At 36.7% G+C, this 576,716-nt stretch overlaps 6 protein-coding genes across 28 annotated transcripts; 2 read left to right on the top strand and 4 right to left on the bottom strand.

Moving 5' to 3' along the window:
- Positions 1 to 122,014: 122,014 nt before the first annotated feature.
- Positions 122,015 to 367,133, top strand: LOC129359565 (neurexin-1a). Of its 20 annotated transcripts, none has more exons than XM_055029224.1 (24): positions 122,015 to 122,166; positions 123,574 to 124,877; positions 142,917 to 142,934; positions 144,809 to 144,838; positions 145,530 to 145,541; positions 146,046 to 146,093; positions 203,445 to 203,746; positions 205,846 to 205,869; positions 206,950 to 207,111; positions 213,958 to 214,399; positions 220,147 to 220,530; positions 227,065 to 227,268; positions 229,847 to 229,873; positions 235,454 to 235,576; positions 236,583 to 236,964; positions 238,619 to 238,809; positions 239,607 to 239,780; positions 242,287 to 242,406; positions 276,485 to 276,666; positions 321,120 to 321,291; positions 329,192 to 329,281; positions 330,612 to 330,931; positions 352,205 to 352,292; positions 365,189 to 367,133. In XM_055029224.1, the coding sequence occupies exons 2-24, from the start codon at positions 124,166 to 124,168 to the stop codon at positions 365,491 to 365,493; spliced, it is 4,512 nt and encodes a 1,503-aa protein (XP_054885199.1). In that variant the 5' UTR covers positions 122,015 to 122,166; positions 123,574 to 124,165; the 3' UTR covers positions 365,494 to 367,133. The 20 variants fall into 20 exon arrangements, with proteins under 20 accessions (XP_054885199.1, XP_054885200.1, XP_054885201.1 ...); XM_055029225.1 differs by lacking the exon at positions 122,015 to 122,166 and adding an exon at positions 122,354 to 122,525 and having other exon boundaries at positions 142,920 to 142,934; XM_055029226.1 differs by lacking the exon at positions 122,015 to 122,166 and adding an exon at positions 122,354 to 122,525 and having other exon boundaries at positions 352,205 to 352,283.
- A 117,038-nt stretch (positions 367,134 to 484,171) lies between these two features.
- Positions 484,172 to 493,511, top strand: LOC129359506 (lutropin-choriogonadotropic hormone receptor-like). The gene is made up of 11 exons (XM_055029107.1): positions 484,172 to 484,359; positions 484,644 to 484,715; positions 487,966 to 488,040; positions 488,297 to 488,371; positions 489,218 to 489,292; positions 489,578 to 489,655; positions 489,830 to 489,898; positions 490,323 to 490,397; positions 491,149 to 491,337; positions 491,503 to 491,556; positions 492,069 to 493,511. Exons 1-11 carry the CDS (start codon positions 484,190 to 484,192, stop codon positions 493,216 to 493,218), a joined length of 2,082 nt encoding a protein of 693 aa, XP_054885082.1. The 5' UTR covers positions 484,172 to 484,189; the 3' UTR covers positions 493,219 to 493,511.
- Positions 493,512 to 496,181: 2,670 nt separating this feature from the next.
- On the bottom strand, positions 496,182 to 500,831 carry gtf2a1l (general transcription factor IIA, 1-like). Of its 2 annotated transcripts, none has more exons than XM_055029108.1 (9): positions 500,795 to 500,831; positions 500,554 to 500,655; positions 500,325 to 500,454; positions 500,131 to 500,174; positions 498,939 to 499,032; positions 498,368 to 498,843; positions 497,702 to 497,941; positions 496,615 to 496,704; positions 496,182 to 496,525 (listed from the first exon to the last, which is right to left on the bottom strand). In XM_055029108.1, exons 1-9 carry the CDS (start codon positions 500,816 to 500,818, stop codon positions 496,418 to 496,420), a joined length of 1,308 nt encoding a protein of 435 aa, XP_054885083.1. In that variant the 5' UTR covers positions 500,819 to 500,831; the 3' UTR covers positions 496,182 to 496,417. The 2 variants fall into 2 exon arrangements, with proteins under 2 accessions (XP_054885083.1, XP_054885084.1); XM_055029109.1 differs by having other exon boundaries at positions 497,708 to 497,941.
- Positions 500,832 to 503,183: 2,352 nt separating this feature from the next.
- Positions 503,184 to 513,947, bottom strand: LOC129359504 (stonin-1). Of its 2 annotated transcripts, XM_055029106.1 has the most exons (5): positions 513,800 to 513,947; positions 509,870 to 509,925; positions 507,800 to 509,690; positions 505,162 to 505,364; positions 503,184 to 504,462 (listed from the first exon to the last, which is right to left on the bottom strand). In XM_055029106.1, the coding sequence occupies exons 3-5, from the start codon at positions 509,622 to 509,624 to the stop codon at positions 504,397 to 504,399; spliced, it is 2,094 nt and encodes a 697-aa protein (XP_054885081.1). In that variant the 5' UTR covers positions 509,625 to 509,690; positions 509,870 to 509,925; positions 513,800 to 513,947; the 3' UTR covers positions 503,184 to 504,396. The 2 variants fall into 2 exon arrangements, with proteins under 2 accessions (XP_054885081.1, XP_054885080.1); XM_055029105.1 differs by lacking the exon at positions 509,870 to 509,925.
- A 1,415-nt stretch (positions 513,948 to 515,362) lies between these two features.
- On the bottom strand, positions 515,363 to 530,792 carry ppp1r21 (protein phosphatase 1, regulatory subunit 21). Its single transcript, XM_055029104.1, has 22 exons — positions 530,220 to 530,792; positions 528,334 to 528,402; positions 527,265 to 527,411; positions 526,997 to 527,098; positions 526,750 to 526,914; positions 526,607 to 526,665; positions 526,158 to 526,252; positions 525,332 to 525,384; positions 525,071 to 525,220; positions 524,851 to 524,952; positions 524,687 to 524,775; positions 524,450 to 524,586; positions 523,710 to 523,802; positions 522,602 to 522,729; positions 521,860 to 522,009; positions 521,013 to 521,105; positions 520,250 to 520,504; positions 519,808 to 519,843; positions 519,593 to 519,709; positions 517,920 to 518,018; positions 517,696 to 517,824; positions 515,363 to 516,664 (listed from the first exon to the last, which is right to left on the bottom strand). The coding sequence occupies exons 1-22, from the start codon at positions 530,277 to 530,279 to the stop codon at positions 516,635 to 516,637; spliced, it is 2,358 nt and encodes a 785-aa protein (XP_054885079.1). The 5' UTR covers positions 530,280 to 530,792; the 3' UTR covers positions 515,363 to 516,634.
- Positions 530,793 to 534,024: 3,232 nt separating this feature from the next.
- foxn2a (forkhead box N2a) lies at positions 534,025 to 559,714 on the bottom strand. 2 transcript variants are annotated; one of them, XM_055029111.1, is made up of 6 exons: positions 559,516 to 559,710; positions 545,110 to 545,687; positions 539,192 to 539,316; positions 538,992 to 539,041; positions 538,316 to 538,384; positions 534,025 to 537,876 (listed from the first exon to the last, which is right to left on the bottom strand). In XM_055029111.1, the coding sequence occupies exons 2-6, from the start codon at positions 545,671 to 545,673 to the stop codon at positions 537,452 to 537,454; spliced, it is 1,233 nt and encodes a 410-aa protein (XP_054885086.1). In that variant the 5' UTR covers positions 545,674 to 545,687; positions 559,516 to 559,710; the 3' UTR covers positions 534,025 to 537,451. The 2 variants fall into 2 exon arrangements, with proteins under 2 accessions (XP_054885086.1, XP_054885087.1); XM_055029112.1 differs by lacking the exon at positions 538,316 to 538,384 and having other exon boundaries at positions 559,516 to 559,714.
- Positions 559,715 to 576,716: the final 17,002 nt, after the last annotated feature.

Genomic DNA, 576,716 nt, shown 5'->3' with positions numbered 1-576,716 from the left:
TCCCTGCCTAGTCACAGACTGACTCTCTAAAGAATAGATGAAAATTCAATTCAGCCGCCTACTTTAAATCTGTTGGTTTTCTTTTTTAGGTCTTTCTCACACTTTTTTGTGGTGAGAAACTTCGTGAATCGATAAAGTTCTGGTCTACTCATTGGGTTGTGGGTGTAACCTGAGGGATCGGCAGGAGGAGGAGGAGGAAGTGGAGAAAGGCCAGGTTAGCTTCCCTGGTGGAGAGGAAGGTTAGAGCGTTGGCCTGATGGCTTGTTCACTCTGCAGATGTCACCTGGTCATTATCCAGAGGCAACCATCTGCCAGTTGGTCCTGCAGGACCCGGCTGCTCTGTCTTCTGGGCCCCGTATGACAGACAGGATGCGTTCTGCTTTCTCTTCTGCTTTGACCTGATACTCCTCCAGCCTCCGGTGTCCAAAAAAGGACCAGGTCGGTCAGGGGCAGAGGGAAGACAGAAGACACATGTGGAGAAACACTCTGCCTCAACAATGAAGAACTGGACAGCATTAATGATACAACAGCAGTTTTTACTTGGACTCCCCTCTTAGTTGGCTGATTGGCTTCTCACCCTTAGTGCTGCTGGGATGCTGAGATTTTGTGTGCTGCCAACTTCAATCTCATCAACCAGGCCCACAGATTTAACTTATCTCATCAGTGCTTGAATTCATATTGTGTCTGCTTAAAATTGTTTGCTAATATAAACCATTTATACAAAATGTTGTTTATTATTCACAAAACAACAGTTAACAGACAGTGAATAATCCTTTGGTGGGTAATAAGTAAGCATAATAATCATCCCCTTCTCCAAGGTGTCAGATTAGATTATTATTTTGGTGCTTTTAGATGGCGATATATTAGATTTTATAGCCTCAAAATATACAAATCTTAAAACTACAGACATAAAAATAATGATGGCAAAACTTTATATACTTATTTATATGAAAGTAGTAATATTTGTATTGCTGGTAATAACTTCCACATTTATTAAAAAAGAGCCTTGAAAAACATTTTTACTGAAAATTGTTTCTTCTGATAATTTTTTAAATTGTGTAATTAGATAATATTTTTGTCTTCAAAATACCAGAATTTTTGCTTATTTAAAAAAAAAAGTTTATCCATCTGATGTCATCGTACATTGAATCTGATTTTGTGATCAATTGCTTGGTATCTGAGCCTTTTTACAGAATACGTTTTTCCTGTTGAGTCATTTCTTGGACTGCTACTGTTTATTTTTAATTGAGTAAAAGTATGTTAAAGTAGTGTTACTATTTCTTCAGAAGAATTTTTGGGTTCTCCACCCACCTCTGGTAGCTCCCCTTCCAACCACTAAAATCCACACGGGCGGGTTTAGCTTCAAGTGACTTTCGTAGGAATTGTTGTGAGAAAACCAGGGTATCAAACCCACAAGGGCCAGTGTCTTGCGACTTTTGGATGTGACCCCAGTTTGACATAATTGAATCAGAGGACTTGATTACCAGAAGTGCCTGCTATTGACCTAATAATGTGATTCAGTTTTGTTGTCAGAGAGAGACCGGCATTAGTTTGAATTGCCGGTCTAGGCTGGACTCTCTACAGAGTTTTTTTAAAATCCCTCCATAGGGTGCTGCATCCAAAGTCATGTTACAACTCTCTGGACATCCTCCTCCTCTCTAGATAAATCAATGTGTGGAACATGACTTCATCAACACAAATTTGAACTGGAGACTTTGCTATCACTACTTTTCCCTTGGGTGGCCACTGTGTAATAAATTGAGGCCCCAGTAGCATTGTCTAATGCGCTGACGCCAAAGTTGGGCATTCCAGACATTATGTAATCGCTCTACGGCAACTTTCCACTTCATTCTCTGTTGCCTTGTACTCACTTTTTTAAATTTACACTTTTTCAACATCTATATTTGGATGTAGAAATGACGGTAGGTATTCTGAGCTACAAGGTTAAACACAGCTAAGAAAAAAAAGTTGTAAAAATTACGATTATATGCCTGTTAAGGTGTAATTTTGTGACTCGATGAGGTTGACTGGCTCCTTTTAAGTAGTTTTTTTCCCCTGCCACAGCAACAAAATGAGACTATTCAACATGTATATATATTCATCAAATGCTATTCCCAAATGCTATTGACATCTACAGGCCCCATCCAAAAATTTAATTTACTCAGGTAACAGAAAGTGGCTTTGAGGAAGTTCTCAATTTTCTTGGTTAATAATTCTACAGTCCTATGCAATTCTTGGGTGAAATTCTGAATGTGGAACCGGACCGTTCATAATCGGACAAACATAAGAAAATTAATTATAGGTGGAAACAGCAGAGAACGCTGTATAAATCAGAGATGTAAAAAAAAAAAAAATACAAGCATGCATTCCTGTCACCACATTCCATGTTATCTTTCTCAGAAAGGATGGATTGAGCAGGTAAGAAACACAAATCAAGTATAGGAATTAATGTGTTGGCAGAAAAGCAATTAATTTTACACCAAAGCATGCAGTTTGACTTCTCTGCATAATGATTAGTAGTAGTGTTCATCCATTTTATCAACAGTTTAGTTTAAAGCTACATTTTGCCAAACTGTGATATAAAATCTATGCTTATATTGCATATAAGCTGTTACTTCTTATTGTATTATTTTTCCAGAGAACTGCAGGTTCATCTAAATCTGACTATATAACTGGATTGTACTGGAATAAATGGATGAAAATAACTAGTTTTATTTACACACAGAATACCTACAGCTCTTTAGATGCATTAGATATTCTGACATGTTTTATGGAGTAGGATCCAAGTGCAGAGAGAAGAAATGCAGTTTCATGTTGTAAATCAAATATTTATAGAATAGGAACAAAAACGATGAAGAGGCATGAAAACATGGATGGAAGATAACAGTTAACAGACAAGAGAAGGCTATGAAAGGAGGAAATGCAACTGACTGGCTTTTAACTCCTGTGGAGGTGATTGAGTGACATGAGAGCCAAAGGAAACTAATCAGTAAAACGCAGTGCTGCGGGGCGAGTACCTGACAAAGGAGACGTGGAAAAATTAACATTTAGTGAATAAATAAACCAGACGAATGCATCAGTATACAGGAAGATCTAACTAAAGCAAAATACAAGAACTTAGGATAAGTAAGAAATCCGAATCACAATACAGTGGAATAAATCTGTGAGCGACAAAACACTCCAAAATCATAACCCCAAAAGAATCTAAGTATAAAATGTCATACATAAAATTTTATGCTTTTTTTCTATAAATGTTTGGAAAAAAATCAGTGTCATTGTCTTTTGTGGCCTTTAAAAGCCTTTATTTTGCACAAGTATTGTAAAAGCTTGAAGGACAAAATGAATTCTATATATATTTAGTCAAAAACACACTAACTATATACTATATATATATAATACTTCCCTCTAAAACTGTAGTTTTGAATATATCTCCAAAAGCAAAGCTAACGTTCTGAATTCTGAAAATTCACTAGATTATTGTTCTTCTCATTTCTAGTATTTCTCGGTTAAACTTAAAATATTTGTGATTACCTAATGTTTCTTTTTGTCTGAATTAATGAAAAGAAATTATAATTTGACCCATTTACATCATTTGCACCTTCAGTTCATTCAGATTTATATTGGTGTGTCATAGTATTTTACTTTTTATTAGAATACCCATAGATATCTTTTAATTGCGACTGAAAAAAAAAAAAAACAACACAAATTTTTAAAAGTTTACTTCTTTGTGGCTTTGATATCCTTGACCCACTTGAGCTCAGGTGCTGCAATAAATTTCTGGACATGAATGACTGCATGAACAAGCTGTTCTTCCTTTCCTTCTGCTGTCTTTGGATTAATTTTTCACTGGTTTAGGCGGAAGGCAGAGCTGTGACTTGAGGCTTGGCTGTATTTCCAGCCCTTTAGAAAGAAAGAAAGAAAGTACCATGATGGTGGGAAGTCCACTCTCTAACCTGCCTGCGCCCCTGGCAGCTCGAAAGGGCCAGCTGGTGCTGCCAGCAGCCCTGACAGATGACCTGCTGTGTGGATACTTTTAGCTCATGATTCACCCATTATTATATAAATGTACAGCGCTATGTACAACGCACTGAGGCAACGACTTTTTCTTGAAGCTCCATCCGTGAAGTGTGCTGAATGCATTTGTTGCCGCAAAACCTAAAAGATTTACTTCCGCTTGGGTGAATATCAAAATATGTAAAGCTGCAAATTCGAAGCGACAGAAGAGATGTGTTTTTAAAACATCATTCTGACATCTCTGTTATGACCACCTACAACAAATAAATCCCACCATCAGATTTGAGTGATGGAAATATAAAGTATTAGAGTGGCACTACATTGACAGAGATTACACACAAATGTAAAAGGAAAAACAAATTCTTGTATTTGTGGAAAAAAAATGTTAAAGCATTATTGTTATTTTTAATTGCATTGCTTCACAAAATAATTTGAAAATTTCAATAAATAAAGCAGTGGAAATGTACAATTGAAATTTTTAAAACAATCATCCAGAGTTTGAAGCCCTTATTTAGAAGAAGTCAAGGAAGTAACAGCAATATCTTTTACTTGATGCTTGAAACAGAATTCATCATCAGGACTCAGCATTTCCATAAACGACAGAAAACATGAAAAGGGGTAAAGTTTTCCAATAAGAGTAGTGACATAAGGGAATAATATTTAAGAAAAATAAATGTCTCACATCAGAAGAAATGATTCCAATAGTTTCTGTCTAATCCTCAGATTGTCACAGAAGCAGTATTTTTTTATTTATTTAAAGTGATTCTTTGATGCTGGACTTTTCAATCACACTTGGTGTCCCTGTAAAAGAAAAATAAATAAAATAAATGAGAAACACAAAAACGGTGTTTTAAATTACAAAGCAACATTAAGATGTAGTCAATGCTCCACATACACAATACTAAATGGAATGCCCATTGGTAAAAGCACCATTATTGAGGAATAAAATATTCACTAAGAGGAACATATGGTTCTTTAAAGATAATGCTTTTTAAATTATCTTTGTTCTCAGGGTGTTCATTTCAATAGGTTGATGCCAACAGCATTAAACTGTACAGTGAACATTGTATTTTATTTATTTTTTTTGCTATACTTAATTTTCTTGGCCTAGTTTACTAAGAATTGTATGTGACGAGAAACAAATTTTGAAAAAGTTGCATAAACAGCCACCTCTTTACTGAAAGAAAAACAGCATTTTCCTGGTATTTAATGAACAAAGATAAAAAATAGATGCAACATACAATTAATTTATTTACAGTTCCTTTATTCCAACATTAAATTTCAACCAATCCATAGAGCTTTGCTTGGACTTCAATAACCAAAATGAACATCTACAACAGAGAATACTGCAACAGCATGACATATGCCATGTTTATCCTGACTGGTGCTGGCATATGGTCACCAAATTGATCAAATTTCTGTCTGTTTCAATAAATGCATGTCTGTTACAAGGCTAGGGTTTTATGTCACATTTCAATATGAACAAAGAATACTGACTGAAATTTAAAAAAACATGCATATTAAGTTTTGAACAGATTTTTTTTTATTCTGTTACAGGAAACTAAAATTGAAAGAAACAACTCAAAATTGAATGATACAATTACCAAAATTACCCAGCGTATTGGTCACTTCCCTCTACACTTTTAAATGTTCTTCATTCAGACTGAGCTGTAAATGCCTGAACATCTGGAGAGTACCTTTGTCCCGTAAATGGTTGGAAGACAGCTGCCTCCTCCATGTCTGCCAACAGCGGGCTTACACTCCTCACTTAGCCAACTGCAAGCCGTGTGGCACTGTGCCTTAGCCAATAAACATGTCTTCTTTACACTGGGTGAAAAGGAAGCAAATTGCATCTCAAAGCTGCAAGCACTGTGATCAAAAGGGCAGTCTGATGAGTTTACAACATTCCTCCTTTCAGTTTTTTTTTTTTTTTTTCCTTTTTTGGACTCTGAGCGACATTTAAGCAGAGAACGGAGAGAATTGATTCAGTGGAAGTGTGTCAAAAAATGCAGATCATAAATATGATCCACTTCTCATTTTCACCAGAGAAGATTATACATCAGGACAAAAACATTTAGTCAGGTAAAGGGCATGAGGACATGAGGTAGATTTAAAAATGCTGACTTTAAATGATTGTAAAGAGAAGACTACTTCAATATGTCTCCTATACCCAAAACCTAACTGGACCTTACTAGATTAGTATTTTTTCAGTTACCTTTTTCAAATGCCTGGATACGCAACTAATCTGCTTTTTAACAGCAAAGAACATCACTACAATAAAAAGAACAAAAAGTACGGCATCTTATTTATTTTTCATGTTTACATAAAAGTGAGCCTTCATTCAAATACAACCCAACAGGTCAGGACAAAAAATGTTCCATAATAAACAAAATACTGAGTATTTTACTGAGTCCTGACATCTACAGTGCCTGATTCTTCTTTTCAAATACTTGTTTTGCTTTATTGAGAGACCTGAATGGGAAGAACGCACTGAATGATATGTAGCTTTTACGTATCAGTTGTTTCCAGAATCAACACTAGTTAAGTGTTTTCTCCACACAAAATAATTTACATGATTCTAGTGAGAACTCACTCTGAAGCTGTTGTCTTGAAAATGTTAATTAGATAGCTGTTGCACGATGCTTTCTTTCACTCTGTATTCTGTATGTGGATTTCCGGTTGGGCTTCTGAACAAATATGTTAATTCATGCATAGTCACTCAAAAACTCTTGTTGCACTGAGGATTTCAAGATATTTTATTTCCCTCAAGCCCTATGCAAAATGCTTAATCAATTCAAAACCCACCACTGACCTATTAGTGAAAACAAACCTTAGGTTGAATTAAGATGACTGGAAAAGAAAAACAAGTGGAAATTTAAAGTATTGCTGAAAGCACACTGGTAAAAATGTTTTCTTTTTAATGTTATGGATTTGATATGAGAAGAACAATAAATAAATCTTATGAACAATGCTGTAAGTATGTTTGCCCGGAGCTTTCCCTCTTATGTGAAAACTTGCCTGTCCTTTCTCCTTCTCCTTGCAATTACTAAAATATCAGAAGCCAAAGAATGTCAAAGAAGGATTTACATTATTGTTTGACTTAGATAACGAGAGAGTTTGGGAGCCAATCTGGACCTTTTTTTGCATATACATATTTTCAAAATATGTTTTAACGCATATTTTCCAAGCCATTCAAGTTATAATTTAGAACCTCACTAAGAGGTTTTGATTACTGCTCGACGAGATCAAATCCTAAACAAAACATAGACAATGGTGCACTCAAGTCCACAAAAAGTAATTTAGACACTGGAAGATCCAACAGGCTTTTATTTTATCTACACCTTCCCAACAGGAGAAAAGTAAAACAATTTAGACAAAGAAGGTCTTGTGCCATGAAACTCCCAGAACATTGCAACTGTGAGCATAAAGAGCAATGAAACAATACTGCCTGACCAGAATCCACCAGGTCCAAATTAAATATTTTTCAAGTGAAAGTAAGGTGCCAGTAACCAGTACCCGGATAAATCATCAGTCCAACTGAAAGACAAACTACAAACTGCTAGACCCCCACTATCCCCCAAAAAACAACAGAAATCAATAAGGAAAAAATTAATAATAATTGACACTTTGTTTCACAAGTATTATCCTCATATTTGTCCACTCTTCTTCTGAGAAATGGTGCAGTTCATTTAAATGAGTTGGTTTTTGGGCAAGTACATGTCCTTTAACCGTCCTTTTATGTGTCTAAAGTTTCAATGCAATTAGAGTGTATTAGGATTCTGGGTTGATTGGTTGGGCTTGGGGTTTTGTATATTTATGTGTTCCTTAGTTTCTCTTTTATTTAGGTCAGATGTTTGCATTTGAACTTAGTTAAGTCTTTTCTTAGTTGTTCTAGTTTCAGTACTATTTTGTTTCTTAATTTGGTTACACAAGTCTTTCTTTCATCTTGGCTTATTATGTTTAGTTCTTGTCTCTGGTTGTTCTTTGTACTCCAGTCCAATTACGTCTCTTTAGGTCTCTCTCCCCTCACACATGCAACCTGTTAGTGATTAGCCCAACCTCCCAGTAGCAAAGCTCCTCTCTTTCAGTCACTCCTCGCTGGTTCCTTCTGTTGCATCCTGTTTTTCATTGGGTTTCTGTGTTTACATTTCTTTGGATACATCATTTGTTTTCTTCCCCGATCTCTGTGGATTCTTGGAAATTTTTTGTTCCTCATTTTTTTATTCAAAAAATGTTCATCTTCTACTCAACATCTCTGTCATTCTGCAATTGGGTCCTCCATCAACCTACCAACAAGAGTCAAGGCCATTACTGAAACTTATTGTTAGCATCCCCAATCATGTCAAAACTAGCTGTGATACACATTTGTTATTGCTGTCTTGTTGAAACTCTCAAGTGTCCAAGTTTCAATCTTTCATCCCAAACTATCCCTCATAGATGAAATACATGGCTAGGATGTTCAAGAACAAATCAGGGAACAAAAAGACAGCAGCTAATCTTAAGCTAGAATATACTGGAACACCGGAGTCACCATCTATAATGAAGTCGGTTTAATGTTGACCAAGAAAGAAATGCCTGCTCTAAAATCAACGCTACCAAGCTCAAATAAAATTAGTAGCTGTCATGAACAGACAAAAAAAGGACAGATTTAAATACTATTTGGCCATAATGTTGAGAAGAAGCCTTAAAGAGTCTCAGTGTGAGAGTTGCAAACTTACAGGGACATTTAAACTTAAGAATATTGAACAAATTATGAAACTTGGTGGTGGTAGCATTATGGTGAGGGACAGGTTTGCTGCCAGGGAACATTGCACAAAATGAATGGAATACCGAAGACGTTGAAATATCGTTCAATTATATAAGTTCCCCTTACATCAATAGATAATCATGGACCAATAAGAGTGTTTTGACAAGACAGTGGTCCCAAACATGGCAAAGCTAGTTTTAGAATGGGCTAGAGAGGCTGAGTGTATGTAAACTTATGGCTGGTAATATACATCAATATACATTATGGTTTTTAAATACAAATTTTCAGGAGAAATCAAAAGGCCACAGGCAGAGTGTTTACTGAAATATTTCTCTAAGCTCCTTACTGCTACATTACAGAAAGCTAGCAACATATAACAAGCTAACAGGTGCAACAATAACTCCAAAAGGCGAGTAAAAAGGTTCTTTGAATTATTAATCTGGCTTCTTTGAACACACTCTGATAGGATAGCCGACCACTTCACTGTGGTTATAAGTTTGGTCAGCATGCTTACTTCACACAAAGAATACATGATGAAGCTTCGGTCTTCTGAATAAGTTCATTTTAAGATTAAAAATCTCTTTGAAAAAGTTCTGCTTACATAAAAAAAAGCAATTTTCACATGTGGTAACTTTTTATATCCACTAAGGAATAGTTTCCCTTCAGATAAACTAAGCAGTATTTCTAAAAGGGTCCTTGAGGGCTGTAGATCTGTCTTATTTGATTGGCCCAGTTACTCTTATGTTGTTTGTATGACTCATCCACAGTAGTTTTATATATTATTCATCGTTATTCGTTAATTTCAAATACTTGTGTTTTGTGTTAACACATATGGAGCTTGTGAGCGCTGCTCTGAGTTTCAGGTTTAGTACAAATGACGTTAAACTGAAAAAAGGAAAGTCCTAAGGTTATGTAAAAAACAGGCTCCTATAGGACATGATATTTGATACATATTGAAAAAAAACACCTATTTGTTTTTTTTTTTTACATTTGTTGGATGTGAACTGCTCTGGATGTAAAGCTGCCTTTCCCTATCATTCCACATCTTTCCTATTTAATTTCTACCAAAAACCTCAAAAGTGACACTACTGTCTAAAATCTCTTGAGTCTCCAAAGATAATGCAGATTTTTATAGGCAACCTTTTTTTCATCACTAGGCACAAGATAAAAAGCGAGAGATATGATTTAGATCACAGCACCAACATTAAGGTTTGCAGAATGCAAGAACAACATAATCCACAAAGGGCTAGTTCTTTGTTTCTAACATCTGAAGGAATTATTTACTGAGTGAGAACAGCTTTGAGGTCTGTTTTTGTTTTTAAATTTCCACATTGCACAGTTATATTTTATTGATTGCATATCCACAATGTCCATGAGATAAAATAGAACTTGTTTACTGCCAAAATGTGATTGTAGTGTGTTACAGAAATGTGCCTAACTGCAGCAAAAGCTGTTTAAATGCTTTAGTTCTGAACTAAAACATTTCAAATATTTTATTTAGTTTATGCAAAGAAAAAAAGCAAGTGAGTTGAAAAATAAATGTTAGCTATCACAGCTTTTTCTGTTTAAGTGTTAAAATATTACTTAGAGTATATGAGACTATGTTTGAAAAAGGCACAGCAATTTTTGTTTTTCTCAACCTGAGAATCAAAACTGTATGACTGCAGGGCTTAAAAAGAATGAAGAGATGATTTATGGTTTAGGGATCTGGAATTTGATTTTTTAATGTGCTGAACAGCCTTGGAGGCAACAATAGTCTGTGTCTACAAAAATAGCAGGAAGAGAGCCAAGAGATGCCTCCACTTGAAGGAATACTGTTTTAACGTTTGTACTTAAAAATTAGTAAGACCAAAAACCCAACAGCTACATTGCTGAAGCTGAACGCATCCACGTAGCAACTTCTCTTTAAAAAAAAATCTGCTCTCAGTTGTTGACTTTAACACACAAACAGAGCAACAAAATTCTATAAAGTTAAAGAGGTTGCTTGTTAAAGAGGTTTTACTTCTCTAAGACCATAGATTTGGTCTATAAAGCAGTACATAATGGAATGGCAGTTTAAGAGGGATTTATTTCAAATTTCAAAGTAACCTCTCATAATGAAATATAGTGAAGCCCAAACATTTCCATACCCCTGAAATATTTAAAGTAATGTTTTAATTTGATCAACAGGCTTTTTTTCTGACTGTAAGTGACATTTTACAGTAGTAGTCATTCATCCATCATGTGGCAACACAAAGACTCATTAGGCAACCATCCATGAATGTATATACTCTTCTAATTTAGGGAGACCAATTAATCTAACAGTCAGATTTTTGAGCTGTGGGAGTAAGCTAGAGTGTTTGAAGGAAACCATGCATGCATTGGGAAATCATGCAAACTCCATGTACCATGACACCAGGGAGGAAGAACCTTTTTGCTACCCACTGTGCAGCGCAGCTTTGTTGCAATTTCTGTCTCATTATTTAGAGACAAACTTCTTTCAGTAATAATAATGTTAAAACCAAATTACCAGTCATATAAATATTTGTGTGCTTAAATGTATATCTTTGGTGTTATATTTTAATATAAATCTCATAACAGGTGGTGAAATGTATGTGTTGTTTATTCTCTGCCATCTGATCCAGTTATTTCAATGACTAATTAGCACAAAATGATGTCTTTAAAACACAACTGCCTTCTTATATTTAAACAAACAACCTATCACAGAGATCCTATGAGAACTTAAATCCCTTAACAGGATAATATAATTCTAGCACTCTTCATGTTTCTCCACTTTCTTTCTCAAAAGAAAGTGGAGAGCCATATCTGATCCTTAACATAAAACACCACTGTGTTTGGGGACTAGTGCTGTTTTGTGAAAGACCACACAACTATTGCTGCTAATGTGCCACAGAACCAGGTGAACCCTCAGAGTTGCAAGTGCAACATTAAGAAAGCAAAAAAGAGAAATGGATTCAATGATAATGTGGCCTTATCAATCCATTCAAATGGGGTGAGAGCACATTATTTTGTGTGCTAACTATTTTAATTGGCGTTTTTCTGTACAGTGTGGGTTGAAAATGAGGCCAAGGATGAAAAGAGTGGTTATTACAGATTTCAACTGTTATAAGTGGATTACAACAGCAATGTTTGTGCTGTTACTGATTTACAGATCAGCTTAACACAGACATTAATCTTCAATCTGATTCTGAATCTTCTTAACAGGATATTAGTACTTTAGTATTTTGAGACAGTTACAGACATTGTAACCCATGTTCAGTGGTTATTAGGTTCACCTTTAATTCAACTAGGATTTTATTGAAGAAAAGCCTTTAAAATGGAGTTAGACATTAAATGCAATATTAAATGCAATAATTAATACATTCCAAACTGCAGGAAAGAGAACTTAAAATGCTTCACTCTTGGTTTATATGTAAGTTGTCTTCTTACTCCTTGCCTTTTTTCATTTGTACTACTGGTGATTTTTCATAATGCATTGCAACCACATTCAACCCATTTGAATTGTGTTGCACTATTAGGTGGTTGAAAAGGAAATATTTCTCCATTAGGCATTTTCCTACCGAAGCTAATCAACAAAAAAAGAAGCAAACCCAGTTCTCAGCTTGAGCTTCATGAATCTAATTTGTGAAAATCTGGAGAGCACTCCAGAGATCTGTGGCCTCTTCTTCAGTGTTGGAGCAGAAGCAGCCTATGTTCCGCTGAACCCCAAAAGCAGCAGACCCAATCGATCACTCTTTGATCGCCTTTCAGTAGCTTTCCTCTCTCCTGCTGCCAGCTCACCATGGTGGAATCAGACTGCTTCTTCATGTCAATAGCAAGTGTCAGTAATGGCTTTGGCGAGATGTTGGTAAGTTCAACCACCTGCCTCATTCATTCTCTGGCCTATAGCTGCTCTCTACACTCTTAGGCATGCAGTTCAGAAAAAAAAAAAACAGGGATCACTCTGAATAGATGTGTGCCAAATTGGTGCCGTGGTTTGCTGCTGCCAGGGGAATGTATGTGTCATCTACGGGCACTAAAATTCAGAATGACATTTCTTTCAAAAGATCGCCCCTGAGCAAACCTGCCATGTTTGTTTACGCATGAATGAGCCATTATTCCTGATGTCTGCTCAGTAAGTCAGGGACGATGGTCCCAACTGTTGAACCATGTGCAGAGCAGAGTCCTGCAAAACAGAAAATGCCAAATAAATAGTTTAAAAGGAAACAAAAACAAAAGAAAACCCAACAGTTCATTTTTAAAAGGCATTTTTTATCGTTTGTCAATAACCAAGTTTCAAACCTTGAGATCAAATCAATTTTTTAAATCTTTTCCTGCTGTTTGGTTTGTTCTATATTCGAAACACCAAACACATAGCCCTGCTGGTTAGAGTTTAGATTGAGCCCAAAAAATTCAACTAAACCCAATGCAAACCCATAGACATTATGTCTAAGCCTGATTTGACCTAATTAACTTTGATTAGAGTTAATTAGTAAATCCAACATATTAATTTAAAATTCTTATTACATTTTAAATGTAATAACTAATGAGGTTCAAATTAACTTTTGAACCTTACTTTCTTTCCTCAACAGGGAGAACTACCTCTTCCTCTATTTACACTATGTATAGATTAACACAACTTTACACTGTGCTGATTGTAAGGTAGACTTATAAAAACTCTCCACAACAGCCCTACCTGACCATTGAGCATGTAATTTTGGTGGAAGTTGGGGTCAGGCACAGACTATGGATCAAACACTACTGTTGGTAAAGCCACAACACTTGTTGGTAAGAGATAATTACTGTGCCTGGTGAAGTAGTCATGAATCTTTTCACATTTTGTCATGTTATAACCACAGTTAAGAAAAACCACTGTGAAAAAATGTTTTATTACATATTTTGAAAATTGAACACAAAATAAATGTGCAAAATGTGAAATGTGTTCCATACAAGAGTTTCAGTCAATCCAGTCAAGTTTATTCTTATAGTACATTTCAGCGACATGGCCGTTCAAAGTGCTTTACATAGAGAAAGCAGAAAAAAATACATCATAAACACATCATATAGTCAACATTCATGCTTTTGTTAAAGCCATTTTATTATACTTCTGATGCTAAAAGAAGACCTCTGACCTAGCCTGAGGTCTTCCGCGGATTGTAAAAAGGTTTCTTCCAGGTTTGTACTGCATTCAGCGTGACTCATCTTTTAGTTAACTCTAGCCAATTTCCTTGTCACTGTTGAAGAAAAGCATTCCACCGCAGCATGTTGCTACTATTACCATGTGTCACACGTGACTCAATATATGTTTGTGTGGTGTGCAGAATTTTGTATACAGGCCTAAAGGATACATGATTGGTAAATGTTTCTCTGACCAAGGCATATTTCTGTACATTCCCAGTGTGTTGTATGTTATTTTCTTCTTTAAACTTCTTCAAAATGTCACCCTCTCTGGTCTTTGTGCTCTGTGATGCCTGCAAATGTTTGTATTGAAGCCTTATCAAACATGCTTCATTTTAACAAAACATAATTACACATAGATTGACTTTACTTAATAATTCAGATCTTTCTGCAGGGCTTGTTTCAGGTGTATCAGATTGAAAGGGGCTAAACATAGAAAGCCACACTTTTCAAATTGTGGTGCCCGACCACCTTGTACAGCTCACTGCATCACAAAACCACAACAAATGTGCTTGCTTTATCATGTAGCTGAATCCAGTAAGCATGCAAACTCCCAAACATAACACAGCAGCTAATAGAACAAAGACTCAAACATAATCTGTGGACTCTTTTGAATCTCAGAGAAAGTAGAGTTGGTGTTGTTTGAATTGTTGTGCGTTACATCATACTTTATTTTGTTGACAATCTAACATTTAATATTTGTCTAAGCATAGCTCTGTGTTTGAGTATGAAAGTGGGGCCCTTGTATTTGCTGCTTTTGATTTACTATGTGAGATCAAATGTAGTCTGTAGCTCCTCTGTGTGGTTAGGATGTGCTCAAAGCCAATGTGTCTCTCTGAATTCATGTGATGGGGCCTGCTGGCACTTAGTCTCTCAGGTGCTAGTGACCCTCCTGTTTTTCTGAATAGCTACTGCGCTCAGTTCACTGAAGTTGAAAGTCTATCACATTTAATTGATGGAGACCCTCCGAAGTCAATGAGGCTGGGAAAGCAGGACGGCCCCTCTCTTTGGCGAGCCAGGGGGCCATCCGTGAGGGAGGCAGAATGAGAGCTGCATGTGATGTTCATGAGTGAACCTGGGGCTTTGGAGTAATGGTGTGTGTCTACCCCAGTGCCACGCCACATAAACTTAGGAACTCCCTGTCAGATCCAGACACTAGGCCTATGGCAACACACAGGAGGAAGCTGCAAAGAATAGACTCAGTATCTCAAATACTTGTTATCACATGGTAGTTATAGTTAGTGCACATGCCATGTCACAAAAATATTAACCATTAAAAAAGTAATGCTGCTTGATAGGACATTTCTGATTAATTAAAAGTCTAAGCCAAATTTATGTAAACTAACATTTTAAGATTAAATTGTTGATGTTTCTAGGTGTCCTCAAGGAGCTTGCAAGTTCAAGAACCTCTGATGGCCTTTTAATGGAGAAGGGTGAAATGGGAACCCAGTCATCTGCTAAAATGCCAGCAGGCACCTCTGGCTGTCTCCTCTCTGTTTCTCGCTGCTGCATCAACAGTGTCAATGGACTAGGCCAGTCTTAACAAGGAGCATCTGGACAATCAGTATCGCCACTTTGGATGACAAGTAAGAAGCCAAGACATGCAACAAGCTGAGTTTGTGTCAAAGAATGATTATTTAAAAACTGGGACAGGTTAATTTTGTATATTATTATATTATTTAACACATTAACATTATTTGTGTGGGTTGTTTGAAAACATTTCTGAACTATATATATTTTTTGTTTTTCCATATATATATAGCTATTTTTAATTGGACATGGTCCTCTCACCCCTTCATCAGAATACAACAATAACCCCATCGGATTAGGTTAAAGACTTGCTAATGTAAGGATTCTCATGCTTACTGTTTGGATTCAACTTACTTTGATTGCTATTTGTTTAGCTCAATGTTGCTGCATCTTTTAAAACCGGTCTTTTAATTGTTTCCTAGATGACTTATCATTGTTAGAAACCAATGATAGAAAATCACAGTGACAGCCTGTGCTGTTGTTTGTTGCTCATAGAGCAGAATAACTAAATTCAAAGAATGACAGGTGCAGTTATCCTGGTACATGCTTGAGGCAGACGTAAACATGTATAATCATCTGTCTGTTTTGCAGTTTGCACAATACCCACAGGGAACACTGGAAGGCAAAAATGACAGATACAGATAAATAGATTTTTTTTTTTGTTGCTCAGTAAAGGCAAAAAATGGAACTGGAACTCACCTAGCAATCAGAAATAAATCAGGTCCATTTCTTTCTCTCTCCATGAGGTTGGCCACCAATCACATGCAAGCATTTAATGTTTCAGAAATCACTGAATGAATAGATCTAAGCACCACCAAAAGCCTTCCGTAAAAGAACTAAAGATTTCTGGTGGTTCTACTTTTATATTTCCACATCTATGGCAGGACTCGCATAGTGATCAAACGTTATCTGATCCTTATCAGTAAAAGTACAATGTTTTTGTAAGAGTTACATTTGCATAGCACTGAAGTGTCTGAAAATCTACCCCGACTCAGACTTGCCTTTCTGAGTGGGTAGAAAAAGATACCCAACCTCTGAGTTGCCAGAGGTGCTGCTGAGGTTGAGCTTGATGTACACAGATGGGGAGTGTAGAGAGCGTGTAGGATGAGACTTTCCTGAGCTGCGCTGGGCACATAAATAAGAGAGCAGCACAAAGCTATCCCCCAGGACTGCTGTCAGTTGGCATCTTAACATCCTGGATACTAATGAGAGACAATGCTGCATCACGCACCTTATGCAACGTGCAGTGCACAGATGGATTAGGTTGTACAAGCTCACACAGTAAGAAGTAGGTCTGATAGTTGCAACATAGATAAACACAAAGATTAAATTTACTACCAGTGCAATATCATCTTTTCAATCTTTATAAATGAATGTACTGTGAAAACAACAAAATCATGTAATCTCTGTGCAGACATTCAGCAGAGCTCTTTTTATTTAAAGTTTTAATACTTAAATGAAACTGAGAAAAAAAAGTTGAATGTGAACTGAAATATTCAGATTTAATGTAAAAGAGAGCATCGGCAAGGATAAAAGCTATTTTAATATACCTCTGCATGCATGAAGGCAGATTGTCCAAAATCTGTGTGGACTAAGAACCACTAGCTAATTTCTTTCTTAAACTAGTTTCTTTCATTTCAATGACCTGAACACATTAGGTCACTGCAGCTCATGGCAGTTTGTAAAAGACAAATTAGTTGCTTGTATTTCTGAATTGTACCATACTTTGTTACGTAACTCAGACTGCTTGATTGGGAGTGGGAATTTAAAATAAACTCAATCAGTTGGCTTGCGTGATAGTTTGTAAGTATTTTTTTCAGCTTGAAAATGATGTGGAATGAGATACATAAAAATGTTACATAAAGTACACTGTGATTTTCAAAATGTCATGTGTTTTAAAATTAAGATTAAATAGTACAAAAAAATAATAAAAAATTAATTAATCAAGTTGAATCAAGTTACCTAAAATACCATTTCAGTTTAGTGGACAAACTGATAAGGAACTGGCTAAGTGTCACATCTGCAACTTGTTTTGCTGTTTCTTTCCTCATCTCTTCTGTAAAAGAACAGAAGAGAACACCTGAAGCTCATTAAGAGTGTTTTCACACCTGATAGTCTGGTAGCCACGGTTGGATTGGGGGACATGAATTTCAACATTTGTTGCCTTTTCAGTTAGTGTAGTTTGTTTTCACACTACACTGTGTCAAATGAACCAAATTCTTTGAGCAACCCCTTTACACACTGCAGCAAGATCCATTGAAGTAAGCAATGCATGAACCTCTGAAGAGAACCGCAACTTCCTTCTTCAAGAAATGTAAACAAATGAATGGTCTTAGATTTTAGCAGTTATAGGATTTCTCTTTTGTCTTTGGTGAAAGACCACAAAGCATTTATCCTCCTACTTTTGCAAGGCACAGTAATTCTCTCATAATACCAGCATTGTGGACTAAGTGATTGTAATAAAAAATGAACCACAGTGCTGGAAAAAAGAAGAAGAAGAAGAAAAAAAAACAGATTAGGCAAAGTTTAAAAAGCAGTTTTTAGATTCAACACTCGGTGAAATAATTAGCCTCTTCTCACTTCAGCAAGTTCACATACTGTTTTTTTTCTTCTGGACTTTTTGGTGTCACAAATCATCAGTGTCTGTTTTAACACCTTCTGTGGATGTGTTTCAACAATGTGTTTAGTTACATTCTGCAGTTGCCCATTACCCAACTGCAAAATTAAAATCTAGATTACATGGTTTTGTGATCTCTGATTACTTCTGATTACTTGTTTTCTTGATTATTATTTTGGTTTATAACACAAATTATATAAAGTGAACACATTTTTCTTTGCACTTTTCCCAAACTAAACTGTTGTTCTGCCATAGAAATAAGCATGTGAAGTATTGCGTTGAATACGTTTTTAATATTTGTTTTACACTTTTTTATTTTGTATCTTAACCTTCCCGAGGTTAAGATAAAAAATAAGGTTAAGATACTCTCCTGTTAAGACAAAGGAGAGTTAAAAGTTGTTTCTGGATAAAATAGTCTCTACTTCTCAAATAATTCTCATTAGAGTTAATTAAGTTTTAAAACATGAACTGCATTTTTTTTGCGGGACTACTTCCAACTATACAAATATCTATATCACATATATGAACTTGAATATAAATGCTATGCATCTTCTTTTCAAAGACATACACATTTGCAAGACAGCTTTATTTTTCAAAAGCTTACTCAAACACATTTTCATCAGGGATTGTGTTAACCAAATATTTTCTGTCTTGGACAGGGTTTTTAAACTGTGATGGAAAAAACTTTAAAGGTCATCATCATTTTGATAGACACACCTGACTTTGTGCAGACATTTTCAATTTTATGCACAGAGAGCATCATGGAGGAGTCATGGAAGCTTTGGAGCATCATTGTCATTTTAAAAATTGATTATGATGGGATTTTTGACCATGTCAGTCAAAATGACAGTCAATTTTGTTGTCAAAATGACTGACAACAAAAAAGCTTAGTGTTACCTCAGATTTATTCATAACAGTATCTGATGCTGCCAGTTATTGAGCTCCCGATGAACAAATCATAATAATAATTTATCATATAATAAATCAATTTGTATCTATATGTTGCTTTGTTTACAGTTTAGTAAGCTGATTTATATTTATGGGTTTTTGCGACACTCTTTCCTCACCACTGCCTGGATGTGATTGGCCACATGGCCACCATGTCACCAATCAAAACAAAGTCCTGTTGTTGTCTTGACTGAGCCACTAAGAGTAAGAACTAAGTAGTGAAAGAAAAAAAAATGGGGGTAGCCAGTTCTGGTTTGATGGGAGTCAGATCTTATGATTCACCACAAAGCTTCGGCATGACTCAAGCAATGTGAGACATTATAACATTATATAAAGCTTAGTTGATTTTACATAAACCCTATCTTCTAGGACTGCCTCCAATGATGAAAAACCATTATTTTCCTTTTGACGTAGATGTTTTCCCCCAACCATCCCATTGCCTCCAACATAACCTGCTTTGCAAGCTTTTTGTGCGTAGTCAGCTGTGCAGCCTTCCTGACAAATGTGGAGTAACCAAATAGGTTTTCCAAATGTACATGATTTATTGCCGAGAAGCATTGTTACAGCAAACAAAAAGCCAGCCAAACAAAAATGTTCTTAATATCTATGATAAGTTTAGTTTTTTCTTCTGCATTTTATTAGCAATGAAAGTGTTCAGGTTGGGGATTACAAAAATGTATTTTTTATGCGGTACTTTTCTGGCTTTGATTAAAGTTTCCAGATTATAGTGGGTAGTAAATACTTTATATACTTGGGCTTGGCAACTTTCCAGGAACACACAGCTACTTAAAGTAAACACACCAGTTTGGTGATATTCAGTTTTCAAGAATTCTTACACATCTTATTGTGCAGAGGTGGACATTTCATTTATTCTAGTTCATTCGATTTGCAAACAAAGCTGTAGGAAAGAAGCAACAATAAACAAGAGAAGGAGAACAACAAATAAAAATGAAATTGTGGAATTTGCTTCCCTTAACAAACTTTAATACTAAGTTCTGATGGGTTCAGAAACTCTGATCTTGCATTTGGTTATTTGAAACTTTGAAACTCCCCTGTGTGGCACAGGCAATGGATGAGCTATCATGTATTTTCACAATTTCAGATCAGTGAAGCTCTCACACGTTAGCTGTCTGGCAAAGAGGTTCAATGATGAACGAAAGCTGCTGCTCACTATAAAATTCTTCTGATGCTCACAACTCAAATTTTTCAGCTGGATGGTTTCAAATTAGCAAAGATAAGTGAAAGCTGTTTAATAGATAAACAAATTATACAAACCCTTTTGTCAATTAGTGGGTATAACTTTTATTTAAGGCACTTGCTAGTAGTGGGAGCAGTTGTGCTTTTAAATGTCTCTCTCCTCTGTACCTCATACTCTTCTGTTTTATTTGAGATCTGATTTGTATCAGATGTATTCTAATATAGAATATAATAATTTATTAATAAATATACCCTACTCATCAATTATTATTTATAATTAACCTGCTAAACCAGAAAGATAACTTTTTAAAAGCTTCAAAATGTTACCTCCAGAACTATTAAAGAAATGCTCTTTGTATTCAGCTTTTCTAAAGCTCTCATTTGTCCAATCCTCCAGAAACCCCCTAAAGCTGCATGTGTGAACATTGATGAAGTGGTCCCCTCTTTGGTTTCAATGGTATGTATTTAATCTTCAGAGATCAAAAGTCAGAATTTGGACAAAAAAAAAAAGTCTGAAATTTGAAATTAAATTCAGAATTCTGAAATGTAAGGCAGAGTTTTTTTTAAATTATCTTCCATACTGAACATCAACTTGACCTGAGCAGCTGAAGTGTTGCGTTTTGAATGCTGTGATTATCATTGTACTCTGTCACCCCTGATGTGTTAATACTCTGATCCATTTGAAGTGACTTGTATCTCCAGCAGAGTTTGAACAACTCGCTAAAACCAAGCTGCACGTTCATATGTGTACTCCTCTGTTTCTTTCTTCCTCTCGCTCTCTTTCTCTTTGTGCTTTCCACTGTCAAACATCACAGAAGCCACATTTCCTTTATCTAGAATTGAAACTAGGCATGAGTACACGTTTGGGTTTTTATGATCCTTTGTTTCAAAGTGGTGGGTGGGTCTGGATCTGGACAGCGTTTCCGGATCTGACGTCCCCCTCCGACTTGTCTCTTGCCTCTGTCTTCTCACTGCAGAACTCATGCTGTTTTGTGAAAGGATGTAATTTAGCTGTATTATGATTCTGCTACTTTCTTTTCTTTTTGTCCTTGTTTCTAAGTAATCACTTAGTTTTGAAGTTATTCCATTTCGTTTTATCACAATTTGTTAATTAATTTGATTTGATCCTTCACTCAATGGATTAAATTCCATTTTATATATATATAAATTTTTATTTTCTTTAGTCATTAATTTCCATGTTTGTAGTTAACGAAATAGGTTATTTCAACTGTAAAGTTTTGTTAAATTCTCAGACTTGGTTGGAGACAGGCGTGTCTGTGATCATCCTTTGTGTGAGAGATGTCTGCTGTCCGGTAGCCGTAAATTCATTTCTTCCAGCTTGGCATACGTTTACGGGTTCTGGATAGTTCCCTGATTTAACTAAAGAAACTCTATCTTTCTTCATCTTTTCATTAATAATGAATTATTCATCATAATTTGTAATAAATATATAAATGAAATATTCATAGAAATGTTGATTCCCAACACTAATTTAGAATATATTAGTGTTATGAAATGTAAGTAGTGTAAAGCTGGATGGGAAACAAACTATTTCAACATATTCCAGCATGCACAAAAACAACAAATGTGTTGCCAGGCAATTTGTACATTTTTAAAAAGCACAATGGACTGTGTTGCAATGATGACATGTTCAGCAATGGTCTATTCCTGTATGGTCTATTCCTGTATGTATTTCCAAATTATATAATGCTAACATCCGCTCAATCGGAAATAATGCAAATACTTCAGAAGAAATATGTAACAGATAATTGTCTAATGGATGTTTTTAATTACTGTTGCACATTTCCTGCTAATGAATCTCTAAGAGTATTGTTCCAATATATTGATTACTTAAGATTTAAGGGCCTCAAAAGCACAATGTCAGATAGGGAGAGCAGTAGTCAATCTCTAAATTTTCAAACTTTGCACACTGGTAAACTTTAGGTCTGTAAAGTGTGTTGACAGAGAAAGACGGAGCTGGTGGCAAAGACCAGCTTTTGTGGGAAGAGGTACTGCAGTGTGGGTTGCTGCAGAGAGCAAACAACAAGGCAACATGTTTGGTGATGCGTGATAAAGACATGTCAGACTGAATAACCAGCAGATTCTGACACTGATGCTTGTTTACTGATTAAATTCAAAAGTCTTTCTCTTGTCACAGGAAATGTTTCTGGGTAACTTTGAACTGAATCAAAGCACAAATTTAGCAGTTCATTTGAGATCATTTGCACCAGTTGCCATTTAGAAAGAAAAAATGCCAGAGAGGCAGATATGTGTAATTGAAGAGCTACAACAAAGTAAATGTTCTAATGAAATACATTACTCCATTCAAAAACATGTTTATGAAAAAATTCAATAATGACACAAATCCTCCAATAACTCAACATCAAATAGGCTTCTGAGATTTTATGAAATATATACAAACACAAAGTAGTGCATAGTTGTGAAATCAATGGAAGTGTTTGAAAAATGTAAGTCTAAATGAAACATGAAAATTAATTCATCCCCTTTGAATCAATATTTTTCAAAATCACCTTTTACTTTATTTACTCCTGCTGAACTCCACTACCTGTCCATATCGAAACACTGAAGTTTCTGCCCGTTATTCTCCAAGGAATAACTGGACTTCAGTTATGTTAGAAAATTTGTGAACATCAATTTTGAGGTTTTGCCACAGATTTTGATTCTAACACATCTCTATGCTCTGGTTTTATCTATTTCATATCAGCTTTGGCTTTACGTTTAGCATTGTTGCTCTGTTTGAAATCAAACCTAAAGTCTCCATCTTTTTCTGTCTTTCATAAGTTTTCTTACATGACAGTTCTGTAGTTGCATCAGTCTTTCTATTAGCTTTGTCCAACTTCCCTGTCCCTTCTGAAGAACAGCATAGAGCTGCCATAACCATGTTTCACTGTGAATATGGTGGACAGACATGAATTTACAAGTTTCCAAAGTTTCCCCGAAGGTTTAAGTTTCTTTATGCTTCATCTATGATCTATCTGCTTCGTTCAGCATCCACAGCATCAAGCTTCATGATGCTGTAGATTCTTATATTTTCATGCATTCTTTTTCTTCATTGTCACAATCCTAAAAAAATATGCAGCCTTAGATTATGATTAAAACAAAAGTAATAGAAAACTTAGAAGACATTAGCCCAATGTACACATTAAAGCCTTAATTTATAGAAAGTTGATGATTTAAACTTGCTTGTAAATCTGTGACGCAGGTCATCCAGGGTGTGCATATGTCACAGAAAATTTTTTAAAATAATTTACAAATAGCTTTCACTCATAATTTTAAAGTTTCACTTTCCTACCCATTAATTTGCCTAACAGTTAATTTTTTTGTTACTTTATGCCATTAAGCATCATGCAGAAATAAAGTCAGTTCCAAACAACTTGTTAGTCCTCAAAAGCGTTACTGTCGATCATTGGGCCAATTTAACCAATCATATGCTGACTGCTTCTCTTCTCTTGCTTAACAAACTATGTGAGAAATGAATCAGTCTGACCCTGAACCCTAAATATGAACTCTGTTATCAAACACCAAGGACGTTTGAGATCAAATAGCTCTGACTCTTCCTGATCAGTAGGCAGAATGCACCTCCTGGGAAGCAACAGTGTGACACCTATCAATGTCGATGCATTAACTGTGTCAGAAGCAGACTGGTAATGAACCGGGGTCTGTAAGATACAGGGCTGCTGAGCCACCATGTTCTGGAGGCCTTTGATCACCCTGCATCCCTGACCAGCCAGATGAACAGGCACTGGGGCAGAATAGTGCCTTTGAAGATCTCAGTCATCGACCACTGATAAGGTTATTATATCTTTGCTCTTTACCATCAAAGCCATAATCAAATGTGACAGAGACTACCTTGCTGGGGCTCCCTGAGGGATGCAGTAAGGTATATGTGATGAGAATTTTGTCAGATGAGGCTGGGTTATTAGATGTTTTCATTTTGGTGGAAAAAATTGAGGAACCTGCACAAATTGTAAATGTGGAATGGAATTCAGCTGCACAGGGCCGGTCGCAAGTATACAATCATCAGCTTCGATCGGATTTTATTTTTGACTTGATGTATTTGAAACATTATTTTTGTCAGGGAGGAATTTAACAACCTTCGTAAATTTTAAAGGCGAGGGACTACAGCAAAATTTTGAGTTATGAAGGTCCAATATATTTAGAACTAAATATACATAAAGTAGTTTTACTTCTCTGTTGAACACTGGAGCTCAATTGTCATCCAGTTGCTTATTTTGGGCAGGTTCTCCCATTTATTTTCTTTCATTTTTTAATATTTTTTTTATTATTATTGGGGTTTTTTTATTTTATTTTTTTACATTTAACCAGCCTTTTTTACATGTGGTGACTGTTAGAGTCAGATCATTGAAATTTGGATGTTCCACAGGATAATGATCCCAAACACACATCAAAACGGTTTTTGAAATGGATACGAATAGCCCCAACCTCAGGCCTAATTTTAGACTGTGTTTAAAAGTAAGGTTGCTGACAGGAAGCCAATCAAGCTGAATAAATTCCACTATTTATAATGAAAAGTGGTCAAATATCCAACTTGGTAAGGAAAAAATGTGAAAAAAAATTTCAAATTTATTTCAAAAGTAAAACCTGAATTATTTCCCCTTCTTATTAATATATCATACATGTGTGGAAGAACTTGAGCAGTGCTGCCTTTAATGTGTTATTAGTTTTCTCTCAGCTGAAGTCTTTGCATAATTCTCCCCACTGCTTCTCTGTGTAAACACAAATCAAACAAAATCAGTTAGATTACAACTAATTACTATCTGTTTCTTCTTGACAGAACACTATGGTGAATTGCATGTTCTGAGACCACTTTTAGAAAACAAACTCCCTCTTCAAAAAACAGAGGCTTAACCAGAAAGTTGTAAAGGATTGATGCATATTTGCTTTTTGATCATATGGTTCTTGCAGCTGCTATGAATCTTTGCTAAGCTTGTTTCTCCTCTGTCTATTTTTCTATAAAAGCAAATCAGGCTTTCTAACACCACAACTGGCTTGACGAAAACCAGAGAGGAATAACAAGCATGACTTCAGACAGAAAAGAAGAACTAGTTTCCCTCTAATCTTCTCCATCGCACACCTAAAATCCAATGGATTAGGCCCTGCGCTCCTGAGCTCACTATCACGCCGGGGACTGCTGGTGCATGAAACATCTCTTATGGCCTTCATTTGATTTCTGCTTTCCTTGCCAAGTATTCCTGCTCTGGCCTTGTAAAATAGATGGCACAGTACAAAGGTTATGTTTTCAGAAAACGTCCAAGGTTTGGCATTATTGAAGAGGATTTTTTCCCCCTGAAAATTAGTTTTTTAAGGGAAGAGGGAAAAAAAATTCATTGCAAAAAAATAATAATAATAAATAAATAAATAAAAATGAAGCACAAATTGTAGCCTGTAAGACAGGATGTTGGACTGACAAGCACAGCACAGATGAAGATCACTGATCCATCATCTGCTTGTTAAATAACTAAAATGGAAAACAAAGAACAATAAAACATGGGCTCAGTAGCATCTGAAGCTCCGGGATCAGACCCACTCCTTTGACAGGGATTATTAGCAAAGCTCACCAGCTTTCAAATGGCAAGTGAAGCAGAGAGCTGCACCAGCAAGGCAACTAGCTGCAGCCATTTCACACACATTTCACTCCCTTCTGTCTTCTCTGTTCCTTCAGGCAGTGACCTTTGCAGTAATATTTCCATAGACATGTTGTTAATGGACAGGGCTGACATATAAGAACGATTTGCGAAGTTTGACATCAAGGATTACATAACAACCACAGCCATTCAAAGGTTGTTAAGGGAGAAAAGAGCCTGTGTCTTTCCAAGGTTTTAGTCTCACAGCAGTTTTTTGTGCTCTTATTTTGGTGGCCAAAGCAGTAATAACAGAAAAATATTTTAATTAAGTCAATGAATTTAAAAACCTAGCAGGAAGCAACCAAGCAAAATATTTTTAAATATTTACTCCTCCTCCTCCTCATTATTATTATTATTATTATTATTATTATTATTATTATTATTATTATTATTATTATTACATTTTACAAATTTTAAACAGTAACAAAGGATCTCACTGGTTAACCTTAAAACAATTTGAAAACTGCAAATGAAGTCTATCTCCAGAGTAGTTAGTAAATTTTTCTCCGGACCTTCCAGTTCAGCAGAAATAAAGAAGGTGAGATAAACAGGTGGTTTCACAGTGTCAAGAAAAGTTATAAATCCCATTAAAGACTTATTTAGCTTTTCATGTCTTGTCCCACTTGTTTCATGTAATCAAATTACAATGTCATTCATTATTTGAAATTTCCTTTTTAAACTTGTTCATATGAAAGGGAAATTTCAAATAGTGCAATGAATAGAAAAAGAAAAAAGAAACTTTCCAAACATGATTTTGTTTTTGCTGCTTTTCTGCTGGCCATAGCCCAACTCTCTTCTATTTTATTCTTTAAAAGTGTCTCCATTACTGGTTTTCGGGCTGAGCAGGACTGAAATGTCACATGAAGAGACCGCTGTTCATTGATTGGCCATGGGGCGAGAAGAAATGAGAGATTTTAAAGAAGTAGCATCGACTTAAGTTAATAAAAATCAAGAGTGACTATAATATTATTTGGAACCACAATAGAGGAAGCAGGTAAAACTGTGCTGCAATGGATAAATCAGCGGTTCAGATACACAAACATTTTCCTCAAAACATCCAAATGGACACGATTACTGTGTCCATTGAAACGGCTCATGGACACAGTAATCGTTAATAGAGGACGGCTCTCCGGCTGCAGGTGGGTCTTTAAGCCAGAACTTCAGCGGTCGAGTAGATCTGTGCAGAACCATTAGAGCCAGTGAAAAAGGGGCATTATTAGTGGGTTTCTCTCTTTACTCTCAAGTCTTCCTTACTGTGCGAGTATAACAGAGAATACCTCTGCATTATAGAAATACTGAGACCGAATAATGTGTGAGTGAAAGGAAAACAAAAGACTAGCTGTAGTGTTTGACAAGAAAACTTGACCCTGGAATACTGCTTCCGGGATTAATATTAGAATAACAGACAATGCTATGCTTTTTGTGGTGTATTTGCTCTTCTATTAATGAAAGTTCAGAAAAAAAAATCCATGAAGAATACATTTATGTTTTAAAAAAATTGAAGCCCAAAAATAAAAGTGCAGAAGATTGTTAATATATTTATTTATCAATTTATGTTCTTCACAACCATTAACAATGACACTTCAGTGGCTCCAATGACCACTAATAGTGACTTTAATATTCAGATGGTTTGGTTGGATGAACATTTTAATTAGGCATTTTCAATACAGTCCACTTCAACATACAACACGCTGTGGACATGTCACACTCAAGACATAAAAATGTAAACTCTTTTCTATTGGGTCATTAGTTGGAAAGAAATGTACAATACAAAGGATAGGCAAAATAGCAAAGACTGGCATTATGGTTTTAGCACAGGTAATCAGTGAATGACACAGAAAAGCAAACAAATATGCTGAGGAAGTTCTGGGAATGCTAAGAGACCAAAACAGTGCCCACAGTGCCCACAGGAAACTAATGTATACATATATTTTATTTTCTCCAAATTCTTAATTGTTAAATTTAAAACTAGTGCTAGATTACAATAGGTCCAACATTTTTATCAGAACCTCTGATGTAAGTAATTGTTTGTCTTTCCTGTTCAGCTGCATTATGTTAACATACCGAGGTCTAAAGAGTTTGCAATGAAAAACGTACCTCTTCTACTCATTTGGTATAGGCTTGAAATGATCTGTTATTCATAAAAATATATCTATTTTTACATGAAGCAGTAATCCTTGAATTGCATAATTGTATTTTACATAAAGAAATTTAAAATTTCCAAATAATTAGAAAGTAATCAAAATCTGAAGTTGCCATTGAAATGTTCTGACTGGTCAGAGTGGTCTTTTCATTTTATTTTCCTCTCTTTTGGAAATGCTGTTGCTGAACAATACAAGTGCATGCTTAATGCATCTTCAATTACAAAGCAAAGCTACACTCTCAGCATGCATTCCATTTGATTACCAAAAATGCAGAAACTTAATTGTACTCATTGTTATGCGTTGTCACTCTGCTGGTCAACATGCTGCTGAATATCAATGAGCTGGTGATAAATCACGTCTTTGCTGAGCGTTCTGAGGAAGCAAGAGAGGCAATTGCCCAACTCTGCACCAAGGACAGAAACACACAAATTAAACTCCAGCATGAGCTAAGTGAATGTCACACAGAAGACTATTAGATATTGGAGTTACACATCATTTTGTAATGATTTTGTCTTGCATAATAAACCAAAATTTAGCCAATCAATAAAAAAAAAAAAAAACTCTTTGAGAGGAAGAGTTGCTGCTCAGAGGGAAGAAAACTGTCTGTCCAACAATAAAGAATGCAAAACGTTTATTTCTTTAACCAAGTTACATTTAAGTCATCCCAGTACACTTTATGTGAAACGGCATATAATTGAACCAAATTTCTGTAATGAGAAAAACTTCTGATTAATATGGTTTCTATTAATTAAGTCAATATCTGTCTGTTTGGAGTGATGGATCATCAGAAAATGTAGATAAGAGCACAGAGAGGCAACAAACAGTGCACAAATGTTTACTGAACATCTGAAGCCAGGATATTTGTTATTTGTTAAGGATTTATGATACCTCACACAGGCGGCAATAACAGCAGGTACTGTAAAATTATAACTGCAATTTGCCTGCATTTTAAACAGGCAAATTAAAGTAATCAGTTTAGTTCTTACGTTTTTTTTTCATGTTTTCCTTCTTCCTTTGTTCTTTTCTTTTTTTCTCAACATAGCACAAATATAAATCAGTGGCTTCTTTACATGGATTCTGCAGATCACATTATAGTGATTAAAATACAGTTTGTATTTTCTTCAGTCCACATGATGACATGCAGGACTCTGCAGGGCTCTGACGAATAAAAGTAGGAAAAATAAAATAAGACATACTGGCTAATGTTTTCTATAAAATAACAAAAGTAAATAAATAATGAAAACAACAAGGCAGCAGTGCTTTCTTTTCTTGTACTGCTTTTAATTTTTTCCACAAGAGCTCCACAACAGTTATATAACAAATAAAGGACACACCAATAAATACTTGGTTGTTCACATGTCTATTTTTATTATTTATCTGTGTAGAAGCACAGATATTTAATAACAAGTAAACAACTAACCTTCAGATCCCTCATAGCATTGCAGCAACATCATGACGACAATGTCTTGTATTGAGATGTCCTTATAATAGAATTTTTGATTCAGATATCTTAAGAATATTATCCTTGATCTCCTGTTTTTGTCTATGTTCTCTGTGATAAACTTCAGATTGGCCTTCATGTTCCTTAAATTGGAAAGGCTTTTTTTTTTCCATGTAAGATGGAGAAAGTTACTAGAACCAATTACCTTTTATATCAAATTGCATTTCAACTGAGAACTTCTTATAATTGACAAGCATTAAAAGACATGTTGGACAACTATTTAGTTTGACTTCTCATGCAAACATGATAATGCATGTGCAAAATACTACCAGTAATATTATAATCAGAGGGCAGGGCTTGTAAGAGTAAAATCTGATCATTCTCTAATTTTAAACCTTACTGTTTTCTACATTTTAGAGAACCTAGGCATAGAGTTTCTTGTGAAGTGGTGTAATAGTTACAATTGTCCTGAGGCGTTAGCATCACATGTAAACAACAATAATATCAAGCAGCTGCTGTAAGTCATTTGGGTCTTTGAACTGTGGAAGAAGGAATCCCTAGAAGTCATTAAACTACTCATGGACCATTGGTCCAAAGACCACATTGCATCTAAATCAGCCTACCTTATCCATAGTCAGAATGAATTATACACTCAAATCCCTATGCACATTGCTTACATATTTGCTGCATTTCCAGATATGCCATGGACACCCGATTCAGACTAGTCTGCTGTAAAAGTTGGTGTTCACATTTCTTGACATCAGTAACTGACATTTTGTTAAAACTGGTCTGCGATGTGCAAAAGGAATTATTTAATACAGTACATCTGCAGAACAACGCTGCTGCTATAAAGAACAAACTGGTTTAGCTGGCTTAGATAGTTAATTTTCCATGTAAGCCCAGCTTACATTATTTTAAGGAGTATATGGAAGTTATTTCTTCTTCTCCCTGAAATGGCACTTTATGTGACACTAAGAAAGACAGAATGCAAGCACGACAACAGAGCACTGACACCATATTGCCTTTGTTATATCCATTGGTGCACAACTGTATTTCAAATGCATAGTCTTCAGATAGCACAAAACCAACAAGTGCATATGTGCAAAGGAGTAAAAGAAATGCTGTTAATTGTAAAGTCTATGTATACATGTGCAACACTTTGTGTGCTGTCCAATCTAAAAAGCGTTTTGGTCTTGAAAAAGAGATTTCTTTGCAGTGTTTAGGCACAATGCTAGTGCATGAATAAAGGTGTAATTTACTACTGCAAATCATATTCATTGTGGAAGGATATTTTTTTTCTGAAGTCACCATCACATTTATCCAGGTCTGTCTCATCACTTTTTTTTTTTTAAAGATTCTGTTGGACCACATTTCTAAAGCAATTTTCATTGGGATGTTTATCATCATTTATTTAAGAAATTGTTCAGCACTTGTGCCCTTTATTTGAAAGAAACTTAGCAGGAAGGGTGCAGAGTGAAGGGAGGAAAGACGTGGCAAAGGAACCGAGAACTGGTATCAAGGCCATGTTCACGACTTTAGGGTGCCCATAAATGGGACACTACAAGATGCCCCATTTAATTAATATTTATTATTACCTTTGTCAATTCAAAGTTATTTCAATTGTGGGCTCCTTTTTGCAGCCCGCAATGGTCCCAGTGGTAATTCTGTCACATTTTTACAATGTGACAGAATGAACTTCCTTTTCTAAAGAAACACAAGCTTAATATGCAGGACCTAACCCTCTTTTTGAGAAATGAAGACATGTATATATTGTATATATTTCAAAAAATGAGCTAGAGCAAATAAATAAAAAAAGGTGTAATTTTTTATGGTTTTCAATACTTTATCGTTTCTGTGAAAGTCACACAGCACCATTTATCTTTTGTTTCTACAGACAGAATTTAATTTGATCTTTCTTTTACAACAGGAGAGAAGTTGTTAACCCTCGTAGTTGTATTTTGATACTTTCAGAATGAAACATGTTTTTTTCTCCTTCTAATAAAGCCTCTTTAGGAGCTCAGAGCTGGGGGGGAATCACAGTACCTATAATGAAGAAAGCTATCTTGCATCTTCACAATGTAGAAATCAGCTTGTGTCAGAAATACACAAAGCAGGGCAAGCTGTTCTCCAGAATGAGACTGTCACGGCTCACAAAGAGCAAAGTGCCCCATTTTCGTCAGCCAACTGCGGATTTGTGAGATATGAAACGAAACCTCTTCTTACTCCCATCAATATAGTGCAATTACGGGCAACAGAGAAATTGCTCATGCAATAAGCCAATCCATACTTCTGTCGCTTGCCACATTTCAAATGCAATCAGAGACGCAATAGGGAAAGCTAAGAAACAGCTTCTGCAGTGTGTCTTTGTTGAAGCTGAATTTAGCATGAAGAGATTTTAGAAAAACATTGTGGAGGATCAGATGTTTCATCACTGTGTGGTAATCAATTTTAGAGGCTTCAATACTTAATGACAAATAATTTTAATACAGTAAAAACTAAGATTTATGTTTAAAAAAGGGATTGAAAGGAATATAATACAGTGTATGAATAATGCACAGACAGCTTCACTTTCATAGTTCCTCAAAAATCATGCTCTAGAGTGCAATGAAGTCAGGGTTTAATCAAAATCTTGCAGAAAGGTGAAATGGAGCATAACTAAGCATCTGGAAACAGCAACGAATGTTTCCCTCAAGATGCTCAGAGAAACCACTAGAGAGCAGAACCAGTTTGCATGCACTCATCCTGGGAAAGAAACTGTGATTAATGTCTACTATTATAAGTTCCTGTTTGCTTAGTTTTTGAGGACACAAATATGACTATAAATACATATGTATTCAACTAATTTGGATTTTTTTCTCTCTTGGTGTTCCTCTGGCATTGAGTCTTTATCCACATCTTGTTTTGGTAGATTAAGGTCAGTAGGTGCACTTCTCATATGAATCATCTTTTTTTAAATGAATTCAGTCGTGCAATAACTAATGACAATATATAAGCGTGTTGATGAGTGAAAAAGCTCACCAAGCAACTGAAGTGAATGGAAGTGCAAAAATAAACGACCTATTTTCATTAAAAAAATATATAACTTCATCCTGACCCCAGTCTCAATGAATGCAATAATTCTGCTCTGTCAGAAAAGGGGTTCAGCAGGAGTAAAATTAATCACGATTACAAAATCTGAGAGTTGCTTCATGCATTGCTTCCGAATCTTGCATGCTTGTCTTTAAAACTGAAGAGATTTGTGCTGTGCAACCAAGTGAACAGTTTTACTGTGGTTGGGTTTAATATACAAATATTTCACAAGCCAAATTCTGATTCCCTGCAGAATCTGACCTCTTTTTTGGCCTATTTCTTAAACTAAACTAGTACCGTATTTGTTTCATTATGTATTTACAGGCAGTGGGATCATTGCTCTTCATTTTGATAAAAATTTGCTAGGTTTAGGTATAAGTTTATTTATTATGTATTGAGACAATGTTACATGTTAAAATGATGTATTGTCCAATGGTTTTCTTGCCAGTGGCTAGTTTCTAAACCTAGTCCTTAGTGAGCCTTTTAAAATTAAACAATAAGGGAACTAATCAGTCCAAACTCACATACACAAATTAAACATAACTAAGCTGGTTTACAGCCTTCATGATCTGGTCCTCTTCTTGTAACTCCTATTCTACATTTCATTGCTTCAGGGGACAAGGCCATAGAGGGATTTCAAAGTCAGTTTCAGAACAGAAACATTTAAAATGTTCACAACTTGAGAGATTTGTACTTCTATATTTAAATGGTGTAATCAAATTGTTTTTGGTCAAAATCTTACAAAACTTGAGATACAAATTAAAATTTGAATCTAAAACAAAACCCAGATATTTAAATGTATCCACTTTATTTTATTTTATAGGAAGTTATTTTAGATTTTATGTTGTTTTGTAAAACATATTCCAACCATTTTGTTGTAGTTCAGAGTCATATATTTTTCTAAACCACAGAGACATACTATGTGGTGTAGTTTTTGAAATGCATCTACAAGCTTGTTAATCACAGTTTATTTGTGTTTTAGCAAGGGATGCAGCTACTTTTTCAAACAATTCCAGGTTCTTTGTCTTACCCTTTTTTTCTTTTAATAAATCAAATCATTTTAAGGTGATCATTTGTGTTTATTCATGTAAAATCTGTATCAAAAAATTAAATGGGGAAAACATTTTTTTGCAGCACAGTAATCTTTTCATTGAATCTTTTCACTTTTGAATCAAAGTCTTTTTTCATTTTGCAAATAAAAGAATTGGATTACTAAAAAGGGTAAACACAACAAACAGTTATTGTTTATTTAATCCTCACAATAACTCCGGTTTTGAAGTCTGTGGTTACTTTCAATAGAAAAAAACCCTGTTTATTCATTAATTTTAATCCATATTTTGTCTTTAATGGGGCAGATAGGCTCTCATTTTACTTTGGTGTATGGGTTGTCGGAGAAGTTGGCACATTTAGCAAAACCAAGCGGAATAACAGGGAGATCTGCAATGGCATTTGAACCTTCAGTATGTCATTTACCTTCTGACAATGAATATAAGGCAACATATCTCTCTAGCAAAGTCTTTAATATTTACAGTCATGATTCTTAAGGAGAAAAAGATAATGGAGTGAGTCGGAGGAAAGAAAAATGATAACTGTAAGAGCTTTAGGAAATGTCATTTTCTATCAGAGGGTAATCTTTCACTACAGATTCAGGTGAAAGTAGCTTGCCTGAACTGTCAGGCCAGGATGCCAATGCTTGACATAGAGTAGTGACTTTTAAAAAATAAAAAAAGAATCACACAACTCAGGTCTCACAAGAAAAAAAAAAACATCTAAACTGTCCACATTTACTTAAAAAATAATATGGGAAAACTAAAATCATTACCAAAATAAAATAAAACAAAAAAAACAAATCCATGTAATTGATAAAGATTACAAATTAAACAATCAAAATAGCCTACAGAATTTTCTTATTTTACCATTTGTATAGTTTTCTGGAAGTTCGTTCTATATTTGTGGTGCAGAGTGTAGAGAAATTAAATTATGCTAATAGTTAATAGAACCAGAACCAAACATGGAGATGATGAACACTGCATCTCCATGTTTGGTTGTTCTTGTTCTAGGGATGAGGAGTAGATCTGAACTAGAAGACCTGAATGGAGTGGAAAGTCTGTGATTTAGAAACAAAAAGTATTTTAAAGCTTATTCTGTGACCTACATGAAGACAGTATGAGGACTTTTGAACAGGGGTGATGTGCTCCTATTTTCTTGTTTTTGTGAGAACGTGAGCAACAGCATGTGGATCAGATGCAGCTGTGAGACTGACTCACGATGAATGTGTTCACGTCATGATTACCTGGGTGACAATATCAAACTTTGAGATATTTATTTTATGAGTTTAAAAGTTGAGGCTAATATTAGAGTAAACATTGGACTTGCCTTTGTTGTCTTGTGTGGAAAAAAAAAGATAATATTATGAGCATAATGTATCTCGTTATCAATCTTAAAATAAGAAACATTCTTCTTTTATACTTACTCTTGTGCTAACTAAACAGTTTGTTTTGAAATAATTATTATCCAACAACTCTGAAGGTGTATAAGCTACCAGAAGACATATATATATATATATATATATATATATATATATATATATATATATATATTTTTTTTTTTTTTTTTAAAGTAAATTTTTCATAAACATTGACATTCCTGACATAAATTGCCTGAATCATGGCATTTTTTGATATGCTTCACATAAAACTACATACAGTATTTTTATATTTTCTCAAACCATTCCTGCAAGGCTTTGAAGCTGAGCCTCTTTATTGTTTGTATCATTTGGTATGGAGGTAGAATCATTTGTATTGGTATGCTCTCTCAACCTTATCGCGTCAAACACCAGGTTGTTGTACATTATGGTCTTTTGAGGAAAGTAGTTTATACTACCTTTTATGTAACATCACATACATATATCATGTACAAATCAAAGTGCTTCTATTCAAAGGTCCCATGTCATCTTGAGGAGAAAAGATTATTTCGTTGAGGAGAAAATATTATTTAGTTATAAACTAGATCACTTCAACATATAACATTTGGTTCTAATGCAGTGACAGTTGTGTATATTTTCTGAGCATAATTTGAAATCATGGCTTAATTCTTGTAGTTTCAGATAAACCATTTTAGATTTGATAACTTCAGGTTAATTCTGTAGTGATGATTATGGGAGCATGGTCTAAATTTGAAAATCGAGTGCACAATTACCATCCTGCTTCTTGCTTCAATGTTTTGGTCCTGACACAGATGAAGAAACATCAATCATTTTGTCTGTTCTCTGAGCCAATCCTTTCCTGACTTATTTTGAATGCAGATTTGAAGACAAGGTTTTGCATCAACAACTGTCAGTTGAACAAAGATCTCTGATCGCCAGTTATCAGTGAGCTAGTTGGAGGCACACGCACACATGCACATGCCCACACTGTTGTTTATAAATGTAAAACCTTGTTTACAACCTCAGGCAGAACAGTTATTGGCAAACTCAACAAAGCTGAACATGATTCCTAAATTGCTTACTTGTTTGCGAATGTTGACAACAAGGACAGACAAGAGGGGCCTCAGATGCATTTTCCAAGGAGAGAGGCTGTGGAAGACAAATTCCTGCTGCCTTGGTTACAGAGCAGGAGCCTCCATTCTCATTGTTTCTCATTTAAAGAGGAATACAGGTGCATCTTAAAGCAGCAGAATAATGTCTAAAAGTTTAATTATTTCAGTAATTTGATTTATAAACAGATCTCCTGTTTTACCTAGATTTATTATACTCAAAATGTAAGCTTCTTTCTATGCCAAATTTAAAACAATGATACAATTGGCCAAAAATAAGGTAGAAAAAAAGACAGCAATGCAAAAAGAGAATGCAAACAGAAAATAAAATACAGTGAAGCAATGAAAATATTTTTAACTCTGATGCTGCTGGAGAAGTTAATGAGCCCAAATGTGTTTTTAAATGTGTTTTTAAGAAGACTGACAATTGGCGCCTGTCTAAAAAGTATGTCTGTGTATTGTGATTGATATGAACTCAATACTCGGTCAGTGTTTCCTTGTTTAGATAATTCTATAGCAATGTGTGGTAATTTGCATCCTGTAAGCTGGGTAATGGACTGTGAGTGATGATGTTTTTTTTATAAAATTGATCCCTGGAGAATCTCATCTATTTTTGACTCTTTGCTGTACATTTCACATGAGCTGTTAAGTTTTAGCAAAATCTGTTTAAGTGCAAAAAAGGGAACAATCACAGTCTATGAGAAATGCACAGCAGCTAAACTGTCATAAAATGTGTTATCGCCCGTGGGAGCTCTAATTATCTAATGAGCAAGTTAGTGTCCATTATATAGACTCTTCCATGCAGGTGGAAGTGTGTAGACCAAATCTTGCTCTTAATTAGCTTACAGAGGAGCCAATTCAATGGCTCAAAAGACTATAATAATTCTTAAACTTTATGCAGCTAATGATTAGAAAATATGCTTAATAGTTTCCCACTATTAAACATATAACCAAGACAGTGACAAGAACTTAGGTGATCTTTGGAAAGGACAAGTGGATCAGTGCCACAGGCGCAACTGCATCAAGTGTGACAATGTTTATTAAACATTTTAAGTCTGAAACACCATCAGCTAGTAAAAATGGTTAAAAAAAAGCAGAGAGTATTAGAAACATTGCACATTATTACACATTATGCCCCCTGGAAATGATTTCATGCAGCTTTTAATTTGAATTGGAAGTCAGGTTTTTGAATGACAGGACTGTAAAGCCACATGTGTGTCACCAGTTCAAAGAGAAACAAACTGTAGCAGAACATAATAAACTGTTTTTATGTAAAACTTTCATGATGTTTTGAATGCATTTGCCCAAAATTGGATGCTGAACTCAGGTCTGATTATCAACCCCTGATAGCCCAATGCCATAAAACGGGATATTTATTGCCCACCGCTATAAGAGCCAGAGTGTAGATTCCTGAATCATCACTACTTCAAGGTAAATGTTTAAGCAAATACTGTAGAGATTAGTGTCTCTTTCCAAAAGGTTTATAACCTATCTTTTTTCCTTTTTCTCTTTGCACCAGCAAGATTCTCCTCTGCATGTTACTCATAAGAAACATCCGTCTTACATGGATTGTTTGATTACTCCAAACAGTACAGCAAATAAAAAATAAATAAATAAAAAAAAGTGAAAGTGCATAAACTCACTGCTTTAAATGCCACAATATAATTTGCTGTCACTTGAATGGGGTTCTGCTGAAAGACTTGTGGTAGTGTAAGCTTCTTGCTGCAGTTGTAATGTAAATCAAAAGCTGCTGTATCTTTTCTGAAGCGGACACCATGTTTCTTCTGATAAAATACATTTCTTTTCGATTACATGTGTGACCACTGTGGTCCTGAACACACTGTTCTTTACACAAGGGGGAGCAATCAACTCAGATACCCAAAGAACATCAGCCACACAAGGTTGAAATAACATTGTATTTCAATTTACACCAGTAATAACAAAAGCAGTCTTAAATGTTATTTTCAGTCAGCAGGTGAAAGGCCAGAATCGGCACCAGGAGTCACATTTTGAGCGTACTCTCTTCCCTCTGCTTGCACACAGCTGATCTCCGGATGCTACAAAAATAACTCCACTCTTCAGGTGAATCACACCCTCTCAACCTGAGACTACTGAAAAGAAATATCTGTGCACCACAATGCTATTTGTGGCATGCTTGAGCGTGCAACATGATTATGAAGTATTGCTATTTTTACTAACCAGTAGTTTTACTGGCTACGGAAATTAACTTTACTGTAACAACAGGTTCTGACCAAAATGCACTGGACACAGATCAAAAGCAAATCATGCAAAGAAAATGTAGGAAAAAAAAAAAAGTTTCCTGCTGTGCCACACATGTAGAATGTGGGGAAATTGTCCTTGTGGATTTGGAGAAAGTCTAACTTGAAGTAAAATATTTGTGGACATCATGTCTTTGCCTGGCCACATTGCCATAGCTTTTATTTTCTGTGCCATCTGCCCTTTGGGATATTTGACTATTCACGTGTAGAGACTTGAATACTAATATTTTCCTTTGGATTGAGAGGTTGGATAAAACACTGAGGGTGTTAACATAGGCAGTTTCAACATTTTTTTTGGATAGAATATTATGATCAATGTCTATTCGGGAAATAAAAGCTTAAAATGTTAAAGATCACTGCTGGCAGGGCACGCAAAGATATTTCAGCATTTCTTGGTGAAAAGTAGATCATATTTGCTGTGTTTGACCAAGTAAGTTCAAAGGTTTGACATGATATACTGTTTGAGCAACGGTGTGCATCCAGCAACCAAAAGCCTACAGCTTCATTTTTATGAGAAAAGATTAATCATCCTGGCGCTGTGTGCCTAAAGGATGAAATTTAAAATTCACATGTCAAATTGCAAAGCCATACCAGTGATTGTCACAAACAACATTCTGATTCTTATTTTCCCTAAAAAAAATGTGTTATTTCTCAAATTTAAAAAATACCTATAAGAAATCAAAACATGTTACTTTAACTCATTTACGTCCGAACAATGATTATTTAACACAAGCAGGCTTTTTATGAATTCACTCGACGGCCCTTGAACTCAGATTATGCGATTAGAAAAAAAAAATTAATGACATAATTTGACTGTATCTAAAGTAGTTGTCATAAAAATAATATTTTAAACTACTGTTTTCTGATTGTAAGTACGTTTCCCTAATTAACGATATGACAGAGATGACTATTATGTTAATTCCTTGAACACTTCAACCGGACAGTACAGGTCAGCTGAACCCGCTCTAATTTTAATGTCTGTATTACCAATGGAAAGGTATTCTCAGTGATAAAGCATTCCAAATGGACCTGACCGAATTGTAAATGAACCACATCCATCTTTGTGACACGGCGTAGCAGGGTACTTTCCTCCAGAATCATCTCAAGATGACCTTGCTATTTAAAGTTTTCTGTTGATGCACTGCCTCTTACAATCAGGAAAGTTAATTTCAACATCCATAATGCTGAAAGAATAAATTAAAAAGTTTTATAACACATTTTGTATTATAGTAAACTAAAAAACAGACTAGAAGCATTTATAAAATTCACTTTTCATTTCCACTGCCTGGTTCTTGTTGGCTTAACTGTAATTCCTGGATTTTTCAGTCACTCTGCTTGTTAAGCTGCAAGTATAAAACTTTGTTTTTTAACGACATTTGAGTATGAGGCCTCTTAGAAACTTCTTTTTTTTTTTTATTTACTTGTTTGGCTTTAGTGTTTCACTTTATGTCAGTGATAACTATTATCACAGAGAACAAACACTGCAACCTTTCCAGTGCTCTTGAACTCCACCTTCTTCCCCAGATTCCAGATTATTTTTATCTCTCTGACTAAACCACATAAGGGAGAGAATGCAGGGGTCTTGTTTCACTCATTCAATCTGATTTTGAGGAGTAAGGTCAGTTAAACAAGGCAATGTATTATTTTTTTTCATGTCTCAATTGATTTTAAGAATAACATACTAAGCAAAACTCTTTGACCCACAAGCATTTATCTTCTTTGCACCATTTAAAACATGTCTCCTCTCTGCCAGTATTCTCTGGTAATTTTAGGCACTGTGATCTCAAAATGACACATGCTGAACATGTATCAAGGAGAGTTACTGTGGTTTATGACTGAGTTTTTTTTTTTCTGAAACCCATATAACCTATCTATCAACAACATGAATGTTGTTGATAGATACTTATACTGTCTGCACCACATAAATATTCATGCTTTTTAATAAACAATATCCCCTTAAAGCCAAAAACAAATTAAGAGATTTTCAGACACATTCTCAAAAGGCCTCAGAGGTTTTTTTTTTTTTTCTTTTTTCTTTTATCAGTTCAGCACAAAGTAATAGGTTTCCACAAGAGACACTTGTCCTAAGGGGACAGGAAGTCTGATATTTTTCCTTGCTGCTCCTTTTTAAAAGTCCTTGTTTTGTTAGTTTGGTAAGAAATGCAATAAAAAAAAATATCAAAGGGACAATGAGAGTACACTTAAATATAAACTACTCTTTAATATTTCACACTTTGGTTCACAGACATTTTGCCTTTCTAATTTTACTACTAATTCTAATCAGCAATCATGCATGAAGTCATGAAAGGTTTAAGCTAATGACCCTCAAATATAATTACATGCAATGTTTAATTAAATCAAGAATGAATAAATGAAAGATTTTATGTTTAGTTGGTGATCGTGTGAAGTGGAGCGTTGTTGTTGCTCAGCTGCACGGGGAGAAGAGGGCAGCAAATAAAGAAACAGTGCCAAGGGGGATTAATTGGCACAGCTTCACTGTGTTTCTAATTAGTCTCTGTGTTTTTGTTTATAGTGGTGTGTTGAGGTAAATTTATAAGAGGATCACATGTCAGGCAATACTGGAATCAGAGAAGAGTGATGTTGCTCCTTGAAGCAAAATCTGGTAGGACAAAGAACTAGACGCACCTCATTATGATCAGGATTGTCTTTCTGTGTCTGTTCAAGGTAAAATATGTGCAAGAAGCTGAAGGTGAAGGCTGCTTGTGGTTTCCCCCTCCTCATTATGGTTGAGTGTAAAACTTTTATTAAATTTACATTAGTTAATATTACTTGAACATAAAAGAACATGTACAGGAGCTATAGATAGGTACCATCTCCCTACAAACCTGCATGACTAGTGTAGATAAATGATGGATAATGTTCATGTGAAAATACTGGGTCACATTCCTAAAGACTAGAACTATTTGCATTACACAGATTTGAACACAAGAGAAGTTGCAGAGCAAAACTAAAAAATAAAATAAAATAAAAAATAGTTTTAATAATAATAATGATATTATGAATAATAATTCTATTATTATTATTATTATTATTATTATTATTATTATTATTATTATTATTATTATTATTATTATCATTATTATTATTATTATTATATTATTATTATTATTATTATTATTATTATTATTATACATCTAATAAAATAAATAAACTGATCTTGTACAGCTAAATATTTATTTATGTGGAAAAACTAATTCACATAAAATATAATTGGAGCTTGAGTAATTCTTTTTTGCTGGAGAAATGTTTCATTTCAACACAAGAAAAAAAAATAGCATTCATATCAAATGTCATGAAATGTCTACCACATTTTCCACTTAAATCCAAGGCCCACATGCCAATTGTTTCCATATTTAACAATGCACAATAATTCATACTGAAACAGCCTGTATAGAACATCACCCAGCTATGAATTAATTAGGCTTTCTGCTTTGATAAGTACCAGCCAAGATGAGAAGAGCTGTACTGAGTCTTAGAGAGCAAGTAATTGTTAACGCTGTGCTGAGGAAAACTTCACTCATCATAGTGTTTATCACAAGGAGAAGACTTGAACTTCTGGCAAGTGACACTTACTGCATGAAGAACTGTAAGTAACAAGTAATGTTATTTTGCAGAATGCTTTGCACTTCATTAACTTCTCTGATTGGATTTTGGAATTGATTCTTGAAATCAATAAGGTTTGCGTTTTTAAAAATGAGAAAGTTTCACGGGTATTTTGGAATTTCTTGCGTTGTGTGAAACCAGAAGTGTAGTAAAATACACTACTGATAACTTTACACTTTTAGTTATCACCTCTCTTCGTATAAAATTAACATCTGCAGAATCTGAACCAAAATGCACCAGAACTAAGAAGCTAAACCCAAATTTTGGAAGCACTAGTAATCTTCAGCTTTGGATCATTTATGTTTCCTTCCAGTGTCTCTTGTTCTTGTTATTCTTCCCCCAGTTTCCTGATTAAACTAATGTTTGATAAATCAGAGCAAGCATACCAATACCAAATGAAAACATCTTTTGAAAATAGCAAACCTATTAAACATACTTTTCATTTAACCAATATTTCTAAGTAAAAGTAACAAAAAAAATAATTCAGCTGTGTAACATAATGTGGTAATATTAAATATTGCCTCTCCATTAGCTTTAAGCAGAAAATCACAATAATTAACATATTTAAAGGATTAAAATATTCTGTGTGCAATAAATTGCACACACATTGTGCATGATGTAGAGGATTCAGTTATGGAGTTCACGGAAGCTTTGGTGACCTCCTTGTTGTTGAATGCGATACGGGATACAACTAAGGCAGTGTTCTGCTGCCTTAGTCCATCTGCTTCAAAGTTCAATGTGTTGTCTTAGAATTGGTTGGACAAAATGCTGGTGTAACTCATAAACTTATGTTGTAAATAGAAGTTTGAATTTTAAGTAAGGATTTAAGCTGTGTCCAGCTTCTTCATTGGTGTTGCAGTGTTATGCAGAATAATAATGTGATGGATGAATGCATACGTAGAGAACTCTGTTTAAGTATGCATTTTGTTCTTCTTCTTCTTTCTGTCTTTTCCCTCATAGATATTTTTCCATCTTTGTATCTGTGTGTTGGGGGCTTAGAAGTCAAGCAGAAGCGACTTTAATCTCTGTCCTTGAGAGTAATCTTGCCAGTGTGCAAAATGGCTCACTTTATCAATGTGATGGCAGTCTGCCCTGCTCGGAGTCTGTTGACGGCAGCGCTGGTGCTTTCCTCATGACAGTTCAGAACAGCAACCAGACGATCACCTTCTCTAGAGGCCCACAGAATATTTAGTAAGGACAAAAAAGAAATAAAAATAAAGTAGTGGAATACTGCAAACTGTGAAATATGAAAAAATGCTTTCAACAGAAATCAATTTATACACGACCGAGGTCACTGGTGTTCAGCTAAATTACATTTACTTTCTTATGAATCTGTGTTTATTTAAAAGTAGAAAACAGAGATACTTTTTACACAAGATAGAAATCACATATTCAATTTAATCTCCAACATTAACTTTGTATATTGAGCATAAACACATGCTTTACATTCATTTTACAGTCATCCACACTGTTATGCTGGTCTCTTGCATTCAATCGCAGTAAAGTCCAACGAAATTTGCAGTTTTATTTTAAAAAAAAACAGAAATATTTTTAGGTTTTGTGAGTACTTTTGCAAGACCCTGTATAAGATCAGCAAAATTTTTATTCATTCGGCAATGTTCCTTTTGTTTCTCCAAATATTGGAACAAAAATACTTACAATATCACAATTTAGTGAAGAAGCTGTGTCCAGCTTCTTCATTAGAGTTGCAGTGTTATACAGAATAATACTCTCAAAGACAGAGATCAAAGTCTCATCTGCTTGACTTCGAATCTTTTTATGTTGTTTGTGGTTATATATTTACTAATATTTATTCCCTTGGATAGAGTAGCTTGTCAGCAAATAAGCAATTTCTCCTTGGGATCAATAAAGTATATTCTATCTATGCTATTGCTTTCAGAAAATTTCTGATTCCATAACCATCCTTAAGTGTGCTACCAAATGCCGTCATTTTTGTGTGTAGGTCTAAGTTCACTGAAAGTTTGGTTTTTGGCTTTCTTTAGTAACAAGAGCAACACATTTATAGTTTTGTACATAATTTTTCTGGCTTTTTAATTGTTGTATATGTCTTGCGTAGCTTGGCCTTAAAATACATAGCCATCTAAAAGATTCCTCAAACTCACATCAAACAAAAATATGATGTCTTTCACCTTTCAAAGCAAGGACTGCAATAATGCAATCTGTTTGCCTGCAGCAGAGGTTCGTAATTAGCCTCTCTGTGTATTACACAGTGAGGCTAAATTGGGTTAAGTCAAGCACGCAGACAACCAGGTTGGAAGCAGCAGAGGGCAGTCCCAAAATCAGGTCATCGTTGAAGTTAAGTGTGTACACACACCTTTGGAGCCCACCACTTTGTTGGTCTGTATCCCATAATAACCAACTTCTAAAGGCATAGAGTGCAGCATGAGCATCCCTTCGATCATCCTTCATGAATGCCTTTCAAGATTAGAAGAGAGTTGGTTGAAGAGATATGGCACCTCCCCTACCTGCAGTCAAATTCAAACTGTGTCCTTTTATAATCCCAGAGCCTATTTGTTGGTTCTGTTTAAAGGCTAATCCCAATTACAGCAAGGGACCATCGCTGGTGCAGTTTAGCTCTACATATGATCTTTTTTCTATGAAACTTGCTGTGATCACATCATTACAGCATATAAATGATACACACTAACTAAATCTAAGTTAAAGTTCTGCTCTTGCAGTAAAGAAATTTAACAATGACTAAGAGATCCTTAAATGTCTAATTGTATAATCATAAAATATAATTGTTGGAATATGTAAATGCCACAGTAAATTGCAATGCCTTTGAAAGACAAAGAAAGCTGCAAAGACAGCCAGATTGATATTAATCTAGTGTTTATTTAGCTGAAGCTATCTGTGTTTCCTCCCTGGGTTAATTTAACCTCTGAAAAATAAACAACCAGGGGAATATATGAGGCCTGAACATCTGTTGTGAACAAATTGCTCCATGCTGCACAACATTTTCAAGTATTTTGCTCTTATTGTGGTGTATAATGTCTGTGCAAACACAAGTAATTGCATGTGTTTATCATATTTTAAGAACTGGAAGCATCATTGCCATCAAAGTTTTAATATTCATTATTGTGTGGCTTCTGTATTGAACATTGCTTAACTGATCCACTGATTGATATCTTAATATGTAATTCAGTAAGCTGAAATGTGTCCTTATGTGATGTCCTTATGTGACAGAGCTATTAAGCTTTTAAAAAAATGTTATTGGCCAATAAAATGGCAGAAAGTAAAATATGTACAGAGAACTGTTTGTAAATTTTAGTTTGCACTTGAAATCTGTTGTACATGTGTCTGAACTAATTGTCCCAAGCTAAAAAAAAAAGGAGTAAACAACCTAAAAACATAAACAAAACAGGAAAAATTAAATTAATACTTTTATTTGGATGTATTATGATGGAGCAACACAAAATAGTGCATATTTGTGTTCATATATCTTTTGCAAAAAGGTCAATCCCAGTCAGATTAAATGGAGAGAACGTGGAAACAGCAATTGTAATTTCTTGTTTCATAATGTCAGCTGAATTTAACGCAGTTCTACACTCAGAACAATAGAACACATGAAAATACTTTCATCTAATCCACTCCTCTTCCCTTTACCTGCTAAAGAAACATCCCCACAGCGTGATGTTACCGCAACAATGTTTCATTGGTGTGTTCAAAATAATGTGCAGTCCCAGTTGTCAGCTCCACATGGCATCTTACATATTTTGTGGCAAACATAATCTTCACTTCTTTTTCTTCTATTTTCAATAATAACTTTTTCTGTGACACTCTCCCACAAAGGTAAGATTAGAAAACTGCATGACAGATAGCTCTTACATTGAGAGATTTATCAGCTTTTTAAAAATTATTTCTACAGCTCCTCAGTTCTTTGAGAGGCTGAATGTGCACAGGACTTATTGGCTTTTTTGCAGCAACGTTTTAGTGAGTGAATGCATTATTATTAATATCATTATTATTATTGAAATAATGATCTTTAAATCAGATTCATCCACACTTTAATCATTGTAGTAATACAGTTTTTACAGCACACAGCTAACCATAGTTAAAGTTTATTCTCAACAGGGAAAATATCAGCATGCAAAATGGAGTTTTTCCATTATATAATACATTTTGCTTAATGTAATTGGGTGTGTAATGATGATTTAATGGATGGATAAATTAAAGCCAAAGATGCTGAATCTTTACTGTGTCTGCAAAGAAGTCCTGAGACATAAACCCTCCATTCCTCTACTTAATGAGGGCTAAGGCTTAACCAGTTGATAAAACTCTGACACTCAGCCAGAGCATTAACTTATTAACAAGCAGTGTGGTGTGTATAAAAGAAAAGCAAAAGGACAAAATGGTCACTGTTGAATTAAAATAAAATAAATCAATTTAATGAATAACCCACAATAAATGGACATAACAAAGATATTGATGCAGTTGAGTGTAGCAGAAGAGATAAACAAATATCTAATAAAATGAAAACCTTTTTGAGCAGTACTGTTTATCCGCAATTTATTGTACCCTTGAAACTTATGGTTTTATTTTTTCGCTGAAGACTTTTCCAAATAAAAAGGCACAGACTTTCACTGAGAGAGATTCACACCTCCTTCTTGCATGGTGAGTTGGAGCTTCAGGGGAGGTGATCATTAAGAAAATGGGAGAGTGGGTGCAGGATGCAGGCTGAGAGATGGATAACTGTGTTAGGCAAGGCAGACAGAGCTTCAGTGAGGGTAGTAAACAGGTCAGACCCCTGTAGGCACAGAGCTGCAGTTATTGGTCCACTCCCTCTCTAATCATGATTAATGAAAAGTTTCATAAAAAAGAAATGGCAAAAATGTCAAGGTTCAGGTACAGATTTGATATTACATCATCCAGTTTCTTTCATTTGTCTTGTCATTGGAAGTCTTAATCTTTTTATTACTTTAACATTGACATTTTTTCCAAGATAATTTGTTTTGCTGAAATATTGTCAGTAGATGATAAAAGGTTTGACTAAATCCAACAAATATGAAGGTCCAGTTTATTTGTGTTTGCATGAAAGCCGAGGTTAGGATCAATAGAATTTCCTTCTCCAGCCATCAAAACATTAAGGAAAAGTTATATTTAAAAATATGAACAAAATTTATCCTCAAAGTAAACCAAGAAACATTTGGCAAGTCTGAATGTACAGTTTCATAGTCTCAAATTCCTCATACCGCTGGCAGATTAAATTTCAAAACTACTTTTATTCTCATGACCTTCTTCACATTTATAAATATTACTTTTTTTTCCTAAACAAAATGGCACTAAGTGAAAGAGGTTTGATAAACCACAATGGCATCAGGTGATAAAACATATAACATCTGTTTTCTTAAATGTTCCCTTATGAATCATTTAATAAGTCCACACTGAAATAAAAAAAGATCTATTATGTTTATCTTTTTCACCACTGGAGTCAATGTTGCTTTAGTAGTGCTGACTACATGTTATAATGCCCCAAGAACATTCAACTTCAGCACTTACTCCAGCAGTGTCATGACCCATATCCGATAGAAATTCACAAAGACCTCTCTCTATGAAGACAGTCACTGCTCCCTTGTGACTGTGCGGTGGAAAACAGCAGTCCTCTTCTTCACCACACAGAGTTTCACCAGTATTGCTGCAGACTGCCCATCAGTGGAAAGCAGCATGTCCCTTAGGTAGTCACCTGGGAGTAGCAGGGTCATGCAGCACCAGAAAATGCTCTTTCTAACCATTTAAATCATCTGCAGGCTTCCTTTTTGCTACCAGTTTCCACTTCTGCTCTTCCTATGTGGTTTAAAGGGGCGAAGGTGAAATGATAAGAGTGTTTCCCTGCTGTTTCACAAGGGCAAAGGTGGACAAAAGTGTATACACCACTGCAAACCACCATGCATTTTGAGAGTTCATTCCTAAATGTTGTCATTCTAGATCTTCAATCAGCCTTGGGAGATTAAATAAATAGTGTCTGAAACAGTTGTCTAATCACAGTATGTGTCATGTAAATGACCTGCACATTTAGAGAAATATTGCTGTGATCAAAGACATTTAAAGCATACAAATACCTACACTATAAGCATGGTAAGTATGCTTATTATGCATACTTATCATGCTTTTAAATAAGTATTACTTATTTAATACACATGTATTAAACAAGTAAAGGTTGAAATTTTTGATGGAATTGACAGAGGAGTTTGAAGCCAAAATTTCAAGAGGCGAAGTTGTTGTATAACATGTAGTGATAGCCATAGTAAAACAGAAACAATGCCCAAAAATTATTTATTCGCATTTTGCTTGATCTGAATATCATTAACTGAGTCTAATACACAGTAACTACAAAACTTCCATTCGTGAACATGTTGCTATAGTGCCTGAAAGTCTATTATAGACTCATACTTGTATTACTGTTTATTATTATATTACTGTATATTATTGTATTACTGTATAACATGAAGTGTAGCTTGTGTTACTAATAGCGGTTAGCCAGCTCAATTAATATAATTTAATGTATTCTCACAGGGGCTAGACAGTGGCGCAGTTGGTAGCATTGGGTTTCTGCATGGAGTTTGCATGTGCTTTACAATATGGAGCTGGAACACAGTTGAGCTTGGCTTGATAGAATACAAAAATCCAAGTTTGGAATTTATCAGAAGTAGTGTTTTTTTTTTTGTTTTTTTTTTGGTGATGTATGTAAAGGGTCTAAAGAATTTTTTTTCTCTATATAGGATTATTGAATACAACAAAGATACTGGTACTTATTCCTGCTTCACTGTTGTCCAACACATCACTGTGATGTTTGTTTTGACCTTGCAAATAAATAACATATCTGGTATGAAACAGAGGTAGAAAGAGATTAAATATTAACCAACACAGAGCTTTGGATTACTCACCAATGCCCTCAAGTTAATCATATGTTTTTCAAACAGTATTTTTTTTATGCTTTTCTAGGGTTTTGCTCTCCATTCTCACTGGTATTGTATTTTTAACTGTCTAAATGAAAGGCTGCAACAAAATGCAGACCACCTGTGGAGAGTAATGATCATATGCCACACACTGTGAACACATGGTTGCCCAAAATTATCAGTGCAGCACTGTTTATTCGGCAACAGATCTAGTTATTAGAATGTCACTGAATTCTCAGATCATCCAGTCACAAGAAAAACAAAACAACCTATCCTGTGGCGCTGTTTGTGCAGAGCGCTCATTAGCAATCAATGCTGCGTGAGTTGGTTGAGAGAAATTACCAAAGAAAATCATATTGTACCTATTTCTCCTGCTTCAAATCTCCAATTTTGTGTTTTTATCGTACACATGTTAAGTCACAGTATAACAGTTTGCAATTCTGCTTATTCAACATCCACTGCTCTGACTTCCCATGCTTAATTTCATTTCAAATGTGAGGCTGGTGTTGTCTTACACAAAAAGAGATGCAGACAATAGGTAAATATAAAAATACGACATATGAGTGCCTCCTTCTGTATTGAGTCTCTCACTCCATTTTTTTTCCCAGGGGATCCTTTATTGTTTACTAAGAAAAGTGATCCATCAAAGCAAATGAGACATTTGTGAGAAAACAGCAGCAACTGAAGGGGTCTCTACAAGCTAGTGTGAACACAAAATAAAAATGCATTTGATATTTTGAGAATATAGACATGAACTTACTATACTTGTTTATCATGAGCTAGTATATCTTACAATAATGTGAAATGCAAGGAAATATGGTTAATTAGTCAGCTAGTTACAACCACAATTTGGTATATTTTATTGGGATTTTATGTGATGGTCTAACACAAAACTAGAAATAATTGTGAAGTTTGAGAAAAAATTGCATTTAAAACCAAAGGAATCTGAAAAGTGTGACATGTTCTTATTCACCCCCTTCACTCTTATATAAAGAACTGGGCTCTAAAATATGTAAATGGAGCCAATTTGTTTTCTTGTTTAACTTCAGTTTGACTACACATGACCTGCAAAGATGTTAGAGGTTTGACTGTAATGTAAACTTTTGACTTGTATGCAAAGAAACATCGGTGGCAAAACATTGTAGTCTAATTTGAACACACCATCCTCTCAAATGCAGTGGTGGCAGCATCTAGCTTTGGAAATATTTGTCTTCAGCAGGTACAGGGAATTTGGTCAGAATTACTGGGAAGATGGATAGCTCACATACAATTTAATCATAGGAAAAAATGCTTTTTGACTGTGACTCAAAAGGAGGGTATTATGAAAAACTGACTTTTGTCATCTTTTGTTATTTTTATGTTATAATGTCAATCCCTCATCAAAAATATACCTAGAGTGTCACTTTGACTCATTCATGCATGTTTTAAGAAATTGTTCAATCTCCTATGGGACCGTTCATGGGTGTCTTGATGCCTTATCATTCACTGCCTTCATTTACCCACAGCTCAGTTTTGAAGCTCCAGTCCTTCTGCTGAACTCAGACCTTTGCTGTTAAGAATCTGTGGCAAGATATATATTTTTATTGGCTTTATCCTTCCAATCTGATTTAGCGTTCACTCTCTTTCCAAGGATTAAAGCAGGTATTATCATGCAAAAGAGGCAGGGGCTTTTCTCACCTTTGTTATAAGAATGAGCATTAACATTTTAATGTTAGATAGGAGTCTACTTACATGAGCTAATCAGTTGAAAACCGTGGAGTTCTACGTAATGACTACATTTTTTAGATACATGGTTTAATTTTTTTATATTTACTACAGAATGATGTCTTACTATGCTCCCCTAGCACTTGTTCAACATTAATTCATCTTCCAAGGAATGTGCTGCTTTTCAATTTTTATTCAGCTCTCTTCAAGAAATACAGTAATCCTTACTTAATAGAAGTCAGAAAAAGATGATTTTCTACCAGTGCATTACCCAAGACCTGCAGCCAGGGATCAGCTATCATGTTTTCAAAGAAAAAGCTGCTTACAAATACTTGTAATATACTATGAAAGGATATAGTTTGTCAAAGACCCTAAAAGAATCCAGGATGGGGGTTTTAGCTTTCCAACAGATATGTTAATAAATGCTTTCTTAGCTGAAGGAAAGGTATGCTCATTATCGCAGATGACCTGAAACAGTAAAACAATATTCACTGGTAGAGTCAGCAGACACACAAATAACACCTGTGGTGGAGGTCTCGAGCAGATTAGTGAACAGCTAATCTGAGGTTGACAAGCAGTCATCCAGAGGAGTGTCTTTGTTGTTCAAAATTGCAGTGAAAGTCCCACAGCCACATTTCCACAGTTTCCACTGGTCTGTAGTGCATCATATCCTGGGAACAAAACTGTAAAATTATGTTGAGACAGGCCCTCCCTAATAAATTCATGTTAATTATTTGTCTCTCTCAGCTAGTTCTGTCAAACACGTATCACAATAACACCTCTCCCACAGAGCATGACAAAGAATATTAGCACTTTACAGGAAGAATCTCACTCTCCTTGAATCTACATCACATTCATTCACACATTCCCTGTGTTGCAAGTCACATTTGCCTTCTTAGCTGTCTCTTCATAAAAGCTACACCTGGTCTGGTGTTCACTTCAGCTGTGACACCTTCCTGGAGGGACGCATGGCTAACCTATTGCCTATTGTTCTAGAAGACATACATGACTATATCTTTCTGTGTTTGAATCTCTTTCTCTCTTAAACATTGCAAATGAAGGTGAAAATTCTGTTCTGTACTCTGATGGCTCGACTGGCTCTAAGCATTTCTGTTTAGCTGTGTTTCTATCCCAGAGGAAGCCACAGAAGAGCTGCTGCTACCATTAACTATTTAATTTTTTCTTTTATCACTGAAAGAACTGTGGGATCAGTGCTCCTGAGGAAGTTGTGTGTCTCCTCTGACATGTAAAATCCCCATCTGATTGCAACAGAATATGACTCAAACCTTGCTTCGTTCTCACAGAGGTTTCTTCCGATTAAAAAGTTCTACTTCCCACTGTCACCACATGGATGCACATTATGAGAGAGTGCAACATGATGGAAGCGGCTGTCAACTTTCACCATGTGCAAAGTCAGTGACTGGATTTCTTTAGAAATAAAACTTTTACCAATTAGAAAACTGGACCAAAACTACTTTAAAACTGGACTGAAAAGGACTTTACTGCACTGTTTTATAACTAGGATCAAAGCAGTAGATGGCTACGCCAGGTAGCCATTCCATTTTCTTAAATTGTCTACTCTGAAGAAAATCTTATTTCATACTTTCCAACAAAATTAAAATACTGAAAACTGCTTTAACCCTCCTGTTGTCCTCGGCTTATGTCGACCGAGGACAAGCCCTTAAAAAATATGTTTTTCAATTGCAGCTGCATACAGAAACTTTAATCTAACAGTCCTGCATCAGAACTATGGTGTGCACAACTCAGGGGGAAGTTTAGGCTCAAGCAATCCAAATGTGAACTTTACAAAAGAAATAAAAATAACCAAACCCAGGCCTCAGGTCAGACTGACCGGAAGACTAAGGAAATCACAGCTGGACAGGCAAACAGTATGGAATGGCATCATTGATCTCCGTAAAACTGATATCTTTTGAAATTTCCCCCCCCCTCCTGTTGCCCTCGGGTTGACATGACCCGAGGACAAGCCCTTATAAAATTTTTTTAATTGCAACTGCATACAGAAACTTGAAATCTAACAGTCCTGAATCAGACTACAGTGTTCACAACTCAGATGGAATTTTCTGCTGCAGCAATTCAAATGTGAACTTGACGAAAAAAATAAGAACAACCTCCTCTTGTCTTCGGGTCAAAATGACCCGAAGACAAGAGGAGGGTTAATCAGGACCTAATTTAATGGGAGACATAAGATAGCACAACTAGTCCAGGTGTCCATAATAGAGGCAGGGCCCAAGAACAGAGAAGGAATAGCCTAAGGCTGACTGAAGGTACCTTTGCTCAGATCCTCATTTGTCTTTCATCTCCTCACCTCTTCCTTATGACACTCTTTCCAGACGCAGACATGGCTGTCCTTCCTTTGTCAGCTTCTGACAGCTCTGATATCATCATCTCTGCTGGAGGGCATCCGTGGAAACTCTGGTAATAGCTTTAATGATAGCCTGAAAGCATATGACTCTGGTAACTACAAAAAAAAAAAAAAAAAAAAAAAAAAAGAATATTTTTACAATGTTGAATTTTTCAAATTAATGAGAATAATTAATGCCTAAATGAACACACAGTAATTTGAGATAATGTTCCATTCCATTATGAAAGCACTATTTTTCTTGCACGATCAAAGCAAATGCTATGCTGTGAGCATATGCAGATACCAAATCTTTGTCAATGTCTGTCCTACTTTAATGTCTAATATATCTTAGTGTACAACTTGTGTAAAGATGCAGTAATTAATGGTTTTCCCTGGAGGCCTGAGCTAAGCTGTGAGTCTTTTGGAAAAGTGAGCAAAAATGAGCCCTTCTTTCCAATATAACAGCAGAAACTAAAGTATCATTTTTGGTGGGAAAAATTGTCCATCTTTACTGTAAATTATTTTTCTTTGATTCTTAAATTTGCTGCAATGTAACTGTGATGCTTTTGGGGTTGTTTGTGTTTATGTGGTGTTTCTGTCTGTGCTAGAACTGCAGGATTTCCCTGGAGGATGGAGCTGAGCAGGGAGCTCCGGCACACCTGCTCTGCACCAAGCCTCATCAATGCCAGAATAAGGTAGGGCAAGACACTTTCATTTGAATATGACATTTTCAGCAACAAGCCAATTTAAAGCGCTTCAAATGATAAGAAGAGGGAAAAAATAAGCAAAAGACAAAAATAATCTAAGACATCCCATTGCAGTTGCAAAGTGAAAAAAAAAAAAACAATGACAGGTTTCAAAACAGACTAATGTTAATGATGTTCTACATGTTTTTCATCAAAGGCAACTTTAAACAAATGAGTTTTCAACTTTTTCAGCATTTCTGCACTTTTCTGGAACTTTGTTCCAGATTAGATAAGTATAAAAACTGAATGCTGCTTCTCCCTGTCAGGTTCTAATTCTGATTTTGAGGATAGAGAATAGACTTGAACCAGAAGACCCAGGTGTTCTGGAAGGTTGCTACAACAACGAATCTTTAATGTATTTTGGGGCTAATCCATTCAATTATTTACAAATGTACCTAATATTTTAAAGCCTGTTCTCTGAGCCACAGGAAGCTGTTGCAAGAACTTTGGAACTGGGGTGATGTGCTCCATTTTCCTAGTTTTAGTTTTGCCTGAGAAAAATTCAGAAAAACATGTTTGACAACAGCATGTTTTGGAGAAGACATTAATAATATCTTATCAGATAACATCCATCATCCTGTCAGGGTCTTGGGGGTGTTCTTAGCGTTTTGTCGCCATGGGTTTGGTTTGGGTGGTTGTGCTTCTTCTTTTCCACCAGAGGGCGCTGTCAGGACGGTGGGCTGGATTACGTCAGCGAGCACACCGGTTGCGAGTTGAGCTCATCAGGAGCGGCGTCTTCAGGAGCAACCTGCCAGTCTTCGGCACCTGAGTGTCTTCCCGTATTGGTACCTCTGAGCCTCCCTGTTGCTGTCAAGCGTTCTTTTCCTTCTCGTCTGAGATTGCCCTCCTGTGACTGTCTCCTTGTCGCTTTCTTCTTTCACCAGACCATTCACCCGATGCAGTGGAAGGATTTCCCGTTGTGCTGAGTTTTCTCGACTCACCTTCTCTGTGCAACAACAGGCTCCCCTCGGATTCCTTGGCTGGCTGCTCCTCGCTCCTCGTGCCTCGCTCCTCGTCCTGCTCCGCGTTTCCACCGTGGACACCGAGCCCACCTGTCCGCCCGCCTACACACACACACACCTGCCGCTACCCTGCAGTGAATATCTTCCACGCTTCAGCTGTCTACCCCTCAAGTAAGACTGTTCCTGTTTACCCTCACACCGTGTTTCCGACTGTCCCTGAACTCACCACCTTATCTGTTTACATAGTTCCCGATCGCTCCCCCTCCCGAGACGCTCCTGTGGACCGGACCCGAATCCCTGTCATTCCTCGTTCACTGTTGTGTAAAATAAACCTTGTAAATATTTGCACTCCACCTGGATCTCTCTGCGTATTGTGTTCTGCATATGGGCTGGAAATAAAATTCCCCACTATGACAGAACACTCAGGCCAAACTCTCAGTCCAGCGGACGCAATTCGCAAAACGTTGATCGAGCAGCAATCTGAGATCCAGGCCCACAAGGTGGCGCTTAGACAACTCCATGATCTCCAGACGGAAACGAACCAGCGTTTAGGAGAGCTAACCGCGTTTCTGCAGAGCTCTCTATCACCACCATCTACTCCTGCCCCCGTTCCTGGTCCGATAGCTCCGGTTCCGCCCGTCTTTTCCGACGTCCGCCTCCCCGGGCCAGAAAAATTTTCCGGAGACCGTACAAGGTGTAATGGTTTTGTGCTACAATGTTCTATTATATTCAACAGCGCTCCCCAGAGTTTCTCTCAAGACAGCACAAAGATAGCCTACATGCTCGCACAGCTGTCTGGTCAAGCCTTATTATGGGCAGAATCCCGTTTCCCTGACCCCACGGATTACGGTGTTTCATTTGACCATTTCCTGACTGAATTTAAACAGGTTTTTAGCTTGGACTCCGATAAGACCCACATTTCCCGTGAGTTCTTGCACATAAAACAGGGCAAACAGACTGTGGCTGATTTTGCTATCCACTTCCGCACCAAAGCCGCTTCCACGGGGTGGAATGAGGCAGCGCAAAAGAGCGTGTTTTTCCAGGCGCTTAATGAGCCTATACAAGACCAATTAGCCACTTTAGACGAGCCAAAGACTCTAGAGGACCTTATCAGTATCGCCATCAGGCTCGATAATCGTCTCCGCTTCCGCGCTCGTGAAAGAGGTCGGCACCGCTCTCCCGAGGCAGACCACGGACGGCTTAGAGCAGCCCCGCTAGCATCTCCTGCCCGCGTTTCGGCTACCCCCGAACCCATGCAGCTGGGTGGTACGCGTCTCACACCGCAGGAGCGACAACGTAGAATGTCGAGTCGCCTCTGTCTCTACTGCGGTGCGCCTGGCCATTCCGTTCCTCCTGCCCGCTCCGGTCAAACTCCCAGGTCCGCCAGCCGGAGTGAGGGTGGTGGCGGACCACCAGAATCAGAAGACCTCACCGCGACTCCTTTTGCCGGCTACCATAACCCACGCTAATCAGTCATTCCCATTATCCGCTCTCGTTGATTCGGGGTGTGAACGGAACCTATTGGACGAGGTTTTTGTCAAAGAGAGGGGCGTTGAAACTGTCCCGTTGCCAACTCCTTTTAGAGTCACTTCACTAGACGGTAAGACATTGCAGCCTATTACTCACCAGACGAAACCGCTCCACCTGACCATTTCCGGCAACCACTCTGAGTGGATTTCTTTCTTCGTGTTTCCCACTTCTAATTCTCCGGTAGTCTTAGGTTTCCAGTGGCTCAAACAACATAACCCCCAAATAGACTGGTCCGAGGGGCACGTCGTTTCTTGGTCTACTCCCTGCCACTCATCATGTCTCCGCTCTGCAGTTCCTCCCGGGTCGTCATCCGACTTCCTGCAGACGACAGATCAAATTGACCTCTCCACCATACCCCCTGAATACCACGACCTCTCTGCAGTCTTCAGCAAGGTAAAGGCTCTTTCCCTGCCGCCGCATCGACCCTATGATTGTTCCATTGACCTGCTCCCGGGAGCCCCTCTGCCCTCCAGTCGCCTATATCACATTTCCCGTCCGGAGAGGGAGACCATGGAACAATATTTAAAGGAATCTTGCGGCAGGGATCATCCGGCCTTCATCATCACCACTAGGAGCGGGGTTCTTCTTCGTTGGGAAGAAGGACGGATCCCTGCGGCCCTGTATTGATTATAGAGGACTCAACAACATCACTGTTAAAAATAAGTACCCTTTACCGCTATTATCCTCTGCATTCGAGCCCGTCCAAGGAGCCGCCATCTTTACTAAATTAGACCTGAGAAATGCCTACCATCTGCTCCGCATTCGCGATGGCGACGAATGGAAAACTGCCTTCAAGACTCCCATGGGGCAGTTCGAATATTTGGTTATGCCTTTTGGATTGTCCAATGCCCCTGCGTTTTTCCAAGCGCTGGTAAACGATGTCCTCCGAGACTTCCTAAATGTATTTGTGTTTGTTTACCTCGATGATATTTTAATTTTCTCCAAGTCAGTGGAGGAACACAGACTTCACGTGCGGCAGGTTCTCCAGCGATTGCTTGAGAACAAACTTTACGTAAAGGCAGAGAAATGTGAATTTCACCAGTCCTCCGTCTCATTTCTGGTTTCATCCTAGGGGGCGGACAGGTGAGGCCTACGGAGGAGAAGATCCAGGCAGTATTGGAATGGCCCGTTCCGGAAACTCGCAAACAGCTCCAACGATTCCTAGGATTTGCCAACTTCTATCGGAGGTTCATTCGCAATTACAGTCAAACCGCGTTACCCCTGACCGCTCTGACTTCCTCTAAGGTTCCATTCCGTTGGACCCCAGAGGCTGAAAGGGCCTTTAATCACCTCAAGAGCCTGTTCTCCAATGCCCCCATCCTCATTCAGCCAGATCCGTCTCGTCAGTTCATCGTAGAGGTGGACGCCTCTGACATGGGAGTCGGAGCTGTGCTGTCCCAAATTTCTGCAGTTGACAATAAAACTCATCCGTGTGCCTTCTTCTCACGCAGGTTGTCCCCATCAGAAAGGAACTACGACGTGGGGGACCGGGAACTGCTGGGCATAAAACTAGCCTTGGAGGAGTGGAGACATTGGCTGGAGGGCGCGGAACACCCGGTGCTGGTCTGGACCGATCACAGGAACCTCGCCTACCTGCAGTCTGCCAAGAGGCTGAACCCTCGCCAGTCACGGTGGTCACTATTCTTTTCCCGATTTAATCTGTCTATTTCCTATCGTCCAGGCTCCAGAAACACTAAGCCAGATGCACTGTCCCGGCTTTACTCTCCCGACGACTCTGACAACCTTCCTGCTCCCATTCTCCCACCCAGTTGCACAGTGGGAGCTCTGACTTGGGAGATCGAGGAAATAATCACGCAAGCTCAACACTCCGAACCCCCTCCAGAGTCCTGTCCGGCTAACAAGATATTCGTCCCTTCTTCTGTGCGCCCCCAGTTCCTCCAGTGGATCCACGCTCCCGATTTTCGGGTCATCCCGGAGTCAGCCGGACGATTGCCCTGGTCAACAGACGGTTCTGGTGGCCATCAGTCCACAAAGACGTCCGAGAGTATGTCCGGGCCTGTTCCATTTGCTCCAGAAATAAATCCTCCCATCAACTCCCTTCAGGTCTCCTGCAACCACTTCCCACTCCTCAGCGACCCTGGTCTCATATCGCCATAGATTTTGTCACGGGTTTGCCACTCTCTAAGGGTATGACTACCATCCTTTCTATAGTCGACAGGTTTTCCAAGGCCTGTCATTTTGTCCCGCTCCGCAAACTTCCCTCTGCCCTTCAAACGGCTCAGCTCTTAGTAAAACACGTTTTCCGGCTTCACGGCATTCCCGCGGACATACTCTCGGACAGGGGCCCTCAGTTCACTTCCCAGGTTTGGCGGGAGTTTTGCTCTGCTTTAAACGCCAAAACATCACTCACATCTGGTTTTCACCACAGTCGAACGGACAAACCGAACGGCTGAACCAAGATCTCGAGGCCACCCTCCGATGTTTTTCTTCCTCCAACCCTTCCGACTGGTCTCTGTTTCTACCATGGGTAGAATACGCTCACAATATTCATGTCTCCTCTGCCACAGGTTTGTCCCCATTCGAGGCGTCCCTGGGCTACCAACCTCCGCTGCTACCCTCTGATGAAGATTCCATCTCTGTCCCTTCTGTCCGTCACCACATCCGCCGTTGTCACAAGGTTTGGAGTTCCACTATTCATAATCTCCACCTCACCGCTGCACAGATAAAACGGCAGGCTGACCGTAAGCGGCGCCCCGCCCCGACTTACACACCTGGTCAACAGGTATGGCTGTCCTCCCACGACATCCCCTTAAAATCCATTTCCAGGAAGCTTTCACCCCGTTACATCGGCCCTTTTGAAATTGAGACCATCATTAACCCGTCTGCAGTCCGCCTCCGTCTCCCCGCCTCTCTCCGCATCCATCCCACCTTTCATGTCTCCCAGATCAAACCCGTACAGACCAGCACGCTCTGCCCTCCAGCCGAGGCTCCTCCGCCCCCCCCGTGAGATCGATGGCCATCCGGCTTACACGGTTCGGAGAATCGTGGTTCCCGTCGTCGCGGTAGGGGGTGGCAGTATCTCGTAGATTGGGAGGGTTACGGCCCTGAGGAGCGTTCCTGGGTCCCGGGGTCTTACATTCTGGACCCGTCCCTTATTTCTGATTACCGGGCTTCGCTTCCCTCTACCTCGTCTGGGTTGCCTAGAGGCAACCGTTAGGGGGGGGGTACTGTCAGGGTCTTGGGGTGTTCTTAGCGTTTTGTCGCCATGGGTTTGGTTTGGGTGGTTGTGCTTCTTCTTTTCCACCAGAGGGCGCTGTCAGGACGGTGGGCTGGATTACGTCAGCGAGCACACCGGTTGCGAGTTGAGCTCATCAGGAGCGGCGTCTTCAGGAGCAACCTGCCAGTCTTCGGCACCTGAGTGTCTTCCCGTATTGGTACCTCTGAGCCTCCCTGTTGCTGTCAAGCGTTCTTTTCCTTCTCGTCTGAGATTGCCCTCCTGTGACTGTCTCCTTGTCGCTTTCTTCTTTCACCAGACCATTCACCCGATGCAGTGGAAGGATTTCCCGTTGTGCTGAGTTTCTCGACTCACCTTCTCTGTGCAACAACAGGCTCCCCTCGGATTCCTTGGCTGGCTGCTCCTCGCTCCTCGTGCCTCGCTCCTCGTCCTGCTCCGCGTTTCCACCGTGGACACCGAGCCCACCTGTCCGCCCGCCTACACACACACACCCTGCCGCTACCCTGCAGTGAATATCTTCCACGCTTCAGCTGTCTACCCCTCAAGTAAGACTGTTCCTGTTTACCCTCACACCGTGTTTCCGACTGTCCCTGAACTCACCACCTTATCTGTTTACATAGTTCCGATCGTCCCCCTCCCGAGACGCTCCTGTGGACCGGACCCGAATCCCTGTCATTCCTCGTTCACTGTTGTGTAAAATAAACCTTGTAAATATTTGCACTCCACCTGGATCTCTCTGCGTATTGTGTTCTGCATATGGGCTGGAAATAAAATTCCCCACTATGACACATCCATACATTTTCATACACCCTTGTCCCTAGTGGGGTTGGGACTTGGGAGGTGGTGGTGCTGATGTCCAGCTGACATTCCGGGCGAGAAGTGAGGTACACCCTGGACAGGTTGCCAGTCTGTCACATGAACACACAGAGACAGACAGGACAAACAATTATGCACACACACTCACACCTAGGGATTAATTTAGAGAGACCAATTAACCAAACAGTCATGTTTTTGGACTGTGGGAGGAAACTGGAGTACCTGGAGAGAACGCACGCATGCACATGGAGAACATGCAAACTCCCTGCAGAAAAACCCCAGGCTGGGAATCAAACCCAGGACCTTCTTGCTGCAAGGCAACAGTGCTACTAACTGCACCACTGTGCAGCCCAGAGACTTTCAGATCACAAACTTTAAAAACAAAAAGGTTGGAAATTATAAATACAACTTGAAGAGAGTTTTATATTTTTTAGACAGATATATGAAACAGGTTAAAGGTGGAGGTGAAAAATTAGCCCAGATTGACTTTTAATATTTTTATGACCAATTAATTTCAATAATTATGTTAATGATTTTGCACATATATGTTGGGTTGTACATTCAGAGACTTTATAAGATTAAATAATTAATCTAACTAGATGAAATAATTAATCTAATAAATTAATCAGATTAATCTGATTAATTAAATAATTAATCAGCATCTTTCAGCAAAGATGCTGATTTTCAAAGTCAAAGAACTCTATACAGAATCATTTAACTTGAATACCGGAATGTTTAAGGACACAAGTCAAAACAACTCAAGGGTCTCACAGTGATAACAGGTTCTGACTAAACTGTGAATTGATCTGGAAAGCTGTAACCGAGATGTTACTGGCTGGTTCTAAGCAGAATTCTCAGCATGTACAAGAACAAACTGTCTGAATATTTTCTTTTTTTTTGACCTTTTGCTCGCTGTGCAAGAACAGCAGTAGCAGCCGCAGCAAGCTGAGGATTCCTTCGGTGAGCAAAAGGTTCTTTGTGACAAAAAAATGACAGGATGGCTGAATCTGGTTACCTGTTTGCAGGGCTTTGTGATTACTTTTAAATAGAAGTGCATACCTGGAACTTGCTAAAGAACATTTTTATACAGTAGCATTCCAAACTTAGTTGTTGGAAATAATAAATATAACACAAGGTTTTCCTTTGCCTTGTGTTGCATACTCTGTAACAAAAACAAGCGGTTTAATCTACAATTTGATGTTTTTTCATGGAAAGACAACGTGGTGGGTCTGTTAACCTAGCACATACTAACATTTACTGCTCTCTAGTCTTGTCTGTTTATTCATTGGTTAATAAAGCCTTACACTTTCTCGTGTGTGATGTGTGAAAAACAGCTTGTTCAAGTGATATTACCTTACAGCTCCTCTACCATGCTGTGACACAAACAGACAGACTGACCTTTCAGTCACTGCTGTTGGAAGCCAGCAGAGTTGTGCCGCGGTGTGCAGCAAACCTACAAAAAAACAACAACCGAATTACAGCAGAGCTGTGATGTTCTGTTCACTCACTCCACAAAATGGCTTTAAATGAAATCAGTTCTTCAGTCCAGCTCCAAATATAAAATTGTGTTCATTGAAACAACAACAAAACAACAATATAAAGAACTTGAGTCTAGAATCATGTGAAATCTTGATTGAAACCTGGAATGATACATGTTTCAAATTAAATTCTGATGATAGATTAACCATGACAGGCTTATGTAAAATAGAATGACTTTAGGAATCTCAATTCTCATGTATAATATAGTAACAGGTGAAAAAAGACCAACAAAAATGAGATGAGATCGTTTAAAAGGTGTGCTTTAACCAAACTTCAAGGCAAACTTCGAGTTTATTTATAAGATTGGTGAAAAGACTTTTTCCATGACCAACATATTAGGCAACACTAAGAATGAGCAAGACTCCACCCATTTAATTCTGTACTTTAATAAGTTTTGACTTCTTGTTTCTTTGTATGTTTTATTTTGTTAACTTGCTACATTCAAGCCACATATTTATGATGTTTGGAAATAAAAGAAAAAATTATATATTTTTTATTTTGTCATGATGGACAATAAAAGGCCACTAATCAGGATTCTCCAGAATCCTGTAAGGTAACCCGTCCTCCCTGGGCCCTGGAGAAAAGCCCGTTCCTCTTGTGCTGAGGTGCACAAGTGGAATGTAAAACTACCACGACAATAGAGGTGGTACTTATGCCAATCATCAGCTGATCACATTTTCAGTCCGTATCATGTGTCAAGGGACAGCAGGAGAAGTAGGGAGAAAGAAGGCAGTCAGAGTGAGCTCAAAGAAACTAACCAGCTGTTGAAAGCTGTTCTTCCAGAACTGTGTATACAGCATGAGAGAAAAGTTGTAAAACATCTACAACCCCCATAAACATAAAGCCTATGCTCATTCGAATGCATTTCGTATACACGTTTTAGTGTGAAACAAAGAAGAGTGTATTGAGATACACTGTTCTCAGAAAGCAGCCCCAGAGGATTGTGAAGGAGACTAGATGGAGACATTAAATTCTACTTAAAATATTTTTGTTGGTTTGGCTCTACTCTAAAACAGATAATATCTACATCACCACTCCTCAATAAGTAGTTATTGAGGCTGTGAATGTGAATTTGGCCAGACAGTAAGTCTGACACTGGAGCTTGGCCAAATGAGAGAGAGCTGAGCTAATAGCAACCCTGGGTTTATTTCCATGTGCAGTGTGCTCTCAAGGTCATGGCGAAGGGCTTGTGGAGCAAAGATTCGCTGCTTATCTCCTCTGCAGGACAGACCGGATACCCCCATTAATCAACCAGAGTTGCTTACAGAGGTAAAGCTGTAAGTGAATGAATAAGTCAAGGTTTGTTTTTGTATTTAGGCACATGTATATACAATTTTTTTCACTTAAATTCCAAGGTCTAGATTTTGTCTCAGCTGATCTTTTAAAAATGTTGATGAAGTATATTAATAGAAGATGGTCCTCTTCTACTGGAAGATAACATCTCTTCATAAGCTTCATAAAACTACATTTCATTTTTGTTGGATAACCAATCAAGAACAAATGAAGGTATACTTTATTGCTCATTGCCTCGTGTTACCCAGGTTAAAATAGCCTTCACTTAAATAAAAGCCTTTTCATAATAAATAGCTATAAAATGCATAAATAGGAAATAGATACAGAATAAATAGGATTTAAAATGGTTTAAAATAATAAATAAAAAATATTTAAAAACATAATAATTACAGACACTGCAAATGCTCATAACAAAATATTCATGTTATGATATTTTGTTTGGTTTGAAACTGTATGACACAGATTTATTTTGTCAGCAGTTAAAATGGTCAGGTGTGAGATAAAAAATCTCTTATTCCGAAGGGTCACATTGACGATCTGACATAATAGAAAAGAAGAAGAAGAAGGGTCACATTGATGTGTAGTCCATGTGACCAGCTCCAGCCAATCGGATTGCTAGGTTCTCTGTCGCTAGAAAAAGAAGCAGAGAGAGCGAAGAAGCTAAAGAGTAAACCTTTTTCATGGCAACCGGAAGCTGTATCTGATAGGGCTGCGGCACTTCCTGTTTTGGTGACTGTAATTCAAGTACTCTGAAAAATGTGTAAAGTGTGTTTTAATTGAATATTTTTTGCAAAAGTCTAGACATTTAACTTTTTACAAAGCATTACAACAATTAACATACAGAAATAATTTAATCTGCAACACAAAATGGGCCTTGATAATTTGCCAAAACACAACAGTTGTGCCAGATTTGATTGACAGTTCCTATTAAAGTAATCCCAGATGTGTTAGCACTTTACTCTAGCGATTGCTCGCTCCACAATGATCCGCAGCTGAGCAATGGTCCGGGTCTCCTCTGTCTCTTCCTTGCTGAACTGACCAGGATGCCTAAATGGTGGAATGATGAGTTTGGCTCCAACTTCATGAAGGAGGTCTTGAATAAGAAAGTCTTTATCTGCCATGACTTCATCTCCCAGCTCAAGCAGAGGAAGGATTCCACTGACCTTCTTTATTTCTTTGTCGGAGATGCAGCCTGTGTACAACGCTGAAATAAATGTCACCAACCCACAGGGAGCATCTCCAATCAGCCCTTTCAGAGTGGTGTGGTTCTTGTAGGCAGAGAACGTTTCAGACTGTAAGGTGAGGGATGATGGCGTTTCCAGAACAACTTCTGTGCAGTCCAAGATGACACGGACATTTGGAGAAAACTTCTGAGGCATACTGGCTTTTACCTTCTCACGACTAATCCACAGGTTGATGGAAGAACACAATGAAGAGGTAGTTGGCCCAGCTGATGGTCACTCAGCTACAGTAGCTATGCTGACTTGAAACATGTCAGCAATGAGCTGCTCCTTCATGCCCACAGCAACCCTGAATGAGAACATCAGGAACTCATCAATCAGAGGCAGGCAGCGGGCAGGGCTGGCTTCAGCACATGCTTCCTCTCCAAGTTTCTGTGCGCTGGTCCAGTACACCAGGCGTGATGCAGAGGGTGCAATGGACTCCCAGAAGATCAGAAAAAACACATTCAGATGGAAATTTGGTGTAGAACCGGATCTGGTCATCAGAGGCACAGTAGCGGCTAAAAGGTGTGGCAGACAAATCCACGTTTTGAAGTCTGGCCTCCAACTCCTTAATATAATCCAGAGCTTCATCAAGTGCACCTGTAAAACCACAAAATAAAATGGAAAAACATACGGTTAGCAATAAGTCTTAATTATATATTTGAAACATTACTTCTGTGAAAATCAATACATGTTGTGAGTTGGAGCATGCATGTATACAGCCATTGACTTAATCTCTCCACAAAATACATAACCACATAATCTCATAATTTCATTATTATGTGATCATAATAATAATAACATTATTATAGCAACAGTTATATTTTACTGAAATTATTTTACATAGAAAATATATAAAATATATTATATTTTACCTGCGGGTGGATGTGCTGTGTCATGGTCCGCAGTAGCATCTTCAGCCTGGCTAGCTTTCTGAGAGACGACAAACTGCCGTTTCTTAGCCCTCTCGAAAGCAGACTCTCTCCTTGCCGGTGCAGTGAAGTTATTCCAGGCAAACAGGGAAGGAACAGCTCCACTTTTAATGCGGCTGGTGGTGGATCCGCTAACAAAATCCTCCGGCGTGAAGTGGCGGCTACATACGAAAGTGCTCCCCGTCTTTATGCAAAAGTCCGGACCTTCATCTCTTCGGATCGCCTGGATCCACTGCCTCCGTTGGTCCGGGTCCGTCGGGAACGCATGATATGACAGATAAGGCTGTTTTCTTGCCCCACATGAACAACCAGAGACTGAACAAAAACAACTGCGCAGAGACTGAGCCATTTTCCTAGCCTTTTAATGCTAACGCTACAGCCACCGGAAGTTGTCCAACCCCACATCCGCTTTCAAACCCGGAAGCGTGAAAAAGGTCTGTGAAGAATATTATTTGTGAGACAATTTTGTTTAATTGAAACGGAAAGATAAAGCAGCGCATTTACATTGTTCAGTGTTAAAAACCGTGGAAGTAACAGATGAGCTCTTGTGTGTAAAACATGGTCCTCCCACACATGATGTTCAGTCGCTGAATTGGCGAGTATACATACTGCTCTATTCAGCACAGAGCAAAGCTAAAATAACGTTTGTTATGCTTGTGGTTATTAAACCAGGCCTTTTTAAAGTTCTTCTGGAAGTTGGACCGGGAAATTCCGAGCCGATTGCTGATGTGGATTCTGCTATCGAGAAACAAGATGGCGAGCCATAATCCAGGAGCCCTGTAACTGCCGTCTCGCGGGAGCTACACTCTGCTGGACATTTCGAATCATCCAGACTGGTATGATTATGTTTTCCTACTTAGAAATAGCGGATTCAGAGAAACGGGATTAACCCTTCAGGATCATCATAGAGGAAGACTTTGGTTTGAAACACAAGTTATTCTGTTTTTTACTGGATTGTTCTGTTGTGTTTTATTTTCTTTCCTCTTTTGAACTGCATTCATTATGCATTGTTGGTGTGGAATGTAAAATTGTCTGTTAGGTCATAATAGAAACAAGAAATAGTTAAAATAGGAGATTAAAAAAAAATAATTTCTTAAAACGAACTAAATAACTAAAATAGATTTTAAAAGTTTAAAACCAATTAGATTAACAGTATTAACTTGAACTTAAATAGAACTATAACCTAGGTTTAAATAAATAGTGTCCTTTAATACCTAACATTATGTTTAAAAATTCAAACAAAGATTAAATAAATTATTCTGGAAGAACAAGGAACTATTTTGTGTCATTGTATGTCAACTGTTTGTAATTATATTGTTTTTTCCTAGTCTGTGGTCATTAATACACTTGCACATTTTCTACTCCAGTAGCCGAACCTAGCATTGGTCCTATTGTTGTTGTAACTGTAAACACATTGTGAGTGTTACACTCGCATCAAAAGAGAACTAAGGAACCTCTTGAGACATACTTAGGCTACTAGAGCCTGCAAGAATACAAGTTGTGCACCATTTGAAAGAAGATAAATGATAAAGTAAGAAAGTCGAGTAGATTCATCGACAACACAATTGCCTTCCTTAGTGCTATCACCTCTGCTCTCTCTGTCACTGTCTCTGTGTGTAATGTACTGTAAAATGGAGCTTGCTTCGCTAAGCCCCCTTTATTAGTTTTTCTTTTTGTACGGTCCTATTTGCACAAATAATTTCCTGCCCTCTTTGTGTTGGGTATGGATCAGTTGTCAGCATTCTCCTGCTAAAATTAACACTGGTGAAGTAAGGTAGAGCTTTGTTATTGTATGTTACGTGTACTGTGTGGTTTCACTTGGACAGTTTGACTGAAATAAACAAACATTTCCCATTAGTGTAGTGATTTGTGGTAAAAGTGCCCTGCCTTAAATACATCTTGGATTTGCGTCCTCTTTATTTTTAGCTAGCCCTATTCTTAATAATGTTTGTTTTTATGTGTGTGTCAGACTGAAAACACTTTGTGTTTGATTGTTGCTCCTGAATGAGCAGCTGTCTCTTTGCAGAACACACGGAAAGCCTTCTCGTGTTGGGGATAGCCACTTCTGCTCTGTTATGCCGAGAAGCTCTGCAAGTAAGGGTGGAACTTTGTTTTAAATTATGTTGTTACATTTAAGGGATCTGTGGTAATCTATATAGTCTAATGAGATGTGCTTTTTGCACTGATCTGACAGATTCTTAAGATGCTTAATATCAAGCACACCAACCAAAGGAATTTGTTACAACTCAATTATGGCTAAGCCAGGCTCTGAAAAATAAATTAAACAATCAAAGAGGAAATCTAACTCAAACACTGAATTATTTACAAGATTTTTGCAAAGCAATAACCAAAAATAATAGTGGTTATAGAGAAAAGAACTACAAAGTGACTTCATCTGCTTGTTAAAATTTAAACTAAATGTCAAATCCTTGCAAAAGTTTGATTGATGAGTGATATATATATATATATATATATATATATATATATATATATATATATAAACAAATGTATTCTTTGCTAAAACAAACCTGTTTAGAAATACTTACAAACTATCCCTTTGCCCATCTATTTATTCAACTATCCTCTTTCACTTCAGACCCTCAAACATGTGCCCAGACATCTCTCCTAGCTCCTTCAGGGAAAAAAGAAATAACAAAACATCCCTAAGATATAATCTTTTCACCACTTCCTGGTGCTACCCTTAGGCATCCTTTCAAAGGAACATGTTCAGAGACCTGGCTCCCAAATTGTCTGGAAGGCATCCTTGCTAGATTCCTCTGCTGCTATTTTATGTAGAGGGTCTACAACTCTTACTTTTTCCTTATTTCCAAATCAAACAGCCAAATATTGTTTTCCAAAAGATGATTTATAAGGAGCTCATTTTGAAAGGTTATACTTGCAATTTCATCCTAGTTGATAGTAGGTTATAACCACTGGATGGAGCATTGAAATGTTTTGACCATGAGCTTTGGCCTTTGCCTGATGTTGTTTCTGCATTGTTGCTAATTATTCACTTTATTCTGAAGACCTAGGGAGAGGTCAAGTACTTCACTCGAGGCAGAAGCTCAGGCATGGAGAACACAATTCACCCTTTCCCTGCTGAGGAATTTGGGTCCAGATTTGGAGGAACCTATTCAGTACTCTAACTTGTTGATTCTAGATTGCAACCGGGCATAGTGCATACTGCTTCAATAAATTTACCTTCTGTAAAAAGCAAAGCTCAACAAAGCAGAAAAGCTTTGCACCATGGTTGTGTCTGGAAAGTCTGTTCATAAATATAATGAACAGACAGTAGGGACCAGACTTGACCAGAAAGCAATCCGCAACTGCCATTGCAAACTAAGCTTTGATTCAAGTGAGAGTCCTGGTATTCCAAATCCCTTAAGCCCCCTCCAATGCCACAAGGGACATGACTGTAAGCATTTTACAAGTACATAAAAGACATGATTGGATGAGGTGACCCCCATGCATATCCATAAGAATTTAGAGAGCTTCCCTCCCAAGATAAACCACATTGTTGCATGTTTCTGCAATTTTAAACAACCACTTCTATCCTCCTTCCTGCCAATATCTTTATCTTTTGAGGCTGTAATTTGTCTGCACTTAGAACCCTCTCTGGTCCCCTTTCTAATATAGGAATATGTTTGGAGTAAACCAGTCCAGGCATTCTGTTTTGGACTCTGGTGTACAGAAATGCTGATTTTCCAACGCATAATAATGCCACACCAACTTGAATGGGACACTTTTTACTGTATCTAAAGTCGTCTTGTCAAAATAAAGATTGCAACTTTAATTGTTAGTCCCAGTGGTAAAATGTTTTAAAAATTCAGATCAAATGTCCTTTTTCTTTGACTTTTGAGATGACAATCATAGCAGGCAAATCAGATGCACACATGGTATTTTGCAGACAACCTTAATCTGATGTTTGGCAGTCTCCACACAACTTATCATGCAAAGTGCATCTCTTTTCAATGCTAAATGACATTGGAGTGTTCACATGAGAATTATCCACATGGATGAGCATCTGGGACAAATTTATTTAAGAACCACACCATCTGCAACTATTTCCAACAGGGAAAACCTTTTGAAAAATGATGGAATGTACATTAGGTAATTCACAGAGTGGGATTTAAGACAAAACAAAATATAAAACGCCCCCCACCCCCCAAAAAACAACAATATTACTCAAATCTGAGATCTACAGTTTTGAGCTGTAGGTCAAAACTTATATTGTCACAGTTCTCAATTGTAAGTAATTCCAAATGAAATACACTTAAAATTAACAGCTTAACAACAGAGATTTGTCACTGTTTTCCATATCTGTGACAACAGTCAAGTCTCAGAACTAATTTTAAAAAGTAAAGAAAAGAACACCAGTGTCTACATTGCAATCAAAATTAAAATGAGTTGGTTTTGTTTATGTATTACAGATTGTAATGCTATAATAAAATAAAATGCAGTTTCTACCATACCAATAAGTGTATTTGGGAGACAGACTGAAACAGGACTCACCAAAGTAATATAAAGTCAAGTGAGATTTTGAGTGTCTTAATAAATTGCTACTATAGAAGCATGTTTAACACTGAACAGACGGCATCAACAAAATCAATGGAAAATCTAATAAAAAATGTCTGAAAATAAACCCACAACCGGGAAGACTCTCGTCAGTCATGATTTTCAGTAACTGTGACACAAGAGATGGTCGTACTATTTAAGTCTTTCACATTCATATTTTTTTTGTCAAATTCTTCTTACTGCTAATCAATCTTCAATCTTTGCAATAGTTCAAGTTGTTCGAAAAATAGAACTCTGCATTTCATTTTTTCTGCTTTTAATTAAAGTTGATCAACACTGTAAAGAGAATATTTCTAGAACAAAAGCTAGAAAGTTTAATGTAAAATATTTCAGCTGTCACTTCAATCCTTTAAGATTTCTTATGTTTTGTTTTTTTTGACAAGTTTCATTCTAAATAAATGTTAATCACAGGCAAGGACATTGTGACTAAATGCAAACTGTAATGTTAATGAATTAGAGGAAAAATCTATTTAAACAGAATAGCTTAATGTGGAAAATAATTTCACTTTTAAAACCAAGTAACCACTAATAGATTTAATAACAAATAGCCTGTTTAAAGTCAGGTATCAGTGTCTTGATCCCATTTAATTTCAATCTGGACTTTAAGTTTTAAACCTTTGATTTTTTTTTTTTCCTTTGGGGAGAGGAGATGGAGTTCAGAGTTGGACTTGATGGTCTGCATCAGATCACACTTCTGTCATTACAATCTCAATTTTAAGATCCTAAGTTATTCTCCTGTATGACAGGGTTTTGCAGTAAACAGCAGTTTTAAGAAGGTTTGATCAGTTATGGCAAGTTATTAAGGTTCAAATCTTCTCTACCACCACATCCGTGGGCTGACAATATGTTAATTTTCTGAAATACTATTTATTTTATGCCAGATATCAGACAAACATCTTTCAGAAAGTTCTATGTTTATCTGGTCAGTCCACAATATGTCTTCCCAAGGTCTTAGAAATCATAAATATGATGTTTTTGTTTGCTTTGGTTTCTCTTTCTTGAGGTGGAATCAAACTCAAGACAACTGAGGCACGAGATAATTGCAGAGCTTTGAAGCCCTTGTCTAGGATGCCATGGACGATCCATTCTTGAAGTCAGTGATAGGCTTGTCACTTATGGGATTGTTCATCAATCCCATGAAATAAGCTGACAATAAGCTGACACCCATTATTTTATGAATAATGGGTGTCACTGGGTTTTGCTGCTCCTAAATCATACAAATCGTTTGTCATTATGTTTCTTGATTTCCTCAAATTCTTTTAAATTGAAGCATGAGGTTTTATATTTTTGGGTAATCTTGCCCCACCCTATGTTGTCAAGAAGAGTGTCTGGTTGGTTTGGACAGCTTTTTATCCTTAATAAATAAACTTATCAATTGGAAACTCCTGTAACTCTGGTTATCATCGTGTTAACATAGACGAAAAGTCAATTTGACATTGAACCAGTGAATAACACAAATTTGACACTTGCCATGCTGTTAAAATGTGAAGCTTTACCAAGTGAAAGCTGAAACAATAATTGTAAGGCCAAACTTGTCAACCTTAATAACTGTAAATGGCTCCCACCTATTTTTAGATACATTTGTTTGATATCTACATACAGAAAAGAAGTTGCCTTAAAGATCGGTGGCCTTCATCATATTGGCATTCCATTGTATTATAAATGTGTAGATTTGGAATACCTTTGCTGTTACTAATTGTAAAATATGAAGGCATGAATTTGGCAAGGTACATCTGAGTCTGGCGCAGGCTGCTTTGATCACATCTTTACAATGACGGTCATGTGTGATCCTGCTTTAAGCTGACAGTGCAAAGCTTAGGCCTGTGCAACAATGCAAGGAGAAGACCATGAGAAAAGATCAGAGTTGAACAAGGGTTACATTAGGCAATGGAGAGTCAGTTGAGAACCAGCCAGATGGTTTGTGAATGTGATACTAAATTATGCACGTAAATGTCTTCAATTGATGCGTTTAATAAAATTACTTTGTACTGATACTGATGAGATGCAGAGTGAAATAAACACGACAGTTACTCAATCTTTAGTTATTCAGTCTTAATAAAATATAAAGAAAACTTCATATACATTTTTCAAGACTCAAAAAGCAGCTGTTCTTTCAGTGCAGCTCTTAAAGATCCTAAAGATTCTAATAAAGATGACACAAGAAGAGACTGTCTTCAGTGTCCTTAGATATTCTTGGTCATAGTCATATATTAATGGAAAAGATATGTCCCTGAAAAAAGCTTTTACTCCATCCAGGCAGAACAAACCTTAAATAACTCACACACCACAGCTAGCACTCTGCAAGTAATCCTGAAGACCTAGTTTGACATTTTTCTTCTCCTTTTAGGAAGCCAATGGATGATTTATTAGTTTGTGATGAGTCTCAGATGTGTCAACTGTGCAAAATACAGACCCTCATCTTTGACTGATTTACCGGTAAAGACGGTAGAGGGTTTAATTTAATTTCATGGTCTTTTGAGGAGTTTCATTTTGCACATTTCAACTATAAAACCATGTTTTTCTCTGCTAATTAAATGACCTTGCTTTCTTTTAAAAAAAAAAATTGTTCTGTTGAAAGTGTGTGTTGCCTGTCAGCACTTCCTATGGTAACCATACACTTGGCATCTAAACCCATCTTCTGCAACAAGACAAGTCTCCTCTAATCTGGCCATACAGGCCCATGGAGCAAAAAAGTTAATGCCATTTTTCTTAACAAGCTCATCTACCATCTAGGAAAGGAGACTAGAAGAAGACGGTTTAAATCCTCTAATCTGGAGAAAAAAACTTTGTGATTTAAGCAAGCCTCTAGCACCAAGAATAACCTTAATCATCTTCACGTAATTCTTCAGGATATTGTCAGTTTGAACAAAATCAAGACTCACTCTTCACACAGAAAAAAAAAAGAAAGGCTCGAGATTATTTTGATTCCATCCCCATTGCAGGCTTTGAGGGAGGCATGAGGGCCTAAAATGAAGCAGTTGGCAGTATTGGACAGGGACTTGTTGTCATGATAACACAGTAGAGGATGGAGCGGAATGGGTTGTGTTCATTAGATGAAATAGCAGGAGGGTTTTATTTGGGTATTACCAGGATTAATTGGATTCAAGTGATCTGCTGATAATGTGACACTGTCAAGCTGAAATATGAATTTGGCGTGACATCCAACAGGGTTATGAGGCTGTTTTAAAGCCAGCAAGCTTTTTATATATATATATATTCTGACTAATTTGACTGCTGGTTCCAATTTCTAAATATATGCAGTGAAATCCAAAAGTACTCATACTTCCTAAACCGTTTTTTATTACAATCACAATAAAAAATATTACACTGCATTAAGGTTTTACAGAAGAGACATACAGTTGTGTGTAGTTGTGAAGAATAATATGATGTTTAAAGTTTTTTTTAAAATTATTTTACATAAATCTCTGCCATGGCTACTGTGAAGATGCATTTACCCTCTTTCACTCTTTTAAACCTTAGTTTTATTCAGTGCAGTCAACTTCTTTCAGAAGTCACCAAATTAGTGACAGAAAGTAGATTAGCAGCATGACACAACTGCTAATCTACCAAGATATTTCCATCCATCCAGACTAGGCAAGGAGAGTATTATTCAGAGAATGAGTCAAGATGGATATTCTAACTCTGGAGGAAGTACAAAGATTCACAGATAAGGTGGGAGAGTATGTCATCACAATGAGCAGTTATTCATTTTATATGTTCAGTCTATGTGGAGAAGTGGAATGAAGAAAACATTGCTAATTCGCAATAAAAAAGTTATTTAAAGTTTGATACAAGCCATGTGGGAGACATAGCAAATAACTTGGTCTTATGATTAGAAATTGATTAACACTGAGTTATGTATTGAGAAAAAAAAAAAAAACAATTCTTCATCACTCAGTTGCCATAGTGACACACGTGGAGGTGGCATTATGCTTAGTGGAGACCTTTTTGCAGCAGTTGAAGGGAAACTGATCAGGGTTCTGGGAAGATTGATGGAGCTGAATACAGTGAAGAAAACATGTTAAGGACAAAAAAAACAGTCTTGGGATTTGGACAGAGCTTTACCATCCAACAGGATGGGCACCATGAGCTTATATTTTATTTTATTTATCTGGAGATAAAGTAGTGTTGCCTTTTTAATCAAATTTTAAACTTAAATCCATAGTAGTTCCACATTGAAGCTTAAATCAGTAAAATTGTCTTTGGGTCAGTGCTAAACAGTGGCAATCTTTGGCAAGCAAAACATCATTGCTCAAACTGACAATTGTCACAGTCATCACATCATTACTTTGAGCCTGCAGGTCTAAACTCAGTCAAAATCCCTTTGCCAAAACTTGAAAGCAGCACACTCTTTTCATGTCACATTTGCCACTGCCTCCGGTGTCTCAGAGTATCACTGTTCCTCTAATAGCATCCATTTGGAGACATTGCAGTATGGCCAGCCAGAAAATAGCAGAGGTCTTGACTGCTGAATTGTCTTTCACTCCTGATAACAATAATCTGAAGAGACTTTAGTCACTGAGGCAAATAAACAATTAACCTCTAAAGTCATCCACAAGCCCATTTACTCCCATTCTTGTCAAATGGTTAAATTCATCATTCTATATATTTACTTTTTGGACTTTTTTTTCCTGTGCAGCAGCATAAGCAAGTTTCAGCACTGAAAATACATTAAAGAATTTTTAAATTGTCATTTGATTGCTGCAACGAATGTAATGCAAATATATATATATATATATATATATATATATATATATATATTATATATATATATATATATATATATATATATATATATATATATACAATTAATGTGAATGAAAAATAACTAAGATTTTATTTCATTGAACCCATTTACTGTAAAACAAAGATTTCATTTCAAATCTGAGATTACTGTTTTACTTTTGGTACCCTTGTCACTTATAACATGCAGGGGTATTTGAAGATATAGTGTCACAATCACTGTGAAAAACAAAATATTTTTCTTTTATCAGATCAACTGTGCTGAATGAAACTTTGTATACTAGTTTAATACAATGTATTATTATCTTTATTATCATTACTGCTTTATTTTTTTAATCAATTTTACCCATTAAATAGAGGCGTATATCTTATTGCTACAATGACTATAATTTAACTGCGTGTCACCAGTTGATAATAAACCAGTAAGCTGAATTTAGTAATCTGCTTTACTTTTTGCTGGGTAAGTGTCAGAAATCCTCTTGTGTTTGCTGATTATTAATTATTCTTCCACATAACACACAATATTCATCAATTTTTTTTTACATTTTTCTGTTGACTGAAAACACTTCTTTACTGGAAACAATGATGGGTAAAATTAAGTCAAATGATATATCTGTTTCATTTGATATCGATTAATGAAGAAAACTAAATTTCTAAAATTGCAGGACAGAAAAATGCAAAGTGATTAGTTAAATAAATAATCTTTATGAAGTCTGCAACATATGTCTCTATCATTTTGACACACCAACTGAAACTGAAATACACAGAGAGCAGTGATGCACAAGCTCAGCAGGAGGGGAGCAACAAACCTTGAGGCAATACTGCTTTGAAATTTACAACTCTAATTATATTCAGATTTTAATAACTTATTTATCAAACTCAAATCTTTGGAAGTGAGATAGCTAGATTTCAGTACTAACTGTTCACCATTTAATAATTGATGACGTCTTATAAATGGTCTGCCAGTAATTTATCTAACATTTATTCTGATAGTAAATAAAAAACAAATTTCATTTTGCTAAGTTAGTCTTTTTCAAACATGTAAACAACACAATGTGATAAACTGCAGAGGTGCATTTACAAAGTATGAGAAGTGCTTCAAAATTGTTGCCTGAAGCAAATCTGAACAAGCTTGCATGTATCTGTTGTGAGGTAAGCTCCAGGAGTTCTCTGATTAAAGAATGCTTTGCAGTGTGACAGAATATTCTGTCATTTGAGGTACCAAAACAAGACTAACATGTGAGCGTGTTGAATAAGCAAATATAAATGGAAATTTAAAAAAAAATTCAACCCTTTTTTTTCTTGCTGCAATTTGGACTTTTCAAAAGGACAATTAAGACAATAAGAACCACTGCCATTTTTTGCAAATCATGAAATATTAACATTCAGTTAATATATATAAAAATGTTGTTATAGTTTAAAACAAACAATACAAATCCTGGTCCCCTGATGAGGTACATGTACAGATTGTCACATTTCATCAGGATTTACCTTTCATACGACCTAAAGATGATGCAAAAGAGTAAACTCAGCATTGTTACTGAACTTTTATAATCATAGTGATTACAGTTCTGAGGTGAAAATATACATTCTAATTTTATTCCATGGTTTTAGAAGTTAGTATTCATCTACATAATACTGACAGCAGTTATATTTCAGTTTAAGGAGCAGATCATTAATAGTGACATGGTATAATTTGCATGGTGTTGTACAGTGCCCAGCAGCAGGAAAATCTGAGGTGTCAAGAGCAAAAGGAGCTGCTGCAACAAGGCTGGGGGGAAATTTCTTTGTGCCAGCTGCCAGTATAATTATTTTCTTGCTGAATTATGCATCAGTGGAAAGGGTGAGCAGTGTTGGACTCAGAAAGATAAAGAAAGAGTGGACAGAGAAGTCATGTAAAGCTCATGAAATAAATAATACTGGCATGTCAGAAAATCCAAGTTAAATCTTCAGCATTGCTGGATCTCAGTAACAAACTGTCCTAATCCAGTCACAGGTATCTGAGAGCCCATCCACACAGAAACATTTTTTTTTTTCCAAAAACACTGTTGTTTTCAACAAATTATAACAAAACTCATATGAGGAGCCAAATAAACCTAGACCCCTGACTGACTTGGTGTTGAACCATGTTGAACTGGACAAAGAAAAACAAACATACATCAGAATTTATATGAATTTGACCTGCCAGGATGATGGTGATATAAATTAGCCTCAATACCCCAAGCCTTAAAACTTTTACAGAGCAGATCAGTTGTAATAATATGCCATTTATTACTACTACTTTATTAATCTATAACAACCTCATTAAATTTAGATTTGTATGCACGTGTTTTTTTTTTTTTTTTAATTTCTTCAAAATTTGATAATTTGTTATTTTTTCCCTTACTTTTTTGAGGGAAAAATTCAACCATAAAAACAGATTCATTGGTCAAAACCCTCTGGATGTTTAAAAATGTATTCTCAGTCGGGTCATGTCTTATCGTATCTGCGCCAACTGTCAGACACTTAGCCATGGCTCTCTGAACATGCTGCACTGCCACTGTGTAAGTGTCATTCACCTTGGACTGGGATGCATTTGAAATCACAGAAGTGTGAATATAGGAGTCTCCCTTTGGCAAAAAGCACAGATGGCACAACATTAAAGCGTGCTCTGTTTGTGCCCTTCCAAGGTTTTATTTACTTACTTTTTAACAATAACTGATTGAAATTTCTAGAGCCTTACAGGACATTTAATGAAAATCCCTATTCAAAGTAATTTTGTGTTAAGAACTGAACTTAAACAGGAAGATCAAATCCAATTGCTCACCCTGCTTCAGAAAGCCAGGGTCCCTTTGCAGCCATATAATGTGCTTACTGAAGCAGAGAGCAGAGATTGAAGGGGATAACTTCAGAGCCCAAGGACCAGGTGCTCCCAGCCTTTAAATTCTAGGAAGGGAAGAGTTTCAGACTTTGTCAGCCAAGTTACAAACCAACAAGTTTGCATGGAAAAACATGCCAAAACACAACGGATTTCACAAGCAACTAACTGCAAGGCAACAGTTTATTCTGCATAAAAAGAACAGTCCTGGAAATTGAGCATCAGCCAAACACCCGCTTTGCTTGCTCCCACTGAGTCATGGTTGTTGATCTAGAACCTACTGGCTTTAACTTGAGTATAAGCGTATTTATGATTTCATTTCTATGCATGTTCACAATTTGAACACATAAAATTTTTAAAATGTCTCTGGACCAATATCTGGAAAGGATCTGTGTAAGTAATATTTGAAGTTTTGCAGTAGCTTACATTATTCTAACATACTTGCAAAGCACTCATTCCTGGTAGAATATTAAATGATAATAATATATTATACTAATATAATATTAGGTCAAATGTGCATAAAATCACAAGCTGTTAGTATAAAGATTATTTGTGTTTTCTAAATATGGAAATATTCCTGTGGGATAGCTATCTGCTAACTGGGTTCAGCTCTTTTTAATTTCTAGAAGTCATTATTATATCAGTTTTATGAGCAAATTCAATTTTATAACCAAAAACATTTATTTTAGCAACCTCACTGTGGGGGTTAGATGTTTCCTGACACTTAAATATCTATCTATCTATCTATCTATCTATCTATCTATCTATCTATCTATCTATCTATCTATCTATCTATCTATCTATCTATCTATCTATCTATCTATCTATCTATCTATCTATCTATCTATCTATCTATCTATCTATCTATCTATCTATCTATCTATCTATCTATCTATCTATCTATCTATCTATCTATCTATCTATCTATCTACTATCTATCTATCTATCTATCTATCTATCTATCTATCTATCTATCTATCTATCTATCTATCTATCTATCTATCTATCTATCTATCTATCTATCTATCTATCTATCTATCTATCTATCTAGATATATATATTAAGGCTCAACACAAATACACATACACACATACAGAAAAGACGTTATTTTTCACCAAGGAACATCACTTGGTGAAAATTGTTTTTTTTCAAAGAAGAAATGATACATGATATTTTTTTCTTTTTGGGTGATTTTTGCTCCCAATTCCTTGTCAGAAAAAGTCTGTCTTGGTTTGCAGTAGTTGTAGTCAGTCGGCATGGCAAGCCAGCACAAAAATCTGTTAGTGTGAGAGGAGGTGAAGACTGTTTACAATTGTGTGAGGGGAACAGATCCGACCCAAACTCAGTCGCAGTCAGAAAAACATGTTTGACTTTTTGGAGCCAAATCTGTAGGAAGTCAGGTTGTGTGAACTGATTACCAGCTGAACTGCAAACATGTGTTGCTGACAGCCAATAAACAATAAATGCTAGGCATAAGTTTGGCTGTGAGCCATTTTGTCTATTTGAAGACCTTATTTTTAACTAAAAAACCTTAAAAACATGTATGCAAAGCTTTAGTTGATATGTTCAGCTGGCTTTCTTTGGTTTGCCAAATCTTGCTGTCTGTCATTCCTCACGAAGTCCAGTGAGTGTGTGGTTCCCATTCAATCATAGCAGAGTGATCTACTGACACTAAAGTGTAAACTTGTGTATTGAGCCTAAACACGCTGAAAAAGTATTTAACATCTCTATGAAACACGCAAACAAATAAACAGAATTGAATGTGAAGCTCAGTCAGTACTGACTGACAAAAATGCTACCCAGATGGAGCGCTGGAGCACAACTCTCACTAAAATTGTGTAAATGTTATTCTTAGCTTGGACAGAATTGAGAATCCTGTGGGGACATAGAAATAGCAGTTGAATTATGGTTTAGGTAGGTTTAGGATAAAATGATTAAGATTTCCGTTCTGATCATTGAAGATTAGGGTGAAGCGGTGAATGTAAGCCAATGGATTATGTGTGTTCTTGTGTTAGGAGTGCTGTGTAAACCTTGAATTCTTAAATATTTGACATTTTTCGGGGCAATGGTTGCAAGGAGTCTGTACCTGAAGAAGGTCCTGTGAATTTACTAATGTTACCAAAACAAATTAATATAATATGTATTTAATTGTAAATAATTCATTTCACATCTCCTGTTTCTTGATATAATGTGGCAGCAGGGGTAACCTTTGGAAGCTATTAACTATGGTGGAGTTTTTTTTTGCATGTGGAAACCATGTAAATCAGATTACCTTATCATGTTGTGATCATTGGACAGACAGACTGGTTTCCACTCTGTCCTCCTGTAGAGATCTCATTCTGCAAGAATTAGCACTGGGACAAAATCCCAGAAAGATCTGAATGCCAGTTTTAATCTCTGCCTGAGCCTACAGCCCATCACTAAGGCCGGTAATCTTGCTGAGGTGGTTTTGTTATCTTTAGTGGAAAGTATTTGGCCATCACTCTTGGCTCCTGGCACATGATAGGTTTCCTTATTTTGCTTTTTCTTTTGTGTGTTTACCTAGCACACACTGTTTCTCTTTTACTTTTTGTGATTCAGTTTTTTTCTTTGCGACCCATTTTCATGATCTGTATCATGAATAGGTATAATTATTTCATTAGCTTTTCTTGACAGAAGACCATTCTGTTACAGTTCAGTAATTGATTTGGGAAAGTGCTTACTGGTGAAATGAGAGAAAAATATTAACCTAAAATGACCGGTGGGTTTCATTATAAAGAATGGTCAACTTTTTTTTCTTTGTAATCTTAAGGAATTAAATCAACTCAAATGTATCACTAATAAAATATTATGTACATAATCTCTTAAAGATTCTGGATTTTTTTTCAATGATAGTGCTTGGTCACCTCATCCAGACATTTGTGAGTCAATACAGACTCAAAGTTTAATGTATTATACTTTTAGTCTTTTTCACCTTTCTCATCAGACAAGAGATTCTCCATCATCAGCAGAGAGCCATTAATGTGTCTGCTGCTTAATGGACTTGTCAGAAATCCAAAGACAGACCAAAGATAGATGATAAATACTAAAAATACAGAAGGTTAGGAGGGGGGGAATGGTGCAAGAGGCTTAAGGGGTTACCCTGACTCCACATTGATTCACCTGTCAAAGAGTGGACTCTAATTTTCTCTCCAACAACAAATTACTTCCACATAATATCTTCTGTAAAAACAATGCTTAAGAGTATGTAGGTGTGGCTGGAGTCATTTTCACTAAGTGTGTCTTGATCCTTAGAGCTTCTATTTTGTGCTTTTTTGTTCATTTCTGCTTTTGTTTAGTACTTTAACCTTAGTTTCATTTTTTTGTTGTTTTCTTCTGTTTTCTATTGCAACTGTTTTGAGGCTGTTGTGTTTTTTTCTTTGATCTCATAATTCTAGTTTTTCTTCTGTTAGTTACATTTTTTCCTGTGTTTCCCTTTTCAATGGAATATATAGGACATTGATTCATAGCACGAAAAACACTTTACAAACAAAATGTAAATCCACACATTCCTTATTATTCAAATTTGTTACAAAAACTTATGTGAGAATACCCAGTACTTCGTACAGGACTGGCAACGTTCCCATTGCATACCCCACCAGCACCATCCTCTTCACGACCCTTCAAAGACAAGTAGATATAGATGGATGAATTAATATATTATAGAAATATAATTTTAAAATAAACATCCAATCTGTCAAAACCCTGACATCATTTTGCCTAAACTGCACAGCCTCACAACAAAAAGAAATTGTTTTTTGTTTGTCTTAGTGTGTCATAAAAGTTATTTTTTGCAACAACTGAAGTTAAAATCACTCTGCGTGAACTTTAAAAACTAACATTGCTGTTTTTACTAAGGATAAATCATTTCTCTGCAGACAGTAGAATGTGTTTTAACTCTACATGAGATGAATTAACAATTTATTTGCAGTGCATCCTGCAGTAAGCCAAAATGTCTTTGATACTGTCTTCTTTACTTACTCATATTTATGCTTTCTCATTTATGTTGTCAACTCAAGCCTGAAAATCAGTTAGCCACATGGGAAATGACACTGATGTTGCTGTGAGGTTTTAGGTTTGCACTACCCTTCTCTCTTGCTCTGATTTGGGGAACTCAGCGGCATTAGTATACATAGCTGCACAACTCTAGTCTGCTCTGTCTGCACACAGCGTCCTATTGTGCATTTCAACAGGCCTTTCAATTTCATTTCTATCACCTTTAACGCATCTCTATCTAGACATAGCCATGGTGAATTCATATTTGATCAGTGAGAAATTCATTACACCCTATTGCAGAAGATCAAATGGGTTTGATATGAGAGAACAAACATGATGTCAAAGCTGCTTTTAACAAATGTGCAGCGTGTTTTAATTACCTATATTTTACAGTGCAAAGCACTAGTAGCTGCACTTCAATTAGTAATGTTATAAATTATTTAAATGTATATGCAAAGGATTTGACTCATTAGTGTAAAGTAAGGTTAGGTTACATGTCCAGAATTAGCACAATTTATTTTTCTGGGTATATAACACCAAATCAGTTCTCTAGTTTGGATCATCAGAACACACAGAACTGTGTCTATATGTTTCTTCACACATGATTCAAATAAATTGGTCATTATCAGATATCTGTAGAAATTTACAACACACTCAGGTGCTAATTGATAGTAGACCCAAGGCCCTGTCCACACTAACACAGAAATCCTGTAAAGCAGATTTTCAGCTGCTTCTATCTTCTGTCAATTGAATTTTTGGTGACAAAAAAAGAAGACTCCTTTAGAAAAAATCTTTCCAAAATAGATATTTCATCAGCTCTGTTTATGGTGTGTCCACACAGTCTCCGCCTCCAGGAAGCAATTGTTTCTCAACAACCGAGAGCCCAGACCCTGTACAAAGCAAACAGCATAGTACAAAGAGCTGTTTTTCTCTAAGCTAAGTCTAATCAAAATTTTATAGAATTCAACTTAAACGTTAGCGCTAGCATTTTATTATTACCTTGTTTCTCAAACTGAAATAATTGTATCTAACATAGCACTGTCAATAAACAGATTTTTGGTTAAAAAAAAAACATAATAATAACAACCTTCTGACTGACTTTTTATAGCCTGTCTTTCAATATTTCTTTTTGGCTTAGTGTTGGGTCAAGAACGGGCAAATTATATTTCTAAGTGGTTGTGGTAATTATAACAGATCATGTTAACTTGAACCGAGAGGCCTGTTCATAGTTTTAATCAGAAGCTGGATTATTTATACACAAATTATTAGGAAAAGGTCATTGCTAGTTCAAGTTTCCCAATGGTTCCTTTTCGGATTTTGATAAATCCATGCAGGGAATGCTCCAGCAAATCACACAAATGGATACACCAAGCAATGTTAGACTGGTGAAATGGACTATCTCAGTAATTGAAAACATAAGTCATGGCCTCGTTTGCCTCTTCTGATCCCAAGAAGCTGTTTCATTGAAGAAATCACACTGTGGGAGAGGGAGACATGGTGTTCAACTGTTCTGACTGTTCCAATCTCACAGATTAATGAGTCACAGAGGTCTGTGCCCCTAGGAAAAGAGAACACATGATCCTTTATATCAATAAAAAAGGACATTTATCCGTCATTCTATTGATGAAGTGAGATGGCCTATTTGGAAAAGGGCAAAATTGCATTAGAGGTTTGCTCGGATTCTTCTAGTGGTTTTCCATATGTCACTGACTTATTCACAGCATCTGTTTAAATAAGGTAATTTAAGCGACAACACTATAAATCTCAATCAAAACCTTTGGAGATATTAAACTACAAAAATTACAAATACTGCACATGTGTGAAATAACTTCAGAAACTTAAGAAGCTTTAGTCACTATAACAATCAATGTGAAACAAATTTTAATCATGTATGCAACTGGAAATCGGCAATAAGCATTTATATTAAATTAAATTACTTTAAATTTCATTAACAAAATCCAATTCACCTTTTATTTACAGTACAGACCAAACGTTTGGACACAACCTTCTCATTCAATGTTTTTTTTATTTTTTTTTATTTTCATGACTATTTATAAGGCAAGAAACCCCACTTATTAACCTGACAGGGCACACCTGTGAAATGAAAAGCATTTCAGGTGACGACCTCTTGAAGCTCATCAAGAGAATGCAGAGTGTGTGCAAAGCAGTAATCATAGCAAAAGGTTGCTACTTTGAAGAAACTACAATATAAGGCGTATTTTCAGTTGTTTTACACTTTTTTGTTTAGTACATATTTCCACATGTGTTTTATCATACTTTGATGCCTTCAGTATGAATCTACAATGTCAATAGTCATGAAAATAAAAGAAACTCATTGAATGAAAAGGTGTGTCCAAACTTTTGGTCTGTACTGGACTTAATGTTATATTAGAAAACAAAATCTTGATCTTTAATACTTGATGACTATGGAGAAAACACATCCACAAGTAAGAACAATAATGTGTTTAGTAACAATATAAATATTGCATTAAAGAGTAATGGTATGATACAGCTTTACTGAATAACCCAAAAAAGTAAAGAACCACTTCTTAACTTTAATATACTTCTCCTAAAACAAACTAAATGTTTTTTGCTCTTTCAAACTCAGTTGCAAAAATTGATACATATAAAGATTGACTATTTGCACTCCAAATTTAGAGTATGCCGGTTTAACATGAAAGCAGGGGAGTTTTTTTTTTCTTTCTAGGTATCAAGAACACATCTGAAGACAAACAGAAAAAATCCTGCTCAACCAACTGTAGGTTATTTTTACTTTTACTTTTAAGATATAACACTTACTACTCACACTTACATTTGAATCTTCTGTCCTTTCTCATGTACCATAAACCTCCAAATAAAATTTAATGGATCAAACTGGTATCATGTCCTGGATGCCTCTCTAGTGAGGTGTTTTGAGAAGCCCCATCGGGATGAGATCCAGAGGAAGACCATGGATACGGTGGAAATATGGTGATTCTTGGATATCCTAGGAATGCCTTGGGATTCTTCTGGAGGATCTGGCCCATATGGCTGGGCAGTGGGAATTCTGGGCCTCTGTTTGGCTGCTGCCTGTATCAACTCGATCCCAAATTAAATAGAAGGTAATGAATGGATTAGCTCAGTTTCTCTTGAATTTATTACTCCTCTATGGTTATGCTGCATATTCTTAAATATCTCAAGCGTTTGTTGTGCTAGTCCTGCCAGCTTGAGCAGAAAGAAAGCATTAAGCCTGATGAAAAATCTCCAGAGAGACCAGTGCATCTCAATTCAACCATACAATTAGTGATCTCATGTGGAAATAAAAGCTTGCTCACTCTGTACAAGTTGAAAAAGACTGCATCAATAAAAGCATCCTGTTTGCTCTGTTCAATGCAGAGCTGTAGGCAATTTTGCATCGCTTACTGGAAAGAAAGAGTTCACACGCTGGTGAAAGTGAGCCGACAGCCCCTCCTGCTATTGAAAAACCTTCTCCAAGGAATAGTAACCAGTATTTAAAGCAATAGAAGTCCTCAACTAAATCTGTTTAGTAACTATATGCTTATAAGCAAAAATAAGACGTTTTAATTAAACTCTGAAATGATAGAGTTGTTTCATAATGCCAATAACCATGTTCTTTGAACAATAATTCAAACAGAACAGATCAAATCATTATGACTTAAACAATTCTGACAGAGTTTTCAGTGTGAATACAGACCATGCTGCTTCTCTGCATGTCACACAAGTAATAACAGTAAATGGACAATGTCAACTTATCATCGCAACAGGAAAGCTAGAACTTCATTAACATTGTATGAGAGAACACACCATATTTATTTGCTCGTTTATGACAAGAAAATATAATTTAATGCATGTCACATAATGAAATATTAGTCTTTTTGATCCTGACTTGTAAACAATAAACAAGCTCTGGAGTGTATTCAATGAAAATTTAGAATCAACTGTCTGCAGCTTCTTTTATCAACATGAATGAATTTGTTTTACCCAGGCAGGGACAAATGTAATTATGATTCTTAATTGAAACTGACAGTAAATTACAGGGAGGGGAGAGGGATAAAATGGCCTCTTCTTCATGCTGATGAGTAAATTACTGCCTGTGTCATCAAACTTAAATATAATTTGCCTTTTTCTTTTTGTCTTTTGCCAGTTTTGCCTTTGCAGACACACAAAGGGGATGTTTGGTGGGACGGATATACACTTTCACATACACTCGAACAATGAGCTCAGTTAAACTCAGCTTACTCAATCAAGATACTTGCACAGGGATAATGTTGTTTCTGCTGGAGAAGATATCTGTGCTTATTTTACATAGCAATCAGTGTTAGGTTCCAGCCTAATGTGGGCAATAAACTTCTTAATGCTGAAGAAATGCTTAATGGCTCATAAATGTGGCAGCTGGAAAGTTTGATCACTGCTTTTTTTTTTTTTGCTGCAGATACACTAAGATGGTTCAGGCTAAAATTCCTTACACAAATGAGATGAGTATGTTCAGTCACATTGTGAATTTGTGTTATTAAAAAATAAAATGAGTAGACTGATATGAAAACAGAAAACATGAACAATTTATCCCAGATAATATTATCATTATTAACAAAATCATATGTATATTTTATTTCTTGAGTCCTATATAGTTTCTCCATGTCAGAGATTCTCATTTGAAATAAGTAATAATTTCCAGACACAAAGATATATTCTTTTTCCATAGATCTATTCATATGGTGATGTATTAAAGTAAACGCTCCTAGCAGGACCTCTGGGGTTTTGAAAGTATATTAGTTTTAATTATTTTTATGCTGTTTTTAAGCAACAGAAACAATTGTAATGAAATATGTACGGATTGGCTTTTATAATCAATTCACATTGAGTTTAGATGATTCATAGACTGACGATCAGAGAACGATTGATAAAAGAAACAAGGAGAAAAAATAACACATCGTGAAAGCAATGGAGGCTGTGTGTTAGTTTTCTCATCTGATCATGCATATTAGTGAACCTGAGAAAAGTAGAGTATCATCGCATTTTTGTCAGCTCTTTACTCTTTTGCTGTGTGAAAGTTGAATATATGAGGAGAAAGACAAGGCTGTGAGCTGGTTGCTGATTTTGTCTGCATGCTGCACTGCATAAATATATCCACAGCTTGGTTTTCAGAAGACAGTAAAATAAGAGGAAAAACTCTGTGTGCAGTGCTTTTGTTTTCAATATATAGACTTATGAGTTATTCTGCTTGTGTTAGTTCACAGAAAACAAATCAGGAACAAGGACATCTAATACTCAGACACAGAACTTACCATTACTTTATGTGTGCATAAGAGATCAACTGGAGAGACTGAGACTGGAGGAATGTTCTGATGTTTGAGTAAAAAAGCAGTATAGCACTGTGATTTGAAGCTACATTGGTAAAAATAAAAAAATACATTTGCTTTACTTAATGTAGTTTAGGAATGACAAACAGACTGTAAGTTTAAAAAATATATATTTGAAGGAACAGCATGTTATATTACAATAATATCTAAAATAAAGTACATTTATAGTGATTTGCTGGATAAATAAAACAATCCGTCCCTCCCTGAACCTAACAACTCATTCTGCCAGATGTGGCAACAGCTGCCATCAACCATTTATAGAATCTGGCAATGGGTTTGTTACATTGATGTGGAGGATATTTGGAGCACTCTTTATGGCAGAATCATTTTAATTCAATCACATCAGCGAGTTTTTGAGCATGTTGAATTTGTCCAATGTTTTCTAACAGGTACATGATTCCAAACTCTGACAATATCAGCACCAATCAGAAGTGAACTTGCTAGTGTGCACATATCTGTATAATGGGCTCCCTGGTTAGCTTTTGGGATAATATAGAATCAAATCCTGCTCCTTCACTACATATTCCAGTAAATATGATCAAACCACACAACTCTTCAAAGAAAACATTGATTTCAAAAATTCAAAAATCCACTACACCAATGTAATTGAAAGATTCCTAAGTCATTCTGTCCTAATTAACTTATTCTTATCAAGACACATGAAGATCAGTTTTACAGCTTTCGATACAGTGTCCTGAGAAAAAGTCCAAACAGATGAAAGAAAAAATGTATAATTTGTGGGCAAAAACCTGGTACACTAAAGACGGCTTTTTGGCTAGGCTCAAGCCCGAGGTTCCACTTTGCTGCAGCACAGTGGGGAAACCACCTAGTCAGATTGAGAGCAGAAATTATGGCCAGATTTCTGTTGAAACTTGACTGCAATCCCTTTGTGAACTTGTTTTGGTTTAGCCATGGCCAGTCACAAATGGTAAATGACTTATACTTTCATACCAAGTCTGGGGGATACCAGAATGCTTCACACTACATCCAGTCATTCACCCTGATGGTGGTAAGCTACTGGATTGTAGCTACAGCTGCCCTAGGGTAGACTTACAGAAATGAGACTGTCTGCACTGGTCCCACAAGGACATCTGACCACCACCAGCAGGCAAGGCGGTTGAAGTGTCTTGCCCAAGGACAGAATGACTGAAACAGACGGAGCAGGGATTTGAACCAGCTCACCGATTACAAGGCAAACTCCAAGTCACAGACATTCACATGTGAGTTAATGCTCCCTTCTGCCCAGCTGAAATGCTGCTGGGAATAAGCACGTTAGTTCCCATCCCTTGCATAGACATCAATGATGTCAGAGGGATTTCTCAGCACTACGAATGCTGGGAGATTCAGACTGATCAGTCTGCTTCACCAGGGCGCAAAACTTGATTGTGCATGTCTAGTTTTAATAAAGTCTCAGAGTGGATGGTGAAAACGTGCTATTTTTCTTAATAAACAAAATCATAATTTAAAAACTACAGTTTGGATTTACTCACGTTGTCTTTGTTTGACATCAAAATTTGTTTGATGATATGAAATGTAGAAACATTGAAATCTGTAATGGTTTCGAGGTAGAGAAAGTCTAAACTTTGAATTTGTAAAGACATTTTAGGGTGAACATATACAGTTCATTGGACTAAATTTAAACTAACAATAAATTAAGCAGCTCAATTGAGCACACAGAAAAAAGATACTAATGATTTAGAAAAAATAAGATCATTACCAATCACAGCAAAAATCCAGCGCATGTTCCCTATGTTTTCTACAGTTTAAATGTTTACACTGAGAAGCTTTGCAAGAACATGTCTGACATCAGTTTGAATGCATTTAACTCTACAAAAATAAGCAGAAATGTGCAAAGACATCCATTTCTTTTATGAGAACTTGAATAGTGCCAAGTTAGACTTCGATGCCATTTTATATCAGAGATGGTACTACAGAGCATGCATACTTCTCTCAGTGGAATGCAGTTGACTCATGTAATGCACAAAGACACCATCAAAGCATGTTTGGTTGGGATTCAAAGGGATAGACAGACCCCCCCTGGGAAGTGAAGTCATGTGGGAGAAAAGTTAGGCAGTGCCTTTGAAGCGTGTGTAAATGAGGCTCTTTTGCTCATCTTGGGAGTGGAAAAGGGGAAAAGCAAGAGGATGCTTGTGATGCAGACAGACATATACCTGCAGATGGATCATTTCCCACCGAAGAGATGTCCCAGATTGCTTTGACAATCTCCAGATCCTGCAACTCATATAGGCTTTGAGGTATGAGATAATTTGTGTAACAGAACTGAACTGACTGAAAAGAGACTGTCTTATTTTCAGCTTTAAAGTGGAATTGAAATTTATGATGTAAATCAAATAAAATTTATCTTCAGACCCAAATCCTTCACTTGCACTGTGGAAAACCAGCAATTACATTTTTTGAAGGGAGGGGAAACAAGACTTGGTGATTGTAACATATGACCATGGCACTCAAGGTACAACGTTTTTCTTCAGGGCTCTTGTCTTCCATAAATTGACACTTAAAAAACAGAGTGCACCATGGCAGTCAGCATTTGGAACCACACAAGCTCTGAAAATCCTCTGAAAATTTCTTGTCAGATTGTAAAGTGTAATTTTAGAAGAATTGCTGTTGTAATTGACCAACTTTATTTTTTTTAAATTCCCTCATCTGTTATTAATAAAATAAATGCTTTTGTTTTTCATCTCATTTATTTTTCACAAGCCACGATTCAATTCTATGCAGCAGTCCTTTTGTGATAAAACACTGGAGATTCATGAATGACTTATACAGAAACAAATGATCGAAGAGATAACATGACCTTTACATGTTTTGCTCTGACAAAGAGTTCAGCCTGTGGCCAAACATCAAAACCTAAATGGTGCAAAGATCCCTTGGATTATTTAAGGACAACAAAAGATGTAATCCATGTGAGAATTAATATTTTTAGTATTTGGTATGTGTAGTTTGAAAAAAAGATGTACAACAAGCAGCCTGTGCATGAACAATCAAACTGATCAAAATGTTCTCTGTGGCTGAAATATTTCGTTTTGAGGTTGGTCAACACATTCATGTTGCCACAGGTGATTTTCTTTAAGAACATTCCACTGTGGTTTCCCAAGCAAAGCGTTTGACCTGGGTCTTGTATATAATGGGGCAACAGAACTATTGTTTCTTTGGTGCAAATATGCTTGAGACCAAAATATTTTAATGACAGCTGCAGCACAATCTACTGGTATCAATTTAGAAAATCTCAGCATGTGAAAAGAGAAATGTACTCTGTGTTCCTCCCAGTATCCTATTTTGATGGATCTTATCCTTTGGGACTAATTAGGAAGATTTTTTTTTTTCTCATTGTACCCTGTGAGATAAGTATCCTCTTCCTAATCTTCTGCCGTGTGACATTTGGCATAATTAATTCCAGTTGAATCGTCTATTTCTAGTCTGGGTAACGAAAGCAGGATGATGCAGTTTTATCACCTCTTTCTAACACCTCCTCCCTGGAAGGAAGAGCAGTAGGTTGGTAGAGAACGTCAGTGTTGTGAAGAGGTGACATCAAACAGGATTGTGACAGTACTGCAAAACAACTGAATAACATTTGGTCTATTCATGACAATGGATGCTTGGACAAAGAATTTAAATGGACTTTTTGGAGCAATAAAACAAATAACTGAAATATACCAAATATTTGCTGAGATGAATTGTCTGTTTACCAATACATCTCAGCAAATAGTAAATTATCAGTAATTGCTAAATTCATAGCATCAGATTGTAACCATTATGAAATGTCAATCAAACTATAAAGATTTTTCTTCGCTTTTTTACAAAGTAACCTTTCCAATTACATCCATCGATTTTCCAACATCCTTGTCCCTAGTGGGGTCAGGAGGGGTGCAGGTGCCTATCTCCAGCTAATGTTCTGAGGTACACCATGGACAGGTCACCAGTCTGTCGCAGCTTCCCAATTACATTTCAAATGTTAAGCAATTTAAAATCTTTGTTTATCTTTATCTTAACTATTTTATCTTTACATAAGCAGCTAAATCAAATTTAATTGTATTCTTATTTGTGATAAACAAATGTTAAAAATTTAGATCCATGGTCCATTTTAAGGATTTATGGGGTGCAGCTGGAGGTAAAAAGCGGTGTTCCTTGTTTACCACAATGGAGAATCACAAGCTTGCTGCTGATGTGGAAGCAAAGGCAATGTCAACATCCACATTGCATGTGCAGGCAGTTTTCAGGGCATCACTTGACAGATGATTGTTTTGCTTGGAAAACTGAGCTTTAAAATGGCTCATTCTCCTGGAAAAAAAGAAAAGGCCACATTAAATTTATTTTCTTATTTGAAAATTTTTTATTTTTATTATTTTTTAAATATTGTAAGATGATTACAATTTTCTGAGGGCTGAACACTGATGTTGAGTTGAGAAGTGAAGAAAAGTCTCGTCAGCTACGCAGTTCTCTCACCGTAAGCTGCTCTTTTCCACTTTCTCTTTTGTGGAAACACATTTATTTGCCCTACATAGCAGTATTACAATATATATTTGCCCTTTCGGTGGACTAAGGCAAATAAAAATATACTACTTTTAACACTCAAATGATAGTAACTCGGTTTATTGTTGCACACATTTTGCCAAAATTAAATCACACCACATTGATTTTACTGAAACTAATGAAGGAAACAGAAAAACGAAGGTCAAGATTGGAAAGAGAAATGGAGGGCAGTGAAAGAACATCCAGCTATCTGGGACTGCTGAGCTGTAATTTACTTGAGAGACGACAGGAAAGATACAAGGCGAAGCTGCAGACTGATAGCTTCTGGTTATGAGGGGAGTGGAACATCAGTTATCTGCTAGCTAAGTGACAGAACGTGTTGATTGTACACTGCAGAGCCAGAGCTCTTCAAAGAGGAGCGACGGGTCTTAAATCAAAGAAAATTCCCGTCGTTTTTCTTTTACCCTTCTTCGCAATCTGTTTCTCCTTAATATTTCCTCACAGACAGAAACACACATCCCCAGCTGCCATTTGCTGGCTTGTTTCATGCTTTACAAATGATCAAATGAAAACTTTGGCCTGCTCCAGCACTCAGCACATTTTCCAATCTTGAATATGTTTGATATAGGGCTGTAAAAGCTTTTCTTTTTACATTCATATATTGGATGTACAAGAAAATGCCGTTCAGTTGGGGGAAAAAAACACTTTATAAGACTTTTTAATGCATCCACTTGACACAAACAACTAAGCTCTGATATCAAACAAAAGCCAGTGTTATCCCAATAGCTGTAGCAGGCAGCAGCTTCTACAACCAGGGGCTTGAATTGGGCTGTCAGTACAGAGTTGAAGGAGTAGCACTGGGCCGCAAGCAGCAATTATCAGACTGGCAGCTGCTGATAACTGCCATAAGACAAAACAGAACCGTAAAATATTACCCTTCTCCACTCGGCTTTTTGTTTTCTTTTTTTAGTATTTTCACATCCTCCAGTATGCTACACATTTGCTGTCACTCATTCAGCAGGCCTATACAGATTTCACTTTTCAAAGCCATTACTGCATATTAAATCAATCTTAATCAAAATTGTAATGGCAGTGTTTAGAATTCTAAAGAATTTGTTGGAAAATTTACTGTCAAAATTTGAATCCAATAAAAGTCATATAATTTCAAGTCATATAATTACAAAAGATGCCGCCTAAGTCTGGCAAATCTTACCACTACTATGTTAAATTTTTAGCAACAGACATACGGATAGATAGGAGTCAGACATTTGCGTTGTGATTGTTTATATGACTGACCAAGTAAAAATAAATGTACTAATGAGCGCAACTCATTAAATAATTTTTATGACCATTTACCATTACTACACGGTATAATTTCAGTTTCCAGTCAGAGCGCATGTTCCAGAAGTGTGATCTCATGTATGAATAATATGCCAAATTTTGTCATGCGTCATTGTTAATGCTTCTGTATTCATCTTGTGTCAGTTGCATCATTGTTCGCCAAGCTACTAGCTTACTATGCTGTGATTTAATGCAAATCTGGCTGGTTTGATGATATTTGTGATATAATGGTGTTAAAAGACATGAAAGTATCAGATTAAGCAAATTAATATAATAAATGTTTTCATTTTGAGCTACCTTGTTCCTGAAATGTGCTTGCAAACTTGATTGAATGACTGATTTAAAATAAAGTGTAACTGACAAAATACATGGTGTAACATTTTGTATTGAAGTACAGGAGTAAATACTCAGTTGAAATGAGTTGGATGGCACTCTTTAAAAAAATAAAGTAATTAGAGACTTAAATAGGATGACACTGTGTAGTTTTAGATTTCATCCCAATACAAAACAATTGTAGCTAAAAGATAACTTATGGAGGGAATGAGTGATCTGTACTTCAATATACTTGAACAAGTTATATTCAGTGATTAAAAAAAAAAAAGAAAAACATTTGAAATTTTGGTAATGAATTATTTACAGGTTATGCAACAGAAATTAGATGTAGAGCTAATAAGCGTTAGAGCCTATTAGATTAGTCCAGGCATTTATCTGTGCTTCAAAGACATAGATAATTTCCAAAGGGAAATGAGTGAATAGCAAAAATTTAGGTTGAGAAATACATTGAAAGCCAAACTGTCTTTCTTATAGATACAGGTTCAGACATCAGCTGTCCTGACCAATGACCAGGAAAATTATTGTTAGAAAAAGCTTATAACAAAGTAAAACTCTTCTCTCAATGCATTGAAGCCCTAAATGAATGTCTGTTACTCAGACATGTTTCTGAGTTTAAACTGAAAGACAAAAAGCAGGAAATGTCTAGTTGGTGGTCTAACTACTTGGAAAAGCAGAGTTGTAGTGCTACACCAGTTGAGTTGTTGAAATTGGTCATACAATTTTAAACAGAAACATAAAAGCAACAGAAATGTAGTGTGGTCATGAATGATGTGATCTTACCACCTTTTCTTATTAAGCTCTATCATGCATAGCCACTGGCAGCCAAAGTGGTGGCAATGTTGAAAAGTACTGCAACAATGTAAGTGAGAGTTGATAAGAAACTTGTAAGTGTACAAGTGTACTAGTGCTACCCTGTAAATTTGATGAAAACTTGCCTATGAAACCAATTCACTGCATCAAATGTTAGTCATATATTGTGTGAAACATCCAGAAGGAGCATGAAAAGGTTTGTGTGTTTGCATGAGTGTCCACATTATGTGTGTGTGAGTAGGTGCATTATGTCTACATTATGCCTACAGAATGGCTGTAGACATAATGCAGAGAAAGTAATTATTTTATGCAAACCTATCCACCATGTGCCCACTAGATAATTAGCCCATTTTGACTCATGGTAATCTATTTCAAAAGATTATTCACACTCTTCTGGGCAACTATGGTCCAAAAGGTGATTTCTTGCTGCAAAATGCCTCATCTTTCTGCAAGAATAACTCAAAGCTTTCATTTAACTATAGTTGCAGTATGTCAAAGGAAGGAATGAAATGAATTATGCATATGCTCACAGTGTGATGTCACATTTACAGTGACAAGTACGTTTCCTCCACGACTTAAAACTAAACCTGGAGTGCTTGCCAAATAGCATGAAGTCACCTTTTGGAAGAGACATGCACAGAAACAATATTTTTAAGGCCTGAATTAATAATGTTAAAAAAAAAGAATAAATTCTTACATGTACATATCAATATAGATATTCATTTAGCAATATTGCTATTATTGCAAATGTGCAAAATTTAAATCAAGTTTTTAACAAGGACATTACATTAAGGAGAGACGTTCCCCTCACATTTGAAAAAAAAAATATTAATTTGGATCCCCACACATTTTTAATAAAGTATTGTTTCTACTGCAACAATACTTTTTTGTACTGTTGCAAAAAAGTATTGTGTAACATTTGTATTGAAGTACAGGAGTAAATACTCAGTTGAAAATGAGTTGGATTTCACTCTTTTTAAAAAAATAAAGAAATTAGAGACTTAAGTAGGATGATAATAAGTGTAGTTTTAGATTGCAACAATCTAACTCTATTGTTGCGATAGAGTTGTAATGTCAGTAGAGTCTGTGAAGAAAGAATTAAGCTAAGTAAATTATTACAAGTACAACGGATTCAAAATGAATAGTGACTCAAACTGTGTTTAAGCTTTTAATGCTTATTTGACAGCATACACATACTGCTAAAATCAGCAACCTGTCCAGGGTATATCCCGCCTCCCACCAGCTGACAGCTGAACGTAGCCACCAGCCTCCCTCAGGATCCTGGAAGAGTTAACATGTTAGACAATGGATGCATGGATGGATCCCTATTTAAAATTAATTGTTTTTGCATCCAAGCTTTTGATGCACAAACAATTATCTGAAGAATATTGTAAGAATCAAATCATAAATCCTAAAATTTTGATCCAACATGCCATATTTATTGTCCTTTGTACTTTCTCCAGAGAAATCCAATCAATTCAAAGTTAAAACTGAGCTTCAATTCAAATTCTGTTCTGCAAACATATTTTTTACAGAGGGATACTCTATAATAATATTTCTGAGTGGTGTATGCACCTGCTTTTTAAATGTATGAAGAATAATCTGCAAAACTCAATATACCTTTACACATCTGAGCAAGGACAAAATAACTTTTAAATAAACAATCAAAAATAAATATTTAAACAGAATCTATCAAGCCAGAGATAAAAGCAGCAAACAGGGTGTTTTAAACTTTTCAGTATTCAGTTTATTAGTTGAGAGCTAAAAATTATTTGCAGCACTATTGAAAAAAGGTTCCCTGCAGCTGTTATGAATATAATCAATTTTCAATTTATTTCTTCTAAAGGAAGAAAATTAAAACAGCTTGAATAGATTTTATTTTTTTTTTAAGATTTGGATATTAGAAATGTCCCTTGTCAGACTATTGTCTTTTTCAGTTTTGATGTTGCTCAAAGTTGTATTAGCTTCAAGGATCAAAACTACTTGATTAAGGTTTGCCACAGCCATTGCTCCCCAGTGTTGTAATGTGTGTCAGTAGAGTCTGTTAAGAAAGAATTAAACTAAGTAAATTATTACAAGTACAATGGACGCAAAATGAATAGTGACTCGAACTGTATTTAAACTTTTAATGCTTTGTTTAACAGTTTTGAGTCATTTTTGACCAGATAAAATAATTCACCTTTGATATAACTGTTATTTTAGGCATGACTTGTAACTGTTGCAAGAAACTGGTAAAGTGAGACACAATGCTTGCCTTGTGCAGCTAAATACATGATCATACACATGCTTAAAAAGAGAAGAAGGGGTTCAGTGGAAAAGTCAAGGCTTTGAAAATGTGCAGCCTATGAAATCTATTTCATTTTATTATTAGATTACAGAACAAACATCCCTTCTCAATTGTTATTCAAATTGGAGTGAACCAGTGACAGAATTTCATTAGCAGTGCTTATCATTCATTTGACTTGCATTCTAACATGCAACAAACCAGATGAAATCCAAGAATGTCACAATTTATTGGTAATATCAGCAATCCAAAAATAATTTATGAAATACAGTATCTGATCCTGACTGTCTTCAAGAAGAGGCTGAGCAGCACCCTATGCAGTTTTATTTTCTAGTAATTTCTCCATGTCTTGTTTTATGTCTGCCTTTTCTTCACAATAACCTTTTTACAGTATTTTCTAATTTAGCAACAAAGTAACATGTGCTATTTAGGACTGTAACCAGGTGCCACAAGCCCTTCAGTAAAGAAAAGTTCAATCTTTCATGGATTGAATTTTTGTCAGCATGACTGTAACTGGTTGCTTCGCGCAAAGAGGCAACCATTTGTGACTCATACAGATTTTAAAACCGTTAGTGCCAGTCATTTCTGGAATGTACAAAGAAAAAGAAAAAGAAAAACAAGAATAAAAGTCTCTAAGTCAGAGATTGACTATAAATATCTGCTAAAGAATTGTCATTACTTAATAAAATCAAAATATATAATCTTGTGGTGCCAATGAAACACTTTAGTGCTCTGCAGTAGTGAAGTTTCACTAATGTGAAGTGACTTACATAGGAGGGTAACTGTCCTTGTCAACTTATTAATTTATGTTATTATTATTTGACCACTTTGGGGAGCTCACACTCTGCCTATAGAGGATTGAACTTTCAGTCCAAGATGGTAAGCTTGTTAATTATCTTTAGGAATCTTAGCGACTCAAAGAAGAATTACTCGGGTGAGAAATATTATTTAGTTGCTCACTGTATATTTTGCACAGTTAATCCAAATACATACAAAATTTGTTTCAAAGTTGTGCATTAAGTATAGTCAAGCTTCTTATTTGTAATGGGGCTTGATGTTTCACAAAATATGCATCACTTTTTATGTCTGGATACACATAAAAATATGTTTTTACAAATGCCAACAAGTGTGATGAGATAAAAAATAACAAAAATGGTGATCTTTCACTTTTTTTCTTTAAAACAGTGCTAAAATATCACAGCAGTTCTCATATTTAACCCCACACCACATATAAAAATTTTTCATGTTCTAAATATACTGATACTGCTGCATGAAAATAACAGTTCAAAGATCTTCTGCTATAACATTACTACAACTATTGGGAAGACTGAGATGCGTTAAATAGTCAAAGACAAGTCTTTGGTGTCCCTCTTCAAAACAGGCAACAATCTCAGTTAACCTTAAGCAGAAGAAATCGCTTCATCAATCAGAATATTTCTAGGTGCCATGTTCGACAGCTGTTGCTGTGTATAAACGAAGGTATGAAGCCTCTCCAAAAATAACTATTTCTGCTTCAGTTTAGTGGACCTGAAGCAATGATTGCTGCCCGTGATTTTGCTTAAGCACACTTATTCGCATGTTTGCAAAAATTGTGCGCAAGTTTTCCTCAGGCACATTTCTTTCATCCTCATGTGGCATCATTACCTTCCCAGATATCCCCTGGGAAAAGATGGGAGAGGAAGACTGAGATCAAGTGAAAAAACAGAAAGACCTTTCTTTTTCTTTTTAATGGAAGAAGCACTATGTATTAAAAAGAGTACAGTATGGTCATTATAGAGCACCTTTAGCAATCTGGTATGCCAAATACTTCTCAATGATTTATTTGGTTGTTTGTGTGTCTGGAAGAAACCCTAAAACTGTTATTCATGAATGTCTTGAAGGGGCAGTATTATGTATTTTTCAGACACAGTGCCATTTTATAGCACAATCAAGTAGCCATGCAACCTTGAGTTGTTATAACAATGCTGTAAATATACAACATGTAAAAAATTTCTGACACAGCCTTCAGCATGTCGTTATAACAATGCTGAAGGCTGGATGTATGTGCATGTGGTTTACAACCATTCTTAGTAGTGTTGGACTGAGAAATAGTTGTGTGACAGGAGACTCTCAGTTCCACCAGGTGCTTGCTAATTGCTGCTGTCGCTAGTTTGGGGGAGCGGAGTGGGGAAGATACGGCGTATGGGTGATCTGTGAGGCAATAGCTCGGCTGGACACAGCAACGCCAAGTCGTAGCTTTGTGCAACTAAGCGCCATTTTCTGTTAGCAAGTGTTTAGGCACCCTATGAATGGTTGCCGCTGGAGATTCAAGCATTCCTCAAGGATGCATGAAAGATGCAAAGCAAGGAGGGCAAGTTTGTGACAGATATGTTTTTGATGAGGAAATAGCGTTATACTATGAAGCTCAATGTTACAAGTCAATCTTACAAAATATCCCCTTTTTACCTAAATTTTCACATCTTCACATCTCTGGATTACCACTGATAATGTCCTTTCTAGGAAAATGTATATTTTCAACTGAAGAACCTAAAATGTCTAAAGGTGTTTTAAAGTGTGCCTGGTAATCTTTGACAGATTGTTAATCAACAAAGCTGTTTCTCTAAAGCAAGGAGTTAAATCTCTGCAAAATGTTTCAGTTTCAGAGCACATGAGATGGGAGAATATTTTTAGCATGCCCCAATTTTGTCCGCATGGAAGTATCAGTTGAGAAGGGAAAGGTGCTACAAGTTTGTGCAAAACATGCATTTTCATGTTCTCTCAGTATGATTTGACAATGCTTCAAAATCCCCCATGTGATGTCAGCAATGCTGACTTTCTCAGTCTTCAAGTATCACCATGCTTATGCAGGAGAGATAAGGTCAGTGGCCAACTGAGAAAAGCCCATACAATTATTATCCTTCGGACTTTCAAAAAACCGGTAAGTTTCTGGTAACTCTTAGATTTTTATTAAATTGTTTGGGCTAAATTATTTATTATTTTTTCAGCAGCACATTGCTTAAAATGGTAGTTATTTTGATTTTATGTGAAAATGTTTACAGTTCTTTCTTTTCCTTGGAGAATAACAATAGTTTACATAATATGATGCATTTGTGTGTTCCTTTTACTACATTTTTTTTGTACTTGAATGTCAAATTTAGCATTGAACAAAATCTGAACCCTGAGAATTATAGGCATTATATAATGGCTTTTTTATGAAATGCAAATGATCCCCTGGAAAAGAGAAGTATTCACCTGTCAAATTGAGACTCATATAGAAAATAAAGGCTATACTTTTAGGCACCCTTTGATACTGAACACTTGTTCCTATAAACATAAATAAATAAATTGAATATTTACATTGACAGTGCATATAATCAGTATCTGAACAGTGCTGTGTGATCGTTTTTCACATGAATAACTTATTCAAAGCAGTACATATCCAATTCACCTCACAGAGACGACAGTGTTGCACCAACACTACCATCTCTGTGAGGTGCAATGCACGCTAATAAAAATTGATTTTATTTATTCTGTGAATGAGAGAAACTAACACAGCTTTGCAAGTATTCCATTTACTTCAGACAGTGTCATCTCCTGTCCTTCATAAACCATTACAGCTGTGTAAGAGGACGTGCCTGGTAACCTCAAGGTATTCACTAAGTGGTATCTGCACTGGAGGGATGTACTTGGAGTGAGTTCATGGAGTGGATTGTGTCAAGGGAAACAGCAAAGCTTTTTACACATAAAATGTCCCTCTCCACAGGGAAGGAAAAAAGGGAAACAAGAAGCCAAAAGCAGCATGAACTGTTCATTCAATATGAAGGGGAAGTCAGAAGGTCAAACCAAATGAAGGAATAAAACATTAAAAGATCTAATTTAATGTTGAGTATTGGAGAACCTGTTAGTTATTGACATAAAAGGCAGATATACCTTTTGATGGTAGTTAAAATCTTAACCCACTAGTTTGTCTCCTGCTTCAACCATCTCTGTAAAGCGCCTTGCAGTTCCCCAATCAGAATAATATATTGTGTCTACCAGTCATCAGTTGTTGTGAGGATTAGTTGCAATGACTTCCCTGCTGTCCCCAATGAACATATCTTAATTATACTGCGGCACCTCCTGTGTGGAAGCCTCAGCTTTGAATGGCGGTACACCTAAACATGAGTATCTGGAGGTGATAACTTTGTGTACTGTTGAGAGATAATACTTTAAGCTGACATGTCTGCATGCGTAGTGGCATGGCTATTTTTTTTTTGTGTCAGAAATTGCGGGAAAAACATCTGTCTTCTAAAGCAACCCAACAGTTCCCACATCTTAAACTCCCAAGCGCCATAACAGAAAACTCATACTGTATTTATTTTTTTTTTATTTAATACATTTAATTCTTTTAATATTTTCATTACAAACACAATCTATTTTAATTGCTAATGCAACTAATTTAATCACCATTGCATTTTCTTTCCAATTTATTTATTTATTCATTTATTTTATTTTCTCTTACCTTCATACTTTTATGTATATTTCCTGAAAAAGTAACTTAGAGAGGATTTACAACCCAACCATCTAATGCAGTGCTTGTCAATTCCAGTCCTCAGGTCCCCCTTCTCTGCATGTTTTAGATGTTCCCCCATTTTCATAACAGCTGATCCAAATGATTGCGTTACCTGTTCTGCAGAAGCCTGTTAATCACTCATAGATTCAAACCGGGTGTGTGGCACCCGGAAAACACCTAACACATGCAGGGCAGGGGTCCTGAGGACTGGAATTGAGGAGCACTGATCTAATGGAAAAAGTAAGGCAGTGTAATACTGAAAAGAACAGGGTTCACATAAAGTGCAATGTTTTCACTTTTTGCTCTGCTGTTCCATTATATCAAACAGTTCACACTGACAGGAAATGCTTTGCTCATTCCCTTCTCAGCATGTGCTTCAAACAGCAGTCATTGGTGGTGGACTACCTCCTACTTCCATTTTATGCATAAATTATCATCTTAATCTGTAAGTAACTACTCAATGCAAATGTGACAGTCATTCAAAGGTTCATAAGAAATTTGGACAAACTGCTGTGACATTTTTGAGATTTAATTTGTTCTAGGACAGCGTTACCCACTGTAATCTGTGTTTCCACTAAATGAGGACACCAAGAGAGGAAACTACTGCAGTTAATATCTCAGTAGTTCAATATTTCACTTGGAGAAAAATGGAAAACATTAAATTTTGTAATGACTGTTGTTCAGACAGTTACAATAATGTTCATTCCCTGAAACCTCATTAATAGTTGCTCTTTTTTTCCCCTCTTCATTCAAACACATCCACATGATGAAGAAATCACAGCTGACACATGGAAATGTATATATAGATCCAACTGGCACCTTCACCCCAGACACTCTTTTCACTGAGAGAGAAAAAAAAAAGGTTACTATGACTAAACTGACAGATCAATCAAGAGCTCAAAGTGACATTTTGCTTTTCTGGTCCCCTTCACTGGTCTATTCACCTCTCTCATCTGTTCAGTGTTTAGTTGCTCTCTCTCAATGCCCTACAGATGACCAAAAAGCCAAAGAATATTGAACTTTTGTGACAGATCTGCCAGTATCTCATCTATCCCTTGTTTTCTTTTCTTCCTGTATTGACACAACATACAGAAATGGCCTTTCCTCCACCTGCCATCCCCCTTCCCCCACCCTCTTTATTTCTCTCCCACTTGCCTTCAGTGAGGCCTAATTACACAGTGGACAGGCTAATCGATACAAGAGTGAGTGAAAGTCCCTAGCAGCCAGCATGAGGACCCTCTTAACTCCCTTCAGTCGACCCGTCTCATACTTAGACCCATACACAAGTAAGCTATCTTGACTTTTTGTCGACATTAGACTCATGCTCACCTATTCCCACAGCACTCTACATGCCGCATAAACAGAGGAAGTGCATTTTGCCATATACCTGCATACACCACATGCACATGTCCTTTAAGAATACGGGAGGAAAGTTTTGTTAGTTATATTTTGTAAATGGTTGATTAAAAATTATTATATGTTGTGTTGGTTGAGTCATGTTTGGAGTAAAGTGAGAAATCCCAATAATGCTGCATGGAAATATGAAGCTATGACATAGAAGTTCCAGTTCATCTAAATCAGGGGTGTCAAACTCCAGCCCTCGAGGGCCGGTGTCCTGCAACTTTTAGATGTGCCTCTGCTGCACCACACCTGAATAGAATAATTAGGTCATTAGCAAAGCTCTGGAGAACTTATCTACACAAGGAGGAAGTAATTAAGCCATTTCATTCCTGTGTTTTGTATCTGTGGCACATCAAAAAATTGCAGGACAGCGGCCCTTGAGGACTGGAGTTTGACACCCCTGATCTAAATGCTTAGAAATTTCCTTTAAATAGTGAAAGACATATAAAAGCAGATTCAAGCAGAGGTAGATTGCCACATTTATATCGAGTATTTCAAATGAAAACTTCTAGGAGCAGTTTACTTCACCAAACTTTTTACTTGTACCTGAGTAATATTAAGTAATTCTACTTTTAATTAAGATCAAATTCTAGCTAACCTGCCCACTTCATGTTACTTCACAGAGTAACAAGCAAAAGCGACACACATTTGTAAACAAGCTTCATTGTTCTGATGTTTCATCGACCGACTGAGCCTGTTGTGCCATTTAGTGGAATATAAATGGTAAATGGTTTAGTTGTATTATGTTTTTTCAAGCCCACAGAACCCCAAAGTGCATCACACTACATTCAGTCATTCACACATACATTCACATTGATGGTGGTAAGCAACTAGATAGTAGTCACAGCTGCTCTGGGGCAATCTGACTGAGGCGGGGCTGCCATGCACTGGGACCACTGACCACCAACGGGCAGGTGAGAATGTCTTACCCAAGGACACAACGACTGACACAGACAGAGTGGTGATTCAAACCAGCAACCCAACAGTTACAGGACAAGCCTATACCACCATAAGATAAACAGCAGATATTGTCACTTGAAATTCTGGGTAAGTATTGTGTTCAAAGGTTTTATGATACTGGATTTGGAGATTTAGAAATGTGTTTCTTCTGCCTGAATTTGTTATGTTGTGTTTTGTTTTCAATTTGTTTTTATTTTAATGTTCAAAGAATCAAGACCCAAACACATAATTGTATATTTTTCTGTATGATTATATTATTTCAGACATTGACTCAGATTCAAGTATTCGGTACTTAAGTGGCTTTTTTCAAAAATAGGTTTTTACTCTTACTTGAGTACTCTGGTTGATATAGAGTGTACAAATACCATTTATCAATGAAAAAAATAAGAAAGGAAATGATTTGCAGTTTTGTGTCACAAGAATAGAAACTGAAATTTTATATTTAATAGTATTTAAATATATAAATATAATGAGACAAATTAGTAATTTTACCTTGAGATGAATTCATGTGTCTTAAAGAAAGTAATCCCAACCCATGTTTCCTTTAATACAGTATTGTTCTTTTGTTTTACTGCACAGCATACCAGTTTGTTTATTTTCTGGCTGATGTGCATTATTGTTACATTGTCATGATGTGTTTTTCACAAATAGATTGGTAGGTCATCATAGGCAACCACCACTGAAGCAATTTAGAAAGCTTGGGGTACCTGTCAGAATTATCCCTCAGCAAGAGATGAAGTAAATGTGGTTAGTTTGTGAACAAATTCTAACCTAACACTGTTAACTTCTAATAAAAGACTGAGACAAATATCTGACCTTTTGTTAGTGTTCTGCAGTTCAGTTATTGACAGCCTTGGGGTAAAATAAGACTAAGTGGCCAATTAAGACTCCTTATTGAGGGAGCTGATGATCAGGAGGACTTTCAGATCGGTCTGAGCTTAAAAATCCTTGCAGGTGCACTATCTGATACAATTACAAGCTAAAATTGTGCCAATTCATCAATGTCTTTAATGAAAAAAATGTTTTGTTATCAGAGCAATACAAGTGTGTCATCTGAGTGAATCATTGGCAATAGTGAGTGTCTCCCCTCCCATTTGGCTTTCTCCAACCCTATCTTTGTTCTGAGCACATCTTGCAGGCAGAACATGCTTGTTCTGACACGGCAGGATGAGATGAGAGCACAAAGCCAGGGCTAATTAAAGTAGGCAAACTTCAACAGCCTTGTCCAACTCGTGTTGACCTTTATCAAAACACTCGCATTCATGGCTGGCAAATGCAGGCACATTCCACTGAATGTGGTGCAGTGAAAGAGGTAAACAACCAGAGACTCATTAGGTTGCACCAGAGACCATCCTATCACCCTGGTAATCTTGTGATTCCTAATACACACACAGACCCACTAAAGGTTTCAAGATGTGAATCTCTTAATGAAGGCATCATTGATGTCTGCAAATTAAAAGCCGCACTGCTATCACTTGATAGTAAACTAAACAAATAAACCATTTGGAGTCACTACTTCTGACATTCATGGACAAACTGGTCTGTATTTTCTTCATCTCTTCACTGTCAGTACTTTTCATTAACATGGGACAAATCTTTAAAACTAAGTAAAAATTCAAATTATTAAAAGGGAGTGCCTTGGGCTGGTCTAAGTTATATCAACTTGGCAAAAAGTTCACTTACTGCCATATGAACTTTGTGCTAATTTCAAGATACAAAGAGAAAATGAATTCTCCAAGATCCTGAGAAAAATATTACTGTAAAAAGATAATAAACTAGTATGTAATTAATTAATTTTTTAAATTTTATTAATACTGTTTGTTTTTGTAGTCGCCTTAACTTGGTTCTTCAATTTCTGGATTATGACACATATAGCTGTGGTTTGTCTTTCATTTAAACATGGAATTAATTTTTAACACAGCATGTAAACAGCAGACAACCATACAGAAAATAATTTAACTCACTATTTGCAAAGAAAAAAAGAAAGAAAAAAAGAAAGAAAAAATGTTTTGGTTATTTTATTCATCTTGCGTAATTACTGAGCTCTTTACTGTACACTTTATTGAAATATGGAAATCAAATAATACAACACCTGGCTTGATATAAATGAGCACTTTCTAAAGTGCAATTCATAATCTACATATTTTGAAGGAGCTTGCAATATGTAAATATGATGCACCGCAGGAAATAATGTTCAGCTTTGTTTTAGTGCCAGGCGCAAATACAAAATGAACTGCTATCCCAAAAGTTCTAATTTTGTTTCAGACAAACGAAAAAAAAGAATCTACAAAGTTTAGAAAGATTTCAGCTTGGATGTTTTTTGAGAACTCCCCTCCTTAGATGTGGAGAATACAGAAGCCAGTTGGTCCAAGGAAAACACAACCAGGATTTGAATATCTTTATGACACTGAAGACTGAAAAACAAAAACACCACATCTGTTATACCTATAAGAAGAAGCTAAGTCGAGTATTCCTCTCAATTTGGCCACACTTGACATATTTTACAGAGGCGTGGTTATGAGTAGGTTTACAAAATAAAGTGACTACAAAACAGAAAGATGTCATGTTCTAGACGGAAAATGTGGCTTGAGAGTTGGTGTATCCCTTAGAGGCACTCCCACTTTGAATGACAATTTTTCACAGAATGAAATCAGACGTCTATGGGTTTTAAAATTAAATTTTGGTGTCCGTGGCAAACTGTGATCTAGTATTCTGCTAATACTTCCTCCTAAAGTGATGTATCAGTAAAGACCCGAGGACACAGTGGATGCAGCATGCGCATATTTTTTTTTTCTCACCTGGCTCTAGCTAGACTTTAATGGGATGTCACTTTGAAAAATAGAGATTAAGTAAACCTAGAAGTGCTCAGTTTGCAGAGAAAACACACCAGCAGAATTCAACGCACATCTAAAGCATCTTAGAGACCCACATTTTCAGACCTACAGCTATATTTGCACACTAGGATATCATGGTTTTCTATTTAAAATGTTCACTTGGAGCAAGAAAATCTTGAATTTTGCATAGCTATGTTGCGCTAATGTAACTTCTTATCTATGTTTTAAGACCATACTGCTCAATAAATTCATGGGGGATAAAGTCCACAGTATAGAAGATAATAGGTAAGCATATTTTATAGTGAAATTGAATCATTTGATTTATCTATCCAACATAACAGAAATGCAGAAAGAGTGGAAAAAATGGTGCAGATTTGAAAGTTTCTTTTTTTTTATCTCAAAAGTGTGGGATGCAGTTGTATTCAATTCCTTTAAATCAATTTTCTGTAGAACCAACTGTGGCAAATACGGCTGCAAATTTGTTGCCATTTCTCACTCGTCTGCTACAGCTTCTGCAAAATTATATGCCAAATATACTTTGAAATGAACTACTCCACCATAGCTTTATGTTACTTAACATGCATAACTTTAAACAGAACTTATATTTTTTCTTTCAACAGTGGGTGAAGGCCTAAAATGTGAATTAACAATAATGTTCCTGTTATTAATAACAGATTCTCACATAAACTGCAAATCCATCCAGTTCCTCCAAAGTTATGATGTGCCTTCTAGCTGAATATTTCAATGATTAAACCACCTTGTTGACTAGTTATCAGGTTCTAGGGGCCACTTGTTAAGCCATCAGATGAGTTGAACTATGAAATTAAGTAAAACACAAAGAACAGTGGCCCTCGGTGTCTAACTTTGGACACCATTAGTTAAAGTGGTAAGTCTACATTTGTGCTGTAGTAGCATTAGGATGTAGTGCAGTTAGCAGCTGAGGCTATTGAACAGTGTAGTGATTTAAGCTCCAGTCTATTCAGTAAAAGGTGTCTCCATGGCCTTCTGTTGTGTGCCTCACCACCTCATGTACAAAGTGAAGGGAGCTCATCTTGTGATTTCTTTCATATCTTGCAACCATTGTAAGGCAATGGAATCAGGAATGCTAAACAGTATTTACAAATGTATGTTCGCTATCACATTATAAAACAGACAAACAATATATTAATGTAGATAACATCAAATTCTGATTGCAGGATATGTAGCCAAATTAAAAATACTTAGACAGGTAGCCTTGTTTTTTTTAAAACATGACAAAAACCTGGTTAAACGGCTATTTTCAACTTCAGCAAAACAAACAAAACAGACATCAATAAAATGACTCACACACTTTGATTATTCAAAGTACTTGAGAAAAAAGTCCCAGGGATGCATGGTCCGAAGGAGGAAACAGCGATGTGTTCGTTTCTGCTCATGGATTCCAGGCAACCAAGGGAATGAATTACAGCATAGCCTTTCACCTGCTCTGCTCCCTCTGCACCTTGGCATAGCTCTCTGACCTCATCTGGCTACCACTGAAGATTAGCCAGAGGGAAAGATATAACTCACTCTCTAAAAACTCTTTGAGTCTTTCCTCTCAGCTCAGGAAATAACACTAAGCAAATTTCAAGAATTTCAATGATAGTCTTTCACATTTTCACTGATTTATATTGCACCAGTGTTCTTGGATCAAATTTTAACTGTCTATTTTTCTGTGCAATGACCAAAATGGCAGCAGCTTGTGTTAAGATGAGAAGGAAAGCTTTAATTTCTTCTGGTATGCTAAAGTAAAGTAAAACAGCAAAGGAAATTATGCGGCATTATTTTCTGTTTTTAAGTTGATTTGTGTGGTTTGTTATTTTCTGTAATATTTGAGGAAGGATATAATTTTATACTTTTCATACCTTTGTTGATTATAGATCCTAGCATATCATATTAACTACAAATAACCTTTTATGTCTCATGCTTTCAGATTAAGCCACTTTAAAACCTTTATATTTTAGTTTTCTCAGGACTGACTACTTTTACAATTAGAGGTCTTTTTTTTGCTAAACACCAAAATAATCAGGAAGAAGTTGTTTAGAAAATTCTTTTGAACAAACTTTACATTTAGAAATTGACATAGACAGTAGTATTTCATAATATTGTTCTTTTAGACAGTATGAATCCAATCTGACATTTTGACTATCCGTCTGATTGCTTCTTTTAATCGTTCGCTGCACTGTTGGCCCTTCTGATAGAACTGATGTAAATGGGTTAAGTTTGTAGGCCACCTTGCTTTTACAAAAGAGATTCTCAAAATGGTAAATTATGAAGTTTTGTATTAAGAAAGTCATAAATATGTTTAAAGATGCATTGGTAAACAATACTGATAAACAGTTGATCTGGATCCAGTCAAGACTTTTTGGATCAAGATCTTAGTTGTGATCAATCATTTGGATTGTCCTTACATAGCTCTTAAGTTTGTACTGATCCACAAAAATTACACTCCCATCTTCTTCTTTTTTTTGCAGAATTAGTTAGAGGTTGAACCAAGGAGTGGCAAAGAGGATCTCTTCAGTTTGAAATATTCTGCTCAGATGCTCTTTCCTTCACTTCACTACATAATCATAGAAGGTGTTATCAGACAAGAAATCAAATCAATATTGAGCATTGTTTCAAAAAACAGAAACCCTTACTGGAAGATTTTGTAGAACAAGATTTTGAGCTGGTCATTGATGTTTTCAGCTTGAGTGCAATCTGTTCAAATTACACCCATGCACTAAGTTAACGATCAGAAGCTTTTAAGTGAGCTTTTAGACAGAGTCAGTGTGTCTCTTTATGTCTCACATCATACCAATAGGGATTCAATATTTCCAGAGTCTCATTAAGTGTTGGGACTTTAGCTGCTATAACATGTCTACAGCATCTAGCTCACTAAAAAGCTATAAGATGTGAAAATTGAACTGTAGTATTTATTGTGCACAGCAGAAAGAGCAATTATTGTTCATGCAGGACCTCACTCCGCCGCCCAGCTCTTCACAATTTTTATTCAGACAGAGACCTTCTCATAGCTGGTGAGCCCCTCCTTCTCTTTCTATGCCTTTTACAGAAAAAGGAGAAAATCAATGAAACACCAATCAGAGTGCTAAACTGCAAAGGCATCTGAAGTTTTCCCCTGCAAGCTTATGTAAAGCTCAAAGTTGAAATAACAAAGTAACTATACACCTTAATTTAAAATATATATATAAAACCATAAGTAGAGACATTTTGTATGAAATTTACTCGATACCCTCTTCTAAACAGTTTTGGATTTGTACTGTTTTAGAGTTAATTGAGCTTGAAATACTTTGACCCAGACTGCTACTTCAGCCTTTTGACATTTTGCAGTTTGTGATAAGAGAACTAAATTCTAAACAACTGAGCTGTCTTGCATATGAAGTAGGTCCGAAAGGACACACGGCATGAATACTAATTCGAGAAGTAGGCAAAAAGTAATGTGAGCTCATATGTGCTTTGGTTTAAGCTGGTGAATTAACCTTTGTTTCTCTATGTTGATACCAGAACATGACACTAAATAATGTACATAATCTGTGTCTTATGATTTGACCTTCACAGGTCAAAATTGATAGTCTTGTTTATTATTATCTGAAGCTCACTTTTATCTTCTTTGAAGCCAGGCATAGCTTTGTAACAGTTATCTTGGTTATGCAAAATCATATTATCTATGTGACTTTACAGAATGAAAAGGAGGACAAGTAAAAAAAAAAAAACAAACCAGATATGAAACAAAATGTAATACTGGGCACACATTTGTAATTTAGTAATAGTAATGAAATGTTATTTAACTCAATAGTGGAAAATTAACTGACACTATTCAGAAGCAAGTTAAGCCACAAAATGTCATTGCTAAAAAGTAAGGCTGTAAAGTGTAGTAGAAGAAAAAAGTGTAGTAGAATCCAACACATAAGCAACAAGAACGAACACAGTCTTGAGGGGACTGTGAAGCCAAGTTGATACAGGAGTTTGAGAGGCCACAAAGTGTGGACTGCAGCTGCAATATTGTGCTGGATGTGTCCCAAATCCAGCACACTTGAATCAAAAACTGCATTGATTTTTCATTGACTTAAGTTCTACAGAGTTCTGCTAATGTCATTTAGGTTTGACAACAAAGAAGCACATTTGAAAGTTGCAGGTGGCCGACCCTGAGGAAACTGATAGAACCACCAAGACATAGGTTTCTGCATGTGTTTGAAACATATGTAATACTGCATGTGTTTGAAACATATGTAATATAATAAACATTTTATCTGAGATAAAGGAAAAAACACACACACATATATATGTATCTTTTTCATAGAAGTAAGTAAATTTTAATTTCATTTGGAAATCCAGCTCTTAGACTTTGGAGTGTGAGTAAAAACACACATTTGAGGCTGATTGAATTTTCCTCGGTGAGAAGTGATTGTGGTGCCATGTCATCTGCTGTAGATGCTCCAATATATTTTCTCAAGTTCAAAGTCAGCGCAGCTGTCTGTCATGTAGTGGGGAGCTGTAGTGGGGAGCTCTCCCCGCGTCCCTTTGTTGACAAACTTTATGGATATGCTAATTTAATTTTCCAACCGAACTTGACACCTGACCACACTGCTAAAAGTACCAGTACCTGGTGTAATGGCCATTGTATCACTGTGCTTGGCCAGCAAACTGGCCTGACCAGTGGTGGACTCTGTGAAAGCATGTCTCAACAGTGCAAAAGGATGAAAATTGTCATGCAGGAAGTCATGTGAAGACTCCTGACTAAATAATGAGTGTGTATATGGACATACTTTTACATAACTTCATCTGAATTTTTTGGAATAAGCTGTCTAAATAGGTTTTAAGCTTTGTATTTCTTAGCAATTTTGTTTTTTACATTTTTGTGTATTTGCATAATTCTGTGATATTTTGAGTAAAGTCTTGTCAGTGCTGGGCTCCATAGGTTGAATGTGTCTACTAGAGGTTCTATTTCTAATTTACAATGGTACTGCTTGGGTAGCATCCATGGCACAGCCTTCAGGTAAAGAACTATCTCAAACACACTAAGTGGTATGTCAGGAATTGGAATTGTGAGCATGGAAAGCATTGATTGATAGTGTCTCTCAGCTTTGCACATGTGATTTATTTGCAATGCGGACATGGAGCGAATTGGATCTCCTCTGCACTAACTTCAGGCGGCGGTATGCTGCAGGACGACTGTATTAAACTGACTGGACTGATAAGGAAGCTGGAGGGGCTCAAGACATTACACTCTCTCTGGAAAGAGCGGAGTTGCAGTGGAGCTCCAAATCGATTAGTGCTTTCATATGTTATCGTCAAAAGACTTCAATAACAGAAAAATAGCGTTTGATTTGTTGCTTGTCCCTTTAAAAAAAAAAGTTGCCAAAGAGATCTTAAAAGTTTCTAAATGTTATGAAAAACTGGATAAGACAAATTAAGACATTTGTCTTAATTTGTCTACTTAAATATACTTATTATGTAACTTTATGTATTAAAGTTACATTTCTTGGTTTTCAATAGCTATTGTTTAAGCTGTAGTGTTAACAATGAACAGAAATAAAATTTAAAATATTTACATTCTTTACACATACACTGAAATATTTCTAAGTTTAACTTTTTGAATTTTCAATGTAATCCAGTCCTGAGATGAACATTGATAATACATTTGAAAATAAAACACTAGATTACTGTTCATGATTTGAGGACGCAAATCATAAACATCCTCTAATGTTCATGATTTGAGAATCAAATCAAATCGTAATTTGATTTGATCCTCAAATTATGCACGACCCAGTTAAAATGACATGCATTTTTAAATCACATTATAAAGAAGCAAAATGTCATAAACTGGCAAAATTATTTCTTCCAGTAATTGTCATGCAGCCACAGTCCACAACTGCCTTCTCTGACACAAGTTTGCAGGGCAGCCAATGTGATATAGAGCAGCTTGTGTAATTTTTTTCTGCCTTTATCACCGAGAGGTCTGACTACTGAGTGTGTCTCCTCAGACACGTCTTCTTAAGATATGGCTACAGGTGATTGATTGAATAATCTACTGCAGTTCTTATCTCAACCTTCTTCATCACTCCATTCAGTCTCCACTGCAAATGTCCATAACTCTTTATAGTATAAGATAGATTACATGGCGAACTAGCACTTTTAAGTCTATCTACAATCTTGGTCACACTTTTTCTCTTTTACTTGTCACTTTGCTTTGTTTCTTCACATGGTTCACAGAAAATGCATAGCTTGGTTTAACATGAGAGCAGCACAGCATGTGTTTTTCTCTCTCTTTTTTGATGTTTTAGGCTCCTTTACACCATTATAATATTAAAATATAGAACCTATATTCAGCATTTATTGCTTAAAAGTTTCTTTCTATACTTTTCAGTTTGTGACCTCTTTTTTTACTTGGGGTTAAGAGTACAAGTCAATCATTGACTCTTCGTTTTAACCTTGAGATGTAATTTGTCTGCGCATTAAAGCCAAATTTGACTGGATCTAATTTGGTTAAATGAGGATATCTCCCAGCTGAGATGGGATGAGGAAAGAGAATGCTGCTGCTGCAGCATTTCTGCCTCAAGAAAGATTTACTTTGGAAATACTCAGAACTAACCGTTTGTATATTTGTTAAGCATTGGGTCATCTAAACATATTGATATTAATCCATAAGGATAATGAAGGGCTACTTCTAAATTCTCCATGTTAACCTTAGATCAATCATTTTAATTAGCAAAAACATAAAAATTGATTCTAAGAAAGTTGTTTGAATGGCTTTCCTGAAGCTTCAACCTCATTTATAATGAAAATGTGTGGGCTATGCTAAAAATCCAATACTGGACCAGGAGGCCTCCCACTTTTAAAGAATTTTTCTAGTTCTGCCAAGAAAAATGGTCCATTGTAACATGCAGCTCACTACTGTTGTTTTTTTTTGGGGGGGGGAGGTTTCTCCATTTTACTCACTGTAGACTTTACACCTAGAAACACAAAATAGTCACTACAATATAACCGAATCTTCGCTGGGATAATCTTCTCTAAAGGTGCAAAAACTCACCAATTTATATCCATATGGATAAACTACAATGACAAAAATTACAGCTCTTATTAGCTTTTATTGAACAGATACAGTTATACCAGATGTTTTATTTGTTCATATTAAACGTGAGATGTCGCAGAGTATTTGGAACTGGAAGAAAGCTATATCTGTGTGAACAAACAGAATAGTAATACTAAGTCTACGAGTGTGTTTCAAAAGACATACATTTTCTAAGTCATCTACTACTCCTACATACTGAGTGGTGGCGATAAAACAACAAAACTGGATAAACTGATAAATAACAGCATAGCAGGCTTTTCTTAGCTCTTTTCATTTGATTGACTCAAGCTCACCCTTAAAAGGAAATGAACCCGGACAGGAGTGACAAGCCTATTCGGTGTAAAGCATCGTGGGCATCATAAGACCTCAGATTTGTGCATCGTGTCTTGAAAAAGCCACCATCTTCTCTCGTAGGAGTGCTTAATGAAGTGTGTTTCTCTGCCTGGGCTGGCAGGTTGATGAACTCATAGAATAGGGCTATTCTTTTCTCTGCCCCAAAGAAAGGTAGGATTGGTGGATGGCTGTGAATCTGCTAGTTTTTCTTCCTGTTGCAAACAGAAAAGTGGAAGCTATTCCAGCTTTGTTTAACATATGTTAAACATTTGAATGCTGCATTGTTGTAATCATATAACTTCTTGCATTGTTTATTTAAACACGTCTGTGTTTGAATGTCGTTCAAACACAAGTCCTTTTAAAGTAAATTCAAAGACTCTGTGAGAGACTCTGTGAGATGAAAGCTCAGCTTGGAGTCTACAGCTCTGGGAAGATGATTTGTGAAAATAGGCAGTGCTTAGTGAGAGCAAGCGTTTTGGCAAACCCAAATGGCTCCTGAAGATTGAAAAGAAAATCCTCAAATATCCATGAAAGAGTAAAAGCAACACTCCAGGTATGTTTTTGATCAGGGAATAACATTATAGCATAATGTAAAGATAAAAAAGTAGCTTTTACATAATACTTTTTAAATGAAGAACAGGTGGGCTAATTGCTAATTAAGTGACATTTGAAAGCAATTGGCTGCACTTGATGAATACTGTGAAAGACCAACACTATACTGTTGGTCTTTCACAATAAATCCAAATAAGATATATTTTAATGGAGCTGGGGTTTTTTTTACACTTTTGTGCCAAAATCTCATTAGTCGGATTTGCTATGTTAATGATCATAGCCTCCTCATTATTTAACAGTTAAACATGAGATAATGTTGCAGTGGATATTAAGCTGGGAAACAGATTAAATATTTTTTCTGTAACAATTTTTAGCAACATTCCAGAACATGAACACAGCCTTTGGACTGAGGTGAATTGGGCTGTTATTCGTCAAGAAATGTAAAGAGAATGATGTCACTGATCAATACTATTCTACAACAAGAATAGGACAACCTTGAAATTACAGTAGAGAAGCAAATCTGTGATCAGAAGATGGGTGGTTGTGGCCAAATGGGTTGGATTTCACTTCAGAGAATGTGTGGGGCCTGTACAGGAATTAGAGGATTTTCTACACTGGCATAATTTCATCTATGAGCTCTGTAGGTAATTATTTGTTAAAGTCAAGGCAAAAGTTCCCATAATGCAATGTGATCAGAGGCAGTAAAAGAACAGTGGTACAGGTTTACCTTTCAGGAGAACTAGAACTACAAATGAATGGTTTAGAATATTCATGTTTTAGTTTTCCAGTCAAAGTCCAGAAATAAATTCAATAAACATTGGCAAGACCGAAATACTATCAACAGGATTGTTTCATGCAACAATCTGACTGAGTTTGACCTGTTTTGAAAAGAAAAATGGGTAAAAATTTCACTCTCTACATTTTGCTGTTGTATTTGCAGCCAACGGTGGTTCTACAGTCAAGGAATTATTTTAACTCTATGGCACATTTTCATATTTGTAAAAACATTTGAATAAAAAGCACTAGTTGCAATGTAACCACATGTGATAAAATACAAGAGTTGTGAATCCTATTGCAAGGCGTTGCAGCTGTCATCATTACTTATTTTTTCTACAGATTTAAATTCATAAACCCTTATGGGATGTTTGAACAATTTACCTGTTCATTGTAAGGGTATCAGCAAACATACTTAATATGCTATGTGTGAACACACCTATGTAATTCAGATTCACCATATAACTGAATTCTCGTAAGAAATAATTTTCATGTACACAGAATAAGGAGAATATATTATTGTATAACACATAAAAATGTGTAGTCATTTTTAAGCCGTTTTATTTTGTAATGAAAGGCAGTGACAATTTTTGTTTATAAGACAGTGAAGCTGGCAAAAAATGCTAAGAAGTCTATCTGTGATCAGCAGGTGTGTCAACATTCTCCTCTTATCAGGTCATTTCACACCAGCTTGCACTCCAATGAATATTATTTCACATTATCATATGCTTTAAAGTTACCTGCCAGTGATATGGCCACATCTGTCTAACTTTCTTCCGCTTGCATTTGATTTTAGAGAAACCTAACACTAAAAGCTCAGATGTACTAAATTTGGATAAAACAGCTGATAATGTCTGGTTCAAAATATGTCAGTATCAATCTTTAAATTTACTAAAATAACATTTGTCTGGGAATTCATTTTTTACAAATGAAAGCTGATGTTAATTTGCATTCTGATGACATTGCAAATTGTGATAACCAGAATTCCAAAAAGACTTAGCTTTTAATCTAAAAACACTTTACCGAACAAAACAAGAAGAAACAAAGCTCCATTCATCTGTGAGGATCAATTACCATTTTCTGATATAACCATGGTCAAGATTTATCTTCATACCTTTGAGCGTTCCTGTTCAGATCTATTATTCATCAGAGAGGAGCAAGAATCATAAACACAAACACAGTGTTGGAAAAAAATGGCAAGCAGTCACTTGCATGTTTACTTACACAAAGTTCTAGTTGTTCTCAAGGCAACAAAGGCAGAGTTTCTCATGAATTATGCAGACAGAGTGGATGAAGACCTAGCAGAAGCAAATCAATCTTTCATCTTTGATGAGAGAAGGAGAATTTTACATCTGGAGAAGGTGAGGATGCAGACTTTTGGATTGATTTCACAAACTGCTCATTGTTAATAGATTTTTAACATTTTTATCAGAACTGACTGGAAGTAGAAAGACATGCTTTCATACTTTGAACCAAAGCCACATGTTGTGCTATGCTGAGACACCTATGATCACTTTTGGCCACACAGTGAAAATAAAATAAAGAGACCATGTGCCAAATAAAGAAATAAGACTGGGAATATGTCATAGGTGACAACCTTTCCATCATTCTTGAGTATTGATAGACACTGAGTAGTTCCATGATTTCTACCTGGCTCTGACACTGCATGCATTGCTGAGATGTTGTAGATGTAGAAATATGACCAAATGTTAGTCTTCCCAATATAAGAATATATGCAAACAATATGCTGTGTTTGCTTTAGTGCATTTAGATGCAATATAAAGGGCATTCTATTTATGAATATAGTAGACATGACAAACTATAGTAGACTAAATCAAATTATTACTTTTAAATATTTCAAATTGCATAATTTTCTTTAGGTCAAGTTTACCAATCGGTTTTAGAGCCTGTGATCTCAATATATGAACATGTTCTAAAGGCTCTAGAGCAGTCCACACTCCTATGTTTCATTAATTTCTCAATAATGTGGCATCGCTATAAAATCAAGATAAATTATAATCCTCCAATCTTTGGTGGTTTTAGAAAGCTGAAGATAACTTTTATTTGCAGTTTCCCTGTAAGTTCTACGTCTACATAGTTCCTTTTATAATTTGATTCATGGGACAAAAGTTTAAGTTTTAGAATGGCCAAAACTAGATCCAATAGAAGGTCTGTGAAATTACCTAAAGAACAAAGTGGACAAGAAAGTTTCTAATTTCTCAAGTCTTAACAGGAAGAATGGGCAAATATCCTCAAGTTAAGATGTGGAATGTTGACAGACAGAAAGCTAGTATGAAAGCTAGTAACTCATTGCAGAAACTGAATTAAAAGATGCTTTGACAAAGTTGTTTAAAGCACACTTTAAACTACATTGTGCAGGGAAAGATACTGCAAAAGCCTCATACTGCAATTAGTTTATTGCAGTATTTTTCCTTCAAATATATTAACTTGCTTATTTGAATTGTACACACCATATGTGAAACAATTTTGAAATGATTAATCATGAACTCATTTCTATTCTCACTTAAAAAAATCTGCAGATTGACAAACAAATTTCATAGGTGTCCACATTTTTGAGAGCCAATTGAAACTCGTACACAATAAAAATGTTGACATGTTTGTATGGATGTCGTTGCTTTATGCAACATGAAGCTAGTGAAAAAAGTAATACAACTTAATAAATGGTTGAAATAATATATTTTTGTTTTTTAAATTGTAAACAATTGATCATAAAACAATTACATGAAACCAAAATATTTTTCTCAATTTTCTGAATAATAATTGTGTTTATCATATTTATAAAGAAGGTATTACAAAATTTTACACAGAAACACCATAAAACAACAACAAAAAAGAAAAAAAGTAAGAATTTAAAATGCATAGATTCTGTAAATCCCTGTCTTTTCTGTCAGTGGCGAGAAAGACAATTTGTTCAAGGCTATTTGAGGGTGCTTTGAAATCTAGGTTTTAATCAGATATTTAGCATGTAAAAGCATTTCTCATGCATCTTCAGCAGGGTCATTATGTGAGAGTCAATACAATCAGTAAGCCCATTCAAGCTGGACATGTGAGCAGCTCTTAGCAGTCCACACTCCTATGTTTCATTAATTCCTCTGAAATGAAATTCAGAGTTGCAGTGTCCCTCTTCCTCCACCCTAATCTAATAACTGTAATGATACAGATTTCTAAATTCAATCAGCTTAATCTTGGGGAAACAGACGCTTTTGATAGGGAGAGAAAGTGGTCCCAGCTGGTGAGTGGTGAAACTCTGATGGAAAAAAGTCGGTATTTTTGAGGGATGAGTGGTTGAAACATTTGCAAAATGGGGAAAATGTCTGTAATAAATGTTACTCTGCTCGCTTCGCTTCCTTCATGAAATCACACAGAAAATTGGAACTATTGTTTGTGAGACAAAGCAATTTTTTATCTAAATATGCTTTGGCCCTTTTTGATAATGCAATTTTGCTCTGCTATGTTTGTATTGTCATGCAGACAAGGGTTCATGAGGGGGCACTTTGCTTTTATTTCGACAATGTTGAACCAGATTGGGTTCAAATTCATGTTCATGACTAGGAGACATATTCAGATTTAGTTACAATTACACATAATTTCAAAAATACTGAAAACTGTTTATAAGAAAAAAAATATTCTTTAAAAATTGACAGTTTCACTGAATAACCATTCATAGTTTTAACAAATTACCAAAAATACTGCAAGTGATGCTGCAAGCATGTCTTGTAGTTAAATTAAACTGGAAGTTACTTCAGATTAAAGATCAAAATCTGGCAATATGAAAATTTTCTTATGCTTTATGTTTTGCAAGTCACCTGGTTTGTTGTGTTTTTTTTTTTTTTTTGTCACACAATTTCGATAGATGTGAAAAATTCTTCTCTGCTTAATTTTCTGACATGTTGTTTCTGACCTGTCAGGTTGCTAATCAGTGAAATATATGCAGCTGCACTTGCTGTTTTGCTAAGCTACCTCTGCATTCAGTTGCAGTTTCTTTCCAGACTTCCAGAATCTCTGTAGAGTTAGTCTTTTTTTCCAGAAAGTTCTTGTATAAGTTTGCTTTGTTACCAAAAGGAATGCAGCATACATACATATCAGTATCTGTTTTTCACAACCATAAGTGGTTTTGACTGCCTTGCGTGTTTATTTATCTTTCTTTTCCCCCTTTATTTTTACTGTGAACTGAATGGTGAGCGAAATCTAAACATCAAATTGGTTGATGTTTAGAATACTCAACCAATTAGGTTATTTATGCTACAACATAAAATAATTATTATAGCAATGTACTGTTAAACAATACCAAATATATTGTTTAACATATTAAAGAAAGAAAGCTTTTCATTATGCATCACAGACAATGAAACTGCCATAATTGTTTTGAATTAGTACGAAACCTGCACCCATCCTTGACATCCTTTCAGACAAGAGGTGGGTTCACACATGGAATAAAGTTTTCAGATTCAGCCATAGAAGTCAATTGTTGATCACCAGGTACTCGCCTGCAAGCTCTCTTGGCCAGTGAGAACCTCTCTCGCACTCTCCAGTGTGAGTGTGAGGGTTCTTTCATTGTAGACCCATAATGGTGTTTAGATTTCTTCACTAAGCATCAATCTGCATTATCTTCATTCATACTTTTATTTAGCAATAGCTGTAGATTACAAACTTATCAAGCTTCATATTAAGTGGTGTGTTATGTATGCCAAAAATGGCTAAAAATGCAAAATTAAGTATTTTGCAGAATGGAAAAATACAGCTTTTTTTCTTTAGCACAAAATGTGCCAGTACAACAATGTAATCTTCCTCACTATGAATACCATTTGCACTGCTTTTGTGTGAGGTTGCTGGTGACATGAGACACAGAAGGCTTCTCACTGCTGAATTGAAAGACTGATTGCACCTCAATTGCAACTGACATGAGCCTATAGAAATTCATGCGCAAGGCCTGGCTTGTGTGCATGATACGTGCATCAGGCCTGCTTAGTTTCTCTGTCAACAGAAGGAGTTCACAAATAGTGATGTCTTTGCTCATTTGCATTCTCTCTGCCATCTTCATTCAGTCCATGATGCCATAACGCAACTACATGCAAAATGAGGTGTTATATTTAGAATTTGTTCATTTTAAGTTTCTTATTTTGTTTCATCAGAGCACTCAGTGTCAAGGTTTGGGTATCGAGGAAATTATGAAGTGTATAGAGCACTGAAATGGCCAACACAAGACAAATCAAGAAAGTCATTATGGACATTTAAATATGTGGAAGATTCAAAACACTATGCTACAAAATGACAATATACTTCTTCAAAATACATTCGTTTCAGTCCTTGCAAATGCTTACCCATCCTTTTTACAGTTCACATTTTGTGATGTTACTGTCACAAATGTTGGTGACTGTGTCTCATGTCACCAATGAGATTTGGTGTTATATCCCTATATAAAAGCTCTGGGTGATTCTTAAGTGGAATGAAAATAATGCATGACATGATCTTTGAGAGTTTCGTTTTGTGTCTTCACTCACTTGCCTTCCCTCACAGCTGCAACTGGTTTCTAATCAACCACCTGCTCCTTCTTTAGAAATCATATCTCTGAAATATATCTGCCATTGCCATTATCTGACTAAAGATATACTTCAGTCAGATAATAAATAATTGTTTTTAACAAGGTGGGAAAGTTGTTGGGATCCCTAATAAGTTAAATGTAAATGCCACTTTGCTCTTTGGGTAATTCCACAAACCTTCTGTAAATGTAAATGCAGCATTTTTCAAACTGTGGTTTACTCTATTTTTGGGCTGGAAATGTTTGTTGAAACTTGTAATTAATAAGTTATAATTTTATGTTTTCTTAAAGGGATCTGCAATTAGTTGTAGACTTTATTTTAGTAACATTTATTTCATATGTAAAACAATACAGGAACTATATTGTAGAATGTTGAGTTTTTATACATTTTAATAAAATATTGTCACATCACATGATGTCACACTGTTTACGCTGTAAAGCATTCTGGGTAAATGGCATATGTTTGATCTTATTGCGCTTGCTCCATCCATCCAAAACAGAGATGAGTAATGTGATGTATATAAATATATATTTTTTTCCAATTTGAACCAGGGGGAGTTCAAATTTGGAATCACAAGTGGTAATGAAGATGAGGAGGTCCAAACGGAGGAAGAGGAAAAAGTTGGAAGAAGAAGCTGGTGTTGTTGTTGCCTCCTTCAGTTTCATAAATTGAACAATGAATGACACATACTTCTGGTCAGGCTGTGTGATCTGGTAAGTAGTTCTGTAGTTCTGTGTCCAGTCGGGTCACATTTGTTAAGGGTCTGTGGTTTCACATTCACTAGCAATGGCTCTGCTATTATTTAAAAGCATTTCCAGCGCTGGCTCTAATAATGTGGGTCCTTGTCAAAATGCATACTGTTATACACTTTTTGAAATATCAATATAGTGAATAGGATACTGCGTATTTTCCAAGAGGCCAAAATTAAACATCTCTTAGAGACAAACCTGCTACTCTCACTGAGTATAAGCTACCTCCTCAATTAACTGCTACTTTCAGTTGTAATAAAATACCAAAAATAACTAAATAAATTTGACTTCTGTGATTTGATGTCTTTAAATTGACCTTTGTCTCTTTATGACAGTCCACTATTTGACTTTCCCCCTTTTGCACATTATCACAATGATGCTCTTCCATGACACCATTTACAACTGCTTTTGGGAACGTAACATAGATAGGACTGAGAAGTAGTTTGCATGATAAGCTCACTGGACAGGCAGTATCAGGAGGTGTTTGAGAGCCTGGTGGAGCTGTGTGGAGTGAAAGCTGGAGACTGCAGCTTCAAGGCACTGGGGAAATGGGTAATGCATCGCATGAGGAGACGCTTAGGCACCCCCACCGGCTGCAACGGAAGATTCAAGAATTTCTCAAACATGCACGAAAGAAAGAAAGGTATATTTTTGAGAAGTGAATAACATGACATATGACATGAAGCTGAAAACAGTTGACTATACATAATGCCCCCATTGGATAACTTTACTCAGATTAAAATTTGGATTTCTCAAAAATGTTCATAACTACTGCAATTAAGGATTAATTTATCTTAAGGGTTTGTACACATCTTGACAAGAATTGGGGGAATTACTGGGTTTATTTTCATATAGTATTTCATACAATTTTACTCTCTGTTGCAATTGTTTTGAGCATCGCTTACAAAATAAAACCAACTTGGATATTCAAAACCAGGGTAACCTGCTTGGACTAGGAACAAAGAGGACACAGAGTCCAGCTCATTCAGCTGAATCCCAAACAAACCATTACCTACTTAGGATATCCTACTTTATAAAGAATTTGGGATGTCCTGAGTTACTAGCTCTTCCAGTCTTTCATCTAAAGTTGATTTTACCATTAACAGCCGTGAACTGATGCACATGAAAGCGCTATCCAAGAGACTGCATTCTGCCCCTCCCCGGTAGATATCACGAAGAGACACGTGATAAACGCTCTGTCTGTGGCTCCTGACAGTCGCTGGATAAGCTGAACACAGAAACCCGACTGCACCTCCTCTTCTACAGAGATAGCTGGATTTTTTTTTTCGTCCCGCGCTGCTCACCAACTCCATCCGCTCCCATTTTATATATCTAGTTCTTCTTCATTCATACCGTGAGTCACATTTGGAGGACACAATATTGCAGGTAATTTCTCCTAAGCTTCTGCGATTTGAGCGGAGTTTGAGTGAAAGTGGACACATCTCTCTCTCTCTTTCGCTCTCTCTCTCTCTCTCTCTCTCTCTCGCTCTCTCTCTCTCTCTCTCTCTCTCTCTCTCTCTCTCTCTCTCTCTCTCTCTCTCTGTGACTCTTTCCCTCGCTCAGGCTGATGCTGTGATTCACTTGAAAGCAGATCTTGATCGTCTAAAGAGGATTTTAGACTCGGGCTCTCCAGCAGACGCGGAAATATGGACGATGCTGATTATTAGGAGCTTTTCGAATCGTCTTCTCATTTTCTTCGTGCAACTGTTTAGGGGTCCCGTGGAAGTAGAGGTCTGCGCGGAAAGGTAGAATTATATACTCAAGCAATAAATAAATAAATAAATAAATAAAATAAATACTCTAATAAGTAATTAATCCCACAAATACGCAGATCTAATCCCTAACCGGCTGTGCTGTCGCGGTAGATGTGAAGGTATGGTCGATCAGAGGACGGGGCTTTTGAGCGAAACGTGAAATTCCGATGAAGATCTAATTTATGAGATAAAAGCAATATCATTTTTGAAATCCATTGCGGACACTTAATGTGCAGGTTACTGAGAAATTTCAGTCTATTTAAAGCATAATCTTTAATTAAAGACAGCGTCCAACCTTTGTATTAGTTACAGCAATGTATTTTTTCTTAATTTGAAATGCTGCGGAGAAATGAAAGAGTTTGGCTTCTTTCTCAGTGTAGTGTTTTATATTTAAAGAAATACCGACATAAGTGAAAGTGGAATGCAATAATACGACGAGTGGCTATGAAAAGCACAGTTAGGGATTCTGACTGAGATCCAGAAATTTTTGGGAAAGGTGGTCTTTGTGGCTATGTGAGATGGTGATGAATCCAAACTGACCATTGTGAATCAAGTGACGCACTTATTCTCATGTTTAGTGTTCAGCCGGGAGCAGAGCATTCAGGGCATGTTTAACGGAATGCTGAGGTAAATGCTCTGTAGATCTTGTGTCACCTCTCCTAACTGCAAATGTTCCCCAAAGCATGATCCGAGTGATGCATTTATTTTTATTCATTTTTTATAGGAATTAAGACCCAGAATGTGACTTTTTTTCCCCTTCATAGAGTATATATACTCTACTAGAGATATATTGTCACTGAGATGAACTCATATGTGTGATTGTCAAGTGCAGCAGCTTGCTTCCTGGAAAGAACTAGTAATGGTAATCTAATGATACAGCTTGTGCTTATTGTGACAAAGGGCTCCCTGGCTTTACTTCAACTTAATCACAATATTAGTCTAATTCTAGCCTGAAGGCATTGCCAAAGTGGACTTGGAAATGGATATGTTGAAAATGCTGACGCTGTATTAAATCTGCTTCTTTTTTTCTCTTTTGCAGAGAGCATCAACGCAGAGAAGTGCCTTGACAGGCAAACTGTGTCTTACGCTGGGCTCATCAGCCAACGTGACTCCTTCTGGCGTTTTTCGGCTCTGCTCGCTAGGACACGGGGTGAAAAGCCCTAAACAAGAATTCCAGCGGCTCGCCAGAGAAAATGCACTTAAACATGAAAATTAAAGCTGCCATTTCAACTTTTCATTATTACATGGAATAATCAATATTTGTGTACCCAGGAGATATTTGAATCACATGCTCAAACTAAGCTATGGCAGAGAGAACCTTCGAAGTGTTTAAACTGTTTTGGCGAAAACATTGAGATATTAGGCCTCTGGCCTAGACAGGTTTAAGTAATGCTGTCTGCTCCAGGAAGCAAGCATTGGCTAAATCAGTTGTCAATTAAACCTGTGCTAACATGTAATCTTATACCATACAATGCAGCAGTTCACACTTATACATTTATCTAGGCAATCAGTGCTACACCAGATTTTTATCACAGTTGACCCAACATACTTTTTTTGCATAACCTAAGACACATATGTAAGTTCATAAATTCTTACTCCTAACTATAATCTACCAAGTTTGGAATCGCACAATGGTTGTACAAAAGCTGCACAGTACCCATTTCATATGGGTTGGAATCCTCATATGCTGCTTCATGGAAATTGGCACCTGTCTAGAATTTACAGGTACTGAAGGACAGTGGGCAAGGTTTCCAGTGTGGAATGCATGTTGTGAAAGTGAAATGAGCTTCAACATGAAAACAAAGAGCTCCCATGGGGTTCTTGTTTACTTTGACGACGAGGGATTTTGTGACTTTTTAGAACTCCTCCTAATAAACGGCAAACTCAGCCTTCGCTACTCAATCTTCTGCGCAGAGCCTGCAACTGTGGTATCTGACACTGCGGTCAACGACAGCCAATGGCACAATGTCACGATTAGGAGAAGCTTTAAGAACACAACCCTTTCTGTGGATGGCGAGATAAAGTGGGTAGAAGTGAAGTCGAAAAGACGAGACATGACTGTCTTCAGCCATTTGTTCATTGGTGGAATACCACCGGAGCTAAGGTCTGTGGCGTTGCGCTTGACGTCGGCAGCGGTTAAGGAACAGCCACCTTTTGCAGGATGGATAACAGATATAAAGGTCAACAACACGGAGTCTGAAATGATCAACAGCGAGGGGGTTTTAATAGATGTCTGTGGGACAGCCAACATGTGCTTAAATGGAGGAGTCTGCAGTTTAATTAACAATGAACCGACATGTGACTGCTCTCACACTGGCTTCCAAGGAAAGGACTGCAGTGAAGGTAAGACCTGGACTTTGTAATTCAGCACATTATGGTTTGACATTACACAAATTAACCCAAATTGTTGAACTCAACATTAGTTCAAAAGTAATGGATTCCCTTCCTTTATCTGGGTAAGCTCTGGTTGTGTGCTATTGATCTGCTTTCCAGTTGTTTGTAAAGTTAAATCTCCTTGAAGGCCTCATTAGCAAGCAATGCAGGTAACTTTCATCCCCAAAGGTGTCCTCTAGAACTATAAAGCAGGTCTGTGGGGATGAGTTGACCTATAAAGTATCTCCAGTGAATTGCTGCAAATTAAAGAGCAATGATTGTCATCATAGTCAATGGAGTAAACATGAGTGATACCATTGATCTCATAAAACAAATTAGATGATGGCAATAGAAGAGAACCCACATGGTAACAGGGTGGGGTTTATGGATTAATGAGGGGATTATAGTGTTATAGTGTTGCTCAAAATACACAGAGCTTGACACTAAACAGGCATTTAGGACAGTATTTTATTTAATAAACTATAAATAATATAATTTTAAATAATTTTAGTTTGAAATAAAAAGGATTAATTAAAACAAACAACAAAAATTGATCCGTATCATAGCTTTTTATCAGACCCTCAGGAAAAGACAGTGTTGCAAATAAGAAAAGCAGGAACAAGAGACCAGTTAAATATAAAGACAAAGGGAACATAGAAGTCCTTTGGAGGTAATGAAAATAATACAAATAACAAATATTTCAATAACTACTGCTTGTAGCTGCAGATTTGCATGTGTTCTGTTTTTTTCTTTTTTGGTTCTTATTGTGGACATCAATGGATATTCATTCTTAAAAGAACATATTGTTTTTTTTCCATGCTGCAACAATGTAATCTGTTTTGAGACTTTTTCACGGCATGAATATTTTCAACTATAAGTTCACTGAGCTACCTTAAAATAATTTAGATCTATTGCATAAATTATTTGTAATTAATCCCCATTAAGGTTTTAGGATAATATAAACACTGTATTATAAAGTATGCAGGCTTTATACAGTTTAATAATTTTTTGTTGATTGGTCGTAAAATGTTTTATTACATTTCTTTACAACCCTTATGCACAGACACAGTGAGTAATTCCCTCTACAGTAAAGTTGTTTTTTCATTTCTACCACAAATTGTTTCCTATCCTAAACTGGTTGGAACTACAGGCTATGAACCTTTTCCTTCTGTTTCCCATGCTGCAAGCTCTGGCTTAGAAACTGAAAAAGAGGTGCTATGTACCACAAACGATCGACCCAGAACTCCTTCAAACATGAGCAGCAAGGTGACAAATCATCAAAATGTTGCAGGGACCCTGTGATTGATTTGTTTAAGTCGACCTTTACATTCAAATTATTAAAAGGCCTCACTATATACTTGGTAAAGAGCTGTTGCTATTGCTACTTAAAGCTGATTTCTGAAGTTGCCATTTCAAAGTTAATTTAAGTTTAAAATATTGCAAAGTAATGTAAATAATCCTTTCCTCGTGCATTATGTGTAAATTTTGTTTTTTTAGCACCACTGGTGCTATTCAGAAGGAAATTACAAATGTGAGGCATACACAAATATTACTTGTTTAAAAAATCCACCCATAGTAGTCTCACCCAGCAGTCACTGGGTGAGAGGCAGAGTCCACCCTGGACAGGTCGCTGTTTATGCATGTTCAGGGCATTATTCAAAACTGTATTAGTAATTTAAGGTGGTGATATTTGTGTCTGGCTTGCTGGGAATACTAAGTAATTTTTTGATTTGTGCTGTTATTCCACCTCCTTGCATTCCAATCCTATTCAGAGAAAAATGTTATTAAAACAAAGATACTGAACTAGAGCCTAGAGATGTGGCACTGAGCATGTGCTTTGGTTGTGTAAAATCAATCCAGTTCTTTTACACAACAAGTTAATAAATGGTTTTAGCTCGAGCCTTGGTTAACACCTGGAACCACTTTTATGGAAAAAAATTCTAAAACCCTATAACCTCAATAGTATAACTTTAATATAATACATTCGTTTCTTTACATCAAGCAACCTGCTTCAGTTAATCTAACAGATTACATTCATAAATTTGAAACAAAACATTATTGTGGCTGTGGATGTGCTTGGTCCTGCCACTAATGTTTGTGCAGTTTTCATTACAGCTAAAGGCATATCAGAACATCGTAATGACTTTGCAGAGGCATTTAAAATGTCTGAACAAATCTGTCTCAATCCTCAAGCCTCAGCAATATCCACTGCTCTTTCAGTCCTAGTACTGCAAGGTATTGTTGGTTATTGTCCTAAATGAATTCTTGGAGAGCGCTTTCTTCTGGGTGTGCTACTTACTGTTCGTCACAAAGTTGTTTTTTGTTTTTTTGAATCAGATGAAGAAATTGTGATTGTCACATGAGAGCATTTCATAACAAAAGACTTAAGCTTAAAAATTTACTGACGAGAATTTTTTTTATGCTACAAGAGTGTTGAACAGTCACAGTCAGTGGGGAATGGAGTCATTATGATGATGGCCTGAAAGCTTTTCCTTATTGTTTAAAAGCCCTTTTTGAGAATCTGCATCATCACAGGCTATATGGGGGAAGACATGTCCTGAGAGTTACTTACTGTATGCATAGCATAAGCATGCTTATAAATAAATTATTTTGCAAGTTTCAATAGATGTGGCGACAAAAAAGTGGCATGTTTACCTCATTCTAATGGTCTAAATTTAGCATTGTGCATCTGTTTGTTCAGTTTAGATATGTTCAGTCTAATTATGAACCCACTTTTCTGACCTGATTACAAACCGGCAATCTGTGTAATGTGCCAATGTCACTTTTCTCCTCACATTTTCACAGAAAATGTGAGGAGAAAATATTGCATATTACTTCCTGGCCTCCTAGAGAGAAATATGCAAATTATAAAAAATAAAAGATGATTCTCTTACATAATTAGAAATTGCTCCCTTTTTTCTAGCACTTTAGAAAGCATTGGTGCTCTAGGAATTTCAAGAGAAATTGTGTGGCCCTGATTGGTTTGTACTAACAGTTTTGACAGTATAATAAATGCACCCTTATTAAGTTGTGTTTTTCCAAGGAGACAGAAAACTTCACATCCACTAAGCATGACCCCAAACCAATTTACACTTGTTAGTTCTTAACTTTGCTTTATGGAGCAAAGCAGGGCTGTATAGAAGAGGACCTTCATCATTTTTTGATTAAAAAATTGTTGCCTGTGGCTGTTGACACGGATTTATAAAATAATTATAGAACACACCAACCTTATAAATCTGTAAGAAAGAGTACTTTTACAAGTAGCAATAGAGTGGGACTGTAAGTACAGAGGGACTCCTGAAATTTCCCATACACAATATAGTACATAATTGCAATAATGCACAAGTCAAAATAAAAAGTAAACGAAGTGTTTGCATATTATTTACACTTGTGAAAGAACATGGAAGTTAGAGCAAGAGTGGAAGAAAAAGTAACTTTCTTTCTCACCCTGTTTTATTTCTCACCAGTATGTTGTGAAATTTTTTCTAACCGTTTAAAATTTGACATAGAAGAGTTAACTCTCTTCTGGCTTGACTTGTTAGATACTCAACCTCACTCATTGGCTTGAGAGCGTGTCTCTGAGCATCAATTTTCAAGTTGTGCTACAGATGTTCATTTGGATTTAGGCCTGCACTGTCCCCAGACTATTAACAATTGTTTTTGACCTAAATTGCACTGCAGCTGTGTTTGCCTCTCTGATTCAATATCAACACCTATGTGGCCTCTAAAAGATGATACAACCTGCCTTTGCTTGACGATTGCCCATTATGAAGTTACCATCACAAGATGTCCATAGTTGCCATGAGCTTTAATACTGTCCGCGCCCAACCTGTCATTTCAGTAAAAATTTTTTAATAGCTAATGGCAGCGATAGTTAGTTAGTTTAGTGGCTTCATAGGAATGAAAGTTAAACAAAGAAACTGAGCCAGCAGTAAAATTTATAGGAGATAGGCATATGCATAGCTTAAGAGAGAGACATTTTTTGTTGAAGAGTAAAAATAATGTTTCTACTTTTAGTTTTCATCAGAACCCTTGCTGCAGCATTATGGATAAGCTGAAGGCTTTAACTTATTTTAAACTTTTAACATTTCCATCACTTCATTTCTGATCTGCCTGGTGTGTTCCTTGATTTTTGCAGTTCAGTTTGTTCTTTAAGATTTTTTCAGTCAATTCCTAGGGCCCCACAGAGCAGTGCGGACGTTTTGTATTATGTTAAGGGATAAACACAAAATACCACACTTTCTTGAAGGTTCCTAATAGCTAAAATTTCATTATTTGACCTTCACAATTATACTACATTTTCTTTCATAAAATTCTTGTAAAATACTCTGACACTTGTGATAATTTGACAAAATTGGAAAAGGTTCAAAGGACTGCATCAAAAATCTAAAAAAAAAAAAAAAAAAGAAAAAAGTCAAATTTGGATAATTGGGTCTGAAACTACATCTTTGTTACCTGGCAACCTCTGAAATAAACAATCTCATTCATGTTAGCATCAAGCATTTCGAAGTGAAAGATAAATGTATTTTAAAAACAAGACAGCAAAGCTGTTCTTTCAACTTCTCCAAATCTAGCTGGTGACTATACAAGGATTTGGTGTCTGAGTATGTTGAACTTTTAAACATATCTGTCAATTGGATAATTTAAAAACTGTTTTGTTACTTTGATCAGATGAAAGGATTATGGGATTTGCCTCCAGACCTGTCAACTTCTCCCCATCTAACTGCAAGCATGGACATTATATGACGTCAAATACAAGCATACACATACACAAATCCCCACAATTGGTTGAAACAATTATTTAAATGCACTGTTCAATCAAAAAAGTTATCTTGAATCTGTCTTTTTGTTTCTCATTTGAGAAATAACATAGATGCATTGGATAAATGCATATTTTATCATTATAAAATGGAACCATGTTTACTTCATCAACCATAAATTAGTAGAAGTGAGAAAGTAGGGAAGACTTAATTCTGGACTTTATTTTATCTGCCCTTTTCTATTATTTATTTTGAAGCATATCCACATATAGGATTTAGTTATTTGCGTAATCTGGAGAAGGTATACTGGAACTGCTCAAAAAATTTAAAGTACAGTTTTTCTTGCCAATCAACTCAGAAAGTGAAACCTACTTTCTAGACTCATCAAACATACACTTATATACAATGTATTTCAAGCTTTTGTTTCTTGTAATTTTGATATTTATGACTCAGAGATGATGAAAAGTCAAAATTCATTGTCTTCGCCAATTAGAATTCTGTGATAAAAGAGCCTCCTAGTGTCACATCTTAATCATCTAATTAAGTCAAAACACCTGCAAAGATTTCCTGAGCCGTTAAATGGTTTCTCACGGGTTAGTAGGCTTCATAATCAGTTATTGACACCCTTCAAAAGGGGGGTAAGCCACGAAAGATCATTGTTGAAGGAGCTGAGTGTTCAGAGTTCTGTAGAGTATTAACAGAAAATTGAGTGGAAGGAAGAAGTGTGGTAGGAAAGGTACACCAGTAACAGGAGAACCACAGTTTTGAGAGAATAGTCAAATGTAATTCATTCCAGAAGAGCCACTACACAGATGAATATAAGACATAGGCTACACATGTTCTATTTCCCATGTCAAGCCACTCCTGAACCAGAGATGTTAGAGGTAATCTGTTATCTGGGTTAAACAGAAAAGGAATAGTGCAATGGTCCAGCGTTTTGTCTTCAGATGAAAGTAAATCCTGCATTTGGAACCAAGATCTCAGAGCCTTGAGGAAGAGTGGAGAATCAGAATCAACAGTGCTTGAAGTCCAGTGTGAAATTTTCACAGTCAGTGATGATGATTGGTGTCATGCCATCTGATGGTGTTGGTTCACTGTGTTGAATGAAGATCACAGTCAAAAAGGACATTCTACAGCACTTCATGCTCCCCTCTGCTGAGACGTATGGAGATGCTGATTTTATATTCCAGCAGGACTTGGCACCTGTCCATACAGCCAAAGATTCTAAAAGCTGGTTCAAAGACTCCTGTTCTTGACTGGTCAGAAGACACCCTTGACCTTTAACCTCATAGAACAATCTATGGGCTGCTGTCAACAGGAAGATGAGAGACACCAGACCTAACAAGGCAGATGATCTGAAGGCAGCTATTGACTCAATCTGGGCTTCCTGTCAACTGACACTGAGTTGATGACCCTTAAGTCATTGTACTCTATATTATATTGGTTCATATCTTCATTTAAATTTAAAATACCATTGATATTGTTCGTCGAGTTAAGCTTTCCAACATTTGGAAATTGAGTCTGTAACTCTTTATTGATGCAACTTCTCCACCTGTACAAAGCACAAATGAAGCTGGAGTGCAAAGGAATTGCAAGGAAAGATGGAAGAGGTTTGGACAGATAATCCTTTGGTTGTCCCAAAATCTCTTAGAATCCATCTCTTTGGAACCACAAAAGATCAGATTACTTTGGCAGATGCATTCCATTGACAGATATGTTCCTCATCAACAAAGTTTGGCTCATCCGTGTCTGAAACAGATACTGTGTTAGCTACGTGACTTTCTTGTAGCGATACATGGGGCTTCGCTCCATGAGCTCCACGCATCAGTGTTGCCGGAGCCATTACTATGCCACAATAGGGCAATATTAACTTCTGGCGATTTGGCCTCTAATTAATATCATGATATATTGAGCATTTAATTTTGATAATACATGGATAATAACACTACACTACTCTTTAAAGTACTGTCTACAAATAAATGAAGAACATGTGTACATTATTCATGTGTAGGTTGCTAAGTTAAGCAAATAACCACAACTAAAAAAGTTTAGAAGCATTGAATAACTTAACTTACAACGTCCTTGCTGAATCCAATATTTTGCAAACGACTAACACATTTTTAGGGTAGATGAGCTGCACCTCTTCCTACTTGACTAACTCTGCCACCACCACTCCAACATTTAAAATTTCCTCCATTTTCTAAACGTCACTGTCTCTCACTTCTTGTTACAGATTTAATGGGTTGGAGTCACATGACTACATACTGTAAACATTGCACAGCAGTTCAAAGGGATATGAGCACTTTATACAGCCAATAAAGACAAAAACAAGTTTTCTTTTAACCTTTGTTTTTAAATGCCATTGGTCTTTGTAATAAATTTTGCTGTTTACAGGCCTATGCCACAAGCTAATCGCCTCTAAGCCACAGCACATTGATGCAGCAAGTCATGCAAGAGGAGGCCCAAGCAAAGATTGAGTGCTTAGGAATACACAGTACATACTTTTCAGAAGCCTGACAATTGTGCTTAACACATCCATTGCCAAGGAGATGAATATAAATGACTTTGCTGTCAGGTCGTCTTGGTGTTGTAGTTTCATGTCACGCAACCGTCTCTCTATCACCCCAAACTTAAACTGAATGCGTCACCGCTCCGCTGCACATATATTATTAACATAGACGAGGTTCCCCTCAGTTTTGTCAATTTCTAAACAAATGTGACTTAAAGTTCAGTGCAACTTATGTGTCTTTCCTCTTGACACATTTGCTGACTGATGTTTCCTATATTCTGGAACGAATTATAGTAGGATGGTTATAGTCGACAAATTGGTACTATTTGAAACCGAATAGAATGTGAGAAATGTTAATTGTATAACTTCTAATTGATGCTTTATGTAAATCAGTCAACTTTAGCAACATCACAAGAAATTAGAAGTGTTACTGTCAGTTCTCTTTGTCTCTTAGGATTAATTATGAGATGTCTCCTGTATCATACATAGCAAGTGTTTTTGCATTTCATCAGTGCCTTTTGTGGAAGCTATTCATGGCGTCTTCCTTGCAAATTTATTTTATTCCATAATAAAAAGTTTTAACATGACTTTCTGAGACTAAATAACAAAATTGGACACCAGTTGATTATCTCTCAACTTCTACTATAACGGTGTACTCATCTATAATATGCACACATACAATGATGTTATATTTTGCTTAGTTAAATTGGCAGTTTCTAAATAACAATGTTAATGTTCCAGAATAAAGTAAGTAAAATTATGAGGAACTCTGCAGTACTGAGAGACTTGGAAAAAATATGAAAACTAAGAAACCTCCTCATCATTTAAATAAAGTTGGTAAGACAAATAATATGGATCCAAGTGGTGTTACTGGTCATCAAAGCAATACTGTGTCTCCTGAGTTCAGTCCAGAGGAACAGTCCAGATACTACAAGTAACCCTCATTTGGGTCTTTTACCGAAATGCCTACAACCCTCATAAGAAAAGTAAACTAGAAATTGTGTAGCTAACTAATGCTGATAGGAGTTTCAGTAATGATTGAGCGGCCCTGCCTTTGAAAAAAGTGAGACTACTGGGCATATTATTAATTTGATTTTATTTTTCTCAACATCAAAGTAGTTTTACTAAAGCTACATTTTTGTTTGTTTCACTGTAGCTTCATTCATTTTGCCAACAATTGATATTTTACACCAAGTAGATTTAGACGCCAAAATACACTGAAGAAATAATGTAATGAACAATATTATCTAGTTTTATGTTATTTATTTGATTATCTATTTTAGCTTGTTATACAAAGATAAATTATGCCTTTCCTACCCAAAATTTAGTTTTCATACCAAAGCAATCCTAGTCTGACAGAACATCTGAGAGTATCCTGGGGAATCTGATACCAGGATGTTGTTGATGTTAGACATGGATTGTAGCACCCTTTGGGTTTGGCGACGGGAACTTTGTGGGTTTGGTAACCTTCCCACAGATGCCATCGGATGCTGCTGGATTGGCATCAAGGGAATATGGTGGCCTGAAAAACACACCATAGCCTTTATTGTGGTACTCTACCAATCTGTGGCCAATATATTGCAGCTGATCATGTCTGTCTATGCACCTATAAACATTTATAATGTGTGTACATATTTATATGTGTGTTTACATATACACACATATAAATAACTATATATTTAAAAAAAAACAAAAAAACAAAAGGCCTAGATTCCTGGCAAGCCGGAATCTAGGCCTCACTTCCTCCAAATGATTGGAGGAAGTGAGTAACAGAATTCTTGATTATCAATCATGTTCATTTTCTATAGACAAATTAACATGGAGCATTGGGTTTTAGCAGTGAGTGGTGCTTTCTGAGTGCTCCTCTAGATTTCAGTTCATTTATAAGTACATCTCTACAAGAATACTTGATTTAACAAATTAGTATTCAGTAGCTTTGCCCTTGTTCACATATGAATTTAACTACTGAGATACTGTGTGGAAGAAGATGAATTATTAATGTGAATGAATGCTCCTGTTTCAAGTATGCCTGTCATGTCATAAACCATGTGATTCCACTGTATATCTAAAAGATGGATCTTCTGCAGCTTTACTCAGAAAAAAAAAGTAGATTAATAGTATCCATCCATCCATTCATTCATTCATCCATTCATTCATTCATTCATTGATTTTCTAGGGGTATCTTTGAGTCCATAAACACATATTACAATTAAATGATTGGAGGAATTTTCTCAGATGACTTTAATTTTGTTATAAATAAGCAACTGATAATCAAAGGAAATTTCTTTAACACACTTTTGTCAACTTTTTAAAACATTATTTCTGGCAAACAATAACACCTCTGTCTCAGTCAGACACAGAAAAATACTGAAATCAACAATCTAAATATATTGTTTGCTTTATCTGAGATAAAGCAAAAGTGTATTGGTCTTTTCTGATGAATCAACACAAAATTCCTTTTTATGACAAGGAACAGAAATGCCCATTTTTAATGCATAACATATTTAATGTACATCCTCATATTCTATCCTGCTCTATTCTACTCTGCTGCACATAGTGTTATAAAGCCCAAAAGTTTAATTTTGGTTTCATCTGACTAGAGCACTTTTTTCATAGGTTGGCTAATCCTCCTGCATGATATGTTTAAAACTGCAAATAGAACTTGTTATGCTTTTCACTCAATTAGTCAACTAGTAGACTCTACAACTAAACCATGCCAGAGTCCTGAGAATGAAGTCTGTTTATCAACAGGGAGACCTTTGAACATAGTCATTTGCTGTGGATATTATATAAAATCAAAAACAGTGAAAAGTCCTAAAATAATGTTTTTCAAATTATTTGAAAACATTTTTGAAAAGTAAGTGGATATACTTTTGACTACATATTCAAGATATTAGAATATGCACTCCAAATAATTTTCTTTTTCATTTAAAAGTACCATTTGAAAATAACCTTTAAGCGGGTATGTATTTCCAGAAGCCCACATTTTAAGAACATATTGCTTTTTTTTCTATATGTGGAATAATATTCAAAATTTTCCCAAATTAAATGTTTTTTTCATAAGCTGTGAACCAAAAATTAGCTGAGTTAACAGAAATAGGCCAAAACATACCTACCTGTCTACAAGTAATCTATATAATGTTTCATTTGGTAAATTAAGTTACTTAAACAAATTAACTTTTAAATATTAGAATTATGAGCCCATTTATGTTGGTTTGTCACAAAACATAAAACAAAATTATATTTGCGGTTGTAGTTTGACAATATTTCAAAATGTAGCAATACATTTGTGAACAGTGCGAGTATTTTTTCCCTTCATATGTTTTTTGACCTCTACAAAGCAGAGGCTAACATGTTGAGGGTGTTTACCCTGAAGGAGAATTATACTGTCCTTCTTGCTTATTTTTTCTGCAAATGAAATCAAAATTTTGCTTTGCCTCAAATGACACTGTTAATTTAACACATGATATATTTTTATTTATTTATTTTTCACATGGTTTTTTTATGTATAATGGGTGAAGATGTAGATTAATGGTAACAGTGCTTAAAGCTTAGATGCATTAATGCTCAGTATGCCTTATTGCTGTATTTTTTTAGGTTAAGCTCAAGAGCCACTATTCAGATAGGGATTTGTTAGACGTCAACAGTATGAGAAGTGGGAACTCATTTTCTTAAGGAAGTCCAATACATATACTGGCTTAAATAGCCACCATTTTGCATTTTGTAACAAGTTGGAAATATGCTGAGCCTACACTTACAAACTTTCCACTTGCATTGATTTCTTAATGCCATCTTTCACTGCTAATACCCGTCACAAAAGAGATTGACTCCACAATGGTAATACTATCCTAGATATTGTCAATCCTGGGATTAAGGTTATTATAACTTCTGTTTAAGCTGCTCTGATTATCCTCTTGGATCACTCCAACCCGTACGTAAGATGTAAAAGAATGGAGAGCACATCTGCTCACACAATCCTCTCTAAAGGCTCTGTCTCTTTGGAGATATCTGGATTGGAATAGAATGTCCACACACCATCTGTCCTGAGAGCCTGTTAGTAGCTGAATAATAAGAGTAATTAAATCACAATCACTGATGTTACTTGAGTACAAAATAGAGCTGGACATGAAATGTGTAATGCAATGTAAATGAATAGATTGAGCACAAACTAAAACATTTCTTGCTTTTTTAGGTTTTATTTAAAAGCTCTCTTTTAATATAGACCCATTGCTAAAGAGAACAAATGTGTATCTGTGCACCCTAAAGGGCATTTTTATATTCTTTATAGCAGTGAGCCATGCAGTGGATGTTTCACTTTTCTGTACATAATCAACTGTGATTTGAGTGCAACAGAATAATGTTGCTGTTTAAAATGTTTTTCTGAGAAAACTACCTGTCACACTACGCAAACAGGTAGTTTTCTCATCAGAACATGAGCATGTTGTTTTGTCCTAAAAAAACATCAGTTCAAGTTAATGCTGCAGATCTTAGATGGTTAAAGAAAATAATGTACATGCAGACAACAGCTGAAGTCCAACACTATATAAACTTTGTTGAGACACTATATACACTTGGTTTAGACCATATCTGCTGATGTAGACATCAGCAGATATTTTGCACTAACAAAAATAAAACAAAAAAAGCTAAATCAAGTAAAATATAGCATTTTGTTATGTGAAAATCTCCATGTTGACATATTTTCTTCAGGCTCATGTCATCCTCTATTGGAGTAGCAGGAATTGGGGAACATTCCCATCCCTCAGACACGTACTTTCCCTTACATCCTGGGGCAAAATATTTTTTTCAACTGTTTATTTTTTTGTGCTTTGATGTTTAACTTCTCAAAAAAATAATTCTCCTTTAAATTACAATAGACAAACAGAAAAACTATATTTCCAAAACACATTTACTCTCTTGTTTCTTCTTTGTATAGTGCTTGCCTTCTGTTAGCTTTCTGTAACTGGGTTTTTTTTATCAGTAAAATGGTAAATTGTTCATTTTTAAATCCTTGAATTTTCCTTTTGGACACTGTCCTGTTTGGCAAGGCCATTTCCACTGGGCAGATTTCCTAAAAAGCTCATTCAACGACAAACATGGTCTGAAGGCGTAAAAGCTCCAGGAGTGACTGAATAATTAGAAGTGGAGTTGAAATTATTGAGAGTATAATTATTCACAGCTGTGGTTGCTATCAGTTTCTATCAGAATGGCTGGTCACTCAGTCCATGCATGCACTTCCTCTCTTATTCTTTTTTCTGTTGCTTCAATTACATAATTGAGCAATGGTGAACTGTTCATGCTATGAACTCCCCTTTGCAGATGCATTAGGTTAGTGGTATAAAGGGATGAGCACCCACTCATTAGCCTTGATTTTGTCCAAGTTGTAATTTAACAACTAATTGATGCTTAGTAGCTTCTGTGCTAGTCCTCCAGATTTTCAATCAAAACATCTGGTGCCACTGTTTAAATTAAAATTTTGGTTGATAGGAATTGGGCTGTGTTGTAACATACAAATGTACAATCATTGTAATTATTTACAAATGAAACCCACATGCTGAAACTTGGGCAATTCTTGTAAAAAACTCACTTTGTTGCGTTCCCATCCCCTTTTATTTATTTCTTTTTTACATTTCTATAATTTCCCAAACATTGAAATAAAATATCGCATATCGATATTGAATATTTGTAAAACCTTAAGAAAAAAACTTTTTAATTTTTACCGAGTTAAGTTGTGAATCTGTTTCTTCTATGATCTCAGGCCAACTTTAAATATCTGACCCTTCAGAGGATTTTTCTATTAAATTTGTTATTTATAACCTATTTTAATTTATTAACAGCTGGGACAAAATTTTAACTGTTCATTATAAACCAAACCATTGCCTACATTTCCAAAGAAGCATTTTTGAAACCAAAACTGATATTTTAATTTCTACATTAAATAATTTCAGCTTTGTTTCTGCATTTATACATTTACAATTTTTATACAGATTTTGTGGAATGGACCAACTTCTTTAGATGGCATGATTCTTTGGTTATCAAACAATTAACTATGTTGCTCTGTCAATGGTTAGAAAATTACCATTATCACTAGAAAATTTAGAAATAATAGAGTTTAGTCCTGCATGAGAATAAATTGTGATATCACCATTGATTATTATGGACTATTCATTTTGGTTGTAATATTCTGTATAACTCAGTTTTAGAAAAAACATTGATGGAATTCTACTACTACTACTGCTTGGACGATGAAGTTTGTGTTTGACTATTTTGAATATTTGGAATATTTAGGAAGCAATTGGGTGTTGTTAAGATACAGTAAAAACATTATTGCAAGAGCTATCTCAGCTTTCAGTTTGGATTAAATGTTGTTTAGAATAGCCTCTTCTGTTTGTTTTCTTCGCTACCCAAAATAAATGATTCAGAAAATGAGTATAATTCCAGTGCAAGAGAAGACAGCTCGTCAGTGCTTATGACATTAACACTATTCAACTAGAAAATATATTACAACATTATAGAGAAAAACAGAGAAAAGGAATTATATATATAGCTGTGTGTGGTGTCTAGTGAATGTCACGCATGCTTCTTCAGCCAGATACATTGAGACACACAAGACATACTTGCATCTGTTTGTGTGTGGCGATGGCATTTTGAGGGTAGCTTGAATGATGTATCGTAGTGGACTAAACATGTCCAGTTTTTTTGTTTGTTTGTTTGTCTTTTTGTCTTTTCTTTTTTGTATACTGTATATACTGTCACTTTGGCTTTGAACAGTTGTCACAGTTGGGGCCTCACAGTCAGGGAGGGTCAAGATTGTTTTTTGTCACTATTATGTCTGCATGAGGGAAAGCTAAAATAAAATCAATTTATAGGTTAATTTTCCCACCTGTGTGTCTGTATGTGTTTTTCTTGGAGAAATTGTACACCAGATGTTTCATTCAGTGAGGCTTTAAGTTCGTATTGTAATTATATTCCTTGAGCCATAGACTGCTCTGTGTGCATAACATAACAGCGTAAGACTATCAGAGACACAGATTGTTTGATAGACAGTTGAGTGCATTTTGGTGTAGAGTTACCAGCACAATAGCACTAGGATCACTTTGTGAAGGGGATTAAATGGATTTACAACTGTGGATTAGAATGTAACCAGCTGGGTACATTTGTGAAAAAAATGGAAGTGCATTTGTGTGTGTATGGGTGTGTGTGTATGTGAAAGAGAGATAGAGATGAGTGATGGTGACTTGCTTTAATGGATCCTGTGAGGTGATACTGCTATTAAGGAAAAGCTTCTTTCGCACTTAAAATCACCAAATGAAACCTCGTTCTATGTGGCCCCTAGGGGTTGTTTGAATTTCATCTCATAAGATCCAGTAGGGAAAATAAGTGCTAAGGAGCAATAATATGTTAAGAATTTTTCTTAGTAAGTAAATGTATAGAGGGGCTATTGATATGCAGTTCATGCCATGTCAGCAACAACTCGTGTTTCATAAGTATAATTTATTTGTTAATGCATGTAAGACAGAAGAAAAATACTTGAGAAATAGAGTTGCTAAAATTTATGAGTATTTAAAAAACAATCTTTTCCCTCTCTGCTAATCAATATCATACGGTTTAACTCAAGCTGCTGAACTTTGAAAAGGTTTCTCAGTACTAAGATATCACACATGAAGCATCTTATGATATGTAAAAGAAAGCTCTTCCCCAAGGCCGAATTTATATTTGTAAAACATACTGATAGCACTGTTTACAGATTTATTACTAAACTTCTGAATCTGGAAAAAAAATAGTCTGGCCAAGTGAGATGCCTACTAAATTCTTTGGAAGTCATTGCAAACATACTTAGAGAAAGAAAGATCCTGCAAAATTCTATGAGAATGTCAAATATGTATTCACCTTATCTTGTTACACAAAATTGTTCTAATTTGTGATCATTTTTATAAATGAATCTTACTGCCGAAGTAAAATTTATGTCAATAGATTACATATACATTTCTTTACCAAAAAATCAGTTTTGTGTTAAACATACTGAACACAAATAACAAAAATAGTTGCAATCATTTGCCTAATAACACCAAGAAAGTAGCTTATTTCCAGTGGCTTCACTTTTGCTAACTAAACACATTCATTTTTGTCCTATGGAGGTTAAGAATCATTCTAAGATAATGTTCTCTGATCTGTTTAAATGTAGAGGCCATAAATATTGTATGTCTCCAAAGCTATAATTAGATAGGATCAATAATTAATAGCTTCTAATTTAAGCTGAAAAAAGGAAGGGAATCAGTATAATAATATCATGCTAATCTCACTGGCGTGTAAAAATCATCTAAACTTCTAAAACATTCCCACACAGGCCATTAACAGAACTAAAATACATAGCCTAAATATGTCTCACATCAAAGACTAGTTACATTTTATAAAAATGGATGAAGTATGTGATGTAGCTAATGTTTCAGTGCCTTTGACATGATCAAATGTTTTTATTTATTGATGTTTTTCACCTTTTCTTTTTTTGGTCATTGGCATCTGCCAGCCTCATGCTTGCTTTGTCTGAATGCCTTTGATTTCAGCCGTGTGCTTTTCATAATGGAATTGGAAATAAAAGAGATCAAATAGTTTGCATATTTATTTGACAGCAGTATTTCTTAAGAGACCTGTTTTATATTGAACACTTCCTGTAAGTACACACAGTCTTATTCATCTGACTTTCTCGCATACGACGTCTTCTGGCTGGTGGTTTAAATATGCATTTGTTTTCCAAAAATCTTAGATAGGTGAGGCAGTATACTGTATTTCCAAGAAAATTGTGAAATTTTATTAATACAGACAACACCTTTAGAGAGAATATAAACACACTTGAATTTTCTTTACATAACTGGTGCTGTCATGTATCTTATCCAACTAATAGATGTTGACTTTTGTACATTACCACAACCTTTGGTAAATTTATGTGTGGTCTCTGACTTGGAAAGGGAACCAAAAGGTATGGTAAGTTTTGGGTCAAAGTAAAAAATGCTTAACTTGGAGCAAGAAACCATTTTGGAGAGGTAGGAATTTAAATTGTGGTCAAAACTGGGATCCTGATGGCATGGTTAAAAACTGGGCCAATGACAAGAACTATTATTTTGAGTAATTATAAATGTTGCATGCAAAACACCATTTTCTTGTTGTTTTTGTCATGTTTATACCTACACCTGGATATCTTTAAATTTGGTTGTAATATATAGCCTGACTAAGAACCACTCTTTGAGTATATTTTTCCCGTTTTGAGAGGCAATAAATGTTTGCTGTTACACATTCTTTTTCTTATTTGTACATGTTTGAACTCAATTTTTTTTTTCAAATTAATATATATTCCCTCAGGTGGCATGTTGTGTCCCTCACCGATTTGCCAACAGTTTATCAATATGTATTTATCTCTATTTCCTTTATCAGAGTAACATATTTCACAGTGACTTTCTTTCTGCTGTAAAACTCACCTTATTGCCAAAATTATTATAGAAGCAATGACATTTAGGAGCCAATCTTTTGTATAACTGGATGCACTCACTACTCTTTGTTAGTGAATAGTAATTAACTGAAAATGCCTTCAAAAGATCTCACTGCCTGTTGTGAAACTTTAAAGGTTTTACATATACAGCCAATTCCATTTGTTTATATTATTTTCATTTGCTGTGAATTTCATTACATAAGACAGCTTTTCATCTAAGAAAAAAAAAACAAAAACATTTATGATGATTATTTTGAGGCAGTAGAGATTAAATTATCTTTAAAGTGAAGCAGCCTCAAGTTGTGTTGCTTTCCTCCGCTTTGCCTAACCGTGCTTTGTGATCAATACTGGTTCTTTGATTATTGAAATGTGAAGCCAGTTTTAAGATTTAGGTAAAAAATTTTACTTTTTGCTTTTTTGTAAACAGTCAAATCACACTATTTTAGATGTGTCTGTTATTCTCGGACATGCATAAGCTTACTAGGCCACAGCTTGCTGCCCCAACGATCAGGAGATGGTCCCTCCGAGGAGTTCATTAAGAATGAACTGAGTTTTGAATTTGCTTCAAGATTTTTTAACATGTAACTTACTAAATAAATACGAAGTTTTAGATTTATTTATAAAAATAAATCTAAATCGACTGGAATTAATAGTTTTATTGGATGTGATAATTTATTGAGTTGAAACATGTTTTTAGAGAAACCTAATAAATGAGTCAATAATTTTTTATCCTCTCTTAAAAACACAGCTGAATACTTTGCCTAAGTTTTTCCTCTGTAGCATTTATATTTACAAGCTGTAAATCGAACACAACAGCATCTTTACAATTTATGACGAGCTTACACTTTCTAAACGATTGTGTACAAGCTATTTTTTATTTAATAATGTAATGTAACTCATAAAAGTCAGTCATCTAGCGATTTAAAAATGGAAATAAAACTTAATTCCAGCTTATTTTTTGAGTGCAATATCAAGCTCTGTTAAATGGTTGACAGCTGCTTTTGATACCTGAATTCCTAGTGAATTCACATAAAATTAAGGTGTTTTGGTCCTATATTACCTTCTAAGTTACCAAAAATGGGGCTACCATAAAGAGCAGGTGAACATAAATTTGTATTTTCTGTTGAGATGTTGCAATAGGCCACTTGCATGTGATGTTTATTGCCTTGCATGGTGACAACATGCAATGGCCAGTTCGAGCCTGCATGCTGCTTAATGAATATCTCCCTCTCTCTCTCTTTGCCTGCCTATGCCTCCAGAAGACAACAATACCAAAGGTGGGTATTTTCATCCTGGGGACTAATTCCATCTAAAGTCTATCAAATGGATGTTAGAGAATGTTTTGTCTTGGTGATGGTATCGATGTAACTTGAGTGGTAAGTGTGGTTTGTCATCTTTTAACATTGTTTTCATTTAATTATTTTCTATTAATAGAAATTTACTTCCAGTCATGATAACAACAAAATTAATTCATTTATTAATAAGTCAGTCGATTTTCAAAAATACTCATGCCTCTAACAAAGTTTTTAGGAAAACTTTTATTGACTTCAACATTAACATAAAAACAATATCTCTATTCAGAAATAATCAATTCTGAAGTCAATGTATAAAATAAAATTCAATTAAATTTAAAAAAACAGCAAAAAAATCTCCTGATTCATTTTTGTCTGTATCTGTTTTATTTTTCTTTTTAAAGTCAAGGCTAGATAACGTTTCAAATTTCCCATATAATTAAAGCAACACAATGTAGTTCTTATTCCGATTAGTACCTTAAATATATATAAAATGGCAATAGTTCCGAAAACTCTAAAATATCACAAAAGCAACCAATCAGTAAAAAACCTCCTTAAAGAATCATTCAACACTGTATAGTTATGTTCATTGAAATATTAATGGATGAATTCCTTACAGCAAGCATAATACTTTCATCAGGCTTATTTAAAACAAGTAAATGCAGATTTTAACTTATATTGTTCATTGAATTTATTCAGCAGTTTTGGATATGAGGATCATTAAGACTAAAATGACAAAGCTTAAAATACCATCTGAATGCAAAGCATGTTGCAGCAAATGCAAATGTTGTCAACATTAACTCTAAATCATAAAGAGGGAGGTGTTATGGGGAAAGGAGAATAAAGACAAAACTATTGCTCTGAGGTCTAAAGTCCAATTGGAAGATGAAAAGTCATTTTACATTTCTTTTGAAAACTAATGTACCACAGTTTAGAGGAAGAGTGAATAGCCACAGAATCCAAGCTGCTTGTGGTCCAGTAAGACTTTTCTGGGCAGTGATAATTTGAGAAGCTATTTCACCTGCTTGTGATGATGCATTGTGTTTATGAAGTGCAAAGTCAATCCTCCAAAATGGAATTTTGGAGGACTTCACTGTTGCCTTTGCTAACAAGCTTCATGTGGAGGCAGAATTTGTCTTTTCAGCAAAACTTACCAACGACCCACACTGACAGAGTACCAAGATTTGGTTTAAGAACCATGGTATAATTGTACTTGTGACCAGAAAACTGATCTGACGTAAACCCCATTGAGAATTTTTAGAACCAAGATGAACAATGTATTTAACACATCTTTTGAAAGAACCTGGGCATCCACAAGCTTAACTCCATGTCAAACTGCATCCATGCAGTTATTAAGTCAACAGTATTAACAATCTAAGTATTATGAGCATATGGTGTACAGTGGATAGAAATAACTTTCAGGTGTTTGCCCATTTTTAATGGATTTCTTTAATATTCTGATTATCAGAGAATCTAAATTTTGGTTTTCACATTGTAAGCCATTGTTCCACAGAGTGTAATAAATGTATGTTTTCTACTGAAGTAAATGTCTGTTTTTGACTTTATAGTTATTTTAATTTACTGAGATGAACCTGCATATAGGTCAGCGTGACTTTAGCTTTCTGAACGATGCATAGTAAGTTGCTGATGATGCATTGCAACCTTTCTGAGTTGCCTTAATGCTCATCAGACTAACCCTGTTTGTGTGTCCTCCACTTGATCTCTTTCCTGCTTTTCCCTTATCCCAACACTCCTCAAGTAACAGACATCTACTGTCAAGGAGATGCCTGCATGTTGGTGTCACACAGTTTCCCATGATCCCTTGTTCTCTGCTGACTGTACTCTTATTTTCCTTTAAGGTCTGGCACACCTGATGATGGGCGACCAAGGTATGGGCTATGTTCCTTTTTCCTGTCATGCCTCCATTGTTCCTGCTCCTGTTGTGCTTAGAAATTTGTGAGCCACTAACTCCTGGGCAGGCTTGAAGCTTCTGATATGGGCTGCTGTCTACCCATTTTTGATCAATGGCTTTGTTTTTTGCTTGTGATGTTTTCCATCTGACTTTTTCATAGGTGATCTAGCTTTACTTTGAAGTTTGTGTTTTCTATAGTTTTGACTTTTTTATATATATTGTTTTTTTTAATTATTAAAATTTAGTATATTTTTGTGACATATGGGTAGTTGTACTGAAGGACAACTTGCATTAACCTTGTTTGGGTTTTGTGAAAATAGCTTACTGCTCTTTCAGAACTAATCCTCATCTGCCCTCACTTCAGTAATGCATGTTGAGAGTATCTGCAGAGACAATTGTCCATTCTGTCTTCGTTTTTCCATTTTTGCAGTTCTGCATATTGCCATGGCACAGCAGAGCAGCGATGTAGCTTTTTGCTTTCACTTTTCATAGCAGCATCCTATTTCCCCCCCTATATTTGCACATATTTGCAGCCATCAAGCCTCTCTATTTCCCTGTCCACTGTCCTCCTATTTTGTCAGGACACTTACTGGTGTCTCCTCTCCCTTTGTTCTTCCTCTTTGTCTGGAACCTGCTTTCTTCATGGAACATTTCATCAAATCTCATAGGTAAAAGTAAAGGTATTTTAACTATTTGAATTCACTGAACTTTTTCTGGCATTATATGCTTTTGTTGAATGATATATATATATATATAATATATATATATATATATATATATATATATATATATATATATATATATATAATATATATATATATATATATATATAAATAAACACATATGACTTGGATTTTTAAAAACTGCTTTTCAACTAATTAATTAGAGGGTTTCAAGGTAGGTGCTGCTTAAATTCATATGCTCAAGCTGTGTCGCTTTCACCTTTTTTTTCCCTTTTTATTGCATGAGTCATGCAGACTCATATAAATGTAAGCCCCACAGTTGCTGCCCTAGTTCTTGTGCACAACTTGCACCCAGGGGAAACTACACTGCTTTTGTTTAAATTATGGGTTTTGAGGTTGATCATAGTGTTGTGGGCCTCCCATCCTGGCTGTGATCCTCACCTCTTCTCTCTGTGGGGTAAGTGGACTTCTGATTTTTTCCTATTTGACTCTCCTCCTTAGGGCAGAGAGGGGAGACTTGGCTTGTAAGGTCCCTACTGAGCATACAAGGTAAAATTTCACTTCTTCTGTTTTTTTTGCAATAAACTCTGATTTAGGAAGTTCACTTGTGTTAAGAGACTGTAATGTTTTGTCAATACATGTGAAAAGCTAATTGTGAATTAACAATTTCCATATAACTAATTAATAATGGACAATGTGGCATTTAACAATCAATTTTCATTACTTTGACTGTAATCTCTAGCTTACTTTTGCTTTTAAATCAAATGTTCTGTTTTAGGATAAAGTCTAAATATTTGTTCTTAACAGCAACTATTAGGTTGCACTAAATGTTCTCTACAACCATGTTCTTGTGAAGCTTCATTCAAGCAGGTAAGTTTTCAAACTGACCAGTGTGAGAAATATTTTGAAGAAAAATATTTTTGTCACAGCGTATGGTTTCTGCGCCTGTCTGTGGATTGCAAAGTTTGCAATTGCATCTTTTCACTGTTGGAAGTAATAGGGACATTTTCAAGTGGTCAGATACTGTTTGTGAGTAAAGGTAAAATTTTATATGTGTAGCTTAAACTGTAAATCTCCATGTACTGTCAAGCAACATTTTCCCCTCCACACTGACATTAGAACAATGTTTTCCTGTTTTAGGACATTTGGTATCAACATTTTTTCTATTTGCAAAATGTCAGTATCTTTATTAAAATTCAGAAGCTTAGGTAATTATAGTTGCCTTTTAAAATATTTTGGATAAACTTCCACAACCATCTCATGGTCCTTTTCAATCCAAACATTTTATTTAGCTAAAGTCTTGATTATTGAGACAGCCTCTGCCTTTGTTGTCGCTAAGTCACTTTGTAACTTAACGAAATTGCCACCTTTCAGCCAATGTCATAGAGGTTTGTTTTCACTGTGGATGTTGTTCTCTTACTCGTTTTAGCCAGGATTCTCACAGTCTTTTGCATTTGATGTGGGATTGATACACATTAATTCATTCATCTCTGAGACATAGAACCCATCCGTTTTCTCAAATGTGCAATGGGCCAAGATTCAATCTCATGCTGTTCGTACTCGCATGTAATTTTTTGAAAAAGTTTGAAAAGATCAACATGGCATCGCTAAAAGTCTTGAAGCCATAAGAATAAACTAGACTTGAAGAGGTCCAAATTTTTTTCCGTCCTGGTCTTTTTTGGAGATTCCCTAATGTCACTCCATAACGAGCTTAGTGTATTTGTCCTTGAATTTGAATAATTCTATTAAAATAATCCAAAAAGTCATCGTCATACACAAAAAAAATCCTGCATTTGTCAACCACAAATGACCTACAACAGGAAAAACGTTAATTATACAAATGTTTCTTGTTACTTTTCTGTAAATATGTTATTCTTTCTGCTATATTACCATACTAATATCTTCCTGTTGGTCCTCCCTAAGGATATGTTTGGACCTTATTTACTGGTAATTCAAAGCAAGTCATGCAAAACCCATATAGCCCATATATATGGAATGAGGAAGCCATAAATGAATTTCAAAGCTGTGCAATAAATGAGACTTCAAGCATAATATTTGCCCACATGCATACACACATAAGCACATTGTCTTCTCAGGGGCCTGAAATATATTCAACTGCTTTACTTATACAAGCCACAGTTACAGCTTTTGTAATTTGCCTTAAGCTCATTCTCCAACTAAGATTTTAGAATTATGGTATGGGGATTATATGCACATACACAAATGTGAAAACTGGAATGAAATCCATTTGCAACATCTTCCAAGGTAAGTGTCACTCTCAGTTCTTTAGTCTTCATGCTTATTGCTTAGAAAATTGATGCAGACAATTGGTATTCTGATATACTGTCTGACAAATGTGATTTTTTATTTTTTTTGCCTGGAAATGAAAAAAACGAATTCTGTGGGTGGCTTTTGAAATGCAGTTTTTTTGCTGTTCTTCCAAGTTTTTACAAACCCTGTAGTCTATTTGTCATTGATTTGCAGGTCAAAACTGGTCCTACATTTATATTCTGTGAATGAAACATTGTATTTAACAGCAATGGCAGTTAATGCTTGCGACTCAAATGTTCTTGCAAGCAAAACTAAGATCTGGCAATGTCCAGCTCAGATTATGTAACCTACTGTTTGATACAGCACTTGTGTCATTTATGATAATTATCTACATTGCTTAAGGAGTCCATTAGTAAGATTTGAATCATCTTCCAATAATGTGCTGTAAAGCTTAGGTATTCACAGCTCTGTATCAACACCACGCTTGGCTGTGGCAGAAGGAAAGCCGCAGGGAAGGAGTCAAATAATGCTGAGGAGACACAAATCTGCCATACTCGGCCCACTGCTTCTAATTTGGGGCTTGGTAAGATGCCCCCTGTGTTTTACAGTGTAAAAACCCTGCTCATTCTTTGTAAATGTACTGTTTGGTCATATACACAAATCCCCACATGCGTGGTAAAATTGGAGAGTGGACAGAGCTTGTATTCATTGTCTCCTTTATGCTTGTGAGAATATTGTGTTTTATGTAGGTCCTCGGTGAGATTCTCCTGTGTGATGTTAACCACTTGGTTTGGTTTATCCTCTCTGTGAGGGCTGGTCCTTTGAGCATGGGCTTTTTGTGTGTATCTGGTGGTTTTAGCTGGTTTACCAATATTGTTTACCTAAAACCTTGTTCCCATCCAGCACCGCATAACAGTGAGTGCAGAGGGATAAGTTGTAATACCTTTGGCACATAAATCATTTGGGTATTTAATTCCTGTCATTGCAATGTGCAGCTTAAGATGAACTGCACACTGTGCAGACAGGCTTACAGGTACTACGAGGCTATTTCTAAATGAATGGATTTCCTAATGTAATTGCTTTCACTTTCTAAAGATGGAAATTGTTATATTTGTCACCGAGGACATCAAAGGTGATCAGATTTGTTCATATTTCTGTGCATAATATTTAAAGTTTTATTAGATTAATTTGATATTTGTAAAGCATTTTTGCAGGGCTTGCTTGTATTGTATAATGGTTATTTACCAGAGTCTTAGTCAGTTCAGTTCAATCTTACACATAGCTCCAATTCACAACAAATATAATCTTGAGATACTTTACAAAAAAATCATTTTAATTCAATCATACATACATTCCAATTGATCCTAGTTATCAAACGATATATTAAGCTCTGTTCATTTTTCAAAGTAGTTTAAAAGGTTAATGACTGAGGATGCTTAGAAGTCACTTAGCTTTCTGTAGCAGCAGCAGAAACTCGCTTGTAATGTTTTAATTAACTGAGTGTCACAGATTGATAGATGTTCACAAAAGCTTTCAGATGGTAGTTATATGCTATATACAGTATACATACATTAGCTGTTATGGTTAATGGAATATCAAATTATTAAGTGTTACAATGAATATTTCTCATGTTCTCACATATAAAATTCACCTGTGGTTTGGATATAGTCATTTTTTAATACATTTTGACATAAACAACATGTTTTAAGTGTCTATTATATAGCTTTAATATGATAATGATTCAGAGAAACCTCCATCACTAATGTTTAAATATGCTGGAAAATTAACCGGACAATTGAGAATATGAATTCAGATAATCAACCAAGACATCAGATTCTGAAAGTATCTGATACCAAAGACATCAGTTTGATTTAGTTTTAGAGTTTTAATATAATCCATTACATGCATCTCTAACCTGGAGGGGAAACCTATGTTGTAAGCAGGTATGTTTGTGTTTGTACCTTCTTACAACATAGTACTTATGGTGGGATTCAGCACAGATCAGTGAGCATGTGACACTGGAGTCAGGTCAGTGAAAATCATTGAAAGATCTTCACAGGTAGGATTTTATCACTCGGTTCAAAACAAGCACTGCACAATTATGTATCACATATTTATTTAGTTTGTAACAATAACCGAAAAAGTGAAGTATTTTAAAGATATCAACACTTAGTATTTTGAAAATCAAAACTGTTCATAGTTAGTTATATGTTTCAATTGTTTTTAAAGTACGCAGCAACACTCACTGAGATTTTTGCAAGAAACACTTCTGCAAAAAAGAAAAGGAACAATCCATTTTTTGGTGTTTGGAACCTAAAAGAAAGATTTTACAGATCAGTATAGAATATTACAGCCTAAGTTTGACTGGTCCATGTATTGTGGAATCTGTGCTTATCTATTTCTGAAGCAGTCCTAAAATCTTTCCATGTTTCAAAAAAAACAATTTAAATTCGATAGATCTAAAACTGTGTTGCTAGGTCTAGTGTAGATTTCATCAGTCCAAGTATTTTAGATTTTGAATTGTAATTAAATGCAGTCCAGACTCTTCCAAATCATGTCAAACAAACCTGTTTGAAAGCAGATTTAAATTTTACATTCATTAGCTTCTGATGTCAGTCCCTGTATTTCCACAGTGCTTAAAAATGATTTGTATCTCACCTGAATATTTGATGCCAAACGTGGGCCACTGTGGGACTGTGGGCATTCCTCATTATAAAATTGATTCCCACAAATACAGTTTTAATAATGCATGGCAATGCACGATTATTTCAGAAGCTAATTATTCAGTCTTCTTCTGAAGGCCACATGCAGGGTTAACACCTTTATATAAGTGGTCATCCACACACTCATTATGTGAAATATCACTGGAAGACCAATGTGAGAAAATGATGGAACGTTTTTAACAAAATATCTCTTCAGTGGTCTATGAACAGCACAATGTAGTTGTTATAGAACTTTAGTCAAATAGTTTGACGAAGGCTCTTTGACAATATTCCATTTAAACCCATCGGTCACAACAGAACTAAGAAATTAATTTCACTTTCAAGGACTCCAAAAGACTTACTGATTAAATTTTCAGATATTGTTGAAAGTTTACACTGTTTAGATAATACTGATGCTGCATCACATTTTACAAGTAAATTATCATCTTTAAAGATGATGTGCACAACAGGAATAATCCATGCCCAATTTTGTATGGGTATGACCAGTTCATGGGAAAAGAGGATGATCTCCCCTTTCACCAGTCATGTGGTACTCTGTTTCCACCTGCAAAGTTTATGATGAAGGGACAGCTGTCTCTTTGATGTACCCTTTAAAACTTATGAGGTTCTGACACAAGATGAGAAACTGCTGGTCCTCTTGGAAGACAACAATAATTTCACAGTAGAAGCAAAGATGAGAAAGAAATACACAGAGACTGACGTAAAATAGATCAATGAGCACATGAGAGGTGTAGTCCTTCATGACCTAAACACCTCTAGAATCATGATCAGGTTCAAGAAGTGGTGGTGGACTAAGTTTATTACTGTGTGACAGTGTGACTGACAGATTTTCAATAACATAAATGAAGGCCTTTACTATAGAGTTTATCTTTATGATCTTTGTTAATGGAATAACATAACACTACAACTGACCGAAGTTATATAAGCACTCAAATTTACCCTGGTCTAGAATATACAGATAGTCAAATTTGTACTTTACAGAGCAAATGTTGCACTGAAGTAATGCTGTGGAATGATATATTTTAAAAAAATGAAAAAAAAAAATTCACATTTTATGATCTTTTCTATTTGGAAATAGCACTTTTAGCTCATCTTAAGAACACCATATTATCCCACCTGTCACAATTGTGAGCAATCATAAAACACACTTTTTCATATATTTTTCTACAATTTTTTAAGTTATTTCCCCTTTATTAGTTAAAAGGCCCATGCATGAATCTGATTTTAATATTTTCATGTCTGGGAAAAATTTGGGATTAAATGGGTTAAACCCATGTAAACCTCCAACAGTTATGGAAGACAAACGTTTACAACGTCTCTATATTGTTTTTCTAGCAAAGTCATCAATTCGCTCAAGGATGAGTAACAGCAGCATGTCCCAGCAGCAGCCCTTAGGCTTATGTTGCCTCCAGCAAATGATGCTAGCAAGATTATGACATCAGTATTGGTTTCCCTTTGAACAAAACATGAACTCATTTAAGGATGTTGTGGAAATGAATGAGTCCAAGGATAAACCTAATTTTCAGAACTAAAAAGCAGTATGATGGTTATCTTCCAGATTTTAACTTTATTTAGGAATTTTGAAGTCAATTTTCCTTAAAGAACTGTCAATAATTTACTTCAAGACAACAGTTATGAAAAGCTACAGTTGAATTGGTTCCTTTTGGTGCTTGTGTTTCACTCTGTGTCAAAAGAATGATTTTGATACATTTACTGTGATTGATTGAATTGTATTTGGTATTAATGTTTTATTCTAGATTGAGGGATTTTTCTCCAGTTTCTATTCATCTCTTCATAGATATATTTTATATTTTTTATTACTGAATGAGATACCTTCATACATTTCGTCATATAAGCATGCATACTCAATGACTAGATAGATTCACAGATAGACTTTGTTAATCAAGACTGCCCATGTATGGGAATAAAATATGTCTAAATATTTTGGAGTTGTTTTGATATTTAGGCAACGTCATGTACCATCTGTACCTGAATGCAGCATGTGTAGTTGTTGGGAAATTCTCTCTTATCAACAGAAATTTCTTCAAGTTTGATTTTATACAGGTGCCCATATGGGCTAAGGCTGATTTTTCTCCAGTAGCAGTAATCTTTACATTTAGCATGACCTTGTCCCAGGTGAGTAGCTCGGTTAAGTGGAGCGAGACCTGAGTGTCTTATTGCTGTTGAAAATTGTGCACACTAGCAAAGTTTATGTTCGAGCCACCTTCCTTTCTCAACTACACCTGCATGAGAAATTTAAATGATCCGAATTAGTAAGAGCTGTAAGTGCACTCTTTCTAAAATTATGTTACACTGCGTACTTGGTTATGCAGATACTGTAATCCTTCTGCATGTGTTCAGGTATAAAACAACACTGTTTTTGTATAGCCAACTGGGCAGTCAGTACTAGTTGTTTTCTCAACAGACAGTGAGTGAGTGAGAGAATATCTATATCCCATTTAAACCCAAATTTTTCCCCGGCATGAAAATATTAAAATCACAAGGCATTGATAGCCCTTTGAACTAATCAAGGGGAAATCATTTTAAAAATTGTGGAAAAATATATGAAAAAGTGTGATCGGTTACAATTGTGTCAGGTGGGATAATATGGTGTTCTTACTAAGATGAGCTAAAAGTGCTGTTTCCAATTAGAAAAGATCATAAAAAATTTACTGTTTTCTTTTTATTTCAATATATCTTGTCACAGCATTACTTTAGAACATTTGCTCTGTAAATTACAAATTTGACTATCTGTATACGCTAAACCAAGGTAAATTTGAGTGCTTGAGTATTTATGCATACTTATATTGAACTTCAGTCAGTTGTAGGGTTATGTTATCACATTAACCAAAAATCTTTGTTTTATGTTTATTCAAACAAACATCGCTAACCTCTTCTTTGGGAGGTTGGTGGCAGTCTTCCTCTTGCAAAGGTGCAACCAAGATATAAACAGCTCTGGTCATATGATAATTTACTCAAAACATGTGATACTGCATAAGTATTATCCAAACACTCTAAACATTCAATATTTGCTGAATATTAACTGAAAATTTAATCAGAAACCTTTTTGGAGTCCTTGAAAATGAAATTAATTTTTTGGTTAGTATTGTGACCGGATAAAGGGTTGGGCAGTGGGGACCTGGTGTACAGATCAAGAAGTCAGCGAACAAGAAACAATATACGCATTTCATTTCCTCATCATCAGTACAAACCATATACAGTACAAGATATTGTATCTTGAAGCAGGGAGTAAATTCTGCCCAACAAACACAGATTAACACAAAAATGTGTTGAAATATTCAACATACGCAATGTGCTATAATGTTGTGTAAATTTTAAGACATTGTGTGTTAAAATTAACACAAAATGTGATTTAAAGGTGATGACACATTTTCTTTTGCGTTATTTTTTTAACACATTTGTGAGTAGTGTAAAAATGGCTCTGTTATTCTGTCAATATTAAATGTTTAGTTTTAAGTTTTTATAACTTAAAACTAAGTTTAAGTTATAAAAACTTTTTTTAAATTTTTTTTTTATCTGGACCGTTTCTAGGTGAATGAAGGAGAATGTTACTCATATTATAGTCATCCCTGTTTATAATCAGATCTTTTATTCATAGAGTATGGCATAAAAATCTCTACTAATGAGCACCAGCACACTTGTAATTAAATGAAATAACAATGAACTGTTGAAGCATGGCTTTCATGCCATTAGCCTGTAACCCACAAAACATATAATTTTAAAGTCCTACTGGGAATGTCCCCTTTTCACATTTAAAATACAAAACATGAAAATCTAATTGACCTTGTCCAGGCTAAATACAATTATGAATTCTGCCAAATTCAAGGGTGGGTTTGATATCAGAAAAATTAGAAAGGAAAGAAATGCTGCATAGTGGAGAGTCAGTGAGCCATGTCTATCACTGCTCTGTTGTTCTGATAGTAGCTCTGCTCAGCACCAAAAAGACATTTTATTCAGTGCTTGTCAATAACCCTAAATAGACAGGAAAACAGCATTTATCTCATTCATTTGATCAGATTTGCATTTAAATTAAAATTATTATAATGCTTAGAAGAACAGATGGTGCAAAAGACACTAGGGAAATGGTAATGGGAAAAATGTGAATTTATGCATGCTTGGGATGTAGACCACCTCAGTTATTTCTTTTAAACCTCTGTAAAACATTCAAACTTGCATTATGAAAGTCAAGTTAACTTGTTTCTTTGTTGGAGTAAACAGCACAAGTGTTAGGAAAACCAAGCAATAAGATTCTTTTCAGCAATTTATTCTTCCCTCTTGGTGCTTACTGATATTATGTACCCATTTACCATTTTAATTCCTGCAGTGCTTTGCTTCCCTGGTATTCTCAGCAACTGGTGTTTGTAGAAACCAAGGTAATTGTAGCTGATAGGTCACAGTGGCAGTTTTTATTGCAGCAAACATCAGTAAAGCGACTCCTTCGCAATGCAGAGTGAAAAAGGCCTGTAATTGCCTGGAGTGAGATTTGTGTATCTTGACATGGCAGATTGGCAAGTCTGCACTGAAGCTACACAGATTAGTGCATTACCACAGATTCTGCTCCTGAGGGGGAGGCAAGAAGACACACAGACACAGCGAAGGGCTTAATGCAGACAGAGAAAGGCATTTACGGACTAAGCACAAGGAAGTGGGCACAGAGAAGGAAGAGGGGCACCATTTGAAAAGAGGCAGTGTGACAAACTAAGATTATAAATCGAAGGCATGTGATTGCAATTTACACCCAGCAACATAAAGTAAAGATTGAATAAATGAAACATTTAAAGAATTACCTGGAGTTAGTTAAAAACAGAACTTTTACTTTTGAAGAAAAATACACCTCTATGTTTGGATCAAACATTATTTTTCATATGTCAGACTTGTCTGCTTAGGTTGCTGACAGATGTGTTTTGGCTCTTTGTGCAAACTTGACTACCAAAAAGACTGTAGTGTGCTATAAAATCATTGGCTGTTAAGAAAATACAAGAACACTTTTTGCTCATCAGTGGTTTTCCCAAAGAATGTCTCTTTATTTAATATTTATTGAAAATATGACAGGTATATAAATTTTTCCCCTAACCAAAGGAAAGAGGGAGAGTATAGAATAAAAATAAGGGATCAATATGAACAAGGCTCATCTGGCTCCCCAGGTGGAGTGGAAGGAGATCTGCTCCAGATCAATAATGCTGGTCGATGCCAGTGAGAGACTGCAGTGATGAAAAACTCCCTTTCTTGGTCTCCAGAAGGAAGTGGATGAATTGCAGCAGAAAATAGATTAAAGGTAGATACCTATACCTCAGCTGTGGCCTATGAAATGTATCCTTTACACATCCTTTTGTTTAGTTATTGCTCAGATTCAGGATTATAAATTATAGCCTCTTTATTGGACTTAAATGATGGAACGTTCCCAAGTGTTTTTTGATACACTGGATATACTTCAGACTATCATTTCTTTGTTTCAATTGTTATTTTGAAAAAAATAAAATAAAAAAAATAAAGTGTTGCCTTATGGACGAAATGTATGATCAAGCTACTGGCTTATTCATCCTCAAGAGGTTTGTTTTCTTCTCGGGCTGATTGTTCATTTATGACAATTCCACTGAAAGTCCTTTTCACCTCAAATATAGTATTATTAAAATACAATTTGTGTGCCATGTTTGAAATAACTCAAAATTTTATTGTATCAGATGATGCAAAGCAGCCCCAGAACATACCTGAACCTCGTCTGTGTAGGGACAATGTTTTATGTTTACATCTTTGAACGTAGAGCTGATGTGAATCTCCAGTTGTGTCTCATCTGTCCAAATTATTTTCTTCCTGAAGCTGTGTGGCTTCTCAATGTGCATTGTGGAAAATTCTAGTCTTGAGTTGCTCCGTCTTGCTTTTTAAAGCTTTGCTTTCCTCCTTGTTCCATTCTCATAAAGTCTATTTTGGCTCTACCAGTGAAGGATGGCGCGATCTGACACTGATGTACTTTGAATTTGGAGATCACGTTTAGTTTTTTTGGAGGTTGCTTTGAACTACTTGGTTACCATTCGCATTAATCTTCTTTTCAATTTCCCATAAATTTTCATCCTGCAGCCATGAATAGGGAGTTTGGCTAAGGTAACATGGGCATTAAACTGATAAATAATATGCACAATTGTAGTTACAAGAGCATTAATCTGCTCTGAGATGGTCCTCTGGCCATTATCGTCTTCTTAAACTACTGGTACAATTCTCTCCTTTTTTTCTTGTAGTCCATGCTCAATGTGGTACACGATGTTGCCAACTTAGTGACTTTTTAACCATTTATAGCAGGGGTCCCCAACGTCGGTCCTCAAGGCCTGGCATTCTGCATGTTTTAGTTGTCTCCTTGGTGGTAGTGACACCTTTTCAGAATGTCAATGTTCTTCTTTGGCCTCTAATGATCCAGGTGCATTAAATCAGGTAGAGAACTAAAACATGGTGGATGCCGGCCCTCGAGGACCGACTTTGGGGACCCCTGATATATAGCAAGTTTTCAGACCCCTCTAGCAACTTTTTTTAAGTGACTAGCAACAAATCTAGTGATGTTTTTTTTTTCTGTGTTATTGGAGACTTTGGCAACGGAAGTACAAACTTGGAGGCACCTGTAGCGCTAATTAGGAGATATGTTGGTTTAACATTTTCCTATGGTCATATTAGTTTCTGCCATAATTTTATTTTTTGGTTTATTTTTTAAAAAGAACATTTATAAAGCAATGCATTATTTTCATTAGTTAATTTTCAGAAAATGTGTTATATCTATTACTTTTTTCAGGTTCATATTATCTCAATGACCATTGGGGGTTCTTTGGTCACTAACAGAAGGGTAGCAACAATTTTGTCTGCATGTGTAGACGTTTTACAGCGATAAACATAAATCTGTTACTATTTAGGATCTCTTCTAATATCATTTTATTTAACTTAACGTAAATATGACAATTACCATTAGTAAGTGGTATACTGTATAACCTAAACGTTTGTAAAGTACCCACATAAAAACACCTTTGCTGTTGTCATTTGTAAGTAAATAACCTACACTAAACAAAAAGCATAAAACTAAGCTCAATTATTCTTTTATTTTTATTTATTTGACAAACTAAAAATAAAAGTGGAGTGCATCCTTCAGAGACCCACAGTGTGGAAATTGCAAGGCTTCCTGAGGAAAATTGAATAGTCCATTTCCAATTGAATGTGCCCTGGAAAATCCATGGAGGTCAGTTTCAATTTGTCCTGGAAGGTCTACACTGAAAGTCATTACACTCAAGACCAACATGTCTCAAGGGAAGGAACCATTCTTAAAGGGTAGACTTGTATTTCCTTTTTATACAAAAAACTTTTTCACTTTCTTTCTTGCAATTTCTTGTAAATAGATTGACAATTTTCTTCCTTATTTAGAGAAACGTGAACTGTTGATTTAAAAAAAGAAATTTGGTTATGACTACAATACCACACTTTCATTTGTGGAGCTACTCACTATAGCAGCTTTTCTTCCTGAGTACCTCGTCTTTGTACAACAAATTGCTCATCTCTCTTGTTTAATTATACGCAAAAGTGCCATATCTACTCTTCTCCAGCATGGTTCAGATTACAAGTGTCATGAATTTTAATGGGCGAACGGTGCTGCTATCAATCATTATAGTTTGCTCATGTTTGAGCTGTTAGCAAGTGACTTTTAGGCAAATGTTTCCTGACAGATAAACTCAAGATAATTTTCTCAGCATCTGCTGCATGACTTCATTTTTTATTCATCATGCGTTTAAGTATATGCGTGTGTTGTAATTAAAAATCACAGCAGCAGGTTCCTGTTAAAAAGCCATTTCCCAACACTAAGAAATTGTCTCGATGCTAATTAATAACCTGGACAGTGAAATGTTGTGTTATGTGGACATAAGAGCAAATTTTGCTTTATTGCTGCTGGTCACTAATGTCCTTTATTAGTTCTGCTTGCAGTAATATGAAATGGTGCTTAATCAAAATGTTCAGATAATACTATTTAATAAATTCAGTGAAAATGAAAGAAGCCAGGTCACATCCTGCAGTAAAAGGAATATGAATATAATTAGGAGCTAAATGTGTCTGCCTCTTTGCAAAAGTAAAAAAAGGCTTCACGAATTGGTTCACAAGTATCACTGTTTTTTTTTTTTTATGCCAGTCACACACTTTTATACGGAGACTGAATAATTTTTGATGCACTGTAGGACCATTCAAGATATTGTCAGTTGTTTAAGTAGGAAGCCAACTTCCAAAACTGTAGGTCTGTCTCCTTCTGCTTTTGGAAAAATATTTTTCTTTTACGTCAAGAAAACTCTTTTGCATCTTTGTAAGTTCCTTACCCTCCTACCTCATTCCCTGCCTTTTACTTTCGCCTTCACATTCTGTAAATCCCTTATGTTTTGCCTACATATCTGTATAGAGTAAGTTGGAAGCTGTATAGGCACGCGTGGTGAATACTAGCATCAGAGATTTTTGCTTTTAGTGGGGTTCTGTTCTCTTTTTGATTTGTGGATGAGATGATGAAGAGGATTATGAAGGTTTAACACCTGGTGTGTTGTACTCCAGCACATGACCTGTGTCTTTGACACAAATTTGAAGACTTTATTTTCTACAATATGTAGCAGATTTTAAAGTGAGAAAATAATGTTTAGCTGAAATAATCAGAAGGTAGGTCAGGCTAGAAATGTTTGTAGGTCAATTTGAAATGCTCCAATTATTTTTTTATGCAAAGATGAGTTGGTGTCTTCAGCCAGCATATTTATCGTGGGGCCTGAAACTGAATTATGGTGTTGTTTTGATATTGCTTTGAGTTTTGACTAGCACTTACAAAATGTTTATAGCTTAGATGATGATACCAAAAAAACAGGCCAAAAAAAAGTTTTTCTTCATGCTTTATAAAATTTATACTTTCAGTACTTTGCTTGGAATACATGGACTTCAAGAAAAATATTAAAGCTCAATGTTTGCAAAATGCATCCAGCAGAGTTATTAGTAATTGTAAATGGTGCTTCATATTTGTGAGTGAATTTGCTATCGAAGATTGTCGCTCTGTTTTCTGGAGGGTTTTTTTTATTTTATTTGAAGGTTCTGAACTTTTGCCTCACTCTATAATGCCAAAAGACATGGGGACATATTAACTGCATTGTGAACACAGTTATGGGACAGTGCTAAGTTACAAAAATTTTAGAAATTTGTTATATCAGCATCATATTTATAGAGATAATAGGAGTCAGTGAAAACTGTGTGTGCAACCAGCCCAAATTGTCGGGTTGCACTGCTTGAGAAACGCTGTAGTGGAATGGCTTAGCAAAACTACTGCATGCTGCAACAGAGCCCAACTCAGAAATTTTATAGGCTCATATTTCTGCTGCAAAACTGAAACAATTAGTACTTTCATTTTCCAAATGATTACAATCGATGTAATTGATAAGAAAGGCACAATAGTAAACAAGCCTCTCACACCTGTGAGTGTGTGGTTGCCATGTCATTCTAGATCTGTAAACAGGAATAGATTAATGGAGTGGATCCATAAAGACATAATTTATTTAATTTTAAGCTGTTTGTCTTGAGAAAATGAGAACAACGTCCTATTTCCATCACAGTTTGGGGCTTGATTGGAGCTGAAAAGTGGTAAATACTTTTACTTTTCAATACCTATGGCCAAAAGCTATCAAAAAGAATAAAAGCCTTTGTGATAAATAAATAAAAAGTAAGATTAATTGCAATAATTGGCAATCAGGCGAATAAAAATAAGAATGGAGACTTCTATTTAAAACTATATCATAATTATGCTTTGGATTCCAATATGCATTTTAAACTAAATGTGACAACAGATCGCTTGATACAATTTACTATGCATGCATTGGAAGAGAAATTGTAAATAGTGTATTCGCTAGCTGTCGCTGCTAATAGACGATGTCCAAACCAGTAATGTGTATCAATGGAGAATTCCTACAATCGCTAAAATTTGATGCTTCTCCATTTTTGTTTAAATTTAGTGAAGAAGGAAGTAGGACCGATCAGCTTCTTCTTTATTTAATTTCCCTTTGGGACCAGTAAAAATTTCAAAATTGAATTTGAATTGAATTCAGAGGTTTTGTGTCACTTCCTTGATTGGTTCTTGATGCAGTGCCACCACAGGCAAAGAGAGGGAAGAGGTTTTTTCAGTTTGATTCTGCAGTGTGAAAGCAAGCCAGAGCAGCTGAGAATGTAATGTTGCAATTTTTGTCCCCAATCAAACCGAGTCTACCAGACTATTGGGTGAAGTTTGGTATTACATAGAATAGTACAGGATTTTTGCATTTTAGTGCTCGAAGCACTTCCCCAGCTTTGCCATTATAAAGTGTCAGTATACTGTAGTTCTCTCAGGTGGCTATACTGAGGCCATAACTCCCTATCTCAGAGCTTTGGCGAAGGTCACCAGGGAGCTGTCACAATGTCAACATTCCATGAAGGTATTACCAAAGCATGGCTCCAAAGAATTAAAGTCGCTGTCTGAATGAAGCCAGTTTGGATCATTAATTTTCCATTTTTTTTCCACAGTTGGTCTTTATTTATCCCTGGCCTTTTTATTTTTATCCTTGTGGGAATGAGCCACATTTTTATGACTTACGTAGTGCAAAATGGACTTGAGACGGCAACACTGCAAGAATTTAAATTCACTCTGTTACTCTGCCATTATAAACAAATGGTGTTTGTTTATAATGCCAATCTTTATAATTAATAAAGAAGCCCATAAGTAGGCAAATGGTGTCTTACAGTGCACTATTAACCAATATAGTTATTTTTTTTTGAGAAGCAAACTGTACACTGTTGTCTTATCCCTGATTATCTTTTTCCTATTTTTATTTTTAATCAAAATTATCATTGCTTTGTTTATTATACAGGGGCGTACCAGACATTATAGCAGTTTTCCAACAAGATAAAATTACATTATTGCTTTGAGAATGGTCACATTAACAGAGAATGTAATAAATAAATAAGAGCCTGGTACAAAGTGAAGTGCTTACCACAAAGGGATGCTCTGTTCAGAAAGATAACTTCTGTATCCTTTATCTGTTCTTCTGACCCTCCATGGCAAAATTTGACTTATTGTGTGATTCTTCAGAAAGTAAATCACATGTTCCAAGTGTTTAAGCTTGCACAGCACTGAGTCTTTTTGTATTTTGTGATGTTTTGTTGTTACATTTTGTTGTGAAGAAATTGTTTTGCATGATCTGAGATTTACAGATTTTGTAATTTTCATTCTTTCCAGTGTATACAGTTTTATGATGGACTGCTTTTGAGCATTGGAATTTGGCATCTGCATGTGAATGAACATGGCACACATGACAAGGTGGTAATCTGATTGTATCAAATGACAGCACTGACATAAAAAAGTGCTCCTGGTACAAATGTCTGTGAAAGACTTGGACTTTTAAACTACTTGAAATTCCCCATGGCTTGAAGTTCTTTTAGTGAGATGCCAAAAAAGTGCCAGTGTGACTGGTTTCAAAATAGCTTTCAATATGTGAGAAACATTTTGGGTTAGCAGCAGACTGCAGGCTACCCAGGCAGATGGCCTGACTAATTAACCAACAAATACAAACTTGTTTTCTTCTCAGTGTTACTACATAAAAAGCAGAACAATACAATACATTGTGGAAGAAACATGTTCTTTTGACAGCTATTAATAGATATAGATTATATTTGATCATTTGCAAGCTTGAAACATGTTTTGACAGCGGTAGATATGATTGTTGCATTCAGTTTTAAGTGTTTGTATAAATAACATCTTCTAAAACTGTGATGCTTTTCCTTAAGCTCATTATAAAGCGAGAATCACATACCAGCCCTTGCTTAGACATGAACAAATTTAGAATGATCTAAAGATTAAACAAGCTCATAAAAACTTTTGATTTTATCTTCTTTTACAAGGTACTAAGTACTATATAATAAATGCAAATAGCACTAAGGTATTTTTGCAGCTGATTCATTGATTTGTTCATTCATTAAATAAGCTAGCATCAACTACTTTGTGTAAAACCTGGGGTTTTATAGTGGTTCTATGGTTTTAGCAAATAAAATAACTTTTAGTGTAAATTTGTTTAACATGTATGAACTGAAGTGCGTGGTGATTAGTATCCGAAAAAACTGCAGGCATTTATTATTGCTCAGCTTACAACTCTTGATGCAACAAAACTAAAATCGGCAAACATCACACTTTTTTATAATATAATTGAACTACGGCAAAAATTACCACAACAAAAAAAACACCATTAGGCACACTCTAGAACGTTCCGACAAATTAAGGCTCTGATAGATTGTTGTCGACCATGATTGACAGGCAGACCAGCCAATCACAATCCAGCGAAGTCCACAAGGCACAGTCCAACACTTGGGGTATTTTCCACAATGTCTGATAGGGTGCAGTTGAGAGAGCAAAAAAATTACAAAAATTATTGATCATTTACTTTCAAGTGACACAATGAAACCCAAAATATGTTTCCTGAATACTCATACCAAAAGAATTGTTTGTAGTTTATCTCAAATTTTTATTCTGTTGTTCAGGTTGGGGTTGAAAATCTTTCTCCATAATGGATTTTATTATTAATGTGTATGATTCCATCCAGAAAATATATGACTCTGGATTTTGACTTTATCTATGATTGTTTGTATCACAAGTGCAAAGAAATTATGCATGTAACATTTAACAGCACAAGAGAAGTCTATGGCGTTGAGGTGTGATTTTGAAGTGATGTCAGATACTAGAATAGGCCTGTAGCTAAGAGCCGAGGATGCCTAGCACATCATTAAGTGTGAAATATAACAACATGCCCCTGAGCTTCCGACTGTTCCCCTGGAGGGGCGACAGCTAGATGAAGCTTTGTACAATTACGGCTGCGAAAACCGCAAACCTATCTTGCTCACATTGCTTCGTTTTGAAGCTGCTGTGTTTGGGGAGCACACAATAGTGCAGAATGCCTGAAATGATGTTTATCCTCTTGTTCAAAAACTGTTGTAAAAAATGATAGCATTGTGATTGAGTTTTTGTTTCCCCTAATGACACATAAAATATTCTAGTTACCGGTATATCTTGTGATAATGCAAAGACAATTTTATCTTAATAAACCATATGGTATGCTGGAGCAGTGTGCTCTTAGTATTTTCAAGACTGGGCCAGAGCCCACTTTTTGACTTTGAGTATGTTTTATATGTGTAACTTCAGTGATTCTGTATCAGACGTTAAGGGCTTACAAAACATGGGTGACCTACAATTCGCTGCTACATCAGAGAACATCCTGCGTAAACACAGGCAGAGCGCTCATGCTCTGCTAACATGCTGTTAACACCCTGCCTCCAGTCTCGTTGAAGTGTAAACATCTTCGTTTGCAGGTACAGTGGTGCTTGAGCCCAATGTATACCATGAGGCAGATTTACAGTGAAATTACTCCCTGGAAATGTGATGTTTCATATGAACATGTTGGGCTACAAAACTGGAAAGCTAAGTTTTTGCTTCAAAAGGCACTCTGCCTTGCTCTTCTGAGTCATCCTTTCTTTTTATTTTCTGCTTAGTGTGAGAGGCATGACTGTATTGCTCTGAAACTGCCTGCTTATTATGGTGTTTGGCTTGAAATATTGGCAAAGCAGCATCATTGTTGTATCAGCTTTTAAATATAATCAAGTTTTACCTCAGTGAAATTGTTTTTTTACACATTCGGATTAGCAGAGTAGTTTCCAGCAGCATCAATGCATACAGTTTATGTGTTTGATGTCATAATTCATCTAATTCACGTGAACATAATTTTACTAGCACAACATTCTCTCTGTGCCCAGCTGTACATACATTTGTTTGACAAAAAAAAAAAAAAAGAACAGGAATAATTTAAAGAGTGAATGCTAAATTTGTTGTCACTTGTTTGTTTTTTTTATAATCTTTCCTACCTCCCACCCATTCCAGAGCCTATCGGGATTCAGAGATGAGTTAGACGGAAAAAAAAAAGTCCCCTAACACTGTGGTTTTTCAGAGTGCTGACAAGCTGTTCTTTGGCTATTAAATCCATTCCTCACTGTCAGTAGAGCTGAAGTAGCTTAGACCTGACTGAAGAGATGCTGGAGCTCCTGCTGCTGTGGGACCTACATATAGATATAGCACACTGAGGACTGTGGAGTCCATACGGTGCATCATGCTACAAGTAATCTGCAGGAGCGATGTGTAGCTGGAGTTACAAGGAACCATCATCTAAAATATAAGGTCTCATTACAATTTCTATCTATCTATCTATCTATCTATCTATCTATCTATCTATCTATCTATCTATCTATCTATCTATCTATCTATCTATCTATCTATCTATCTATCTATCTATCTATCTATCTATCTATCTATCTATCTATCTATCTATCTATCTATCTATCTATCTATCTATCTATCTATCTATCTATCTATCTATCTATCTATCTATCTATCTATCTATCTATCTATCTATCTATCTATCTATCTATCTATCTATCTATCTATCTATCTATCTATCTATCTATCTATCTATCTATCTATCTATCTATCTATCTATCTATCTATCTATCTATCTATCTATCTATCTATCTATCTATCTATCTATCTATCTATCTATCTATCTATCTATCTATCTATCCATCCATCCATCCATCTACATATAGAAATAATATATCTATATACATAAGCATTGTATTTATTTGTTCGTAGTCCACCTGCATAGGTTTTCAATAGTTGGTCGTTACGAATAATATAAGATGAAACCCTGCAAGTGGGTTTCATCTTATATTCACTTTGACTCATTATAGCCCTAATCTGTTGTACGATACTGTTTATTTTTTAAACTGACAATATTTTATGATTGGTACAAAAGAATAAAATAAACATAAGTTTTCAGGTCAGCAATGTTTTATGTCAAATAACACTGCCCTTCAATCATGAATGGTGTTCATGAGTAATGTAAAGCAGTGCAAATATCGTTTTATTTCTAAGCCTTTTTTGTCCAACATTTTTTATTCTAATAACATAAAAAGCACACATAGGGTTGCTTGGTGGAAAAGAGGGAGCTGACAAAGGGGTTGTAGTAATAAAATGATTGTTATGAACTTTATCTTGAGTCTTACTTGAGAAACAAATGGCCCTGTCAACCAGAACACACCATATATAATTCTTTGTCTTTTTTTCCATAAACAGTTGTTCTGCCTATGCTGGCCTTGGTGCCAGAAGATAAATAAGGAGAATTAATTTGTGTCAGGATGACAGGAAAGCGCTGCTCTGTTTGGCAGGAAAAACACAGCAGAGAGTGTTATTAATGACTCAACACAAGGACTGCAAGGACCATAGTTGCTCAAAAAGAGGTCAGAAAAAGAGGGAAGTGAGACAGAGGGACAGGAAGGACAGAAACGGGGCACTAATGCAAGAATAAAAGGAATATTTTGTAAAGGGACAGATGAGCAGATGGAACTGGTCTGGAAGTTAGAACACCCACCACTCGACATTAGTTGCTGCTTGTCCCAGTTTTCAGTGTCAGCAGCTTCATCCCAGCTCTTCTAGTGTAGTGGTGTAATGTAAATAATTGGGTCTCCGTGTTTACTATGGAAGCATCATTTTGGTCTGAGAAGTGGTGATTTGAGTACCTGAAGAGTGAAATGTTTTTGGCCTTGGTACATTCAGAGCAGCCTCATTCTACAAATGTGATTGACCTTGAACTGTCATCTCTGTGAAATGTATTGTGTCTTCACTGTTTATTCTTTATTCTGAGTTCATATTCTATTGCTCTGAAACAGATTTAGCTCCATCTTTTTAAAAGCTTTGTTTTGTATGTTTTTAAAATCCTTGAAACAATAGCTTCTACACTCTATGTGTGATTTTTATTTCAAAAGTGACAACACCAACTTAATTAGGACTTACACACCCCAATTTACATATATTTTGCTTCAAAAAAGCACTGATTTTCTTGTAACCTTGATCAATATTCCTCATGTTTAATAAAGATTGTTTTTCCTTTGGATACAGGGCCTTGTATTGAACCAAAGAGTTATTTCATGCTGTTCAGGGTGCTTGAGAATAAGGAATATTCAATAGTATAGAACCACAGGAAAATAAGCAATATTCTAAAGTTTTATCTGTGCAGTCCAGAGAAGAACTGAGCAATACAGTTATCATATTTTTAAGCGCGCAACACATTACCATGCACAACTTATGCTTATCTGTTGTAGCTGTTTTGTGACTACATTTCTATTTAATACTTTCTATGAAAGTATAGATCATTTTGTTTTCCAATTGAAAAACAAAATAGATTTTTTTTAAAAAAATTGAATAACAGGATATATATTGGACAAAATGTGTAAAAAGTTTAAAAATGATTCATGACCATAGAATATTTGCATTTGTTGTGTGTCTCTCAGAAAATAACAAAACATATATACAATATTACCTACCTTCTTGATTCTTTACAAATTAGGACACAATGTAAGTAAGGAATTAACACTTCTTATTATACATTACACATATGTTTTTCATATCATATGAGGTGCACACTTGATACTGGCTGCGTAACAACAGTATTTCTTTTGTTTCTTTTATTATAAAGAATAAAGAGTGGTTCACAAAAGCAAGGCTGGCCTGGGATTGATTTGGCAGACATGCATTTATAAAAGGCTCATTGTCCTTTTGTTGAGCCTTTAGAAAATATAGAAGTTTGTCTGAAAACATAAAATGGTGGTTAAAATTGGATGGATTTGCCACTGATAATAACTTTCTGCTGTAATTCACAGAGAAAACAGAGCTTGTTCTGAACAGGTGAATCTTTCAATTAAAAGGGTGAAGGGTACGCTGTCTCTCTGTTTGTATTCACAGAATGAACTGAGAAGACACTTAGTTTGCATACCCAGGATGGCAGGGGTCTTGACAAACATGTGATTATTTCTCAGTAATTAGCTTGCTAGCATCCCTGTAGTAAAAACAAGGGTGGTAATTATGTGGAAGAGGTCTTGGGATGGCTGTCTGCGTCTCTTCGAAAAAACATAACACACCAGGGGATATGACAATGAGATGAGAACAGGAGGGCAGTGAGGGAAGAGGAGGGAGGGGTGGCATTTGTTAACTGTGTCCATGCTGTCATAGAAAACAAAACAGTCTTTTAATTGGCATCCAAGGAGACTAAACATAGGATGTGGATGCACTGAGTTGGAACTGAGTGTTACAGCAGGAAGTGCCTTAGAGGAAATATCAGTTACTGTAAATGCACCTGCATATTGTTGCTAATGAAGAAGCTGGTGATTAATTTACCGGTTGGTAAAACATTATAGAAATTTGTTGAAACTCATTTTAGATACAGACATTTATGCTTACGGTTTGTTTGTTTCCGTTCTACTCTGTAACTACTCGTTTTTCTTGTGCATATTATCGGCTGAGCTCAAGGTTCACTGCAGGCTGTGTACTGCATGGATGTTCTCTTAAACTCAGAGGTCAAGAGGATCACTGGGGAAAGATGAAGATCCATCATGGGCTTGTCTTGTGCTGGCTGGATCACTCATCCACCCCTGGACCCAGGACCCATTCGCAACAGTTGCTTGGCAACTGCTTGCTGTAATTAGTCCAGAGATGTAGCCTCAAGTCAAATATCCCTACTTCTAGGTCAGATCGCAGAAGGAGCAAAACCACACCTACACATCCTCTAGGTGCTTAAATGAATTTTTATTAAAGCACAAAGCATATCATATGCATGTAAAAAGTGTCAGATCCCTTTATTGCTGTAAAGCATTCTTTCTCTAGGACATAGAAACACTAAACATTCTATACACAAAATATTTCTTTCTATATACAGAAAAAAATACAGTATAGAATCTTAATATCCAACCCAAACTTGCGTTCTTGGTCCTTATAGCTGCATTTTTAATAATATCCGAGTGGCTGATTGCCATGAACTTCTAATCTCTGTAGCCTGTTTGTGTCAGGTGGCTACAACCTACCATGTGTTGCTCGTTAGGCTCTTCACTGTGGTTGTTAATAACTTTGACCAAAAATGACGTATACAATTTAAGCACTCAAACAATTACAACAAGTTCAAATAAGTCTTGAGTAAAATGATGTAACAAACTTTGGAGCAGTGGACTCAAACGTTGAGCTTTGAAAACGCTTTCACATGTATTTCTGTTCCAACTCAATGGAATGAAATGTATGGCTCATTAGCAGCACTTTGCTGAACTTGACTTGCAAGATGTTGGCTCTTAAGAAGTGGAGTCAAAGATCCATCCTTGAGAGGAAACGTAAGAGGTGGATTTGTAAGGCGAAAGAATTAGGGAACAAGTGACTGAACTGAAGACTCTGGATGGTGAATAACGATCAATGTTTTTTTTTTTTTTAAATGTGCTCTGGTGTCGGCTCTTAGCCACAGAAGCAAGCAACGGAGGAGCTGCTCAACAAATGGGAACTGGACAAAAATTAGGTCCACATTTTTCTATGTGTTGAGCTGCTTACAACATTTGGTTGCACTGTACAGCACTTTGAGTTCTAATATGTAAAAACGATATATTTTCAAATGAGGTATTAGTTTAGTATGAAATGTGACAAACAAGGTAGAGGAAGCTAATTCCCCCTTTTGGCAGTTTTAAAGAAAATGACCCAATATAGAGCTGGCTGGGTAGAATAATTGGAAATCAAATGAAGACAAATTGCCATTTCCATATTATGGTTACATTGCAGTTCCTGACTGAGAAAAAAATAAGAATTAAGTCCCTTAAGACTATTGGTCAGTTATTTTGTGTTCAGATAGAGCAGATAAAACCTGACACAGGAACTACTACACTAAGAAAGAGAAGATGAAGAGAAAACACGAAGAGCTGATGATTAAATCAAGTGTTTCACTTTCATGCCATGTACTGAGAACATTAAAAGTGAATTTGAAAGTTAGAAGTAACATCTTAGAACCTTGTCTTTATTTTTGTTACTATATAAAACTAAAGCTTATTATTTCTTTTTATTTTGTTTCACATATTAATGTATCCTCTCTCAATGTGATAACAAATCTACTGGTTTGTTATTACACCTTCTACAAATGCAAGACATGCCATTTCTGTTCAAATTCTAATCAAAAGCACAAATAAAGAAGACTGTATTATTTCACCTTCATTTAAAAGGAACATTGTGTAGAAACAAAAATAAAAATGAGGTCAAAGGCTTGATGCCTGGTCTGAAAACCCCAGAACATTTTAGGTGAAAATTAAACATGTTTTCTGAGAAGCACAGAGCTGTAAAGATTATGATTTGAGTTTGTTTTGCATCCTAAACAACTAGTTTTTAGTCATTAAGTCAGTCATGACTGCTTCTACATACTGAAACATCACTGAGTTTAATTTGAGGGTAATAATCCAACAGCTGGCTGTAATTTTACTCAGTAATAATAATAAAAAAAAAGTAACATGATACTGAACCAGAAATTAGCTACTCACTATTTTCTAAAGCTCATCATATTTAGCAGCTAGTTGATGCTGGTGTGTATTAGTGTTTGAGAAGGCAAACTTTCATTTCTGTGCCATTTACTATATATTAGGTGAAGATTGTCTCAAAACCACAATATTATTATTTATTGTGATAATTATGGGTCAGTTTATTATCCAGGGAAATTTTCTTTTTTTGACAGACCTATCTATATGACTCAATGGAGAAGTTCATTGTAGGACAGTACAAAAAGTCTTGTTTGCACTTGAGAAAATAACTAAAAAGGCAAATAATACATGGAGAGAGTATAACATTGCTGCAGCAGTTTTACACATTACTACTACATGTACAATCAGGGAGTCCTTAAGGATGGCAAATTGAATCCTAAAGGAAATAGCAGTGATTGTAGAAGGTCCCTCTAGAATGAAGCCATTCAGGTAGTCCACAGTTGTCCTTCTTCTTCCATGACATTCTTTTATCTGCATTTTTAACATTTCATGAGTTACTGCTTTGTGAATTTAGAGCTTAGTGAAGACTGATTTACCTCTTCAAGTAATAACATTTACAATCAACACATTTTAAACACATTGTGAATAAAATAAGACTACTGATCTAACAGCTTTAAAACACCACATATATATATATATATATATATATATATATATATATATATATATATATATATATATATATATATATATATATACCAGAATGCAGTGGGCATGGTGAGGATGTTTTTGATAGAAAGTCGTTAACAGGCATTCCATTTCATTTATGTGCCTCTGTATTTCTTTCTCCCTCTGTGCCAGGACAGATAACAAGTCATTGATATGGGCTTGTTTGGTAGCAATTTATGATCGGTTGCCCATATGGAGAAGCCATAAAACCTGATCAAAGCATCACAAGGTTGACCCTGGCTCAATAAATTTCAATTCCAACCATCAGCAAGCTCAGATAGACAAAAAAAAAAAAAAAGAGAAAACAATTACACTTCATAAAATGGCATCCATGGTGATTATTACTTACTGATTTGACCCTAGTTGTCCTTTGGCTTTAGGATATTCAGCAAGTCTGCTCTCTTTCTTCTATGTACAGGAACTAGTTTGAATTTTTAACTAACCTGTTATGGGTGAAATATTAAATTTTTACTATTTTAAGACAACACAACGTATTTTATCTTTACAGGTGTATTTTATGTGGTAGTTTTTATAATTGTTATAAGAAACAAATACTTTAATCACGGAGAATTTTGAAAAGGAGATGATTTGATTCTTCTACTGGATGTGGCTGTTTTTACTGTATGTATGTCAGGCTGTCATGTGGCCTAGTGGCTTAGCAGCACTCCATTGATATCACAAGAAATGTTCTATTTCTGTAGCTTTAAAGAGACATTAAACAGATTGCCTACAATGTCCATGAGTGTCTGGCTCTATGTGACATGAACACTGTGACCCACATCTCTTTCGAAGTGTGGCTGTATCCCACTGGGGAGTTTTGACATTTTCCGATGTGTTCCTTTTACTTCGTTTTTTTGCTTTAAGCCATGCTTTTGACAGTTTTGCCTTCTCATTATTTTAGAGCTTTACCGAACTCTGCTTGCATTGCTTGCTTTTTTTCCCCTTTTCTCTTGAAAGCTCCACTTTCTAGCTGCCCAGATTTTCCGACGCCCCGATGTATTGTCTGTCCGCTGGCAAATTGTGACAATGAGAACTCCATATGGAATAGATTTATGAGAGTCAAATCTTAATAAAAGGTGACCCTGGGAGCCACATCTGCTATTAAGTGCCATGTCTCCATAATTTACAGCTAGGACACTCTGGGCATGCTCTCAGCCCTCTGAAAGTCAGTGTTTCACGTTTTCATTTCCATACAGGGTGTGTTTGGTTTGATCGATTGGCCATTAAAAATGCAAGGGTCAGAAATAGCTTTAATTCATTTTTGTGAGAAGGCTCATGACATGCATTCTGGACTTCTGATTGATTTAAGAGCAAGACCGGTAATTTTTCTATTAAAGAGAATAATTAGAGTACAGAAACATCATTTTGGCTATATTTATTTTGACTAGATGAACAGTAAATGAAGTCAAGATGGGAAAGATAATGCATAATTTTAGACTAATTTTGATTTAAATTTTTTGTTATCAAGCAAGCATTGTAGTTCATTGAAAAGAATAAGCAACTGTAATTCAGAAATTATGTTTGTTTCCTGTTTTCCTTATTGTCTTCACCTATCTGGTGTCTTTCCTGTGGTGATAAGCTAAAGCTCCAGAGGCATCCACCCATGTTGGTCCCCAGAGAAACCTCTTCTAATGAGCTCCATGCAATAACCTCCCTGAAGTTTGTGCTTTTACCTTGACTTTGGAATTCTCCTCTCAGCATACAACATTAGCCAAAGGCTACACCGAGTATGAAAGTTAATGTTATTTCTACAAATGTAAAAAAAAATACAACTTTAGGTTAATGTAAGCAAACATCATCCTGGCACTATGCATACTTTGTGACTCAGCAGCTGAAATGTAATGTCATATTGCCAATGAATGTATTTGAGTCGAGCCTATCTTCTGCATGTTAGGACTGTTGGTGTCACACTGCCAGGTTAAATGCGTACTTAGTTATGACTTTTCTAATTGTTGTATTACAACTGTGTATGAGTTAACTTTAAAACAAATTAAAACAATGACTATTTTTCTGTTTTTATCTACAAAACAGATTTAAAGTCAAGGAGCAATAAAGTCTGCCACTTGACTAGTATCCTATTTACTTCAGACTTGATGTGGATTCAGAAGTTTTATGTCTTGAGACTTGCTTCAGACATGAGATGTCAGATTCCCTTCTCATGAGCAATCAGGAGTGAATTTAAGTTTAGATCACTCAACTAATTGATCAAAGTGACCCCCTTTGCGATACCAAAATGTGTTCAAATGAGTAGTTGTCCTGGTAGCATTGTATCATGATTATGTCCATTTGGGTTTTCGGTAATGAACATGGGAGTAAAAAAGGAGCTAACAGTAGCAACTATGCTTATCTCTTTTTAATGCTGCAATTAGCTAGTAATTCTGTTGTGGAAATGAATCAGAACAGTGTTTTGGCCCAGTGTTTGGCCCAGTGTTTTGCCGACATTCTTTCTGGCTTGTCATGAGTGAATCTATCTTGTTAGGTCCTAGAGTGTTTATTTGTTAGAGGCACCTGGATTCATATCAGTCAATCATCTCAACAGGCTAATTTGAATCGTTCTTTACATACAAACTATATACTATGTAATTTTTTTCCCCAAATGGCTTCTGTAAGTATTTGAATTAAATCCACTGATCTAATTTTATCAAACCTGTATTAATCATATCTCAGCTCCCTGCCAATAATTCTTTTGAAAGTGCCTGCCAATTTAAGAATGTTTTCATCAGAGAAGTTACAAAATGGTAGATAGAAAATATAAACAGACAGACAATGATCATGAACACATCTCTGATCTATGGGTTCTTGATTTGAGACTACTCCCTCTGAAAATATTACTGAGATTTGGTAAGAACCTATGTCTGCTTCTTGACTTAACTTGAGGTTTATTTTTTTTGCCAAAAGTAACACACAGAAACAGAGTATGGCCTTTGTGGTAGCTCAGCCAGTAAATGTTGAAAAACTCTGTATTGAAGCTTTTAGCTGGCATCTTGGGGAGTCCTGGCCACTGACATTTATTATAGAGTAGTCAAAAAGACAGGGGCACTTAAGTCACTGAGACATACTCAGAAGATGTTGTTTTTCTTTATCCTTTGTTTTACTCAGTCTTTACACACACACACATTTGCTCACAAATGTTTCTATGCTAATCTATTTGTATAAAAAAGATTAATTTCTTTACATTCTTTTTTATAGTCATATATAGTTACATTTAACTCTAAACGCCTGAAAATTCCAGGCTAAATATAAATGATTACCATTTTTATTCAGCCACTTTGTTCTGTTTTGTTATAAAATATATGGTATTTATTCAAGCTTTGGACCAAGTATTTATGTGATAAATAGATGCTTTATAATAGCAGGGGTGTGTTCTATAAGCAGGCTGTTGGAACTATGTTTGAAGAAATAGTTAATTATCTTGAAGCATGTTTACGCAGATAGTTCACATAGATTGCAACAGTTCTAAATTAGCTCTGAAAGGTTGGGTACAATGACTTTTATCACAAATGAGAACCTATAAATAACCATGTACAGTGGACCACCTAACATGATGATGCCGATATTATTGCCAGCAAGCAAATTACTGTAGCAGCCTAAAAAGTGCTCTGGGGTTTCCTCACATAATTCTGGAACTGATTTGTTTGTTCAATTTGCTGAAAATGTAAATTTCTAATCTTTTACATCTGAATAAGACAAGACAATGTTGATTTTAGATCGGGCATATTCAACACACCACCAAGTAACACACCACACACTGCAGAACATTGTAAGATTGTCGTAAAGGGAAAATCGGGGCAAAAAAAAAAAGGCTTTAGCGGGAACACCAACATGCAGAAGCGTCATCTGACGGTTTTCCCCTGCTGCAGCAAAATTGCCAAGTCTTGACCGGTCCGTGGTAATAAAAAGGTTGGGGACTATTCACGCTCCATAAGACCCTTCCAACATCATACCTGGATCCATTGAATTCAGAAGCCAGGAAACTTACAGGCACTGGCAGCTTGAGTTGCTTTCTTGTAAATTTCAATAAAGAATTCAATTGATTGGTGTACTAGAAATAATTAGTAATAAATTCTTTAGGTCACTTCACATGTTTCGTTCATAATAAAATGTCAATTTGTCCCTTAACATGTACAAAACAAAGGTGCTAAAATATAATTTTTGATTGGCTAGCAAGTGTATTCTCAAGAAATTGCTGAAATGTGTGTAGAGTGTCTGTGTCTTCTGAAAAGAGGCAACAGCTGACCAAGTTTCTTTTGGTCAGCTGTTGGGCATCTTTGTACTCTGAGCCATCTCTGTATTGATGGTATGTTTTTGATTATTTATAATGTTTATCCTCCTTCCCACATACTTCCTGTAACAATGGATCACAAGAAAAAAAAATATCAAGACAATTATGGGAAGTGAGGCAGCAAAGTGATAATCTCCTTATGAATAATGAATCTACTTAATGGTTTAAAGTATCACGGTGTGTTTAGGGGGTGACTGGAAAAAGGAAGTGATGGAAAAAGACAAGCCAGGGTTTACATGAGCTACTTCATGAATATATCATGTACTGAATGCTGACATAGAGAAGCGTTTCAAGGAAATTCCTCCTAGAGGTGCTTTAAAGCTTGAGCTGTTTCAGGGGCTAGAAAATACAATAACAACTGATTGAGCTTCTTGACTTTTTAAATGATATAATCAACATTTGCAACTGCAGCTAGTCTTGTTTAGTAAGCATGGAATTGGTACTTTGTGTGTTGAGGATAGAGGTTGATGCCTGAGAAGGACAGCCTGAGATTTCTGACTGACTGTTTGCCATGCGGACTACTGAATAATGCACAGCCAAACCCTGACTGTATAATAGTGATGCTCCAGACAGGAGCTCCAGCAGCACACTGTGCTCTGAATAAGATATAGCTAGACTTTTCTAGTACTTTCTTTGGTGACAGTGAGTAGGATTTCAAAAGAAGAACATTTCCCAGGATCGCCTTTGAGAGATTGTGCTTGCAACCAGTTTTTGTATAAGAGAACTGAATTTTGCTTAAATATTATTTTAGATTTTGGAGTCTTAGATCCATGCTGATTGGTCTGAATGGTGGAGCATGTATGTTAGCCTAAGCCTTACAGAGTTTTAGTTCCTGATTGATCTGAGATGTTGACAGGCAGGGTTGTCAGTGTTTGATTCGGCTCCTGTTATCAGTAATGTAGCTAAGGCTCTCAATAGGCTGACAAGATTAGAATGCATTACTGTCAGAAAGCTTGGTGCCCTGGGGCTGCTGCATGCTTGTTGAGTGTTAATGACTCAGACTGTGCCTCACCAGTGCAGGACATGTGCTGACAGTCCACCTAATCACTTGCATCCCAATCAGTCCAACCTACTGCCAGGAACAAAGAGAATGATGGTTCATTTAAATTGTTTTGTAGAAATGCACTTTGAAATATCACTGATGTGGACTGCATTAGACTTTGTAAGTCTTTTCTGGCCTGAAGGCTTGCGTGTTTGTGGTAACGGTAACGGCCTGTATTTGTATCAAGTCCAGAGAACGCCAAAGCACTTCACACTACATTTAGTCATTCACCCATTCATGCACACATTCACACACACAGATGGTGACAAGCTACTGAATTGTAGCCACAGCTGCCCTGGGGTAAAGCTGCCATGCACTGGAGCCACCGTGCCCTCTGACCACAACCAGCAGACAAGGCGGGTGAAGTGTCTTGCCCTAGGGCACAACGACTGAGACAGACGGAGTGCAGATTTGCACTAGCTGGTGGCCGGATGGGTTGGATGGATGATGTTAAAAGTTTGCTTTGATATTTATTTCTCACTATTTGCTTTTGACATACCCTCTTGAATTAATTTAAAAAACAGATGTCCTCATGACAGTCAGTAGGGTAGTTCAGTAAGGAGGGCTATAGCTAACTTAACTACCCACACATTTTCTTTAATAATAATGTCTAAGAATTCTTCTACTTTGTTCTATTAGTTTAAATAACAGAAGACTTATTTAATTCATAAAAAACTGCCAGTTTTCTTCAGAAACATTGAATTCCCCATCACAGTATGTTAGGTAATGTTACTCATATTTGCAGCAAAATGCAATGATTTCTTTCTCTGAAGTTTATGTCGTCCTTGCCCTTTTTGACCCAGGGTAGGGGTCCTCTGTAATGTCAGACAATGTTGTGAATTTTACATGGTGTCCTGGGGAATGAAACAAAATGTCCTTGGTGAAACTTGTTCACTAAAATCTTTTGAAAAATATTAAGGTTTGAATGGCAATGCCTCTCATTTCACTCACGAAGGATCCAAAATATTAGCAGAAAAATACAGGTTTCTCTGTAAATGTTTGCTGATGACTGTGTTGAAAGGTGTGTTTGTGTACATGGACCCATTGCAACAACATTAAAGTGCTTCTCTTCACAGTTTCATAAATATTTTCATAAATTTAATTTTTCACTAGTAATTTCTTTAAAATATTCTCATTTGTTTTGGTTCTATTTCCTCTCTGGGACAAAATTGTTACGTATTATGAGTCCAGCTCAAACCAAAAGATCTTCAGATCGCCTTCTGCTAGTGCAAAATACTATTGCAGTCATGTGATAGCACAGTAGACTAAGACTTGAAAAGACTTGAAATCTTTGGCAAAGCAGGTATGGAACATCCTGGCCAGTGCAAAATAATAGGTAACAGGTTAAAGATACATTCAATATACTATTTAAAGTTATGTCTCACTCTCAATAGGAAAAGCCATTCAGAAAGCTGATATATCTCTTCATCTATGTAAAATCTAGAATATAAAGATAAAGGTTATTTCTGTCTTTGTCTGGCTCTCTTTTTAACCAACAAAGAGGTGTGTTATAGTGTGGATGAAAAACTAAAAATACACTGGTTTACAGAAAGCCTGTCCATGAACTCAGTGACTCTGATTTAAGAGGCAAATAGAGGGAGAGGATTACACCATCTGGGAGTGATACTAGAAATAGGGAAAACATGAAAATAGATAACATTGAAAAGATGTTACTAAAAACTTTATGTTAATGTCTGAGTATTATTTTCTTCTAGTCCTTTCAAAGTTTCTTCAGCTTATGTTTTTATTGTATTTGTTTTAAGATCTCAGTTCTCTTATCAAATGTGGATGCCATATATGTCATTATGGCAGCATTGTTGAGAATCGAGGAAATCACAGTGTAGAGGCTCTTGAGGATTCTGAGATAAGGGATTCGCTCATTAGGCCTTGCATCTTTAATAACTGCCCAGGGGGAAATTAATAACCACTCAATACTCTGTGGCATAGATTGCTCATCTATTAGCTTAAGCTGTGAGTGTTCTCACTTTTAGATAGCAGAGGGCAAACTTCTATTCTTTGTAATGTTGGATTTCTCAAAAATATTGACCTTTTAACTCAATTGATTGACAGTTTGTTCCTTTGCTTTCTTGCCTATTTGTAGCATTTTCTTTTTGTGTTTTAAAGACTTCTCATTGGTACCTCCTCTGTATATGGTGTAGCCTCAGTGAGGAATATTTTATTACCTGCATACATGTTCACTGGCAAGCCAAATTCACCATAAGGTAGGAGCAGAAAATAACAAACTCTAGATAGATTTTGGGAAAAGCCCTTTTTTTTCTTGAGGTAAAGCAGTTGGAAATTTACTCATCACAGAACTCTGGTCAAGACTGCAGCAATGGGTCTGCTGATGGTAAAAGGCTCATAACACCTGGTTAAGAAAATAAAGGGAGGAAAAAAAACTCATACAAATATCAGGAGGCAGAAAACTGAAAAATGAAGTAGTCAAATGGAAAAGACAGTATACTCTTAGTCTCATGAGATGTGCTTGGAAGTACAGTATGATCTTTAAACAAAGACAATCATTTTTATTTCTCAGTTTGTGATGATTCAGACAGTCAAAAAAGAGGTTATTTAAGGCTAACTAAATTAATTAGCGACTTTAACAGGCTCATTTTGATTAATTACATAGATTTTAATGCATTGAAAATGTTAACGTACTTAATCTATGTAAGCAGAATTTATGTATTCAAGTGTTTCTGGTATGAAAGATGAGAAAAGTGACTGGTAGAATGTAATCCATATACTTCTTTTAAGCTGTGCATTAATGTGAAGAAAAAGTATAACACAATTGAAAATCATTGAAATGTATGATTAGTTGTCTTTTTTGAAAAGGACTTACATTTGTTTACATTTTTTTTCAAATAGAGTTCTGGAGTTCAGGCCATCATGTTGATGGACAGCAGCAGCATGTATTGTAATCACAAACAGCTCACTCCAGACTCTGTTTGCTCCTCTCTGCGAGCAAAGTGGCGCGGCCCACTGAGCAAACAGCGACAGCAGGTTCTTTAGGCAGCATGGTCTGCAGGTGAGACAGCAGAGGTCAAACCATTTGATGGAGCAAAACTCCAAGGTTTAGAAAGTGACTGTGATCTAAAATGACTTGCAGTTCAAGAGGAAGTCAATCTTTTCATAACAGACACCCAGGAATGTATTTTTGCCAAGAGTATTAAAAAACAAAACAAAACAAAAAACAGGAATTATTTTGACAGAGTTTTCTGTATGTTTTTTATTGGACTCTCAATAGTAATTTTAATACTTAGACAAAAATAAATCCTTCAGACTAAAGCTTCAGAATAATTGCACAACGTCTACTTGTAAATTGTTGAAATGGATCTGGCTGCAAGTTTTGACAGCCGCAGCTAATCACAGGCCTCTGTGTTACAAAAGCCTTACATTGCAAACATACTCTGATGCCTCTGTGTTTTCCAAAAGCTTCAGATTTATGTACTGTGAAGCATCTCTCAAATAATGACATGAGCACATTTGAAGTAAACTGCAGTAAATTGCATTTCATCGTGTTTCAGTGCACTGGAATGAAAGAGGAGTGAACTGAATTGTATCAAACCAGCTGGCTCAAATACATTATGATCTGAATTATTGAGAGCATATTGAGGTGCATATTGAATCTGTCATGGAGAGACACATATAGAGCCCTAGAAGGGAATTAGCTCGAGGTCCAGAATTTCATTCTGTCATCTGAATGGTTGTAATGAAGATGAGAATGTAGTGACTCATTTACAAAAGGACTGATATCCTAATCAGATTACTTGGCAATAACAAAGAAAGTCAAATGTAACTTGAAATCTCTGTGTGATCATATAAGGCTGTTATATTATGACTTTTACATGAGCAGTGAAAGAGACTTCCTTTTTACAGCTGGCTAACCTCTCAGCTATCTCATGCAGACTTGCCTCATCATGTTTCCTTGTTTTGACATAGAATTGTAACAATAAAGTCCCCAGAGCTAACCTGAGATTGCATCAGGCTGTAAGCAAAAAACCCATTTGGTATGCCCACCATTTACCGCAGCACCACTGACCTCCCTTATAAAGTGTCTATGCTTAATCATTTACTCCTTTAATACAAATTATTTTGTAGTTTACTAGTGAGCCAACAATTAGTTAAAATTATTATGCAGACATGATGTACTTTGCTTGACTATTGCATTAGTCACAAGTATTTTTAGCTGTTACTTAAAACAGGTAAAGTATCCATTTGGAAACACAATACTACTGACAGTCATTATTGGATTAATAGACATTTATTTATCATAAAAGAATGTTTAGATAAAATTGACAAGAAAAATTTACACAAATGTTTACCATCTAATTCAGATTTATTATGTCTAAATGCCAGATTAAATTGCCATAATGTGTTTTAAAGTAGCATTGTCATTTTTTTTAACTAAAAATCTGTATTTATGCTTACAGAAAGGTCCTTGTTCTTCAAGTAAGTAGTGAATTAAAACATTTATTTTAAATTTACAAGCGCTCTTAGGATTTCAAAACCTCTGAAATATTATGCCATACTCAAGATTTTTATTTCTTCAGTGTTGGTTTAGCTATAAATAGTGTAATTTAACCATATATAGTAGGTGAACATTGTCCTCCATTAAATTTTTACAACAATCTTCAATATTTTACTGATATGTTGAACAGGTACAAGGTTGTTAACTTTTTTTGCTGCTATTGGTGTAGAACTATGGCGACATAAAGTGTAGGGTGAAACTGACCTTGAAAAGTACAATTTTAGCACTGCTTTTACACTATGGAGAAATAACGAGATCCCCCACCTTTCAGGTACCTTTCTTTACCTTTTACATTTCCCTGTCTGCTGTGCCCTCCTCTCCTTTTAATATCCTCCTCAGGCATCAGCTTTACCATGCAAGGAGGTCCTTTCTTTTGCCCACTAGCATAATGAATCACACGAATTGGCCCTGGTTGGTGGGGTCTTGTCTCCTCTCGCCTGCCTGAGGAGCCATGTCAGATTGATGTACCAGTCACCTAGAGACTCCCTTGCATTGTGATTAGAGCAGCCAACCGTCCACCCCGAGTATAGAGGGCTTCACCACAGGATGGATACACATCTTCTCTTACACACCAATGGACGCAAACTTAAATAGCAAAGGTGATCCAGCAGTCACACAGGCCTCTGTGTTAGTGCCCCCAGCTATGTTTCCTGATGTTAAGCCTCTCATTAGGCCCAACCCATTCCCCTTGAACACAGCACGCTGCCAGCCATGTATTTAATTAGTTTATTTAGCTTTTCTTGTGACTCAAGGATGAAGTTGCCCTCCTCTAGCACTTTGTCATTTGTTTCCTCGACTCTGCAGGGGATGGGGTTCTTGCAGGATTTCAGATGACACGCATAGACAAAGGTGAATCAGTCGCAGTGATTCTTGCTGTTTGTTTGGATGGAGCTCAAAATGCCCTCAATTCTAAGAAAAACTTTTTTCTTGAGGCTTTTTTGCTTCTTTATTAGGAAATTTTTTTTTTAAGCGTTGACAAGAAAGACTCAAGAGTGTAACGTGCAATCAAATTGCCCTGTAATTTGGGAGGTTGGTATATTGTATATATGTGACGGAAACTGGAGGCTGGAAGTTGCTTTGAAAGTAATACATTTATCAAATTTAAGAATTAAAAGGATTCGAATTAATCAATTCATTATTTACCATAAACATTTTATTCTGACTTACAGCAACTTCCAACTTACAGCAAGTTGAAAAAAAACTTCCATTGTTTTTAAACTTTAATGTATGTTATGTGGATTTTATGTGATATTCCTTTACAAAGTTCTAGATTATTTTGAATTGGAAGGGAAATAAGTCAGGGGTTGCAAAATCGTTTTGCAAGTAAAAAAAAAAAAAAAAGTGTAGCACATTTTTTTTCTACTATTCATAACACTGAAGAAAATCTAATCACACCAAATGCCAGCCAATTTGACTTAATTACTAAAAGAGCCAACCCATGTGTAAAACTATTCTCTTAAAAGACAAGGTAGCCGGTAAGAGTTGATGGAAAGATGAATGCAGACACAAACAGATCAACCAGAAAACCTCTAAGAGGCTGGATGTTTTTCTGGACTCATACTTTAGGACAGGGCAGGGAAACCCAGAGTCCAAATGAAAAGCTTTGGATCAAAGAATAGTTGTTAGTATTATGCTGGGAGATGTGGTGTAGAAAGAGAAGTCAGCCAAACTTACATATAAAGCAAACAAGCTTCATTAAGTCTAATGAACCACAACAGATTTCAAAATGGCAGCCTACATCCAGGCTGCCACTAATGGACAGGTTAAACCAACCTTTCAATTAACATCGGCCAATCGCCTGAGCCTTCCACAGTGGGGATAAAAAGAAGCAAAGTTAACTTTCACATACAATGTAAGAACTAACAATAATTTATCAAAATGTCAAGCAAACATTTTATGTATGCAAATGCAAAACTTACAAATCATTTGATCTTTTTTTTAAAGTAATTTAAGCTTCAGCAAATCAAACACCAGCTCTCATCAGTGGTCTTTCCATAAAAGAGCTGGGTTTGAGGTTGGCCTCCTCTTTAGCAGGATTCCAAGATGGCTGCCCCAAAAGACACACTCACAAGGTAACAAACATTTCAAGTATAAAGATAAAGAAGGTTCATTTACACCCTTCAGAAATCAAGAAGATTAAGAAAAACTTCTTGTTTTTTAATAGTTAGAATTGCCTAGGCACAGACTAGATAAGAATCCAACCACAGCGAAGTCAAAACTGACATTGCTGCAGTAATTATGCTAAAACATTTGGACAAAACTTGTAGGTGTATTTTTTTTTTTTATCTCTAAAATATTTTGGATGCCATATCTATACCATATATAATTTCTTACCGTACCCATATATGTGCCATGATTTAATGATCCAGTCCATAAAATCCTCATTAAATACATTTCTGTTTGAGGTGCCAATGTAACAAAGTATGAAGATGTTCGAGGGCACTGAATACTTCTGGAAGGCACTACAGTTGTATATCATTTCTCATACCTTTTGTCTGAGTGTAGCGATAAAATTATCTGCACTTGTTTTATATTTCCACTGCTGTGGAGTAGTGACATACATGTACATCCAAACTATGGTCTGTGTCTTTTTATTTATTTTTGGTGACTCAAAGTTATGTTGTGGAATTTAAGCACTTCTATTATGTATAAATCTTTTTAAAATAAAACGTCCCCTTTGTGAATACAATTGTTATTGGAATTCAAAAGCAAGGCTCATAAAAACCATAAAGAGAAACACAATGACCTTTAAACATATATATATATATATATATATATATATATATATATATATATATATATATATATATATATATATATATATATATTGCACTTAGCTCTACCATTTATTTTGTGTCACTACACTCCAAAAATATCTATTATGTAAAATTAACTGATGAGTTAAATCATGACTTTATTTCCTTGCTGTAGTTGAGTCGGAAGCACAGAAGGTTCACATGAGGGACAGCTACGCTTATGGAGGACAGATTCAACTACTTAAGCTGAATGTTGTCAAGTTTATATGGCTAATACATGAAATTTGCAACATGTTGATCCAAATTCCACTGGAAATTAAGCCTGTTAATTATTTTTATTTTACTTCCTCATTGTAGCACTCTTTCCCCTGGGGGTAGACCTGACATGAGAGGTGCTCTGTCTGAAGAGGTGTGCTTTGTCCGTCCTCTTACCTTCTCCTGTCAGCACCATGCTGAGATAGCATCCGCCCCAATAAACAAAAGAATTGAAAGAATGAAAAGTGCAAATCAGTTCTCCCTCTCTCTGGGCAAGTGCTCATCCATCTGTCAGTCACAATAGTCCACAACTGATCTAGCTCTATTTATTCATAAATCCGTCTCACTCTTCATTCATTGGAGCCATTTTGTTTCACAAGGTCATACAGAAACAGAGACATATACACAAAGAAAGAGACACCTTTTAAACCCCAGTATATGATTGCATCTCTGTGGCTTTTGCTGAATATGCTTTGACTGATATTAGTGAATAGTGAGAAATAAATATAAAAGCAAATCTTCCTTAATCTTGCTGGTTGCTTACTGTCTGCATTCTACACAGATGAAAAACATCAATCTGTCCTCTCCTTGACTCTGAGAAATTTGCATTGCAAAAATGAACAGATTGGGCTCAAACTCAATAAAAACTTAATGTGATTCTTTTGCAAAGGCTTATTTGTGTTTGCATTTTTTCTGTGTTCTAAACAGGCCTTACCCTGTAAATTATGAGAATTTTACAATTTTCAGCTGCATTTATTGTGTAAACAGAGTGGTTGTATTTCAGTCTGATGAGGTGTCACAGGATATGATGTACTAGTATTGCATTGCCACTGGTTGCAAGGCAAGGGACATTGTTTTACAGTTCAATTTCACCCCGTCAGCAACCTCTTGATATCACAGCTGTTTGTTTTAGGCATAAGGAGGATCTTTGGCCTTGTGTGACACAAGAGTGTATTTTCTCAACCTACCAACCAGAAATACCTCACCAACTGATTATGTCAGCAACCACTTTATAATGGGAGGCTCTCTGAACTTTGAAACGTAGCTCTTTTTGAGGTTCTTTATCTTCTTCTATATTTTATTGTTCCCTTGTGTTGTCTCTTCCTTTATCTTGAAATGGTTTTGTAGTTTTTAGATAGAGCACCTTATGATTGGGCTGAGTGCTTGGTTTGAAAGGCTAAAAATAAACATTCTAACAGAGAAATAGCAAGGAAAAAGCCATTGTCCAAAGGAACACATAAAAAGTTATCACAAGACACAGCAAACGTAGAGCAGGTGCTCTTGTTGAGTGAGTCCAAAATGTAACAGTTTAGTCTATAAGCAAAGCACGTCATCCTTACCACATCACTCCCACTGGGAGCGTCATGCTGTGGGGACTCTTTTTACCATGAGGGTTAATGTGGCTGGTAATGGATAGAGTGAAGTGCAAAGTAATCCTGGAAGAACTTTTGTCTGATCCAAAAGACTTGAGACTAAAGCGAGAACAATAGTAGAATGGTTTAGATTGAGTCTTAGACTTAGCAAAAGCTTTTAAGTCTATAGTTGTACATTCTGTTTATGAAAGTCAATTTCTTGTCCTAATTTATGTTGGTGTAAAAACACAAATTTTTACACCAAAAAAAAAAAAAAAGTTCTGACATGCACTCAAAATTGCCATTTTTTAAAAATGTTGTATATGTAAAAGCTTTTTCTGATTCAGTGTTCACTTAGGAACTTCACTTGGTACTGTGTCATTACAGGTTATTCAGGAAGACCTTTAAATGTGTATTTGAGGGGAATAGGTTTCAGTTCATTTGCATTTCAGTCGGGCATGTCTATGAACCCCCAAAATCTCCTGTTAAGATGGCTAAAATACATTACAGAGGCTCTCCTTTTGTAGTGGAATGAATCAAGATAATAGGGGACTGCAGATCCAGGCCGTCAACTCTGGGGCCATATTTATAGCTTAAGAGCTATTAAGCATTGGTTTGGTTTCAGCACTGCCTGACAGACTGCTACCCTGGGGTCACAGAAGAAGGACAGTCTGAGCTTCCACAGAACAATTTGCAAAGAGAAAACAACAAGTGCAGAATTACCACAAATGACTTATTGCCTCCAGCTCTCTAAATTTGTTAAAGCTGCTCGGCTATTTTAATCCCCATAAACACTGTAGTAAATGAGGGCAAACGTCAGTGTGGATTGCCTCTCAAACATGGCAGTTCTGATAGCTGCTGGTGTGTGTGGGGGTCATTTGGATGTGAAGTCATGCCCTTCATCATGCCTGAGAGCCAACCCATCATGCTATACTATGATTACTGCTTCTGCAGTTTGCCTGAGTGTCCTGGAGGGAGACAGTGGTCAACACTTTTTGTGCTCTTCTTCTCAGTGCTGCACTGTGCCAGGCCCATTTCCAGGACAAAAAACTGAGATAATTTTATTTCCATATCATATCACTTTGACATAAAAGTAACATTTTCAAGTTTTATATATATATATATATATATATATATATATATATATATATATATATATATATATATATATATATATATGGCTAAAATACATTACATATAATATATATATATATATATATATATATATATATATATATATATATATATAAGGACACCCAGCAGATTGCATTGAATCATTACCTTGCTGTGCAGTGCAAAGTAATCCTGGAAGAACTTTTGTCTGATCCAAAACTGAGAATTCAGATTTGGTCTTTATTTGTTGTCCCTGCTTCAAAACTGAGCCAGTAAACTCCAGGTAGAGTTACTTTGAATCTAGGATTTATTAACAGTTGATGCCAATGCATTATGCATCTGCATAATTTATTTGACATGGTATTCAATTAACGGTACCATTTTAACAGATTGTAAATGTGTTAATTGCATATTTACAATCCTCATACATATTATGAAAAATGTATAAGCTAATAAGCACAAACATAAAAACAGAAATTCTATCAACATTTACAATTTTGTTTTTACACCCAAAAACCTCTTTTATGTTTCATTCTGTTATTGTTTGACACCCACCTATTTTCTGCCAGCCACAGATCAGATGAAAAGACAGACTGAACTTGGAATGAGACAATATTGGTTCCTTTTCTGTAATATTTCTGGGTGCTTTGCATGAGCATGATTGGCTGAACACCATGTGATGCTTAACACAGCCTCTCCTGTGACTTGACCATGGATTAGCCTTTTTGCATCAAGAAAGAAGATGCCATTGTTAGGGAACAGAACAAAAGACAGTTTTGGTGGTTTGAATTCTCTCCAAGATCTGTATATTCATCACCTGAACACAGTCAACTAATATTTGTCTTCAAGGTTAGTAATGAGATGAAGAGTAGTTGGACTGTGAAACATCAGAGGGTGGTGGGTGTTTTATAGCTGGCAGGACACCTCCAGCAATAGAGTTGTTCTCTTGATCCTTATGGCTCAGCTCCATCTGGCTGTGAGCTAACCACATTAGCAGGCAACTGCCAGTGTCTTGTGGCAACTTGACACTGGCACATGTATGATAGTCGGAGAGATACTTTATCATTCAGAGAGTGAGTATAGTTTTTACATTGGGGTCTTCATTAGCCAGTTATGTCTGCCAGGTATGGTATCAGCTGTATAGCTTGAAATATTCAGAAGGCTGAGGTAGCATGTTCAGTTTAGTAACTATGCAACTGTAAGTAATACAGTAAGCTTAAGAATTCTTTATTTGTCTCTCAGTTGAAAAATCCACAATTTTCAGCTGCAGTGTTAAATATATGATAAGCACAGTATAGTGGGAGGTAATGTATAGAAATACGGAAATAAACTAAGTAAAAATACACTTTAAAAATAAATGGCACAAGGTTATAAAAGTTAACTGTTGGTGTTAATTCGTTGCTACTTCCAAGACAATGTTTTTGGTAGCCATCCATGTAAATACTTTCTTGGATGTTCATGCATAGACAAGAAAAATAAAAATCAGAGATAACATTCTGAAAGTAGAATAGAACTGGTCAATTATTAGCCTGACAACATGGTCAGAAATTATGTAATCACTACCAGTTTGCATAAACAACAAAACCCTTAGGTGTGGATGCTATTGTTAAAAATAATATAAACAAGGAGACATGTCTGCACTTCATGTTTGTGCCGAAAACAGCACAAAATTACATCCAACAGAAAAAAATGTGGAGAGATGAATCCACTTTTTGTGCTGTTTTTGGAACAAACTGGGCTAACCATTCATATAAAATTTGAATAGTTCTCTATACAGATTTACTAATTTCTCAGATCAGAAATCTTGGTTTATTACAAATTGTTATTAATAATCAAAAAACAATTTAAATTATTGTTAGTGTTAAGTTTGATTGATAGTGATATTGATAGTGTTAAGTAAACTAAAACACTATCACTAGTACTGACGGGACTGGTAAAACTTTTTTGATACGAGTTTCCTTTATAAGAGCATAATCATTTAGTTTTAGGGTGATTCCTTATTACAAATATTGAAAATAGATATTAAACTTTTTGTTATGTTTTATAAATGCAAAACATTTAACACAGTGGTACATTTTCTAATTTTTCTTCTTCCTATTGTTAACTAATGTACAGCTTCTTTACCGTCATAATAAAAAATATCCTAATCTTATTGTTTTTGTACAGGCGAACACCATATGGCAACATACCCTCATTCCAAAACAAAAGTTTGAAAAACCTTTCAAGTGGTTTACAGTGCTGGGGGTAAGCAACCTCCGGCATCCGTCCTGGTACAAATGGTGACTTGCAATGCTGATGGCCTTAATGAGCAGTGCCGTGTGCTCCCAGCCATCACATAATGAAATTTGCTCAAGGCAGAACAGACCGGAGAGGCTTGGCAGAACATTGAGGCATATGGCGGAAACAGCCGTGATTTCTATGGCAGGTGGCTGGATGCTGCAGATAGGTAAAGGGCTAAGTCACCTAGAGCTATGCCCCGGATGATGGATAGCACTGGAGAAACAGTCTAAATTAAGTACCACTTTTATTGACTAAAATCTGATTTGATATTTGCATTTGGCAATTTACATGACATCTTATGTATGTCTGGCATATATGTGTGGCAGCAGAAGACAGCAGAGCAAGTTAATTTGAGTATATAACATGTTATACTTGCAATGACATATGCAGACCACAGCCACTGTTTTCTGTGGGACACGAGAGTGAAAAAAAAGACGAACATGATTAAGACTCTCTCCCTTTTTGTCTCTTATGCATTTCTTTAAAAAAAAAAAAGCATAAAGAAGGACAGCAAGCTGGGCCATTTTCAAAGCTTTTTCATCCATCTCTGGAGGCCACTTCATAGAAAGACAGAAAAAAGCAGCCTTGTGCTTTTAATTAATTTGTAACTTTCCAAGCTCTTATTTAGCTGTGCTGCATAGTGGAGCCCAGGCCTCACAAGAGGGAGTTTGTGGAGGCAAAGAATCACACATGCAAATGTGTACATTTTTCTGCATTTTGTAGAATTAGCTTAGTGCATAGTGTATGCATGTCAATATTTGTGTGGGTTTGTTTCACTGTGAGGAATAAAATGTATGCACAGGCATTATTTGCCTTTGATCGACTGTAACAAGAAAACACCATTTTTCTTCCACTGTTGTTTTAGAAAATGGGAATGATTCAAATTCTCAAAGAATGTGAATACCATAAAATAAATTTCAATATTTTTGTCACTCATGTTAGAAAGTCATATTATTTAGTCATAATATAAAGAGTTAAATATCTCAATACCTTTACTTTTTGATGATTATGTCAATGGTTTTTATATACAATAAAAACCTTGGTTATGTGTTGTTATTCAAGTTTTACATAAGATCAATAAATGCTTGAATTACTGCACCAATGGGCTGTGGCATGGAGACGATCAACCTGCGGCAGGTGGCTGGATGCTGCAGCTACCTGGGAAGCCCAGGTTGCCTTGTTTGTGGCCTTCAGGCAATCTGCATTGTTTGCATTGATGTTTCTCATCATCCTTTTGACAGAACTTGATTTCCAAATAAATGCAAGCTTAACTTTCATTTGAAAGTGATACTGTGGACCAATGAGCAACTGTCCAGTTTTTCTCTCCTCGAGCATGTAAGACACATGGAGACCACAACATGTAGACAAATGCAACATCAGCACAATGATTAGTCACAGTCTTTCTAATCACAAATGTGACTTATTTGTCACATTGTGCATTGTTGAGGTCTTCAACATTTTTAAAAAATTGTACATATGTTTAAAGTTAGATGAGAAGCACATTGGTCAACATGTCTGACGATTTAAGATTTTAATTGGACAATATTAAATGACATCTGTGACCAGCCAACATGTTTTCACAAACACTTACATGTTTGTAAAAACATGTAAGCGTCAGTGCAATTAGAACAATGGACTGTGTTGATTAACAGAATAGATTAGCAATAATCTAATAATCTAAGCAAATTTCAATTTCAAAAATGCAATCTGACAAAGTATAAACATCCGTTTTATCTCAAGTCATGTAAGGAAGTCTGTGCTAACAGTCATTTTTATTTATCTGAACTTACTCTGATCAATTCTTAAGAGACAGAATTTGATAAAAAGGAAGAGCAATGACATTTAGCACATTTTGATGTTGTTGCTAATTAAAATTAATTTATTCTTGCGTGGCACTGTGACACCTGCAGTTTGGTATGAAATGCAAAAGTAAGAGGCTAGGCACACAGGCTGCTGAGCTTATCTGTATGTCACCACTTTGAAGGCTTAGGGGGGCAAAATGCAGTATCATCTTTTTTCCATCCTTCTTTCTTTGCTTTTTTCACTCCTGATCGAGGCAGATCTTTATCAGCCTGCTGTAGCCTTGACTCCTGTCACTGTAACCGGCTACACTCTCCTTCATCACACAGGCCTGTTGACAGCAGAGTGACAGCTGGACAACCCATTATGAAATGACCTTGGTCTAGTGTCAGATGGGCGGTAGCATTGCTGAAACAGTTACACCCAGAAGTGAGTAATTTTACCTCTGTAGGTCAGCAACTTTGCTGGTCTGCAATCTTTCCCTTCAGATAAAGGTGGGGAGGGGGCACAGGTATTTACAATTCCAAAGGTTAGAGAAAGGAGGGAGGGTTATGAACATAACACAACCATCTGTTGGGAAAGGCTTAGTGAGACACAAGCATCAGTGCAATTAGAACAATGGACTGCGCTGATTAACTGAATAGATTAGCAATAGTGGAACTGCATTTTGTTTCGCAATTTGTGTTCAGGTCTGCCTAATTACTCACCCATATTTAGTTATTCTTACCAGACTGGGTTTTATTTAAGCCACAAGAGTACAGTTTATTATTTTGGGGAGAGGGCCGAGAGGAGGTACTAAGATTCCACTCTATCCTTATATTAATTATTATAAAAACACTCCTCTTCAGCTTTTTTTTTTTTTTTTTTTTTAGTACATCCTCAGTAAAGTGTGTTTACCTGATATGTTATGGGAATATGAACTCTTCTAATATGGGAACAAAAATGCAGTTTATGTACAGGCTTCATCTCCAATTTACTCTTTGAAGCTCAGAAAAAAACTTTTGTGCTTGTGGCTTTCAACTGCCAGGAATACCACAGTGTGATCTTATTTGTAGCTGTGAGGCTCTTGGTGGGACATGAAAAAGAATATATTGTTTTTCCTGCTCAAATAGCCCTCAGTGCAGCATATTTCTGGAAGTGTAACAAGCAACCAAGGAAATAAAGTGTGTATATTGTGCATGCACAGTAGATCCTGGGGAAAACTCTCAATGAATCTCTGTGTATAGTTACATTACAACAGTGACAAAGTATGATCTTTAGAACTGTCACCCCAAAATTACGCTGATCCCCTTCACTTAGAAGAAAACACAACAAACCCGTTAGGTCAGAAAAGGAAAGGCAGTCAGGCTATGCTTTATCCCAAGCATGGAACAAATGTGTACCAAGATCTGAGTCATTTCTCAACAAAGTAAAGTTGAGAAATGTTTGTCCATTTGCAAACAGCAACTTGACAATACCCTACTCAGTTGCAAACATTACATATTCCTGTGACCTATCAAAAAACACTTAAAGATGTGAATCAGTTGGCTTTTCACACTATTTCTGTCTCCTCTAAGGACTGAAAAAGTATGGGGGTTTAAGCACTTCAGCCAAAACAAGTTTCAGTAGATTTTGTGATGGAGAGTAGAGAAAAATGGAGAAGTCCCCCTACCTCACCAACATGTTTCACCCTTCAGCAGTTTTCTGAGGCTTTGATTTATGTGTAGTGCTTTATATTCACCCAGAAGAGTTCCATTCAATGCATCCTTTGGTTCCATTTTAAAAGCTTGCGTGTGCCAAATATTAGTGATTTGATTGATGATGTGTGATTGGACAGAGGCATCTCAAAGATGGCTTTTCGATTTTTGAATTTAGTATGAAACTGTTTTGTGAAAGAAGCGTTTATCTGGTAAGACAAGTGTAGGCTACCATTAAGATGCTCAGATGCACAAGAGAAAGCTTAGAGCCTTACTACTTGCTCCTTGTTTTGAGTTTTATTTTAAAATTAGACTTGATTTTGTGTTTCCCTTTTGTGTTAGGGGTTTACTTATACACTGTTAATTGTCTGGCTCAAAATATTCAATTACATTATACCTATAAGAAGCAGCGATTTATATTAGAATCACTTGTGCGATATTTATTTAGGCATCTGGAAGAATTAAACAGTAAGAGTAAGATATAAAACATTTTTAATAACTGTAAGAACATATTGCTAGGTACTACTACCTTTGATAAATTGCCGCGCTATCTCCTTTCTAGATGCCAGGTGTCCGATCAGCACTTCTATCCTTTGTCAGTTGTCATTAACTAGATCAACTAGGATACCTTGCAGTATATTTTTTATTTTTGATCAGTGTTTTGTATACATATAAAATATTGTCTAAAAAGACAAAACTTATAGTATGTAACAAAATAGTAACAAATGAAAAATGGCTGTCGACCTTCTCTCAACTACAGGATTGTTTGTTTTCTTTTCATGTTCAGAGGACATAAAGCGAAGGTGATGTGCTGAGAAGATTTAGTTTCAATTCAGGGTGCATTTATTTCAAGCTCACCTCACTGCACCTGAAATGGTTGTGTGTGACAGACAGGCCACTTTGCTAGCGTCAGACCTTAGAAGGCATGAATGAACAATCTGATCTCATTGTGTTGACTTCAGTACTGAAAGAATAAAAGTACACTGTATGCCACCAGAGGAAATGGTGCCATAGAACTTTCTAAGAAATAAAGATTAGATAGGAAAATAACAATCTGATCCCTATTTTCAAAGTAGATACATCATTTTTATGTGGCATTACACTGAAGATTTAGCAAAAAAAAATGCTGCAAATCTGGGGTATGTTTTAAACACCAAAAATAAATGGCTTCCCATTTTTTGCAAGATGTCTAAATCTGTAAGAGGGGATGGAGAATTTAAATGCTTATGTCACAAATTCTCATTTGGATTAGATCTAGACTTGGACTCTCTAATATATGAATGTGGTTTGACCTAAATCACTAAAGTTTATCAGTTGCAGCGTCCATAGGATTTTCTTCCTGATTTTTTTCTGTATTTATCTCTATTCAGCTTCCCATCACCTGGTGATCTTTTTGGTACTTGCTGAAGAAAAGCATTAACACAATATGTCACTGCCACCACATCACAACATGGGGATAGTGATGGGATTTGTAATGTTACATTTCTTTCATATGTGGTGTTTTATATGCAGGTCCGAAAGCTCTGTTTTGGTCTTTTCTGACCAGAGAATCTTCTTTCAATCTTTTTTTGCTGTCTTATGAAATTGGTTTATAGGTCATTATTGACAGAAAACCATGAGAGGTTGCTTTCCAACATGGCCTCCTCCTTTTCACTATGAACAACAGATTTGATGACTTTGTGTTGATTGTGAACAAATGTCCTCACCTGAGCTTTTGACATCTGCAGCTTTTCCAGAGTCACCACGGGGCTCTTGGCTGCTTCTCTGCTTTCCTTGCAATGTGTCTTGCAATTTGTCGTTGTTTTTATTCTGCAACATAATCTTTTCATAAAAAGATAATGAATTTAATTAGGGATGAAACGATTCCTTGAATAAAATTGAGTACCTCGATTATTGAAATTCTTTGAGAAAAATGAATCTGCCTTCAAGCTTAGTCAATTTATATTTTATTATTTAGCTCACTGTGTTCCGGCCGGGACATTATTTGCATTGTGCAGTGCCCTCACTTTGACGAAAGCTAAATTTAATTCTGTTTTGAAGGTGTAAAAATCTGTTTCTGGATCTAATCCTGCTTTTAACATATCCAAGTTTATCCCTGATATAGCCTATGGTTTTAAAGACAATACTGGTTCGCTAAAGTTTCTAACCAAACACAGAACACTTGTAAACTTTTACCTGAAGTTATTTTTTTTTCAGTGGCATAATAATAAAGAGGGTTAAAGTCATATCTGTGTTACACTTTTGAAATAATTTAGTATGTAATTTTTGGAAAGCTATTCATAATGTTTATGTAATTATCAATTGATCATCAATCCAGCATTACTTTATGTTGCGCTGTGACATAAAATCATGCAAATGAATATGCATTGAAGTTTCTGGTTGTAATGCTGCAAAATGTGAAAATGTTTAAGGAGTCAATATTTTTTGATTTAAACTGTAAACATTGTTTATGTCCTACCCCTCTTACATCTAACAGGACAATGTAACCCCTTTTAATTCTGTATTTCTGAGTGCATTATTTCTTGCAAGTTTCACTGTTCACAAACATGCCACTGCAGTTAAATAAGATAAGAGAACTTTTAGATATGAGGATAGTAATAAGTGTGTGCCTATGTGTCTGCTTGTCTGCTCTCTATCAAGGATTCATGGTGTGTCTGGCAGAGAGAGGATCTCAGTGGTTAGAGCTGAGAGGACAAGAGCTGCTCTGTACCAAAATCATCCTGAGAGACAGTGGCGATGTAATTAGCACATGAATTATTTCTGTTCAGTGACATGTTTCTGTGCCACTTGACTTTGCTCTGCTGTGAGGAATGTCTCCACATATATGGCCCAAACTAGGCGCCTGCCAAATGGCGGTTCCTTAGCAGTTGGAGTCTTCATCCCAGCTCCTGTAATCAAAAGTGGACACGATAACCTCTGTAGCTTTCTCACAGCATGTACTTTTATTTTTGTGCTGGCAATCACAGAGTTTGAGCTCATCTAAAACGACTGTGAACATACATACGGGACATATTTTTGCCAGCAGCACATTTAAAACAAGGTACATTCAGGAGGAATTGGACTTTCTAATCCAGAGTTTGTGCAGTTTTATTTATTTATGTCAGCATATTATCACTTTTTTAAAGTGCTTTTGAGGGAGAATTGTTTGTCAACTGGCCTTTATAGTGTGTGTGAATAGGAAAATAAATAGCAGCCCACATTATCTAAATCGAAATGCTTCTCTTTGAATGACATTATAGATCCATCTCAGGCATTCGTCATTATCCTCTGGATTTACTGTGCAGATGTTAATAGGGCTTTTCAGATTACAATTTAACACCTTGCACACCCGTTTCCACCCATATCGTAGGAGTGAGTGAATCTCTAATGAGTTAGGAGCTGCACTGTTTACAGTAACCTCACCCATATGCATAAGTATTTACATCGTATTTGACCAGCTAACTGTATGTGTTTGTCTGTTCTTTATTGTTTCACATTTTGTTTATTGAGTTTTCAATTTCCTCTTGAAAATTTCTTGGAGATATAATTGAAGAACTGGGGAGTCACAGTTTTATTCTCTGGGTGTTCTGTGCTATAGTAAAATATAAAAACAAATGGGATGCTTGGGGTTGGGGGATTATTTTTTACACCCAGTGCACAGAATTGTCCTCAGTGGTGATGAAACGCAACAAAGATGATCTAGTTTTATGGTACACCTGACAGCTATAAATGTCTCACCATTTTTATCTCACTGACATATTTGATCTGAGACAATATTTCTGCTCCTTCTTTAAACAACAACAAAAAAAAAAACCTTTTCTGTACAGTTTTGAATTATCCGAGCCTCTTGAGAAGAAACTCTAATGGGTGTTTGTTTTTTGTTCATGTGTCTTAATGGAATTCCTAGTGGTACAAGTGGTTTGCATTTTGTTCCCTAATGTTATAAATACATCTTGAAGACAAATAGGATTTTGCTGCAGAAAAGTTAAATTCAAGAGAATATTTTATTTCTTTGTCTATTTTAAATTAAGGTTTTTGATGTAGAAGTTTACAGGACTTTGTGTTGGTATAAGAAATTAATTTTGCATGCGTGCCAAAGGGATTCAGCACAAGATCCTTTTTAGAGTCTGTTTTTCAGACTTGTTTATATCTGTGTGTGCGTGTGTGTGCATCTGTGTGATTTCCTTTGCCTATTGTATGTTTGCTTTTCTTGCCTGCCTGAATGTGTGCACAGGTGTATGCATCATCAAAGAGGGGATGCCAAGCTGTAGATGAGGTGGCTTTGTGGGAGCTGATCCCAGAAGAGGATTGTCTGTGCAGCTGACTGAGATATTGCGAACAACAGAGAATTCATACAGACTCTGTTTGATCTGGTTGACATGCCAAGATGTCCTACCTTGTGCTAGTTTAATGTTATTAGATTTCACCAAATTATTTATTTATTTTTCCAAACAAGAAAATATGTTGATCTTAGATTACTTGTATGTGGCTTTATTCCGGATATTATACAAAAATGTTCTGAATAACAGAACTTATTTATGATCTCGACTGCTGCTTCTTTCAAACAGTTGTTATAATCATATCAAAGTTCTGTAAAGAAAACTCTTTTAAACTGATGTTTAACTTTAAAAAGGGCCTATTATGTTTCCTCTTAAACAAGTTTGGATAGGTTTATGAGCTATATATACTTTTTCCACAAAGATATTCTCAGAAAATGAGAACATACCCCAGAATAGTTTAGTTGTAATTTTAGCAAACAGTGGTTTTGCCTCAGGATGGTTGTCTAAAAAGACATCCATCTTTGTTTTGGCCTATATCATAAAATTCAGATAAAAATCCAGCAACGGTTGTGACTGTAACATGGTACCGGATGGTAAACTTCAGGTGTGAACACTTGTCCAAGGTATTATAATTTCCCTTTCCTTGGCAAGTATTAGCTGTTGTATCCTATCATACTTCCTTTTTATATGTCTTATCAATAAGTTATGGACTTTGACAAAACTAATGAACTGGATAATACAAACTGATGCTTGGTCAGTGGGGGATGCTTGAAAAAGCACACAGCAAAGGGTTGATAGTGGACTGCAGCAGCTTACAGAAAGCAAATGTGAATTTTGACCTCTTTGGATAGGCCCAGATTGGTAATACACTTTTGTGGTATTTTATGTAGAACAGATCGTGCATGGCGTAGCAGTGCAGCTCTGGTTGACCACTTGAATCATCATATGTGACTTGTCAATGTAAAATATCTCTGTGGCAGAAACCCAGTACAACAGCATGCTGAGACAGACTCTTTAATTACAGTCTTTTACCACAGACATTGGATAGCCATGCTGAGATTAATTGCATTCGCCAATATGAAGATGTGTTTTTAAAACTGGCACCAGCTTTGCAGCAGATCTGAATTAAACCAAATTGAGAATTTATTACTTTGCCAAATGTATAAGTCAAATGTAAAAGATTTGGTTTTCATTTTGATTTTTCCTACAAAATATTTTAAAACATTTTACTAATAGATACATGTCTTCAATTTTAATGACAGTCGTAGTGAGAAAGCCAATTATGAGTGTGAAAGTTTGTCTGCAGATTGACACCAGGAAAGAGGGCCCATTGGAGGCACTGCAAGACATCTTTATACAGTGAATCTAAATGGCACTTTATGTTAGACTTGCACAGTAAGGCATCAAAAACAACTTAGCATGTGTAAGCTCAGACACTTCCACACTTGCTGACTCTATCCTTTAAATGTCTGGATACATTTAAGTGAGCAAACTGATATGTACTCCCCTGCTGCTGCTTTACTGCTGCTCTGGCAACAAAAGCAGTTAGCTTCACAGAAGTTTAATTTTCATGGTTGACTTAAAACAAGAAAGCCATCAAAAGGTCATGTCAGGAAGAGGTTTAGGACCCATGATTTGAGCAGCATAGGGGTATTTATGGTGTTTTTTTCCACATTATTTTAAATGGTGCGATAAACATTTGCTTTTGTTTTTTTTCCTTTTGAGCATAAGGAAAATAATCAATGATCAAGTTTAAAAATGAACTAACTCTTAACAATTAATCCAATATTAGACAGTGATGCTATGGTAAAACTGATATGTCATGTCCTGAAACTCACCTAATATATGCATAGGTGAGTTTTAGTCTAGTCTGAAAATGTATCTGTTTTCCATGACCTTCAAAACCAATTGAAATAAGGGGGAAAATTATCCATGTTTTTTGTAAAATTAAATTGAAAGGCAATTGTGACTTCATTTATTTTATCATTATTTATATTAGTATTTTATTGCAAATTTTATTGTCAAATGTAATTTTAGTTATTTATATACCCATCTGTGATTCTGTAACTATTGTGAAGTACTATAATCAGCTGAAGTTGATGATATTGTGCTATAGAAATAGTCTTTAAATTGAAGTGAATATGCACACTATAAAAATTTTTAGGAATGTATGAGGGCAGCTTAAATATTATGAATAACTGTGAGATGTCATAAAAAGATGACACATCCAAAGTAGTTTAACTCAGCTTAAGATGTCAAGAACTCAGTTGTTACATTTCCAGTGAGTCATTATATTACTTTCATTTTTTTTAAACTAGAAGACATTCATATCCAGTGTAGTCTTTTAATGTTTCTTGTGCAAACATGTTCCAATAACCTAAATCAAATATGGTTTTTCAAGAGATATTCTATTTCTGCCAAGACTTTGACCTTTCTGGCTTTTTATTAATGCATTACATTCAGAATTGGCTCCCAAATGTCCCATTTTAAATAACACCTAGAACTAAAGCCTCTCCCGTAGGTCTTTTATCATTTCCTGTCAAGGCTGTTTCAGGGTGTTGTGTCATGATTTGATGCTGACAGTCAGCATGCATCCTCCTTCCACCACCCTCCTAGTGCAAGCTAATTTAAAGAGCAGATACACAGTAGCAGATGCCAGATTAGTGTCAGTAGAAAGTGACTGATGAGGAGCGTCCTGGTCGCTTGATCACATGCTCCTAGTACATCCAGTACAATGTGCGCCAGCTTGCAGCCCCTCTGTGGTTTATAACAATTGAGTTTCCCATACTCAGCTCCACTTAATAAAGGGTTAAATAATGCTTTGGAGACACTAATGCTGCTGCTGCTCTTTTTTATTTGGAGTGAAGTACTGTATGCTGGGCATTCTGTGGTAGCTTCATGCAGCAGTCTGACTGTTTGTGACACTAATTTGACTTGAGTAGCGAATAATTGTATTACTTCCATTGAAATGGGTGGTTAGCTCTGCACCACAACCACAAATGTAAAGTGACTATAGAAAGTTAAGCTTTTGAATGGCAATATGATTTAGGCATTGTTGAATGACCATTAGAAGACCTTCCAAAATTATCATATCCCTCAACTATTTTCCATTTGTGCAGATTTAGTCATTAACTACATGAATTTTAATGTAATTTTACATAGATCAGCAGAGTTATTAGAAATGTTTATAATATTTGAAGAAGCTTAAAATGTGAATTGCATTTGTTTTCTGTCTCACTAAGTTAGTTCTTTAGTTAGTTGTAGGATCATCTTTAAAGTTTTGTCTCTTTTGTCGCTTTGCACTATATGGACACTGCAATTGTGACTTTTATTTCAAAAAAGCTCAAGCTCAGCTTTATTGAAAGGAGAGTGTTTGTTGACATCAACTGTCAAGTCTTGCCACAGTTTCTCTGTAATTTGAGCATCATTTGTTTTATTTGTAGTCTTGACTTTATATCTAGTCCAGTTAGAATCCTTTGTCCCTTCTTAAAGTCTTTTGCAGCATCTTGCAGGGTTTATTAATTTCTTCCCCTTAAGTTAGAAACACAAAACATAAGGGTGTTAAGTTCACATTTTATCTGTCTCTGCTGAACATAAGTAAAAAACTTAGTTTTCTGCAATAGATTTTCAACAAAGGCTTAGTATTATAGATTTCAATATAAACTAAAACACCTTCTTCTACATTTTTGCCCTGAATCCAAATTAGAGATCTTACTTCATAACATAACCCCCTTTGCACACATATTCAACTTCTTTCAACATTTTGCTTGAAATCTATTGATATTTGCTTCAAAAATTCAAAGAACTTCATAAAAAAGTGTGTGTTCACACTGGAAGGAAAATGCATACATGATAACTATTTATTCATTAGGTGACTTTGGAACATATTCAACTTTATTGGATTTATATTAGGCATGCTACAGGAAATGGAATTGAACACACATTACCTCCACACTTTCCACATATTTATTGACATTATTAGAACACAATACAATTTTTGCTTTCACTTCACAGTTGTTAAGTACTTTGTGTTTCTCTCTGACATAAAATCCCAATCACATAGGCTGAAGTTTGGGGTGAAAAAAAAGTTAAAGGCACAGTCCATTTTAGGATATGTTCTGCTTAGAGTTGCTGAATGTTAATGTGAAGAACTTGGCATTCAGAATAGAGTGGAAAGATGCAGAGGAACGGAGTGTGACAAGTTTCTACCTGTCTATTCATGGCCTCTCCCCCAGAGCTCCACTTTCACTCTGTCTTATTCTGTCCTCTGCTTTTGAAATAAAGAAAACGTATTAAAAAAGCTAGCTTTTACCCATGTTTTCATTCAGTTTCACAACTCAAGGGCAAAAAGGTGCGAGCAGCTTGCTATAGTTTTAATGACTGTAAACTGTGGGACAACCCAGGGAGACAAGTGGGACACACCTGGAAGCTCAGGGGACCATGGTGACAAAATATTGCTCCTCTTCAATAACAAGTAGTTTTTTTTTTTTGAGGGGGAATTTTTGAAGAAATAACACATCCTGACATACTGTCTCCTAAATTATAACACTACAGATCACTGTGTGTTCTGTTTCCATATCTAAAAAAGATAAATTATATGTCTATCTGTATTGTCATGATCTTTAACTTGAAGCTCACTAAACAAGTGCTCGATGCAGAAGGTATCTACTGTGCTGTTTGCTGAAAATAGTTTTCTCATGTCTTCAAAAGGTGAACGTTTGAAACCGGGTCGTGGTTATGTAAATTCAAGATTCAATACTGAATCCTGAATGTTGTTTTTGTCTGTGAAAAAAACCCCCAACATAAACTTAACCTGGGAAGTCAGAAATGTGTTCTCTAGAAGACTGTACTCAAGCAATGTGTAAAGGAATGTTGATGAAAAGCATATAATTGCGTAAACAGATTAGATTTAGAGAAACTGCATTCCAAATGATTTTATTTTACCCTTTTATGACAAAATGTCCAGGTATGGCCTACATTGTATTAAATCCTGCTGTTTTATTTGTAAACCTTTCACCCTTTCATCTCTAGAGCCCCTTGGCACAAGTGCTGTTGTCCCCAATACATGAGACTCATGGCTCAACTGGCAATTGCATTATTTTTTATTTTGAGATCTTGCCACTACCAAAAAAGACATTCTCATAAAAGTAGTTATTGAAGATTAGCAATATTTTCACTTTGCTATTGAATTATGTTTTAAAAATGGCTTTATGTTTGGTTTTATTTGATCTAGAGAAGGAGAGAATGTTATAAGAAGCCAGCAGCATGCATATGAGCTGTTTGCTGTTCAAGGCTAACAGGAATGGCAGCCAGAATCTGACACTTGACTTGGCTGAAAGCTTCATGGTGAAATGCTTCCAAAGGCCTTGAGGCTTCTTGAGTCTGCCACAGACATTTTTAAGAAAATGATCTAATATGACCTTAATATAGTTTTGTTCTGTTGGCAAAACAGAATTTGTCATAGAGTTTGCATGAGTTATACAAAAAAAAAATAAATAAATAAAAAATGGGGACACAATAACTAGCACATAAGTGCATTTCCGTACAATTGTCATTTACAATATTGTTCTATTTAAACAATCTGTGAAATATGCTGATTAATCCTGAAACATTTCCTCTTAGCTAAACCCCAAATGTTTTAATATCTAATTTTACATTTCTTGAAAACACAGGTCCCTGTCTGGTGGTTAAGGGAATTCCCTGTGATTTGCAGTTATTGGGGTTGTGTGTTGCGAGATAGGAATGACCTCAAACTATTGGCTCTATTTGTTATGTGCTCACTGTGATATGTGGGTTTTGTGAGGAGGGTAGAGTTCTCTCATTTTCACTTATAGGGGTCTCAGACACTGAGGGAATGACCAAAGAGTGTTCAGATCCAGTCAGCTTCAATTACAGCCCCTTGTAGTTTTCCCAGAGGTGCACTATAGCTCCTTTAAGGGGAAATCAATGAGGTGACAAATTGTTGTGGACAGCAACCCCTTTTATTTCTTACATTGTTGCATCCATGCCTGGGTGCCCCTCTAAGCATGTACGCACGAGTTTGCGTGTGTGTGTGTCAGTGTTTGGTGGGTGTGCATACATAAATGAACAACCCCATCTATGATAATTGAATGCTTTGGTCCATTTGTGTTTTGGTGGTTTTACTTTCTGCTTGTGACTTTAATGGCTTGTTATTTGTCTAAACTTGTTTTTAAATGCTCTCTAATGGCTGCTTGCACGCATCGCCCACTGACGCTCGTTGCCTCTGTTTTGTTTATACAAAGCAGTGTTGATGTTTTCTCAGGGCTATTTTTGTCACATTCTTGTTAAATGCCATCATGACTGATGGCTGATGAGTGCTGATTTGTTTGAGTTTACTGAGAAACATATATTGCCAACTTAGGCAGTGTTTTATAGGTTTCTATTGAAAAGGTTTGTTATAGCAGATTTAGCTGAGTTTATTCTGCTATTAGCTTTTTGTCAAATATAAACATTGACTTGCACTATAAAATATTCATACCATATAAATAGTTTTACATTTTGTCACATTGTAGTTACAAACCACAATACCTTTTCATGGGATTTTTTTAATGTTTTTGTTCTGACAGAAGAACACAAAGCAGTCTATACAGTAGATGTAAAGTGTAAGGGAAATGATGCATGATTATACCAAAAACTTAGACATGTGGCATGCCTTTAAGTGTGTCCCCTTTTAGTTGAATATGCTTAAATAAAATCCAGTTCATTAACTTCCTTTAGAAGTCACGTGGACAATTGTTGAAGACACAGCAAATTGTTAGGAGGTACAACTCTCCAGTTTAGTTTTTTCCCCAAATTAACTTAAAAAGAGGTTATATACAATGGTCATATATTTGTATGTGTGTAGTTTTGAAAAATCACTTTTTGCATTTATATTTATTTTTATTTAGAAGTTTATAATTTTTAAAAATATTTTTTCTTCCTGTGTTTCATTTGAGAAAAATAATGATTGTAATTACATCCTGTACTTTGTAGACGTGTTTTTCAGCCACTCCTGTTGCCAAACTCTTATTCTACACAACTGCTGTTATGTAAACAATCCAGATGTGATATATTTTCTAATGGTGGTTTTCAGAATAAGTCAGGATGTTTTGAAAAAAGAAAATAATCTCTTCATTCATTAATTTGATCAGAGGGCAGTGATTTTATGTGTCGATTTATCTCAAGCTTCTTACAGGTTAATTATGATGACAAATCCCTGCTGCATGATACAACATTGGGAATACATCAGCTTTGCTGTATTGAAAAAAGCTGTGCTGAAATTAAAGATAGCTCACTAAAATGATAATCTGTTCTGTTTTACATGTTTCTCAACAACTTTTTGAGGCATTCTGTCCTTTTTAGGCAGCTTCTCAATAGGCACCAATAAGAGGCCACAACATTGATGAAACACATTTCTCTTTCTCTTGTCTCCCCAGGAAAAGAAGAGTATGTTGCAACCTTCAAAGGATCCGAGTTCTTCTGCTACGACTTGTCCTTGAACCCGATTCAAAGCAGCAGTGATGAAATCACGTTGTCATTCAAAACCCTACAGAGGAACGGACTAATGCTGCACACGGGCAAATCTGCCGATTACGTCAACCTGGCGCTGAAAAATGGGGCTGTGTCACTCGTCATTAATTTGGGGTCTGGAGCCTTTGAAGCTCTTGTGGAGCCAGTCAATGGAAAATTTAATGACAATGATTGGCATGATGTCAAAGTTACAAGGAATCTACGTCAGGTAACAGTACAAATGGTGATGAAGAGATTAACTAAATTAACAAATGCACTGACATCATTGCCATCACAAAAGACATTTTTTTCTCAAAACAATTGGGTTGCTTAATTTAATTATGGTGTTTTATGGTGGAGACCTTAACAGCACCACAAGAGAGCAGGGACATCTAGTTTTGAATCAAGACTGCAATTCCTTTATGGTTACGTCTCTTTAAAGTTTATAACAGGGCATTTGCTGACATTGAATAAAGTACTCCAAGCAACAACCGAGTGTTAGATAGTTCATTGTACAGTTAATTTTGGTGGATCTTGAACAATCCCTTTCAATCTATTCTCCCACTCAACAAAATGGCTAGTGACCTAAAGGTTTGTTACAATTCCCCAGTTTCTTTCTGCTTTGAGAAATGACCCAGTAGCCTTCAGATTCTGGGCATCAACACACTGTCAGTCTGTTGGACCCCTTACCAACTTAGAGACAAAAGTTAAGTTGAGAAACTCATCCACCCTTTTTCTTTTTGTGTCATAGCTAAGTATGTCCATACGGATTTGGTTTTAAAAAATGCTACTTGTACAATGCTCTAATGTCTAATTATTTATCTGAGAGATACTACTTGGAGCATTCAGGAGGGATTTGGGATATGATCTCAATGAGAATTAGTCAATTTCATAGGTGTCTAGAGAGGACGAAGAACAACTAGGTAAACATTTTCAACACTAATCCTTTGCTGCAACCCTATAAACCCTATGTTTTCATTTCATAATTGGTTGTCAGTAGGCTTTGTTGACCAAGTATTTCCCCCCCTTCTACTCATATTTAAAATTCTAGTCTTATGAATGAGTAGGTATTGCCAAGGTACAACAGGGTATTTTCATTTCAACTAAGGATTCTTGTGTAATGTGTTTTTGATTTAAAAATAGAATAGAAATTAGTCTGCTTCTCAAGAGAAAGGGCTCATAATGTACATTTGAATAATGAGACCAAGCAGCCTGACAAAACGCAGGAAAAAATATTACAAAGATACCGCCATATAGAAAAATTCAAGTAATTCCCTTTGTTTATATATGAGCATATTTACTGGATTATTTGGACATACCCTGTGTAATCACCATAATACAAGTCAAATCTTTTACACTGTTTGAGATTTTATCAATCAGAGCTTATTGTTAAACTATTCAGCTACTGGTAAAACAGAACTCTCTATTTTTTTTTTTCAAGTTACCAATTACTGGATAAACACCAGGGGAAAAATATCTCTAGATTTGTTCCTGCTCCCTTGCTGTGGAATGATTATCTTCACCTCAGCATTCAAAAAGCTTATTTTGCAGATTCAGCACTCTGGTTATTGGCAAATATCTGCCGTTTTCCTACTTGAACATTCACTGCATTCAGATTTGAAAGGAAAACCGAGCATAGTGAGTGCATGCTGTACGGGGGATCAGAATAGCCATCCTCCTCATTTCTTGTCAGGTCTTTTCTTTGTCTCATTGCAGTAAAGTGATCCTAAAGTTCATCAGTAAGACCAAATGAAAGGTAACGTATTGACTGAGTGCCAGACAGTCTGATGCGCTGGATTGGAAGATTACTGAAGACTGAACAACAACAACATTAAAATGGAAATAAATAATAAAGAAAAACAATAAGGTTTTCATAAATATTTTGAACATGGAAGCACTTAAAGAGGGTCAATTGATGTGCTTTAGGCATTCTTTTTTTTATAAACCATAAGATATCTTTAAATCACAACCTCAGGCTTTTTTCTGCAATTTAGTTATTTGAGCACGCACAGAAAATGGTGCAACTATATCAAGACGATCTCAGGGAGTCACTGCTTCAGTTATGGCTCCTCTTGGGGAGCATTCTTCCTGTTTTTCTTGGTCAGCTTTTTTCTTGTTACACTTATTTTGCCCTTTTTTTTCTCTATGTCACTAACATGCTTTGGAAACAAACTAACATCATTCATGGAATGTGCCATTCTACTAACCAGTATGGGTTTTTGTCGTTTACCGATGTACTAACAGTATTGACCATCATATATTATTTGAGTAACAGTCGTTATTCTGTTCACAGTTTTTAATTTCCTTTCTCCCCCCTTTTCCACAAAGCACTCAGGCATTGGACACGCTATGGTAAACAAACTACATTGTTCGGTAGATATCATTCTAATTGTTTCTTAGTTTGGGTTTGCCGTGTGTTTCTTTTCTTTCTTTTTTTTTTACTGTAGACGTCATTTACAAAATAAGGGAAATTGCGGTTGGTACTCTTCTGCTTACTTTTCAAATCCTTTTATTTATATTCTTCGGTTCATTCATTGGTTTTCACTCTGTTTATTCCACCTGTTTTCTGTCCACTTCTGTTTCACCCGCTCTTTTTTTTAGGAGCATCATTTTCGAGCTATTTGCAACAAGCTGTGGTTAATAATGAGGACGCCCTCCTGTCTGGCTGGACTGATGCTCTGTGGCTCAGCCAGTTGTATCCCCATCCACTTTGCATGTCATCTTCTTCAACTTACATGTTGGAAATGTCAAACTGCACATTTGCCAACATGAATGTAACACTTGAGCTGTGTTTGTCATTTCTTCTCTGGTCCTTTATGATTTCATTTTGTGATTTGGCAGTGCTCATAAACTTTTTCCACAAGCTTTTGCATGTAAGTGACACTGTGGCAAGCATAAAAGATTATGATTCAGTATCCAAATAATGAATTTGGGAATCATTTCTTTTTGGTTACTTGTAAGCAAAAAGAAAAGACAAATACATGCATGTTTTTAATGCCCCAACCTTTTTCCAACTCTAAAAAGGTGATTGCATGTAGTCCCTTTCTAACATAGTAGCACGTTATGATCTAATTTATATAAGTACTAAATGTACTAATGTACTAAGATACCAGTTGAACTAATCTAGATAGCACTTTACTAACACCATTTTTGTGTCTGCTAAAGTATTTTTCAGTTGCATTAAACTCAATACTAACACTGTAGTATGGGTAGTTTACTAACCGTATAACCAAAACAGTTTTGGTTCCAACTAATCAAACTGGACAAAATAATAAGAAAACAAGAAAAAACTGCATTTAAACAGACATGAAAATGGGTTTGGGAATATAAACATGGGAAATATGTGATTGACAAACGAAAGAAAGGGAATAACAATGCATAATTTAGGCTGCCTCCCTATAGCGTGTCCTTTCCCTGTGCTTTGTTACGTAGGTAACCATATCGGTAGACGGGATTCTGACCACTACAGGATACACACAGGAAGACTATACCATGCTAGGCTCAGACGACTTTTTCTATGTTGGAGGAAGCCCGAGTACAGCAGACCTTCCCGGATCTCCAGTTAGCAACAACTTCATGGGTTGCCTCAAGGAGGTAAACACCGCTTCTCTGTGAACTCCTAAGATTGGTGGGTGTATAGGATGTACAGCTGGCTTCACCTCAGGACACCAGAACCGGCTCTTCACACCCACACACTGACCCTGCCTCTTTCTGAACACTCTCTTTTAGTTGGCATCTCCTTCTCTCTATAGTTTGATGCAAACTTTTTATCATAAATTTTTTGCCGGTTCTGTTTCTTTTGTGCACATTCATTGTTTAAAACACAAAAGGCACCAACTTAGAGACGTGCACTGAGCTCTGTCTTAAAGTGGAATTCAGCACCGTTCTCCAGAGACTCTGTCAGGTGCACATCAAAGAGAAACAGTGATCCAGAGATCAGGGAGTTGAATTTTCATGAGCAGTTGGGCAGCTCTTACCCCCACACCTCTATTTGGATATGAGCTCAGAACAACCAACTGAGACTCTATCTTCACTCAGATTTGTTCTATCCAAGTTATATTTGGTGTCAATTGAAATTTGCCTTCCAAGTGCTAGAAATTTAACACAAATACTGCAAATATAAACAACACTTTATTACCAAACACTTCACACCTTGCATTTAACAGGTTGAACCCAATTTTACATTGAGATTTTACAGCCTTATTTTATGGTCAAGATTCTACTCACAGATTTTGCTCTGCTTTGACATGGTAGCTTCAAGCAGTTGTTACAGATATGTTAGCTACCTATTCATGATGCAACTCTTTTGTGCTACTGAATTAGCCTGAGTGATGTTTAAGAACTCTGTTTAAAATGCTTTGAGTTGTGTTACGTGCTACGCAATAACCTGCTGGAAGTAGCAATCAGAAGATGAGTTCATTGTGTTCATAATACTCAAATAATATTAAAGCACTGAAAATGTCCAAGAATGAAACCCATGTCATTACTTCAACCTGAAATATTGATAAAAGGCTAAATAGGTCTTCGCTTTAAAGCTGGTATATGTGACTTTTATTTTTTTTTAATGTTTTTTACATATTTGTTGAAATTCTATAATATGAGACAGACAATTTGTCTCATTTTTGAGACAAACTACTTCAAGATTGAGTTCTTCCACCTCCTCCCATTGCTACCATTGCTGTTTAAAGAAATACACAATCAGTAAGAGGCAGCAGCAAGGCTGCCATCCTCAGGTATGCTATGCTAAATCTCCTAATAGCGGAGAAACATTGTCAAAACCTCTATCTGGAGCTCTTTTTTTTTCTTGTATATGCTCTCACAACATAATTATCAGTTTAACAAATTCATAAAACATGTATATTTTTCTTAAAGTTAATAACCCCAGCATGTTCATGCCAAATTTACAACCAATAATATGAATTTTACAGCTGAAATCTTTCATCGAACCTAGTCTGGGCTACTGTTGCTGTAGTGCATTTGCTTCAAGATTTAACATTTGCTTTCAGAGATTCTGAATGCTTTGGTTTTTAACAAGTTGATATCTTAATTACAGTTCTCTGTCAAAACAGTATTCCCATTCTTCTTTGACCTGTGACATCAGCAAACTATTTTAATGAGCAAAAGTTCTGCTAACTGGATTTTTTTCTGTTTTTAAGTCATCCTTTATAAATGTGAAAGTGAGTTTTGCATTAAAATCTACCTGTAGCTGTGAACTATTAACTACTTTTGCATGTTGTCTCAACCAGATCTATTGCCTGAATGCATTGATTTTGCATCCAATTTGTTATTTGTGCTAACAATTAATTGAACAAATACATCTTTTAAAGAGGCTGGCTAATGTATTTTCTTTCAGACTATGTGTTCTCAGCCGTGTAATCTGGCACATAACCCTCAGGATATTTTACTCTTTGTCACTTATTCTTTATCTTTTGCTCTACCAAAAAAGGCCTTTGCACTGTGTGCAATTTATCTTCCAGAGATGAAGTGAAAAGTAAAGAATAGGTCTTTACCAGGTGACTCAAAAGGTGTAATCTTCACTGTATACTCTACCTACGTTTGCTTCTTTCAGGTTAATACTTTTTGATCTGGTGTATTTTCCTCAACAACAACTGAATCTTTTGATGGCATTATTATGTAATGCAAAATTGTCAGTTAAGTAATTTCTTAATTTCAAAAGTCACATTTTCTTGATTATTTTTCTTATCCTGTCATCTTTTATGCCTTAACCCTAAACTATCAGTGTCAATAATGTCTAAGAGAGATCTGAGGTCAGTTGGTTTAGCCGACTAAATTACACACCAGTCATGTGCAAGTCATTAGAAATCTTGTTGTTACTCAGGGTTTCCTAGTTGTCTGTATGTCTATTAGGATGTGTTGACAAGACTGGCCTCATCTTGAGCGTGGTCATTGTAAAAAAAAAAAAAAAAACATAGAAAATTGCTCACAGTTTTTTACTTGTAGCACACAACTATGAATGAGAAAAAGGGTTGACCATATTTTTCTTTTCGCATCGGTGATTCAATTTTGTCTTTTAAATCTGTGCATTTTATCATAATCATTACAACTGAATAAGACTGCAGCACATCAGCCAGTTGATAAATTGACAAGCATTTTGAAGACATATACAAAAATAAATTGCACTGAGTAGCTAGAACAGGCAAACCTGTCCAATTGCTTGTTGACACAAAAACCAAATAAGCCAATTACAGGGCAGTAGCTCAGTGCATTTATTTATCTAGCTATGGTGAGGGCAACTGAATGAAGTTTGAACTGAACATTAAAATACGAAAGAAATGTGTTAAGTGCCTTTGAACATGATGTGGTTGTTGATGCCTGACAAGCACGTCTGGGTATTTCAGAAAATGGACAGGGATATTTGCATTCAGCGATTTCAAAGAAGAGAAAATAGGTTGAGGTTGTGTGTGAGGTTGTGATAAAGATGAACTCTTGCCAGAGGAGAAAGGGCTAACTGGTTCAAAATGCTAAAATGGAAATAGAAGCTCAAATAACCATTACCTACAGGTAAAGGTATACAGACCTCCATCCATGAGACACAAGACGACAAACTCTGAAGCAGAGGGCTACACTGGCAAGTCTATGAATCCATGCCATGTGCAGTTAGGGCCATTTTGAAGGTGAAAAGGGATCCAGTCTGGTACAAAATGTGACTTATAAAGGAATCTGATGAGCATAAATGAAACAGTAAATTAAGAATGGTATATGTCCAGGGGATTGTGACCATTTACTAGTCAGTAACTCAAATCATGAAGACAATAAAATTAAATACAGTTAACAATATACTCAATAGCATACAGAAAAACAAGACATTGCTTCTTTGGGATATGCATCATGTTAGTGTGAAAAAAAATAACATATTCTGAAATAGATGCATAAAAGAAAGCAGAATTTATTTAAAAAAGCATACAACTTATAAAATGCACAATCTTAACAGCAGAGCAGCATCTCAACAGCTTGTGGCAGAAAAGTGTGAAGCAGTCTGGAGATTTTGCTTTCGATGTTCAGTTTGTAGAGTTTGCCAGAATGTCAAGTCCTTTTCCTACATCTCTAGAAGAGATCCTGGAAACAGAATTATGTCTCAGGTTCCCTCACTTTTCATTGTTTGCCACATGAAATAAAGACACTATCAACTCTGCGCAATATTGAGGATGGTGAGGAGGAGTGAGGTTTGGGTTTTCCCAGAAAAGCAGTCTCGATCTCAGTGAAGTTTTTTAATGAGGTTATCTAAGATCTGTTCACAGCAACTTCAAAGTTTGCAATCAAATATGTCAGGCAAGTTCTAGTTGAAGGTGGCATCTTTAGTATAATTTGACAGAACAATTAATGCAAAATAATCTGCTGGTTTGTCCTTTGTCAGAAAATGCATTGTTATAAGTTAACTTGTGTTTCATAGTGCCAGAGTCATAAAGTGAGAGAGGAAATGAGAGCCCATTACAGGGTGTATAAAATGATTAGTGGATTAGCAGCTATTAGAAAGGACTCACTGTGCTCATTTCTAATTTTGAAGTACCTGAATCTCCCACCCAGCTGTATCTGTAGCTCCTTTATTCATGAGGCAATGAAGCAACTAATCTGGCTTTCAAACTCATATGCCTTCTGCATCTTCTATACGGTAAAAGTTTGAGAACTAGAGAGGGTTGTTATTTATAATGACTGTGCTGCTTTAAAGCAACCATGTTCCTAAAAAATGTCACATTACAAAAAGAAATAAAAATGAAGTTTATAAAGCAATACATTAACTTTTTTCTTCAATTAGATCAAACAATTAACCTATTTATCTGGAATACCTACAAAATAGTATTCAAATATTTCATGAAACCATAATGCAGCTTGTAGGTAATTGACTGTTACATTTCTTACATTTTACTACACTGGTAAGCTTCATCTCAGCTGTTACTGTGGAATTACACAGGTGCCCCATCACAGGTCAGCCTCTGAGTATGTTGTAATGGCATACGAGATGCAGTTTACCAGCATGTGCGCTACTCCCAGATTGATGGTGTGTCCCCATGGGGCTTTGTTGCAGTGTTTGTGTGCAGATTCTAGCCTGAGCTGCGATGCCTTCCCTGTTGGTTCTGATGGCAAAACAAACGGTGGTGTAGTAATAGCTCAGTTGTCACAACTGTGGTTTGATGACAAATTAGTGCAGCACTACTCGTGCAGAGCAAAGCATAGCTCTGACCTAAGCTTCTTTAACTTTGAAAGATGCCCTTTGTCTCAACTATAAAAAATTTATTTGGGTTTATTGGCTTTATCCATTCCAACTTTGTCTCAGGGACTCCAGTCTAGCTGGCTGTCATATTTTTCTTGATCCCTTTACTTCTTTCTACATTCTTTCTTTAGACATGATATTCTGGTAAGAGGACCTTTCTATTTCTATTTACTTTTCTTCAAACATTAATAATTTCCATTTACGTCAAGAACAAACTGAGATGTTCAAAATAAGAAATAAGGGTACACATGTAGGAATAAAGATATTACATTATCAATTTACTAGTTTTCATGCAGTTCAGCACTTCACAACAGTGAGTCTCTTAGCTTCTCTGTAAATCCAAGCATGATCTTAAATAATTCTGATCCACAGCTTCAAACTACATTTTCCTTAAATGTTAAGCAGAGTATATATGAGATAGTGCTAAACATCTCCCAGTATGCCACTGTAATCCCATTGCAAGTGTCCCCAATTTCATGTGAAGCATTTCCATACCAAGAAATACCATAACAAGGCTATTTTTCTTTCTTTAAAGTGACGTTTATTTGATTTGACCCAAATATAGATGCAACAATACAACTTATCTTTGAGCTTGTAGTTCATATCTTTTGCAAAAAAAAAGAATGTTTGTTTTTTCTCCTTCTTCATTTTCATTAGTTTTGTTTCCTCCACAATAAATTTCTACTCTTCCGAATGTTTGATTTGCAAACCGATTGACACACATTTAAGCTTGTGTGTCTATTTCTTTGAGGTGAAAAGGGGAAGAGCACATTGATGTTTTAATTAATCATTTTGACATTTGTCTAAATGTTAATTAGTTTCCCATATGGAAATTACTCATAAGTACACAGATTCCTGCAATGGCAGCTGCATAATTGCAGCAGACATGAAAATTGGATAATTACGAGGTTGTGGCTGTGTTTTATTTTATTTATTTATTTCAAGACTGTTGCCAATTACATTAATCTGCCACTGAGTGTGTAACTAAGCACACTGTGGTTACCTACTTAGTTCACAGTACAATGTTCTGATCAATAGCAGTGGTTATTTTATTCAGAAACATTCACTGACATTTACAAAAGAATTCCATGACATTTAACCTCACATTCTAAATTTGTTTAAAAAATTAAATAAACTTTCATAAGCCATTGTAATTGCTAATACATGAAATGTCTTGCAGATGTACTCACAACCACAAAACTTCTTATTTTACATTTTGTTACATTACAGCCACAATTGCCAATGTATTTTATCGAGGTTTAATGATTTAGCCTTGTAAAGTATTGCATAATTACAACACCCAAAATTGTTACAATGTGTTTAAAATCGCATTTACAAGTGACATAATCAATATGTACACCTCAGTTTAAAATGACCCCAATAACATTAAATAGGTTAAAGCTGGCATTAAAAATGAATGATATTGAATTCCTACCCTCTTTCTGAAACAGCTAGAGCTCACAATTTTATTCTATTTTTTCATACAAAAGTACTTCATGACACATGTCCCACTGATGCTAAACCTGGTCTGGGTCATATTGTCTCAGAGCTTTACCTGAAACAAATACTGTATAAAGTTTGTAGAATTAAAATCTGTAAAGATCTTCACCTAATCAATTTTCTAAATTGAGTGCAAGATACTGAGTGCTGCAGAGTGGATGAGTAAGCTCATGCACTCGTTTTTTGAAAGGCATATCCATCATCTGCCCACTTTTTTTATAATTACAGCTCCAACCAGGGCTTTAATCACCATTTTACACAAGACCTGTGAACAAGACTGTAGTTTAGATTTATCCCTTTCCTCTCAATTCTCACATGCACTCTAAAGATATTTTACCTAAATTTACCCTCTAAACCATTATCAATGATCTTCACTTGTTTTTCCGGTAGTGAAAATCAAAAGAGATGCATTGCTTTTTTCCCTTCCTTTCCAGTCAGCATACTCTGTGCACTTGTTGTGAAGTAATAGAAAGTCTAGAGAAGTGTGAGGAATTTGGTTCTATGTAGGTGAAGCTCCTTAGCTATAGATACAGTTTGACAAACTTGACTAATTTTGGGGGCAAATATCACATGTCATCTGGGATTAAAAACCACATGGATAACTGCTGATTAGTTGTTGCATAATGTTGCATTTTGCAAGGCTGTATGTACTGCATATCTTTATGACTGTGAAAAATAAATTTATTTTATTCTCTCCTTCTCCTCTTCAGGTTGTTTATAAAAACAACGATGTGAGGCTCGAGTTGTCTAGGCTGGCTAAACAGGGTGACCCCAAGATGAAAATCCATGGCACTGTGGCCTTTAAATGTGAGAATGTAGCCACTCTGGACCCCATCACCTTTGAGACACCTGAGTCATATATTATTCTCAACAAATGGAACGCCAAAAAGACGGGGTCCATCTCCTTTGACTTCCGCACCACCGAACCCAACGGCCTTCTACTTTTCAGTCATGGCAAGCCCAAACAGCAACCAAAGGACTCCAAGGCACCCCAAACTCTTAAAGTGGACTTCTTTGCCATTGAGATGCTGGACGGCCATCTGTACTTGCTTTTAGATATGGGCTCTGGAACCACGAAGACCAAAGCAGTGAATAAAAAAGTCAATGATGGTGAATGGTACCATGTGGACTTCCAGCGAGATGGAAGATCAGGTAATTTTCAAGACCTTTAAAGAATGTATAGTCTGTATGTAAAAAAATTGCAAATTAGACAAACAATATTAGTGGGGAAAACTTGCAAACTATTCAATATTACTAAAATTATGCAAAATTTAACTTCTAAACTTAAAAATGTAGAAGGCTCTAAGTGATGTATTCCTTTGTGAAATAATTTTCTGTGAATCTTAGTATATTTAAAAGTATTGGGACTTAGTTTAATTATATCAGACTAAAATTATAAAAACTGAAAAAGTGTATTGTGTCTGAAATATATTTTGAGTTGCTTTTGAGTTCATTTTAAACTTTGAGCAAAAGCTCAGCTGTACACTTTTTGATATTTTTTTTAACCTGGTACAAAGCTTTGTATTTCTTTTAGCAAAAAATAAAAATATGGATCATTCATTGTCTTAAGTTTCCAGTTAAAGCTTATTGCATTCTTTTCAATATTTCTGAAATGCAGTTTTGATATCAGTAATTCAACTTCAATCAATCAATCCTGGGATCCCAGACACGTGTTTAAAGCAGAATAACTATTTGCCCAACATGTCCTCTAAGACTGAGGCTACCCCGCTCTAATCTATTTTGAGTTGCTTATTGAAGCAGCAATTTGTTAGTGTGAGCTTAAAGCCAGGGTCTAGCAATGTCATGCTGCAAATTAGATATGCCCTTTGACCATGTTTTCTACTTCATCTCAAGAGGTGGAAATTAGATTAAACTGTTTCATTATCCCCCAAAGCAATATTTGGTTTCAGTTATGAATTGAGCTTTCAAACACAGTCAAAATCATGATCATCTTTTATTTAAAATTAATATAGTATATGTGTTAGTCAAATTAAGTATTTAGATTTTTCTTAAAATCAAATATATATTGACCTCCAATTTTTTGCATGTTATAAAAATAGTCACAAAGTGTTTTTTTTTATTATTTTTTTTTTTTTATTTTAGAGAAAATGGAAAACTGACTTTGCTGAAAACATAAATTTCCAACATTTAGTTACGGTAGACCAAACTATAAGAAACAATGTCTTGCTAAATTAGATTGTGTTCATTATCTGTCTAGTACCCTCCTATCATCCACCCCCACATACTTACTCACATTCACTTACACTAACACATCCACACACAACCTCGAGCCCTCGTCAAGTTCCCTTTACTCACCGCTCTCTGTCTACTCTGCCTAAGTTTCCATGGAAACAGGAGGTGGTCTCTCCCAGGACTAAGACGGTTGCTGCACAGTGCTGAGCTGTACACTAATGACATTTCAGAGTAACTGTTGTTCTTCTCTTCAAGTCTGGTAGCAAAGTGTTCATGCCATAGAGTGTAAAGGGGACAGAAAAAAATACTTTATGCAATAGAGCCATCAATCCAAAGCATACAAACCTAATGGCTAAATAAGGTACAAATATCATACAGTTTTACATCAGATTAAAACTGCCCACAGACTCCAGGCTGTCCAAGACTGTGTTAAAGTAGGACAGAAGACCTCATTTCAATATAAAGGCGAGCATGAGCCTACTGTGATATCACCACATACTTCTTCCCCTTATGCTTTTTTAAAAAAAATTATCATAGTGCTGCCATCAGAGGTATTACATTTGCTCTGAGAATACCAGAGCAAATGCAATTTGGAGATGTATGCACAGCTAGAAGCTCTTCTCCACTGGGAGCTCATTCAAATTGAGAATGATCTCTTCCCAATTTGATTTATTGGTTTCTTCCAATGGGAATCAAACAGGCAAATAGATGTCTGCTTTTTTCCATAAATTCTTAATTTTAAGTGCAACAAATGTTTCTTGTTGCAGCCAGATCAGTGGTGGAAACCTAATCTGCTTAGTAGCCATGAACAAAAGTGTGACAACTTGGAGTACTGCCAACTTGATGTGGCCACGATTAGGTAGTAGCTTTGCCATGATCTTCTTCAAATTTTCTGATGACCAACATGTCAAGAGGCCATGGAGCATTAGATTCAAAATCAAGAACCTTCCTAAATCCAGAAATGCCGTCACAACAAAAACAACACAAGAATTCTGTAGCATAAGAATAACATAACACCCACTCCTTCAGACAGAAAGCCCTATCCAAGCCGGTATATAAAATATTTGCCATCTTTTGAGAGTTGCATGTAAAAGTGAATAAATTCCCTGTCCTTCTCTTGTTCTTAAGGGCTAGCCATCCTTCACACTGCAGTGTCCTTGTCATGTACTTTTTAATATTTGACTGAAGATAGATAATTTTAAATCTTAAGAAAATAATTTATTATTATTGTTATTTAAGTCTCTTGAAAGCACAATGCACAAAGCTTTTCATCTATGTACTGTGTTTTATCAATACACACTACCTGAAACAAGTATTCACACCTTGGTCCTTTATTAGCAACATTTCCAGCAACTATGACTTTTCCAAATAATGATCTCTTCCCAAACTGGCTTCTTCGAATGGGAACCAAACTGGCAAATTGACGTCTGCTTTTAAAAGTCATACTCTAACCTTATTGCATTAGTGATGCTACAAGACACGGTGCTTTTAAGTAAGGGTTTCTTGGCTGGAAGTACTTGAGGTTTCTCACTGGGGACATCACATAGAGATTCAGCTGAGGACACACAGACACACCACTGCTTCAAACTGAAACATGCCCACAAAGAGTAAAGGAACAGGTACAGAGCAAGCAGAAATGTAGAGAACACTTTCTTCATCCTCACAGCCACCTTACTGGCTTCTTTTCCCTCTGAGAATCCAATCACATCGGGGAGACTTGACTGTACCACCCTAACTGGATTGCAGTAATCCCCTGTCTAACATGTTTTGGGGATGTGTGAGTGGGGTTACAGGATCTCATGCCAAGTTCAGCCAGTCTGCTGATGCAGAAGGTATGAGAGAGATATAAGCTGTCTTTTGGACCCCTGTGATACGGTTAGGTAATAAAGTGCTCCTTGCAGGCAGGTGAGAGTGAAATAGAGATGGAGAGAGAGAAATAGAAATGTGTCCTTAATATAATCAAGTGCAACCAATTGCCTTAACTCACCTAATCAGTAATCAGAGAAACTGGTCAGAGAACTTTGGAGGATGAATTTTGCTCAATACAGAAGAATTCTGAAAGAAAAACTGAAGACATGAAACTGGCGCAGAAGTTTATTTTCCAACAGGATAATAGCCTTGTTATCCTTTAACGAGGGCAACAGAAAATTGTTAAGTTCCATAGTTTACAAAGTCAGTCTCCAGCAGTGTCCTACATGTTTCAGATTCAGATATTGTCCTGATTGAACACGGTTAAAAAACATGAGTGATTCTTGAGCAGAGACAGGTGACAGGCTTAGACTGTAATTTTGACATTGGAATCAGCTTTGTTGAAGTAACGTTACATCTTAGTTCAGTAGGGCAGCATGCCTGGATGAGTGGAACTGGACATACCTAGTTTAGATCTAAGCATATTCATATCTTAAAATTGTCCAGTTAAAGTCCTGAACTAAGTGCACAGCTACTTTTGCAGCCATATAATTTCTGTGTTTGTCATTAAGTCACCATATAAATCACTTATTACTCTTTTTCGTCCATTAATAGATTTGCTCAAATAAATTGTTCCCATATACCCATTTCAGCCACTAATATCACAAACACTTCCTGTCCTTCAGTCTTTATATATGTGTTGCGCTTCCCATAGTTCTTGCCAGTCACTGGCTCATGTGTCCATAGGATTCTGGTGTGGCTTCAGGCATAACATAGTTTGACTATGTTCACACAATTCCTTGGAGGACTATGACAAGTGAGCAGAGAACCCAGAGTCTGAGGCCTCAGTGATGGAGGCATCAATCTTCCACTTGCATCAGCTTGAGCCAAGATCAGTTTAGAACAGCATAGTCTAAGAACACAATTTCTTAGCTTGTTGCCTATGAATGTAAATGACTTTGAGACTTCCAGTAAGTATAGATATGGCCCGATTACGTTGAGGGGCTATTAGCTTGATAATGACCCCTTCAGTATTTACTTTGTAAATGTATTATTCACAGACCAATCATCCAAATCACTTCCTACTTCCACAGGGTGAGATATGTCAAAACTGAGAGGGTAGACACTTATGTCACAATTCATCCTGATCGTAGTGATGTTTATTCTTCAGATGGGCACCTGCAGTCTGGGAAAAGTTTTCTCACTAATGAGTTTGATGTAGTGAGCTCGTTAGCTGTAACCTGAAGGGAGCTGTTCTGGCTGCATGACGGGTGGCCCATGCCAAGTGTGCAGAGCTTAGAAGTCTCAACAGCTGGTGCTGGAGAGAGCAGGGGCAGTGGGTGACGACAGGAAAGTGCTTGGAACAGATGCCTGGGGCCAAAACCCTGAGAAGAGAGCTGGAACATGTTACTGTGCACCAGGTTAATCATTGTGCACTAGGTATTTAGCTGTCTCTCTCTTATGCATTTTTCGTAGTAGGCTGACTCACCTTGATTATAAAGTGCATGCATAATCAAGATTATTAGCATATATTTTATTTCTAAAGAGCTTAATTTCTGTTGGATGAATTTTTTGAAAAAACATGCAATGACAAAAGTGCAAAAATAAATGAAATGCATTAATTACATAATTGTGATTTATACAGTCATACATGCTAACAATTGTTGTAATGAAATGTGAAAAGCCCATTTTAATGTCTAATTATGATTTTTAATTATGTCAACTAGCTGTATTGAAAATGTATGTGTGGCTCAGGGCTTGTTTCCAACCACAAGCAGTTTGACTTGAAAAGTCATCTGAAGCTGTGGTCCTATCACACACACTGGAGTCTTGCCATTTAGCCCAAAGCAGTCTGCTAATAGCTCTTTCATATCTGCCAAGGCATGCCTCCGCTACTCAAAATGTAAATTATAACTTTATGGCAATTGTAGTTTTGAGCATCCTTAGCCTACTTTTTTTTCTACCAATGCTTGTGCTGATTTTCGGCAGCACAGCGTATGGATTACTCGATGTGGATGCGGGCAGACGAGGCAGCCGCCATTAATTAAAGTCCACAATGGGTCCTACTCTCAGAGTGACAGATCCATATACAAATTAATCACTCGGTCTGAGTCCCACAGTAAGGCCTTCCCCTTTTTTGAAGCTTTACAGTCCAGTCATGTCCGCTGTTGTTTACGGTGCTCCAGATCGAGAATTAAACCTGAATGAGAGTGATAAATCATGGCCAAGAAACACACAAACTCCCACTGCAGGTTTATGTGTTAGAGAGGCACAGACAGGGTGAAAAAACCACAGCCTGCAGTCTGTTAATCAAGTTCAAAAAGATGGTTACGATGTTGTCCCCCACCCCCACTTTTTTTGAACAGGGTGGTGGTAGAGGACGTCTGCAATGATAAAGAGGGTGATGATTTTTCTTTTCCTTACTTTTCTTTTTATGACCACAGCTTTATAGATAAAGAAGATTTATTAGGGGAAATCCAAGGAAAATGGAGAGGATACTCTCAGGGATCCCAGATTAGATTTCTAATTGACCAGCAGCCTGTGATTAATAACTTTTATCAAACAGTCATCCATCATTCTAAATGAAGAAAATCCTGACCCTGTTCAGATATATAACCCTAATTAAGCTAATTTCTTCATTAAACTGGGTTGAAGCAGGCATTCCTTGTAAGTTTGTATCTTGACCAAACTGGGTTTTTTTGCATCCAAAGACATCAATATATTTTGTAATCTGATGCACAGCCTTGCATAACAGGTTTTATTCATCCAACTGTATGTTTTTATTGCTTACTTTTTAGGTACTATCTCCATCAATACCCTTCGTACTGCTTACACAGCTCCTGGAGAAAGTGAGATCTTGGACTTGGATGACAATCTGTACCTTGGGGGTCTGCCAGAGAATAAGATGGGCCTCGTGTTCCCCACTGAGGTGTGGACAGCATTGCTCAACTATGGCTATGTGGGCTGCATTCGAGATTTATTTATCGACGGACAGAGTAAGGATGTGCGACGTCTTGCAGAGATCCAGAAGGCTGCTGGGGTCAAACCCTCATGCTCTAAAGAGCCTCCTAAGCAGTGCTTGAGCAACCCCTGCCAAAACAATGGGGTCTGCAGAGAGGGCTGGAACCGCTATGTTTGCGACTGCTCTGGAACTGGATACTTGGGACGCTCCTGTGAAAGAGGTAGGGCTTTTTCTTCCTTTTAACCTTTATAACTTTGGAATCCTCATTTGGGATAGTCTTTATTCATATAAGGCAAGGCAAGGCAACTTTAGTTATATTACACCTTTCAACCCAAAGACAATTCAGAGTGCTTGTACAAGAGAGTTAAAAACAACATACAAGAAGATAGTAATTAAATAAAAATGATAATAATAATAAAATAAAAATAATCACAACAAATAATAATAAAAGATCAAGCAGATTGGTGCTGGAGAGAGCAGGGGCAGTGGGAGACGGCAGGAAAGTGCTTGGAACAGATGCCTGGGGCCAAAACCCTGAGAAGAGAGCTGGAACATGTTACTGTGCACCAGGTCAATCATTGTGCACTAGGTATTTAGCTGTCTCTCTCTTATGCATTTTTCGTAGTAGGCTGACTCACCTTGATTATAAAGTGCATGCATAATCAAGATTATTAGCATATATTTCTGTTGGATGAATTTTTTGAAAAAACATGAAAAAACAAAGTAAAAATTCAGAATTCAAAATTTAAGAATAGACAACCTCAAATAAAAATGTTTTTTGCCTTGTTTTAAATCAACTCAAGGTAACTGACAAGTGTATTTTTTGTTGTGAATTCTTTGGAATTGCAAAGCATGTAAACCTAACAGGATATCTGACATCTTGAGATAAAATTGCATCTATTCAGTTTTATTCACCTGCAAAAACATATATATTTCTGTATGTCATAAGTGTGACTGCAGGGGAAATTCTCAGGACCAGATTTTCACTTGCCAATAAATGATTATCCATGCACACAAAATCACAAAAGGAAGAGAGAACCACTGATGATTATTTTGCAGCTACAAATACAATCAGCAAGGCAGCCAAATATATAACAACAGTTGAGTACATTTAGTGAACTTTGTATGCTGAAGATAACTTGTTCAAGTTGAAATTATGCATCAGAATGAAGAAATAGGAAATGGAGATTTCTAACCTCGACGTCTAGCCAGAAGCTCCAGCAGCTGACGCTATCTTTATATATGAACCGCCTTCAAAACCTTAAATGTTTTCAAAACATTGTTGCATTTATGAAAAGAATCATGATAATTTTAAAGGCAACAAATAGCAGTTGTGCAGTGAATATTGACAATACATAAGTAGCTTTTTATTAAATGGTTAATGTTTTCAGTTCATCTTGAATTTCAAAAGCCAGTCATTGAGGTCATTACTTTGTCTGATGTAATAAACTTCACCAAATCAAATACAGCCAATAAATAAGGAATAACAGATACAGTACATACAGTACAGTTGAGTATAGAGAGCCAGAAAATATGCCAACAGAATGAGTCAGGATTCTTTTTTGGATAATGCGGGACCATGTTGAGTGATAGGTGACTGATGCACCACTGAGACACTGCTGGTCACGTCTACCATGCACACCAGCCCTTAAATTGGCTGTCTTCTGCCAGCCATTAGCCTCATCAAACTATTCATTCATGACCAGCCCCTGTGCAGAATACTTATGTGTGTCTCCTCCAGAAAAGAGAAAAGGGACAATATAGCTAAATATTATACTCAAATGTATTGGCTAAAGCAGAGTTACACCTGACCCTGCAGAAATGATTTCTATGGGAAGCAGAGAGTTAAATTGCTGCTTTTCAGAACATTAAACAAGTTTCTCCAACTTGCAATTTTGAAAGTGGGAGGCCTAAAACAGTTGATATTTTTAAACATGTTTATTCAGATTTTTTTATACAGATTTAAGTGTTCACTGCTTGAATCTGGTTCAACCAAACATTACATATGATACACACAGTAAAAGTAGACTTCATGACTGATTCTCACACTCCCTGATTTTTAGGCCTTAAAAGTGGCAGTATTGTGGAAACAGGGTTTATAATAATTTGAAATATAAATTATGAAAATTCACAAACATTTTAACAATGTGACTTGTACCAACTCTTTGGCTATTCAGCTTAATACTAAGAAAGTAGTAGTCCAGGATTGCAATGAAGTCAGAAGTTAATTTTTTTCTGTTTTGATTTTGCATGTTAGTAGGATTGCTTTATAGCAATATGAAAATACCTGGTATTTTTGTTTATTATTATTTCATGCTTTTTCTTCCCTTGAGTCACTTAAATTGTTGTTCATATTCATTGATATATATCTTCCTCAAGATCAAATTCTGTTTAATTTTCAAATAGCATTATTTCTATAAGAAAGAAAGATAAAAAATTCTCTGTCCTATAAAGATGTTTCCAGTTATGTTTATTCATACAGTTTTTACATGTATTTTTATTCTAGCTGACAGGAATTATTTAACAAAGAAACTGGTCAAGAAAAAAAAAAAGTTACTTCTCTGAAATTGTTTTTGAATTTAAATTCCCGTAAAATGCTTTGTCTAAAATCAGAAAGAGAAAACAACAAATTCAACAAGCTTTGCACTCGAAGCTTCTGAAATTTCCTCTATCTTGACCTTCTGTCATCTCTCTCAACACTTGAAAGTCTTCTGACATCTCTGCTTGTCTGTCCAACTTTCATTCTTTGGCTGTCTGTGTTCTTTTGTGTAAGACCGGCATTAGTGAGAGTGTGAGTGGGAGCAGTGGGACGGATGGGCCCTGGCGCGCTGCCAGCTGTTTTGATGGCTCCAGATTGCCTCTGCACTGGTAGGATGAAGCAGGCACGAGCAGGCTGAGGAGCTGTCAGAAAAATTACCCCAGCTCTCACTTAGCCATGCATGGTGTACCACCCGGTGGCAAAATACAGCTACTGCATATGGCAGAGGAGGATGACGGCCACGATTGGAAGGAACAGGAGGTGGAGCTTCAGACGAGAAGCATGGAGTTACTCGTCCTGTTTTGAGAGTTTTTAATTGAGCAGACAAAGCAATTTTCCTACATGCATCCCAAACGCCTTCCCCTTCCTCTTGTTCCTCCAGTTGCTAATTAACCCAAATATTAGTCTTGCAGTGCAAGGGTAAATCAGCGTCCCAGATGGTCTAGTAGGTAAATTGCTGCACATGCACATATTCCCTAATGAGATATGTGATATGCTGGATTCCTTCACTGACAGCATTCAGCATTCATGTTTTGTTTGTTGTTGTTTTTTCACAAGGACTGAGTGGTTGGATGAGCATTTACGTAAATCTACATCCTAAGAATAAATATAGATGTAGACGATAAATCCCAGTACAGATGGTTGAACAAGTGTGCTCTCAGTATACAGCTTTCTAGACAAACACGTGAAGGATTGTGGCATTTGCTCATGTGAGCTGCAACTTTGCACAATGCTTTAATGTGCTCTGCAATGAAGGATCAACTCTAACAAGTCAGCCATCAGGTTCATGTTTTTGTTCAGTTTTTAAAAATAAGATTAGTTATAAGTTTTCTTTAAAGCTTCATAAAAACAAAAATCTCTAAAGAAAATGTGTTGACAACATCCGTCCATCCATCCATCCGTCCATCCATCCGTCCATCCATCCATCCATCCATCCATCCATCCATCCATCCATCCATCCATCCATCCATCCATCCATCCATCCATCCATCCATCCATCCATCCATCCATCCCATCCATCCATCCATCCATCCATCCATCCATCCATCCATCCATCCATTATTTTACATGCAATCATATCCTTATGATTGGCAATTCTCCTTTAGCTAGACATATATTCAACTGTTTTACTGTCACAGATGTGGTCCTCATGGACAAAATTTAACTTACCAATCTTATCATTCTAAAGAAATATATATCCTAAATTTTGGTTTTATTCAACAGCTAAGCAAACTTTTCTTTAAGGTCATATATTTTCGTAACTGAAGAAGGTTATTTTGCTGCTTACTATGTGTCCAGAAGCTCTTCTATCTACAGAAACATTCTCAGGATATAGGGTGTTTCAATAGCTACCAAGTTCATTTCTTGGAACATATATGCTGTGATTCTCAAAGAAGGCTACAGTGAAGATATAAATGTCTTAAATTATGTATGATGTAGCTGAGCCATTTCTTGTTGTTTATCATGAGTGTGAAAAATAGATTTTTCCAAAAGCCTCCAGCTTTTTTTTCCCTTCAATTTTTTGAATCAGACTCTTCCCAGTGCCCTGTTGCTGAGGGACATTGGAATCCTATGACATATAGTTGACAGCTCTCTCTTCTCAAAGAGTTGGTTCTCCTTGGGGGACAATGGAAGACAAATGGGTTCTTATTTGTGATTACCTGATCCTCCCTTGTTTGTCATACAGCGTTTTCTGAGAGAGCTCCCACTCCAGCAACTACTTCATCACACAAACGGAAAATTGTCCCACATTGCGTTTTTTACAGGAATGAAAATAAACATTTGGTTTAGTCCGCTGTGCTCCACATCCCCTGTGACAGCCTCCTGTTTGGGTTGGCACAGGCACAAGCTGTAGCTCCTGTCCCAACAATTTATTTTGATATAGAGCATGGGAATGGCATTAAAATGACTGGACTTGCACAATTGGATTTTTGACAGGTGCTCACTTTGCATTAGGTGATATTCCCTCACAGGTCTTTCTCCATATTTTCATATCTTTATTCTGGAACTTTATCATTTAATGCGTCTTATGCAATCTCTTATATGAATCTTAAATGAAGAAATGTCTTGGATGAAATTGTTTTGCTGCAACAGTGATTTGAATAGAATTACTTGCCTGCTTGTTTATTTATTATACAGGAGTCTTTCCCTCCCTAATATTGAAGTAGGTATGTCTCTTCATAATGATGCGAGTCAATTTATCAAATGTAATGATGCTGATTGCATGCAGCTGGAAATTAAGTTAAGCAGTAATGACAAGCTGCAGAGCCAATTTAGGGTATAGATGAGCTCATTTTCTGCATAATCAAGATATTTGATTATTTTACACTCTATTTGACTTTTCTTGCGTTTTTCCATTTTTAATGAGAGCACTTTAGCAATTATGATGAGGTACACAAGGACTTGCTGATTTGTTATTCTGGTACTCATTGTTCAGCAATATAGACATAAACAATTTCCTTCAACCCTATCCTAATCCTAATTTTCCTGCATAGATTTTGCACCGTGTTCTGTTATTGTTGTTTAGCACCTTCCAACATTTTCCAAGCAGCTCTTTGCTCCAGCTGGCTGGCAGAAAGCAAACAGTTTAGCAGTGAACTCTTGTTTGTCAAACACCCTATCATCTGCAGCCTACCCCAGGAGGGCGTGGAGAAATTGGATTTGGGTGAGGAATGTGACAGAGTCATCCCAAGGGATGGATGTGACACTGGCTCTGTGTGATGAGAAAGTGGGGATGAGGCTGGTGGGAGTGTACTGGTACCATCGCCTCCACAGCTCACCGTCTCCCATTTCCTTTAGCACTCCTTTTATTTTCCCCAGCTTTCCAGCAGTAATAGTATTTACTTTGGTATAATTTATATATACTCATGCAATTATATCACAACCTTGCACTAGCACTTGAAAATGCATATCTTGTGGATCTCTGACAGTAGCTTAAAGAAGCAAATCAAATACGTTAAAGTGAGGTTCTTATAAAAAGTTATGGGCTGTTATTTTCTGGCTTATAAGAGCTAAGCAGATTTTTTGGCTTATTTGAACATCTACAATCTAACTCCTGGTTTATGCTTATTTAATCCATCTTCATTGGACAAATCTTTAATGTACAAGGCACATGGAGATCAGAATACCTTCTTGTGCTAAACATGTACTGAGAACAAAAAACTTTTCTTGTTACAATAAATACTGTCCTATTATCTACTGGAAACCTTTAAAGCAATACTGTCGGGTTTTCTTTTATTTCTTTACATGTGATATTTTTGCACTGATTCATCTCTGTCTCCTGCCTTTCCAGGCAAAATGATTTATGTTTATACTGAAGGGGTTCATAATCTAAATATGTAAAGAAACTTCAGTTTATGGAGGGAGTCTGAGTGGGTGTCACAAAGTGCTCTGGACATGTGACAAGTCTTTACAAAGTTTTAGGTATCATACCTGGAGACATTCCACTTTGCAGGAACTCAGCATGTTTAAAACTGGCAATCTCATTTTATACTTTTTCAGCCAATGAGCATAAAAATAGCATGATGGAGATCTGCACTGCATTTAATGGGTGGTGCTTGTTTCTTAAAACATCTCATTAGTCCACCCTGGAAAAAAAAATAAATCCTACAAATGCATCATCAGTTGACCAAAATTTGTGTGATAGTCAAGGTTAGTGGATGTAAATACTTCACCACCACTCTGCAACACTGATCAAAATAACTCACAGTTTTTTGTTGGGATTGAAAGCCTTTTACTGAATAAACACAGACAGCATCTGTCTGGGAGTTACATTCACATTCACTGCTTGAAGACTTTGGCTCTCCCTCTGCCTCTTAAATTCATCGATTCATTGTTCCTCTGAGACCGGATTGAAGGTCGCTTCACTAAACCTTGTCAACAAATAGAACATCACTTTACACTGAGCTGACAGCCGTGGCCATTGGTTTTCCATAAAATTGCCGCAGTCTATTTTACCGTTCACTCATCATGTTTTCTTTCTTGTTCCCTCTGCAGAGGCGACCATTCTCAGTTACGATGGCAGTAAGTTTATGAAAGTCCAGCTCCCAGTGGTGATGCACACCGAAGCCGAAGATGTGTCTCTTCGATTCCGCTCCCAACGGGCCTATGGCCTGCTAATAGCCACCACATCCCGGGACTCTGCCGACACCCTGCGTCTGGAGCTGGAGAGTGGTCGTGTCCGTCTTACTGTAAATTTAGGTAACACCTCGAATGCATACACACACTGCAGCAGCAAAGCAGACTCGAGCTTGATAACACTCACAAATGCACGACAATCTTCCTGTGTATGTTACATGTTTTGAATAGACAGAGAGACTTTAGCGACTTTCAAGGTCTAAAACCTGCGGCTTGAGGCTCACAGGCAGCTGAACACACAAAAACTACTCATCATCAGGGAATGCTTGCTACCCTCTTTTTTTTAGATGAAGCAGATTCTTCTTTCCTAACACATACTGATGTGTTCCCTTTGCATACAGTTTTTACTAAATATGATGACTTTCTGGGAAACATTATTATTTTAAAATGAATTATTACATGAATGTGATCATTTTGGAAAGTCAGTTGGAGGGTGACTTTATGGTGTCTCCTTTTTTTCTGAAAGCTCTGACTAGTTCAAATCTGTTGTTTTGTACCTTTAAAGACATTAAGTTATTTCAGTGCAGCACATAAACATTTTCCTTATTTACACAACTATTAATTTATTTGGGTTTGTCCTTCCAATGATTATTCTTTGAAGTAATTTATGGATCCAGACATCTGATACGTTCAAGATATCTTATTATCCAGCAGCTTTGATCCTATGTAAAGCGGAAAGATTCTGCATTAAGCAAAAATAGGCACCTTCTCCTATGAGTTTGTGGCATTTTTTTATTTATTTTTTGCAAAGTAATGATCCCAGAGCTGTCTTTTGGAAGTTTGATGTGCTTCAGACCCTACAGTGCCACCCAAGTCTTCTATTCTGTCTTTTCGCTGGCTAAACAGAAATGAGCTCCCTAAGTGGTGCCATTTAGTCGTGCATGGAGAAGAGTCTTTATTCTCTGTCAACTTTAAAACAGAATGTGTCTAGCTACAAAAAGCAACAGCGCCACATGCTGACAGGCCTGACAGGTTAGATCACCGCCACTGCAAAAAGGTGCCCTCGGATAAAAAACAAAGGGCTGCGTTGTTTTGTTTTCATTTAAATTCTTTTTGACAAATGTAAGAGTTTTGGACTTTATTTCCACAAACCCTTGAAGGCTGTCTTCCTTGTCCCTCTCAAAGAAAAGCAGAGCATTCCCTGGAAGGGTAAGCTTGTGTTGTTCTCTGGCTGTTTGCGACCACTTTTCTGCTGTGGTTGACAACACATGACAAGCAGGGCCAAATGGGAAGGCAGGGTTGGCGGGTTGATCTGGGTCACCTTTCTCAGAGCACAGCACAGGCTCAGCTTTTGCAAATAAAGGAGTGGAGAAAGAAACAGTTTTTTTTATCACTGACAAATTTGTTAAAGTGATAACTACAGCCTATTTGGTAGAATCTAAATTATTACTTATGTTGCAGTGACAAATATTACTGAAATACTGCACCAACTTGTCTTATCTCCACATAAGTAAACATCGAGACAAATTCAAAAATTTTACTTGATAGATACAATTCACTAATTTCAATTTAGAACATATCAAGACAACAATACCGCCAATTAATTTTTATTACCAAAACTTCCATCTTAACATCAATATGCAATTCATTTTCTCATATGTAAAATAAAAAAGCTGTCTTGTTACTGCTGAAGCTTCTTGCTGCTCCTCTGCAGAGCTCAGGAGTCCTGACTTTAGCTATTGTTACTGCAACTATCCAGTATAATTTCTACCACTCTAATAGTTTTCACAAAAACACCAAACGATCTTCCATCCTCTACTTTAACATTTTCAGGATTAAAATATTTCTGAAGATGGTGATGATGTATTCACTCACCAGCATCCACACTGCTTCCATGACAATCTCACATAATTCCCAAACGTGAGGAAAAGTTTACCGATCAAGTAGAAACACCTATTTCTGTTCAGTTTTTGAGATTATTTAAATTCTTTAATTATCTTGGATGTGAACTTAAGCTCCTTTGGTAAAATCAGATAAAATGTCTTCATTCTAGTAAGAGACCTAGCAACTGCATCTGTATGATTAACTCATATTTAATATTTAAACACTGCAATTTATTGCTGAACAAGAGTGTATATGTTGTAGAAACAGCAAAGGTCTAAAGAAACCATGTGGCATCTCGTTAAGCTAGTGTAGGTATGACCAATGTCCGTCTTTTTCCTTGTAGTGAAAAATTATACACGAGCCAGACAATGTAAGCGAAAATCCAAAATGAAACAAAACTAAATTGTTATCATGTTTTTAAGTCACACTCATTGGTAGATGAAAGAGGCTGGGGGGAATTAATGAGGAAACCTTCCAGTTGGCCCTGTGTGACCCTGACTAACATCTGATGCTCTCATGATTAAATAATATTATTGAACAAAAATTTTCAATCATTATAAAATATCTAAATCTCTGCTTAACAGATCCAGCCCTCAACTTTTACTCTAATATGCAATAAATTGGGCTGCTCTGGTTCTCCAGCACAGCAGTGCTTTTACCAGCTTGCTCCAGCTTCAGGCAACAACATGTGAGAGCATCAGAGGACGGACAGTGTCCGTGTGTTTGTCCCCAGAGGGGTGGACTGTATGCTTTAATGATGTCTGCAGCTGTAACGTTGAAAGATGAATTTATCTCTCATCTATTCTCCCCCATCTAGATTGTATCAGGATTAACTGTACCTCCAGTAAGTTACTGTTCACCTTCTTCTTTTTTCTACTCCTTCTGTAATATTCGCTTTTTTTTTTGTTGCTTGGGAAATTTATTTTCTAAGTGAAAAACACCATGACACAATTTTAACTGGGGAGACTTGATCAGTTCAAATGGATGTCTCATATTACACCCCACACATGCTAGGGCTAAGGTTCTTTGTAGTTTATTTTTTATATAATTAGAAGTGTGGAGGAAATGGAGGGAGGCTTGAATTAATGACGAACTGGAATTTGGCAGTCAGCTGCTATTTTACACACCAAGCTGTGTCTAATTAATGAACCCATTCACTTATAAATCTAGAAAGGAATAAAATGCATGCTATGGAAGCGCAGGTATTTTAGACATGGATGATTTCCTCGCGCTATCCTCCAACCCCCACCTTTTTTTTTTTTTTTCATTTCTTTCACAGTATTTCACGGCAGCTGTAAATTGATGAGGCCATTCAAAGCACAGAGGAAATACAGAGTGTGATTTTATTATTGCTATTAACCTGCCTCACAGAGCAGAAAGAAAGAGATGGAGCGGGAGGGGAAAGAATAGATCCTGTTGGGGTGTTCGTGGAGGAAGGCATCTTTGTGTGTTTGTGTGTGCGCTTGAACAGAGAGACTACATTGCAATATTTTGGGAAATAAATATCCCTGACATTTATTATTCAGAGCTGGTGATGAATTAATAATTCCTTCACTCAAGTCATAATACAAGAACAGTCATTTTTTCATGTAATCCCTCTCAGGTGAGAGACTCACCATAAAAACCAGGGGAAAACATGGAGTTAAAGCTCTGTAACAATACCATGCTATGCCACATTGTGAATATAATGATAAACTGTTCTCTGATAACAGCCAAGTTGGAACTTTTGGCATAAGTGTTGCAACACGAGAAGGTCGTTGCCTGATCAGAAGAGGAGACTTAAACAACACAACACTTTCTCATGCAATCAGATGATGTGACCTCTAGACAAGCTTCTTTAAAGGATCTCTTGTTAGCATCTTTCTAAATGCAAAGCAGCTTCGCCCATACATCCTCAATCGCTTCTGGTGTTTGTGTGCAGAAGACAAGCTTCAATTCTCTCATTCCACTGCCTTAAAAGGTCATCTTACGGTCCAGAGGATAAGGTTAAGGCATTATCTGTTCATATTCATATTGTTAGTCTTCTGATCACCATATTATTAAGCCTTTGACGGAATAGAATTGAATAGAATAGAATAGCCTTTTATTTTCACATATGGAGAATAGGTAATAATAATAATAATAATAATAATAATAATAATAATAATAATAATAATAATAATAATAATAATAATATTTGGAACAAACTTCCAGAAAATTGAAAAACAGCTGAAACACTATGCCTTTAAATTTTGACTGAAATCTCACCTGTTTAGAATTGCATTTGAAATATAATCAATTACGAATTTAATGATGGCACTTGACTTAATGTAATGTTTTGATTGTTGACTCCATGTTGCATGACTTTGTGTTTGTTATGATGTAAAGTACTTTGAAATGCCTTGCTGCTGAAATGTGCTAAACAAATAAAATTTGATTGATTAAATTAATATTCAGATGTCCCAGCAGCAAATTAAATATAGGTGGAAGGAAGCTTATACATTCACACAAAGATAAAGAAAATAAAAATAAGCTTAAGAAATCATATAGTAAGGGAAAAATACAACATAATGTGCAGTTACTAGAAATAGCAAACTGAATTTTTAAAAAAATGTGTGACTGAGTTGGGTAATTTTAAGAAAATATGTTCAAGATGTGGATGTACATGTCCAGAAACACAACATATTATTCACAAAAAGTGGACAAATTGTACAACTACAGGGATGTCCAAATATCTCAAAATATCTTACTAAATAGTCACAGTTCTCTTTCAGCTGGCAGCAATTGGAGCTTCCAACATCCTCCATGTCGTGTCAACAAAAACATTGTCAGAAAGTCTTAGTGTTCAGCTGTTAAATCCAATATACAGCGACATTGAAGAGTTGACGCTTTGGTGTTTGAAATATCGTCATCTTACGTTTACAGCATTCAAGTTGTACCTTCCAGATTCTGCTGATGCATGACAATAATTAGAAATTGTCGTTTTCTATTTGGGTGTCAGAAAAACTGAGTTAGGTTTTAATGGTGATTTCATTATAAATGGGTGTGTCATTTTGATGGTAACAGATGACACTGTTTTATTGCCAAAATGGAGATTTAGAAGAAGACTAACAAATGAGTTGGATGTTGTCTTTTGTTTGTTTTTAATTTGCTCTGTGAAAATAAATATTTAAACTATTTTGATAAACCATCTATGGAGAAGGTGAACTTCATGCTTAGATAAATTAAAAAACAAAGAAGTAGTAAGCCTTCCTGTAATAGTTTCTGACCTAATTATGTCGAAGGAAAATGCTTAATTGAAGGTCTTGGAAAGAACTGTGTTAAGCCAGTGCATTTCCACTCATGAAGAATTAGCTTTTAACATTTTTTCTAGGTTGTTATTTTTGTCCTCTTTTTTTTTCTCAATGTTAATTAATGTGTCTTGTCAGGCACTGCAGCTCTGGTCAGCTTGCCGGATGAGAAATTTCAACACCAACTCAAAGAACACATCACTGTCAATTAGGGACCAAGCTCCCTGGGGCAGCCCAGAACTGTCTGAAGAAAACACTGCCACTTCCGCTTAAACACTGTTAACAGACACTGACTGACAGATAACTGAAAATATGACCTGAAAGTACCGTGTGACAGATTTGGTGCTTTTATGTACAGCTGGTTCAGCCATATTCATTAAGAGTAATGGCACGGGTGCCATGATTTACGATGTGTAGTAACAAGGAAGGAGACATAGAGGCGTCTTCCTGGATTATCATCTCCCTAACATTATCATCATCTTGAGTAACTCTTTCTGCTCTGTCATTCATCTTGTTCCCACAGTAGTATTGTTAATAGAGGTCTAAAAGATTATTTCAATGAACTTCACAACTATGTGGAAATTAAAAATAAAAGATTAATTTAGTTACAGTAGTTTATGAATGCTGGGGATGTTCATAAAGGTCACCTGCATTTAAGATTTGCTTTCTTAAAGGCTTAATTTCTTTCGTCGCAGTTCCAGAATTTTTTTTTTTTTAAGATATATATGTATTCCTAATTTTAGTCATTTTAAATGTTAAAATTTGCAGTGTGGTTTGTCTTTTATAGACACTGAAAAAACTCCATCATTCATTACTCAGAACTGGTAACTCTCAGGCAGTCATGATGAAAAAGAAGCATCTGACTTTCTGTTGTCTGTTATTGGGAAAATTACAGGCACAATCAGTTAGCAGCCAAACAGAATTTAGATAACCCCTCTGTGTGAGGCTAAATTTCTTAATCTGGCCTTCATTTACAAAAATATGTCTGACAAAAATATCAGTCATATTTGCTGAGACTTTGTCAGTCATGCTTGGTTTAAATTTTACCAGCAGATGCATAAATATCTCAAGAGATCTGATAAGGTATTGTTGTGAAAATAAAAACAAATAGACATGTGAGGGCATGTACAAAACTAAACTTGTAAAGCGTGCACATGTAGGTAAAAGCAATGTTGCCACAGTGACCTTGAAGGATAAGAATTTGTCACCAGCAAAGAGTTTTTGTTGAATTTTAACATTGGCATCTTTAGCTGAAAATAACGACTGCAAGTCTCTCTTTCCCCTCCATTGCTATTTGTAGAAATGAACAATAATTCTCCATGCCAAGCTGAATGCAGCTCCAACAAGAGGACAATCCAACCTATTGTCTGATTAATTCGTTGGAATAAGTTTACAATTTCAGGACACTCATTGACTTTACATAAATCAATGTATTTTCAGTCCAAGATGCTAAGCTAATTATTAGGTATTAGAAAAAAGGAAAAATATGATGGTAGACGTCAAGGAAAAATAATGTAATCTATCTTTAGCTGTAATATTTTTTTTTCTGATGCCAACATACATAAGTCTGCTATCTTTATTTGAATGAACTCTGAACTGAAATTTTTTGACTCTATATTATTGACAAAATCAACTGAGGTCCAAATAATATTAGACCATATAACACTCTGTGCTGTAGTGAATGTTATGCAACTAATGGCCCTTTATTCGCTTCATGCTTTTCTTCCTCCTTGAGGAGAACCAAGGACATGAACGATGGAAGGCAAAGATCTTTCAAGTTCAGCCCCATCCCATTATTTCATATCTCTTCTTCTTAATCCCTCACCAGTCGCCTGGTTCCAATCCTGCCTCGATGTTTAGTGCTTACAAAGCAGCACTGTGCCTCTGCGATTGAGCGTGTCCTAGTACTGTGGTACCCTCACATTTGCATACACATTGCACTGAAGCTTTGAAGATTGCAGAAAAACAGGAAATAAATAACCAAAAATGGGTTCAGGTGCATAAACCTGACACCCCTCTGGAGGCTCCCCACTGTGTGAAAAAGATCAGAGCCTGGGGAGTTATAATGCCATCGTCTTGGTACACCCACATTGGCCTGTTTTGTTACATTTATCCAGCATGAAAACTTCAGAGCTATTCAGGGATTTAAAACTTTACCAACTTTATTTAAATTTTTGTTGAAAGGCCAATGTTGGAATTATTTGAAAAATTAAATGGAGCATTTTTTTTTCTTTTATAAAGATAAGATAGCAAAGATTTAGACCATGTTCTCAGATATTTATTTTTTTGCAACTCTAAAGCTTTCCTGGAGGTTTTAAGCACATGATTGTGTGACACCTTCTATCTCTGCCTGCTTACAATGTCACTCTTGTGCAATATTAATATGATGTTTTTGGTATGCAGCTAAAGGAATGCTAAAAATATTTGTATCATTTTCAACTAAATATTGCAAATAAGTGAAATTTCATTGTAGAAAAAAAATCACATTCTGTATTTCAAATTTTCGATTTTTTCTTTCTTTTTCACAGCAAGCTTTGATTTTAGGGTTATTATTGTTTCTTTGTTGTTTTTGTTTTAGCTCAATCTTACTTCTGCAAGATAATTTCTTTTTAAAATAAGATTTTATTTGACATAGTGATGGTTAGAGAAAGGGAATATAATTGGTGGGTTTTCAATATGGAAAGGGATTATTTGTAAAGAACTTTGCTAAATTGCAAAGTTATGCTAGGTATTTGCTGCCACCATGTGGAACATGAAAAAACTGAAAATCTAATTCGAGTTCTGATGGTTGGAAAACACAGAGATCAAGAATAATAATAAAAAATGTCTGAGTTTTAATGAAAAATTCAGAATAATGATCCCCACTTCCTGATTTAAAGAAAATAATGCTCAGAGAGACTTTAGAAATATAGCACCCTGTATAATGATGCAGCCAATGTAAGTCAGAGTGGTGACCATTTGCTAATGGGCCATTTACTATGTTTATTTCAATGTTTCCTATCTCTGTTTCCTTCAATTATTCTGACTTCCTTTCCATCTCTTCTTTATATGATTCTCTTTATATGTACTCCCATTCAATCTTTCTGTGTGTGTGCGTGTGTGTGTGTGCGTGGGTGTGCATGGGTGTTTTAATCACTTTTTGGACTATCCCACAGGCAAAGGCCCAGAGACAATTTTTGCGGGTCAGAACCTGAACGATAATGAGTGGCATACCGTACGTGTGTTCAGGAGAGGCAAGAGTTTGAAACTGATGGTAGATGAACTACCGCCTGTGGAAGGTACTTCTTATCCTTTCTGTTATAATAGCTTTGACAGGTTCTCACATTTTCTGGGCTCTAGAGGTCTACATAGACTAGAGCCACTACAACAGAACTATAAAACAGCCATGCATCCGCAGAGAACTTTAAAAGGCCACTTGCTTAGTTTTTATTTGTTCCTGGGCAAGTACAGTGCCTTGTAAAAGTATTCGTCATACATGGTTTTTACTTTACCCCACTTCATTATGAAACCCCTAAATGCAATGCAGGCATGAGATAATTAAGCAATATAAATCAATCTGTGTGGAGATTAAATATAAATATATTTAAGATTCATGTATTTAAATAAAAGACCACCAAAACATCTAATCTATTGACCAAGGAGTAGCCAAGAGGCTAATGTTGGGTGAGATAATTTATTGACAGGATAGATTTGTCTTAGATTTTTCAAATGTAAGACAAATCAGATGAAAGCCACTGTTGAAGGAAAGTCATAAAAGAGCTTTAAGTAGTTTTCTACCAGCCACATAGGGAGCATTCTAAACATCTAAAAGACGGTCTTTTGAACAGATTAGTTGAAATTTAACCTTTTTGCCTGTATGCCAAAAGGTGTGGAGGAAAATTAATACTTCAGATCACCCCCAATATTCCATTCCTATTGTGAAATAAAGTAATGGGAGCATTATGAGCTGATGGGTGAATCTACATTAAAGTGTTATCCTGAAAAAGACAGCCGTGAATACTTTTAGAAGGTACTGCCTATTTACTGAAAATCCCAAGTTCTTTTTGATAAAAAAGAACTCTGCTTTGAATAAAAACAAATATTATTTTTTGTTTAAAAAATAGACAAATCAAAAAATTTTTGAAGGCATGCTCAGTTTTTTTTTTTTTTTATGAAAAGGTGTGCTCACATGACATCACTTTAAAGTCCTGCTGTGGATCCTTTATTTTCAAAGCTCTTCCCATTTTAGCTTTCATTTACCCCATTTAATGACATCCTCTCTCCCTCCTTCCCTTCAAATTGAAGGTCAAATGGCAGGTGACCACACCCAGCTGGAATTTCATAACATTGAGACGGGCATTGTGACAGAGAAGCGCTTCATGTCCATGGTGCCCTCCAACTTCATTGGCCACCTCCAAAGCCTCTCCTTCAATGGCATGGCTTACATTGACCTCTGCAAAAATGGTGACATTGATTATTGCGAACTCAATGCCATGATTGGCTTCAAGAACATCATTGCTGATCCGGTTACCTTCAAGTCACGGTCCAGCTATGTGACCCTCACCACTCTGCAGGCCTACTACTCCATGCACCTTTTCTTTCAGTTTAAAACCACATCTCCTGATGGTCTCATTCTCTACAACAGCGGTGATGGAAATGACTTCATTGTGGTGGAACTGGTCAAAGGGTAGGTGCACCCATTCCTGAAACTGGGAATTTGTATTCTTAAGGGCAAAGTTTTAAATTTTTTAGAAGAGGTATTGTTGAAAGGTTATATATTTCCCTACAGTAAACTCTAGGCATCTTCAGTAAGTTTGAATCCAGATTAGTTTTGTCCTTGAAACCAGAGCTAACAGCCTGGTTGAGAGAAGCCTAGACCAAACCATCACATCGGTTCACATCAATATCGTTTAGTTTTAAACATTATCATGTTTGAATTAGGTGGGAATTTATAGAAATCTAATGATTGTTTACAACGAAAGTGGAGAGGGGAAGCTGTGAGATATAAAAAAGACAAATCCTTTGAGTGGAATCTGCAGATATTTTATGAGTGCTGGTTTCAAAACCTGAGAGTGAGTAAGGAGTCAGCTGTGACCCAGCATCTCTAATAAATACAGCAAGCAGAGTAAAAACGCTGGCAGGGAGAAGCATCTACCTTATCTTGAACACACAGAAACATGCTTACACACTCTTGCTCCTCTTAAATAGGTCCTTCACACTTAGACGGACACAGACATGACTTACAGACTCACTTACACACACAAAACAATCATAGTTTCCAAGCCATTCAAATTGATAATAATACATAATGTGTGAATATTTATCTAACTGGAACAGGAACAGTTAATCTCATCATATGCACTATCCAATCATTGTGATTTTGTTGTCATATGTGTTTTCACTGTTCAATCATTGCCTTGTCCCCACATAATTTAGCTATTAAAAATGGTTATTCTATCTGGAAACATTTAGATATTTTGCTTCAAGATCCTTGTACTCCCCATTTTCATTGTAAATAATAATTAGTGGATGTTAAAATGAACACCCAGTCCAAACATGATTATTGTTTAAATATTCATAATATACTTTCTTATATATTTTAATTATTATATTATTTCCTAGAATTACCCAAAATAAAAAGAAATTGTAAAAGTTTACTTTTACTATGATTTCTGTACATTTAAGAGGTTTATTTATTTAGGGAACTCTGTATAAACGGGTCATGACTTTCAGAATAACAATGATTACACATATGGCAGTTTTTAATGCCAGTATGCTACAACATAAGAACAATTTGTCTCTTATCATCTCTGTGCCAGAGTTTCTACCAGAAGGCAGCAGGCTGTTACCATGCTGTCTAATCTAAACAAAGGAATGCACAATACACAACATGAAAGATGAACAGCTTCACAGAAGTGTATTTGTCCTTTATTTTTAGCAGTCGTTCTTATTTCCCTTATTTTTGACTATCCAGTGACATCAACAAATAAAGTCATGCAATTTAATTACACAATTCGACCTGTGTGTAAAGTTAGCCTGGAATGGTGTTACTTTGATGTCAGAAATAAACTGGTTTTAAGAGAGCTTCACACACTGATACAGTTCTCTTTGAATGTACACACATCTCCAATATATTTTTCAGATTTTTGTTGTACGTTTTTACTCAGTATTGTAAAACCTCAAATCGTTACAAAGCAATGATAATAATCATAATATTTTATCTCTAAAAGAAATGTGAATGTCAAATTTCAAAACAGTTTGCCAATAATCCGGTAATATTAGGGATTTGTTTTATTCTAGTATGCTCATGTTTCTTCATGCTGTTCTGTATCTGTTTCCAGTTATCTTCACTATGTGTCTGACCTGGGGAATGGAGCCCACCTCATCAAAGGCAACTCAAATAAACCCCTAAGTGACAACCAGTGGCATAATGTCATCATCTCCAGGGACACCAACAATCTGCACACAGTCAAGATTGACACCAAGGTTACCACACAGACAACCTCAGGAGCCAAGAACCTTGACCTGAAGGGTTAGTTCAGAATTTACATACCCTTACTGCACATGTTAAAGGTGAATGTGCCCAAATGCTCATTAACACAGATGACAAATCAACCAACTTAAGGTACTTTGGTTTTTAGATGTGGTGAAAACAAGTTGCTGACGTTCAACCAAAGCTTCACAATGAGGATGAAAGTTACTTTTTATGTGGCTTAGTCATTGATGGCAAAGGGACATGGTGCTATTAAGGTCTAACTAATGAAGTGGTTGGGGAAAGTGTGTTAGTATAAAATATGAACCAGTGATTTAAAGTGAGAAAAGCAAGTTTGTGATTGAATTGCATAACAGGTTGGAGAAACGCTGCAGGGGTGAAAGGCACAAAAAAAGCTTCTTTTCATTACTAGGTCTCAAGTAGCCTTGAGAAAGAATTCATCTGTTTTTTTGTCACAACTAACAATGTGGAAATGTTGCAGCAAACTCAGACAAACAGCCTTGGATAACATTTATTTGAAAAGAGTCACTTATTGTTGGCTTGAAAGCAAATTGTTTGGGTAATTGGTGTTCTACCTGGAAGGATGTTCATAATGATGAGGCAAATATAAAGCAATTGTGGAATGTATGGCTTACGCTCATAAATAACATAACTTTATAAAAAAATAATAATAATAATTTTTTTGGGAAGATTAACAATTAATCAGCTTTTCTTGTCTTTTATCTGGCTATAAAAAGCACAATAGCTTGCTGCAAAAAATATTGACAGGAAAAGTTCTGCATTCTATTTTATTTCCACCAGAGGTCAGCATTGTTCCATTTCTGATTTCTTTACAGGAAACCTTTACATTGGTGGGGTGGCTAAGGAGATGTATAAGGACCTGCCCAAACTGGTGCATGCCAAGGAGGGTTTCCAGGGTTGCCTGGCATCGGTGGACCTGAATGGACGCCTCCCAGACTTGATGTCAGATGCTCTGGACTGTGTGGGACAGATAGAGAGAGGATGTGAAGGTGAGAGGCCACAAATGATGAGCGAGTTCCTGATGGAAGTATCTTTTAGTTTATTGTCTTTGTATAGTTTTAACCTTCATTGGTTGAATATAAATAGATGAAATATTGTTTATTTTTCACTTGAAACAAATAGCACAAGAGACCAAATTCCTTTTAACTCATTTAAAATAGTTTATTAATGTTCTCCCAGAATATCATCAGGTGTGACTATATATCACATACATATCTTCAAGCGGGATTCCTTAGCAAGCACAGCCACAAAGAAAGCCACACTGGTAACTTGTGGCATGTAATTTAATGTCCATAAAGCATGTAAGTATTCTCTTTGAATGAATCAGCCTCCGACACTCTTCCAGAGGCGATCATTTCTGTTTCACTTGGTTTTAATCTGATTATTCTCTTCACCGTATTTGTACTGCCATTGTTACTTCCCATTTTATCCCTATTCTGTGGTACACCATGCATGCTTGCTGGATCTGAGATATTTGGCCTGAAGCGATCCTTTTGAATAATGGATGAAGCCTTTGTTGCATGTATGAATATCATTTTCACAGACTAATATGTACACCATATCCAGAGACAATATTTGATTTTCTTTCTTCGGCTTCAGTCGGTTAGTTTACTTTCTCTTTTCACCCACTCGTTACCGTTAAGTACTTCTGATCTTTTATCATGTTCCAGCGTGACAAAAGTAATCCCATTCAGCTCTTGTGAAGACCTGTCAAACTAGCCATTATCAATTTGTACCACACTCAATCAATGATTGCTTGAAATAGAGTCAAAACATTTTTTGTAGGTAATTGTGATGGTGAAATTATGATGCGATGCTCTGTTGCCAAATGTTTATGATAAAGCCAGACTCTGGGGAATATGTGTTTCATGGGAATAGTAGCAATTATTTACTTTTACTTTATAATAGGATTTGGAGAGAAGCTATTTTTTTATTTTAGTAATGTTTTACTCTCTTGCTCTTTCTCTGGACAAATATAGCCTACTTTGTGCATCCTGCCTCAGAATCTATATTTTCCCCTCTTTTTCCAAACTTTGTGCTTCTTACTAACTGCTTGTATACTTTGCCTTTTCTTTTCCTATTATTTTGCCAACAAAAGTTGCTTTGACGAAAGCTGACTTGCAAGGTAGAAAGCTTTGTCTGTCTAAAAATGGCATTTGATATCCTCCCCTCTTCCCTCAAATGCATTTGAAACAACAACCCCCACACCCCACCACACACACACACACACACATAGAAATACCAACACCACCACCTTCACACAGATTTTTACTAACCAGGTTTCTCACAAGATGACTGCCTCGTGTACCATTCACTCACTGGCATCAAGAATGGCATCAGTCTCATTGAAGTACGAGAACCTTGGAACTGATGTTTTGTTTTGCAGTCCTGTTCCTAGTATCTGAACATTAACTGTATTTGCAAGACTTTTTTTATTCATTTATTTATTTATTTGTTTGCATACTTCACATTACTTTATACCACACAGTTTTGCATGGATTTATAAAAAATTATATCTTGTAGGTTAAAAATTCCAAAATTGTTCAATTTTATATAGTAGATTCAGGATATTTTTGCCAACCATCCGTTCTTGTCATCTTTTGTACCATTTTCTAACATTCAAAGTATACAAACAATAACCCTCTGAGATGCTTTTTAGATTGTCTTTGGAGTGCTAAAATATATCTACCATGCATTTAAATTAAATCTATGTCTGATACATTCACTATCCACCGCTAATTGAAATATTATTGTTTAATGAAATGTAACATTGTCTGAGGACTAATATAGAATCTGTTTGGATTTACAGTCGATGTTTCTATTTATCATACGGGTTATGATCATATGGGTTAAATGGACTTTGGAGCGTGTAACATGCCAGGACTCAGCCTTTCCAGCAGAATATTGTGACCAAGTGGTCATTTTATCTGTGGGTTGTTTTTAATGTTTAGACTGGTCTATGTTTCTGGCAGGATATGCTGAATATGGTGTTATACAGTTACTAATTTATCAATCTTGTGTTGAGTATAAACAGTAAAAAAAAAACACAATATATTAAAACAATTGGTGCACTTGTAACTGAAACCGAATCAATGCTATTAAATAAAAACAGTTACCATAAATAATTGTACAAATACAATTGAGATGTTTAAACCACTGATGAGTGTCCAAACCTAAAAGCTCCAGGTCTTTAGCTATTTTCTAGAAGTGTTTTTTTTTTAAGTATATTTTAGCTTTAGGTTTTTCTGTACATAATTTTTACCTAACTAAATCTGAGTTTGGTAAAAATGGGTATTCTGATTTTGGTAAAAATGGACATTGTTCACAGTAAAAGCAGCAGTAATTACAAAAATGTGACACAGCTAGTTGTGTATGACTTTTATGAGCAAACATCCAATTGAAAAGCCAATTATCCATACTTGTGACATTACATACATGTTTTTAGTTTGAATCCAGTCTTATTTTCACTAAGCTGTGATTTTGTTTTCAATTCAGGCCCAAGCACTACGTGCCAAGAGGACTCGTGTGCCAACCAAGGTGTGTGCCTCCAGCAGTGGGAGGGCTTCAGCTGTGACTGCAGCATGACAACATTTGGAGGACCACTTTGTAATGACGGTAAGCTTCTAGCTTTTCCTTCTTTGCCTAAACATTAAAAATGCACTGATCAGAGATATGTAGCCAAATTCTTTTTTATATAAAGCTCTCACCTGCAAAAGGTTACAGATTGTTGGCCAGCTTCTACTATGTTCAAAATATTGTATGTTCAAAATATTGTTTTTTACCCCTGGTGTCATGGGCACTCAAATTATTTATATTAGTATCAGAGGGAACACCTCATGTGTGAGAGAATGGTATCATTTCAAGTATGTTTTATTTTGTCAAGCAAAGACAAAAGCATGATGCAGTTTTAAGCTCCCTGAAGCAAATCATATTATTAAACTCTATTCTCTCAAAAATGTAAACCCTATTTTAACTCTGAGCTTTTCAATAGGCTGCCAACTTTTACAAATCCAGGATAATCCATGGCAGATACAAGTGGCCCAAAACAATCTGAACAAGGCAATCTTTCTGTAACACATTATGCTTCCCTCACACTTTGCCGTTTTCCTTGCTTACACGTATTATCCTAAATAAATTACAAACATGTCTGTAGGAAATAGTTTATTTTTACAGCTAATTAAACCATTGACATCCTTTTTAAACACTCCTTTCCTGAAAATAGCTAACTTTATCTTTCTTTTAGCGTTATGCTTCATTCAGTAACAACTTTGATATGGCATAATGTTATTTTATTAAAAAATTGAAAGGCTTTCTATGTACAGAAGCTAACATAGATAATATATTAATATATTGAATTCAGTTAAGTAGTTCTGTAAATAATATATTGCGTGTTGCACCTGTATAGGTGACATGATTTATGTAAAGTCATATGCACCACTAGAGGGAGTAAGATCCACATTTAGGTTCATTTGAAGAAAACACCAACAGCAGTCTGGCATGCAAACAAATAATTATGTTGAGGAAAATGCAATCATCTTCTGTTGTTATTTTCAGAGTGCATTAATTCATTGTCTTGACTATTGTTAATAGAGCAAACAATTTCAGGCTTCTTCAATCCATATTTTCCTTTATAATAGTTTGGTAATATTGTTCTCTCTTAAAAGCAGTGAAACAATTTATTATCTAAACTTACTGCATGCTCATTTATGCAGGATAATATCGCTGCTGCTTAGTGCAAGGGTACTTCCTTATGCAAAAGATGCAAAAGGGGGGTTGTTTGGCCATTAATTTTTTCTGCAGCAGTTCACACAGTAAGGGGTCATTGGGCAGAGGACTGAACTGCATTATGGAGCAAAGGAAGAGAGCAGGCACTTCAGTGATGTCACCAAAGCAGAGGAGAGCAGTACAAATGTTTACGCATTCTGTGTCACTTCTACTAGTTTGAGAAGATCCTATCTTTTAACATTAGAAAGCCTTGCACCCAGAAAATATCTGCAGCCGATGAGAGCACTAAAAGTTTCTGGTGTCTGTGATCTTGAGAGCTTTTCTCTATTCTCACCTTTCATAGCTCAGATTCAGTTTGCATCAAAAAAGAGGAATGTTGCTACAGCGAAGCAATATTTGTATTGATGAGATCTTGTCTGTTAAAGGGATAGTGAAGTTGTGATTTTTTTTCTTTACTTTCTGTTGCAAATGTGGAGCCTAATGACCCATGGAGCTAACCGACAGGCTAAGTAGCATGGGCATCCTTGTTCAGGATTATGTTTCAGAGAACTGTCCCAGGTCCTAATTTGAGTTGGTAAAACTGATGTAATTGTTTCTGCTAACCTAAAAAGAGCCAATGTGTTGAATTGGTTAGCAGGCATGTGTGATATCATAAGCATACACAAAATACATATTTTCAAGAAAGCTTTTCATTGCAGAAAATCTGATCTTAACTATAAAATTGTGATGCAAAATGGGTCAAGTTGCACACAAAGTCTGAAAAACCCCCAACAATAATTGGTTGAGTTTTATATTGCTTACTGGATTGTTATGGAAATATGAAAATAGGAGTGAGAGGCATTTGAGAAAACATGCATTTTAACTAGTAATATATGCATTTCCGTAAGTTATTTTGGGCATTGTGTCTCCAACAAAAAAACACAAGGTAAAACAAACATTCAGTAATTCCTGGTTCCCTGTAGTCACAACAGTAAATCAACCTGCAAACATTTTTCTTTTTATCAGTGCTAATCACACCAGCATGACATACTTAGCTGCATCTGACACCTGCAGTATCACTGATAGACACTTTTCATAGCTGGTAAATTAGAGAAAATTGGTGTGTCTTATGAACTATAACATTGCAATTAAAGTCATATAGGCAGCTTTCAGGCATGTCTCTAGAGTCATTGTTATTGGTGTAAATGATAGAACATAACATGCGTGGATCTAATTTGGCAGTGAAGGAGTAACTTAAACTGATTAGGATACTAATTAATGTCACAATTAGTAATATAACTTTCAGATGTAGTTGCTTAAGAAAATGATGAAATATATTTCCCTAATTATATAATCGCAGACAACTAATGTTGTTATTCTGCTCCCTGTGAACATTCTTCAACAGTTTGGCTGGTGGATTGACAATTTTTCAATGGGGATTAAAAGCTTGGCTGCTCTTATATGGAAACACTGATCTGGTGACAAACAATAAAAGAGCAACAACAAACATATTCTCGATGAAACATGCATATTGGAGAATAATCTTATATATTAATTACAACCGTTCAACCGCATTTAATTGCTCCAAAAGGTTAGCTCCTAGAATGACAACTTCATTTGCTGTCTATTGTGAGTAATTAGCATCACTGTTGTGATAGACTAAACAAGAAAATTACTAATATGTACAAGCTATACAGGCTGTTCTAAGGAAGCAATAACAGAGATTTATTGGGGTCACCTAGTGACCCTAATGGCTCATGGCTCAGTGGGGCTACAGTAATTGACGCTGCTGTTCCAGGGTCGATTCCCGGCCCTGGGCCATGTACGGTATGTCCTCCTCTTCTCTCTCTGCCCGTCTTCCTGTCAAGCTGCTAATACATCAAACCCTGTAGTGCCAATAAAACCTTAGAAAAAAAAAAACAATTTCATCGTTAGTGTTTTTGTTACTTCTAAACTTTTGGTCGGGCTTTTACTGCAGTTGCATTTGATGTTTAGTACATATTTCCACATGTGTTAATTCATAGCTTGATGCCTTCATTGTGAATCTACAATGTTAATAGTCATGACAATAAAGGAAACTCATTTAATAAAAAGGTGTGTCCAAACTTTTGGTCTGTACTGTATACATGTTGGCAGACTCTGCTGAGTCCACTTCCTTTATAAGACCAATCATGTAATTTTCTAAAATATAAGAAAAAGTGTGTTTTTCTATCAAATTGAAAGAAATTGCTCTGCAGATAAAGAGCCGGTGTTGGACTGAAAATCCAGTTTCTGAGTGAATTAAACATTTTTGGCCTGACACTTGTGGCAAAATAAAACTTCATATTTGCATCAATATTTGCTGGGTCATGAGTTTTTCCCAATTTTTTATCTTCTGAGTTTGCCCTGAGCTATCTTCTTCTTTTTTTTTAAATACACATACTAAGGAGCTTTTGCTTAAATGTGCCTAAAATATTAGCAATTGTTCCAAATGTTGCAATCACTGCATTTCATTCTTCAGTGCCTCTTAGTTATGCTCTGTGTGTGTTATAAAGCATTTTAGCTTCTGAGAACACTGCTCCTCTTTTTTTATTCAAATTGATTGGCAGGGTGATGAAATAGAGACGAAAACCACCTCTTTATCATCTTTAAATATTAAATTCAAGTGACATACTCAGACTTTGGAAAGAAGGTTTAACCTTTATATTTATACAAGCAAATTTAGTCCCTATAAACATACAATCAGTGTAAAAATGAAAGAAAAAAGAAAAAAATACGGTAACCAATGCAAATCAAGCCTGACAATTACTCGCTTTCTCAGAAAATGCCACCTTTGGATTGACAGCGCTCTAAATTTTGATAATCATAAATTTGTTATGTCCCAGTAGACTTATGTTGCCAAAATAAGCCAAACTGAACATACTGTTGAAAACACTGCAGTTAGTAAAATTGACTTGTGAAGAAAAAACATATATTTTATTGTGATTCATATATTGTTGTTCTGCAATAGCAAAATTATTCTGACAATTATCTACAAAGCCAGATACTGGAACATACTAGGCATGTGGATTAGCTGCTGTTATGCATTTTGTCTTCTCTGTAATGTCAGCTGGGATTGTACAGATTGCATTTAGAAAATTGCTTCTTGTTTCTGCATGTGAGAGGGGGCCTTTAGCACCAATCTAGACTTCTTGAGGGAATTAGCCTGCAGTGGTCAAGTATCTGAGGATAATGTACAGTGACAGAGTGGCGTTTGTTGTTGAACTAAACTGGGTTGGTCCTGGCCTTTATGTAGCTTTTTTTCTTGCTTCATCGCTCCTCCTCTGAGTCTTATTGTAACAGCTATTAGTGCCATGTCAATATTGGATCAACAAAGAAAACTGTGTTTGTGTTGAGTCCGTTGTCAACAGCTGAACATGTAAAGACCTAGTGCCTTTAAGGTGGTGGACATTGTTGTGTCCATTTACACTGAGCATATTCATCAAATGTCCCACATTCAGGATGTAGTATGCGATTATCCAAAAGAAATACATGTATTAAAAAAAATCATATTTACTTCTCCACATTCCTATAGCCCCTCCTCTTCCCTTCTCTTCTCTGCAACTGCAGAGAAGTGAGAGATTATTGCATTGGCCTAAAATGCAGAAAATTCAACTAACTGGTTAAGGAGATAAGCTAGGAATCAAATTATCATAATAAAACAATATTAAAAATGTACAAATGCATGCAATCCAACACATGTATTCCAGAAGTTTCCATCTCAGCATCACTGCAGCAAATTCTCTTTTAGTAGAACCAGTAAAGATTACAATAAATTATTTACATGAACATTATTCTTGCTTTAGATAGCCACTTGTAAATTGTAAAAAAAAATTTCTCCTTGTAGAATAAGGCCTTTGTGCTGTAAAACACTGCTGTCTGGAGACTTCATTAAAGCCAGGCAAGTACTGTATCTGTGCTCTAGAAACACCCAGAGATAAGACCATTTATTTTGATTTTGATAAATATAAGCGGACACCCTTACCAGTAATGATGCCAGAGGAAAGGAGTGATATTATCCTTGCCTGGGATATGGTCCACTTTTGTTGCATTTCAGCCAAACAGATCTATGGCTTTAAAACCTTTGAGTCTTGTGTGTGCTGAACGCTTGACATAGCTTTAAACAGACATTTTGCCTTAAGATAAGAGAGAATCGGTCTTAAGTGCCTTTGTGCATACACTTCAGTAGACATTTACTCAAATGTGCAAGGATGCTTGCAATAATTGTAGCGCATTCAGTGTAAAGTTTAACTGATCAGCTGAGAGGCTATGCAGAGGTGATAGCAAGACTGCTATTCTATTTGTTCAGATAAACACTAATACTAACTATTTATATGTTTGACAGCTAAATTATGACTATGATAAAGAATACCAGGCTAGGGGCATCCTATATTGGAGTCTTTTTTACTTAAGCTGTTGAAGTATATTAACCTGTTTACTACTCAAAACTAAAAACTATCAACAATTTGTTCTAACAGAAGATTCTATCTGTGCTTTTGAGTTTTTCTAAATAAGCACTTAAACAAAATCAATAAACACAAAAGTGAGTTGGAGAAAATTAATTTACTGCAAGAAAGTGTTCACAAATTATCACTATCTAATCTCCTGCAGAATATACCAAACGGACCCAATCTATATCTATTGGTTTTTATTTCTAAAATACTAATACCCCTTTCAACACTTGTATTTAAAACCTCAGTCATGGGAACCAGCTCTGTTGTCCAAGTGCTGTGTCAGGCCATGTTAAGTAGTTGTTTTTTTTTGCTGCAGTAGTTATTCTAGCTCAGAGTGGGTGGTCAGTATCCTGCCTGATTCATTGAATAATGTGCTATGGTAATTGATTGTCCAGTTTTAATGGGGTTTTTTGTTTGTTTGTTTTTTCGCTAAGAGAAAGCAGTGACCAAATGTGGTCAAAGGCTGTTGGCATTGAGACAAGGTCTCACTTTCTAAGCTAAGTCTGCTAAAATGTCAGTGAAAAAAATCTATGTTTGGGAAATTTTGCACAACTTTCATATTTGAAGGAATAAGTAAATGACAAAGATTATATTTGCATCTGAAATGACTCCCCAGTAAAGTATGTTTTTTGGGGGGGCTTTTAAATGCTATGAACAGTATTATTTAATATGATCTTGTTTATTTACATTGTTGGATACCTTTATTCAGTCACAGCTGAATTCCACATACAGTATGTTTCCTTCCCAGCACTTTCTGCTGATTAGAATCTCATGCAGAAGTTAGCCAGATACAGTGCAGTGATAAGAGCTTAATGTTTGAGGAGTTTTTTATTAATTGGTAGTCTTGGGGGACATGTTGACTTGAGGTGAGAAGCTTTTGTTCCTCCACAAAACAATACTAATTAAAGTGTTGATACAGTGTCTCAGCTAAAGTATTCTGTTGGGAGGCATAATAACACGGTGCATATTCCCCTCTCTCATAAACTTAGGCTATTGAAGATGAACCCCAGGAGAACTATGGTGGTAAAGTATGATTGAAAAAAAAAAGTTTGCTTGCTTATGTTTACCTCAATCGCTTAACAATGATTTATGGCTTTTGTCCTGTTAAAACGAGTTAGGGTAAAATAAATTAATGATACTCTAGTATGGCTATTCAGAGAGTACAGACCTGAAATGAGTGTTTACAGTTGTTTGTTTTTTGACTTTCTATGCGTTTTGGTATATATACATTTCCTCCTGTGTGTTTAATATTTAATTGGTGTACACATAACTTAATTCATTTGCGAATTGAATGGTTTGTTTCCAAGATCTAGTGTATATTTCAAGTAAATTGAATCTTTTCAATACTTACATTTGCTACGTGGATCTTGGTCCAAGCAAATTTTTTTGTGACAAAATAAAATTACTCTGTCTGTGGCATATTTTTTTTTCCCCTGTGGAAAAAAATTGTATAGTCTAAAATGTCATAAATTACAATTAAGTTTAAATACATTAAACATTGCATACATTTTCTAGAAAATGCATAAGCCAATATGTATACAACTAAACTAAGTTGTTATGCACACCTGTAAGTATGGCAAGTATTTTTTTGTAAAATAAGTTATCCTAAATTTTCAGTATTAATTAATCTATTTATTGTATCAGCAATATGCAAGACAGTCTCTGATCAAATGCAGATCTTGCTTTGAATAGGAAAAAAAAAATAGAACAGAATTGTCCTTGCACTCGACTTACAGTTAAATGACAGATTTTATATGCATCACTAATCAAATACTGTTTTAGCTCTTGTCAGCAAAGTTGGAGAGAACACACAGATCAATCAGTATGCTAGCCAAAGTGGGTGCAAGTCAAAGAGCTTTCTTCACTGGATTGTGTGTTGTGTAATGGACTCAAAATGTTGTTTTTGACTGAATATCTGATTTAAGCAAATGGCATCTGCTAAAGGCCAGACAAATTATATAAAAAGTGCCAAATTATACATAAAATGTGTAAGTAGTAGACTGAGGTTTGATGTTGTGAATCACTGTAATGTAGTTGTTGCAATGCATCCATAGCGTTTCCAGCATAATGGCATCTCTTACAAAACGCCTACATCCATTTTTCTTTTGTCAATGCAAATAATTTAATCGAGTGAAGCTTGCACTTTGAGAGTACAGAAACGGCTGAAGTCACACAGTCACAATTCATGCACTGAGCACTTCAGTTTAGCCCTGTGCATATTCAAATTTTGTCATAAATGGCTCTCGTCCTGGAAAGGTCGGGGCTGCCATTGCTTTCCCCTGGATGTGTTTTTTTATGTGCTTTCTGAAAGATATGAGCATTTTGTGTGTTTGAGGTTGCAGGTAAGCACATTTTAGAGATGAAGTACATCAAGAAAGTTTACTGAATATCTATTCACTGTGAAGCTGCATACCTGATTTTATTTTGGTCAGCCATGCTGCTATTACTCCTTGCCAAATAAGCATCCAATGCACTGTACAAACCCCTTTATCTCTGTGCAGAGGCATTCATCTTAATCACACATTCCCATGCAGCGTGTTACACTTGCCCAGTTTTTAGTCTTATTGTGCAGATGTTGCACAAACTCAAGGCAGATGATAGCATTATGTGAGACACATCTTTAATGTTTAATAGAATGGAATCATAAAGTCGTGCTGATCTGCGGATCAATGAAAAATGTTTATGAATGGATTTACAATCATTCCAGCTGGATGCAGAATAAAAACTGAAGTCAAATGTCAGGAAATCATCTCATTATTTCTTAACTTTGTCCCTCTTAATTAAAAAAAAATAGAAACACATATTCCACTTGCTACACACATTCCTCACCATCAAATTCCAGAGAGGTTACTTCTTTCTCAATAAATAAATATCTCTTTGAAAATATGCTTATTTAATAAGAACTGCATTTTGAGAACAGAAATGTCTATACTTGGCATATTTGTTGTTCTAACACAGTTCTAACTTAGTCAACACAGTGAAGGAGTTCAGTGCCAAAAAAGCTGTGGACTCCTGAAAGGAGGAGACAGTCTGTCCTTGACCTGGTCAAGACAAAGCGCTCTGAAACAGCAGCTGATCTACTTAGGAAAGACTTCAGAGGAGACAGACTCAGGCAGACGGTGTGGCCTGGTGGCCCACTGCATCTTGGAAGCTGTCAGAGGAGATGGAGAGAAAATCTCCAGAAAACTGCTGACCTGTGACCCCTATCTCTCTCACTGACAGTTAGGATTTGGTTTATGCATTCTCAGACGCATCATCATCACCACACACTCACCGACTGACAAGCATGTAAGTGTGTCTGTCACACACACAAGCTCAACCTTTCTTTGCACGTACTTTCAATGATTTTTGAATCATATTTCCTATGTGGTTGATTTAATGTTCATTTAAATTGATTCATGGAAATGAATTACTCTGCAAAAACATTGTTTATACATTAGGAGGGAAAAAAAGCCTCTTTGTCACATCAAGCATATTCCAGAGGCTTTCTCTCCATTGATTGAAAAGAACAAATGAAATCTAGTTTCTGAGGAAACAGTTCAGTTTCCTAAAATACCAAAATCCAATCTGTTTATCCTCTATATATACAGGCACATGTTAATATATGACATAATGATACCTTATCTCAAATACTATTATCTATTTTGAACCCCCCTCAGGCTTTGCATAATCAACAGCAGAAGAAGCACAAATATATTTTTGGTTGCAACATTTTACGTAAATGAGACATTTGCATTTTTGGGTCTTCTCTGTTTACATGTATATATGATCTATTTTGTTAATATAATAGTCATCCAGTGTGTGACAGCTGTGTATATGAAAACTACTCATTTATAGGAAGAGCTAATCACATAATGATGAGCAGTCACAGCTGCAGTCATCATTTAAACCTTAAACTATGAAGCTTTGCATTGTAAGCAAGAGACGATGAGGTGCAGATAATTTAGAGACCACCAGGCTGAGACCTCTTTGCTCTATGCTGTTAAGAGTTTGCCACACTTAATCTAAGTGATATATAGTAATCTGCACATACCCACTGTGATGTACACAAACAGTATTGACAGACTGGCCTCCCTCTGTGTTAGAATAATGTGCAGCCTATTTGTTTGTGTTGAGTGTTGACTCCCTGTGTTTGTCCGCTCTTATCATGTCACATCTAGCGATGACTAAGACGGTGCCATGTTTCTATTTCCGTACTCTTGCACACATTAACATCAGCGCTTTGTGTGGTCGGTTGCTCTCTGTGCTAGAACTTGTGATTTTGCCTGAAAGACTGATGACATGTTTGATATTCACAAAAACCCTCACTGGCTGAAAAGAGCAAGGATCTAAATTTGTTTTCTGCCTTTTTCAATGGAACTTAGCGCTGAAAACGTTTCGGATGAGGAGTGCAACCATGACTGCTTTCCACATTCTTTCTTTATATTTTTAAATCAAAGTAAAACTTTGAATATAATATTTATAAATTGCAGTCAGTTGCTCTTTTATAGCCCTGCTTTATAGTGGCTCTTAAAAATTTACCCACCCATGTTCAAAGTACAAATTCTTTTTAGACTTAAGACTTAAGAAACATGAATAAAAATGACATTTATTTTAAGTTTTGGTCAGTCTAAAACTGTAATTTTCTTCTGGTGAATCAAGTTTTCTACTTATTTGGATGTATGATTTGACACAGAGTGGAGCTAAAAATTAAATATCCCTCTTGGGTTCATCACCAAAACTGAAAAATGCTATTCAGTGTTGGAGCAAAACTGAATAGAATTTGCTCACATTTTCATTTGTCTTAAAAAGACAAATGGAGCTGGGTGGATCTCCGCAGAGCAGATCCAGGGGAGAACTCAGGGAAAACAGAGAAAAAGAGTAATCATCAAGCCATGAAATACCAAGGAGATCAAACACAAAAAATATGGAGAGCTAATGGTACGGTATGGGTTGACACTCAAACTTGCAATCTGCTCCTCCTATGCTCCAGCTGAGCTTGATGAAAATAGGTGTGCAGAAGCACACTGCTCAGCGGCACCCTCTGGGGAAACCTGCAGAGATTTTGCCAGATTCCTGAAAAATTGTAAAGATTACATATTGCATTAGAGCCAGAAAATGTATTGTGGTCTAATGTTTTTAGACATAAAAATGAGTCGGCTTCACACTATGCATCAAAGATTGGCACATAGTGTGTTTACTTAAAAAAACAAAAAACAAAGACAAACTATCACCAAGTTGACATTGTAAACTTCTTTTAGTATTTCAGATTAGCTGCAGAACCAGGTCTGAGTCAGCTTACACTGAAAATATCTGATAATTGTCAGTTACCAGTCTCTCCACAGCAAATAGTCTTTTTTTCTGTTTTTCAACATACTGTTCTCTGGTCTGGAAAAAAAATATTTCTACCAAACATTCACAGAGATGAATGTTTTTCTAAGCTTGACACAGATGTGATTTTTCTTTCACACATACAACACCTGGTTCATGCTTCCAAGCCACATCCGTTTAGAGGAAAAGCAGTCAAACGGCACCTAACTCAAAAACACATTATTGCTTTTTGTTTTGATTTAGCTTCATTCAGAATTCTAAAAAATGCAATGATTAGGATGCCACATAATTAGGCTTGATTTCTTAAAATAGCAAGAGTTTCCATCATTGAGGCTCTTGGGGAGAAAAAACATTTCTGCTGAAGTGGCTTCAAGAGGCTTTCCCTCTCTAAAAGGTCTCTCCGTGTCGCATAAAAGTGTTGTTTGAGGGCTCTTTGGCTGATTTTTGTGGCCTTCTCCCAGACAGGTCAGGTGCTCTTGCTCTTATTCAGGCATTCATCTGTGGCTCTCCCCACATTTTTCCTTGAAATTTCAAAAAAATATATACCGGTATATATTGTTAGATTTTCCCTTGTGTAAACAATTAAATAATTTAAAAAAAATCTTCTTTTTAAAACTAAAGCTCTAAATCGTATGCCAAAAATAAACTCAGTTTATCTTTGTGGTTTGAAATATTTGATTTTACGCATTTTCTGCTTGCACTTCAGACTTTCAAAGAAACAAAGAAAAACGTAATAACATAGCAGAGATAGACTTGAGGCATCACCGCCATCAAAAACATAACCCTTTGGGCCTTAAATAGAAACAAAGGGAAGCTGTGCTTGGCTTTCAGTCAAGGAGATATCTAACTTAATCTCAACAGGAGCTGAATGAGAACAGTAGGAAGTAAAGTCCTTTAATAGCAGGAGTGTTAGTCTTCGAAGGAGGGTTTCTCATTTTGTGGCAAAGTCTCTGTAATCATCTGGCTAAAAGCACCTGACATCTGTAACTGTGTTTAAATTAGTTTAGGTTGTGGTCTCCAGGTGTTTGCTCTGATGCAGGGGGGAAGGAAGCCTGTTGAGAGTGTTTTGCCTGAAGCAGAATGAAAGGTAGCTTTTTTTCTTAACCGTTTCACTCTCAGTTTATCAAATTTCTACCAAAACGGTTAGCGCGAAGGGTAGACAGCTAATCCTTTGTCTTTTTTCTTTTCTGTTTTGGCAGAGAAACTGAGTCAGAGCGCTGTCTATATTAGAAATAACCTGATTCAATGGGAAGACTTAAAAAAAAGATATTGTGCTTGAATGTAGTTAAATTAGAATAATTTTCTGTTTCCCTGGATTTATCAAACTTAATCTTCTTATTTTCTGAGTATACCCATGTACATTTTTGCACTTTAGAGTTTCACCACTTGGGGGCACAAATGAACAAGTAAGCAACATCAATCCTGCTATGTGTCACTTAAATAAAAGCAAATTATTAAACATCAGTGTAATTTTTTTGAATGAATTTGGCAAAGTTTACAGTTTTGCATTTTTGTGTCCGTTTCTCTTAAATTATTTTCCCTCTACATTCCACCTAAGAACCCAAACTAAGTTTGGTTGTTGCCCTTGGATAGAAATCCAGATGGATTGCCTTATTAGTAGACATTATGCAGAATAGGCTGGAGGTAATTATAAAAGTGTATACACGTTCAGCAGGAGCATCCCTTTTCACTAATGCAAACGAGAAAAGAGCTGTGGGCCCATACTGCTGACTCTTTTGCACCAGGTGGCTCCACCAAGTTATTGAGATTCAAAAAGGTGAAAGGACACAATTCCCTAATGTTTGCAGCATCTGTTTACCTTTTATTATTACTTATACAAAGGACCACAGGACAACTCTTCTGGACTTGCCTTTTGTGGTTGGGACACTTTCACAATGCATTTTATGTCCCAATTACTCACTTTCCGCATATGAGTCATGCTTTAAAGCTGTTTTCTAGATTTCCTCTGAAATTGACCTAAATGAATTGCTGTTTGTCTGTCTTTTTTTTTTTTTTTTTTTGTCAAGGCTTGATGCCTTGTTTTCATTTAAACAGCCTTTTGAAAACTAAAGCAGAGAAGGACTTCTAATCTTGTATGTCATTCTTGCTAAGATGGCTTTCTCTGGCCATGAAATGCCTGTGTATTCCCTGTAAACCGTAAAGATTAGCTCAGCAGTACTTACAGTGTGTGCGTTTGTGTGCGTTTGTGTGCGTGTGTGTGCGAGAGTGTTTTTTTTCCTCCAGCTCAGAACACAGCGTTTCGAAAGGGAGAATGTTGAATGGCCAGTGTGCAAACCAAAACAGGCACACTGCAGCTGAGCCTTGTGTTCTTTAGTCCCAAACTCTGAGCACTCTTCCCAGCTGAACCAGATTGTGTTTATCAGCAGGGCTTTTTATGTCCACATGTTCCCTACTTTCCTGTAACCCCCACTTGCACATAGAGCCTGCGATCAGCCTTCCTCTCTCTTGTGAGGAATGCTCTTTTATTAGCAGGCAAGGCAGCAGACTTACCCAGATTCAGCACCCCCTCCCTTGTGGACAGTTCTCAACCACTAGCTCTGGCAACTACGTACTTTGTTGACACATCTGATTGCGTGCGTGTGTGTGTGTGCGTGTGGCAGAGCGAGTCTGCAAACATGCAAGACAAAAAGAACGAGAGCTGCAGCATCATCTTTTCTTTAAAACCTTGTTGACACAGCAGAGCAGGGGAGATTCGTTGAGAAGGAGGTCTTGGAGGTGATGCAAAGGAAAAGTGCAACTTTTTTTTTTTAATTACAGAAAGTTGAGGGAAAGAAAAAAGGCAGATTTTAAGAAAGAATAATGTAAAAAGATGGCATGCTTACAAATAGGGAAGAGATCAGATGTATTTTGTTTTTTCCGTTTTCTTTACTGTTTGATATTGTCCACACAAAGCGGAGTGCCTTAGAAACGGCTGATGAGAGAGAGAAAGTAGAAAGGGATGGTGAAAGGAATCAGAGCTGGGGGACATAGCATCAGTCCCTGCTATTCTGCCTAAATAGGCTCTTCCTCTGCATTGCACTCAGGCTCCAGTGATTCGCTATGTGAATGCAGCCCATTTGCATAGCCACTCTCCCTCCCTGCTTCCTGGCTGGCTGCTGAGCCCCCCTCCCCCCCACCCTTCGCTCTATCCTCCTGCTTCTACTCCTCCTCTCTCCCTTCTTTCTCTTGCGCACATCTTCTGGAACGGAGCTGCTTCTGCTTCTGCCCGTGTGTGTTTGAGCGCAGGTTCTGCCCAGGGCTGCTCTCAGGTGCTTGTCGCTCGTGTCGCGTGGTCTCACTGAGAGCAGAGAAATCTAGATGGGGAACGGGTGCGCTACTTGGCATAACTTACAGGTGCAATCACGCAGTCTGTGCCTGCCGCTGCACATGCAAATGAGCCGTGGATTTAACTATGGTCTCATTCCTCTGGATGTCCTTTGAGACCACTGGAGCAGTAAAAGGAGGGAAGCTCAGAATGTCTGCTTTGATTTTCTGAAGAAATCCAGTTTGCACAGGTGTTTTCAGTCTCTTCCTGAGTGAGCTGTCCTTTTCTGCTGGCAATTTTAATTTTTGGGAATATTTTTATTTTTTATCCGGAAATGGTTTTAATTTTGTGAGTGCTTAATAGAAAGATAAAGAGAGAAACAGAGAGAACTAAGGGAATTGGAACAAGCTGGGAATTCTTCATTTCTGCTTGAAGGTTGCCCTAATTTCTTGAGTGAATGTTTTTGCATGATGATTTATATTTCTTTATCTGCCCGAATGCTGCCACGGATTTTTTAAACTCAATATTAAACAGCAAGAGTTTTTTTGTTTGTTTTTTCCACAACCAACATTTTCCCTAGTTTTTATTTTTATTTTATGTATTTAGTCTTTTTCCCTGTGGATTTGTTTGAGGGTCCGTGGTGAGTTTTGCAAAGGTGAGAAGTATGGGGCTGTGAAGCTTGCCAAAGTTTCACCTTGATCTGCTGCCTCATCTGGCTACTCAGGAAAGATGTTCAAGGGCTGGAGTGCACAATTTGCTCCCCTGAGGCCCATTGTAACGCCCCTAAAGTGGAATTCAGTGACACTCAAACACCTGGTCCTGTGGCTTGTTGCCTTGGGCTTCGTGGCGGGCTCAGAACCAAGTGCTGTGGAGAGTCTCCACCACATTCATTCGTCCCATGGAAACAAGCATCACCATATTGTGCCTATTGCTATCCACAGATCACCTGCATCCCTAAGAGCAGGGCACAGTAAGTATTCTCTTTTTTATTCTCTTCAGACTTTCATCCTGCAGTGAGTTCTTGAGCACAGCACCATCTGTTCAGTTGTCCTTCAGTGGTTAATATTGACACTTAAAAATGTCTAAGACTGAACAAGTCCCAGTTAAGACAGTGTTTTCTTTCTGTTAGCAAAGCATGCTCTCTCATGACTGAGATTATCCATATCCATATCTCCAGATGCTCCGCTGTGTCCAGATTAGAGTGGATTAGGAGGTTGAGGCACTCCATGTTGCCCCGAGGTGTTTGGGATAGACAAAGATGAGTTGCCTGCAGCTCTGCAGGGTGTCAAAACATTTCTGGCCCCTGCCCTGAGTGGAGTATAGAGGAGGCCCCCTTACCCTGTGTGCCAAAAAAGATGAGTTAGAAATTCAAAATGTAATTTCAAATGTTAGACTGCAGTATGCTTCCTTCACTGCAATGTGTTGGGGAAGAAAAGGAGGAATTCTCTGTTTTGTGCTGATCTCCACTTGACTTGTGTGGATGTTTGCAGAAGTTTTGAATCAAATTAAGTTTGAGACTGATGCAGAACTCTATCTCTTTAGTTATCCCACCAGCTAGGCCTTTTGTGAGTGACGTAACCAGTATTGGTGAAACACTGACGTAATGCTGAGGTACCCTGAATTTCACTCAGTACACTGTTCGCAGTATACCGCTTGTTTAATTTGCGAACAAATTAAACAAGCGGTATACTGTTAACATTCTTTGTTAACATTAAGGCGTAAGAGGATAAGTGACAGCTCCACTACAAAGAATTCCTGGCACTCAGAGGATATCTTAGTTGTACACAAGAACAGTTCTTTGTTCTGGATCAATGGGTAAAGTTGGACTATCCCCAACAAAGAAGTCAGCATGCCTCAGTGATTATGGCAGAGATGCACAGTTTGCTGACCCACTTAGACAACAAGACAGGCCAATTAGGCCAATCTGCCATGACCCGCCCTGAAAGCACACCACAGACCTTGCCCCTTGCCTTCCCTAAGAACCTTGGGCGCTAGGGCTCTATGACTTAGCAACATAATTGGGACTACTGATTCTGTCTTCCAGAACTTTCTTTATAACATGATACAAGTTTGGTAGATAAATTGCAGAAGGTAGATAAATTGAAATTAGAAAGACGTGCCTTTTGGCAAGGTTTCTGTTTCTGGGACAAATCCAACAGTTGTAAAAAGGCCCGGTGCTGTTTTCTCTTCTGTGACATTAAGGGGTTTCTTTTAACATGAGTTTCATATTTGCTGCAGCAATTATAAGTTTACTGCTTAGTCAATAAACTTTCCTTAGTCTCATAATTTTACAAGTCAGATTTTTTTCCAGCGTTGTCTGAAGAATTACCATGCATCAAAACAACAGCATGAAAGTCAATATTTTACCACTTATCTTAATGCTTTTATGCCTCTACTTTAGTTTTAGCCTATAGTGTGATTGTCAGTGTAAAATTATAATCCTATTTGCAACGTTTACATAACTGTACATAACTTAAACTGTTAGTGTCACATTGAATTTAACGTCATTTCAAGTGATTTGGCCAAACAAAGCTGGCATCCTCCCTTTTAGTGTTATATGCAAATTACTTGTTTGCATCCCAATGGATCTAATAAAAAATGCTACTTTTCCTCACTTATATTATACTGATCAGTAAAAACTTAGTTTTACACAAACTTTTTCCAATATTGGTTTTGCCTTTGTTAATTAGTAAAGAGGGTATAATTTCTTCCTTGTTCTTTTCTGCATTAACTTGGTAAACACAAGCTCATCTATATGCTGAAACCCTAGAACTACAGAGGGCACACATATTTTTTTATATGATTGTATAACAAGAAAAAGTATTGTTTTCTTTGTATTCCACTTGAAAGTTTGTCATTGATTCATGTGGAGAGAAGGAAAAAGATTAGCATGGTCAGGATGTATGAAATTGAGTTGGAGTGTGATGCATTGTTTGTTTAGGGTGAGCCGTAATGAGGTTCAGACAGTATCAGCTGTGAGTAGTAGATATACCATTTATCAAGGATAAACTCCCCGAGGTGATAGTTCTCTCTTTCCCAGAGATGAATATGCTACTTGATACACTGAATAACTGAATTATCATATTTTCTTCTGTAGTCTACCTGCTGCTTGTATTCATTAGCAGTGGATAGATGAAATGATCAAATCAATAGAAGAAGTATTTAACGGTTCTAACCTGTGATACTCAGATCATGTCTTTATCTGCTGCACACAAAATAAACTGATGTTTTAATGTGGGAAAAGCTATTTTTATTAATCTTTCAAAGTCTGTTGTCTGAGCTCAGCATAGAGCGCTCTCCATGTTCTTATTGTTTTGTTTAACATTTTGGGTTAATTTTTGTGACACCGAACAGTAGTTATTGCACATGTGCCTTGCAAAGCTGGCTGTTTAACATTTGATCATTTTATAGAAAACACTTTTTGTAATTAAAAATGACAGTGGCATCATCATGCTGTTTGGATCTTCAGAAGGATATAGAAACTGTTTAGAGTTAATAGATGAGCTCAATGAAGGGACAGTTTTTATGCTCCTGGAGATTTTTTTTACTTCTTATTACATCATGCTAAACAGAATTGAACATAAAACTAAACACTCTGTCCCTAGCCTGAAACATGGTAGTATCGGTATCATGCAATGGGGATGATATTGTTACACGGGGAAAGGATAAGTGGTCCATTTTAATTGGAAAATGAATTAAACTGAATAGAAGACAGTCTTGAAAGAGTTGTAGGTGGCAGCATCATGACATTATAAGGATAGCTTGTTAGCTAAAGAATTGTGTTGAGCTTCACCTTCCAACAGGACCTTGCTAAACACATAACCAGAGCTGTAATGTGATGGTTTAGATCAAGGCATATCCATGTTTTAAATGGCATAAGCAAAGCACAGCCTTTAACATAATAACATTTAAAAACCACGTATTTATTTTTGAGCTAGTTAATCTGTCACACAGAATACCCATACTTTGATGTTTGTGGTTGTCACATCACCAAGAGCTTTAAGAGGTGTGGTACATTCCCAAATCACTGTGTTCAGGAAGTCAGCTATTGTATTCATGGTGGCTACACATCCTACTTACTTAGCACATCTGCAACAGCACCCCACCTCACCTGCTGCATCACCCACCACACAAATCACTTTTGTGTCCCAAAGCCTGGGTTGATCAAAGTCACTGAAGCAATTTAAGTGATTATTTATCAATTTAAAAGCTTTTGAGTTTCAGAGTTAATGGTTGAACATTAAAAAGACTAGCATTGCAATGGAGCACTGCTGAGACAAGATAGACAGATGGAGGAAATAAAAAAAAATACAGAGAAGGAGAAAACAGCAGATGAGGAGAGGGAAAAAGAGAAGGGTAAGGAGAAAAAGAGAGAGCAGGGCAAAAATTTGATGATCTTTGGTGTTGCCTTGCTACCAGTGTATTGTGGGCTTGTATAATATAATTACTCCCATGTCTCCGAGCTGATGCCATTCTGTGATAGTGTGAAGATGACAGTATCTTCGCCTCTGTGAGGCTGCAGAGATGATAGCTGCCCTGATAAGGATCTGAGTACATGTTCCTCTGCTCTAGAGGGAGCTGGGTAGTTATTGACCCAGGAATCAAAGACTGAAGATTGCACTTGTTTCATTCTCTTCTTCCTCTGATATATGAGAAGCAAACACCCTTTTTATTTGGGTGTGCGCTTTGGGTCTTCAGCCTACAGTACTTGAATCTTATGATACTTTCCTGCTCTCTCCTGTCTTTCCTTCCTCTTCTCAGCCACTCGGCCTAACTTGCCCTCATCAACCACATTGGTCTGCATGGTCTATCCAAGCAGAAAGAGTGGGCTAGCTTTTGTGCCTCTAGTGGTATTTGCTCGTTTTCTACGGTGACCATGCTATGGTTGGCATAAAGGGAAATAAAACCTGACTATGCATGCGGTGGGTAGTGAGAGGTCAGCTGAGTAATGTGCCCATCCTCAGATGGGAGACTTAGAAGATGGAGAGGCAGAGGGAGAACGAGAATGAGAGTCCCCTGTTTTGACTGAAGGGGATGTCTGTTCTTCTCAGTTGCTCAGGTCTGGGATGAGCTTGAGTTGGTTAGCTGTTTACCCATAAGCACTTAATGAGTCACCAACAGCAGCATGTATTCAGATTCATTATTCAGTTTTTCTCTGTTTGGATTTCTCTATTTTTCTCCTTTTTTTTACAAATCAGATAAACAATAGTTAAATATCTGCTGCTTATACTTTCACTCTCCAAATCCGTGCACCATATATATATATATATATATATATATATATATATATATATATATATATATATATATAGGGAGCATATAGTCCCACTGGGGACTACATTATTTTTTTATATTTTATTTATCTTCACTGCGTTTTCCACCTTGTTTTTAATGTTTTTTATTCACCTACTTCCATGATTTCATTCTGTATTTCTATTTGTATCCTTGACCTACATCAACTCAAAACTTCTTTTCTCCACAATTGCAAACATTTCACCGTGTTACTGACATTGCACAGGATTAGAGACTTGCATAAATACTGATGTTGCTTGGAATGGAATATGACCATACTCTTACTGAGCTTTAGCTGCTGAAGCTAAGAACAAAGGAGCAAAATAACCTTTTGTGAAGAAAATGTTGCGCAGAAGATGAAGAAAATAGGATTGTAAGAAAAGAGAGTAAAATACTTTGCACCATTTTTCATTCGTACTATATAAGAGGACAGGATCTGTGAAAGACTGATGCTGCTGTTGTGCACAACAACGGAAGCTAAGGAAACAGCTCAGGTAGCTCCCTGCAGTCCCTTCATGTCGACTCTGTAAATGCATTGATGATTCTCAAGGGAGGATCACATGAGAAAAGGAAATATAAATAAATATTTGGGTATAAGAACAGAGATCAAGAATGCAAAAAGCCCATGTTATTTTATCTAATCTGGATTGAGTTCAGTCAGCCCAGAGAAGCCTCAATCTCTGTCATTATAATGAGGTGTCAGCTATCTCTCTGCCAGTAGAGCTTTTATGCGCATTGCATCGTTTAAGTTCACTACTCAAACAATGAGCAGCAATACACCAAATCATTTTTCATCTCTATGATCACTTCGAATTATTGTCACAAGCAAATGTAAAAGAGGACATTTCAGGGAATGTGCAGAAAAGCACACAGGAAAAAGACTCATCTCTATGCATCATCATGTTATTGTCCAGAAGTATAAATCGATTATGAAGAAAACTTATGACATTCAAACTTATGAATATAATTCCAATGATTTCTATCATTTTTTCTGACTAGCAAAGGGGGAAACTGGAGAAGCACAAGATGAGATTTTTCGTTTTCAAACCCTCACAGCCTGATAAACATAGCCTCTGGGGAGGATGGCTTTTTCTGCAAGGAACCTGGAAGAGGACTAGCATAAATGATCACCATCTTTCCCCCAATCAATAACATACTTTTACTTAAATTTCACATATTTGTTTCAGAGAACAAAGAACTACTGTAATTATGGTGTAATTACTTTCGATGTACAAATTATTGCCAAGTTACTTTAAGCAATTTCGAAAGTAATATTAATATTACTCTTAATAATTATATTAATAATATTAAATTTACACTTTCATTAAATTCAATAAAAGTACAAAAAAGATTGTCTTGATTTACAATTTAAGACATAAACATGTTATAGTTGGCTTAATTAATTTATGTATTCTGCAGTTTCCATTTGTTCACCTGCTGCAGCGTGAGCAACAAAGAAAGCCCCTCCCATCCCCACCTATCCGCTCTTAATAGGATTGTGTGGGATTTCACCTTCCTCATTGCTCCTTCTATCTCCTACAGCCTCAGGCCTGCTGGCACAGCCTGATAAAAAAAAAAAAAAAAAAAAAAAACATCCCTGCCTAACACCTAAGTGCAAGCTAATATTAGTATTTATTTTGCAACACTGCTTAAAAATACAATGTAAACCCACGCACAGTTTTTTCTCTCTCTCTGTTTATATATTTGTTTGTTGGGAGATTTGTAGCATCACTTTGTGGCAGAGGACGGTTTTGGGTCTTATGGCACTCCCACATCGCCTCCTGGTAAGGGGAGGCTTCACTCTATATAAATTATAAAGGTGGAAGCTATGCCACACAAGACTCCCTATCACACAATAATGCCGGCAGAGTTTTCTGATTATTTTTTTTTCGTCTGAATCTTATCCAAATTAATTGTGGAGTACGATTTCCATAAGATATTCATCTAATTAAATAATATTCCACCATTTAGTGAGCTTACTTGCAAAGTGAGGATAGTCAGCAATGAAGCAAAGCGGATGTTTAATCCTGCAATTAATGCCAGGACGGACTTGTTGTACCCCAGGGTATAGCTTACATAAACAAAAAACACATTCTACAGTGCCATTCATAGGCAACAAAGTTAGCACATATATTTGCATGTGAAATGTGTTTTGTGGTTTAACAAAGTTTATGGATCAATTTTATAGTCTTTTATTCCTTTCTTTTCAAGTGTGTGCAACCCTTTTATCGCTAACATCGTTGGTGATCCAATAACTATTTTAGTGATCAAATAGGTAAATTGTAGGCAACCCTGCAGCTAGATCTATAGGAATACTTCCACCACACCGGTTGTACAATGGTATCCAAAAGATTTTATATTCCTTTAATTATTCCTATAGATATTTTGTTTGATAAACCAACATAATGCAAAAATTTGGAGAGGTCTGAACTTTTGCAAGGCACAGTAATTATTAAAATGTTTATACTTCACATCATTACTCCAAGGCAAATAATGTTTGGCTTTAAAAATTAGAAGAACAATGGACAATGGGTTCTATCTGTTGTTCTTCCTTTAAATGCAATTAGAGAAAAGCACATGGATTAGGTCATTAAAAAGCAGCCCACCTGTGGCACAGACATTGTGTAGCAGCTCGGGTGTAGAGTAAATTGTGTGTGATTTGCATTGTGCTCAGTAAAGCACTACAGCCCTGTTCTGTCTGAAAACAGGTTCTTTGAGCTGCACATAGTGATGGGCAGCAGGAGTTGTCTCTTGTCTCAGATCAGAGCTGCGGCCATTAGCGTTTTGGGTTTTCTGCCTCACTTCCACTGTAATTATCCAGCACTTGTCTTTTTTTAGTAATCAGGACTGGAGTCTCACTCCACATCTGCTGACTCCCTAATGAAAAAGAACAACTTGCAGAGACCATTTGGAGGCTGTGATGTTTGGAACATGCCCGCACACAGACATGCTGAAAACAAAATAACGAACTGATGATTCATGTCACATAATCAGTCGAATGGGCTGTGTTTGATTTGTTTCTTTAAGTCCTGCTTTGACTTGTTTTTTTTTTTTTTTTACTGTTATACAAATTAAACACTGTGAAAATAAAATCTAATCAACAAACTGCTGGCAAACAAAATAACTGACCTCAACCAAAAAGAAAGGAAGCATTGTGTCTGTGGAGTAAATGAGGCAAGTGATGATGAGAGAGTAAATTAGAAGCTGTCGATACTGTGAGACACTTTTATCAGAGCCAAGGCTGTTGGCGAGGGAGGCAGATATGCAGCTGGTCAGGGTAACAAAGGCCCCGTTTGGTGTATTGCTCCATTAAGACACTGGGTCTTGTCAACTCTGCCTGGATGATGCCCCATTCTGCTCCACAAGGCATAGACTCATGTATCACTTCGAATTGAAGGGGGAGCAGAGGGAAGGTGCAAAAGGGTGAGATCTAAACCGCTCGACTGAGCATCCGTGGCGTAATGTTACCAGCCCAGGGGGTGGAACTTTACCTCAACCATGAATTGATGGTCTCCTGCCATGAAGAATGAGGGTGGTGGCTCCAGCTGCCCAGGGGCCCCCTCATGATGAGGTGAAAGCTTATCTCTTCAGAGCAGTAAGACGTGCTGTTGCAGTACAGTTCAGGGGCAGATGTTTTCATTCACAATGTATATCAGATACAAACAGTTTAGTCTCACCAAAAGGATGAGAGTCTATCTATATAATACCAGAGTGTTGCATGTATGTGGAGAGTGGTATTTGTAGCTGTCCGTCCACGTCCTGGAAAGGATAAATGGGTAAAGGTAATAAACAGATGGGTGAATTGTTTTCTTTTTCACTTTACAAATTTCACTCCTTTGTGATGTTTGAAGAAAGGTTTTATAGTAGTAATGTTACAGAATCTGAAATGCTTGAAGGTGTATTACTTTTGTAAGGGACTTGCATCATGTTTACAAATTATTACACACTTTTCAGTTCTCAAAACAAACCAAGCCTTGAATTTTGTTCTCTACAGAGAGACCGCTAAACAGCCACAATTAAATAAACACAAACTGACCCATCTTGTTGAATTTAATTAATGGGTACTTTTCATGAATAGTAAATTACACTGTAAAATTGAAATTATCTTAATAGATCGCAAAATTTGGTATACAATGACTTAGATATACTTCTGAAGACATTCATTTACATAACGGTTGGTATTTTAGGATCATGTTAGAAATGGCTTCAGAATCCAGAAAAGCCATTTTCACACATGGGCAACTTGACCCAATGTTTTCTTCTTTTTTTTCTTTTGCAGATGCTGTTGAGACAGGTACTGCAGATTTTGTGCTAGAGAATGGCTTTAACAGCATAAGGGGGGCAGATTGGGGGCTAAGATGTGTAAAAGGTGCCGAAGGGAGGACGTAATGTAAGAAGTATAAAGGTGAAATACAGTAACTGTTTCCTTTAAAGTTCACAAACAATAGCATGAGGATCCTTGATGACTGTTTTATGTGAGTATCAATACCAAGTTTATTTGTGTATGCAATATCCACAAGATACTGGAAAACAATATAGGATTTTGGACATAAATATGTGAAATGGCGCGTTTATGTACGCTTACCTATTCTTTGCTGTAAGTTTTCTTCTATGTTTATGCATCATCACACCTGGTAATCTTTGTTAGAAGTTTAAAGCTTGTGCTGCTGACATGCATTGTGTTCTTTGTGGATTGCAGCATTTCCTTTATAGGCTGAACAAAAGGGTTGTTTGGTTTTCTGTCTCTCATTCTGTTTACCAGGGTCTGTTGCTCCTATTATGTTGGGAGTCTGTGTCTTATACCCTCTAATAAGGATGACCAATCACAGGGGCAAGCAGCAGTGCCCCACTTTTTGGTCTCCACTTAATTTAATTACATCAAATTAGCACGGGTAGAAGAGAAGGGGCTGAGGGAGAGGATTAATCCTTTGCAGCCTGTATAGGCAGGTTTGACACTGTCAGCTGTCCTGTGTTGAATCAGTGCTTCATGATTGTCTTCATTAGAAAGGAGCTTAAGGCTCACAGGTCACTAGATATTGTTAAAACAATACTGTGGAAATAGGCTAATTAGAATATTTGCCTTCACTCTGGCCTGAAGAGCAGGGTTAACTACCTTTGAATCATTATTATTATTTTGCATAGAAGCATTTTTTAAATGTTTTTTTTTCTCTAGTGGTGCTTCCTTTCAAAGAAATTGGAAGTGAACATTTTATTTAGTACTGTCTAAGGTTAAAGCTTACATTTGCTCTTAAAGTAACACTAAAAAAATGAATGTTGAGGAACACTTGGGTTAAGGATTAGAATCATAATTCTGTCTCAAACAGATATTGAGGGATACATTTAAATACACCGATAGTTTTGATTTGCAGGTCATACTTGTTTTGTCTATGTTACCAATTCCTCCCATGATTTTCAGTTTTCCATTTTAACAGATCAATCAGCAGCATAAACCTCGAAGCACTGTTTTATGCTCAATAAAAAAAAAAAATCGAATTAAGGTTAGATTCATAGGCAAAATGGGGATAAGGTTAAAATTTTCTCATTTTCTTTTTAATTCACAACTACCACCTCTATCCAGTTATGGTAAAGTAACATGGTTCTCTGCCCAGGGTGCCACAATAAAATAACTAAACTCTAGTGGGTTTTCTACGACTTATTCCATACTCAATCAATGTTGAGTATGGAAGCAGCATAAGAAATATGAATCTGATTTACAGATTTAATTTTGGCTCAAAAATCAAAGTTCTAATTGGGACTAGTCTGTTACTGTCTTTTTGAAGAACATCTACAATAATAACCTTGATCACAGCTGGGTTGGATTATTATAGTTTCCATTATAATTATTTTAAGCACATTTCAAGACTGAAAAAATTAGTTTTGTAAAAACATCAACTGGCCAGAAAAGGTACGTTTGATGAATCTGTTGTGATGCCATCAAGTATGATGCCCAATAGTGTAGATTAGTCTTTTGCCTGAATTGGCTGAGTGAATCATAGTGGTCTTAATTTGTATTCATGCCAGTGTGTCCACATTCAGCATAAAGTACCACTGTGATGTTTAAGCTCTTCTTTCTACTGTTTTTTTGAATGTGAAAGTAAAAGGTTAGCCTCACCCTTCAGGTAAACCTGAAAGAATATATTACCTAAAAAGGTAAAATGAAATGACCTGGACTGTATCAAATCCTGTTTTTTTTTCTTCTTTTTATTTGCATTTAATATCAGGAGTAAGGCTATTAACAAATTTCAGCAAATAAAATATGCAGGTGTGCCAAAAAATATTGTTGGCTGTTGTTCACCTGAAAATAAATGGAAAAAAAAATAAAGTATGAAATGTACAAGTCTTGCTGAGCTTGCTGCTTAGTTTTAATGTAAATGTCTGTGGAAGAAGTAAGGCTTGTTGTGATTTTGGTGTCATATGTCAAAGGTTTGTTCGTGCATCAGTCTGCGATGAAACTTCTTTTTTCTTTTTTTTTTTTCCACGTGCCTGCTGGTTCTGTTCTGTCTATCCCATTATAAGAGAGGCAGTTGTTTTGCTGGGAGAGGATTAAGACAAGTCAACAATCCATAGTCTTTTTAGTCTCCCAAAGGGCTGCTCATACAGAACAGCTCTCCCCCCCATCCTTCCCACAATCAACGCTGCACAGCTAGGTAAAAATTGTTGAAAGCACCTCACTGTACCACAATGGAACAATGAACCAATATAGAAATAGAGATTGGATTTGGGGGTTGCCACTGGGATCTAATGGTATTCACTGTACTCTGCTCCTGTGGTATACCTCCCCTTTTGTCTATTTATTCTATGAAACAATATCGAAGAATGGTGATCCATGCTGTTGAATTTGTCTTTATTTTGTGTTACTATAAAAATAACTAGAATCTCTTAAGACAGAAACTAGAGACAACCATTTCCACAGGTAAATTAAATATTAAGTACAATCATTTTCTGAAACACACAATAAAATTGTTCCTCAAAGAAACACTAAATTTTCACTGTACTTACTGTTAGAAAACTGTCCTTCATTTAGGCTGGAAAGAAATAGGTCAGTTTAGGGCAAAAAACCTCTTTGTTAACCTTTGCTCTCCTGACAAAATCTGACAAAGACCAGATCATACCAGCCTCAATTGAAGGTGACAGAAATGTGAATAAATTACAAGATTCAAGCCATACTGCACCTTCCAATGTATTGTTTGAATTAAAACACAGAGCCAAAATGACATACAGGATAACAAAGGAACTTTTTCAATCTAATATTTTTAACATTTAACCTCTTTGACTCATGAATCTTAAATTTGGCTTTCTAAATATGACAAGTGCCCTTTTTCTGTCACTGGCAAATAGAGTGCATAGCTTTTTATAAATCACAGAGATGCACCTATCTGGGATTTCTTGGCTAATACCATCTTATATTTTACTTTAACATCTCACCTGCAAATATTGATTTTGTAAAAATCATGTTTTTTCTTAAGTTCCTTATCACAGAAAAAGTGAAACATGTGCTGCATATTCTTTGATAGTTAGTAGTCTTGAATCTAACACAAAATAAAGAAATTAAGAATTTCCCTATATATGCCCAAGTCATATATATGACGTGGGCATATATGAAGATCATAAGTTTCTAAATATCCTGTTATACTACAATTTTCCCCTTGCAGAAGATTAAAGGTTGATTCTATTCTATTCTATTCTATTCTATTCTATTCTATTCTGTTGGTGGTTGGTATGAGCATAGAACAAAACACATTTTTGTTTTTGATTTGATGCAATAAAAAAAGAGAGAAAATCATTTTAATTTTTATTTAGCCTGTTGACTACAGATCAAAGATATCACATTGAAATTAGACACTATAAATTGCTTTAAACAGATATGTTAATCAAAGTTAACACCAATCAGTCCCTGGCTGACTGATTGGTGTATCTTCACAAATAGATTTCACCACGCCTTAAATCAATATGTACTACATCACAAAGCTCATCCTAATTGATGAATTAACAATCATGTGGAAAAATCTGTTATTATGCTCAAGTTCCAAAAGTGTATTGAGCTGAATTTGTATTTTACCAAATGAATTCATTTTTGTGAGCTTAGGAGCTAAATGGAAGAAGAATTGAGCTTCAAGGACATAGCGGATATTGCAAAGGTACATAGATCGGATCATTCCTTTTTCAAGGTACAGTCACATTTGGCCAGGCCTAGAGTGAAAGAAATAAGCTATTTTTTCTTGCTTGAGGGAATTACATCAAAGTCAAATTGCCCTACATATTCACAAATGGATTGGTAAGTCTGGGATCTGTGCATGTGCACATTTTCTTGTGTAAAGTAGCCCAGAAATGTGGTTGCAGAGCATCACAGAGTACTGTTGTTATGGATTTGGAAGGTTGGGTGAAATAAGAAAAAGAAAAAAGAAAAGAAAAAAAAACAACACTGTAATTTCATGGCTTCTGTCCTGCTTCTTTAGAGCAGTAAAGTTCACAGCATGTTGCAAGAACACCACACATGCAGAGACAAGAACAACGTTGACAGAAATGTCACCTTGCCAACATAAAGTTCCACCGTGCACTGACAGCAGAATGCAATGCTTTTAGTTTGGGAAAATCCAGGGAGGCATCCTCTGTACAAGCAAGGGTGGGGGGGATCAGATTTACATCAGCAACTCTGGGTGAATAATAAGAAAATAGAGTGAAAATAATGGGAAGCTAAGCTTTGTTTGTGACAGTGACTGCTGCAGCTGAACTGACAATGGGAAATAACTCTTTGTAGCTGTAAATCAGCACATGTACTGCAGTTCAATTAAAGTCCTGTATATTGTTTCAATTAATAAAACACTTTAAGTACAGTGCAAAAGTATTTATTAATTCAAACAGAGAGCGACACTGAAGATGAACAAAAAAAGGTAAATGAAAGGAAAATAATACAGAATTTGTTTCTGCTTCCTATGCTAATTGGATTTTATATGACTCTCCATAAATTTAAACTAAACAGTAGTTATGTTGGAAATAATTATGATATGACACCTTAACTAGAGAAGATTTTATTTAGTAAACTATAAATGATATATACTTTCTGAATATTGCATACGAAGATATTCACCCACAACCACTTCTGGTGTTTATACAGAAGGGTCAGAGAAACAGAAAAATATGTAGTGATCAGCTGCTGTGTGGATGAAAATGCATCGTTGATGTCAGAGGTCATAGCAAAATGGGCAGACAGCTGAAAGGCAACAGTAGCTAAAAAAAAAAATCCCTCATTACATCCAAGGTACGAATACCATTTCTGAATAAAAATTTGAGCATTTGAGCAGACTGGTAACTGCAGCAAAAGACCACACCACATGCAACTTTTATCAGCTAGGAACAGGAAACTGAAGCTACAATTTGCACATTCACCAATGTACCAGACTGGAACAACGTTGTTGTATGAGATGTGATAGTAACAACAACATTCAGATAGTTAGGGTCAGCCTGATGCAAGCAACATGAAAGAATGGATCCATGCTGCCTTGTATCAGATGCTTAGATTGTCTAATAGTGTCGGGAATAATTTCTAAGTACACTTTGGCAATCTTGGTACCTAATGAGTATTATTTAAACACCACAGCTTAAAAGACAGACAGAAAGCTGGGTTGATATTTAAGTGCTATATATATGTATTGAGAGGTTGAGGGTTATTAGATGTCATTTATTTATCCTATGTAGCTGTTGAGAAGAACAGTTACATTCTCTGCTGTCTCCATATTTTATGATTTATGTCCAATACCTGTAGATAAGTTGCCATGTCTTCTGAAGGTTTTCCTATTTAGCAGTTCCCTCAACTACAGGCATAAAAATAATTAATATATATTAAAAAGGAATATGCTTTAGTCAAAAAAAAAAAAATCATTAATTACAGTGATCATGATTTTGTTTTGTTTTTTCTTGTCGATCTAGGAACATTGATAGGAAACAGCTCCTATCACACACCCAGATAAGGATGGTGTGTGATAGGACAATAGTGAACTCATAAATCGTGCTAATGATTTCTCAGAAAACTGAAATGGAAATCCAATAGATATCATTAAGCCTCTTTAATTGTATACATCCCTCCGGGGCACGTAGGCCCGACATAATTTTAAATCGTGTTACTCTTAAAATAGTTTTATCCTTTGACATGGTTTAGCGATGCACAACTGTTATTCTTGGACTTCCTACAGACTTAATGAAATGATTTATGGAAGATTTGCATTGTTTTACCAAACCCCTCCACATACACTTGGAACAACATACAGGATGAGTCTGACACTTAGCTGTAAAACTCAGCATAGCTTTTGTTTTAACTACTGGCTTCCACAGACAACACTTAAGCATTGGCTACAACATTTTGGCATAAATTATCTTGAAGTTTAATTTAAAAACAAGACAAATAATCAAAGTTAACATTTAAACTCAGGACATTTTATTGCAAAATAAGAATCCAGGGTAATTTAACACATCTTAATTTCATGTATTAGTGCTGTTGTCATAGGTGGGTTTGATTTCTGAATTTGTTTTACTAAGGTTCTTTCTATGTAAAGATATCCAACGAAAAGTTAATCATAACATGAAAACGGACACAGCTGAAAAACGGCTTTGAAAGGCAGTTATCTATAATCTTTCATCTATGAGATTTCTCTCAAGAGACTTGTGGAAATGATCAAAAATTAATTTCAAAAAGCAATCCTATATTCCACATCTCGGATGATCTATTTTTGCACAGCCAGTCATTACGGGAATCTGTGGCGGCAGATAGAAAGACGACGCAAGTGTTAGGTGCTGTCAGAAAACAGATCTATAATGTCATTTCTCCTTTTCACATTTCCATCACAACTATGTAATTATGATTGGATTCCTCCCTAGTTTCTCGGCAGAGGTGGTAATATGAAGCGCATTGTGATGGCTTTTCTGGAGGTTAGAGGAAAGACAGTCTGCAAGCCTGACACTGGCATGAGAGACACTGTCAAACGCACTCATTTTATATTCTCCTTCTCCCATAGCTGCATTATGGCATAGACTCTGCATGTTTGTTTCTCACACCTACTTAATTATATAATGCATAGCATGTCTAGTCTATTTGCTTCTACCATAAATAGATTTAAACAATAAAACATAAACACCAAGAGCGCTCAAACAAGCAGTCCATGTTTGCTTCTCAGCTGTCTAATATCCCACACACCTCTTAGGCAAAATGCACGAAAACTCCTAGGATAGTGCTACATTTTTAATGAAAGCAGAGTGTTTGATCTGCCAATGTTTGTCTTCTTTGATGTGAACTGACACAGCAGTGAGCGGCCAGATCTCAGTGTAGTCCAACATGAGGACAGATTAATTCATTATCCTTTAACAGGGGAGGCTTGTGGTTAAGGAGTTCATCCTGAAGGCAGAATCTAAAATAGGTAACACCTTCCAATGCATTCAGTCATGGCTTCTCTCCCCTGTAGCTTGTCTGTGAAAATACAAACCTTGAGCTCACGATTCACATTCTTTGCAATACAAACACAAATGTTTTACTGAGATTTCCTATGACAGACTACCAAAAATGGACACTTTATTGTAAGTTTAGTAAATGTTGCATGATGTATTTATTTTTACAAATTAAAATCTGAAAATGTGATATTCATTCAATCTCTGACTTAAAACCTAGTGCACTAATGTCAGTCTAAATTCACAGAATTAGTCAGAAGGGCCAATATGTTTATTTCTTAATGTGAGAATAAATACCAGCTACATGTATATATTCTGAAGGTATCTGAGGACATTAGTGAATAAAACCGCATAACAAGGACCAAGAAAACCCAACTGGCAAGGATCAGAAAAGATTATGGATAATTAAAGCAATATTGGGTAATAAAACAATACTCTGAGATCTGAACATTTGGCAAAGCACAGATCAAACTCTCTTATAAAAATGGAAATACTACACCACAAGTGGAAACCTACCAAGATGTAAGAGTCCACCTAAATTGACAGGCCAGAATAGGCAAGCATACAATAAACCAGCAGCCCTCATGAGGCTCATTTAGCTCTGGAGCAGCTGGAGAGATCCGCACAGGGAAAATTTTGAAAACTATTCATCAATATCTTTTCACTTTGAAATTATGCATTACTATAAATATATTTAATGAATGCATAAAATAAAATGCATTAGCAATTTTGCAAGGCATTTTTATGAATGTAAGGGGTGCAAAATATGTCAGAAAATTATAGTAAATTCAATTTCATAGATCATGTATTGTGGAGATAGCTATGCTAAATGACACTATTTTATATTATTTACTATTGCCTGTAGCTTATTGTTTTGCTCATTATTATTTATCCATCTAATTTTTAATAATTAGACAGGTGGCGAATGGGGAATAAACTGGAACTCTCTTTAAATTATAGTGGTAAATAAACAGGCAAGAATTTCCAGGATGCTTCTGTATCTAATGACTACAACAGATCCATATCAGGCCAACTGTCCCAGGAGATGATGCAAATAACAAAAATACAGCCAGGGTATAATTACTCTGCACCAGTTGAGTCACATTGGTGAGTGCGGTGAATTTGTGCCACTGCACGTATGTGTAGGTGTGCTTTAGCAATGTAGCTTAATCCCCACGACTCTCTATTAGTCTTAGGCTTTCCTGGATTTTGTGCAGTTTTACCACATATTGGCAGCCCTATTATTTGCACTTAGTGAACCAGTTTTGGAAACGTTTAGTAGTTAGCTTCAATCCTGTTCACCTGATGGGCCTTGACATGAGCATCTTGCAATTAACCTATTTTCTATAATGATCTCTACTAAGGTCCATTGAAATGGGTAATCACTACTTTAGTGTCTACTAACAGTAAATAGGATGTCAGTAGGATAAAGTGGGTGTCAAAGCATATGAATAGACTGAGCAGGAAATAGATGCTTAAGGGTGCAGTGATTTCCAACACTGACATAGTCCAAAAGCACTTAATTATAATGAGGCGGAGCACGGAGCAAGTGTTAGATGGCTTGGGGAAAATTTAAGAGATAGTGACAACAGTCCAGCGCTGACTGCATGAATTGGAGATCACTCTGAGTTGGGTCCAACATCAGATCTGCATTAGTGAAACAAGAAGAGTTTTCAACTGTAGCCACCAGACTTTGTGGGAAATAAACGATGCCTGTCTTGCAAATATATCAAGCATAATGTATTTTTCCTCTGTTGATGTCATCAAGCTCCTCAGAGCCATATCCATTAGGAGAACAAAAGTGCTTACAGTATTATCATCATTAGGGGTTTAGAACTTTGAGTTATGCTTTATGAAAAACACAAAATCCTGCAATAGATCTGAACGTCTTAACTTAATTTCATAATCATGTTAATGTTATTCAATGATGCTGTTCTTTGTACCTCATGGGCATGAGTGTCTGTTTAATCAAATAAGAGAAATAATGGAGTAGAAATGAAAAGAAGCTTCAAAGCAGAGTGGAGCACTGTGGAAACTCTTAGAAACAGATGCAGAAACATATAAATAAATTGTATTGATAATTTTATATCCTTGTGAATCAGTTTACAAGAAAATATTGAAATTACAGTCAAGATGATTTATAATCTATTGTTCCAGCAAAGGCTGTTTAACTCCTTGCTTCTATGAATATTAATACAGTCTTACTGTCTCGCAGTTTTTCTCCCTGGCTCTAACGCACATGTAGACATACAGCATACCAGCACAACTCCTTGTCTAATTTTTCAGGAAGATAGCTGTTTTTATGCTAATCTGACAGCTGCGTTCATTTTCAGCCTTTCTCACAGGCGCTCATTTCCCAATCTCACATCCCTTCATTCTTAGTTGTGCACACACAGACACACTTTTTCTCACAGCCACAAAGCAAAAATGGAGTAAAACACAATCATGATCCTTAAACATGAAACATGACACCGCAGTAAAAGATGAATTTGGCTGGGTGTTTTTTGGCATCGTCTTGACTGGGGTCACTGTCTCACTCTGAAGAAGTGCTTTCTTACTTAATAGCTGGGTTATTAGAACCGCTCTCCCATCTACCAGGTCATGCTTTAACCTTTCGTAGAGGAGCTTAGGACATTGACATGATTCAGCGAGACAGGAAATAGCTGGTGTGGAGGATACAAGCAGGGCATAATTGGCCCTCTCAGTCAATAACGCCGCTGTGTTCTTTGAGATCGCTAATGAAGCACAAGAGATGAGGAGGTGCCCATTTGGTATGCTGGTCTCCCAGACACCTGGGACACCACTAAAAATTTGCAAGTGCTTGCTCGTGTCTCATCAGTGCAGAGGTGAAACAGGCAGCGGCTGTAAAGCTGAGTAATTGCCTGGCATTATGAGGTAAGCGGCACCTCTACCTGCATTTCACACATTTTTAGCTGGATTTTCTTCTACTCATGAATTGACATGAGTGTACTTAAACTCTCAGATGGAGCTGAGAGCAGTTCAAGAGTGATATGTTGCTCGGTGCTCTGCAAAGTCATTACTCAGCACAATAAAACGCTCAGACTGACGGTTCTCTGCGCACATGGAGCTGAGGCTGGCTTTGCTGTGTTAATAATGGTTTCCTGTTGACAACCGGCAGAGCCTGCTGGGTGTGCAGTCGTTGTTTCCGTTATTAAAATGTTTGCTTCTTTTCCCCCCGTCTTTTATCTTGCAGCGGGAACAACGTATATATTTGGCCGAGATGGTGGACTGATCACCTACACATGGCCCCCAAATGACCGACCCAGCACAAGGGCGGACCGACTCGCCATTGGGTTCAGCACACACCTGAAGGATGCTGTCTTGGTGAGGGTGGATAGCTCCTCTGGACTCGGAGACTTTTTGAAGCTTCACATTGTAAGTCACAATATCATTCATTCAGATGCTTTAAGGTTCAACATAACTTTTTCTGCTGGAAGTAAATGTTGCTTCATATATCCGTGGCCTGGTTAGGATTCAAAATCAAGGCTCACTATTTACTTGTGGTCAGTCACATCAGATTAAACCACACATGATTGTGACACTGTTGAGACATGGATTCTGTTCATTATTTTTGATTAACTTGGAACTTAAGCTTGTCACAATGAAACATGGGAAAAAAATGTTCTGAACAATGTGTCACTGAAGCATGCAAATAAGACATTATGTTGCCAACAATATTTACACACTTGCCTTGCCATATATAAGAACCTTACAGGCATCCTATAACTTCATTGCATAGATTGAGGGGCTCACACTTTGAAACTTAAGCTGCTTCACATCTCCTGGCAAGGCAGGCCATTACGCTAAGGAGTTTCTTTTTGAAGAATATTTGTGATTTCAACTTTTGATTTTGGACAAAAAGCCCTGGGTCGCAGTCACCTTGTACTTGACCTTAATGGTGCACCTCCAGATTGAAGTCGAGGCTTTTTTTCAGCCAGTCAAGGTCCTCCAAATGAAATTTTCTCATATATGTCTGTATTAACCTTGATTTGTGCGTTGGGGTGCAATCATGATGCACCATTTGCAAACTGTTCTTATGCAGCTGGAATGACATTTTTTACTAAAATGGCTCTGCATGCTGCACATACAGCAGTTTTCATTCTCTGGATTTTATTGCACCATTTTATGTAAGATTAGGATGCAGCTGCTTGGCCATGAAACTCTCTAAATTTTTCTTGAGATAATTTCAGGCCCACAGTAGAACTACTGCTATTAACTATTCAAATAGTTGATGCTTTTTGCACACCATGTATCACTCACTACATATGCTGTCTGTGATTTTAGTTGGCTTACTACTCTGAGGTTAAAATGTTATTGTATGTCGAAAGCATTTTACGATTAAACTTAATGCACAGTGGGCTCCCTATTGTCGTACTTGTATTCAGTGAACTGCTGATAGTGACTTCATCATTTGCAGAAGCAGTCTGTATGCCTAGCTGTTTAATATTATATTAAGTGACTGAGACATCTGACTTTGCTTATTTGGTAGTTGCTTCTCAATGTTTTTTCTGGCTTATCTGTAATGGCTTTTACCTTTGTACATCAGGAACTAGGAGAAATTGTGCTGTCATAAGGGACAGGTTTCATGAATTGCTTCTGTGACCAGGACATAATTCTGCAAGCTGCCCCATGACCTGCCTCTGTCTGCAGCACCTAATAACTGACAGTAAAACGTGATAGCCTGGAGAATACAAGAACACTCAAACACACAGTGAACACAGGCTTCAGGCCAGAACACGTACAAATACCAAACGTGTCTTGAAGTTTTGGAGCATAATTCAGCTGCCCAAGCCTTGAGATGTTGTGATGTAAGCAGACTTTTCCTGAGGAAACAGACCAGCTGTGATGCATGTCTTCTTCAAACACTTCTCTGCCCCCGTCTTGGTTTAATGGCCAAGTAATTTTCAAACCTACAGTGTATGAAACCTATTTGATGCATATGAGTTATGACAACTAAAAAGGGAGCACACAAGATCTTCATAACAACAAAAATTGCAATCTGGTTGTAAAAGGACAGATGTGTTTATACAGATGTGCAAATGCTCATTTACCAACCTTATGCATCCTGCTTCTTTCTGGGCTCCATTCCTCCTGCTTAGAAAATACCCGAAACAAAGATGGAACATAAGAGATTTCCCTTGTGGACTGCTTTAATGTGCTGAATGAGAAATGTTTTCTTGAAAGATATGCAGAGTTAAGCCAAGTTTTCTTTTTTTTAAATTACTGAACAGGGTTTTATTTTGAATTGCATATCTGTTAAACGTGTAGACAAATAGATTGTTTTGTAAGGTTTGCAAGATGATTTTTATAGCATCGTATGTGTTATCAGATTCATTATTTCCCCCAAAGCAACTGCTATAGGTCAGGCACAAGAACTGCAAAGAAAAGAGAAGTTAAGGAGCTTTTCTATATATTCATAATAAGGCAGAAAGATCATGCAACTTAAGGCAAATGTACACATAGCCTTGTTGATAAAATAAATACCAAGCCATTGACATTTTACACAGAAAAAATGTTGATAAGGCATGTTCTTATAGCAGGGGCAGTGGGTTGTGAGAATCCTCTTTCCTCTCGCATCAGCAGTCACTCTGAATCATCTTTTTATTTATTTATTTTTGCACATTAATCCAAGGGCTTTGTGCAATGTTGAATTTCATTAGAAAATAAGAAAACAATGAGGGGAAAAGAATTTAAAAAGAAGAGTGTGAGAAAGGGTAGGTGCATTTAAAGGTCTATTGATTTATTTAGTTGTCTGTGAGAGGTTATTAGAAAAATAAATAAACAGCATTATTTATTCGGGGTTGTGATGCAGCTTAAGGATGCATTTTTAAAATGCAAGTTTAGCCTAAAAATCTGAAATGACATTACATCAAATTAATAATGACAATGTTACAATGAACTTCTTACTTTTGTGTTACTATCGCTTGAAAAAATTGCAGAGAATTGAATCTCAAAATCTTATGAAACTGAAATATGTATGATACACACCCTCCAGAAATAATTTTTTCGCTTCTGTAATCTCCTCATTAATTACACAAGAAAGGACGTTTTTTATTGCACTCTATTAAATGCAATGAGCTGTGCAAAATTGCCACTTTGATGTGTTTCTTATGGAAGAAAAGCAGCACTTCACATCAGTAGTCACCTAAAAAAATAATTTCCAGCAAAACGTACCATTAGTAGTATAAACTAATAACAATACATTGACTGTGTGGCCTAATTTCCCATAAAACTGTTCTGGGATCCCAGTAATTTTAATGTATTAACAACATGGCAGACTTGATTTCCATTAATGGACCTATATAAAATTATTTCTGAAGTAGCGCACTCTACAGCTAATACATGTTTAAAGCTGATTCTCATTCATTTCCATCCCATTCCTTTCAGTCACCTCAGCACTAGGTAGAAAAATCTTAGAAGTAGTGTATCTAGCTGCTGGAGATGGGATTAACCAAAAATTTAATATTTACCTCCCTTCTCTTGCTCAATCTTCTACATTTCCCTCCCCCTGCGCCCTGCCTAATCTCCCACTCCCATTTCCAATGACAAGAAATCCAGCAGGGCTTGAAGGACGCCATCTCAGCTCATATTTTAGGTGGAAATCTTCTGTGTAATACAACGAGACTATGATTTAAACATATCACAAAGATGTGGTGATTCTTCCCCTACACCTTCCTTTTCCAATAGCAGATAAAGACAATAGCTGTGAAGTCAGCCAGGCCTCAAATGTGCAACAATTCTCAGGCTTATTACTGTAGCACACATGCCAAGAAAAGAATTAGGTTCACAATAATCTTTCTGTGGTTTTCCCAAATATATTGATTTTCCACATTACTATACAGGTTTATCTAAGGTGAAACTTATTCATTAGGTTTCTAGTATCTATGCCCAACTTGGTTATAATCCTGGTCTGTACTTGATAGCATGCCCCAGTGAAGTATATATACATAATTAATTGCACTAGATATGAACATCAAGCCTGGGAAAATATTCCCAGTGACAGTATTGCAAAATATGAAATTATGGATGTAATGATCCTTGGTGTGTCAGTGCAGAGAAATCCATGAGATAAATTAGAGAACTTTTGCTGATGTGTGAAGTAGCATGCTAAAACACTTTATGATTGTTAAATTCCACTAAATACAAGTGCATCTCAATAAATTGCAATATGATTGAAAGGTTAATTCATTAAAGTAAATTTAAAAAGTGAAACTCATGCATTATCTAGATTTATTACACTTAGAGTGTGCATCTATTTGCCTTAAATCTAATGAATATGTCTTACAGTTAATGAAAAAAATATTTTTTTAGAAGAGTATTACATAAGTCTACTTAAAAAATATAGAAAGTTTGTGCTATGCCCATCCTAAAGCTGACAGTCATGAGGAAAACTGTGGACTTGATGATAGATTTTAGACGGCATGTCAACTACAGCCAGTTTAAAGAGCTGACCTGAAACCTGTTTTACAGATGGCTGATGAAGGAAAGTTAAGTGAAAGAAAAAATGCATAAGCAGGAAGAATAGGAGAAAAAGGAATGGGCTGCTACTCAGTGATATGAAGTCCTGCTTGGAAATTTTGCATTTAATTTCTAACTCAAAGTGACATCATACGGAAGAAAAGAGAGAGGCAGAAAAGTCAAGTTGATTACCATTGTGAAGTTTTCACATTCAGAGATGATTTCATAGTCATGTCATCTGCTGGTGGTGGACCACGACATTTCCTCAAGTAAGTTCAACAATATACCAGAAAGCTTTGGAGCATTTTATGATTCTCTTTGCTAACAAGATCTACATGGATTTTAATTTAGTTTTCAATCTACACTGCTTAAAGTATCAATATGTGCTTGATTGTCCTCCAAACTGGCCTGACCTGAACACCATTGAAAAACTTTGGTTAATTGTTAATAGAAAGATGAAAGACATGAGACCCAACAGTGCAGATGAACTGAGGGCTGTTATTACAGCGGCTTCCTTAACACCTCAGCAGAGCCACAGACTGATTGCCTCCCTGCCATGTTGGACTGATGCAGTAATTCATGCAAAAGGAATCCCGAATAAATAATGACTACATTTACAACACAGCACTTACACACACTTCTAAGTAGGGTGACATTTCTGTATTAAAAATATCTATTTTAATTGGGCGTATAAAAAATACTTTTCTGAGAAATTAAATTTGGGGCTGTTAATGCCTACTACCTATAATAAAATAATCTCTTCAAAAGATAACTTATTCATCTATATATAAGTTTTACTTTTTGAAGACCCTTGCATGGATTTTTTTTTTTTTTATTACCTGGTAACTTTTTGTGATGTGTTTTCATGGTGCTTGAGTATCAATATCAATATTCACATTACAACAATGCAACCTTAGCCCTTGGAAACCTATCTTTACATTTTTAAAGGGTCATTAAAAATATCCTTGTTTTCATCATTTCTTTTTCTCAATGAGCATCACTGATTCTGACTGTCATAGAGCCTGCTTGAGAAACTGCGCTTGTTTTGTGTTGGCACTCAAGCTTTGTATGGGGGAAGGAGACAATTCTGAGTCTTTTCTTCCTTCCTTACCCCTAATTATGTGCATTCCTTTAAAAACACAAGCAATGAAGGGACACTAGCTAAGACAGCAGTGCTGTGAAGTTAATTTATTCCATACAGTAGAAAGGATAGTGGAGAAAATAATGACTTGGTGGTGCATTGCTCCCTTTGGTCTCCCTTTAGCTGACTACCAGAAAGGAGCGTCTTCCTCAGATGGAAGACACCTTTAATTGCAGTTTCAACTCTTGCTTTCTACCCTATTAATCATGTAAAATGCCTCGAGAAAAGAGAAGACTACAGTCATACTTTGAACATCTTCGCTGTCTAGTGAGAAATGTCATACTTTTACCATTCACCTGTTGTACAGAAACCTATTCTCAGCCGTGTGCTTCATTGAGTGAATACAGCACAGTCTACTTTGTGCTAGGAGAGGTTACCTAGGAGAGGTAACAACCTGCAGGTCTCAAAAGACAACCAGTGGCACGCTATCCCCAATACTCTTATTAAAGCACATGCTCTGGGAGGATATTTCATTCTAATCCTCTACCCCTGTTAAGGTCACTAATTACCTATCTGGTTTGCACTCCACACAGACAAGGAACAGACTTGCATGTGATGCCCAAAGGAACAACTCTTGTGCAAATCACTATGTAGTTAAGTCACAATGATGAGTGTTAATAAAAACTTAGTCTGAAACTTGATCCTGTTTAGAATTAGTGATTTCCAGCAGGATTTGTGATTTTTCTGTTGTTTTGGGGGTATTTTTGCTGTATGTGAACAATTGTCACCTACTGGTTTGAATCTGTATCTTTTCCTCACATCACATATGCTGCTGTTGCCATAGTAACTATCAGAGTACAGAACTGGACTCAGTATCATGGAGATGGTATGCATTTTAAGCAGATTGCATATGACACACTTCAGTTGCGAGAGCATGTTATTGCCAATTGGAAAATGTAAACCCACATCTGCATTCAAGTTGTTGAAAAGTCAACACAAAGTGGAAAAAAAAGTAGCAGAAAATGAAGAGAAATTGGTTTCCACTTCTTCACAATGCTGCTAAGATTAAGAAACGTAAAATTTTATGCTAAAAATTTAAACACCTAGATTTTTTGTTTTCTGAACCACATTCAGAAATAGATTGCAATAAAAACAAGCATATGAAAAACACAGCCATCAAATGCAGCAGATGGGAACAGTTTGAAGCTGTTTTTATGTAATTTTCATTTCTTTAGCCAAAAACTCAGCAGATGCAAATGAGTGATATAGTGAAAATTAATTCTTGTGTTTAAGAGAAAGCTTCTGATCTAGAGCTAAGGAGGCATTCCACAAACTATTAGAATAATTGTAACAGAGGGAAGTATTGTTTCTAAATCAATGTGTTGTTGCAGATTCAAAACAAGTTCTGTCATCTTACTGTAACAAAATGGAAAATTGTTTGCAAACCAGTCATTCCAGATTCAAAAAAAATGATCTGATGCTTAAAGTCTTTCTATTCTTCATCAACAGGCTCATAGTGATTGGATGTGCTCTGTCTGTTCATGTAAATATCCATATTGTGTGCTGAAGGCACATAGGCTTGGCTTGTGAGATAAACAGACTGTAATGTTGTTGAGCACAATATATAGAAATATAAGGCGTGCGCTGTCAAAAAATCATTACCAATGTTCTGACACAGAGTCATTATCATTATTAGATGATTATGTGCATCACACCCATAAGGAGAGAGGTGATTAAACATCCTTACTTTTCCTATTGTTTTACTCAATAGGAAAAGTGATTGGCTAATCAGATAAACAGATTCAGTCTTGTTCCTATATATGGTGCTGATGATAATTATGGCATTTTATTTGTGCCCTCTACCTTGCCATACAGTGAGATTAATGAGAGCAAGCAAATCCATGCGAAAAAGACAATAATTTGTCATGTGTATGTTTAAATCTAACACTCACTCAATACTTGCTCTTTGCTCATGCTCCACTCTGACATTACCTCCCCTCGTGGTGGTGCACCGCGTTCGCAGATTATTAAAGTGTGTGTAAGTAAACCAATCATAATCACCAACTCTATCTCTTTTTTGACACACTTCAAATTGAAACACTGAAAAAGCATAATGTATTAATAAAAGGCATTACATGCCACAGTAAATGTGCTGCTCGGGTGTCCTCTCTCTCCACAAACTATTAGAACAATTGGTTGCCACCTGCTTCCAGAAGCAGGTGGCAACAAGTCAACAGACAGGAAAGAAAAAGTTAGTGCATGGTGCAGCCAAATGTGCTGAATTAAGAGATTTTATGTTGCAGACGAGCCAAGGTCAGAGATGACATGGAACCAAACAGCAGGACTACAGCAAGTTAGCAAATACTGCCTACCTGGCTGTATTATTCCAAACTTGGAATATGGTGTGTTTGTGGGGTTTTTTTAATATTCTTAAGACACACAGAACATTAAGTGCAGCTTGGATAAACTGTTAATCTGCTGATGAATTAAAATCAATCAGTGCTGACTGACCAGAAAAGAACACATTTCTTCAGTGCAAAAATAAAACATTAGGAAAATGTTTTAAGATGTTTTTAGAGTGAAACGATATTTTAATATACAGACTGTCTTGTCCTGTTCTTTCATTAATATAGCTTCTTTACCAACTCAAGAGAAATAAAAATAACCAGTAATTCTCTTCCAGTGTTAAAGTCCTTTGATAGGTAGACTTTTATAGCATAGCTGTTCTTTAAAACTATGTATTCTTTGCAGAAGTGCTATAAATTTTTATCATTGTTGCTGTAAAGTAGCAGACAAGGACAGTGCCACTTGTAGTTGTGGAGTTGTAAAAGAGGGACAGCATAATGCTAGTCAGAGCAGGATTGAAGAGAAGGATGAAGAGATGGATGCAGAGGTACAGGAGATGCAGCTAGAACAGGAAGAGAAACAGAAGACACCATCATTTATTTATCGTCATGTTGATTTGATGAAAGTTGCCTTTTGTTTGGGGGCTTCATGATGTAAAATATCTGTACAGAGTTTGAGGTTCTTTTCATGCTATATATTTTTTGAGTTTTTTAAAAGCTGCTAATTTGATAGAATGTTGTAGTTTTAATTGAAGAAATGAAGTATTGCTATAATACATATATATTTTTTTATTTTAACAATTTGTCCAATGTCCAATTGGATAAAAGGCCTTTCCAGATCAAGCTCCTAGGCTGAATTTCAACCCCATCCCCTGTGTGTGAGATTTTTTGTGTGTTCGTTTTGTGCGTGTGTGTGCGTATGTTTCTTTGTTGCTCCATGATTGACTGGCAACCTTTCCAGGGTCTACCCCACCTGTCACCAAGTGAACCCTTGGTGTAAGCAGCCGTCCCCTGCATTCCTTTATTAATAAGCAAATATAGACAAGTAATGGTGAGTTTCAAATGCAATTTAGTCAATATTTTTACATTAGAAGAGTTATTTGCGCAATATATTAGTCACATTCCTTAAAGGATGAGGATGAGAAGAGAGGATGAATTCTATCTTCTGTTTCATCCCTGACCCGTGTTTTGTAAGGCCAGCTGTGTAGCAGGTGGCTTTTTTTCAATCTTTACTTTCATGGGTCAAAATACCATCAGCTTTCCACAGATGGTATATTTCTCTCAGCAATCTGAGGGCACCAACATCTTTGATCTTTAGAAATTCAAAGCAGATTTCACTGGCAGTAGTCTATGTAAAAGTACATAAATAAGGGTTTATAGTTCCATAAGCCAATTAATTATACCCAATTTAGATATGGGAAAATGCAAAATGTAGAAAGATGTTATTTTCTCAGTAGTAACTGAAGTGCCAAGGTGTCATGTTGCAGAATTAGAATAACCTGCAAACACAGGTTTGCACACATTTAATGCCTGCCAACAGCTTTGTGCTGTTTTGTAGCTGCTCGTGAAAGAGAGAGAAAAAAAAAGAAAAACTTGAAAAGAACTTGGAAAATTTGACTTGTAAACCTTTGAAAAGTTATTCAAGAAACAGGGCTCAAACTGATTTTCAGGTATTTTCTTCATTGAATTCTCACACTCTAATGAACAAATGGGGGGTAGGTAACTTCCATTTCACAAGTGATTTGACATCCTCTGATTTGTGTTGACACAAGTCACTCTTTCATCACTCCTTCATTTTCCCTGACTGACTGGGACTTGGAAAGACATGCAAAGCCTTCTTCACTTTTTGTCAAAACGGCCTCAAGACAACAACAAAAAAATACATGCAATTTGAACATCAATAAAATTTGAACTCTGAAATTTTTCACCTTGCTAAATTTTGCTTTTTCTTTTTGTCTGTCGGTCTTCTTTACTTCAGAATAAATTGCATAAACTTAACTCCCTTTTATTTATACAAATTTTTTCAGATCCATATGTCATGGAATTGTTTGTTGCCACAAGTAGTGGTAACATTACAGTAATGGCACTGGTAAATGTTGCATTGATTCCATGTCTAATGTAACAGATTTTTAGCAAAGGCTTCTGTAAGCGCATGAGCATCAATGTATCACTTTTGCCTGTAGATGGGACACCTGACCTCAAAGAATCAAATCTTATTATCTCCATATTGGGAAGGAACAGCACTAGAATCACCATTACTCATCTTTCAATTCCAATCATTTCTCAATTTGTTCAAGCTCTTCGCTACTACAAAGCCAAGTGGTCCATGAAGCAGAAGTGTGCAAGCGAGAGAGGATGATGTGTGTGTATTCGTATTTGAGGAGGCAGGACAATACTGTGTCTTCACTTTTATTAGTGTAACAAATCATAGTGACTATGGCTTGTCCTTCTCAAAGCTGTACATCAATACATTATGAGCTAGGCTCAAACAGAGCAATATTGCCATGGCTAACATGGGGTAAATTTGATTTCATTGTCAATGTTACACTGTCAGACATGTTTGAGTTTTGCAGGGCTACAAGGGTAATGGCATTGACATTCTATTTGTTGTTATATTGCGCTTTGATAAATGATGCATTTTGCACAAGCTTTTCTTTTGGATGCATTGCCATAAACCTTGCATTTGGCCACATCTACAAAGTTCATCTTATTTTTAGTTTAAGTTAAAATCTCGTTATGCGTGGCAAATTATGTAGTTGGAAGAATCTGTGTTTGCATGCAGTTGGGACATGAGCGCCACAGCATGTAGTCACCACAGTTGTTGACTTTTGACATGGCTGCCCCAGGCCTAAGAGTGGGATAAAAATAGTCTCACTCATTCTCGCTCCATTACAGTTAACTGCAGTACAAAATCTCTGAAGTATCACAAATAGAGCATATTTGGTTCAGATTCAGTGTTCACATGTTTTATGTGGAATATTTGTCTTGGCCTGTTTGCAGAAAAGACATAATAAAAAATATAAGGAACAAGAGAGATGAAATGGTAAACTGTATTGATATTGTAGCAATAATTTTGGGTTCATTTCTGGTGCTAGTTCATATGAAACCTTAAATTCAACTAATGAATAACAATGATGCAACTACAGCACAACCTAAAGCATAACAACCCTGACTGCCTTCTTTCTCCTTTGATGGGGATTGGGAGCAATACTTCTCACCCATGTTTTATGAGCAGGTGCAGTCATGCATAGTGAAAAATAATGTCAGAAATGCAAATATTAATCTTTAGCCACTACATCAGTCCACATTTTTCTCTTCCTAATGTATTGAAGGAATGTCTTCCCCTCCTGATATGCGTTCTGTCTGTTAATGGGAGAACATTTAAAAAGTTAAAATCGGATTTAAAACTGTCATGAATTCTTAATCCTGTTTGAGTTCCTTATCAAAGCAACAACTTGTTCATGTTTGCTCATTATATATTTGCATATTAAAAAAGGAAACTAGGTATGTTTAGATGGATTTAATCATATTTATCCATTCTATTCATCAGAAATATTTTGTGGATTTAATAAAGCTACATTGTCCCCACTAGTCAAAAGGAGACTAAACAAACCATCTTGGGTGCTTTCCTCCATGTCAGATGTAGCCAACTCAAAATAAATCTGCATTTATATTTCTTTGCATTTTTGTTTTATTTTCAGGTTTCTCTCACTGTGCCTGTTTCTGTTTTATTCTACTCTGATTTGTTGCAACTGCTCCACTTTCTAATTGGATGAATGTATTTAAAGGAGAAATTTCTGACATTTGGAACTGCACTGCATACAGGCCTTCGTAATGTTAAATTTTGTACACAATTACATTGCAATCAACAATATATCTTGGATATGACATAAATAAAAAAATATTGTTCTTGATACATTGCACAAAATACACTTTTAAACTGCAATTGAGGAAAAGGAGCAATTGTGCAGAATTAACTGCACAATTATATCAAAATATCTCTGCTGCCAAAGAAAAATCCTCCAGGTTCCTTCTCAGCTAATTGTTCCATAATTGTTGTTGGTGCCTGTTGTTGATGCCTTCCACTGGGCTTTTTGTTTGAGGCTGTAAGAAATATTTAACAGACAACTCGCCTTGTTCTGGTCAACTTAATTACCTTCTTCAATTCGGTGTTGTTCTCCCTACCATCCTGTGTGTCTTCCTCTCAGGCTTGTCAAACCCACACATAGGTGTATTACACATGCTGTTTTTAATTATCTGCTGCCAGGATGGTAGAATAACTTCAGTGGATAAATATTTACATTGTGATATTGTTCCAGTGCAACTACTGGAGCTTTCACAAATATTTATGTTGCCATCTTGTTCCATGATTTTATTTATTTTGCTTTGGTTTATTTTTCTGATGATACATTCTTAGGTACATTTCAGCTCAAACAAGAAAGAAGACTGAAAGAGTAATTTCTTGTTAATAAACTACACAGTGGTAAAATATTGGAGTAAGAGTACATCAGGAAACAAGAGATCAAGAGGGAGAACGAATCATGTTGACGGATGGAAAAAGAGCACAGCAGAGACCATTTATGACTGGGACTGATGAGGGAGGGAATTGTATCCGCTCTTAAAATGTCTCAGGCTTCTGAAAGCAGTGTCAGCAGAAACACTCATCTTCCTCTTGTCCTCTTCTTTTTATTTATGAATAATGAATTTGGAGATCATATCTATATTCCCTAATGACTATCCCTCAATATTACTGAGGTCTTAATGAGAAACACAATGATTTGAAGTCCAATTATCTGCTTGACATTTATGTCACAGATCTCCAGAATGATGTGTATTTTCCTCATTGTTATTTCTCTCAGTGTGTGAGTGACTGGTTGGTCTCTTGTCTTTTAGTTAGTAGAGTTGCATTCAAGCAGGGCAGTCTAAATAGAGCCTCTGGTCTGGGATGTTTTATCTGACAGTGCAATCAAAAGAAGTGCCTCTGTCTGTGTGCATAAAAAATATTTCTCAGCCTCTTTCTTTTATAAAAAGAGCTGAGCAATGACGGGCAGTGCAAAAGCAAATAATCCATGACGTGTCAGCAGGCTACATGTGCAGCACACCTCATACAGGGAGATCAAACAGACAGGCGCATGTTGTTCCTTTGTCCTCCTCCAACCCTCAGGTACGCACATGAGGTGATGGGGGGCACCTTTGAATCAGTGGCCTCATTCTGCTCGGTTTAGCAGCTTCACAGCATGCCGTTCCTCTGGAGGGAACATGGACGACGCAGGGAGAAGTTTGAGCTGGGTTTTCTTGGAGTCAGTTCTGCATTCTGACAAACACTATGGCTCAATCTGCGAGTTTCTTCAATTGGTCCTATGACCAATGATTTTGTTTGCTTGTTCCTGAAGGCCAAAGCAAACACCTTGACGAAAGTAATTTAAAAGCCACAAGGGGGCCTTCTTCTGTTTTTCTGTCCAGATCTCCTTCCTTCTCTCAGCCTAATAAATCAGTTATGCTTGATGTCTCCTCCACTTGTGAACTTTTTAAGAGAGCATTTTGAGAAATAGCTTAGTGGCTAACAAAGCGCTGCTGTAAAAGATGTTGGAAATTGTTGTGGGAATTCTGTGTCTCTGCAGGATCCTTCCTGAGCTTTACATTAACAAGTCAAAGTTTTATTTCACCATCAGCACTGGTACATTATGACTGGTCAGCAATAGTGATGACGCAACACATTTCTGATTATCACATGCTCAATTTTGTATGCTTTGCGGACAAAAATAATTTAGCATGTTTTTCTAAACACAATTTTGGATGTCCTTAAATCCAGTGGTATGGAAGTGTTTACCAGTGTTTGTGCAAAGTTTCAAAAAACTTTGAAACTATCGATTACTATCTATTACCTCAGTAATCGATACTGTTGGCACACTCTTTCATCCATGTTGTAATTTCTGAGGCTATTACAACCCAGAACACTGATGTAATTTATATGAAAATGTAACAGCTATTGCATGCCGGTGTCACCCACCACCATTCTTTAGTCAACTGCCATATAAATCGATAGGAAGCCAGACAGCCAATCTTTGTGTATTTGTTTCTTGATCCATAAATATCTACTCTATAAACTTAAAAACATCAGCTTTTGAAACCATCATTATGGTACATTAAGGCTAAAGACAGGTCAAGCAAATATCATGGATTACTCCTCTACAATGATTCATGTCAAGGGGTGTTGCATGAGAGGCGTTTGAAGCACAAATGAATGAACATATGGATCTAAGGTCTGAACAATGATGTTTTCACAGTGATGCTGGAAAATACTCGGATACTGCTCTGCACTGGATGACTATTTTATATAAGCCTGTTTCAGTTCAATTAATGTAAGTCAGAGCTGAAGCTCTGAATTTGAAGTAGCTTAAACAAGATTAAGGACTTTTGAGGGAGTAAATACTCCTGTTTTGGAATTACAAAAGGCTAGCATGGAAAAAAGCCTTTTGGTTTTGTTATGTGTTGTCTAAGTAGGCTGCATTCTGTAATTTCTTCTTAAATCTGAGAGTATTTAGTCACCTAAAGCATTCTACCGTGGGTTCTAGGTGACCGTCTTCATATTTTCTTCTAAAGCATTGAGACTGAAAAATCAAATCCATTCCATAGAGGTTTATCTTCCCAGTATTTGGTGACATTTGAACTGAGCCCATACCGTGACAAGTAGGGAGTTGTTTTGTTGCATAAGGGGAGACTCCAAAATGTTTGTCAGATAATGATGATCGACATATTTCAGTACTGGAAGTCATTGTGTAATCATTACCACTTTATGAAATCTTAATAGGCACTGTCGATTAGACTCAAAGTAATGGCTTCAGCCAGGAACTTGTGTCGCCATCAGTATTTAACAAATGGCAATAAAAAGTTTTCACATCTATACAGAGCTCAGCTGGAGCCATTTTTATTGTTCATGGTACTCTCAGACCAGGTGTCTGCTTCCTCTGTTGTAACACGGTTTTACAGCAGAAATGGCCACATACAGTTTATTTTTAAAGCTACCCAGCTATGCAGTTTGAAAATGCATGACTTGTCATCCAATAGGGGGAGGAGAAACGACTGGCATTATATCAAAGGTGGTTGCAGACACAAAGCTGCGATATCTGTTAGCCCCACTGGGGACTTCCTAGCACACCTTGGGATGAGGAGAATACATTGGCAGGAGGTGGAAAGCATTGAACTGGTCACCCACAAGGCCTTATCTTCTTGTTGTATTATTTCACCACAAAGAAGCACCGAGGCCAAATCTCTCACCCATCTTTCTGATAAAGACTGCTGCCACAAACAAAAATAAAAGACAAAGCAGAGAGTCTGCGACAACAACACAACAAAGCAGAGCACTGCTCCTCCATTGTGTTGGCCTTTTATTACCTTTCCTTGCAAGATGACTGATAAAAAGCCAAAGACAAGGAAGGAGGGAGACAAAGGAGATCAGCTGAAAGAAGGAGGTATAAAAGTAAGAAAAGATAAAAAACAAGAACTCTCAAAGAACGTAGAGATTTAATTAAAAGGAAAATCTTGCTTGTATAATGGAAACAGATAACATGAAATAAAGGAAATGATAGGAATGAGTTTGAAATCGAGCTGAGGTCTATGTACAAAAGAACTGATTTTTAATCCTTGCTTTGTTTTATTTTTGGTTTCTGGAAATCTTACAGAGGTAAAAACCTCCATCAGAGCTTGACGTTAAATGCAAGTACCCGAATCATCAGTTTCCTTAAACAAGACAACCAGCTGCCATCTTCACAAAATCAAAGCCTGTTAGACACCAGTAATGGATATAGGATATTTTACTCATCCCAAGGCATGCTTTTTATAGAGTTTGATTTAAATTTTATATTACAGTCCATCTGCATAACAATCTCAATACAATTCTGCTGCTTCCTCTCCACACTTTCAGCTCTGTGGTCCACTAGGCGGAGTTGCAGCCCAGCTTGGGCTCAGAGAGGCAGTCAGTTCTAATGCACAACATTTATCATCGTGGCAGCAGTGCTTGTGTCCCTGGCCCCATCACTCCTGCTGTTATGAACCAGAACTCAAGAAGAACGCTGATTCAGGAGTGGCCTGAGATGAGATCAGATCAGTATTTTCCATATGGTAAAAGTTGGTCCAGTTCTTATGCTGCTGCTGTTGTAATGCAGCCACATAGAACAGGAATTTGGATCAACTTAATGCTCTATTTATTTTATATTTTCCCTATAAGGGATACCATTTCAAGCTAAAAAGGGCTTTCAGCAAGTCCTAGCAACCATTGAGTCAGGTAATCACTGTGAGCTTTGACTCATTTATCTATCATGTAGTAATGTGGTGCTGGAAAAATAAATATATCTTCCCAGCCATAGAAAATCACACATTTACATCTTGATACAAATAATGGTTTGCTAATGTAATATGGTGAAACAGTTGGTAATACTGCAGCAAGAAGGTCCTGGATTCAAATTCTGGTCTGGCGTCGTTCTGCGTGGAGAAAGACTCATATTTTGGACTGTGTGGTTCCTTTCACAGACCAAAAATATGACTGTTAGGTTAATCGGTTGCTTGAAATTGCCCTTGGGTTTGAGTGTGCATGTATGAGTGTTTGTCTGCATCCCTTCCGGGTGCATCCTGTCTCTTGCCCAATGACAGCTGGAGATTGGTGCCAACCCCTTCGCATCCCTTCAAGGAGAAGCGGGTATAGAAATTGGCCTTGCAAAAGTATTTATACGCCTTGGCCTTTTTCACATTTTGACCCAGACCAGCCACATTTTTTGTAGAACCACCTATCATTGCATTTGCAGTAACTCATCGTCTCATCAACAGTTTTTTTCTAAACCAGCCCTGGGTCCCTAAAGCTTATTTCGATCAGGCTTGGACCTCTCGGTTCCATGTCTTAGTGAGTTTGTGGTTCTGACATTTCCTTTCTATTTTTAGCTGATGGTCCAAACAGTACTCCATGTGCTACATTAAACTTCTCTATAACATTATCTCTGTCTGGTTCCTGGTATTTATGATGTTTCTCTCTATTGATTCTTAATAAACTTCTGAGGGCTTCAAAGAATAGTTGCATTTATTATAAGATTAAATGAGGAAATAGTTTACTCACTCTGATAAGTAAATCATTTACTCATTAGAATGAGGTAAGTTCTGAAGACAATCAGTTGCACTTTAGCATATTTAGTTATCGAGGGGCTAAAAATAAATGAAAAATTATTTTCATTTATAAAAATAAAATGTGAACAATGTATCATTTTTTTAACTCCCTCCCCCTGACATCTGGATTTATTTCAGACGGTTTGTTGAAATATCTGGTGGTCATCTCCTCTGATGCTGCCACCAGGTCTGAGTACCATGAATTTCAGCACACCTAGAAATCAGTTATAGTTGCCTTTGAAGGACATATCCCATTGCAATTTGTTCACATATGTGTAGAAAAGTTGTGTGTTTGGCCTTGTGTGTGTGCTTAAGTGAGTGTGAATTGTTCAATAAAATCATCCCAGGGCCCATAAAGATGGCTGATATTTACAGCGTAGTCCAAAGGTCAAGCATGCGAATCTGATGAGATCATGATGGAGAAAGAGCTGTTTTACTGCAGACAGTTGAAGAAACCAAAAGGAAAACTGCAAAAAAGGAAATGTTTGTGATTTCTAGAGAAGGTCAACAGTCTGCAAGAACAATTATTTTATTAAATTTGCTTAATACTTGCAAGAAATGGGGTCATAAAAAGCAATATAAATAATTATTTGCTTCTGACAAACCATTTGAGCCTTCAACAGCACAAAATTTTGATTAGAATTTAACTTTTCACATCTCAATAAATAATGTGACTTTACCCAAAGGCAAGAGACAATAAATAAGCAAAACACCTGATTCAAAATTATAGATGGCTAGACATAGATATTTTCTACAAAATACTCTTGTGTTCTTAAAGATCTGAATAACCTTGAGAAATGACTTTCATTTGTGCCAAATTCTATTTTTATTAGTTTTGTTTATATTATGAAAGATATGATCTATGATTTTATAGTGAACCACATTTTGACCTAGAGATGTATCCATTTATGCTCAGTCTGATGACTGATGTATATTTGGTGCATAAATATACATACATGACATTTCACATTTCAAAAGAACCTGGAAGGTGAGTCTTTAGGTAATTAGAAAAAGCATGGATATCATATGAAAAAAAAATGTTTTGCACATTTACATAGAATTTATTTTGTGTTACATAGCCTGTAACATTATTGTATTGTTTGTTTTTCTACCTGACACATTTTCTTTTTTTTTGTCTTTGTCTGTTTTGTGTCTCTTATTTCATGGGTTTTGTTTTTTCATCAATAATATTTACTTATGTTAAGTTACTTATGTTACTTATATTTACTTCTTTGACCCATCACATAACAAACTGGTTTTTAGAGGGCTTCTATGAAATTTTTAAATTTGTTTAATTGGCAGCTTTCAAGATAAAAATCACAAAGTGCTTTAAAAATCAAAGAAAAAATCCATTAGGGAAAATTAAAGTAGACTTAAAAAGATAAATAACTGACAACCTTTTAATTAAATTACACAAAGTCTTACAACAATTTGTTAAGGGACAATCTGATTTGCATGTACAGTCACATAAATCCCTTAGTAAACACATCTCTCACTTTACAGGGAGGTGTTTATCAAAACAATAGGTTCCTTCCTCTGTTGTGATATACCTTGTTGATCATTTTGCTCATAACATGCTTATTTGATGGTTTCAATTACACTTTACCAGAATGCTTGTTCATTTTTTGTTCAAAAAGTAGAAAGTTTTGTATTGAACATTGTAATTCATAACAACTAGCATTCCTCAGTGTATCATGTTACACTGAGGAATCTCTGATTTAGACTCGTGATTTATGAAGCATCTAAACAATACATGATGGGGTCAATGTGGACAGACAGCTTGATAATGTAGGCCTAATTAAAGCTCCCGGAGTGGGACTATTCACATGTCTCTGCTGACCAGCACATTCCAGTATACAGCTCTGTCCTCATTAGTACCAACAATGTCACCAGACCTACACCAGTCAACACGGCCTTTAAATGTTGACGAGGTCAGAAAGTGTCCCTGCCCTCGGAGCTGTGAAACCCTCCTGATTTCTGAAGCCTGAACTAAACGTGAGCTCATTCTGGAGCTAAAGTTAATGAAGACAGTGACACAGAGAAGAGGGAGCCAGCTCACTTTGAAAGAACCCCGGTTCTGTGTTTGGGGACTGAATGTCTTGCCAGATTGGCAGCTGAGCCTTATGGGCCTCTCATACCTTTGATGAATCCCTGAAACTGTTGAGGAAGAGCTGACAGACACGCTCCCTTTGGCCAAGTTCTGTCTTTTTTTCTGTGCCTTTGTTGTCTGACTTTGTCAGATCTGTGAATTTTTGTGTGTTTGTCTCTATAAGAATGAGGTGTGAATGAAAGAGTGCAGGAGAAATACTGTGTGTGTCTGTGTGCCCACTGTGTGTGTGTTCTAGGTGAGCAGTCATCTGATGAACTGCCTTCCCTCGACCGAGGCCTTTGCTCGTCCTAGCCAGTGAGATGCTGCTGATGTTGTGTTGGTTAACAATGCTCATCCTCCAGCACCACAACTCACAGAGCAGCAGTAAGAAGTTGGCAGACCCTAATGGAAACGTCATCTTCCAGATAAAAGATGGCCTGCCTTTGATGAGAGGGGGAGTTATGGGAAGTGTATAATAAAAGAACCATTTCCAATCGGTTCCAAAGCCAATTTAAGAGTGCTGAATGAAGACAGACGCTGTCATAGACAAACGGAAAAGCTGACAGTAACTCACAGGCGTTCTCCTGTTTGGCAGGTGGAAGAACCTTTCAATACCATGCTCCATAGTCCTGTCTTGACTATGGGCAGCAAATCAAATCCAAAGTTTTATTTCGGAATTAAAAATGTGGAACACTTTTATCTTATTTTTTCCTGCGGATTCTCTCTCAAGCACAACTATTATGCTGCTGTCCTGCTGTGAATGTTTTCTCACCGTTGCCCTGCTTAGAGAAAATAATGTGCTCTGTTTGTAGTGTCTGTCTAAACCAGGTGATACCACTTACTGTGAGCGTTAGCAGTAATTGGTTGAAAGATGCTGTGCTCCAAATTAGAAGATGCTGTACCTAATACAGCTGCACCAACCAAACTGGGTTTTGTCTTAGGATTCCTAATTGTGAAAATGGTTTGGTTGCCATTTCATCTAAATATAACACACACACACACACACACACACACACACACACACACACACACACACACACACACACACACACACACACACACACACACACACAAAGATCCCAGCTGGTCTTGGGAAAGTGTGGAAAGATCTGGTTGGCTAAGAATGCTGGAAGTTAAAGAAACAATTGCGGGAAAGCAGACTTAGCTTTCTTCTTACAACAATGTTAGGTCAGGATGCATTTTCTGCCAACGTATGTGACACTTTCAAGCCACACAAACAAAGAGTGCAGTCTGCCATAGTTAGTGTTGTTTTGCTGCATGTTTGTTGCTCAAATACGCCCACATCTGGTTGTGTAACCACTTGACTCTCAAGCTTGGGCTTGAAAATTGTGGGTGGTTTGTATTAAAATTCTGATCTATGCTCGACCCAGCATTAACTGTGGTCTCTTTCATGAAAAGACTTACCAAGTGACTCGTTTAAGCATTAATATAGTTCTGCTCAGCTCTTTCCTTTGTAGGATACTGGTCCGCAGTGAGTTGGAGGAAAACTGTGTCAATTTTTAATATGTTTAGTAATGCAATATTGAAGGACATCCAAAAAGTCTTGGCAGGCATTATAATCGTCTTTTAGAATGAATAGTTTACAATGGCTCTTTTAATTCATTCTGTCAAACAGTTGCATGATGTTCCTAATACATTGTTAGGAACATGACTGATGCATGTTTCAAATTTTATGCTTAATGCTCAAAACTTTGCACGTTCAATATTTCCTTAACTGAATGTAATGAACATAGACCGGAGAACACGCATTCTTTATTCCTACATTATAGTTGATTTAATGCAATTCACAATACATTTAATTTCAGTGTCCTAAATAGATTTATCTGAAATTTCTTTTCAAAAATACATTATCAATCATAAAGAAAAAACCAACAAGCAGAGAGGAAATGTGTAAGTTCATTCATCATAACTGACAAGGATCATATTTCATTATATCCAAAGTCTCTGCTCGTCTTTCTGACCATACAGACAGACAGAGATTTGAAAAAGAGTTGCAAAAGCAAATGAGGTGGATTAGAAGTGCTTATCAACAACTGATTGTGTCATCCAGGACATGTTTCTGTGGAGATTCATCTCTTTGGATTTGTTGAAAAGCAGACTGCAGATGGAGATTATTATCCACAATGACACTCTGAAGATACTTGGATATAATTTCTCTTTGAAAAACATGAATTACTTTTTATTTGAAATGAAAGATTTAAACTCAGCAACACACATTCAAGTATAATACACTGCTAGGTTTATTACTCCAGTTGGCAAAAGGTTTTTGAAGGAAGTCCATCCAATTGAACTGAGTCATTGACTTTGCAACAACCTTCCAAATATAAATAATCTGAATATAAATAAGTTATGACCTTTCATGGAGGAAGGGAGAGAAAAATCTGCTTTGATGTTTTTTTTTTAATCTTTTTTTTAACATAATTCAGATAAATGGAAAACAAGTGAACTACCAATAAGTCAAAAATATCTTAGAGATCAGAAATTCACAACAAATCTCTGATTGGTGCATCTCTAGTATAAACATTTATTTGTTCACTTGTTCTTCTTTAATTTGACATGGCTGCAGTTTGCTTTTCTTCATATTTTTGTTTGTGTGCTTGTCAACCTTGAGCTGGAGTAACTTCCCTCTTATGCTGCACTCTGATCTTTTGTTCTCATCTTTATTTAATCCTTTTGATATTAGCGTCTTGTCAAACAGACTTCATGTTGTCGTCGGAGAGAAGTACAATGGAACGGTATATGAAGTTGCAGTGAGACAGCAGCCTTTTGCGTCAAATGCTAAACTGTGTAACAGACAGAATGTAGCGATTTTCTTTTACCAGCTCTCCCTGCTGCTTCCTTTTGCTTTCTCCATTAGAACTTACTGAAACTGCACCTCAGTTTTGTTTCTTGTTCCTTTATCCTCTACTTGCTCTCGCAGTATCAATCTTTATCCTTTTCATTATCTATTAGGAGAGTAATCAGACTATTGTGGTGATGCTTACCAGTAGATGCTCACTGCTTATGGTACTCAACAGGAGAGGCTGGTGGGTGACAGTTTTTAGAACTTGATAGAATTTTGATCTGCAGTGTGGATTTGCAAAATTGCACTTCTTGTTCCTTGTCAAAGGGGTGAAATAGTTGAAATGTGAAAGAGAGAGCTGTTAGATGATTTTAATTTATTTGTTTATTTTACTGACACTTTCAGCATAAACAGTGGTTTTGTATTTATTAAAGACATATTTAGGCCTACTCGGAGTCCTAAGTTATTTAATTTTTTCTGCACTTTACAATAGGAACCAAAGTCAGTCCTTCAATCGTCTTTGAGGCACAAATGGGATAAATGACTCCTTTATGCCCTCTTCATTTTCAGTGAAATGAGTACAAAGCAATATATCCTGTGTAACTGCCACCCCACCACACACAACTTGCTATGTCAACATCTTAATTAGCAGGAAGGATAATGACCTGTAGTGAATAATTGTTTTTAATTATGCAATTTTACTGCTTCTACAAATAAGATGAGTGTCTGTGGGCCAGATGAGGTGCAGTGAGCAAAGAACCATTAACCATTCAATTTCACCTCCAAGCTGAAGAAAGAATGACTTAACATGCTTTGGCTGAAAAGAGAAAATTAAATCCAATTTCCATTATCAAGATAAAGTGATTACACCACATCAGAATATGGCCTATAGCAATGTATGAAAATCTAAGATCATGAATGTGCCTTAAGCATCCACTGACAGTATTGCACATCTCCGTGAAATTATGTGTGTCTGACACACACATTTGGCTCTTGCTTCCATTCCAAGAAGCAGACCTGTGTACATACATGCACACACACACACACACACACACACACACACACACACACACACACACACACACACACACACACACACACACACACACACACACACAGATATAAATTCAACTCCACATCTACCCTGAGATGTAAAAAGTCTATTGAGCCATCACATGGATTAATGTTTGGTAGAGTGAGCTTGGATTTGCTCTGGCCATAACAGGGTTCCAGTGTTTTTCCCTCTGCTTGGATATCCAGCCTTGATGGTCATGTTACACCTGGATGGCTCTCCTAATAGAAGCATTTTATCAGGCCTGCAGGCAACAGGCCTGGCCTGGCCATCCATTTTATTATTCATACAGCTCTTTATTCCAGATTCTATTTTCATTTTAGCCCACTGACCCCTCCTACAGGACAGCACACCAACTCAAACTAATTAGCTTGCTTCAGAATACAGACAGTGAGAATAAGATGTGGCAGCAGAGGCAAAAGAGATGAAAATTCATTCAGTGACATGCATTGATCTTAGTGTCGTTTCCACAGGAAATCCATCATAAGTTATTGATTCAGTAATAAGGCATTAGATCAATATATTTGAACTGAAAGCTTGACTCATTTTAAGGAGAAAATTGCAGGGTAACTCTGTATCTATTACTTTTGATGTAAGCATCTTAATTCATTTTTGAGGATCATGAAGAAAAAAAGAACTGTAGCTTTGTGGGTAGTATGCTGTTCTAAAGTCACGTTTGATGCAATGTTTGTTAAACTTTGCTGTAGTTCACATATCTATGCAATAACTTGCAAAATATTGCTCAAACCATTTCGTTCGCAATTTATTTTCATGTAACAGAAATTGATGATAGAGCAACACAGTAAGAAATACATTTAAAATGGAAGGAAAATGGCATGCAGAAATATAATTGGCATCTCTGAAAAAGTAACGGTGTAAAATGACTGTTAACGTTCAGTTGTTATATATATGTATATAGATTTACAAAACCACCAAACCTTAATCTGTCATGTTTGATAAATTCATTCTACTCTTCAGCTTTTTGTTTGTAAAACATCTTGAAAGAATCATTCACCATCCACATTACAATTATGCAGAATTTTGTGTTGGTCTATGACAAAATCTTAATACGATATATCAGGTTTGTGTTTTAACATTACAAAATATAAAAACAAGTATGCAAATGTTTGAGGGGTAGAAAAACTTTGCAAGGCACTGCACTTTCAGATCTGAATGTGCATACTTGAAATCTGTATTTCTATTGTTAAGAAGAAATACTTATTAAAAGGGATGGAATAAAGAAATGCATGATCACACAGGGTTGCGGTGAAAATATGCATTAAAGTGATGCTGTGGGATGGTGGAGGCCAGCAGTTTTGACTGCATTTATTTTCCTCTTTGCACTTCACCTGGCATCGGAACATACAAACAGTGAGTGATAGAGGGTTGTATCAGGACTGCCAACAATCATCACGTATTAAAGTGGAGAAGCTGCTAGTTCGTCTATTTAGCCTGTCAAAGCTTCTGTGGTGAATTCACAAACCTATATTCTAGTCTTTGTATTTGTATGTGTATTTGAGTGTGTAACAGCTGGATGAAGCCTCTGATGTTCCGTTGCCAAATGTCACAAGTGGTCCACATCCTTCTGGGGAAATAAATTGGCTCTCTCTTAAGCAGCAAGTAGATGACAGGAGCCATGGCATATGTGGAGAATCTGACAACTCGAGACGACAGCTTCTCCTCCTTTTTGGCTTTCTCATCATGTTTCAGACAGCACCTTAATGATTAGTGTGTCTTTGTGTAGGCATCTGTTTGTGGATGAGACCACTGTCGACAACTCATGAATCTTTAATGAGAAGCAGAGCATAATCCGTGACATCTTGTATTTCTCTTCAGGTGCTGCTTAATGTCATTGAACCGAGACCTAAGATCTGGGGCATTTCATTTGGGACAATTTGTCATGATGACTTCAGTACTTTAGGATACTAGCGAATTGCACACAAAAAGAGTAAAATATTGTGCAGGCTAACCACTAAAACAGCTTTGCGCTTTTTGGTAAAGGATTTGGTCTAAGTGGTGAAAGGCAACAGTAACAATTTGCATTTTGGAGCATATAAAATGCAACATTTATTCTGTGATTTTTATCAATGTTATATTTTGGTCAGCTTCTGTTGTGTTAATTATTGACTTTCCTTCAGTTTGCGTATTTTCTCTCTTCCACAATTATTTCTAATCCCCACATTAACTCACCTGTATTCAACGACTTCTATCACTGTCACCAAAAGCTCACTGGTTTTCATCGTTTTTTTGCTGGTCCCTTGATACTTTGCTTATGCTCCAAGTCCTGTTACTTTTTTGAGCTTTCTGTCTTAATTTTTAAACCTTCACCGCCCTCATCCAAGTTTCTATCTTCATTTTGATTCTTTTCTTAACACAAAATATTCCCTTTATCACAGACCATCACCATCTCTTTCAGGAAATTATAAAAATTATACATTAAGCAAACATTGTATCCATTTTGATCTCGCTTATAACTTCAGAGAAACAACATCACAGATTTTGGTTCCTTTTTTTCTATTTATTATTCCATCTTTTCACACTACAACATGGGTGAAGCGCCTCCATCAAAGCCTTTCTTTGTGTCGTCACCTTTCTCATGAGACTGCAGTAGATCCATTGCTTCCGCTCGTTCCACTTTTACTTTTTCCTTAGCATGGTTGCTGTGAACTCTACTGAAGTCATCAAAGTTTTGGGTTCAATAACACATTTCCTTCTTTCTATGGTTTGAAAAACTGTGACCATAGAAATTTGCTTCTCTTGCAGTGTCTGAAAAAGTGGGGACCCAGGAAAGAATTAAAAAAAAGACTGATCTCAAATGTAACAGTGAGATGTTGAAGGTTTTTATGCTATTTAGTACAACAAAATATTACAAATTGATAACTAGAAACCTGCCAATGTTCATAATGAACTGGGTTAATCCTTGAAAAATCTAAAATTCAGTACTGCAAGCATAGCTACTAAATTTCTAAATAATACAAAAAAAAAAAGAAATACATTGAAAACATATGCATGAAACAGAAAATTCTTCTCAGTCTTGTTCCAAGTGGCTAACATTTGCAGTATTTCTATGTTCTGTTTTGCATAAAATACATTTTGGAATTCATATTTTCTGCAGTCAGTACGTGTTAAGCGGAAGGGTGACTCTAACCCAACAGACAAAAAGATTTCCTTTGAGTGATAGAAACAAAGCCATCGATAAATCTGTATTCATGTGAGCAAACACAAGTATACACTTGTTTATGTGTTCCTATGAACATCCTGGGAAAGTTGCTGGAGTGTAGTGCTGTATAGATAAGAACAGAGAGAGAAAAAGACTAATGGCAGGGGGGAAAGATGTATGCTTGGATGGAGAAGTTAATAAAATTGAAGCTGTGTTATGATGAATAAGGAAAGGACCATAAAAGAGAATGTATGTAGTGAATCTCCCTGGCGAGCAGTGCTGAACAGTCTGGTGAGCGCGCCCAGGGGAAAGCTTTTTAATCTGCAGCCCTCCCTAACACTCCGTACAGCGTGGTGGAATGGGTCCACATTCTGTTTGAGTTTCAATAAGAGAGAGATGGAACCATGAGCTGGGCATGAACACAAAGAAAGGGGTAAAGCCTTCGTAATACAGCAGAGAAGTACCAAGTTGAAATTCATTTGACTTCTGTGCAAGGGTAGAGGACTGTCTTGTCATAGAAAATGTGTAAAAAAAAAAGAAAAAGGAAAATTAATAAGAGTGTTATATAAAAGTATGAGAAAGTTTTTGTTACTTTGAAGGTCAATGGATCTACTTGTAAAATATTTATATCATGGTTCCTATGATATAAAAGTAAACACAAAACCAAAGGTTTGTATCAAACTGTTATTGCCATTTTAACTTTCTGTTTCATCTCCTAAACTTGAGATGAAACATGACCATGTATGACTAATTACACTGATTCTCTCTGTTAATAGGTTGAGTACAGTTGCCATCAAATTAACATTTATGACTCAAAAATGATATTTTAGAGGCAGGAAAAATGGGCAAGCAAAAAGTTTTGAACCAAAGATTGTCATGAGTGCAGTGGGAGAGTGAAGGCTGGCCTTTGTTGTCCAACGTAATAGAAAAGGCACTGTAGCTAAAAAGGCTAAAGAGGTCAACATTGGTTCTGATGTAAAGGTTTCACAATACATCACAATACAAGTCTAGCCAGTTGAATCACCTGGTGTTTGTGGGCCACTAAACTGGGGATAAACAAGGATGCAGGCCTCTTTCAGCATGATGTTGTCCCATGTCACAAAACAAAAATAATTCAGGAAAGGTTTTAAGAGCAAATAAAATGACTTAGAGGTGTTGACTTGGCTTCCAAATGCCTCAGAAATCAATCTGATATGTTGGACAAATAGCTCTAATCCATAAAAACCCCCAGCAAACTTTAAGGTCTTAAAGAATGTGACGTCAATATCTCAGTGAAAGACAAAACACTCCACCTTCAGATATCTAATAGTGGTTCTGGGAGATTTTGGCTGGACCATTCAGGACTGCATTGGTGGAAAAGAGATATAAAAACACTATTTGACAGATGGTCATATTATTATGCCTTATTGATATGCAGACATTTTTGTTTTTCACTTAGACAAGAAACAAATAATCCGTTTGTGCTTTGGTAAATATGTCGTTCTGATTGTTGTAGTACTGCCTGCTTCTACTCCTTTTGTAGTGCAAATATTTCATTAATAGCTGTTTAAGTGTCAGGACTTTGTGCATTTCAAAGTAAAGTGAAAGTGACTGCAGTGTTTTACAAAGCCTGTTGAAGATCTACTTAGCCCATTGATGCCAGGTCTCAAGTCAGTATTGGCAGGCCGGGTATGGCAAAGTCACTCAACTCATTTCGAATCATTTCCGTTTTTGTCAGATTATTTAAAAAGTCAGACACAATAAATTTATGCAACTGAAACCCTTTCATGCTGGATGTTTTTTTTCTTTTTGGGTATTTTTCTCTCTATCCTTCTTGTCCACATCATCTTATTTAGAAACATTCTGCTCCAAAATATCAGCCATAGGCAGAGAGAAAAATATCATGTAGTTTAATGACAATACATCTAACTTGTTTCCTGTTGCTGCACATTGACATCTGGGAATAGGAAAAAAAAAAAAAGGTGGATGAAATGGTGGGGTCTTTGTAAGTGCAGCTGTGGCAGCTGTTCATTTTTCGCCTGAGTTGCTTTCAGAGAAGCCAGTTACCTTGTGGATGATAAATGTCTGTGTATGGCGAGCTGTCTCAGAACTCCAGTAGCCCTTAAACCCTGACAGCCTGCTCAGCCTCAACCCACAACCTGAACATTCAACCTCCATCTGTCCTTCAGCGTTGAAAATCAATGGCAGTCTTCACTCACCCCAGTTGGTGGATACTTGTGCCACCTACGCAATAAAGCCTATTTATTGATATGTGAGTTAATGTTCGTCTTCGTTGAGATCTCCATGATAGTGTGATCTCCCAGAGGGCATCAACAAGGCAGTCAGAGAGCGATGGGGAGGCGCTAGAATGACTGTGATTGCTGTCTGTGTGGATAAACAGTCTGTGTGGACACGATGTAATCTCTGAAGGAATAATAAGGTCAGCTGTTTCTCTTTGATCAAGACGGTTCTTCTAGACTATTTTGGTATACCTTGAATTCTCTTTGTCTTCTCTCTTCTTCATTAATCAAAATGTTCAGTTTTAGAAGTCCTGCTTTGATGTGACCCGTCATTTAGCCATTAATTGGAGATTCTGCTTCCCCTTCCCTCTTTTAAGAGTCAGTCAGATGCGTCACAGCTAGCAAGAGTTTGATAGCTGTGACGCTTTGGCAGGTCTGATTTCCTATTATCAAAACACAGCTGCCTCTGACAAATTATATTTTATCTCTGAGTGTGGATACATATTAAGCCTTTAATTGTTAAACTGGATTTAATAAAATCCAGAGTGTAAAATACATTTTGCAAACATTTCATAAAACTTTTAACTACATTGTATTCAGTTTTATACACTGATTTTCAATGGCAGGACACATTATTAGGGTTTTTTTTTTTCCCTCAGTTAAGGAATACAATTAGGAACCATTTCTCCCAAACGAGGATTTAGTTGTAAAATCCTCACTTGGATTTTACAACTTATTCCTGGTAAATTTTACCAGGAATAAAATCTTATTGTTTTACTAAATGGAAAAAAATGTGGCAAATCATTTTTTTTTAGTTTTTGCGCTGAGGTCTAAAAGTCTGGACATCTTTGCAGTTATTCAGTTTTGATCTGTGACCTAAGCTTTGCAAAAATGCAGAACTGTGTAAAACAAGGTTTTTTTTATTTAGAAAAAATAAACTATTAAAAGATCAAATATTGCTGAGCTTCATTATAAAAACTTAAAAGCTTCTCAGAACGGTAGGGCAGTAGAAACATGCTCAACCCAGCAAAAGCATGACCTTGCTTTCTTGCATATTTATGACAGTGTACAGTTATACCAAAACTTTTGCTACAGAGTTGCACAGGCCATTTATTTCAATCTGTCATTTCATGGATAATATGGTAGTCCCATTAGCTATATAATTATTTTGCTGTAGACAACCAAAGCTTGCACTTTTTGAGTACGTATCAACTTGAGAAATTAATGTTAAAGGTTTGTCTCTGGTTTTGAAGTTCTAGACACCTTCAAGTGAAAGAAGACTCACAAGAGCAGCAGAGGGAACACAGGAAAAGAGGTTGAAAAAGACAGAGGGGACTTGAGTGGGACGGCGAGTCTGGGAGGAAACATGGAGCGGAAGTAATAGGACAGTGAAAATTGAAGCAAAGTGATACAGCAAAGCACAGAGAAAAAGACTAAGAGCCTCCGGCAGAGAGGCACCAGTCCAAGTATCATAGTCAATTAACATCCCAGCCCAGCACTAATTCTTAGTCTATTTCAGACCATTAATTATGTCCACCGTCAGTTTCAGCTCACTTGACCTAACACAAGTCTCCTTCATATTACCATGGCCCCTTATGATCATATTTTTACAACAAAAGTATATGCCCCTTACATTTTCATGATGAAATTAAGATGGCACACATGGATTAAGCTCCCACTTAGGAGTCATTTACTAAAGAATAAAATAAAAATAAAAAAATCACTCTTAAGTTCTTGAGACTGAACACTTCATCAGAACATTACCATTAAGATGCCAATACAGCTTGACATGTGCTGTGTCTTCTTACCACTGACCTATGCATGAGTTAATTCAAAGGGCTCAGAGCAGGTTTGCCTACATCAGCAAGGCTTTGGAAGGTTATCAAAATGTCTGAGCAGTACTGTAAGGTTTAGGGTGTCAGCAAACACTGAAAGCAGCAAAAGTAATTTCTTTACTACCATTTTGAAGTCATATCATATTGGCTTAGTAAACTAATAACAAATGCAAAAAAAGGTATGCCTTTAAAAATGATCTTCACAACGAAACACAATTTAACAAAAGTCAAAACTAAAATATAAGCATGACTTGTTATTATGGTGCCGTAAACTTAAAAACTGCTGGACACTTATTACCCACAACAACCTGAATGATTGATTACATTGAGGAAAGACATCAGAGAGACAAACTCTGTAATTCTTACCCCCAACTCACTCACAATGCCTTACCAGCAGTCCTCTTCTGGTGGAGAATATGAAGACATCTGGGCGGCATTGATGAAAGGTCGTACAGCTTTGATGCCAGACAGACACTTATTATAATTCTCCACAAGGAGGTTCATGGTGCTGTGGGATTCCCTAGAATCCAGTAACAGGTGGTGTCATTAGCTATGGAGAAGAAGACCCTGGGAGACTCGGTTAAATCCCTCACAGAAGGTATGACCAAACTCCTTGAAGAAGAAAATTTAAAAAACCCATCCTAGACTTAAACGGTTAGTTCAGAAATGTTCAAAAAGACGCTGTCAATCGCTAAAAGCTTCTGTTACTTCAAAATAAAGATGACATATCACTAAGATTTTTTGGAAGCGTGTGAAAATCCTGGGACTGTTCAAACTAACAAGCTTGTCAGACATACTATAACATCTTCTGTTGTGTTTTATAACTAACAAAACCCTTAACACATTGAGAATGTTACTCTTTTTCCATTTTTAAAAAAATCATGTGTCACGTGTCTGAATGAATCTGTCCGTTTGTCAACTAAGATGTGTCAATAATTTGTCCTGTTAGCTACCAAACTGCAACACATGTGGTAAGAAAGCATGCTTTAGATGATAAGATAAATATTCTGCATACAATGAAGATGCATGAGGCTGAAAACATCCAAATCCCCTGGGAAAAAAAAAATGTTATTCAAAGCTATGTGTTGCGTCTCGTTGATACATCCTCCACATTAGAGCATCAGCTGATAAAAGCTCATTTCACAGAAGCACAAAACTGTGATAGGTTGTTCTGAAACCTTGACTGCAATGCACACTTTTTTCAGAAACACTGTGCTGTGAGATTTGACAATATTGAGGATGGCAAGCAGAGACAAGACTGCATCAAAAAACGGTGAACTAAGATGAGAGTGCCTGGTCAGTTCTAGAGAGATGACAAACATCCAGAAATGTGTCACTTGGTCCCTATTTTCGATCACCTTCCAGGGAAGCTGAGAAGCTGTCGCCACCACTGTCATCTTGTTCATTGGCAGGTTCCGTCCCACTCCATTTATCCCTGGGCAGGTGCTTCTTACAGTTCTAGAAATACATGACAAGAGAGAGGCATTTCATGCAATGTTGAAATCGAGTGGGCTGAATGAGAGATGGAGTCCCTCCTCAGGTATTCAGATATAATTAATGATCATCCAAAATATCTCAGTGCCTGTTTAGGTGATTGATTTTAGCTGAAAGTAATGCCAATTGCAGAAATGATGTGTTGTCTTGAAAAGAAGAATAGAAAGTACCACAGCTGTCATTTACTGAAAGACATATTTAGGTTTTAAAACAGTCTTGGCTGATTCATAGCGATGCCTGCTGGCACTACACTGTGCCCCAAAAAGGCTTTTTCTTATTGTATGTCTGCCACAGGACAGAGGGAGGAGATAAATGTAATCATTCCAATCTGTGTAAGGAAAGTTTGCAGGTGTTTACAAATGTTAGATAATCCTGTGAAAACTAAAAAGCCTTAAATGAAACTGCCAATTCTGACAATTACTGAACACCTTTTTATTATGTTATTAATTAATCTGTCCAGTTTTTGTCTTCGGGGAAGACAATGCAATTTATTGATGTGTGATAGAGAGTGGTGAAGTGACAAAACCAGATGTGAGACTTAGTTTTGCATTTTTGAATTAACCACAGCATCAGGATAAACAATGACCCACCTCTTCATCTGGACAGAAGGGTGCAACCTAGATCTTCTAAACTGGAGAGCAGAAACATTACAATGGAAATTGTCGAAAAGCACAGCAATCGTGCTTCTTAATTTATATGCCCCTTGTGTACTTGCAGCCGTAATGCTATATCCTATTATCCAAGGCATCAGTGATGTAGTTGATTCCAGCTGGTCAGCCCTTAGCAAATGGCTCAGCCCAGCCACCAATTATAAACCCTGTATTTAACACTCAGTCAGGTTTAGTCATCTTGGCCGTCTGTTCATCAGTCGGCCAGGTTCTCCATAACAAGGCAGATGGGCACATAGCCATTCTCAAAAATGTATTAAAAAAAAAGAAAAAAAAATATTTTCAAATATGACAGGATTTATTAAGGTTGTATTGTTTTTTATTTTTATTTTATTCATTTGAAATGCAAAATGAATCAGCAAAATAATTATATTTTCTGTTTTCTAAAACATATGCTGATTCTGGGAATGAAAAACAAAAAGATGCATTTCCTTTGCTTTTCCTCTGTGTCTTCCCTCATTGTGTGATGAAAATTTGTGTTTTTTTACACAAAGAAATTTACAAACTATACGAGAGAAGGCACAAACATTCATTCAGTAAATATCTAATTTACTCCAGAAAACAAGCAATTCCATGGCTATCCTCCACAATAATCAGCCTGTCGTTTATTCTGGGTTTGAATCAAATTCTGTCTTTCATGTAAAGTAGAACAGTTCAGCTTTGTGTTCCAGATTACTGCTGGAAAATTAGGTTTTGCTGTTGTCAAATAGTATGAGTTTGAGTCAAATATGGGAATTAGTGTTTTTGTGTTGTAATCTTGAATCAATTTAAAGGTGCATTTCTCTGCTTCTGGGAAACATTTTTTTATCTTCTGTTTCCTATCATGTCCTTTGTATCAAAAACACACTGCGAGCTTTTCTGTAGGCAGTTTCATATCTGCTAATGTGCAGAGCCTGAATTGATTATGACTAGATCTCACCTCATCCGCTAGCTGTTGGGGATATTCCAATTTTACAGCTCGCAGACAAACACTGAGACCAGATTCAATATCACAACTACACCAACTGTAACCTTCACACCCATCCGATCTGCTACCTAGTGTACAAAACAAAAAATAAAAAATAAAATAAAAAATAAAAATAATCGCTACTGCTGAGAGCAGAAATATTTTTGCATTATTTTATGAAGGGAAGCAGTTCTCTATTATCAAAAGTACAGAGCGAGGTTTGTTCTTATAAAGTTTGAATAAAGACTGTTTCTTGTCATGACATAGCACTTCTTGTTTCAGATGTTTTAATGGATTTCTCTTCAGGGATGAAATTGCTCCTGTATTGGAATAGGAAAGTCATTGAGCTATGTAAACATGTGGAAAAAGACGCAGAGAAGTTACTGGACATGAATAAACGAGAGAGTCGTGAGAGGACTCTGTTTTTATCTGTGCTGCCGCAGTCAATGGAAAACAGAGGTAGGTTGTTTGAAGAAATAAATCGGGTACGGTACATGGGGCTGATGGGGAATAATGTGGGAAAAGTTGAAAAAAAAGCCATCCATGAAATTGCTTGTTGCATCGTTTAAAACCTCTTGATTGATGGTGGCAATTTGAAAGCCTGGCTCTTTCTCAGTGTTGTAGAAGTATTGGGAGCAAGTTCTTGTGGGCTTTCATATCAGAAAAGTGCACCCTAAAACGCTTTAACCCAGTTAAATAAGAGCTATTGGCTACATAAATTCAACTTTAATTTTGTTTTGTCGAGGAGTTGTTTGTTATTTGTGCTCCTTGTTGATGGCCGACTAACAGAGTGGCATAATAATAATGCCACTTTGTGTAGCTTGATAGAAAACCAAATAAATACTTTGGCTACTAATGCAGGCTCTAATGTAGATGTTTCAAATTAATAAAATGATTAGGTTAAAGGTTTTCTGGACGAAGGCACTCAGTCATTTCACATTTCCAGACATTAACTTTCACTAGTATCGGTGTCATTTTAAGACTAACCACAATTTCAGTTGTCTCTGTATGACTGCATAAAAAAGAAATATGATTGAAAACATTATTCTCTTCTTAAAAAGACTGAAATTATTGTTCTTCATCCAGTATATATTATTACTCCGCTTTTAAAATCGGGCATGCTTTAGATTCCTGGTTGTAACTTGGGGAAACATGTTCTTACATGGACAAGCCCTATGTTATATTCCAGACTGTTTGCATTGAAATGTCCCTTGCAGATCCTTTAATCAGGGCCTGCTGTCTGTGCCAGAAAGGGTGGTAGAGCAATTCAAACTTTATGGCCAGTATTCTGAAACTCACTACATCCAAGTTCTGCAGCTTCCATTGTTTTCTTGAAATAAAGCTGAAAATGTACAATTGAATTGGACTTTGTATTTTTTATTTCTTGTTGAAGAATAACTATATCTTCTTTTTATTATTTTGTGGTTAAAATAAATTATTCCAACAGTGAAGCAGTATGTTTTTTTTCATATTTGTCTCATTTTTCCTTGACCATTTCTTTTACACTTTAGAAGGAACGTAAAAAAAGTAAACAGTGTCAAAGATAGCAAAAGCCCTCTTTTGTTTTGGGATTATCTTCAGCTGAGCTCTTCCTAAGGCATTGCCAGAATCTTCCATTTACTAGTTTAACACGGCAGACATCACAGTTTTTAAGCACCTGTTGGAAGACCATTAATCAATTGGAGTCCAACACATGCAATTGCAATTTGTTTTTAAAATAGGGTTGAAGGAAATGTATTTTAGAAGGTTGCTTTGTCTGATTTGAATTTATCCATCTGAATTGCTAATACTCATTTTTGGTCTGATTGATATGCAAAAATACAGAAAACTAACTTCAGCCCCATACATATCATTCTTCCATTACCATAGCAACAGGCCTTATAACCTCAAATGTTCACCAAAAATTGGTCCGATTTAGTTTTAACTGGCAAGGCCGTCATTGATGAACAAAAAATAATCTAAAGATTGGATTGTTACCTAAATTTATCACTATCTAATCCCCCACTATCGTTTGTGTTAATTGATGTGCTCATAACTTTGGTCCTAGCCAGCAACACATCTATTTCTGAACCACTTCTCTACAAGCGGTAAGGCCCTGAATTAATTTGTGCTGCAAATGCAACGGGCAGGAGTTTCCAGGTTCTCATGCCAAATGTGAGATAGCTTCAGTGTTGCATCTAGTGGGGCTGTTGAAGTTAGCTGGAAGGCGTCCATAGCTCTAAATCCAACAAAGTTAAACTCATATTTATAAGTGCCAGTAGCAGAGAGGAGAATTACAACATAGATGCTTTTGATTTATTTATTTATTTTTATTTTTTTATTTTGTTTTCAGAGTTTGTGGTTTCATCATCATACTGTGGCCAGTAATTTTAAGCTAGCAAACATCAAACTGATGTTATGTTTTTCTTCTATAAATTTAAAGTTTTATGTCTCAAACTTGTTGAATTTGCATCTGAACTTTCTATGACTGCAAGATTTTGCTCCGATTGTTTATGATTAAAGTTAGATTGGCTTTCATTTTTCAGAGTTCGTTTTAAGGCAAACATTTTGGGTTTGACCAAGTTACTGCATAATAGGTTCAAATCAACATTGTTCCACTGGCCACAATTATAAACTGATACTGCTTTCATTTACTAAAATCATTAATTACCATTTTAAAGATAATGCTGCAATATTTAATTAGACATTTGTTGTATTAGGAATCAGGCTTACATAAATGCATTAACAAAAGCCAAAACATTAAATATTTTGACTGTTTCTAAATAATTATAGTCAAAATCTCTGAAAGAGAAAATTGAAAATAACTATTGGTTTATTATAGCATTGTCTGTGTGCTTTATTCATTGTAGTTAGGAACACATCACATTTCTATTTTTTCACTCCTTATTTCTTTTACAAAAATCATAGCTACTGCAAAGTATATTACTTCCTCCCCTTCTCTTTCTATTTGGATACCCAAACCACATACGTCCTGTAGCTTTAGCTCAACACTTTTCATTCAGTAGCGATGCTGTAATTTACTCTAGTTTCCCAGTGCAACATTTCAAATAGATTCACAAACAAAAATCAGTAAAAATGTAGATCAAGGGCAACTTGCATTGGATATGTCTGCCTTTTGGAATAACTTTAAAAATGTGTATTATCATTGATCTGAAATGGTGTGAGCCCTGCAGCTGTCTTCCTGATGAAAGCAGGAGCATTCAGAAAGTGACAAGCCGAATGTTATTTCATCTTTAACTATTATGGATTGTAGGTAATTACTATCATGGCAAAAATGAAAAAGACTATATTGTATTTTAAGAAATAATTGATGCCTTTTTTAGTAAAATTTATTTGCCTTGTTGTTCATGAATTGTGTTCACTGATAACTAGGAAACGCATCATATGAAAATTCTGGAAACTCAATACCTTGGTGTGTTGAGTTCCAGTATGCTTTGGTAGGGGAAGAGGTTGAAGTAAAAGACAAGACCTTTCACCCTTTTCAACCCAATAACTGAGATTTCAAAACACAGCAATATGTAAGAAAATAATTTCTGAGAGGGCAAAGTTAAATATTTGTCCCTATAAAATTTTATGACAAAGATAATAATTTTCAGCGTCTGTTTGAGTCATAATTTGAAATAAAGGGTTACTCACAGCATATGTTCCCTCCCTCTAAGCGCATGTTGCCACTTCTACTCAATCCACTACATATTTCCCCTATTTCTTACTCAAGTGATTGTGCTATCTCCCATCTCCCTCAGAAGGCACTTGATAGTATGTGATCTTATTTGGCCAGAAAGGCATGCAGTATGAATCGTACAGATGAGGTGAGCTGGACTGTGACTATGCTCAGGGGGACGCAGGAAGTCCTCTTGGAGAGGACAAAGATGAAGGTCAACTCACCCCGACTGTGAGCCGGCTGTCACAAGTGGACAGACAGGAGAATCACCTGAAACCTGAATTGATTTCTTTGAGGGGGAGAGAACGAAATTTCAGATATCTGTTGACCTCACTTGATGGAATATGTCACAGGCTGGATAGAGCCGCAGAAAGAGTTCAGACAGGCAGCAAATGCCACTGCAGGAAAAGATGATCAGTTCCTTTTCAAAAGTGCCATTGATCAGCTCCTTTTACTGACATGTCTGTCAGTTCCAGCTCAATGTAGGCTTAATAACTCTACTTTTAATGAGTACAAAAAGGTTTTTTGTTTTTTATATATATATTACAGTACATTTCCTACTTAACACTTTGGTGTGATCAAAATTCATGCTCAGTACCAAAAGCAAACAGGTCACATTCCACAACCTTATTTTATTATTTTATTTTATTTTTTTAAATGGGTAATTTTAAGATTATTCAGTGAGTGCAAAAAGGAAGTAGTCGACTCTATCAATTTAGGATTATTTTAATCCAACCACCGTGAAATAAAACAATATGCCACAGATTCCATCTTCATCAAACAAGGAGCTTTAAAATTACAAGAGACCAAATTTAAAATACATTGCCAAGATAAATTTGATCAGATCATCAGCCTGCAGATGACATAGTATAGAAAACCATCGCTGACTGTGGAAACTTCTCCCTGGACTTCAAGCAACATGGATTTTGTGCGTTTTCCCTTCTTCAGCAATAACATTTTGTGGATTCCTGTCCATGTGAAGGATGTTGATATTTGTCAAGTCAGTGGTCTTACCCACGATTACCCTACTGACTCAGAGTGAGAAACTGTTTAAAGGATCAGGGAGCCTTTAGAGGTGCTTTGAGTTAATAACCTGATTAGGGTGTTGGTTTGAGTTTCATAGCATTCTCGTTTTGTCAGTCTGAATTTTGGGTATTCTTTATCTGTGAGGCGTAATTATCAAAATTACAAGTGAAGGCTTGGAATAACTCAATGTGTGATGATTCTAGATAATATATGAATTCCTTTCAGACCTGATTCATTTTCAGATCTGATTGCAGTAATATCAACAAATATTTTTCACATTTTTCAAACTTTTGAGATCTAGTAAGATCTTCATGTCATTTATCTTAAAATGATGAAATAGCATTATATCTCTTGTTAATATGGCCAATCTTTCCAACTGCTGTTTTATAATTTATAAATGTTGTCTTTGATGAGCCTTACTCTTATAAAACGACTTGATATAGTTCCTTGGCTTTAGAATAAGCTAACGAACTAAACTATAAATTATTACATTGTGATGAATCAAAAGAAGTTTAGATCCATCAATATTTTATCAACCTTCCAGACCTCTCAGGTCTTCTGGTTCTGGCCTGCTTTGCATCCCCAGAACCAAGAGAGGAGAAGCAGCTTTCAGCATCTATGCTCCAAAAATTTGGAACAAACTTCCAGAAAACTGTAAAACAACGGAAAGCCTGACTTCCTTTAAATCTCAACTAAAAACACACCTGTTTAGAATTGTATTTGAAATGTAATATGTAACAATGTATTGTTTATTCTATGTTGCATGACTTGTGTTTATGATGTAAAGCACTTTGAAATGCCTTGCTGCTGAAATGTGCTATACAAATAAAATTTGATTTGATTTTGATTTGATTTGAATATAATGATAAAGATAAATGATAAATGATTGCTATATAATTTATACAGACACATAAAATGCTATTACTGAAAGAGTGGATGATTGTTGTAATAACTGGAATTATGCAGACCCGCTCATAATAAATAGGTAAATAAATAGGTAATGCGAGGATGCAGCCAAGCATTAACTATATTATTTTATCACTTGAATTAGGCTAATTAGAGTGACAATAAATGCATAATTACATTTGAGTGTAAATTGTAAAAGTTATTTAGCACCGTGTTTTTGCAAGTATAATTAGTTTTTTTTAGCAGGCATGTTTGTGGATTCCTAGAATTTCATTAGAATAACAGCATAAAATAAAATAAGAAATGCTTAAGAAAAGAATTCAGCAAAGCATTGTATATATAACTATTTTATCACCTTAATCATTTTATAATTACATCAGGGATTCTAATTACATCACAGTGTAAATTGAGTAAGTTATTTAGCACCTTGTTTAATAAAGAAATTATCCTTTAGCAAAGTTAGGCTAGTTGCCATCCTCTCCTGCATTTGAGAATGATTAGGCCTCAGGATGCAGCTGATTGACATGTAAATTTAAATTTTTAAAATGTTTTAACATCATTATCCAAATCATAAAAGATTTTCTCACATTTGTTTAGTAAATTTTAACAAATTTTATAAATAGAATACTATCAAGTAGTGGTGGGCTTGTGAAATTAAGTTTATTCTTAATAGGTTTACTCTTAAACAATTATAATTGTTATTGTCATTAAAATAAATTTGTATATAATGATCATCATGAGGGCCACATGCTGTTCAGGCAAAAAAAAATTACTCTTTTATTTCTCATCATTATTGTTTTTTTTTTATGTAATTTCATTAGCCAAGCTTTGCTTTAAAATGAAGCCAAAGACTGTCAGAAGTAATTAAAAGATAAGGTGCAGAGCACAGTGTTCCAATGTTAAGACATTTAGCTTCACCAGAGTATAACATCCTCTCAACATGCACACATCCTGTAGAGACAAACACATTTCATATTGAGGGGATGGCAGAGGTGGTCTCTCACCTGCCAGCAGACCCCCCTCACAGACATCCGCGCTGGAGAGAGACACGTTTTTGTCCTGTGGCGTCAGACTGATGAGATACAGAATGTGACAGGAGCACAGTGGTTGTCAATGTGAATTGCTCATGAACAAGCAAAACATTAGGATGGACTAAGCTGAGGTGTTCATTTTTTGCAGAAATCGGAGAAGGGGCTCAACATAGTCTGTAAATCTTCTCCTGAATTCTTTTTTTTTTTTTTGCAGGGACAATAAGCCAAACCTCAGGAAATATTTTGAACACCAGCGCATCTTGCTGACTTGCTGCGGTTGGTTTGTTTGAGTTCCAGGCATATTGTAAACAGCACACCATGTAATTTTTTACCAAAACACCAGTGTGATAAACTGATTTATTTAATCTGTAATGTGTCATTCATGGAGATCCTGGGAGAAATACGTAGGTTAGCAGTATTTTTATATTTTTTTTACTGTCATTTTAATAAACTACTTTGACTGTTTAACACATACGTTCCAACATAGTTTACAGACAGGATTAGAAGAAAAAAAATTATGCCACTCAACAAACCTAATGACTACAGAGGAAAAAAAAAAAAACTCTTGGTCTGCTGAGGATGTTGTGTAATTTTATAGCTGGTATAACAAGTTTCTGTGTTGGTATAATGAGTGCAGATGGGGAGTTTTAATGACAAACTGACACTCTGAGTGCTGCTGCAGCTACTCCACCCTCCAGCTGCAAGGATGGGAAGCATAAAAAAAAGAGCAGATTAGAGGAGAATAGTGGATCAACTTCATCAGTTAATTAAACTCTATTGCAGCTTGATGAGCAATTAATCAAAGCAGCGTGCCGAGTGTCAGGCAGGGCTGAGCTGTTCGGGCGCGGTGTGTGTGCTCTGCGCAGTATGTTCCTGGGAGGGCAGCCCTGTGGGGACCAGCACTTACCAAGTGAGCAGCCCTAAAATTGAGCAGGGTGTAATGGCTGGGCTTATGTTAGCATCTATCAATCACTCCCTGACATAAGCCAACACCCCAATTGTGCTCCTGGACTCGGCTCGTCTTAGTTCTAAAATTAACATTGAACTAGGTGTCTAAGTCGACCTCTTTTCAGTACACGTCGAAATGTATCAGATTGATATTTCTAAAAACTATTTATACAGATCACAGCTCAGATAACAGAAGCAACAACAAATTGAGTTTTGTTTACTACATTTGTTGCATCCCAAGAATTTCGGTATTTGCATTTTTATCCAAGTTATTTTATTTTATTTTTTTACTTGGGTATGACTAAATTAAATCCTACCAATATAGTTAATGGAAAGATATGGAGCTAAATGCTGAAAGAAACACAGCCCCGTGCATACAGTTGGACATTCAAAGATCTTAATTATTTTGAGAATCGGTGGCAAGACTTTGAAAATTGATGTTCACAGACACTCCTCTGCAAAAATAAAGCTTTGCAAAGAAGAGAAGTCAACATTTTGACGTATAAATCCAAAAAAAGACCTCCAAAATATCAAAAGACTTGAAGTTCTTACTGAAAAGATTGACTCGGAAGGTGAATATAATGCAATGTTTTCATTTATTAAAAGAACTGAAAGATATGTTGAGCTACAAACAAAATTTCTTTAAAATATATTTTAAAGAAATTTGATTTTCCCATGAGAAAATGTATAAAAGTTCAGGGGGCAAATATACTTTTGTCTATTGGATTTTAATTTCTTCAATCTGATCGCTACATGCCTTTCTACTGTCTTTCATCTACCTCCTCATCTCTTTCTACACCACCGCTGAGGTGCTCTTTATGCTTTGAAAATTCAAGTTGGCAGTTTGTGACTAAATGCAGTAAATTTATTAACAAGACCGCAGGGAACATTAAAAGTCAATTGAAGGAGGCTATTAAAAGCAGGATTTTAATTGGGTTAGTGCCTCGGCTGAAACTTTTTTTTTTTTACCCTGTCTCTTTTTCTAAGAGCGATAGTCATAAAAAAAAGTTCAGAATTAATGCATTGAGTATGCGCTACTCCTGAAAGAAAGTCCCATTTTAAAATCGCAAAGGCTTGTTTCATGTTTTCTATGCCATTATCCAAGACTTTAAAATTCAAGAAATTGTGTGAAAATCAGCCAAGCTATAAAGTCTGATGATACCATATGATTGTGGAATCTGCTGTACTCCTACTGAGAAGCTCGTTTATCAATGTTTCATGGTGGAAAAGTACGTCTCTTTGAATGGCATAGTTTAACAAGATTTTACACACTATACAAGTGTCTGCAGTTTATCCCTTGGTCAGGTCTGAAAAGCTGACTATAGCTGTTGTATCTGTTTGCTTCTCCATGTTAGCAGGTCGATGTTAGGGCCTGCAAGCAGTGAGTAAATTATGTTAGCACTGTAGCTTTACTGGATCAGATTATATAATCTGTTGAAATTACATTACACACCATAGTATTGTCCTAGTTTTGGTAACATGGTGTGACACATTACAAATGGCTTTAATTGCGGTGTGGCTGCTGGCAGTTCTGACATACTCAACTCTTCTTTGTACTTCAAGGCGCCGGGGTCTCAGAGCATGCATACTCATGTTTGTTTAGTGGCGGACTCAGAAAAGGAGTCGGTCTGTGCACATGAGAGAGTTGGAAAGAGAGATGGTGAGGCGGCAGCATATTGGTTGTGCTGACTGGATAATGACATGCAAAGTGCTGCGCCGCTATACTAGGCTGAGCCTCCGACCAGATGCTGCTTTCACTGCAGCTCATAAGCAGAGAGAGCAGTCGGCTGCACCGACATACGCACTTGTCTTCATTGGATTAAACAGGAGGATTGAGGGACTTCGATCATGTACTGTAAAAGGAGCTTATTAAAGCTAATACTAATCATGTGAAGGAGACTGTGGATAAGATGAGTTCTAAACCTCTGAGGTATTTTTGTATTATTTCTTCATAGTCGGAGTTCATGCAGCTTGTGTAGTAAAGGTGCCTAAAAGGGCCTAAAAAACTTTACAGATTGAAATGTGCCTTATGAAGACAGAGTTAAGAGGATTATTCATGTTTGTAGAGAATAAAGAGTGCCAGATGGCAACTGTACACAACGGGGCTTAGTAGGTAAAGTTAACATTAGCTGAGTAATTCACTTAATTTTGTCAATTAAATATATATATATATATATATATATATATATATATATATATATTATATATACACAGCATAATACATAAAGTAATGAATCTCATTGTGTAAAATCTGGGACGGCCCATTAAATATTCAGTTCATTGTTAATAAATGTTCTCATAACAATGTCTAATCTTCTTCTCTCTGAAATACAAAGTGATTTAATTGCACCAGATAAAAAAATAGCCTTGTTTTACATATGAAACAAAATATATCAACACACATCTCTTTTGGCGAAGAATAAAATCAGGACACCTTACCACCAATAGTTTTTCTTACATTCCTAGGCTCAGATTATTTCAGTGAGATGCTTCTTGTTGCCATTTTCCAGCCGTTGACATCGGTCAGTGGAAAATTTGCTCCCTTTCTCACAGACGTACGCAATTGGGCATAAATTTAATTTACAATGAATTTCACAGCATGTCAGCAACATCCAAACCTGGGTTCTGTGAGTCTTCCTATGACTTCCCGATGTTTAATTTGCAGAAAAGTTTTGATAAATTTACTGATTTGGGTCTTTGTCATGTTGCAGGATTCTATTCTTAAGTTTTTCTTTCTAAATTGTCCTAGTTGTAAGAATGTGGGTAGGGTCTGTGGCAGTTGCTCGCCCAATGATAGCTGGAAGCAGTCTGTGATCCGATAAGAACAAGCAGGTGTAGAAAACGAAGAGATGGATCTCACCTGTTTGTCAAGCACTGTCTGACATACGATTGACGGTGGATTCATTGCTGGTGAGCTTGTTTTTTAGTTTTTTCAGACTTCTGTTTATCAGGGGATCCCTTTCAATTTCCGATTGCTTTAGAAGGCCAACCCTGGGCATGTTGGCAGTTGTTTTGAATTCCCTCCATTTCAGTACTTTGCAATGAATGATTTCAAATTCTTTTGAGATCAAACCCCTTCCTGGCCACAGACTTCTTTCTGAATGCCTCAGACACTGCTTTAAAATGTCCACAGTATTCAGCCTTACATCAACATTCAAGACATGAAAACATGAAATCTAGTGTTAAAAACAAATCTTCAAAGCTATGAACAGTCATATTCTAGTAATGTTCACCTGATGTGGTACATCTATTTGTAATTTTAGTTATTTTAGGTGGGAATAAAAATGGTACTGATATATAATACTTCTTCAAAGAAATGCATTTTTTGTGACTTTAACAGAAAGCTCAGTGTGACATACACACACACACACTTGGATAACATCATGCAATGCATATGCAATGGAAAAACAAATTGTGATAAATGCTATTCACACAGAAAATACGGTGCTATATATGACACTTCAAGAGGAGACTTTTTGAAACAATGGGATCACAGTTAGCAGTAAACAAAAATAAAACTCAGTTACTTTCCACAAACCAAACTGAGCTATAAAATGCTCTAAAAGCTCTAAAAGCAATGCAGTTCTTGTCATACAGGAAATAAATGAATCTCTCATCGATGGCATAAAAGCATTATGTTGTTTCCAACATCAGCTCACTTTCGACCTTTCATAGTGTCACTATATTTTCGTCTCATGAAACAAAAAGATTAAGAATTATATGTTGGGGAAAACTCAAAATCCCCAACTGTTTCTATATGTATACATGTTTTTTGGGGGTTTGTTTGTTTTAATTTACAAATTAATGTTTCACAAATTACAAGTTGTATTTGAAAAATCCAAATATGTTTTGATATAGTTTGTAACATCTTTGTGCGCAGTGACAGTACATCATTGCTAACTCTTCTTGTTGTCTGTGCTCTTCTCCTTTCAGGAAAAAGGAAACATTGCTGTAGTATTTAATGTGGGAACAGATGACATAAACATCGAGGAGACATCAAAGTTTGTAAATGATGGAAAGTACCATATAGTGAAGTTTACAAGGAGTGGCGGTAATGCCACTCTGCAGGTGGATGACCTGCCAGTCATTGAGCGCTACCCCACAGGTGAGTCCCACTGCTTTGCCTACAATTGCATCTGCTGCTGCCTATAGGAGATAAAATGACCTAGATGTTATCAAGCTAGCTATTAAAGACTTATCTGTTAGGATGTCTATATGTTAACCTGGCATGGGCTTTAATTGCTGTTTATGTTTAAGTTTTCAGTAACTGTTAGGAATCCCACTAGTGTTGCTGAGTTTTATTACTAGATAATGATCAAGAGAAGGCTGTTAAATAACCTTCAGAAAATGACACAAAGCTGAAGTTGCGTTTTCCTATTTAAAAGCCTTAAGTAATAAACGGTCTCAAAGGACAGTCAACCACACCGTCTGTATGTCCGTGTTACGCTGTTTTAATTTACCTACTCTCTAAGGGGCTTTGATCAATAGAATGTTCCCTGACAAATTACCACTTTTATTGTAACTGTGTGCTGTATATTTATTTCTTCATCAATATAGTTGATTGATTTATTAATTGATGAATGGCATTGTGTTGGACAAGCCTATACTAACAGTCAAAGTAGATGTAGTGCTTATGGAGAATTAAACACCAGGTTGATGATTGGCTACCTTTAACAGCTAGTTTAGGCATAGAAATGCACTTTTCCATTCATCATTTTGACAGCATAAACCACAATTACCCACGCAAAAACCAAGCTGTGTTAATTTTCTTAGTCATTAGTGCTGCTAATAATTTCATTTGTGTAGCACTTTTTATAAACACACTTTACATGACAGCAGAAGATAAATGCAGTAATTGCAGCCCTGTGTAATGGCTGGGAAGTAACTGGAAAAAGAAAAGTAGGCTTAAAATAGTAGAAATGTAGATCCCAACCGTCAACAACTCAACCTTTTAGAAATTTGCCATGTTTTTCAGGAAAGGCAACTTTGTGCCACTATTTTTAAGGTGAAAAATATGCAGTAGTCTACTGGTGAGCCACTAAAACTCAGCAACACTGCTATGTTTCTGTAAAGTATTAAAATGTCAGTTATTCAAATTTTGATGCTACTGTTTGTGTTGTTGAAACTCTTAACTTCTTTACCTGATGTAAGGCTTTGACAAAAGCTACTGAGTGTAAAGACATGTCAAAGTGACAGATGCAAATCCAAATCTGAGTTCTGCTGTAGGTACAAGCTATGGTTCCAGAAAAGCAAAAGTTGCATGATCACATTTGTTAAGATGTGAGAAACCACAACATGTGTACGCCACAAAACACACAGACTAAATAACCTGTTTCTTTCATGTCTTCATAACCTTAGTGACCTTTCTGTGGAGAATTGTGCATTCAACTAAATGATAGATGGTCTTATGACTGCAACCCAAACCTCACAGTTTGCCTGAGGTGAAAAAGTGAAACGGAAAGCTTTTGACGTGGTCGTGACAGGATGTGAAGCAGATTTAAACGCGGTCATGCTCCCATCTCTGCATTTAAAGATGCGTGCTGTAAGGTGGCTCCTGTGGTTAGCGCTGTTGCCTCACAGCTAGAAGGTTGCCAGTTTAAATCTTGACTGGAATCATTTTCAGAGCAGATTGCACTTTTTTTTCCTGTGCATAGATTCCCTCTAGGTAAACCAGCTTCCTCACGCAGGTCCAAAAACAAGCATGTTAGGTTAATAATGACTCGCAACTGGAAGTGAGTGTCAGTGCATGCATGCATCTAACTCCTAAAATGTGCTGGTGACCTGTCAAGAGTGCAATTGCATTATTTTAAACCATAGCAGATTTAAGAGAGCATAGAAAACAGATTATGTTGATACTACAGTCAAAATAATTTAAGTTTAATTTAGCTTATGATAGTTCCTTTAGTTGTTTAAAACAGCAGTAAAAGTTTGTCGAAAAGTTAACAAATCCCTGGAGCAGTGAAATGCTGACAGACAGATAGAACATCTGATTTAATCAAGTAAACGTTATCAAACTCTGAATTTTTAAACAAACTGTTTTTTATTATGCCCCACAAATGGCAGCCTGTTGGAAAGTGAAAGAGTTGACTCCACTTCTGGAATTGAACTGGAATTGGGCAAAACAAGGCAATAGATTTTTTTTCACAAAAGTCAAATGATTTCCTATGTTAATATTTCTTTTGCTGCAATTAATGTTCACCTGGTTGCCACCCACCAATACAGGGTAAATATTCTATATCTTTGATAAATATTTGAAAGATTCTATCGACACAAAATTTAGAAATATATTTGTAATGTCAAGGGTGGAACAATCCGGGTCTGTTACAGAATCCAGTCTCCAATTACATACTTCTATCTAGTGCATTGGTGTCACTGGAACAAAGTTACAACAATGCTCTCTTGTGAAAATGTAGACAGATAATATTTACTAACCGTGTTGTAGTCCATCATTAAAAATGTGCTATAAAACTACAATTGATGTCTTCTCTTAGCCTTCCCACCAGTTGAGGATTTCTTCATTTTTCTATGAATTGCATCTGATAAGGCATCAGTCTGATGCAGGTGAAGTAACTATAATTAATAACTTCACAAAACATCACTGCTGTTTCCCAGCTGTTCATTTCAGCTGTAATTTGACTGATTTAGGGTAAAAGTAGGTAAATGTGGACAAAAAAAGACAGCGACTATCTATTGCTTTCAAACCTGTCACAGCTTATCTGCCCAACATTTGACTAATGTAAATTCTCATCAATGGATTCTGAAGGGTGGATACTATGTACATAAATCATCTCATGGCAAGTGATAGATTTTAAATGCTGCTGGAAAAAATTATCAACCTCATTCCCACCAATCACACTTCAGTGACAATGCCAAGTCCGGCTACATTATTAGGCCTGTAGCAAACTAATTACATCTAATCACAATTACAGCGTGGTCCTCCCCCCTTTCCCAGCATACAAAGTCATTATAATCTCAGCTCGCCTGTTGTTTGATTAGCATCCATGTATTGCTCTAACACACTCATAATAGCAACCCTCTGTCCTTCTTAGGCCACTCACGGATCATCAGTGATTATAATAAATCTGGACAAGAAAGATAAAAATGATGGCTGGAAAGTGAGAAGGAGAGAGGAGGAGTTTGAACTTGGGGCTGATGTGATACCACTCTGAAAGCAAGGAAATAATTGCTTTTGCAGACCCACAACTACTGTCCTCATAACCTCATTAAAAAGTCTCATACTGGATGCTTAAAGGCCATTAAAAGTCTTTAGGACAATTATGAAAATCTGAAATGCTAGCTTTGCGTTCAGACACATAAATAGTCTCCTGTTTGTTGTAGTTTAGGTCGATCTTTCTTTTTTTCTGTACATAATTGTGCAGCAAAGAAAAAAAATCAGTTGCTTCTCCGGAGCTTTGGCCGTAGACGTAATACCATCACAATTGTGCTGCCAAACCCAGAGGGTACAATGCAGTGTCCTATTGAAGCATCCAATGAACACGCACTGCACACAAAGATAATGGAGAAGTCCCTGGCCTTATTCTTTTACTGTTATCAGAGCTTGGTGCACTTACAGTGCTCTCTGTCTCTTCCTCTCCTTAGCTCGCACTTCTTTCTTCTTTTTTCTGCCCTTTTTACCTTTGTCTGGCCACCCCCCATGTCGATCCCACCCACTGTTTTTCAACAGTGTGGTCTGGTGTCTCCTCCGACATAAGAGGTGTGAGATTTATTCATCAAAACTCCCGCCTATCTCTGCTCATTTTCTTCCTTAGTCTAAAAAGTCAGCCTTTCCATTTTGTCATAGAAGTCATAACACAGCATGCCTAAGAAGTGTTCAGCGGCTATCGCAGTCAGACAATGAAATGGAGTAAAATAGGGGGATGACTTTCCTTTTTTTTTTTTTTTAGCTGTGTCCTCCTAAAATTTTTACTATAGCTTAACTTTGCCACCCTTATAAAATTTTTATAGGAGCTACAATGAGAGCAAATCTTTCATAATGTTCATTGTTGGTTTTAAATATTTGTTAACTTAGAATAATCAGGTTCTGGTGTGAGCACACTACCTCAGTATTTTAACTAAAAGTGGACAAATGCATTCCAGGTTTAAAAAACCCAGAATATTAGCTTTTAATTTAGCACCATCCAGAGGCTTCAGTTTAGCTAGCATCCATCCATTCTGTGCTGTACCACAGTACAGAAAAAAAAAACAAAAAAAAAACAAAGAAACAACAATTTAGAGATTTGTGTAGGTTTCTCCTATTTAATTGCCCTCATAAACATCATCTCATAAACAATCTGAGTGTTGGAATATCTACCCATTTTTACATGGTGAGAATCTGAGAGCTTGTTATGAGATAAAGTTGCTGTCTTATCTGACCACTCCATTAATGAAAAAAAAACAAAAACAAGTGGATAAGGGCATGGTGGGTCGGGTGGGACAGCTCAGCTGAATCGCTGCTGCCTGGCAGTGGAGATAAGACAGGCTGTCCCACACCAACCCAAATCACAGCTTAACAGCACTCACAGGCTCTGCTCGCAGACACGATGAATGGGCAGCAACAAAGCCCAGGGGATAGCATTGTTTAACACCCCATGGTTCTGCAGTGGGGATCAATACATGATCAGACCTTGATTATATCCACACTTAATTAACCTCAGTATAGAGACAGACCGAGCCTGCCATTGGATGCAGAGCCAGAAAGATAAGCTCTTTAAAATTGGTGCATATTTTTGCTCAGACGTGAAGGATTCTGGCACAATAGCAAGCTTTCTCTGAGCGTATGTATGTGTGTTAACTTTATAGAGCATTTGCCTATATGCACCTGGCAGCACCCAAGATTTTCTCATTAGTGTTTTACATTCCTAATTAAAAGAAAAAAACTTGTAATCTTTTCTTCATAATTTTATTTGCACTTTGTAGCTGCACAGAGAACCTGCTATTTTGAATTTTAACTACTTTAACAAATTAAACCACCATTTGTATTCCCAAATTTACACTGATTAATGATGAAAGTTTCAGGGAAAATGTCTTGAAATTCAATGTGTCTCGTTTCGGCTCTAAATTTATATGTCCTCACCGTCCTTTCATCAGCTGTAGGCTAGCATTTCTCCGAAGCACCAATCTGCTCCTGACCTCTCCTCAGATGAGGTGATGCAGTGGCAGGAAATGGAGAGGTGACATAACTAACACCCCATGACTGGCAAATGGAGGTGACAGGAATTAACAAATTCCATGAATGTTCCATTCTAACAGCAATCAAGGATTATTCATCATTTTGTCTCATTGAAAATACCGAGGCACAGCTGTGTTTGGCTGCGTAAACATTTGCCCCCAACAAATGCACTATTTACTCACGTTGGATCGTGCAAGCTATAATCTGTGCCGAAAACTCTTGGGGAAACAATTTACCACACTTTAGTGAGTGAAGGAAATTTAATAGGTGCTCTTTCAAACTGTGTGCTGTTGAATTTAAAGAGGGTTCTTTATATAAGGCAAAATGGCTTCATAGGAACATAGTGTAAATGAATGAAGTCTGTTACTTCAAGAATATAGAAAGGTTTACATTTTATTAAATATGCGCCAAATGAAATGTTTCCTCTTGATTGTGTTTATATTAAAAATCACAACCATTGTTATTCTTTAAACTTCATTTATGTGATATTAAATCCCTCTGGAACCAAACATTTGCAGGATGTGTTTCATCACGGTTTGCATTAATAGTTGCATTCATACTGTTGAAATAAAACATCAAATAAACAGCTGATAGATGATTTCATACTGCTTTATAAATATTTTTAAAAGCTACAACAAGCAATTCCTTAAGGCTCTGAGTCAATTTGCCACTCTGTCTCTTTAGACTTTATTTCTCTTAGGAAACAATTTTGAGGAATGATACAGGTTGATATAATAAAAATACCTAAATTCTACTTATATTTCAGGCCACTTGTAAATTATTTCCAATGATGGTAGTTCTGATAAATTTTTGATAAATAGTTGACAGTGAGATTATTCACTGTAGTAAAAAAAAATTATGTTTCAGTAAACTTGTGTGTATTATTAAGAAATGCCTTATATCTCATAGTCTTAAGGGACACATTTATTGTGACCCCACAAGTTCTCATTGCAGTACTGACCCTGTTTGCACTTTTATGTTTTTTTTTTTTCTTTTAATGTGTCATTTTGTAAATTGACGGTCTGACGGTACTGTCCCAACATGACATAGTCCATGCTCCTCCATGCTAAGACTGCAGGATGCTTAAAAACATCTCTAAGTATTACAAAAGACATTTGGAAGACCAAAACTTTAAAGGTACAAAGAGAGAAAATCGCCATTTTTTAATCTGTAACAATTGCTCCAATATAATAATTATTTCTGAACCAATGACTACACTTTTATCTTAAAGTGTAACCTTATCTTAGGTGAGGACCCATTATTTCAGTGTTTTTAAATAAATAAAACAGATTTATGTATCCTTTGCAGTCGAGATCTAAAAACAAATGAGCGAAATGCATAATTAGTGTGTTTCGGATCCAATCACCTTCTGTAACAGAAATGATAGTTAAGAAAAAGTAATTATGCTGAAGGAACAGTCTAAAAAGCAACTAAATGAGTTTTTTTATGGCAGGCTCACTGGGCTTCATCCATGTTTCTTTTTTATGAACAGAAAAATGGGCATTGTTTAGCAATGTTGTTTTCACATTAGCTAATGAAGTAAAATTAAACACCCTAGATTCTTGTGTGGCTTTCAGAGTGCAGAACAGTTCTTGCTGAATTGTTGCTGAGGTGAAAGTGCTCCACTAAATCTCACTCACAGACCATTGTATTTCAACTTGGCACAGTCAACTGCATCTAAACACCATGAGCTGCACACACAAGCCTTAAATCCTTTCTCTGTATGGCTGATCCTCAGCAGTAATTCAAGCTGATGTGATTAAAAATGTCTTTTTATGCGCCGCCTTACCTCCAAGACCTTTCATCTGATCAAACGTGCATCTGTTACAAGGTTAGCCTCCTCTGTTCATTTCTTTGCCATTTTCTCTTCTCTGAGGCCATTCTCCGCTGACTCATTGTTAGCTACAGGATCCTTTATCGGCCAAAACTGAATTAATATAGTTGATGGGACAAACATTGTCAATCTGCCAGAAGAATAGAGCTGACTGAATTCAATCTCAGCAGACAATACCAGGGGAAAAGCACTCAGAGACAGTGCCACTTTGCTGAACGTTTTCTGTTTTTGAGAGGTTATTGGCCTTGACAAAAGGGTGATGCAGAGTTTTCCTTCATTAAAGCCAACATGTCCCTCCAATGTTGGACTGCAGATGGTCTTCTGCTCTTATATAATTTATTTGTGCTATGTTTTAAAAAGATTTTCCTGTCTAACATACGTAATCCAATTAAACTCAAAACTTTAGCAGTTGTAGCTTTTGTCAAAGCCATTTTATTACAGGGTTAACTGTGTATGAACTTACATTGACATTGTCTTCTGACCAGATGTTCTGAGAGTTATGTTTTAATTGTAATATTGCAAACTTCTTAATATTTATTGTCAATTAGGCTATTGTTAAATGGGTGGTACATTTGTTAAAGTTAATATAACTATAAAAGATTTACATAATAATAAAATTAAATGATGATTCTTTGGTGTAGCTGGCCAAAAAGTCATATAAAAAAGATGCAGAAGAAAATACAAATTTTAAGGGAAGTTTTTGGTAATGGTTATGTTTAAATTTGTGCTTTTGGTTGTTTACTAACATAGCTTTATTAATTAAAATGAAAAGGTTCCATGATAGTTCACTTATTTTTGATAAACTAAATCTAATTTGTTGGCTAAAATAAAATAAAAAGAGTGCAGTTTGTTCAAATTATGTTTTAGTAAATACTGTGTTTTAAATTTATAAATAAATATTAAATTAACTTTGTGCAGTCTTTAACTTCAGCTTTAAGTATGAACATCTAACCTTTGACCTTACAGATTGTAACCAATGAAATGTCTCTTTAAACTTTAAAGGCAACATTGATAACGAACGCCTGGCGCTTGCTAGACAGCGAATCCCATACCGACTCGGTCGAGTAGTTGACGAATGGCTACTCGACAAAGGTAAAATCACTGATTAAAACTTCAAATAAAATAAACTGATCTTAACCAAGTTGTAGTACCATTTTGTAAATAATAAACCTAAAAAAGTAAATGTTCAGTAAAACGTAAAAATTTAAATGTTTTGAACAGTTAAATTTAGTTGGTAGTGTTTTTATAATAATGTATTTACTTTATAGATGTCAGCTCTTTTAATAAGTGTTTCTTTATGGTTAAAGGGACTGTAAATATGAATTTAAATTTAAATTTATCCACTCATAAAAATGTCTATAAAGTACTGTAGTATTTTGCTGTAAATATAACTGATAGTTCTAAAAGTTGTAGTTTAGCTATTCATAGGTGTTTAAGTGGTATTTGAAACACTTTTATTATATTTATTTTACAGGGTATTATTTAGTGTTGTTTGATATGTTCAGATAAAATGCTAGCAATGATAAATAGTATGCAATATCAATTGGCATTAGAATTTTGAGTCCCTTTAACAGCTATTGTAAACATGTGTAGTCATTGAGATAAAGAAACTGTAATATAAAATAAACTGAGTGCATGCTGTGTTTTTATAGTTCAATAACTAATTCATATTGTGACCTAAAATATTATTAGCCCTATCATTTTTATTATTTTCTTTTGGTGTTTATTCCTCTTGTTTGTATGCAAAGTTTATTTCATATTTTATCTTTTTTGTAATTGCAACAACTATTTAATTTTTCCCCCTGTTTTGCTTTTGCTAAAAGGGTCAGAAGTAAAAGTGCAGGGTCTTATTGTTTTGTTTTTGTTTTTTGTTTTTTTTTCTTTTTTGAGTCTAGATTCCTAAAAGTCTACTCTCACCACCTATTCCACTCTGTTTAATTTTTTTTTTCTTTTTGAATTTCAAAATTTAAGAAAACTCAGATAACACAAAAATAGAATAACGACATATATTTATTTCTATTTTTTTATTGATATTTTCCATGGAAAAAAAAAAATAATTTAGCATTTTTAAGACAGTTCATGCTTGGTGAATTCTATTAAAAAATATATTAATTGCATTACTTTAACATTTAAAAATTATTAATTACCATTATTATTATTGGTAGAATTTCCTTTTAGCAAAGTTTCAATTTTTATTTCTTTTTCACATTCAGCTTTTACTTTACTCACCCTTTTTATTGTCATCTCATTATTATAAGTACAATAAATTACCAGGGTTTGTCCAGATACCTTGTAATTTATTGGTCCCATTAGCCATTGGGCAAATAATCTATTTTTCTGTCCTTTTATTTCCTGTTTTAGTGAAAGTGGTTGAGTCCACAGTTTAGCGTTCCTGTATGTATGTAACATTCTTTTTCTGCAGGGCGACAGCTTACAATCTTCAACAGCCAAACTACTATACAGATTGGGGGCTGGGAGCGAGATCGGAGTCGATCCTTTCAGGGCCAGCTCTCAGGTCTCTACTACAATGGCCTAAAGGTGTTCAACATGGCCGCCGAGGGCGATCCCAATATAAAGATCCAGGGCAGCGTTCGGCTGGTTGGGGAGTCTCCCTCCTCTATCACGCCTCAGTCGAGCACCACAGCCAACCGCTCGGAAACATCCACATCTATCATGGAAATCACCACCACCACCGCATCTACCAGGAGAATTAAACAGACCACACCGCGGGAACCTCAGCATGTGAGAATATATTTTTTTCTTAATTTCTACACACATATAATATATTTCATTGATGTTCATGTGCCGATAAGCAAACACTGGATGAACAATCATTAAAAAAGTGCATACTTCAGTTTATTTTGCATTAAATGTCTTTTCTTGAGCTAACATTTGTTTTACTTAAAAAAAACGATCATAGTTAGTAATGTATTCCACAGCTGAAGTACTATCTGCAGGTGCTCTATCAAGCGTTTGTCATGGTAGTAATCAGATACGGTTGGATAAGGTGGGTGTGTCTGTGAGTGATAGTGATCACATAGGTTCTTCATCATCCTAATCAGTCCTCCAGGTGTGTGTTACTTCTTAAATGTCAAAATGTGTATCATATCCAATGATGTTATCAGATAATTAATGGGTTGTTTTAGCGAAGAAAATAAGTCTTATTCTATTAAATCCTTCAGAGTAAAGCATGGACTAGTCTTACATCATAAGTATGTATAGCAAGGAGGCCTGTAATGAAACCTTTAATACACTTTCTTCCACTTTATTATTAAGTAACATCAGCATTGCAGCAGAATGAATGCACATCATAGCTGGTGGAGTAACAGACAAAGGACTATTATTATGTCTCAATTCCTAGTGAAATGTTACCAAAGCACAAACTGAATTGGCTGGAAAGGGACAGACATTAACTAAAATTGAGCTCATTCCTATGTATGTCCATTATTGTAGAGGAAATTGAGGGATGAGAGGAAAATTCAGAGAATAATGGGTGATTTAAAGATTGAAAACAGAAAGAAAATGTAAGTATTGAAATGATCTCGGTATAATGATAGACTTGAATACTCTAATCAATAACAATTTGCCATGTTGCAGTCATGCACTCATCCCCTTCTTATCATTCTCTGAGCTCACACTTCCAATTGAAGCGTTAGTACAAAATGAAGGCTAGCTTCTTGTATCTGTTTAAACAGTGTACATGTCAGCAAGCATTCATGGAATCTACAGGCAAATTTTGATATCGACTTAAAATTTCGGAGATGGATTGAATTTAATGAAATAAAAAAGAACAAACCAGCAGGTTTAGCTATTTTTGTGCACAGTTCCATTAGAAGTATCCATATAAGATAAAAGGTCACAGAACTAAAGAGCTTCAGAATGATGTGGGTGGGTGATAAATGAGGCATGGAAAACTGCAGTCATTGAGAGACTTCAAGAACATCGAGATATATTTAACACAACAGCCTGATGAGTTACTGCAGTTGGACACCAGTTTCACTCAGACACTAGAATTGGTGAGAAATCTGAATGTAGTCATTGAATTTTAAATATATAAACTTTCATTCACTGTTTTCTCATTCATTCTCCAATGTGAAAGTGAGTGTGAAAAAAGATTAGAGAATTGATCAAAATAACATTAAAGACACTATTTTTTCCGTCTTCCATTTATAAAGAATCAAGAATAAAGTATGAAACCTAAAAAAATATTCTTATACTTAATTTTGCAAAAATTGCATGTGTTGCATCTGCAGGATTCTGTCATAGCATACATTTTAAATCTGAAGAAATATTAAAGTCAGAACGATCTGCATTCAATGAAACTCTTGATGACCAACATTTTGAAAAACTCTGAAATATGTCATAATTTTTAGTTTAATTTAAAACTCATAAATTCTAAAATTATTAAGAGGCTCTTGTTTTTGTTTTTTCTTGTTTTTTTTTATTATTTAAATTACTCCAAGTTTTACAGAGAAACATAAAGAGAACATAAACATAAAGAGAAACAATGACTACATATACATTTAGATTTTATGAAAAAATTGTGTTCTCACTCGTGTTCACTTCCTTTGCACATATTGTAAATATTCTAGTCCATTAAGCTCGCTAAGTGATGCATGCTCTGCAGATTTAAGGTGTGTCAGCTTGCATTGCTCCAGTTATCTCTCCAAGGGTAAAGTCACTGGATGGAATAATGATTTTGAAGGGTTCGGCTTTCCTCACAAGCCCTTTTGAAAGCTCCTTGAATGGATGGCTGGGCTGATATTTTGGAATCCCCTGGGCTTTGGTTTCTGGGTAATGTCATAGTCTTCTATGCTTTATTAACAAGACAATTGTCATTTTAGAGCAGAGTAGTGTAATCATTACCCACAGGAAAAAAAATGTTCATGAGACAAAATTAACTTTACAAGAGATTTGAATTAAAATCCCAGTTGAAATAACTTAATCTTAGAAGTTGACTCTAAACCAGTACAAAAAACAGTGAATTACACAGATGCCTTGCATTGACTATAACTCATATGCTGATAGTTTCTAAATTGGTTGTCTCTGCAGTGACTTTTTCTGCTGTGTCTGCTTACTGCTGAATGCAGAGCAGGTACAGTATTGTTTTTGCTGAACTGTCACGTCCTAATAGTGTATTTACATACAGCAGTGCTTAATCACATCCAATTAAACCATGCTTATGCATATATTTACTGACAATGAAACAGCAACTGTGTACATAAAATCACAAAGACGCGATATGAATTCCTTCTTCTGGATGTGAATCTCAAACTTATTAGGCACTCATTCAAACCACGACCAAAGTTAACCAATGTGCTTTATAATGAAGCAACAAAATAAATAAGACAAAGAAATGTATAAGGAAGAAAAAAGGAAACAAATCATAAGACACAGTATTAACTAACATCTCATTCTCTAATGCAATCAAATGAAAAGGTATGAAGTTAAGCAGTGATTTACTTGACCTTGAGTATAGAAATTGTTCATTTTTTTTTCATCATTTTGGTGCACGTATTGCAAAAACCTGATTTTGTTTTTATTTTATTCTGGATGTTGAACTATAAGAGGAACTCCTTAACAAGGTTGAAGATATTCACTAAATAAGACTTTACAAGACTTATTAACATTTTGAATTAAATAAGCCTGTAGTCGAGGGAAAGATGACTCATCCAAATTAACTTACAGTTATAATGAAAGTATGAGCATATGTTGATACAAGATGTGGATTTCTGTTTTTGCACACTTTAATTAATAAAAGCACAAAATGGCACAAGTGAAAACATTACTAAAAATTTGCAGGGCCGGAAAGTAACGAGTGTTGCAGTAATCAGGTACAGTTTGTCTGTACCCTGAATCTTAAGTTTTTTTTACAAAACTTTCTACTTTTACTTGCATCTGCTGCATCATTATTAAGATCCCATTGCTTTTGCATCAATTAGAATACAAGAAAAAAAAAACATCAAATGTAGTTCAAGTTAACCTCTGAGACAAATAAAACCCATGGCTCTACCTAAGGGATTAGTTTATGAGAAAGGCAATGCCTTTATCGTAATACAAACTCAGCTTAATATATGTTCAAAACTCTGGCCACGTAAGCGTTCAGAATAAGATTTTACGAACAAATGTAAATCATTTTTATGATTATAATCTGTATTAATTGAATCTGAAAACTGACCATCAGGTGCTTAGTTTAGAGACAGTTATTTATAACTATTAAATAGGAGGGACAGAGGATCTATTGGAAGAAGATCAGAACTGCCAGGTTCTGAAGAAAAGAGAAGCTTCATAGATAAGGTGGAGGATCCAGAGAAGGATGCCAGATGGAGGAGATGATCTGCTGAAGAGAATCTGAAAGACAGCAGCGGAACTCATAAAAAAGTTACAAACTAAAAGTTAGTTTGGTACCCACCCTACTTTGAGTGAAAATTTATACTGGTACCTTTTCTTATGTTTAAATATGCATTCATTAAAGTAACTGTAGTTTTACTTGAGTATATTATTTTTGCACTCTTTCCATATCTGCATCACTTTTACATCATATTATTATTTAGTGCCATAGATGATGCAACACAGTCCGTTGTCCCTTGCTGCATTGCACCAAAATGAGCTACATTGCATAAACCAAAAGTGTATAATGATCTGATGCGGTGTTGTCAAACCTGCTTTCACCTTGTAAAACAAAGTTGATTTTGACCATGAACCAGGCTGCAATCAGTGATGCAACATACTGCCTGACAGTTTAATATTGGGGACCACTCATCAACACATTTGTGAAAAGAACGGGAACATCTTTTTTGAAGCACTACTGACCTTTGTTTGCAGTATTTAGGATAGAAAATGATCACAGAGAGAAAGGGGGAAGACGTGCAATTAAAGGTCCCAGGGTCAAAAATTGAACCCCGGACAGCATGGATCACCTGTCTGCCACAGCGCCAGATGCTGGCCTCAGGGTTACTGTCTTTCAGGGATTTTTAAATTGTTATGCTTCATATTGCATGTCATCAAGACCTGTCTTTTGAATATATTTAAATGTATACCTCAAAATATTGCCAGCAACTTTTTTCTTTCTTACTTCATTTGTCTGTAAGTTTAATACAAAAAAGGTAAGAAAAAAAATTTCCCTATGACATTATAATTGCACCTTTTTTTTCTAGATAATTAGTTTAATTTAACAACTAGTCCAGAATGAGGATATTTGGGATACACTACTTGTAAAAAACAGTTAATTCCAGCTAATGCTTAATCAAATTCACCTGAGTGATGACACCCTACTTTCTGTAACACTTATGCCTACAAGGAAAAAAAGGGGGGCGAAAAGAAAAGAAAGAAAAGACGAACAACGGCTATCTAGAAGAGCCACTAAACCACTGCATTTGACAGTGATGGATTCTCAAATGCATTGCTTGGTATTATCTACACCAGCCAGAAAACATACAGTATATAAATCTTTCAAGAATTTCCAAGTGTGAGGGTGCCATCCAACATTTGCCAGTATCGTCTGCTGGAACATCATCTGAAGTTGGTAATAGCTTCAGTGTCTCGCAAACAGACAAGGGCAGTATACAGAAAGAAGAGTGCTGCATTATATACTGTGATAAAAAAAAAAAACACCTATGGGCATAATTTGACAGTGTATTATAATGCCCAACACATAGAACACACTTTCTATATTTCTTGTTTTAATATGATGACAAAGTGTGACGATGGGTTGTCAAGATGTACCAGACACCGTACCCAGGCAGATAGATAGATAGATAGATAGATAGATAGATAGATAGATAGATAGATAGATAGATAGATAGATAGATAGATAGATAGATAGATAGATAGATTAGATAGATAGATAGATAGATAGATAGATAGATAGATAGAATAGATAGATAGATAGATAGATAGATAGATAGATAGATAGATAGATAGATAGATAGATAGATAGATAGATAGATAGATAGATAGATAGATAGATAGATAGATAGATAGATAGATAGATAGATAGATAGATAGATAGATAGATAGATAGATAGATAGATAGATAGATAGATAGATAGATAGATAGATAGATAGATAGATAGATAGATAGATAGATAGATAGATAGATAGATAGATAGATAGATAGAGGAAGTATATGTTCTTGATCAGCATACTGATAGAACTAGTGCAAGCTCTATTCAAATATTTGAATGTTGCAGCAATGACTCAATAATTGCATGAAAATCATGCTATTCTATGTAAATACTCTCTGCAACAATAAAGATTAGCTCACATTAGTGTTGTTTGATTTACTCTGACATACGTTCTGAATAATATTTTGCTAAAAAAAAAAAAAAAGAATGGATCACTCGGCAACACTCATTGACGATGTTTAGATGGCATTGAACATTCGTCTCCTGATCATAGGAGAAAAAAATAAGATGGTGAGGTTGCATCAAATGTAGGTGCCTTGTTATCTAGTACAACTTCCAGTACACAAATCCCATCACACACACAATTACACAAAAAAGGGGTGCATCACAAGAGACACACCTTCTTCGCAGACTTGACAAAAGTAGGTCTATCATAATGTACTCTTCATTTTATCTGATTATGGCTCTTGGTTTTTAGCTATGTAAACATGGCAAGGTAGGAAGCAGTAAGAGCCATTTTTGTCTTCAGTCGGAACATGTAGACAAATTACCACTTTCTTCTACCCAGTTAACATTAGCTTTTGACCTTCAAGAGCTATGGCAGAATATATCAGTAGCAATAAACACATTCCCTTTAATGCAGGTCAACGATACATATGAAATCTATATGGCCAAACCTTATGTGCAAATATTCTAATGTCCAGTCTAAGAACATTATGTATCAGTGACACATTCCAAGAAATTTCAGGCTTTCATGTTTCTAATGCTCTACCATTTGAGTTTTACAGCTTGATTCTGAGAAAAAAAAAAACATCAAGAACTGCATGACTGTATCCTGTTCCTAGGGAGAACAAATGACCACTATGGCACATCATTGCTACCAAATGGCCAATTGGCCCTCCTATTTCAGAATTAACCCTGAGTGAGGTGGATGTAATGGCTATTCATTGCAAGTAAGTGACATTCAAAACACATTTTGAAGGCCATTTCATTTGCAACCGCAGCACATGGCTGACTTCACGCTGAACTGGTTCACAGTGGTTGTATTTGTTAGGTTCCTGAGACGATAAAGCAAAATCTAGCTCTGTTATTTATGGGGATAATAGAAAATCTGACACGCTGCACTTTTATACCTTTAGTGAACTGTCTGGGTGCCTTGAAGGCTCACTCTCTGTGACTCTTACAAAAATGGTATAATAGATTTAGTGTCACAATAATCTTGGAGTGAAAAATCTTCAGCAACCATCAGTCCAATATCTACAAAGTCTGGAGCCTTTTTCATCCTCATAATCAGCTTTGCAATATGTACCTTTATTGAATTCATTGCTATCTTTAGGCATTATTTTGATAGTTTTGATACTTGCAGGAATTGTTTTACAAACTCAGGCTATGCTGTGGGGTCACACCCAGAAAATTACTCTCAGAAATTTGATCTGATGGCTTAGAATGGCTTCTTTATTGCGAGTGTAACAGTACTCCGAGTTATACTCCGAGCTTAAAAAGGATTTAATTAACATTTATGTTATGTATATTTTACTTAATTATGTCTTTAAATCCTTTCTTAATTATTATCCTTTGCACCCGGACTTTGTCACGTTACAACTCTAAACGTTTATGCATTTTATTGGGATTTTATCTGCATATAGCAATGTGTCATACTTGTAGAGCGCTAGAAAAATTGATGGATGATATCCAATTTATTTTAAAATCTTAAAGAGTGCCAAATATTTGTATTGAGTTTGCTTGACCCAGTATGCTGTAGAATCACATTTAGCCACAATTAGAGTCCGAAGACCTTTTGGGTGTCTAAGATGTCTAAAAAAATAATAAAATGCCTTATTCCTTTTCACAAAATAATCACATTTTAATAATATTAATGGTGGGAGTATACAAATATCAGTCTGTGTGTCTTGCCACAGAGTCTCAAGTGGATTTATGCCTGGAATTTGATTTAATTCAATGTGGTATGGCTGTGTTTAGGGTCGTTGTCCAGCTGGAACCAGCCCAATCTGAAGTCTTTGTAGCCTCTAACAGATTAGCTATCAGGATTGATCTTTATTTAGCTTCAGTAGTCCTAGATAAACTCTAAACATCTTTTCCTTTAAAAAGCTAAAGAAATACATTTCCACAGGCTGATCCTGCCACAGCTGTGTTTTATAGTGCGAATGGTGGGCTCTTTGTGATGTGAACACTGTAATTTAAACAAATCACTTCTAAAGAAGCACTAGCTTTTATTTAGAGATATCAAAGTAAAATAATTTCATACAAACTTATGCAACACCTCAGGTTTTTAGTTGAAGCAAGTAAAATTGAAAACCATATGTTTTGTTCTCCACTTCACAGTAATGCACCACATCATGTCAGTATATTATTTAACAGGTGTATAAATATCCTTTTTTTCTCTAGATATTTTACATTTCAAAATGACAACAAGAAAAACATCTTTCACCACAGTTTTAAGTAATATTCAGTGGGAAAAATACAAACTTGCAGCATTGCCAACCCATTACCTAACAGGCTGTTAAGTTTCAGGAGTGCAGGAATGCATAATCAGTCTATCATCTGGCTAACCAGTTACACAGTCAGACATTTTATTTCCACATGTCGTGACTCTCTTATTTAAGGTTATGCCGCTGTCGAAATATCAAGTTACTTAGCAACAAAGTGCTCACAATAGTACAGTAAGTTTGCTTTTGATTGACAGAGTAGATATTTTTGGAAATTACTTTGAAGTTGTCAGGAGTTGTGGGTGAGTGGTGGTGAGGCAGACGCTTGGAGACCCAGGTAAAGATGTAAAAAAGATGATTTAATGATAAATATAACCAAAAAACACAATCCAGAAACCAGGCAGCACCACTGAATGGAAAGTAAGGTTAAATGCTGGAAGCATCAGGTTAGACAGACTGGGATCACATTAGACAAGGACCCGATGAGGAACAAAGAACACAGGTTGGGTTAAATACACACAGGGTAATCATGGAAACAGAAAGTCTTTGGACTCACTAGCTAAAAGTCAGACATCTCTGTTGCAAGATCCTTAGTTAAAAAATAACAGCAACCAACTTCTACATCAATGGTAAAGCAAATAATAAGCAGAATTTCAGTCACATTAGATGAGTACTATTTTACTTTAAAAAAAGTCCAACTTATCAGCCTCACACACTTGGAATCATACTGCAGTTTTTAGTGTGAGTGTAAGTGCCCCTGGAAGCATGTGGGGTTTTCAATTATTCAGAAAAAGAAAACATCCTCAGGATAAAATTTCCCCTGCAATGCAGTTGTATAGGATTGACCATCGTACCTCTGGGAGACTGTATACTTTAGACAAAAGAATTAAAAGCAGAAGTAATAAACGCATAGTTCACTGACATGCACATCACTGCTTTTAAGGGTTGATAATATTTCATTTCATTCATTCCGTTTATCAAGGACAGCATGTATTGCAATTTACAGCTTAGACTATTCAGAACTATCATGTTGCTGCTGAAATTATTTGCAGCACTTTTTATAGTCCTGAGGTGGTGATGCTTCAGACCAAGTCATGGCTTTGTGCCCACCTACAGTTGACAGATGGTAGAAAGGAGGTAACCCCTTTGCCCTGCAGAGGACCCAGGTCTGTGGCGTTCACTTGCAGTGACAGCCCATATCCATCATCTTAGGCTCACTGGGGGCCATTATGGAAACTGCCCTTCAACATTGTGCTTGCCACGTAAAGTCCATAAAACATATTGCTTTTAATACAGCTTAGCAGAATTGAAGGCATGCATACTTAGTTTTATGCACAGTAGTCTGTGAAAAAACTGTATTTTAACATTTTCCAGTTTCTTTGGTCATGTGGATACATGACCATAAAAAGAACTCTGCTAACCTTCAGAATTTTTATGAACCACCTTGTAATCTCTCAAGAATTTTCAGCAAATGATTTATGAAAACAGAGCACAGTTAAACTTTCAAACATGAGATCTAACACCTGCAAGATTCAGCGATCTGCCAGGTTAAACATTAGATTCATGAATAGAAACTCTGTGCCAAGAGCCCATTGAGTTGTGCAGGGCTCTCTCCATTTTTGAATAATTTTTAGGTGCTAATAAGCCACACACTTACTTATTCATTCCATGTCCCCTATGCTTCCACCAAGGTATGAGCAAAATGTTGACCAGCATGGGTAAGATACAAATGTTGGAAGAAAAAAATAAATAAAAAAAGTAAACTTGCTGTATCTTTTTGAGAAAGAAAATGTAATTGCTGAATTTTAATTTCTAGAGAATATCCATATATTTATTTAGTTGCAAATAACACATAACACAAACACTGTTCAAACCAGCTCTCTCAATATGTTTATTACCAGAGTCCAACTACACACGTCACACACTGCACGTAGGGCACCAAAGAATCAGGCTTGTGAAATATACTTCTGAGAAAAAATCATAGTAATATAAGGAATAAAAATGTGTAAAGCATGTTAAGGATTTAAAAGTAATTTGAAACTAACATTTTTGCTTGAGGAAAAGATTGTTTTCCTTTGTGGTGCTTTCCCCAGTGTACCCTGTGTTGTCCCTTGCTGTTACTTTGAGCAGCAGTGTTAAAGTCTGTTAGTCTAAAATAATATATAACTTTATGTGAAGAAGTTCTGCAGACTTTGGGGATTTTTTGTTTTGTAGTTTTCAGCACTTTGGTGCATTTCTCATATCACTAATAACATTTGCTCAGCAGTGATTGCATTTCTCAAAAAATAAGTAGAAAACTGAAAAAGCATGTCACCACTAAACATTTGTGCTTCGGTCATTCAGATGGCTAACGTTGGCCTTGTTACATCTGTGGGTCTTTGATTAGGATGATACTCTGTGTCCAAAGAACAGCTCTCCCAATAGCAGATATAATCATAAAAAATTAAATTTATGGCAGAATGCAAGAATAATACAAGGTAAATTCAAGATAAATTATGTTAGTTTGGCATACAGGTCTCTATGAATTAGGTATTGTGTTGGCTGTGCTTCGTGAAATTTTGCTTATTATTGAAGCTTTTGTTTGCATTTTAGAGGATGTGCATTTTAAGAAAAGAAAAACATACATTTTTAAAATCTGAGTTGAATTTGAGTTTATCTTTGATGTCTAACTCTCAACTAAATAACCATGCAACTGTTAGTTTATATAATTCTCTGTGACAAGTACATCTAAACAAGAAAAACAGTAAATTGCACATATATTGAAAATGTAAAATAAAACAAAATTGTCTTTTTTGCTTATGGCATTTCACTCAAGTAATGGCTTCTTTAGATATTAGGTGTCTATTAAAGGAGATGTAGCTATCACACTTATTAAGGTCCAGACAACGGGGGCAGGGAGTGACCTACTAACTAAGAAATCTGCAAATCCTTGGTAAGGTATGCCTGCAGTGAGGGTTTCCATGGTAACCTACTGCATTTCACCTGATGGGTGGAGTTATTACCCGCCACCACATCAATTCAGATTAAGGTTTTTGGTCAGTTGTGCTACAGCACTAGTGTACGGGATCTGCAGTAGACCTATTGCGTTATCAGTGCATAGAAGGAACTACCAGCGAAATGGATTCCTGGAGGTCAGCAAATGGTTATGCTGCCCAGAACTCCATCTCCAAACACGTGGCATTGATTGTTTCCTTAGTCAGTTCCCTGCATCCTCAGCAACTGGCAGTGCAGCTGCTTGTCCATAAAATCCCCAAGATTATCTACCATACATTATTGAAGGTTATCCCAATCTGTGTCATGTCACATTGAGCCAGAAATATAAATACATTTTGTCTTGAGTTCATGCATTACAAAAGCACCAAAGGAATTGTCAGTCGCAAAACAATCTTCTTTCATTCAATGTGAACACATTATGCCAGGATTGTGCTTTTCTTTGTCTGGTTTTTATTTTGGATTTTTTTTGTCTGCCTTTGTCTTGAATGAGTTCATCAGTCATTAGTTTATCACAGTCACTCCCAGCCCTTGGTGAGTGACAAATCTTGACCTGAAAGACAGGAATCTGATTACAGAGACCCTCTTGCAGGCTGCAAGCAACCGGGTCTGCGGTTGTAGGGCAAAGCTGCTCTTCCTCTTCCCTCATGTCATGTTTTAGCAAATGCTACGCATGGGAATTAGGCCTGAGTACATTCATCTCAGCAATGATAGCATCTATATTAGGATGACAAATTTGTTCCTGTCACCGTATGAGGGACTGGGACTGCACGTCAAAGCTCAGGTAAAGTCGGGAAGACAGTGATTTGTGGCCAAGCTGGATATCTCTTCTTCTGCTTCTCTTTTTCCTCAAAAGACAGGGCATAATGCTCATAATTGTCATCTATTTTTAGATTTTTGACAAATTAAACAAGAAAATTAGTAACTGAGCAATAATTTTTGACTGAAAATCACAAGTGTTTGTGTAGAAGAATTTTGATAAAAAAATTATTGTGATTACAAGACGTTTTCAGGTAATTGTTATGCCTCCTTCGTTCACTCAATTATCCTTAGCGAATGATATTCCTCCTAGGTAGTTCTGTGCTCTCACGCCAGATTACAAGCAAAGAGAGCCACAGACACGCACAGAGCTCCAGATTCGATTTCAGATAACAAAAATATCAGGGAATCCAAAGGGGAAAATGCTCCATTGGCAGGAGATTTCATTTATCCAAGATGTGTGAAAGCAAGGATAAGGAGGAAAGACAGAGTCAACCATGCTATACACTTTCTGTGGAGCAGCTCAAGGAAGAAAGAGAAGAAACAAGAGAACTCAGGGGGAAGCGTAGGAGGGAGATGGAAGCAGATAGTGTTTTATGAACATCATAGTCAGATTTTATCGTTTAAAGCGTCAAGCTAACAGAAGGCAACCAGCCTTTTCTTGTGTAAGCTGCTAGAAGCTGTACCCTTGATGGCAGCTGCTCAGCATGCACTCTTACTGTGAGGTGACTGCAAGCACATGTCCATATTGTATGAAAATGATATCTACATCCACGGCAATAAATAATAGCCACAAGGCCTAATTGAGAATCAAAATATCAGCTGTTTGTCATATGGTGCACAGGATGCCTTGAGTTGTCTAAATCAGGCTCCAGTCACACATAGTTCGCTGTGAGTCAGTGATGGACGTGGTGACAGTGACGCAGACAGTGACTGAGAAACGGACTTGGTGTTTCCTCCTACACAAGCCGACAACTACACACGCCAGTTACTTTTGTGCGCTGAGACATATCGTGTCTAGAATTTTTCATTAAGACCATGCAGATGACTGTTCCTGAAAAAGAAGCTGAAGTGAATCCTGAGGGAGACTTAAGTAACAGCTATAAAGCAGTTCCTTGAAGCTGCCACATAAAAAGCTGCAGTCCTCACAAAAGCACTGTTCTCCAGTCCCAGAGAGGAAATATATTAAAAGTAGGTAGTCATATATTTTGAATTGGTTATGCGTGTAGTTCGTGTCCACTCCCTTCTTTGTTGCGTTGCATCTTAACATCTTATATTTCTTTTTTTAATGCAGCCTTAAATTTACACTTTTTTTTTTTTGAGTCTGTGAAGCAAGGCCAGGCAATGCTAGTGTCTGCATAGTACAAATCATACACAAATAAACTCAAAATAGATGAACAACGACAGATGATGGTCCATCAAAGAGAGGAAACTACAAGAATATTATTGAAATTTAAATGTGATATGAAATTAAGAAAATATTAGCATGTAATCTAAAACAAATATGTAACTAATAATTGAAAGACATAATCTGATAATGTAATCTTGAACAATAAATATTCCATCTTAATTTAAAGAAGACAAATGTTTCTGTACACACTACAGTAAATATTTCCTCCCTTTGTTTAGCTCGGCGTGAGCCTACCTCTTATGACCTTAAGCAAAGAAAAGAATTAAGACAGGAAGGAAAGTTGAAATTCCTAAAACTATAAATGAATTAAAATAAATATTACAATAAACGTTCTACCCTCTGTTCAATTCAGTAATTGAACAGAGGGTAGATTTCTGAAATCTACCCTCTGCATTTGGTTGGATGAAATTTTGACACTTATTTTAATGACATACTGATTCTGTGCGAAGGACTGTGGTGACAGTAAGTTAATGTATTCAGTTTTATAGTTGACAAATGAAGCACCCAGTGAGTGAGTTGATCCTTTATGCAATTTTTCCCACTTTTATTGGTTTGAAAGGCAAAACTTTCTTACTATATATTAAAATATTTTTAACAGACTGTCAGGACATTGTCAGCTGCGTTTAAACTGTAACAGATACCTCAAGTGTTCTTTATGCCCACATACGTAACTGTCTTAAAAGAGATTTGCCAATAAGACTGGAGCCATTTCTGGTCATCTTTGCTTACTGCTCATTTTGACTTCCAGAGGACTTTTTGTAGATTTCCTACAAGCAGTTTACTTCTACAACTGGCATGCTGTGACTTGACAAGATGTGCGAAGCTGCCTCCCAGCATCTTGTTAGACTTAAGTTGCAGCAACTTAAGGAAGTCCCTAAAGAAGATGTATGGTGCAACAGAAATATGTGGCCACCAGTCGAGGAGTAGGAGAACCTCAGACCACTGGGTTTTATATATATGTAATTAAAGTCATACTCACAAGTCTAAGGTTGACTTCTAGCAACAGCTGGTGTGTTTTTACATAAAACAAAACCTTTTCTCCCTAGAGAAACTGCGTCTGATAACTGTGAAAGTGTGAACAGCTGGTACCATGGACAGTTTTTCTTACGGCATAACAAAACAGATAAAATCACCTACTAATCACTGAACACAAATTGCTTCTGAGAAATGTCAAAACTTTTAAAGGTAATTCATTTGGACTTTGAGATCAAACTACAATTAAAATATTGCCTGCGTTTGGCTTATGTTGAACTCAGAAAAAAATAATCTGTAATGCACTATCTGTAGTCATAAAAAGTTTTTTTTAAAAACTGAAAAAAAAATATTTTTGTTTCCTTAATTTCTTGGTCTGTGAAAATTAAGGATTTTTATGTGGTGGTGTGATTTTTTGTGACAGCTTGGGAAACTAAATTGGGTCTGAAGGTCATTTGCAGAAATCAGAGTCAATTCAGTAATTGAACTGAGAAAATATAAGATGAGTTCTTAGATTGCACACCTGCTTATTTGTATTATAGTTAATTTTTTTGTCTCTGTGTGACGGGTCGATCAGAAAGAGTTTATGATCTGCTCTTAAAATAAGCAATGGATGTTCATTGTGACGAGACCAAAAATAAAGATTTTGATCAGCACTTTCATATCGTCAACGTTGGAATAGCAATAATCCAATTTAATTGCAAACTCCCCACCTTCTCTTGAGGTTTGTGCTTTAAATTGTGATTCATCTATAAAATTTGCAGTCAATGTTAAAATGGAATATTTTCTTCTTCATCTCCTTCAAAGAACAGCCTCCGTTTCTCCCCAGATGGTTATTTCCTACACTTCAGCACTCAATTGTGAATAATTTTGACAATCTGTTGTGTCACTATGAAACCTTCCATCAGAGTGTTGTGTTTTTTTCTCTCAAACTTAAATAGAGCGCCAGGAGAATATGGATGTTTTGAACATAAGTACCCCATTATACGGTGTTTGTTGCACAACTCTCTGTGATATAGACAATGACATTTGATTGTCTTTCACCTCGTCTGTTTCAGTGGAAGAGTATTATGCTGACAGCCTGTCAGACCATCAGTAAGAAGTGTGTGGGCGAAGGCCAGGCAATACACTGAGCTGAATTCACAGCCTGAGAGGTCCACATGCCTTCATTATTCTGCTGGAATCTATTGAGCATCTGGGACTAAATTATTTATCAACATCGACCTAGTTCCAGGGTGCTAAGTTAGATACTTGGTTGTCATCAGGCATTTTGATAAGAGCTGCTGCTGGTGTGTGAAATCTACCATGGGTAAATAAAGAGCAAGTGTATGGCTCATAAGTCGACACCATTTCATTTTCTTGAATGAAGGTTTGAATGCAAAGACTTTAGATATGTCGAGATCTAAACGTAGCTTCGAGCTTCTTACCATGTCGAACCACGAACCCTCATCTACCACCTCCTTCTACCTCTATACAGCTCTTTAATAATGTGTTACTTCAAGGCTGAAACTTAGGGCAGATAACTCCTCCCAATTAGTCCACTGCAGCTCTGGTCAGATACGGACCCTTGCAGGCTGCTCTCAGTGTAAATAGGTGCCAACATGACAAATAATGGGACACAGTCTGGGGAGCAGCAACACATAGAGAATGTTGATTCCTCAGCTTTACAAGTCAAGGCTGAGAACTTTACAGCTGTACAAATATATACCTTTACAAAAGCAATATAAAATTGTTGTCTAAATAGTAAACATTCATAATGAAGATTTAACACTTAATTCAATTTTTTTTTGAGTGCTTAGTAATTGTAAGCATTAAAGTCAACTGGAGAGAATTACAGTGATCACAATATGCACTTTTAAAAAATAAACCAATTCAAATGCAATTCAAATAACAGTCTTAATTATAGTTGACAATGGAATTATCACCAGTTTCTAAAGAAATTGTTAAAATTATTATTGGTCATTTTTTATTTGTTTGTTTTTTTTAGAAGGAAATGCCACAACACAAATACCCCTTTCTTATTAATCATCTAACCTGCAGTTACATAAGATACTTTTCTGGACAAAATATAGATAAAATCCATAACAAATAAGTTAAAAATTGCAGGGTTTTTTTGTGAAACAAACTGTAATATTGTCACTGACCAGTAGTGTGCACCAGAAAGAGAGCCTTAAAAATATTGGCATGCTTTGGAACAAAAAAAGAAGGCTCACTAGGGGGGAAAAAAAGCCCGAAAGGCAAAAGAAAACAGCAAGCATTCTCAGTGGAATACATTACCGGGACAGCAGAGGCATGCTTCAGATAAACCTTTCAGATGCCTTCAGTGTCCTCCTGACTTTCAGCTCGTCTCCAAAGAGACATGTTGTGTGCCAGGGAGCATTCATCAAATTAGACCGGAGAGAAAACAATGCGAAAACCCACGACTCTCCATGGAGACACACCGACAGGTTATCACAGAGAAGGTGTCTCTTGCTCTCAAGCACCGGGGCAGCAGCACACAGCTTCCTCCCTGAAGAGCAGCCTTTCTTTCTCTATCCCTCCGCAGGCCAGCATTAAGAGAGGAAAACATGCATCCAGGGCAGCAGTGTACAACTATAGTGCATTACATTACAGTCACCCACTGCATATAGGCGCTATTAACGAGTTGTGCTGGACACTGCAAGGCCGTTGAGTGTTACTAGGGAACAGATCAGTGTTTATAAAATTGTAGATAAACTGGTGACTGCTGACTAAGCCTTAGTGAGCACATGCAGAGCACAGCTAAGCCTGGACATCTCATTATGGAGGACCATTATCAATTCTCACAGATCGAAAACCAGCATGACAGAACTACAGAAAGCACTGGGGAACCTTTGGCTGAGTCAGGTAGGAAATTCCTGGTCGGCATCTTCTTTGATGGTTCAATCACTGCATGAGCCAAGGCCAGTCAATACCTTTACCTGTCTGCAACATTTAGTCAAATTGACTTTATTAAACTAAATAATCTGAAGTTACAGTATACACACAACATTATGGTTCACTTTCTGTGAAGAAAACAGGAAGGCATTACTTTTTCTTCTGCTTCTCTGACTGTCTCCCTAGATTCTCTCAGAGGAGTGAGATCTCTGCTGCTCTGCAGAGCTAGATAAATGAGCTGTGCTGTAGGTTCACCATGGCTTCAGCACCTTGCAGCTAGATTAATGATGCTTTGCAAACCTTGAGTCTTTGCTTTTAGCATTTTCGAAGTGCCTTCATAAAGTGAATCATGGGTATATCTTCATAAACATATCTATTGTGGCATATTTCTTGTGGGAATGATGTTATAAAATCAATCAACTGGACGCTTTAATGGAGTATTTTTGAAAATGGTCAACACTGAAGAAGAATTCAGATGGATAACCTTTAGGGGCAGATAATAAAGATTGTTCAACTATTCCTTTTCAATTATACCCAGGGTTGTAACTCACCAGAGTTATACTGATTTACTTATGCTACAAGCAGAAAAATTAATAAAATGTGAGCACAAAGCAGCTTGGAAAGCAATTCAGATTTGCTGAAGAGTGATGATGTTGCATTTAGAATAACAAACTCTTGCTTCAGTGCATAACACACTGCTCAGTCAGTGTAGCAATTGGAAGTGCATAGCTCCAACTTGTGTTCTTCAAGTAGGGATATGTTGTACTTTATCTAGTAACTGGGAGAAAGTCAAGATGAATGCTGCATGGGGGAAGTAGCTTGAATACCTAAAAGACCGACAACCTACCAAAGAATTTAAAGCTATGCAGAAGACTGACCCTTTGTGCGAAAAAAGTTTTGTGAGGGGACGCAAAAGAAAAGAAAATTCCCATGTCCCCTCGCGGACTTTGTAAATTCTTGCGGCATTCAAACAGAAATTGAAATTTTTTATCTGGTTTTGAACTACAGTGTTACTCTGAAACACACCAAAATGCAACTGCACTCCTATCTCTCACCAAACAACTGATTCAGTTAATCAACCACACATCCATATCGTGTTAAACAAGACAATGTGATTACATATACTAAATCATCATTCAAATATGCACATCAAGATTTGAGGGTGTGCCTCTAAAGGTTTTTTCCTTTTTTTAATTTATTATTTAGAAAACTGTTTTTTAATTCCTTATTTACAATTATAAACAACTGAAACATAAGAAAGTAACTTACTTATGTTTTACACTTTCAAAATTTGAAATATCTCTTGGCCATAAGAGATGTATTTGTTTTTGTTTTTATCAAAACTGATGATATATCAGAATAATCATGAGAATATCTATAGTTGTTTATTTTCTTTGAAAAACAAAGATTTGTTTTGTGTCTCAACCCAACCTACCTGTCAGTTTTCATTATGGTGGCTAAATTGCATGGTAAGCCTCACACATGAACCACATTGTATTGTCACGGGTGAAAAAGAATCCAGGCATTGGATGACATTATAAATTGGTAATGTTATTGGATTTCAACCAGGTCATGGCCACATAAAATGTTGGCCTACACAATTTTCCAGGTTGGTGTTTGGGATAGTAACACAAATTTATGTTTGTTCGAAGACACACATCTGCGTCACACAAATTGAATTTAACTTAGATTAAATATAGCAAGCCTTGGCAAGTTTTTACCTGGGAAGATGACATTATTTAAGGGCCTATCATCAGAAAAAAAAGTTTCCATGTTTTGTCAATAGAGGCATAGAAAAAACTGAGTTCACCTTTGCTCCTCTCTTTTAGGTTTTAGAAGAAAATGTTCATTTAGGTGCTGCTAATTAGAGCACCTCATTATTGTGACTATCTCTGTAAAAGGAAAAGTCTTAGAAGTTTGTGAAGGTGTTAATACAATGCTAGTAAGAAAATACATAAAAAAGAATCTTATTAAAGTCACTGTTACTGGCATTCAATCTGGGAAGGCGATTTTCCAAAAAAATTGAAGGCCACAGTTTCACAATGAGAAACAAATCTCACAAAAGAAAAACAACATAAAAAGACAGTCAAGAAATGTTGCAAAAAGAAAATAATGTATGAAGCTCCATCTAAAACAGTCGGCATCATGTTAAATGGCAAAGTTCAAGAACGGACAATTAGAAAGAGACTGAACAAAAGTCTGTGGAAAGGTTACCAGGGGGACATTATTTCACTTGAATAAGAATATAGCAGCCTGACTTTTGCAGAAATGCATTAAAATGATAAACAGGACATGAAGAACAATGATCTCACCATGTTTGTTGAAATCCAAACATGATATATCAGCACAAACATTTCGTACCAACTGTCAAGCATTGGGTTGTGAGTTAGATAATGATCCCCAAACACAGTGGCCAGTGTACAACATGATGGCTGGAAAAGAAAGGGGGAAAAAAAACCCTGGTAGTTGCAACAGCCCAGACAAAGTCTGGTTGTCAGCCTGGTTATAAAATGCAATGGCAGTACATTGAAAGTGCTGTGAATAAATAAATTCCTCTCCAATCAAGTGAACTGATCGTATAAAAAACAAATGCTTCAAGTGACGTTATCTTTCTTTAGTTTTCCAAATGTATTTATTTTTAATTTGCTTCTTTAATGTTTTTATGTCTAGATACTCTTAATGTTTTTCTATTTTCATCCTATGCACTATAAATACAGTTTTTTTTTTCTTTCATGCATTATTTTTTTCCTTGTAAAAGAGAAATATCCATCTTTTAGATTTATAGCTAGAAAATGGAGTATTAGGCCTCTTTCTGACCTGTAAGGGGGAATTAAAACATAAGTATAAACACCTCCTCTTAGGTTATCCTAGAGGGAGTTATCATATATATAATAAACCCACATCACACTGTTTCCTCTTCTACACCTCTACAATAAATCTGAAGGATGGAGTTTAAGGTCTGTGAGAGGGAGAATGAGAGTGGTAAGGTGGGACAACTAGGGAGGCAGTATTGATTCCTTGATTCCCGTACCTCTGCCAGAGAGTGTAGTGTGTCGAGATCTCCTGCCAGGAAAAACAAATCACGAGGCAGAAGTGATGGATGTGGCACTCCGGGATCCGGTGGTTTCGCCATCTGGATGGCCAATGCTGTATATCAGCCTCATGCACAGCAAATTAAATTTACATTTGGACGGCTTCCCCAGGCCTCACGCTTTGCAGATGCAACTGAAACGGCCCTCCGCCGCAGCACCCTTAATGGGCTTGATCTATCATTTCCAGGACTATTATGTAAAGATGATGTTGGCCTGTGTTCAGAAAGTCAGAATGATGTTACCGTCACAGCAAAATCAGATTAAGAGTAGCCAAATGGATGTTCGGCAAAATGACATCACCTTTCATTATCTTAAGATGAGTCAATGCTAATCCAACTAGAAGATGTTTTGATGCACATTTAAACATTAGTGACATAACAGCACAAATGCAATAAAAGCCAATGTTCATCTTTATTTAGGGGCTGATGCCCTCTTTAGCAGTTTTTTTTTTCTTTTTATTCACCACAAAATTACAAACAATGGGCAGAGCTTTATTGCTGCAGCTCATCCTACTTAGCAGCACTTCATATCCAAAAGTCTAACCTGGCCTTGAGGAGGCTGCCATGCTTAAATGAAATGACCTTTAACGCAGAGCTGATCAAATGGCCTGAGGCAAGACTATAAAAAACATTGCAATATAATGTTTTACAGTGTGCTTTTTTCTGGTCCGTTGTTTGCCCTTTCCCATTCTCTAAGATGGCACATTCTATCATCTTTGGTATGTGTATAGTCTGAAATGGATTTAATAAAAGAGCATGTGCATTAGGAGAACATAGATTTATTCTCTCTGTGCTTATTTTGTAAAAGATAGAAGGTAATATTGATTTAAATTTCTATTTCTCTATCTTTTCTTTTCTGTCTTTTTAGGGATACTATTTTACATTCAGTGCCCAATTGTCCTCTAAATGCCAAAGGCACATTTGACGGCTCTTTCCGATCCCTCGACATTGTAAATATCTGCAAAGCCACACAGGCTACTGAAACACAAATTGAGCATGTGGTTGGACAATTATGTTGTGAACCTGAGCCTTCACTGTTCCTCAATAATCTGATCCCATTTCTGTAAAGAAGTTGTAGCCTGGAAAACGGCGCAGCAGCTGCTACTGTGCCAAGGCAGTGTGTGATCATGTTGACAGATAAATTCAGCAACCAAATAGTATAGCTGTCTGGATTCACATGCCATCTGCCTGCACTCTCTTTAACCTAAGTCTCTAGAAATGCCACTTTTGGTCTTTTCGAGTGGGAATCATCTCACCTTGTTTATGCGGCTGAAGAATTTCATGTCCTCACCTCTGTGCCTATGTACCTCTCTCTCTTTTCAGACAACTGAAGACTCGATGGTGGCTTCAGCAGAGTGTCCAAGTGATGATGAAGACATTGATCCCTGTGAGCCGAGCTCAGGTGGGTTAGGTTAGTCATCTCTTTTTTATTCTACTTCTCTTTGGGTGTGTCAGTATGTCTTTGTGTGTCGTACATCACCAGAGGTATAGGTCATTACACACCAACAGATACAGTCAAACTGTGCAGATTGGAGTTGTGAGTAAGATTTAAGTCTGTGAGTGGGACCTACAGTTATGTTTTTTCTGGTCACTGCTGACTTTTCTGTACCTGTTGTAACTTTATCTCAAACTACAGAGTTCAGAAATGTGACTTAGGAATCACTTATTTTATTTTGTTGATAGTATTTATGGTATTTTTAAATTAAATAAGCTCGATTTGAAAAAAATCTCAAAATGTCAGCTACAGCAACTATATTTGGATTGTTCAAATTACTTACTTTCCTTTTTGCGCAAACCTCTGTTTGTGTTTACTGAAAACCTAGATAAGAAAATAGAAAGGTAAAAGGATAGGCTGCAAACTAGAGTTAAATAGTAATCTAAATAGCTAAATTGATCAATATTTAAAATTTTATGAAGCAGGTTGATTTGACAACTTTAGCTTCCCACTGTGGACACAGCTTCACAGGATGCTCATCAAAACCCTTATATTATTTTTGAGGTTTATGTCACTTCATGTTCATATCAGAACATCACTGAACTGATTACTTAAAGGACCAGCTAATCTGAATTAATGCTGAACAAAGATGGTTAAATATGTATTTACTGAAACTCAGTCAATAAATACACCAAAGTTGTAATCAATCTAAATCTGTTTCAAAGAATTGACTCTGTTTAATGAAAAATAATCTAATTTCACCACTCTGAATATTTTAGACTTTGATCTACAGATGAACAAATGCAGTTAAAATTTCACTGCATTGAAACCTTAAGATTTATGCAGAAAAAGTTCATTTAGCATCTATAGTCAGTTGTTTAATTCTAGCCATTACAAATCATTCATATATTGTGTGCCACTTTGTCACTGTTTCTGTTTTCCAAGTGGTTTTCAAATTGTCGTCACAGAAACATTTTAAAAGTGATGGGAATTTCTTTAATGGACTCTGTCAACATAATGTGGAAGTGCAAAAACTTCTCAAATAAAAGTAGTGTTAAGTTTGAACAACATGCTATCAGATATCCACTGTTTGTCAAGAATGAAAAGTATCATGGTGTGTTAATAATCTGGACCTTGTGTCACAATATCTTGTCAAATCCATAGCTTTCATGTAATACTGCAAACAAAGGCTTGCTTTATGGCAAGATATTGAAGGGCTGCTTCTCGTTTGCCTTCTGTTCAGAAATGTATTAATTTAAACATAAGGATTGGGGCTATCTTATGTTCGTCAGCTTTCATGTTTGTCAGTCTTCAGTTCACCCAGCAGCATTGCTAAACAAAAGTGTTGCACGAGCAACAAAAACTACACAATGTTCCATTTGCTGTCCCTACAAGCAGATGTTGTTACTGTGTTTTAATTGTTCACCTACAGTATTTGTTTACAGCAGCTCAGGACATTTGTTAATATGCATAGAGGGGAGTTCTCATGGAGACAGGAAAAAACAATTGTAATTATGAAACCCATGTGACTTCAAAATATCACATAGAAAATGGATAAACCCAGAGAGGACTGTATGATTTTTATGGATGTGCACAGTGTCCCCACTGTTGTTAATTAAATTCTACAGCGGGCAGTGCAAGTTTATCCTGTTGTTTCTCATATGCTGTTGTTCACTGCGGCTGCACACAACTCCGCTCGGATATAATGATTGAGGTGCATGTCAGTTGTTTTGTTCTTATAACACGAACACACTTAGTCGGTCTAAAGATTTGTGTTTAAAGAGCCCAAATGAATTCAAAATAAAAAAAGGCACTTATTGCTTCCACAAAGGGTTTCAAAAATACAGCCTCACTCTGACAATTTGTGATTGTAAATCTGTTTGTTCCCCGCATTGCTTGCAAAACTTTTAATCTCTTTCTCTTGCCACACATGGAGGGCAATTAGGTCTAACCCTAGCATCTGTCTATGAAAACAGGGATTTCCAAATGCATTCAGAAGTGATGAGAAGCACTGAGAACAATTAAGTCCGAACTCAAGGCTCCCTTCTCCATTTAAATGTGTTATTGATCAGTATGTGGTTGTAAAACCTCCACTAAATTACTGCCTGCCCCACAGCAAGTGATATCTCCTTTCTAGTCTGAATGTCTTCCTATCCTTCTGGCTTTCCACTTGCAATATTAACTGTACTCTTTTTCCTCTAATTCTGATTTTTTATTTTCGATTTATATAAAAAGAGCACCACAATAAGTATTCCAACATGCATTTGTTACCTTAGGCAAATATCATACCTGGAAGAGTACAAGTTCACACAAGCAGCATGCATTACCATATTTTTATTTATTTGTTTTTGACAAGGGCATCTGCCAAAACATCCGTTGCAAACAATGTGAAGCTTTGGGACGCATCCTCCCCATGCTGTGCATTCTTCTCCTTTTGTGATCGCTGAGGGGGATTTGACACCAGAGCTGTGAGCTCCCAGGGTGGCAGCTGTCTAACACTGTATCCTGATTAATATCTACATCCAGAGAGGTTCACATGCTCTGCCAAGCACTTACCTTGTCTCAGTCAGGCTTGCTGCTTACAAAATCTAAAGATATTGTTGCTGATAAAAGTACAACTTACTCATATTATTGTTTTAAGCCGCTTACTTCAATAATACCAAGGATGTAAGGTTTTTTATGCTATATACCCTGAGAGCATTGCAGACACTTTGTGCCCGTGCCAACCTCTGCACTCATGTATGGCTACAGTATGATAATGTTAATGCATAAGTGAACCCAGGAGGTAAGCTCTGAAACAGACTATTATGTGAGCTGTACATGGCAAGGTCAGCTGTAGATCACTCTGTATCTCAGAGGATTCCTGTCCCCCAGCGGTCCCTTCCAGCCACTCAAAGACATGAATTGGGTAAGCTCGCTTATTGCCATGCTTTATTACCCTTACTTCCGGAAACCATGGAGGAGCACAGCTTATCACTTGGCAGGACTCAGATTAGATCACGCTGCACCAAATTGAATCCTCCCCCCTGGTTTCGGAACCCACAGAGGAATACAGAGGGCCATGATGCAGCAACACATCTGATTTGTAAGAGGAGGAGGATTCAGGAGTACTCTGATTCTCAGCAGCCCATCTCTGACAGCTGAATATCACTGCAACCGTAATTACAATAACATGTTATACTCAGTGCTGAAGGTTTTTGCGTCAATAAGATTTCCCCTCAAATTCTTAGAAAATAATCAAAATATATGCAGACAATCTGCATAATGACCTCACCTCCAAGGTGTTCTTATATAAATGCTGAATAAATCCTGGCATTTAGCTTAAACAACTTCTGCAGTTTTTTCCGAGTAGGAATAGCTCATTTGAAGGCCAATATGAAGTGCCTGCCAATCAGCTGGAGAAAATATAGATACAGACTTGGTTGTGTGAAAATAGCCCAGCGAATAGTCTGGCAAGATCACAGCTGGCGCTGATTTTCCAGCCCTAACCTCAGTTTTCATGGTGAAAGTTAATGGAAGGGGTTGCTGCGGAGCTGCATGGGGTCAGATGGAACGGATGTCTCTTACCTACCTGCCTCATTTCATTGGCATCAAGCCTGCCGCTGTTGGAGGGGGCGAGGAGGTGCAGTTGCTGTATCTGATCCACATCCAAGGTTACATTTTACGCTCTGCAAATGTCTAAGTTCTACATTATGTTTTGTTATTTCTTCTCATCTCCATCAATTCTCTGCAAAGCCAAACAGTAAATGAGTAATAAAGCACCTCAAAAGCTGAAAAACACCCCAGAAAATTGCAGAGAACAAGTGGGAAGCAAATTTTGATGAAATCTGATTAATTTAGATGTTAATGTTAGTAAATGTGTGTATGTTTCCAAAATTTCAACTCATTATTTTTATTATATTTTTAAATAAATTTTACAATTAAAATAAAGTTTTAAAATCCTTCAGAAATGGTGGATTCCATTCTCAGTGGTCCCCATGAAGTAATATAAACGTATATGTCTGTGTGTGTGTTTGTTCTATCTGTATTTTTTGGTTGGTTTATAACATCAAACTTTCTCATTGAAAAATGGTCAAAGTACAGTCATGCCACAATGGGCATCTATTTTCTGGGAGAAAAAGATTGAACAGTACGTTAGCTGAATTTAATCATTTATCATTCGTACTTGAAGCTGGTGAGGGACTCATGAGACTGCTTCTAGGATATATGGAGAAACACACCTAATGACATACTGTAGATAACTTTTGATGAAGAAAGTGTTCAGCTAACACCTTCACGAGGGAGATATGTGATGTTTTTCATTCATTTAATAATTTCAAAATCCGTAATTGATTTTATTTTATTTTTTGTCTTTGTGTTCTTGATGTGTTATGTGCAAAAATGAATTTAAATAGATCTGACTGAAAAGAAACTAGAAGGTCATTTTTCAACCAAACTGTTTTCCTCTTCAAATTTACAATTCATTTCCCTGTCAGAGTGCACAAATTAGAACGAAACCACCTTGAGCATGCCAGCTGAATTTTTTTACCCTTCCACCATCCTTCCACCATCATTAATTAAGCTCAAAATTAATTGTGATTTCTTTAAAAGCAATAAGCTCCCTGACAAACACACCAAGCCGCCTCAGTTATGATTTGAGTTTCACTTTTCTGCATTTCACAAAATATAGAAAAAAAAATCTTCCATCCCCTTACTCTTAGCTGAAGCAGCCCTTCACTGTGAATTGCCCAAAGGCGGGTTAAGGTTAATCATCTCTCGTTTCCTTCTCTCTCTGTGCTCTCTCATCATATTCTATCCTCAAGCATTCCACTGTGACATTAGCAGCTACTAATGTGTTTGACATTTGTTTTAATAGATTTAATTTATGGGTGTGGAAACAATACATAGAGTAAACCAATAAATCAAACAGCAAATGAATACTCTCCTTAACCCCAGTGGCAATGACTGGAATGCACCCAGCCAGGAGAAGAAGAAATAGGGTAAATTATTGCTTTAAAAGTAGCTGTAAGATTAATGAAACATTAAGAGCACTGTGGTGGTTTAAGAGGTCACTGCCCACATTTAATAGGTTACTCAATCATACACAGCTGGAACTTTATATGTTATTTTGTTCTTTGCTGAAAATAAAATAGACTGTTCTCTTGACTGCCACTAGCAGAGGAGATTTTAGCCCCCAAAAAAGAATGCTTATTCAGTAATATCACAACTCTCAACCTTTATTCTTATGCAAACTGATATTTCTGGGGGGAGCAGAGGAGGTTTCAGTATTTTCCCAATTCATCTCGACATTCCCAAGGAATTTTGCCATTTTGTTTGTTTTCCCTGCACTTTTTCATTAAGGATTAGGCCATTCCTCTCTTATTTCTACATTCTATTTTAAATGAAGTGTGTTCTGGGAGAAAACAGGATTTCACACTTACTGTCAGTCTTTCTCTGTCCTGATCCCCCACCCATATTTATATTTTCAATTATTCTTGTTTTCCTACTGCACATCTTTCTGGTGTGGTGACATTGATGCTAACACAATGTGTCTGCGCATAAGCTTAAGTAGGGCATGAAAGACTTTGCTTCACAGAAAAAAAAAGAAAGAAAAAGCAGAACCACAGGTCATTTTCAGCAATCTTAAAAGAAAATAAAAGCTCAGAAATAATGCAGAGATATCAAATAAGTGGAATAATTCCTAAAGATAAAATAGCAATGTCAGTCTTTTAATCTGTAAAAACAAATGTCCCTTCACATCTTGTCAAATATGTGCAGTGACAAAAAGTTTAATCCTCTTGTGTTCTGGCAGCAAGAAAGGATTTTTTTTTATTGCTGTTATGTCACACAATTATGAAAAATCTAGCTTCAGATTATCTACATAGATCACAAATATAGATTGCAGAAACTTGCGAGCTGAGACTTCAGGAATATAATCAAGAGATAAATTCCAGACTTGAGGCATTCAGGCCAAGTGAGCTCAGTCCTCTACTTTCATCTTGGCTCCTTTAGTTGAATCCCTCTGGGGAAAACGGTTTAAACAGCACCATACCTTTTACCAGGCTAAATCAAAGACCTTTTAATAATTCTCCCTCCATTTCATGCTCACCCAGCTCACAGCTCATCATCCACCATCAGCATAAGCGGAGCCACTTCAGAGACACACATGTACGCTATCACGAGGCACACTGCCAGAGTGTCTCAAGAACATGATGGCTTGCATCACTTCTTGAGGACACAAAGATAATTAAAGAAGGAGGAGGGGGATTTAATAAACGCTTTGGCTCTGCTGCTGTTGATACAGTGACCGGTCCCCAGACTGATCCCCAGCTCTGTGACAGCTTTGACATCTAATGATAGAAATGGATATGTGAAATGTGATAGTGTAACACTAATTTGGTTGACAGATTAACAGCAAAATATCACAAAGCAAACCAAATAACTCTCGGTTCCTACGGAAGCTGCTCACTGTCTAAAAATCATTTGAAGTATATTGCGTTTCAAAAGTATTAAGACAATTAACCTTTTCTAGAAACCTAACTGTATTGTTGGGTTGTTTGTTTTCTTAAAAGACTAAACTATTGTAAGTGACACACATCATTTTCAAACCTAGAAAATATGTATCTGAAAAATGTGCCTATAATGTGTCAAACAACCTAGCAAAATCAATGAACAGGAAAATTCCCTACAAATATTATTAAGTTACGTTCCATGGAAAAATCCATGATTACTTGAATTTGACAATACAGACCCACGAACAGGGAGGACTCCACTGCATTTCCAAACTTAAAAATGTATGTTCACATTCAGCGTTTATACAGTCTGTCTGAGTTTAAATTATTTTGTAAAAATTGGCTAAGTTGATTGGGATATACTTTAAAGGTTTGTCTCTGTCAGCTATAATTTCAGTTTATTGGCAGTTCTACAAAATACCAAATCAAGGAAAGTGAACAAAACATTTTTGCTGTTTTACATAAATGATTTGCAGAATGCCCTCCTAAAACACATTTTATTGATTTTTTCTGTAACTTCACAAAATGGTCACTGGAGCAATGAGATAATCCATAGCTAAACTAAGTGTTGCCCAGGTGATGAATTTATTAAAAAGGATACTTTTCTCTTAAAATAAACTAGTGGCAAGGGTTAATAAAAGGTCAATAAAAGGTCAAGCCCAACTAGTTAATTCAATATATCCTCAATTGCGTTGTGTTTCATTACTTCCAAACAAGCCTCTCACATGCCTGAAATAAACCAAACCCCACCACCAATCCCCCACCCTATTCTGTGTCTTCCTTCATCCGTGACCCCTATCAACCTGCTCACCCTGTGACAAATTACCAAACAAATGAACCCTCACTCTGGAGACAAATGAGGAAAAATAGTCTTTGAAGAGAACCATTTATTCAAATCCCACTTGACAGGAGGGTATCTCTGATCCTATTTCTTTCCTTGAGTGCATGTGGGAAAAAAAAGAAGTCAGGCAAAGAGAACTGAAATCCACAACAGGCTTTTAAATGACATGTTCCCTGATATCTTCGCCAAACGGCCTCATGTATGCATTTTGAAAAACCCTAAGAGAATTAGGAGAAAAAATGCTTTGTAAAAAAAATTGCTGTGGCAGACGGACACTTGAAGCCGAAGCAATCTCAACATTTATGTGTTTTGATTGTTCGGTTTTATGGCCGCCATTGTTCTCATCCTGCTGTTGCTTTTGTTTATCGCTTGCATTTCTGCATCTCTTCTTGAGAAATAGAGGCAAATGATTTGTGGCGAAACGCCGGAAACATTAACTGTTGTCCTTGTAAGTAAACCAGCAAGGACTTTATGATGGCCCTGAATGTGATACTGTAATTTAAATCTCACTCTGGGATGAGATGAAGAGGACAAAGTTATTTTGGCAGCTTTAACACAAGTGCAATCCTTCAAAAAGTTAACCCTCCTGAGTTTACCTCCATCGCATCACAAGCGCACCCCTGCTACGCTGCCAAGAAGCCAGGCGCCACTTTAAGGTCATTTTCCCCATGTCTAATTTTACCCTTGGGTACGCTTGAGTAGAGCGTATGAGAGCAGCCATCATTTTAAACACTTGTTTCAGGCGCTATTTCTTTCTCAGTTTATGTGCCTCCGTTCTGAGGTGATGGAGTGCTAATGAACAGACAGGCAGATGCAATTTGCCTGAGGTCCTTATGTGGCTTTCTTGAAGGCCTGATGTCGAACACATTACACTGCCTCAGCTCAATGTGAGGGAGATTGGGGCTCACGGGTAACAAATGGCCTGAATCATGAGATTCATCAGGTGATCCAGTGGACTATGGCAGATTCAATCAAGCAGCGGTTTGAAATATTCTACCGAGACTAAGTGAGAGCTAATGAGCTGCTATGAATGCATATCGTTATAGACTAAACTTGAAGGTTCTCTACTAAATTCAGTGTTGTGTATGGTCACTATATATATATATATATATATATATATATATATATATATATATATATATATATATATATATATATATATATATATATATATATATATATATATATATATATATATATATATATATATATATACGTATATATATATATATATATATATATATATATATATATATATATATATATATATATATATATATATATATATATAGCGTGCCTATAATGAAAGAAAGGAAGAATGGTGGTCAGCTAATTGAGGCTTTAACATCTTAGTATGAATGTAGTCTGGGGGGAGCCAATCAACAGATCCAGGCAGAAGGAAATAACAAAGCCCAGAGCTGGAGGTGTCAGATCACACAAGAAGAACAGCGCACTGTGGGACTTTTGTCACATGCCTCACTGCTGATATTTCAGATTGTGGCTTCCTGCCTCCTCAACTCTTCTAGCTCAGTTAGCTCACAGGAGGAGCCAGCCAAGGTTTTAGATAAAACCTCCAGAGTTTCAGACAGAGGTCTCTCCCTTCCATCAATCTGTTATCTACTCTCTGAACTCTTTTGACTTTAAAAGGACAGACAGCAAATATGAAAATAGCTTGATGTTTAATGCCTGAACAACGGCTTGCTGGGGACGTGCCTAGTCAACCAGTGGCTTTTGCCCACAAGGCGAGGGCATTCTTCACACCTGTCTGCAAGGATAAGTGGGCTTGTCACAGGCAAAGCTAATCTGTTGCAACACTCAGTCACACTCAATCCCCTGGTGGAACGCTGCGCTTGTCCTTGAATGTTTGCTGGCACTGGAAGCATACTTGGGCCGCTGACCGGTCTAAACGTGGTGGAAAACATGTCAATGAGGAGCAGCGGCCTCTTGTCTCTTTACAGACAGCTTGGAGGACTTTTGCCCTTTACAGTTAGCACTTTTAATGCTTCTAGCTCCAGAAGGAACAAACTCATCCTAACACAGGGAAATATGCCGTCTGCGTAGGTAATTAGCTTGTGAATAACGCAGTTCAGCACAGTGCCTGTCTAAACATTAAAACGTCACTCAAGCGGAGACATAAATTGAGTCTGTATTTTACCTGATAAAACGTACAACACAGAGACAGCACAAAACAACAAAAGGAGCTATCAAATGCACTGAGTCAGTCTTCTTATGTGTAATCACCACCCTATTCACTGGTGAAAATTATACTTTCAAAGTAATCACACATTTCAACATCATATTGTATAAACTTTGCATTTATGGTTTTCAGAAATGTTTCCTGTGGTAATTTGTAATAAGTAGGTGGAAAAACATATTTTTGTTCAATCATGAAGTAAGGCCTGGAGTAGATGAAACAAAGTGCTTACACAAACATCAATACCAGGAAAATGTTGTTGTCTATGTTTCTTTTTGATGTAGTTAAGTTGCTTTGGACCTAAGGCTGAGTCCTTGAAGGAAAAGGGAGATAGATACTTGTTGGAAAATACTACTCTGAATAGATCAAAGAAGTTGAAGGATGACTTGTGAAAAAGAGAAAAGCTAAAGACATGCTGAGAGAAATGGTTTCATTTAAAAGCTGAAGAATGCAATTATTTTTATAGCACACAATTAACTGGAAAAAATACAAGAGATAGAAGAAGAAAAACAAGTTGAGGCATGTTAGAAGGGAAGAAGATAGTGAACATCAATAAATACAATTAATTGTTGTTTTTATTTTATTCAAACACAATAAAATCAATGTCATTAGTTTCCATATATGAAACTTACAATGTACGCTTCCCAGCTGAATGGGACAGACAGTTTAGCTGTATGAAGAAACTCTGAAATGATTTTATTAGAGCTAAGGAGCAACTGGAATAAGATCCAGTCTTATCCAAAACACTGCAGCTGTCTAAGGGTCAAGTTAAAATAATTGTGAGTACAGAAGCACATGCAAGCCTGAATTTGCATGTGCTTCTAATTTTGATACTAAAAGCAGAACCACCCTGAAACAGAAAACATCTCTCAGCACTAATGCATTTGAAGATTAAATTACTTGTATTTGGGTAAAAGCCATCTATATTGTTTATGTTTATATAAATCACAAAATGCACAAATTCCTGTGTTTCAGAATACGTGCTACATAGATTTTCCACGTAAACCGATGCTGAAAGCTTGTATCTTAAATATGACCAAAATAAATGTAATATTTTTTTGTCTCTGAATAACCTAGTCATTGCTATTTTCTCTTCCAATCTCCAACATCAACTGATGGAAATGTTAACTCTGACAGCTTTTGTGAATTCTTATTGACCAAAACTTGGACTTGTTTACTGGCAATTCTTTTTTTGTGAATCCAGAACAACAGTTGCAAAAAATGAAGGAGATTGCAGTGCTTTGTAAATTCCCTTGTAAGTTTTGAGGAGTTTGTTTTAGATATTTGGATTTAACAAAATAAAAAATAAAAAATTGAGTCCTCTATGTGGTTTCTGTATTTGATTCTAACTTTGGAGACAGTGAACTTCACAGTAGAGCCTCCTGCAGAATAATATACCAGCACGAACATTTTCCAACGATTTAAGAAGTGGGTGTTTTTATGGTTTGGAGGATTCCAAACCTGACCTGCATCAGCAAAAAAGCCTGTTAAAGATTTTAGAAACCCATTTTTAGAAAGTTGGGAGACAACCATCAGTCAGATTCAATGCACAATTTAAAGACAAAAAGAAATATCCACATGGGGGAAATCTAGACTTAATTTTAAAGTTTTTTCCACAGCATCTGTTTGTAAATGTCGTGATTTGTTAAAAGTACAAGGGAGAAAATCAAAGAGAATGCTCTTAAATTCTGAGAGTTTTGCAAAATTGATGACTAACAAAAATCCAACAGACAGACATGAGAGAGAGAGAGAGACTAGGTGATATCAGGCAGCTCATGTGTTTCCAGAATACTTTTGATTGAATGGCATTGTTTTGAAAACAGAAGTGGGAGCTGTCTTTGGCTCAATCTGCTTAGTCAGCTGAAGAATTGTTTCTTTGTGAGAGATTTATATTCAGCGACTGTGTGATACTGTCATGCTGCTTGAGTATGTAAGGAAAGCTGAAATGTTGTCTGTTCATTCATGACTGTGCTCTAAAACACGTAATGAGCCACAAGCTTTTAGCTGATTTTCAGTGAATCCCGAACACAGTAGTTTACCTGTCATTTTTGTTTAAAATTTAGCAGATTTTTTTTTTGCATGCTCCATTTCCCACTCTTCCATCTCTGATTTTATTTTTTTTTTTTTTGCCAACCAGTTTCCTCCTCTTGTGTCACTAGGAGTAGGCCTTCTAGCTGTATTAAAAATGTAATCTGTTTTTGCTTGTTGAGGAAGCTTTCAGTTACTGAGCTTTGCTCTGTGGTACAAGCTGCCTTCTGGTCTCTTACATCTACATTTGACAGTGAATTACAACCATCTTAATCGCCAAGGCTTTGAGTTAATCACTGTCTGAGTGGGTAGGCATGACTTGCATTGTTTGCTATGTGTTTTTGCAGTGTGTTTAAGAGTTACATTGTTGTAATGTAGTAGTGCTTAATTGAAATTTAGCATTTCATTTATTTTCTTATATTTGTGATGAGCTTATTTTTATGAGGTTACATTTATTTTCTTATTTTGTTACCAAAGGACAAACATTTTATTAGAGTCTTGTGATTCTTAGTTGATATATGTAAACAAAATACTGGAATTCATAGCACTGTCAATTTGTCAGAAACTACTAAAAAACTTCCCCTATAAGAAAATCCAGTGTTTTACTTAAATACTTTTCACATTTTGTCAACTTAATTTTGTAAATCTCTATGACTCTATTTTGAGATTTTAATCAATAGACTGCACAAAAAAGTTCAGTGGAGTGGAAAATTTTAAGAAGCTTTCATTAAAAAATACATAAGTAATAGAAAGAAATCTATAAATCTATAGAAATCTATACTCTTTTCATCTGATACTTGTAAATAATATCCAATTTCCTTTGAAAGTAATCTAATGAGTGTATTTAATCAATACTTACAGCGTCACTGAAATTGAACTAAAATTTAACCTTGTCAAATTTCAAGTTGACAAGGTTGGCAGGTGGCTTGTAGTAGTATCAAGTGGTTCTACAGAGTCAATATAAATGCATGCCACACTTTTCAGATCATTATTTGTGAAAACAATATTCTTTTACAATTTACAGTTATGCAGTACTTTGTGTAGTTTCCATAAAATACATCAAGGTTTGTAGTTTTAAACACCAAAAAGGTTAAGGAGCATGAGCATTTTATGCAGGAGACATGCATAGTATCCCAAGCATAATCTCTTGGGACACATAATCTCTCATGTAATGTTTAGTCATAATTCATGTGCTGAATGCAACTTTTTAAAATTCAATTTACTGCTTAAAATCTTAATATGATAGCAATAATAAGACTTTGAAGTGAATGCATGTTAGAGCCTGTTTGGTAACTGTATGTATTTGTTGTGCTTGCAGCCAGTCCCACGGGATCTGGACCAAAGGGTTACCCGGGCACATCGGAAGTCTTCCGGGAGTCCAGCAGCACAACGGGGATGGTGGTTGGCATTGTAGCAGCAGCTGCCCTGTGTATACTCATCCTCCTTTATGCTATGTACAAGTACCGTAACAGAGATGAGGGATCATATCACGTGGATGAGAGTCGCAACTATATCAGCAACTCAGCACAATCCAATGGCACAGTAGTCAAAGAGAAACCCATCAACAACCCGAAAACCTCCAGCAAGAACAAGAAGAACAAGGACAAAGAGTACTACGTGTGACTGAGGACTCTCTGGTCTTTTCTCGACCAACATCTGTCTCAAAGATAGATCAGGACATAAACATGTGTACAGGATAATAACAAAGATGAACAATATTTAGTCATTTTTTCTTACACGCTAATGCCCTACAAAATAAACTGAAAATAAAAATAGAAATTTCTTTACTCTAAAGAACCCCAAACAAAAAGGACACACTGTCCAGAGAGAAACTCAAAGGAAACAGACTGGCTAATATCTAAAGTGAACCAAACAATAATAACCCATGTGTGACTTGTTCCTGGGCCAGAGTAATGTCACCCATCCGTCATATTTCTGGGAACAGAAGAGTACAGACGCACTTTGCAGACCGAGATTCAACATTACAAACTGTGCATTTACATTGCCTGTGTTTGTGTGGTTGACTTTTTTTCTAGAGAAAATGGCACACTGCATCAATAAATACATACCATAAATATGCCAAACATTGACTCCAGAAGGGAAGGAAGGAGGAAAAGAAATATCACGGTGGGAAATTTCAGGCCAAAGCACTCACCGAAGAGGCAGTGAAGTCCGGCCAAGACTTATTTGTTTCACTGAGTTTGCAGTGTAAAGATTAGAACAGATGGTTGTTTCTCATGAAATGGTCTGATTTATAAGGACAGTTCTTTGAGAGAGAAAGTGGGGACCTTCATATTCCACGTTGTGTGATCTTAAAGGGACGGCGTTTCTCCTCGGATTCCTGGGGATCTGAGAAAAGGTTACCACCTAGGAGCCATGCACGCAAATTATCTTATTACAGTACATCTGTTTATAAACAGTACAACCACATCTATATGTGCTTTCTGGACTGTGACAAAGTGGTGTTTTATAGCCTGTTGTAAAGATGATGCAAAATATAACTGCTCCTCGACCATTTTGGAATAAAATGTATTAAAAAAGACAATAAAAATAAAGATACATATGTGTTAATAGATGTTGCTAGACATAGAAGATTTTATGAGGACATGTTTTTTCTCTCAGTTGAATGTTAATTTGAAATCTCCTTGTTTTTACATGTATTCCTATATAGTTTTTATACAAATGCCAACCTGAGATAGATAATCCTGGACCAGTAATAGCATATCCATTCCCAAAAACCATACAAGACACCAACAGTGGAATCTTGTGTGAATCTCTTTCAAAGAATCACTGCCTTTCTCCTCCATCCAGATTTAGATAGGTGTAAATGAAGAAGAATTTGAGTGGTGATGATGAAGAGGCTGGATGATGACAAAGATACAAAGAAATTAATTTGTGCGTGTGTTTTTTTTGTTCCTCCCGCCCCCCAAAGTGGTACTAAAACAGTGGACGATGTGTGCTTGGGCTAACCCTAAATCCTGAGGAGAAAAGGTCGAATAAGCCTCCATTTCAACTGTTCTGTGTTTGTTCTGTCATTCCGTCTGTCAAATCTGCTTTCCAGACCTGTACTTGGAATGAGTATGAGGAAAAATGACCATGAACTATAAATGATGATTATGAATTATCTTTGTTTGCTGCTCTTTTGTTTAATTCCAAGTCTTTTATTTCAAATGTATTTCTTGTACTCCCAAGTTTGAAAGGCTTCCTTATTAAAACTAGTTTTGGAAAAGCAAATTAATAAAACATTACCTAAGTGAAACTAGTCTGATGACAAGCTCTATAACATAATTGCAGATTTTTGTGATTAGATTTCCTTCAATCCTGAAAGTTCTATTTCAGATCTGATTATATCTGAATTAAAATATCTGTTCATGCCAACAATTTCTGATTCTCAGCGCCTTTAATATTGTTTACAATCATGGTGTTGTAAGAAGGAACAGGAATAAGCCACACAATCACTGCAAGTGAAATTTACCGTATTTGTGTCCTTTATCTGTACTTTTTCAATAATTGCAAAACAGGCATCAGGAAGATGTCCTTTTCATGGCTAAGAATGCATTCTTGTCAGATTGCTGAGCTGCTAAATTGACTGTAGAATTGGGAGAAATTATGTGACTGCTGAGAGAAATTTGGAGAAATGTTGAATGTTGAATCAATATATAAATGTGGTGATTGTATATCTTTTTATGTATCTACGGTCTGAGACTTTGTTGAAGTTGAAAATGGAGCTAAAACATTCTCAAAAGTGACAAAATTACTTGCAAAAAAGCCTTTCTGGCAAATAGGAGTTACCATAACTATTTCAGTAAATGAAGTAAAAACATGTGACAGTGATGTATTTAAAAATATATATTCTGTTGAAAATTGCAACAGCAGACTTTTTGAAGGTTGTTGTCGCTCTAGTGGGGTTTATTCATTTTTTGGTGGCCTGGAAGAACGACAGAGAGATAAGGAGAAGACATGCAGTAAATGAACTGAGATAGGAATCAAACCAGAACCGCTGTTTAGTCTCCACAGATGGTGCACCTGCTCTACCACTGAGCCATGTTGCACCCCCTTAGCCTTTCAGCTCCACAACAGCGAGACACTGAGAGGTAAAAATAAATAAAAATAAGCAATGTTCCCTATTTCAGTTCGCCTTCCTGTCATTCCCAAAACTCTGTTGCTCCTGTGTACGCTTTTACTTTTCCTATGTTATTACTTTTTCTGGGCTTTTTTGTTAGTTTTTTGTTTGTTTGTTTTGCACAAAATACAATCAACAAGTATTTCTTATTTTCTCTTTTAGCTCTCCAAGATTTTCCCAAAGAAGGTGATTTTGAGTACTTCCTCTGCAGGCAACAGATATTCCACTGTCAGTAGTTTCTCATTGCAAACTCTGTCCATATGTTTAAACATTTGGCTGTAAGCCCTAACTTTAGGGTAAATTCAACCAACTTACACCCTCCAGTTACACAGAACAACTGTGCCAGGATCAATATACTGTGCCTGGGCCTACTAGCGGACACCAGAATTACATCAGTACTTCCTCCAGTACCAATACTGGATCGGATCGAGGCCACCTGCAGTTGTGATTTAATAACCTCGTGTAAACACCCTTAAGTCTTGTGATAACCAGGATTTGATTTTTTTTGTCTATTTGCTCTTCTTTCATCCCAAATCCATGGGGCTTCCATTACCCTTAAATCAATTGGATGACTGCAGCCACGGGAGCTATACCATAATTTCTAATGTTGCATCGAGCCACTAGGCTCTAGCAGAAATGCTCAGCAAGCTACATTTGGTAAGCTCACCTCTGTGTACGTTCACACCCACAGATTTGCGTTTCATTTTCTAACTTGTATCCTTCAATCTTAACTCAAATGACACCACTTGACATTTATCAGCTAGGAAGACAGGTATGAAACTTTTCACCTTTTTCATGTGGCACGTTTTAAACTTGGAGTGTTAATCTCTGAGACATGTAAACAGACTCTGAAGTTTAAAACGGGACAAACTGAGGTTCTTTGAGCCAGTTCATCTGTCAGATGCGTATCGACTGCATGTAATTATATGCCAACAAGACAAAAAAAATGCAAAGAGAAAAATGTACGCTCAAGAGAATTGTTTCCCCAGTACCGTAGTTTGATCAAAGACATTTTATCTACTTATTTCTTTCTTTTTTCATTCTTTTTTTTTGACTTATAAGGCAGGTTAAAGTGTAAAAAAAACATGAATTAGTTAAATGAATAAAAGAAAGACTGAGCCAAAAAATGTTCCTCACAGTAGTCCAAAATCAAAACAACTGCTGACCAAAAAACAGGTAAATCACACATGGAACATTTTGGAAGAAAAGCTTCCCATTATATCTGAAGGAGAATGTCCAATTGGTGACCTTACGCTCATGCTACTTTTGGTTGCATGCACCTATAAAATATAAAAACATTACACAAAGTTTAAAATTTCGATACAAAAGCAGAATGAAGCACCCAGAGCCAACGGTAGATTTCAGATTAAATTAAAGTGATTCTAGTGCTTAGATTTGGACTTGCTTAGTCAAAATTCAAACATAAATCTAAATTAGATGCTGTGCATGACAATATTTTGTTTATCTGTACTAGAAAAACATTCAACATGATTGAATTTAACAAGGTCTACAAAAAAAGGAAAACAGCAATATAAAATACTCATTGCCAGTCATTACAAACAATCCGAGGTGTTACTGCCAAAGGTAGCATAAACACTGAGCCAGTTTAAAGGTTCATTTATTTCAAAGAAAATAAAAAAAAAGACAGCCTTGTTTGGACAGCTTTTTAAATCCATCCATAAGCAATACTAAGTTATTCTTGCAGGATTAAGTCATAACTGAAAACCAAAATTTAGCATTTTTAATATTCTTTTTGACGACATGAAACATTTAAGTGTTGCATAAAAAGCAAAAATAATAGTTTTCCCTGGACTGCATCTTCTTTCACAATAACCTGAGAGCAGGAAGGATGGAACCCTGCTTTGCGTTACAAAACACACACACAGCTGTCCTGTTCTTCTTGAGTAACTCAAAATATCTTCAAGGAAATCCATCTACAATCTATAAGTCGGAATGTTTCCAGGCCAAGTGGATCATGCCTAATGTATTTCCTGCCCCGAGGATGTTGGTAGAGAGCATTTCTTGACATCAGCAGGAAAAAAATCTCAAACCGATTGGTTGCTTTAGAAGAACTTTTTTAAACGGATGCATTTTTTATTCAAAGGGCTATATGAGTTGAGAATGTTTAAATTCAGGGTAGTGTGTGCAACATAGGCAAAAGAAGCTCTGTTTACATTTAGTGTTTCTCAGCAAAGTTGTGTGTATCTCGAAGGCCTGACATTCAGGCTGAACATGTTTTGTAACTGATAAAATATTCACAAAGCCTTGTTTTTGAAACCTGCATTGTTTGTATTGTCTTGAGGCCCCCCGTTTCTTCTCTTTCATCAATACCGCAGCCAAAAAATATGCTTTGTTTTAGGGCATAAATGCATTGTGCTTTATATTATTTGAGGAAGTGCTTATCACAACATGAGCTGCGTAGCAAAACCGGCGGTCAAATGTCCACAAGCTCTCAAGCTTGGAAGTAGAGATTATGGACCCAAATTATTTTTTATGTGTTTGGTTGCCACAGGACAAGCCTTAATGTTAAAATTTCAGCTCTGTTTTGCACATATTTCTTTCAGTTGTTTGATTTTTTTTCTTTTGTCTTTTTTCTGCATCCAACAGCTTACTCACATATTTTTCACACAAGAGGTTCCTTTGGGAAACACTGTGATTGCTGTTAACAAGACAAGGTAATAATGAAATACCAACTGCAAGCTCACACCTTTATTTCAGCAAACATCTTTTATGCAACAGACAAAAAAACAGCTCATTGGCTGGAAATATATTTTTGGCAACAAGCTTATCCTCTCCCCTCATTCTCCCTCTGCATTTCTCACTTTCACACACAATTTCTTTGTCCCTGTCCTCTGAATTCATCCTGCACCATTTTCCTGCCTTACTCCGGCTCCGTCCTTCCATCTCAGCTGGATGTACCAGACGTCCCTTTAATTCGACACACTAATGTAATTTTCCTTCCCTATAATCATTCATTTTTCCGTTTTCATGCCCTCTCCCCGAACTTGAGACAATCCTGGTGGATTGTATTTCACAGCAGTACACCAGGTTCCAATTTATTTTAGTATTTGTTTAGAAGCACCATGCTGTTTTGATGCGAATAAGTGTTGCTTTGTTGAAGGAATCTTGGCTGACTAGGTTAAAGTGAATGTGATTATGCCATATTATGAATTTATGTAGGTTAATGTTCATAATCAAATACGTCTGAGGTTATACTGAAAATATGGTCAGAATTATGAGATGACAAACAAAAATTTATCTTACAGGGATATAATGTAAAAACAATGCAATTACTCTGAAAGATAAGTGGATCTAAGTACGCACAAGTTTAACGACTCTGGCTATCAACATCTTCATAGATATACAGCTCCAGAAAAAAATTGAGACCTCTGAACTGAACCCCATTGAAAACCTCATGGGTTTATTAGCAAATATTTATTTCTAAACTTTTTCAGCGTTAAAACATTGATATTGATTCAAAATGAATAAGAACTTGTTTTCTTTGCACTAATTGAGGTCTGAAAGAACTGCATCTTTTTTAATTTATTATTATTTTGACCATTTCAGATTTTCTGCAAATAAATATGTAATAAAAACTTAATTTTTGCTTGTAATTTTAGACACATGTCAGTAGTTCATGGGATGAAAGAACAGTGTTCAGTCTTCTCAAACACCAATAAAGATTACTTTAAATGGTCTCTCTATTTTTTCCAGAGCTATATATAATTATTAGTTTAAAACCAAGGCATCTTTTGTCTTGAAAATGAACAGAAATTATTTGCATTCAACCGCTAAAATTCGTGATTTCATCTATTTACAACAATTAGATTGAATCTAATTAAAAATTACATTAACTATACTTTAAATATTAAAAAAAAAATTCAGTCATACTATGGATTTTTCTATAACATAAAACCAATATTTAAGGAGAAAAAATAAATAAATAAATAAAATAAAATGCTTGATTTCCCAAGTTGAAAAATATTAAAAGAAAGTGAAGTAGCCCACATTTAAACTAGCTTTTAAAAACCATGAAATATTAGTGATGTCTTGTTTTTTTAGGTTGACAGAGTGCTTTACGGATCAGGATAGATATCATCAAACAAGTGGTGGAACAGATGTCAATCCTGTTGCTGTTTTGTTTTTTCCTCCCTTTATTTGCCCTACAATGACATCAAATTGAATTCTGCTGTTTATAAAGCATCTGCCTCATTCTCTTTATAGTTGTTTGAAATGCTTAATTAGAATACAATGTGCACTTATATTTACTCCTCTACAGTTAAACTAACTCCATTCAGCACCATTTCACAATACATTGTCATGTTGTAGTTTTCTGACCCACCTGCAAAATCAAACTAAGAGACACAGGGAAAGTAAAGTTGATTTCCAATATGTACAATGTGTGAAATGTGAGATTTAGGAGTTTCTCTTTCTGGTTCAGCAGGAAGTGGCATCTGGAAGAGGAGAGCACGGTTAAACAGGAGTCTTAACAAGGATTTGAATAATCTGAGAGGAGGCAGAAAATTGGCAGCTTGCGGCTTTGAGACAAGAAAAAAGTTTGTACTGTGTAAGTTTGGTCATGGTGTGTTGATGGAGAGATGTGAGTTCCAGGATGTATCAGAGGATGGAGTGGGCAGAGAGGAAGGTGGAGGTATAGGAGACAACTGTTGAAAGACCAGAGGCCTTAACACTGGATGTTTGCAGATAGAAGGTCAGAGCAAGGAAACCGGTTTCAACCAGAGAGCACGAGACCTGACTGTAAGTTGAAATCTAGACAGGTTGACAGAAGATAATTTCACCAGAGGGTTTACACCAGAGTAACAGGGTGGCTAGATCTACCCAACAAGGTTAATCATCCAGCGAAGAGAGGTTGTCATGCAGCTGCTCAAATCCCCAGGACCTAATGAGCTAACTGATGCCAGGTGTGCCTGCTGTTCCTAATGGATCGCCTCCCTACAGAGATCTTAAGGAAAGGTAGAAACACAAACCCACCAAAATCAGGGCACAAACATTATTTTAAGTCACATTTCAACACAACTCAATTAGATACAGCAATTTACATTCAATTGCATACATTTAAATTAAATCTTGGTCATAATATGATAAGGTACTTGATTTTACATCATAATGCCTAGAGAGTGTTGATTTGTCCAATGGGTCACAAAAAAGTCCGGAACAAAATCAACAGCACGACAAGACTCACTTGCTTTAGTTAAGGTCATTGTTCAAGATTCAAAAACTAAGACAAGTTCTGGGAAAAAACTGCAGTCTGGCAGAGTGGGGCTGCTTCAGGACCTTAATAACTGAAGGTCCAATAATTACTAGAACCACAAACATTTTTTCTACCAGAAAATCCTGAAAGGCAGAGTACCATAACAATTATAATCAGTTTGTGACCTTAAGCTAAAGCACATTTGGATAATGCACCAGCAGAACAATGATCCAAATCACACCAGCAAGCCAATTTGTGAAAATCTCAAATAAAACTAAGTAAAGGTTTTGGTCTGGGTTTAATTCCAACTAAGGCTAAAAAAAATACATAATTATGGCTGAATTAAAACAATTCTACAAAAATGTGTGTGCCACATTATCATCAGATATTGCAAATTATTGATGGGTTCCTCTTAAGTTGCTGGTGCATCAGCCTAATGTAATTTTAAAAGTTAGAGAACTACGTAAGTCTTGTGAATAAATGTTTCACACTGTCTAAGGACCACCCCTCCTCTGTCAACGCTGAGCCTCTGGTGGAGAGGTTACAGGGTTGGTGCTTCAGGCCAAACCCAGCAGTTGAGAGCCAAACCTCAGAAGAAAAGAGTCAACATGGCAAGGGCACTGAACACATTCAGGATGCATAGGTGCCATTTATCATGCCTGACAACTGCACCTCTCAGTGCCATTTGAGTTTATTACCGGTACATTTCTCGCCACATAATGATGTTTTCCTTAGCACTTGTCCTCTGAGACTGACTTCAATGAAAAACTGCAGCCAAACTATAAAGGTGACATTTTTTCTCTCCTTTCTTTCTTTCAAAGAAGGGAGGGAAAGAAAAAAAATTGAGGCCATAAAGACAAAGCGTACAAGTTATGATGCATATACTTCTCCTGCATGTCTATTGGCTTTTCTTAACAGCAAATAGTTTTTCTTAGTCAGCCTGTTTCTAATCACAGACTTCAAAGGAAGGTTCTTGTACAAGCAACAGTCTCTTTGCCGGTGAGACACAGGAGATCATTATCTTTATTGTGGTGCTGATGATGGTGGTGATGAAGTTGAGGGACAGCTGATTGATTTTTGCTAGCGGCTGCAATCTTTGTTCTAAGAATTAAATATGTTCGTTCAAATAAAATTTATTTTATGCTTCTGGGATTCATCATAATGCTGAAATCAATATTTAATATCCTTGGATCAATAACACGAGAGGTTTTATTTTGCATGGGTCCTCTCCGTATTTTAGAGTCAACATGCACATCAGCAAGCAATTAAGAACTGATATTTACGAGAACATTGGATATGTGTCACTTGAGAGTTTGTCTTTTTCCCTTTTTAATTTTCTTGACATCTAAAGGTTTGCTTTCCCTAGACTCAGAACAGGCAGTGTGGCGATGTAAAGTCTGAGAAACTCAGTGACAATAATCCTGAGCATCTCCTGCAGACTCAGTGTACAGACCAGATCAGTTCACTATTTCTTCATCTGAGCGTTTGCAATGAGTCTTTCAACAGAAACTTGACAGGTGTTTAATTTTACATCGACATAAAAATTGATCATGGAATTGAAGAAATAACTTTATACACTTATGACTGATGCTGCTAGGAAATTGAGATCTAAGATTATATTCACTCAAGAAGTTTGTTTGTGACAGAAAATGAGGCAGATGCTTCTCAAAAATAATGACTGCATTTTCTGTTTATATTTATATCTTTTTTTTATTTCACATCAAAAAATGTTCTTGCCCTTCTCATCAATCAAAAATCGTTCTTTGTTTTGCAGCAATGACGTGATACAACAGTACTCGAAGAAATTCTGTGTTGAAACATATTACTTTTCTCACTAATATATTATCTGAACGTAATCATTGTTATGCAAAGTAAAACACTTTAATGCCAACAAAACAACATCTCAAAATGTGAGCCTTATATGTGATTGTACTACTGTTGAGCACCATGGACAAAAAACTCCTCTGGCTGATTTTGAAGTGTGACTGAGCAGAAAAATATGTGTTGCAAGGTCTTGCAATAGTGGGTTTATTGTGAAAGAGACCAATCTGAAACAAAATCAACTTTTTTCTGATCTGTCAGCTCACAGATATGACTTTAATTTAATATTTATTTAGCTGTTGGTGTCACAATGAGTTCAGGATATCTCGGTATAAGGTGTAAATGATATGACGGCAAAATAATTAGACAGCATGTCTAGCAAGAATTGGTTATTTTAAATCAGTATGCTATCTACCACTGTTAGACAATATAAAACCATCCAGACAGTCTATAGCTAGGAAACACTGTGAAGCTCCATGGTAAAGTCAACATCTCTGTACAGATGGGGCCATGTCCACCACCAGAGTTCCCAACTGCAATATTTAAATTAAGAAGAGTTTTATTGAGGTAATGAGAGGAGGTATCTTTCTTTGGGTTATATGGAAGACATTCTAAGAACTTAAATATATTAATATTGCAAAATGACAGCAAAAAATGTGTGTAATCTGCTAGTTAGTCAGGGCAATTTCTCTTGTAGATTGCTTTTATTATTTTTGTCTGGCTGAGCTATTTAAATACTTATTATTAAAAACAGGAATGATCGTTTAAATCAGTGTAAGTGTGTATGAATGTATTCATGTCTGTGTCTGTCTCAAATATCTATGTTTATTTGAGTAAACTAAGCAGTTTTGATACAAATTTTAAAGCATGACCGGTATGGTTCCTGCATACCTTGTAACGAATATCTGTATCACTTATACAGCAACAATGCCATAGTGATAACCCAATATTATTACTTTATTTTATGCTACATTGTCATCCTTTTCTCTGTTTTTTGCCAGAGCACCAAATCAGGTTTTTAAATAAATCTTTTGAAAGTAGTATGCTCTTTTCAAAAAATATATATCTTTGTAATCTTAAGATCAACCAACATTGAAAAGCTATAATTAGCTACTTCAAAAGACAAACAAAGTGGCTAAAAGATCATTAAAACACAATTCTTTGTTCATATGTAGTAACATGGCCAAAATGTCTTTTTCTGTGTGTGTGTGCGTGTGTGTGTGTGTGTGTGTGTGGGATGGGGGGTGAGAGGGGGTGTGGGTGTGTGTGTGTGGGTGTGTGTGTGTGTGCTTTATTTCAATCATACATTAATAATAGGACTTACTGCCATATATTGTGTCTTGTTGCTTAGCATTCAAATGGAAAAAATAAACAGACAAGCAGAAAAATACAGTGTGGAGTGTAACTGGAGTGTAACTGGATGATCAGGTTCTGTCTGCAAGTTCAAATGAAATCTAAGACCTTGTTTCCTGTGTTTGTTTGCTTTTTCTAGTGACAAGGTCATAATTTATAATTCAGCTTGTAAAGGAGAAGGAAGAATATTCTTGTGACTGCTGCTTGTATTGCTGACACTCCCACAACTTACTAAAATGCTATGGGATTATTTGCTCCTCTTTACCATGTCTCTTAAAAAAATCATTTCTGGGCATCTATGCTGTGAACATAGTATTGAGTCACCATTACTACTGCACAATCTGCCAAGCTGACAAAAGTATCTTTATCTCACTTTAGTCATCTTTGCTGCAGTCAGTAACACAGTGTAGACAGCAACAGATTATGTATTAACTGTTTCATTTGTCTGCAGCATGAGAGATGCAGTAGAGATAAGATATAGTGTTACAATTTTCAAAAAAGAAAGGGCAAACAAAAAGATGTATTTGATTTGTTTAAAGAAAATCAGATTATGTATCACTTTTAAGCAAATTATTTAAGAGTAAATGCAACTTGGAGTAAAAGGATTTCTTCAGCTTACTTGAAAGCTGATGTATGCTAATTGTGTGTACATCTAAACAAGTCAGTAAACTTTGTTAGGCATGTCTCTGGTGAAACTGGTGCATTTCTTTTCACCAAGTCAGATATTTCCTGGCATGTATTGCCAAAAGCTTATACACTTCTGACCTACATGTGTAACTTCACAGGCCTTTCAAGCAGTCAAAAAACAAGTACATGGCCTTAGGGTGGACATGGAAACTGGTTCAATATAGACTGGGTTTTGTTGGATAAGTCGGCTCAATAAAATCTAGGCCATTTTTATGCGTCATTTGATGGTTCTTCCTCAGGCTACACCAGTGACCCAGACCTTTTATCCAAGGTGGTAGACTGTGGATAGAAATAAGACACAAACACTGGCAGATACACCAAGGGTAGCAAGTATTGATCATGTCAATTTTTTTTTTCTCAGGCACTATATCTCCAGTGTGGCTACTGAAATTAAACTTAATGCTTAGGTCCTTTGGTGTTTGATGCAAGATGCTGCATATTTTTTTGAGTCTGTGGTGGAGAGCAGAATCTCTTTTGCCAACATCTGTTGGGTTGGGAGTTAATAAGTTTCAGCACCCTGATGAATAAGTGTGGTTCTGTTCTGTGGACAACTGTGGGATCACTAAAGATGATGGTGCAAAGAAAGATTCTTCATAAAAATCAAGAAAATTGTGGAAACACTGAGCATCCCCCTCTTCATGTAGCTGAATGTCAGCAACAGAGTATCTTGTCAAAGGCTTCACCAACCCTGCTGTGATACAAACCACTACAGGAATCCACATATTACCCTTACCAAGAGCATAAATAGCCTCCAGAAATTTTTACATTTGTAATCATATGTTTCGTTCATTTATGTTTAGACCATTTCACAGGAAAAAGGGGAAAATCTGTATTTTAAATATGGATAAATTCAGTGGTCTAATATAAGTCTTAAAGTTCATCGTGACATTGACAAGGTATTTCAAATGAAAGCTGATTTGTATGTTAGCCATTTTTTTAAGGTGAACATGTTTTAACCAAATTTGAAGCCAGAAATGATCTTCCTCCTCTGTTTCTTACAGTAGCTGCTTACTGAGAGCCCAAAAAGCAAATTTTACCTTAGCTCAAGGACCCAGTCATCATGTTATCATTCCCCTTTGTGAACGTCACATCTAGGATTTTCTTCATAAAAACAGTTTCAGCACAAAACCTGGTTTCTTGTTCTAAACGGCTCAGTGAAAAAAAAAAAAAAAAACAATGTCAGGATCAGGTCTGTGGATTTAAATCTGCTTTCATTTTAAAGTAGCTATAAACAAACACCTTCGAATTCAGTGCTTCTTGTAAATTAAAGCCTCAAATATTTCCTTGCCAGTGTGTAGGTGGCATGTTTTAAATGTCATGCATTAATTTGGACATTATATTCTTATTTTATGTGTGCAACATGAAGTTTTCTTTTCAATTTGTTATTATTTTTTGGTCAGTGTAATGAACCCAACTCTGTGTCATCATGTTTGACCTGCTGGTGCTGGGCGAAGACCAGAGGTTCAGGCTCCATATTTATGTGTTGATGAAGATCATACTCTATTTTCAGGATTTCATTCTGGAAGTTTAAATGTTGCACATAAACAACCTGTTATTTTCTCTCAGTCTCTTGTGCACACACCTGCTTATGTTAATTACCATATTAACTGATGAGAAATAATTGTTGCCCATTAAGGCAGGAAGGCTTCTTTGATTACAATATTAGCAAATAATTTTTTCACTGGATGGAGCATCTTTTCAGACTTTTTTGAATTTTCAGTACATTAATCCAGTTTATGGACATATTTCTAAGAAAATTTAAAACTATTATTTTTAGATTTCTGATTTAAATACTCTGTAGTTGACAAGAATAAAATGATGGGTATTAAAATAATTATAACACAAGATATAAAATATCTTGTGTATAAAAGGAACATCAATGGTGTCCTTAGAAAATAGCATTTTCAAAAGCAGTTTTATCCATATTTGTTGACATGTGATAACCAGAGTTGTTAATCCAGTGTTCACCTAACTGAAGTTCAGTGTTTCATGCTAAATTAGGTTGAATATCCAGTGTTCACCTAACTGAACCTAACATTGCTGTCAGTTCAGTGTTTTATGCTAAATTAGGTTGAATATAAATCCGAATGAGAAGTTTTAAACATCTTTTAAAATGGTTGTTAATCTATCATGACAACAAAGACTATTTTGTCTGACCAATGAAGTTATTGCTACGTTAGCATCTGCTTTACGGTTCCTGCAGTCAACACCTCCAGCAATAGCTGATGCCAGGCAAACATTGGTTTGGTGGATTACTCCTCACTTATAAGGCTCTTCTTCAGTTTCTCTGCAAATCCAGGAGGGACATTGCTGTCAGTTACAAGTTAGCATGATACTGATGCTGTTTGCTTTGAATAGCTGCCAACACAAGATGTCAGCTGAATTGCATCACATCAGTCGTAACAGTTGGTATGATGGAGAAACGTTTCTGTTCATGGGGAACGATGCTTCAGAAAGTCCCCTCTCCATCTGGCAACATTACCTGAGAGCAATGAGATCTCTTCCAACCTTACATTGTTACTTTTGCACTCATAAATTTTTAAGATGTTCCACTGATCCTGACCTGCCGATGAGTGACAATAAATTCTCCCTGTGTGTAGCACTAACTTGTTTATATCTAACGGGCTGTCAGAGCTGCTGCAAGACATAACAGCTGTGCTTTAGTGTGTCGCAGGGCTGAGGTATGTGTTTCACTTCACAGTTTAACAAGACACAAACTCTGGCTAAAAAGATAAAGAATGAAAACAAAATCAAAAGGTAAGTGCTGTACTTGCACTTTCCTGTTACTGTGTTTTCCATATTTTCTTACAGGACAAGATGTGACAGGATGTGGACAACTTTGACAGCTGTTTGACAGTTCACTAGAGAAAGGTATTAATTAAGGACTGGTAACATAAAGCACAATAGCCTTGTCACATTTGCATCTTAGTGAAATTCATATAATGTAACAGAATGCTGCATCTCCAAAGAGGACACAGTGGCACTCGCTTATTGCTCCTCATCATAGTTGTGCATAAGTGAGCAATTAAAAAGCCATCATCTGACTCCCAACTAATTACCCACACTGTAATCTAACCTTGTTGTTGATATTAAATAAACTACATGTTCATAAAACACACCTAAAGTACATTCTGGATATGCTGAATGCCAGAGACTGAGTCAGAAGAGTCTCTGCACAGCATTACCACTCCACAATTCTGCGACCCATAGCACTGCTTGAACAACAGTAGATGAAATTGTTGCAATTAAGTTGATTATTTTACCTGAATAGCACACAAATAACTGCAGGCAGATTAAAGGATGGAAAATATGTTGATTCGTGGTGATTTGCTCTAATCAGAATGACTTAATAGAATAAAGTTTAAAGTAAAAACAATATTATGAAAAAAATTGTTTTGAACTCAAATGGTTTTTCCAATCAGAATTAGTTTAGATATTTACAGCAAATTAAAAAATAATAATTTGACTCCTTGATCAATGTTGTAAACTAATACCAAGTGTTTCCATAATGCAGGGGAAAAACAAGCCATGCAATTGTCTAGTCCTTTAAAACAGGATTTTTTCCAGGGCCACAGTTCCAAACAAAAGGGAAGCTATGAGAATTATATATATTTGGTATCATTTCAGTTTCTGACTGAATTGTTCAAATATGTATGTTAATGTTACAATAACTTGTCTAGCTTAATATCCCAAAGTCTTCTGGTTTATGTCATTGTCCATCATCTCAACAAGCAACTAAAACAAGAGAAAATATTGGTATTTTTATTAATATCTTACTCTCACCAAAAATGTTATCAGAGTCAGTGGAGTCACATTTATATTGTTGAGCATCTTCCTTACAGGTCACTTTTTACGTTTAATGGCTGATTTTTAGTTGAGGTTTGTGAGATTCATGTTGACTGCATGAGAGTGAGCAAGCGCTGTGGCTTCCATACTTGACACCTACCATGGTGCAGTATTCTCCAAATAGCCATCACGATGGCTCACATAGAAGTACTCTGCAAGAGCACCTTCCAACTTGCTTGAGTGAATGGTGGCACCCACAATCTGCACCGAGTTACAAAAATGGGTCCCTGATCCAGGGCTGAGATACCGAGCGAGACCAATGCACATGTTTGGCAGGGGCCCCCTCTTGCCTGGTTATATGTGTCAACAACAATCAGCAAAAAGCTGCAAACAAATGCTATATGTCACCTGCAGTATAGTCATGTTTTTTTTCCTGTACTTCATATTCTGTGCATCTGTACAGCAAATCATGTGGTTATTTTAAAGGAAGCCAATGAGGTTTGAAGAATGTAGTGGAAAATCATAAAATTAAATGTGCAAAGCATTTCTGTTCACTGCAACATTTTAAAATAAAAGCAAGATAAATATAATATTTTCTGAGGAATATTGAGGACTTGCTTTAATTTCAGATAGTTACTCTAATCATAAATGCTTTAGGAGTTCTGTTTTCAGCGCAGATTATACTCAGGAAGGTAACTACTAATTCGTGTGGCTGTAATCGTGATCTTCAACATAACCATGTTCTAAATAAAAAGACCCTGCTCAGATTAATCCTCAGGATACCAAGTCTAGATTTACAGAGAATCTAAGAATGCCAAGTCATTTCCAGCTTCCTCGAGTGCATGAAACACAAGACTAGAGGATTGTTATACAGACAACTTTTGTTTTAATCTCCGACATTTTTTTCTTTTCTCTTTTAGGAGGACATTATAACTCTTTTATCATTTAAAAACTGCATTGCTCTTATCATGGGCAGTGCTTATTGAGCAGCCCATCTTAGTGCTACTGAGCAGCAGTATTTCCACTGAATAATGAAGCAGAATGTGTACCCAGAGTTCTAATTAAAACCCCTAGTCATTAATCTATCTAAATGATACAATGCCTTCCAGTATAATTTTGTCCCAAATGGACCATTTTAGTCTGCTGCAGCAGCCTTTGGTGACCAGAAATAGTGTGTCAAACAGCCATGAGTGGAGACAGCAACATGTAAACCCCACAAGCTTATAGTGTACTAACACTAACACGTTTAATAAGCTAAGAAACACAAATTCTACTTTTGAAGTTAATAAAGTTTTTTAAAGTTAATTGATAAACACAAACATTATAGAAAAAATGTCATGTCTGACATGACATTTTCACAGGGTTATGGAGGACAGATTATGTCCGAAGACAGCAGTACTTGGGAGGGCATGCATGAAGGTCAGAAACAGCCCAGTCCGAAAGAAATATGTCATATGACAACACCTCAATATATCATGCTGCCATGATGTGCTAAAACTACAAGCAGAAGCAAGAAGATCAACAAGGCTCTTCTGTGTCATCTTGGTTTTTTGCTCTACACAAGCTGGTAGGTGGATGATGTCACCACTTCAATAAAAAATTATTTTCAATGCATTTCTCTGATGAGGCCATAACGTTTTAGAACTATAGTTCTTTTCATGGATAAAGCAAGCACACCCAAACTGATGAATTTTTAAAGAAGTTTTGGTATCTGTAACTATTGGAGTTTATTTCAATAAATGTGCTAGATATAAACCAACTAAACTGTTGAAATGCAAGTGGCTGATGTGGGTTTTCAAAGAACATTTGAGATTGTTTACAACTTCACTTTAGTCTAGTCAGCACAGCATTTGGAAAATTTGTCCAAAACAAGTGATTAAATGCTTGTCTATGTTGAATTGTTATCTGGTCTTAATGAGACTCTCATAAATATGCTATACAGTATTTTGTTGACCTGGGAACTTACTGTCAACATTGGTCAAAATTGTACATAAATGGCTTAATAGCAACAAAATCTTGGTTTCATGTTGTTCCCCCTTCAATTTTATTTATAATGAGGGCATGTAAACAATTTATAGCAATAATAACCAGTGGACATAATGCATGCTAAATAATGCAACCAAACAATGATACATGCAGTGACAGTAGTAAGTCATTAAGTATCTATTTACAATGAACTGTGCAACTCCAGTGTATTTTTTTTATTTTTGCCAAAACAAGTTTCACCACTATAACGAAGGGTCTCATCTCATATGCAGTATCTAAACTCAGGTAAATTAGCGAACAATTTAGTTGTATTATTTTTATGTGCACAGTAACAGGAACATGTGTGCCAAATTTAAAATAGTATAATGAGATGCAAACACGGTAATGATATAATAACCTTACTAAGACAGCATTGGCTTTTATAGCTAGAAAATTAGGTAGGAAACAATTCCAGCAGGCTGATACGCCGTCACAGAAGCCTAATTATTGTCCTCAAGAGACTCCACGTATCTGTTGTCTCAGCAACTAAGCAGCAAGAAATATAGTGTTTTTCCCCTTTAATAGTGGAAGTAAACTTAATACTGGTTTAAGTTTTCTAACTACGAACTCAAAGCATCCAAGTTGATTTTGTCCCGTGTTATTTTTAGCACTGAGCTCAGTATCAGCAAAGGCATACGCAGAATTCAACCAATACACTGAAAAAGATAAAAATACTACAAACAATAAGGTTATCTTAATCCATTTCATCCAAAAGCAAAATCTGCTGTTTGTTTCTATAATGTTTGTGTTTATTATCATTTTTTTATTAACATGAACATACTCAACATCTTATCTAAAATAAAAACAATGCTGAAAATGAAAAGAAAATTATTGTTTGTCTGGCATAAATAGCAAGACAAACAGACTGCTGTAGATGAGCTCAGAAAAGCATATTTATGAGAAAGGTTTTCAAAATTTTAATATTCTGAATCAATATGACACAAAAACTGTGGAAATGTTACATTTCTAAAAGATTACATTTTTAGGAAAACACACTCTTGAGCTGGAGAATATATTCCCCATGTACAAAAAATAGAAAATGATGTGCCTAATAACAGCCATTAAAAGTTTTAAGTTTTAAAATAAAAGATGGAACTAAGATTTTCCTTGCTCTCTTGAATTATCTCTAAAGCCACTAGTTTCTGAAGAAATTGGTTCAATTGTCTCCTTTATTTGCCTCAATAAGACTCATTTCTAACTATGTTTCTCAGCTCTTTGGAGGCAAATGAACGCACTCTTAAAATATATCTGGATGATCATTTATATTTTCAAGAATTCACCGGGAAATATAGACATCAATTCACGAGAAAAATGTCTAGCATATGACAGTTATACAAGGCTTGCAGGCAATTCCGGTGGATTTCCTGGAGAACTCTCCTGGTGCACAAATTATGTTAAATTCTACTGTGCAAATACTTAATGTGTTGAATTACCCATGAAGAATATGCAATCATTCAAATGTCACTGTATTATAAGCAACGCTCATGATGATGCGTCCTAATAAATCACTTGCACCCAGAGGAGGTCACAAAGCTAGCATGTTGCTTAGGGGTTAGATAGAAGCTCATCAGTTATTTCCCAGGATGCGGGGTAAGGAGTGTTGGACCACAGAGTTGGTCCTGCTAAAGTGCCCCTCGCTACAGGGGGCATGTTTACTGACAGCCCCACAGAGGCTGCGAACAATCATCTGCTCCCACACATTCCTTGAGGGGCCTCGCTATTACATTAATGCATGGGGTTTCATCTCATTATTCATAGCTGCTTGACTCCAGAGGGAGAGTGTTGGGAGGAAGTTACTAGGGCAGGGAATGGATACTGGGTCACCTTTACCATTCCAGGTGGCATTAAGCCAAAGAAAACTAGCCCCACAGAGACCTGCTGTTCTGTGAAACGGAAAGTTTGTTTAAATATAGCTCTGAATTAAGAGTTACAATGCAAATATTATTTTTAACCTTTAAGGAAAATTATTTGAACTGGCCTTTTTGTGATCCATATCAGCATATTTTTATTTAGAATGGACAAATCTGAACATGTAAAAAAAACACTTCTAAAAATGTCAACAGGAGTTATTAGTTCGAAGTCTGCTCACATGTTATGTTAACTTCTTTAGCAAGAAATTAAGCTATTATATGTTTGGGATAAAATACAGTATTACTTGGCTTGATATAGAGATGAACAGTTGTTAGATTATGTTTCTAAAGCTGTTGTCACCGTGTTTCATGTTTTTGTTTCATACCTAATGATCTCCAGTGGAAAGTACAAGACACTATACACAGTTTTTGAGTGTTCATAAATGTTCAGCTAATTAGTTACTAAATTATGTTGAAAGTAGGTGAGATTTTTGTGAAAAAAATATATATATATATATATATATATATATATATATATATATATATATATATATATATATATATATATACGTATGTTGTTGGATTATTCCTGGTAAAATAAATTCTAAATACAATAAAAATTTGTAGAAAAGCATGCTGAACAACTTTTCGCCTAAGCTTTCTTGCATTATTAAAAGAACCGACAGACATGCCAGAGTGTGATGGGGGTATGATGACTGTTATTGAGTTTGAACTTCTGAGTAAGCCATGGATACTAATTTCACATACAGATGTGTCCTCAATTTCTCTAAAATCAGACACAGGTGTAATGCCAATCCAACCAATTGAGACCTTGACACCAGGTCACTCCAAGCTTGAACATCTCAAGCTTCAGCCATTTCAGGAGACATAAATATGCAGTAGTCCTTATTCATTCTGCTCATGTTTTTTGGAAACTTGAAGACATTATTTCTCTACTTAGTTGTCAGATCGTTTGCTTTTTATCTGCAATATAATAGAAATATTTGTTATTCTACAGGGGGGAAATTCAGTTGTCAGAGCAGCAAGTTAAGGTTTGTGGGGACATGCATAGTCACGCAAGACAGAAGAATAAATGAGCGTACAGTCATAATAAATCCACAACAAAAGAAAAAAATACTGTGCATTAGATTAATAAAATATACTCAGATTTAAAAGTAATTAAAGTGAGGACTTAAATTCAAAAAAGAAAAATGTACAAGATACAGTATGTACGGATAGAAATGTGCATAAAAACAACAACAACCGATTTAGAAGTGTCACCAACAAAATACTTTTTCTTAGTTTAAATCTGTCCCAATCATCAGACACTAATTCAATTTGAAATTATAAAGTGAGAATGAAGAAAACACTCCATGAAAACTTCACAACAATCACAGAAAGACTCACAGTCATATCAAATTTCAAAGAGATTCTGTTTTACAATAAATACATCACAAATAGATGTGGAAGTACTTTGTCTCAGGGACAAATAACTAAGTTATTAAAAACTTTTTTTCCTTGTTTTTTGCAAAAGCAATCGAAGACATACAGACAATTGGCTCCACTCTAATATTCCTTTAGGCTTGATATGAAGATAAAAGATGGATCACATGGAGTCGTGTTGGAGCTGGAAAGTGGTACAGCTACAGCTGATGGAAACCAGGCATTGTACTAAGAGATAATATATATCTTGTTTGTGCAGAACTTAAATGCTAAAGGATAATGCTTCTGTACTCATGGTACAGACGTGCTGTATTTTTTATTTTTTTTTGCTCATTTTATTGATGCCCTCTAAAATGCAATTGGAAAATAAGATCCGAAGAGGCAGACAATGTCCATAATTATATCTCTTTAGTGGAATAAAGAAAATACACTTAAAAATAAATATTATTTCTTTTGGCTTTTGCCAAGAGTCAGCAACAGCCTGTCTTTGTTCAAGTTTTGAATTTAATCTTCTTGGTAAGAAATTATTTATGCTACTGAACGCTCCTTTTAACGCAATACACGATGTACTTTTTCACACACTGGAGTCTCTGTTTTAATTTGAGCAATGCAAAATATATTAAGAGAATTTAATGTATGCTTACATTAGACTCCTGAATGAAAACTGATGCTATTTTAAGACATTGACCAAAAAATCCCACCTTTAAATGGTGCAATCTTTCAACTAAAGTAGCAGAACGAATTGAAGAGAGTAATTTTTATGTTTCCATTTCTCTCAGTCCAATTGGTGTATTTCACATCAAATGGATTGGACCTCATCCATGTGAAATAAAAAATTTAAGAAAACAAATAAAATAAAGGGGAATTGAACCGGAAATAATAACTGATCAATTGAGCAGAAAAATACACAAAAGGTATACAAAGACAAGACAATAAATATGTCAGTGTTTAAAAAACATTCTTTCTTCTTATGAGTGCAAAGTAATACCAACGGAAGCCTTTAAAAAGGCTCCTTGCAGCCAAGATATTGCAAAAGAAGCATGTCATGGTGGCCGAAAGAAAAAAGCTCTCTCAAGACCCCTGCAACCAATACTGGTGGCATTGGTTACAAACATCGATGAAAGACTCTTATTTTGGCCTCGACTAGGTGTTCCTTGCAAAATCTTTGACTTTAATATTTGTAATTATCAGAATAATTGCCCAAGAGTCAATGATAACTCACAGAGCCTCAAAAAGACTTTAGTCAGCTTTTTTATTTAAAAAAAAGTAAATTCAATCACCATGGCATGAACTCAATCACCATGGCTTCCAATAACACTCACTGAAACAAGTCTCTACTGCTTAAGAAAAACCTCACCTGTTTAATTTTTTGCTTACAGCTCATGATGTAGCTGAAAAATATGGTTTTTCAGACCAAAAAGACTCTTTAGATCTAATTGCACACCACATGCTTGGCATGTGTTCATCATCATCTTGCTTTACATAAGAATCAATCAATGGAGAGACAGTTATGACAATCATCTCAAACAAATAAATAGCGAATATATCAGTTAGTTACAGAAAGGGCTATATGGTCCTGGCTTGGAGTTTGCATGTGTTCTCCACACATACTTGGGTTCTCACCAGGAACTGTAGTTTCCCGCCAAAATCCAGAAAAGATGTTGAGTAGCAAACATTATTAATCCATGCAAATAATTTTTTAACATCTCCATATAAAAGCCATCTTTTAGCTGTTTTTCTGTAGTGTGAGTTTATGTTTTCCCATTCTTTGTATTTGTGGACCCTTTGGGTTGAGAGTAACTTATAGTGTGAACAGCATGTCAGCAGGTCCGTTAGAGATCTCTTCACTAAGAAAAACATTAATGTGATAAACACTTATTTCACCCACTTTACTTTATAGTCGTACTACTCACATGAGGCTAGAAAATAAATTACATGTCTTCTTAATCTGAAACAGACTTATTACTTATCATTATTAATCTAACTATTATTGCTACTGTAAGATTATGCAAAATTAGAACAGCCCAGTAGTTCAAAGCACATTAAATGTGCTAGAGAATGACAAGGCAGTGAAAATGGATCTTTTTTTCTGTTGCTTGAAATTTATAAAAAGAAATTTGCAGCAGCATTGCAGTTAATAAGCGTCAAACCCCTCTTGAATGACACAGAGGACACAGAGTTACTGAATGACTGAGAGCTAAATCCCCTTGTGTGTTCTGAAAGAGCGCCAGCGCTGCAACATCAAAGTTGAAACTATGCAAAGTAAGCGTGCAGCATTAAAAAAAAAAAAGACCAGATGGAGAGACTTAGCTTGTGTATAACGTTTATACTGTCTAACCACAGCGTCCAAGTTACATGAGATATATTATCGGTGTGAAGACATCAAAGGCAACTCAGTCAGATTCTAAGTTGTTTTGTTGACTGATGCAGTTTTCATTATATTTTTTTGAGGATTTCATTCTCAATTTAAACCTATTTATGTTTTATTTGAGGAGGTCACACTTGGTCAGCCTCCTGATCAGTTATTACATGGATAAATGTGGGTGTGATGTTACTCACAGCCTGCAAAAAAAAAAAAAAAAAACTGATCTGTAAGCACTGTGTACACAAATAGGGCTGGATTTCTCTCCTTTGTGGAAGAGTTTAAAATATTCATCACTTATACATGCTACTTGTGAGTCTGCTAGGGGAAAGACATAGAAAGAGCATAACATGCACTGGCATTGCTAAAACATAGCTTAAAAATAAAAACTCACATCTTGAAATTACATGTATAATATCAGCATAGAAACGAAAAATATTAGAAAATGGATGTGCTATTCATTTACACTTTTATACAGAGCATGATTTAATTAGAATCTAAATATTGTTGCTATATTTTCAGTCTACCTGTTTTTATCTTAAGTAAAGTTGCACATATTATAATCCCTCTCAAAATATTGCTTTTGACTCTTTAAATCCTATTAATAAAATGTGCCTTCTCTTCAAAAGCAATGAAATCCCTCTCTTCTATGTAAAAGGGAACATCCAAAGGCATACTGCATTGATGACATACAATCCTCAAGACACATTCATGTGTTGGCAGTTTAATTTAGGAGTATTGATGAAGCACATGGGACATAACAAAATTTAGGATGTGAAAAGCTCTGTTCTGATACACTGATAATGTTGTAGCATGTAATTTCTAAATAATTCATTTTAATCTGTCTCTGTTTTTACCTTCTTTGTTGAATATATTTAGGGTTACTAAAAGAAAACCTCTTTGATGGCATAAAAATCCAAATTTGGGCTAATGGTTTAGGTCAGAACAAAATGCATTTCTCTGCAAAGGTACTCTACACTTTCATCTGTCTTTTACATGCCTGTTTTGTATCTTAACAGCTTAAGTGCTTCATCTTTTGTCCTCTGGATTTGCAGGAGCTTTCAAAGGCCCTTTCAACACAGGTGTGCTTTTTAAGGTGCTTAAGCAATTAAAGACATCAGAGTAGAGCATATATTTAATATAGACCCCACTTAATATATATATAATTGGCCAAGAGCAAGGTTAGCTTCTTAAATATGCAGTGGTAAAAATAATATGTTCCCAGAAGGAAACAACAGTCAGAGGATTAACAGAAAGCCTTGAGTGCTGGGTTCACACAGAACCAAATTTATGTACATGTAAAAAGTCAAAATTTGAAAAATTTCCTTCTGGACACAGAAATCCTAGCACATAAACTTGCATTATGGACAAGAGTTTAAACCAAATATTTACATCCACTGAATTAAAAGATGTACAACCTTTATTTTCTTCATTATCTGACATCACAGCTGACAAAACCTTTCCTGTTTTAGGTGAGGTTACCAAATTACTACAGTTTTCTAAATGCCAGAGATTTTTAGCATTATTTAGAATTGCTTTGTAAAAAGCATGACAATAAATGTGTGGGGTCTCTATTCCACAAGCACACAACACAAACCTTTTCAGCTCTATCTACAAAATCAGAATGATAGAGTGTTGTGATGGCCACTCCACAAAACTGAGGGGTTTTACTTTGGCTGCAACATTATTGTAGATGGATATAAAATATTTATATTTCCTTGTACCAATTTCAAGCCAATTGAAGCTCAAAAAGCAAGAGTCAGTATACACTTTTTTTATACCTAGATTTATATAAACACGGATGGATCAATAATACAGCCTTTTCTACTCAAAAATTCAGCAAAAAGCATCCGCAGGTACTCGCTGAGGGATGATTGTGTGCTGGCTTGGAAACTGCAGGCACATATTAGACAAGTCTTATATATTCCGGTTAGCCAATTAAAATTTATTAAAATGACTAAAGCACCAGCAATGTTTCAGTTTCTGAGACAGAGATGTTGCAGTGCAGGAATGAGCATGAGTACACTGTGGTTCAATCAACTTCTATGAAGTGAAAGGAATACAATCATGCTGTCAGTAGACAACAAAAGATTAATTTAAATTCTAGAAGGCCAGTCAGCATCAACCCATGAGCAGAGCTGTCTACTTTTTTCATATTATAAAGTTTGAGAAAACAAGTAGAGACAAAATATAAGTTGAGCATGGCAGATGTACTTTTAGAATGTTATCATTTCGAGGAAAAAAAAGACAAAAAAAAGGATACTATCCTGATATAGGAGAAGTTCCTATAGCAGCTTGTCCATGTAAGGTCACAGTGTTGGTGGCACTGGTTTCTATCTCAGTGGTTAGCTAACACAATGGGCAGGTTTCTAGTAATTACAGGACAACACAAAGATCCATAGTAAAGACACTCATTAAAGAACCTGGCCAGATTTATAATTTGCTCATAAAATACATTAGTGAGCTTGTAAAATATATATTTTTGAAATACAAAGTTCAACCATATATTTTTAAATAGAAGTATTAAATTAAATCTTTGCACACCTTCTCGCCACCAAAGGCCAACTGTCGGAAAGTCGGGTACACCATGGCTTCTGTACAACACAGAAAGACTATTTTAAAAAATACCGTATTAAAATATATTTTTTTAAAAACAGATGTACTTGCACAAGCTAATGGAGTAGAGAAGAATTTAAAAATGTGAATTTGCTCCTAAAGGTTTTACATTGGTTGTCATGGTTTGAAACACTCTTCTGACCCACATGTGTAGAAACTCTCGGGAGACAAGAGTAAAAGCTTAATAGGTTTATTGCAATTCAGAAAGAAGTGAATTCAGGAAGAAGTGAACTCCCCACTCCCCAGGAGGGGAGTGGAGAGTGGAATCACTGAGAAAGATGGCAACAGATGAGTGGGAGGAATAACAGATGTGAATGTTGCTGGAGAAACCTTGTGGAAGGTCTTACTGAACTTATATGATTAGTTTGGAGCATGAAAGAAGGGAACAGAGTACGGGGGTGTAAGTTTGTGCGGAATAGATGTTAGAGCATTGCAGGGCAGGTTTGGTTGGAGTGTCAGTGGAAGTGAGGTGCCCTGCAATCGCTGGTCATGGAGAATGAAATCTGAGAGGTTTTTGCATTCAGGACAGGTGAGAGAGCAATCCAGGAAGTAACTTAAGTGGGTACCTTGGAAGCAGGGATGATGAACAGAGGCTTGAAAGATCACTAGTAAATTCACACGATATGAAGGGCTTAGAGGTATCACCACAGCTGATACACAGGAATTAAATGACCAGCAGACAGATCTTCTTAAGAATCTGCTGATGTCCTGATACATAGCAGGTGTGCAGGAACACACTGCTCATCCCCACCTGGTGGGGTCTGGTGGAAACCTGCAGCTCCTTTGAAGAGAACGCGGGCCACAAGCACAATATACATACCAAGATAGTGGTACAACGTACAAACATCATAACCTGCACAATGCTGTAAACTGCTGGCACCAAATCATTTAACTACCAGCAAAAATTCAAGAAAGACATGCATTCAGACACTGGGATGGTATCTGTTGGCATTGGGAATTAGGTGGATAGAGAAGAAATACATTTTTGTTTTGTATTGTAAAAGAAGCAGCAGAATATGTTTCTACGTGCTATTGTCCATCCTGACTCCAAATGACTTTTATAACACTTCTAGTATTGCTTTTATTTTTAGATCATTTGAAATTAACGTACTGTATTTGCCAGGAGGACCAGCATTTGAAGTACCTAAATATTCCTTTTATTTTCCTGCAGTTCATGTACAATAATTTTCAAGCATGCTATTAAAAAGGACTTCTTACATGTGCTTGTTTTTTTGTGTGTTCATGGAGTGGAAATATTGGAATCAGGTCACATCTTTTTTTTTTTTTTTGTTTCTGCTCAGCCAGTTAGGCAAAAGAAATGTGATCCAATAACTAAAAATACAATTTAATGAACCTTTTCTTTACTCAGTCTAGGAAACTGGGATGTAGATTACTGTAATGAAAAAGAAGACAGAAGCCACTTTTAGAGAATGTCGCCAAAACGCAGATGATGCCCTGAAAGCTGTTAAAGTGAGTTTAATTCATCACGGTCTATTACAGCATGGACAAGCTTTCATGATCAAGGCAATGACCCATTTTCCAAACAACCACTCAGCATGTGGTTTGAGCACACTGTGGGAGTGAAAATGTATTGAGCCTGATTTATTGCACACTGTGAAAATTTCTGCAATGAGCTCTGAAGTAATAACAGGCAATCTACAGTCTGATCTGTCTCTGCTTAGCGTGAGTTTTTGCTCACTTTTTAACATTAATTTCACATAAGAGTACCGTCAATAAAAAAAAATAAAAATCCTGGACCCACATGAGTAATACATTTTTTATTCAGACTGACACCTATTTAACAAGAAATGTTTGCCGATCTAAGGGAGGAGAATAAAGATATTACATGGGTATTCTGGCTAAAGAATGAGTCTAATCAGGGTGAAGTCACTCACATTTGTCTTGGTTTTATCTTTTATTTTAAATGGGAGTTGTTTGAAGTGGGCTGTAGTGATGTGAATTGTTTAGGTGAGAAATAACCTAGTCTCTTAGATATGAACAATTCTTTTTTGAGGTTCAATAGTCTGTGGCATTTAAAATAATTGTAGACATTTCTTTACCAAACTCAAAAGAAAATAAAATTGTCTTTCTTACACAATTTGAATTGCTCTTTGAAGTTTAGAAAGTCACCATTACCCTATCTAGAAGTCTATAAAGAGCTAATATAGCGCTATATAAATCTGATATAATTTCATCAATGCATTGATGAAAACATTGGCTGCTTTCTATTTGTATTGGCAAAGAGATTGTAATTTTGTGAATAGTAAGTTGGTACCCACTGTCTGCGGCTGGTCTCCCCTGAAGCCTCGTCACAGTGGCAAGAAAATCTGCAAATGGAGATGTTCAAGAGGCAAATCAATCAGATGTCTGAACCATCTCATCCTACTCCAGATATGAAGGAGAAGCAGCTGTACAATGAGCATCTCATCTTATCAAACCAAACCTTGTTTTGTGCGGGAGGAAATTTTAACAGCTTATCTCTAAGCACTTCCAATACTGCAAGCCAAACTTCCAGCCATATTTTGCTAGAAGTGATTATCATTAGTGATCAAAATATACTAGAAGCCGAAAGACTGACCTACCACCTTTAGTGTGGTTAGAACAATGTGTCTGCTGATTGAATGTATTAAAGTTCCTAAAACTATACGTTCTCCTCTCCATGTTTAAACCCTTAAATGTCACCCATGAACACCACAAACAGATGGCAGAAATTACACAGCCTTGGTGCAGTCCAACCTGTACTGGAAAATGAAATTGGACCATGAACCAAAATTCCCTCCAAATACATTTAATGAAGATTGCATTTAGTCTTGGCCGCAAACGCTTTAATAACAAACGAAACAAATCCAATCAACCAAGCAAAAAGCGGCCTACATGTCTCAAACTGGTTCATACCTCTTATAGCTAAGAGCATTGTAGTGCCAGACAACACACTGATGTGTAAATTGCGTAAAAACCGCAGGTGGTGCCGCCCTTGAATGAGGCTGCTCCTTCTATTTTCTGTGCACGTTATATTGCTAAGCAACACAAAGATTACTGAACTCCTTTTTGGAAGAGCTGGTTGTAGCCATCACTGACTAATGATACTGTGCTGCTGCACTGAACTATTTGAGCACCATGCTGGCAGTTATTAGAAATGTTCTGCACAGTTTGCCCTAGATACTCTTACTTCCCAGTGTTGTTCACAATTCATAAATGAACTATTACTATTCTGTGTGTCATTTGTCCCATCAAATTGCCATAATTTTTTACATTTTATGGCTACAGGATAAAAACAACCACCCAAGGACCATCAAAGATTGTAAAGAGGGTCAAATTCCATATTCCTGCCAAATAGAGCCATTTTAGTCAATACTCTATCCTATTTTATACCTATAATCAATGTGTAACAGGTGAGGCCTACTTAGCAAGTTATTTAAATTGAGAACGTTATGGCAAAAAAATTTGCATACATATATTTTTGTGTAGAAGAAATATATGTATGACAAGTGGAATTCTGTACAATATTAACTATGTTACATATGTACAAAACATAAAACAAGAGAAGATCTTTGACTTCTCTGCACTAAAAAAACAAGAACACCCATGGTTTTTCAAACTGCATCACCATCAATATTAGGCTGAATTAAAAGATGATTTTGGAGAAACATTGTGATTTATAGCAAGTAAGCACAAAAACAAATACCTTACATAATCTAAAATGTATCTAATCTTATTAAAAATCCTGTTTGTACTATTTACTTTATGAATGTCTTCTGAACAGAATAATAAAGAAGATGTAGAGTAATATTCTTGTTTTGGTCAAAGAAGATACAGCTGAAATACAGCTCCAGTCAGAAATGTATACACCCATCATCAACATGAATGACATTTTCTTTTAGTCCTTTATATAATGAATTTAAACTTAGAATACAAAACTGGCAATGCATTTATCATCCACAGACATTAAAAATAAGAAATATAATGTTATCTTGGCTTTAATCTAATCTAAGCAGAATTACATTTTTATATGCAGAATCACATTTACCTACATCCCGACATATATTTTGAAAAATGGTTCTTAACAAACTGATTAAAATACACACTTCTTGTAGACATCTGGCTGAAAATGTGACCACCGTTCTTATCAGAAATAGCAGTAGAGCTATTCTTATTATCTTGGGTTGTTGGTACAGATCTAACTTTTAATCAAAGTTCAACTGTTTTAAAAGATTGAGGTCAAGGCTTTTATTTTGTAGAACCAGCTATTTGTTACTGTGTTAAAAGAAAGGCTGAGCTGTCTCAAACTTTCAAGCAAGTGTAGTTATTGCTTGATTGTTGATTGTTTTGGTTGCTTTGATTTGCCAGCTGTAATGCACACTGTTTAATAGTGATGATTTGAGTGCTGATTTTATTTGTTCTCATCCTTTTTTAAAATTCACCCACAAATTGTTAGCACCTATATCATTCCCATGTGTTAAAAAGCTGCTAGATGTTAGGTTTCTTTTTTTCCTCCATACTGTAATAAGGTGGTGTTTTCTATGAAACCGTTTAAAGTGCTCCTGGATATGAAAATAACCCTAGAGTTTTGCAGAGATATCCTTACCTATGCACTGCACATTTCTTTTAAAACTTCTCATAAATGGTTGAAATAACACATCACAAAACGGTTACCAATAACATCTAAGTGAGGCTATGTTTGCCTGTGTAAAATTGTAATATTTTTATAACGCAATGTGCATATACGCATCTGTAGGGATTGGAAATAAGGTTAATTCAAAGGAGACTCCCATCAGTGTCAGAATTACTTCTAGTAGTACTGCAAAGAGGTTATTTCCACTCATGCAGCTATTGTATGCTCCATTTGCATGTTTCACCTGAAATCTCCTCAAAATTGCTGGAAAATGACCCTAATGTCTCCCAACCTGCAGGGAAAGTGTAAGCTGCTGACAGCCTGGTAACATCAAGTAAACAAATTTAAAATCTTAACAGTATAACAGATGAGTCATTTCTATATGACAGACCAGAGTCAGAATATGTATGCTTATGTTCTATGACTCATTCTGATTGGTTTAAGCTCATTTGCATAATACAACTTAGCCTAGCCCTTGAGGGCTTCTGTGTCAGGAAGCTGGGAATCATCCAAAGCTTATTACCTTATTAGGAGAAATTAAAATAGCTTTCAAGAGTCACAAGATTACAAAGGAGATTTATTAAGGTTTTGGGAATGTTGCCACTTTTGGCCTAATTTTAGATCTGTCTATAAATAACTATCATCATCTGCAGTGTTAAATTACTTTGTGAATTATGGAAATAGCAATCTGTTACATATGCCTATATATTCATAGGAGTCTCCTTTCTAGAGCTCAAATACTTTTGAAGCAAATTGGTACTTAGACTGATTTACTGTGCTTTGTTGTGATGCAAAATAACTTACATTTTATTGCACAATTCCCATGTCAACTGCTGCACAAAAGCTGCACAGGCACTTGGATGTAATAATTTTATTGCAGGTGTCTCAGAGTGCAGAGGAAGTCTAAAGGTTAGCACTTTGATATGCTGCATGATGTGATTCAGCTCCTTTTGTAAACAAAGCTGTTTACAAATCTCTCATGGATAAATAGGAGGCTACAAAGATTCCAGGCTCCTAGTTAAGCACATTTTTCTCAGATTATGGATAAGTGGCTGTGGACTTAACCCTCTTCAGTAATAAGTGCCGACTCATGGAGAACCATAAAAAAATATGTTTGGTTCTACTTCAACAGAAGACATTCTATGAAATTCACATGAGTCCTGTTTATTAAATAAACAAAAGAAAATTGACCTAAGGATCCTAAGATGACCAGTATTTATACTACAATGTACATTTAACAGTTCCACTAATTATCTGTTCCACTAATTATTCCTAACATTAAGGATCCTGCCTAAATTGTACTACAAATTTGATGACTAGAAAGAGAGCTGAGCTCAAAACTAAGGAAAAAAATACTGCTGGATTGGTAAATCAATGTTTTCCATTGTAGTCAAATTGCATGAATTCATTTGAAAAGATTGAAGGGGTATAATCACTTTTGCAAAGCACAGTAAAAGTGGCAGCTTTCTTAAAACTATGCTAAGCTTTGACAAAAATTGTGTTTATAGTTACCTTAATTTTCTGTAGAAATTTAGAGAGAATGAGTAAGTTATGAAAGGGTCTAACATTTCCATTCGGAAACATACATCTTGAAAACATAATGAAATAAGTTACATGCTTCTGAGAGCATGTAACTTAATCACTTTACCTGACAAAGTGATCATAGCAATACCACTAGCTTAGAAAATGCTCATTTGCATAATGAATGTATGAATAAGTACATAACTTTAACACCAATAATTGGGCTTACAAAACCTAGAAATATTAGATTACACTTGTACATACTAGATGATTCCACCAACTGGAATTGTCAATAAGAACATACAAAATAATGTCTTAATGCTTCTTCCAGCTTCACACTTGCTCCAATTTTATCTTTTTAAATAGTAGATTTTAAAACCGCAGTTGACAAACCCCTGAGCACCATTTCCATGACTTTGTCTCCATTTTATTTCAAGTCTTTGGGTCTGCGCTGTCCTCATACAACCACATTGTTACAGATTTTGTTCTGTAACCTTGAGTCCTACCCTGAGGCAGAACTCATAAGGTCTTTGCTGCACTAGTAGTCACAATCTGAGCGTAGTTAATTTTTTTCCCCTCTACCATCTATTCCGTTTTGTCTTCTGGTCTGGAAATAAGCTTTCGTGTGGCTGCAAGGACAGCATTCCTTTCACCACTCATATTATTGTCCTTTTCCTCCGTTTTTCTTGCTTTTATCTAAATTTATTCAAATAAATAATATACTTTGTTGCAGGAATGCATCACATAGATCTGTGCTAACATTTTGGCAAGAAAAGCAATTCTAATTGTATGATCTAGAAATGTTTTGCCTATTTGAAACTTACATATTTTTTTGAACTATAATTGTATACTTTCCCTGTGATGGAAGTATTATAACCCACAAAGTTGCCTCACATTTTAAGAGATTAAGAATTTTACTTTAAAAAGCAGGGTTTAAATCTTTAAATCAAGATGTATTAATTTACTCTTTCATTATAATGCAGCTTTTCCACAAGGTACTAAACACATAACACCACAGAAGATTTATTTCCCTGCAGCACAGTGTATGCTGACTCAATGTTTATTTGTACATGCAACCAACCATTGAATTTGTCTGGTTTATGGAATCCTGTTGACCTTTGACCCAAGGAGCCGCAAGTCAGCACCTTTCCTTTGCTCATACAGGAAAACAACGATTCTTGCAAGGTCAGCCTTTCTCTTGCTATGGATCAATCTCTACATCATTGCCAGTAATCTCCAAAATGTAAAGCCATTGAAGGCTGAATTTAATCTTTGAAAGCCAGATGAAGTAAAGCATTCCCTTTACTGAAGAACTTTATGAGTTGGAACCAATTGGCTGGATGGTGATGCTGTAAAACAAGGTGGAAAGCTCACAGGTTTTCCAGGGCCTTTGTGGATCAAAACAGCTTCAGACAGAGAGAATCTCCTGTATAGCCTGATTTAGGAACACATTCCAGATTTTCTAAACAAAGGTGTTAGAATCTGCATGAAGCCGTTTTATACAAGAAATGTGTGACTGCTTCCTAAAAAGATTTTCTATTGAAAAATCATGAACAATTCAAGCATTTCAGTTCATATATAATATTTGAATAATAGAAATGTCTTCACTGACGCAATGTTATTTTTTCCACTTTAACACTTGTACTAAATAATACCCTCATCACACTATTATGCATTGGGTTTGTCATTTATTAGCTACAAGAAGATGTGCTGCCTTAGCTAAATAACTGTCATCCATCTAATGTTGTTGCATAAATAATTTGATCACCAGATAAGCCAGCGTCCCAATGGTGATTTGGACATAATTCTGCATCAGTCCTGTCATACCACTGCTTCCTGCATTTGCACACACATCTAAACATAAAAATATTGTTGGTTTCATGTAATAATTGTTCGAAAAGAAGCTTGTTGTTTCATTTGAAACAATTCAATACCAATACTCTAGCATCTGGTATGCGATAAAAATTGATGGATAAAATGTTCTGTGCAATCCAGTCAGAATGAATAGATATCTCAAAAACAAGAAGCTTTCAGTAGCTGCACACGGTTCAGCAACACTGACAATTCATTAAATCATAAAATCTTCCAAATCTGATTTTAAGATTCAAAAGAACATCAATTTTTCCGTAACATTTAGTCCAAAAAAAGGCCAATAAATATCAAACATGCTTTAAACTTTCTGGGGATTTCTCAGGTGATTTCTCAAGCAGTTTGAGGAATTTATGGTCAGACAGGTAAAACGCTCACGCAACAAGATAATCTGTCCCGAAACATCAGTATTGACTGACTGATACTGATGGTTTTAGACTGGATTTCTTCCCAAAGTTTTCAGAATCTTGGGGATAAATGGCCTCAAAACTTTTGTACTCCATGCTCAGAATTCCTAGACATAATTGCTTTTATTTGAAATGGAGATGTCTACAAAACTAGTTTAGGTTTTAGCATTTATAAATCTAACAAGTTACAGAATTAATTTGATGCAAATAAAAAGTGAGAGTTATTTTCATCTGTATTAGTGTGAACAGTCTTTTTTTATGAAACAACTTGAAGAAAAAAAACAAAAAAGAAATCTTATAGATGTTAACCAGAAAGATTTTTTTTTTACACAAAGATAACACCTTTTGTACCTCCCATGCAGACACTGGCTGATGCGCCAATGCAACTGTGTCTGGGTTTTGTTTATACAAACTGGCATTCATGAGTCAAATTAATATTGGCACTCAGTGTTCATCACTTATAATGAGCAATATAATTAACCAATTACATCCATAATAGTCTGTGCTGACTTCCAATTTACCCAGATATGAAATCCTCTTCAGGCTTTATCACTTTTGGATGGGACGTTATCAGTTGATCAAATAATATTAAAATTAAACCACAAATTGAAATTTAGAAGAAATTTTAAATAAATCAGTTTGTTTCAAATAAAAATAAAAAACACTAAAAATACTGAAAAAACATGTCATAATGTTCAGTTATTACAACAATCTGCAAGTGTAAACAGTTGAGTTTTATGCATGTATCAGTAAATAATCTAATTAGAAAACATTTTTGCTTAATCTGGTATTCATCACGTTGCATGTCTGCTCCATGTCTAATCGAGAAGATATAAAAACATCCATCCTTTTCCAAAAGGGAAAACAAGGATTGCTCCACAGCTGATGGTAATCACTTCTGGAAAATAATTTTTTATTTGTTTTGCTGGAGGCAGTAATCTGACGATATCACAATAACTTAAGTTTCTCTGTCTGTAATTTTCTTTTCAAATAATTTGCATCTACTATACAAGAAAATCTAACAAGAAATAATTCAAATTTGTCAAACTGAGAAGTCATTTTTTCATACATTTGTCTTTTTGTGTGCCTGCATAAACAACATTCTCTCACTGTATAGTCACTAATTTGTCTCAAGTTTAATGCAACTCAAATAGCTTTCTCAATGGTGCTTTCTCAACAGAGCTATCACAGCAGGATAAAAATAGATGTAAAAATCAGAAATAATCATAACTTGTAATGCCTTATGAAATAAGTATTGCTGCCATTCATACAAGTTAAATTTTTTCACAGTTTGTCAAATGTGACTGTAAACCAGAATGCATTGTGCTAGGTTTTTATAACACACAACACCACAAAGTAGTGTATAATTAATGAGTAGATGGAAAATGATACATTGATTTAATTTCTTCCCACAAGAAACTTATATTCAGCAACGGTCAATACTTTCCAGAACCATATTTTGCTGCAGACCAAACTACAATGTCTTTTGGGCTACGTTTCCTGTGGCTGAGCACTTCTTTGCAAAATAGTTCAAATTCATACAGATTATTTTAGAGTAGATTATTTCAGTGAAGTCCTATTTTAGTGACCCTGCTGAAATAGAAATAGAAATCCCAACCACATGATGTCACCAGTATGTGTACCATAACAGTCTTCAGGTTGAGGTGTGAGTTTTCAGCCGAAAAGCTGAATAATGTTCTGATCTGTCCAGATGACCCTCTTCAATCTGGTAGCTTTGTCTGGAACTGAAGTACTGCAAATATGACATTTCATACATTTTTTAAAATAATGGATTTTTTTTGTCACTCTTTTATAAAAGCCAGGTTTGAGGACTTCATTCGTCATTGATGACAATGACAATGACACATTCGCTAGCTGATTCATGAATCTCTGCATACGGGGTGGCCATATGAAATTAAAATATAAATTATATTTTGGATTTTTTATCATAACAATAAAAGTGATGATTAAGTTTTTTTATAGATTCTTTACAGTCTTTTATAGTCAAATGTGATGGCCAGTCACAAAGCACTTCAAACACATAATATATTGCTCTTAAAAATAAATATTTTTTTGAAAGCGGCTCTTCACGACACCAGTGACGAAGTATGATGATTAAACACTAACCTGCACACAGTAGCTACATATCATCATCTGCAATGTTTTTTTTTTTTTTTTTTTCATTATTTTATTTAAATTTTTCATCACAATAATTTAAAAACTTTATGGTGTTTTTTCACAATAATTCAATAAATACGTACCCCTGATCTCTTCAGCTCCAGTCCTGGGTAGCTTTTCCAATTATTGCTGTTCTTATCTGTAGGCTTAAATTTAATCCCATATATTGGCTTGTAGTTGTGTCATGATGAATTGAACTGTTAGTTGTTTAAAGCTACGGATTTTGATCTATAGACTATTGTCAATACAAGTATTGACTTGTATTGTATGCTCGCTTGTTACCCATTTAGCATGTGGTGTTTTCTTTCCATTTCACATCTTTGCAATACTTAGTGTTGTTCACTATATAAAGTTTACAACAAATGCTTTTAAACTTTAGGTTACAGTGTGTCAACTAGTTTGTGGGAAAACAAATGCTTTTGCAAATCATCTGTCCCAGTAAACTACAGTTAAGACTAAAATAATTTTAAAGTAAACCAACACCAAGGTTCATCAAAAGGTCTACAGAAATAACCCTTTTTGTTGTACTTATCATTCTTGTTTACCTTATCATTGATAAATAACAAGATTATGTAGATCTTGTTATTATGCAGTGGCCCCCACTGCTCTGCAACGTGGCCCCCACTGCTCTGCAACGTTTAGATGTGACTCTGCTGCACCACACCTGAAAAGTATAATTAGGTCATTAACAAGGCTCTGGAGAACTTATCTACACAAGAATGAGGTAATTAAGCCATTTCATTAAAGTGTTTTGTACCCGTGGCACATCTAAAAACTGTAGGACAGTGGCCCTTGAGGACTGAAATTTGACACCCCTGATGTAGATCATCCCTTAGAGAATATCATAGTGGTTTAATCAGCAAAACATACAAAAACAAAAAGGACAGAGAAACAATGCCTTTGCAGAAGAATTCAACATTTTCATTCTCACTTCAGACACTTAAATAATATACTAGCAGTGCATTGTACAGTGAAATTCAGGCAAAGACATTTGTCTCCACTCATCTCCTGTGGGAAAAATGTATTTTTGGCTGCAGAATGTTTTCCAGTGCTCAAACTAGTATTTGTGTTGTTTTCAACAAGAAATGTATAAACAAACTTCTTTTTATTTTCACTGAAAACTGCTGCCAGTGTTGATGGAAACAAAAACGGCAAAAAGATTTGCGCAACAAAAATGCACATATTTTTTCTCACGTTAGTTTTAATTAATTAATGTCTGCATAAAATGTTTTTATTAAAAACTAAGCTCTGTATCAAAATACAAGAGTAGTTGTGTGCAAAATAAATCTAGAATGCATAATGATACCTTTAACCACAAATCACTGAAGCATAACACTTCTTTGTATGAATATAAAGTTGGGAAACTTTTTTTCAAAAGACTCAAGAATAAGCTGTTGTTGCAAGTCAAGCTGCCTTCCAAAGAGGGAGAACTGACTGAACAGTAAGAGGCAGTGTCAAGTCCACGGAGATTTGAAAGGGTATATGCTGCAACCAGTTAGGCTATGTGCAGGTTTTCCTTGAATCCCTGACTGACTCCAAAGAATATACTTCACAGAGTGTTGAATGTGAGGGCGTTACTTGATACTATTGTCAGACATTTCTTTATCTTGGTGGTATGTTGGACAGCTTTGTGATTCAGATAGGTCTATGAAGAGAATCAATAAGCAGAAATATGCTAACAATGCTCTTTTGCTCTCACAGCATGGTGGTAGCTTTGATGGTTCCAGTTGCATTTATTTCAACATTTGACAATGGGATTAGAGGCTTAAAGAGCATATATCATTATAGGAGAAATGCAGAAAGCTAAAACGTTTCCCTCCAAAGTAGATACATTTTGAAACACTTTTCAAAAACAAAAATAACGATGCTTGGGCAACTGTGGCTCACTGGTAAAGAAGTCACATTACAAATAGAAGGCTGTAGGTTAGATCCCAGCTTCCTACCGTCACATGTTGATGTTCAAGGCGCTTAACCCCAATTTGTCAACCAATCCATGCATCAGTTTATAAATGTACATGCATGTCTGAGTGTGAATGGGTTCTTCCTCTTCCTTTCTGGATAAACTGCAATAGAAATATTCACTTTACCAATTTAAACTGGCTTAATCACTCCTTTACTTTTAGGTTGGCATTGATAACTTGTTCAACATTCCAGGTTTTACAACCTTTGTCTTTGAGAATGTCCAGCTATATTGTGCTCACCTTTAGCCTGAACAGTTGTAATCATGTTAATTGCTATTTGAGCAAATTAGTACAGTTAGGTGACATCTGGTCATGGCAAGGAGTGTGTTTACTGGACAGACATATAAAAATAAAGTGAAAGGTCAGTATTTAATTAACTGCATCCTACCAGCTTTAATTATTTTGTGTTTCATAGGAGAGTTTACACAATATCTTTGACACTTGAAAGAGGAAAATAAATAAAACAGTTTCTTATTTAGCACTCAGCTTGCATAAACCAATTAAAAATTTGCCCCAGAGTGAAAGCATTTAAAAAAAAAATCATATCTAAGCTAAAATCAGATAAGACTCCACTATGAATGACTCAGTACCTTAATGTGTGGTTTAATTTATTATGACCACCACAAAATAATGAGACTCAACAGATACCCAGAAGATTTCGCCTTTAGTTGACACAAACTATGTATTTGCTGGCTATAAATGGTTCCCTGGACCATTAGGGGAGGTTTCATTTATGGTGCTTAGGGGTTTTCACAAGACCCAGATACGCTTAATGATGTACCCACACAGCACTCATGCTGTGGGTTTTAGAGCCAACAAGAAAATTGGTATGTTAGTTATTACTCATGTCCTCCTTCACTCCCATCTTTCTGGCCATTGAACAGAGAGAAATACCACTGCAAGCACAAAATGGAGCATGGCTTTTGACAAGAAAGGAGGACAATCAGCTTCAGCTTGGGGAGGGGAGAGCTGGTGGGGTCCACATTTAATCTGCTGAATTTAGGTTAATGTACTATGAAGATTTGCACAAAATCTTTTTGGAAAAGTTGCCTTGGGTTGGGTAATGACAAACAATTGAGGCAAGGATAAAGGAAGAGGGAAAATGCCCCCACCACTACTACCTCCTTCCTTACACATATAGTCTGCCCCAGCTGTGAATCACAGTTTGGTTGAAAGTCAGAAAAAGATATCTGGGTGCGGTCCATGGTTTTGAATTGAAATGTCCTCTGAAGGACCTGAATTGAGAATTATTTTAGTGGGAGTTGTTTTTGTTTTGTTTACTCTGTCTGTACATTTCTGGATTCTCTCACAGTGGAAATGAAAGGTGCGCTTGAATAGAAAGGCTGATGCCTTTCTAACAGCTACACTCCCACATACTGACCTGATTTTTTTTTTTTAAAACACACAATGATTTTTTTTTTTTAAAACACACAATGACACAAAGTTTTTGTGCTTTACACCTACGTATAGGTTATTTCTATATTTGCTTCGTTTTGAAACCCTGAAACCTATTTTTGTATGAAGTCTCGATTGACCATCAGTTGACTTTTCACTTAACTTTATGAGCGTTCAAAAATGACTATTGTTATTTACCATAACACTGACCAAGGGTATTCAATGAAGACAATGGTTATCAAAGGTCTTTTTAGCATTGTTACAAACTTCTGTTGTTATGAACTAATGTACTTAGTTCCTTGATGTTAATTATCAACTCAAGATGTCAACAAAGCTCTTTTGTTCCTCAACACATTTGTATGAAACAAATTCAGTTGTTGTCAGGGGATGGATGCTGGTTAGAACTGAGTGTGAAAAGGGTGGAAAATAGAGCAAATTAATAAAAATGTACTAATGACACTGCCAACTTGCCATTGTAGCATTTGATAATTTTGCTCTAAATTAATGTGTGAATTTGACAAACGGTTAATAGTTTTTAGCGTGCAACATCCAAGCTGTTTTAAGGGCTCACAACAAGTGCTAACTTTTCCTCCTTGCACCTTTAGACTAAGGTTGAGAAGCACAGGTAAACTAGTATGTACCATTTTGAAATGCAAAAACAGCCTTGATAACATCTGGACAAACAATAAGTTGTACATAAAGTACAAAAATGAGAAGAAGATTAGCAACAAAGCAAGATAATACACACTAGCACCTGCAAACAGAAGGACTGCTGTGGCATAATATCAAGGACTCTAAAAACAGATCCAGGAAGCAAATCTTGACATGTCATGTAGAACAAAGTAAACCAAAGGCTACATGTACTGTACAAAAGGATGTAAGAGTGACAGGATGTGGGTGAAACAATCTATGACAGAACCGAGGCGTGAAATAAACATAAACGAAGTAGAAAAAAAAAAACAAAGGAAGCACAGAAAACCATTATAAAAAATTTATTATAAAGTGAGCCATAACTCACATTTTCTTTTACAGAAACTATAATTTTAGTTAGATGTTTTTAGAACTGGTAATAGGTTCTCAATCACACTCAAAACTGAGTAAATCTTACATATAATGAAATATTTTTTATATATACTGTATATTTAAAAGATTAGATAATGAGTAAAGTAGTAGATTGTGCAAAAGTGAAAATCCACATTTTCCCTAAAATCTTTTTAAAAGCCACTTTTTATGCTTAATCGGGTTATCAGTGCCTGATATTACAGATTAAATGGTGATCTATAACATTTAAGTATGACTAATAAGTACACATCTGTAAGTGGCAAATTATTTTTCACTGTACTGTATGTTAAAAATGCAAATCTTATTTCAAGTTTATCCCAGCAATTGACAAGCACATTGCAAAACCTGAAGAGAATTTTGTGAAACATTAAGTAATGCTTTAAACTTTGCGTATGAAGTTCACCTCCCACATTGTAACCTTTATAAAAACAATAACCATTTAAAATTTCTGTTTTAACCTCTTCAAGGAATTTGATTTAAAAAAAAAGAAACAATTACGAAAAAACATGAAAAACAATCAACCTTGCTTATGCATCATGGCTCCGATAATCAAAATTTTTAAACCTTGCTACTATGTCCATGTTCGTTCTTTAAACTATTTTCTGTTCAAAAACACTGTTTATTTTTTATGTGTTGAAGATTTCCTTGCTGATCTATTTTCATATGCTTTCTGTTGCAGTTATAAATTACATTATACACACGTCCTATTTTAGGCAACATTTTTTCTACTTCATTATTTTTTCTGGAAAGCTGTGTGTTTGCCCATGTTTTGTTACTTACTTTATGTGTAACTTTTTCACTGCTAATATTTTTTATATTTCATGAGTACATGTGTTTTTTACATAATTATTCTTTTTCTTGTAGTGTTTTGGTCATTACTTTTTTGCATCTCAGGGGGGCTGTGCTAAATCCAAACTGCCAAATCTTGCACTGCAGATGTGCGGAGTCTGAATAAGGTTTTATTCTAACTGGGTTTTATAATCCCATTGCTTGTGTTTGTAATTAACATGTCAAATTTTAACTAGATGACTAATCTAAGGAGTGATTTCACTGACCACATAGACTAAAGTTGTGGTTTTATAGAACAGATACCAGCATTAAACCCAGTCTGCTACTAAATTCAGCAGTTGCAGGTGCTAAGTTACAGTTCCAGTGCTCCTCAATATTGGGGAGCGTTTCGCAAACTCTCCAGTGGGAAAACTATGTTTGTAATTATGTTGTGTCTAAAATGGTTAGAGTACAATATTTCATAATGTTTGGGGGGGTGCTAATTTGTAATGTTCACATTTATTTGAGAAGTAGAAAAAAACAATGTTGTGTGTTAATACTTTGTTTTGTTGCAAAGAGAAAACCAAAAGTTGAGTTAGAAAACACCACATTACCACACTGATAAATTCTCATTCAGTGAACAAACACTAGAATAAATTTGAAATGTAAGGGAATCTTATCAGAAGGTCAAAGGTAAAATTAGGATGCAAATAATTGTTCTACCAGATCAGAGGGCAGTAAATAACTCAAGAATCTGTTGCCTATTTCCATCTCTAAATTAGAAAAGTTTTGTTTGGAGACACTGAGTACCAGAAAATGTGAACTTCTGGAATACTCTTTAGTCTTTGTTTCTGTTATTACTATCCTATGTAATTTCCCCTGATTGATGGCTTAGAAGTGTATCATTGACTGTTGATTGGAGGGCTGACAATTGTAGGCTGACTTGACCACAGCAGGTCTGACAGCTGAGGGAAGCAAATCAAACACTCTCAAACAGCAAAGCGAAAGCAATAAAATGAATTGGCAGACAGATTTAGAATATATTCATGATGGCTGAGATTTTTCTGCTTTCACATGTGCTTACAGTATACAGGGTCAGAGTATCTCTTGAAGGATTATGTGAAGCACTCTGTGATGAGTTTTGCGAGTAATAAATGAGCGCTATAAACTGACAGAGATCAGAAAGACAACAATTCATGTTCTTAAGTTTTCATTACGCATCACCTCTCTAAGATAAAGCAATTCTCCAGTAAATCTATTTGATTAATAAGAATTTAATTAATGGGGGAAGGAGACCACATGATTTAATATTGATAACACTGATGTTGTAAATAAGATGATCTGAATATATTTCTGTGTTTATTTAGGGATTTGTTTCTGTCACTTGTTTAAATTTTGACAATTTCAAGAGGAAAAAGGATACATCTTGTAAATAGATCAAGGTCAGTAGAATTGGACGAAGGGTGTCTGTGATTCACATGTTCAGTTTAAAACAGTGCCATTGCAGCCCTGGCTCTATGTTAAGGGTTGTTCTCCCTTGACATACAGCTTTTGTCTCAAATTTTTTGCAACTTCTCACAGGTTTTATCCAGGTTATCCAGTTGGTAAATATCAGAATGCATCCTTGGTTAAAACAGCAGTACTACTGGTATCAGGCTATTTTGAAAACAAAAGTCTTTACCTGTTTAGCTGTTAGGCTCTCCTTTGGTGTGTCTCAGCGTCAAGGCAGCAACAAATTGTATCAAATCTGACACATGAGGGGATGAGGAGGCAAATAGACAAAAGCATGATTCATGTTTTTGTCTATTTTAGAAATGATTCATTTATTAATCGAACATTTTCAAATAAACAGTTGAATATAGACCCACCCATCTCTTTCCAGGTTTGATGCTCTAATGAATATTTTCATTACTGCTCTTGTTACCTTCGGAGGCCCTTTCTTCTTTCATATGATGAAATAATCCTAGTCCGTCTCTGCATTTGATTGACCACATGGTGTGCCCATAAAAATAAGGCCCCCTGTCTGCATTGATTCTCAGCAGAGCTCGGTGGGAGATGCTGAAGTTCACAGAGTCATCAACACCACAGCTGTAAAGTGTTAAAGATGGCTTTGGGTCAATTTTCCCTTCACTATTTCATACCCTGACATGCTATTATTTTTACCTCTTCCCTCTCATATTTCATAGTAGTGTACTTACAACCCCTCTGTATGAGTTTAATTGCATTTATTTAGTGGATTAGTGTTATGAATCATTAATAATAACATCTTAAAATATCAATGATTTATTTAATTTGCTTGTACAATGTTTTCTAAAACCGTTTGGACTACTGGGTAAAAACAATCAAAACAAATGCGAGAATCTCGTGGTAGCAGGAGAAATAGCTCATGGTCTTTTACCAAAGGTTAAACAGAAATCCTACAACTGCTAAAAATCTGACGCTACTCCATGTGTGTTAATATTCTGTGGAGAAAAAAGTTGCACTCGTGTCTTCTTTGAAGGTTTTTGTGTTGTTTCCTTCAGCAGTTTTTGAGATTAACAGGTTTTTCAATTAATTTTGATCATTTGACACAATGTGGTGTGAAAACGAACTGCACCAGTTGAAATTGTAACAAATGGTGCAATTTTAGCCCCCAATCAAACAGAGTCTACCACACTATCCAGTGGAAAAACACCCTAAAATACTGCATGCCACCTACTACCCTAGTATGTTATTTACTGGAATCATGAAACAATTTCAGCCCAGTCAGAAATAATTCAATTTCATAATTATTACAAATTATGTTATAATAAGTAGTGAGCTTGGTCTCTAATGGTCTTTTTATATATGGTAGGCTCTGTATCTATAAGAGCTGGATATGAAAAGACCAAAACTAAAATGTCTGAAGTGAAGGAGTGAAGTTAACAGCTCCAGTTTTAAGATAGAAATGGGTTTTAAGGGAACGCAAGAAGTAAAAATTTAGTCATCAACACAATTGGCAGAAGATTTGTTTAGAAATTTTCCAGGGGATTTTTTTAAGAACTCAATTTTCTTTCAGGGTTCAGCTTTGTCTCTCCAACCCCGTCTTATTTTGCACCAACAACAGTCTTCCCCCACTGTGTTGATAACAGCTCCCAGAAATTACCCCTCAGAAAACACATTGTCCTTGATACAAGATTGTAGCACACTCTATGTTCAAAGATTTTGCAAACTTTCTGGGACTCCTAGTTAGCAAGAAAAAAAAAGGAATGTGATTACAGGGTTATTCACTGATTCATTGATACGGCTTACTCAGTCCAACCTTGGATTTGCCTGAGTGTTAAGGTGGAAGCGATGCGAGAGAGATGATATTTTCTGTTTTTTCTGTTCCAGAGAACAAGAGAAAGCATGCCTCCCTCTGGTTAATAAGCACTGTGGAACAAGGCACTGTTTGTAACATAGCCTGAAACCCAGAGAAAGAAGCTGAAGTAACTTCATCACATGCTCTAACATTTATCTGGTTTTCTGGGAGGATTAAATTCACCATTTCAAAAATGACATAGAGGAGTAATATATGACAAAAATATTTAGATTATGTAGATCAAGCAGGTGTAAACTGGAGTTTGCAGAAGTTGTTTGGATATTTTAAAGTGTCCTATTTTAATGATCATTCAGTGAATGCTGTTTTTGCTCATTATTCATATGATTTGTTTGTGCATTTATGCATTTCAATAGTCTCCCTTTTCCAATCAATCTACCAAAACTCTTCTCTATTTTTGAACAATGAGTTTTTTGTCTTTGAATGTAAAAGTAGACTATTTTTAAAAGAGAAGCTGGAGTTCTACCTAAATTACCTGTTAAAATGTTCATTCAGACTTTTAGGACCTGCCAAGCAGAATCACACTTTCCTTAGTTAAAAAAAGACATTGAAAAAGGCTCTTTTTTCAAACACAAAATTACAAATCTGACCTGTTTGAAAATAGCAGGCAAGTGATCTTCAATTGAGTTAGATTTCTTGCTGTTAAGATATTCTGTTTATGTTTTCTCACATGTGTTATTAAGTCTGAGGTATCACACAGATATGGGGCGGTGAGAGCTTCCCAGCGTTCTAACCTGACAAGTGTTAAAGACACCGTACACATGGGAAACAGGCAAATGTTCTCAACTCTGACAGGCAGGAACTGTGCTGATATGTTTTTGAAGATCACTGCAGTGAGAGTCATTCAGGGATACAGAACTCTTCATCTAATAATAAAAATCTCCTAAGAAATAAGAAGCCAATGTTGATTTATCCAGCTTATTTGCTTTTTCTTCTAGTTCTTGTATTAAATTAGAAGAAAAACATTTAAATCCTAATAAAACATGAGGTATGTTTCTGATTGAAATTATGTCTACCAATTAAACGCTTACCAAAGGCCTACCTTTTACCATGTACAAAAAAGTAATTCCCAAATTTAGCTCCCCTGAACCACACAGAAAACTGACCTGATTTATATTTGTCATGTTCTGTGTTTTTCTGTGTTTATTTTGAATCTCTGTGTTTTCTGAGTTCTCTGAGTTGTCCTGTCTCCCCCCTGACTGTTCCTAGGTGTGTCTCGTCTCTGTGATTACTCTCAGTGTATTTAATCATGTGTCCTTTGTTCCTCATCGGTTCCTCGTCTCATTTTGTCAAAAGTGTTTGTTCTGTGCTGTTGCTACTAGCGTTGCAACTGGGGACCTGGATTCAGTTCAGCCGTGCTGCCTGATGGTGGACTTATTTTGTTGGTCAAGCCTTCATTAAAAATATAATTTTTCTTCACCTCATCTGGGTTTCTGGCATTTCCCTCACCACCTCACATCCGCCAATTCATGACAATATTTCCTTTTTTTACAAATGAAAAAAACTACCAAGTATGCTGTGCATTTGTGTTCAACTCTTCTACTCTGACACTCTTGAATTAAATCCATTGCAACCAGCTGCTCTGATACACATTTATTTTCTATTATTATTTTTTGTACTATTATTATAGGAAAGAGTTGAAATACTTTAAAAGATAATGGCAGCTAGAGAAAGCTCTGAAATGCAAGAAATGAATGAAAGTTTTACAAATTATTACATGTCAAAAATCAATAGGCAAAACTATAACAACCCCAATGACATATCCAACAGTATGATCAAATAAATCCTCAATCAAAAGGACTCAGATTTTTGTTAGAGAGCTTTGGTGAACAAAAGCAGGATGAGGACAAAGGAATACAGCATAAATGTATGCAGATATTCAATGTGAGGTATCCCAACCTTTAAATATCTCATGGAGCACTGTTTAAGTCATCATCTGAAAATTTAAAGAGCAAGTCAGAACTGCAATCCTACCACCATAAGGCCATTAAATAAACTAGACAAGACAAGTAGGAACATGAGAGGCCTAATCTACGAATCAGCCAAGTCACATTTAAAGTATGTCAAAAGTCATGTACTGAATAGAGCAGCCTTGTAAAAAAAAAGTTCCTCTGCTTACATGAAACCACAATTTATTTGTTGGGGCCTGCATGTAGAACACTGTGTATCACTCTGAACACATCCCTTCCATGTAAAACTCAAATGAGAACACAGATGAAGCTGAATACAGAGAAACACTGGAAGAGACAAAGGCTGCGTTTCAGCCCACAGCAAGACAGTGAGTCAAAACATACAGCCATGGATACAGTGGAATGGTTTAGATCAAAGCATATTATCTGTAAGAATAGACCTTCTGTAAATCTACTTAGACTGGACCACTTGTAAATCCAATTTTGAGAATCCATAGCAGAGCTTTTCACTGCGCCCTTGACATTACTGTTTACTGATCCTTTAAAATCTGTCTGAATTTGAGCTATTTTGCAAAACAGAGTGGGCAAAAATTTCCATCTGTAGATCTGCAGAGAAACAAACCTCAAAAGACCTAAAACTTGAACTGATGAACCAGTAGAATCCACAAAATATTACTTAAGGGTCTGAATACAAATTCACATCACACTTTGGTTTTCTATTTACAAAAAAATGTGAAAATCATAAATCATTTCATGTATATATTGTGTCAAAATAGTATACATATTAGTTCCAAGTGTCCTACCCTCATCCTTGTTAAAACTGATGCCGATCTTTTACAGCTCTCTAGGGGTAAAAACATAAAAACTAAGGACACTACAAAGTGACTATGGATAAACAACACATGTTCATAAAATTCTGTCCCCGCCAAAGACAGTGCTTCTTTTTCGTGATTGCATTTCATTACAATCACAGAGACACTTCTCTCAGGGCATGATATTAGCTTTGAGGATATAAGAGGAGTCCTGCAATAAGAAAAGGCTCTTTTAGTTTAACAATTAATAAACAAGTTACATATCAGTAGGATCTCGTTTTCCACAATCAACCATTTAGAATCAATTGAAAATCTCAGCCAAAACGAGTTTCTTTAAATTGAACAGTAGCGTGTACCCCAATAAATTATTACGTTGATGTACTTCTGTTTGATCTTGGGTTCCAAGCTATATCTGTCCGCCCCTGACAAGGACAAAATGTCTCAGGCACATATCTCAGGAGTCTAGTAAGCCTCACCAAAATGACCTCTCTTGATATAAGATAATGCATTAAATTAGCTGGCTTTCAAGATGAAACTTTTATTAAGAGACATTTCCAAGCTATGAAAGATTAAATGACTAAAACCATGTAAAAATATCATTAGATCAAAGGAAGTGCTGTAGTTTGATGAAAGCTAAAACTGTCAGCTGTGGATGAGCCAACAGGCAGGGAAGATAGTGAAACTATTGCCAAAAAAAAAAAAAAAAACACTCAAGCAGAAACATATTTCTCAAAGGAGTAGTGTGAGATATCAGTAGTCGGTGGATGGAGTTTCAAGTATTTTTATCAAAAAGAAAAAAATAATGAAATAATAAATGTTCTGAATTAGACTGAAAGCACCTGGTGCTAACACTCACCGCCGTCAAATGGACACAGCTAAATGTAAATGTGGAAAAAACAATTTTTTTAACATTTTTAACACTGCATTTTAAATCATACCAAAAATTTTACCTTTTGGTGCTTTGTGATCCTCACCATTACCCATCAGAACTCTAAGCCACGAGAAGCTAGTAAGCAGCCTTTTGGTTAATGATCCAGCACAGGGCCGAGCTTAATGCCCTGGAGTTTAATGCCTCAGTCCCACCTACTTTATATAATGACTTAGTACCAAAATCATGTTATAATAAACTTATATGCCAAAGTAAGTCTACAATGGTTCGTTGTTTCCAAAATCTTTGTAATTTAGTGTATTGTCCTAAAATATTTCTAGTTCAGTTAAAAAAAGGATTGCTTCACAATGAAGATTTATTTCAACATAATCATTAATATTCTTCAAAATATATCATTTCCATTAATATCAGAATGTATGTTTTGTTCAAATGTGTTCAGAAATACCCATATCTTAAAAATTACATAGACTACCTAAAAATATTAAATATCAAATAAAATATTTAACAAAAATTGTCCCACTTTCTCATAACACTATCATCTCTTTGTCATTTGCAAAGAAAATGTTCCATTACAACTTCGCAAATGTGACAACATGAGCTAAAGGGCAAATCTCCAACACTATCTTGTGCATCAAAATTTCCTTTTATTTCCTTGTATAAAATATCAAGCAAATTACTTTTCAGATATCTGATCCTGATGATTAACGATTTAAGAAATGATTGTGTTGTTCTCTTCAAGTTTGTAACTTTATGAGACTACTGTCTTTTTTCCTATGCATAGGAGTAGCTTAAAAAAAAACAGCTAACCGAAAAACATTAGTATATGTCTGAATAGTGCAGTGGTCTCTGTTTATTACATTATCATTGTCTAAAGACATGATTGATTCTTTCTAAGCTTCAACCTCTGCTTCTGACACTAAATCACATTTTAAGAAGTTCACAATTATAAGCAGAAATTTCAATTTTTTTACAAAGTCCTCTGATAAATTCAGGTTGTAATGAGCTGAATCATCTAGTATCTCAGGGCACTTTTCATTAAAAGTAGTTCTACACAAAATGTTTAATTATATTAAGTCCAATAATATTCACTCAATGAGTAATCCCACTCCAATTTTGTGGCCCATGGCTGGTGCTTGGTGCTGTATTTTTCTTCTGTCTGAGGGGTTACATGAGAAAGTCTCCTAGTAACGGGGCATTGTGTCATAAAAATATTACATTACATGCCACAATGCCACACAAATAATGGACTTGTACAGAGGTTTGCAAACAAAAACATCTTCTTGCCTTTTCCATTTCATCCTCTTACATTTTTATTATTTACTGCAAGACTGTTTTTGAAAAAAGTTGACAATTTTTTCACATGGAACTGCATCTTTGAAAACAAAAACAAAACAAAAAAAGGGTTCTCTCATCAGAGGCAGATGTAGTTCAGGGACTGTGGTTACAGCAGGCACTATTAACATAAAATTGGCTCCACCACTCTTACTTGGTAATTATAAAACATCAATTGCAAGTAGTCAGATAAAACTGATTTTAGGTTAAAATGATCTGCCATACAGTAGAAGTTGCTTTCATGATTAAACCACCAGTCCATTACTGCACACCAGGAGAAACTGACCCCTGGTGGACCAGAGGTCACACCCGTCCACTAGGAAATGTCCTGGTCCTCCTGATTAGCCTGATCCTGCAGCAGGTTGCAGGAGTCTGTACAATATCCCTAACTACAAGAACCCATCCCCAGACAATTTCATAACCCCACCATCTGGCTGACAACCTCAACGTTTTATGCAGGTTTCAAAAACAGCCATCCACATGTCCCACCCCCACCAACAACTCTGCAACCCCATCTCCTCTCTCCTCTGATTCCCTGCCTGCACTGAAAATCTCTAGGAAGATTTCAATAGGCTTTTTCAGCATCAGAAGACCAGGAGAGCTCTAAGACCTGATTGTGTGTCTCCATCCTGCCTGAGAGTCTGCACTGACCAACTCGCCCCATACACCTTTACTCTCAGGTCGGTGTTACATGGTGCTATTTGCAAAACCAACAGCCACATAGACAGTTTCTTCCTCCTGGCTGTCTCTCTGATGAACAAAATAAACATCTTATCTAGCCATCCGGGGATGAAAAAGATGTTCATTGTTCAGTGTGAATATTAATGCGGTTGAGTTTCTCTGGTGAGAATCACTGTGGGGATTTTAAAAGCTGATTAAACAGAATTATTTTTCCTCAACATCACATTGTCAGACAATTTTTGTAACATGTTACCATGTCTTCTAAAACTTTTTGATAACCATTAGAAATTAATGTTGCTTGCTCTATTATTGCACCAAAAGGTCTACATTTATCCATTATTTTCATTGCAACAAAAACAAACTATGGAATGAAATAAAAGGACAATCCTATACATCTTCTGTTATGCCAAGCGAATAATTAGCAGGCTTGTCATCCCTACAGTGTAAAGCAACACTTCTCAGATCCATACAAATTATATTTTCAGTATTGGTCATAAACAAAATTATTATTTTATTATATCATAACATTTTGAGGTATGCTGAATAGACAACGAAAGAAAAAAATGACTGGAGCTCATTCAGAGGGGAACATACTGTATTCAATAAAATCTTACCATGTCATTGCTGAACTTTTTTTTCCTTTCAGAATAATGAAAGAAGAAATAGAATGAAAATGAAACAAGATTTTAGCAACCAAATATTGTGACAGACCATAAGCAATTCTCCTGAGATGTTACACTTCATTTAAAAAAATCAGCAAAATGATGCAAACCTAGAAACGTACCCAATGCTCCAGACAGAAAGACGTGATGTACACTATGTATTGAGATCCAACGAATGAAATATTAGCTTTAAATAAAGATCTAAGCATTGTTTCAATTAATTAAACAAAGCTGTTTGTTGTGTCCCAATAAAGATTATAGAAGCAAAAGCAGTCATATGTGTCTCCACATCTTTTTTTCCAAAACTACAAGCTTAATTACATTATAGAGAAACAGAGCTATTTGTAGAGACTTGATATAGACATAAAGAAACACGTCAGCATTCGGTTGCAGCAGATGGCAGGTAACACTGAGCTTGGGTCTGCTACAGATTGTTTTCTGTTAAAAGGAAGTCTTTTCTTTCCATTGTCCCCAAATGCTTGCTTAGAAGGACAACTCATTGCCAAATCTGTGATTTAATTCTGTTAACTTCCTTACATAATATATAGCCTCTTTCATCCCTGACTTAGGTTTTTTTTATTTTCTGGAAGGTTTAACATTGACTTTGACAAAGTTGTTTTAAGTCTTCCTTCATTCTGTTGTCTATTACACCATAATTAGTTGTAGTTTCTGTTTCTTTGTATTAAGAAAAAACAATTTCAGTCTTTTTTCCCATCAAACTTTCACTCTCAGATATGTGATGACTCAGCTGTTTCTTGCTAAACCCTCTGTTTGTAGCCAAAACTACATTTAGAATCGTATGACAAACGACTATGCTCTGTTCACTTTCCCAGAGACTCCACTGTCTGCTCAACACAATGTAAACTTTCTGTATCAGTCTAGTATGACATCTCATCTTTCTCTTTCTCCTTCCTCTGCCGTATAATGGCTTCAGCTTTCCATTGTCCTGTCGACTGTGTTTTGCTGTCTATCTGTCTAAGTGACAACTTCTTCCCTTAGACACTGTCATTGGCAATTATGGCAGGAGATAAACTCTGCAGACGCAGCTGGAGCTAGCCTCCAACACATCGTGCCAAGGTCAAGCACTGAAGGACGGGCAATAGAAATGGGCCACTAGAGGACCGTAAATTTAAGTGCTCTCATATTACTATTTGTCCCATTAAAGTTTTTAATTTTGCTGAACACCACTCCTCATAATGTAGCCTTTGATAAACATCCCTTTTATTGTCAAATTTCTATCTAATCTATCCTTTAGTATCTATAATACCAATGTTGAAAGAGTTTTATGTAGGTTCAGGTGAGAAGCTGTAATCAGTTTCATGCCAGTGTCTGTGATTAAGGACATTTGGCTCAGGACTGTGTCAAAGACTTTGCTTTACAATGCTGGACCCTCCGTCAGAGAGCTCTAACTCTGCCTACAGCTGACAGATAAAGTGAGCTGGTAGTAAATAATGAGAAGCACTTGAAGACCTTGGAGGTGGCCCCTGAACTAATTTTAACATTCTTTTTAAATGAAATTGTAATCCATAGCAGCTTTTTTCTGCCTTGCAAAAACATCATGCTCTGTGCCTGATTTACTTTAGGGCAAAGGTTCAACATGAAGGTTCTTGGTCAGTGCTGTGACTTGTCCAGTTCATACATCTGATGCAAAACAAGAAATAAGACCCTCCTGTCCCTCTTTGATTTATTGGAAGAACTTAACATCTAAAATATTTATGGGATGCAGCTTTTTTTTTCAATAACTACAAAAATGTCTCTGTCATCAATCTTTGTCTTTTACCAGGCAGATGCTCACTTTTAGCAGTGAGGAACGTGGACATATAGATTTCCATCTGAAATCAGTGGAAGAGAAGTCAAAATCAATAGCAAGATTTGTTTCAGGAAGCCTGAGAATATAGCTTGACTGGCACCAGCCAGACTTTCCACAAGCAAGAAACAAACTTAAAGAACAAAAATAATCAGATTCTTTCTGTTGAGCTCACAAAATGTGAATATTTCTCAAGACTTCCAACGCTATGAGTGAAGTGAAATACTTAGCCTGATTTTCCAAAATAGTTCAGATCCTGGTAGAAAAATACTTATGTGATGTGAAAATTCAGAGATAAGAAATTTAATTTTAGTATGGATAAATGAAAAAGTACTCAAACATATTTCCAGTCAATTTTCTTTTTTTCCCCCATGATTACCAGATTGTGCATAATTCCTGTCTGGACCATGAGAGCTGGCATCTCCCCCCAGTTTTCTGCCTTTGACATTATCAGAAATGTCCCAAATATAAACATACACACTGTAAAAATTAAGCAACAATATTACATAACATATGTACAAAAATATTATACAGTGAAATTACGGTTATAATTATTCAGGTATCAAAGCAACGGCTGCCTAAATTTATCCGCACGTGCAATGATCAGCTACACGAGGATTTGTGGTGAATTGCCTTAAGTCAGATGTCTAATAAGCTTAAATGTAGTTCATACCAGTGGGCTACTTCCTAAAATTATCTTAACGCTGTCCCATTTCTGCCTCCTCCAGTTGTAAAATAGAAAAAACATGCCATAATGGCTTTTACATGACTTCACCTTGTAATAACAATGGAAGAACAGATGGTGTAGTTTGTATTCAGCTTATGTCTCAGGTAAAATGAGGGCAAATGGCTATATAACATTGTATGGTAATACACTGAGATAATATGAATCAGAAAAATGCTTCTTGAAATTTTGACAAATACAAAGTGAAACATTTTTGTGAATGTTTAATTTTTAGTATACCTTTAAAAATAAAAAAGCTAAAAAACCTCAGAAGGAACCCACTACTTTCAAACTTGTGTAAAAACCTTGCATCTTTGAATTGTAACTGCTGGAAGAAACTGAATTTGCTGTCAGAAACCTCGCTGGCCTTAGATAACTTATGATGCAACAGACCCTGGCATGTAACAGAGTTGGTGTGGCGTTATTATGCATAGCAGACAGGTCAAAGTCATGTGAGAGAAGCAGAGAATGCACCGCTGAGCTCTCAGATGTCCTATGGGGGCACAACAAGAGGACAGTTAATGTTAGTTCCCCAAGCCACCTGCCGCAAGCGACGCAACAAGCACTGCACCAAATCCCTCCTCTAATGAAGTTTGACATACCTATGATGACAGCTGCCATGACAGCAATGAACAAGGATACAGTGGAAGGAGAGGAGAACGTAAATTCCCTTTAAGGTAGCACACCTGTGCACCACAGCCAAGGTGAGAGGGAGAGTGTGATGGAAGTGCTGGTGATTTCCAAGCCGACAGGCGATACATCATTCAACAGAGGGTCCGTAGAGGCATACTCTCAGCAGAATAATGACAGGTGTGATGACAGTCGCACATCTGAATAATCGTGTGGCATTAATGTATGAATGTTGAGCGGACCTTGACCTGATGTAGTTCATACTGTGTAAATTGAGGTCAAAATCATCCCCTAGACAACAGACCGATAGAGATCTGAGAACCTGTGCATGCATTCTTGCACTCAAGCATGTGGAAGTGTAGATAATTTGAACAAGGGTTTCTATTTCTACAGGTTTTCAGTTGCGCTATTAAATTGACTGTAATTAATAGGCAGAATGTGCTTTGTTTATCTCCGCTCTCATTTCACTCATAAATGAGTACCTCAGTTGCTGTCGTGGAACTGTCTCATGGGCGTGACACATTTGACTTTAGATCTGATTTTGTTGTCATTTTCCTGATGTAACATGTGACTTGGTAATTATGAGCAGCTCTGCAGGATTATAGCTGATATGAAACGTTGTGTAAAGTGTAATAGTGATAGGAGAAATTCATCAAAGCAACAGAAAAACTAAAGCTGAAAATCCTCAAAGTTTGAACAACTTTTCCACATTGAGTCATGTAGTTTAGAACAACTAACTCATTTGTAACTCATTTTTAAAGCAGGATAGAAACAGATGAAAGTTATCAATTAAAGAGTATATCTAAACTTGATCTTTTCAATTGACTAACAATTAATTGCGAAGCATCCACTTACTTAAAATTTTCTTTTTTTCTCTTGTTTCAGTGGGTTGGTCATCTTTCCATAACATTGTCATCAGCTGTAGTGGAATATCCAGTAAAGAGGCTGTTGAGAGGCTAAGTTGAGCCATCTGACTGAACTGAGTGTCATTAAGCAGGTTGAAATATAAGCTGGTAATTTTCTTCACTAACTGAAAAGACTGGTAAGAAAAAAAAATTAAAACATAAAACCAGTGCATCTTAAAACGTAATCAAAATGAACCCACTGGGTCCACTGACAATGTTCAAATTTCTATAGATTAAGCAAGAATTAAATCTGAAATGCACAGCCAATATGTCCTCAAGCTTTTTGAAGTGTCCATCTCCTCACGTTGCTTCAATAGCACTCAGCCACAAAGGAGAGAAACGGTGCTACTAATAAGTTTTGTAAATATGAAAACAGTCAGTACACAACATGGTAAAAAACTTTAAATAATATTAAGCTTGGCAGGTTCAAAGGGAAATATATATGAAGAAGTTTATATCATGTTTGGTGCTGAAACAAAAACAATGGTGCATACTCCTCCTTTTAGTGGTGTGTGAAATTGGTCAGGAGAGTGAAACACTGTTGATTTGTTGGCTATGTGTCTTTTTTTAATTAAACCTCCATTGCTGTCCTGTCTCCTTGTCATGAACATGTGAGCATCTGTGCAAAGCTGACAATTGCAAGAGGATAAAAAGTCTGTCTAGCAAATCCATGGTTTTTTGTGTTACAAACACAGACTAAGCTAACCTAGATGTCTACAGCTTACCTGCAAGTCCTAAATGCTTCTTTTGCTCACTAGAATATTAATGTAGGGAATAAGGTGCTTAAAGAAGTTGCAGATAAAAGCATGTTAATGATCAATAAATAACAATAATTGTCCTCTAATCAGGAGGACATTTTGTCTAAAAGTGCAAGAAATTATCTGGTGTTCAATTGTGGTCTTTATCTGCATGGTATCTTAATCAGAGGCCTTATCTTAATTGTTGTCTTTTGTATCTAAAGAACTGAATTCATTCAACACCAATCCAGCCTTATTTATAAGGCTCTTAAATCTACCATAGAACACCAAAGTGTTGTGCAAAGGAATAAAAGAAAGATATCCAAAAGCTATAACAACACACACAAAGTCTACAATGAAAATAAAATGCTTAAGATAGAGTAGAAATAAAATAGTGGGGAGAATCAGGCGCATCAGCAGCAAATGAAATAATGCTCATTTAAACAAGGTAGAAAATATAAAAAAACATAAAACTAAGAATAAAGGACAACAGAAAAAAAATCACATAAATTAAAATAAATGTGCCACTTAGGATGAGTAAAAAACTACACAATGAGTATTTGTAAGAACCGACTATTTACAAATAAGACTGCAAATATCAACAGGGATGTGAACACTTGCTGAGTTTGTTGGGAGCTCTAATGCATGTAAAAAGTCTTACAGCTGCTGTGAGAAAGGATCTAAAATAATGCTCCTTTGTGAACTTTGGATGAAGCAGTATGTTAAAGGAACTCTCCAGTTGTGGGAGATATTGTCCAACAATGGCATTATTTTTGTTCTTCTGTCTCCCACCACTTGCAGAGGGTCAAAGGGACAGACCATCACAGGGCTGGTCTTGCTGATAAGTTTATCTAACTGCCTCCTCTAAGCTGTAGATAAGCCGCTGCCCCAACAAACTACACCACAGAAGATGCCTGATCCTTGTCCTTGTCAAAGCCACATCATCCGAAGCCGATCAGTTAGCACGCAATCACATGCTTTTGGCAAGTTCATATTCGCACACACCTTTCAAACAATAACACAGACTACCTGGGGAACACCCCACCCACTTCTGTACACGCCATGCTACTTTCTGTGAGGGTCCCTGTCCCTGTTTCCTCCCAGCATCCTCTATTTTGCTTTGAATAAACTTTTGCAGAAAGAGCGTCACATTTAATTGTAGACCACCATCTCTGAACACCAACTTTCACAGAACTCCATCCAGGAGTTAATAACCATTCACCAGGCATATCTTTATAGGGGTAATTTAATATTACCCCTTAAAATAGTAATATTACTATTACTATTTTATTACTATTTTACATTGTAATTGAAAAAGTATGGCTTGGATGTGTTCTCAATAAAATCATTTCCTTTCTACAGCCAAACATATTAGGCTTGAAGACTGTGTGGTTAAAGATTATCTGATTGTCATCCATATTGTAAAATGAATCTGGTTTTGAGGTTGTGAATCAAAGACTCCTTTTGTGTTAGAAAATTGCCTGTTAAAATTACTTTTGTGCTTTGACAAACACTGGAAAGGAAGGATATGATATATGACCTTTAAAATATGTTCATTATATTTTCAGTGTCTTAATACTTCTAATATTCCGTGTTTAATTGACAGTTATAACTATTATTGAAATCATTTTTGATCAATTTAGGGCCTAGAATTCTTTTTGGATGGCGTGAAAATACATAATCTATTATGAGCCAAAAAGCTAAAGAAGTTCTTAGACTACACCACCACAGAGTGGGAAGTCGGTTCTGAGAATCAGTTTGTGCAAGTTAAACTTGAATTATAAGCTATTCTTTCCCAGTATAGATTGAATTCTGCAGACAGAACTCCACTCACACAAGACAAGTAAGGCCATGAACTGTGGTACTTTACTGTGACTGTTAGACTATCATTTGCCCTAACATTTAGTTAACACATGAGGGTCATGACTCACCTTAATAACTCTTGAAAAACATCATTTAAAGCTACTTAAACTCTTCAGTACATTCTGTTTTTGGCCACCCATTATGTAATTGTCTATTAGTCATAAAAATAATAAAAAATCAGTGGTAGTTAAATTACAGCTTGGAGAATGTCAGTACTGGTATATTCATATTACTCATATTTCAAATTTAAGCTCTAATTACCCTCCATTGTTCATATAAAGTCATTTTCTTTTTCCTCTCTAATGCATGCTTAAAGTTCATGACAGTGCTTGTTTCATCCCTCTCAGAGCATTTGATTTAAAATCACTGCTGCAGGCTTCTGTGTTCCTGTAGAGCTGACTGCTGTTGTACTGTGGTCTGTTCATTTGACAGCGGAATGACTTCAGCGTATCATCTTGGAGCGCAGTTTTATGCAGAATGAGCCATCAAGCACAGCAAGAGTGTGGTAATGGCAAGAAAGGCTGAATAAAGCCCAATGTAAGGCATACATTTTTAAAAACTCTTCAGAGACATATTTATGTTTGATCAAAGCGACTTCCATATGTGTTTTTACAACCTGCTAAAAGCATTTCTGTATTAATGTCATTCTGTGATAAAGCATAAGTAATGTTCATTGTCATTGCATTGATCAAGAGACTAGTGCATCCCACTGTGAGTCATCAGTTTCTCTTTTTGCCACTTTTCTAAGTGAGACAGACTCCAGCTATGACACAAAAACTATCCCATAATATGCACATAAACACAAGTTAAAAATTGGAGGTTAAGAGGACCGTAATCAGGGATGTGATCAAAGAAGAAACCAACAAGTCAGTCACCACTAAATGAACAAATCTTTTCAGGAGATGATTGTCTTTAGTAAATGTTTGTTTATTTTAAATACCGTATGCTTTTTCTATACACCATTGACAATGAAGACAGCTCAGCTGTCTTCATACCAATTACGCTGTCCCCACAGCAACCAATTGGCCTCCCACGCTATTATTTCCAAATTATAATGCCAAACATTTTTTGTGACTTATCATTTTCCAACACATAAACACTATGGGAAGCTGGTCAACTGCCCTAGCACTCCTATCACCAGGCTTAGCAGTTTTCTGGGGGAAACCCTGTATTTGTGAATTTCACTAGCTGCATTCCTATCAAAGCTGGCAATTTATGCCACCTTGCACTAAAGGAGATGGTGGCGTCAGAGTCAGTTTGCTTCAACATTTAACATTTGGGTTGGAAAGTTCATGGTGTCCTCTTACCAGAGCATTTATCTACACATGATTGCTTGTATCTTCTAAAATCCATGCTCTTGTCTACTTCTCAGTCACCTCCATGTCCAAAATTGCAGATTTGGGTCCTGGTTCTAGCTTTTTCTCTTTATTAGTTGGCAATTGTGCCATTCTTTTTTAAGAAAATGGATTTAACAATGCTTAATGAGATGTTTAAAGGTTGGGGTATTGATACTCTATCCCAGACAAGCTTCCTGTGCTCCTTGGTTTTCATTATGTTGTTTATTCACTGATATTCCAAGCAGTAACAGAAAATCTGTGATAATATCTGGATTTTAACTATGCAGAAAGTAAAGTAGGACAACATCCCAGTCTTCTCTATTCACAATGTTGTTAAACTGGCAAGAAATTGTTTAGTATGCTGTGAGCTTTATTTAAATTGGATCTAGGGGTTTATGTAGTGGAAGAACAAAGTAAAAAAAGTTTCTTTTGTGTAAAATAATTGGTATAATTACTATGTTTATTAGCAGATAAAGGCTGAATAATTATCCATTTCAGTTAACGCTCTAATTCATTTATCTCAATTAACAGAAGGCTCATAAAAAGTGTGCCAAGTGCTTTATTTTTTCTATTGTGATAAGTGATCTACAATTCTGGCATGTTCATTCATGACTCCAGCAGGCACAGATGATCAATTGCTTCCCTCTTAATGTCTGTCTGTTGATTTGTATTCCACCACAGAAATATTAAAAACTAAAACCATTCCTCCCTACTTTAACACCGTTTTCAATCCAGCTTCAGAAATTGCTTCATGCATAATACATCAAGTTTTAGTTATGTATTCATTACAACTGTTAGAATAGTTACAAATACATGCAGTTTTCAGCCTCCAGTTGCTTTTTCTGTGCCATCGCACTGTGGCAAAGACTGACTAGAACATCATTTCTTTTTCTCATGGTAGCTGTTGATTTATCTGCTTCAATTTAGACTTCAAGCAATCTTGCTGATGAATGATGCATAGTGTTTTTCTTGCCGGAAAGGGAGTAATAAACATGGTAATAACACTGAATATCCAAGCCCTAAATGAGATAAAAGCTGCTGCCTTATGTATAGTCAGCAGGAAACATAGAGTCTCATGGCTAGTTGCTCGGCTCACGAGCCAAAAATATTGGTTTTGAAGTTGGCTGTTTCCCACCGGAGGAACAAATATTTTATTCAGTACAGGCAAAGATACAATGCTATGGTGTTGAGTTGTGGTCCTCAGAAACAACCAGTTCTTTGAGTTACATCTTTCCAAGGGATTGAGGGTCAAAGTTTACAATTTTTCATCTCAGTGTTTTATTATGAACTGCATGCACTGGCACAACATCTCTGTCTGATGAAGTTCATTGTGTAAGTAGGGAAGTAAACTTTTGTTTATAAAGTAACTTTTAAACATCCGCACTTAAAATACTTTACAATTTCACAGATAAGTTAAAACAAACACCCATTTAAGTTTTTGGGGGTTTTTTTAATACATTTACTTATTTACTTCTCTAATATTAATTGGCAAAAAGTCACATGTTTGGGGGCATAGTCAACAAAGCCATTATAAAAAATTTGTAAAGAGTTGTTTGAAGAAGGAATATAGTTACAAAGTGAGCTTGTGATGTACCTTCATCAAAGCCTATTCAAAGGTCTGTTGTAAGAATAAGAAACTCAATATCTTATTGAAAATCCAGTTTTATGTAAAACTGGAATAATGTTGTTTCTTCTCATAGATGAAATATTTTGGATAAGTTGAGGTTTGCATTTAGGACTTTTGGCCATGCCAGCAAACAGTGCTTATGACAAATATACTGAGAAATTATGATTGCAAAAAAAAAAAAAAAGACTGGAAAAGATATTAAATGATCAGATTTTACTTGTTGAGTCAACTCTCCAAAGTCAGTCTTTGTAGATTTCAGAGCCAGGTAAAATCCTCTAATTTATCTTTACCTTCAAAGGGTTACTCCTAATCCATTTATGTATTGGTTTTAGATACTTTGTGATTGAATTTAAAGTTATAAATAACACAGTTGGGTGTCATCACCATAAATGTGGAAATACAAGAAGTAGCATGCACTGTGTATTCTCAGTAAACCAAACCTATACACTATTTCTGTTTGCTTTATATGAACAATGAAGTCTGGTTCTGCCTTTCAGCAGCAACATCAAGGCAGTGTTTTAATTTCAATTCCAAACATTAACAATCAAAGCAAAGAGAGATTAAATGTAGAAACATTTAACACTTATTAAAGCCTTCATAAATAGTAATACGCAAAAAAATTATGCTTGGACTTTAATAAAGCATCTTCTCAAAGCAGGTGTTAAAATTAATCACAGCACTCACCAGATTCCTCTCTGATTGCTGAGCAGGGGAACTAAATTTATGCAGCAAAAGATGTTACATAAAATAAAGCCCAACTTTTACACAAAACATTCATTCTAGAATTGAATCTAATCTAAAATCTAATCTAAAAGAATTCAGAATCTAATCTGAAACAACTAAGTGACAAATAATGCATCAATCTACATTAAATCAATTAGTGGAAGTGCTCCTACAATCTGGTAGTGCTGAGAACCATAATCTTTTTTTAGATGCTGACATCAGCCTGTCTTGTATTTGATTATGAGTCACTTTAGTCTTTATTGCCACTTTTAAGACAATAAACTTGGTGTGCAAAAATAGAAAACCAGTTAGCCTTTCTTAGGTTTCAGGTCTGTCAAGACACTTATAAGATGTGACATATCTAAGCATCTGTTAGCTCCTACTTTGAGCTATGCTTGAATGTGTCCTACTTTCCACAGCAGCTTCATATCAACAGTTTGGGAAATGTATTTTGAGTTAAAAGGAAAAAATCTAAATGTGACAGATTTTGCCCAAGAACAAAAAAAATCTGCTGTTCTTGCTTTGAACCACATTTAAAAAAAAAAAAAATCAAACAGTCCGGTCTCTCTTGGGTTGCTACCACTCTGCTGTGCACAGCAAATGTTAGTTTTATTGTTTGAGTGATGCTGACCAAGGGTTACTTGTTTTGAAACTGTAATGATCGTTACCAACAGAGCAGAGTCACTGTTAGAAGTTCAAAAATGGACTTGATGAAAACCAAAATTTGCAATGAAAAATAAAAAGCTGAATTAATGGAATTACAAATGTCAAATTCTGTGTAATTTCACCTTCTAGTAAAAAGAACTCTGCAGATGCCATCTCTGAATATGTTAATAGCAACACAGGTGCATTATTATTGTTTTTGTTACTTTGCTGTGTTAACGACAAATTAAATATGTAATAGTGAAATGTGCATATTTTATGTGGGCTTTCAAAGAATCTTTAAGATCTTGAACCTGCAAGTCAAAGGATGTTTTAGTATACAGATGTGTATTAAACTCTCGGAACATTATTTGTGGGTGTGATCCAAATTTGTGAAATCAAGAAGAAAAGTTCATGGAGGGGACATATGAACTGCTACTCAAAGAGCAGAGATCATTGATTTTTTTGCTGTTATGGATTTAGACCTGTGAAATTATGAGTCACCAAGGAGAAAATGTTATTAAACTGCAGTGTTTTCTGTTTGCTGCTTATGGTTCTTAATACGTTTACAACTCTAATGTTCTTTTCATATAGAAATATACATACATTTATACCTGGATAATGTACATGTTTTCCTCAATTATTATTGTGGTTAAAATAATTATTATTGAGATTGGAAAGTAAAAGTATGTCAATTTAAATATGTAAGAATTGCAAGTTCCATTCCTTAATCAGACGGAATCGCTGAATTGAAAAAAATTATCTTGAACGTATGGTTTGTATGGGTGAAAAAAACAAATTATTGTGCTTTTATTTGCACCAGGTTTTATTTGGAATAGAAGCACTGACATACTCAAGTTTGTAAAATTTCCCTAAAAAAAGAAAAACACAGAAAATGATGTACTTCCATCCGTGATGAACATCAAATCAAATGGAGTGTGTTCATTCTGTATCTTTTGAGTGCCCAGAACAGACCCGTACCAGGGTCTAATAAACCTAATATCCAATTCATTTGCTTTTGCCTCTCCTCTTTGAATATCTGTCTGGCAATGTGAGAGACGGAGTTGGCTGATATGATCCTTGCCCATTATCTGTGGAAGTGCAAAAACGTTTGCCATATTGCCACGAGTTACATAAAAAAAAAAAAGTTTCTGTTGTAACTATGCAAAATATTTTTAATTAATGCAGTAAAAGATTATATATGCAGCTGATATTGCACATCAAGGTGTTTACAGGAGCTAGCAAATGCAATAAATAATACAACAAAATACATAAATTTTTATCCAGTTAGTTTCAGTGTCTAAAATATATTTTTACAGTCAGAGAATAATATGTTTTAAGCTTAGACTTGCCAATTTGCCAGTTTGAAAGAGCCATATGTCAAATGTGTATACACATGAGCATTTCCTTCACTTTTGATACAACCACCTGTCCATTTCTTATTCCAGATTCAAATTTTAAGAGAGTTAACAAACTGCACAGATGAATCAAAAATTAATCTTAAGGTTGTTCAGCTTGTTAAATGTGTTGGATGATGGTGTTCTTCTGCAGCAATTCCTCTTTCCTTTTGTGTTTTAATTATCCATGTACCTACCCTGTAAAAAGCTTTAGTCTCTCCAACCTCCCCAAACCGTGCAGAACCTCAATGTCAATTAACTATTTCAAATTACTAAGGGTTTCACATTTGGTTAAAGGTGATGTCAACAAAAAAGTTTTAAAGATGATGTAATGTTAATTGTACACAAAGAAAACTGTTCAAGCATAGTAGTATCACTGTGTGTTGTGACTTACATGAACACCTCAAGAACAAAATTTGGGTTTGCTCCTTTTGAGTCGCTATAATTAGAAAACATTTATCCAAGTCCATGTTTCTGTGTGTGGTTTTTATCATTTTCACAGCCAGGGAGACAATTTTTTTATTAGGACAATTTTCTTATTCACCTCACCACAATAGCAAGCTGTTATTGCAGCAAAATTTTGCTGCTACAAGCAATTACAGCTAAAGGGCTCCGCAAGGTGGGATTAGTGAACTATTTTTAGAAAGCATCACCCCTGCTACAATATGAGATTTAATGCACAGGCGGTGAGATTTTTCATTCCACCCCATTGCAATGAAGCATTTTCTGCTGTTTATTGTTTGCTGCCTTGAAAATGTATTCATGAGCAAACACATTTAAACTGTTCCTAAGATATACATACAATGCCATATTAAATTTTGTCACATTGTGAAGGCTGTAAGTATTCCATTATTGAACAATGTAGATTTGTTAAATAAATCTATTTAGGTGTTTATTTTGTGCTTACTGTAGATATAGTTGGTGTAGTTTAGACATTTCTGAGGTTTGTGGAGAGAAATAAACATATTCTGTCTTACTTTAAAGGCTTTATAATGGAACTCTATGATAATAAGGGGAGCTTTCCCGTAGAGATATCTTGTGTGTTTTCAAGTGCAGCACGACCCCCTTTGTTCACATCAGCATCCCTGCCAGTGAAGAGACTTTTGTTATTACTGTGAAGTATGGATTTTGTATTCAATAAGCAGCTCTTCAGAGAGTTAAGACTTTATGTACATAATATACTTGAGGTGAAAGTGCAGGGACACTGAATTTCAGCCATTGGGTCAATAAAACATGCCTTACTCTATTACAAAAAAATCTCTGAATAAAATGGTCAATTTGTCCATTTCTATTTTATAATAATTCTCACAAATTCACTATCACAAAAAAAAAGAGTGTGTTACACTCTGGCTGTATGTAAAATTCCTATTATTGTCAATTTTACAAGCTTTGAGTTGTGTCGTTTATTTTTTCATCCAAAACGCCTGCAAATCTAGGCATCGTCTGTCTTTTTGCTCATAAACTGCAGCAAAACCCTACATTTTTGTCACTTCAGGAGATCCATATCATTCAGACAGATGTTGAAATTACTTTTTACATTATGCAATAATGAATTGCATTATCCAATCTGATTTATAAGTTTTGAAAGCTTATTATAATGAGTTGCATATGTCTGATAGATAAGCCATTGTGTCATTTTTCACCTTCAATTTCCTCTGTCAACACAAGAAATTCAATAGAAAAGAAAAAAATATTGGGTAGTTTTTAGATTTCCTGTTTTTCTTCTATTCAAATTTATCAGCAAAAATGTTTGTCATTCTTTTTCATTGTTGGCTGAAATGAAGTAGGGCTCAGGAACTTAAATATATGTAAATGTTTTGCATAAAAGGTTAAAGTGAAAATTTCTATTATTTATTTAACTTGGAAAGTCATAAGTGTATAAAAATCTCTTCCGATTTGTACAAAGAATATTACATGATAGTATTCAGTTTTGTAAAATGGACCCACACATACAGTTACATATCCATTTAAATCTATTAAAAAAAACAATCGAGTTTCTTGTATACTGGATAGATTGACACTTTGATTAAAACATAAATTTTCCACAACGGCGAGCATCAAACATTTGAAAGTACAACCTCTTTGCTTTGAAACTTGATTAGGTTTCTCCTTATCAGTTTTATGTTGGGAATAGCTCCTTATCTTCACCAGGTACTGATGTGTGAGCGGTCAAGGACTGTGACATTGTTTTGAGATTAATGAGTTGGTCTCCACATTCATACATGAATACTGCTATACATCATGAATACGAACATGCACATGCATAATATTTCCGCAGCAGCATTATCAAGAAATTAAATTCTGTCTTGAACGGCTGTTTTATATTCATTTTCACCCCAAGTAAAAAAATATCTTTTGTCATCAATAATTCCCTTGTAGCATTTTGTTTGTGGATTTTTCACCTCAATATCTATTTACCATAAAGAATATTTGTTTCTATATTGTCACATACAGCCTGCAGAGCACTACAGTACGGTGGAAAAGGAGTAAATCAAAAACAAAAGATTTTTGTTTTTGCTTTTTTACATATTTCCAAACAATAACATTTTAATACAAAAGATAAATGTAACCTGAGTTAAACAATAATAATTTCATACACTGTTATGTAAATAAGTAGTTGCTCTTTGAAAACCATTTGTGCCACTTGCTACCTTCATTAATTTCTAGTCACGATTTTTAATATACTGTGTAGGAAAAGTTTTTGAGCGGAATAAAAAAAATAAAAAAATTAAAACTCCAGAAATATAAAAATATCTGTGTTCATGCGGTGTTCAGTAACAACATTCATCTCAATAAACAAATCCACATTCTGACATATTTATCAATCAAAAGTAATAAGAGTAAGGGCCTAAATATAATTTATGAATATGCTTTTTAATACCCCATATAGGCTTCACAAAAGGTGGTACTCTCAAATCATTGTTTGCCTTCTGGATTGTCAAGAGACCGGTTTCCTGCTTCTCTCCATGTAATTGATCAAGAAACGACTTTGACAGTTTGATGGAAGCTTGAGTGATGAGCATCCCTGTTTGTATCCCACCTGTCAGACTAGAATGAATTGTCCACCCCATCAAAGATCACCTTTGATCTTGCTGCAGAAGATAATGGAAAGCTATGGGCACAGGGCCCAGGTGAAACAGCTCCATATAATCTTTCTGTAGGGGCAAAAAAAGGCTTCCAGTCAATCTTGTTCAATAGAACTGTGCACTCTTCCAAATCATATCACATGTGGGGTTTAGTTGATATGACTTCTCGTGAGGTTCTCCCTTGATATGTTTATAATTTGACACTTTGACAGAGAGGATGCAGTCTGATGACTCAAGCTTTAATCAAACTCCAGGTAAACAAGTGTTTCTGCTGATGTGCCAAGTTTAAATCAGTGGGGAGCTTGACCGGTTCAACCTTTAACTGCTGATTTATAATTGTACGAACAATAAGACTTAGAGGTAGAAACTGTCACTGGACCTTGTGGTGTTAAAGTCACCATGTGAATTTAGAGGTGACCCCAAAAAGATATGATTGTTCATTTCAACAACTTATTTTGTACTCCGTGTTAAAAATAAAGCTGACTCTCAATGCTTCTGTTTTACCACATACATTTCTTTGAACGTTTTTATATTTTGTAGTGTTTTATTCAAATTGTATGATAGTTATCTACAATGACATGATTTTAAGTAAGAGGAAGACAAAATTAAAAGCAAAAGTTTTTTACAGAAAATTTTAAAAGTGTGATATAAATTTGAATTGAATGCTCCCTATAATCACCTACTTTTTACATTTAAGACAAAAAAATAGAGCACTTTGAAGTTTCCAATTGACAAAACATAATTAAAGGAACATGAATAGTTTTGTACACAAACTGCACAGAGACTGAAGAACCAACAAGAAGATCACATATATCTTCAGAAATCTGATTGATATCTTGATGATTCAAGAACAGTTCACATCCAGAATATTTCAGGTCATAATCCATATAATGCTATTTCTACAATTTAGATTAATTATGCCAAGATTTATTTCAATGCAATTGTTGATGCCAATAAACAAAGTGCAATGCCGGTTAAATTTAAATGTAACTAATATTGGTCTTGAAAAGTTCCCACACTGTAACATTTGACTTCAGATCCATTTTAAGCAGTTGCACAGTTTGGGTAAACCCTCCTTTAAGTACAAATGAAATAATTTTTCCTTTTTAAAACCAGGAGCAAAATGTGAAACTGAAAACAACAACTGATAAGAGAGATACTTTAATATATATCTTTCAATAAAATATTTGGAGTGGAAAAGTTTTTAAGTTTGCTCTCACTTGGTTGTAAAAGTACAACTAAAGTACTTTTATGCTTTCACTCTGTCGAAGTTGGTAATAGCTTTATGAATCCTTTTTTGTAACCTTATTTTATTAGGACATACTCAGTCACTTTCATAGAAAATGTCATGCATGATTGATTTATGATCATTAATGTATGATTTTCGATTCATCTGCCAGTTTTTTACAAGCCACATTTGGCCTCAACAGCCCAGAATGAATGAGAGTGGCAGCCTACAAGCTGCCACAGATCCATCAGACATGTCTGCACCAAAGAACACATCAGACATATTGCACTGGGGTGGTCCTTAAATGTTGGTTGACTGGCAAAACATGCAATTTGCTGCTAATGTACTTGACCAACTTTGACATGCTATCTGATTCTTTAAACACTATCTTTTCACTACTGAAAAATCACAACAGCTAAAAATGAACAGCACTAGTGCAATTAATTAGATTATGTTTGGCATTCAAAACTGAAAATTAGTGTTGGTAATGAAAATAATTTGAAAGCTTTGTTGCAGTTTATGCTAGTTATAAGATGCATGATAAAGGACAGATTTTCCTTGCTGTGAAATTTTGTGTAACTCTCAAGGACGTCTTTGAATGTTTCATAATTTCAGATTTAATTAAATGCTTTTATTTTATTCTAAGCAAGATAATATTATTTTTAAAAGACCATACTTGACATAGTAATATTTACTAAATGGATTTCAGACATTTTAAAACAACTCTTTGGTAATATATTTTGCATCAAACATATATTGTGAACATGTTTTAAGTCTTCAAGCTGTGATTTTATTCCAACTCATAATCATTTGTTCTTTTCATAGCATTGTCGTTGTAATCAATGTGTGTATCTTCTGTGCCTTTCCTACAGATGTTTTTGAATTTCTTATACTGTATATTTTCATGTTTACTTACTGTACGTTTTCATGTTTGCTTTGAGAACTATTTATAATTCTCTTTACATATTACATCAACATATGATTAAACAAAAGTACCTTTATGCCGTGTTTGATTCAGTTTACTATATTCAAACACACTGACAATATCACAGATTTGAATGTGATTAATATCCCATGGTGCAGTATCTTCAACAGTTTTGAACAAATATGCATTTGAGTGACTGTTTGTGTTTTGACTCTAGAGAAAACATCTTTTTACTCGTTTTTATTTTCAATTAATATTTTCTTTTGTGGCTTTTTTTTCTTCACCTAAATTCTTAAAAAGGTTGTATTATGCATTTTCCAGACACATTGTGCAATTTTCAATTAAGTAACTATGTTTCTTTCAGTTGTTATAAAAATGCTGTAACAACTCCCATGGGCTTAAGAGATGGAGTCCGAAGACTCTGCAAGCTTTTTATCCTGTGTGAGTTAATGGTGGTGTCACAATTGCTCTGATTCCCTGCTGTCTGGCCGTGAAATCTGCTACGCCCCTCCTGAGCGCAGGAGGATTAAGAGGCTCTTGCTCTTTCTGACAGTCAGCCTTTAGTACATTGCCATAACCATGCTTATCCATTAAGTTGTTTACAACCTTTCTTAAGATTGTTAGACTGGGAAGTAGTTTGCATGATAAGCTCAGCAGATGCACAGTTCTACTTCCATTTACTGCTGCCTCTAGTCTGAAGGAGTTGACTGGGGAAGTGTGGGAGGGGTGCTCCATGAGGAGGAAGGTTGGTTGAAGAAATGGAAGACCATGGCTCTTTGTGAGAACAAACATCGTCAAATAGCTTTAAGGATTCTTAAATCTCACCTGGCATGAAATAATAATAATAATTTAATAACATGACAAAGTTCAAAAAGGTCTATTTTACTAAATACTCTCCCTCCCAATTCTCCTTTATGATTTCTGCTCACATTTACTGCCAGCCATGTGCTGCAATATTGTACAGGATTTATGGTCCGGAAAAGTAACATTCTGAGAAGATCCCTTCATTTATCAGAAGTCACCAAGTGCTAAAGCGATCCGTTTAAACAACTTCATACTTCATATTATATGTTCTTCACGCTTCCTTTCTTCTACAACCATGGAGATATAATGCAATGTAAAATTTTATAACACAGTCCAATCTTAAGTATTTAGGGCTCTACTATAAATTGAATTTGAAGGGGTTTTTTTTATTTTTATTTATAATATTTGAAATCTTGTCATTTACAGACCAAACAGTCTGACCAATAGAAATGAAGAAAGGTGGGGTTCACAGTTTTGTGCAAGGATAGTTTTGCATGCAAAGCAGTGAGCTGGAATCAAACTGTCAACCTTCCCATTGACAGATGACTGCACCTCTCCTGAGTCATTGCTGCCCCAAACAAACCTGCTTTTTATTATTATTTTCAACCACCATCTCTATGGTAAGGAAGATGTTTTCCCTTTTGGAAAACATCTTTGTTGTCCAAACTCTGCAGTCATTGCAGTCTTCACATTTTTCTGAGTAGTATTTTTTGAGTGTCTGCTACTATGCATTTTCTCCTCATTATCAGCAAATTATAGTTTTGTCCTTTGTTCTGAATGAAATAGTGAACCTAATGTAAATTAGAAAACAGCCTGCGGCTCATGCTCACTAGAACTTGTCACTCACATATAATTGGCTCAACAAAAGGAATACTGAAAAATAAAACTTTAAGTCTATTTTGCCCACTGCTAATTCAGAGTATTTATTTGAAAAATTGTCGCATTTTGGCACTTTTTGAGCCTCCTTGAAGAAAGTTTGTATTGTGTGTGATGAAACATTTGTTGATTTGATTATATGGTTTGGGTTGTTAACCTGCCGAGAGATCTGTTGATCCCATGTTGTGACAGAGACCACAACATTTCCCTTCAATAATCCAAAGAGTCGGCAATACCATGTACTCAGAAAAGACTCTCCTGTGAAGATAAACAAACTCACAGCATCACAGAATCTCCATTGAACTTAACAGTGGAAATAAGGGACTTATCTACATATTAATTATTTCACACCAAACCTCTTTTAGTATTTGTTGCAGAAAATGTAAATCCTAAATTGCAGACACTATTTTCTACCATGTCTAAAACCAGGTATGAATGAAATGTGAAAAATTCATGTTTCCGAGAGACTAAAGAAAACTGGTTAATGTTCCTTAATGATGTTTGTTATAATACTTTTGGCTGACTCTTAGCTGTTCAGAAGTGATTGCTTTCTGGAGAAATTTACTCTGTTGGAAGTTTAAAATTATACCCAGTGGGCTCTAACATTTGGCCATGACACATGTAATGCTCTGATTCGACACTATGAAGTTTACTGGAATTTGCCTGCACCGAAAAGCAGAAGAGCAAAGTCCACAGCTGAAGGAGATGGCTGTTCATGTTAATTCAATATTTGAAAGTGTGGCCAACACGGACTGAACTGCTCCGTTCACTTAATCCACTGCAGACTACAATTCTAAAGCTGAGCAGAAAATTGGAATCACTGTTTATACACCTTTTGTTCAATGATTGCAACATTTTTCTAAATAGTCAGTGTGTTCTTATTCTGCAACAAGAGAAAATTCTTCTGATATGTTTTCCCACTGTTGCTAAATCTGCTCAAGACAAACACATGTAGAGCCTTTAATGAATGAATTCCTGCCAACTGTAAAGTGCTTCCTGCATCTAGGGAGATTTTGTGAGATGCACCCATGGTGGGGGGCCTGGTTTTGACAAATGTAGAGTGATATGTCATCAAGAGTGACAAAGGTTTAATGATAAACAGGAGGTGTAAAGTTGCATGACAACACAAGACAAACAACAGGTTTAAAATCACCAGTCTGTCAGGATTTCTGCAAAAGAGAATTATGCCCTACCGGTGCCTCATCAGCCAACCTCACAGCTGCAGCACATGTAAATCCTACGAGTGAGTTTGCGTCTGTCACAGCTGTCTAGACACTATTCTTTAGAGACTTCATTCAGTGCAGGAATGAAAAAGACACCTTCTACGACAGCTTTCTGCTCTGCTAAATATACCGAAGCATCTAAAACTTTTTAGTTAATCAAAGTAACTTGTCCATCAGCAATATACTTCAAATAAAAGCAGTTAGTCTTTTTTTTTTTTTTTTTGCTTTAAACCATCACTAGGATTCTGTAACATTCAAACGATGCCCTGCTTCATGGTGCACCCAGAAGCATATATTTTCCTTAACCACATCAAGGAAGCACATTCTAACAGCCGATTTTTTTTTTTTTTTTTTTTTTGCTCCAGGTCTATTTTTAAGAGTAGAGTTTCCATGGTAACTTGAGGTGCAGGTATTGCTTGTTGAAAGTGTTTTTAGGTCTACTCATGGAGTTAGAAATGAACAAAAAAATAATAATGAAACAACCACCTCACCTCAAGTCTTTTTAGCAACATTGTCAGTGGGAACATGAGAGAACTGTTTGAACTGGTTGATTTGTAGTAGATAGGTGATAAAGAAAAGTGTCAGTGCTGAAGTTCCTTGATGGATGAAAGCATAGACTTGGCAGAGCGAGTGACTTGTGAGTTTGTCTCATTTGCACTGTTTATTTTTCAAGCATTTTTGAGAGCCGTCTCAAACGATGGCAACAATGTGCAAAAACGTCTCAGTGATCGTAATTAGAACAGCAATGCAAGCCAGCAACTGAGATGTGTTGAAGCTTAGAGGTATAATGCTTGAGGAAGAAAAAGAACTGTTGAAAAAACAACTACACAAGTACAAAGGTAGGATTAGTTAAACCTACAAAATAAAAGGTAATAAACTTTTTTTTTTACTGCTGTGATTTTGGAGTCAAATGGTAAAATGAAGGAAGCATTTTTTATTTTTTTTAAATGATATAGAAATTTCAAAATAGAACAAGCTATCCATACTAACATGTTTTAATGTTGGCATAATTGCTTCTTGTTAATTCAATATTTTTCTGTCATTCTGCAGCTCACCATATCCAGACGTGAATACTGCTAGACCTATAAAATAAACCCGGCTGACATAATGCATTAGGTTAAAAAATGACTCAATCACAACCCAACATGCTCTAATTTACAAAAATTCAAAATGTCAAATGGATCTATTGATGTCAATGCAGAAAGAGATGTTCTTCTCAGTTCATCATGGGTTGGTAGTGCAAAATAAATTAAGGCTAAATGTCTGATTACGTTTTATTTGGTCTAAAGTTCACAAGCACAGATAATACACTCCCTACTCAGTATTTGTGTAAAGATATAGCACAGCAATCGTCTGAGAGCAGACGTCCATGTTCTTAAAATTGATCATGGCTGAAATACAGCAAATAAAAAAATGTCTGCAGAGAACCTCATACTGACTGCTAAGTAGGGTTGAGAATCTAACATGCTGTGGGAACCTGGACTCAATGGCTGGTACTTCATACCAGTAGTTTATAAGTGACAATATGATAGCATCTCCATGTCCATTGAAAATGACCCACCCATCAAATTTTTGGCAAATTAACACAAAAGTAGTTCAAAGAAAACCATTGTTCTTTGGTCTCTTAGTCTCTGGATCTGAATGCCAGTGAAAACCTGTAGTATGAACTGGAGAGAACAGAGCTAAAGAGGCCCCAAAACTCAAGGGTTAAATCCAATAAAAACTGCAAAATGGGAAAAAAACACTGTAAGCAATGATTTTTTTTTTCTTTTCGATTTAGGCAACTGCTCACTGTGATTTTTAACCCTAAGACATCTTTCTTTATTCAGAGCTCCTTATGAATTTTCTGATAACGCAACAATCTACAAGTTGCAACTCATGCTTTCTTCACTCCTTTTTTCCTGTATTTCTTTTGCTTCTCTATCTTACAATGTGTGGTGGATCCTGTGTCTTATTATAACTGCAAGGTGCAACAGAAGAAATTTACAGCCCACGGATTAATTTGATAGCTTAATATAAAACCACTTCCTTGCTGTCCTGTCACATAGACGAACTGATATAAATGTTGCAATTAAATCCTTGACATTTCTCTGCTCAGCTTTCCTTCGTATTACAAATGTAGTTGCCACAAAGCTTAAGGTGAACTTTTCTAATCACACACGTTGCTGCAGGGCCTTGATGATGGAACATTCCTCCTCGCAGTACTACAAGGGACATGTCTCTATTAGCACATCTTTTTATCGGCTGACGATGAGCAAGGTGCTGAAAACAAAAAGAAGTGTCATTTTAGTTTAACAGTGCAATTAACTATGCAATATTATTCACTAAATGATGGATTTTACCATTAAAGCAAATCTTAACTTATAGATTTTAAAACAAAAAATGGATTTTACAATAATTATTTGACCGTTCTTGTCTGATCTTTGCACTTACTGCCCTCAACACCAGGAAGGGGCATATTGAAGAGGACATAACAAAGAAAGACTTCCATAAAAAATAAAATGTTACTTAGTCATATTATAAATACATTAAATGTTTTGCCATGTGAATGAGTCTAAAATAAATATCAAATTTATAAGCATAGCTTTTAATCAAGTATCAACATTTAACAAAATAAGCATAATTTTTCAATTTAGTTATATTTGTTGTTGAAACTTTATTAACGTAATTTGTCAAGTTTGAGACGGACTTGAGGGCCAACAAACACTGGCATATCAAGCCTATGTGTGTCGGGCTCGATATGTCCTTCATACCCGGTGGATGGATGATGTGATTCTGCTGACTTCTTTGTGACATGACCTTCAACATGGGCTGGATTCATCCAATAGTGAATCAACCAAGATGAGCGTAAGTTCCTCTTACTCTTTTCAAGTAGAAAAATGCAGATTCCTAACTTTGGGTTTGAACTCATAATGACCATGTACCTTTTTGTGTAAATGGCTTGGCTCCCTTCAGAGTGCTTGAAGAGCCAGAACAGTTCTTTGTGTAAAATGTAATATAACATAGATTTAACAAAAACAATTAATTACTCTTTTTTACTATTATTATTTTGCTATTATCTGTAGATGTTTGGTCTTTTAGAGTCATTTATGTTTCTATTTTGATCATATCTTCACTATTTATTTCCTGTTTTGTTTTTTGTTTTTTCATTTAAAAGTATCTTTATTTCACCACTTCTCTTCACTTGGATTTCTCATTCATAACTAAACCTGATAGTTCCAGGATGTCAGCTTTCAAAATTAGAGCTAAAGCCTGAAAAAGTGAAAACTTTTTCAGGATTATTTAAAAGGAAGATGCAAATGACCTTCATGTTTGCATCTTATTATTAACCTCGATATCAATTTCTGTTTCTCAAGCTGCTGAAAAGATTTTTACTGAACATTACAGAACAGAAGCTTTTACCTCAATATGAAGTTATGATTTTTGATTCTGGCTGCTTTTAAAAAAGTATCTGGTAGCTAAATGCTGAGAGTCTTTAGTGTATTTCTACTGTCATTTCTACACCGCAACGTCATGGAAAAGCATTATCTTTCACTGTTATTGTTCATAATGACTGAACCACTTGGTTTTGCTAATCTGACATTTTGACAATCTTGGTGATATTCCCTTTGCTATTAGTCAGACAGTTTTAAGTTATAGATATGCATGTTATATTCCTCTCATCATAATCTTTTCATCCCCTCTGTTGTGTTTATTTCCCTGCTTGTCCCCAGCCTCCCCAGCAAACACTTAAACGAATTAATCAAAAGAACTGGGTCTTCCTATTCCCCCCTAATAAGCAGTGAGTGAATGCATGGCTGCCTCGATCACAAATTGCAATGAGACCATAGACTCCATTACCATGCGTTTCTTAATTCATGAAGAGAGTTTCTTTTTGGTCTATCCTCTCAACAGCTCATGCTTACGCCCTCTTTCCTTATTCTCCTTGATATATTTTAAACCCTTGTATTTTCAGTCCTCGTACTCCATTGTCACACTTGAGCTAAAAGAACATTGTTTCATTTGGGAGTGCTTCCAGTTCAAACTGTGTCCCATTTTATAATTCAACAGCATTCAAGGTACAAGTTATTTCTGGACATAGAGGCATAGCACAGGAGCCAGCGTGACACTTTAAGAGCCTCCAACCTGCTAATGGATTCAGCTTAATGGCATGAGGAGGGACACCAACATTATTTCAAAACATTTGTCCATTAAGGTTTTTGCTCTTTTTGTTTTATCTTACATTTCTCCCTTTAGCTAATATTCTACATTCTAGTGTATATTTTATCTCTACAAAGCTTCACCCTGTCTTACCCTGTTGTATGTTATTGTCACTTTTGAGCTAAGAATATTAACATTTAAGCTTCTCAAACTTTTTCAAGCTACGGACCCCTTATCCTATAACCTCAATATATATATAATTGAAATGAACATTTTCACGCCAAAGTGACTCCTCACTCACTTATTGTTGTGTTCTTTGTTCATCCGAATGAGAAGGGTGGTGCTGTTTAGTAAATGTGACTGACTGAGACAGTCCTCCCGGGGTGTTTTGAGTCATTTACAGATTCTAAAAGTGTGAATCGTAAGCTTTCCAATGATGTCAAACAAATGGAAATAATAATTTAAAAAAAGGTAGTTCTTTACTAATGTGTGCATTAAAAACATTAGGGTTATTTGTAATTTAGAATCACAATAAAATAAAATAGGCTTGGGTTTTTGTTACTTTGGCAGAAACAAAAATACACTTCTGCACCAAAAATAAAACTTATCCACCCATTTCTATGTATTTATGTATTGTACTTATTTGCTAATTATATCACTTTAAATGAAATAAAAATAACTATAGTTGTTGACGTGTGAGCAGAGCTTTATAGGCCCACAAAGTTGTAGAAAACAACAGTTCTCAATAACTGAGGCTTGAATCCAAACATGCAGAGCCGTTCAAAGAATCAAATTGTTCCTAAATGACACATTAATACTCTCAGCAGGTATGACTTTCCTTCCTCCAATCATCTCTTGGTTTTAAGCCACTTATTCTTTGTTATGTTTAAACACAATCCTTTGGTGAACGACTTTGAGCTTTTCACGGCAAATAAACGGTTTACATGCAATATTTTTCAAACCACTAGGTGCGCCTTTGAGACAGTTTGCGAAAGACTGCATTAGAAGGGCAGCAAGTTTCTTGTAGTTGACTCCCTGTTTTCTCTTCATATGGAAGCTGCAAAGCTTTTGTCTTTACTATAATGAAATTGTGATAAAAGTAAGGATTCTGACGCATAACCTCAAAGTGCAGTTTGTTCAATGATACTTCTGAACAATGTGCTTCTCATAGGTGCTCCTTTAACACAGGTGTATATGGATTTGCATTTTTGGTGTGCTTGGTAGCACATATTCTGATGAGAGATAAGAACAAAAACACCCATCCATCATCTATACCCACTTATCTGTGCAGGGTCATAGCTGTTTGGTGCCCTTTCTGCTGTTTGGTGCAGTGATTAGGAGAGAGCCTGACAAACCACTGCTCTGTTTTTTCTTTTTCATTTTGCAGACCTTGAATTTGAAAATATCCTTTAGATATTTTGTCACCCTCGCTGTGAAAAAACAAATCACACTTTAGCTAAGAGTAGAAGTACTCCAACCTACTTGTTTTTAGCACCTTCAATCTTAAAAAAAAAGTAATAAGATTTTGTGAAGTAGTCTGAAGCAAACCGCATCTTACTTGTAGGAGGCAACAATTGAACACTGAATCCTATTTTCCCCTTGTCCATTTCTCCTGTCACAGCATCCTACTAAATTTTGAGCTGGGTTAATCTGAATTTACTGGGTGATGGCACAGAGCAGAGCCAAGAAGACGAAGAGAAATGGCATTGTAATCCATCAAAGGTGTGATTTTTAAGGGTCCACTAAGAACAAGATAGGTACTGCAAATCTAATTACAAATGCATTTTTTTCCATGTATAAATATTTTTTATTGGCACAATGACTCTTGCAATGTCTTTATGCCATTATACATACAATTACAGGTACATTGAAGAAATAGTGAAAAGTTCAATATTTCTTGTCCCTCATTAAATTATGAATGGTTATGTGACAAATATATTCCTTTGACTTTTCTAATATTGATCCCCCTGATACAAATGGAGTGTAAATTATGTTTTCCCTAAAACATAATTTATTTGAAGTGTAACCAACCCCTAAATTAAAGCGTTTTTTTTGCTGATAAACAGCATAAATAGAAGATTTAGGTTTCCATCTTTATGTTTCTGCTGGAATTTTGACATTTTCGTGTAAATTTGTTTAATTCCGCACTATTTTGCCTAAAATTGACTATATGATTGCCTCCCTTGGTCGAACAGTGCCTCCTACTTGTTTAAAATGGTTTGAGTTCATGTCTTGTGGAACAGCTTTTCGTCACTCAACTCTGCATTTGAAATAATATCAATCAGGCCAATAGCCCCATGTGGCTGTAGCTAGCATTGATTGATAGCATTACTCAGCTTTACCAGTGTGTGATTTATTTGCAATATTGACATAGAATGGGATGGGTCTCCTACGCTCTGACTTGTGGCAACAGTACACTGCAGGACGTTGGACTATTTGAGTCTGACTGCAGAGGGAGAAGCTCACCGAAGCTCTTGCTGATTACTCAGGACACAGCAAAGCTGCAGTGTTGTTGCAATAAAAGTCTCCAACACAAGAAGAAAGTTGCTAGACTTTTCACTTGTTAGGTTTTAGATTAAAATGCCTCTAAACATGTCTGAAAGTTTATTAGCTACAGCTCCACTTTTCCTCACTCTCCTCATTCTTACACTCAGCTATTCTTCTCTGTCTTGTGGCTCCACCCACTTTGTGGGAATTTTTTATGTTATGCCAGCTGATAAATTATGTTTTTGCTTGCTAAACTACATAATAGTTTAGCAAGCAAATGTTTAATGTTTAAAAGAATACATGTCAAGAAAGATGTTAGGTATTCCTTTTGTGTTAAACTCCATGTTAAACTTGGAGTCTGACAGGGGGAAATGCTTAGATTCATGCAGTCATAGTTTCAGATCTGGATATAGCTGAATAATGTGTCTTTTTAAAAGCGGGGCCAAGTGTTTGAATTCACACTCGTACTTACCCTCACATATTACTCACTCATTAAAAAAAAGTTTGTGAGCATCAATAATTTCTATGACCAAAGGCTGCAGGCAAAGCTTGTTAATTTTCTTTGGCCTGTTGTGCCGCCTGCTCTCAGCACAATAATATTCCCTACCTACAGCCTGTAGCCATTGCGCCTGAGCCTTCCTGCTGTCACTGACACAGACTGAGAACCCAAGTGATATTTGCAGAGCTCATTTGCACTCTGTGTGGCACATGAAATTACCATTGACTGCAATCTTGCAAGCTCTCAATGGCCTCACATCGACAGTGCTTGTTAAAACTGCACCATGACTAAGTCCTTGGATAGGGACACATGCCTCAAGGGACTCTGAGATGGGTAACAAGCGCATTAGGTATGGCAGCTATGTAGTGTGCATTGTTTACACCCACACACATGGCACACATGCACATTCACGCGCAACCACGCAGGCCTAAATATGAAATTTTGTAGGAAAAATGAAAAGAAGCTTCGAATCAAATTATCCTGTTAAGTAAAACACTTAACAGAGGCTGCAGCCCCCAAGTTAAGGATCATGCTCAGCACAAGTGCCAACATAAAAATCAGGTAGCACAGATAATGATTGTAAAGGGGTTTGGATGCAGCAATTAGCTGTCAACCAGTGGAATGAGAGCTGTTTGTCTCCTTTGATAGTCTATAACAAAAGAAAATCCTCCTCATACAGTTTCCCCTTTTCACTTCTATTCTCTGGCACTCCTCTGCATTCTGGTGCATTGCCAGAAAATCTGATTTTTCACATGGGCAACTTTTCTTCTTCTGAGATTATTTCAATAAGAAATAAACAGACTTCCCCCGCAAGGCATGATCACAGGCCAAATGATCCACTCAGAGAATGTGGCTTTAAAAATGAATAATGCATATCTTCACAGTTAAATATAATACAACTCACAAAAAAGACAGCTTGTCTTACTGCCAATCTTAATTTTGTTAAGGCATTGAGACACTTAATAATACATGACATAAGTAGCAACTTATCGTACAAAAATGGATTTTCAAAGATTAGTCCTTCAGGTCTTGTGTTTGTGGTCTGTTGTGCTTACATGCAACCATGCTCTTAGTTGAAAAACATTAACTGTAGTGAGATTAAATCTCAATCTTGTCCAGAGCTACAATAACTCAATTTTGGTTTGAGTATCCTTGTTTTTAAATCATTTATGATATACTTTTATACATCTAAAGCAATATCAGTCCTGTCCCAAGAACAGATAATACATAACCAAAACTATTTGCCAAAATAAAACATCACCAATGACTTTAATAGACTCACAGAAGCTGCAAAATGGCCAAAAATAAAATGGAAAATTATTCCTTCTTTGTGACTCTTGCATCCTGGTGATTTTAATTAGTGCCGACGCTCGAAGACATTGTACTTGTGACTCAAGTCCTCCCAGCTGGATTTTTATTCATCAACATCTGCCCTGACTCTGGCATTAATTAAATAAACTCTTCAATTATCAACAAGCCTGTTATAGCATCATACTATTGCACCCCAGGTGATGGTTTGATTTTTTATTTTATTTTTTTTATTCAAAAGGATTAATACTCATTCCTCTCAGGGTCAGAATATTATTTAAAGTTGCAACACTTTCTTCAAAATTGAAACTATGCAACAGTGGCTGTCAATAGTATTTTTTTCTCTTTTGTCAAAGATTTTTATGCTTTGGAAAAACTGACACATTGCCTTTTAAAGCAAAGCCTTGGGTAATGAAAAGCAAACATTTTGGGAACTTGCTCAGTGAGACTGTACAGCTGGCAACGTGTTTCCATTAATACCCTTCATAAGTGTTGGCAAGTGAGGATAAATTGGCACAATGACAGTACAAAAGGTAAAAAGAATAATTCAGGAGGGGAATCTATTGTTACAAATAATGACAATGATGTAAAACTGAAGTGTAAATTCATAAGCAATATTTATCCAATAGAAATAAAAATTTTCTGACAATACATGGTCATAACACATTTTTATTTTACAGATTTTATTTTGTCACCTTGAGATGCACCATTGTCAGACCGGTGAGAGTTGTAGAAGGCCTAAAACTCACAACGCCCAAGAGCAGCGCAAGACAGGTGGACTCGGTTCCACAAGGCCGAAGTAGCTCCTTGCAGAAGAAAACAAAACAGTGCCCCAGGGCAGTCGTACGCCCCCAACAGAGATAGGTCATCAGTGAAGTACAGGAGCAGCAGCACCCAAGCAAAAGAGGCACAGGGTGAGACATAGGGCAGCCCTGACCCAGCCACACTACCATGTCCTTGTGGCGCAGGGCCCCCACCGACCACCAACAGCAAGACTACCTGGCCCCAAGCAAAGGGGACACAGTCAGAACCCTCAACACAGACACAGGCAGACATCCACCAGCCAAACTCATCAGCTGTAATTCAGAAGAACCAAAGTAGGAGGGCACATTACCACTCCACCTGGTGAGCTACCCCCTAGGCAGTAAAGAGATGAACACCCACCACAGCCCTGCGGCCAGTCCAAAACATCTCCGGTAGCCATAGGCTATCCAACCAGAGTTGACCGCTCCGGGCATGACTCGAACACCCACACAAACAACGCCCCACCAAGCGGAGCAAATGGATCGTGCTGATGCGTATTTATAGTGGTCACTGGGTGAGATGCAGTCAACACCCTAGAAAGGTTTCAAGACACACACTCACCCAAAAATTTAATTTAGAGTGGTCAAAAACCTAAAATACTTTTTTTAAAGGAAGTTAACCTATGAAGAGGCTAACAGCACCACTGTCCTACTGTACTGATATTTTTGATGTATTTCTTTTCTTTGCTATCTACTCATCTTGCTTTGTCTTGTCTTGTATTTTCTCCTCAAATAGTGTAAGAAAGATTTTTTTGTAGCATGAGTTTGAAATGGGAACTGATTGTATATGAAGCGATCAAGAGCTTGATGCTTCACAAAATGAGGAAGCTACTGCTGTTCCTTGGTTCTGGAGCTGCACATCTGGTAGCCCTCCAAGTGCCCTGAGGGTGTTGCAAAGAGGAGTTCCACTCCCTGACTCCCTCAGATGGAGTGAGGGGCGATTGAGGACTCTGATGACGGGAAGGGGAAAAAGCTGGCTGTCTGGGTCTGATTACTGTTGAACAGCTGTTCAGTGCAAATCATCCTTCATTAAATACTCTTAAGGAAATAATTTGTCACTAATCCACAACTTCTCACAAAAGATTTAGTCCAAAATAAGAATAATATATTTCAAAGCCCAAAATGCCTCCTTGAAAGCCAATTTTATTTTGAAAGCACATGTGAATTATTTCCCAAAGGGAAGATGACAGAAACACCAACATCCACCTTTTTTTATTTGAAATTATGACTTTGGCCATACCAGTGTTCTCAACATTAAAGATGAGATGCTTTGTGAATATTAAGATCAGAGGAAATGTTTAAACCAACAGAGCCAAGCTCGGGTCACAGTGGATATGCTGGATGTAAGTAAGGAATGATTTGCAATAGGGTCTCATTGTGGAGGGAAAGAAGATGATGCCTCATTTGGATGCAGTTAATTAGAAAGACTGATTGATTTGATGGCACTACTGAGGCGGGACAGCGAAGTGCACTGGTCTGTGAAGGAGTCCACGCTCAGGTCGATATTTATGCCTTCCAGGGAAGCTTTAATAACAACCTGTAAGGCTCTGTGAAAAGCTCCTGGCTGCTTTTCTCTGCTTGTCATCAAATGCTCAGTCGAAATATTAAACCATAAATTCTTAACAGATTTGCTTTTACAATAATGTTTGGAAGAAAACAAGAGTGTCTGTGTCTAGGACCATAGATATTCTGATGATAAATACATTTAAAAAAATGAATTAATTTAGTAAAATATTTGGTATAAGTAGCGCCCCCTAGTGACCTCAACATGAATGGGGTGGCCAGCATTCAGTATTGTAGGTGTTTATGTAGAAAAAGAAAAACAGAAGTCTAATTTAATTACCTTCATTTGCTGTGTAGGTTTACCTAACTTAAATCAAAGTGTACTCTTAGCCATTCTAAAACAAAAGGAAAGTTAAGGACAGTTTATGTCCCCTAACCAGATTAATGGCCCGAGTAACAAACACCCCACACCCCTGACAGCAACCAAAAAAAGTACTCCTACGCTACCACTCCGGTTCCGTAGGAAAATCCTCATCTGTCTCCTTTCCTTGCAATGGCAAGCCACAATGCTTTAGCCAGGCACCAGTAGCATTAAATAACTGGACTTGCAGCCAAACCAGCTCCTTCTCTGTCCAGTTGGTCACTCACATAGCGCCACAGTTCTGTCAAGTTCACATCAGAGTCTTTTTGTACACTTCCACATCACAGACAAAGTTAATCCTTACAGGTTTTGTTTTACATGTTTTACACTGGCAACTCAATACGCTCCTCCTGCCGCAATTGTTCTCCTTCACTTCAGGTTATTTGCTTTTCTTCTCCGACAGGGATAAGCTTTAAAAAAAAACTACAAACTTCTCCGAAAATAGACATAAAATTTCTAAGCTAATATATTTAACTAAATAAGCTTTTATAAAACAATTTTAAAGATTGTAAAGTCCTATTCACTCTTCAAATGAGCTTCCCTTTGTAACACATTTATTAAACTTTTAATTATTGCTAACTTTGAACCATTATGCTAATGAACTCAAACACAACAAGGTTACATTATGTATGGTAAGTTGATGTTGAAGAGTCTCTGACATTCCTCTGGTTACTCATTTTGGTGATTCAACTAACTTGTGTTACAATGTGTAAAAATATGTTTTATGATAAAAGCTATATGACATAGCACTAACACAAAATTAAATCACTTTAGAATTTAATAACCCTAAGTATTGGTAAAAATATTCAGCATAACACCCATCCATTCATAGTCTACACCTGCCTGTCCTTGGAGGGTCATGAAGGAGCTGATGCCAATCTCCAGCTGTCATTTGTTGAGCGGCGTAGTACACCCTGGACAGATTGCTTGTCTATAAAAGGGCAACATAAAGACACACAGGACAAACCGCTACGCATGCACACATACATGCATTCACTCATAAAGAATGATATAGAGTGAGCAATTAACCTAACCGTCATTTTAGGTGAGAAATCTGAGGGAAACTATGTAAAAGGAAGGCTCTGTGATCCATGCCCTTTTTGTTGCAAGACAACAGTGCTGCCAAATGTAACATTGTGTAGCCATAGCAAATGTGCCAAATGCAGGCTAATAATTTCCATCTATCACATTTAACCCAAAAGCCAAATGAAATAGGACAGTTTTATATATACGTCTAATACTTATAGCTTGGTTTTAGAAAGTGGATTACGAGAAATCAACAAAGGCATTTATTGTTTTCTTTATGGGAGCAAAGGAAAGAAATGAAAGTGCTCTGAGGCAATGATGCCGAGTGTCTTCTACAGACTCATCGCGTTTTAAGACGAAACAGAAGAATAATGGGGGGAACAGAGTTATGCCACTTGTCCATGGAGCTGACGTTTTGTAGGTGAATGTATTCACACAACATTAAATATTCATGTGCACCTTGATAGACAGAGACAGATATGGATATGTGCTAGATTTTTCTCTCTCACGCACAACAAACAATAAAAGTCAATCATTTTCCTTGACATCCAAATTAAAACCAAACGTTCCTTGGAGGATTGTATAACTCAAGTGGTGCGTGTTTATGACAGCTTCATCATAGTGGTATGAAATGCAGACCACACTAGAGGGACACTGTTGTTTACCCCAAAACCATTACCTTCTATTGTGGCTTATAAATCATTCCTCGTATTCTCTTAGCCTATTTTTTATATTATTATTTCTTGTCTGATGTTTGTGCTTTATTAATGTTTGCACCCTTCATGCTTGACTGAACTGGATGAGGCCCGGACTTCTGGTATCATCGTAGTACTTTGTGAAGCGGAACTGATTTTGCTCTGCTGGTTTTAGGGATTTGCTATTTGGCATTGTCCAAAACTACACGTACAGTACAGAATGTTATGTTTTTTATATCCCAGTACAAATGCCAAAAGCTAAATTGGATTATCAATTAAAGACTTAAAAGTCTTTAATTGAAGCTCAATTTTTGCTTGTTTCTTATGTTTATGTTCTAAACATCCATAAGTGAATTCAGATCTTTACCCCAACTGCTTAAAAAAACATGTGTTTTTCAATTAGGTATACCATCCATCCATCCATCCATCCATCCATCCATCCATCCATCCATCCATCCATCCATCCATCCATCCATCCATCCATCCATCCATCCATCCATCCATCCATCCATCCATCCATCCATCCATCCATCCATCCATCCATCCATCCATCCATCCATCCATCCATCCATCCAACCAACCAACCAACATCCAGGAACAGCATGTAATAAAACATTTTTGCTAGTTTTAGTCAGCACCTTCACTTTTGCTTTTATTTCAGTTAGTGTATACATTAACATTACATGGGCTTTCTTAGATTATTCAGTCAGTCATCTTAATGTATCTAAACTTCAATATTTTGCTTTCTGATGATTCTGGCATAAATTATTTTGGTTCTCTTGCCTCACATAAAATCATAAAAGTCTAGTCTGATTTAATCTCAAACAGTGAGGGGGAAAATATTATGTTTTTTATGCATCATATATAAACATCTGGCTATAATTACAGTATATTAATATGTTTAAATAATATGGGCTACATTGCTGCATTTTTTTATTATTATTTTTTTGCAGCAAGCTTTAATTTAATGTCATTAAAAGGAAATAGATTTTTTTTGTCTCCTTTAGAGGATGATAAAAAGATTCTGAAAATCTGATGCAACTGCTTTCGCCTTTTCTGCCGTAAGCAAACATCTGGTTCAGGGTTGAATGAGGCCTGAAGGAAAGCTTCATTTTTTTATATTCCAGCATCTTTTCAGATTTATAGCAGAATTGGACGAGTCAGGAAGGAGGGGGCAAAGTATGATGTTTTGTTAAGAACCAACCAATATAGAAAAAAAATAGCTATTTCTTGGTGTACCTAAACTTAGAGCATGCATAAAATGTACCCTGAAGGTTAAGCACAACAAATGGAAGTTGTTATATCAGAAATGAAAGAGAATTCTAGTAATGCAGTTTTAAAATGATAAAGAAATTTCCCTTTGAAGTTTAATGCAACTCTACTCTTGTGGGTGCTTCTAGCAAATACAATTGAATTAATTCAAATTCAAATTCAAAACAGCTTAAGATGCATATTTAAGTTGTTTTCTATCTATCTTTACTAAATTTATAGAACAAAATTAATAGCTTATCTATATAACTGACCACTACATTACATCGCTGTGTAATAGGAGTAGCAGTGGCAAACCGGGTCGTCATAACTGGACCTTCTCTAACGAGCAACCCAACACCCATAAAGCTGTTTCTAAACTAATAAATCACAATTAAATTATTTTTCAGTGGACAATGAACACCAGTTTTATTCATTTAAAAACATAAAAATCAAACATACTGATCAGCAAACAAAAACAAGTCATGCACTGCGGAATCAATATGAAGAAAAAACTGATGAGCCTTCAATATTGATGCTACAGGTTAATGTGCATGTCAACAAAATTACTGTTTGACACAGCTGAGAGTCTCGAAGCCCTTCCAGACTTCTTCCAGGGATTTCTTACAGCAACAGAAACTCCTGATCCAACTGAAAACCGGGCTTTGAGCTGAGTTTATCCTTTCCAATTGCTGACCAAAAAAGGCTATTAATAGGATTTACTGCATTCAACAAAACTTTTTAAATAATTCATATGTTTTTATTATTCATTGTACTGAAAAGGACAAAAAATTATTTCTTTGCTTTTCTTAGAGTCCTTGAACTTACAAGTGACAACTCTGCATACTGAGAAAACTGTCACTGTGGCAACTAGAATAATTACAAATCAAAATAATAATAATTTCAATTTTAGGTAAACAGATAAGGAAGCTATACTTTTAGAGTGAACAAATTCTAAACACTACAGAATTTAAGTTTGAATAAAGTATCATGCTAGTAAATAAAAACACAAATGCATAGTTGGCTTGAAGACTCTTTTTATGCTGCAGCAAATAATTATTTGATTTAAATATATGTATTTTAAACATTGCAGCATGAATCTGCTTTCAATTTTTTAGATCCACTTAGGGCCTTTTCTGAATAACTTAAAGGAACTCATAGTTTGGCACTGATATTTACTGTTTTTGTACAAAAAGGTAGAATGCTTCAAAATTGTTTGCATATGCTATGGTGGATGTATTAGAAACTATTACTGGTCTCATCTCAGAGTGAAATCATTCATACAGATTCCCTCACAGCAGAAGAAGACCAGTGGAGATTGTTTGTCTTTGTATGTAATCTCAAGACAAGATTTATTTATAAAGCACTTTAAGAACAACCAAAGCTGACTAAAGTCCTAAGCAACTCAAATAGTGGCACAGAATTTAGAACAAAAACGACAAAAGTGACATAGATCACAAAATAAATAAAATGATGCATTGTGGGAGTTTTGCTCAATCTAGATGAAAAGATAATGAGAAATTATGAGTTTTTTTAAAAATCTAAAACCCAAGGGTCGAGGCTGAGCTAATATGCGTTGACAGGCTGTTCCATAGTCTTCAGCTAAGTTTGAGGGTCTTTGAGAAGCAGCTGGTTCCCCAATCTGAATATGTCAGAATCACTTTGGGACTCTATCGAACCATTTTCACAACCCAACAGCTGCTTCCTATTATTTCTTTTGCCACCATTCAATTCTCACCTGAAAACATCGTTAATGTCAAAATGACTCTTCTGCTCTTCTTCTGGGCATCACTTTCACCTAAATGCCTGTGGGTCATCATACTCAAGTATGGGAATCCAATCCAATCACTCAGCATTCATTACTCTCAGCTATCCTTGAATACAAACCACCTCCCCAGAGCCACAACAGTCGACATGCAAGTAAGAAATAATCCATTCATACGTCACTCCCTTCAGTTTCACCTGAGGACCACAAAACTGCCTCTGCTTGGCTTCAGATTATTGACTGAGTATACAGGTCACACGACTTCAGCTGGTAAATATCCAGATACTTGCACTAAACATCTCTATTGTTCATTTTAGCAGTCTGGGCCTTGCATGGTTCTTGCATCAGAATCAATATCTAAACATCCCAAAATGGCATTGACAAGGTATGTTTTATCGAAGCCCAAACACGACTTATGTTTCAATCCTAGTTTGTAATTTATAAATTCTAACCTCATACATTTGCTGTCAAAACAAAAAACAATTCTAAATGTTTTTATTTTTCCCAGCTTTAAAGCTATTAGAGCTTTAGAATTACTTTTAAGATTGAGTGAGATATTTAATTTCCGTCAAGACATGCATGTTAACTAGCTGCTTATTTTTCCACCATGCCTGACCAGAGATGTTGGTCTGAGTAGAAAATGAGGGGGTCCTTACAGCCTTGGGGCAAACTGTGTTCAGCAGATGGCAAAAGCCATTTTAAATCCCAGCGGAGGCCAAACGACTCCAAACCACCTTTTGTTTCTTAACACACTACCACACACACTTCTGTGCCGACGTGATAAAAATCAATCTTACTGTGACACTAGCCCCCTCAGCAACCAGGGGGCCTGAATTTATTGGTCTAAATTAAAACCGAGCCGGAACAGCTCTCACAGGAAGCCGTAAGTGGTACAGTTTACAAAGCAGACAGACCATACTATGTTGGCAAAATAAAAGATCCTGAATAGAGCCCAGTGGCACACCTGGTCATTTAATGTATAAGTCAAGCTTTTTTGAACATAGCTTTTGCACTTTAAGTTATTGGTCAACATGAAGTAAAGAACATGAAAACAAATACAGAAGCTAGCTAACAGACAAAGGTAAACCAAGCTCAGTGACCTACAAATCTAACAAATCTAACGTCTACAGTAAAAAGGTGATTTCTTTTTAACTGAGGACTGAATATTCAAATTGAATTAATTAAAACCTCAAGGTTTTCTCAGTTGCATTAAAAGGTTTCAGTGTCTACTTTATCTAAGAAGGGGAAATAAACATCCCTCCATGGTCTATACCCACTTGTCCTTGCATGGTTGCAGGAATGGTGCCCGTCCCCAGCAGTCTTTGGACAACAGTTGGTGTTCAACCTGGACAGGTTACCAATCCGTCACAATGAAGAATGGTTCAGGGCAGGTAGAAAGAACAATTGCAGGTTTTATTGTGATTCAGAACTTGGTACTTTTTTCGCTTACTTTTCCAGAAATAGGTTTTTCCACACTAATACCTTTTTTGCAGCTGTGTGGTTTTGGCCAACTGTCTCTCAGAAAATATCACCTTAAAAGTTATTTAAATTCTTGAGTCTTGTTGACGTTGAAACAGGAAAAACATTCTTAAAGGAAGAACTGACACTGAGCACACATTGAATTTTCTTGGAGTAAGAAATTGAATCTTGACTTGAGCAACTGATAACAACAAAAACCAAATTAAGACAGGTCCATCAGTCCTATCTAAATCAGTATTATAACACTTCTTTTTGTCTTTTCTTTGTAAGTCTCCGAACTTAGGGAGACCATACTTTACCAAGGGATGAGTCGACATCTGGGACCACTTCATCAATCAAAATTGGAGTAACATGACAGCCAAGTGGTGCCAGAGAAAAATAATAAACTGACCCAACAATATCAACAATGCATAACTCTGACCATATCATCAGTGGGCTGTTTCACAAGACAATCTGTCTACCACATCTAATTATTCCACTTAATAAAAACCAGGTTCTTGTTCTAAGTTTAAAATGTTAATCATCTTTAACTTATTTCAAAACCTGCTTCACCTCTACATTATAGCAACCAATGAGTTTATATCCTGGATTTGAAATGACTCCAAAAAGATTTTCAAGAAAACTGGAGGAAAGCATTTATTTTAGATAAAATACTGATACATTGTTAAAGCTGTAATCTGAAAATAACAGTTTTCTTTGCAACTACAGAGTGAAACTGTGAACAATGAATAAACTAAAAATCTAACACCTTTGTTTAGGGAATGGAACACAAGCAGGAAATAAAAACAAAGCAGAACACAAAATTGCATTTTCTTGCACAAATTTCAACCTTTAAAACAAAAAACACTATTTCACAGAACCAGGGATTAGAAAATCTATTTTCAGATACTCAATATCCCATAATGAATGCTGATATTCTACAAAATGTCATGAATTTAATTTGTGATTAATTTCTTCCTCATATTCTGCATTTTTGCCAAACCTTTTCTACCTCAGTATTGACTTTTCTCCACCTCCTTCCCCTCCTTCTCATATTTCCTTGTCTCCTCACCTGATGCCCATTCCTTTTGTTGATTACATATTTCAGTGTCTTTATAAGCTCCTGGCGAGGACAAACTATCATAATGTGGAGAGATTGTACATGCAAAAGGTTGGATAAAATAACACTTGCAATCTATTCATAAATACATTGCAAATAGATAAACAAGGTCTAGAATATCAAGTTTTCTATTTACTTCTTAGGTATTATATTGGCATTTACACAATTAGTTTTTATATCGCATGCTTTCATAAAGCATCAGTGTCCTTGATGAACACAAACAACTGCAAAGAACTTTTAATAAAAGGGCTTAGCGGGTTGCAATTCTGTGCCTCCTTAAAACTCTACCATTTGTTTACTTTTATCAATATGCCTAATGAGCTGGAAAATAACCTGCATTCAGATTGTAGCAGTTGGTGTCCAGCTTTTCCATTGTGGTGTGGTGCAGTGTTTCACAATTGCTCATTTCAAAGGGAGAGCTGCAATCAGACCAAAACTAACCTTCCTATTATGGCTTCAAGCTGTCATCTCCATCAAAGGAGCTTCAGAAACTATTTGCCGTCTTTCAGAAAAGCATGTAGTTAGGGCAAAGCTTGTGTAGAGGTACCAGGATCAAAGATTTACTGAGGTCCACATAAAACATTTAGTTGTTTTTCAAGGGCCAGAAAAGGTCAACATTTCTATCTTTGTGCTGTTCAGGCATAAGAAAAAGTGCAATAGAAAAATTTCCTATCATCAAATGTTATGTGAATCAAGTGGAAATGAGTTCAAGAATCTTCTCTGCAAAATTATCAATGTTTAACATAAATACACAAAGACAGGAATTTGATGCCATCATAAAGACATCTCAATCAAAAGCGAGGTGAGACAGACAGAAGAGACATTGGATTTTTCTAGAAAAGCATTGACTGGAGGTTAGCAAAGCCTGAAAACAAGAAACATTTTACAGCATTCATGACATCAAGATTAACAGATTATTCCACTTGCAATAATGCAAGTGGAATAATCTTCGGAAACTGCCTTCTTGCTTCAGTGTGAGGTTAGATATTTAGAGCAAACTTCAGAGCTTAATCCTTGAAGCAGTAAGAGCTTTCATGTCTTGTCCAAAAGCATAGTAAATTCACCTTGAATTAGAAGGTGTGTTTGGCCTTGTATTTGACACAATGTGAGGATCAGTTTCCTAACTCATACAACATTTCAATGACTATGACTGCTCCTTATGGGACCCCATAAAAAGAAGTGATTTTTTTCAGATTATGGGTTAGGCTAAAGTGTGAATTCTGTTTAAATTAGGTTTAGGGTGGGGTTTAATCTGTAGAGATGACTGAAAAATGAATGGAAGTCATTGCAAAATAACAAGTCACACTGTGTGTGCTGGTGAGTGAGAATGAGATTCTCTAAATTCACATTGCTCAAGTAGCTGTGAGCTCTATCACCTCATCTTTTTATCAGTTAACAAGTGTCAAAGACTTTTTGATCTAAATAGAATCTGCAGTTCATATTTTTTTAGTCAGAAACAGCTCATACACCTTCCATGTACTGTGGTACCAAGAGTGCATTTTTATGACCTGGATGAGTAAAGTGCAGACATTAGATCTCATTGTTGTTTACTATCTTGTTTCTGGCCTTGTCTAACACAGTAGTAAATAGTGGGAAGGTTGTAGACACCAATCATTTCTCTGTCTCTGCATTACTGGCTTTGTGTGTGATAATTTTGTGGCCAACATCCCTTTGAACTTCTCCATGTCAGAGCAGATACTGTTTAGTTATTTTTGCACAGTTAAACTGCATCTAATTAACCAAATTTGGTTGGTAATTATGTAAGAAATTAAGGTTAACTGATTATCATATATGCTAATACAACTTTTTCTTCATACTTTATTAAATAATTCACATAAAAAAATGAGCAAGTAAATAAAAAGCTAAGTAAGCTTCTGTCTGGGCTGAGCAGCTCAGACTAGAATAAAGTACATTACCTCCATTAGTGTGTGAGTGCATGTGGGTGAACACCTGAATGTAGTGTAAAGAGTTTCTCTGGGGTTCTAGGATTTCCTTATTGGTTGACATATAATAATGATAATAACATTCCAATAATCACCCAGTGTTTGGTTAAAAGTACCAGCCTTCTCTTCTTACACCACAAAACTAAGATTTGAGTTTATCATAGGTGGCAGTTTTTCTGTGTACTGATGATTTGCAGTGCTAAATAATAAAAATATAAATCAAATCTGATGGCAAAGAATAGCAGAGTAGATACTAATATCAATAGTTTAAAATAGTAATTGAAGCAAAGACTTGCTTTAACATTGGTCTCTTCTAAATGATCTATTAAATTGTGTCACTTCACTAATCTAATTAAAGTATTTTCATATGATTATATTGCTATACCCTTCTCACATTTAAAGTGAGAGCCTGTTGAACAACAGATGTCCTTTAAGTGCCTGTAAGTTTCAATAGCCTCCTTTCATATGTGTGTAAGGATTATAACTTTGGCAATAAAAATTTAAATCCCTTCAAGGCTCATTAGGTAAATAATTTGAAACCTTTATAACTTATTCTTCTTTGATTATAGTGAAGCAGCTTGATTGGTGAATATTAGAAGAAATGATCCAGGGAAACACTACAGAAACACTGTCGTCTGGTTTGTTGGAAGGCATTGCTACAATGCCTCTCTGTTGGACCAGCAGTGAAGTGAGAGAAAAAACCCTTCTGGAGTGTAGAAGAGGGTTGAGAGACTCCTATCCCACTCATAGTATGAGTGCCACTTCCCTTGATGTCTAAAACAAGCATTAGAATAAAATATGTCTCAGCACATTTTGGTAAGACAATCACTGTCCCTCTCCCAGTCTCGATTTCCTGGTTTTCCTTTTAAGGAAACATCGACAGATTCTCAGATCACTCCACATTGATATTTTAAGGCAGGGAGACATATCAAGGCATTGAAATAAATGTGATAGTATGAATCTATCCACTGCCAGCTGCTTCTCGGGCCTGATCCCAGTCCATCAGGGCATGAAATATTCATCCAAAATTTCAACATGTCTGTTTCGAATACTATGCAATAGGGATCATGCTGAATCCTGGAACACAGTGGCCATAGTACATGTCCGTGGAAGATTGGGGAAACTTTCTCTTTGTTTTTGATGCAGAATAGTCAAAGGAACATGTAAGAACGGTGCCAGAACTCATTCCTGCAGCATCTTGTTTCCAGATAGCTATCTCTGTCACATTGTGTGTGCAGTCAAAATGTTTTTGTTGAACACAGAGCTCAGAACTCATTCCCATTCCTTTTCACAGACTTGGTTCTGTTACCATAGATGGACGCTTCTTTAGTCTACATTAATAAGCAGCTTAAGATTTATCATTAATGTCAGGGGGGTATTGAGGAATCCTAATGAAATTTCACGTTGTTCTTCAAGCGATAATATTCCTCTGACCTCTCTCTTTTTACAACAGCAAGGTTTAACTGCTTAATGTCATCTAAATAAGCTGGTGGCATCAAGCTCCGTTACAAAAAATAAATATATATCTTTTTTTTTGTTTTCTTGCTCTCATGGATTTCAGCTCCTTTCATAATAATAGAAAATAATGATAACCCCCATCCTCTCCCCAGCCTCTTTCAGACTGCGGTGGGCAGCAAGTTAATGACACTGGGCCGTGTTGCGGTTGGCTGCGTCCCCGCACATAATTATACTCTGATTGTCACAAAAATCGGCTGTACTCTCTACCACGGCTGCTGTTTAAATCCTTCCCCCTCTCCCCCCTGCAGATGAACGAAAAGTCACATTATCTCTGCTGTGCCGGGGCTTCCGCTGTAACTGCCCTGAAATGAGTAATTAAAATTTAACTTCATAATGATAGGTGCAGCCTGGAAATTAATTGCCTTGTCTGAAATACAAATTCTGTTTTTACATGAGATTGCCTGCAAGACAGAACCTGGGTGGTTCTTCCATGTACCCATGTATTGATGGTGGTTTCATAATGATAATAATATGTTTTTAACTGTCCGGTTATATAAATGAGAGAGCAGGAGACAAGGGAACTCTGTTAATATGGTGGTCAACTTTAAAATATGTAAAAAACATATAAAACAGGAAATGTAAAATCTGTTTAGTTTGATCATATACTATATTTTTTATTAAGCAATGGTTTTCAAACTACAAAAAAAGGGTAATAAAAGCAATATATAAGAACTATCTGTGAGGCATAAACTGTCAGCTATGGCAGCCATGTTGAATTTTGTGATCTAGACAAGTGAGAAACCTGTCTGCATTAGTATTTTGACTGCAGGGAACGTTTGTATTTTGAAATTTTCACTTTGTAATGTACCGAGAATGAACAGATTCTTTTGTTTTTGTGACAAAACATAAACAGAAAAGTTGAATTTCTGTTGTAGGTTGATTGGAAAATATTTTGACAGTAAAGGAAGGCATAGTTTTTATGATGTTTTAGACACATTCTCTTAATAGATTGACAGGAGAGTGTAATAAATAACATTTCTAACATTCTCTGCAGTTCTCTCTTTCCTGCAGATTTTAAAGAAAATATCGTCAACAAAAATACTACCAGAGTTGTGAAATGACTATCAGATGACATGCTATGGGCCAAGTGTCCACTGTGCTTCACCATGTAAGCATGTATCTGTGGAGGTGCTTTTCTTGGCCACACTGAGAAACCACTTGGAACAGCTGCACTTGTACTTCAGGAACAGATCAAACCCCGCTGCTTCTCCCAAAGGTACTGCAGAAGTTCTTGCCTTACGTGAGCTGATAGTAAAGATAGATAAGCTTTGTGAATTTAACCTCAAATATATTGCCGTATGTAGATACTTTACAGACATTTATATCCCTATTTTGAAACCAGCTGCCATTGAGCAAGTGAAATACATATAATAGCTCTGCCGACATGAAGCAGTAAAAAGCTCCTAAGAAATAAATCTGGTGTACTGAGTGCCTTTGCGCGGAGGTAAAATGCTGCAAATGTCCGTCTCCTAAAGGACTATATTTATTCCTTGACACCTATTCCTTCTATGCCCTCCATTTACTGCAGTAGGATGTGCTTTCTCTCCTGATCTGTCTAAACTCTTCAAAAAGGAGAATGGCATCTTCCTGACAATCAAAGGGCAGCCACAGTATGTTTCATCATCATGTTCATTTAGCAAAAACATTAGATATGACAACAAACTCTTCACCTGGACCACTGTCAAAATTTCACCAAGACCCTTCAACAGGAGGCATAAAAGCTTATGGTGGATATGTTGTCTAAATTATCCTCAGAATGTGACACATTTGGGTTTCGGATCCTGCTGTCATCCAGTTCTCTGATGGTTCTGATCAGTGGTGTCATCAATGTGAGGGACTTTTCTCAACCATCAACAAGGTTTTACTTTATATAGTTGGATTTTCTGCCTTAAGCTACTGCAATTTTGGGTTAACAGAAGTCACATTTAAAGCCCTACATTCAATATTTATATGGGTCAAAAGAAACATCTGCAAGAGGCAGCAAGGAGACCATCTTGCAGGTTGCACGTGGATCTCAATAAATGGGGCAGATGGTTCTGACTTACCATGACAAGTGTGCCTGGGAGTGTCTTTCCTTCCACTGAAATATTTAGGTGTAAAGTCATTTTTGATTTTACCAACAAGATTTTTCTGACTGGACAGAATATTCATGCTTTGGTGTGGTTCAGACAGGGTTCTTATTTGACTCTGGTCTGTGGAGGGAGCTAAAGATTATGACAACAGCAAAGAGGTCTTTCAGTTTAATAAATGATCAAAAAATACCAGAGGAAAAATGGAAACACATGTTCAGTAGTTATAAGAAGAGATTGAGTGCTGTAATGCAAGTGCAAAATGAATAATTCTAAATCACTCCTCCTGAAACTGTCAGATAATTGAAGTGAAATAATCTACCATTCATAATATTTCTGAGTATTCATTTGTTTCTCGATAGGGTGTTGAAATGTGACATTAAACTTCCCATGTGGGAAACTTTTAAAAGTACATTTCAACCACCTTTTATCTTATTTAGTTAAAAATATTTGACTATCATAGTGCAACTTCTGATAGTTTGTCCTACTGTTTAAACCTTCTGATAAAAATTATATTCAGCAAAAAAATTGCTGCATGTTTTGTTCGTGTTTCATGCATAACATCTGAGATGCATCATCACAGATGCAACCCAAAGACAGGGAACATATAAAATCTTAGGTATCATTTTCACACATCCTAGTAAGGCGTTATTTCTTTCTGGGCTGGGCGTACTACAGATGTGAACTAAGGGACTGTCTGTACTCTTAGAAATTATGTATGACATCAATTAAGATAATCTTCCTTCAGCACCTGAAGTAAATAACATTTTACTTCAGGTATAAATATAAATATATTGGTAATGGATGGGAGTTGAAGCTGCCTAAATCAAATTATGTTTTAGGCCCCATGCAGCCTTGGATTGACTCTGGGAAAAAAGAAAGAAATGATAATGTGTATTTTCTGCCTTTGGAAAAACAAAAAAACCCTTTCAGAGCAAACTTTCTCTATCAACACCAACAGCTGTACCAGCTCTGTCTATCTTCTGAAAGAAGCATAAAGTCTAACTGTATCAGCAGTGGCAAACCGGTTCCCTGGAAGTGAGAATTTCTGCAGCGTTTGCCACCACCCACAACATTAGACAGCCTTCCAAACTAGACAGACTGAGGTTCAAAGTAGATAGCTTATCACATCCTGGGTCAGGACGACTCCAGCTCAGCCATAACAAAGAGAATCCATCGTACAAGACAAAGGATGGAGGGAGGAAAGCTCACATCGCTGAAAACATGGAGGACGAAAGAAAAGTGTTTCACTAAATAAACATTTTGTGGAGAAAAAAAAATCCCAATTAACTTTGATTTGAATGTTTTTCAGCTGCTGGTTTCCTGGTTGCTTTCTCCCTTTATTTTGGTCTCAGAATGAGTTTCCCCCATGAAGCTGCCATTGCACAACTCTGGGACAGCTTGTGAAGAGATACATCAAGGACTTGGCAAACTACAAAATGGGGACACACACAACCTCTGTTGTCCTGCCTCTCCCTGCAGCAGACCTCTCCGGGGATTTACCTCCAAGTTCAGGTAGTTGGTTGTCATGGTAACAGCCGAGAGTGAGGGCTATTTGCATTGTTTCTGCTTTCATCTCTAAAACTGTGTCATTACCCATACAGTACAGGTACTCGAGTTTATTTGCCTTCTCCAGCCTCGCCTGATTGTCAGTCTATTTATGTGTCTGCCTGCTTTTCCCCCTCTCCCCTTCCCTCTCTCTCTCTCTCTCTCTCTCTCTCTCTCTCTCCTTCTTTTGCTCTCTCTGCTGGAGTCTGCCTGCTTTCCTTCTCAAACATCATCCTCTTCTGTGGCTGGTCAATCTGCGGTATTCCTCCATTAAAGATTTATTTACTGCATCTGCTTCTTTTCCAGCTCCACAGCTGGGGTACAGCATGTATTTGCGGTCTCTTTGTTCTGCATCTAATATCCAAATGTCCATCAGACAAAGACAGTGAAGGAAAGACTCTGCTATTACGTTGCAGTCTTAAAAAATATGAACAATGTTAGATGCATCACACAGAAGAAAAAAAATCATATAACATGTAAACTGTGCAAGTGTCTGATGACAAATTTGTGATGTGATGGGTTTGAGGGACTGACATTTTTTTTAGAAACACTTCTGACATCTGCTGGTCACGATGGGAACAACAGGATTTGCATTCACAAGCTTGGTGCGAATAAAAAATACATTTAAATCACTCTCATTATTGTAATGTAGAAAATATCTGAGCCCTAATTTATCATCATAAAGCATGTAAATATTGAAAAGCAAGTTATTCATTTTCTTTTTTTGTAAAAGAAAAGGTAAATCCAACAATCTAGTCATGTGTCTATATAACATATGTCTGTGCAAAATTGAATGAATGAAACAACATACAGTGATTGCATGATCAGAAATAGAGTCATAAATAACTATCACATACAGGTAATTACTTAAGGGAGTCTAATTATCAATGTGCACTTATAAAAACATATCTGCTAAAAATAAACTACCTGGAGCAAACATGTCTGGCAAAACATAATGTGTTTTATTACAGCTAATAAGACAGATGCACTCTGGGAGACTCATATTGTAATGGATCCACAAGCTGTACATATTTGGAGATGAAAGAGAAGAGTCACAGAAGACTGAGAGAAGTCCCCAGAGCTGTCACAGTTTCATTCAGTCTGGGCGTAAGCCAGTGTATCATAAAAGAAAAAAAAGAGCAGCAATGTATTGACTTCCCGCATCGAATTCCAAGTGCTCAGTGGTTTTGTCTGCAGCGATTTCTGCCTCTCCACAGCATCGCTCTTTTCATGCATTAGAAAACAGTTGTCAGAGGAAAGAAATTTCTAATCTGTAAATGAACAGGAAAAACTCCAATCCATCTGTTTCAAATTAAAGAATTTAAACACAAACATGTAAGTATTGGTGAAGTAATTTAAACTGTTATGATTAGCAAGGAAATTTTAAGGTTTAATGTGAACAAAACAACAGAAGGTTTGCAAAGTGCCCACACTCTCCAAATATGACAATATCATGATTGATTAAATAAAGATGGAGCCAAAATAAAAGGTTTGAGGAAAATCAAGAGGCAGAATTTTTATTTATCTCTCTATGTTAATTGCAAGCTCCCGTCTGCATTGTGATTAATATTTCTTAAAGCATTATTTGCCAAGAATAGCTTATTATCAAGATATACAGTGGATCTGTGACTCTCCCTGTTTTACACGTAACTAGTCCATATTTATGAAGGTAAACAGGGAAACAGAAATCAAGTTTTCTTCTCAATATTTATCCACCTGAACTTTCAGTATAGATTTCAGAGGATTTAGAGGACGTAAAAAATGCTGGATTTTTTTTTTATCTGTGAAACTTTATGATCACAAACAACAGAATGTGTTGTTTGTGGTGTAATATAGGATAATTAAACCTATTAAACCTAAATTGTATCGTCAGTAGTCTGGGTACTGACTCAGTGCTGGAGCTCTCAGACTTGGCATGAACCATGTTGTGTCATTATTGGTCATACTTCAGTTGGCTCTTTCCATTATCTTACACTCGTTTAATACAAACTGTAAATGGAGAAACTGTGTTTTGAAGGATGGGAAGATTATTTCCCCCCCATTTGACTTTTGTTTTTACAATGTTATCAGGTTCCTCGTTTTCTTTCTTACTCTGTTTTTGTTTAATATCAACTAGTATTCAGTGATCTTGAAATTATTCAGTTCTTTGGCATAACTTCATTTGGTTTGAAATGCACAAGGGCTTGCTTGGAATAAGCTCCATAACAGTAGCTTATTCAAGACAATTATTCATGCATGGTATGTTTTTTTAAAGACCAAAAGGCTGCAATAATCCCTTGAGACTAAATAGCATCAAAACAAAAATAAAAAAGTAAAAAGAAAAGACAAATTACTGAATTAAACACATGTAGCACCCACTGTAAACTGGGTCCTGTCTTATTTATGCAAATCCAAAGATAACTTATTAACCACAGATAATTTTCATGTGTTTCTCCTAAAAATACCAACCTCATTCCTACAAAAGACACTTTTCATAGCTAAATGGTAGGAAGTGACTGAAATGTTGCAAATAAATCTTAAAATTATCACAGAGTTGTCCGTTTGTTTTAAGCTGCCCTAGATCAGTACTTACAGAACTACGTTCGACTTACTCAGACTTACTTGGACCAACAAAGTGAAGCAGCATTTAGTTTGTAAGATCCTCATCTCTGAAAGAAACTTTCTGAAAAAACACAGATGAGTGGAAACTGTTTAAATCAGGACTGAATATTTATAGCAGCTTTTGAACAAAGAATCTGACCAATGAATGAACTGTTTCAAACATTTGTTTCTTTTATGCCTTTATTGTCCATATTTTTTTTAAATCTTTTGTCTTTTATGAAATGCTTTTATGCCTACACTTTGTAATTTTCTTTCTGTCTTCCCTTTGATGATTTGCAAAGCATTGGATTGCCTTGTGTATGAGTGGTGCTACAGTAAAATAAATTGTCTTGCCTGGAGACAAAATTTTTACCCAGTCTTGTAAAACATAGCTGAGGATCAGTCAGACTGGATGGAGATAATTTGTGAACATTAATTTTCAATTCTGGTAAGATTTCTCCAACATCCTTAAGTATTTTTTCATCGCTTACATGTTTTCTTCCCTAATTGCGCTTAATTTAGCTTCTTCCATCTTCCACTGATTCTGATAAGATTTCCTATTCCTTCATGAAGAAAAGCATCTCCACAGCATTGTGCTGCCACCACCATGTTTCACCACCGGGACGATGTCCTGATATATAGTGTTAATATTCTATCACACAAACTGTTTTGCAGGTGGGCTAAATAAAAAAATGTAAAAATGAGTGTTTATATTTTTGCATGGCAAAAAAAGAAATTGCTAATTGCTGCTAGTAAAGTTCCAATAATTTTTTCCTCCTCAGTAAGTTTGTTGTTCTATAAATCTAACAGTAAAATGTGTGCTTTAGAAAACAAAACAAAAACACGAGTTCATTCTTCCAGAGAACTTTATATTCTCTTTCAGTCAGCAATTTCTGCCACAGCGGTAGTAAAGCCATAAAAACTCCTGGGAAACTGAATCACAGCTTGGACACTGCCGACAGGTTGTAAAAATATGATGGACAGCGAAGAAACATGTGCTGGCTCTGAGAGCTTAATCCGTCTTATTGATGACAGGTCAGTGTCTCTGAGGAAACCTACGATCAATGCAACTTGACCCTCTTAAATATCAGCAGTGCTGACACCCCTCTTGTCTCTATGCTTCGCCCCAATCAGGATTGATAGCAGCAATTTTGCACTCCATAGACAAGTGACTGCTGTTAGTTCCTCATGTTTAATACTGATGATGCGGCACATTGTCCCGCACAAGCTGTCAGTTTCCTGTTATGCTTGATTATACAGTGATCTCAGTGATCACTCAACCATCACCACAAAAGAAAGTCGGGCGGTGACATATTGCACTGGCATGTTTTCAAGCATTGAGAGTGCTGCTGTGACATTTCACATTGTTTTATATCAACATTTCAATACATTTTCCTTCTGACCATAAATTTAAAGGGAAATAAAATTAGCTGGCTTTCCAGCTTGGTTTATCTGGCAGAAAAATATGTCTATTTTTTATGTTATGTCACATTACCACTATGGCTGCCCCTAATGATTACTTTAGCGATCAATTATTTTCAAACTGTCACATTCTGCAGATCTGTCATTTAACAACTTAAGCATATTTTACACAAGATTATAAGTACCTTAAAATTTAAATAGATTAATAATCAGATTCCTGTGAAATAAACATTTTATGACCTACAATGCAAAAGCAGCATTCCTTTAGTGAATCCTTGGTCATTTGTAGCAAAGAATGCATCTGCAGCTAAAAACTACTTCTAATATCAACATGTAAAAATCTCAGCCCTTTCTGTTGATTTTTTTTATTAATCAATTAATAATTTCAAGGGGGGATTAAAATGAGATTTGTTTAACAGAATGTGAAGCAAAAGAAGATAAAGCCAAGCCACTTCAGGAGGTCTGTGTAAAACATAGATACGGACAAATAAGCTTTTTTTGTAATTACAAAACGTACAGCTTTTTTTTGTACAATTTTGGCATGACTGCGTTGTTCTTTCAGCAAAAGGCCTTTTATACTCAGTTAGCGATGAACTGATTACTAAATTAGGTAACAATTATTTCATGATTGATTTATTACGATTAATCTAATTAATTGTTTCATCCTTAATTGTGAAAAAACTCATTCTGTTTTATTTGTATAATATGTAACAGAGCAACAAAAATGGTTGCATAACTGAGAAGGGGAAAGATTAAATACATGACATTCTGTTCAGATTATAGATAAGCAACATTAAACATTTAGTGACCGAGCTGTTAGCCCTGTTGACTTTCAGAAAAAGGTCCGGGATTTAAATCTCAATGTAAATCTTACAGTTGTAGTTATAACATTTATTTATAAAAAAAAATAACATCCACAGAACTGCTCAGAGCAGTGATGACAGTTCTTTGGGGTTTTGGAAGAACACAGAGCACCTCTTTGTGAATACCTGTAAACTTCACTGAATATTTCAACAACTGATCTTTTTTAATTGAAGGCAGAGGCAGCAGGATGCTCCCTTTGCACATCTCAGTAAAGTGCAGAGACAAAAACAGCAGATTTTAGCACAACCAAAAGAAGCACAGCAATGCAATTGAATTTAAATGCCCTCCTTCAAATTACATGTAAATGTTAAAATCTGAGGTCTGGTTAATTCATTTCTCCAACAAAAGCCACTGTTTAATATATGAGGTATCTTGTAGCTGTGCTCGATCCAGTAAATAGCACACAGCAGCTGAGCCTTCTCGCCAGGCCTCCTAACAAAGTCATTGACCTTTCCTATGACACTGACTATATTTCAGGGTGCAGAATGTTCAAAACTGCTAAAGCTACGAACCGAGAGAAGAAGGTTTTGTGCCATGATAAATGCTCCCTTCCTCCAATCTCTGACAAGCACAAGGGCCACTCTACCTGTTTGATGCACTTCTCCCCAAATTGATTCCTCTCCTCATCTTTCTTGTTTGTTATTTATTCGCACTTTGTACCACCACTCCTCACAGGGCAACTATCCTCTTTCATTTTCACCAGTAAAGCTTTCTGATGTGACTTGACTTTGGCTGTGGCTCCCAAAATGGCTTTGTCGGTTTTGAGGTCAACGCAGGTATTCATTGAGCCGCTCTCCCGCTGAGAAGGTAATGATCAAAGTTTGTGTGCCACAGAGTTAGTATAATTTACAGAAACCCAAAATGTCTCCGGCCATCACTCTGCGGGGTGCTTCGCTTATTTTTGTTCAGACCAATTATATGACCCGATGAAAAGAATGCAATTGTTGTTCAGTGCCAGTGGTTTCCCAAATAAATAAGTGCTTAATGACCCTCTTACTCCCCCTTTTCAGCTTAATTAGGAGGGAGCAAATTTACTGAATGGATTACCGTAAAGCAGCAGACTTTAAATCTGAAAGAGGAGACTGCCAGCCCTTCATTCACTAACCATATTGCCTTGTCCAGCTGCTTGATTGCTGCCCAAGTCACTTAACTATAGCTGACCACCAGCATGACTGGCTGTGGAGTTGCAGCCATTTCAACAGCCCACAGCCACAAATCTGGTTTACAGACAACGCAAACATCCTGGATGTTCCTATAAATGACATATATATTTCTAAATAAAAGAATGATTGTGTGTGTGCTTCTGTGTGTATGTGCTCATGAACTACAATGAAACATATTTCCTAGTAGTTCCCACTTTTTACATGTGAAAAACAAAGTCTCTCACATAGGAAATATAAAGATTAGTGACATTTACAAAGTAAAACTCTGTCAGTTGTTTCCTTTGCCTCAATTTAAGTTTATTTAATGAAAAGTAGTTCATTGGCTGCTGAAATCAGGTTGTGAGAACAGAAAACACAAAAACACAAACTCTACATGCATGTGGACGGTATGTAGTGTTAGTATTTTCCCAGTTTGATTTCATCTGACTGGAGTATCTTCCTCCACTTGGTGCCCACATCTACAGAGTCCTAGGGGGCTCCGTAGACGTCTATTCATCCAGAATTACCAAATTACTATTTTTAGATGCATTCAAAGTCTACCACTCCTGAATTAAAAGACTGAATTCCCTTATCCGTTCCTTCTTTGTTTATCTCTTCAGAGATCTGGTAGCTACTCATTTGATCCATGCTGTGGAAGAGATGCATCCACAATTTGTAGAGTAGCAGCTTTGTGGGTTTGGATTTCTTTCAACAACAGCTTTCTTGTGAAAGCATCCAGATCTGTAGAGTGCACAACTAAAACTATACACAATTTTTTTATATTTAATATTATTCCACCTGAGTCTTGAAACTCTGCATACTGATATTTGCTCATGTTGCTATGCCAAGTCTTTATTTTATTTTTTATTTTTGTATTTGGTCTATTTAGGGCAAGAAAATTGTTCTCTCTCTTTATTTTTAGGCCGTTGCTTTAAAAAAGGCCCAAAAGAATTAACAAAAAAAAGATAAGGCAGAAATCCACACATAGTGAGTAATGAGTTGAAAGCAGGAACAAACTTCTTTTGTAGTTTATTTCAATTAAAACTAAAATTAATTAAGGTAATTTCATTCAAAATTGCATTCAGTGGTATTTGGTGTTGCATTAGATGAAAAAACTAAAGAACTGAATTTGGAGGGGGGGCAGGTGGGTGTTTGTATTTGATTTGAAATTTCACTCTCAAACAGCAGATATAATTTGTCTGTTTTTGGGTTTCTCTAAGAGTTAAAAAAGAGATTTGTTGTATCAATAATGATTGATACAACATTTTATTTACATGCTTACAAAGAAAGGAAGGCAAAAACTGGGGAAAACAAAACTGCAAAATCTCTGACCATCTTTGAAAAATAAATTAAATGCAACTGACAGATCTAACGATGTGGTTTGTTGTCCATAAAGGACAAACAACCCCCACTCAGACTGTTTTTTGTCCCTTTATATAAGTTTTAAGGCATTCAAACAAAATTGTTTTTTAATCATCACTGATTGCAAATTGATACAAATTATCTTATCAAACACATTTAGTGCAAATTGCAGAGTCTGTGCAATTAACACAAACAATATTTATAAGTTAAGTTTCTCTTTACAGACAGATTGTTTGACAAAGGTTCTCTCATCACTGGATTGGGTAAGTGTATTCCACCAGAACGTTCTGCAAAATAATTAAACTTTACTGAAATGCTCTAACAGATGGGTCAAGAAAAACATAAAAGTAACAAGATAAGATATTGCTCTACTGACATTGAACAGCAGCTTTTCAAAACCCAAGGTTGAATTTTATGTGATTGTCAGAAAAAGCACAACTTTAAAAATCAGACTAAAATGTGTAACTTGTGAAATATTATGGTTTCTGAGACGTGTGTTACAGTTGGGAACATTCATTTCCACGCATGAGACTTTTTACACATAGATTCTCCCGCATGGGTTTTAAACTCTGTATTATTTTATGATTTCCACAAATGCAAAACAGGTGGGAAAGCATTCATGTGTGGAAGATTTTCCCACATAATTCACCTGCTATGAAACTGTATAACTACATATGAAACAAATGTGTGCAAACATTTGACACGTGGAGACTGTAGTTCATAGGAGTTGTAATTTGAGTGGTTGTATCACCAGGTTATGAAATGTATTCCAATGTTCCCACCCAAAACTTGAAGTGTTTCAGAAAAATTCACTCAGTTATTTGTGGTTGAAATTAGAGAAGGACCATAAGAGTTCAGTCTGACTACAACTTGAAATAGGCATGATTAGTTTTCACATGGGAAACCATTTATTCTAGCTATTTTACATGGGATGTGATATGTGTTTCATACTTTATACCATTAATGTGTTTTAAAGACAGGCTCCCTTTGTGGAAAAATTCCCTACATGTTTAACATATTTCAATGCATTTTTTAAGCATAGCAAGTGATTAAATGTCTTTAATGACTTTTCTGCTCAGACTTGTGAGTTATTCATTTTCCTGTTACCATAAATACATAAATAAATAAAATTATGCATTTAGTTTATTTGCTTGGTAGCAGGAGCTCAAGCTGTTTTACATATTGATATTTATACCACAATCTGTCCTCTAGAAACACTAATATGTTGTTTACACACAGAGAGGCACAGAATCTCTTTTAGGAAGGTAGTTATGACTTTGTATTAGAGAAAAAATGTTTTATTGATATTCAACTAAATAGAGAATAAATAGTTCCAATCAAAGCATTGTAATTGCTAACAGTAATGAGTCTGAAGTGAAACACATCATGTACCTGATTTCTTCACAGAATTAAAACTAAGAAGATACAGATGTAGATAGAGAAAATGTCACTGATGTGGGAAATTAAAAAAAAACAATTTCTAAAATATGATTATCTATGCTACACATCATAAGTAGATCTAGTATGTAGTTCCTGGATATTTTTCTGGCTTCATACTGTTTGTCAACTACTCTTCATGGGTCAACTAAATAGTTCAGCATCCATTTCACAAACTCATTAAGATCTTTGCTTCGTATCAAATGGATATTGTTAATATCTCCAGCCCATACAACTTTTACCAAAAGTTTTCCTAAATCAAATCAATGTCAGCAAAAACGTGAGGTTGTTCTGTAACTTGTGGGGAGTCCCATTTTGGGGGAATATTAATTTATTTCCTCCTCATATGGCCACCATATGTAAACGTCTGCCTGGATTTTACATCAAAAATGACTAATCAGTGTTTTCCAGATTCAAGCGCTTTGGTCTACAGAGCTGTTACGTTGCAGAAACACCTGTCCATAACTGAACAGTGACCAACACACACCTTTCACTAGATAAAAGTCAGATTGTCCAGGAGAAAATAGATGAGTTAAGATGTGCTTATCTTTATAAAAATGCAAAGGGCCGGGCCACCTTCCAAGCCTCCCACTCTCATACTCATGTACACACACAAGCACACACACACTGCCAATTCCACTACTTCTGCTGCAGTCCAGCTGGCACTGTGAAAAGGATGCTTTGATGTCGGAAGAGACCAAAAAAAAAAAAAAAGAAAAGCTGCTGCAATTGCATGATGGGAAGAAGCTGTAAGTGCTTCTGTCAGTACTAGAACTATTTTAGCTACTGTGCTGGAGGCAGCATGGAGACAGCTGGAACAGGAAGATCTAAATGACGACAGAATCTCTTAAGAACAGGTTGCTTGTTTGGAGTACCTTTCATCAGCGAGAAGACTGGACACACTACTTCTGACTAAGAACTTAATTTGAGGTGAAAATGAAATACTGATTGTGTTTGCATAGATGTATTTGCATCTGAGAGTGAACTAGCACCATACACAGCTCTTTTATCAATATTTTATGGATCTCTGTGGCGAAACAATACCAGTTATCCAACTAAATCCACTTCGCTCTTAATTCAGGATCTGTCTGATTAGAATGCCAATATTGAGGTGCTATAGCGCAGTTTTAGACGGATTCTCTAATCAAAGCTTCCCCTTGGCCAGACTGAGCTATTACAATAAAATGTGACTGGACTGTGGAAAAAAGGGGGCATTCGTTTCACCGGACGTTGCTATAAAATAACCAAACATTACATCAACTATTTTCTCCTTTTTATTAGTACCACTGAACTCCACACACACACTCACAGATCAAACAAGCAAAAAAAAAAGGACATCTGTAGGTCTGAGGACATTGTCATCAGAGCCTCCTCTGAGACTGCAACCAGGTCTGTGTCCCATTTTCACCTTGCTGATTATTCCTCAGCACCAGATCAGAATGAAGCAGTGATCAAAAACCAAGTGGATTTACTCCACTGGAATCCTCAGCCCCTCACACAAAAGAGGTGTGTGCTCTGACACCTGTTGATCAAACTACAGAACTGCAGCCTTGTCTGAGTAGGACGGTTATTGATTCAGTAAGTCTCATATGTAAGTGAGCTTGAAAAAAAACAAAAAAAACCCCTGCAGAGATGGAAACATGAAAGAGTATTGTACTGACTGGGAGCTAAAAAGCAGCTTGGAAAGGGTTAACTCTCCTAATGCCATATCTCTGTGATGCATTTCAGATGTCCAAGGACCATGAATTCTTGCCCTGATAAGCTGTCAGGAGCATCGCCCTTTCCAAAAATTGTGCATGTTTGCATCTGTGAGCTGAGGAACTGCAAGCTTGAATGGACAGCCTCAAGGTTAAATGCTTTTAAAAACAAAACTGCATAAATTCTGCCTAATAATTCATAATAACGACCCGCAGTTTGCTGGATGCTTGTTTATCTCATGTTCATTAACATGCCGGGCTCGTGGTGCTTATTCTGTAAAACTTCTCCGAAGTGGGAGAAAGGGAGAATCATTAGAGGGCATATGGAAATGATTAGACTCTGCACGACTGTATCCATCCATCACTCTTCGGATAGAAACCTCAGAAAAACAGTGAGAGTCAAGATTTGCAGAGAAGTTTTGAGAAATGTTCTGTTAATCGGTTCTGAACTGTATGTGTGTGAGTTTGAGACTTAACGTGCCACTTCCTCTGCTGAGCTATTTTGACCTCTCTTGGCTCTCATCCTGTCTCCTTGGCCTGTCACTTCCTTGATCATGATCTCAGATTCCTGCAGAGGCCTTGAGAGTCAGGCCTTGATTTTTCATGTTTTCCAGCCCAAAACACTGAATAAGGTTATTTCAGTTCTTTCAACCATCAATTTCTTTTAATCCCATTGTAGCTTTCAGTAATTACTGTTTTATCCCTTGCATATTATTATTTATTCTCCATTGTTGTTGTAATGTGTTGCCATTTGGTGTCAATTATGTTTAAGGCTATTGAGGATATGTTTGAACTGTTCCTCTAAATATTTTGAATGTTCTTTGGGGACAAATAAAGTTTTTTTTTTTAACTGAATTGAATTAAATATGCTTTTTTCTCATTCAGTGACATTAAATCAAAGGAAACTTTTGTTGTTTTAGGTCAGTTTGGGATTAGTAAAGCTATTTCTATTGCTGAAAGCCAGAATTAGACAATTCAGTCAACTCAATAAAATTGCTATGTCTTTAAATGATTTCAGAGTCAAGATGTGGATGTTTTGTCTTTCCAAACTTAATTCACAACATGAGTTAAATGGAGACAATGCTGTGACAGTATTTAATACAAAACTTCATTTTGGTAATTCTAACTGATATTAAATAGGAAACATTTGGTTTCACATCTTATAACCTAATGTCTATTTTGTGGACAATATTTTATTTCACCAAGAGTTCTGCTGGACAGTGAGTTTGTTTCTAACAATATATCTGATATGACGACACTCAACTAAAGTCTTCTGTAAATTCTCCAAAAAAAATGTAACACCTAGCACAGTATCTCTTTTGTTACAAACCTCATGTTGAAAGTGGGGGGAAAAAACGTAAATTTTCAAGCTGTGTGTATGTAAATAGTCTTTTTTTTCCCCTAAATTGTCTGTATAAAACAAGTCTTTAAAACTCACAAAAAAAAAGTCACAGACTGTACAACAACAGCTACAACAGAAACGACGAGAGTTTCGACAGGAAACTCTTACATCCACAATCTGAAAAAAACATTGTTTTTCTTTCATTTCAACTGGAAAATTCAAGATAACCAAATCACAAAATAATGGTTTATCCTTCAGAATATCCATAAATGTGACAAAGCAAAATGGGTTGAAGAACATGTAGGACAATAATGGGTGCTGCTTGCATAAATATTTTTACTCAGTTGTGAATTATAATCACTCGTCTTCTGGAACAATGGATAAATATGTAACAACAAGGATCATGAAAGATTAATTTAAAGCTCAATGTTCTAGAGCGCAGATAAATTATTTACTTCTTAAATATATTAATAGTAGAAGAGAAACTTTTTATGTGTTTGTAATTGTACACCTATAAAGTTGTTGCTGGTCTTCACAGGCACTAAATCTTTAGATTTATCTTTCCAGAGCTTGTTTCACCAAAGAGCTGGTTCTTTTCCTAAATGCTTGTTGGGAAACTGCAATGTGAATCTATTGCTACTTTAGAATAGCTGAAAAGCATTTTGATATGCTGCCATGGCAGTCAAGTCAAAATGGGCATTTTCCTCAAAATTGTTTTTGAAATTACTTGCAGGTGTTGAATATTTGATTCATTTAAAATTTGATTGTAGAAACAGTCGAGCTTGTGGGTTTTTTTTTTTTTATTTCTCACAGATATTTTTTTTTCAGTGTGCCTTTTTGGGTGTAGTATTTTGCAACATTTTGGATTTAATTACAATGTCTTGTGTGAACATCAGAAAGATGAGCACTTTTAAAGAAAAGGGGGAAATGGTCAGATTTAATCACCTGGAGCGGTGTCTGTGGACTGTGTGAGGAATCCCAACTGAGATCCAATCAATTTGTCACCAGCGGGTATATTGAGTGGTTGGGGAGATTAATGCAGACACCTGGCTCATTAGAAATGTCACAGGCTTACACTTTATACTTCATCCAAACGGTTGACCAATTGATCAAACGAAGGCATGTGCATTGCATTCTCTTAGGATCCTGAAAGTTTAAGAATAAAAACTCTTTAAGGGGATCTGTTATCCAAAATTCACTTTTTGCACATCTTTGCACCTCCATTTGAGTCTCTACTGTTTCCATTTTATGGAAATAAGTCGATGTTTTTTGGTGTCTAGAAAACAAGCCATTTTAAAAATCTCCCAATTATTAAGTCACAATGGGAGCCCTGTTACTTAGCAACTCCAGCCAAGCCTAACCCTTCACCTTGCAATCCAACTGGCACATTTGGTCAGCTGGTTTTATAGCTGTACGCGCCGTTCAATGGCTGCTGGAAAAGAGAAATTATTTGTTGTTGACTTTTCATTCAGAAACCACTGGCTGCTTTCTTGCTGTTCTACTTCTTCTGCTTCTGGGTCGGACTCAGGATTAAAGATGCACAGTTTTATAATTGCACATCTGTTTGCAGCTATTTTCAAGTGTAAAGGTTGAGTTGGGAGGGTGTGGCCAGCAGAAACTTATCTGGATTTAAAGTGACAAGACAGATCATATGAATAGAAGCTCAAAATAAGCAGAAGTGAGCAGACTAAAGTCTTAGTATGTGAGGATGATTTTATGCAAAAAAAATTAATGGTCATGTTTTGTGTAGCCCATCCCACCCCATCTTGCATAAGGAAGCATAAAAGATCCACTTTAATGACTTCTGAATTAAAAACTTCACAATGCAAGTTGCTAATATACAAAATATTGTAAAAATGCATTTTGCAATTAATTGGCATTTTATGTGTCAACATTTTGTGGTAGACCAACAAAGATCAGGTAGTGCATTATAGAGAATTTACAAAAAAAATACATGTTTTTCAACAACCACCTTTATTTTGATACTCATACATAAAATAAAGTGCAACTCATTGCTTTCAGAAGTTATCTAAATAATAACTACTGTGAAACTGTGCAGGATTTAACCTAGTTTAATCAAGTTATTGTTGAAACTCAAAAGAACCATTTAAAGTTTGACTCTTCTTGTCATTGAGAACGCATAAAAGAAGAAGATGCTCTTCCACATGCTTGGTCAGATGAAATCACAATTTAAGAGAGATGGGTGTTTGCTGTGTAAGGCTGAAACTGATGATTAATTATTGATGATGGATGGAGAAACTGTTCCTAATAGAGATGGTAATGGAGACTTGGGGAAATTTTAAAGCTGATAGAGGAAGCAGATCATTTATATATTCACCATTAATGAAGTAACTGGCTCCTATCAGGACTAACTAAAAGGTAAGAGAAGTAATGAAAGAATGGAAGGTATTTTAAAAAACTTTTTTGCACTAGCATCTGCTTTGCTCTGACAGATGCCAGCGCAAAACAATCTGGCATCTGTCTCAGTGAGTCTGCTCCTCTTTTTCCACCTAACAACCTCACCGATGCTGCGCTGGTCAGCTCTGATTTAAAAATGGATGGAAGAAAATACAGGAGAACCCAGAGAAAAACCTTTCCATGTCCGCAAAGGACTTGAGACTGAGACTGGATACCAATCCTAAACATACAGGCAGAGACACCCAGTCAAAATCCAATCAAGAAATTATTTTAAGCTGATGTTGGTAGATGTTCTTCATCCAGTCTGACTTGGCTTGGAAACATAAAGGAAAATATTTCAGTCAAAGCCAGGAGATTAATTCAAAAGACTTATATCTGTAATTTCAGTAAAAGGCATTTCTCCAAAGTATTAGTGTCTGATCATGTGCTTCTGTATGTATAAGCAAATTTCCAGTAGCACACATTGAAGTTCGTGGTTGTGGCAAAAATATTAAGAGTTCTTGAATTTGCTTTTTTTTTCCTTGATTAAATTTTCTTCTGAATGATTCGAGGCAAAATTACTATTTTTCAGGCACAGCAATACCTGGAAATCATATTGAACATGTTTAACGGTTTATGCAATCACTGCGGTAATACAGTAGTAATGTTTTTACTTCAGTAAAAAAAAAGAAAAAATATCTGTGTGGTAAGAAGGCACCTCAACAGCACACAGCAGCATGAGCATATCAGCAGGGTGACATTGAGAGGAACAGAGCGAGGAGAAGCTGCGTTGTGGCCCTGGATGTTTTATGCCCTGCTTAGGAAACTCTTGTTCGTTTCTGGCTCTGTTGAGTCTGACAGAGCTGGAAATAAGCTATTCCTCATTGCAAAGTTGCAACAGGAGTCAGGAATAAGACAAAAAGGGACTCTCAGAAAAACACACCAGGTGCTCCTGCTGCCAATTACCTCACATGCCACACGGATGTGTGCTTTCTGTTGAACTTTCTCCCTGAAATGTCAGTTTTAGTGTGGAAACAGCAAGTAAACAGTGTTTGACACTGATGGCTCCTTCTAATGACTGCAGCTTTGCTATAACTCTGTCCCTGTGTTTCACTGATTGTGCTATTTCTGTGTTGTGTACTTTGCTTCTGGTCTATTTTTGAAATTGTCTTGTCTAGTTTATTGCAGGTTGGTGCTGCTGAACTGTCTCCTCTTGCGTGGAATCACTTTTTGTGTTATGTTGTGTTCTCGCTCGCTGCTTTTGTGCTCTGATAACCAGCAGGAAGCTGACAGGTCAACAGCCTTCCACCCAGAGGTAAGAAGAGCCTGTTACCTTAAAATGAAGCCTCCAACAATAGTAACAAAAGCAGGTGGAAAGCATGGTTCGCAATCACACCAATTGCATGTCATGTCACATGCATGCAGCTCTGAATTAGTCCATTTAATTTTTAACTTGACAAATGTGTTTAACTTTCAGCTCCTCACAACCAGCTTAATGGCATTTTTTGTTTTTTTTAACATCCTGTCGACCTAAAAGAGGAAAACTAAAATATAACCTTGTATTTGTTTCAGTCTATGGAGCCTTCCAAAGTTTTTCTGGATTTTTTCAGATCACACTGGTACAATAAATGAATAAATAAGCCAGCTTAAAATTACAAAATGGAAGTAAAATACTTTTTTTACAAGTTAAAATGTAAAAGGTGTTAAGTGCATTTTTTTATCCAGTCGTCTTTAGGTTGATACCATAGATGTCATTCAGTCAACTAATGTAAACTACTTTAACATGGAAATAAGTTACATCAATAAGCTGATAGCTAAGTTCATAGTTAACAAATTGTATTACTAAATTTATGGATACAATTTTTAGGTTTGAAATTTGATCAGAATGTGACATCTGTGTTATTAACGATTGTTCTTATATTGCATTTGCCGAAACAGAACTGAGTGACAGCTCTTCGCATCAAACTATCTTTGACGTAAACGGCTTGTGAATGCATTTTGTATAGCTACTTTGTATTTTGGAAAACTTTTGTCTTTGTAAGTATTTATGTGCTGGGAAGACTCTTTGGCATGATGTGTTTTTTCTTTGGTAGATTAAATATAGTTCAGTGTACAGAGTTCAGCATTAAGATATGTGCATTAGCTAGTGATCTGTTATATTTCAATTAGGAAAATTTATAAGTGTAACATTAAGATGAGTGTATTAAACAATAATGTATTTTTCCCTATTGTTGTATTTCAGTCACAAAAATCCATGTATAAAACATCATCAGTTAAGAAAAGTGAGGCTAACATTTAATTTCATTAAGGTAATTTGGCATTTGAATTTTATTTGGAGACCTTTTATTATTAGTTCACTGGCTATAGTCAGTCACTGGCTTGTGAGGAAAACACAGTGGCGCAAGGTTGGGTTATAAAACAGCATCTCAGGCTTTGACTATCCCACAGAGAATGGTTCAGCATAACGCTAAATAAAATACAGGTAGGGCAAAGACAGCATTATTCATAAAGCAGCCAAGAGCTCAGAAGGAGGAGCGTATTGACAGTTCAATTCCACACACCTGGCCTTGATGGAAGAGTGGCAAGAAGAAAGTCCTGGTAAAAAAAACAGAACAAAACAAAAAACAAACAAAAAAAACATAAGAAGTCTTGTTTCTTGTTTCCCACAAGCAATATTCAATGAACGTGTAAGTAGGCGCTCTGGTCAGATCAGACCACATGCTTTGTGCATTGGAAAGGAACTGTGCACATGATATTAAGTATTTTTAAATTTAAATATGATCAGAAGAGGAATGGATGAAAATACAGGGCAATCTTAGTAGAGATTGCAAAAGTCTTAAAAACTGGTTTAACTTACAGCCCCCTTCGGCGCAGAGATGAACGCTGATCTACATGCAAACAGATGACAGCATTACAGTGACAAGACAATAATATCACACAGAAAACATGGAAATAAGAAGATGTCTGAATTGTTTTGTTTAACTCCCTCATGCAGCCCAAACAAAATTGAAAATCTGCTCTCACTCAGATTTGAAAATTATGTCTGGAGGCTGATCCAAGAGAAGGTTTAATAGCTGGAACAGCTGATTGGCTCTGTGGAAAGAGCCAGGAGTCGAGTCAGGTAAAGGTCTTCCAAGGTTTCTGCAGTGTGCCATGCCTCAGCTTTGCCCGGATATGGATGAACTTTAGAACAGCAGGATGCACGTACGGCTATTACACCTTGAAGATTTTAAAAGTCCTTTCTTCTTCCAACAGGCAAGAAGGGGAACAGATCACATGTTTGTCTGGTACTTAAATTCAGCAAATTAGAGAATTTGCTAACTATCACAAAATACAACTTATGTCTGTCCAGCTCCTGGTTTTATAATAGGGCTCAGTTTCTCATCAGTGATGTTATGTCCAGCTTATTCTTAACTTTGAATGAGCCAAAGACCAGAGCTAAATTCAATTAAGAATTTGTGTCAGGATTTAATTATTATTTGTTCACAGATGTTTCAACAGTGATGGCCAACTGAAGTCCATCAAAACATGCTATTCTGTATGAATAATATTGAACTTTTAAAACATGCAGGACATAGACTCTTAAGAACTGGCCTTGGATAGAACTCATATCATCAGATTGAGCTTGGCTGACCTTGTAAAAAAACTATATGGTAAAATTGAATTCTCTAGATGTAGAATACTATTAGAGATATCCCCAATCGACTTGTCTCTACAACTGGAAGGTGGTTCAACAGATTAGTGGCCAAGGGGAGCTGAAAAGAAAAAGGCATGTTTTTATTTATCTATTTTATTTATTTATTTTTAGATTTCTCAACTTCACACAGCAGGGATGGAGGATCCGACAGGTTTCGACTTGTTTTCCCCCAGCCTGGATCTCTACTTTGGATTGTTAGATCTCTTTGGTCTCAAGTGGGTCGAGATTGGCTAGAGACTATAGTTTTTGTCAAAATTGCAAAAACTTAGCTCTGTTATCTTCACCCACAGACACACAACGATATGAAAGTGAATTAAAACCATTAAAAAATTTTGTTGGCTCCAGTGGCTCCCATCTGAAAGTAGCTCAACAGAAAACGGGGCAACGAGGGGGAAGGAAGAAATGCGGCAAACGGCACCAGGCCGGGAATCGAACCTGCGACCACTGCCACAATAACGACCACAAAATTGTGTTACAAATGTTTATAACAACACTGATTTAAAATGGCGTATCTGTGTTCACATGTGGTGCGGTCTAGCTTTTGCTGAGCAAACACAGAAAATTATTAAATATGCTTTTCAAAAACACGAGTTTTAAGAGAAGGAAAAGAGTAAAACACCCAACAGTAAGTTTTGTCCACCTCCAGGTTTAACCATATGCAAAGTGAACGGGCGACGAATAGTTTTACTATTGCTTAGTTTTATGAAGAGTGAGCATCAAGGCCAAAATTATGAAAAATCTAAATACTATTAATAAAAAATAAATACTAAAAACACACAGTAAAGCAAGTGCAACAGTGTCTTAGCCACCGGTACAACCATTAAATTCGACCACTATCAGCATCGCTGCTCTTAAGCAAGGCTCATTTCTTCAAGCCAAAAACATAAACTCAGTTCAACCTTTTATGTTTTATGGTCATAATCTGTACTAGAGAAAATATTCCCATTTGACTCTTGTAATCTCCTGTCCCTGCGTCATTTCCGTTGGTTACCTAATTTTTGTAAATCTGATGGATTCGATTGGATTCCCCCTGACGGGCAATTTGCTAACTGTCATAGACTAATAATAAAACAAAAATGCCTAATAACTTATTGATACATGCAGGTTATGTGTTTTTATAAATACTAAGCTGTTTAACATCCGATACTTTAATGAATTGCTTTTATTCAGGATCAGATGATAATATGAAAACTTTTTTAATATTACAATGTTTTTATTGGCCTGATGTCATTGTTTTTTATTATTCATCATACAACTATTGTGCAATGTTAGCTGATTAATTCAGCATAAAGAAGGTGTATCAATGTGTTAATAACTTAAATAGTAGCTCGTCACAACCATCATTAGTTTAATACTAAGAATTAGTTTTGGTTGAGTAATTAACTTTGTCCATAAATGTTTGCCTTTTGTGGTGTACAAAATGTAATGTTCTTAAATATGTGTCAAACTTAAACATTTGGCTTCGGTCTTGGTCCCGTCTCGACTCCGTGCCTGTTTCACAGTCATGCACTGCATTGAGATGAACTGAGACAAATGGCAAATAAAATACACTAAGCTTTGTGATGACAGTGATGTGCAAGTTCAAGAGTTATAAATAGTTATGCAAGACACAGCATCTTCCAAAGAGAGAACATGATCTAAGATTCTTTATGACGCTGCAAAGTGTGGACTTGACCTCAGTCCTCTGCAGATGAGTTGCTGTTTGTCTTCTTACAGATGAGGACACCATCTGAGCCTGCAGGGCTTTGGCAGGCCAAAAGACATGCGATGTGTACAACGTGTTCCTCACCAGTTCCGCCAAATACAGACTAGCAAAGTGACTCACAGATTTATGAAAAAAGTCATATGATAACCACAAAAAGACAGAAAAAGATCCAACATTAAGTAAATTATAGGATATAGAGACATCCCCCTCCTCTGCTCTGTCTTGGAAAAGGGAGTTCAAACACTTGAGAACACCTTTCCCAAAAGGTTTGTTACCTTAAAAAGATTATTAAAGCATTGCCCTAAGAGAACTTATTTAACAAAGCCCTGTTTTCATTTCCTAGTTATTTAATCTGCATTTGATTCAAAAGGATATTTTGATTAGGAGCCACAATAATAGGTAAGAATTTGCAAGCAAAATTTGTGGCCAAATTGTGAAAAATAAATCTATTTTGATAAATTCAATATTAAGAGCTCCTAAAGGCAGCATCAGTATAACTTAACCAGAGCATCTGTTGCAATAAGCATAGCATCTTTATTTCTGTTGTCTCCCAAGCATGCGTGGCATTGAGAGGTGATGTAGCTTTGATTTTTTGAATTGAATCGTCTTGCTTTTCTCTCTTCCTGCTGTGCATGACCTTCTTGGTGCGAAGTGAAGCACAGCGTGGCGGTTAGCAGGAAGATGTGGGCAGATTGAAGTCCACATGCATAAATTAGCCTCCCTCTGTCACGGCTTCTTTTCTCTACAGGGTTAAACACACTGGAGCCTCTCAGTGAGTGTGCTTTGCCGTAAATCTTGCAGGGAATATGCGAGAGCCTCGCTAAATAGTACCGGGCAGTAACCTCTTCAAAGAATTTGGAGTCTATGTGTGTGTGTGTGGGATGGGTACTGCTGCAGCGAGAAGAAGACGGTGATGTTGCTGCTTTGGTGACACGGGTCAAAGAGGCATGATGGAGCAGAACAAGACAGTGTAAAATGGGTTCAGGGTCCCCACAGCAGATTGAACTAACTACACTGGTGACACCAAGCTCTCCATCTGACAAACTAGCAACATGTGGCTTGGGTTGTCCCTTGCGATGTAATTTGTTGTAAAAGTAAATGAGTAAAAGCAGGGCTTAATTTATTTCTTGCTTAAAAACAGGATTCAAATTTGCTTTTCAACGCCAAGAACCCAACAAACTATATTAGCTGTCTTTTTCCAGAGTTCACTGAGAATGATGTCAAAAACTTTATCTACAGGAAATGCATGAAACATGCTTCATAGTTGGTGTTTTCCAGAAAGCCAATATATTTAAAAATTTCTAATAAGAAGAGAGCTTACATCCACCCAGAATTAAGCCCAGTCGACAAAGGTGAAAATGTTTGAATATGAAGAGGAAAAAGTAGGTGAACTTAATGATAATGTAAAATGTATATTTATGATGAGTTCAGAGACAAATTATCAACAACAGACCGATACTAACCGTAACAGGCTGTAAAGCTGTAAAGACCATAAAGTTACATTCCTCCCATACACCAAAGTGACTTCATGAAATCTCCTGCAATCAGCTTTCATGCTCACCACCCACCAAACGTCACGCAGGTTCTGCTCGGCGGTCAAAAAAAAAAAAAAGACAGGTTGGGGTTTTAACTCAGATCAGACTTTCACAGGGTGAGCAACCTCACAATTACAGCAGTCCCTGAATGCAGCATCTGATCCAAGCGCTCAGGGAGAAAAAAAAAAAAGTAGAGGAGAGAGACTATTTAGCCTTGTACCTCTGGCCTGGTAAGATAAAGTCACCCTGGGGGTTGTTTTATCATCAACTTCAAAAAGACTGCGCAGGGTTTTGTTTTTTATTATTATTATAATTTTTTGTGCGTTAAAATTCTTTTTTCTAATTTTCCTCCCGTAGTGAGCGCTGGCCCGGTGTCACGAATGGCTCCCCGGGCGGTCTGGCTCCTGGTCGCGCTGTCCGCTGTCCTGAAACTGCGCGCCTGCTGGGCTTATACCTGTCCGGCCATCTGCCGCTGCAGCGCCGACACGTTTCAGTGCAACAGAGACACTCAGCTGGCCTCCAGGACCGCAGCAACATCTGTGCTGCGACTGTAAGTAACACAGCTGTCTCTGGCTTTCAACAGGTACAAGTCACAGAGGAGTCAGTTTATGCCATCCTATAAACTGTGTTCAGACCCTCTTCAACTGAACTTTTTATTTATTTTTATTTTACTGTCACTGTAAAGTTCCTCTTAGCACAGTTTTATATGGTAAATGTAGAGTAATCCGGAGAGACAGCTTAAAGAGACAGTTTTGCTGCCTATTTTCCATTTTATTTTTGTTAGATGTCGCAGTATAGCTGTGGATTTAACTGCTTTCCTCATGAATCTTATAGAAGGTTCACCCAGCTGCCCTTGAAACAAGTTCCCACTCATGCCTTCAAGGAGCTGATCAACATTACCATAATGTAAGTGGCTTTCCCCTTTACATATAAAAGGAAATTTAAAGTGGTGGATTTATATTAAATTCAATTAGGGGGCTTAGAGAGACTCATTTTCTTTTAAACACAACAGTATGCATAAGAAAATAAAACATTTTAATCAGTGTAATTACTCATTTCGCAAAGTAGTGCTAGTAAATACATGTTGCCAGACTGGCACAGTGACTTTAACTGAAATTGTGTTTAACATTCAGAGTAATATTGAATGAAATTTATGTAAATAAAAAGCCCACTAACGTGAAAATACATCAACGCTGGCCCTTTTCTGTGTGGGACGTCAGTATTTAATCTCTTTCTGCCAATGTAAGACATTATGAAAGCAATGATGTATTTTATAAAACACAACACAATATGCTTCTAATTCTTTAAATTCACTCTATATTCCTGTTTATTGATGATAGACTCAGTTTTTCTCATTCTAACATTCAGCAATTTTAATATTTGTGCTAAATCTTTGTGAGTACTCGCTGGCATTGCTTGATTTCAAGAAAATATTTAATTGTGATCCTAATGCTAAACTTTGTGATGTTAATATAAGTTGGAATAAACCGCTTCGTTATCATTAACAATAATTAACAGTGTTGCCATAGGTTTTAGTATCTTAGCCACTAAACATATTCATCAGATGTAAACATTGGGGTCAATTAAAGTCCATCTAGCTGGACAGATTTGGTATCCTTAAGTATTGATCAAATATAGAGATCAGAAAATTAAGAGGAAATTGACATTTTCAGAACATTTTTACCAAGTAAAACTACCAATATGCCCTCTAAGTGTTGATGAAATAAGAAAAAGTTTGTTTTTATCTAAAAGAACAAAGAGACAGAGAATGCTGATCAGACATTTCAATACATTCATGAATCTTATTATGTTAAGCTCCTAATGATTTACTGATCTTTTTAAATTCCAGTCTGAACTGGTAGTAGCACACATCAATGAGCTTTCAGGAAAAAAACAAGTGCAAAACTCTGAATTTGAAAAAATAGTCTCTATGATCAGCACGTCGTCTCTGACCTTGTTCAAAACCAAACTCAAGACCCATTTATTTGAAAAGATTTTTTATGCTTTTAGTATTTTTATATTTTCTTTACTTTTTTAACATAGCTGTATTTTAGCTGGTCGAAGCTTGGGAAAAGTTGCTTATTTTAACATAAAAATGACCTGAAACCCATCAAATCTGTTTTTTCAAAAAGACAAAACTAGCTAAGATTAATCTTTTAGAATGGCCTTACCTCAACTGTGATAAAAATGTGTTAACTATGATTAACAGCTAAGCGTATACCGGTAAATTGATTTCAAACTTTGAATTTGATTCTTTTTTTAAGAAATTGTGACCATGTGTTACATTAAATAGATCATATATTGATGTCTGATCCATCTGATTTGTTCAAATTAGGAACATCTGCTATGGATCATGTGTTCCAAAGATCTGAATCAGATTTGAAGTCAAAACATAAAATTTAGAACTCTTAGTTGTAATAAACTCAAAATACATTCACAGTGTTTTGAGTCATTCTTCTCCCTGGTCTCTCATCACTTCATATATTTCCCTTTGATTCTGAAACACACATAATTCCATCATTGTAGGATGATGAAATATGAGTTAAACATTGCTTCAGCTCTTCTTCTTGTCAACATTTTATGAACAAGCATGTGTCTTTAAAAGCAATTGCGGATGTATCAACGTTAGACCACTGGCCATTAATCGTTGACAGAAACTGACCTAATGCAAGATTTTATGGCAATGTTAGAGAAGATTAGGACCACCAACTGACTCCTGAACAGTGTATCATTCATGTACGACCGCCCGACTGTCAAGTTCAAACATCTCAACTCTCTTACACATAGAGCAGCCCAGAGAAGAAGAAAAAAATCCTCCTTTTATATGGAAGGGGTGACTTTAATGGAGCCCGTGGGTTGTAAAATCCCCTGGAGCTCAGCGGTGGATGTCTCAGCAGCATAATTATCCTCAGCGCAGCAGCAAATCCGCCAAGAAATGACTTAAAAGAACAAACCCAAGTGTTATGTTATCACTTTGTCATATTAATCACACAGAAGTACTGCAGGGGACTGCGATCAAATCAGGTGAGAAAACCCTGAAATGTAGTGAAACTAGGGAAACGGTGCACAGGAAGAGGGGGCAAGTTGGAAACCTGTAGTTACTTATGCAAAATGCCCTCCTCAACTCAACTCTGAGAGGAGACAGCTGGGCTCTAATCATCCACATTTCCTTTTTTTAATCGTCAAAATTTTTTGCATGTGACCATGTGACTTTTTCGTACTGTGCTGAGCATGTTTGACTTTGCTCTGTTCCTCAGGGACACGCCTTATCAGTCTCAGATACTTACTGTACTTTAGTCTGATCTACCGAATGGAGCCTAAATTTAGTCTGTTTTAATATAAAAGAGATCCTAACTGTCCAAGTAGCTTTAAACCTAAATGAAATGGCAGTTTTATGGCTGCAAGTCTTCATTTCCTCCTCACCATTAAATCTGTAATGGTAGAATGACATGTCTGTGTGCTTTTGTCATTGGTGATGCATGCTTGAAATCACAGCAGCACTTCATTTAGGCAATTATGTGAGGAAGCTTTTTATGACCTCTAAGCAGTAATTATGACACTATATGTGGAGCAATTAAGAGACGGGATGAAGGAAACGTGGATCTGCAGTACAGATGGAGTACTTTAATTGTTTCTCGGTTGAAGATGGAAGGACGTCGAAGTTAGACGTACAAAAGGTATTGGCTGATTACAGCTGAGAAACAGTCGAAAATGATGATTGCAGGCAGAAGACGGAGACGTTTTACGAAGTCAGCCATCAGACAACAAAGTAATCAAGGACGAATACAAAAAAAAACTGGTCTTGGTAACTTTGTCTCAGTGTCTTTGTTTAGTCCTACTTTTTCAAAATCTTCACCTACTCTTGTTGACCCAAAAGCATCAGTGATGTATGTTTGGAGCTTTTCCACACATGAGTTTCTGGCATGTGAGGGCTAGTGGCCTAGAAAACGTGAATTGGTGGTAGGATTTTGTTTTTGGGAATTTCCCTGATGGTTTGCAGCAATGGTGTATCAATCATCCCTGTCCTATTTTTACTCTGAATCCATTAAAAGTTAAGCATTCTAAATCAAACCAGCTTCCTGTGAGATAATTCCAGTGTATGCTCTTAACTAATGACTGAAGGAGATTCATTCTTTTTTTTTTGTTTGTTTTGCAGAGAGATCTCCCAGAGTGACTGCATCACACATATTCAGAAACACGCATTTTTCTCCCTCCACAATCTGGCGCAGATGTAGGCTAAGCAACATTTTTACCTTCTACCAAATACCCCTGATCCACTCCCTCCATATCAGTTTCACACATGATTGAAGAAATATTCATTTGCATGTCATTTAAGTTTCATTGGATTATTCTGTCAGTAACAAGGCAGAGTGTTTAATCATTGAGTCTCAGTGCAGCTGATACATAAATATTTTGTGCGAATGTGAACGCTTTTGCATGTCAGACATCGCAATTACTGATTTGTTTCCAAATTATTGTTTCTGCAGCTCAGTGCAGAATATCAACAGTCTGAGGGTCATTGAAAGGGGAGCCTTCACAGATCTGCCCAGGTTGGAATATTTGTAAGTCACTTTGTTTTATTCATTATGCATTAAGACTCGACAATAAGTTTTGGGATTCTGATGGTTTCACTGTAAAAACACAAAATTTGCCAAGTATTTTTGTTGAGTTTGTTATGCTATAAAACTAACTCAAAAAGTAACTTTCCAGCAAGATATGTTACTTACTTACTTACATAAGTAAATCTTGAATATATACAAAAAAAGTCTTAGTTTTACCTGAAATTTTTAAGAAAAATATTTGCCAGTGGAACTCATACTTTTTTAAATCTACATTTCAGCATTATTTACTTAAAATAGGCTTGAATAGCTTGCTGAAAAGTCACTTTTAAGTTTGTCTTGTCTCATTTCAAGTGATAGACATTTGCACTAGAAAGTATCTGAAAACAGTAAGATTTTGAGTTTTTGCCATGTTAAAGCTTCCAAAAAGAAACTTGGAATACATTTCACATTTATCTTACATGATCCCCAGAGAATGAACTCAATGAGGAAAAACTCTTATTTTGCAAATATGTGGTCCTAAAACAGAAGAGTATTTTCCACCTTTAAGGTGACATTTATTCTGCACTATTTAACTGAAAAAGCCTTGTAGAGAACATTGTGAAAAATAAAATAAAAACAGACGCTTCAGTAATCTGATTATATAAATAACATTTATGAACCTTTTGATTCAATTTTCTCAAGAATCCTTGAACCTAGTTTTAGGTTCGTCTGGTCTGGAGGAAAGTGACATTTTACTCCTGTAGCTAAACACATAAATTGCAGAAAGTTACAAGAAAAGCTTTGCATCATTTTTATATGACTTCTTATCTATTCATGGTCGCCTGTTTCTGCCACTTGTCAATGCAGGAGCATCTCAAACACAGGCCTATCACACTTCCCAGACTTGACAACCATATCCACCCTGGCATCAGATATCATCCTGTGAGTATTTTCATTTCAAATCGGAGCTTTTCTGCCCCAGCTTAACGTACATTTGCAAGTCATAAAATGCCTTTTCCTTGGGTCACATTTTTGGACAAGAGCCATGTCCTCTGGTCTCAGTTTTACTTTTATTCTGTCAATGTCACACTGCTATCATCCCTGACTGGTACTCTGTCTCACTGTGACACAGTTCAAACAGCCCTTATTTGTATAAATATGCATAATTTAGTCTAACCGAGAATGGAGCCAAGCAGCCTAAATGAGCGTTATCTTCTCCGCCTGCAGAGAAATGGCAGACAACATGAGGATCGACATCATTCCTGCCAATTCCTTCCAGGGCATCACAAAGGAGTACGTTGACATGTGAGTGCAGAGGCCTTATTCTCTTTGTTAATTCATTATTTGAGCTAAAAGCAGCAATTTATCACTATTTGTTTTGTTGATGCATGTTTGCATATTTAAGTGTTCGGCTCGCTGACCTTGGCAATATGTGCCACTGGCGACGAAGTAAAATTAATAACCGTGTGTCTTCAACAGGAACCTGGTTAGGAATGGCTTCAAGGAAATAAAATCTCATGCCTTCAACGGGACCAAGCTCAACAATCTGTAAGCCGTTTGGATTATTTAGAAATTTGCCTCATGCTAATGCAATATGCTGCAGCAAAGCACCCTGTCACAGCTAAGTGCAAAGGATTTCCCACTCTAATCATAAATTACTAATCGTACCAGTAAACAACCCTTATGTAAGACTAAACAAAGATTGGACGCCTCATTGTTTTCTTGCCCGGTTCCATAATGCTAAACGTCAATGAAGAAGAGATCCATACAGACACCCTGCAGTCTAAAAATAGGACCCATCCTCCTCAGTGCCCGCTCCAGAGAACAATAAGAAGATGAATAATACACTGGGGGCAGTTTTGGTCATTATTATGTCATCTCAAGTTTCCATTCAAACTGTGTGTGAAGCAGAAAACTGGAGTTGGGTTTGAGGTTACTTGTGTTGCATTTTTCTTCTTTATGTGTTTTGTAGAATATTGAGGGACAACAGGAACCTCCGTCATATTCAGGAAGATGCTTTTGAAGGAGCCACAGGTCCAAGCTATTTGTAAGTGTTCCTGTAATGTATGTATTTCCACCGATATATGGTGTTAAGGAATGTTTCAACAGCATTTGAATATTTTATAAATTTTCTCACAATCACAGAAGCCATTTTAGAATCCAGCAGCATATATTCGCTGAGTGCATCTCATACATAATTTTCAGCTGAGAAAGTGATCACAACATTCATTACGAACTTTCAGTTTTAAAGGGCATAAGAATAAAACTTGTTAGATAAGATTCATATTGTTTTTCTTACACTATGGCTAGATAAGCACAGGTCTCCAGACTTATACACCCCTGGTAAAGATGCAAGATCACTGAAAATAAATCAATCTTCAGTTTACAACGCTAAATCTCACATGCTAGAAATTAAAAAAAATATATTTCCTAATTTCATATGATTTATTTAGTGGAGAAAATTGGTCCAACTTTCAGTGGAATATCCAATGTATTTCTTGTTTCAGAATTTCTAAACATCTTTGCCTCTGTTGGTTTATTTTAATAAGTTTAAATTGAATGCAGTCAAATAGAGAAGCAAAGAAGAACCCTAATGTTACATTTCTTTGCACAGAAATGTATTTGTTAACTTCCCTTGCTGATAGACTGGCTTTGAAAAACTCCTGCTGAGCTCAAATTGAAAATGAAAAACACCCAGAGATCAAGGTTAATCCAAAGACAGGCGGTAACATTTTATTGTAATGAAATCCCATCATTGTCCTTTTTTCCAATCCTCTCGTTTGTGTTCTGTGTTTCAGGGATGTTTCGTCCACGGCTCTCACTTCCCTGCCAAGCAAAGGCCTGAGTCAAGTACTGTCTCTGAAAGCCACCTCAGTGTTCACCCTGAAAAGCCTCCCGCCGTTAGATGGCCTCGCCGAGCTGCTGGAGGCCGAGCTCACTTACCCGAGCCACTGCTGTGCTTTCCACACGTGGCACAGGAAGCAAAGGTAAGCAGCCAGCGCTCCGACAAATCCATTTACGTCTACATAAGAGAACCAGGCTGAGTCTCCTGAATACAGATCTTCAGTCAGCCGGTAATTAGCGGTCAGCTTTCTTGACAATTCTTGCAAATTAATGTTTTCTGCTCTCTTTTGTTTCTCCTTTCTTTCAAGGGAAAGTGCTTCAAGGAACTTTACCAAGTTGTGTGATCTCAGCAACTCAGAAATGTAAGTTAAAACCCATCATCCTCTGCGGCATCATTAAGTCTACTTGTGTGTAATCTAATTTTGGTGTACAGTCTGCTGTTTTGTAAAAGCCTGAGCTTTTCTCCTCGAGTTGGGCACCGTTCACCAATAATAGCTACTGAATAGCTACCATCTTTCTTAAAGATGTGTGAATGGATCCCAGCCTATCACAACCACATCCATGACCTGAGACGGCTAATAAAAAGCATCAGCTGCACTAATGATTCTGATTTTGATCGTTTCCATTAACAGAAGGCATTTGTATTTTTTTTTTTTGTTATGCTGCAAGTTGGATAACATTCTTTCATTATCTGTGGGAAGCAAACGCCTCACAATCGGCATCCATTTTGTCTCTCTATATCATATCTTTAGCTTCTTCAAATATATCTGAAGATCATCACAGACAGTGGTGTTGCATTGATGCTTCAGATGATACATTTCACCAGTGAGGCATAAACAACCTTTAATGACAACATTGTTTCTTCGTTGCTCAGGGAGCCCACAGATGACGGCATGAATCTCGTCTTCGACATAAGCTTCCAATACCCGGACCTTGAGTTTGGATGCCATAGCAGACCATTCGTAATGTGTACGCCAATGCCAGATGAGTTCAACCCATGTGAGGACCTGCTGGGCTTCCCATTCCTGCGCTGCCTCACCTGGATCATCACGGTCTTTGCTGTGGCCGGTAACCTGGCCGTCTTGGTCATCCTCCTCATCAGCCGCCACAAGCTGACCATCTCGAGATTCCTCATGTGCAACCTGGCCTTTGCCGACCTGTGCATGGGGCTCTACCTGATGCTGATTGCCTTCATTGATTTCAACTCCCGCCACGAGTACTACAACCACGCCACCAGCTGGCAGACAGGACCCGGCTGCAGCACGGCCGGGTTCCTGACCGTATTCGCCAGTGAGTTGTCCGTCTACACGCTGACTGTCATCAGCCTGGAGCGCTGGCACACCATAACCAACGCCATGCACGTAAACAGGAGGCTGCGGCTGCAACATGTGGCGGCCATGATGGCGGCCGGATGGGGATTCTCCCTGCTTGTCGCTCTGCTTCCTCTGGTGGGAGTGAGCAGCTACAGCAAGGTGAGCATCTGCTTGCCCATGGACATCGACACGACAGGCTCTCAGATTTACATCATGGCCGTTCTCATCCTCAACGTGGTCGCGTTCCTGGTCGTCTGCTTCTGCTACGTATGCATCTATCTCAGTGTCCACAACCCGGAGCATGCCACCCGCCACGGCGACACCAAGATCGCCAAGCGCATGGCCGTGCTCATATTCACAGACTTCATGTGCATGGCACCAATCTCCTTCTTTGCCATCTCGGCCGCGCTGCGCATGCCCCTCATAACCGTGTCCCACTCCAAAATCCTGCTGATTCTCTTTTACCCCATCAACTCCCTCTGCAACCCCTTCCTGTACACCATCTTCACTCGCGCCTTCAGGAGGGACGTGTGCCGGCTGCTAAGCCGCTGCGGCTGCTGCGATGCCAACTCCGATTTCTACAGATCACAGACTGTGGCGTCGCAGCACACCTGCATCAACAAAGTGGCCGACAGAAAACCTCACTCACTGAGCTTTTATGCCTATCACATTAAGATGAAGGGCTGCTTTCTAAGTAAGGGAGCGACATGACTGTCAGCGTGCGGGCTGGGAACTCAGAGGCAACATCTGCTCGCTGAAGATGCCGCGTTTGAGAATTAAGGTGAAGGTGGAGAGACTGCTGCCGTCACACATTGCAAATATCTGAGAATCTCATCGGGTTTATTTTGCAAACAGAAAATGTTCATTTGAACCGAGGAGGTTTGAAGGTAAGGAAAGTGCATCCTCTCTTCTGTACAGATAGCAGATAGGTGGAGAACAAAAGATAAGCTTGTTGAAAAAATGTAAAGCATCACTGTTTGGTTGTACTCTACACTATTGCTCAAAGAGATATTTAAAGTGGCTCTAAAAAAGTTGACATCCCTGTTAACTGCTTTTTGTGAAGTACATAAATTAGATCCATATTTTATTGAAAATCTTTTTCCACCCTAAATGTGAAACAGTTCTATAAACATTTGTTTAGGAGAATCTGAGGTGCAATTCTATAATAACCTACTTGCTTAACTGTGCACACCTGTGAGTTAACACTTTGAAGAATCTGATTCAATTTAGTGCTGCATGATAACAGGGAAACATGCAATGTGCAATGATATTGGCTACTGTTGCAGTAATGATGTAACTTGCAGATAGAGCCCAGATAATGATTATCCCACTGAGCTGCTTAAAGGAAGAAACAAAAAGAATTAAACTAGCTTTTAATGGAAAAAGTTGCATCTGACCAAAGTCTGCAGTTTTGGCAATGAAACAACTTTTCGGTTTCTTAATGACTGGATCACCAAATTCTGAAATACAGATTGATTATCTATGCACAGAGGGACACAGAGGACAAAATGTGACTTTTCCATAAATGAGCGTGGTTAAGACTCAGACTGAATGTGAATCACTCCAATGAAACAAAACCTGTTTTTTTTTTTTTTGTTTTGTTTTTTTAATGGAATGAAGAATTACTGTAAATAACATGAAGTATTAAAATGTCAATTTATTAAAACTGGAGATAAACACAGTAATAAATTTATATTACCAATGTATTTCCAAAACTAGAAATTTTATGTCATTTAAAATCTTTTTCATAAGTTATTTATCAAAAACTGGGCAGTCTTCACTCTCCATACCTTTTGAGCATGGTGCCAAAGATGCAGCTCATAACACAAAGTAGCTCACACACAATGAAACATGGTGGTGGCAACATCATGCTGTGGGATTGCCGTTCTCAGTCGCAGTAGACCAAATTGTAAATGGCATCAAATACCAGGCAGCAGGGGCGCTGCCAGGAATCTTGGGCACCATGACAAAAAAATTTAATCGTTAAAAATATGAATATGTTGGTAATTTTTTTCCGTCGTTCATAGATTGCTAGTGAAATGGAGGTAAACAGTCTCAAGCTGAGCTAATTATGTTAAACACGATTATTTTCCGTGGCATCATAGTAAATGCCACAGTCGATTTTGTTTTCCACTGACTGCTGCTGAACATCACCGTCAGGCTCCAAGCAGGAACAAACCATTTTATGCAGATCCAGGGGAGTTCAGGGCAAATACGGATGTCTGCTTTTTGGTCTGGGAGGGGCAACATTTGATTTTTACTGCTAAAAACTATTTTAGAAAACAATATGATTAAGTTTGTAATTGACATGGCCCAAATTTTGTTTTTACTTCTAAGAAAAAATAAATACAATTTCATAACTTTCCCCCCTATATAGCACCCCTGCCAGGCAGTTTTGACCTAAAATCTTACTTTCTGCTAAAAAGTTGATTTTGTTCAAATGTACTGCAGACCCAAAATAAAAATCTGCTTTGCTGTAAGGAAGTTTTGTTCCCAACAGTCTAGTTGAGAAAAAACAAGTCTAGAACCAAAACCAGCATCTTTACAGATGAGAAAGCACACTGAAAATAATTCAAATGTCTAAGAAGTATTTCTAGGTCTCCAAACCTGTTTTGGGTTTTTTTTTACCTTTTCCCCTAAAAACTTTTTTTCCAGTGGAATTGGACAGAATCTTCACATCCACATTGAAAGTTGGAAACGATTTTAAAAGGATTTCTCGGTTTTTCAAACTCCTTGCATTTCATAAGGGTGTACACACTTGAGATCCACCATGAATCCATTAATGATTTCAGAGTTATCCTTATTAAATCAAGACTTTTACATTTGTATATAATGAAAAAAGTTGTAATGTCTTTTTAAATGGCTCTGCTCAAAGTTGTTTTAGTGCCACCTTTTTGGTTCAGGAGACATTTTGACAGGAGTGTTTGAGTCAAACTTTATACTGAAATGTCTGTTTTATTTAAATAAAATTGTGGTCATTTACTTTTATTTACCAAATCTCTTAATTGATCCTTTCCAGTTTCATGCTCACCTGTTACAGCAGTCTGCAACAGGTGGGATTTCTTAGACATTCGGTGGAACAAAAATAAATAAATAAAGTAAAACATTCAAGCTGCTGCAGAGCTCTTTTCCTGAGTGTATTTAACAAGGATGACCTTCATTTTTCACAGAAAGTTCTGTTCTACGTTATTCATAATTTAAGCAAATATTTTATCCTTAGATCAAAAGATTCGATTCAAAGAAAGTTTTGAAACAATTTACCAAAAACTTTGTTCCATTTGTTTTCTTTAGCAGACTTGCCTCAGCAGAAACAATGCAAACTTTTTTCTGCCATTTTTTTATGTGCAAATTTGTGTCAAGTTTGGCAGCCAACAGGTTGTCCTTTTCCTCAGCGACATTTTCTAAGGATTTCTTTGTCTCAATGAATTCAGATAATTAATTTCACAGGCAAAAACAATTAAAAATTACTTAGTAAATTTCACTTTTTGAATTTAAATTCTATTGTGGTGCCAGCGAGTACATTTTCAATGCATTTTTAAAACCGTTTGATTTCTCCACTGCAATAAGCTACATTACATATTCATTCAGATTAGCAGAGTAAACCTAAGTTTTTTTGTGTGTTTTTTTTAACCTCAGTCCCTGCTGGAGGTTGCTAAAAGAAACCTAAACTCAAAGAAGAGAATGGGTTTTTTAATAAAATTCTCTCAAACATAACATAAATCTGTTACATTTCTCTCAGTAAACTGGAGCAAAATAAACTAAAGGAAACTTCAAAGTCTCCACTTTCAGCCTTGATAAATAATGACAAGTAGTAACAGTGATTTGAAACAGAAACGCCTTAATGTGCCTCTCTTAACTGAATTTCCACACTTCATTTTCATTCATGGCTTTCCTTTATGAAACGATCCAATCACCACTCCGCTTCCCCTATAGCTTTAGAAAACACGTAGTCCCTGCCTCCGTAACTCATCACTCCATCTTTCAGGTGAAACTTCCAGCGATTTTTACTGCGGTGAATCTGCAACATGAAGAAATATTGCAATATTTAAGCTCCAGTGCTGGACTTGTTTGGCGTTGGTTGTTCAGAAAGAGAAAGGATGTTCTTACTTTGTCATACTGGCAAACGATCACATTGTCTGTGTCAAAAAGATCCGGGATGTCCTGTTCAACAACATCGTCTCCAGAATTAAGAGGATCCTAAATGACAGTGCATCGTGAAAACTGATCAACAAAAATAAAGCTTACAAAACAACTGCTGGCCCTTTTTAAATATTTGGGACTGCATTGAAGAAAATCATGAGAAGCAGAGAATCTTCCAGAAATACTTGAGTTAGAGTTAGCATAAAAGTAAATGACCCACTGAACCAGGAGGTCAAATTTCTCCATCAACATTATTATCACGATTCTTTGAATATCACAATTCTTTGCGGAGTTTGAAAACAGCATAAACCAAAGTAGTAATGGAAATTCACTGTTCAGTAAATACTTTGTTATAGTAATCAAAAATAGAAATTGGTTTACTTAATTGCACAGCACTGAGGAACTGCAGGCCTCCCTTTTTCAGCTATGATCAGTATTGATGTATCAGTGATTAGGAGGAAAAGAGTTTCATGACTGAATCTGTGGCTCAGCAGTAAACAAAAACGTCTGGGTGACCCCCAAAGAGTCTGGGATAATAATGAAAACAAGTGATTTTTTTTTTTGGACTGGAGTAATTATTTTGTAGCCTAAATAAAAATCAAATAGCACTTCATAAAGAGTCGGACACGGTAGTGGTAGTGTGATGAAGGAGCCACACTTTCTTTTCCACATACAAGTGTGAGTTGGATTGCTAGAATTGAGCCGCTCAGAGCAGCGGCACGTCTGAACTTTGAGATTTTTTTTCTCTTTTCAAACTTTTAATTCCATCTTTCTGGGGAAAAAGAAATTTAATTTTTGAGACAACCATTCCTTCTCATTTGGATGCTGTGTAGCTGAACTGATTTTTGCCATAACTATAGCAGCAGGGTGGCAGATGTTTATTGATCAAAGGGAAATTAAGGTATTGAAGAATTTGATTTTTTTTTTCCCCTCCCTAAACAAATGACTGAAAACAGAGTAAAGAAAAAAAAAACAGGAAAACATCCACAACTGGACAAACAATCCACACAACTCAGTAAACAGGACAAAACATAAGACTTAGCATGAAGCTCACCCTCACCTCGTCTTCTACGTTGAGTTCACCCGCCGCGCCTTCGTCACTGCTGGAGGAAATGCTGTTGCTGTCGCTGCAGTTTTCCTCCTGTAGTGCCCTGATTGCTTCTGCATTGATCAAACCCAGGAAGTCACTCTCTTCCATGGGAGCCTCCTCTTCCTCCTCTGGGCCCGAGTCGTCGGCAGGGCCATCCAGCTGAACTATATCAGACAGCTCTCTGTAGGTGTAGTGCAAGTCCAGCTTTGCAAAGAAATACAAGGAGGAGCTGGAGTTATGTGGTGTAACTTGAAGTTGATGCTCACTTGTTTCAAGTTCAAAATTAAAGTAAAACAATCTGACAAGGATCTGCTCGTCTGCCTTTACAGCTCAAAGTGAAATTTTCTACTGTTTTTATATTTATAAAAATTGCCGTTTTTATGAATATTTGTAGCATATGCAGTGATTTTGAGAGACATTTTATTTCTTGTTTGGTTTATTAAAACAATAAGATTTATTTTTTAAAAAGTGTGTTTGTATACAATAAGAAAAACGAGAATGTTTCACGCAAATTCTGAATTACTTTAGTCATCTTAGTCAAAGTTATGAAAATGCACATCATATGTAAGAATTAAGTGGTAAACAACACAGTGGCTTGGAGGTGCAAAGAGGGAAAATGCTCATAGTTACCCCCACATCAACTTCAGACGGGTTCCCAGCATTCCTAGCAGCTAGTGTCCACACCCGGCTGGCTTTCTCCCTCTCCTCCTCTATGACTTCTTTCAGGATTTCATCAATGTCTCTGCTTTGTGTCTTCTGTGCGAGAGCAGCCTCCTCTGCAGAGATCTGGAAGTCTAACAGCTGAGTGCAGGGAGAGGCAGGTTCAGGCTGGGAGCTCAAATCACTTCCTCCTAGTGCAACCTCTCCACCTGGAGGCTCCAGAGGAAGGCTGCTTTCCTGACTCAGGGCGAGATCGTTCCTTGATTGTGTAACAAAGGAATCAGAATCAGAGCAGGACTCCGGCTCATGAAGCGGGATGGGATTTGGTAGAGCTGCTGCTGGCGCGTCGCTCTGTTCTGGGACAGTTTGAGCAGCAAGGGACACAGGCTGCTGCCCCACTGGAGCTTGAGTAACGACGACAGGAACATTGACTTTGTAAAGTTGCCCTTTAGCAAACAGAAAAGGGAATTTTTACTTTCAAATAGCTACTATTTAAAACCCAAAGAACAAGGAAGTAATGAAGGCTAAATCTGTTCAGTACCAGAAGCTGTCTGCAGAGTGACGCCTGCTGGTATCTTAACAGGGTAGGGGAGCGCAGCGGGGAGCGAAAAAGTAGTAAGAGCTTTTGTTTTGTTCTGGTAAAAAGAGGAAACACAATGTTACAGTTTTCAGATTTACATTTTAAAAAATCCACAGCAAATTCACAAAATATAGGCTCTAATAATAAAGATGTTTTATAGCAGGGGGTGTCAAACTCCAGTCCTCAAGGGCCACTGTCCTGCAGTTTTTCGATGTGCCACAGGTACAAAACACAGGAATTAAATGGCTTAATTACCTCCCCCTTGTTCTCCAGAGCCTTGCTAATGACCTAATTATTCTATTCAGGTGTGGTGCAGCAGAGGCACATCTAAAAGTTGCAAGACACCAGCCCTTGAGGACTGGATGTTGACACCCCTGTTTTATAGTAAATGAAAATGTTTCTTCTTGGCAACATGCAACTTTATTTGTCCTCATGTCTAATATTTAGGTTATATGCCTAATAGTTAGGAAATGAAAGCTAAAATAAGCAAATGCACCATAAGATTACAAAATCCTAGATAAAAACTAAGACCATTTCCTTCATCTGGAGACAGGACTGTCCAAAGAAAACATGAAAAATATCCTGGAGGCTTAGACAGTGAAGCACCCGGATGATATGTGTCGACTCGGCCATCAATTTTATTTCAATAAAATGAAATTTTAAAGAAGCCATACATAAAAATCAGGAGTAAATTGCTTCAAAAGACCAAAGACTTTTGAAGTGAACCAAACTCCCAGGACGTTAATCCCATTAAAATCTCTGCTTTTCTTAATCTTTTATAAAATTATGGCACTTCAGCATGGTAGGATTAAATAATTAAATTTTGCCAAAACTTTAAATATAAAAAGCAAAATTCTTGTCAGTTTCAAACCTTTTTTGCCATGCCTGAATAAAAAACAAGAGGAATACAAGTTACTTTTCAGGAGCTTTCACACAACTCACCAGGTATTTTAGGTAATTTTAGTAAAAGTTACATTCAGCACCAACATTATGCAGCAGGAATTTTTTCCAGAGCTTACCAAATATTTTCCAGAACTTTCTCCATAAATGTACCAAGATCTGGAAAGGTTCTGGATAAGTTCCTTCTAAGATACCAGTAAGCTCCTGGAAGGTATGAGCTGTATGAAACTGACCGTTTCTATATGAAACTTACCTGGACCGGTAAGCTGCTGATGTTCTGAGCCGTTTGCGTCAAACCTGGAGCACAAAAAGAAAGCAGAATCTAAGCAGGTGACACCCAAACAAGCCTCCCTCCATTTAAATTATTTCAATAGTTCTTACAGTGACAATGATCAAACGTAATTGACTGATTAGGGAGGCAACATGCTGATAGGTGTGGATCACCACCTGGAAGCTCCTGGCTCTGGTCGGCCTGTGAGTAGCTAGCAGGAAGCTGGAGAACAAAGTTGGAGGAGTTGATGTTGTTCTTCCTGAGGTCTTCCATTGCTTTGGACTGCATCACTTTTGACTCCCAAAGCTGCAGAGAAGACACAGCGGTGCAGGTGTAGTTCACACTTCCCCCTCTAGGTGGCCTAACTTTGCTGCCCTCGGAAACGTTGTTTTCTGCTTTACTCACATGCCTCAAGTCGTCCAGTACTCGATCTTCAAGGGCTTCATCCAAAAACAGTTCCTTCATGCTGTCAATCACATCATCCATGATGGACAGGTAGAGTTTGGCCTGCGGAAATAATTAGGATTAACAAAAAACAACAAAGAAAAGCAAGCTGTAAGATCAGCTAAATATGGTCTCTAAGAATAGATGGAGTAAACAAACATTTCCGAAATAAAGCAGCTTTTGGAAGTGAGACTTTTCTCACCACTGGGCCTGAATTATTCAGCATCGTTAAAGTCAGACTGCGCAACAATGAACCTGGAAGCGTCATGCAGAAAAATCACGCTGATAACCCTCCGTCTGTTTCCTGACCTGGCACACAGGTGACAATGATCATCATCATCATCATCATCAAGATCCAGCCCAAAGGAGCGACACCTGAGGTGACGTCATAAGCGGGTCAAAAAGAATTGCGGCCCGGGGCGTAGAGATCCAAAAAGCCCTCCTTCAAAACACCAATGATACAAAATACTGAATAAAATACTAAAAATGATCTTTTATGGTCCAATAAACATATATGTTCCACAATAACCATAAATATACATTTAGACAGAGAAGAAAATGTGAAGGTGGCTTAATGATGTGGTGGTTTGCTGCAGGAGGGACTGGTGCGTTTTATAAAACAGATTTTATCATGGGAAAAAAAAATTATATTCTGTGGAAATATTAAAGACATCGGCCAGGACGTTGGCCACAAAAGGGTCTCCCATTGTATATTAGCAAAGGATAATGACCCCAAAAAGGATCATTATACTTCATAATCCCATTTTAACTCAGAAGACAGTGTTTTCTTCGTTTTTATAGGTGAAAATGAACAGATTTCCCATCATTACATCCTCTTTTCCTGTTCAAAACAAAATAAATTTCAGAGTCTTGCTTTATGGTTACTTTCAAACAAAAAACAAACAATAAGCTGAATCTAGTACACCACTGCAAGCTGAACCACTGAACCTGGAGTACAACATACAACCAGTTAAAAAATATCTATCCTTTTTTTTTGCAAAAAGACCCTTATCCTTTTCAAAACTATGTTCAATAGATTCACAGCAGCATAACCTCTGACCCCTTCTTCCTCTGAGCTGGCTGCTCGCCGATTACGGCTCTTTCAGGCCTCGAGGTCGACTCTTCCTCTGCTGAGGGCGAAAGTGCTGCAGCTGAAAGCAGCAACATGAAACACTTCTCCACACAGACCAGTTTACTGTAGCTGTCACTTTGCTGCAGAGCTGCTTTGAAGTTTGCACTTAGAAGTTTTTGCTGCAAATATAGAAAAGTGAAGACTTGTTCTTAAGATATGTGGCATAACCGTCCACTCTGCAACCACATGTTTAATTTATCAGCACATATCTTGGAATAGAAATTACTCAGTCATTTAAATACATTTTAGATTCACAACATGTACCTTCAGTTTCAGCTTCTTCATAATACATAAAACTAAACTCAGTTTCATTATTGAAGAGTGGTAAAAGGAAAGGCACTGTTGAAAAAAAGGCATAAGTAGCCTGCAGTGAGATAAAAAAATGTTTTTATTATTTTTATGGCCGCATGCACTATGTGTATGGCAGAAAACTAACATTTTACATTACCCTTACCTCACCATCCCTATAATGCAGCAAGGTGATAGCTGCATCATGCTGTGGGGAGGCTTTTCCTCAGCAGACAGAAAACCTAGACTTTAGACTCACTTTTCAGCAGAACAGCCTGAGACATACAACCAGAGTTACAATAGAAAGGATCAGATAAAAAAAAAGGGTTTACGTGTTTAAATGAGAGTCAAAGCTAAGAGAATGTGTAAAAACATTTCTAAACTGCAGTTTATAAATGCTCTCATTCAGATTTCAATCACTGTGAGTTATTTTTGCAAAGGTAAATTTCCGTCTAAAGAAAAAAAAAGAAATCAGTGTCTGGCTGAGCAAAGCAACCAGAAACACACCCTGAAGGGTTTGCTGTTGCACCAGCAGTAAAAAGTGTTTAAACAAAGTACAGTATTAACTTGGAGGCTGATAACACATCAACATCACTCCTTGATCCTCTCTATATTTACACACTACTTTTTGTTGATATATTACCTGAAAACACCATAAACATGTTGAAGTTTCTGATTGTGACTTGACAACACGTCAGAAAGCAAAATCTTTGCAGAGACTGTAAACAATGAAGGGGCAACATAACCAGAGTGTGTCGTTTTGGGACGTTCTTTTTCACAAATGGAAGAACTGGATGAGTTCCTGCAAGTTGAAGCTTCTGCCAGAAACAAGAGCCAAAACCAAAGCTGACACTCGTCTTATAAAACAAGAGTAATCTGGTGAAACAATGGTGAATGGTCCAGCGCTCTCTCTCTCTCCTTTCTTCTCTGCTGGACACTTACCTTTGCACCATGTAGCCCTTCAGAAAATCATTACCGGAGCGCTGCATGTAATCTGTTGAGGTGCAGGTCTCAGTACTGGATATCTTATCCCACTATCAAAGGTACAATCACTGAGAGTCAGAAGTAAATCTCATTAAATCAACTTTTTGTTCTTGCTAAGTAAATTTAAATTCAAGAATTTGTCCCGAGTTTAATGGGTGCAAAAGAACAAAGTAACTACTCAGAGTCGTTAAGGTTTAATTCAGTTTTTATTCTTGATGCATATAATATCCAGCGTAAGCCAGGTACCTCATACATAAAAAATAAAATGTCCCCTCACCATTTTTAATCAATTCTTTTATTCAGACCCTTCTCCCAGCCAAGAGGCAACAAAGACCTCATAATAAAGATTTGATTTGCTTAAATAAAATTAAAGTCGTCCATAAAGCAGCCTTCGTTTAGAGTCAGGAATCAGTTCTGTATTGATGATGACAAAGTGCTGGTAAGTATAAAAGGCTAAAACTGCCACAATCAGATAATATACCCATAATTTTAAATGAAATGGATAATTTTATCATATTAGTATGTAAAAACAATACTAAATACATATCATAAAATGTCAAGAACAATTAAAACTTAGTAGTTTATTGTTGTCTTTATTTTATATAATTTTTTGACTCCATGAAACGTCAATAGCAGCTTTTATAACACACTGAACAGAACAGATAAGGCTGCTGATGAAATAACACAATAATTTATTCTTAATTTGGTGCCCTTACACTTTCTAAACTGCATCTATTTATATTTATATATAATTTAAATATAAAAATTTAACTCATATTTGTGGTGGAATTGTGGCAATTTTATGCCTTGTCAATAATGATGCTCATATTATCACACAGTGAAGTTAAGACATGAGTTTGTACATTCATTATTACCAACAACGCTTCAAATACCTTTCTTTTCATGTGACGTATCAGTAACAGAAGATACTTTGGTACAAATTTAAAGGAATTATTCTTAAATCTGTTTGACAGAATTGTAAGAAACAGTCTGACCCCCAACTAAGACGATGAAAGTAAATGATGATTTTAGCTGATTATTGGATAAATTCTGTTTAGCATGACTGTAATGAGACTGTGAGTCATTCTGGAGAGCAGTGCAGAGAGGATGTGAATGCAAGATTTTATATACACACAGTAGTACAGTAATATAATTAATAAATCTATTGTAAAATCTATGTAAAGTGCTAGGCAAAAAGAATGTTAAGTTGTTGTTTTAAGCCTAGAGACATTCAGTCTCAGGGTTAAGGATGCAGAATCTCATGAGAAATACAACCAGTTATGGAAGAATTATCTGAATCTGACAAAGACCTCAAAGCCTTTCAGTACCATCATGTTTTTTGACCCTCATTAGGATGATTTTGGAAAGAATGTCGAGCTAAAAAAATGCCATTTTGGAAATTACTGCGTCATACAACCAGATTGCCTCTGTGAATCTGTTTCAATCCATTTCTTCTCCACTTCCACCTTAAAAAGAGAGACAAAAACACACAATTAGAGAAACCAATATAGAGTTTGAGCTACAGCGGAACAAAAAGTCTACAAATCCCATTTTAAAATCCCAAGTTTTTACGATGAGAAAAATAAGACCCTCATACAATCGGCGCAAATTAAATTTGAGAATTACATTTTGCATGGGATAAAAGTTCAAAATCTAAAGCTAAAATAATGTGGCTGCACAAATTTCTTATAACTTGAGATGTGGCTGTCAGCATTAACCACATAACTCGGCAATTATTTAAAGTGCATCTGATTAACCCTAAATAAAAATTAAGCTTTTTTTTTCTTACAAAGTCATATCTAACAGCCAAGTCATGGTCAGACTCAGTCAGGAGATGGGCCCAAAGTAATTTACAAGCCATTAAATTCATCACAGAGCAAAATAAAACCACTCATTATTAAGTGGAGAAAATAGGATGCAACAATGACATTAGGAACAACAAATAGGAAGAAAAATGTTACATTATTTGTGTTTCTATTTGCATTTTTTCTCCTAAAAGATTTCGGTTTGTTTTTCAGTCGAGCAATTCAGGTCAGGAACTGCAATGAGGGTCAAAAAGGCTCTGAAGTCATTTATTTTGGTTCCATCTCTTATCATGTGTGTGCAGACTTTAAGCCACCTTGTATCATGTTTGCTGTGTGAAGTTTTCTGACGACTCGTCTCACCTGACAGTGATAACGTGTCCAGCTGGTCACGTGTTTCTGCGGTTGAATGTCGTTCACAGTGCCGAGGGACTTGACCCTGGTCTGCGACACGACCGCGCCCGAGATTTCACATTCCATGGAGACAAAGGGGTACCAGTCACTGGGGATCTCCTGATCAGATCCCAGCTCCAGTTTACAGGAAAATGAATGGGGATGATCCACTGCTGCAAGAGGGGGGGAAAAAACAATGTGCTCTTGTAGTTAACAATGGTTACACCAGCAGAAAAATATGTAATGCCAAGGAAGCCAAAAGTACTGAGGGGCTCATCAAAAATGGATGAGCATGGGTGAAGCATGCAGCGGCCCTGGGGTGCAACGAGAGACAATAAAGATGCAGAGATTTTGTAGCCGAGTTTTGATTTTGTAAAGCTAACCTGCCAGTTCTGATTTTATCAGACTCCTAATTTTTCCTTATCAAATATAAAAAAGCCAGAATACTTCTATCTTTTGAGGAAAACCAGAGTTAACAACAAAATGCTTCCTTAGTAAAATAAAACGACTTTCTCACAGAAGCCCAGAGCCATCTCTCCTTAAATCACAGATAATCTACAAATACAACTAAATCCTCCAGGTTTGCAACAGATGTGTCTGTAGATAAAACATGCAAGCTGCCTTCTGAAGACAGGTTATGGTTCACTAAATTTGTAGCTGCAAATTGCACCTCAAGAAGTTCAGTAACTGATATGAAATCTATTCTAAATAAATAAAAACTGAGCTTAACAATAAAGAGAAGAATGGAGTAGATGCAAGACGACTCTTCTTCCCGCTGATCCACAGGCGCCCAGCTTAGTCATTATTAGTCATTATTAGTAGAGGAATTTGATTTTTATCTCTAAAAGTGACATTTTTGAATGGATGGTAACGCATCCTAGCTCGGTGTGATCTTTGACAGAAGGAGTCAGATTTCTCAAACGGATGAAGCAAAACACAGTCAGACTTTTGCTTATTTTCTGAACTTTCTGCAGCCGCCTGAATAAATACCCAGCATGCCTCTGTTGAAAATAGAGATTCTCTGAACGTTTGTGCTTTCTCTTCAAAACGGTTATTGATACTAAAAATAGCTAAATTAGTTTTCTTCCCTCATTAAGTTTGAGGCCTGTTGTTGTCTGTGTGACCTGAGAGAGAATAAACAGATCAAAAAACAAGAAGAAAAAAAATATGATTTTTGCTACCAATCACTGATCAGAATCTGGTTTCTGTGTCCATTTCTAAAATATTTCTGTCAGCTGTTCTTTGTAAAATATTTTATTTATTTTTTTTGTTTGTTTGTTTGTATCCACCTGTAATACAGGTTTCATTCATTGCTCACTTTGAAACAAATATTTTCTATAATTTCTGAGTGGTCTTGAGCTCATTTCTTAAGGCTTTCCGGAGTGTCTAAATGATTTTGGTTGCTCAACATTTAAAAATACAACTACATCCACTACATCCAAAACATTGTACACCTTAATTACATCCTGTTGAAATTACTTCCAGTTATTTTCCATTCTGTTGTCAAAATATTCAAAATGCTGCTGTTCACCTTCTGATGGGAAAAAAAAAAAACTAGTGACAGCTGTTCTGGCTTTGCTGCACTGAACTCCTGTCCATTTAAGGATCCAGTTTAAATTTTTGGGGTTGTTTTCAGGATTTTAAACAGTATGCCACCAACTTATTTCTTTGAAAATGTATGGGATTCACACACCAGTTATTGCTGGACTCAAAGCCAGAGGTAACACAAACCTTTCATGTGTTGTCAGTCAGAGGTATTCCGACATTCAATCATTTAACATTCCAGGTCAACCAGAGTTTTTTTCTCTCTTTAAATTGTAATTGTGTAACTCTTATCAGATTTACAATATTTTTGCTAAATTTTATTGTATTTTAATTGCAGCATGACCTTGAATCAGCCAACTATAGTATGGATACTAGAGCAGATAGTTCTGATATTGTACAATTAATAAATATTAACCCTTCTTTATTTTGTCAAAAAATAAAATGTTCACATATTTGGTATCTTCTTCTTTTCCCTTTCTTATTTAGAGAACCTTCAGACTGACCTTTATGTTTTTCCTTCAGAGCAAAAGACTCACATTGATTTAAAACGACATCATTCTGGCTGCATAGGAATGAAGTTTCGTATCAGCAGAAGTAAAAGCTTCTCATAACGAGATTTTAGGGATTTTGAAGACTTTCTGCCTTCTGTTGCAGGCAGTGTGAGTAAATTTGGTTAGATGGTACATCTGGGTATGCTAGCTGTTGTTTTAAGACTTGATTGTTTTCATTAGCATTTCTACTTAACTGATTTTAAATTCCTCTTAATTTCCACACCAGTCTTAGATTCTTAAATCGGATGTCCTAATTGTGTTTTTACATGAATGTATATTGTATTTTTTAGTGCCAGCAGCCTCAACTTGTCTCTTAATTGTAATTGTATAGCTCTTTTATCAGATTTACTATATTTCTGCAAAATTTTATTGCAGAAATTTTGTTTTGAAATATCAAGTTATACTTGACATTTTTGTGGAAATATTCTCAAACTGTAACATTTCTTAAGGTTACCAGTATGAAAAGCTAAAACCAATTCATTATTTCAATCAATCTCTTCATGAAGTGTTACCTGTGTTCTTGGCAGGCAGTCTATCAATCCTCCACACGATGGCTGAATAAACATTCTCGTACTTGACGGTCCCGATGGACACCTGCATGACGGGCTGCGAGTCCGCGGCTCTGACCGAGCCCAGGCAGGCGTTTCTGTTCATTCGGGCCTTCAGCGACCTTTGCCGCAGCAAGGCCACCGTCTGCGTCACCTTGACCCAGTCACCTGGAACCGGGACGCGGATCACCACGTTTTCGCACAGCGGTTGAGAGGTGTCCGACGTCCTGAGAGAGGAGAGGAAGGTGGCAGACATGTTGAGGAAGGCCTGCAGCTCCACATAGGCTCCTTGGACCGTGACCACGGCTTTGATCGAAAAGGGAATCTCGGTGCAGCCCAGGACCGCGGTTTTGTACCGCATCAGCTCCACCCTGCACGCATCTGGAGGGGAGAACTTGATGAGCCGGGACATCTGAAACTCAGTCTCATTCACACATTGGTGAAAATATCGGTCGGTGATCTCCATCCAGAGGTCGCTGTCTTCCTCGTACCCGTAGCTGGAGTTAGAATGCAGCAAGCCGAGATCGTTCAGGGCAAGGAAACAGTCGCCCTGTCCGCTCAGGAAGGCCAGACAGTGGATCTGGGTGAAAGCTGCTCTCTCCATGACCGTCCCTGACTTATCCAGCTGTATCCAGATGTGGTCAGTGACCTGCAGCGACAGCTCCTGCTCCTCGTATTGCCGCCTCTGCTGGTGTGGCACGCTCAGCTTGAAGATCTCCTCCTCCATGGAGACAACCAGATCCTCCATGTCCTCATGCACCGTGGAGCCAAACTTCAGCAGCTGCTCCACCTCCGCCTCGTGACTCACCTCCAGCTTCGGGTGGAAGCGCTTCTTCTCGGTGTAAGCGAAGAGCTCCACCTTGACTGTGAGGACCTTCCTGGGCTCGCTGTAGCTCTCCACCTTCAGCTCGGACGGCCTGCACTGGGGGAGGAGCTGGAACTCTTTGTACGGCTTCTCCAGGCCTTTCTCGTAAAACATCTGCAGCACGCCTCCAGGCAGCAGGCGGAGATAGATGGGCCCCCACTGTCGGGACGACATGCGATTCTTTTTTTCAGGAATCCTGATCATGACGGGCCAGCCGTCCCTCTTCTGACTACGAAAAAGACCCCTAGGGACAAACTGTACCGAACCATCACCTATCACCTCATTTCTTCCCTCCAGTATGTCCGTATGGCCCTCCTTTCCTACTTGTAGATCTTCCAGTTTATTGCAGACAAAGGAGAAGGGGTTATGGGGTTGGTCGCGGGGAGGCGTGCTGCCATCTTTGGTCCGAATAAAGAATCGCGGTAGGCTGTTGTCTGTGTCTGAGTCTGAGGAGGAGCTGCTTACATCCACGCTCTGTCTGGAATCGTCCCAGAAGGGGTTGAAGTGTCCAGAGTTTCCCCTGAAAGCTGGGAAGGGGCTCGGCCCATTCGCGGGTTGACTCAGAGTCTCTGGTGCTGGTGAGGGCACTGAGACGCCCGATGGGCTGGAAAAACTTCGGAGGAAGGTGTTCTTTTCGAACGATGGGCTGGCGCTGGTGGAGCCTCTAGTCACAGGAGTACTCAAGGCGCTGATGCAGGGTCTGAAAGACTTCCCACTGGAACCTGACTGACTTTGAGGCGATTCCAGCGAACTGCTGAAGCTCCAGGAAGTGTCTTTGATTGGAGGAAGCACCAGCTTCAGACCATTGGGACGTGGTACTGATGCTTTGATAAGAGCGGGTGACTGCAGGGGCTTCTGAGGCGATGAGACCGGCGTGACTTCGTCGTCAAAGGTGACCCAGTTGGAATGGTTAGTGGAGCACATGGCTGGACGCTTCAAAGGACAACGGCTCCTGGATCAAAGGTCCTCCGATTCAAAGTCTTTTTCCATCTGTCAAAGGAACAAAAACAGAAGTCTGAAAGAGACATTAAAAAAGATTTTCAGTTGCTAAAGATAAAAATTAAACAGGATTTTAAACACTAGCTCCAGTTATCACAGAAAAAACACGACCCTGAGGACATTAATAAAGCATTTTTCCTGAGGGTAAATTCCTAAAATAAAACTCATGCCTGTCACTCCATCGGCTTGATCTGAAGATTATCTTTCGACCTTGAAGAGGCTGGAGCTGCAGTGAGAAAAGACATCAATGAATTTGTAGTCAATTTAAATTTATTGTAATTTATACTGCTGATGAAGTTGGTAAAAATACCACACTTTTTTTATTTTTTTCATTCTACAACCACAAGCCTCTATGTTTTATTGAGATAAAACACAGTTCCAGTGTTTAATGTTCTTTGCAAAATTAAAGTTTATTAGTTCCCTAGTGATCGAAACCAGGAATGTCCAACTCCTGTCCTCAAGAGTCCCTGTCATGTATATATTAGATCTTGACAACCAGGGCTGGACATCTTTGATCTCTCCAATCAATACTTTCAAAAGGAACCGTCACTAATTTTTCTGTTTGCATTTTGGTTAGAATCTCAAAAACACCTTTCGATTCAAAGGTTTGAAAGAACTGCACATTGTGCACTTTCAACTTCCTGAGGTCTGATTAAAAAAATAGGATGGTCTAAATATTTTATGGTGAACTTGCTCCAAAATGCATTTGAGAGAACTTGGCCGTTGCAGAAAAAATCCAGCCACATTAAAGGGTCTGATTGGTCCATAATGTGATGCAGCAGCTGGTAAAGCAAGAAGCCAGAGAAACATAACGCCTGTTTAATGTCTCTGCCAACGCTGTAGGATGAACGTCATAGATGTGGGACATATTTCCCAAAAAAATAATTAATTTGACAGCAGAGATTAAACATGCTGCAATCCTCATATGGTCTTGCAGTTAATTTTGCTGCAAATCAATCATTATCTGTCCTTTGATGTGCTGGCAGCTCTGCTCTCAGAAACATCAGGCTCAAAGGCCACAGAGAGAAGCCACTTACGAACTGCTGAAGCTCCATCTCCCAATAAAGACAAGCGAGCTGAAAGCCTCAATTACAGCCTCCCTCCAAGATCACAGCCACCACTTGCAAGTTGGATACATCTGATGGAAAGTTCCCCTCGATATTAATAAACTCGGGTTTTGTGAGGGACCCAATTCGGAAAGAGCAGATTGACAGCCACTCAGTCAAACACAGAACATCTTCCTAATGGGAGGATGTTTGTAAATTATATGCACGCATCCGTAAGAACCCCCGTCCTCTGCGACTTATAGAAGGCAGTCAGCTTTGATTCAAAGAGAAGGATGTGCTCTTTCAGGAGGGGGGAGTTCACTGACAGGCTTATTTCCAGTTTTCTTCCTGGGCTCTCTCGCAGGCAGTGCAGAAATGAGACACAGCTAAATCTACGGAGGACAAAAGAACACATTCCATTCATTCCTCTGGGACCAGCGGCTTTGCACACAGGAAGTACCCGCCTGCTCCACTTGTGTGAACTTACAACAAATATTATCCATGTCACTTTATCACATTCTGATGCGTCTGGTTATTAACCCGAGTCAAACTCAAGCAGACATGCAGAAAGAGAGACTCTGCAGTTTAATACAGGCACAATATAATACAAGAACAGAGATGCTTTATTTGGACGTTTTTGCTCTTTGATATTCTCAATTTAAAAAACTAAATATGCAACTGAATCCAAAACACGTCAGCAAACATTCCAGTTTTCACAGTGGAGCTGAGGTAAAACGTTCTGGCTGTGACAGAAACCAATACTTATCGTCATTTAGCCACAAACGATGACTGAGCTGAAACAGCTCCAGAGTAAAACTGCTGAGCTGAGAGAAAAGAAAAAAAAAAAAAAAAAGATGAGCATGCAGATGCTTCCTGATGACACGAGGCAGGTTCCTGCTGGATCCTCTACATGTTTCCTACTCACCCAGTAAGTCTGTGGTTTTCCTGGGATGACATGAAAATAAAGCACATGGCGCACACTCTCTAGTTTAATTTAAAGCGAAACGATTTCTGTTGCAACAAACAATGACGATGTAATCCAGGGCAGTGGCTGAAAATGAGATGACCCATCTCCAAGGGCATCTCTATCGCCAGCTTAAAAAAGAGAAAAGAAAAGATAGCTGCCTTCAAGCAAAGCAAAGCAAAGATAATAGGGGAGTCTGGGTCCTGCAGTTGCTTTTTTCCCCTCATACACTTAATAAAGTTTTTATTGATGCACCCACAGAGTTTGTTTCAGACGCAGCTTGACTGGGAGAAAAAAAAAAGGATATATAGATTAAATATGTAAGTGCGTGCAGTTTTCTCTGAGGCAATTAGGGAAGGCTAATGAGGAAAAAAAGAACAGTTAAAGTTAAAGTTGGGCTGTCACTTGTGGAAATAATATAAGACTATTTTCAGGATAAGTAAAACAGTCTGTGGGCAAGAATTCTGCTTGTGCAAGTAGTTACACTGTGAATTTATTAAGAGGAAATGTAGACTTTACAAAACCAAGCTGGTTTAAAGGGCAAATATCATCATAGTTTAATGATATTTAAACTTTAAAAAAATTTAAATTATAAAACAATAAATTAGAACCAGCCTTTAACAGCTTGGTTTTAGAAACAGAGAGAGATAAAAAAAGAGTGGTTTTAAGTCCCCCAAAATGTTTCCACTAACTTCACAGTTAGAAATATTTTTTGCTCTAGTATCAAAAGAACTGAAAACTTCAAATGATAGAACATCGTTAAAGCTGGAGTTTGTAACTTTTATGTACAATATGTTTCTTTACATGTTTCTTAAAACTAACACTATGTCTCACAGTGTGATTGACAGTGATAAGTTCTTCATCTTGGCTCTGGTTGGTTGTTTCTGACTGAAAGCAGTGAATGGATTTCTGCAGATGGCAGTGGAACCACATGTAATCTGTCTCATTATGTTGTTGACAGTTCTAACAAATACATAAAAAAACATATTGTTTGTAAAAATTACATACTGTAGCTTTAAGAGACATTGATAATAATGTTTCTGCCACAGCTATCAGTAGTAAAGCAGCAGTCAAACCAGCAGCCATATTGGATTGTGATCTCAGGATTGCTCCACTAGCATTAATTCTCCTTTTGGGATTCTCATTTTAGAAGACTTCTCGTGGTTTTCCCAACTTGAAACTCTTAAAAATTGACCTCCGAGTACAAAAAGGTATGGATTTCGGAACTCCGTATCTCACGTCGCCTCTCTTCGGCTACTTTCGGATGATGTCGGGGGAACTTGACTTTTATCTTTCACGCTATTTCCACACAATTCTCTCCTTCAGACACAGAAACTATCATGACTATCAACAACTACACATAAGAACACAATGAAAAGTAATCAAAAAACAAACGTGAATCCCTTTTAGTAGAATTTTACATAGTGGTCTTAAAGTGCAAAATACGCTACTCATCAGGTATTTTTAAAATAATTTGTTGAATTACTTCCGTTTCTGAGTTTCGTTGTGCCAGCCACATTTACACAGATTTAGCTGTTGAAACCAAAAGTGAACAAAGTCTCTTTCATTTTTTTTTTAAGTTCTCAGCTGAACTTACGCTTTAGAAAAGCCATATTAAAATGCCATTCCTTTTCGTAAATTAACTGGATCTGCGTCTCGACGCACTGTTTGCACCATTGTTGCACGCAGAGGGGGGGTCAGCAAATCCCAGCCAAACACACCAGTTACCGGGTGAAATATTTAATTTCTCCCACAGCAGCTGGTAGAAAATCAAAACAGAACGAGGATGCTGTCATCCACAACAGAGGCCCCTGTAACCCGGACACAGAGGCCCAGTTCGGGTCCCCGTTTAGTTTGCCTGTTGTGACAAACACACTCAAGAGTTGTTGTTGTTGTTGCAACTTTTAAAGCTGTATCACTGCATGCGACACTTACTCACAGCAAAACCAAAATAGACTAAACACCGAGGTCACCAGCGTTTACAAACACCCCGAAACTGTTGTTCCTGTCCCTGGTTGTTTTTTAAAGTGTCCGTGTTTTGTTTTTCTGCAAAGCGTTGCGGGGTGCATAAGAAATTCATAAATACTCACAAAGACCCGCCGAGCTGTTGAGCTTTACTTCAGGTCATGACCGCCGCTTGATGGACACGTCTGAACTCCGCTGTCGGCAGTCTTTTACTCAAAATGGCAGAGTGTAAATCCTGGGAGTTTTCACAGCGTAGCGCTTCCCCTCCCGAGTTTACAGACTGTCCTCCAACGGGACAGAGTGGTGGTGTGTTCAAGGCCGTCGGACTTCTGGAAACTGGCCACATTGCGCGTAGAAACATAGCAAGCGGAGAACAGCAGACTTCGCGACCAAATAACAGCAGACCAGATTTTGGTTAGACTATTTTGGGTTTTGCTGTATTTTTAACTCTGGTCTTTATGAGTCTCTGCTCCCCACTTATAGTTTTGGTGCGTCACTAGTGAGGATGATACAGCGGGTGTCTATGCACAATTCAAAAACAGCAAGAGCCCGCTTAGTTTCCCCCGAAAAGGTGTTCACACCCCAGAACTTTTCATTTTCTGTCCCTTTAAAATCACAAACTTCAGTATATTTCATAAAAATGCTTGCGATAAAGCCTAAATAGCTCATAATATCTAAGTTAACAATTACAAGAGGGGAAAATGACATTCACTCCAATACACATAAATCTTCAGAAAATACTGAAGTTCAATCTTCTATCCATCATGCAAAATTAAGAAAAGCTGATTCTCACATTATTACACCCAGTGTGAAACATGGTGGTGGCAGTCACATGTTGCGGGATTGTTCTACGTTAACAGTGACAGGGAATCTGATGATAGCTGACAGGAGGATGTATGGAGCTAAATATATGCCAAAACAGGAAGAAAACCTCTTAGGAATTGGATCTGGGGTGATGATTCATGTTCAAGCCGAACAAACCCTATACACCCAGAGCTATAATTAAATAATTTAAGTCAAATAATATTCATGCTGGAATGTCCTACTCAAAGTTCAAATCTGCACCAGCTGATAAAAAAAGCTACTGGCCATAATGATCCAGGCAGGCTGAATACAATTATGTCTGCATCAGGTTTTATTTTCTGATTTGCAGAAACCTTTGAAACCATGTATCATCGTTATATGTTACTGCTGTTTTCGCTCAACTCCCAAAAAACATTAGTCAGAAGTCTTAAGTTCAAGAATACACTAATAGTTACTTTTTAAAGTTTTTTCTTTATGCTTCCTGGTAGTAATAAAAATAGACATCTACATTTCATTTGACCATTTCTATGACAAAATCCACTTAAAACAAGTGATTGCTATTAGTTATTTTTCCACTTTGATCTCAGATGTAAACAAATTTCCAAAATTAGCATATTCCTAAGAGGTCCAAATGACTTTTTCACCTTTCAAAAACAAGTGAAGACATTAAAAACGAGCGTTCCCCCTGCTCTTACACATCTCTTCAACAGTGCTGCCTCAGCTCTTAGTGGTTAGGGTGTTACGGGCTGTTTTTGTGTTTTAAATTACAGACTACTCACAGACCCGGTCTCCTTCCATTTACCAGACATGAAACGTCTACACTGGTGTCAGGCAAGTAAAAAAAAGAAGAGAAAAAACACAATGACAAGATAAATCTGACACACTTCAGTATTGAGCAAAGTTTTTATTTTAATTCACATATGTGTCTTTGAACATTTAACATTGTGAAATACAGATTTGTTTTCTCCGGTGGGTTTAAAGGGTGTTTTCAAATCTCTGTGATCAAATTTCAGTCCTGAATGAACGGTTCTGGAGTAACGCTTCTTTATTTGTTTCACATAGAAAAGTCTGTCACGAGTCACAATTTCCCTAATCTTTGTTTACATTGTGGTTCAATCTTCCCATGACTCTTCCCGGTTACATAGACAGCTACTGGAATAAAAAAACAAAACAAAAAAAAAAGCTGCAGAATCTGTATAAAATAAAAAATCTGGGTAAAATAAAGATTTGTAACTTCTGAATAAATGCATATTTTTGTATACATAATTTTAAGAAACATTTAATTACATCATGATTTCAGATGAATTCACATGAACTCCTTTTATTCTTACATCTTAGATTAATGTAAGGAGCTTTAAGTATGCATCTACATTTCCTTTGGTGATGAAAAAAAAAAAGAAATTGAAAAAAAAAAATATTGTTTCCGATCAACTTCTTAAGACTCAGACTTGGACAACTTCACGAGCTTCAACCTGCCCAGGTAATCAGAGCTAATCAGTGCTGAAAGTCTTTTTTTCAACCCACTTCCAGGACTGAAAAGGAAAACGTTTCCGGAAAGGGCAATGAATTCAAGTGCATCTTTTTAAGCTATTTGATCACACTCAACAGCTTGTTACATTATCCATGTATCAGATTTACACAGTTAAAATCTGCACAGATAATCTCAAATCCAAAAAGATTTAGCCATTTCATTGTAAAACAATACTGTCACGTTGCAAAGCGCGGTGTCAGAGTCGCTTCAGGAGGCAACACCCTGCAAACGTACGACCACACCGTTTACTCTGTTCACCTACTTACAGAGAAGCAGCAAAGGGTGCACAGTTCAATTTTCTCTCTCACACTCAGGCACACACTTAGTCAGAAAATTACACACATTAACAGGGTTTGGTCTTCAAGTCTTGACTTCGGTGAGCATTATAAACTTCCACTTCAGCTGTTTTTCTATTCTCTTTGACCTAAGAGGTCAGCCAAACCATTTACAGATAATCATAATCATTAAAAAGGTGACGTGACAAGAAAGCAGAAAAACAACGCTTTTATCAAACATGTTCGAGTCTCTGAACTTGCAGTGATCCTGAAGGTCAAGAGACTGTGTCGGTACAAAGAGGTTCTGCAGCATGAAATCCTCCGCACACGTTGACGGCTTGAGAGCAGCCCTAACGACTCTTGTTCTTTTTTGCATTCGCCTAAAGACAAAAATAGAATTATAATCAAAAAAACGATGAATTCCAAATGAACAAGTTAAACTTGATCTAGTTAAAGTTCCTTTCCACTGAGTTAGAGATTATTGAATGAATAAACTGTGAAACAGCCCTTTACTGAAGCACCAAATCAGATAACTTCAGCCAGCCGCAGTGAACAAAGTTTCTTACAAAGCTCACACTTTGCATTGAATTTGGCTCTAACCAGGTGATCAGTTTGGAGAGTTAACAAAACTCTCCAAACCAAACACTTTAGGAAAAGGAATCGTCACAAAGGAATGATTAGCCAATACGAGGAGCTCTTGTAGGCATATTAGATAAACAGGGAAAAATAAAGACCACTATTTCCTCTCACAGCATTTTTTATCAATTGGAGAAACTAAACATGTTAACAAGTTATCACTATGTATTAAATACTACATCATTCTATTTGATAAAAACATATACTGGGAAGATTTACGGAGACTAGTTGTTTGGGATGTTGTAGTGACTAGATGTAAAAGGTCCAGCAAGAAAATGACCAGGAGAAAATATGTGTAAGGTCAAATATGATGTGTTCTGGTCACAGTAAAATCAGAGATTGGCATAAAAACCAAAGGTTTGTGTTGCATTAAATCCACCACACAGCTGAAGCTCACTTTTACAGATTCTTTGGAAATCCAAAACATGCAGAGGCTAGCTTGTGAAGTTCCAGTAGAAAATGGCTACCTTCAAAGAACAACATGTTTTGACCTGTGACTTCCCGACATGCAGCAATGAGTGTGCATACAAGAAAGAACATGCACGCTTGGGAACAGGCCTCTCTTTTACTGTCGACTTCAACTTAATGACTTTTTCAGACGACTTGAGCGGGTGCGCCCTACATAAAACGCGACTAGGAGCCAGACAAACCGCAGATGACCTCTCAGCTCACCTCCTGGCTGACTGAACCCTCACAAAGTCACATTTGAACTGCCACCTGATCCTGATTCAGCCTTTAAAATGGTTTGTAACCAAAACCCCTCTTGGTGCAGTACCTTGCCACCCAGCTTGAGCATGTCGATTTCCTCTCGCTGCTTGCTCAGCGTCTCATTCATGCTGCATAAATGGTCGCTCATCATGCTGAGCTGGTCCTCGTAGCTCCTCTTAGTCGTAGTCAGCTCGTCCTGCGTGAGACATGCTCCAGTTAGCGTCAGCGTGTATTCTCATTTGGAAAGAGAACGATGTGTGCATAGAGAGAAGGTGCTAGTTTGTGTTTTACCTGCAGCCGTGTGATGTTCTCGTTAGCCAGTTTGACCTCTTCGCTCAGAGTCTCCCGTGCTTTCTCTGCAATGGTTAATCTCTTTGCCAAGGCTCGGCACTAAAGGCAGGAACAACAAAGTCAACATCTGCTGAACTCTGGCAGCGTCCAAGCAAACATAAACGCCTCAATAAAAGATGCTTAAGTGATCCAATTTTCAGAAAAAAATAAATAAAAAATTACAAAGCCTGATGAAAACCATAACTTCATTAAGAGAAAAATAAATGCAAGTGGTTGTTAGATACAAGGTATAAACAATAGAAAAAAGTACAGGTTGTTTTTTATAAATAGGAAATAAAAACATCAAATGCAGAGTTAGAATTACAGATGGAAGTTTTTTGGTGGGAGTTTTTATACACAGAGATTGAAATCTTTACCTGTTCTTTTCAAAATAGCTCAGGTTAATCAAGACGGCATGGAAAGCTTTTCGAAAAGTAATTTTCAAGTTTTCCCATGGATTCTTAATTAGATTTGGGTTTGGATTTTGACTGTAGCACTCCAACACATGGATATGTTTGGATCTCAGCTGCATGTTTAAGGTTTTTGTCCTGCTGGAAGGCGAGTCTCCTGGTTCTCAGGTTTTCTGGAGCCTCTATTAGGTTTTGTTCCAGCAAAGCTCCATCCACCTTCTCATCAACTCTGACAGAAAGTTCAATTTTGGTCTCCTCAGATTAGAACATCTTCTCTTGCATTCTTAACTTTCTCACTTGTCACACTTCAAAAAAAGGTCAGATTTGTATTGTGCATCATGATGCAGTTTGTTTATAAAGGCTTTTCCCCATAATGTGACCAATATCTGATCCTTTCACCCAGAAAAAAAATCTAATCTGAGTCATTTACATATGTGGAACTAAATCGAACTCGAAAGCATCTGCAGTCTGAGCGGTCATGCCACATTTTACACAGTGCTCAAATGTGGAAGTGCTCAAACAATTTATGCCTCATGTTGTTGCCATGAGGCATAAATTGTAATTCTGAACCAGAAAAAGCCAGACCAGACGTAAGCAATGGTTGAAAAAGGAAATTATAATTTTGAAGTTCTGAAACAAGTTTGTTTCACTGAAACACATCACATCACAATAAGAACACTCCTGGCTCTGACTGCACATTCAATGCTTCACAAACCACCACTGCTATTAGTTGTGCTTTCTTTTTGAGCTTCCTTCATCTTGCTATAACTTTATGATAATATTGTCAGCACTCATTGCTGAATAAACTTTGAAATCAATCTGTAAACAATGTGCTGGTGTGTGATGCCATCATTCTTCTGTGGATGTAGGCCACTGTGGGGTCAGAAATAGTTTTTTCTGTTTATCTAATAAACAAAAAACAAATCTAATTTCATCAAAAAAAATATTTGAATTGACCATCAAGGTCTAATGTGTGAACAGTTGGACTTAGGCTGAGGTTTGATTACCTGCAGGTGGATTCCGTCTACTGGCAAAGTCAATTCTCACAGGAATTTTTTTGCACTGGAATGTATGTAGTTGTATGAAAGTAATTCGGGGACTAAATAAAAATGCATGGCATACCTTTCTGATTTAACAGGTTTGGAAAAGTTAACTAAGTTAAAATAGTTTTGCAAAGTACTGTTTGAAAACACTTCCTCCTGTCAGACAGAGTGCAGTCCTCACCTCTGAGTGAAAGTGAACAGCTTTGCTGTCTGAAATCTGGAGCTGGGTGGTGAGCTCTCCCACTCTCGATATATAGTGAGTCTTTATCAGCTGTTCACGAGACTCTTCGTCTCCCACCTGCAACACAGACACAACAGCAGGATGAGACTTTTCTTTTTCTTACTAAGGCAGAATAAATTTATGTGGAGCTACTGGTTAATTACACTATGACTTACATGCTCATCTGTAGGTGTTGTGCACAACATGCCAACCTGGAGTCAAAATAGATAAATAAATGTGAGTTTCATCAGTGTTAACGTGTTAAAAAGACTGCACCAGACAGCGACGGGCCTATGTGGGGAAATGGGATGGCAAAAAATAGCTAATTTCAAAGTAGACTTGGAAAAGCAAACAGCTCTGATTTGTGACTTCCTCGTGAACTTTGTTCTGACTCACATTAAACAAAACTTTTTTCTGCCACATCAGCACATTGGAAGCGTGAGTTTTTATTTTTTAAAGATAAAACTTGCTTAGTGGGAGCTGAAAGAAAAGAGTGACAATACTCCCTTTGTTGAAGCTAATCAGACATGCTGCCACAGGCAAAAAAAAAAAAAAAAAAAAAAAAAAAACCTTTCCCTGCAAGCGAAAAACAAACAACAGCTTGAACAGTGACGGTACCAGGCTGGTGCAGAGAGTCGTCTCTTTCCCTGTGGCTTTCTGCGCCGTCTCGGCTTCCTCGTGGTTCTGTGTGAGCCGGCCGTCTGCGGCTGTCTGGGTGCTCTGACTTCCCCCCAGAGCCGCTGCCAGCTGCGCTTCCAGGTCAGCTATACGCTGGTTCTCCTTCTCCAGCCGCACCTTTCCCAGCTGGGCCTCTAGGAGCCAGTGCTCCTTCTCTTGCTCCAGCCGGGCGATCTTCTCCTGGCTCTGCTGCACCTGCACCCAAACAACGGGGTGATGAGAGGACAGTGATGCTCGTGGGGAAAAGGAGGTTTGGAGAAGCGAAAGGATGCCAAGTGTTTATGGCAAAATGAGGAAACATAATAGATCTGTTTCTGATGAAGAGAGAATGAAAAAACACACTTTCCAAAGACAGAACGCAGACACACAGCCAGGCTCTCGACACTTCACACCCCGTCCCTAAAGAGCAACTCCTCACGTTTCACATGACATATTGCAAAACATGAAGTATTTGAATTACTGCTGTTTCAACATGTCTTATTTAACCAGAAAATAATGTTTTAACAATTTCTACTTCACATTTTCATTCTCATTACCAAAGACACAGACGAACATGGCTGCATGTGGGTAACCTTTAACCCTGAATTCAATGTTAACAGGTGACCTAAACACAGCTCAATTAAATTTTATATTGCAGCTCTTATTAATATGTAAACTGTTCTCACAGATATCTATAGAAATCAGTTTTATTTCTGTGTTTTACCTGTTGAGTGAGACCCTCTCTGCTCTCAGTGGAGCTGGTGAGAATCCGACGGTTTGACAGAGCTTCCCTGTAAGGAACCGACTGTGGCCTGGCCTGAACAAAAACACAAAAAACAAACACATGTAAATAAAACTCACAGTAAGAAAAAGAAGTTTTATAATGTTAAGGTTAAAGACCTTTACATTATTAATGCAGGTTTCAGCAAGTCAAATTTAAAGACCTTTTCAATCCCACTATGAATGAAATTTAAGACAGAAGAAAAACTATAGATATAGGGGATGATTGGGAATCCTGTTGTGCTACAATCAAGCATAGCAAAAACTGTGAAATTTCTGGTTTGTTTGTGGCTCCTGGCAGCAGTTCTGTTCTTCTCACACTGCATATGATGGCTCTCTATAGCTTTATCCGCCAAAGTGCCAGAATGTGAAAATAAATGTCATCCAGCCATCTGGAAAATTTTAATTTGCACATGCAAAAAAAAAATAATAATAGCTATCAAGGGTATATTAGCAGTTAGTTACCAGAAACCTCAACCAGATAAAGTCACAGAAGATAATGAAAATGTCTGCATGCAACTTTAGCCTGACAGAAAAGCTCAGTGAGGGTAAAAAAAAAAATCTATATATGACATTAAACAGTACTACACTAACAAAAGACCTGTGAAGACTTTTTAAGGTTGCACGGACATCCTTTGTGAAAACAAATTATGATACAAAAATAAGAAAGAAATATTTAACACCTGTAATATTGACAAAAAAATAAGAGATATGTAATAAAACCTAAAATACCGACATAAACTCAAGACCCAATAACATTTTAACGAAACCCCACAGAGATGATGACTTACCGTTTTGATGGCGTCGATGTAGGCAGCTGCTTTCTTTTTGTTGGCCAGCATGCTCTCTGCTTGCTGCGGGTTGAGGCTCACTGTGCATCCTCTCGGACTGTAGCCTGGAGACGTGAAGAAGTCCAAGTTGTTGCTGAAGAAAGTGGCAATCTGTGAAAAATAATTAAGATCTTAAGAATCATTGTCATTACTTAAAAGAGAATGGTGACATTTATCAAATCAGTTCTCTCATCCAATTTTATTCAATACAAAACTTCATTGTGAACTCAACCTTTTGCAGATGCCTTATAAATCCAATTCTCATTCGGTTGACAGTAATATTAAGCAACGTGAATAAGCTGAATGGTGATGATTCTTCCGTTTTTTTATTCTGGAAAATAAATAATCTGAACAATCAGGCTTTCACAGTTGCCTTCAGGTTGCAGAAGCAAATCTCATGATTGCACGTTAGCAGATGCTGCCACCCAGTCGGATCGCAGAGAGAAATCATTTATCCCATTATTCTGACCAGAGAGCAGCTGTGCAAACTGTGAATTGGGCGTTATCTTCCAAAAATCTAACCACTGCCCAGCTGAGTCCTCCTGTCATTTGTTAACACATTAGTGTCTTTTTACAACTGTGATCTTATTGCAGTGAAGTAAAAAAAAAAAAAAGCATTACAGTGAACAAATCAGACATATTGCTCAGCAAGGGAAGTTAGACGCTAGAAACCCGACTACTGCCTGCCCCCTGGTGGCCATACCTTGCCGGTGACGTTGGTCAACGAGCCCAACGATCCGAGGAGGCACTCTGTGGTGGTGCAGAGCTTCTGCGTGACAGTGGGAAGCTCCTGCTCTATGCTTGCCTTCTGGTTGTAATGTTTTGACATCTCTGGAAATGCAAGAACAGCAGGTGAGGCATTCATGCTACTAATGACCAAAAATAAAGCCTGAATTTTCAAAACACAAGGTAGAAAATGCTTTATATTCAATTCAAAATACAGCAGAGATTAAATGCAACAATGGGACAATAAGCAGATCAGTCTCATATACGAATCACAAAGAAAACACTTTAAAAGATTTTGCTATCTAAACAGGAAGAGTGTTACACAGATTTGAGGACTTCTGATTTTATTGATCCACACTGAAAACTCGATCAGAAGACGGTAGGGGTCTAAAGTATGGAGTTACCAGATCAATAATGTAGGCGGGGTGCCAAGTTATTTATCACTTAAATCAGATTTTCTGTTCAATTCTGGGCTGGACTGGCAGCTGGAGAAACTACATGAGAAGTGAAATGATAAACAAAAGATGCCATAGATAAATATTCTTAGACTGAACAACTGACTTTTTACACAGATATTTAGTTATTTATTAAGGATGAAATCTGGATGCGTATATAATTTTTCAGGTTACCACAAGATATTGTCATTTCAGGGAGAAAAAAAATTAGCAAATTTGTCTCACTGTGATTTAATTAGAGAAAACAAAGGGCCACCCAGATGCTAATCTCCACTAAGAATTAGTGCATAGTAGCGAGTTTTAATGACATGTAACACACAGTTATATTTTTGTATTTGGACCAAAAGATGCAAAAGAAACTTATAAAAGCATTGACTTTTGTAATTATGACAAATTTATTATCTTTTGACTTGGATGCAAATGGTGTCACAGTCCCTACTGTAACACTGAATATAATTAAAGTATATATAAGACCACAATGACTATCTGTACAGAAACAGCGACAAAGACACGTCAAAGACAGGCTGGTGTTTTCTTCATAAACACTGAACAGGTTGATGTTGAGTCGACGCATAAAAGAAATTCAGTGTGAAAGTCTGTGGGTCAAAAGTGGCTAACGGTGCTGCTCACCTTTAATGGCATCATGAAGACTGTGCAGGCTAGCTGCCAGCTGGGTGAAGACAGCTGAGGTGCTGCTCTGTGGCATGGCGTCCTGCCGAACACCTGACACACACGGCACACATTAGTTAAACAAGCACAACATGTTAACACCTGCAACCAGCTCTGGTCGATCCCAACCGGTGTTTCTTGTTCATTTTATTATTATCAGAAGTACAACAAAAGAGAGAGAACATGACATATTGCAACTAAAGCCTGTGTGTCATTCTAACCTATTTAACTTGGCCATTTACTAACAACAGAGGTAAATTTAATAAATGTAACAAGAACAAAATGAGTTGAGATTCTATCATTTTCAGTAAAATGTAATTAAAAGCAGGCAGTTTCCCAGAATTTGGGATCAGCAGTTGCACTGCAGTAGCTATTAGGATGTAGAGTATATTAACTTTTTTTTCATTTACAGATTATATTTTTACTGAACAGGTTAATTAATTTTTTTTTCTTGAGATAAAAAATGGATTAGACATCAATCTGTGAGGATTTATTTTGAGAGGAATTCATATTTAATATAGTGTGCTAATCTTTTCATTTCATTAAATGTATCACTGCACATTTGTCCACATTTTGCAAAAAAAAAAAAAAAAACATTAAAAAAAGGACAAACTGACCAAAAGAAGTTATGAATTCTTAATTAAGCAACAATCCTGAGAAATAAAAACAAAAAAGAGCTGAGCTGTTGCACGTTAACTTACTGGGTAAGGCCAAGAGGTTGATGTAGTTCTGCATCTTCTCAAACACAGTGGTAACTTTTTTCATGTCACTCTGTAATTCCTGGTTTTTCACCATAAGGGCAGCAGTACAAAGAGGCGCTTCACACTCTTCTTCCAAACTGAAAAAAATAATAATAATAAAAAATCCAGAGTGGACGATAGCTATCTGTACAGCCTCCTCCACTTCCAAGCATGCTTTCTTTCAAACACAGCGCTGACCTTTTCAGCTGGTAGGGAAGAATCTTCAGCAGGAAGTGTGTGTAGGAGGAGAAATTCCCAGCAAAATTCCTCAGCATGACAACAGTCTCCTTAATTTCAACACATAATATTTTTCAGAGTTGTTTTATTTATTGAACATATAAAACGTTCAGTCAGATTCTCACCAGCACTGTAACAGTGTCCTCTGTGATGCTTTGGTACAATTGCAGAAAGCTGTCCTCCAGGGGGCGCACATACGCAGCATTCTCATGGAGATACTGAGAAAACTGTGGCGAGACAAGAACTCTACTTCTTAAACTGCACAATAATTCACAGTTCTTCCAAACAACCAAATTAAAGAGTCGTCTTTCAGCTTCAGGATGCGTTTGTGTGCGACGGCCCCACCTTCTGGTTCAGAGGAGAAATGGGTTCGATGGACGAGTCCAGGGGGTAGATGTGGACCCGCTGCTCTGTGTAGGTGTGGAAGTTCAGCAGAGCAGCCACCAGGTCCTGGACGAAGCTCAGGGCCTGACTTGTTAAGTCCCGAGCCTTAAGCTGCATCCAAACAAAGGCAAGGCTCCTTTAATTAGTGCGTAATTTAGTGTAATATCTACAACAGAGCAGTTTTCAAATGACTAAATAGCTCTGAACTTGTTTCTCACTCACCTGGTGCCGTCGGTTGTGTGATGGCACATTTAGGCTGTTATAGTCACTAAATTCTGCGGAATAAAATAAGTTTTATCAAATCACAGCAACAAAATTTATCAACAATATTGTAAGCCTTCAACACAAACCTGAGCTTACTGCTGAACAAGAGTTTTGATCAGACGTTTACACTCATTTGGGTCCTTTAACTATCTATTTGAATCTTTCTTTTTGGGAGGTTAGCAAGTAAAAACACATAATAAAACAAATATAAACATAAACAATCCCAGAGAAACTGCATATATATCTCTTAGCAAGTTGAAGAGAAAAGATACTTCCTGTTACCATTAGGAGTTTGTATCTAACTGGGTTTGAAAGTGTAATCTAAACTCCTCCAGTTTTTGTCATTTTCTCCTCTGACCATCAAAACTTTACTCCAAAAGGTGTTTGGCTTGTCTAGCTGCAGGTGTACTTGGTGTGATCATTGATAACTGGCTGCACCATCTAAGTCCATGCTTGATTAATAACACATATTAAATAGCATATTAAACAAGCTCTGCTAATTCTGTGAATTAGAGCAGCCATATATTCAGTCGGTATTGTTCCAATGCCATGTTAAAGACGGTGTGAAATGTGTGACTACATTTGCAACTTGTTAAGAATATATGAATTTAAACCTGTGCACTCAAAGCTTGAAATCGTTTGCTGTATAATCATTCAACCGTGATGAAACGACATGGAAACACATCATTCAGAACCAGAAAGTAATCCGACAGCCGTGCCTGTAAAATTGTGAGGCATAAATGCTTTTAAATTGGCGTCTGCTCAGAGACAACCCGTCACTTACTGGTGTCGTTAAAGGGCACTTTCTCCTGAATGACGCTGCTGCTTTGCTTCACCTGCCTGCTCAGCTCCGACTGGCAGCGCCTTAACTGCTGCTGGCTGCAGACACACACCAAAAACATGATTAAAACACAGTCTGTGTGTTTAACAACCGTTCTCTGCAGGCTTCTCCAATTAATTTAATACGGTGCAGTATACACTTAATACTTCTGGCTTTATTCATTTTTGAGATTGTTCCTGAATTATAATGGATGATATAATAATATTATAATACAGCAATGGAAAACTTATTTTGTATCACAACCAAATTTTCTTGGTTACAATGAACAACCTGGGTGCTTATTACAAAGCACCCAGGCAAATCACAGTCATTTGTAAAGACACTACTGGCCTCTAAACATGCAAAACATATAAAATCTGTCCCCATAATGTCAAAACGAATTATTTCCATACCACTCTTCCGTTCGCATTCGACAGTCTTTCGCCTCCCTCTCCAGAGTTTGTGTTTTCAGCTGTTGGAAAATATAAAAATGTATCTAATATGTGCTTTTTAAAATCTCAAAATTGATCTATCTCTGATGAAATCTGGTTCTCACCTCTAAACGAGCTTTGTCACCCTGCAGGCGCTCGATGGTTTCCACATACTTTGTTGCGAGTCCGTCAACAACAGCCTGGTGTTCCTCTGCTTCTCTTTCCAGCTTCTCCAGCCGGGCTCTCAGCTCGGCCTCCTTCTTCTTGTGCTGCTCATCGGCTTCATAAAACTACGAAGTATGTAGAAGAGGCAAGGTCAGAGGTCATCATGCATTCTTTCAGAGTAAGAAATTATACAACGTAGATGCCTACCTGTATGTGAAGACGCTCATTCTCTTCTATCTTTTTTTGCAGATCTTCATTGAAAACACTTTGTGTCTGCAGGCCTGGCTGCAGTGGAGAGTCTCCTTTACCCTGGAAGGAAAACAGCAAATGATTTGTAAAAAAATAACCTAAAATGTTCCTCAATAAACCTTTTCAAAAAGGTCTGCATCATTTCATGAATAATTCTTTGACCATTACGCAGTTATAAAAACCTTTCCCCTTCACCAAGCACTCATTTCTGTTGGTAAAAACTCACCTTCCCTTTTTTGCTCCTGCCTTCACTTGCAGCCAGCTCTTCTTGCAGCAGCTCCACCCTCTTGGCGAGCTGCTGGTTCCTGAAGCTGAGGCTGTCCATCTCTTGCTCCTGCTTCCTCAGGCTCTGGTCCCTCTGCTTCAGCTGGTCCTGACAAACCACGAGAACAATGAAAAGCAATAAAAATGACACAAGGCAACAAATTTTACATTATTTCAAGACCACTGTGATTTAATTTCAAGACGTACATGAACCACAAAACTTAATGTAAGAATTTATATTTAACATTGATAGGAACTTTTTCACATATATTTTTAAGTCTTGGCTCTGCATTCAACATGTCCTCAAAAACAGGCTGATTTGCTTCTCTGCATTTTGGGCATTGTAGTTATAATCCTACAATAATAATCCATTGTGTAATAATCCTAAAAGAAATGCAGCACATAGATCTCACAATTGGCAGTAGCAAGTTTCTCGTAAAAACAAAAATTAACTCAATAAGCAGTGAATGTCACTGATTTAGATCTAATACAGAGTATTTAAAATCTTGGCATACTTCTGAAGATCGGTATTAGAGATAATTAAATTTAAGACTTGCATGGATAAACATCTCCTTCCACTAAGATATTTTTTCAAAGGGTCTGCTGCTCTCACCTTTCCAACAGAAAAACACAACAGGTTAGAAATCCAGCAGATTTCTGACTACCCAGACCTTTGTTAGAAATACTAAGGGTCGATATAACTAGAAAATAAAATTTAAAAAAACATAATATGATCAAATTGTTTTATTCCAATCAGAAAAGCAACAATTAGTCCTACTCTTGCAAAAAGAATGTGCTCAGGAAAAGTGTAGTAAACTTCTTTCACCCAGCTGAAAGGCAGTGTGAAGCAACAGGTTGCAGAAGAGGCCATAACTAGTTCCAACCAGACAGATTGGTCCTGTCAGCTTGGTTCTGTACTGATATACAAAATCTTAAAGAGGACATCACTTTTTGCCAATGTTTCAGATGTATAATATGATTGACGCTTGCATGCTGTTCAGACAGTGGTCTTAGCAGTATCTGCAATGTACCTTTAAAGAGGCAGAGTTGGCCTGTTCGTCTACAACTGCCTTCTTCAGCACTTGGTTCTGGGCACGGAGCTGAGAACAAACACAAAAAAAGAAAAACAATGACATACAGGCAGAGATAAATTCCTGAGTAAACTTGATTTACAAATACAGAAAAAAAAAAATGTGTATTACTACAAGTTCTTTGAAGTTTTTCATCCTTTCTATCCAGAATCAGAAGTCATAAAAACCAATAAATTCTAATAGTTTTAAAAAAAATCTAGACAGGGAACATGAATGTTTGACAGTTACACAGTCAGCACTTCCTGGTTCAGAATATGGTGCGAAGTTAATGGAGAGATGAGAGCGAAAGAGGAAGCAGCTCACACTCCCCGTGTTGTCAGCTGACAGAGAAACAAAGGGCTGAAATAATGCTCCACAGAACGCACTGACAGGCAGGCTTTACTGTCGCCAGATCACAAATTAACCATTGGGAGTGTTTATGGTGTCTTTAACACATCATGCATTGTGGGTAGTTAAAACATCAAATGAGACGTGCAGAGCTCAAGCTCACTGAGGCACAGCTTTTTAAATGTTTTATAACACCTCAGGAATTGGGGCATGCAAACCGTTAATTAAGAACATGCAGAAGTTCATACGCCTAAATATTTTAGGTGAGAAAATTCCTTTCCACAGAAAGCATGTTTAGCTCTATCTGCTCCACTCTACTCTGTTGTTGCGCCAATTAATGACACGCACTGGTTTTTGTTACAATGAATGGTGAACCGACTTTCAAAGCAGACTACTTATCCTGATCCAGTAGAGCATCTTTTACTTGTGTGCTAAACCGTCATCAGCTCCACTTTACCTCTTTGTAAAAAGAGCATTGTCATTTTGTCCTTTCCTACTTCCATTTTTTTCCATTTACTTTCACCTTTGCACACCAAAATATTTTTCAGTACATTCTGATCATCTTTAAACTGTCATAAAAATGCTTAAATTTCACACATGAATTTTCAGAGGACTTTATGTTACTCTCTTTTTTTGACTGACTGTGATTGACAGAACATGATTGTGGATCAAAGTAAATCGTGTTTTGATCAAAGAAACTCTGCAAGTGTTTATAAAAACTTTGATGTATCCCTGTCATAATAAATTCCAATTGATGATGTTTAAAATAAAACATTACCGTTTGTATCAACAGGATTGTTATTTTGACTATTTTTCCACTGGTTTTGTCATTGAAAGCATTAACAAATAATACATTCAAAAATATGACTAAATGCGTGATTTGTGCAGATTAATGCTGCACAAATCACATTTCTTTATGTGACTAGTGTCCTAGAGAAGTGTATTACAAATGGTTTCCCAAGACAAGACCGGTATTTGTGTTTGTTGCCATAATTGCTGTAACACAGTTACCTAAACAAGTAGTAATAAGTAGTTCTTAATGTGACGAATCTAAGTAGATATTTCCCATCACAAAGAAAATTGGTACAATTTTAAAGGCTACATTAAAAAGAATCAAAGAGTAAATTTAACATCATCAGACAATTGTGTTGAAGTAGCCTACATTATTTGCACACAGTAACTGTAAAATATTAAGACATGAAAGAGAAAGAAAAGAGATATTAAAGGTGGGGTGGTGACCACCAGGCTTAACTGGAAGTGGGGGCCCAAATAAAACTTTCCTGGGGGCCTCATATACTCTTACAGCCTCTGTAGCAAACTAAAGTAAATTATAGAAAACAGGTTTTTAAAAAACATGGTATGTTTTACTCCTGTAAGACATTAATTGTGACAATATTATTTTCTCTGAGCCTGTATGTATTATTATAATTCGATTACAAGATTTGAACTTGAATCACAAGGCAAATTACGTTTTTTTTTTTTTTTTTTTCCATTTTTACCTTTGAATACTCCTGCGCCAGTTTGCTGTATTTTGTCTGCATGTCTGTAACATTAGCCATTGTAGCTGGAAACGTATCCGGTCCCAAACACTTGATGCTGGAAGCAGCTGACCCAGGGAGCCGATCAGCTGGTAGCCACAGCCCGAATCCTCACGCTGTCGGAACTGTCAAATGCTAGCAGGCTAGCTCAGATCGGCAACTCCGAAGCTCCTTGTTCCGTTACTCGGAAGAACTGACTTTAGATACATGATGACAGACAGAGGAGATCACAGCGCGTTCATAATCTAACTCAAGTTTATTTTCAAAACCGAGAGTTGCACTGCCTTGCATGTTTTGAATTAGCCCTATTAGCTAGCTAGCTATATAGCAAAACAAATCCATACACCGAGCAAACAGTTTAAACACGCACTATTAATTAAAGAGAGCCACGTTAATCAGGAGAGTCGTTGGGTTAATTTTAACAGCGAGTGTTACCACCGCTGAGATAATGAGACAGTCCTAAATATCCATCCGTTTGGAGGAAGACTCCCATTATCCTGCGAACCCGCAAAATCCTCTTCAAATGAGAACCGATCAGAGACAACAGAACGGAGTCAAAGTGCATGGAACTGGTGGGCCGGTGTCAGCAGAGCGCCATCTGGCGTTCGGAGTGAAGAAAAAACAAATGAACAACTCAAAGGCATTCTTATTCCTGAAACTTTTGTCGCCACAAATTGCAATTAATTTTATTGAGAAATCATGTAATAGACCAACATAAAGCAGAAGTGAAAGGAAAGGATGAAAGGTTAAAACGCATGCTTTTCATTTTTAGGCTATAGAAACAAAACAGAAGCGTTGTCCCTGGCTCAATCCTGATCCCGTGTCATTTGGAGACTAATACTGTCCCACTGTGTTTTGCAAAAAAAAATAAAAAATCTCTAGCAGATTCAGGCAGATTAGATGGTGAGAATCTGTGAGCATCAAATTACACAGATTGGATTTGATAGGTCTGGGTTTATGTTAGGCTGCACAGTGACACAGTCAGTAGCACTGGTTTGAATTCCAGCCTAGTGGTCACTTTCTGTATGAAAGTGACCAGGCTAGTGGTCACTTTCTGTATGAACCACACATGCACCTTTAATGCAGATTAAAGGTGCATGTGTGGTTTCTCTCCAGGCATCCTGGCTTCCTCACAATCCAAGGATGCATCCCAGCTCTTTCCCAATGACTACAGGTGACAGCTCCTCCTGCTACCCAATAAGGATGAGCAGGTAGAAAGTGATGGATGAGTTTATGTTGATGGTCATCTTGCTGGAAGTTGTTGACTATCAACCCATTTCTCAGATGTTTTGCAACCTCTTACAGGTTTTTATGATGCTGCCTCTATTATGTTTCATTTTAGGGTTCAGGCTGATGCACAGCGCTGGTTTGTAGCCACACGTAGCACTTTCCATGTATTCAAAAAATCTCATGAAAGCACTTTCACATTGCTCTGACTATACTGCATCGCTTTTGCCAAACCACAGATGGAACTTCTTATGGCTTTATTTTAAACATTTCTGAGCAGTAAAACGTAGAGAAAAACCAGTCTGTACAGCTTCATACTCTACATGAACAAAGTCTGAACATTCCCTGTATGTACAAGTTTGTTATTTTTGATCCACCTGCTGTTCTGTTGCAATTTATTGAATTGGTTGGTTAATTTTAGTGAGGTTAAATAGACATTAAATAGAATAATGTGGCAAGTAAATTGCATATTTTTGTTTGAATAGCATGCAGATTAAAGGTGCAATATGTTACTTGGTATTTGAAGATAAGTTATTTATTTATAAAATCTGGGAACAGCAGCTGGTGATATACATGAATAATTGAGTCGTTATTCCTGTTAATTTACTCTGAAACAGAGCGTGAGCATGTTGAGCTTTTGGTTCCATTTTTCATTGGAAGAGAAAAGTCCTTCACTTGGTTTTAAAAACACAAATAGCTATGAATAAACAGAAGATTTCAAATGTATATGAACCACTATTTATGAGCTATTTTTGGAGTTAGCTTTTCCCCCTTTTTAAAATAGAAAAACCACTATACCAAGTTTTATAAATAGAGATTCTTCTTGTAATTCAAAAAGGCTTTTAAAATAAATTACCGTTTAAAATAAGAGCAGTGACCTGATTTATTGCTGAATTTCAGTAGCACATGTTCCCAGCAGCTGTAATACAAACAGGACCAGGAATCACAGAGGGTCTGTTTCATGTGAAGGACAGTCGCTGTGGTTTTCACTTCACATTGACCAAATTTAGCCCAGAAGTGAAATGACATGTTGCTAATGCATCCATCTCGTCACAAAAATCCTACACGATTAATTTGTCCTAATCCACTCTAATCTCCTTAGATGTTTCACCACGTAGCGTAACTGTTTCCTTTCTCATCCTTTGCTAAAATGTACACATGCAAAACACAAACTCTCTCTTACACCACAGCCAGTGGCTCTGGCATTGTCTGGTTGCCTGGCAACTGTCGGCGTGGCGTGGTTGCTAGGGCCTGTGTGTGTGTGTGTGTGTGTGTGTGTGTGGGTTGGGGGGGGGGGGGAAGAAACAGGGAGGAAAGGGGGGAATGGGGGGAGAAGGGGGGGATGCTGCAGCTCTGATTTCCTGCTGAATTGAGGCAGTCAGTAGGGAGAAGCCCCCACCCCTCCTCTCGCTCCCTCTTCCAGTCGACACACAGGCCTCTATTGAACAATAGAGCCAGGCCAGAGGGCCCGGGGCTAGTCAGACAAGCCCTTGTTCAGGGTCACACCGTGTTCATCCCGCAGTCCTCCATGACTAATTAACTAACAGAGCAGAGTGTCGTTAGCGCATCTGATGTTGCATCCCTCAGACTTGTAGGGCTTTACGTCGATGTGCGCACGGTGGGTTCCTGGAGGAAAGAGGAAAAAAAAAGGGAAAGTGATGTGCAGTCAAAACAGAGCCGAAGTACTGGACCCGACGGGAAACGCCTGGCAGATGCACCGAAGTAGTGTAACAACCTGCTGATCCTAACCCGCAGCAGTAAGGTGTTATAAACAGGTAGCAGGGTTGATCTGAACATTTTCATATTTTGTCATGTTACAACAAACAAATTTTCTCAGAATTTCATGTCTTGTACTGACACAGTTAAGGTGGAAGAATATAAGCACATAAACAATTAGTATTGAAAACACCAAAACATGCAGAAAAAGTTGCTCTGCTCAGGTCTGGTAATGAAATTAAGTTTTTGGAGCGTTTGCAAAATTCTGTGTGTGCACGAAATCATTGTGAACACACCTTTCTCACTGTAAAACGTGGTGGTAGCAGCATCATGATGCTTCCGTGGGAACAATGATTGTGGGTCAGTTTATGGGAAGATGTATAACATAAGTATAAGTTCATTATGGAATGAAACCTGTTAAAGTGTGAAAAAAACGCTTATGGCTTAGCTTCAATAGAGTGATTCAGATCAAAATCAATTATTGTTTTAGTGTCCCAGAGTTTTTAAACAGTTGAGAATCTAGGCTTAGAAATTGACTGAATTTCTGCTATTTTTGCAGGATTCAAGTTTCACTATGTGCAAAACTGGTAGACATATACACAAAAACAAAAGAACAGAATAAAACACATATTAAAACCACAGTTTGGGTATTTGTCAAGTAAATATAACCTACTTCACAGTTGATTATTTGATGTTAGTCTATTACATACAATCTCAATAAAATACATTGAAGTTTGTTGCTGTTGAGACAAAATACAGAGACACTGAAGATGCTTGATTGCTTTTTTAAAATATGAGAAACAAGAACAAAGAAGCATACAAGTTGTAACAAGAACAGGATTTTATTAATATTTTTGTAATACCATATATAATGCAATTGCATATCTTTGGCGAAAATAAATCTTATAAACATTTTTATCAACAGAGGTTAGCATACAAAAAAACAAAAGGTGTGTCAGTCCGATGGACATGGCAGACAACAGACACAAACTGATACTGGGTTGGCAGCTTTGTCAAATCCAAGAATTAGTACACCCAAAGGAACTGAAACAAATAATAATGATAGAAAAAAAATCACAATCAATATTCAATAACAGCTGATGAGCCATGAAGCAACCAATCATTTAAGTTGAGTGAAAACTTATTTGGCAGCTTTGCAAATGTTGCTTTTAGATCAATTGCAAACGCTACAGAATACGAGATTTTTACTCGACATGTCTGTCCATAATTACTTAGAAATTGTTGTTATAATCAAATGTTAGCCTTACTTCAAACATCAGCTGCCTGGTTGGCTTAAGCATATGTGATCCAGTTTTACAGTGATATTCCCAAACATTCCCAGCAACTCATAAAAGTAATTTTCCCTCTGAGAGTCTAATCTGATTCTGACCACTAATCTTCAATTTCTGACAAAAGTTAAAGACAAACCATTCATGAGAGGATTGTGAAAGTTACTGAATCAACATCAGAGAATTTCTACAGCACAAGGGGAACGAGTCGGCTTTTAATTCAACCTCCCCTGCTGTACATCAGTTTTGGCAACCTAAAAAAAAAAAAACTCCCAGGTTCAACATTAATTCACTGCTTCTATTCAGCTTAATAAAAAAAAAAGCAAAACAAACACAAAAAACTGGCAGTCATGGTTAAACTGAGGAAAAGGAACCCGCTTAAAAGACATTATACATTGGCAAAATATGTAATCACTGTAACAAGAAAAAAGGGTATTGCTGTAAAATAAACAAGGGAAAAAATACTCAGACTTCACAGAGTAAAGAAAAGAAATGTGCTTAAGTCATTTTTTCACATGACCAGTGTTTGATAGAGTATGCATTCAAATATCCCATAAATTAAAGTTATAAATAAGGTGATGACTAACGAACAAATAATTTGTTCTTATTTTCACAGCTAAACAAGACCAGTGTATGCAGGTATGAGTTCTGGGAGCCACAGATTTTACCTCAATTAATGGCTCCAAGTCTAAAGTGGCAAAAAAATGTCTTAATAAAATAAAATAAAATAAAAAAACACAACCAATCTCCCAGATTCCCAGATTCTTAACATTACCACAAAAAAACTCGACTACAATGTGGCAGCGAGGGAATTACAGACACATCTCAATAAGTTAGAATACCACTATAAAGTTTATTTATTTCAATAATTCAACTGAAAAGCTGGATTCATGTTGTGCAGCTTCATGACAGAGGGATGTTCAAACCTTTTTTTTTATCTGTGAACACCAAAATTTAGTTTCTCAGAACATTTAAATATTTCATAATTAAAGACAATTCAATATGTTACACATTCATGGAGCGACTGTTGAGTTGACAGCTGTCCAGCAGACAGTCAGGAAAAACCCACTGCTAGAAATGCTGGCCATTCACAGAGCTCTGCAGCATCCTAGTATGGTGATGGAAAGTTGAGTAAAAGGAGAAACGGTGGCAGAAAGTGGCACATAAGCAACAGCAATAACCACAGACATGGGAGAGTTGTGAAGCCAAGTCGAGCTGAAGACCTCTGGGCTTCACACCTCAGCAAGATTTTAGAGCAGAAAAATGATCATTTATTCAACTGGTTTAATGTAACTTTCTGAGAAACTGAATTCTGGGTTTTCATTATTTGAACAAAAGCAAACATCTAAATATATCACTCTGTGTGAAATTAACCAATAAACATGCTCCACTTTTTGAAATTGAAATTTTAAAATGAACTTTTTGATGATTTTCTAATTTAAGAAGTATCTGTAAAGTGACCATAACCCCCCTTTTTGTTTGAAGTCGTGGCACAAAAAAAAAGTTTGGCAGCAACCACGCACGCTTTACTGACTGTTCCTGTGAACATCCAAGTTTTCAGGTAATGACCATCATTCCTGCCCAGGCCGACATGAATCCTGTGGGTCTGTAGGCGACCTAAAAGCTCCAATACAACAACTTCCCTTCTGAGAGCTGTGTGCAATCAGCTGACACCGGCTTTACAAGCTTTTGCGAAGAGAGAGTGTGCACTTCCTTTTTTTGTTCTAGCGGGAAGAGCAACGACTAAACACTCCCTGCCAGACAGCCCCTGAGGTCAGCATTGCTCTTTAGTAACTCGGGAGTGACTGTAAAGTTGAAGTTTCGCTCTCTCTACGCAGCCTTCCCATTGCTTACAGTCTGCCAGCAGTGGATCTTTAAGCAGAAACTGAAACTCTAAGCTGCAAATTACGTTTGCCTCAGAAGAAAACGAGGTACGAAATCCGCAGAGGGGAATCGGAGCGCTGCGTTTCAGAAGGAGCACGTATTGTTTTACGCTGGCACTCTTGGGATTTCGGCTTTTTTAGAGCCACCATCTTAGGATCAGATTGAAATCAGGGATGCCACAATAAAATTTGTGGATCACAACCTAAGAATCTGGCATTGTGTGGCAGTCAGATGTTCACCAAATATGTGTTCACACGGTAATAATAATTAGCACAGAGAACTGCTGCTAGGTTCTCAACTAAATTTGGCAGTTGCAGAAAAATACTATTTTCACATCCTGAAAAAAGGAGTCATGGTTTGTGCGCAGTAAACGGATCGCATACCAACATCGTAATACTCCTCTCTTCTTTTTCTTAAATGAAAAGCTAAATTCACATGCTCGGCTGAAAGAAAGATGCCGTCACGGAAAAGAAGAGTGAAAAAGTTAAGGTTGTGGATTCATTATTGCATGTTTTTAAGAGAATTCAAAGAGCGAGGGTTGCTTTCCAAATAGTGGCATTACTTTTGTTTTTTTTTGTCATCATGTAGCACAAAGAGGAGAAACTGATAACACCAGGAGGTTAGGTTTTGTCTGTTACAAACATGCACTCATTCGCTTCATAAATAGATTCACTTGGAAGAGGATACAAGTTTGAGGAGGAAGCATGCAACGCTTTGAGTTATAAAAACCTTCAGCTTTTTTTTTTCCCCCATTTTTGTCTTTGAAAGAGAGATTCTTGAATCACAGTCTTCTAAATCTGACAAAAGCAGGCGGGTCGTTCTGGATAGGGGTCTTCTCGATGGTTCTCCACAGTCCGAACGTCCAACCCCCCCAAAGTTACTTTATATGGCTTTGTTCTCCTGTGTGAACGATACTATTGCCATTTGTTAGTTGGACGAGGACGCTCCCAACCAAAAGAGGCTCAAAACGGCCAGTGAACGATCAGGTGAGGAGAAGGAGGCACACTGGGACACACGATCAGGGGACAGGGGTCAGGATTCACAGGGTCCGGAGTCTTGTCAGGGGAAAGAGGAACTTTATTTCCTGTTAAGTTTTGTGCTCTTGACAGTGCGTTTGGACCCCTCTGTACAGCTGCGTATACCGGCGAGGTGTAGCAAAGACCCTGCCGCCTCTTTCAGCTCCTCGTCCAGCTCCGGCTTGACCTCGCGCCGGGGTCGCTTGCTGATGGGCCACTTGATGGCGGGCGGACGTCGAGAAGTCTGCTGGACGGCCCTCTCGTCCCAGAGGTCAGAGTCCTCGTCGCTGTGAAAACCCTCGCTGCCAGCGCGCCGAGACTGGCTGCGCTCGCAGCCGCCTTCGTCCAGAGAGGAGAGGGAGGAAGAGGAGGAGCGGGACGAGCAGCGCTGCAGAGCTGCGCTGCTGTAGTTATGGTCCTGCTTCGGATCACTGCTCACCAGGACAGAGTCGGGTCGGGAGAGGTCCAGCGGGCCGTCGGAGTTACCTGAACAGAGGAGTAAGTGACAGGCTGAATAGACTTCATGGTGACATCCTGGAGAAAAAAAACGTAGGAATCAAACCCAGCCGGGTTTGAATGTGTTATTTATGGTCAGCGTATAAAGCAGATGTCAAGTTTGTCCTGATCCAAAGAGGAAAACTAAGTTGGAAACCATTAATAAACATTGGTTTGTACAAGTTGACATTGTGTGTGCTGATCAACTTCTGACTGGTACTGTAAGCGGACTAAATATCAAAATATTCTTATGAAAGTCACATTTGTCAGATATTTCCAGAGTGAGAACCAGAAACTTGTTTAAACAGATACAGACATATAAAAGCACATAAACCGACCAAAGAAGCAACATAAAAAGAAAGCAATGACAGGGTGGTATGAAAGAGGCAGGAGATCAAAAACCAAAAAGTATGAGTGTGGATTCTCTTACATGGGTCAACGTGGTGCCCAGGGGCAGAGTTTAAGAGCATCATGGCAGTGGCAGCATCAATGTCAGACTCTGGAAGAGGAGAAAACATGCATGATGGTCAATCCTAAGCCATGGAAGCATGGAAGAATGGCAACTCTACTCGGACTGGGATGACTGGGAATCCTTCAGGAATTTCACACATTGAGCAGGGACAGCCCATCAGTGTAAAAAACCCAAGAAGCAAAAAACCCAAAAAAAAAACACCCACCAACAGTGAGGGCGCATCTGATCTTTCCAGACCTGACAACGTGTCTGAAAGCCTCATAGCTCACTTCTGCAGCTCTAAATTATTAATGATTACACTGAGACTGAGTGCTCGACACTGAGCACCAGCAAAACCTCTGCTTGTCGTCAAGGTTACAAATCCAAGAAGCTAAAAAGAAGGGTGAGGGGCTGTAGAGATGGGGTGACGTCGATTGAGAGCTCACAATGTTATGGTGTTCATGAGACATCCATGAGCTCAAAGCAACACATCAAACCAAGAGCTGAAGGGCAAAAAAAGATGCTGAATGTTGGACAAAAATCGTGACAACGCAAACACAAGCACATGCTGAACTCTGGACACAAGTATGGTCATTTGATTTTAACATTTCGGATAAAGCGCCACAAACAGGAATGAAGTTGGGTTCATCCTCACCTTTGAATGAGCAGCCTTGTAGAAAGAGATGGCGAGGAGGTGAGGAGGCACTGCAACACAAAAACAACACACGAGGCTCAGATGTTGTCTGAGGAGCAGCGTTTCAAAACGGCCCACTCTGATACAAACACAGTTGCTTGAACTACTTCTGTCATTTCTGACGCCACTTTCCTGCAACACCACAGTCAATGGCAGTTTACCTGGGCGGGGAGGCGGGTGGCGTGCAGAAGGCATGTGCGGCTGGGAAGTGTTGCTTCTTAAGAGCTTGGATTAGGTTGGGGCGATACTCAGGGTCAACACACCAGAGGGAACCTTTCCCATTGGCCTACAGGACAAAAGAAATGCATCCAGTTGAATCATTCAATGCTATGCAATCCTTGCTAACCTGAAATCTTTCATTCATAAAAAGCTGATTATTGAAAATATTCCCCTAAACCTACTGCTTCAGTGCCTTCCCAAAGTATTCCTAACCCTTCATTTTGCCACCAACACAAAGCACAGTGTATTTTGATTAATCATAATTAATCTTGACTAATTGAAAAATGAAATCATAGCCGGTAATTGATCAATCGTTAACTGGTGTATAGAAGCTTAAAAAGAAAGAACAACACAGTCAGATTAGTAATAAAGCCAAAACTGTACATAAAATATATTCAAGGATTCAAGAGTTACCCTACACTATAGTAAAATATATTGTATTTGAGATTAACAAAATGTTTATCTGTAAATATGTTGAATATCCAGAGCTGTTCTAGTGGCATAGTTTAGCTTCACCTGTTTCAAATTCTGAAAAGAAAAATCTCCAACAAAGCACCTTTTGTTATCCAAGTATTAAGATTAGCCCCGTGCTATTAAAGTTAAGGCAAGCAGACAGATCAGAGGTTTTCACATGTTTTTTGCTGCAGAAGCCTCCTTAGCTACAAATGATCAAGCATTCGGTAAAGGAATGCTGTTACTGCATTTTAAGACAATACAATGTTTACATTCCCATTATAAAAAGAATTTAATTATTTGTTTATCTGCATATTAGGCTTCTGTGGTTAAAATAAAAATCTGCAAAATGTGCCAATTTTCTATGCAATTAATGGATTGCCAGAATAATCAACAGACATAAAGTACAATTAAAAACTTGAGAAGCATGGCCTGCATAACAATAAAATTTTACACATTCTTCTTTGCAAAATAATTTATGAATCCTCAAAACTTTGACTAAGCCATTCTGCCACATTAACATGCTTAGAATTAAACCATTCTATTGTAGTTTGAGGCTGAACGTTAGGAGTTCTGGGCCAGTCCTGGTAGATTTGGATTTGTGCCGGACTATTTTCAGAGGAAGGATCACACAGTTCTCCTGAGACATTTAACGTTTAGGATATAATTTTATAGCCTAAATCTACTTTTGAATTTTTCTACAACTTTATCCATGAGCTGTCTACTGTGTTCCTTTGCCTTCAGGATGTTGTTTGTCCTCTAATGTTTCTTGAAACCTCTGAGGTCTTCACAGAACAGCTGTATTTATACTGAGATTGAATAACACACATATAGGAACCACTTCCAATTTAGTTGACATTTGAAGGCAATTTTGTGTAAAAGATTTCATTTAGAAGTATCAGAAAGACCATACTTTAAAATTGTCATGTATAAAAAGTGTTCATAGTTATACTCTACATTGTGTTGGACTATCTCAAAATCCTGATAAACACACTGAAGTATGCAAGCATATGAAAAATTTTCCATTTTCTTAATGTAGTGAGAAAGTAAAAGTAGTTGGTCAATGACAAACAGATTCAAACAGGAAATGAATTGTGTCAAACTTTTCAATTGTAAGTTCCAATGAAACACATTGAAGAAGAAACAAAACGAACATCGTGCAGCTCTGCATTGAGAGAAATCATCCACTAATCCATTCACAGATGCAAAAATTTAACACCAGTTTTTGAACAAACCAAGCAATAGTTCTCTGAATCTCAAACTGTGGAAACTGTACTAACACCAGCTACGAATTCACCAACAGGAAGCATCAGTGTGACTGTATTGCACCAACAACCAGTGTGATAAGAGGAGCACTGTGTGCCACTTTATCTGATGGCGTATTCTGGGCCCGGTACGGGAGAACAGTGCGAGGGAGGGGAGGAGAATAACCTTGACTCAGATTACCAACCGGCTCTGATGCAGGAAGAAGGAAATGTCTCCATGGCAACGAAAACCACCAGCTAGTGTCATGTGAAACTGGTGCTGGTGTCTCAGCAGACGAAGGACTCACACTGTGCACCTGCATGCTGAGCAGTCTGTGCTGCGCTACGTTGCTACTCACAGAGTCAGAGCAGACGTCTTCACCCAAGGTGGGGAAAACGATCAGGTGTTGGCTAAACACGGCCCTGGCACCCCATGATCAAGCTGCACCCCCTCAGCACCACCCGAGCGGAGATGTGAAAGTTAAACTGCACGCTTTAAATCTTGTCGTGTTAATGACGCATAGTTAGCTGGTGATATCGAGTTAAAGTAGTAAAGGGCAGCTGTAGCCATCCTCCCTCACCAACATTTAAATTAACTGTAATAAAGCAGTCTCTAGATTATAGAACAGCATTGCAGAAACCACATCCGATTATCTGAATGGTGGAGTTTCAATTAAGGCTGAAACAATTAATCGGATTAATCGCGGTGACTCGACTACTGAACTACTGAACTGAAGAAGAAGGCTAAAGAGAGGCTGGTCAGTTCAGCTAGCAGTGTCATTCATCAGTCCATCAGATGACTTCCCTTTTTTTGTTCTTTTATATCATAGATATTTTTGATTATACAAATGTATATACAATTGTTTAAACTGAAATAAAGCTTTCAACCCAGTTACTATTATTGGGGGCTTTATGGGTGTTTACTATGTGTAGTTCAGAGTATTGGTAAAGGATGTGGGAGCATGGAATCGTTTAGGTTTTACTTGATTAAAACCGTCAACTAATTTAGTCATCGTTAACTGGAGTGTACAGATTTTAAAAAGGCCCATTGCTGAAATAATAACACCCTCATAGCAGTAATTAAGCCAAAACTACAAAAATATACATATTTTGAAATTAAGACCAAAAAAAATCTATTTGTCTGTAAATATATTTGACACAGAACTAGTCAAGTAGCAAAGCTTTAGCTTCATCAAATTCAAATTCTGTGAAGAAAAATCTCTTATAAAGCACTTCTTCAGTTAATCCAACTGATCGGCATTATACTGTATCAATGTTAAGTAAAGCAGAAAGGGCTGAACTTTTCACATTTTGATGTCAGATGTATTTTTTTTTAACTGCAAATGAATCCTTTGCTACAAATATATAAAATACAAATATGCTATGTTATATATGCTATGGAATGCTATGTTATTGCAATTTAGTCAAAAAATTTGGGGGTTTTTATTTTTAGAAAATAACGCAATTATTCACATCTTTTAATGTATTTATACTACATTGAAAAGGCTGAAGTGGTTAAATAATTACTCAGCAGAATGTGGTGAGTAATTTTCATCGATTAAATGGATCGATTATCCATTTAATCGTCAGAATAATCAATTGTCGGAGTCCAAGTCTGAATGTTTCAAAGGAAGAATGGGAACCATTCTTCCAATGTTACTCCTCATGTTACATGAGGAGTAACATTGCAACTAGACGTTACAATACAATGTGGATTAACACAAGCCAATCTTTTTCAGTGTTTTATTTTTAAAGAAAAAATTCCTTACAAATTAGAGGGCATCATTTTTACCGTTTTAAATTCGTCGAGCCTGTTTCCAGTTTGCCACAAGCTAAGCAGGACATACAGTAACGTAGCCTACCTTGTTTGCTAGTAAAAGTCCAGACCCATTTCTAATTCAGAATTCGTAGGAAGATTGTTGCTTTAAACACACCAATTTTAGTTTGACTGAGCTTGATGAACATCACAAAGAAGAACAGGCCAAAAATTTAGTCTCTACAAAAGACATGCAAGCAGAAGGTGGTTCAGCAAACTATTGACTCACAGGGGCAGAACACAAACCACACTTTTCAGAACTTTACTTGGAAAACAACTTGAAAAACCACAAATCATTTCCTCTTCTCTTTATAATTACTGCATGCTGTAATCTGTGTTGATCTGTCAACTGAACTGAAGTTGTACAGTAAAAATACAAACAGAAAATAAAAAACAAGGTAATCTATAGTTGATGAAAGATAATGAAATGAAGAAAAATGTGACTTCTTTCTGCTAATTTACAAGACATTAGGCTTGCATTCATAGCATCTCAATGATTCAGTCTTCACTGTGTTTTAAAGTTCTGCAAGTTAAACAACAAGTGTACAAAACCATAAAAAACAGATTTCACCACACAGCCAGGATTATTTCTTTAAAACATGAATTTGGCTTTTCTTTGAAAACCAAGCTGGTGTCCAAAAACATGCACAAACAAAACATATAAACCTTAAAATAAACTGTTCCTTTCATATAGCAGCATGAAGACAAGTTTAATAGCTACGGATGTTTTCCCAGAGTTGCAGTGTTCTATTTCTGGGCTTTAAAACAGGTCCAGTTTCAAAATCTCTTTCATGTTCTCATTTCTTAAATTTTCTCTCCAAAATTTCAAATTTATTTGCCAGAGTAGTTATGGTTATTTTATAATGCAAGAATGCATGTTAAATAACCATCATCAACTTTAACACACAAACATTGCTGTTGCAGCATGTCTTGGTTGCTTCCTTCCCTAAATTTGACATCTAAGAGTTCAACTGCTGGACATTTCCCTCAAACTAAAATAGTTGCACTAACTTGAGGTGCTTCAGGAGATAACATCCTTTATTAGTCTGCCGTGTTTGCATTTCCTCTGTTGGAGTATCTGCAACCTTGACTGGATTCCACTCTTATCGTAACAAAGTCACAGAGGTCCCTGCAGCTGCGTCAAAGCTCAGTACTCTGCCGGTCAGCAGCTTAGTGCTGCAACATACCCCCAGTCTAAGGTGCCGCCCTCCTGATTCAAACAACTATACTCATGATCCCTGGAAGTTTTAAATAAGGTGATCACTAGAATATCCTTGAAATATAATTTGTGGTTTAAGCTAGCGAAAGTCACAAAGATATTTCCTCAAAAAAATTACCAAACTTTTTTATGTTTTGGATCTATAACCATATACACATTTCATTGAAAAAAATATTTATTATTGAGCAGGTAAAACTAAAAACCTCAATGAAGTTTTTTTCATTTTTAATGTATTTATTTTCCACCTGTAGTTTAAATTGCCAATTTTAGGCCCAAGGGCAAAAAGTTTGGACACCTCTGAACGACAAAATCGTGGGGAAAACTGCTGTTTGACAGTTGTCCGGCAAACAGTGACAACATAATGACAAACAGCCTCGAAAAGTTACTGTTGGAAAAGCTGAACACTGTATCAAAGTTAAAGTGATACAAAAGCAACAGTGACAAACGTAGCCTTGGGGAAACAGTGAAGCAAAGCCCATCCAAAGGTTTGAGAGACATTCCAGAGGACTACAGCTGGAATCGGTGATTCAGGAGTGTCCCACACACAGACACTTATAAGTTAGGTGATTTATAAGTGCCTGACTTAAATCACTCTCTTGCTCTACTATGTTTATTAAATTCTAAGTCAGCTCAGACATCTACTTAATCCCTTCTGGTGACAACTTTCAGGGAGATGCTAACTTCCTCTTCCAGCAGGACTTGGCTCCTACCCCCACTGCAAAAAGCGCCAACACTTGCTTTAATGACCTTGGTATCACTCTGAAAGGAACAGCTGGCAAACAAACTCATTTTAAACCCAATAAGCTTGGTACAAATGACACAGCTTCCCAATGTGTCTGTAAAACAAAGCATATTAACAATAATTGTTTTTGTTATTGTTAATTAATCTTGTTTTCTTTAAAATATAATTTTTGTAACGCTTCTGGAACTTTTTTTGTCTGAACCTACCTATCTTGATGCTGCTGTAGCACCCGAATTTCCCTGCCGTGGGACAATTAAAGCTGTCCCTATATCTAAATTTGGTGAAACTTAAAATATTATATATAAATATGATGTGTCAGTTACAGTGTTTGCATTGAATTAACTTTCCAGGCTCCTAAAATCAGAAGGAACACCTTCCTGACCTACCTTCCCCAAACTCTTGTCGACCTTGCGGAAGCATTTATTTAGAGACAAGTTGTGGCGAACGGAGTTCTTCCAGCCTGTGGGAGCGTTGGAGAAGTAAGGGAAGTGCTCCAGAATCCACCCGTAGATTTCTTTAACGGGCAGAGACTTGCTGGGAGACTGCTCGATAGCCATGTAGATGAGGAGGGAAAATGAAAAAGGAGGCTTAGATTTCAGCGAGTCCCGCTCCCGGCCCCTGCTTTGCGACAAAGATGACGAGGACGACGAAGGGCCCTGGTTTTGTTTGTAGTCTCCTTCAATGTCAAAAAGGGGGCTACCACTTGTCTGAGCTTCTGGGCCCCCGAGAGTGAAGTTCTGGAGCAGGTTCTCGTGGAGCCAGTTGAGGTTGGTGAGCTCCTCATCCTCTGCACCTGAAGCGCGATCCACGCTTGTCGCCAATGGACTGGATGCGCACTCCGCCTCGGGCAGGGTCCCCACACCACAGACACCTCTTAGTCCTGTCCGCTCTTCTTGCATACCCGGAATTTCCGTTTTCTTATCTGGTGACATCCCAATGATTGGACCCATTAAATCAAAGAGGTCTGGAGAAACAAGAGAGAGGTTGTTAGAGTTGCAACAATTTGAAAGCAAGAACTCAGACAACGCTTCGCTACACTTTCAAATGAAGCGCCCTTTCAAGCAACGGCCTTGTTTTCTAGAAGCCCATCCCTCGAAACTGTCTCTGCTGCACTTCTTGGATTTCTCCATCTTCCTCATGCCTGGATAGAACGATAAAAGCCTCTCAGCTCCCCCCCACCTCCTCTTGACTCTTATGGAGGACCTTCGAGGACACCATCTCCAGCAACTGAACTGACTTAAGGCTCCACTCCTCAACACCCACCTCATTTCCAGTCAAGATTCAGCTGCTCATTATGTGTAAATGAGCAGGAGACCATCCAGTCACTGCAGGCCTGCATCTTACAGAGTGGATGGCTCTTAAAAACTGCTCAGCATTCAGCGAGGATCAAGTCTCAATTAGTTGCATGCAAGATTAAGTAGCATAAAAAGGCGGCAGGCCTGGGAGACGTCAGCCATTTAACGGCACAAAGAAATTCAACCTTAGCAGTGATTTATCATTAGCAAATCCCACCCAAGTACCCTTACTTAGAGAATGACACTTGAGAATGGCAGAGAAGGAAGCAGGATATGTAAAACAGTAGCAAAGATCACATACAAGCTTTTCATTGGAGAACATCTATAAAAGACTGTAAAGGGGGGAAACTAGTACAAAGACACTGTATTATTGAGGAGCATTGGCATAATTGGTAGCACTGTTGTCTTGCAGCAAGAAGGTCCTGGGTTTGAATCCTCACTTTCTGCAGAGGGTTTGCAGGTTCTCCTTCTGCATGCATCAGCTCTAAATTTTGGCTGTTTGTCCTGTGTATCTGTACATATTCCTGTTATGGACTGGCGAACTGTCCAGGGTCATCTCTAGTCTAATAACTCGTCTTATGACTGCTGGAGACAGGATACCTTGCAACAATACAATGAATCTACTATTGGGTATTTATTCTAAAGATAGATAGAGAATCAATAAAGTGGCATCAACAGCAACACTCGTTTCTGTAGTTGCCACAACTGGGTAGCAACATGTGAAAACAGAATAAGGCGATTTGAGCGCTTGGTTTAGGAAACCATATTTATACAACAGTGAGACATTTTTGTGGCTGATTGAGATTGCCAGAGAGCAAGAGAGAGCTTAACACACAAAGTCATAATAGAGTCAATAATAGTTGCCCAATTTCATCCTTCTAAGGAGACATGATCCACCCACTGTGTCACCTAACATGGCGGGTCAAGAAATCTCAGAGTACAGGACCAAATGATTTAGTTTTTCCTTTAAAATAGTGTGAATCCCAAAGGTACGGCAACTTCTCTCTCCACACCCAGCATGTTGTCGCCTCTGCTCTTAACATAAATAATTAAGGACCACTCACAGCAGTAAGAGTATTTTTGGAATAATGTGTTTTTTCCTTCATTCTTCTTATAGAGAATTCGTAATCAACTAAAATTGATGCTGCAAATTAAACTACAATCTGTATTTGTGCTCAAACATTCTGATCAGTTTATCTCTAGTTGCTAATTTTTTAAAACCATAAACGATGGCTTAGCACACTGCTTAGTGAGGCCAAGAGCATAAAGAGCTCACTCTTTGTCTCGACTCACAACAAGCTTTATGTCCTGGTTGTCACCATGACAACCATGTCATCCCTTCAACACGAGCAGAAATCCCATGAACAAGAGTCAGTGAAAAAATAAGTAATCCACGCTGGCTAACACCAACACAGATGATGACTGTGGCCCTCTCCACCCCCATCCCCCACTTAAACCAGTAGTCAACATCGTCATCCGTTATCGTTCTTCCTGGGGGGGTCTGAGAGGTTGCCGATATGGCCTGAAGTCGGTAAAGGCACACCGTGTGCGGTGGATAGCCATGTCTTTCATTTCTGAGATAGGATAAGAATTGGGTCAAACTCAAGAGTGTGTGTCAGAGACAGGAGAGGGAGTGAGCATACACATAAATCAGTTTGTAAAAGCCAGTCAACGAGGATGAGGGCGAAGGGGAGGCATTAGTGCTTTTACAGAATAACCCATCGACTCTCACTGAGCAGATTTGTTCGACTCAGATTAAGAATCATTTTCTAATCTGGTTTCTTTTGCCTTAAAAGCATGTTGTTTTCATGTCTATATTAATAAAGCATATTGCTTCTTTTACGTTGTTGTCTCTCTAACATGTACCCTCAGTCCATCTTTTTATCCGTTAAGTATTGCACAACAGAATTATACTGTTGCACTGCATTCACTTCTGCAATTTTGCCCTCTAACTAAAAAGAGCCTATTAAGTTCCCAAAGACAAATGGAGAAGCTACTTGAACAAAGGAAGAGAAGACAATAGCAATAGGATTCTACACTGAACTGGAAAAAATTAAGTCCAAAAGACTAAAAACAACAACAAAGAGAACAAGTGGTAGGAAGAAAGGCTGGGTAGGTTTTCCACAGTCTGTGATGAATCACAGCTCTCAGCAAAGTAGAGCAAGCAGATATGTCAGGCAGCATGAGGACTGCCTGTTAGTGTCACAAGAAAATATCTGCTCAACAACACAGATATCCCTCCACAAGACAGCTTCTTCTTTCTGATTTAATTTGCAACCAGTAAAAAGATCTACAAGTCCACAGACTCAAACAAAAATATCATTTGAGCTTCTGAAAACAACTTAGACTACAGATAGAGGTTTTTTGGAGTATCATAATAAACCCCTGATATGAGTCATCTTGCTTGTTTTCTTAAAAAGCACACAGATGACAGGTCTTTGAGCACATATGTAAGGCAGCTACATATATCATATATTTCCATTTATACATCAATGAGAAAGAAAAACAAAGAGAAGGAACAATGTAAAGAACCAGTTCAATTGCTATTACCTAAAAATCTCAAACTGTTTAAGAGTTTCAGTGAAGTTTGAAGGTAAAACTGTGGTAAACATGGGTGGTTTGCCTGTATAAAAGTATAATCAAAGTTTTTAAAAGGTTCACGTTGTTAAACCGCTAAATATGCTTCATCACATCATTCCTATGCTATAAAGTCCTGTGAATAAGAGTAAAGCCTAAATTGATGATCTGTATCCTATGAAGTTTGTCTCAGGAAGCGTCAATCATTAATTGTTTTAGCCCATCACATTTAATATGGAAGATGTTCCTGGTATTTACTGTTTTGGATCTTCTTTCCTTTAAATATTTGTGGATTTAATTTAATCAACCAAATTAAATGTCTCATTAAAATCTATGCACATGTTTGTCCATTTCTGATGTTTTCTTGTTCATCTTCACACAACTGCATTTCCTCTGTCCTTTAACGTTATATAATGTCTGTTTATTTGAGGTTTTTATCACATATTAATACTTGCTTAACTCATTAGCTCTTAGTCATTGTTGTTTCTGTTTTTTCTTGTTTTTGTCTGATGTGTCAACCTCACAGTTTGACAAGTGCTCAATAAATGAGACTGACTGAAAGAATAATTATTTTCCTGTTTAGATATAATAAAAAACATGGAAACATTCGAGGCATAATTTTTATCAAACTACAGTTGGAAATCTGCAGAACCTATTGTTACTATGAAGAGAAAAATTAGAGAAGGGAATATCATTCTGTGCAATAATAACATGAGAATTACTACTAAAGAAGTTTATTCTAGATTTTTGTTTACCTCTAATAATACATAAATGTAACATAAATATAACTCTCCCAATCAATATGTCAGGGTAACTTTGTAGCACAAGGATTCATTACTGCACGTTTAAATAAAATTTGCTTGATAATTTTATACATTTTAGTAACACTTTTACTCAAGACAGTTATGAATTTCATAACAGCCCAAGCTTGCGCTATGTCTTCTGATGATAAGTAGGTCAAATTACAACAGACATCCACACAGGTGCGGCCAAACGAAGACTTGAGTGCCGCCTCGATGGATTAGGAGGCGCAGCCTACAGTCCGCTGTAAACAGCCCACATGGAACTTGTTTCTACGTAAACAGACCGTGACTGGCCGTAAACCTGCATGGCGGAGCTTTATGGGAGAAACGGGCAGTAGAACTATAAAATGAGTGAAGTGATTAGTCTAAAAGCCAGCAGTGGAAATAAAAATATGTAACAGACACAGAAAAAAAACTTTACAAGCCACCATTTGCTTCAAACTAAATAACTTAGGGAAATCTGATGTTTATTTATAATCATTGAGTACATAGAATTGCAATGTAAAGGAAGTGTAACGATTTAAAACGGACGGTTTATTTTTCCAAGCATGTTTGAAGACAAAAACAACCAAACAAATTATGAGTTTGAATGTACACCTTCATTTAATTGTAGTTTTTCTTCATTCAGATTAGTCTCATGAAATACGACAGATTGGAAAAACATAAAAAAGTTTCTTTAAGGAGAAAACTACTTTAAACTGGGAAGAAGATTTTAAAAAGTTGGGAACAAGAAAGATGTATTATTTCTCAACATCAGCAAACTTGCTAGTGATGTTGGAAACAAAAAACACTGATTCATTTCTCTTGTCTAAAACAATTCAATGTGTTTCGTTACATGGTTTTTGACTTTACAGCTACCTGCTTTACACCAGGAATGCAATGCCGCATTACTATTCAGTTCTTCTTCTACCAGTGGCATTGACACCATTGACAACAGTGGCAGACCAGACGCAATGGGTCAGGTGAGGAAACTGACACTGTTTTCCTGTTTGAATTGCAAACCTGCCACTGTAGCTTGTAAGCTGACCAAATTTCCCTGCCCCTTCATGAATTTCCTCCTGTTTGGCCAGGTGCTGGTGCTAGTTTCCACAAGTAAAAGCACACGAAAGCTTTCAGTCAGTCAATTTTACCTACTTGACCTCTTTGCGTGGCTTTTGGGAGTTAGAGAGAGCTTATCCCCTTTGAGTTACCTCTTTCAAATGACTTTCATTTGAATATTACCAGACGGAGGGTGGACAAGCGAGGAAGCTGTCCTGCTGTCTTTGCAAAATACAAGTATTGAAGTATTTTGCCATGCCTGCAGCTGTTCAATTAGCAGTACTTTTGCAGTGATCACAGTTATTATTTCTCTTATGAAAAAGGCATCAAAGAGAGTCGGCTGGGACCGCGGTGAATAAAGGAAGACTCATGAGTGGAGTCGAGAGGCAGCTAATAAGGCATCCTGGCCTGTTGACTGCTGCCCATCTTTGAAAATACACCCAAGCTTTAATGGTGCTGACCTGATGGCTCATCTGCAAGTTAAAAAAGCCAGCCAGACTCTTCATATTCATGTGCAAACGGGCAGGCTAACAGCAGGTGCCACGGGACAGCCCCCTCTGTTCAAACTGCTCTTTTATCCCATTAAGCACTTGGTTTATTCAAAAATACACAAAGAAACATGGAGATGGCTTTAAGTGGCAAATCAGCAGAGCTGCTATGCCAGAGAACGTACAGGAGGTTCAGAAAAGAAGCGCTGCTCTGAGATGTATCCCTAGAAGTGAATCTCATGACCGGGACTCAGTTGCCACGACAGCCAGTGTTGTGAGGGAAGCAATTGTGCTCATGTCTGTGCATGAAGAGAGAGCTAATGTGGAGAGATCAATACCGGCGGAAACTGCTGAGGCCAGCAGTCTGCTGCTGTTCTCCACAAACCTGTCTGACAAAGGCAGCTGCCAACCTGGATGCCATGGCGCTCCTGTCTAAGTGCCACTAAGGCCCACTTTATAACGCTTCATAAAAAGTGATGCTTCATTTAGGCGGACAATTACCTGTGCCGAATCTTTTATAAGGGCACAACAGAGCCGGATTTAAGAGTAAAGATACCAGAAATTATAAACACAACGGCCTTCTGTTCACATATTCCCGCCACACCCTCTTCACATGGAATAAAGTAGTTGACACAAACCAGTTATACAAAGGTGTGTCGCAAAGCCCCACGCTGACGACGGCTGTTATTTGAAACCCTAACTGATATTTTAGTTGACTACTCAGTCTGGTTGGAGCTCGAAATATGTGAATGACACAAAGGCAAGCGTAGGCAGAGTGGGACAGAGGGAGAGGCTGTTCCAGCGTGAGGCAATTCTTTTATTTAATAGCAAAGTCAAATTATATGGAAATGAATAAAATGACCATTAGTGCTTGGGTTAATGAGGCTTTAGTTAAAGCAGCGCTACATTTTAAAATAAAGCTGCTTGGTAAAAGTGTGAAAACGCTCACACAAAGCACTACAACCGGCCCTACACTCAGCTGCTACAAAGACACAGTTGTTTTTCCTCTAATCATGTTTCCGAAGTGCTCAGTATTCACCTCGCACTTTCAAATAGGGGCCTCGGAGGGAAGGAAGCACCTCCTGCCTGTTGAGGAAGTTCGCTTTTTCAGAACAAATTCACACAAACATGGCAAAGTCTTCTCCACGTCAAAACACAAGAATCGGCCAGAGTGAAAGAAAGGCGAGACGGGGGAGCTCGTTGCTGGAGCGACAGCAGCCACATTTGCAAAACTACGAACTTCAGACGCAAACTGATCATGAAGTATTCAAGCGTACGACCTCAACAACAGTTGATTGGGACATTATGTTCACACAGAGACTTTAAACTGAAACAAACAAACTCCACTCTGACTGTAAACAGAGGTGAGGCATTCCAAAGTACACGGAAAACCCCCCTTCAGCCAACACTGAAACCTTATCTCTTTGGTCATGTGTCTGTAGGTCCAGAGTACCAACACTCAACCCCCACCATCAACAGCCTCAATTATAGTCTTACAACTACATATTGCCATATACCTACCCCGGTTAACAAAAGCAGTTTTTATGCAAAGAGCTTTCACACAGAAGCTGGAAGTTATATAACACAAACTTTTTAAGCTCCACTTTGGGCAGCAGTGAAGAGTTGGTATCTGCATGTGACATTCCTCGCTACTGAACAGCAGCAGCCCTGAGTAAATACATGTTAGTTTACAAAAAAATGTCTACTTGATTTGAATCCTCGCACAATGAGCACTAAATTGTATTACTTGTGATAAAGTTTAAGATGTTGTTGCATCATGTAAGAACTAACTCTGGACATTCTCCATGACACCTACACAGCCTCTGTTACATCAAACTTCATTTTTTAAAATGCTGTCACTACACAGCCATTAATTCCCAACCAGATAAACATAAAGTAGTATGCAACTACTGTACATTGAAAAAAGTAAAATAAATTTAAAAAAAAACTGAAAAGGGTGGTGTTCAGAAGTCCCCTCACTTGTAAATTTAATCCTCAGTATAGATCAAGCTTCTCTGTAAAGGCCTCAGAGATCTTAAGGTGAACATTAGTATTCAACAACATATAAAGACATGGCCGTCCATCCAGCATATGGTAACTCTGGAGGAGATGCACAAAAGCACAGCTCAGAGAGAAGAATCTGCTTGCTTGCATTTAATCAACATGCTTTACAAATCTGGTCTCTATATACAGCAACTGATGAAACAAAACTATAACAAGCACTGCCACAAACCACAAAGACACAACAACCTGTGTTCAGGTTTGATGAGACTAGGAGAGGTGTTTCACACCTGATACTATGATAGGCTAGGTTTGATTTGGAAAGTTGCAACATTTGTTACATTCTCAGCTGGTGTGGTTCACTTTCACACTGCATTGTGTCAAGCATCCAAACCCCTTGAAAAACTAGTTCCCCTCCCTTGCTTGTGGTGGCACTGTACAGAGAACCATTTAAGGAAATAACACAAAACCTCCAAAGAACACAATGAAGATGAAATTTCCGTCTTCAGAAAATATAAACAACTGAGAGCGTCAGAATTTAGTGGTTGTAGGATTTCTCTTTTGTCATTGGTAAACAACTACAAGCTACTTGTCCTGCTAATGTTAGACGTGCATTTATTTTGGTTGTATTTACCCAGAATGCCTTGTGCTACAGTCTGCTTCCTGCTTTTGAACCGGTCTCCTGTTCGCTTAGCATTCACATGTGAATACGCTCAACATATCCAATTTCACTTCAACCGAACTGAGATCTTTGTTTTTAGACAGACCGGAGTTCGCTTTTCTGGTTCGCATCAGAGTCTGTCAAGCATTCACACCTCCCCAAACACATCTTCAAAAGATATCTGTTCATAAAAGTAATATTAACATGGTCATAAACCTCTACCAAACCTATTGTTACATACAAGCTTGTTGGCCAAAGTTCCTCGTCGACATCCACGCATGCCATTATTTCAGCCAACAGTGATAAGACAAAGACCTATTGTGACACAGGACACAGCCGTCTTCCCCTCTTCCTTTCTCCCAATCAAGGAAACGCTCATGTCACTGCTGCTTTCAGTAAGGCGGCCCCTAATGGGCTGTGTCTTGAGTCCACCCATCAGAAATGAGGCAGGCGCTGAAGACGGTGAGGATCAGAGAATGGGAAGAGGGAGGGAGGGATTCAGCTCACCACAGGGACCAAAACATCCAGCAATCCAGAGATGTAAGAGAACAAGTGGAGCACCAAGAGAGTAAAACGACAACATTTAGCCAAAAGGCACACTAAAACTAACCAGGATTCTGAAATAAACTCACAATAATTGTCTTGCTTTTAGTATATCTCTCAACAGGTGACAAAAACATCAAGTTTATAGCGTCCTGGAACAAGACGTGAACTAATGCAAGACATCAGAAGGAACAAACAAGCACATAGTCTAAAAACAACAAAAACAAAATGACGCCTACAGAAAGGTAAAGCAGAAGGCAGCAAACATGAAAGCGTACAATGTCTCAGAAGGCGTCTACATTTGCAGCTGAAATTCAGAGCCGCCACGCATGTTTGATCAGCAGAATGTCACAGACCCAAAAAGACAGCGAACTACATCCTCCTGGGGACGTCCCCCTAAATCACGCAGGAGCTGCGTGGGTGATCACTCCGACAAGCTACTACGGAAAGGCTTCAGCTTCATGATTCTCACAGGTCAGTGTTACCTGAGAGCTCAGGCTACATTAATTCATCTCAAGTAAATGAAACATTGGAGTTTAACAACCTAAGCTGACCGATGCAAAACAAGAAGAAAATCATATTGTTCAAAAATGTCTACACTTTAATTTAGTTGATAAGAAGAGAAGTCAACTTATAATCAGTTTTTGTGAGAAGCAAATCAGTGTAGAAGGAGCCCTGCAGCATAATTATGGGAAAAACAGTCACTTCAGCGGCGCAATCACCAACTTCCTGTTTCTGCTTAACTATGAATTTACATTACAAGAATAAGGGCAACTAAAAATTCAGCTGCTTAAATCTGTCGGTATAATCAAAGTCACATTGACTTGGTAATGACAGGGTTCTGAGCGAATCACAGTCACAAAGCTGTGAGCTTTTTTTCCCCCCCATTCAGCCGATTCATTCAGGAGAAATCAGGTTCAGCCTGTGTTGAGCAATCGGCAAAAAGTTTCTGCCACACGGATCGGCTTTCGAAATGAATTCAATGCCACAGACACTCGGCTGTGGTGAATTCCAGAGGACTCAGCCTTTCATTTGCTCCGGGCCAAAGTGCATAGTCCTGTGATAAGAGATAATAGAATGGCAACATTTTAAGCTGACGACTGGTGCCAACCAGTCGGAAAGTCAATCAGAGTAACACTTCACGAATAAAAAAAGTTTTAACTAAAAAGTATACTGTGTTGTGTGGCAAGCTCATTTGGTATTCTGTTTTGTGGTGTTATTTTTACATCCTGATTGGAGCCCCTTCCTATTCTGTCATCAACACAGTACAAAGGACCAACTACCTCATTAAAAACACAATAAAGAGTTTACAAAGTTGTTAAGGCCAAGAGGAAAGTTCTGTGGTGTTGTATTACAGCTTAGAATATATTTGATACCAGACACTGTAGAAGCAAAATGTTAACAGAACATGAACTTTCAAACTTTTTTTAGAACGTGTAAATTATAAACAAAGCTATTGGAGACAGTCGGAATCATTCATCATCAAGGCTACATGTTGAAAATCTGAAATTAGAAGGCGAACATAATATCACATGTCACACGAGCTGGACGGAAATTTCAGTTTCATGTTACACCATCATCAGGCGAACTTTCTCACCCTCAATTCAGTCATTAACCTTTTCAAACACTGTGGGCCAGCCATGGGTCAGCGTAAGATTCTTGGTTTCTGTGCCATTTTTTAAAAGAAAAAACAAAATAATATAATTGCTGATTACTACATTTTTTAAATTATTTTTGTTAGACTTACAGAAAAATTGCATACACAATAAAAACTACTGAATTTAGTTGTAGTTTTTCAGTGTTTATTGTGCATAATATTATCATGTTTTGCAGTTCTGGTGATTATTGAGTGACAATGAGAGTACAACATGATGACATTAGCTAAGTCATTGAGTTGAAAGTAGTAGTCAGCCTTCAGTTTGACATGTCGCTTGCTGTTTTGCAATGGGAGTTTTAAAACTGTTAATAAACAGTGAAATGTGGTGTAAATTTAGTTTCCATGCCTTAGCTGCAGTGTCTTTCACACAGCTGGTTGGCAGTGCACAGCAAAAAAATGTCAGATGGAAAAAAATAGTGGGACTATAATATCAACTAAAAAAATGATAAAAGCGGTATTGGCTGGGATTACATAACTTTTCCCCACAAGCGGGTTTGCTAATAAAACCCAGAAAATTTGCAAAATTCTGTTTCCCACATACTAAACTAGAGTTTTGATGAGGCTGTTCAAGTATATCTAGGAAAACTTCAACTCTGACATTATCTCTGTTGTCATTAAATTCATTTGATATCACAACACTCTTCAGAAGCTTCTATTTGTAGCAACGGGCATTAGTAAAGTTCTGGCAGCCACCAAACCGCTTCAGAAGCTGCTCAACACTGAAACAGGGTTCACAAGAGGATAGATGCAAAGGTATAACAAAACAAAAGCAAAGACAACAGATGCTTGGACCACAGAAATTCTGGCAATAAATTAATGGCTGACTGGCAACATCTGTTCCTTTTATTGTCTGCGTTTGACCCTCAGGGTCTTCTTGCCTTTGTCTTCCATTTACCACTAAAGATTTAACAACTGGCAAGTATGAAGAAAGCGACAACTTCGATGTGCAGCGAAGTCGTCGCCTCACAAATTGTGAACGAAAATTTCTATAATTTATTGATCAAGTACACAGAGAAACCTCTGAGCACACAATAAATTTTAGATGAGGTTTGTACAATTCAGTGAGTCCAATAGTGACAGACAGCAAGAAAAAAAAGGCTTAAACGGCCAGAGAGACTGAACATATACAATAGTGCTGTACTGCATACTATGACTGGGAAACATAGATTTTCTTTTTATAACTTCACCAAGTAATTACCATTTTACATGTAATAACTGACGTCTACAGCTGTATGCTTTAAACTAGGCAGTAAAATAAATCCTACACTTGTAATCCAGGTTTTCTGAGGTAAGGTTGTATAAGATGTTCACAGATACACAAAAAGTTACAAGATGTTTTATTCTGACGTTTATTGCAATAATTCATTCCCACAATACGGATGATTTACACCCGTTTTAAAAACTGATGCATTTTTTTTTATTATTATTTTCTAGGATGTACTTATTCTATACTGTGAAAAATATGGTTACATTCCCATTCATTTTAGTTTGATCTGTGATGGTAATTTTATATACCTATGTCACCAGCTCAAAAGATGGATCAGAACTACAATCAATTTAAGTTATATCCATTTAGTTGTTTTTCTTTTGTTTGTAATATTTGAGTTTTTTTACAGTTATATCTATAATACCCAGACAATTCAAATGCTACACAATATTTAACATGGGTACAGAGTGATTTATTCAGGGTACGAAATAGAAATAGATTTAGATGAAATCGCAAAGGAACTTTACACATCTAGCATGTGGACAATCTTCCTTGACATTACCATCTGGAGCAAAACTAAATAAGTATTCATTCACCTGACAACAGCAAGTTGGAGTAAAACAACTCTAACTTGTTAAACCAAACAATAACAACACTAAACAAATGAGGGTTGCTCATCTGCAAAGAATGTAAAAACTAATATGTATACTTTGATTATTGACTTTTGGTCTCTAAGCAGAACTGGCCACTTATCTCTGCAACAATGACGTAGAGCCCCAAATGTTATGCTTTACCAGAAAGACAAAAATTAAATTAACTAAATAAATGGGAGCATATTGATGTAAAACTCTTCATTTTTAACTCTGTACAGTTACAAGTACTGCAATTGTAAATTATTTTGTATCCTAAATAACTCAAACATTTCCAAACAAATTATCTTTTTACGGATCCGTAACATATAAGTGTTCTATGCAAAAGTAAACATAGCCTCATTCTTCAAAAACATAACTACAAATTGTAAGTTTTGACACATATTATGTTCGAAGTATTAATCGCCCCTTAGTGCCCCCTGCTGGTCTGGAGTGATCTGATGCTTGTCTCTTGATAAATAAAATGTTCTAAGAGCTGTGACAATGTAAAGAAACAAAGCTATCATTTCTCACATGACATTTTAGCAAGAATATGTATACTGCTCCTTTTCACCTCTAGTATTTGGTGTATTCCATTTGCAATAATTTAACTGTACATAATTTCTTTTAAATTCTGAGCAAATCAGGACTTTTTAAAGAATATTTGATATTTTCTATGTATAAACCTTCTACGTGAATCCAATATTTACCTTATTATTGATCAACACAAATACAAGGGTGAAGTTTTTGACACATTCTGTGTGAAAGGATCAGCGCTCTAAGGGGCCATGTCTGGCCTGGAAGCAATAAGAAGCTGCTTGTTTCGCTTGTTCCTTGGGCCGGCTGCGTATCTAGTAAAAAGCACTGCCAGAACACATTGAGTCAATTATAAAGACCACTATATCAGTTAGTGAATGATTTAAATACTTTACCTCTTAGTAAAAGTATATTAAAACCAATTGGCACATGGAAAGCCACCACAGTGTACATATTTTTCTACACCAACATTGTAGAGCTCCGTATCTGGGACAATCTTGTGATAATCCATTACATCATGTGCCTAGCTTAGCCACCGTACCTCATAACCTCTGGTGCTGTCAATACATACCATGAAATATTCAACTATTTATAGATACCAAAAAAAAAAAAAATATGGAAGGAGTGTATCACATCAGAACCAACAGACTTAGTATTGCCTCGTGCTACAACTTGAGATAAAATGAGTCGACCAAGACGGTTTTAATGGAGCAATTAAGGCTAAAAGCCGGTAGGAAAAAGATAAGCTGAAAGTGCTGTTCGCACTGAAATCCAATATGCTTTGTAGCGTCTTGCTTGAAGACCACAACTTACAAGAAACCACAGCACTAACGCAACGATGAACTCAAAGTTAGTCAGAGGAAAATTATCCTCAGCAATTTCCGATAAACAACACTGGTAACTAAGTAACTTTACACCCGTGAGTTTAGTTCCCTATTTAGTGTTGTAAGTTCACTACATGTTTCGTTTATCAGTCTCCCACAGCACAACCGTGAAAAGAAGTAGCGTTAGCAGTCGCTCGATGAGTTAGTGAAGGTAAATCTGCTGCTAGCTTTAGCATGACATTTAAACTATTTAGAATTACGTAGCGATATAAAATAAATATCTCCAAGTGTCAGCCGAGAGCTGTTCTCTGCTTCTGTAATCCAGTCTCTGAGCTCTTCCCGGAGAAAACAGAGAAGTAACGTTAACTAGGTGGCCACATGCTGTCGCTTGATCTGCCATGCTGGCTCCTCTAAGCAAAGTCACTTGACCAATTTTACTTTTAGCTTGTTCGCAACGCTAACCCTTTTCCGGCCGAGCACATTTCGATCCCGTAGATTATAGAACAGCGTGTCTTTAAAAAAAAATACTTACAATCATGCACGTCGCTACCCTGGAGCGGTGTGTGTAAAAGCAGAGTTTAATTCAGATGTCTGTCTCACACAATGTCAGAGATCAGATCAGCAGCTGCTTCCTCCATACACGCAGCGCGCAGATCACACAGCGCACGGCAACGCTACCAAACCCCTCGCCGTCGTCATGGCAACAGGTCCACTTCAGCCAATCACAACCCCTCCCCTCCTATCTCCCCTGGCAACTGCCGCAGCGCTGGAGCGCCGCGAACGCGCACGCCATCCAGTTTTTTTTTTTTTTTTTTTTTTGCATCGTGCAATGTTTTTTTTTTTTTTTTGTCAGTTTATCTTCTAGCGCTCACAGCGTCCAGTGGGAGGAGAATGTGTTTTTAGAGCCTTTTAAACCCGCTTCATTGGAAAGCATTAATGGGCTGATTTGTCTGTTATTAAAGAGTGAAAGCAAAGCAGCCGGACGGGTCCCGCGTTATTCAGGGCACGCTGCACAAACACCTCCGGGCGGAGAGAAAGGATGTGTCACCGCGCCCTGCCTCATGACGATAGTGGACCCTCAATTGGGCCCCTCCTAGTGTAAACGATGATGGGGGCGGAGGTTTGGGGGGCATGACCCCTGGACAAACATGTGATAGACAAAATAACATCAAATTATTGAAAACAAATTGCAGCTCTCTAGAGTACTTCACTTAATTAACTTATTTTATCAATGTAAAACACGTTTGTTTATTTTTAAGTCTGAACAGGAGTGCCACTATTGCCCCTCAGGGAACTTGGCAGTTACAGGTTAGTATCTTAGCCTGGCTATCATTAGAGGGCAGCTTTACTGGCCAACTGACTTCACACCAAACTGTAACTTTCACATAATGGTGATGCCTTACTCATCTCAGCCACTCCATTTCATAAGCGCACATGAGTGGCTCTCTGTGAACTGATCTAATAGCCTCTCTGTTTTCTTTTAACCCCAAGTGCCTGCCATGCAGCGGCACCGTAAATACTTCTGAAACAGCGTTGGCGCACACGTTGCACTTCCTCTTCTCTGAACAGGACAAACAGGCTTGGGTAGCAGTGGTGTGTTTTGTGTCGCCATGTTAACATGAATGGCAGGAAGACAGCCTGAAAAATGTATGGCAATCCATTATGTTTTCTCAATTTTTTTTTCAGTAGAAAGTATTCATAGTGAAAAAAATCATATTTGAGAAAAGGGTGAATTGTTAAATGAAAGTGAAGACATTGTTTTGTTTTGAGGGTTTTTTTCCGTCTTTGAGCATTTGCATCTTTTTCTATTGAGCACTGAGCTATTCTTAGGGCCAGCAGGCAGCATCCAGGCTGCCCCATTTTTCTTTTCGTAACACTCCCAGGGATGATGATGAAGTTACAAAGCTGGCGAATGAGAAATAGGAGAGCAAGATGCATTAATCACCACGGAAACAGCTGATTGAGGATGACTTAAAAAGACAGACCCATTAGTCTGTGTCCATGCATTGGTGCTAATCTGATTGTGAAACTGTTAGGCTAAAACAACATAGTCCATTGACCACCATCAGTGAGTTTCATAGAGCTCTTTCTGATCTGTAAAAAAGATGGCAACTTCATGGTTATCATGCTGTACAAGATTAGCAAAATGAGAGTACGGTACACAGCTCAATTTATGTTAAGAGTACTATGAAGAAAAACTGAATTACAAACGATGAGCGGAGTTCATGGATGGCAGTAAAAGTGTGACTGATGAAGGGATGAACAATAGGGATGCTAGTCTGTGATGGAGAGTACTGACCAAGCATGAATAAGGGGGCAGTGTGTCTTAGAAGCCAGCCAACAGTGCCATAGTGGTCAGGAGGCCTGCTGCTTTAATGGTCCATAAATCTGTGTGGACTGGCTGGTCTGATGCTGCCCCTCTGAGATCCTCTCATGCGGAAAATGAATCACACCATTTTTACGGATCGTAAGTGTGGAAGCTCTCGCCCTCCCTTGCCCTGCTTCCAGCAAGCTGATAAGAGTGCTCCTTTTTAGCAGGCCTGCAGCTCATAAAAATCTCTATTAAAGACTACCTGTGTTTGTGCACTGTCCTTCATTCAGTCTGTCCTCCTGCCTTTGTTGTTCTTTCTTTGTTCTCTCTTTACACTTTTGCTTTCTGGAGTGTGAACAGAGACACTTTGGCACACAGTCAGTAATAGGGTGTAAAGCTCCAGGATTAACCACAGTCCAGCCGAAGCCCATTTCAATACACTCTACAGTCAAAAGTACTTCTAAATTTAAGCCAAAGGGACAGGTGTAGCACGACGAAAATTTTATGCATGCAACAATGATTGATTTAAGAAAATACTAATGAATAACTCACAATTGTACTCACAATTTGTACTCACTTCCCTTCACTCTGTTACTTCAAAAAACAATAAAAAAATATTTTTTTAATCTCATAAGTCAATGGTCAAAGTCAAATTTATTTATTTAGTACATATAAGTGCTACACATTTAAAATAATCAAATGAGATATAAGCAAAGGAAGTCATTACAAATTTTAAGAAAAGAAGCAAAAAAAGACAAACCAAAAAAACATAATTAGAGTAGCTAAATAGAGACTATTAAAACAGCATTAAAATAGTAAAAAAAAAAAAATGAGATAAATTTATTGATAAATCTCTTATTAGATTGACTATGAAATGGAATTGTTAAGTCTTGCTCTGAACTTTGAGCAATTCCAAAACCTGAACATGGTTTGATTTAAATACCATAATGATTGTTTTTGTTAGTTGTTTTGTTGGAAGTTGAAACTCCACCCCAGACTCAAATGTTTCACGCTTTCTCATGGGGTTTCTTTTCTGTCTTATTTTATCTTTTTTCTGTCTTATTTTATCTTCTGGCCAATTTAGTCATGGCCAGCTTCTCTATTTTAAGTGAAGAAAAGCATCTGTACAGTGTTATGCCATTGTTGCCACATTTTATTATGGGGACAGGATTTTGCATGAAAACCAAAGAGTTCAATTTCTTTAGAAAAATACTCTATCACTCATATTTATAAAAACAGTAAATTACACTGAAAAGATGTCACGTTGGCTCTGTGACCTAAAGAACTGGTATTGTGAAACATACTTTCACTTTGTTGTAATTTAACCAAATACTAGCAATTCATTAGGTTAGTTTCAGTTTATTTTTCTACTTCAAGATTCTCCAGAGTGCACTATTAAAAGAATTTCAGCAAACCAACAGACAATCTGATCCCTGACCTAATTAGGTTGACCCCCATTTGAATTGTGAAGTGGAAAAGATTCTCAAGAGGATTAGGGCGAACACTGAAGAAGGCCAGTATGCACAGGTGTGCATGTAGAAAAATGTAATTTGCATGTGTCCATTATTGCATGGATGCTTTGGGCATGTCATTTTCCTAGATATATGCATATTGTCAGGGTGGTAGCTGGCTGAGCAGGTGGTATTTGCATTCTTTCCACAACATGATGTACAACTGGCTGTGAAGTTTTGGAGGCTGCTCAAGGACAGGACACACTCCAGAGGTGTACAAACCACACATAATTGCTTTGGAGAGGAAGCCTCTCTTGTGAAGTGAGACAGCTCAAAGCAAGAATCTCATACTGCTTTTTTTTATCGTTAAGTGTCCCTGGTTAAATCCCACATTAAATACGTGCTGGCTAATTATAAGTTTTTAGTCTGAGACAGTAAATGTGAGTTGAACACACCCTCTAACTACAAGCAGAGCATTCAGGTGAGCTCAGCTTGTTTCCAATGTAACGCCTTGGCCTTTTGTTTCTTGGGTTTGTTTTCTCTACTTGTTTTCTCTAGAGGGTCTCCGAGCCACTGCCTGCAGTTATTCACAATTGAAGAGTATGTTTGCCTACAGAAGCCTTTGTTTGACTATCCTTTCTACCAGCCTTGTCTCATGAATTGTGTCAGCAGTGTGCTGATTGTCTGTTATCTGGCAGCAGATAAGTGCCTACTTTAACGCACAAGCAATAAAATCTAACATGTAAGACAGAGAAATGATCTCTTCCTACAGTCAAACAAATGTGCCATAATTCTCTATTGATTCTCGTCTGTGCAGATAAGGCTGGGTAAACTCTAGTATTGGCGAAACTACACAGCTGTGCAACTCTGGTGGAATTAACATGTAAACAATAGGGTTAACTTTAAATAGCTCATTTTAAAAATATTTAAAGAAGTGGTTATGTTACCTTTAAATTGCTAAAACTATTGATCTATAATTCTCCTTTTTCTCTGCTGCCCCAGAATAAAATCAACCCATACATTTTATAACCAATCAAATTCTCCTAAAATGTTTACAGCAAGACAAAGAAACACACCAGATAAAGTTGTGTCAGGATTAAGTTATCAAAAATGTTCCTTGCTTTGAACATATTATGGAGGACTCATCAGTTCATCATCAGAGAACAGAACGAAGACGTAAAGAAAAAGTTGTTAGTTCAGATGAGACCAAAACATTTTGGACTGTTATGCAAAATTCTTTGTGTGGTGGAAAACCACAAAACACAATGCTGTCAGCGTAAAACTGAACAGAGTAGAGTAGTCAAAACGTGTATTCAGGTAAAAGCAGCACTACTTCAATATGTCTTTACTTGAGTAAATGTACATGTAGTAAGCCAAGTAAAAATGTATATGGTTAAAATAAAACAAATAAAAATTAATACAAAGACATAATATTAATGCAAAATAACAATTTTGAATAGAAGAAACATTTTTGCAATTATTCCAAAGTAAAACTAAAGAAACCAAGACTCATGTTAATATATTGTGCTAGATCAGTGATAATATATACACAGTTTACTGTATTTCACTCCAATTGATACAACAAGCTCAGCAGATGGAAGAAAAAAACATTAAAACCAGATCTGCAACGGAATGGTTTCAATAAAATCATATCAATATATTAGAATGGCCTGGTCAAAGACAACAATTCCAGTGGAATTTAAGACCTAAATGTAATTAGAATCTGTAGCCAGAAATTGATGGCCAATGATGCTCCCTAGTCACTCTGATGGTTTTGGTCTATTTTGCCCAAAAATGATGCATAAAAAAATGATCTCAGGAAGCACAAAACCTCAAAAGACAGATTAAGCAAAAAGTGAAAAATAAAAAAAATGTGTATCCTTTTCTCTCCAGTCATACATTAGTTTAAGTTTGTCTGTCACATATAATCCCATTGAAATACATTCTGAAGTTTGTGGTTTTAACATGACAAAATGTAAAAAAAAAAAGTTCAGGGGAAAACAAAACCTTTTTGACACACTCAAGTATAATATGTATAATATTTAGGATATTATGGTGGAAACTTCTGATTTCCTTAAATAGCTACTATACGTAAGACAAAAATGACAATAAGTTGCTAACAATTAGATTCGGTAGATGAAAAAGAAACATCAGATAAGAATTTTATAAGTGTTTGAATGTTTGCAAACTAATGTCCACACAAAAGCCAGTTAGAGTAAAATAATGTAAAATAAGAAATGCTTGAATAATCAAACAATGATGGTCTTTGTGCAATCATTAACTTGTTAGTTTTAATCTTGCATGCAGTAACAGAACTTTCCTAAAAGTAACAAGCAGGTGCAAAAAGAGTTTTCTCCCCCTCTCAATATATAACGCATGAGTTTAAATGTCACTAGGCACACATTCGGGGAACTTTGGTTCTTTTTTTATTTCACTATGCGAATGCTGTATTTCTGTGCTTTGAAAACATTAAAACTGTAGGACTTCACTATAAAGATCTTCAAACTGACCTGTTATACAATAAACAACATGCAGGGGCAATTGGATTAACCCATTGATCCCTGGGTGCTCTACTGCTGAGCTAAATTTTGTTATTCAGCCCTAATGACAGCTTCCCCAGGCAAATGAACACTTGCAGTCAATTAGCTGTGAAGCAGGAAGAGGCTGAAGGAAAGACAACGGACAAGTCCCACCAACAATTTCAAAATGTGGATCTGACGTATGTAGAAACATTCGTCAGAGGGCTTGACTAGAAACAATAAAACAACACCGAAAGCTTTGTCCTTTGGCACTTGCTTATCTTTTCATGGCATCAGCTGGGCTCCGCCTTGCCTTGGTCACAAGCACACTTTATCTTGTGGGACAATAGCCGTCTTGTGCCCTGTAGTGTCGTCTGGCACAACCAGCTCCACAGTGGGCAGTGACACATTAAGGGATCGCTCGCGTTCTTCGGGGAGACTGAATGAGTGGGTGTTGTGTTTTCTCATGTATTTACACTGCAATAAGCTTTCTCCCTAAAGCCTGGCAGTGCAAATTTCACACAGATCAACAATCACGTCATGTTAGGAATAATCCGAACTAATGAGCATGGAGCATATGCACACAATACACAAAAACATCTTGAAGCTCTGCAGGACTTTTGAGGGAAACATTCTGTGAACTGAGAAGAAAATGGGGAAACATTTTAGAAAGTGTTTGAGTGGGTACCCACTGCAACTGCCTTAAACTAACTAAGCATTAAGAAAAGAAAGGATCATAGTAATAGTCAAGCATGGTGGTGGGAGTGTGATGGTCTGGGGGGCACTCTGCTGCTTCAGTACTTAAAGGAGAAATATAAATTCTGCTCTGCCTGATAGAAAATGTCATAGCATTAGCGTGTGACCTATAACTCTGTTGCTCTTGGGTCATGAAGCAGGACAATGGTACAAAGCACTATCAGCAAAATCATCGCTGAATAGATGAAAAGTGAAGGTCAGGTTGGCCTACTCAAAGTCTGGATCATACCAGATGACTAACTAAATAACTGCAAAACAAAAAGCAATGAAAACCATAAATGCAAAATCAGAAAATCAGTATCACTTTCCGTTTAAACTTGCACAATGATAAACTTATACACACACTGGTGGGAATTTATGAAAAGCATTTGAAAGGTATCGTTTTGCTTTGGTTTGGTTTAACTCTCTCCTACTTTTGGTGTCTTAATACTTGTCTCTGCAGTTCAGTTAATTTTTCTGCAATGAATAATAAAAACAAAAGTCCATGTATCTACTGTTTTATTCAGATTAAAATGGATTGAATAGAACATACTGTAACCCCTTGTATCTTCTATGTGATTAAAAAGACGTAACCTTTGATAATGTAGGTATGTCTGATAAAAAAAAAACATTGAGATCCAGTGCTTTGAATCTGCAGACACAAGTACAGAACTCCCACGACTGTCTCTCTACATTGTGCATGAAAAGTGAGTGTGACCTGAAGCCTGAGGGACAATATATACGCTAGCTGGGTCTGAGGGGAGCCTCATCGAGAGGCAAAGCGGCGAGCGGGCGCAAGGCTGTAACGGGGAGAAAGTGGTGCAGTGCCTCTCCGTGCCTGGATGAACACTGTTTAATGAAGCGTGGCAGATGAGAGAGGAAAGGAGTGTGTCTGCAGGGTAGGCCTGGCCCTCTTGTTCCTATGCAACCAGGGCGGCTGGTGAGGTGATGCAGGAACGCCTCTTTCCTGCTTATTTCTCATGCTGCCTACATGCTGTCTCTCCCTGGTTGTGGACAGTTGTCTTTTTTTCCATCTCCCTTTCACAGTCATCTTTCCCCATATCATACGATGGAGAGAACATCCTCCAGATTTTATGTATGGAAATGTCTCAAAGTTGCATCAGTAATAGTAAATTAAATTATAAGTCATAACAGTTACTGTTGTGTCTATGTTTTTTGCCTATGATAAAAACTTTTACTTTATTTGTGTTCATAATCACAAATGTACACACATCTACTTAAATATCTGTATTACTGCACTGTTTTTGCCAGTACCTCTTATTTACTATGTTAAATTGATATAAATAGACAAATGTGACAAATAGGGAGGTTTGCTTCTGCAGTATGAGCTAACATCTCAATCTTCCAGAAATAAATGTGTTTTCTTAACCAATCAGTTGGTTGCTCTTGCTCTTTCAACCAGAAGATCAAGTAAGAGCAGATGTGCTTATTTCAGAGGTAGTTCCTTGACTGTGGTACGCTAAATAACAGGAAGAACCTCCTCTGAGACCATAGCCTGTCCTATTTTTGTGCAGTTTATTTACATAACAGTACAAAACACAAAATGAAATGAACTACAATGAAGAAGACAACGGTATGGTCCAAATTATCAGCAATGACTCAAAAAACCAGATCCTCTGGTTCTCTCCGACAGTCACGAATCAAAAAAGTTATTGTGATATAACCTAAGAAAAAGGTGACCTGACCACGCTGGGGAAAGAAATCATAGAGCGCAATCTTCTGAGAAATAAAATAACCAAAGCTTTATGAAAGCTTGAATAAGTGTTCATTTGTTCAGTTTAAGTAACTTATGTTACTTCCAAAAACCACAGTATGCTGCCAGGTGTAAACATATGCTCAGATCCAGATGTTTGGCTCTGCAAGTGATGAGTGAGTCCTGACTCCACGAGGACGACCCCGTTACCCTTCTGCAATTCAGGTTTGGCTATGACTGTGGTCCAGCATCACTTCAATCCAATATGCAGAGTGAACGATACAAAGCTGACATAGTGCGTACCCAAGCTGTACTGTAACTTGTGAGTTGCTGGTTCAAATCCCTACTCCGTCCATCTCAGTCATTGGGTTCTTTTCTGTTTTTCCTTCTGGTGATGGCTGTGGATCGTTGATTGTAAGACAGCCTTGCTACTGGCAGTCTGCCCCCATGCAGCTGTTGTCACAATGTATCTCACCACCGTCAGCATGTGAATGAGTGAATAATTGAATTGTGCTTTGGAGTCCTCTGGACTAGAAAAAGCGTGATACAAGTATTTTATGTCTTTGAATTGCCATGACTTTACAATTAATTGAATGTTTTTATTGTTTTTTGTCTACTTTGTTTTCAACTGGACCTTTAGGAAATTGTAACTACCTAGATGATGTTGGATTCTATAAACCATCTGCCACAAATGTTAATGTGTAAATAATCAACCTAAGAGTTCTGTTTAGACTCCAGTTCCTATTCCATTATTTTATGTTTCAGGTTGTGTCTTTGAAAATGTGTTTTAGTTGTTTGCTCTTTGCAGTTTTACGCCTCTTATTAAAATCAAACCATCTGATGTTTTGTAATTACCTTGATGAAGAACACATGCTGAAACAAGTTGATCTATGAATACTTTTGGTTTGTGAGTGCTGCTCTTGGAGTCCTCACCGCAGGACTGTGACTCACGCTTATTTGCCTAGGGGAAGTCCTATTGAGAGGAAAAGCCCTGGATAACAAAGCCCCTGGGTCACAGAGCTACTCAAACCCCTGCACCACCTCAAGGGGCAGTTCTTCAGAGGGGCAGAGGTCAATCTCTATGCCAAACAGAGAGGTTTAAGTATCTTGGTGTCCTATTCAAGACTGAGAGAGTGATAGATGGATATATGGACTTGGGCGGCATACTTTCTATGGTGGTGAAGAAAGCTAAGGCAAAATTTGAGGCCCTGTCTGGTTTATTTCTGTTCCAACACTTATCTGTTGTCATGAAATATGATTCATGGCTGAAAATCCCAGATGAAAGAAACTGAATTTAGCATGCACCATAGTTTGAATTCACTAGACTTCTTCATACATGGGACCTCGAAGTAGAGTGAATTATGGTGTATCATGTGTTTGACTGAGATGCCTCTTAGGCAACAACTTTTAGAGGTTTTGATCTTCTTGGAATTGATCTAGAACCTGGTGGAAATACTATCCATCCCTGCTGGTGTTGGAAAGTCTTAATATCTCAGAGAATGAGCTAGGGAGTGTCAAGGGATGTCTGTGTTCCCCCCACCCTCCACGACCTGATGTTAGATAAACAGAAGAGAATGCATACATTAGACCCCATTCAGACTTTTTAAAAGATTTTTATTATACTGGAATGCCCGATCTGAGGAAGCTCACAATGAAATCTTTGATGTCAAATCTAGTCCAGTTTTCCTTGTAACATGGCTGCCAAAATCAAGAAGTGAAATGCAGCAACAAAATAAATAATACTAATTTAATGTTTTCATAATAACTCTTGGATTGGACCACTATCTTGTAGAAGCTAACGTTTTTGTCAAAGATTTTGGTAAACACCAGAGTTGACGCTGAGACTCGCCCAAAACACGTCAGTAGTCATAAGCAGTTCTGTTACAACCCTACTTTTGCCAATGCTACATGAAATTACATTTTACAACAATACAAAACAAAACAAATAAAAAACAAAAACTATGAACAATAAAAGCAGTGCAGAAAAGGAGTCTGTAATCACACTTGTGAATGATTTTTTCCAAGCAAGTGCGCTACACCACTAATACCTCTTTAAAAAATTACCATCTATTGTGCAGCCACACATTTCCTGTGGGCAACAAGTGCAGATCTATTCTTAGCTGATGGCCACGACTTCATCTCTTTCTACTCCTGCCTTTCATAGGTTGGACAGGATTAGGTGTGATGCAGCCCTGCCAGGACTTGCTGTGTTGGTGCAGCTTGCGTCCAGCTGTAGGATGGTGGGGCCCATTGACCATCTGTCTCTAACCAACAGATTCAAGTCTCAGTCCTCAGAACAGGAGTATAAAGGGGGCGGGAGCAAATTGAGGTTGGATGGGGGAATCAGCTTTGTGTTGCCATAAAGCTGCCTCTCCTCTCTCCTAGCAACGGACTCCCATTTTCTTGGTTTTCGGGCATCATGGTCCTGTTGGTTTGTTGCGCATGGCCCCCTTACTGACTCTCTCTTTCTCTCTCTCTGTCCTATTTATGGTAATGAGCCATCTGCCCTCTCTGAAACAGCCGCCCAAATGAAGGAGAAGCTGGGAGGGGGTAGGGGATGCTGGTTGTGGGGTGTCTCTGACAGACAGGAGTCTGAGACAAAGACGCTTATCCTGTTGTGTCTGCCTCTGCACCAGTAGATGCCTTCAGATAGTAATGGGCTCAGTAATGGCCAGAAACAGGAACGTTTTAAACCCGGCCGCATTGAAAGTATGCACTTTATCAAAGGGGAGTTGTTTAAAAGAAGAAATTAAATATAGACCTTGTTTGCTTGTGCACCTGACAGATGGAGGAAGCAACACAGAGAGAGTGCTACCACCTGCAGGTTACGGCCTTAAATTATTCTACACCTTGAACATTTGAGATAGCAGTTCAGGTTTGCCTCACACACACCTAACAGCCCCACCATTTTTAAAATCTGCTTCGTAAATGTGCCTCTATGACTTGATGACACAGGAGACTGGTTGCAACAGAAGCACATGCAGAGCCACCCAGCATTCAATAGACCTCTGTTGCCACTGGATACTAGATTGGTTACCAAGCCAACACATGTTCCTCACTGTCATATCTTCAATATATTTAGTGTCAAAAATAAGAGAGATCCCAAGAGCTAAACTCTACATAGTCAATGCCTGGACGGAGTGGCTCGTTTTGGTGTATGACTTCTGAATATAAACAGTGGTCAAATCCTGTGAATAAAAATAGAAGCTAAAGATAGTTAAATATCTGTGTGCTGCATGATAAATGTAGCAACAACACTGAGTCAAAGCATTTCCTCAACAGCAGACAACAATGAATCATGGACATATGCTGCCATTTCAAGCCAAGTAATCTGTTAGTGCAGCAACTGTACCCTGTAAACCTATTCAGACCACCTGAAATCTTATTTTGTTTTTTGTTTTTTTTTTGCATCAAAACAGCAGTTATTGGGATTTTTGCGTTGTGAACCAACACAAAATAGTGCAGAAATATGTTCATTTCTAAAAAGTGAATTTCTAATTTAATGTTTTACTGTGTCTAAAAACTGAACTTTTATCTCATTTTCTGTCCAAAAAAGCTTAAAGTTGATCTGTGGAAACACAAATTTTTAATTATTTTAGACCTAGGACTAAAATAGTTAATGAATGATCAAAAGGTTATTTCAATAAAGATGCTTCTTCTCTTTTTTTACAACTCAGATGTTTTTGACTGAGAAGTAATACTTCTCTAGACAGATTCTCCCACCTTCGCTGTAGCTCTATGTAGCACAATTATGTGCTGCTTTTGTGTTGGTGTATCACGTAAAATCCCAATTCAGTACAAAGAGGTTTGTGGTTGCAATGTCATAGGGAAAAACCTTCGAAAGGCACTCTGACCATTTGAAAATGTAGATCCATGTAAAAGACCCTGAGGCTCCCTCTTTTTATCTATGTATGATCAGCACAAGATCTCCAGATGACTCCTTTCATGAGGTCAGTCACCTTTAACCCCCTCAGGCAAAGTCTCATACAAATCAATAAACCTTTAACTTACACATGGCACTACATTTGTAATTTCATCTGGTTGTCCTTCTTGGCATTAAAGTCTATTCGCTTCTCTTCCAACTGTCTTTTTGAGTTACATCTGACTATCTTGGAGATTAAGGATTATGATGAGTTCAAGGCCTAAGAACTGATTAGGGACATCCTGAAAGTAGTTAAAGTCACATTTGTGGCACTGATCCATTCTGTTGTTAATTTGGGTGTTTGAAACCTGTGACTTGATTACCTCACTGATCAACACCTCAGATGTTTTAGTCACACGTCTCAAATTACGAATAACAGTGAAACCACCTGTGGAGAGGATGAAAGACTGGTTTGTGTTTGTAGATAGATGATAGCTGAGCCCACACCAAATGTTCCCTCAAGATAAAACTCTAAGAATTCAAGATTGTATTAATTCTGTCCTTGTGAGTCAAGACTTTTTATTTCTCTACAACTGCAATTCTGGGTTATTTGTGCAAACCCTTTGCATATCCATTGATTGTTGTTCTTTGTAAAAGATCTCAAAGCATGTGTGAATATCAATGTTGCAGTCATGCTACAATTTTTTAGTGGACTTGTGCTTGAATTTTTTACTTGGTCATTCTAATACACAAATTTGCTGTGATGCAATATAGCAACATGGATAGAAGGGGAGCCTCTGACCTAATCTTGAGTCTTTTGGAGCCTTTGGTTGGTTCTCACCAGTCTTTCCATCAACTCTAACCAGCTTCCCTGTTCCTGCTGAAAAAAAAAGAATTACCAGAGTATGAGCTCACCACTACTGTGTTCTGTGATGTGCAGTGTTGTTTTTCCACTACACATGGCATTTTGACCTAACTAGATTTTCTTTAGGAATGTCTGGCTAAATAGAAATGCACACTCCCAATAAAAAAGGTAAAGCTCATATATAGTTAAGATGTTACAAGATGAAGAATTGCAAGAATCCTATTTGATAGATACCTAAAACCCTCCTGGAACAACACTAAATGTTCTTCTCCTCCTTGAAACAAGTCCTGAAATTACTTGTCAGATCATCTGTTTCCACAAAAGCAATGATTATATTATTCTCCTTTAAAATAAAATAAACCTCCTTTAACATCACCTCAGCTTCTTAGTGATTCTACTTAATGGCCACAACAAACTAAATATGACAACATTTTGAGGATAAATACAGACTTTAGATTTTACATTGAGCTTACAACCAAGAATGAGAAAAGACTGTAGGAGAGTTGGCATTGGAAACAACTTGAAGTCTAATTCAGACAAAAAAAAAAAGGCATGGGGTTTTATGTAGTCCTTTTTACTAACACAGCATTTACTCAGATGATGACTTAAGAGGACATCTAGTGGACAACACAGCAAATGACATGATGCAAGGGAGCATTATTATTGGCCAACTACAAATACATCAGGAAGTTCAAGTTCCACTGCTCAGAAATAAATAAAAAATCTCTCAGGCAAATAAAACCCCCACCTTTATTAAGATTTGCTGCATTGTGTCACTTTTAGTGCACTGACACTGCTCCACCCTCATGCTGAATCTTGCATTAACATGGTGGAGCCTGCTTTTACATGGCAATTCTGGCCGTGGGCAAGAAAAACTCTCTTAACAATGAGACATGCATCCACTTCAGATTGTAGCAAACATTCCACCTAAGCTCTCTAGGAAAATTTTCAGGTTACCTCATATATGACATGCAACTATTTTATTCACCGGTTGAACATTTTGAATCAATCAATCAATCAATCAAATTTTATTTGTATAGTACATTTCAGCTACAAGGCATTTCAAAGTGCTTTACATCATAAACACAAAACACAAAGGCATGCAACATAGAATAAAATACCAAGGTTTTTTTTTTTTTTTTTTATTTTCCCTTTCTTCCCCCTTCCCTTTGACACGGAATTTGAGCGCCTGTTACCGCCGGACTCCGCCGTCCGTTTAACCACGGGTATTCGCCGGGCCCCGTTGCCCACAACAGGAAAAAAAAATAAAAAAATAAAAAAATTACATACATATCCACAAAATCAAATCCATACATATTACATTTCAAATGCAACTCTAAACAGGTGCGTTTTTACTTGAGATTTGAAGGAAGTCAGGGTTTCCGCTGTTTTACAGTTTTCTGGAAGTTTGTTCCAAATTTTTGGTCCATAGATGCTGAAAGCTGCTTCTCCTCTCTTGGTTCTGGGGATGCAGAGCAGACCAGAACCAGAAGACCTGAGAGGTCTGGAAGGTTGATACAACAACAGCAGATCTTTGATGTATTATGGTGCTAAACCGTTCAGTGATTTGTAAACTAACAACAGTATTTTAAAATCTATTCTTAGCTACAGGGAGCCAGTGGAGGGACTTTAAAACTGGTGTTATGTGCTCTATTTTCCTGGTTCTAGTGAGAAACGCGAGCAGCATTCTGGATCAGTTGCAGCTGTTTGATTGATTTGTTGGACAGGCCTGTGAAGATGCTGTTGCAATAAATCAATGCGACTAAAGACAAACGCATGAATGAGTTTCTCTAGATCTGGCTGAGACAGTCCTCTAATCCTGGAGATGTTCTTCAGGTGATAGAAGCCGATTTGTTACTGTCTTTATGTGGCTGGAGGTTCAAGTCCGAGTCCATCACTACTCCCAGGTTTCGGGCCTGATCGCTAGGTTTAGTTGTAATAACTGAAGCTGTGCATTGACTCTAGATCGTTCCTATTTAGGTCCAAAAATAATGACTTCAGTTTTATTTTTGTTCAGTTGGAGAAAGTTTTGGCACATCCACACATTTATCTGCTCTAAGCATTTATTCAGTGATTGGATGGGTTCAGAGTCACCTGGTGACATCGTAATGTAGAGCTGTGTGTCATCCGCATAGTTGTGGTAGCTAATATTATTTCCTGTTATGACCTGAGCTAGTGGGAGAATATAATATTAAATAAGAGGGGTCCTAGGATTGAACCTTGGGGTACCCCACATGTGACCTTTGACCTCTTGATGAGAAATTCCAATTGAAACAAAGAAATCCTGTTCTTTATGTAGGAATTCAAACCAGTCGAGCACCGAACCAGAGAGTCCAACCCAACTTTCAAGTCGATTCAGTAATATGTCATGGTCGACAGTGTCAAAAGCTGCACTGAGATCCAACAGAACCAGCACCGTGGTTCTCCCACAGTCCGTTTTATGGATATCATTGAATACTTTTACAAGGGCAGTCTCCGTGCTGTGGTGAGCACGAAACCAGACTGGAAAGTGTCAAAGCAGTTGGCAATAAATACCAAATGAATAAATGAAACTATTGTAATGAATAAAAATATATTATCTGACATCTACTGGTTCTTTTTTAGATCTGGTGCAATAAAAATATGGAATCACTGGAATCAAGGCTGGGAATAAAAAAGACAAATTTCTTAAATAACGTCTTTTCAACATTCCTGATCAGTAGATACGAGAACAACTTTGCAGGGTGGAGTTTCACTACACAACATTTTTTTTCACAGTAAGATATCTTTTGGGTTTACTAGCCATGTTACTGAGTTAATAAGCCTTTCCTAAAGAAAAAAATATATATATTCAGTGCGGTTATGATGCATCATTACCTTGAAAAATGTCTTCATCAGCAAATTTATATACAAACAAAAGTGTGTAAATGGCACCAAAAATATTCATCACTGAATAAAACTGCAGCTATCTGCAGACCACAGCTGCCTCTCTTCAACCTGGGAAGATTATTTTCTTCTTTTTATATATAATTGGTGGTTTCCTCTAGGCTTTTCTGCAAATAATAACAATTTTCTTCAGCAGATTTCCAACAGCAGACACAAACACTGACTTCAATGTGAGCTCCTTTGACTTTTATCTCAGATTGTGCATTTTGTATTTCCAAGCGAAATTACTTTGAGTTTTCTGTCCTGAAGTTACAATGTTCTCATTGGTATAGCAGTTTGTTTTTCTCTTACACCCATCCCATTATGTTGGTAGTTGCTCTAAATTGTGCTGCAAACACAGCTGACTTGGAACAACCAGCATCGTTTGCTAAACTCCATGTGGATTTACTTTTTTGGAGGACTTGTAGAGTAATTTTTAGTGTTTACTCATTGAAGAAATGGTTCCTGCTAATCAGATAAGTGCTCTCTTTTAAATGAAGACTCATTTGGATAATTAGAGTAGTGGACATATTGATTTTAGAAATACAAATTAAAGAGTGATTCTGTGCTTTGTTCATTGAGTTAATCAAAATGAGGAAGATTAATTTCAAGAATGTAATTTATTTAGCAATTACAGGTATACTTCCCAAAACCCAGCTTTTTTCAAGGAATTTAGATTTCTTTTACATTTGTGTTTTTCCTTTCTTGCTTTGAAGAGAAACATTTGACAGAAATTCACTTAAGAACACTGATCATATTACAACAGGCTTCTAGTGTTTTTCAGAGGAAATAGAGTATGTCCAGGACCAGCTGGAAAGAGTCTTTGAACAGTTTGGAGTACCTTGACCACCAAAACATAACCTTAAGGTCAGAAAATGCTCAGTGCATAATTCTGACTTGCAAGCATGTCGCATTTTGCTCCACCACCCCAGGTCCAGCCTCAACCTCCACCAGCGCTGACCAGTGCCACCTCCAGCCACAGCTCCAGCCATGGCTCCAGCACCTGTCCAGTTCAGTTCCTACAGATTCCTCCGACAGTGATCATATTTTCTTTTTTTATTATTATTATTTTTAGGAAACTGGCCTCATAGTCAGACTAGAATAAAACTCTCTAATAATGAGAAAGCCTAACTTGTTAATGTTTGTTGGTGCTTTCTGGCCCATTATGCTTAAATAGTTTGTTTTCTTTTTTATTCATTCATATTGTCTGTGATATTATTATTATTGTTTCCAAACTTTGCTGTGCAATCAACCAAAATCACTTGATGTGCTGTTTTTACAACATAATTTTATAATTACTTTGTTATTTTGGTCAATAATATCTAGTTTAGTTTGTTTAATTTATATCTTATACTTGTCAGGCATTTTAAAA

The sequence above is a fragment of the Poeciliopsis prolifica genome, unplaced genomic scaffold, assembly GCF_027474105.1.
Source record: "Poeciliopsis prolifica strain line A6 unplaced genomic scaffold, Auburn_PproV2 SCAFFOLD005, whole genome shotgun sequence".
Taxonomy (NCBI): Eukaryota; Metazoa; Chordata; class Actinopteri; order Cyprinodontiformes; family Poeciliidae; genus Poeciliopsis; species Poeciliopsis prolifica.
This window is presented reverse-complemented; position numbering and strand designations above follow the sequence as displayed.

What these genes read in the sequence shown, in the direction of transcription:
- ppp1r21 (XM_055029104.1), bottom strand. Translation starts at nt 530,279, where the DNA reads ATGGCTAATGTTACAGACATGCAGACAAAATACAGCAAACTGGCGCAG. An exon ending in CGAATGCGAACGGAAGAGTG is followed by an intron (nt 526,253 to 526,606) that starts GTATGGAAATAA and finishes GTGTGTCTGCAG; the next exon opens with CCAGCAGCAGTTAAGGCGCT. An exon ending in TTTCTCCTCTGAACCAGAAG is followed by an intron (nt 524,953 to 525,070) that starts GTGGGGCCGTCG and finishes GTCTCGCCACAG; the next exon opens with TTTTCTCAGTATCTCCATGA.
- LOC129359506 (XM_055029107.1), top strand. Translation starts at nt 484,190, where the DNA reads ATGGCTCCCCGGGCGGTCTGGCTCCTGGTCGCGCTGTCCGCTGTCCTG. An exon ending in CTCCACAATCTGGCGCAGAT is followed by an intron (nt 488,041 to 488,296) that starts GTAGGCTAAGCA and finishes TTGTTTCTGCAG; the next exon opens with CTCAGTGCAGAATATCAACA. An exon ending in CTGCCCAGGTTGGAATATTT is followed by an intron (nt 488,372 to 489,217) that starts GTAAGTCACTTT and finishes TTGTCAATGCAG; the next exon opens with GAGCATCTCAAACACAGGCC.
- foxn2a (XM_055029111.1), bottom strand. Translation starts at nt 545,673, where the DNA reads ATGGGTCCAATCATTGGGATGTCACCAGATAAGAAAACGGAAATTCCG. An exon ending in TCGACAAGAGTTTGGGGAAG is followed by an intron (nt 539,317 to 545,109) that starts GTAGGTCAGGAA and finishes TTTGTCCTGTAG; the next exon opens with GCCAATGGGAAAGGTTCCCT. An exon ending in TGGGCACCACGTTGACCCAT is followed by an intron (nt 537,877 to 538,315) that starts GTAAGAGAATCC and finishes TCCTCTGTTCAG; the next exon opens with GTAACTCCGACGGCCCGCTG.
- gtf2a1l (XM_055029108.1), bottom strand. Translation starts at nt 500,818, where the DNA reads ATGCTGAATAATTCAGGCCCAGTG. An exon ending in TACTGGACGACTTGAGGCAT is followed by an intron (nt 500,455 to 500,553) that starts GTGAGTAAAGCA and finishes TCTTCTCTGCAG; the next exon opens with CTTTGGGAGTCAAAAGTGAT. An exon ending in TCGTTTGCCAGTATGACAAA is followed by an intron (nt 496,526 to 496,614) that starts GTAAGAACATCC and finishes TTCATGTTGCAG; the next exon opens with ATTCACCGCAGTAAAAATCG.
- LOC129359565 (XM_055029224.1), top strand. Translation starts at nt 124,166, where the DNA reads ATGGTTGTACAAAAGCTGCACAGTACCCATTTCATATGGGTTGGAATC. An exon ending in GGGACGCTCCTGTGAAAGAG is followed by an intron (nt 220,531 to 227,064) that starts GTAGGGCTTTTT and finishes TTCCCTCTGCAG; the next exon opens with AGGCGACCATTCTCAGTTAC. An exon ending in CAAGAACCTTGACCTGAAGG is followed by an intron (nt 238,810 to 239,606) that starts GTTAGTTCAGAA and finishes ATTTCTTTACAG; the next exon opens with GAAACCTTTACATTGGTGGG.
- LOC129359504 (XM_055029106.1), bottom strand. Translation starts at nt 509,624, where the DNA reads ATGTGCTCCACTAACCATTCCAACTGGGTCACCTTTGACGACGAAGTC. An exon ending in ACTGCCTGCCAAGAACACAG is followed by an intron (nt 505,365 to 507,799) that starts GTAACACTTCAT and finishes CCCCTCTTGCAG; the next exon opens with CAGTGGATCATCCCCATTCA. An exon ending in GGACACGTTATCACTGTCAG is followed by an intron (nt 504,463 to 505,161) that starts GTGAGACGAGTC and finishes TCTCTTTTTAAG; the next exon opens with GTGGAAGTGGAGAAGAAATG.